The 576,716-nt window shown below is 37.4% G+C and overlaps 6 protein-coding genes and 2 long non-coding RNA genes across 17 annotated transcripts; 5 read left to right on the top strand and 3 right to left on the bottom strand.

The window, feature by feature from the left end:
• Nucleotides 1–173,524: 173,524 nt before the first annotated feature.
• LOC5573090 (rab3 GTPase-activating protein catalytic subunit) lies at nt 173,525–435,437 on the bottom strand. 2 transcript variants are annotated; one of them, XM_021846127.1, is made up of 2 exons: nt 433,799–435,437; nt 173,525–173,895 (listed from the first exon to the last, which is right to left on the bottom strand). In XM_021846127.1, the coding sequence occupies exons 1-2, from the start codon at nt 435,262–435,264 to the stop codon at nt 173,892–173,894; spliced, it is 1,470 nt and encodes a 489-aa protein (XP_021701819.1). In that variant the 5' UTR covers nt 435,265–435,437; the 3' UTR covers nt 173,525–173,891. The 2 variants fall into 2 exon arrangements, with proteins under 2 accessions (XP_021701819.1, XP_001654402.2); XM_001654352.2 differs by lacking the exon at nt 173,525–173,895 and having other exon boundaries at nt 433,795–435,436.
• Nucleotides 229,363–403,781, top strand: LOC5573094 (leucine-rich repeat and fibronectin type-III domain-containing protein 3). Of its 2 annotated transcripts, none has more exons than XM_021846126.1 (9): nt 229,363–229,409; nt 351,508–352,153; nt 352,216–353,166; nt 358,210–358,766; nt 358,827–359,183; nt 359,442–359,589; nt 392,083–392,326; nt 392,405–392,600; nt 402,691–403,781. In XM_021846126.1, exons 2-9 carry the CDS (start codon nt 351,995–351,997, stop codon nt 402,824–402,826), a joined length of 2,748 nt encoding a protein of 915 aa, XP_021701818.1. In that variant the 5' UTR covers nt 229,363–229,409; nt 351,508–351,994; the 3' UTR covers nt 402,827–403,781. The 2 variants fall into 2 exon arrangements, with proteins under 2 accessions (XP_021701818.1, XP_001654401.2); XM_001654351.2 differs by having other exon boundaries at nt 392,390–392,600.
• Nucleotides 435,438–442,187: 6,750 nt separating the features above from the next.
• LOC110675847 lies at nt 442,188–442,977 on the top strand. Its single transcript, XR_002499845.1, has 2 exons — nt 442,188–442,427; nt 442,509–442,977. It is a non-coding gene; the product is annotated as an uncharacterized LOC110675847 (long non-coding RNA).
• Nucleotides 442,978–445,324: 2,347 nt separating this feature from the next.
• On the top strand, nt 445,325–446,057 carry LOC5573093. The gene is made up of 3 exons (XR_002499844.1): nt 445,325–445,440; nt 445,501–445,615; nt 445,670–446,057. It is a non-coding gene; the product is annotated as an uncharacterized LOC5573093 (long non-coding RNA).
• Nucleotides 446,058–447,716: 1,659 nt separating this feature from the next.
• LOC5573091 (methylcrotonoyl-CoA carboxylase subunit alpha, mitochondrial) lies at nt 447,717–460,526 on the top strand. The gene is made up of 3 exons (XM_001654355.2): nt 447,717–447,942; nt 448,029–449,802; nt 460,036–460,526. The coding sequence occupies exons 1-3, from the start codon at nt 447,911–447,913 to the stop codon at nt 460,342–460,344; spliced, it is 2,115 nt and encodes a 704-aa protein (XP_001654405.1). The 5' UTR covers nt 447,717–447,910; the 3' UTR covers nt 460,345–460,526.
• LOC5573104 (zinc finger protein 93) lies at nt 460,515–462,184 on the bottom strand. Its single transcript, XM_021846125.1, has 2 exons — nt 462,051–462,184; nt 460,515–461,983 (listed from the first exon to the last, which is right to left on the bottom strand). The coding sequence occupies exon 2, from the start codon at nt 461,977–461,979 to the stop codon at nt 460,795–460,797; it is 1,185 nt and encodes a 394-aa protein (XP_021701817.1). The 5' UTR covers nt 461,980–461,983; nt 462,051–462,184; the 3' UTR covers nt 460,515–460,794.
• Nucleotides 462,185–489,142: 26,958 nt separating this feature from the next.
• On the top strand, nt 489,143–495,869 carry LOC5573103 (beta-ureidopropionase). Its single transcript, XM_001654360.2, has 4 exons — nt 489,143–489,531; nt 493,128–493,390; nt 493,447–493,859; nt 494,939–495,869. Exons 1-4 carry the CDS (start codon nt 489,428–489,430, stop codon nt 495,317–495,319), a joined length of 1,161 nt encoding a protein of 386 aa, XP_001654410.1. The 5' UTR covers nt 489,143–489,427; the 3' UTR covers nt 495,320–495,869.
• An 8,327-nt stretch (nt 495,870–504,196) lies between these two features.
• Nucleotides 504,197–576,442, bottom strand: LOC5573102 (MAGUK p55 subfamily member 7). 8 transcript variants are annotated; one of them, XM_021846119.1, is made up of 13 exons: nt 575,904–576,442; nt 575,404–575,614; nt 541,190–541,436; nt 528,318–528,499; nt 528,150–528,245; nt 521,027–521,158; nt 508,666–508,698; nt 508,108–508,275; nt 507,862–508,044; nt 506,406–506,541; nt 505,887–506,165; nt 505,483–505,826; nt 504,197–505,416 (listed from the first exon to the last, which is right to left on the bottom strand). In XM_021846119.1, the coding sequence occupies exons 3-13, from the start codon at nt 541,233–541,235 to the stop codon at nt 505,240–505,242; spliced, it is 1,776 nt and encodes a 591-aa protein (XP_021701811.1). In that variant the 5' UTR covers nt 541,236–541,436; nt 575,404–575,614; nt 575,904–576,442; the 3' UTR covers nt 504,197–505,239. The 8 variants fall into 8 exon arrangements, with proteins under 8 accessions (XP_021701811.1, XP_021701810.1, XP_021701809.1 ...); XM_021846118.1 differs by lacking the exon at nt 575,404–575,614 and having other exon boundaries at nt 541,190–541,512; XM_021846117.1 differs by lacking the exon at nt 575,404–575,614.
• Between the last annotated feature and the right edge of the window lie 274 nt (nt 576,443–576,716).

The following is a 576,716-nucleotide window of genomic DNA, read 5'->3' as shown; positions in this document are numbered from 1 at the left end:
CTTCGGCAAAGAAAGCTCTCAGTTAATAACTGTGGAAGTACTCATAAGAACACTAAGCTAGTGAGGTCGTTAATGCCAAAAAGAAGAAGAAGACTTAAGGAACTCCGGAGGAATACCATGAGGAACTCTTGAGAAATTCGCGGAGGAACTCTGGGATATTTCACGGAGAAAATCTAGGGGAATTTCCGGAGTAACTCTTGAGGAATTCCTAGCGGAACTCCGGAGGATTTCCGATAAATTACTGCACGAACTCTGGAAAATTAGGAATTCTTGAGGAACTCCGACAAAAATTCCATGAGGAACTCTGAAGAAATTCGTAGCGGACCTCCAAAAGAATTCCTGGAGGAATTGTGGAATATTTTCTAGAGAAACTTCGAATCAAAATCCTGAAGGAACTATGGAGGAAATCCTGGAGGAATGTAACTCTTAATCGTTCTGATTTAACGGCTACGCAGTCTTTCAGAAAATGAAACAAGGTTTATAACTTGCCCTACGTTTCGACCCGGGGTTGGTGTCTTGGAACTTTGGAGATTTTTCTGGAGGATCTCCAAAGGAACTCCTTGAAGAAGTTCGAGGATTTTCTGGATGAACTCCGAAAGAATTCCTAGATCCATAAAGGAATTCCCGGCAAAAATTTCGAAAGAATTCTTGGAGAAATTTCTAGAGAAACTACGATGGAAGTCCTTGAGAAACTCTGAAAGAATTCCTGGAGAAAATCCGAAAGAATTCCTGGAGAAACTTGGAAGCCCGGAGTACTTTGAAAAATTCCCGGTGGAGCTCTGGGGGATTTACAGAAGGAAGTCTGCAGAAATTCCTGGATGAATGCCCAAAACAGCTCTGAAGGAATTCCTGGAGGAACTCTTAAAAAATCCTGGAGGAATCCCGGATGAATTGTTGGAGGAACTCCGGACAAATTGCTGAAGGAACTCCAGAAGAACTGCTGGAGATCTGCTGAGGAATTTACGAGGGCAATCTGGAAAAAATCCTGGAAGAATTTCTGAAACTACTACGGAATAACTCCGAAAGGAGCTATGAAGGAAATCCAATGGAATTCCCTGTGGAGCTCTGGAGGATAAGCTGGATACAATCCAGAAGAAGTACTGGAAAAACTCCGGAGGAATTTTTGGAGCAACTCAAAAGGAACTATCGTTAAAGCTACGAAGGAATTCTCGGAGGAACTCTGAAGGAACCCTGGACAAATTCCTTGAGAATCTCCAAAGCAAATCCAGGAGGAACTACGGAGCAATTCCTGTAGGAATTCGAAGGCGTTCTTATAGAAACTCCAGATGTGTTTCTTGAGGAACTCCGGAGGCGTTTCTAGAGGAATTTCTGGAGAAACTAAGGAGGAAATTCGGAGGAGTTAGCGTTGGAGCTCCAGAGGAACTTTTCAGGAATAACTGGATGAGGAATAGCTAGAGTACCTCCAAAGGATATAACTTTGGAAGAATTTCCAGTGGAAATCCGGAGAAATTTCCGAGGAGTTGCTGATTGAAATCCAAAGGAATTGCCTGAGGAAATGCGGAATGATTTTTGGAAGGATTTGAAAAAAATCCTGGAGGAACTCCGGAAGAACTTCACGAGGAACTCTTGAGAAATTCCGGGAAGGAAGTCTAGAGGAGTTCCCGAAGAAACTCTTGAGACATTTCCTGAGAAATTCTGCAAAATTCCTCGAAGGGGATTTAGGGAATTTTTTGAAGTAGCTTCAGAAGAATTAATTGTGGAACTCTGGAGCATTTCCAAGGAATTATTTGAGGAACTCTGGATAATTCCTGGAGAAATTCCGAAAAAAGGAGGAACCACGGAAGAAATGCGAAGGAATTCCTTGTAGAGCTCCAAAAGAATTCCCGGAGGAATATTTGGAATTTCTCCAGAGGCATTTCTGAAGGAAATTCCTGAAGGAAATCCTCGGCGAGGAATATCTAGAGAAAATTCCAACAGAAATTCCTAGGAAAAATCCCTAGATGAATTTCCTGGAGCAAATCCTTGGAGGAAATTCTGGATGAATTTCTGTAGCTAATCTCCAGAGCTATTAATGGAGGGATTTCGGAGGAATTTATGTAAGAAACCCCCAAAGAAAATTATGGACAAAATCTCTGGATGAAATTCCCGGATCAATTCTTGGAGGAAATACTTAGGTCTTAGACGAGTTCTTCGAGGAAATCTCCAAAGGAATTCCTAGGGGAAAACCCCGGCGGAATTTCTGAAGATATCCCTGGAAAGTTTCCTGGAGGAAATCTCCAGAAAAATTCTCTGAAAAATCCCCGATATAATTTCTGGAGAGAGAGAATTCATCCACAGAGGAATTCCTAAAGAAAATCTCCGGAGGAATTCTTGGAAAACATTTCCGGAGGAATTTCTGGAGGAAATTCCAGGAGGAATTTCGGAAGGAAATCCCCGGAGGTGCTACTTGAGGTACCTCTCGTAGAAATTCCTGGAGGTAATCCCCGGAGAAATTCCCAAAACAAATAGCTGGAGAAAATCTCCGGGGTAGTTCTTGGGGGAATCCCCGGAGGAGTTCATAGAGCAAATTGCCAGACGAGTTTTTGGAGGAAATCCTCGGCGGAATTGCTATTACAGATCTCCTGGAGATTTCCTGGAGAAAATCTCCGAATGAGTTCTTGTGGGATATCCCCGTAAAAATCGTTGAAATTGCCGAAGAAATTCCTGGGTGAAATTTCCGAAGAAATTTCTGTGGGAAATCTCCGGATAAATTCTCTAAAATAATGCCCGAAAGAATTTCTTGACAAAATCTTTTGAAGAAATTCCTGGATAAAATAACCGGAGTTTTTGGTGGAAATCACCGGAGGAATTCTTGGAAAAAATCTCTGGTGCAAAACCCCAGCGAAATTTCTGGAGTAGATCCCGGATAAATTCACTGAAAAAGTCCCCAAAAGAAGCCCCTAAGAAATTCCTGCGAATAGCTGACAGTGTCTTTGCGATATTATAAATCCATTTCTAGATTTATTCTACCTGTTGCACATTCACTGCGTTAGCCATTGAATGAGATGTACACTTTAAAAATGGTGACGTACTGCAAATTAACATGATTCGTGTCAAATGTGAAATTGACATGCTTTGCAAAAAAAGTTTTTTTAAATTTCCCTAAGGATTTTATGATAATAAATGTTTTTAGCATACATCTTAACTTATCTCAAAATTCATCATGGATTTTATGTTCAAAGATACTTCCAGGATATTTTAAAAAAAAATATTCCAAGAATATTTACAGAAATGTTTTAAAACATTTTGCCAGGAATTTTTCATCATTTTTTTTTTAATGATTCGTTCGAAAATAACCTGGAAATTATGTTGGAAGTTTCCTCAGCTCAATGAATTTTTCAAGAATGCCTTAAGAAAGTAATTCAGAAATAAATCCAGATATTTTCCTAACAATTCTTGCATGCCTACAACCAGGAATTGTAAATGGATGTAGTGGCATTCATAATGGTGCTCACAAAATACCTTCCATTTTTCTGAAAAAAGGAATTAAGGAACTATAAAACAAAAACAGGGCCCAGATAGCCGTAGCGGTAAACGCGCAGCTATTCAGCAAGACCAAGCTGAGGGTCGTGGGTTCGAATCCCACCGGTCGAGGATCTTTTCGGATTGGAAATTTTCTCGACTTCCCAGGGCATAAGAGTATCTTCGTACCTGCCACACGATATACACATGCAACAATGGTCATTGGCACAGTAAGCTCTCAGTTAATAACTGTGGAAGTGCTCATAAGAACACTAAGCTGAGAAGCAGGCTCTGTCCCAGTGGGGACGTTAATGCCAGAAAGAAGAAGAAGAAAACAAAAACAAATCAAGCAGTTTAAGAATATTTTTCTGTTCGGAACATAAACCACTGCGACTAATATTTGATCTTGTAGTATATCTATTGTAGTATATCCCTCATTTTACAATTCCTCGGTGTAAAATGTGCTCCAGGAATTTGTCCGAGGATTTTCTCCAGGAATTTCTTAGGGGCTTTCCAATAGGAATTCTTTTTGGGAGTTTTTCAGTCATTTTATCCGGGATCTGCTCCAAAAATTTCGCTGGGGATTTGCACCATAGATTTTTTCCAAGAACTCCTCGGTTGATTTCCACCAAAAATTCCGATTATTTTATCCAGGAATTTCTTCAAAAGATTTTGTCAAGAAATTCTTTCGGGCATTTTTTCAGAGAATTTATCCGGAGATTTCCCACAGAAGTTTCTTCGGAAATTTCACCCAGGAATTTCTTCGGCAATTTCAACGATTCCTACGGGGATATCCCTCAAAAACTCATTCGGAGATTTTCTCCAGAAAATCCCCAGGAGATCTGTAATAGCAATTCCGCCGAGGATTTCCTCCAGAAACTCGTCTGGCAATTTGCTCTATGAATTCCTCCGGGGATTCCCCCAAGAACTCCTCCGGGGATTTTCTCCAGGAATTTCTCCAGCAATTTGTTTTTGGAATTCCTCCAGGGATTACCTCTAGGAATTTCTACAGGAGGTACCTCAAGTAGCACCTCCGGGGATTTCCTCCCGAAATTCCTCCTGGGATTTCCTCCAGAAATTCCTCCGGAAATGTTTTCCAAGAATTCCTCCGGAGATTTTCTTTAGGAATTCCTCTGTGGATGAATTCTCACTCTTCAGAAGTTATATCGGCGATTTTTCTGAGAATTTTTCTGGAGATTTCCTCCAGGAAATGTTTGGGATTTGCATCAGATATCCTCCAAGAATTACTCCGGGATTTTCTCAACGAATTCCTCAGGGAATTCCCAATAGCGATTTCTCCGGGTATTTCTTTCAGAATTTGTTTCAGAAAACTTTCCAGGGATATCTTCAGAAATTCCGCCGGGGTTTTTCCTTAGGAATTCCTTCGGAGGTTTCCTCCAAGAACTCGTCTAAGACCTAAGTATTTCCTCCAAGAATTGATCCGGGAATTTCATCCAGAGATTTTGTTCATAATTTTCTACGGCGATTTCTTACATCAATTCCTCCGAAATCCCTCCATTAATAGCTCTGGAGATTACACTACAGAAATTCATCCAGAATTTCCTCCAAGGATTTGCTCCAGGAAATTCATCTAGGGATTTTTCCTAGGAATTTCTGTGGGAATTTTCTCTAGATATTCCTCGCCGAGGATTTCCTTCAGGAATTTCCTTCAGAAATGCCTCTGGAGAAATTCCAAATATTCCTCCGGGAATTCTTTTGGAGCTCTACAAGGAATTACTTCGCATTTCTTCCGTGGTCCTCCTTTTTTCGGAATTTCTCCAGGAATTACCCAGAGTTCCTCAAATAATTCCTTGGAAATGCTCCAGAGTTCCAAAAGGAATTCTTCTGAAGCTACTTCAAAAAATTCCCTACATTCCCTTCGAGGATTTTTGCAGAATTTCTCAGGAAATGTCTCAAGAGTTTCTTCGGGAACTCCTCTAGACTTCCTTCCCGGAATTCCTCAAGAGTTCCTCGTGAAGTTCTTCCGGAGTTCCTCCAGGATTTTTTTCAAATCCTTCCAAAAATTATTCCGCAATTCCTCAAGCAATTCATCTGGATTTCAATCAGCAACTTCTCGGAAAATTCTCCACTGGAAATTCTCCCAAAGTTATTTCAGAAAATCCTTTGGAGGTACTCTAGCTATTCCTCATCCAGTTATTTCTGAAAAGTTCCTCTGGAGCTCCAACGCTAACTTTTCCGAATTTCCTCCTTAGTTTCTCCAGAAATCCCTCTAGAAACGCCTCCGGAGTTCCTCAAGAAACACATCCGGAGTTTCTATAAGAACGCCTTCGAATTCCTACAGGAATTGCTCCGTAGTTCCTCCTGGATTTGCTTTGGAGATTCTCAAGGAATTTGTCCAGGGTTCCTTCAGAGTTCCTCCGAGAATTCCTTCGTAGCTTTAACGATAGTTCCTTTTGAGTTGCTCCAAAAATTCCTCCGGAGTTTTTCCAGTACTTCTTCTGGATTGTATCCAGCTTATCCTCCAGAGCTCCACAGGGAATTCCATTGGATTTCCTTCATAGCTCCTTTCGGAGTTATTCCGTAGTAGTTTCAGAAATTCTTCCAGGATTTTTTCCAGATTGCCCTCGTAAATTCCTCAGCAGATCTCCAGCAGTTCTTCTGGAGTTCCTTCATCAATTTGTCCGGAGTTCTTCCAGCAATTCATCCGGAATTCCTCCAGGATTTTTTAAGAGTTCCTCCAGGAATTCCTTCAGAGCTGATTTGGGCATTCATCCAGCAATTCCTGCAGACTTCCTTCTGGAAATCCCCCAGAGCTTAACCGGGAATTTTTCAAAGTACTCCGGGCTTCCAAGTTTCTCCAGGAATTCTTTCGGATTTTCTCCAGGAATTCTTTCAGAGTTTCTCAAGGAGTTCCATCGTAGTTTCTCTAAAAATTTCTCCAAGAATTCTTTCAAATTTGCCGGGAATCCCTTTATGGATCTAGGGATTCTTTCGGAGTTCATCCAGAAAATCCTCGGAGTTCTTCAAGGATACTCCAGAAAAATCTCCAAAGTTCCAAGACACCACCCCCGGTTCGAAACGTTGGGCAAGTTATAAACCTCGTTTCATTTTCTGAAAGACTGCGTAGCTGTTAAATCAGAACGATTAAGAGTTACAGTCAAACCCCACCAGATTCCTCCAGGATTTCCTCCAGGATTTTGATTCGAAGTTTCTCTAGAAAATATTCCGCAGTTCCTCCGGCAAATCTTTCGGTGTTCCTCCTGGAATTCTTTTGGAGGTCCGTTACGAATTTCTTCAGAGTTCCTCATGGAATTTTTGTCGGAGTTCCTCAAGCAATACCTTCAGATTTGCTCCAGAAATTCCTTTGGATTTCCAGCAGGTATTTTTTCGGATTACCGCCAAAGTTCGGAGTTTTCCAGGAATTTTCCAGAGTTTGTGCAGTAATTCATCGGAAATCCTCCGGAGTTCCGCTAGGAATTCCTCAAGAGTTACTCCGGAAATTCCCCTAGATTTTCTCCGCGAAGTATCCCAGAGTTCCTCCGCGAATTTCTCAAGAGTTTCTCCTGGTTTTCCTCCGGAGTTCCTTAAGTCTTGTTCTTCATTTTGGCATTAAAGTCTTCACTAGGACAGAGCCTGCATCTCAGCTTAGTGTTCTTATGAGCACTTCCACAGTTATTAACTGAGAGCTTTCTTTGCCAAAGTTGCCATTTTCGCATTCGTATCTCGTTTGGCAAGTACGACGATACTCTATGCCCAGGGAAGTCAAGGAAATTTCCACTACAAAAAGATCCTGGACCGACCGGGAATCGAACCCAGACACCTTCAGCATGGCTTTGCTTTGTAGCCGCGGACTTTAACCAAGGAATTGCCGAAGAACAAATTCTCGGTGGAGCTCTGGAGACTTTTTCGGAAGAACTGTTGAGAAACTACCGGTGGAGCTCCAGAGGTACTTCGGAAGAATAATTGGAAGAACTCCGAAAGAATGTATAGAAAAATTCCTGGAGAAACTCTGGAGGAATTTCCAGATCAATTCTGGAGGAATGGATCTTTAAAGTAAACACAATTAACCAAACTTCGAGTGGTTCTTCAAGGAATATTATCAGACATTTTTCCATCGAGTCTATTGAAGATTTTTTCAAGGATTCCTGGAATTCAATTTTTGCATCAACTCATTCATCGATATCCTCATGAGATTTCTTGTTTCAAACATTTTTCAGCACCTCTATAAAGAATTTGTTGGATAATTTGAGAAGAATTGAATTGAAAATTACATGTATTCCTCAAAAAACATCTGGAGAAAATCCAGTTTTAATTTGTTGACGATTATCCTGCTTTTATAAGAGAACTTGAGAGATTCCTGGTGTAATCCCTAGATAAATTTCAACACGAATACCTTAGTAAATATCAGGATGAATTTAGTAAGCACTTTTAAACGAATCCCACTACAAATTTGGTGAGTGTTACCATGAACAATTTCTTAAAGAAGAGCTGAAAAATTCATAGAAGAGTTTATTTGACAATTCCTCGGTGTAGACATTTTTTTTAAATGTCTGGATGCATCCCTGAATTAATTTCTCGAGATATTCTTGAATAGTTAATAGGGCTGGGGTAACTTCTAGCAAAGTTTCTAGGTTATTTTTGAATGAATCATTAAACAATTTAACTCCTGGCGTTAACAGTTGAATGAGATTCACAGTAAAATTGGGACTGGGATACACTCAAAGCTTTTAAGTATCGTAAGCGTGTTACTGCTTCCAAATGTTTAGCAGCATCCTTGCAGTCTTTGGAACATTGCACAGAGCCTTTAAATAAACTGATATGAATCAACCAGACCAGATAAACATTTTCTGTATGTTCAATGTTGTTTCATCAATATTGTTATGCAGTACTTTGAAACATTAACTCTACGAGCAATGACAATTATTGCTTACAATTCAGATCAATCATCAACAGAAAAATAACAAACCGATCAATGTTTTACTACACTCCTTCAACATTTTGTAAAGTTGATTTCCATCGGACAAAAACGATTTATTTTAAGTTTCAAACAGCATGCAAAAGAACCCACAGCAGTGTGTGCTTAATCATACGCGCCAAGCTGTTGTTGTCTAAACCTGAGATCAAGTGTGCTGTGCGCGGATGCAAACAATGCGTCAAGTTTTGCAACACAGTGGGGTGAAATGAACTGTTACCTGTTGCGTTTACGGACCAAAATTTATGACCCAAAGTGGCGTGTTCAAATCAAAATTGCAAGAGAACGCGTAGAGATAGCAGTTTGGTGCCACAGAACGAATTGTAGAGCAGCTTGAAGCACACAACTTTGCTTAAGACAAGCATGAAATTTATTACGCATTTTTTAAAGTAAACTGACAAAAACAAGAGAAAAATCACTACCTTTGAACTTATTTGCTCTTAAAAATGAATTTATTTGCAAAACCCATTAGATGTAAAGTTGTTAGTAGATTGGAAATTTAATTAGCTTTCAAATGGAAGTAAGAGAATTGAGATTCGTTGAACTATTCCAAAGTTATAACCATTTAAAGACAAACATATCTTAAAACATTAAATGTTTAATAACTCTGTAACAGTTAAGATTTGACCATATCCGTAGAACGATTTTTTTCATCTAACATGGTCCTCTATCACCCCTTAAAATGTCTGCACTCACGAACCTAACACCCTGTATGATGAAATTCTATATCATTTGTTAAGCTTTGATGCTGGTTCATAAACTATATCATTTTATTAATTTGTATTCGTCCTTAAAATGAAGCCATATTTTTACACCTTGTATCCATTATTATAGTTGCTAACAACAGTATTGAAATTAGTTGCCAAGCTCTTCCGTGAGCTACTCCCAACCAAAATCACATAATATCAATTTCTCCAGACTACCAAGTTCCTTCCAACACTGTTGACCAGTTCGTTAGATGAGTCAGCATTAGCATCACGCTGAATTTGTTCAACGTGTATTGACCTTCAAATCTATATTAGAATTTCGTCCATGCTTCAGCTCATGAACTTCCTCGTGGACATGCTCTTCCTCTAGACTACAGCTCAGCCTCCAGACTATATTTCCACGAAGAGGGTCTGCTTCCGCGTCCAGGCTCTGTGTCCTAGTCCAGGTTCTGTTTCCTTCGAACCAGCCTCAGCATTTTGCTAAGATTTCAAGTATCTAGTCAGAACCTTTATATTGATTTATGGAGTGATGCTGTTGGATAAACAATTCGGGGTATCCGGATGTAACCAGAACCTCATATTGGTCCACGGCAATAAAGCTATGATGTTCATGATGACAATTCATAAATTTTGAGCCGTCACACGATATGAGTGAGTAAGATTACAAAAGTGTCCCACTGAGGCCTTGCCGGAATCGATTCCGGGGTATCCGGATGTGGCCAGAACCTCATATTGGTCTTTGGCATTATATCTATGACGTTCCGGATAAAAAATCAGGAATTTCGAGCCGTCGCACGGTATGAGTGAGTAGGATTACGAAATTGTCCTACTGAGGCCCTCCCGGAACCGATTCCAGGGTATCCGGATGTGGCCAGAACCTCATATTGGTCCTTGGCATTATATCTATGACGTTCCGGATAAAAAAATCAGGAATTTTGAGCCGTCGCACGGTATGAGTGAGTAGGATTACGAAAGTGTCCTACTGAGGTCCTCCCGGATCCGATTCCGGGGTATCTGGATGTGGCCAGAACCTCATATTGGTATTTGGCCTTATATCTATGACGTTCCAGATAAAAAATCAGGAATTTCGAGCCGTCGCACGATATGAGTGAGTAGGATTACGAAATTGTCCTACTGAGGCCCTCCCGGAACCGATTCCGGGGTATCCGGATGTGGCCAGAACCTCATATTGGTCTTTGGCATTATATCTATGACGTTCCGGATAAAAAATCAGGAATTTCGAGCCGTCGCACGGTATGAGTGAGTAGGATTACGAAATTGTCCTACTGAGGCCCCACCGGAACCGATTCCGGGGTATCCGGATGTGGCCAGAACCTCATATTGGTCTTTGGCATTATATCTATGACGTTCCGGATAAAAAATCAGGAATTTTGAGCCATCGCACGGTAGTATTCTTTGAGTTTCAGAAAATGTCCACTCTGGGTACATTCAGGAACCGGTGCCAGGTGACCGGGTATCCGAAATGGCCAGAATCAATGAGAACCAATGTCATTCGACCTTCTGGCAGCTTTTTACTTATAGAAAGTACACAATGAATAATTTTCTTACCGCTAATCTTGAAAAATCTAAGGGAACTATCACTTCCGGAACGAATATACCCCATTTGAATCCGGAATTACTCCGGAACCAAGTGGCCAATCCCATTTCTTCCGAAACACAATAAATCTTGAGAAGTATGCGGTTTGTTTGAGACCAAAAGATCCAAAATTGATTAATAATTGGCCAAGTTATGATTTTTTAAAGTTCATTTTTAATGAAAAGTCAGACGTTGGGGGTTTGAGAGTTAATAAACTTCTTTCGTGAAAAAAAATAGAAATTCGATGCAGCCATTCTTATCTAATGAGCATTTATGTTCCAGGTTCCACGCTGGCCTAATAAAGATCTAGAAAACTTAAAAAAGACATATTTTTGAAATTTCTCTAGAAATATTTAACCGATTTGTATGATTTTTTCAGAGTAGCTCCAGAATGTTGGTCTCCCAAGGAACACCAGATGATCAATGATCAATATCGACACGGATTCTAAAACTAGAAGAGTTTTTGAGACCTTGTGGAAAAATAGTGCATAAACGGTAGAGGGGTAAAGCTACTGAATCTGAATCAACACTCTTGTTTGCTCGGTAAATGAGCATTGAATTTTGCGAATTAGGACTAAACATTAGGACATTCAACGCCAAAAAACATGCAATTTCCTTCAATACTTGTTATTCTTTTAGGAAAAATGGGTTTGAAAATAAAAGAGTGATAAATTGCACCCCAAATTACCATATCTTGGTACATGCGTTCCATTTGGATCACGGAGTCTCTACCTTTTTCTATTTTTAGATCCAAATTTCAGAAAAATGGATTGTTTGTATTCCTGGTTTCTTGAGTTTCTCGTGACCCGGTATCGTGCTCAAATGGTAAGCCTCTAACACCATAAAAATGTGTTTTTGCAGTGATAAATAACGTTTCCTTTGCGGGATCTATTTTTCCGCTGTTTGTTCAACTATTACGGAAAGTTTCTTGAATTTTATCTTCACAGAAATACGTCACAGTCCTGATTCAATGCAACAATGGAGGAATTGAATCCTACAATTTTTGAAGATATTCGCGTTGGAAAACTTTCTTGTTCGAATAACAGCGTATTTACATTAAACCTTTAATATTTTTTAGAACGCTGAGACGAACCAGCCAACGGCTTAAAATCTCGATAATGAAGATAATAATAAAATTTAATTTTGGAAAATACGTCGAAATTTCAACCTTGATAAGTTTGATAATTTTTGACATTTACTTAATCGACAGAACCCTACTTGGGTTTTACTTTTAGACACTATGGTTGTTCTTATCTTGTTTTTTTTTGGAACGTAGGAAATATAGTTTACCAAAAAGTGGGAGTTGAAATCTGGGGATGTGCCATGAACTCAAAACACTAGATTTTTTATTTGAACCAATACAAAATATAGTAAACGTGTACTTTTGAAGCTCAAGCATTGGCCATTAATCGTTAGGCAGGGCTTTAGGACCCTATTGTGTTAACCCATTAACCAGGTCTAACTTATACCATCCATGACATTAAAAAACTATTCCATTTTGAATTACAGTGGGATTAGCCCTTTCCCGATTTTGCCAACAATAAATGCGGCATGGGACTGACAAAATCGGGATATTACTGTATGCATGGCTCCTATGCGATCTTCTGACAAAATAAAGTATCTCATAACGAATGATTGACTGCACTCAATATGGCAAACATAAACCACTCCATCTCATGATCCATAAATGCGGCACATAATTTCGTAGAATAGACAAATAATCTTCTTATTGTTAGTTATATGCAATGAGGTTTGATTATTTTTAAGAAGTTGAGCTTGATATATGTTACAAATATACCTTATAAAATCAACGGAAATTTATAGGATCCTGCTATAAAACATCAAAAACCCGATAGAAATCTTTAGTTAATCATAATCAAACTGCAGGAACACACTGGACTCTAAAGCATCTCACTATGAATACACATGGTTCCGCCTAAAATTCTCAGGATGTCGCTTAGGATTCCGATAGGGATTTACATATGCCGTAAGATTAGCTAGAAATTTTGATATTATCATTTAAAAATCTTAACATTCCGCTGCAATATTGGTGAAAATTCTCAAGTCTGAATGAAAATGATGAAAATTTTCAAATGTATATTTTTCCCAAGTTTCCACCAAATTCCACCGATATCTCACCATAAATACTCAATATACCACTAATCTACAGTTTACCGCTAGGAATTCACAGGGCGCCCCGGGAATCTTTAGAGTTTCTACGGAATTATCATATTTCGCTCAGCATCCCCAATAACCATTTATACATTCTCAGGATCCCACAAGAACCTTCCAGTGTCCGCTAGGAATCTTCAGACATTCTCAAAAATCCTTCGAAAGTTCAGAGAAACCCCATAAAAACCAAAAATTTCAAAGATTCTCCAGTGTACAGTTGGAAATCTAGACCCAGCTTGCTAGGAACATTTTGATGGGAACCTTCTCCTTTATTTAAAACTTTGCATAGAATGTTCGACCGTCCCCTAAAATCTCTAAAAAAAGAGGAAATGTAGCTCAACTTAATTGTAAAATTTTAAAAATAATAATTAAAACACTCTCAATCGTATGCACCGCATGCATATTATTGAGAATAATAATTTAACTGTGTTCGAATTTGTCAATAGGTGGTATTAAATGGCGCATTGGAATTAAAATATAAAATATAGTGAAATATGTAACTTTTCATGGATTATATGTTTACACTTCTGCAATTTACTAGAATAACGCATTTTATTTAATGGAATTCTCTAAAAGTTAAGAAACACAACTTTTTGATTTATTTATTTCTATTACTGCGGTGTAGTTTTACATACGTGATGTATGTAATTCCATAATAATAAGAACTGTGAGCTGGAAAGGTGAGTTGAATTTTATGATTGAAACTCTGTGTGAGACATAGACTGTTTATTGCTCCTATACTATGGTCCAATCTACGAACCCGAGCAACACACATTTTTAATTGAGTATTATCAACTGATATATGACCAAAACTAGCCATATATAGGTTGATAATACTCAATTATAACAAGTGTGTTTCTGGGGAAATATACAGTAACTGTTCAAACAAACTGTTCCAAATCTAAAGGAAAGTGTTTTGTGTGTCACCTACTGGTAGAGTCAAATGGGCTGGTCATGCAGTATGAATTCCTAAGAAAAGAGGTTGGTCTGTAGTTTAGATACTGGTGGAGATTGAAAACCTCATAAAACGTTTCGAATGCATAACCAATGACTATATCGAAGTAAATAAGCGTGTACGATTTCTCTTAGAAGTTGGGGAGTATACGGAAATATCGTCGAAGATGGAGCTTTGGAATATAGTTGGTGTGTTGCTCACCTGTTGTTCAAATGATTAAAGCAACAGGCATGATGATATTTACAAAAAGTTACAAATTTTAATGGTTTTCAAAAATGTTGCTAAAAACGAATAATTTTTTTCGTCAAAATCGGGGGTGCCAAAACTGAAGAATGCAAAACAAAAAGGAGCATGCCAAAAACGTAATCCCACTGTATTCTCCTCTTGCATTCATCAAATTTTGCTTCTTATCACTATTTCCGTTTTATGTTCATGAACATCTTTATTTTTTCCATTTTTCTTAACATGTAGAAATCAAAATCCGAAAAGCAGATTATGACTCATGAAATCATGATTTCGGAGTGTTTTCAGCTTATGAAAATACATCATCATTTGGACTCGATATCATGAGTCAAATTGCCGTAACGCAACACACGCGTTATGTTTTAGTTGCGGATTGCCCGGAATCATGAATCACATGCCTAAAATGTTCATGATGTCGCGCAACCGTTTATGATCGACAACATAAAAGAAATTAAAAACTAATGCGAGATTCGAACCAAGCATCTTCTGATTGAGAGTCACGTGTCGTACCACACTACTATTTTATCATGTTGAAAAGAAGGTGGTCGAAACGAATGAAATGGTGCAATGCATTCCGAATATTACGTTCATGAGGAAATCATGATTATGACTCCAGGAGCCATGATTTGTGGTCCTAGTAAGGCTGGCAGATTATGAATTTCATGACTTGAAAATCATGATTTGCGAATCAGATTTTTTTTTCAGTGTAGTATTTGAATAAGTTTTTCAATTTTTGTTTTCAAGAAATGTTTCGATCAGATCTTTTCAACCAGGGTATATGATCAGTTATGGTCATAGCGGTGTCCTTTTTCGCCAAACGTGATAATTCATGTGTTTCAAATTTTTGAATTGTTTCTTGTTTTATAGTAGTTAGAAATATATCTTATTGTTGGGACATTCAAAAAGATTCAATACATGAAAGCTTTCCAAATTTAACATATTGCCAAATAGAGAACCACTATAACCATAATTGGCACACTTTTCCTAGTCAAAACTAAAGCATTATGATTTCCTAGCTTTGCTCATAGGAATCCTATGAAGATGTCATATTTGAACGTAGCCGCCGCAAAGTTAAATACATAGGTATAGAACAAGATCTCCACGGTTCGAAAGCTAGGATTGTACTTTAGAGCCGTGGAAATCTTGTTCTTTACCTATGTATTTACCTTTGCGATTAAGAGAATTGCGTTCGCTAAATTAATGATCGATTGCTCACTTACTTGAGATGATCTATCCATAAAAAAATTCCATGCCAAAAATTTGTATCGACCCGTATAGGCCTGAGTGAAAACAAAAATACTAAAACCCGTACCGCTCAGTCAATACTTAACGGATTCAAATATACCTTCATCAGTATATCCAGTTTCTAAAAGTGACCAGAGGAATCCAGTAATATTCCTATGGCCGGAGTTATTCCGGTGGTTATTTTGTCGCTTATAGAAACTAGATATGTGTACGAGTATACTGACAAAAAACAATCGAAATCCGTTAAGTATTCACTGAGCAATTTATATTATGTTGTTTTCTCTTCACTCAGGCCTATACGGGTGAATATTTTAAAATTTATATTTGTATACAATCAGAAATAAGGAGTTATCGAAAAATCATCGGTGGGTATCAAGAAAGCAAAAAACTAATATTTCGGAAGTTATTAATTTAACGACTCCAAATGGGAAAATGTATGTTCTTGATGGCGGTTTCTTTCGTGTGCTATCGAGAAATGTTTTTTTATTTAACGAAACGAAATAAAAATGGAAAAAATGTAATCCGCTCTATTGGATTCCATAGCATTTCCGTGGTATTTTACGGAATCATTCAAAATATTGCATACCCTTAGGCTGGCAGATTGTGGTCTCCAGGGATTGGGATGTATCAACCCATGGGAAGACAACCAGGATTTGGGGGATTTTCGTCACAGCTCTGTTGCTGGGGTATAACGGTTGGAACGATGCGTGCTTTAATTGATCCATTCGGCGTCACGTTGCGTTGCTCTACTAATTCGTTGTCATACCTTTTGAAGAACTTGCGAGCAGCACTAAATTCGGCAGTAAAAAGCTTATCAAAAACTCAGCTTGTGTCCGTTGCCATAGATTGCGACCCGAATGAGCGCGATACGATAGACCACAATTTCGCACGTAAAGCCTGTCCACGTGAAATTTCGGACACCCAAATAATGGCAGCAAAAAAAAGTTACTCATAATTCAACAAAAACAATTGTTTATTTCAGAATAAAAGAGTTATATCTACAAAATAAACAGTTGACAAGGATGTTAATCCTTCTTTCTGTAAAATTCTCGAACTTTCTGTGGTACACCCGCCATCCGTGTCCGAAATTTATCGTGGACAGGCTTTAATAAGTTGTGGCCTTGCTCTTTTCTTTACGACTTTCCGGAAGATAAAGCTGATGGAACTTTCTCCAGATGCGAGCTAATAAAAGTGGACCTGTTGTTTCGAATTCGAACTTTTCCTCTTCCAGTAAGACACAAAAATATACCTCTCTCTTGCGGTCAACACAATTAAGAGCATCTTCATTGATCGTTGCAAGTTGCAAACTACACTTCAAACAGGTTATAACCTAACGGGATGAAAAATGTGTCTCAATAGACGCAACTTGACAACTGTCTATCTACCGTTGCTTAATCACTATTAATTAGATTTTATTACAAAACATAATGTGATTGGAACCGCTAGCTGAAGAGACTTCATCGGCTACCGATTTGTATCTCATTGGCTAACGATAAAATGCCGGCACAATGCGCCCGACCATTTAAGCCCATCGCCGCCGTTGCCGTTCAGAACTAGTTATCGCGGCTGATCGATATCGACAGATACCGGGAGTTGTCTTCCCATTATTTGCCTTCCGACAACTTCTTAACGAACGACTTCGGCTCAGATTGGACTCTTTTTTCTTTTTGCTCCACAACATCGGACTCGACAGGCAAAACAAAAACATAATTAGATCGGGACATAAAACTGGGAAAACTGGTTCCTTTCCACGGACAGTGGAACAGCAGAAGCAACATCTTCTCCACCGTTTTTCGTTGTCGGTCGGGTGACAATGACGAACTGCCAAAGCCAATCGGGTTCGATCCTTCTGCAAACAGCACGAAAAGATTGAGTGCTGAAAAGTAGGTCGACAGGTTGACAGGGGAAGTGATGATGATGACGATGATGGGATGATTTTCAGCTTCTGAACCAGACTTCAGAGGTGCTTCCTTAAGTCAATCAACGGATGACTTGGAAAATTTCTTCCATCGAAGGTGACAAAGCAAATGTTTCACTTGGGGAACGATTAGCGAGACGAAATAACTGAATTTATTTTGAACCATAATGATAATCACTTTTCTAGAAGAAGCCATTTCCAAGTCCAAGTCAAATAACAATAAAATAGGGCATTTCATTAGTTAACCGCAATTCTCCGTAAAAACCAGTAAGTCTGTAAAGGGAAATATGACCTATTCACTAAAAAAAAATATTGGCGATCAAATGTGAGGTTATGTTGCGAAAGTTTTGCAAATTCAAATGAACATTTACGCTTCCCTGTGCTTCAAATTGCCAATTTCTTATCAGTTTAATGATTGTGGCGATTTTTCTTCCAAAGTTATAACAAGTCACTAAGACTAATCTATCTATTTGAATCTATTTGAATAGCTGTTTTTTGTCTCACATATTTCCATGTCCAAAACGATACAATATACCAAACTGACGCAAATTTTGAAATGTTTTTCTCCTGCTTAATTAATGTAAATTATTACAAATATCATTCCCCAAACAATGAAGAAATTTGGAAGAAATTTGACTGTGCACAGGACTGCAACAGGAAGGACATACATTTGGTGGACAAAAAATTTAGTGGAAGCTAAATAGGGTGGAATTAATCATGTCATGCACCAGGTTGCACTTAGTACATTTCGGACAAACGGAATGGAATCCATCATTGACGTTGCGTTTTGCAGTCCTGCGCTGTCGGCGAATATGAACTGGAGAGTTTGTGAGGGGTACACCTATAGCGACCATTTACCGATTTGATATCCGTGGGGTAATGCGTATCGAGTCGTTATGGCAAAGATCAAGGGCCCTTCGATACCAACTGAGATGTGCCCAGCACGCTAAAGTTGATCGTGGAGGGTCTCTTCCCGAAGCACGATCCAACGTCCTGGACCCCAACGTCGCTGGAGCAATCGCTAAGGAACGCCAAGTGTCTAACGACGAGCTTGTACATCTACCGAAACGACGAAATCGAAGAAAGCTCCTGGTCCAGATGGAATACCGAACGTAGCGCTGAAAGCTGCCATTCTGGTACATCCGGACATGTTCAGGAAGGTGTTGCAGTAGTGCCTTGACGAATGTAACTTTCCAGGAATATGGAAGATCCAGAAACTGGTACTGCAGCCAAAGCTAGGAAAGCCACCGGGAGATCCAGCCTCGTTTAAGCCCATTTGCCTGCTGGATACGCTCGGGAAACTTTTTGAAAGAATCATCCTTAACAGGCTAACGAAGTGCACGGAGAGTGAGCGCGGGTTGTCGCAAATGCAGTATGGATTCCGGAAAGGCTTATCGACGGTAGAATCGCAAATAGAGCAGTACTCGAGTGAGCTGTAATGGCGTCGAGGCAGAAACGAAGAGGGGATCGATACTGCGTCGAGGTCACGATAGATGTGAAAAATGCATTCAACAGCGCCATCACCGCAGCACTGCACAGAATGCAGGTTCCCGACTATCTGTGCAAGATCCTGAAGAGCTACTTCCAAGGCATAATCCTGGTGTACAAAACAAATGACGGGCAGAAGTCAACGCAAGTGATAGTGGGCGTCCCTCAAGGTTCCATTCTCGGTCCAACTCTTTGAAACGGGATGTACGATAGAGTCTTAATACTGCGGCTACCCAGTAAGGTGAAGATTGTTGGGTTTGCAGATGATGTGTCACTAACGGTGATGGGCGAGATGCTGGAAGAAGTGGAGATGTCAGTGATGGAAACAATTGACGCAATCGAGGGCCGGATGAGCGGAGTCAAACTGCAGATAGCTCACCACAAAACAGAGGTACTGCTAGTCAGCAACTGCAAGGCGGTTTAGCAGATGGAGGTCAACGTCGGAAGGTATGTGATTGCACCGAAGCGCTTGTTGAAGCACCTGGGAGTAATGATCGACGATCGGCTGAATTTCAACAGCCACGTTGATTACGCATGCGAAAAGTCCGAGAAGGCAATAAACGCAATAGGGAGAATCCTGTCAATCTTAGGCGGTTGAAGCAGCAAATACAGAGGTATGGAGTTCCTGCTTGGGGCATAGCACTAGAAACAAAACGGAACCGCGATAAACTGAACAAAGCATTCCAACAGATGGCAGTGTGATTCGCGAGTGTGTATAGAACGATATCGTCAGATGATGTATGCGTTATACACGGGTAAAAATGTGTTTCTGAAACCACGACAATTATTCATGGAATCATGAATACCCCATATTTATGGCACTCTTTTCAAACAAAATCGGACCTGATTTATTCTGATTTATGCATGATTCCAGGAAAAGATTTTTTTCCGTGTAGTCGGTATAATCCTCATCTCCATCACTTTGGCGGAGGATATCGAGTGCTACCAACGAACAGACGTCAGAAACGTACGGAAGATGGCCAGAGTCGGATCCGTGGAGAGGTGGCAGCATGAGTGGGACTGGGCGGAGGATGAAAGATGGATCCACCGGCTCATCCCAAATCTGTCAACGTGGATGAATAGGAAGCATGCTGAGGTGAACTTTTACCTGACACAGTTCCTATCAGGTCATGAATGTTTTAGAAAGTATCTCCATAGATTCGGACAAGCAGAGTCGCCACACTGCCCAATCATCAAAGAGACACCGCAACATGTAGTTTTTGTCTCCCCAATATACGCGGAAATGCGGAACGACATGCTCGGAAGCAGCGACGAAGATTTTAATCCCGGCACGCGGTGAACAGAGCGATAACGCAGATCATGTATTCGCTGCAACAGAAATGGCAAAAAGGCCAGAGAGCGTCGGGCCGCGATCGAAGTAGGCTAGATCCTCCACTGGGGACTAGCTGAGTAGATCGCAAATCAACACCGGCAAATGATCGTCAGGGCGCCTGTGTACCGGAAGCTTCTCTCCACCGGAATCGCAGGACCGACCACGGCATCTGCCCGGATTGCATCAGTTCAGGAGATCTTCCGCCGTCGGGAAAATCTTCGTCGAAGTAGGATAGATCTACTGTCGGGGACTATTCTGAATAGTACGTAGCGAGTCACCGGCTTGAGTCCTCAGAGCGCCAGTGAACCGGAAGCCATCCTCCAACCAGAATCGCTGGGCCGACTTTCACACTCTACCGGCCAAGAGCAGAATAAGAACAACGCGTAACGTTACCGGTTTCGGGAGACATTCCTTCGTTGGGGAACTCTCCATCGGAGTAGGCTAGCTTCACCGTCGGAAAGTACATCGAGTACTATCGATCATGACGAATCGTCAGCTTTGGGTCGTCGGGGCGCTTACGTACCGGAAGTCACCCTTCAACCGGAATCGCAAGACCGATCTCGGCATCCAACCGGTCCGCCTGAAAATTCAGAGAACCAACAAGCACAGGAGCATCTATCATTGAAATTCTCACATGGCCCAGACGTGTGGCCGGCCTCAAAATGTAAGTGACAGAGCAGAAACAAATTGCAGCTAGAGTGAATAGAGCCAGAGGTGACGAAATGTCATAGAGGCATCAACAAGCCCTTAGCCCCCTGAAATAATGCCATGAGGTAGTTTCGGGGGGACATCGGACTTGTAGCCCAAGCCAAAAAAAGATGGTGTGGTACATAGTCATTTTCCCTTTTTTTTTTTCTCTGTACCACACTCGAGAAGTGCATCCGTAATAGACCGTTGAGTGAGAACCACAGAGCCTAAGCCCCATTAGCATCCCAGATAGCTGGAAAGTTGCTAGAAATGCAAAAAATCTACTAAAAAAATAAAAAAATAAATCCGACTTACTTTACTCAATCTAAAGTATACAACATTTCATATTATGATGACTATTCTTAAACTTAATGATAATAAATCTTCGAGCTGTTTAGTGGAACACCTATAAATAAATGAAATAATGAATTTAGTACTTCTAGTAGAATTAAATAGTTAAGTACCGTAATCCGGGGGCAAATTGATCACTATTTCGCAACTATTTATCATGTTGTCCCTTGGAATTCAAATATGGTCAATTTTTTTTCGGTAAAATCAGTACCTCATTGATCTCTATAAACTTGAGAAATCGATTTTTAGAATGTAAAATGTCCCTATCTACTAAATTTGAGTCTCCTGAATCTGAAAATGATGTCAAAATTCTTACAACTCGTGTATATCATCATTTTATTGCAAAATCAAATTTCGTTAATTTGCATAATACGCCTAAATGTATGCAATTTTTTTCTTAAATACGCACGTCGTTCAACAATAAACGATTTTATGAGCAAAAAACTATTCTTGTAGTGCTGTAATATTTTAAAAATAAGATCAGCAGTTCACACTGAAGCTTTCACCACAATTTTAACACTCAAAGTTTCCATGCAGGTTTAGCACCAGCGGATTTCTTAGTACCGACATTTCCAACGGTATTGCTAACACCTTCAAAAACTGTTAATATTTATATGCAAAACTGATTTTAATAAAAAAGAAATAGATTAAAATCATCATTAGGCATCAATACACTAAAATCATGGAATGCTTGTGAAGCCAACGAAGTATTAAGCATCCTTGAAAGGAAATGCTATTTGATACCGGCCTGATCAAATTCACCCCAGTGATCAATTTGCCCCCGGATTACGGTACTAAATTCAGTTTTTTCATATATTTATTCTTAAACGATTATTTGTACAAAGAATTAATAAAATTACATTCCCTACAATATTGATAATTCTCGAAACTTAATCTTATTTAATGATATTATTGAAAGGCATAAGTAATTTTCCCAAAACATTTGTGTAGCATCTTTGAACAAGTGTGTGAAATCAATCATAGATCCGCATCAATGGATTATTTAAAAAATGTTTTAAATTCAAGAAGAAAAAAACTTTGCTTTCATTTACAGCTTATCCTAAAAATTGATTTTAAAATAAAGAACAAAATGTCTCAGAAAATTTACAAATATTTAATTTTGTTTTGTTTTTTTCTATCTATTTACAGGTGAGCTTGAAGAAGTTCCATGAGGACACTAGTCTTTGTTTAAAAAGGTAAAACTCTGTGAGTACGAAAACGTTTTAATATAAGAATTAAATGTATACATTAAGACATGTCAAAGTAAAACTGTTATCATAAAACTCGACGAACAGTTCTAAATTCGGAAATAAAGTCGAACCAAACGCCATTTTCAATAAAAATCTGATTATCTCAGCATAGCTTTAATAGTTCTGACAATAACTTCATGATCTCATCGTACCTGAAATTTTGTTTTACACGGACAAAAAATATCAAAATTCTACTAAAAAAACAAATAAAATCATGAAATTTTGTACATCCATGAAGTCTTTCCATTCTTTTTCGGAAATCCTCAAGAATTTCGCACATGATGTGCTTCGTATTCTTTCAAGCATAATAACATTCAAAAGAAAAATCCAAATAGCTATTTCCACAGATTTTTTTTAAAATAATGTGGGATTTTTTTTATGGTGACTTAAGTTTACAAAAATGCATCCAAATTTCCACATAAAATGTTAAGTAGATGCTAGCAACATATTTCCAGGAATTCAGGAATAGTGATTGCGGTTACTTTCTTGGGCAATTGTAAAAAGGACAGGTATAGCGACTATCAGGTCAAAAAGCCAATTTATTATCTTAGATAACAGATAGAAAAATGTAATCGCACTTCAATGATGTATAACTATCGAATCCTTGCGAATTCCTCAATGCCAATACTTTATTCCTTGATGTCACCAGATTTTTTGATCTACTGACGTTAATTTTTTTTTTACTAAATTGTATACCTATTTGTAGGTGTCCGGCCATTTGGCCGAATGCCGTTTAGCCGAATGCCATCTGGCCGAATGGGTCGTTTGACCGAATGTCGTTTGGCCAAATTAAGAACAAAAAAAATGATTAAATTGCTGCAACGCTGATGTGTAGAATTTATAAGTGTGGCCCAGTAACTGATCAGCTAATAGGTTTGTTGAATTTTATGATATGACGGGATGTCGCGTTTGTCGCTATGTAAGTGCTCCAAGAGAGTGATAAAACCAACCCGTTAATTCAGGATGAAGTTGTGAACTCCACAAAGCGCGTCACGGTTCTTAGCTGATGGTTGATTCGCCTCTGGGTTACCAACGGTGTGCTAGGGTTTCAAGTGTTTTCAATGATTTCATCATATTTTTTCCTTCTTTTAAACATAGGCACTTTTCGAGTTATACTGGTTTCATAATTGTTGGCCATAATGTAGCTTATATTTTAATTGGGAATTTTACCTTCTTTAAATCATCAGCAGTTCTTTTTAGTTATACTATATATAGATTATTTGCATCACACTTGCTTTCATGAGACATTTTTTCTTCTTTTGGCTGTTCTTTCAAGAGAGGTCGTTAACTGTTCTAGCTACTGTCGGAAGCTGACAACACACGTAATGCGAAAACCTCTGCTGGCAGCTATTACCGTTAGCAGAAAAATGAATAATTGCTTACATTTAGGATGTTCTTCTTTCAGCACTGACAGTTTCATGAACTATCATTAAAAAGCTGTTGTTTGCACATCAATGATGATTTGTTTCATAATAAGTTCTTTGAAATTCAGCATGGGAGTTCTTTGATCTTTGATTTTGAACATCATGTCTTTTGTATGAAAGCAATTACTGACAAATCGTTGTAGCAAGTGATTGAGATCAATTCATTCCTTTAAACAGGTGCGAGTTGGTGTCGGGGTAAGATACAAGCCTTGCACCCCGAAGATTGAAGGTTCAAATCCGGGTCAGGCGGAAATGTTTATTTTATCTTTTTTTTATATCAAATCAAAACATGCAACGTTGAATTCAAGTGCTGTTACCTTGATATTCTCAAGATTTAAAAGTAGTGCAAATCCAAGTGCACAACTATTGATAGCATCGTGCTTACTTTTTACCATGTAGAGACTTCAGGACTAGTTGTCTAAGTTGCTAAATATTAGATTTTCTGTCTTACCTTACAACTGAAACTATAATGTTGGTTTTGTCAGTATTTCCAGTTAGTCTGGGTCTAGGTAGTTGAAACAGTTTCCTCTCAAACTATAACTCCGGTTTTATTACGTACTCTGTCGGAAATCATGCATACAACATTCCACCTTATTGTTATCGAAATGCCCCGTGCAGAGAACGAGTGCCCATATTCATATTTTCTCCACCGATTCCCCCCTGTACGAAATTCGATTTCTCCGGGAAAATAAAATTATTTAGAGAGCCCACTTCCAACTGGGTGTTATCACCCGGCAGTACAATTCCAGAATAGAGGAAAATGGCAAAACCGGATACTTTACGGCCGCAAATAATATTGGAACCCTGTCGAACTCGGACCGATTCTGTGCCCGACACTCCGAAGGACTCGGTGTCGAATAAACTTGGCGAAAATATTGCTACACTTGCATTCGGGGGGAAGGCTGAGCATATCTACAAATGGGAAAAACACTAAAACCGTATGCAACGTAAGCGTACGCGGAGAAAAGTTCCATTCTTCTGCTTTAGCACAGGACTTGGCCGGAATGTTTCCGAGTGCATTCGCTACGTGTTTCCGACAGGTGGAATACAGCAGAATTGTTACAGAGTTTGTTACTTAGTTATCAAAATATAACTCACAATGTTTGGAATTGAATAAATATCATAACTCACTGTGCTATTTTTCATAGTTGAATTATAACAAAATTTGTAATTTTCAACACGAGATAAAACTTTAATGCGTTCTTTGATTCATTATAATAATATGCATTATAAATATGTTTTCACTTCAAATATTGTAATGATAATAAATTATGTTTTAATTGTGCTATGATTCTCTCTTCCAACGCAGAATGCTTCTATCCAAACTGAAACAAAATTTGTTATTTGTAACAACTTTTTATATAATTTAGATATTATTTTGTTATAATCTACTGATCGTGTCATCGTGGAAGTCGTGGCCCATATCCGGGTTGCCGAGAGCCAGTAATGGCTGGTATGTGACCGGAGCCCGCCATACCCAGTAGTGTGGTATAAATATTAAACTACAAAATGCATAAAATATAAACCACAAAATTTGTCATCATCCCCTTGGCGAAGGTCCAACGACGACGACGACGAGGGACCAAACTACTGCTCATCGCGGCGGCCGTTTGTGTCTCTTGCTCGGATATGGTGGTTATCTTCCGGCAGCGCGCGATGGCTCTGGTGGTGACTCAAAAGCCATAATTTTATGAGTGTCATTCGTGGGATGAAATTTGTAACTGTGGCAAATGTGATGACACGTGGAAAATGAACAGATGACCTAATAAGGCGAATGCATTTAATTCACCCGGCGAATTAATGGAAATGGGAGCATCCCTATCTCCATGCAAAAAGGGAATATCCTGAAAGTTACAGTTTACTCTACCATGTGCCGTGCCCTGCTCGGAAGCCGCGCGTTTCTATAGCAGAAGGCATGGTTTTAAAAATCCATTGAAATTTATTCATTGACTGTTGCACTCTATAGTTTGGTGGAAGCAGCGACTGCAGCGGAAAAACACTTGCAGCGGTGTAGAGCAGGTTCGCGCTTTTTCATGGAAATACTTTACGGGTTGTGCCGTCTTTGGTGAAGGGAAATATATGAAATGTGGCTTCCATAGAACTAGCTATTCCTGCTGCACAAATGCAGTATTGTCCTGTGAGAGGAGAAGTAATAATCGTACTTAGGATTTGTATTTTTTCCAGATTTTCAAAAAAATAATTGGATCGTATATACTTGTAATCGGTAAAATTCCACTGAACTTTGGTAATTTTGATTTCTGAATAAATCTGCTTTTGAGAATTAAAAAAAAAATAAAACAATCATGGCCAGATACTGTTTCAATACTTCGGCACACCGATTCTTTCAATCGAACTTTTGTTTTTCAATCCAAATATTTCAGCCTCCACTTTTGGCCTAACTTACATATCGGTTTATTCGCCTTTTCAACCCGAAGACCATTTCAGCCTAATTACCCTTCATCATAAAAACCTTTTCGGCTTATCGGCTTAATTCAGTCAACTGGCTTTCGATCAATGGATTGTCAATAGGTTTTTCATTCGGCCTGATGACCCTTTCGTATTTGTAAAAGTAGTTACAATTAAGTATTTTTTATGGAGCGATAGGGTGCAGTGCTACTTGGGCACTTCCATGATTCACTTTGGCATGCGGGGTTTTTCTCGGCCATAGTCTGAAACTTTGTAATTAGAAACACTTCAACACGACGTGTATTGTGGCCAGTAGGATCCTGCTCCCTACTACCCTGTCTTCTTCTCGGCAGTCTAAGCCGACGCTGCATTTATTTTATTATTTTCTTGGTCATCAGCAAACAACTTACGTGTCTGCCTGTTTACAATTGTGCACTGCTCAATCCTCTATCGATTCACACCGACAGACTTGTTCAAGGCTTTTTGGAAACGTTTTAACATCGCTTCGAACATCTCTTATCAGTGTGACTATTGTCGGCAGCCTCATTATCTTCGGCAGCTTTCCCATAAGAGCTGCTGGTGAATCTCTTCGGCAAGTACAAATCAGTCGTATTTTGAGGCGTGTTCATTTGAATTGATGACATCGCTGGTGAAATTGTTTGTTCAGTCTCGGAAACTCGTCAGCGGGAAGCTGACCGAACCAAGAATCATCTGAATGTTTTCATTGTTGCGTGGTGATAGAAAAATACTGTGTAGGATGCAGAGCTTCTTGGGCACTTCGATGATTCACTTTGGTATGGGGGGTTTTTCTCGGCTGAATTATCTGAAACTTGCCATCCGAAGCACTTCTATACGACGCATATTTTGGCCAAATATGAGCGCAGTAATTTTCGAAAAACCTCATTGCCGAAGTGAATCAAAAGTGCCAATAACAGGAACCGGCTGCCTGTTTGGCGTTTGAAATTTGATTGCCGATAATAGTCGAATGGTGCCGAAGCCGTAAATAATTCTATTTAAACTCTGAAAGAGTTGATTCAAACATATGTTGTACGATCGCTTTGTTATTTCGATTCTTCTTCGCCTTGCTGCCTTGTCAAGCAGCACGTTTGAAACATTCATTTACATACTGGGGTGGGACGTTATTTTATGAAGGTGGATTTCATACCTTTGGAATTCAGTTTGTTTGTGTAAAATTCAGGTGAAAACAATTCATTTGAAATTTTTCATGCAAAATTATAAGCTTTAAATCGGCCTTAGCCTTTGTTTATTCTTGCAACATTGATAATTTTTCTGAAAACGAAAACAAATGTTTTGTTTAATTATTAAAATTTAGGCGAAAACTTAACACTATTCATACCGTTATTACTTGTTATGTTATTGTAGTTAAAAATTAAACTATATCAAAATTTACATAGCTCCGATCTATTTTTTCAAAGCTCACCATAAAGGTCCCAGACAACCAGAAATCGCATGAAAGTTCACGTAATAACTCGTTTATTCATACTAATTACATCAAACCCGCAAAATACCGTGGATAAACTCGTCAAATTGATGAGTTTCCTCGCATAAAACACTTTTTTCTGAGTTCATTTGTACATTCGGTTTCGTCCCGTACACTCGTACAAACTAAGTCGAATCAATCCGTAGCAGCTGTCAAATCAACATTTGTTATCATAAGTTAAGTCGCAAAAGATAACAGGTTAGTTCGGGAGAATATTTATACACTCGCATTGTATGTCAATAATCATCATATAATATATGCACGCATAAGTGAAATGTTGCACATACAAAGCCTCCAGGTGAATTCGTTATGCGTACATTTCGGTTGTCTGGGGTCTCTTTTGTTTTTTCGTAAAATCTCAAAACCAAAAATTCTTGTGCTGTTTTCATCAAATCGTCAAGTTTGTCTAAAATAAAAGCTAGTGCTAGTTAAAAGTGGGTTTCTACAAAATTTACCTCATATAACTTAAATATTGATCTTTGTTTGACAAAAACTTCATGAATATTTACACCAATTCCAAATCTATCTACATGCTTTTGAAGCAAATTCAGTTGTTTTTAAACTGCGAATACGACACATTTATCTAAAACAAAAGTTTTAACGATATCGACAACAATACTCAACAAAAACTCAAACGATATGACAACGATATTCAACAAAAAACTGCCCAGAATCAGGAACTTAAAAGAAATCAAATTTTTCAAATATTTGTCAGTTTAAAGTTAATAATTTTTCTGAAACTGGTTTTACTCACTTGTCCAAACAAGTCTAAGAAACAATTTTTCATAAATTTTAACAAGCAATTGTTTTTGCTGTTTTTAAAAACTATGTGCACTATTAAACTCGTAGTCATAACAAGATTCGTTATAAACTTCAATTGAATAAATTAACTCATTACGCGTGGATAAGTTATGGGTGAAATTATGAAAAAAAAAACCACGTGCTCGGCTGGGATTCGAACCCACGACTCTTATATGCTAGACGAGCGCTTTACCAACTAAGCTACCGAGCCACTTCAATTAAATATAAAAATTTAATTTCGGTAAAAAATTTTCAACAATTCAAAGAAATTGGATTTTTTCATTATTTATTTATGTTACAGGGTAGTTTTTATTAGTTGTTCAATAAAAACTACCCTGTTGAAACAATTTTTAAATAAATGTTTGAAACATCTAAACTCAAGGCATGTAAATTGATTGGAAATCGGTTGAGATATGAGGAAAAATAGGGAGAAATTCTGCTTTTATTTCAGACAGTTTCGATCCTGAACTGAACATATTTGATGTTCTGAGTTCTGTCTGATCTTTCGACCTTGACGCTTGCTCCTACGGGGGCCAGCGACGAGGGCAGGATCAAACATGTCGCGCGTCGGTTTAGTAAGTGAAAAAGTGGCGTGATCGGTTAGTTCGGTTAGAGTAAGTGAAAAGTGCCGCGATCGGTTAGTTCTGTTTGATCTTTCGACCTTGACACTTGCTCCCACGGGGGCCAGCGACGAGGGCAGGATCAAACATGTCGCGCGTCGGTTTAGTAAGTGAAAAAGTGGCGTGATCGGTTAGTTCGGTTAGAGTAAGTGAAACGTGCCGCGATCGGTTAGTTCTGTTTGATCTTTCGACCTTGACACTTGCTCCCACGGGGGCCAGCGACGAGGGCAGGATCAAACATGTCGCGCGTCGGTTTAGTAAGTGAAAAAGTGGCGTGATCGGTTAGTTCGGTTAGAGTAAGTGAAAAGTGCCGCGATCGGTTAGTTCTGTCTGATCTTTCGACCTTGACGCTTGCTCCTACGGGGGCCAGCGACGAGGGCAGGATCAAACATGTCGCGCGTCGGTTTAGTAAGTGAAAAAGTGGCGTGATCGGTTAGTTCGGTTAGAGTAAGTGAAAAGTGCCGCGATCGGTTAGTTCTGTTTGATCTTTCGACCTTGACACTTGCTCCTACGGGGGCCAGCGACGAGGGCAGGATCAAACATGTCGCGCGTCGGTCTAGTAAGGGAAAAAGTGGCGTGATCGGTTAGTTCTTTTTGATCCTTTGACCTTGACGCTTGCTGCTGGGCAGTGCGTCAAGAAAGCCAAGTTTTTTTTTTCCTTTTCGGGTCGCGTGCCTTTTTTTCTGAGTGCTTTTATATAGCCGAGCAAACGAGTGAGGCTGAGAGTGGATTGTGGCTGCGCAGTGAAGGATAAAGGATCAATTGGTGAGCTCGTTTCATGCTACTATTTCTAATCTATAAAATATGTATGACTGCACATTTAATCGTTACAATTGTGGGACGTAAATATGAATTTTCAACAAACTATGAATTGTTCGTCACTGAGAGTGTCGACACAAACTCTGATTCATGAATTATTTATGTTTCACATTTTTTTTTCTTATATTTTCAGAACACCCCTTTTTACCTTTATTTTTGTAATTAAATAAAAAAAAAACTTTGAATGGTTCGACACTACAAGTGTAGACTTGCGAAAGGTTCACTTTATTCAACAAACTTTGGATGGTTCGCCACTGTAAGTGTCGGCATAAGAATAAGAGTGTTCTATGATGTTCCAACCAATCAAGTTTTTTTTCTTTTCAAAAAAGTAAAATATAATAACACATGCTTGCGTCCTGACAGCTGTAGGAATGTTACATTTAGGTATTTGTTCAACAAACTTTGAATGGTTCGTCACCTCAAGTGTCGGCATGAATTTCAACTACATAGAAATTGTTCATATCAAATGAAAATATTATATTTACAAATAAGCATGTATATATCTCACAAATCATTATTTATCATGGTCTAATCGCTTATCAAAGTGAATCCTGTGACCCAACGATCCTTCCCATTAACAAACATCCCTCCCAGTAACCTTTGTGGAGATGCAGAGGCAAACACGGTCTCCAAATAGCAAAAGTTACACACTAACATTCCTTCCCCCAATCCCACCTGACTGCAAGGACGTGGCCGGCGCCGTTATTGACCCTGTATAAATAGAGGCACTGAATTATGCACATTGAAGAAGATTATGGCCAATCCCAGCCAAACTTCTAGTTGATTCTTTGTGCATTTTCACTGACTTCGGTCAATCACGGAATAGCAACCATTGATATGTGTAGTCAGTCTAAGCTAAGCTAAGCTAAGCTAAGCTGAACTGAACATATTTGATGTTCTACGAACTTTTCATAAACTTACTAAAAAAAACTACAAATTGAACTTTAACACTTCACTTTTGCAAAAAAATAAAATACCAAAATCACTTGTAAGGCGAGCAAATACCTGTAAGTCGCAGACGAAATAGGCCTATCTGTCAAGATAAGCAACACATATTAGAGTTCAAAGGTATTTGCTCGCTTTACAAGTGATTTTGGTGTTTTATTTATTTGCAAAAGTGAAATGTTAAAGTTCAATTTGTAGTTTTAAACATACTCTCCCCTAAATTTAATATAAAAAGTGTAGCATAAACTTACTTTTGAGAATGATGGCAAGTGTTCAAAAATGGTTAGAAAACGACAAAGTTATGAAGACTTCACTAGAGGGCAGATTTTATGACTTGAAAATTCAAGTTTATGTCGTTTGTGCCCCCCAAAGCCTTTTTTGTTATTTTTGGCTCAAACTTTGAGGATTCTCTTTTTATGTGATATAAACTCAAAAGAGCACAAAAACTTTCGAAAAATAAACTGCACATAAAGGTCTTCGTCGTAGTTTCCATTGAATTTAGAAAAAAATTCAGAACTGTTTAGTGAGAGCTTCATAAAACTGTTCACAGAATTGACTATCAAAGTCAACTTATTTTGTATCTCATCAAAATTTACAACTCTTTACAGTTGTAAGTTGAAAAATAACAATGTCTACTTAACAAGGTTATAAAAAATTTTACTCTGAATTTCCACTGAAGTTTCAACAAAAAGTAACACAGAAATTTCCACAGAAGCTTTTTTTTAAATTCTTACATAGAAGATTGTACAATAAAATCCCCTAAAGTTACAATTTATTTTATTCTGATAAAATAAACGAAATTACTGAACATGAAACATCAAAATATCGTGGAAACCAGATCACCAATGAATAATATTGATACGGATTCATAAGCTACAAGACTTTTTTGAGAACTTGTGAAAGAATATCAAGAAACAAAACGAGCGATTTTTTTGTGTTTGCCGGAAAAAATGATGCTGCTGGTAGAAGGTTTAAAGCCGTTTGAAGCTGTTTTAAACATTTTCAAGCAGATCAAAGTCTTTTTGAGCTGTTCTTAGCCGTTTCAAGCTCAAAAAGCCATTTATATAATGTTCAACAATTTTTAGCAGCTTTAAGCCTGTTTTTTTAGCAAATTTCTTCTTCTTCTTTCTGGCGTTACGTCCCAACTGGGACAGAGCCTGCTTCTCAGCTTAGTGTTCTTGTGAGCACTTCCACAGTTATTAACTGAGAGCTTACTGTGCCATTGACCATTTTTGCATGCGTATATCGTGTGGCAGGTACGAAGATACTCTATGCCCTGGGAATCGAGAAAATTTCCTTAACGAAAAGATCCTCGACCAGCGGGATTCGAACCCACGACCCTCAGCATGGTCATGCTGAATAGCTGCGCGTTTACCGCTACGGCTATCTGGGCCCCATAGCAAATTTAAGCCAATTTAATAAGTTAAGGTCATTTTTAACTTTTTTAATCCAATAAACTAGTTTCTAGCTCTTTTAAGCCGTTTCAATACGTTTTATGCCGTTTTAAGCCTAATGTTTTAAACTGTTTTAATCCGGTTAACGCAGATTCAAGTTGTTTTGAGCCGCAGATTCAGGCTGCTTTGAGTCGACAAGCCATTTAAAACCATTTTTAGCCATTTTAAACCAATTTTAGCACTTTTATGCCGTTTTTAGCCGTTTAAAGGCGTTTTAAGTTGGTTTTAGACATTTCAAGATGTTTGAAGCGAGTTTCAGCCGTTTCAAGCTGTGTTGATCCGGTTATAGCCGTATTAGGTTGTTTGAAGTTATTTCAAACCGTTTAAAGCCATTTTTATCCGTATTAAGCCATTTTAAGCCGTTTTAAACCGTTCTAAGCTATTTTGAGCCATTTTAGGCCATTTCAGGCCGTTTTAAGCCGTTCTTAGACTATTTTAAGCCGTTCTTAGACCGTTTTAAGCTATTTTGAGCCGTTCTGTGCCGTTCTTATCCGTTTTAAGCCTTATGATGCCGTTTTGAGCCGTTTTAAGCCGTTCTTATCCGTTTTAAGCCTTATGATGCCGTTTTGAGCCGTTTTAAGCCATTTTAAGCAATTTTAAGCCGTTTTGAGCCGTTCTAAGCCGTTTTGAGCCGTTTTAAGCCCTTTTGAGCCGTTTTAAGCTGTTTTGAGCCGTTTTAAGCCATTTTGAGCCGTTTTTAGCCGTTTTAAGCAATTTTAAGCCGTTTTGAGCCGTTTTAAGCCCTTTTAAACCGTTTTGAGCCGTTTTAAACCGTTTTAAGCTGTTTTTAAGCCGTTTTAAGCTATTTTGAGTCATTTTGGGCCGTTCTTAGCCGTTTTAAGTAATTTGATGCCGTTTGAGCCATTTGATGCCATTTTAAGCCGTTTTGAGCCGTTTTAAGCTGTTCTTAAGCCGTTTTAAGCTATTTTGAGCCGTTTTAAGCCGTTCTGAGCCATTTTGACCCATTTTAAGTCGTTTTGGGCCGTTCATAGCCAATTTTAGGCCGTTTTAAGCCATTGTGAGCCGTATTAATCCGTTTTAAACCGATCTAAGCCATTTTGAGCCATTATATGCCATTTTAAGCCGTTTTAGGCCGTTCATAGCCAATATTAGGCTATTTTAAGCCGTTTCGAGCCGTTTTAAGCCGTTTTCAGCCGTATTAAGCCGATTTAAACCGATCTAAGCCATTTTGAGCCATGCTAAGCCATTTTAGGTCGTTTTTAGCCGTGCTGAGCCGTTTAAAGCCATTCTTAGGCCGTTTTTAGCCATTTTGAGCCGTTTTATGCCGTTTTGAGCCGTTTTAAGACATTGTAATCCGTTTTAAGCCGTTTTGAGCCGTTTTAAGCAATTTTCAGCCGTTTTAAACCGCTTAAGCCGTTTTAAGCCATTTTGAGCCGTTTTAGCTGTTTTGAGCCATTTTAAGCCGTATTAGGTCATTTCATGCCGTTTTGAGCCGTTCTTAGCCGTTTCAAATGGTTTTCAGTCATGTTAATATGCCGGTTATTGCCATATTCCTGTTAAAGCCGATTTAAATCTTTAAGTCGTCTCAAGCAGCTTTTGAGCCGTTTTAAGTCATTTCTAGCATTAAGAAACCGTTTTAAGCCATTTTAACCGTTTTGAGCCGTATTGAGCCATTTTAAGCCGTTTTCAATCGTACTATGCCATTATAGGCCGTTTTATGCCATTTTAAGCCGTTATAAACGGGTTTCAACCATTTCAATCTATTTTAAGGTGAAGAAGAAGCTGTTTTAAGCATTTTTAAGCAGTTTTAGGACCCTTTTTTGTAGTGATTTTATGTCGTTCAAGACAATTTTAGGCACTTCTAAGCATTTAATCCGTTTCAAGCCGTTTAAAACCGGTTGAAGCCATTTTAGGCTGTTTTATTAATATTTTTAAAGCCGATTAGGATTCATGCACAACTTACGTTACGCTCCAAGGGAGGAGAGGGGGTCAAGTCAAATGTGACAAGCCATACAAAATTTTCAGTGGACTCATACAAAAAACATAAAAAAGGTGGAGGGGATTTGAAAAAGTTGAAATTTAGCGTGACATAATTAGTGTAATCCCTTAAGGTCGTTTTGAGCTGTTTCCAGCCGTTTTGAACTGTTTCAATACGGTTAAAATACGGATTTAAGTTTTTTAAGCTTTTTAGGCCGTTTTAAGTCGTTTTAAGCCATATACTTTTGGAAAATTGAAGCTTTTATGCATTACAATTTCTAATTAGAGTATGTAATCTAGGTCAGTTTTCAAATTGTAACAATTTTTCGCAGATTCACACCTTCACTTATGCATTGTAGCTAATTGGTAGAACAAAGTCTTTTGACGGCATACTACTGGTGTAGCCAGCCGATGCGAATACAAATCTTCCAAAATTCCAGGTTACAAAATACGTTTGGAACTTGAGAGATTTTGGACTTCTATTTCAAGCTATTAATTTAGAATTTCCTGAAGTATTTTTAAGAACTGTACAACGCATTCACGTGAACTTTTGACAGATTTTGAATTTCTATTCAATTGAAATTTAATGTTCTCTACGAAAAATTGTTACTTTACATCTTCTGTGTAATGTTATATTTCGCCGTCACATCAAGGACCGAACGGCATACCACGTTTTCCCACATCTGCCATTCCGAGAAGAAAAGCTACGTTCTTCCTTCCTCCATTAATTTTTTTTTTCTCATATCCACGAGGAACGTTTTCGCCATTGCTCTACAAATATCCCCGCCACTGATTATCATATCCGGTCGTAATCGCGTTGCACTCGCCTCAACACTTCCACATAGACACAGTCAGTAGGTACCCATCCCAAAAGGTGGATGCACCTTGGGTTCATCGTGGGAGTCGTAGGGTGATTGCACAACAAAGGGATGAATAGTTTTTTTTGCAGCTATAGTTGCTCTGAAGCGTTATATTTCGATGTGTTCGGTTGAGTAACATGTTATTTGAACTAGCGTCCATTGAAATAAATAGACTTCACTGAAGTCCACATTGATTCGTTCACACAAAATGTTCCCATTTAATTATTATTTGATGAAAGTTTTGAAACTGGACAATTTTTAATCAATCATAATTGAAATTCTTGCAATATACATCGTTCCTGTAACTCAGTTGGGTAATTGGCTAACCGTCACAGAGTTTCGAAAAAAAAAAAAAACAATAAAAATAGTTGAATGATCGAAAAAAAAATCCTAAAATGTGAACATCGATACATCGAAGCCTCCAGCTGTCAAAACTAGTTGTTAACAACAGATTCCTGTATCGTAGCGGCCCTCCAGAAGTAAAAGTTTAAATTGTTCCCAACTGCAGTGTTCGAACGACACCCGTTTGAGTTGAGAGAAAAAGTTGACCCGATCCGGAGTTTTGAGGAAGCCACCGCCGTCATCGAGTACAGAGCGATTGGAGAACTTTAAACTGAATTATAGCTCGATGACTAATTTATGGAGCACAGTTTGATGAGAACGCGCATCGTTCTAAAAAGGACAAACGAGCCAGAAAAGCGGTGCCATTTTAACAATTAACTACCGAACGTTGTTCGTCACTTGAGTTTGCAATTTGTTCTGACGGCGGCGGTGAAGTGCGGGAACACCCTCGCCGGGGAAATCTGTTTCCACTGAGCAATAGCGACATGGAACAAGAACAAGTTTAATGATTTCCATAATTTATCAATTATGCTTTGGAATGCACTTCTGTTGCGTGAGGAAGTTTGAACCGAGGCGAAATGCAAATTGTCTTGTTTGGAAGCGAGTTGAGAGAATTTAACGATGAGTGGGAAAATCTGAAAGAGATTAGGACATACTTAAGATATGCTCGATGTTTTGCAAACCTTAATCCAACAAAAAGATAAATTAGTATCAAGCAATGCTTTTAAATAAATTGTGCTTCTGCATTGAATCGCTTATGTGAAGAACATCGAGAAAATCTTGAAACCTCTAATGAAACATCAAAAAATAGATAAGAATTGATTTAGACTAAAAAATTTAAAAAAAAATCTTAAAACAACACAATTTTAGAAGAATCTCTTCTTTGGAAAAAGCAACGTTGTCATAACCAAAACGTCAATCCAAATTGGGTTGGACAGGAGACCGAACCAATTTTCAGTCCTCCAAGAAAAAAAGAATATCAACAGATTTAAACTTCTCCACCGACACATTCAACTATCTTCACTCATAAATGTCTTCTCGCGTCCCAATAAGCGGAAGCAAAACTTCGAAGAACACACCATTCAAATCAACCGACTGCTTCCGAACTTTTTCCCTCCGCCGAACAATAAAACCGTCCGACAATTTGTCGAGACTTTCCCACCCCCTCCTGAGAACATTACCATAAGTGCCAACATTGGAGCGAAAAAAGTTTTCCCTTTTCCACTCCAAGTGTGGCGCGGGAAGTTCTGTTTTGATTTGTCATTTGTTTTGACTGGGGCCCAAAGCGATGAGGATGCGTCGCGACAGTGAAGACGTTCCATGAGGAAGATTTGGTGGGATTCCATTTTTGTTCTCGTTCGTTTATGTATAACCATAATACGTTCTGTGGTGATGAATCGACTCCGTTTCAGAAGAATGATAAACCCAGAATAATTGTGTCTGGTTCGGGGTGTTTTTATTTTGCAGAGATTTGAGGTTTATAGCCGACTCGGATAGTCTCAAAAATCTGAAACTTGATTGAAGTGTTTTTCAATAGGGTGTCGTAATAAAGCCATGATAAACCTGCCTTGAAAGGTGTGCTTGTAACTAGGAACGTTAGACGAATGATATAGAATTTTTCATGCTTCATAAGTTTATCATAGGGTAATTGTGGTTGAGTTTTCAACAAATATACATGATTAATTTCAAACTTCTTTTATTTTATTTTTTTATCTCTTCTAGTTATATTTAAAACCTTATCATTCGAATTTTCTGTTTATTCTTTTTCGAGGATCGCGTCCAAAAAAAAACAAATATTTTTTTCTATCTTAAAGCTCAAGAATCCATCATTCAATCATTGGCAATCATCAAATCTATCATTGCATTACGGATAGCAGTTACAATGCAATGATAGATTTTTATAAACATCGCTTCAATTTTGAGCAAAAAAACTGGTTTTGAAAATTTGCAAAACAATGATGGTTATTTTCCTCTTGAGTATTTTTTTGTTAATCTAGACATCCAGCTAAGTATAACGGCTAAAATATTAACGTCCCATAAAAAAATATAAAATTTCCATAAAAAATGCAAAATTTGCCAGTAAAGAAACAAGGGTAAAATCAACAGAAAAGTTAAAAATTTCCATAAAAAAATAAAGAAGTGCATAGAAAAAACAAAATTTTCCATAAATAAAAAAATTTTGAGCAATAAATAGATTCAAAAGTGCAGTAGAATCGACAATAATCTCACTAAAAAATATCGAATTTTCCATTTAAAAATCTCAAAATGTCCCTATTTTCTTCACAAAAACCAAGAAATAATTATAAATTTTCCACAAAAAAAGCCAAAATTTGCAATAAATAAATAATAATTCGCCCACAATAAATCAAAAATTTCCATTCAAAAAATCAAAGATATCAAAATAGCAGTAAATGCAAATTTGCAATAAACAAACCCAACTGAGCAATTCAAAATGACAATCAATACATGAAAATGTTGTAGAAAATTCCAATATTTAAGTAAAACTTTCCATAAAAATAACGTAATTTTCCAATAATGAGTAATAATGTGTGTAATGGATTTCATAAATTTTCAGTCAAACTGAAGCATTGTTTTCACAATTGGAGCTAATTAGTCGTCGTATGTAGACGTAGTAATTGCATTTTAGAGTTCGATAATAAATTACGTAAGAATTTAGGGGAGGGGAGAGTGGAGAGATTGGACGGGTTTAAAAAAAAAAATTCTTGCCATATAGAAAAAATTAATGTTTCATACAAAAAATCATACATGGAGGGGAGGCGAGGTTTCGAAAAATCACAAAAAAATGTTTTTTAATACACCCCATCGTTAGACGCTACAATTTTACTTATTTCGACAAAGTTGAAATGAAACATGAAGTGGGTGATGAGGCACAAAAGTAGCGTTACAGCATGCTTAACCATATTTGTAGTACTGATACAACCCACTAGATTTGAAAATGAACCTATTAGAAGATACTTTAAAAAGCGTTATGTTCGTATGCAAATAAAAAAAATATTTAGGAAAAAACTCATCAATCGAAGTATACACATTTCTGCAACTGCTGTGGGCAGTTACTTTACTGATGCTTAGTTTGTAAACACCAGTTCCCTGGCTGGTGGGGCATGAGAGCAGTGTTGATAGACTCGCACTCAAATGTCAATCAATACGCTCTCTCGAGAGAGCAAACTCATTAGAGATCTGCTTCGCAAATCTCACGCTTGAGATTTTGATGCAAAATCAACTCAATCAACTCAAACCGTAAAAAATGATTCAGTCGCAAAACCCGGCCAAAACTCGTGAAACCCGAATATTGTTGTTTACGTTAGAAAGGATTACTATAATTTTACCAGACTAACAAGAAATTATTGCCGTGTGTGAGTAAACTGTGGAAATACGAGACAATGAGTCAAAAAGGTGAGCCAACTCATCCGCGATTTTTTGACTGCTGAGTTGCGTGATTGACAACTCACGCATGAAAAATACCAAGCGTGAGTTGTGAGAAATTGAGTTTTTCACAACACTGCATGAGAGCATAAGCTTCTACCATCAATGTAGTTGGACATAACCCAAGCAGTGACATAAGTGTTCCTAATATTGGAAGGTTAGATATCCCATGTTCCATGTTTTATTTCAACTTTGCCGAAATAAGTAAAATTGTAGCGCCTAACGATAGGGTGTATTAAAAACATTTTTTTGTGATTTTTCGAAACCTGGCCTCCCCTCCATGTATGATTTTTTGTATGAAACATCATTTTTTTCTATATGGCAAGAAATATTTTTTCAAACCCGGCCAATCTCCCCGCTCTCCCCTCCCCTAAATTCTTACGTAATTAATTATCGAACTCTAAAATGCAAATTCTACATCTACATACAGTATTGGATAAAACATTTGCAACTTTTTCGATTTTCCATACAAAATGACCAACTTTGGTAAGTTAGATCTCAGTTATTTATGGACCGATTCGAATGAAACTTTTACAGAACATCAGATGTAACTTGAATTTTAACATATATTTTTGAATAATTTTTCCAATCACGAGTTTATAAGTAATAACGATTTGACTAAAGTGTAATTTTTGACGAAAAAATCAAAACTTTTTATCTCAAAATCTGATAGCCTTACACAAAAACTGTCTTCAGCAAACTTATTCATCTCGTCAAAATCTACAACTTTGCTGAACATACGATGAAGCTATTCCTTCAATATGTGAAGTTATGTCAATTATGAAAAATCGTTAAAAAATTCACTTTAGTATAACCGTTACTACTTTTCAACTTGTGATTGGAAAAATCACTCAAAAATATTTGTTAAAGTTTAAGTTATGTCTGATATTCTGTGAAAATTTCATTCAAATCGGACCATAAATAACTGAGATATAGTTTATCAAAGTTTGTCATTTTGTATGGAAAATCGAAAAAGGTGCAAATGTTTTGTCCAATACTGTATGTACGACGACTAACTAGCTCCAATTGTGAAAACAATGCTTCAGTTTGACTGAAAATTTATGAAATCCATTATACACATTATTACTCATTATTGGAAATTTACGTTTTTTTTTATGGAAAGTTTTACTTAAATATTGGAATTTTCTACAACATTTTCATGTATTGATTGTCATTTTGAATTGCTCAGTTGGGTTTGTTTATTGCAACTTTGCATTTAGTGCTTTTGCTATCTTTGATTTTTTGAATGGAAATTTTTGATTTATTGTGGGCGAATTATTATTTATTTATTGCAAACTTTGGCTTTTTTTGTGGATAATTTATAATTATTTCTTGCTTTTTGTGAAAAAAATAGGAACATTTTGAGGTTTTTAAATGGAAAATTTGATATTTTTTAGTGAGATTATTGTCGATTCTACTGCACTTTTGAATCTATTTATTGCTCAAAATTTTTTTATTTATGGAAAATTTTGTTTTTTCTATGCACTTCTTTATTTTTTTATGGAAATTTTTAACTTTTCTGTTGATTTTACCCTTGTTTCTTTACTGGCAAATTTTGCATTTTTTATGGAAATTTTATATATTTTTATGGAACGATTAATTGTCTGCCTAAGTATAACCTGGAGGTTACATATAATCAAGCTCCTTGAAAAGGTAACATTGGTCGGCTTTATTTCAAAAGTGCCTTCTATAGAAAAAAAACGCGCCACAAAACCAAATATTTTTCTGGTTTAATTTTTTGTTGTTGTTGAACTAGCCAAATGTAACTTGGAGGTTACATAGACTTGAGCTCCTCGAAAATGTTGGTTGGCTAAGACATTATTTGTCTTATGTAGAGCAAATATTCTAATATATGAACCAAAAGCCAATTGTTACCTTGAGGTAACATTTATGTACATTCCTTAAAAAGTAGCTTAATTTGGCTGATGTTGAAATGAAGATTTTTGGAAAATAAATATCCTAGTAAAGGTGAATATTTGTATTTTCATGGATATTCCACCATTTTTCCAAGCAAATGAATTCCTAAATTTGGTTTGACATTGGAGATAATTGATAATAGATACCATGAAAAAACAGAATTTTTAGGAAATGTTTGACAAATTGTTGAAGGGTTCATCTCCAAACAATCGACTTTTTCCAAGCCCATATAAATACACTATTCAAATAAACTGTAAGATTTGTTTTCTGAGCCCAGTTTAGAATTTAAATTGAGTATAGAAATTTATTTACAAAGAAAAAAAAAATGTTCTTTTCGTGAATAAGCTGCAAAATTCAAAGAAAATTGCCTATATATAGGCGTTTAATGCGGTGTTTTCTGTAATTCTGTTATAAGTTATAAGATATTTAAGACTTGATTCGAATTCATTGACCCCATATTTAGTGAATAGCATGTCTTTTTTATTTTTTGGAAGCCAACCCCAGTAATTGATCAATTTCACCCCGGAATCAAAAACTTCAATTTTTGATTTCTATAAATTTATTTATTTTACATTATTCGATTAACATGCAATCAGTATTGTTTCCGAAAATGGTTGGATAATGCATCCCACCAGATCTTATAGAACAGAATTGCTCAAAAATGATCAACTTCACCCCATTTTACGGTACTTGAGGAATAGTATCACAACTAAAATTATTCCTAGGATTTCATCTCGGATTAAACCAAGATTTGTACTAATTATTAGAGGGTTTTATTTAAAACATACCGTAAATTCGGGTGAAATTGATCACCGTGTCACACGATTTTATTTCTTCCTAATGGAGCGAAATAATTGAATTTCAGTTCGATATCATAAAATTCCTTGGGAAATAGCCTACAATTAGGAGTCATGCGCGTATTTTTTTTAGATTTAGTGATTAATTATTTCTATGAATATTGTATTGTTACGAATTTGGAACGCATATTCGGAATCAGGGAACTCAAATTCAGTATGTAGGGATGTTTAAAAAACTAACAATCATCGCATTGACAAGTGATCAATTTCACCCCGAAATGGAGTCTGATTTTTAATTTAGAAGATGATTTTCAGAATTAAAATAACATTTGTTAGAAAATTCCGTAACATGAGCCAATGAGGCTCACCGTCGTACTTGTTTTCCTGCACTGGTATTGTTAGCATTATAGGAAACAGATAAGGAAAATCGTGAAAAACGACCAATTTCTCCCGAAATTACGGTATTTTAGCGATTCCAACGGGATTTTGTTGCAGCAAGAACTCTCCCATATGTCTTTTTAGTGAACATCAAGAATGCCAGGAATATCTTTGAAATTTTATTTTCTTTTTTATGGTTTATTTGAAGGATTCTTGAAGAACATTTTTAAAATTCTTCAGAGAATTGAACGTTTATCATAAGACAAATAGCATATAGTCAAACCTCAATGAGTCGATATCTGGAGAGTCCATCGACTCATGGATATATCGAGCAATGATTCAAAAGGTTGATTGAGGAGACCGTCATAGTACCCATAAAATTTTCCATGAGTCGCTATCGAGTCATGAAACACCAACTTATAGAGGTTTCACTGTAGTAACACTATTTGAGAATACCTTACAAAGTTTGCCTTGGGATCCCTTCAAAATATTTCAGAAAATACACTCGCAAACATGTCACACAAAAACAAAACGATTTTTCTAGGTAACTCTTCAAAGATTTCTTCAATGAATAACCCAGCAGTTCTCATTTCTTTTTCCATGATTTTTTTCAGGGATTCTCTCAGCACGTTCATAAATGTCCCCAGGAGAATTCAACCACAAATTCTATCCTAGATGTTTTTTTAACATTATTCCTAAGAATTTCCCTCAAGACTCCTTATTAATTTTGACAAAAACTACACCAGATGCAACTCTTAAGAATTTGCCACTTAGAAACTTATCAAAAATAGCATTCATTATCACCGGAAGAATATTTCAACGAAGTATGGGCACGACTTTGATACCGAGAATCACAATATTCTTTCAAACAATTTTTTTGGGCATTTAGTTTGTGAAAATTTTGTTTGAATGAATAAACTTTTACATTGAAATTTTTGATTTAAAAAAAAGCACAGACCCTACTTTTGAATATTGATTAATTTGAATGAATTTTGGATTAGAGTGACCATTTCCGAAATAGGGTGACCAGAAAAATCGCGACTGCAAAATTTTATTTTTTTTAAATCATAACTCACAATTCTTGGACGAAGTTAAAGCTAAAGATTTTGTATTTTCAAAAAAATATAAAATTCCACAAAAATATATATTTTTTTACATGAAAATAAATCAATCATTTCCGTTTTTTCGTGTTTTGAAGGCCTTGGGACCAAAGTGGCTATAGCTCTTCTCATTTTTTCTTGAAAGTTTAGACAATTTTACGATTACTGTCAAATTTTCAGCGATGTATGTTTCTTAGTTTTTGAGATATATTTCGTTAAAAATAAAAAATCAGTCATTTTTTATCGGCACACACTGTGGTCTCAGCGAATTTGATTTTTTATTTAAAAAAAATCATAACTTTTGAGCAGCTCAACCGATTTCCAATATTTTTTTATATGGAATGGAAGCTTAAGATTTCAACTTTTCAGAAAAAATATGAAATTCTTGAAACAATTCCTAAAAAACTAGAAATTTTTATACATTTTCATGTAAAAAAATTGTTTTGACTTTATGATCCAACACATATTTCATACACAAAAGTCGCTCAGAAATAACTCGATTTGTGCAAAACTGATAAGAAGAGCTTTCAGAAATGCAACATCATCAACAAACAGATAGAGAAAAAATAGCTTAAAATTCTAAATCTACTCTTGACAAGTAAATGAAAAAAATGTGTGAAAATCAGGTGTTTATCTGCATTAGTCTTGAAATGGCAGTATGGTTAGATCTTGCCCATACTTTCTGGCACACCCTATAGTTTTCTCAGAGAACTCGTACAGTCATTCCTTCCATCTTCAGGAATTTCTCAAGAAATTCACCTACCGACTACTCAAAAAGTACTTGTCATAGAAATGTCTGAGGATTCTCAAAATAGTGCCTCAGATAGTATTCGAGATATTCCTTTAGCTGGCTGGCAGGAGATCTTTTAGGAATTTTTTTCAAGCATTTATTCTATTCTGAGCTGACATGAACAAAGTTGAAAATTATACCGTCAAATCGAAGCAGCCTCTCAATAGCCCATGCCATTCGATTCAAGTAAGGAAGCAACAGTTTTTTTTTTCAGTTTTTCCTGCACATTTTCCAAGACATCTTCTTCTTCTTCTTTCTGGCGTTACGTCCCTACTAGGACAGAGCCTGCTTCTCAGCTTAGTGTTCTTATGAGCACTTCCACAGTTATTAACTGAGAGCTTACTATGCCAATGACCATTTTTTGCATGTGTATATCGTGTGGCAGGTACGAAGATACTCTATGCCCTGGGAAGTCGAGAAAATTTCCAACCCGAAAAGATCCTCGACCGGTGGGATTCGAACCCACAACCCTCGGCTTGGTCTTGCTGAATAGCTGCGCGTTTACCGCTACGGCTATCTGGGCCCCCTAAGACATCTTGGAGAATGTATTTAGCAGTTCCTCATACAATTTGCATTGGAACTACGGTTGAATTCCATCTAATGACCTCTTCTGAGAAAACGGCAGATTTTTTAACTTGGGCATTTGCTAGATTCATTTCAAGAAGTTTCTTCAGGATTAATTATTATAAATTCTCTCTGGACTTAAACAAAATCGACAAAAACTACACCGTCCATTATCACCGTATGGATATGTTAAGGTATTTCTACTTCCTGCTTAGAGAACTCGTACTAGGATCCATTTCTTCCATCTTCAGGAATATTTTTAGAAATTCTCCTAACGATTACTCAAGGAACACTTGCAATAGAAAAGTCAGAAAAATGTCCTTAGGAAATCCCTCAAAAAGTCTTCGAGATATTCTTTACGCAGGTTGGCAGGAGACCTTTAAGAGATTTGTTCGAGCATTTATTCGATTCTGAGGTGAAATGGATAAAGTTTCCGAGCAACAAATTGAAGCAGCCTATAGTTCTGGCCATTCGATTCAAGTGAGGTAACAAAAGTTTTATTTTTTTGAGAAATTTCTCCAGCACATTGTTCAAGACATCTAGGCGAATACAATCAGCAGCCCCTCCTATTTTTTTACTGTAACTTCGGTTGAAATCCATCTAATGACCTTTTCTGCGAGACCTACAGAATTATTCCCAGGGTATCCTCGGGGCCTTCCTTAGCCGAGTGGTTAGAGTCCGCGGCTACAAAACAAAGCCATGCTGAAGGTGTCTGAGTTCGATTCTCGGTCGGTCCAGGATCTTTTCGTAATCGAAATTTCCTTGACTTCCCTGGGCATGGTATGCCACACGATAAACAATTGCGAAAATGGCAGCTTTGGCAAAAAAAAAACTCTCAGTTAATAACTGTGGAAATGCTCATAAGAACACTCAGCTGAGAAGCAGGCTCTGTCCCAGTGAGGACGTTAATGCCAATAATAATAAGAAGAAGATCCTCTGTAGATTCATGCAATGAATTTTCTTCAACATCAATTCAAAAAGATCTCTCCAGACTCTTCAATAATTTCGAACCACACCAGGGATAGGTGACATTTCACAAACAAATATATGAAAGGAATTCAAGCAAGGAATTCTTGCAAGAGTTTGCTCAGAGAACTCATGCATGAATGTATTCCTTCCATTTTCAGAAATTCCTCAAGAAACTGTTGAAGGTGTTTTTGCCATAGAAATGATCGAGGATTTTCCAGGAAATCCCTTGGAAAGGTATTTTAGGTATTTCTTTTGCTGGTTGGAAGGTATTTCTTCTATTATTTATTCTATTCTGATTTAAAATGGATAAGATTGAAAATTATACCGATATATGCCATCAATATTCCAACTCAATACATCAAAATTTCCGAGCAACATATCGAAGCAGCCTCTAGTCCTTGCTAGTTAATTCAAGTTATCAAGAAATTGTTAAGAGCTTCTGAAACAACTTGAAGGAAGAGATATACATCTTTCTCTAAAAATGACGAAACAACATATTTCGTTCCTATCGGAGCTGGGTCAAATGACAGTTAAAATTTACTCAATAAGAATGGCAATATTGCTGCGGGTACACATAATTTAATATAATTTCATCATGACTGGAAATTCCCGAAATGTATTTATATCGGCTTTAGGACATTTGGTCGAAATACTTTTGGTCTAAGGGCTTTTATAGAACATATCATCGAAATAGTATTTTGTAATTGTTGATTCAAAAATTATTTGTTTTAATTGGTATAATACCAAGCAATAATATTTGCACAACGATGAACAACAGTTTTGATGGCCATGGCTTTAAGGACACGCTTTTGACGAAGTACATCAGAATATCCGCCTGTATACGACGATTTCCTAGTCATGTTGAATCAGTTTTTTATGATTTCTTACTAAATAAAATCTTTGGGAAAACATGTGGCTTTGATGACAGTGTCGATGACAGCGATCGATAATGAGTTGATAATTAATTTCATCGAGAATAACCAATCAAAAAATTGTGTATATTAGAGTGGTTCAAAAAAATCGTTGGGTGAACCCAAACTTTTGCACGATGGCTTGACTTATTGTTTCATTGATTTTGAATACTTTTTAGATTTTTCCGCCAAACTGTCGTGGGGCCTCTTCAAAGAATATAAGATTACGATTCTAATGCCACTTTGATTTAAAATTTTGGTCGATCCAATGCTGAGGAAATTTGATAAGATTTTTCAGTGTGTTTTTTTGAAAAATGTCACAACTTTAAGTAAAAATTTAGTATTTAAAGTTCAAAAAATGTTTTTGGAAAAATACATACGGAATAAGAATAACCCTTTGTCTTTCGAATGTGGCTTAGTGAGTATCAATTGGACGTGTAATCACAGAGGTATGGACTGAACACTTTTGTATGTTTTTTAGGGGGTGAACCCAAACTTATACACGGGAGTATATCACGTATATCACCCATACTACTATTGGAAGTTACATTTGCTTGATTAACATTATATGGAGCAAAAAGTTAGAGAAAACATTTTTTTGGGTTTTGAAGTCCGCTTCGAAGTACTGGTTAAAGTTCTTGAACGAACTGCAAGCCATCTAACCACCAATCAATGTGCGAATGGTGTTATTGACATTGCCTGCTGTCTTTTCTCAATCAAGCTATTATGCGAGTTGGATGAGTTGAGAAGAGCTGAAATCAAATGAAAGTAAGATGATTTTTTATGACCTCAGTAAACTCGACTCACCTTTCATGATGCACAGATTCACATGTTTGTTTAAGAAATGTAGTTATTTAATTTAAAATAGTAAGGTGTGTTATATAGAAAGTTATGCTATAAAGATGGTAAAACATAGAAAACTACTTACTGACCTATGATGAAAAGGAGCCTGCCCAAATAATAGACCGTTGATAAAATGCCATGAGTTCAATACAAGGAAGGAAGGAAATTTTAATTCGGTATATGACCAAAAATGGTATTTCAATCGATCGTTTAGATTAAATGTCCGTTCGACCAAATGGCATTAAATAAAATGGTCTTTAAGCCTTTCGACTTTATGAGCATTTGACCAAATGTCCTAAAGCCATTTACATCATCAGATAGCATATCATCTTCTTCTTATTTTTTTCTTCTTGGCATCACGTTCTCACTGGGACAGAGTATGCTTCTCAGCTTAGTATTCTTATGAGCATTTCCACAGTTCTGAGAGCTTTCTTTGCCAAATTTGCTATTTCCGCATTCGTATATCGTGTGGCATGAACGATGATAGAAATTTTCGGTTCGAAAAGATCCTGGACCGACCGGGAATCGCACCCAGACACCTTCAGCATGGCTTTACTTTGTAACCGCGGGCTCTAATCACTCGGTTGAAGAAGGCCCCTAACATGTCTACTTTTGGTTTTGATTTGTCATCTTATTCATGCTATGTTCCAAAATTCAAATGAATTTTCTTACATATTAAGCTCAGAAGTCACGAAATAATAATACTTTCACCCGAAAATTACTTGATTAATCAAGGACAGTTGTGCACTTATATTGCTTTTTTGTAGTTTGCCTCTGCATTTTCCCACGCAAATTAAGATGTTTCGCTTGTCAGTCCACCGCCTTTACGTATCGCCGACCGCGAACAACGCAATCGTGACAGGTCGCATTCTTTTCCCCGCATAACTGACATACCTCATGGCTATCTAGTTGATTTCAGCATTACACAATATCCTCCTGACCTGCCACAATCGCTTGCGCTCGTCCACAAGACCCTCGCATAACCACGGGACCTAAACGGATTACATAAAAAAAGGCTTCAAGCTGCGTGTCGATCGTTTAGGAAGCTCTGCCGCGGCATCGACATTAGGTAGTAGACGAGCCTATCATAACAAGTGCGCAGAAAGAAAGAAAGATGACTTCAATCGCCGCAAGCGACGAACTTTTTCACCGAGTCAGCAACGCTATTGAGCCGCGCGGCTAGAAAGGCGCCAATGTTGGGTTGTTAACAAGCACCGTGAAACGGGGTAGCTCTGGTAATGCAGGTGGCTTAGATACTGTGAGTCCAACAAGTTACTAAATAATGAAATAATATTTCGGTTGATAAGTTAAGCCAAACGAATTCAAATGTAAATAACAAAAGTATGACACTTTAAGTTCCCTGTTGGATTCGATTGTGATTATGCTATTTTGGTGTCTGATGTGCTAAAGAAAATGGAATTTATGTTTTCATCAGATGTTTCGGACACGTTTATTGTGACGTTCCTTTAGATAAATCCTTGAGATATGCGATCTTCAAATTGCATTCGTTAAATAAGATAGAAATGATCAGATTATCATCTAAAAACTATCACGATTACCCCATTTTACGGTAGCCATACCGCGCAAAAGAAGCCGCCAACGATGACCCGACCGACGATGTAAGGTGGCAGCGATGCTGAGTCGGGTGAAGTCCATTCGTCAACGTCAGCTTCTAACACCAATCTTACTAGGAGAATAAGTGCCTCCTCGGCGGCAAGCGAACCGACACCACTATCTACGAGATATGCTTCGGAAAATATGGTAATGACGCAGATCTGCCAGCAATGAGTAATCAACTATTCTAAGGGCGGTTGCAACGAACGGCGGACCAAGATTTATTAAGCCGCGATGAGAAGTCCATTTTCTTCCAGCTCTTTGTCCCGGTTCGACAGACCCTCTTTTGTTCAGGTGTCGTAATTTTTCAAAACAAAACCCTTCGGCGGTCGTTGTCACGTCATTGAGAGTTGTTCCTGTTTCGGTTCAACTCGCAAGAAAAATGAGAACAGCAAAAGAATGCGCGTTACAAGTGTCATGTAGGTATCGCTTTGGTCCAATCATGTTGTTACCGTCTGACACGAAGAGAACGACGTGCGTACGGGAATGGAAGCTGGGTGTGATGGGAATTTCAATGCGACAAACGATGGGAATCTGTGTTGCATTATTGGACTCACCGCCAAGTGACGATGGATTCGTGTCGAACAAAGCGCGGCGGTATTAATATTCAACGGGGATTGACTTGAATGGGGAAAGAGAGTGGACGAGTGATAGGTTTTCTTCTATGCATTAGTGGGTTAAAACTGGGAAATAATGAAGATTGTTGAGAAATTCCCATTTGCGGTTCTGATCGACTCTCACAAATGTTTAAAGAATATTTTCAAAGAGTGACGTACTATTTTTCCAAAAACGAACCTAACAAATCTTAACTTACACATTTTTTTGCTTTTTTCATTTCAGGTAAGCGTTAGTGACGACAGTTCAAACCACGTTTTGAAGGGTCTGGATAAAATTATATACAGTTACTTTTCATATTACAAACATTTGAGATTGAGATTTCTATGAATTGTTTACAAAATGTAACACTAATGACCTGGAAAGACATTGCTCGGTGATCTACTTATATGCATATATTTCTAGCAAAGTTTCTGAAATATTTTCCTTTAAAATGTTCTTAATAGTTTTTTCTTATAAAAACAGAGAATCTATGCATTTATAAATAAATTTTCAGAGGAAACTCCGCCGCATTTCCTCACTGAATACACTACAAAGTTCCTTCAAGTAGTTATTTTTAAATTCTTCCTGATAATTCAATGGTTCTTGTAATAAATAAAAAAAATTGAAAACGTTCAGCAAAAATATATATTAAAACAATTATGTAAGGAAATTTTGAAGGAATCTCCAAAAAATTGAGATGCCAATATTGCAGATTACTTACGGGAAAAAAGAGAATAAAATCTAAACTTCAATATATTTCCCTAGAGACCTCAAGCTTGGCTCTCTGTCCATTACATACTTAAGCGCATACTCAAGATTGAATACTACCAGCTTTTAGTGCAGAGTTTGACATCCAGCCGATCTTCTATTTCAACACTCAACAAATTTGCATAAATCTAAAGCTATCACGATCGTCCCTTGACATGTCACACAGAAGCGCTGCTGCTTCACAGTGACCAAACTATGAATTTATTACACCGACGAACCCTTCGGCAGAACCAAATAAATTTACGTACATGGGGTCAATTGAAATCAATTATGCTACCGAGCGAGAGATTGATCTCCGGCCGGTCGTGGGAATATTTTTACCCAAAGAACGCTTTCGAAATCCATTCGTCGACCATCACCACCGAGAGCATCGACTACTTGAACTGACATGAGATGCTAAGCGGTGGTCGTAGAACAGACTCATTTAGAACACAAGCTTCCCAGGCTCCCCGGAGCGCGAATCTTGCGGCGGTCACTGTCAGAGGTGCAACCTGTTCAACGCCAGAAGCACACATTTTTGCTGCAACGAAACCACTCGTCAGCAGGCTCACGGTGCTCCTCAGATATTTAATTTCAGAAAAAAAAATGTTCATCGAATCTGTGCTCATTAGTTGATTCTCATTAGGTTACGAGGTCAGGTTGAGCATATCAGGGCAAAATAGAACCTTTCACAGACCCTTTTAGAACTTATGCTTACCTATGACATGGTCGGAATATGAGTCGTCTTCGGAATTTGAGACAAAACGGTACCATACATAAGAATCTACCTGAATTATGATTTACAAGCCCTGAAATTCATAAATTGGTTAGGTCATTAGATTACAGTCAACTTTCCTTTACTCAATTTTTCATATCTTGCTTCATGAGTTAGAGAACCATAGTAAAAGTTGAATTTCATGGCTTACTCGATGGTCTCTTGGATCGCATTTGCACTGGTTTTGCGCTCTATATCTCGATACCGTCGGACGGGGCTACTTTTGATTCAAGGGGCTACTTTGGACACTCACCTTTTGTATTTATTAGCAGCGTGAATATTAATCTGAGCAAGTTTGTGTCTTCAGCACTTTTATTAACCAATGTATGCTCTACCACTAGGCATGTTTTTTTTTTTTTGAACAACATCAACAATAACAGAATAAACAAGAAAGCATTTCAAAAAAGTCCGAATAAATATTCACAAGGTATAAAACATTGGCTATACAAACATTGTTTGAATTTTACCCATGTCGTGGAAACTTATTGAGAGCTTTACAAAGCTATCAAATCGTCATGTTTCATGTAAATCTTGTGATTTGTTTTGCTTAAAATTGTTGTTTTGTTAAAATAATTGATCAAAGGTCTTATTTTTACGACTTTTATTTCATTAAAATGTTTTGGTTTGTATATTTTACAACATAAAGTTCACAACATAATCACAAAAAATATTTTCCGTCATATTTTATATGAATTTGGATCCTTCAAATGCTTAAAACAGTGTTGCGATGGATCTTCTTCGTGAACAATGATCGACGCATCTTCGCGATCCAACATTCGCCAAAATTCATTTTTCATTTTTGAGTCACGAAGAGCATCGCAAAAAGCGAACGGATGCAACGCCGAAGAAGCAAAATGAACACACCGATAAGTGGTTCGCGAAGCCTTTCCATTCGTAGGATTCATTTATACAAGCGCTGTTCATTCTGGTGATTCATTGCAAGGTTGCTTCTTCTCGTAAAGTCAAGCAAACACTCCACGCTAAGCCAGCTCCACGCAGCGCATGTATTAAAACTACACAGAATGAGGCAACCAATGCAGAACTGGCTGACTGAGTGAAAATTCTGTGTAGGTCGCACTCATTCTGTGAGTTGCCGACGTGTTGGCCATCGGCTGTGCGGGGATCGATGGAAACGGAACTGTCAATGATCTCCCGCGCGGCAGCAAACAGTTGACCGTTGGTAAGATGGGGAGTTTTCTGAGATGTTTTCTAGCGAAAAACCGAAAGATGGTCGCAAATGCGAAAGTTTTTTCCCCATTTGCTTCCACTTCGGCTTATCAAATGAAAAAATCTCTGAAAAACTTTAAAATTGGAACTGAATTCCGCATTCCAAGCGTTCTTCCTCTGTGCTCATTTCACTCATTCAGTTTTTTTAACCACCGTTTGCACAAAACTGTGTACAGCCCCTTTGCACAGAATCTGTGCTGCACGAAAAGAGTCCAATTTTGTGCGCTCGGCACTCATTTCTGAGCGGAGCAATTTTAACGTGATTGTTGCGAGCCCGTTTGAAGATGATCGAAATGAATATTTTCCTGCTCTTCACGAAGAACAGGCAGCGTGGATCGTACCGTTCATATTACCGAGCGATGGAAAATCACCCGTCGGGAGAAACAGCGATTCGAAAATGAAACACGAACGAATGAAGCGCCCGAACGGTTGTTAGTGTTTATTCGCAGATTCTGTTTTGATGCCTACGAAAATTCATCGTGCCTCGCGTTTCCGATCGTTATTCAGCAATATTGGCTTAAAATAAACTAATCTTAAGCCAGCTCTAAACTGCTAAGAAGCTTAATGCACATTATAAAAGCAAACTTACTTCTTTACGATATTGCAAAACTTTACTTCATAGATTACGTTTTAAATAAAAAAATACTTACTAGTATTAAACTAGTTACTGGTATCAATGTGATTCTTCTACATATCGTTCATATAACAGTAAGAATAAAAATAAAAAACAGTTTTTGTACATAACTCATTAATTATCCCAGTAATTTATAGTTTCATCGTTCGTTTAAGTCAACTTAAAAATCAAGCTTTCTCACTGATAGTTTAATTTAAGAGGAAGTTGAAAGTTTAAGTTTCATACTGCAAACTAAGCAGTGTTGTGAAAAACTCAATTTCTCACAACTCACGCTTGAGATTTTTCATGCGTGAGTTGTCAATCATTCAACTCAGCAGTCAAAAAATCATGGATGAGTTGGCTCACCTTTTCGACTCATTGTCTCGTATTTCCACAGTTTACTCACACAGGGCAATAATTTCTTGTTAGTCTGGTAAAATTATAGTGATCCTTTCTCACGTAAACAACAACATTCGGATTTCACGAGTTTTTGCCAGGTTTTGCGACTGAATCATTTTTTACGGTTTGAGTAAATTGAGTTGATTTTGAATCAAAATCTCAAGCGTGAGATTTACGAAGCAGATCTCTAATGTCTTTGCTCTCACGGGAGAGCGTATTGATTGAGATTTTGAGTGTGAGTCTATCAACACTGAAACTGAGAATAGTTAATGCCATAATTCGTTGAAATTTGTTATATATGTGTAACTGTTTCTAGCTTTGCAATTTTTTAAATTATGTTCATTAATGAAAAACGTTCAATAACATCACAATGGACGATAATCTATAGAATCGGTTTGACAGTTATAAGGAAAAAATATTGCATTATCAAATTGTGAAAATGTCCAAAGTAGCCCCTTTTTTGTCTTGACGGACACACTTTTTTCGCTATTCAAGCATTTTTATTATTTCTTGATGGATTTGTCTCATATTTTGCACATTTGTTACGTACACATACAACTTAAATATAGGCAAGAATTATCAATATCTATCAATAATTCTAAGAGTTACAAATTATCAAAGTTAAATAATGTGGAAATAATGTCAAAAGAAGCCCCGTATGACGGTACCTTACTTCTCGAGTTATCACCCTTCAATATCGAGTTACGGAGAGTGGACTGTAATACGATACATCATGGTTCATGGTAGCATACAGAGTGGCAAAATTAAGCAGTACGCTTTCCTTCAACTCATTCGTATTAAGCATCCCTAATGCAACACAATAAATTGGTAGTGTGTTGAAGTACGTGGCTTGCAATCAAAAGATTTTTGGTTCGAATCTCGCTCATACATTCTAAAAAAAAAACAAAACAAAATAATTTAAATTTTCAAATTGTTTGATTTAGAAAATTGAATCTTTAAAAGTCTTTTGCAAAATAAGCGATTTAGGGTATCCCTCACATTATTTACAAATAACTTCGCGAAACTCTTGAAACATCGCCACTGCCTTCTAGGGATCCATGGATCCACCGGTTTGGAAACCCTGGTCTAAATCATTCATTTTAAATATATTAACATAGTTTACGAATATTGCCAATCGTCTTTAAATGTACTCTACCCTGAGAGGCAAAATAAAGTGCCCACCTCACCAGTTTTCGAATTTCTCTCATTGATTTGGTTCAAATTAAAGTTAACACACTTAAATCCTTTTTGATATTTTATTTTTGATGTTCTTTTAAAGTTGCACTTACGAAATTTTGATTAAAAAAAGAATTTCACTCAAAGAAAAAGAAAATCAATTTTTATTGAAAAATAAATAGTGACAAAATAAAGTGCCCACTTCCTTCTTGGCCCCAGAAAAGATGATTTAAGAAAAATAAAAAGCAATTTAATAGTTAGTGTGTCCTCCTTTGGCCGTAAGGACTTGCTGGAGGCGCTTCGGCATGCTTTTCATCAGGTTTTGTAGGTGTTGTGGTTCTAGTTCTTCCCAGGCGCGCTCCAAGGCATCAACATAATTATTTTTGTTGGTAACACCAGTTTTGTCAACCTTGGCATCGAGAATCGCCCAAAAATTCTCGATGGGGTTGAGGTCTGGACTTTGTGAAGGCCATTTCAGCGGTTTAATCCGACAAGACCGGAAGAAAGACTTGGTCTTCTTGGCAGTATGCTTCGGGTCGTTGTTCTAGAGAAATATGAATTTCTCTTCAAGGCCCGTCTGGATCAGCGAAACCCCCAGATTTTACCGCAAGATGTTGGTGTAGAAATCTGCCGTCATTATTTCGTCGATTTTCACGAGGCTTCCTACTCCACTCCATGAAAAACACCCCCAGACCATCACATTTCCTCCTCCATGCTTCACCGTTCCTTGGATGTGGCGCTCTGCACCACACACGAGCTCGCCGCTTTCCGTTGAACAGCTCGAGCTTCAGGAGCGCTACATCCAAGGAACGGTGACGCATGGAGGTGTGATGTGATGGTCGGGGGGTGTTTTTCATGGAGTGGAGTAGGAAGCCTCGTGAAAATCGACGGAATAATGACGGCAGATTTCTACATCAACATCTTGCGGAAAAATCTGGAGGTTTCGCTGATCCAGACGGGCCATGAAGAGAAATTTATATTTCTCTAGAACAACGACCCGAAGCATACTGCCAAGAAGACCAAGTCTTTCTTCCGGTCTTGTCGGATTAAACCGCTGGAATGGCCTCCACAAAGCTCAGAACTCAACCCCATCAAGAATTTGTGGGAGATTCTCGATGCCAGGGTTGACAAAACTGGTGTTACCAACAAAAATAATTATTTTGAAGCCTTGGAGCGCGCCTGGGAAGAACTAGAACCACAACACCTACAAAACCTGATGAAAAGCATGCCGAAGCGCCTCCAGCAAGTCCTTACGGCCAAAGGAGGACACATTAACTATTAAATTGCTTTTTATTTTTCTTAAAACAACTTTTCTGGGGCCAAGAAGTAAGTGGGCACTTTATTTTGTCACTATTTATTTTTCAATACAAATTGATTTTCTTTTTCTTTGAGTGAAATTCTTTTTTTAATCAAAATTTCGTAAGAGCAACCTTAAAAGAATTTCAAAAATAAAATATCAAAAAAGATTTAAGTGTGTTTACTTTAATTTGAACCAAATCAATGAGAGAAATTCGAAAACTGGTAAGGTGGGCACTTTATTTTGCCTCTCAGTGTATGACTCATTACATTATTCATGCAGATGTTAATGTCGAAAGAATAATAAATTTTAAATAAATATATTTAACCCTTAAATAATCAAATTTTTAGTTTCCATCTAAGTATCATTTTTTGCTATCTAAAATCAATCTAAACACGTTTTGGACTATAATTTATTTTAATTCACAAATTTATTAATTTTGGTTTTTAAATTTTTTATTTTTGAACATCTCTATCCTCTCTCATTTTGTCTTGAGGAGGCTGGGTACCGATTTCTGACAATAATAAAAATTTGAGTTTTTTCAGTCCTCTTGAAAATTTAAAATTTATTTTTTTTTCTGAGACAAATTTCATATAAATATATAAAATTCCAAAAGGTACCTCTAAGTCTAAATGCGGGGTTGGGTATTAGAGGTGAATGATGTAATATTTTATCATGGTTAACAAATTTTGTAGGGCTCAAGCGCTATGCGGCATAACTAAGCGAAAATAATGATGCAATTGATTTTTAAGCACATCAATTTGAAATGTTTTATAATCTCAAGCGAACGCATTTGAAAGTTTGCATTTTACTTATAAACATTAATACAAACATATACGTTACGTTTGATTAATGCTTCAATAAAAGCTTTTGGATTTTTTATGGTGCAAGTAGTGCGCGAAATCTTATCTCATCAAACTTTAAAAAGTATGTACCGTAATCCGGGGGCAAGTTGATCACTATTTTACAACTCTTCGGAATTCAAATATTGTCAACAAAATTTGGATAAAATCAGTACTACATTGATCTTTATCAGTTCATGTTATCGGCTTTTCATGAAATAATATTTAACATATCATAAAAACAGTTTTAATATCAAAAAATTAAAGTGACACACTGGGGCGAAATTGATCACCATATAACAAGGCAGGCTAAAGAATAGAAAATTTCCCTATCCACTAAATTTGCGTCTCCTGATTCTGAAAATGATGTCAAAATTCTTACAACTTGAGTATTTGATCATTTTATGGCAAAATTAAACTTTGAAAATATGCCCAATACGCCTAAATGTAGGCAATTTCTCTTGAAATAAGAACATTATTTGAAAATAAACGGTTTTACGACAAAACAGTATACTTGCTATGCTGTATGATATCAAACATGAGTTCAGTAGTTCATACTTAAGTTTACACACCATTTTAAATACTAAAAGTTGACATTTAGGCATAGCTCCAGTGGATTGTTTAGCACTGGCATTTACAATTGTACTGTTTACACCCTCAAAAAGTGTTAATATTTCTATGTAAAACTGGTTGTAATAAATATGAAATAGTTCAAAATCATCATTCGACATCTATAAACTACCCAGTTAACACAAACTCGTATAAGGTAATGCATAAGAGGACAAAAGTGGAGGCGATATACGTACTTGCGTCATTAGGCTGCATGTAAAATGTATGTATGTCGCCTCCACATTTGTACCATTATATCTTATCATATACGATTGTGTGTTTTTTGGGTACAAAACATGGAATGTCTGTGGTGCCAATGAAATCTTCAACATCTTTGGAAGGAAATGTTTTTTGGTACCGACCTGATCAAATTCGCCTCAGTGATCAATTTTCCCTCGGATTACGGTACTTATTTATACTGGGCGACAATTCCTTGATGTATTCCAATTGCACTGAACGTTAAGCGACCTTAAATCGTCCTCATATGAAATCAAAAGCAATCTGGTACGCGGTCTGCCACAAAGGCGATGGCCTCTTCCTGCTTCTCTGCTGAATGTTAGTTTAGCTTGATATTCCTCCGGCATTCGACCTACATATCCAGCCCACCGCAGCATGCCATGTGTTATACGATTATTCATCATCAAATTTCTATTGTTCCGGTCGTATTTTGGATAGTTTTGACAGTTTTTGATCGTTTTGATCGATTCTGACCGTACTGTACTGCTTTTGACCGTGTTTGATTGTTTTTGTCACTTTTGGCATTTTCTATTATTTTTTTATCGTTTTTTTACTGTTATCTATTGCTTTAGCACATGTTATCATTTTTGACCGCTTTTGATTGTTTCTGGATGTTTCTGACCGTTGTTCATTCTTGATTGGTTTCGAGCTTATTTGATCATTTCTGGATGTTTTTGACCGTGGCTCGATCGTGTTTGATCGTTTTTAATCATTTTTTCATCAGAACAATATCCATTTATCGACTTGGTATTGCTTGTGATTCATGTCATGCCATCAGATGCCAATTTACCGACGACCATTGTTTACTGCACTTGACAATTAATATTCATGAGCAGCCAATTCTGTTGTGATAGCATAGTATGTCCCGCTTCAGGTTCCATACCCAGACAACCAAAATGTACGTATAACGAAATCATCGTGCTGCTGGCTTTCAACGTGCAATATTTCACTTATGAGATGTCGCGAAAAGGCTTTCTACGTACAAAAGTGGAGTGCTATGCGTACATAGATTATGTGATGAATACGAGTGTATAAATTTTCTACTGAACTAACCTGTGATCTTATGCGACTTAACTTATGATAACAAATGTTGATTTGACGGCTGCTACGGATTGATTCGACTTACTTTGTACGATTGTACGGGATGAAACAAAATGTATAAATGAACTCAGAAAAAAAAGCGTTTTTTTGCCAGGAAACTCATCAATCTGACGATTTTATCCACGATTTTATCCACAATAGCAAGTCAAAAATAAACCGAGCCAAGACGGCTCATTCTAGTATTTGATAATTGTAAGCTTGGTGGGGTCTTCCTTAGCCGAGTGGTTAGAGTCCGCGGCTTCAAAGCAAAGCCATGCTGAAGGTGTCTGGGTTCGATTCCCGGTCGGTCCAAGATCTTTTCGTAATGGAAATTTCCTTGACTTCCCTGGGTATAAAGTATCATCGTACCTGCCACACGAGATACGAATGCGAAAATGGCAACTTTGGCAAAGAAAGCTCTCAGTTAATAACTTAGGAAGTGCTCTTAGAACACTACGCTGAGTAGCCGGCTTTGTTCCAGTGGGGACGTTAATGCCAAGAAGAAGAAGAGAAGCTTGATAATGATCCCAATTAGCATAATTGGTATATTAAGAATTACATGTCCTTTTAAAAATGTTATCTGTTGTACGAAACTGTCCATTTTGCCAAACGCATGCATGAGAAACTGAAACAGATAGATTCCAGTTAGAAAGATATTGGCTTACACAGCCCAAACAACCAAAAGTCGCATAAGTATTTACATAAAAAGTCGTTCACTGGTACAAATTACATCACACCCGTATAAAGCGGTGATGTAAATTGTTTGAGTGACAAGTTTTCTCGCAAAAGATGCTTTTTTCTGAGTTCATAAGTGCAGTTTATTTCATCCCATATACACGTGCAAAGTAAGTCGAATTAATCCGTAGGAGCTGTCAAATCAATTTTGTAATTATAAGTTAAGTCACAAAAGATTACATATCAGTTCGGAATAAAATTTATAAACTCGCATTGCATACCAATTTTCATTCTTTGCATATAAAAGCATCGCATAATGCAAAAGGTGATCTCGTTATACGTACATTCTGGTTGCCTGGGAGGAATCAAGGTATGCGCGAATCTTTTTGCAAATGGCCCGGGTTTAGGTTTCATGTAGTAAAATAATAGCAGTAATTATTAACTCTTCATAATTACCTTAAAGCTCTTGCTGCATTATCTCCCCCAATTTTTGTTCACTCACACACCACTTACTTTGAGTACCAATGCTTACAAAAATGTATTTACTGGAAACCAGAAACCAGAGTAAAACTCAATAAAAAAAAATTATAAAATCTTCGGAGGACATATGGCAATTGATGTTGTCTTCAACCGAAAGTTGAAGGTTCTAAAGTATATATTTGCAAACATTGTATTAATGCAAGTGGCTCCGCAATGGCACCTAGCTCGAGAGCCTTAAAAAAAATCAGTTAGTACACATAAAAGAGTGTATCTTATTATCGAATTTTGTAATTAAACACATCCAATAAGGATTGGCGACACTCAAATGCTTCTTTATCCTATTTAAAATTAATGTTTTTGACGAATGCGCCTCCAAACGAACGTTATTTAACATTTTGTTAATCTACACTCTCAAAAATAATGAAAAATACTGTGGACATAATGACGCATTATGTAAGTGATGGAATGACACAACAACGTGTTCTTGAAGATGTATTGAACAAAAAATGTAATTTTTCGTGATAAAGAACACGAAAATGACGGCACTGTGATCGACATTAACCAAATCAGACACTGACGTGTTTGAAATTCAACACAAATTTACGTCATTTGGTTCGCTTCTTGCATATGCATCCAAAATACGTAAAATCACATGATTTTTGGGAGTGTGTATTATTTGAAACATCCATTTGGAGATAAAAGATACCTATTCAAACCAATGATGAATCATTTGAACCATTTTATGACTTATTTGTACTGATAATAAAGGTAGATAAAAACCATGTACATATCAATATATTTCTTAGAATTTTTGGTCCGTACGTATTTCTTTATCCAGTTAATTCAGCTACAGAAATTGACTGGTGAGCTCGATTTCATGGAAATTTATTTCTGATAACAACGGTCTGGGGAGCACCGCGGGATCGTTAGGGCCACCACACGGAGCATTTCGCAACCCCCTCGAAGACCGCAACCACAGCAATATTGTTACGAAGGGTAATGTGGTGGTTCATTAGGAGGTCCGTCACTACGTGCAGCATGGAGCAATCCTACTCAAGCGGTGCACATGCAGATCGTTGCACTGCCGGACAGGAATGCGAATCCGCTGCTGTCGGTGAACAAACGAGAGCAAGTTTCGTTCGGTTTAAGAATCTTGGTCCATAAGCGCGGCTCCGAGCTAATGCGAGTGTTTATATATTACGCGATTGGCAGAACCTATCAAATTGAAACCTATAATTTAGAATCTATTTAGGTGCTGAGGTGAAATGAACTACTCTTGGGAGCGGTACATTGCCTAGCAGAGCGGTTTCAGCGGTTTGTCGTCGGTTATGACCTAGAATCGAACGGAGCTGTAGGGCTGTCTAAGGTTGTGATTCATGGAATCGATAGCCTTACTTGTAAGCTATAAAACTGGATATGTATGAAGGCTCTGTGTCCAATGTTGTATACTTATACAGTAGTGTGATGAAATCTTCATCGCAATCATTGAAGAAATGTTCATCATTTCCAAACAAACAATCCTCAAAGAGAATGGAGTATCATAACCGCAAAATCGTTCCCCATTCCTTGAGTGAAAACCAAGCCAACACTTGTAATTACACTCCATAGCAAACTGCTTCCCCAACCACACTCTTTCGTCGTCGTCGGAAATTGTAATAAAGTCACAACCAGAGCCTCAGCAAGTGTCATCTGCAGTAACATCTCTCACCGATTTCAATTCCCATTACAATTATGGTTACGAATGTGCAAACACAACAGCAACTATTCTTCGCCCACCCCCCGAATAGCTGCTGAACGTGCCATGCCGACATCATAAAATTCTAATCCTTTCCGACAAACCAACATCCAACAAGTCACCACCCTCACTCTCTCTAAGAAGACCTCATCCTGGCAAACACATCAGCATCCCCGTTGTCTTGCATGAACACACCACAAGTCCTACACACGTAACGATAGTGGGGGTAATACAATCCAACAGTTGCGGTAATTGTTTCATTCTCCAATCCAGTACATAGGAGAACATGGCCTAATACGCACTTATGGGGCTCAGAAGGATTAAATTCGTATTCTTTCCTAAACGATGTCAAAATTCCTCAAGAGTTGTCATTCCCAGCCTTGTAGACAAACTCATGAAACATATTTTGGCTCAAATCAGAAACTTTTCCGGCGATTTTATCGACGAATAAGCGTTTTCATGCTAAAAAACAAACTCATGGAGAAGCTTGGTTGCTGACTCCTTGTTATCCATACTAAAAAGCCGTTCTACCCCACCCATTGGGCCATTTTGAACCATGTCCATTTTCAACCAACTTTTCAGCACGATTTAAGACCGTGAAAAGTTTAAATATAAGCAATCTTTTCAAAGTACTATCTAGCAAATGTGGTACAGTTACTATTAGCACTTTGAATCGGCTTAAAATGTTGATCTTATTACGAGAGTGGCATTTTGAGCCATTTTACCCTAGTGTAAAAGCTTCGTTCCAAAAGCATAAGATCTTCGCAGTCGGAAGCACCACCATCGCCGCCAGCACCACCAAAGGCTATGTAAATTGTGGCCAAAACGGCGGTAAATTGTGGTAACCGAATTCCATGTCTAATATCCGTATCCCTCGGCACATCGTGGAGCAACGTATCTGCTGTGCAGGCTGCAATTTTACGCCAAGCGGCAGATGTGCACTGCCTTGAAGATGCAGTGGAACTAAGCTGTGTATTTAGTGCATTCATCTCCCTAGTTTCAGATTATATGCGAATCTTTGGAATTGAAATTGTTAAGAAGAGAAGGCGAAATTTGCACAAAATTTGGCTACTCTCCAATTCAGCCATTTCATTAAAAAAAAAAGATCTAGTAGGTCACCGAACTCCGTGTAAATTTGCTATTTTGTTCTTTATCCGAAATACGGATACACGTGTTTTTGGATTTTTTGATGAGAGTGACCATTTCTAAAATAGGGTGACCAGAAAAATCGCGACTTTGCAAAAAAAATCATAACTTTTTAACTGCTAGACCGATTTTCGAATTTCTTTAACGAAATGAAAGCTAAAGATTTTGACTTTTAAAAAATATATAAAATTTCACAAAAATTGTTTTTTTTTCATGAAAATAAAATTAAAAAAAATCCATTTTTTGTGTTTCGAAGGCCTCGGGACTAAAGGGACTATTGCTGTTCTATTTTTTTTTTTTAAAGTTCAGAAAATTTTACGTTTACTGTAAAATTTTCAGCGATGTATGTTTCTAGTTTTTGAGATATATTTATTTGAAAATAAAAAATCCGTATTTTTTTATCGGTACACACTGTAGGTCTCAGAGCATTAGATTTTTTATTTGAAAAAGCTCATCACTTTTGAACAGCTTTCCCATCTTTTTTAATGGAATGAAAGCTTAAGATTTCAACTTTTCAGAAAAAAAATATAAAACTCCAATAAAAATCTTTGCGATACATGATATGGGTTTGGTTTAAAATAACATATAGTTTTGAAGTTGTTGAAGGAAATATCATTTATGAAGCAAAAGTGTTAAGTTGAACAAGGAATCTCGAGCAATCTCCTTCGGTATCACTCTCTCCATTAGTGGTAACAACATTTTGGGATGGTCCAGCAATACAAGTTTGCTTAGGATTATACAGCTCCATGTAGCAAGTAGAACGAGAACAAATGAGAACAGTACTACCCTCTTTGCTCCCAGAACCGAAAAAAACCCAAAAACTAAAAAAAAGAATAAAAAACTAAAAAATTTTATATTTTTTCAAGTAAACTATTTTTTTTTTCAGAGTTTTATATTTTTCTGAAAAAGTTGAAATCTTAAGCTTTTCTTCTATAAAAAAAAGATTGGAAATCGGTTGAGCTGTACAAAAGTTATGATGTTATTTAAAATAAAAAATCTAATGCGTTGAGACCTACACTGCCTATAACTGAATATTTGTCATATTCGACATTTTTGACCATTTCGAGTTAACACCGTGGAGAGCCATCAAAAGATATATACTTGCGAACAACTAACTTATATTTGTGATATTGTTCTAGAAAATTTGAAAAAAAATAAAAAAGTTGTTTTGTCACATTAGTAATTGTAATCGCATAACAGTCACATTGAGATTATGCATGAGCCTCATAATGTAGTAGTAAAGAAATTTCTATCAGAATTATTTTCTGACTATTCACCCAATATAGGGGGAGATCCCCCAGTACCGGACACTTAAGCCACTAAATTCATAGTTCGAAATATATTGATTTTATGGGCTCGTGTTACCCATTTATGATAAATATAATCATTTTTATAGTGTACAAAAATAAATTTGAAAATATAAACATGAATTTTGACATTACATTTTGATGATGTATTTTAGTACCAAATTGATCGATCTTGAAAGGTGGCACCCAATACCGGACACGATCTAGAAATGCCTCGAAATCTGAAAATTTGAACATCATTGAATGTGTACACTATAGGAATAGTTTATAATTACCAATTCAATTCATTTGCATCATTTACAAGAATAATTTGAGTGTTTCTTAGTTTGCAAGATGCCTATCAAAAACCTCTTTCATATATGATGAAAAATAGCACATTTTACGATGATGTTCTGAATGTTCATTCTTCTTAGTTTTATTGCATGTTTGATACCATGATCGACGGAACCCATGAAAAATTAAGGTATTCTGAGACACTGATGCAATAATTACAAAGATATCATATAACAAATCATGCTGTCCGAAACTGAGGGACAGAAGGTGCTTAAACAAAATTGTAATCTGTCCATATTTAGTTCAATTATGGTACAAAATACATTCATACTATCAAATTAGGATTATGTTCGATCATGCTTGCGTGATCCAAAGTATTTTTACTTATTAAAAATAATTACTAAATAGGCTCAAAATTAAGGAGATACGTCAATTTTTTAAAGATTTTCAAACTTTTCTACTTTTTTAAAAAGGCATGCATATTTCAAGGATGTGTTATTCTACGCAAACATTAGTCTCCATAATAGCTTTCTTTTCTACTAATACACAATCTTGATTGGACCATGATTTCTCAATGTTTCGACTTTGTCCGGTATTGGGTGCTGTCCGGCACTGGGGGATCTCCCCCTACGATATGAGCTGTACAAATTTTCGGCCTCAAATGAGCACTTCTGAGTTCCTGGTAATTTTTAGAAATTTTGAGAAGAGTTTCTTTCCATATTGCCATAAAATGCACACTTGGTGTTCCATTTACTCAATGCCTACTTTTGTCGAATGTTACAAATATGCAGTTATGGGCAGTACAGTGTGTGCCGAAAAAAAATGACTGATTTTTTATTAAAAAAATATATCTCAAAAACTAAAAAACATACATCGCTGATAATTTGACAGTAAACGTAAAATTTTCTAAACTTTCAAGAAACAATGAGAACAGCAATAAATAAATACCGAGGCCTTCAACACACAAAAAGCGGAATTATTTATTTATTTTTTTATGTAAAAAAACATTTTTTGTGAAATTTTATAAATCTTTTTGAAAAGAAAAAATCTTTAGCTTTCATTTCGTCCCTGAAAATTGAAAATCGGTCAAGCGATTCACAAGTTATGATTTAAAACAAAATAAAATTATTGAAAAGTCACGATTTTTCTGGTTACCCTATTTCGAACATGGTCACCCTAATCAAAAAAATCCATAAACACGTGTATCTTTATTACGGATAAGGAACAAATGAGCAAATATTCACGGAATTCGGTGACCCACTAGATCGGTTTTTCATGAAATGGCTGAATTACTATATTTAAGTTAGTTGTACATATTGGAATTCACAGTATTTTCCACATTTTTTCAATATTGTGCAAATAATCAAACATTAATACATTGTTTGGAATTTGGACGCTTTGTCTGAACTAGCAGTTTACTACTAGCAATCAAAGGAGTTTATTTATTTACATTTAAGAAAAAATTGTACTTCAAAAAATTATATAACTTTTCCAAATAATTTGAAGCGTACTAGAATATCACTACATAGCGCGAAATTATATAATAATTCAGGGAAAAATCTAAAACTAGTGATGCATAACAAAAAATTACTCAAAAATTATGTTTGAAAACGTCATGTTATGGTCGCCTCGTACCGTTCTATGTTACCATTTACCGTGCACACTAGTGCACCATTCACCGTGCGTATAGTTTTCGTCATGATTTAATTTTGTATCTTGAAGAAACCTTGTTGATGGAGCAGTTATGTGTCTAATAGTGTGCGCACTCATTTTTAAGAGTATTCAAATCTTCATTTACAATAGAAGCCTTAAGAAGTTTAAAAATCGGCTAAATAATTATTTATAATTTAAATCGTTATAGGAGGTTTGAATGTATTGTCCAAACCGTTCCATATTCAATCAAAAATAAATATGCAGTAGTTTAATGACGACATAACAATAAATCTAATATAACCGAATAATTTCACACTAATGCACGGTAATAGGAACCGTATATATCTAAAAGGATCCATTCACCGTGCATTTGGGTTTCGACTTAAACACAATAAAAAATTCTAATTTGTCTAAAATCTCATTGCTCATACGATGATATATATGTTACTAATACTATCCACAGTGAAAACTTGTTGAAATTTTGAAAAATTTCATTCCCTATCGTTAAAATGGAAAATGTGAATTTTTGGCGTTTCTACTAAGAGTGTTGAAAAATCTCATTATCAAACAGAATTCACATGATTTTGACTACATAAACTAGGTTTTTTAAATGCTTTGTGACAATGACAAAAACTACTTCATTTCATCAGTTTTATCTTATTTTGCTGACAGAAGAATAATTTCTGAAAATTGTATGAATATTTTGTAGGAATGGCGCGGTGACTGGTTACTTATCAGTAATAATTTTATTTTTCAATATTCAGATTTTTGCTAGAACAGAGCTAGAGCAAAGCTGAAGCAGAGCTAGAGTATAGCTAGGGCTAGTGCAGAACTAGCGCAGGGGAAGGGACGTTTCGCATTATTTTCTGGGTGGACGTTTGGCATTAAGAGAATTATATGCCTTTTTCAAAATATCTACCTATTTTTATATGAAAATGCTATATGTGAAACTTCCATTATGCCAAACGGCCGTATGCGAAAAGTCTTTATGCGAATTAGGTCACTCCCATAGATGAGTTAGAGCAGAGCTAGCAAGAGCAGAACTAGCTAGTGCAGAGCTAGCTAGAACAGAAAACGTTCAGCATTTGGACTATATTTTGTAATTGGAATGATGAACATTTTCCTATAAAGTCGAAAAAATCCCAACCAACTTTGAACTTTAAAATATTTGACGAAAATCAAAACACCGTTCCATATATATGCTTAATTGTCATAAATGAACCTTAAAAGAATGGTGCGAACTATCACAGTTAAATAGATCAAATTGTTTTACATAAGAATTAAATTTAAAAAACAAAATCCAAATTAATCATGGATTGATCAACATAAATCGTACTTCACGATTTTCATAGAAGATATAGGGACGACTTAGGCGTGAAAAAAAACTAGATCTCAAACAGAGTGATGATGAACAAAAGGTGCACGCGAAACAATTTTATTTCAAAAAGTGCTCCGCGAATCATAAAGGCTGAAAACCCATGCTCCAAAGTTTATTGTATTGTAGTGCTATCAGAACTTTCTTCATTACTCAAGCCCTCATAAAGAGTTCCTCCCACAATTGGAATTTGTGTAGGAATTTCTAAAATTAGAATCCTGCAGAAAACTTTCTAGGCAGTTTTATTGTCAGATATTGCAGTTTTCTAAAAAGTTCTTTGATAATTCTCAATGAGATTTCGGAATCTTTCAAGAGTTGCTTCCTGTAGTTTCCCAAAAAAAGTCTAATGATTTTTCTAAGAACTTCCCCAAATATTCAAACAGGAACCATCCACAGATGCATGAGAAATTGTTTCAGATATTTTTCAGGACTTTACAGGGTTTACATTTTAACATTTATCTATGAATGCATTTAAGAATACTGAAACTTGTTCTGCTGAATTCGTAGGGTTTTTTTTCTCAGAATGTTGCCTCTTGTCTTCAACAAGCTTCTGAGGCATATTCTTAGAACAAAAAAAAAAACTGGACAGATCGTTGAAGGAGTTCCTGAAACAATTTCTCGAGTATTTATAGAAGGAATGCCAAAAGAAACTCCTCGGTGAATTTTTGGAGCATTCTTGGAAACCTCTTGAAAAATTTATTCTCACTATTTAGCAAAGTTTCTGAAAAAAAAAATCCGTGAAGAAATTCTTATATAAGAGCATACAGTATTGGACAAAACATTTGCCACTTTTTCGATTTTCCAAACAAAATGGTCAACTTTAGAAGATTTGATCTGATTCCATTATGGACCGATTTGAATTGAATTTTTACAGTTCTTCAGATATAACTTTAATTTCAACATATATTTTTGAAGATTATTTCTGATGTTCTGTGAAAATTTCATTCAAATCTACCCATAAATAACTGAGATCTAGCTTACCAAAGTTGACCATTTTGTATGGAAAATCGAAAAAGTTGCAAATGTTTTGTCCAATACTGTATGTAGGAATATTGGCGATCTGAAAAAAGATAACTACGAAAGAAATTTTAATATATTTCTTGTATGAGTTTCAAAATGAAAAAATTCCTCAAGCAAATTGTGAAATTGATTTTTTTAATAGAATTCATGATTTTTTTTTGGCAGAGCGGCAGCAAAATAACCACGAAACATTACTCTGAAAATATCTTAAATATATCCAAAGAAAAATGTTAGTAGAAGCTTGAAAGAAATGGAAAATCCATATTTTTTAGAGTATTCTGAACGTAATTCCAGAATGAATTCGAGAGGAATCATTTGAAGCAATCTTTTGGAAAATTAAATTAATTGTTAGTTGAGCTATTGGGTAGAAGGTGCAATTAAAAAAAATGATTAGCTTACGTAGGAATCTCTTCATAAATACTGGTACGGAACTTATGAACTCATGCCTTCTATTTTTAAAGCAATAATTTATGCCATGCTAAGCGAAATGCCTGGAGAAAATTTGGAGTCATTGTATAAGAAATGCATGTGAAATCTCTTTTTGGGAATTCTTAGATATACTTTGTGAAATCCTTATTTCCCGTGACTGTCGTTCAATGGGACTTTCACCAATTGAATCTTTAAACTTTTTCTATTCCTGAATTTTTTAAAGCGTTCAGAGCCTGTTTGCGAGAGCCACAACCCCATCTTGCATCGATGTATCGATCGCTCAGGCTGAAATTTTCAGGGTTTGTTCTCTCATGTAAAAGAAGATGTTTTGCAAAATTTAAGATTTTTACACACTTCATTTAGAATGCCGAATCTCGGCTAATTTTAACCGAGATCCGCACAGCCGAGTAGTCGGCAAACAAATTTACTGGGATCTCGGGAATTAAAAGCCGAGTATCAGTAAATTGTGCTTCATTGTTAAGAAACCGAATAATTTGTTAGCTGAGTCTCGGTTAAAATTGGGAGTGCGAATGCCGAGGTCGTGAAAAAAATCTAAGTGTGTATATTAGGGGGAAGTGGAACAAAATGACCCCCAATGATTCCATGACACTAAACATGCAAAATCACAAAAACTGATATAACTATAGTAAAAGTGCACGGATTGGGATTATTTTATTTTTCCGCGGTACACCTCAAATGAAAGCCCTTGAGTTGTCCTTCAAAACATCATATTTAGTTTTTCGACCTTGTTCGGTTAGCAGAAAATAAGTTGATTTGAAAAAAAACCTTATTAAAAAACAGGTTTTTCTTTCATTAGTGGTTATTTTGTACCACTTCCCCTTAATATAAAAATCTTAAATTTTTCGAAATATCTTCTTTTATATAGGAAAACAACTCCTGTAAATTTCAGCTCGTTCGGAGAACATCAATACAACCTCTCTAGGCAAGGGGGTTGCGGTACTTGCAAACTGGCTCAAGGTCAAACAATACCTCGTAAAAACTGTTTTATTCGAAAATTTTTGAAACGGCATTTCTGAATTACACCTCAAATGAAAGCCCATGAATTGCCCTACAAATATATAGGTTTTGATCTAGTTCGGTTGGCAAAAAAAACAATCAATTTGAAAATCACTATTTTTTTTTATAAAAATCTTGTTTTTCTCGATTTTAAGAATTTTCAAAATTTAAACCATAATGTTTATATAACGTGGAGTAATCATGCCAAATTTCATCCTAATCCGTGCACTTTTACTAAAGTTATATCAGTTTTCGTGATTTTGCATGTATAGTGACATGAAATCATGATTGGAGAACATCAATACAACTTCCCTTGCATTCCTTACCGATCGCTTGTAGCAGCCGGTTGTGTTTACCGCATCGCTAATCTAATCGCTTTGTAGTGGTGGAGTTTTTTTTCCACTGTCAAAATTGTGGTTTTTTTTTATATCGCGAGTTATCCCACCGAGGACGAAGACGATTATTTCCGATCGCCGTGAAGGAAGGAGACACTTGTAACAAGGGTTACAGGTGTACTTTTCAACGTACCAGCATCATCAAATTCAATCATCGCCATCGCTCAAAGGCCGACCGTATCAACCCAAAGTAGCGAGACCGGAGGTGGCGGCGGCGGCGGCGGCGGCAACGGGTGCAACGAACAGTGGCAACAGCAGCAGCCAGAGCATCCAAGCAAGCCAGAAGTTTCTATCCATTCGTTAAGAGGAAAATAACCATCATCGTTTTACAAATTTTCAAAACCAGTTTTTTTGCTCAAAATTGAAGCAATTTTCAAGAAAACCTATCATTGCATTACACTTGGTATCTGAAATACGATGATAGATTTTTATAAGGATTGATTGAAATTTGAACGAAAAAACTGGTTTTTAATTTTTGATGATTGCTGATGATTGAATGATGGATTCTTGAGCCTTAAGTAGAAATTCTATTCCATTCGCTCTATTGTTTCCCCCATCCCATACCACGTGGTTGTTGTTTTTTCTGGCAAAACTCTCAGTGGTCCTCAAACTACGGTTCACGGTTCAAGGTGACCAACTAATTTTTTTTTCTCGATTTAATTTTTTTTCTCTCGATTTCTTTTTTATTATTATTCTTAGTATTTTTTTTTTTGAATTCAATAATCCCCCTAAAGTAATAATCAACATTTAATTTTTTTTTTCTTTTCTCGTTTTTTTTTTTATTATTATTCTTATTATTATTATTATTATTTTTTTTTTGTTGAATACAATAATCCCCCTAAAGTAATAATCAACATTTGAATTTTTTTTTTATTATTATTATTAGCTACATTAGTGATTTTCAGGCCGTGGCCTAAAAATAAGCCTATATTGCATTTTTTTTCTTTCTTTTTTACATTTGTGTTCCATCTCCCCAACTACGGAGCTATTAGGCTATTGTAATGGACACAGTGGATGAAGGCGGGGGGCCGAAAAGGTCCGATATTTCCGACGATGAAAACGGGTCACTTAAATCTCCCTCGTATGAAGTCTTGACAAAGACACAAGAGTCTATGGATACTAGTCCCGTCAATGACAATGCTATGATTCCCACTACTTCTGGGACAAATATTGCTGGATCGCCAAAACATCCTATGGTTTCTCAGGATATCGAACATTCTCAAACAAATGGTTCTTCTAGTACTTCCTCCTCAAAGACCCCCCGCCTTAAAGCTTACCCACCCGGATCTAAGGGCCCCTTTCTGGTTTTCTTTCGGCCCAAAGGTAAACCGTTAAACAAACTTCAAATCCAAAAGGATCTGGCAAAGTCGTTCCGAGACATTATCGAGGTGTCTTCCCCTAGTCGTAACAAATTGCGGGTCACCGTCAGTGACCGTGAACAGGCCAACAAGATTGCTGCCCACGAGCTTTTTCTAAGGGAGTACCATGTCTATGTCCCAAGTCTTGAAGTCGAGTGCTCTGGTGTGATTACCGAACCGTTTTTGACATGTTCAGACATCATGTCTGGCACTGGAGGTTTTAAAAATCGTGCCGTTCCTTCAGTACAGATACTTGATGCCAAACAAATGAATAAGGTGTCATCTGATGGCTCCAAAACGCCCTCAAACTCGTTTCGTGTAACCTTTTCTGGGTCAGCTCTTCCCGATGTCCTCGAGATTGGGCTGCTTCGTTTACCTCCTCCTCCTCCTTTCTGGCGTTACGTCCCAACTGGGACAGAGCCTGCTTCTCAGATTAGTGTTCTTATGAGCACTTCCACAGTTATTAACTGAGAGCTTTCTTTGCCTATTGACCATTTTTGCATGTGTATATCGTGTGGCAGGTACGAACATACTCTATGCCCTGGGAATCGAGAAAATTTCCTTTACGAAAAGATCCTCGACCAGCGGGATTCGAACCCACGACCCTCAGCATGGTCATGCCGAAAAGCTGCGCGTTTACCGCTACGGCTATCTGGGCCCCTGTCTCTATAAACCGACGGTCATGCATTGCGAAAAGTGTCAGCAGTTGGGTCACACCTCTGCGTATTGCTGCAACAAGCCCCGTTGCAGTAAGTGCGGAGAGCAACATGTGGAGGGCCCTTGCCCACAGGAACCGAAATGTACCTGTTGTGGGCAAGCTCCCCATGATCTTTCCGTTTGCCCGAAGTTTATAGAGCGGGAGCAACATACCATTCGGTCTTTGCAGCAGCGATCGAAGCGATCTTACGCAGAAATTCTGAAAAAGATTGCTCCGACTGCTGTTCCACCAGCTCAATCTATTGCTAGCAATAACCTCTTTTCATCCTTGCCTATAGATGATCATGGCTCTGGCTCTGAAGATGGAGAAGAGTACACTGTTATTAACACAGGAACTAAGAGGAAGCGAGCCGTTGCAAAACGACTCAAGCAACCCCAGCAAGCTTCTCAAAATGTCTCCGATCAACAGGCTCTTCGGCCATCTCTGGAAAAATCAAGAAGAGATAGAAACCGTGCCAAGGTTCCACCTCCAGGTTTTAAATTCTCAGCTGGAGACTTTCCATCTCTTCCAGGGCCATCTAAAACCCCAGATGCCTCAATTTTCCGCCCAGAAAACGAACAATCTTATCAACAGGGAAGTAGACATGAAAATGTTAATACTTCCGGAAAGATGACACTTTCTGGGTTAGTGGATATCATGTTCGAAACGTTGGAAGTCTCACCCGCTATAAGAAACCTCATAAATATGATGCTTCCTTTGGTGAAACCTCTTCTGAAGCGACTGGCTTCAAACTGGCCGATTCTTGATTCTTTCATATCCTTCGATGGCTAATTTATCCAACGAGGTCGGGGATATGATCGAAGTACTACAGTGGAATTGTAGAAGCATTATAAGAAATTTAGACGCGTTCAAATTTTTAGTTCACAGCACCCGCTGTGACATATTTACTCTTTGTGAAACATGGCTAACTTCTGATAAAGATGTCTCTTTCCACGATTTTAATATTATTCGCCTAGATCGAGGGGATGGTTATGGAGGGGTGCTCTTGGGGATCAACAAGCTCCATTCCTTTTATAGAATTGACTTTCCCCCGATGACTGGCACTGAAGTTGTGGCATGTCATATTACTATACGAGGCAAAAGTTTCAGCATAGCCAGCGTATACATACCGCCTAATGCCAGAGTATCTCGCAGAGATCTATTGGCCATATGCTGCGCTATGCCAGCGCCATGGTTAATCCTAGGAGATTTTAATTCTCACGGTACAGCCTGGGGGTCACCAAAGGACGACCACCGCGCTTCCTTGATATATGACCTCTGTGACAACTTTAATTTGTCAATTTTGAACACTGGGGAAGCAACACGAATAAAACCTCCAGATCCTCCAAGCATGTTAGACCTCTCAATCTGTTCGAATTCGCTATCATTGGATTGCACGTGGAAAGTTATTCAAGATCCCCATGGTAGTGATCACCTGCCGATCAAAATTTCAATTACCAATAGTTCGTGTCCAGTTCGTCAGATCAACCTCGCGTATGACCTCACCAAGCACATGGACTGGGAAAAATACGCTGAGATGATCTCTAACGGCGAACAGTTAGTTGATGTGCTTCCTCCGTTGGAAGAATGTAACTTTCTCTCCGGGTTAATCAACAGTGCCCTTCAAGCACAGCGCCGCCCTGTCCCAGGGTCTACGGTACGAAGGCGTTCTCCTACCCTTTGGTGGGACGACGAGTGTACCAAGGTTTTTCGTGATAAATCCGCCGCGTTCAAAAAATATCGGAAGCGCGGCTCTCGAGAAAATTACGAGCGATATATCGACCTCGAGCGTACATTTAAAAATCTCGTAAAAGCGAAAAAACGTGGATATTGGCGTAATTTTGTTAACGGACTATCACGGGAAACGTCGATGAGAACACTTTGGACCGTCGGGAAAAGAATGCGAAACGCTTCAACGGTTAATGAGGATCGCGAAAGCTCTCCTCGGTGGATCTTCGATTTCGCCAAGAAGGTCTGCCCGGATTCCGTACCAACGCTACGAACCATTCGTGACGTTCAAACAAATAGGAACGATATGGATACACCTTTTACGATGGTAGAATTCTCACTTGCTCTTCTTTCATGTAACAACTCTGCCCCAGGGATGGATAGAATCAAATTCAACATGCTTAAAAACCTCCCAGACGTCGCGAAGAGGCGCTTGTTGAATCTATTCAATATATTCTTGGAGAGCAATATTGTTCCGGATGAATGGAGACAAGTGAGGGTGATAGCCATCCAAAAACCCGGTAAACCCACGTCGGATTATAATTCGTATCGTCCTATCGCGATGTTATCATGCATTCGAAAGTTGTTGGAGAAAATGATTCTCTTTCGGCTTGATAAATGGGTTGAAACGAATGGCCTTCTATCAGATACACAATTTGGTTTCCGCAGAGGCAAGGGAACGAGCGACTGTCTTGCGTTACTTTCTACAGAAATCCAACTGGCCTATGCTCAAAAAAAACAAATGGGTTCAGTCTTCTTGGATATTAAAGGGGCTTTCGATGCAGTATGTATAGACGTCCTTTCAGACAAACTCCACGAGTGTGGTCTTTCCCCGATTTTAAATAACTACTTGCATAACTTGTTGTCTGAGAAACGTATGAGCTTCTCTCACGGAACCTCAACAACTTCACAAATTAGTTACATGGGTCTCCCCCAGGGCTCATGCTTAAGCCCCCTTCTTTACAATTTCTATGTCAGAGACATTGATGACTGTCTCGTGGAAAATTGCTCGCTAAGACAGCTTGCAGATGATGCCGTTGTTTCTGTAACAGGACCAGGGGCGGATAATCTGCAAAGACCACTGCAAGATACTTTAGACAATTTGTCTACTTGGGCTGTAAAGCTGGGTATCGAATTCTCTCCGGAGAAAACTGAGTTGGTTGTCTTTTCTAGGAAGCGAGACCCAGCAGAGATCGAGCTTCAATTCATGGGTAAGGGACTCACTCAAAGCATTTCACATATGTATCTAGGGATCTGGTTCGACTCCAAATGCACCTGGGGAAAGCACATCAAGTATCTGCATCAGAAGTGCCAGCAACGAATCAACTTCATGCGTACACTCACCGGAACATGGTGGGGAGCTCACCCGGAAGATCTGATAAAGTTATATCGTACAACAATTCTCTCGGTGCTCGAATACGGAAGCTTTTGTTTTCTATCCGCCGCGAAAACCCACATTTTGAAGCTCCAACGTATCCAGTATCGCTGTCTTCGGATAGCCCTAGGATGCATGAACTCGACACATACAATGAGTTTAGAGGTGTTAGCAGGAGTATTGCCTTTATCAGATCGCTTTGCGGAATTATCGCTCCGGTTCCTCATCCGCTGTGAAGTGTTAAATCCATTGGTAATTGAAAACTTTGAAAAGCTAATCGAACGAAATCCTCAAACAAAATTCATGACACTGTACTATTGGTACATGACTCTGGAGGTTAATCCTTCCTCGAACACATCCCACGGTAGTTGCTTCCCAGTCTTCTGCAATTCTACCGTATGTTTTGATCTGACCATGAAGCAAGAAATCCATGGAATCCCAGATCCACTCCGTTCGGAGTATATACCACTAATTTTTGCTAACAGATTCGGCCAAGTCAGCAGCGACAGAACGTTTTACACCGACGGGTCAAAAACAAATGATTCCACTGGATTTGGTGTATTTAATGAATTTCATAGCGCCGCATTCAAACTTCAGAGTCCTTGTTCCGTATATGTCGCAGAATTAGCGGCAATACACTACGCATTAGAGCGAATTGCCTCTCTTCCCTCTGATCAATACTTCATTTTCACGGATAGCCTTAGCTCAATAGAGGCTATTCGCTCAATGAGGCCGGTAAAGCACTCGTCGTATTTCTTACGGGAAATACGATGCACATTGAGTGCTCTATCGAATCACAATATCACCTTGGTTTGGGTCCCTTCTCATTGCTCAATTCCGGGCAATGAGAAGGCGGACTCGCTCGCCAAGGTGGGCGCTATGGAAGGTGATATTTACGAACGGCGTATCATCTTCAGTGAATTTTTTACAATTGCTCGCCAGCAAGTCATGGTCAGTTGGCAACAAAAATGGGATGAAGGGAATTTGGGCAGGTGGTTACATTCTATTCTCCCACAGGTATCGAATAGACCATGGTTTAAGGGGTTGGACATGAGTCGAGATTTTATTAAGGTAATGTGTCGCCTGATGTCCAATCACTACTCCCTAGGCTCACATCTCTTTAGAATAGGTCTCGCAGATAGCAATCGATGTGGTTGTGGCGAAGGTTACCACGACATAAACCATGTCGTCTGGTATTGTCCCGAACACGAAGTTGCTAGAATTGATTTATGTGAATCCCTCAGGGCCCGAGGAAAACCAGACAAGGAAGACATTAGAGATGTGTTGGGTAGGTTGGACTTCGATTACATGTTCCTCATCTTCAAGTTTCTGAAGAAAATTGATGTTTTCGTTTGATCCTTTCTGTCTTTCGTTCTGCTTGTCCACCTCGTCTCACCCTCTAGTTTTTGTTGTATCGTTACAGGTCGTTCAAGTCCACTCTTTGATTGATAAGCAGCATCATACCGCTACATCGCTGCTGAATGTCATCAATCAAACCCTCGAATCCCATCCTTATCCACACAAAATTGTATTCCCTAACCTCGACCAAACCGCGAGTCTTACGGTTCCCCAAAACTAACATAGTATGATAAGAAGCAACACGAATTTGTAAAACAAATCAAAATGAATTCGGCTCCGTTATGCCTGACGGCGCTTGAGCCTTTTAAATAAACGTATAAGAAAAAAAAAAAAAAAAACTTCCCTTGGAAAAGGGGTTGCGGTTCTCGCGAACAGGCTCTTAAGACTAAATAGCCCGTCATTCGTTTTGACAGTTGGCTTTCCATTTCACAATTTTAAAGTAATAAAACTCAGCCCACATAATGGATACGGATTTGGAAAAGTATCGCTATATGCACTTACATGCACAATTGATTGGAAATCGTGGAGTGAGTTAGCAACAATCGTCGATAACGCGTACACATTTCAATGAAGGCCTACTTCGCCTTAATCGACCCATTAATCAGACAGCAAATTGAACCAAAACGCGTTTCGAAGTCCACTTGGCTAACTGTGAAAGGAAAAGGATGTGGATGACCTTCAAAGTTTGATGTTTCATACAAAAAAGGGTAAAGAGGTTGTGTACAATGATTCTTTTCATGAAATTCGTAAATATATTTCTAAGGTCTCTCACCCCCCCTCCGATCAAAATCCTGGCTATGCTCATGGCTAACTCCATGATCCCTTAGATTACAGTTGCACTTGTTTTGAGTTCTATAACTCGATATCTCCCTAACTCGATGGTCCCTTCAATATCGAGTTATGGAGAGTTGACTGTGCATACCAAAGTAGAGGCCATATGCGCACTTGGCACGACATTTTCAAAGTTTCTGCGATCCGAAATACGATATCACAAAATTTGAATGAAAATAAAAGAAAATTCAATCGAGTCTCGAACAAGGGGCCCGGAGTAAGAATCCGACACCTTGACACTGCGCCACCATTTGGTTCTTAACAGAGATGTGATTATTTGCCAATATGAATGCATGTTAACTGTACAGTGTACAGCGACACTTACTTTGTCATGCTTTGAAACCCATCGCCAGCAGATACCAAGTTTGGGTGGCACTTTAACTAAAAAATTACGATATCATTTGATGCTGTACTAGATTGATATACGATTTGTCAGTTTATAAAACTTGACGCGATTCTATGTTGCACAGATTACGACATGTTTCGTTGTTAACACAAGTTGTCGTAAATTAATCGTAGTGGGGAATTATATACCGTGCACCCCCGCTAATTTGAACGGTACCTCATGCAAACCATCGGGGTTCATTTTTAATTTGAACATCTAGTCACCCTAGAAACGTGTTTCTGGTTACCTCTTTCACTGTTTTGTTTTGATTCTGCGTTCCGTTCCACAGCGTTCCATCTCACTTCACTCCGTTCCATGAGCTAAATGACGTTTGAACCATTTTTAATCTGAACGATGTGCAAATTAGCGGGGCACAGATTAAATGTGGTCAAACGAACGGGGGTACCCGGTACAAGTTGTGCTGGCATTGATTACATATAATTTGGCATATACACCCGATTCTGTTTTTGCACGGGGGATGCGTACCGTGCAAAAAAAAGTTTTGGGTTCAAAATTTCAAAAATCGTGCAAAAAAAGTAACACCGTTTCTCGACGTTTAATGTATGTATGTATGTATGTATGTAGGTAGCCACCAATCCTTGCTTGAGTCTTGCTCTGCATGCGGCTCCACTCAACAGTAAGGTCAAATTTTATTACCAATCTGCATTCAACATATCGCTGTATGAAGGGCCAAAAAGTGGGGTGGCGGACCCGTAAGTAGAAACACTTACGCGAAACCCGCGGGAAATAGAGAATCTCCTTCCAGCCATATGATCCAACAGATTGAGTATTAGAATTTGCAATACTTGTCGAGCTTTCCACGGAAAGGTTTGTTAGAAGAAGGGCGCGTCAAATCTTTTACAACTGTTGGAGAGAAAAGTACTAGACGCTAACGACTAACACTTTTCCTCCTGACTCCGATTGGCACTCCACTTCATTGTCCAGTTGTAAATTCAATGATGCCCTGATGCCCCCTCCCTCCCCAAAACATGAGAAATTCAATTATAATGATATGTTATATAGTAGATAAGATTATAATATATATATATATATAATAATATGATAATAAAATATGAAAATAAAATGGTAGTAACAATAAAATATGACGCAGTGAAACAGCATGCAGTATTATATCGGCCGACATATATTTTTCTTTTGAATATTTGTGCTACTTATGATATTAGGCTGGTCGAGAGAAGAATGATAATAATAAACAAAATATTTAAATAAAAATAAAAATCAGCGATTTGGAAATAAAGTTTCCGGATACATCAAAAACAAAATTCCAGCTTATGTCCAACACCGTTTCTCGACGTTTAATGCAGAAATAAGGTTTTGGCAAAAAAAATGTATGGAAACTTTTTTTGCACGGTCGTGTAAAAAAAATCATGCAAAAACAGAATCGGGTGTAGGGTAGATGTAACAGTTAAGGGCATAGTGGTTCCCTATTTCGCCATACGTGATAACTTTAATGTTAAAAATATTAAAAAGGTTAATGCTATCAAAACTTCACATATGGCCAAATAGAAAACCACTATGGCCATAACTGGTACACTTTCCCTAGTGCGATTCTGATTTTTGGCGTATGAATATGTGATTTTGGATACACATTCTTATACAATGCGTGGTTCATTGGGTAAGGTACCATTATTCTGCTATACGAAATAACGATATAATAGATCTTGGAGAGCCTCTTTACGACCAAAAGCTTAATCTTTCAGTGTATTTTTTTGTGTTAGTTTAGCAAATCTATCATATCTACATTGAGCTACCACCGTTACAGAGTCACAAGTATGAAAAGTTTGCTCATTGAGTATTGATCTGACAGAACATCGGCTTCTCCTAATTAAGCTCTCTCTGAAACCACACAGTTTTATGAATGTGATTACCTAGAACGTTTGGTTTTATGGGTAACTGTGAAACGTTTTACGATGATTCACATACCAGTTTGGCTAGATAATTCAACGCATTAATCTCTATAAAATGAGGTACCAGATCAAATAAATTGGTGTTACCTAGAAAATAGTTTGGATCATCTTAAAACCAGGATTCATGATAACTTTTGACTTTGTTAGAAGGCAAAACACAATAAAATTAATACTACTAACATAACACCCCGGAATAAAATTGAATAAACCAGAAATTACTTCTCAGTCTTTGGCAGAAAATAATGTTTTTGAGCTCCTATGAATCTTAATTGATTGCTTTCCCTTATATATGTCGAAAAAAAAACTAGAGCAGCCCTTTCGAACACCAGCGAACGTTCACCTGATCACCTTTCAGTTTCACCGCATCTGTTTAATCGATCGCAAAATGATTTTTAACAGTTCTTTTGAGAAAGCGTGGAAACCGCAAAACGACTTGATGGAATCATGCGTACCTCTGCGCACTTTAGATTAAGTATAGGCAATCATATGCGTTATGCTTTTACGCATTCATCAGACGCGCAAGAAACCACCGCAGTTCAAACTACTACCGACCGATACGGTGAAAGGTGAAGGTACACCATTATATCGCTCTCTCACTTTTCGACGGTTCGGCGGAAGTCTTCCAACCGTGTAACCTTGAACCACATTGCAATGATTGGATTTGGCAAAGCGGGAAGCAGAAGGAGCGCCACGACGGCTTATCTGTGGCAGGCCCCAGAAACCCAATGAGCAGACGAGAGCTCCCCGTCGACGCTCTTTCGCTGTATTCGGGCCTGTTGTTTCAGCCAGCCGCCCACCCCAGCCTCATGTGGAAGTAGGTAATTTGTTGATTAACCGACTCACTCACTCGGCGTGTGCAGTTTACTTTCCATTCGACATGTTGTTGCCTCGATTTCACATTGTTTCGTTTTGTTTTTTGCCAAGAGGCAAGAAATCAGACCTCCCGCATAGATTCCAGTGCCGTGGACTCCGGAGCTCTCGCTGAGCCTCCTGAGATGATGAAACTAGTCGTGATGCGTTCGCATTTACCTGGCCTGGGTCGGATAATCTTGAACCAGATCTACGGCAGCCACCCCCTGAGAATTGAAGTATCCAAAAAAGAACACGAGCAAAATATGCTGCTCCTCAACCAGCGGCAGGTTTCTGAGCGAGAGTTGATCATGAAAACCCACGTGCAGCCATTACGAAACGTCGAAATGCGTCCCTCCAAAACAATGGGAAACTAGAACAAATACGCTGTACAGCTGTTACGACGTCTTTCGTTCGACCTGCTCACGTTTCGCTTTCAACCAAACTGCCCGTTGGTTGGCACCCTTTTCCTTGTGACGTTGATTGTGCTCATCGCACAATCAATTTGCGGTCACGAATTAATTAGGCAACGGTCTTCCCCGACAGCAGCACACTTTCGATGACGACGAAGAAACGTCCAAGTCCACAGTAATCGAAAGTGCGCTGCCGTAGCTTGAGATGTCCGGAGTTTGCTCTAATTGACGGATGATCTACACATAGGCTACGCATCGAGAAGCCAGCAGCGTGCGAACTGCTTTGCATGGAGAGCGTGGATCTGGATCGAATCGCTCGTGAATCGAACTAAACCGGATTAGTCACGACTTTTAAACGGTTGATGTCCACTAGGTTTTTTCACATGGTACTACTCAATTGATATTTCAAGTTTTAGGTTTCGAGATCTATCTCCGCGTATTTGAACACATGACGGTTTCTATGACGCAAGAAATCGGGTTAATGTTGATCTATCCGAATTGAACTGGTAGTCAATAAATATGTTCTCAAACTTACCGTTCCTCAAGGGAAATCATCCAGCTCGACTATGTTTCCAAACAAACTCACCTGAAAGAAAAACAAACGAAAAGTAATTAGAAAACCGTATTCCCAGCATCAATTTATCGGCAAACTACTCCAATTTATTCATTACGCAATCGTAAGATCCATTACAACGAATGTGCTAGAAGTCAGACATTAATACAGTTATTAGGTTATGTGTATATACTGTCCCGGAATGAGTCTCATCCCCATCATCCAGGATCTGTGTGATTCAGGAGTTTAGAACAAATCCGTCTTGGATCCTACTCATATTTCAATTCACTCCACACCCGAACCAAAAGAGCACAGCAAGAAAGATGCCAACCTCAGCACACCGTAATCTTTCTTGATTGCACAGACCACAGAACCCGAAGATGTACTGCAGAAGGATTATCTCGAAATCACTAATTTATAACTTTACCTCGAGCTGACTGTATATAGTTTCATGCTTTGTGAGGCAGATTTGTTTTCCAACTACCGACACGGATCTATGGCAGTAGGATGAGCAGGATTTCTTGGAATGGCATTTTGGTCGCATGGCAATTGATTGAAACTTAGTTTCATACAATAAACATTGGTTGAAAAATAAATTCTGCTAAATTGATAACAATTTAGAAACAAATGGTTAAAATAACAACCAATTCCAATTCACAAAATAAGGCATGATCTGTATTTATGGCACCTCATTTTTTTTTTTTTTTTAAATGATTGTTAGTCATCAGGCATAACAGGGGCCTTCAATAGCCGAGTGGTTAGAGTCCGCGGCTACAAACCAAAGCCAAGTTGAGGGTGTCTGGGTTCGATTCCTGGTCAGTCCAGGATCTTTTCGTAATGGAAATTTCCTTGACTTCCCTGGGCATAGAGTATCATCGCAGAAACGATATACGAATGTCAACATTGGCAACATTCGCAAATAAAAGCTCTCAGTTAATAACTGTGGAAGTGCTCATAAGAACACTGAGAAGCAGGCTCTGTCCTAGTGGGGACGTAATGCCAACAAGAAGAATAAGCATAACAGTAGTTTGTCATAACAACTAAAATTAATCACAACCTCAGGTAGTTGATATTGAAATTTGAAATTTTTTCTAGGAATCTGATTTTTTTATATTGTTTAGAAGCCTAGTTTTAACTGCAAAAGGCTTTGTATAATCTTGACATTCAAAAAACCACAAAAATCTGCTTTAATTTCCTTAAAACTTCTGGGAGTCCCTGAGAAGCACTCAAAACTCGTAACCTCTGAGAATTTGTTGGTACCTCGGAATATCGATTTTTTGAGAAGAAGCGACACAAGCGTCTAGTCAAAAAATTCAAAGTTTTTGGTCTACCAAACATCTTATGAAGTTCTATTCAAACACCTAGCGAGAAGCTTCTGAAACTTTCAAAGCTTTTGGTGACATGCTTTCTCAGAATTGAATAAGAAATTGTTCAATTTTTTGTTCTAAATTTTTTCGAGCTTCTGGAAAGAATATTTCGAAGCTTACGTAGTTTTTTTTTTAAGCTTTTCTAGAAATATGGTTTTCCAAGCTGACAAGAAGCATATCAAGCCTCTAGTAAGAAGCTTTTCAAGCTTATAGCGAGAAGCTTCCCGAACCTCTAGTGAAAAGTTTTATAAGTTCCTGATAAAAAGTTTTCAATTGTCTTAGTTTTTTTTTATACTGACGTACATATGCAGGCTTATACGTCGTTAACGCCCAAGGTATCTCACAATTATGCTTTAGTCCCAAAATTGTTATCAAGCAATGTTCCCATAAGAAAACACACTTCCAGCAAAAAAAAAATGAGTCTATGGTGAGGATACAAAAAAATATTCCTAAAATGTGTCGTCGATAGCTGACAGCTCCATGAAATTAATTCTACATTTTGTTACGATAAAATTCATGCTAGTTGATCCTTTTGAAATAGTAAGTGTTAGTAAGTAATAGTTGAAAAAGTTCAAATGCTATTCAGAATGCTGCGAAGGCTAAAGAAAAAGTTAGAGATTCAAATTTGACAATGCATATCTTCGTTGTTTTCTAAGCGATTTTTAAAATTCTGGAAACCAGATACTATTCCTTAAAAGTTATTTAAATTTAGTATACTCAAAGTTATATAACAGAGGGTACTTCCTATTTTAATCTGGTATGGATATGTGACACAAATTGAAAAATGTAACAATGCTAAGGTGTTGGTCAGAAAAAAAGTTACATAACTCCAATAAATAGGTTTGAGTTGAAATATATATTGTTGATTACATTTTAAATTTGTTTTACTGTAGAAACCACCGGTTGGACTAGTTCTCTTAGAAATCAAAATTCGACCCCAATAGTTTTTTTTTTCGAAATTAATCTTTTCTTATTAAAGCCCAACGAAATTTTAAGTTAAATATTAATGGAGCACAAATATCAATGTAACCTGCAGTGAATGAACGTTGTTTGTCGTAACTATTGTCGAATTGTGTGTTGTGAAGTTTTTTGCGATAAATAATGTTTTTTTCTTCTATGGAAATATTGTAAAATTTCAAAATCATGCACGGTGCAGTATTGACAAACATCCATAAATGTCTAGTTTTAAACAAGGATTTAAACATGATATAAACCTGAAGGTTTGTGAGGATGCTTACATATGTCCCGAACCAGATTTCATCACCAAAACTCATACCAATTTGCTTATTCATTTCTGTTAAATATCAGGAAACTCCTCGGGAAATTGCATAAATTTAGGCGTTTTCCGCGATATTCTTGAAATTTAATTATTCATTATTTCTTTAAATGTTGTATTTTTAAGAACTTTGTAAGCAAATTCGGAATCAGGGAGCTCAATTTTTCATGAAGAATTGCTTTGAAACTAACAACAATCGCATTGACAAGTAATTAAATTCATCCCGAAATGAGGTCCCCGAATTTTTAATTTTAGAGATATATTTCTTAGGACTAAAATGACATTTGTTTGAAATTTTCGGCACATGAGCCAATGAGGCTCACCTTCGTACTTGTTTTCCTGTATTCAGTTGTTTAGCATTGTCAACATTAAGTAGATGAAAAAACCGAATTTAGTACTATACCATTTAATTCCACTAGAGTTTGTATCCTTTGACAGATACGCGTATTTCGACCTCAACTGTAAGGCCGTCTTCAGTGTCGTGTACTAGACTGTGTACTAGTACACGACACTGAAGACGGCCTTACAGTTGAGGTCGAAATACGCGTATCTGTCAAAGGATACAAACTCTAGTGGAATTAAATGGTATAGTACTAAATTCGGTTTTTTCATCTACTTATAGGTATTCTACTAAACAGCTCGAAGATTTATTATCATTGTCAACATTATTGAAATAACAAGAAAGACCGTGAAAAGTGATCAATTTCACCCGAAATTATGGTACCGTAATCCGGGGAAACATTGATCAGTATTTGGGATATTTCTTAAATTTTTCATTTAAAAATGCAAATTTAGCTTGTTTTATATTTTTGAAACAAGTCCAAGCACTCACCGCTCGTGACTAGTGATCCTTTATGAGAGAAATTTGCGGAAGCTGACATTTCTGTCAAAGTGTGTCAAAGCGTGAGCCAAATGAGCATGCGTTATGTTTGTTTTGAACTTTTCTTGAGGAGTAATGTGATCCGCTTGAAATAATTCGGTGAAAGTTGTTGTGCATAGAGCAAAATATATAAAATATTTTCCCTTTTTGAGTTTTTGTCAATGCGATATTTAGTTGTTGATTTTTTTCTGCTGTTCATTAGTTTGAAAATGTAGTTCAAAGATCTATAACGAAACAAAATCCACTTCTTAGCAATGAGGAAGTCATGTCCGTGTTATATTGTTATGTTCAACGCCGAGCAAACTCAGCACTGCTGGTCTGTTGTCAAATCATTCCATTTTACTTCCGCTTATCTCTCCTATAAAGGATCACTTCTCGTGTCTATATTCTATATTTTGGTCTTCAAAAGGTTCAATCTTGTTTGAATAAATATTTTAAGTGTTTTTTTTTAAATATTTAGCTGATATGCGGTAACATTGATCACCCATATAAACAACGCTCGGTAATATTGTAAATGTCGTTACTGTACCAAACTCTTACAAGTCTTACAAGTTTATTAATTAAACACTTTGAAACGCGGAATGCGCCTAAAGGTAGACTATTTCCTAAGGAAATTCTGCATTCTTAATAGTAGTTTGTTATTGTTGCTTAATTGAATTACCTCATGAAAGGTTTGACAACGGAATCGTCTTTAGCGATGCCATCTTTAGTAAAAACCACATTTTCCTTGCCCATACCATTTGCAGAACTCATGTGAGGCATGAATCTTCGGTAGAGTCATCAATAATGATAGAAATCATTTATTCAAAAAGTTTCAAAATTTACGCATGAACGGAACACAATTTTCGCAAAACTTCAATTTTTATTAGTTCAGGAAATTAAAAAAGAGAGGTACCATTCATTCTTTGAAAATATTTTATCAATAAATGATGATGCCGATCAATGTTATGCCGCTCATCAATGTTACCCCGGATTACGGTACTTATATTTATTTTAATTAAAAACCAAAAAACGTTTTTTGAATTTTTGTTTTGCCAAGAAAACAAAATTTAAAACAAGTAATCATAAAATATAATTTCACCATAAATTTTATAAAAGAAGTCTAGTGAACATACTTGGGCAGAAATTGAAATTCTTGATAACATTGAACATTTTTTCACTTGAAAAGTAACAAAAAGTCTTTTTTTTAGCTTTTTGCTTGCAAATCAAAAATTAAAAACATCAACATGTAATTTTTTTAACATCAATCAGCTTTTAGAAGTCCAGGAGTGCTTCGTGAAGCCCAAGCAAGACAGTTCGGTTTTGCGCCGTCCGATTGATTTTGCTGACGGATTCGCGCGTATTTTCGTTGCCGGAGAATTTTTTCCCCTGTTTTGCAGTAGTGTGTGATCCTTTGACTGCGACGCTTGCTCCTGCGGGGGTGGGTGATGCGGTCAGGATCGAACGTGTTACGCGTGGAGTGCAGTGAAAAAGTGTATAGTATTTTACGGAAACCCCAGTGCGGCGACGGAGAAAAACTGCTTCACATCCTGGTAAAATCGTTATTTATTATTGTTTACTTTACTCACTTATTACCAATTCAAACTAAATACGTGCCAGGGTCGAAAATATAATTTTCGATTCGGGAAGTGTGAAAACATTGCATATATCCATTTGATATCTGGATGTTTTTATGCGGGGCTTACTGTAAATTAAAATGACCTCAGAATGTGTGTGTATTTACTGCCATTCTTGAAATGGGTCGTTGGAATTTCAGTAGAGCTATCACCTTTCATCTCCTGGGCTAAAACTGTCTGCAGATATAAAGATATCGAAGGGTATCATTAAATACATGCATACAATTTTCTTCCATAAAAGCACTGCCGGATAGTGGGAGGTGGATTGTATCAGACACACACACACACACACACACGCACACACACACACACACACAAGACCGCCAGCTAAGGGTTGCGTACTTAGCTGGTAGTGCAACCTGGGCACTGTTGTCCTTCTGACATCAGCTAGAGTGAGGAGGTGCCAGGTGGAAGCTTGGGATTTTTACCCTTTCCAAGCGAAACTCATACATACAGCCGTATGGAATACCACCTTTGGTACTTCCTTCGGGAGGTGGCCGAGCGTCTGGTCCATCTGACCAGGGGCTCAAGCATGGTCTACCTAGGATGTGGCGGGGGTTCATCAGTGGGCTCTGGTGAATCTCTACAAAAAACCACATATCTGTAAGTAACCCTGAACAAGCGACCTGGTACCGCTTTCAAAGTGCCTTAGCCCAACCATTGGAGTGCCAACCGGCACATTAGGATCGATGCCAGTAAGATCCTAATTACGGCATACTGGCTGCAAGGACAAGGACAAGGTCAAGGACTGTATCAACACGACGTTATAGAGCTGACAATCGCTCTATTCCACTTCCTTAGTAAGAATGGGTGACACTATTCTGAAACGGCAGGTGGGCTAATGGAACGGTTGCCCCCGTCCCGTTAAAACCGTGGCAGGCCTCCTAGTACGTTCAAAGCTCGCCACCTTAGCTGGTGGAAGTAGGCTCAGATGGATATTCCTGACTAGCGTCGATCTGGCTCTGAACCCGGTACCCCATGAAGGACCGTGTCAGCCCTCGCGTGGACCTCACTGCAAGCAAAGGTACCCATGGGATCACAAGGACGACTACTTACGACGGGTGGAGATAGCGGCTTGGAGGGGGGACCCTTAAGCATGGAAGTTAACAACATCAACGTAGGTGAAACAGCGAATCCGTTCGCAAAAAGTGGCTTGCCGAGGTCGCCACCGAAGCAATGCCAACAGCAGGAGCTGGAACAGCAGCAGCTGGAACATCAGCAGAGCGAAGATGAGCTGCACGAGCAGCGAACACGTGAACAGGAGCGGCGGGATAAGTCGCAAAGTGAGCAGGAGCAGCGTGAGAGACAGCAGCAACATCAGCTGCAAAGTGCGTGGAAGTTACCCCCGAGGCAATCGAAGGTGGAAGCGGCGAAAACCGTCGTAGATGAGCTTCGGGAATTCGTCGATAAGAGGCACAACGTGCACAAAGACATTAAGGACCTCGTGGCAAGGATTCAAGGAACCCTCGGATCCACCGTCAAGGACTGGAGGAAAGTGATGCAGAGGATTGAAGCTGTTGAAACCGAGTTAGCGGCGACCAAAAAGGCCCTGGCAGCTGCGGTAGTGCAGCCGGAAAAAACCGGCATAGCCCCTCGGAAAGACAGCAAGGGGAAAGAAAGGTCAGCGGGAATAGGAACTACGCCAAGTTTCACCCCCAAAAGACATAGGTCGTCACCAGGAGACGAAAGACAGGCTGTATCCAAGAAGCCGAAAAACGTAAATCCAAAACCGGCGGATGAAGTGCTCAGAGGGGGACCTGGCGATATCCCATGGCAAGAGGTCCGGAACAAGAAGAAGAGAGGCAAACAGGAGAGTGCCAGAAAGCAAAGGCCAATCAGGAAGAAGGCAAAATGCGAAGCTGTTGTCGTCAAAACTAGCGAGGACACTTATGCTGAAGTCTTGCGGGCCATGAGGACGGACCCTCAACTAAAGGAGTTTAGTGCCGACGTTCAGAAGATCAGACGCACCCAGACGGGAGACATGCTCATCGAGCTAAAAAAAGACTCGGTGAACAAAAGCTCGACATACAAAGAGCTAACCGAGAGAGTCATGGGCGAAAAGGTGCAGGTGAAAGCCATGTGCCCTGAAGTGACACTCCAATTGCGGGATCTGGATTGGATCACCACCGAAGAGGAAGTGAGGACCGCCATAAAGGAGCAGTGCGATCTGGAAACGGTGCAGATGACAGTACGGCTAAGAAGAGCACCGCTTGGTACACAGGCGGCGTCCATAAAGCTCCCAGTAGACGCAGCCAACAAAGCGCTGGAAGTCGGGAAAATTCGAGTCGGTTGTTCAGTATGTCCACTGAAGATCTCCCAGAGACCGGAGGGATGCTACAGGTGCCTGGAATACGGCCACCTGGCACGGAACTGCGAAGGACCAGACAGAAGTAAGCTCTGTAGATGGTGTGGCGACGAAGGTCACAAGGCGCAAGATTGCAACAATAAGCAAAGGTGCCTGATCTGCAAGGACAAAAGTCGCAACAGACACGCGATGGGAGGCCCTAAGTGTCCGGCCTTCAAGCAAGCGAGAAATTCTAAACCGCAGTGGAGGTAACTCAGCTAAACCTCAACCACTGTGACACAGCGCAACAGCTGCTGTGGAAGTCCGTATCGGAATCGAAGTGCGACGTAGCTATCCTTGCCGAGCCGTATCGAGTACCAGCTGGAAACGGTAACTGGATCGCTGATAAGGCGAAGACTGCGGCAATCTGGACGATGGGGAGGTATCCTATCCAGGAAATAGTGTTCCAGGCGGACGAAGGCTTCGTTATTGCAAAGCTTAACGATGTGTACGTGTGTAGCTGCTACGCACCCCCCCGCTGGACATTGGACCAGTTCAACGAGATGCTGGACGAGCTAACCGATAAGCTAGCCGACCGGAGACCAGTCGTCATCGCTGGCGACTTCAATGCTTGGGCAGTTGAGTGGGGCAGCCGTCTCACCAACCCAAGAGGGCGTAGTCTACTAGAAGCGCTGGCAAGGCTGGACGTAGACTTGGGTAACGAAGGAACAACCAGCACCTACCGTAGAGATGGCCGGGAATCAATAATCGACATCACTTTCTGTAGTCCTGTGTTGACGGGAGGCCTGAACTGGAGAGTCTGCGATGGGTACACTCATAGCGATCATCAGGAGGTCCGGTATAGAATTGGTGGAAGAACACAATGCTCACAGAGAGCGAGTACACCTCATGAGCAGATGTGGAAAACGAAACGTTTTAACGAAAAGCTTTTCATGGAAGCCCTCAGAAGGGAAGAGCAGGTTCTGAACTTGAGATCGGAGGAGTTAACGGCTGCGATGGTACGAGCATGCGACATTGCCATGCCACGGAAGGTCGAGCCGAAATACAGACGTCGTCCGGTATACTGGTGGAATGAGACACTTGGCAACCTCCGCAAAAGATGTCTCCAAGCCAGGAGACGGATGCAAAGAGCCAAAACCGATGGTGAGAGGGAAGAGCGAAGAGTAACATTGAGGGCGGCGAAAGCCGATCTGAAAAGAGAAATTTCGCTGAGCAAGAGAACGTGCTTCAAGGAGTTGTGTCGCGATGCCAATGCAAATCCGTGGGGAGATGCATACAGGGTGGCGATGGCCAAGATCAGTGGTACAGCCGTACCCGCTGAAACATGCCCAGAGAAGTTGCAGATTATCGTCGACGGGTTGTTCCCACAACACGCGCCAACGGTCTGGCCACCGACACCGTATGGCCAGGAAGGTGAAGAAAGAGCAATCATTACCAATGAGGAGCTCATAGAGGCGGCCAAGAAAATGAAGCCGAAGAAAGCGCCTGGCCCAGATGGTATTCCCAACGTAGCGTTGAAAGCAGCTATCACGGCCAACCCAGATATGTTTCGGACATCACTCCAGATCTGCTTAGATGAGGGACATTTCCCAGCACAGTGGAAAAGGCAAAAACTGGTTCTGCTACCGAAACCGGGTAAGCCCCCCGGTGAACCAGGCTCGTTTCGGCCGATATGTTTGCTTGACACACTCGGAAAGCTGTTGGAGAGGATCATCCTCAATAGACTGATGGCGTTCACTGAGGGAGAGCGTGGACTGTCGGAGTGGCAGTATGGATTCCGGAAAGGAAAGTCAACGGTAGATGCCATCAAAACAGTGATTGACACAGCCGACAAAGCAAGGACAAAAAAACGTAGAGGTAACCGTTACTGTGCTGTCGTGACGATAGATGTGAGAAACGCCTTTAACAGTGCAAGCTGGGAAGCCATTGCTGTGGCGTTACATAAAATGAAGGTTCCGGATTATCTGTGCAAGATAGTAGGAAGCTACTTTGAAAACCGGGTCTTGAGCTACAGCACTAGCGAAGGACAGAAGACGAGGTCGGTAAATGCGGGAGTTCCACAGGGCTCTATCCTGGGTCCAACGTTGTGGAATGCTATGTACGACGGAGTGCTGACGCTTAGGCTGCCAACAGGCGTCAAAATCGTTGGATTTGCAGACGACATCACGCTTGTGGTCATTGGTGACTCACTGGAAAGGGTGGAGGTTCTCGCTACAGAAGCAGTGGACGCAGTCGAAAACTGGATGTACGAGAAGAAACTGGTGATAGCCCACCAAAAAACGGAGCTGTTGCTTATCAGCAATCGAAAAGTGGTGCAGAAGGCTGAGATTACAGTGGGAGAACACACCATAGCCTCAAAGCGGGAGCTAAAACACCTCGGCGTAATGATCGACGATCGGCTGAACTTCAACTGCCATGTCGATTACGCGTGCGAGAAAGCAGCAAGGGCAGTCACGGCGCTGTCCAGGATCATGCCGAATAACTCGGCGATTTGCAGCAGTAAGCGGAGGCTATTGTCTAGCGTGGCTACGTCGATCCTGAGGTACGCTAGCCCGGCGTGGGGAACCGCAATGAAGACGAAGCGGAACCGAGTCAAGCTTAGCAACACGTATAGGCTGATGGCCATGCGGGTAGCGAGTGCCTACCGAACCATATCTTCGGAGGCAGTATGCGTGATTGCCGGAATGGTCCCTATCGGCTACGTTTTGGAAGAGGATAAGGAGTGCTACGAAGCTAGTAGTACTAGAGGAGCCCGGAAGATTGCCCGAGCCGACACGATGGTGAAATGGCAACGCGAGTGGGATACCGCTGAGAAGGGAAGGTGGACTTATCGCCTTATTCCAAATCTGGCGAAATGGGTGAGCAGATCCCATGGAGAAGTCAACTTCCACTTGACGCAGTTCTTGTCAGGTCACGGCTGCTTCAAGAAATATCTGCACAGGTTCGGCCACGCAGAGTCGCCGCTCTGCGCTGAGTGCCCAGTCGTAGAGGAGTCGCCGGAACACGTCATTTTCGAGTGTCCACGTTTTGCTGCGGAACGTAGCGAGATGACAGCGGTCTGCGGTGCTGACGTAACCGTAGACAACGTAGTGGATAGAATGTGTAGCGATGAGGTGATGTGGATCGCGGTGAACATGGCGGTGACGAAAATAATGTCATTGCTTCAGCGGAAGTGGAGGGAGGAACAAGCCGGTGAACCGGAAGTCAGTCTCTAACCGGAATCGCCGAACCGACCTCGGCACCCAACCGGTAGGTAAGCTTGATCCACCGTCGGGGACCGGACCGAGTAGATCGTGGAAAAGCACCGGAAGTTGTAGGCTTCGTGGCCGTGCGGTTAGCGGCGTCAGTCGTTTAGGCATATTGTGCCATGAAGTGTGGGTTCGATTCCCACTCCAGTCGGTAGAAACTTTTCGTCAAACGAAAAATTCATCATTGGGCTACTGGGTGTTTCGTGTTGTCCGTTGTCTAATGTTTGTGATTGTTCAGTCTGTGCAGCCTTGAGCTGAAGACGGTGTGAATTGTCTTGCCAAATTGGTCGTCAGGGCACCTGTGAACCGGAATTCATCCACCAACCGGAATCGCAGGATCGACCTTGGCACCTATCCGGGCAGCATCGGTACCGGAAGAACTTCCACCTCCGGGGAACTCTTCGTCGGGGTAGGGTAGATTCACCGCCGGGGACTATCCGAATAGTGCGCGAGAACCTGGAGTGCTAAATGGCACGCGTCCAGCACCGAGAGAACTTCCTTCGCCTGGGAGTTTCTGGCACCCATGGTATCGTGAGCCGAATGGCTGAATATGGCATGTTTAGATCACTAACTAGGAATACTAACAAATTATTAATGGGAGCCGAAGGGCTCAGCTTGGCATGGCATTCGCTGAAAGCGAAACAAATTAATAATGGAACTAACAAATTAATGATGGAGCCGAAGGGCTTAATGAAGGGTGCGCGTAGCATGTGTCGCCTCTTCTTCGAAGTAATACCGCAAGGTGGTGCCGGAGAAGAATTCTTTACGGTGACGGTGTACCTAGGAGACTGTTTTTTAGTGGGTAGGCGCCCCATTGCGAATCCCACACAGTGCCAAACCATACACTGTGGCATGAGCATGAACAAATACAGGCCAGTCTTAAGAAGATTTTTTTAACTCCTAGAGATGCATGAAAAAAAAAAAAAAAAAAAAAAAAAAACACACACACACACACACAATCAGCTTTTAGAAGTCCAGTGGACATCCCTGGATAGATATTTTTAATTTTTTTATACTTTAAATTATTTCTCTAGAAAGACGAAAGCAGTATTTTTTAACTTTTTGGTTTTAAAATCGAAATTTATTGCGATGACTAGTGAATTTGTTTATTTTGATCCAAACATGTTCATTTGTCTTATGGAATTAAATTCAAGTCGAAAAAACAACATATCATCGCTTTGAGTTTTTGGAGTATTTTCCAAAATTTCAAACATATTCACTGACTTCTATAATGAAATTTACGACGAAATATAAAAACAAACGTCATCGTTTAATTTGTATATTTACTAGCAAATAATTTGAAATAATGCGGGTTTTCAAATTATTTTAGCAAAATAAATTTTGAGTGTGATCTGCATTGATGTGTGATTTACGCCACATATATTCACTGAACTTCTATGAAATTATTGCCGAAAAATATATGCCATATATGAATTTCAATTTGTAGGCTGACACGTTTAAAACAAGGTTTCTTGTAGTTTTTTGAGCAAAATAAATTGAGAGGGTCCAGGAATCAGTTTTACGCGGAAAGATGCATTTTGAGCTTTACAATGAAACATTAGACAAAAACGGTCTTCTACAAAGTTGTTTGTATTAGTTAAGCCCTTTGCTTGGTTTTATTGAAAATTAGGGTGGACCAAATTTTCATAGAAATTGTGTAACTAACTTTCTTATTTGTAGAAATTATATTATACATGCTTCAGCAAAGTTGTAGACCATTCAATTTCAAGCAACTTTGCCAAAAAGTTTTTTTTGTATCTCTTAAATTGACCGATTTAGAGCTTTTTTCCTACGGTGACATAGGGTGGTCCGAACAAAACTGGTTTTCTGGCTCTAGAGTTTTCAATTCAAGTTTCTCATCAAAGTAGTCTATGAGACACTTTTAGAGCTTTAAAAATGCGTAATTTGGTGAGTGAAGAAACTCGCTATCTCCTTCCGTTTAGGAGTTATTATTGTTTTTCTCTCAAAAACATGCCTACTTTGATTGTGAATTTCTCTGATTGGGGCAAACATAAAAAATATCTTTTGACGGCATTCAAAAGACAAAATAAAATTGTATATTATATCAAAAAACTACAGATGTGTTATTTTTGTAACTCTAATAAAACGTCTTGAAAGTCAAATATTTTTTTATCACAAAAACTTCAATAACTTTTGAACTAAAATAGATATCAACAATCTTTTTGCATGAAAATTTGCGTTTTGTTAAGTTCTAAAATTCGTTCATAGACGACTTTACGAGAAAATAATATTAAAAAAACAAGACTTAAAAAACTTATTTTTGTTGGACCATCCTGCGATGATTAGGAAAAAATGCTCTAGATTGGTCAAATTTTGAGCTACATAAAAACTTTTTTGGCAAAGTTGTTCAAAATTTCAAGTTCTACCGCTTTGCCTAAGAGCATATACCAGTATTTTTGCAAATGAAGAAGTTGATTATATGATTTGTGTGATATTGTGGACCACCCTAGTTTCAAATGACACAGTATGAAAGCTTACATTTTTAGAAACAATTTTGTAGAAGATCATTTTTGTCTAAAATTTCATTTTAATGCTCAAAATGCAAAATAATAAAGAAATACATACTATGAAAATCTTCAAAATAGTTTTAGAGCCCTATCTTTCTTATTTCAGATTTCTCGTCAAAGCGGTCTATGAACGACTTTAAGAACTTAACAAAACACAAATTTTCATGCAAAAATGTTGATGATATCTATTTTAGTTCAAAAGTTATAAAAGTTTTTCTGCTTAAAATACTTTGTTTTTCAAGGCATTTTATTAGAGTTACAAAAATAACACATCTGTAATTTTTTGATATAATATACAATTTTATTTTGTCTTTTGAATGCCGTCAAAAGATATTTTTTATATTTGCCCCAATCAGAGATATTCACAATCAAAGGTTTTTGAGAGAAAAACAACAATAACTCCTAAACGGAAGGAGATTGCGAGTTTCTTCACTCACCAAATTACGCATTTTTAAAGTCCTAAAATTGTTTCATAGACTACTATGATGAGAAATTTGAATTGAAAACTCTAGAGCCAGAAAACCAGTTTTGTTTGGACCACCCTATGTCACCGTAGGAAAAAAGCTCTAAATCGGTCAATTTAAGAGATACAAAAAAACTTTTTTGGCAAAGTTGCTTGAAATTTAATGGTCTATACCTTTGCTGAAGCATGTATAATATAATTTCTACAAATAAGAAAGTTAGTTACACAATTTCTATGAAAATGTGGTCCACCCTTATTTTCAATAATACCAAACAAAGGGATTAACTAATACAAACAACTTTGTAGAAGACCGTTTTTGTCAAATGTTTCATTGTAAAGCTCAAAATGCATCTTTCCTCGTAAAACTGATGCCTGGACCACTGTGGAGTGTGATAAAAATATCTCTTTCTTTCTTCTCTTTCTTCTCTTTAATTTATGACTAAAAACTACATGTCGAGGAAATATATTCCGAGTGGTTTTTAAAATTATTTATTTCTTCTCAAACAAGCTCACTTATTTTCTACAAGTGAGCTCATACAAGCCAAACAATAATATTGCTTTATATATTGATTAACAGACAGAGATGTTAAAAATCAAGGGAATTTATTTGAACAGACATAGAAATATTAAAAGTGTAATCCAAAATTTCTATGTCTGTTCAAATAAATTCGTTATTTATGGAATGAAACAAATTTTAAGTGTAATCAGAGTGCGTCAAGAGAGCCTGGGCAAGTGTCCTTGTTTCCCTTTCGGGTGACGCATTTTTTTTTGCCGGGCAGTGCGTCGGGAAAGTCCGAAGCAGTACCAGTTTATTCCCTGTTCTCTTTTTGTTTTTGAGTGCTGAGATGGTCCGAGTCGGCTTCGTGCCGCGTTGTTGCAATCGTTACAACGGTGTTACGTAAATAGGACTTTTCAACAAACTACGAATGTTCACTGAGAATGTCGGCATAATCTTTTATTCATAAATTATCCTTTTACCTTTATTTTCAAAATTAAGAAACGACTTTGAATGGTTCGACACTATAAGTGTAGACTTGCAGAAAGTTCACTTCATTCAACAAACTTTGAATGGTTCGCCACCGTAAGTATCGGCATAAGAATGTTCTGTGATGGTCCTGCCAATCGAGAAAAAGAAAACTTCCTTATGAGTAAAATATGATAACACATGCTTTCGTCCTGACAACTGTAGAAATGTTGCGTTTAGCTATTTGTTCAACGAACATTGAGTGGTTCGTTACTTCAAGTTTTTACTACATTATTTTCTTCTTCATGGATTTTTTTTATATCAATTGAATACAATATATTTATAAGCATGTTTATATCTTACAAATAATCGTTTATTGTGGTCTAATCGCTTATCAAAGTGAATCCTGTGACCCAACGATCCTCCACACTACCAAACAAACCTCCCAGTAACCTTTGTGGAGATGCCGAGGTAAACACGGTCTCCGAATAGCAAAGGTTACACACTAACATTCCCCTCCTCAATCCCGCTTGACTGCAAGGACGTGGCCGGGGCCGTTATTGACCCTGTATAAGTAGAGGCACTGAATTATGCACACTGAAGAAGATTATGACCAATCCCAGCCGAACTTCTAATTGATTCTTTGTGCATTTTCACTGACTTCGGTCAATCACGGAATAGTAACCACTGATATATGTAGTCAGTCTATGGTAAGCTTCAAGTGCCAAGCTTTTTTTGACAAGCTTCTCAAGGTTCTATTGATAAGTTTTCAACATATCTCATGAGAAGCCTTTGAGCCTACGATAATAAGCGATTGCGATTGAAGGCTTTAGTGAGAAGCTAATGCAAACTTTTCAAAGCCTCTGGAGACAAGCTCTTCAAGCTTCCGATAAAAAGCTTTCCAGCCTTCTTATGAGTAGCCTTCCCATCTTCTGCTGAAATTTTTTAAATCTTATTATAAGAAACTTTCTAAGCTTCTGATAAGAAGCATACAATACGACTGACAAAACAACTTTCATGTTTCAGTACTTTCAGTGGATTCTTTCCAAGTTTCTGTTAAGAAGCTCTCTAAGATTCTGATTATAATTTATTCAAGTTTCCAGTGAGACGCTCTCCAAGCTTCTTCAAACTTCCTGATAAAAATTTGGCTTCCCTTCTTTTTACTAAGAATCATCTGGTAGGATACTCATCGGAATTGTTTTCGGCTAAATTTTAAGCGTCATCAACGACGTTCTTGTTCAACAACTAGCGTCATCATTCCTAACAACTCGATTGTGTATCTGCCGGAAGAGACCCCATCCATTTCAATTTCCAATCGCAAAGTGCATCCCACTGTGAAATTATTGTCTGACCGCAATTAGCTAATATAATAAGCCCGATATGATAGGGCTCCATAATGTGCACTGCAGCACACAATCCTCACACGATTCCGGCAGCAGCTGGGATGTAGGAAATCCCACTACAACATGACCGGCGCTTTGCGGCAAGCCATGTTCATAATAACCGAATTTCCGAATTCGGATCGCGCCCAATCAGCATTAGATGATACCTACTTGAATTGGCTAAATAGCTATTCGAAGTGCAGCCAGCGCGAGAGGGCAGATAGGGCTCCCCGAACTTTTCACCGCCTAATTCGACCCCGAAATTCCACTCAACAATATGTACTGACCGCTACCCGAGTGGGAACGAATGACTCGCACTCACTAGGTACTGTTCAGTAGTGCAGGTATAGGTAAAAATCCATACGTGGTCAGGTGGGATTCGACCCTGTGACTCTGGTATGCTAGACGAGTGCTTTACCAACTAAGCTACCGAGCCACTTGGAAATCCAATAACTCAGAAGATTACAAACTTCGAATCCCAACAGTTCTCGCAGGCCTTTCTCATTGCCCATATCCGCCCATCTAATTTGTAGCTCATCTGTAGCTTAATTGTTAAAGCACTCGTCTTACATACAAGAGACGTGTGTTCGAATCCCACTTCGACACGTTGATTTTTGTTTCATAATGTATCCATCGTCATCACTCGTAATGAGTTAATTAACTTAAAATATTGATTAAAACAATTGACGTATAAGAATGCTATTAAGGACTACTTGAGGTATTATAAATTGTTCATGAATTTCAATATCAGAAATATTATTTGAAAATTATCTGGTACGAAATACCTAATTTTGGTATTCTACAGCAATCTCCTTCCGCTCGGGTACCGACCTGACCTGAGAGTTATGATTAACGATGTTCCGGTTTAGGGTTTGTGGGTTTGCGTTCAGTGGCTAGCTGGTGCTTGTTGCGTTAGCCGCTGATAATAATTTGGGGGCGCGATTAGGAAGCTGAGCTGAGTTCCATATCGAGAGGAGTGTGTGCGGTATTTTGCATAAATTTATGCCACCACTGGATCGGTGCTATGTTACGGTTTTGTTTCCGTCGGTCGGTTTTATTCGGTCATTTCTCTTCTTTGAATATGCTACAATTTCAGTGTGATATATGAGTGGTGAGCTCTCAAGTTCAAGCGGGCAGCAGTGCTTTTGTGGGTTTGGAGGTCAGTCCAGTGTGCTGTGCAATCTGCGGGGGTGTGGTTTTATTTATTCGCCAAAAATAGAATAAATTTACTGGTATGATATGACTTTCAGATCGCTGATGCCAATTGGTAATTTTCACATTAAATGGGTTTTTAGCAATATTCATTTCATCAAAAGCTTTTCATCGAACAGTTAGAAAGCATCTCATCCGAAATTTTTAAAACTCATCAGAAGCTTCGAAAGCTTCTCTTCAGTATCTTGGGAAGCTTCTCATCAGAAACTTGGAAATCTTTTCATCAAAAGAATGGAAAACTTCTCATCAGAACCTTCTAAAGCTTTCCATAAAAACTTGGATACCTTCTCATCAGAAGCTTGGAAAGATTCTTATCAGCAGCTTGGAAAGCTTCTCAACCGCAGCTTGGAGCCTCTCATCAGAAGTTTGGAAAGCTTGTTATCGAAAGCTAAAAAAACTTCTCATCAGAAGCTTCAAAAACTTCTCATCAGAAGCTTGGGAAGCTTCTCATCAGAAGCTCTGACAAATTCTCAGCAGTAGCTTGTAAAGCTTCTCTTCAGTACCTTGAAAAACATCTCATCAGAAGCATGGAAAACTTCTCATCAGCAGTATGGACAGTTTCTCATAAAAAGCATGGAAAGCTTCTCATTAGAAGCAAGGAAAGCTTCTTACCAAAAGCATGCAAAACTTGTCATCAGAGGTATGGAAAGCTTCGCTTCATAAGCTTGGGAGGTTTTTCATCAGAAACTTGGAGGACTTCTCATCGGAATTTCATACTTCTGATGAGAAGTCCTTCTCATCAAAACTATCTAGAGCTTCTCATTAGAAATATTGAAAGCTTTACATCAGAAGATTGGACAGCTTTTCTATATCTAAAGCTTGGATACCTTCTTCTCAGAAGCAAGGAAATCTTCTCATCAAAATCAGGGAAAGCTTCTCATCAGAAGCTTGAAAAACTTCTCATAATAAGCTTGGATATCTTCTCATCAGAAGCTTGGAAAGCCTTTAATCAGAAGTTTAGAAAGCTTCTCATCGAAAGCTTGAAAAACTTCTAATCAGAAGCTTGAAAAACTTCTAATCAGAAGCTTGAAAAACTTCTTATTAGAAGCTTCGAAAGCTTCTCATCAGAAATTTGAAAACCTTCTCATTAAAAGCATGGGAAGCTTCTCATCAGAAGCTTGGATAGCTTCTCATCAGGATCTTGGATAGCTTCTCATCAGAAGCTTGGATAGCTTCTCATCAGAAGCTTAGATAGCTTCTCATCAGAAGTTTAGAAAGCTTTTCATCAGCAGCTTGGAAAGATTCTTATCAGCAGCTTGAAAAGCCTCTTATCAGAAGCTGGAAAAGATTATCATTAAAAGCTCTGAAAAATTCTCATCAGTAGCATGAAAAGCTTCTCATCAATACCTTGGAAAACTTCCCATCAGAAGCATGGAAAGCCTCTGATCAAGAAGCATGAAAAGCTTCTCATCAGAAGCATGAACAGCTTCTCATCAAAAGCATGGAAAACATCTTCAGCATTCAGATTCTCATTAGAAGTAAGGAAAGCTTCTTACCAGAGGCATGCAAAACTTGCCATCAAAGGTATGGACAGCTTCTCTTCAGAAGCTTGGAAAGCTTTTCATCCAAAACTTGGAAGACTTCTCATCATAAGTATGAAAACTTCTAATCAAAACCATCTAGAGCTTCTAATCTGAAGGTAGGATAGCTTCTCATCAGAAGCAAGGAAAGCTTCTCGTCAGAATCTTGGATAGCTTCTCATCGGAAGCTTGAAAAACTTCTTATTGGAAGCTTGGAAATCTCCTCATCAGAATCATGATACCTTCTCATCAGAAGCAAGGAAATCTTCTCATCAAAATCAGGGAAAGCTTCTCCTCAGAAGCTTGAAAAACTTCTCATAATAAGCTTGGATATCTTCTCATCAGAAGCTTGGAAAGCCTTTAATCAGAAGTTTGGATAGCTTCTCATTGAAAGCTAGAAAACCTTCTAAACAGAAGCTTGAAAAACTTCTCATTAAAAGCTTCGAAAGCTTCTCATCAGAAATTTGAAAACCTTCTCATTAAAAGCATGGGAAGCTTCTCATCAGAAGCTTGGATAGCTTCTCATCAGAAGCATGGATAGCTTCTCATCAGAAATTTGGATAGCTTCTCATCAGAAGCATGTAAAGCTTCTCATCAGAAGCATGTAAAGCTTCTCATCAGAAGCATGTAAAGCTTCTCATCAGAAGCATGTAAAGCTTCTCATCAGAAGCTTCTAGAGCTTCTCATAAAAAGCTTGGAAGACTTCTCATCAGAATCTTCGAAGACTGCTCATAAAAAGTATGAAAACTTCTCATAAAAACCTTCTGAATTTTTAAGAGCTTCTTATCTGAAATTTGAAAAGCTTCGCAACAGCCTCAGACACCTCTCAGTAAAAGTTGAAAAATTTCAAACTTTAAGAGCTGATGACAGAAACTTAACCACTGATTAATTCACTTACCGCATGCTTGAATAATTCATGGCTTAAATTATGCCACCATCAAACAATTCACTCATCCCAGTATTTGCTCAAACGAATTCCTATTTGCTTTGGCTGTTTTCTGCTAGCTCCGCACAAACAATTATTACGCAAAAGCTCCATGGGAGCTATCGGATTCGACAAGCAACCGAAAAACAATCGTTTTGCGACCCGATGAAAGCAGCGGAAAGAATCGTCAACCACTTCTTCACGTTTTGTGATGTGGGAAATTGTTGAAAATTTTTGGATTTCGCATTAGATCGGGTAATCGCTGACGACCTGGCGTTTATATAACGTGACGAAAGAAAACTTTCCGAAGAAACTTCCACCTAAGGAGCGAGTTCGGATCGAAACAGTCGGAGAAACAACTTGCACGTTGATTAGTTTTTAAAATTCTTTCAAACTTTTCGCATTCGGAGGACAAGAAAAGTGCACCGCCTCACAGTTGTTGAACAACAATCGGAATTCTTTCTTGCGCTAAAACGCATTCGGTGGAGTTTGGTCCCAGAACATAGAACAACGCAAAAACATGAAGAGGATACAAGCAGCATAGGAAAGTTTTTTTTTGTATTCTCAAAGCCGACCTGTTTTTCTCCCAGACATGAAGAAAGAACATAGTTTCGGACTGAGTTTGACAACTGTGCACAGCTGAAACATAGACCTTTTCAAAAGGGTAGCGAAGTTATCAAGCTTTTAAAGAAGGGGAACTCTGTGTGTTATAAAAAAGTAGTTGATGAAATAACTAGACACAAGCAATAATTTGAAAATGTTCGGCAATTTAAAAAAATCAAATTTACTCTAAAAAGTATACATTTTTTTTACGGTAAATTGATAAAAATAAGCAAGGATAAATAAAAAAAAAAACTATAAATAAACCATCAAAAGATATTCCTATGAAAATTGTAAATCATTGTATAATAAAAATGAAATGGTTTTTGTGTGCCACGAATTGGCTTGCAAACGGGATATCGGATTTCAAAAATTCATTCACTATTGCGGCATTCTTCAACAGCCTCTTTGATGGCAAGACAAGGTATTCCGGGACCACTAGTAAGTAAAAGAAATTGGAATTGGTACTAAAAAATTTTGCACCAAAAAATTTGAAATATTCTACGGAAAAAAGCTCAAAATATTAAAAAAAAAATCTTAAGTGCTCATTTCGTTTTTTTTTTTTTGGTATTTTTTCAGAGAAGCATTATTCTTAAGTATAATTTTTGATTGCTATTTGTTTTTGGACAAACTAGTGATGATTATCCTTTTCCTTGGCCATAACAATTTTTTCTCTGTTTCAAAAGTGTCCACCCGTTGACACGCTGCTTGGCCATTCAACAACCGAACCGAAGACGACGACGACATGATTTGGCTTGGAACGGGGCCAAACCCGAAAAATGAACCCAACATTATGCGCTTAGGTTTTGTGACGGTTGTGTTTATTGCCAATGGAGTCCAGCGGAGGAAAAAAGTGATTCCTGGAGGTGAGCGGTGAGTGAGGAAAAGTGCAAGATCAGCTTCAACTAGTTTCATCGTCCGCGATTATGCAGGACGTGGCGTGGGAAAAGGATTTCGGGAAGGATTTTCTCGGCATTATGCGGAGAAAAAGAGGGAGAAAAAACTTGGATGGATAAAAAATAACAATAAGCGAAGCAACACGGGGTAATGTGATTTTAATGGATGTTTATTATGCACCGGAACAAGCTGACGTGACAGATTTGACAATGTTTGGCGTTTGGTGAAATTTGAGATAAATGCGAAATTAAAGATTGTTTGGCGGTGGAGAAGAACCAGTCCTAATAGATTTTTATGTTCTTATTTTTCGATTTCAGGTCCAATTGAGTGTGACTAGAACAGTGATGGAACGTACACCAGGAGTTGAGAAGGACCAGCTGAACGAAAGGTATGCTCATTTTTTTTGTTAAATAAATTTTTGATTCTAAATAGGTTTAAATTGCTAATAGCCATTTTGAAAAACATCTTACTAACATTCTTTGGAAGCATCTTAACAAAAGTGTCTCAGCATTCTTTTCAGAAGCTTGAAAAAGTTCCAACTCAAAGCTTAAATAGCTTTTCACAAATAGCTTTTTCAAAGATTCCTAACTTTGAAATGTTATCTTCAAATGCATGGAAAGCTACTCATTGAAAACTTGGAAAGCATTTCATCGAATACCTTCAAAGCTTCTCACCAGAAGCTTAGATATCTTCTCATCAAATGCTGCTAACAAATAACTTGAAAAGCTTGTACCGGAAGCATTTATATGCTCTCATCAAATGTTTATAAAGTTTTTCGCCAGATGCTTCAATAGCTTCTTAGCAGAAACTTCTAATCAGAAACTTGCAAATCTTCTCATCAGAAGCTTGTAAAACTTCTCATCAGAAGCTAGGAAAGCTTCTCGTAAAAACTTGAAGGTTTCTTACCAAAACCTCGAAAAATATCTCATCAAAAGCTTGAAAAGATTCTCACCAGAAGCATGGGAAACTTCTCATTTAACGCTTGAAAAAAAGCTCATCTCATCAGAAATTTGGAAAATTTCTCATCAGAAGCTTGGAAAGATTTTTATCAAGAGGTTGAAATCGTCTCATCAGAAGCTTAGAAGTTTCTCATCAGAAACTTGGAAGCTTCTCATCAGAAGCTTGGTAGCTTGTCACTAGATTATTAGAAAATTTCTCATTAGAAGCTTGGAAGCTTCTCTGCAAAAGCTTGTAAGCTTCTCACCAAAATCCTGGAAGCATCTCATCAGAAGTTTGGAAGCTTCTCATTAGAAGCTTGGAAGCTTCTCACTAGAAGCTTGGAAAAGTTCTCATCAAAAGCTTGGAAAGCTTCTCATCAGAAGCTTGGAAGCCTGTAAGCTTCTTATCAGAAACTTGGAAGATTCTTACCAGAAGCATGGGAGCGTCTAACTAGAACCGTGCAGAGTTTCTCATCAGAAGCTTAGAAGCTTGTCATCAGAAGTTTAGAAGCTTCTCATCGAAAGCTTGGAAGCTTCAAATCAGAAGCTTGGAAGCTTCTAATCAGAAGCTTGGAAGCTTCTAATCAGAAGCTTGGAAGCTTCTTATCAGGAGCTTGGAACCTTCTCAGCAGAATCCTGGAAGTATCTCATCAGAAGCTTGGAAGCTTCTCATCATATAAAAAAATTGGAAGCTTCTCATTAGAAGCTTGGAAGTTTCTCATCAGAAGCTGTGAAGTGTCTCATCAGAAGCATGGAAGCTTCTCACCAGAAGCTTGGAAAGATCTCATAGGAAATTTCCGAAGTTTCTTACCAGAAGCTTGGAAGCTTCTCATCAGGAGCTTGGAAGCTTTTCATCAGAAGCTTGGAATCTTCTCATCAGAAGCCTGGATATTTCTCATCAGAAGCTTGGAAGCTTCTCATCAGAAGCTTGGAAGCTTCTCATCATAAGCTTGGAAGCTTCTCATCAGGAGCTTGGAAGCTTTTTATCAGAAGCTTGGAATCTTCTCATCAGAAGCCTAGAAGTTTCTCATCAGAAGCTTGGAAGCTTCTCATCAGAAGCTTGAAAGATTCTCATCAGAAGTTTGGAAGTTTCTCATTAGAAGTTTTGAAACTTCTCATCTGAAGCTTGGAAACTTCTCATCAGAAGCTTGGAAGCTTCTCATCAGAAGTATGGAAGCTTCTCATAAGAAGCTTGGAAGCTTCTCATCATAAGCTTGGAAGCTTCTCATCAGAAGCTTGGAAACTTCTCATCAGATGCTTGGAAGCTTCTCATCAGGAGTATGGAAGCTTCTCATCAGATGCTTTTAATAAGAAGCTTGGAAGCTTCTCATCAGAAGCATGGAACCTTCTCATCAGCTTAGCTTAGCTTAGCTTAGCTTAGACTGACTACACATATCAATGGTTGCTATTCCGTGATTGACCGAAGTCAGTGAAAATGCACAAAGAATCAACTAGAAGTTCGGCTGGGATTGGCCATAATCTTCTTCAGTGTGCATAATTCAGTGCCTCTATTTATACAGGGTCAATAACGGCGCCGGCCACGTCCTTGCAGTCAGGTGGGATTGGGGGAAGGAATGTTAGTGTGTAACCTTTGCTTTTTGGAGACCGTGTTTGCCTCTGCATCTCCACAAAGGTTACTGGGAGGGATGTTTGTTAATGGGGAGGATCGTTGGGTCATAGGATTCACTTTGATAAGCGATTAGACCATGATAAACAATGATTTGTGAGATATATACATGCTTATACGTAAATATAATATTTTCATTTGATATGAACAATTTCTATGTAGAGGAAAATTATGCCGACACATGAGGTGACGAACCATTCAAAGTTTGTTGAACAAATACCTAAATGTAACATTCCTACAGCTGACAGGACGAAAGCATGTGTTATTATATTTTACTCATTTGAAAAGAAACAAAAAACTCGATTGGTTGGGACATCATAGAACACTCTTATTCTTATGCCGACACTTACAGTGGCGAACCATCCAAAGTTTGTTGAATAAAGTGAACCTTTCGCAAGTCTACACTTGTAGTGTTGAACCATTCAAAGTTTTTTTAATTACAAAAATAAAGGTATATAAGAGGTGTTCCGAAAAAAAAAATGTTAAACATAAATAAATCATGAATCAGAGTTTGTGTCGCCACTCACAGTGACGAACCATCCATAGTTTGTTGAAAAATCATATTTGCATCCCACCATTGTAACGATTGAATGTGCAGTCATACATATTTTATAGATTAGAAATAGTAGCATGAAACGAGCTCACCAATTGATCCGTTATCCTTGACTGAGCAGCCACAATCCACTTTCGGCTTCACTCGTTTGCTCGGCTATAAAAAAGCACTCAGGAAAAAAAAATAAGCGCGCGACCCAAAAAGAATAATAAAAAAAAAACTGTTCGGGCTTTCTTGACGCACTGCCCAGGAGCAAGCGTCAAGGTCGAAGGATCAAACAGAACTAACCGATCGCGGCACTTTTTCAGTTACTCCAACCGAACTCACCGATCACGCCACTTTTTCACTTACAAGACCAACGCGCGACATGTTTGATCCTGCCCTCGTCGTTCGCCCCGGCAAAAGCAAGTGTCAAGGTCGAAAGATCAAACAGAACTAACCGATCGCGGCACTTTTTCACTTTCTTCAACCGAACTCACCGATCACGCCACTTTTTCACTTACGAGACCGACGCGCGACATGTTTGATCCTGCCCTCGTCGCTTGCCCCGGGAAAAGCAAGTGTCAAGGTCGAAAGATCAAACAGAACTCTCAGAAGCATGGAACCTTCTCATCAGAAGCTGGAAAGCCTCTCATCAGAAGCTTGAGAGGCTTAGGAATAGTTTGAAAACTTTCCACCCCGAAAGTTTGAAAAACTTCTTATCAGAAGCTTCTAAAGCTTTTTATCAGAATTTTCCAAAGTTGTCACCATATGCTTGGAAAATATCTCAAAAGAAATTTCCGAAGCTTATCATCAGAAGCATGGAAAATTTCTCATCCGACGTTTGAAAAATAGCTCAATAGAAGTTTATAAAGTTTCTCTTTAGAAGCTTGGAAGATTTTCATTTGAAAGACTTACGAATAACTTAAACACTTTTTATCCCGAAAGTTTTGAAAACTTCTCATTAAATGCTTCCAAAACAAGTTTCTCATCAGAAGCTTGGGAGTTTCTCATCAGAAGCATGGAAGCTTTTCACCAGAAGCTTGGAACCTTCTCATCAGTAGCTTGGAAGGTTTCTCATTAGAAGCATGAAAGCTTCTCATCCGAAGCTTGGAAGCTTCTCATCAGAAGCTTGGATGTTTCTCATCAGAAGCTTGGAAGCTTCTCATCAGTAGCCTGGAAGGATTCTCATCAGAAGCATTTAAATTTCTCATCAAATCTTGGAAGTTTCTTATCAGAAGCTCGGCAGCTTCTCATCAAATGCTTGGAAGCTTCTCATCTGAAGTTTGGAAGCTTCTTATCAGAAGCTTGGAAACTTCTCATCAGAAGCTTGGAACCTTCTCATCAGAAGCTCGAAGCTTCTCACCAGAAGCTTGAAAGGCTTAGGAATAGCATGAAAACCTTCCACTCCGAAAGTTTGAAAAACTTCTTATCAGAAGCTTCTAAAGCTTTTTATCAGAATTTTCCAAAGTTCTCACCAGAAGCTTGGAAAATATCTCATAAGAAATTTCCCAAGCTTATCATCAGAAGCATGGAAAATTTCTCATCCGACGTTTGAAAAATAGCTCAATAGAAGTTTAAAAAGTTTCTCCTTAGAAGCTTGGCAGATTTTCTTTTGAAAGACTTACGAATAACTTAAACACTTTTCATCCCGAAAGTTTTGCGAACTTCTCATTAAAAAAGATTCTCATCAGAAGGTTGAAAGTTTCTCATCGGAAGCTAGGGAGATTCTCATCAGAAGCTTGAAGATCCTCATCAGAAGCTTGGAACCTTCTCATCAGTAGCTTGGAAGGTTTCGCATTAGAAGCATGAAAGCTTCTCATCCAAAGCTTGAAAGCTTCTCATCAGAAGCTTGGAAGTTTCTCATCAGAAGCTTGGAAGCTTCTCATCAGTAGCCTTGAAGGTTTCTCATCAGAAGCATGGAAATTTCTCATCAGAAGCTTGGAAGATTCTCATCAGAAGCTCGAAGCTTCTCACCAGAAGCTTGGAAAGCATCAGAGGTTTGAAAATTTCTCATCAGACACTTTCAAAGCTTTTCATCAGAAGCTTGAAAAGCTTCTCATCAGAACCTTGGAAAACTTCTTATCAGAAGCTTGGAAAGCTTCTTATCATAAGCTTGGAAGCATCTCATCGCAAGCTTGGAAGCTTCTCATCAGAAGTTTGGAAGCTCCTCATCAGGAGCTTGGAAACTTCTAGCTATAACCTAGGAAAACATCTCATCAGAAATTTGGAAAGTTTTTCATCAGCTTGAAGTTGGTTTTCATGTAGCTTTGAAAATGTTTCATCAGAATGGCGTATAACTTTTCATCAGTAGCTTGGATAACGGTTTCATCAAGGACTATTGCAAAATTGCAAGGATATAATTCCCTCAGGGGGGGTAATCACGTTGGAATGATTCTGAACTATTAAGACTTAAAGCACAATTAAAGGGCATTGCAAAAACTTTCAAGATCAAAGTCCACTTCCTGTTCTAAGAATAGATGCCTTCAGAGTAGTAGCCGCAAATATTCGTATGATTCTGAAACCATTTTTTGCCACTTACTGAACTTCATAATAGTACACAATTAGTTTATGCGAGGGCATTTTAACGACTTCCAAAAGTATTGGTTGCTTCTTTTTTTCTGATTTCAAAGATTCTAATTCTTTTATAACGCACCATATTTTCAATTTCAAAGCGTTTACTAAGCGTTCGCAAAGTCAATATTGAAAAGCATTCTGTTTATATCAAGATTCGCGTTTGTTGTCGTTTTCTTTGGAGTGAAGCAGGTTTTTCGTATGTCCTAGTACTTAAGTGTAGGCTTAAGCGCCATTCGCTTTCTGAAACAAATATTGATTTGGGGCTCTCTGCCTTTTTGCAACTACAAATATTTGAAAGCAACTTCTTGAAATCTTTACGTAACACAATACTGCGTAAAAATTGCCAAGATATTTATATCAAAAGAAATAAAGTTTATTCTTTATTATTTCATTTATATTATCATCTCAATTTCTCAATGTTGCACCTCATTGTGAATACTAAAGTTGGTCTTGCTCCGTTGAACGTGTTTTTTTTTAATAAAAACATCCCAAACAGAAAAATAATCCACAAGAAACACCAGCTTTAAAAGCTGTTCCGATTAATTTTACGCCCTCAGTCAGTGGTTGGCCTCTACACCATCATCCATCAATTTCCCAAAACGAATGCAAGCAAACAATATCAAACAACACCACCACCACCACCGAAAGAAGACACGGCGCACGACCATCCGACAGCATTATCCTTGTTGACGAACATGATGGTCGAACTGCGGCGTCCTCCTTTTCTTCAACCCCAGGAGCAGCAAGGAGCAGCACTATTATCCTTCCTGGTTCGAGCTCCAGCGGAACGGGGAACTTTACCAAGAATTAATTAAGCCATAAAACTGTGTGGCGTACAGCTGTGCGAATATTTTCTCCGCTCGCTGCTGCGTCCGAACGAGTCCTGATCATTAGGGTTAAACAAAATTCTAATAAACTGGAATACTTATTTCAAAGTATTTTATAACAGCATGTTATATTAAACTAGCTGGTAAGATGTTTGAATAACAAAAAAAAACAAGAATGGCAAAATTAATTCGACTAATATCGAGAATATTGCAGGCGAGATATATTCTGCTGAGTTCCACAAATAACTTATAATAAAATAATTATAAACTTATTATAAAATATTAAGAACAAAGATAAGTTTTTCCAGTTTTTATTTTACATTTCCAGAAATCTTCCTAAACTTTTTCTACGTACGAACACGTCGGAGTTCAAGACGAATGCAACAGGGAAATCCGTTGATTCGTTCTCAAGCCAACTCGTGACATACAGACACCATTCCATTTTTATTTATATAAAAATATAACAAGCATTGATATGAATTACAATTTCCGATCGGGATTGGATGCGGCCATTTCAAAGAGGATGTCGAACCAAATCGGTTGAGTTCAGCCGGATCCGGATGTTTTCCCTTGATTCTTGTTCCATCAGAGCTTTCCTCGTCGAAGGAAAACAATCAAATATTGGCACACCAATCGGACGGGGCGATGATTGATTTCGATTCACATTTCGCAAAGGGAGCAAGAGTGAGGGGCGCGGCTAATTAGTGTGTTTTAGAGAGATCGGATGCTGCGTCTTGAAATCGATAAGTTGGAGATTGATTGAAATTTTGCCCAGCTTGATTGATGGCTTCTATCTTGGTGCTGAATCGCCACGCGAAAAGTTTGCGATTGTGCGGATTCAGCAATTTCATCGCAACGGATATCTTGCCGAGCGGTGGTAGGGGTGTTCGATTTTTCGGACTTTTTTCCATGTTGATTTTTCCGGCAAATTAAAGCAAAGTGTACATCGAAAGTTTTCGCGATTCTTGCTGGGTAGGGCTCCATGAAGCCGAAGGAAGCTTACTCGTTATTTATTTAGGTCATTAGCTTTATTATTCTAAGCGTAATTATAAAATCGGTATGATTATTGCATTATTTTTTCTGGTAGAAGCCTTGAAGAGCTTCTGATAAAAGCCCTGAAGAGCTGCAGGTAGAAACCCTAAGGAGCTTCTTGTAGAAGCCCTATGGAGCTTCTTATAGAAGCCCTAAAGAGCTTCTTCTAGAAGCCCTAGAGAGCTGCAGGTAGAAGCTTTAAAGAGCTGCAAGTAGAAGCTCTAAAGAGCTTCTAGAAGACGCCTTAAAGAGCTTCTGATAGGAGTCCCTGAAGAACTTCTGGTAGAAGCCCTGGAGAGCTTCTTGTAAAAACCCTGAAGAGCTTCTTGTAGAAGCCCTAAAGAGCTTCTGGTAGAAGCCCAGAAGAGCTTGTGGTAGAATCCTGAAGAGCTTTTTGTAGAAACTCTAAAGAACTTCTGGTAGAAGCCTCAAAGAGCTTGTCTTAGAAGCCCTGAAGAGTTTTTGGTAGAAGCCTTGAAAAGCTTCAGGCAGAAGCCCTAAAGAGCTTCTTGTAGAAGCCCTAAAGAGCTGCAGGTAGAAGCCTCAAATTATTTTATTATTATTATTTTATGTTTCTCAGTTTCGAATAATCTTGAATAATTAAAAAAACCATAATACCTACATGTATTTGAGCAAACTATTTCAAGCACTCCAAACGAGGCAAATTTGGGGTCCTATGCTTAAACCCTTTTACAGGTACATCAAAGTTCCTAGTAAAGATATGTATTTTTTCTATACAAATTGGCTTGTAGAAATTAATTGACCAGGTTTACGTTCAACCAAAATTTTTTATTAAACTCATTTTATACTATGTATATCTGTGAATCTTAATTTAATGCGATAACTTATGAAACTTTTTATTAAAAAAGCACATGTCATCAATTTGTGTTTTGATTTACAGACAAACAGCCTCGAATAAAAAAAATGTTTTTTAGATTTGAAGTACAATTAATTTTGACTGTAATCTTAAATTACCGTAATCCGGGGGCAAATTGATCACTATTTTATAACTTTTTGCTGTGTTGTCCTGCGGAATTCAAATATTGTCTAATAAATTTCGGCAAAACCAGTACTCCAATGATCTTTAACTGTTCATGTTATCGATTTTTCATGAAATAATATATAACATATTATAAACATAGTTTAAATATCAAAAAATTGTAATGACGCACTGGGGCGAAATTGATCACCATATAAAAAAGCAGGTTTAAGAGTAAAAAATTTCCCTATCTACTAAATTTGGGTCTCCTGAATCAGAATCAAAAATCTCCTGAATCAGGATGTCAAAAATCTTACAACTCTAGTATTTGATCATTTTATTGCAAAATCAAACTAAGAAAATCTGCCTAATACGCCTAAATGTAGGAAATTTCCCTTGATATAAGCACATTATTTGAGAATAAACGATTTTATGAGCAAAACACTATACTTTTTATGCTGTATGATATCAAAAATAAGTTCAGCAGTTCATACTAAAGTTTACACAGCATTTAAACACTTATAGTTGACATGTAGGCATGGCACCAGCATCGACATTTCCACCTGTATTGCTTACACCTTCAAAAAGTGTGAATATTTATATGCAAAACTGACACTAATTAAAATGAAATAGTTCCATCATCATAAGGCACCTATAAACTTGAAAACATGGAATGTGTTTGGTGCCAACGATCCCTTTAGCATCCTTGGGAGGAAATGTTTTTCGGTACCGACCTGATCAAATTCGCCCCAGTGATCAATTTGCCCCCGGTTTACGGTACTATTTATGCTTATGGACATCTAAGAGATTGCTTTGAATGTTGATTTCCAAGTAAACTGAATAAAATTTCAAGTGTAATAAAAAATCTATTTCTGCTCTAGCATGTAAAATTGACCGCTACATTCAATTTTATCGATTTTAAAATTAACATGTCATAGCAATAAATTTCGATCGACAGCCAAACAGATTAAAAAACAAGATTTTTCAAAGTTTTTAAATTGATTTTTAACAAATTTTGAGTGTTTTCAATAATAACTATTTTTACTCAAACATGTTCAACGGTTTTCTACAATGAAATTTAAGTTGAAAAAATACATGTCGTTTCTTCAAATTTGGATATACAGTAATGACCCGATTTTGTCTACTCCCGATTTTAGCATCCTTTTTATCCCGATTTTGTCAGCCTAAAATTTATGTTTTTTAATTTATTTAATTTTTTATGTATTTTAATTTATGGGGCCCAGATAGCCGTAGCGGTAAACGCGCAGCTATTCAGCAAGACCAAGCTGAGGGTCGTGGGTTCGAATCCCACCGGTCGAGGATCTTTTCGGGTTGGAAATTTTCTCGACTTCCCAGGGCATAGAGTATCATCGTACCTGCCACACGATATTACGCATGCAAAAATGGTCATTGGCATGGTAAGCTCTCAGTTAATAACTGTGGAAGTGCTCATAAGAACACTAAGCTGAGAAGCAGGCTCTGTCCCAGTAGGGACGTAACGCCAGAAAGAAGAAGAAGAAAATTTATGTTTATTTTAATCAGACTGAACACATCTATAGTGACAATGTTGGGTGCATAAAGTCAATTATGACCTTGGCCACGTCTGTACAATCATCTAAAGATCGAATTTCCGAAATTTGAAATTTTTCATGATTATCCAGAAAACTTATCAATGTTACCTTGGATTACGGTACATAGAAAATAAAAGTAAAATATAATATTTATATTAACAAAATCATAAAACTAAGTCCTTAAGTTACAATAAGACTTAAAACCAGTCGAAAAATTTTATCCCGATTTTAGCTCTTTCCCGATATGGTCAACCCTAAATGCCCTCAACAACACACGTATTATAATTGTGTATTATCAACTGATATACGACCAAAACTAGTTATATATGAGTTGATAATATACAATTATAACATGTGTGTTGCTCGGGGCAGCATGAGGCTAACAAAATCGGGTCATTACTGTATAGGCAAAATAGGATACGCTGATTTTTTTTTGTAAAAGAAATTTTGAGTGTTACAAAAAAAAAAAATAATTCAAACATAGACACTGAACTTCTTTAACTAAGTTGCGTTTATGTGGGGAAAGTGTACCAGTTATGGCCATAGTAATTCCCTAGCTGGCCATATTTGAAACTTTGATAACTTTCACATTTTAAAGCTTTTTGAATGTTTTAACATCAAGATATATCTTAAATCTAACTACACCCCAACCTCTTTTTACGACCGTTATCGGGAGTTGTAAAAAAAATCGGTCGTAAAAAAAATCAGGGTCATAATTATGTTTTTAAAAAATGCAACGTCTAGATGCGGAAATACTGATTCGACATATTCGGCAAAGTTGAAGCATGGTTTGAGAACTTTCCATAATGGCCGTTCAAGTTTTCATATTTTGGTAATAGATGGCAACACTGATCGATTGTTATCAAAAGAGCCAATTTTATGGGGGTGTGATATGCAAATACCAAAAAAATTAAAGATAACGATACCGAATGTTCACCAAAGTTGAAGGAAGTGTTGCGTGCCATACAGTCGGTCGAATCACAAATGATCATGTTGCTGGCAACACTGTTAAGGAAGAATAAAGTGAAGATCAAAACCATCAAACTTGAGCGGAACAGAAAAATATGATGCTTAGCAACATAGCAATACTCTTCATCCGTAATCCAGTTTTTCATGAAGGGTTCAAAATTTTTTTCGTAGCTGGCAACACTGCTTAAGTGAAATTGCGCCACCAGGCAGTTGCGGATATATCTGGATTCTGACCACTTAGAAAGAAAGCGTCTTCGGCAAAGTTGTTCAGTAGCTCAAGGACTTTTATTATCAAAGCTATGAGATTCAAAATTTTGCCACCAGGCGGCGCTAGTGAGCATGAAACTTTTGTTTTGCGGTTATCTTAGGATCCTAGCCACTTAGAAAGATGGCGCCTTCGGCAAAGTTGTTCAGTAGCTTAAGCGCTATCATTATAAAAGTTATGAGATTCGAAATTTTGCCACCAGGCGGCGCTAGTGAGCATAGAATTTTTGTTTTGCGGATAGCTCAGGATCCTGGCCACTTAGAAAGATGGCGTCTTCGGCAAAGTTATTCAGTAGCTCAAGGACCATCATTATTCTAGCCAAGAGATTCGAGATTTTGCCACCAGGCGGCGCTAGTGAGCATAGATTTTTTGTTTTCCGGATAGCTCAAGATCCCGACCACTTAGAGAGATGGCGTCTTCGGCAAAGTTGTTCAGTAGCTCAAGCGCTGCCATTATTCTAACTAAGAGATTCGGAATTTTACCACCAAGCAGCGCTAGTGAGCATAGAATTTTTGTTTTGCGATTAGCTCAGGATCCTGACCACTTAGAGGGATGACGTCTTCGGCAAAGTTGTTCAGTAGCTCAAGCGCTATCATTATAAAGGTTATGAGATTCGAGATTTGACCACCAGGCGGCGCTAGTGAGCATGAAACTTTGGTTTTGCGGATAGCTCAGGATCCTTCCCACTTAGAGAGATGGCGTCTTCGTCAAAGTTGTTCAGAAGCTCAAGGACTATCATTATTCTAGCCAAGAGAATCGAGATTTGGCCACCAGGTGGCGCTAGTGGGCATAGAATTTTTGTTTTGCGGATAGCTCAGGACCACTTAGAGAGATGGCGTCTTCGGCAAAGTTGTTCAGTAGCTCAAGGACTATCATTATAAAGGTTATGAGATTCGAAATTTTGCTACCAGGCGGCGCTAGTGAGCATAGAATTTTTGTTTTGCGGATAGCTCAGGATCCTGGCCACTTAGAAACATGGCATCTTCGGCAAAGTTGTTCAGTAGCTCAAGGACTATCATTATTCTCTCCAAGAGATTCGAGATATTGCCACCAGACGGCACTAGTGAGCGGATAGGTAGTCCTTGAGCTACTGAATAACTTTGCCGAAGACGCCATCTTTCTAAGTGGGAAGGATCCTGAGCTATCGGGAAAACAAAAAATCTATGCTCACTAGCGCCGCCTGGTGGCAAAATCTCGAATCTCTTAGCTAGAATAATGATAGTCCTTGAGCTACTGAATAACTTTGCCGAAGACGCCATCTTTCTAAGTAGCCAGGATCCTGAGCTATCCGCAAAACAAAAGTTTCATCAACTACCGAAAAGCTAAACATTACATATAATTTGCAATTGGATTAGATGGACAAATTGATGTGAAGATTTGCGAAAAAGTTACACGTCTTCTCAGTGAGAATCGAACTCACGACTCCCCGATCTCTAGTTGGGGCGCGTTAACCACTACGCCATGAGAGGACTCATGAACGCAACTAGAGATCGGGGAGTCGTGAGTTCGATTCTCACTGAGAAGACGTGTAACTTTTTCGCAAATCTTCACATCAATTTGTCCATCTAATCCAATTGCAAATTATATGTAATGTTTAGCTTTTCGGTAGTTGTTAAACTTCCACTCGGCTGGTTAGCCGTAAACCACGTTTCATAATTAAAAACAAGTAAAAGTTTCATGCTTACAAGCGCCGCCTGGTGGCAAAATTCTGAACCTCATAGCGTTAATAATGATAGTCCTTGAGCTACTGAATAACTTTGTCGAAAACGCCATCTCTCTTAGTGGTCAGGATCCTGAGATATCCGCAAAACAAAAATTCTATGCTCACTAGCGCCACCTGGTGGCAAAATTCTGAATCTTATAGCTTTTGTAATGATAGTCCTTGAGCTACTGAACAACTTTGCCGAAGACGCCATGTTTCTAAGTGGTCAGGATCCTGAGCTATCCAGAAAACAAAAATTCTATGTTCAATAGCGCCGCCTGGTGGCGAAATCTCGAATCTCTTTCCTAGAATAATGATAGTTCTTGAGCTACTGAACAACTTTGCCGAAGACGCCATCTTTCTAAGAATGGTCCTGAGCTATCTGGAAAACAAAAAATCTATGCTCACTAGCGCCGCCTGGTGGCAAAATCTCGAATCTCTTAGCTAGAATAATGATAGTCCTTGAGCTACTGAATAACTTTGCCGAAGACGCCACCTTTCTAAGTGGTCAGGATCCTGAGATATCCGCAAAACAAAAGTTTCATGTCCACTTGCGCCGCCTGGTGGCAAAATTTTGAACCTCATAGCGTTTATAATGATAGTCCTTGAGCTACTGAACAACTTTGTCGAAGACGCCATCTCTCTAAGTGGTCAGGATCCTGAGATATCCGCAAAACAAAAATTCTATGCCCAATAGCGCCCCCTGGTGGCAAAATTCTGAATCTCATAGCTTTTATAATGATAGTCCTTGAGCTACTGAACAAGTTTGCCCAAGACGACATCTTTCTAAGTGGTCAGGATCCTGAGCTATCCGGAAAACAAAAATTCTATGCTCAATTGCGCCGCCTGGTGGCGAAATCTCGAATCTCTTGTCTAGAATAATGATAGTCCTTGAGCTTCTGAACAACTTTGCCGAAGACGCCATCTTTCTAAGTGGTCAAGATCCTGAGCTATCCGGAAAACAAAAAATCTATGCTCACTAGCGCCACCTAGTGGCAAAATCTCGAATCTCTTGGCTAGAATAATGATAGTCCTTGAGCTACTGAACAACTTTGCCGAAGACGCCATCTTTCTAAGTGGTCAAGATCCTGAGCTATCCGGAAAACAAAAAATCTATGCTCACTAGCGCCACCTAGTGGCAAAATCTCGAATCTCTTGGCTAGAATAATGATAGTCCTTGAGCTACTGAACAACTTTGCCGAAGACGCCATCTTTCTAAGTGGTCAGGATCCTCAGCTATCCGGAAAACAAAAATTCTATGCTCAATAGCGCCACCTAATGGCCAAATCTCGAATCTCTTTTCTAGAATAATGATAGTCCTTGAGCTACTGAACAACTTTGCTGAAGACGCCATCTTTCTAAGTGGTCAGGATCCTGAGCTATCCGGAAAACAAAAAATCTATGCTCACTAGCGCCGCCTGGTGGCAAAATCTCGAATCTTTTAGCTAGAATAATGATAGTCCTTGAGCTACTGAACAACTTTGCCGAAGACGCCATCTTTCTAAGTGGTCAGGATCCTCAGCTATCCGGAAAACAAAAATTCTATGCTGAATAGCGCCACCTTATGGCCAAATCTCGAATCTCTTGGCTAGAATAATGATAGTCCTTGAGCTACTGAACAACTTTGCTGAAGACGCCATCTTTCTAAGTGGTCAGGATCCTGAGCTATCGGGAAAACAAAAAATCTATGCTCACTAGCGCCGCCTGGTGGCGAAATCTCGAATCTCTTAGCTAGAATAATGATAGTCCTTGAGCTACTGAACAACTTTGCCGAAGACGCCATCTTTCTAAGTGGTCAGGATCCTGAGATATCCGGAAAACAAAAAATCTATGCTCACTAGCGCCGCCTGGTGGCGAAATCTCGAATCTCTTAGCTAGAATAATGATAGTCCTTGAGCTACTGAACAACTTTGCCGAAGACGCCATCTTTCTAAGTGGTCAGGATCCTGAGCTATCCGGAAAACAAAAAATCTATGCTCACTAGCGCCGCCTGGTGGCAAAATCTCGAATCTCTTGGCTAGAATAATGATAGTCCTTGAGCTACTGAATAACTTTGCCGAAGACGCCATCTTTCTAAGTGGTCAGGATCCTGAGATATCCGGAAAACAAAAAATCTATGCTCACTAGCGCCGCCTGGTGGCGAAATCTCGAATCTCTTAGCTAGAATAATGATAGTCCTTGAGCTACTGAACAACTTTGCCGAAGACGCCATCTTTCTAAGTGGTCAGGATCCTGAGCTATCCGGAAAACAAAAAATCTATGCTCACTAGCGCCGCCTGGTGGCAAAATCTCGAATCTCTTGGCTAGAATAATGATAGTCCTTGAGCTACTGAATAACTTTGCCGAAGACGCCATCTTTCTAAGTGGTCAGGATCCTGAGATATCCGGAAAACAAAAAATCTATGCTCACTAGCGCCGCCTGGCGGCAAAATCTCGAATCTCTTGGCTAGAATAATGATAGTCCTTGAGCTACTGAATAACTTTGCCGAAGACGCCATCTTTCTAAGTGGTCAGGATCCTGAGCTATCCGGAAAACAAAAAATCTATGCTCACTAGCGCCGCCTGGTGGCAAAATCTCGAATCTCTTGGCTAGAATAATGATAGTCCTTGAGCTACTGAATAACTTTGCCGAAGACGCCATCTTTCTAAGTGGTCAGGATCCTGAGATATCCGGAAAACAAAAAATCTATGCTCACTAGCGCCGCCTGGCGGCAAAATCTCGAATCTCTTGGCTAGAATAATGATAGTCCTTGAGCTACTGAATAACTTTGCCGAAGACGCCATCTTTCTAAGTGGTCAGGATCCTGAGATATCCGGAAAACAAAAAATCTATGCTCACTAGCGCCGCCTGGCGGCAAAATCTCGAATCTCTTGGCTAGAATAATGATAGTCCTTGAGCTACTGAATAACTTTGCCGAAGACGCCATCTTTCTAAGTGGTCAGGATGCTGAGATATCCGGAAAACAAAAAATCTATGCTCACTAGCGCCGCCTGGTGGCGAAATCTCGAATCTCTTAGCTAGAATAATGATAGTCCTTGAGCTACTGAACAACTTTGCCGAAGACGCCATCTTTCTAAGTGGTCAGGATCCTGAGATATCCGGAAAACAAAAAATCTATGCTCACTAGCGCCGCCTGGTGGCGAAATCTCGAATCTCTTAGCTAGAATAATGATAGTCCTTGAGCTACTGAACAACTTTGCCGAAGACGCCATCTTTCTAAGTGGTCAGGATCCTGAGCTATCCGGAAAACAAAAAATCTATGCTCACTAGCGCCGCCTGGCGGCAAAATCTCGAATCTCTTGGCTAGAATAATGATAGTCCTTGAGCTACTGAATAACTTTGCCGAAGACGCCATCTTTCTAAGTGGTCAGGATCCTGAGCTATCCGCAAAACAAAAGTTCTATGCTCACTAGCGCCACCTAGTGGCAGAATTCCGCAATTGAATGACCACCATATGTTAGCCCTTGAACTACTGAACAATTTTGCTGAACATCATGATCCTCTATTTTGAATACTTTTCAAGATAATGATAATTTATAAAAACGGTCGTTAATCTGAATTTCGGTCGTAAAAAAGTGGTCGGAAAAAGAACCGTCGGTAAAAAAACGGTCGTAAAAAGAGGTTGGAGTGTACTTCAACAATTTGAAAACATTAAAGTAATCACGTATGGCGAAATAGAGAACCACTATGTCCATAATTGGTATACCTACCCTAGTTGCTTTTAAATATCATTTACAGGCAATCAGGTTTCAAACCTATTTTTTGTTTTTTTTTTTAAGTAAAAAAGTTTTGAGTGTAATCCAACATTTATCTTTCTACACAAACCTATGCACTATTTTTCCACAATCAAATCATGCAGAGAAACTATATGTTATCGCTTTTAAGCTCGTTTTAAAGAAAAAACAGTTATAATAAAACAAGTATTTCCGCAGTGTTTAGCAGGAGTTTTGAGTCCAATAATTACTATTTATGTCTAAACATATTCACTGAATTTCGGAAAGCGAATTTATCCCACAAATGCCATTGCTTTTATTGATTCAAAGACGAGCCAAATGAAAACTAACGGTTTTTTGTGGGTTCGTAGTAAAATAAATTTGGAGTGTAATCCAAAATCTATATTTCTGCTCAAACAAATTCACTAGACACGTAAGATTCAGTTAATGCCGAGAAAACGACACGTTACAACTTTAAAATTTGATATACAGATAGACAGATTAATAAAAGAAGATTTCTTAAAGTTTTTAATTAACAAAAATGTTTGAGTGGTGTTCAGAATTTAAATTTCTACTCAAAAAAGTTTTCTAAACCACTCCAATCAAATTAATGTCGAAAACACTACATGTCAGGGCTTTGAATTTTGATTCATAGGCAAACAAATAAAAAAAATACATTTCTTAGTTCTTTTCAGTAATTGAAAAGACTGAATTCATCTTTCAGGTCAAACATATTCTCTGCAATTTTTTTTTATCAAATTTGAACCGAAAATGTCGAAAATGTCAAATTGAAAAATAAAGTTTTTAACTTGAGCATTTCTTCCAAGAGATTAAACTGATCTAGATGAGTTATAAGTTATCTGAACAAAATCCAAAGGCATCAACATCTAGTGCAACTTATTCCAAAATACTTTGTCGAAGATTTCAAATCTCTAGCATGCATATCAAGAGTACTAATTGTTTCGGCATTTCTCGCTAGGGATGCTTTAAGGTGAAGATAAATCCAAGCCAAGCCTCAAATTTTCAAGAGCACGGATCTGGAGAACCAAACATCCGTTTGAGCTGAAAACCTTATCGATTGGTCATTCGTTGGTGGTGACCAATCGATTAAGTTTTCAGCTCAAAAGGGTGTTCGGTTCTCCAGATTTGTGCTTTTGAAAATTTGAGGTTTGGCTTCGATTCATCTTCACCTTAAATGTTTGTTTTGCTTTACATGCAGTATTTGTCTAGTTAAGGTAAGGTAAATTTGTTGACAGTCTTGACAGTGTGTGGAAAAACATGTATTGGTTCAATTGTTCTAGTAAAAACTTGAACATTCCTAGGAATAATCATTTCCTATCGTATTAAGCTATGGAATATGGACATGAGATACGAGAAGTTTTGAAAATTGTTTGAACCATTGTTGAGATGTGGCTGTTTGAAATTTAAGGTACAACTGAAATTTGATCCTGGGGCTCAGTGTTAATTGAGTCCTTGGAAGAGCCAAATTGTGCACAAAAAAAATCAATCCAGATTTCATTAAGTTTACTTAATTGATTTGATATGAGCATATAGTGTGTCCCAGAAGATATGGGCACGATTTTAATAACAAGAAAAACAATATTTCTCCAAACAAAAAAAAAAAAATACGGTTTTTATTTTTTCTTTTGGGCATTGCTGCCTGCGAAAATTTTGTTTGATAATATAAAAGTTATTTTACCAAACACAATTTTTGCAGGCGGCAATCCCAAAAGAAAAATAAAAAAACAATGAAATTTTTGATTTTAGAAAATCAATTCTTGTCCAGCACAGACCCTATTTTGTTGTTTTGTTGGATGTGATGAGTTCAAGTATATTGTGTATCCACAAGAATTTTTGTTTAACATTTTATTTGGCTTTGCTAGGAAACATTTGGCAAAGAGGTAAAATTCTAAAAAAAATCACTAGTTTTTTTTTCCACATAAGATAATTTCACGAAATCATAGCTTTTAAGGTATTTTAAATATAAATAAAAATTATTCATTTCAAATTCACTTAGGCCAAATATCTTTACTTTTACAAAAGATTACAGATTTTTACATGTTTTAATAGATGTACAAGATATTCTATGCCCTGGGAATCGAGAAAATTTCCTTTACGAAAAGATCCTCGATCAGCGGGATTTGAACCCACGACCCTCAGCATGGTCATTTTGAATAGCTGCGCGTTTACCGCTACGGCTATCTGGGCCTCAGAGTAATTTCTAAAGAGTATATTCCAAAGTATTCTAGAGTCTATGATCAAACCCTTTACTAGTAGCTTCATTTTTTTCCGCGAAAGAATAAATCAAACTAAAAAATTTTGCACCATATTTTTACAACTTTAAAAAAAAATTCTTGTTTTAGAATTTGTGTAATCCCTCGAGACAATCGATTAATCGATTGTTAATTGAACATCTCCAAATTTTAATCAATAGTTCTTTGAACCACAATTTTAAAAACCGAACAAAGAACCATTCTGCAGATCACTGCAGCGGCACTGTGACCCTTCAATTGCACACATTTCATCGGATTTCCACCGACCACGTTCAGAGAAGTGATGAAACCTTCCAATGGATCCGCTTCCTTGCATACCGACCTTTGGCCACCACTAATGCTGTGAAATGACGATTCCCGTGCTGGTGTTGTTTGTTTTGTTTTACTTCCGGATGCAAATGGATGTGGATGTTGTTTCAGAGTTCATGCAGAGGAGATGGTTTGTCCGAATGAGATCTGTTGTTAGCAGGGGTTTACCCAGCAGTATTAGTGATTTATTGTTTAGATGGCTTCCCTTAGGCAAAACTAAGGTTTTGTTACGGTTATTACGGTTTTGAGAGCAATATTTAGTTGAAAAACAATTATAAAACCATGGTAAAACCTGAAACGTAACATGAGTTATCTTTTGTCAGGGCAAAAATAAAAGTTAAGTTTTTGATTCACATCTCTATGTTCAGACAATAGCAACTTGCACCAATGGAGGGAGTTTTGAAGATTTTATGACTTATGAAATATCTTGAGACATCAGTTGAGCAAACGTCTGTTTTAAGAATAGTAGATAAAGATTTCAAACATTCATACATTCAATGAGAAACTTTCGTGAATATGCTCCGTAAACTTACAAATCTGCAAATCCCTGGCCACAACGCGTCAACCACTTTCGGCCTGACTGTTTGTCTATGTAAAAATCCTGCCTCCTGAACCGCCAAGTGTCATTCGTGTCTTGTTTGGCCAAGCAAAACCACTCGGCTGAACTCTGTTAGCCAAGAACACTCCCGTAGTAGCAGACGCGACAGAAATCTCATCACACGCAATTTGACCGCTCGATCCTGAATGGCACTTCGGTTCCGGTTCTCAGAACGTGATCCTTTGTTTATCCAACGTTCCCCGTTTTCCATTTGGGATGTCGAAATGCAATCTTCTCCATCGTCGTCATTTATGCTCCAGCACTGAATGTTGAATCTGATTCAATGACAACACGGTGTAGGCGGCGCTAGTTTACAGATGTAAATTTTTGTACATAGGGTCAATCGAGAGGATGACCCGTCATCGCCAGAAACAGGACCCAGACCAAAACAGGACAACGGACGTCATTGGATAATTACACAAAACCGTTGGAATGGTCGGAATGATAACACGACAGCTGTTGGATCTGACCACCGCCGTCGGCACTCATAAATCAATCTACCGGAATGTGGAACCGACACTACAAATGGAAGCGAAATCACTTGCATGCAGACCAGAATCGGAGGCTTGTTTGTCAGGGTTCGTACTTACGATGAATACGGCAGCTAGTAGTCCGTTGGTAGCCTGCAGTTTATCATCGGAAGGTACCAGTTCACCAATAATTCAGTTTGTGGACTGAACTTGAAGAGTTCCAATGATGACGTCGGTTCAATGCATTGCGGATTTTTGAATAGTCGATTGATATAGCTTGAAATGCTTTCAAAGAAAAATGCAATTCGATGGGTTCCCAGACAAATCTCTAGTTTCCATGAGTTTATTGGATTTTTTCCGGTATTATTGTTAGTCCGTAAGAAGTCTTCATCATGTAGATACTCAAAATATGTATATTGGCTCCGTAAAGTGTTTTCACATTTGAGCCCTTCTGAAATAAACTTAAAAAACATATTCCCACAAATCAGTCATACGGATCTAGATGATAACATTGAATCTCTTCATTTGTAAGTCATGGTTCCCATCGAAGAGTTCCTTTAACCTGTCTCGCGATCGGCCACCATCAGAAACACCACGCTGATGTTGTGAACGAAAAGCGAGGTTTTTCATAATGTGTAGTTCAAAATACAACAGCGCAACTATTGAAGTGTTGAGAAGCCTTTCAAATGTACCAGCGTAGATTTAAATCTCCTGAAAGATCAAGGAATGAGTAACTACGCAGGTCTAAGTCAATAGATTCTATCAAGTTTTGAGTACAGTGACTGATCAGGGATATCCAATAGCTCAAATTGAGATCTTGGAATCTACAAGCGTAACAAAGGACCTTTAAACTGTTAATCGATAAGTTTCACATCACACAGGATCAATATCTTTGATGAACTCTTTTGAGAACAGACCTCCAAATCTACAAGCGTAACCAATGAACACTTGGAGATTCAGAACATGGTTTTATTTGCATAGGTTAAATAATAAATTATATCATGTTATGAATATATCGTATGTTTAAGATTATTCAAGAAGGCTTGAGAAAGACTCTTTTGAGTATAGGCCACAGGTCTTACCAGTCACCTCTCGCAGGCTCATGAATAACGCTTCTATTCACACAACAATCCAAGAATTGCTTTAAACACAAACTTTCAGATCTACAACCGTAATAAGTAAATAGTCCCACAAAATTTGAAGGATACGGTTCGAATCTAAACAGTAAACTAATCTCTATGAAGATTTTAAGTAGTTATCCAAGAACATTTCTGAATACATACTCTTAGATCTACAAGGGTACTCAGTGAACTCTAAGAAGTCCATAAATAATCTAATTATACATCCAGGTCCAAACTACCCATGTTTTCAGTCCAGGTTGAGTTGAATGCGCTCCAAAACCTCCATTGGGCTTAGGTCTTAAGATCTAACAAGATATCTTTCGGAGGTTAATGGAAAATGATCCAACTGAATGTATTTAATCCGCTAAACCAAATTTGGATTTCAATGACCATTCGAAATTATCCTATGAGAGCCCTCTCCTTTTGATCTACAAGTCTCAAGATCTACTACCGCAGTCATTAAACACTCTAGGGTTCATGAATGTAGTTTGTACTCGTAAAGGCTTGAAACAACATGATCTATCAAGTTTTGAATCCCACATTTGTTTTATGCTGCCCCAGACGCTCAAACGGTGTGACCAACATTAACTCCGCCCCAAGTTAGTCTAACCGATTTATGTTGCTGCAACCGTTTGACCGACTGGCAAAGTTCGTTGCAGAAACGCTATATTATTTCGCATGTTTGGAATGATCTCGGTAAGTCTAGTGATTAAGTGATTGTTATTTTTTCGAATCATGTGGCTGTGTAAGTAATGAAAGAAAGGGATATGGATGAGGGATTCCAGTTATAATTCACACGATATATTCTGGCAAAACTGTAAAATTATGAGGGGTCTCTTTCGGGGATTATTCTGAACAGTCATCAATATGGGAATGGCTATGGCAATTTCTTCAAGGATTCTACCCAGTTTTCCTCTAGTTATTCTACTTTGACATTTTTCCAGGAATCCATGGGTTATACTAGGGTTTCTACCAGAAATTCTTCCTGGGATCCTACCAGGAACTTTAACAATAATTCCTCTAGAAATTTACCCACAAATTCAACCCGAAATTCCTCCACGGCATACCTTCAGGTGGCATTTTTCCAAAGATTCATTCATTACTAATATACAGGATTTCCATCACTGATTCCTTCAAAGATTAAATCAAAAAATTCCTCAAATAATTTGTCAGTAATTTTTCAGGGCTTACTCCAAGGTTGCCTCCAAACATTCCTCCAAAGATTGCTATAACAATTTCTTCAAAGGTTCCTTCGGGAATGCCTTTAGAAGTAAGTTCCAAGGATTCCATCCATTATTCAGGAATCACATCACGAATTATTTTCGATACTTCTCATGAAATTCATCACCAGACATTCCGCTACGGATTTCAACAGGACTTTTTTTTAGAGCTTTCTCCTAGAATTCCTCCTTAAACTCCACCAGAAGTTGCTCCAGAAATTCCAAAAGGAATTTCTTCAGCGATTCTATCTTGTTGTTTTCTACAGAGCTCTCCAGGAATTTATCCAAAAACATTCCCAGGGATTTCATTAGTGATTCATCCAAAACTTCCTTCAAGAATTCAGACAAAAAACCCTCCAAAGATTTATTCATTCAGGAATTCCTCCAGCGAAATTTTAAGATTTTTTCAGGATTATTTTCCTGCGATTCCACCTTCAGGGATTCCTACACGATTTTCGCTAGAAATTTCTTTAAAAAAATCCTACAGGAATACATGCAGAGATTTACTCCAAGAACTCCAACAGCGATTTTACCCAGAATTTCTCCAAGGATTCATCAGGGATTTCCTCCAGGAATTCCACCAAGAAGCCATTAGGGATTCCACAAGAAATACTGCAAAACAATTCTAAAAACTTCTTACACTCAACTCTCCAGGTTATTCTCAGAGGATTCTTCTAGGGAATCTTCAATAAATTATTTTATAAATTCTTACAGTGTTTCCTTCAAAGATTCTCACTTGTATCTCTGGAGGGACCCTACGAGGCATTCGACCTGAGATTTCTGAAGGATTTATTTCAAGAATCTACCAGAAATTTCTCCGAGGATTCATCCACCAGTTCCTAGAAGCATTTCTTGAAGGATTTTTTTTAAAGGAATCCACCAGAAATTATCTTAGAGAATCCAATAGGAACTCCTTCACGGATTGCCTTGAAACTTCTTCCAGACTTGTATTATAGAATTCTCCAGGGATTTCTTTGGGAGTTTCTCCAGTGATTTCATTGATGATTCCTCCAAGAATTTCATAATAAATTGTTTGATGATTTTTTTCAGAAATTTTACAAAAAATCCTTTCAAGGATTCATCCTGAAGACATTCAGATAAATGCTTTGTTTAAACTTCTGAGTGAATATCAGTGGAATCCCTGGATGAATAATCTTTTGGAATATTGTAGATGCCTTCCTGACGGAATACCTAGAGTGGAGAAATATTGGTGGAGTTAAAAAATCTTGAGAACTTGTGAAAATTTTGGTTAATTCCCTGGAGGAATTTCTGATAACCCTGAAAAATTCTAAGAAGGGAAATCCTAGTAAACCTATAAAGTATTTTCTGGAAGAAGTTCTGGCGAAACCCTGGTAGATTTTTCTGGTGAAATAATTGGAAAAAATATTGGTGAAGTCTCTGAAGGAATTACTGGTGAAATCTTCATAGGAAATTGTGGTCAAATCCCATAAGAAATTCGTTATGAGATCCTTGGGAATCATCTTGGCGGAACCCTTGAAGGTTTTTTTCCAGAATGTTTTGGAAGAACCTCTAGAGGATTTTTTGGATTCCCGTTAAAAACACCGGATAAATTTTGGTGGAGTTGCTGAATAATTTCTAGTAGAATCCCTAGGACAATTTCAGCTGAAATATTTGGAGGTTTTCCTGATGCAAATCATGGAGAATTGCCTGGGTGAATTCCAGATGCAATCCATGGAGGAACCTCTGGTGGAATCCCTGGAGGGTTCATGTGGGTTTTTTTTAGTTGCGATGAAAATCCTGGTGGAATTCCTGGAGAATTACTCAGGGCATTTTAAAAAAATTCCTGAAGAAATTCCTTTTTTGAATCCAAAGGGGAACTCATCATAGAGTTACTGGAGGTTATATGTGGATTCCCAAATAACCTGTGAGATCCTTACAAGATTTTTTTGTGAAATTACTGGAGGAATTCCGGAAAACTCCCAAGAATTTCTTTAGAAATTCCGGACGGAATCTCATAAGTGATTCTGGTGATAAAATCTGTATTAGAAATTTTTGGTGAAATCCTAAGAGGAATTCCTGATAACCCATTGAGATAATGGAGATGGAATTCCTTGAAGGATTTCTGGATGCAACCTTTAATCAATTCCGGGAGGACTCTCATACAGAATTCCCGGAGAAATCATTGAAGTATTCCTTAGAAAAACCTCTGGAAGAAAGTTCTGGTAGAATCCCTTAGCAAATTTCGAGAGGAATCCATAGTAAATACCCTGAAGGAACTTAGAAAAACTATAGAGAAATTCCTGAAGAAACCTTTAGAAGAATTCTTGGAAGAACTTCTAATGGAATCCCAGAAGGCATGTTCATGATGAATGATCACGAAAATTTTATATTGAAATTTGAGAAGTATTTTATAAGGAATCTATGAAAGCACTTCTGATTGAATCTCTGCAGAAACTCCTCATGAAATCTACTGAAAGACTCCTGATGAAATCCCTATAGAAACTTCTGGTGGAATCCTCGGATGAACTTTTAATGTAATACCTGGAGGAATCCCTAGAGAAACTATTGGTAAAATTTCTATAGAAATTCGAGGAAAATTCTCAGAGGAAACTTCTAATGGAATTCTCACAGAAATTCTTGATATTCTTGAAAAAACTCCTAATGGAATCATTAGAGGAATAACTGATAAAATCCCTGAAATGACTCCTTATGGAATCCCTAGAGGAACTCCTGCAGTTCCCAAGTAACCAGTAAGCACGATAATGCGGCACGGTAACAGCATTATATGCGCATATAGGGTAATCATTTGATGCTTTGATGTTTTCGCCAGGTTTTTCGGGTGAATATTTTGTGCTTTCGCGTACGCAGCCAGAGAGCTTTCGCGTATGCGGCCAAGCAGCTGGTACACGAGGTAAATAAATAAATGAATGAAAATGGAAACCTCGAATAGTATTCAAAATGTAATAAAATGATTGAGATAGTACTTCTCCGTATCAGACTTATTCATTTTGGTGGTTTTAATCCTTTTGAGGACTTGGAATTGCCACATATTGATCCTTGTTTCATGATGATGAAATTCCTCATTTTGCGTCTCGAACCTGTGACACCTGTATTGTTGAGTTGTTGAAGTTCTGCTCCTTTGCTCCTTCGCCGACATAAGATGAATAGTATTGGAAAGAAAAGTGACCAATTTAAACCACCACTTTTCCCCGTCATAAAAGCTGCAATTGTAGTAGTGAGAAGACTTATGTTTGACTCCCTCTCACCACTATATGTAAACACAAAGCACGTGGTATATCTGTCAAAACACTGGATGGCATTTAAACAGGCCCTGTATGCGAATATAGAGCCAATATAGTGCTTATTTAATGCCCGTATGCATCAGGCTTAGAAGCATTAATGATGCTGTAATAGGGTTTCTGTGCAGCGGAAGTGCTGTTATAGGGTGTGTAAGCATTTGTGGTGCTATTATAATGCATGTACGCATTTATGATGCTGATTAAGGGCTTATTATTAGTGCTTATGGTTACTTGGGTTATTCCTAGAAGTACCTGGAGGAACTGATAAAGGAATCTCTAAAGGAACTTCTGACGGGATCCTTCTAGGAACTCCTGGTGAAATCCCTGGGAGGATAATGTGCCTGACAGAACTCCTTATAAAATCCCAAAAAGAAATTCTTATGGAATTTCTTTAGGTATTCCTGATATAATCTCTAGAGAAATGCCAGGTATAATCTCCAAAGGAACTCCTGATGTACTTTCTAGAGAAACTTCTTAAAGAACCCCTGTAGGAATTCGAGGTGGGATCTCTGAAGGAACTCCCGATGGACATCTTACAGAAACTTTTGAAACAATCCCTGGAAGACTTCTAGTTGGAATATTTAAAGGAATAACTAATGAAATCTTTGAAAGAACTCCTGATGAAATCCCTAAAAGAACTCCTGATGTAAATTCCAGAAGAACTCCTGATGTAAGCCTTAGAAGAACTTGTGAAGTAATGCCTGGAGTAGTTCCAAATGGAATCTCTGAAGAAACCAGGAATTCTAGTTGGAAACAATGATGAAAACTCTGGCGAAATTCCTTTTTTTACCTTATCATTTATTTTTTAGGTTCAAGCGCAATTAGGCATAACGGAGCCGAATTCATTTGATTTTTTTTGTTTACAAAATCACATTTGCTTCTTAACGTTCTATATTAGTTTTAGGGAACCGTAAAACTCGCGGTTCGGTCGAGGTTAAGGAGTACAATAATTTTCGAGAAAGGATAGGATTTAGGGGATGCTCGTTGACGTTCAGCAGCGTTGTTGCTGCGGGTCAACCGTAGAGTGGACATGACAACCTGTAACGGTACAAATAAACGTATTCCGAGAACACAAGGCGGACAGACGAAAACCAAAGGGAGCACGAGGTGGATTGAACAACCAAATGGCGGAATTCCTGATAAGATTCCTAATAGAACTCCTGATAGAACCCCTAGAGGAATTGCTTATAATATGCCTAGAAGAAATCCTGATAGAATTCCTCAAGGAACTCCTTGAAGGAACTTTTGATGGAATCCCTGGAGGAACTCCTGATGAAATCCTGAGAAGACCTCTCAGAGGTACTCCTGATAGAATCCGTAAAGGAATCTCTAGAGGAACTCCTAATTTAATTCTTGGTGGAAATCCTAAATATATATTTAAAGGAACTCCTGATGGAAACATCGGATTCCAATGGAATTCCTAGAGGAACCTCCGTTGGAATCTGTAGAGAAACTCCTAATGGAAACCCTCATGCAATTTTTGATGTAATTCTTCGTGGGAAATAATTGAATCTTTAGAAGTACTCCTGATGGAATTTCTGGAGAAAAATTGGATTTAGGATGGCTGAGTCTATTGCTGATTTCAAAAATATCATGGCACCTTTAGGTTTCAAGATATTGGCAGTTGAAAATGCAGAATTTGTCTATTTAAGCCAACTTGCATGCAAGTTTACCAGATTGTATGGAAATTTATTTGCTTTATTTAACCCAGAATGAAGCATTCATGTGTAAAACAATACTAATCAACTATGTTCATAATACTTTTGATGTACAAAAGTTATTTTATAGTGATTTAGAAAAATATTATATCTTGCCATATAGCATCAACGAAGAATTTAGTATGGAGACTGCAAGCATGCCTAAAAAGTCGACCTAATCTAAATTTAATCGTGCAATTCAAACCCAAACATTTCTTGAATTCAATTTTAAATCCTATTGAACATGCTTGGTAGGTGAGATAACAAAAAAGTTTGATAATTTGTAGTTTCAATTTCGTGCAAACATCAATGAAACCAGAGTTTCATACAACTTTGGCAATCTTTAGCGTAAAATTGTGACGAGCTAGAACATTTCTGAGAGCGTCAGTAAATCCAGCAATTCCAAATCAACTAGAAACACATAATTTGACCATTGAAACATGCAAAAGTGTTTCTTTTTTCACTGTATAATTGTTCATTTTTTAAATATTTTGTAGTGATCGAAGCCAAAAAACATATTTTTATTTTTCACTACACAACTTATGGATGAATTGTGTTTTTCTTGTAAAAAGTACAAGTATCAGAAAGGAGCAGTTTGTGTCAAAATAAAAAATCCAGAGGACTTCTGAAGAAGATTGCTGAAAAGCGTCAAGGTAGAATTTTCAATCCATTTTTTGAACGTAGGATTAAATATGTCCTATCCATTTTTTGAGCTGAAGATTTTTTCCAAAGTAGATGCAATAGCACCATTTTATAACATAAAAACAAATCTTTCATCGCAAACTCGTTTGGTAAAATATAATTTGTCAGTAGCAGCAATTATGTCAAAATATTGCAAAACAAAAAATTTTGTTATCTGGGAGATTTGCGATATCTTACAAGTTTGTATTTGTAATGTAGCAAGTTTTCTGCTGAGTTCAATTCACATTATTTCTGAGAAAGGAGGAAATTCAGGTTAGTTTTAGAACTGGGAGACGAGATGTAGGCTCTCAAGTTTAACTAATTAGCAATTAGAATGGAGCACTTCATCCAAAATTTTAGAAAATTTTGTAGTTTTAATATTTTTGAAAAAAGTTGTAATTCTTCAATCATTTGCTTGCGTCGAAATCCTCTGAATTTACATTTTAGTTTAATCTTGACAGATTTATTAGTGCGTACGAAGTATACTCATACAAGCGATTCTGACTAAAAAAAATCCATTGTTCCTGTTAGATTCTGAAACGGTCATAAATCGCGATAGCACAATACAGTGAATGCTGGTGTCGTTGCTGCAGTATTTCTGCATCGCGTGCACATACATCCCCCAAAAGCTGCAAATAAATGAATTTTCTCGCTTTATTTTGCTCCCCAAACAAATTTCCCAATTTAAACTGTCCCCGGACCAGGCTTCCCGTCCGTCTGTCGCTCCGAACTGAACCGTGGGAAAACGCCAAGAGTTTCGTTCGGAGAGCAAGGACGAGTGAGTGCACTTGAATCGAATTCGAAATCAAGATGAAATTATGTAAATTTTCTCAATTCACCTCCTGAATCACAACTTTCCGGACGGTCGGTCGGTGAAAGATTTGTCCTAGGTGACAAGTCCGAGCGAAACATTTATTTTGGTCGTCTGTTTCAGGGAAGAGAAGTGCTGCATGCTGCACCGTCGTTGATCTATATTTAGTTTGCAGTGTCAACGGACATTTTGCTTCCGAATTGAGCGAGCGACAAAAGGAGCAGGATAATCGCCGGCATTCTATTTTTGGACGAACAAATGCATTTTATGTTTAATTTAATTAAGGATTTAAGATTACCTTTTATAGAGAATTTCCGGTTGGACGGGTAAGGAATTTGATTTCAACTATAGGAAGCAAAGCTTCGAAGGCAATTGAAAGATGTGTTTTGGTTTTGATACATAATGTGATTTTATAATCGAAATTTTAACCAGTGGTTTATAAGTAAACGTGTATACACTAGCATGTTGATTTTTTTTTAAATACATTGCTATTGAGTACTTACATATATATTGATCAAAATTTACCAAATTCACAAGGTTTGAAAAAATTACAAAATGTGTTAAAAAGTGAACAAATATTGAATAAAAAAAAAAACAAATAAAAAAATGCAATAATAAAAAATACATAATCGCAAAATTTACAATATTTATAACAATAACAAAAAAAAAATCTGGTTATTCCAAACAAAAAATACCTAAACAAATTTCTAAAATTAGCCGAGGGCTCAATTTTTTTTAAATATACAGCAATAAGTAAAACATGTTAATAATACTTCAAAATCAAACTTTTAACAAGAATACATCATTTTTTATGTTTTTGCTATAATCATTTAACATATTTCACTAAAGTATGTAGGAATGTTACCATTCGATTCGTGGTATTCGCTGATGTGGTGGAGTAATAATTACTCAATTGACATGCACAACATCCATTTGAATGATGAAGTTGTCCGTATCGGAAAACCACAAGCTAATTTGATTCATGAACTCTACAATGCTATTGAGCGAGTAAGTGTATCGAATTTCTTCGGCTCATCGTGTCACCCTTGGAACCTTAGAATAAATCATTCTGTGCAAAGGCAAAACAACGTCTCGACCTTCAACCCCGATAGCGATTGTGATTTACACTTGCTCAAAGACTTCTGTTTCCACTGCTGTCTCTCAAGATTATTCTTGGTGACGGCAGCTTTAGTAGCACCTAAGACAAACAACCCTCTAACCGATGCTACGCCTCGGATTACACCCGGATCGGATGCGGTAGGTAGGCCGTAAAAAAGTTAATATTGAAATTCATAATTTATCGCCTTTGGCCGAGGGGTTAAGTCGTGAAGATTCATCCGATGCTCCAGAACGCACAGTGCATAGTGGTTCAAAGGCGACTAAATTCTTAAAAAAATCGAAGTGGGTTTCTTCGGACAGTAATATGTTTTTAGACTTTCTTCAAATTTATGAAGCATGAGCTTGAGCGGTCGCCCGTGGTTGCTACTGCAGTTTTGCCAGATCTGGTACACTTACACAAAGAAACAACCGGATGACTGTTTGGGACTAACAGACATCCTCACTGTATAAGTGATCTTCTATTTTAGGCAACAATGGCGCCTGCCACGTCAGAAAGCAAAGTAATGAGCAGAAAGGGGGAGGAACTGATGTTGCACTTGAAACTGGCCCACAGTAGACCCGATATACCCCTGCATCTATGCCAGTTCATGCGGGAAAGTGTAGTAGTAAGGTATTTTAGTGGCAGAGAGGCTTTCTTCTAGGTTAGCAAACTGCATATGTATAAGGCGAAGTAAAAAGCGTGCTATAACCATGGAATAGAAGCGTAGGAAAACGGTTTCTCGTCCGTCTCTGGTTTGAAAAATCGAAATGGTTTGTTTTCAATTTACATCTAAACAGTTCACATCATGATAAACATTGAAACATTATCCAATCTATCTAAACAACTGCGAAATTGGTATTCAATAGAAAGAATATCAATGAAAGAATTTGCAAACTTCAATTTTCTTACTTCAGACCATCTGTAAGCCACTGCGCGGCCGTCGGATTGTCATGCGAAGACAATTTATGATCTAGCCCTTGCTTAAAGCCATGGAAAAAATCCGCAGTGATTTCCGCTCACACACACAATGTCGTCGTCCCTTGTCTGGAAGCTTTTGCCTACCGCAATCAGATAGCAAATCGTTGAAAGATATCGGCAGCGTAGGAGTCATAAAGTACAACCAAGTAAACACAATAAATCTCCTTTCTCGGGCTAAGAGGAAATCCTCGGAAAGTTTAGGCATTCATCCGTGGGCCCACGGAGAGTCAATCGGGCCCTGGCCGTCAATCAATTTCGCTTTCTTAAAATAGAGAGGCCTATTCCAAGGGATGGGACAGGGAATCTATTCGCAAATTTTCCGACTTCCAGCGGCGGCGGCGAGTTCGTCGTTTGGCTACGGTCTTTGATGGATCGTAACTCATCAACATGACTCGCATCTCCGCCCATGAATCCATCGGCAGGACGTTTGAATTTGATGGGTAAAGTTGACCCATCAATCACATCAGAGGGGAAGAGGGATGGGGATAGGACGGCTGGATGGGAAGGTCATTCTCTGACGCACGATTAGAACCCTAAAGTTCAATTGCCAAACGACGAGTGGGCTCAGATTTTGGATTGATAAATTTGTTTAGATTTCACTTGAGGATCATTGAAGCAGCTATTAAAAATTTTGTGATTTTTTTTAGAATTTTATTCAAGATACGAAACTGTTGATATTTGGCCTCCAATGGCGAAAAAAAAAAATAGACTTATCGTGAGTCAATTTTTGCAAAGTCAGTTTGAATCAAATGGATTCGATGACCAGTGCATTGAAAAGGTATATAGGCAGCTATGAAAGTATTTTTAGGAAGCTGTGTTTCTACAAAAACATCTAAAATTTCAAAAACTTCGTTTTAAAATGACAAAAAATATTGAAGTTTTATACGCCTTTGGTGAAAACTGCACAATAGGCTACACTTTGAGATCACTTCGTTAATTGGAAAATTTAGATTTCCTTTTAATTGGTATCCAGGTTTGAAATAGGTTTCAGTAATAACTGCAATATATTTCTATTAATAACCGAAACGTAATCAAATGACAATTTTATTTATAAATTCCAACCTGAGTTGCTTCATCTATTATTTAAAATTTGAACACTGCTCTCGTTGATATTAGGTGTATGATGTATTTGGAGGAGTTGTTCGTAGTTGAGTTTTACATCTTCTTAAAAAAAGATTGAGTAGGAGGTCTTTCATTCATATACAAACTTTTTTGTATAAAGTAATTTAGCGAATTTTTATAAATTGGTATCATTTCAAACTTTACTGCAGACACTATTAATTGAACTCTTCATTTCAGCTTAGCAAATCGATGTTGAATGCCTTCTTATCTTAGGGTGCTCTCATTTCTTTTTAATTTTTATTTGGTCGAAAATGTTGTTTTTGGAGTAATAAAATAAATTATGACGCACATTTTTGCTGGACATTGCAAATTTATAGTTCATGTCATCTAGATGATTCGAATTATCAACATGCAGAATATAGCAAAAATATGTATCATAACAATTTTTCCGAAGACATGCTATCTGAAAGAAGTGCATTTCGGCTTACCCATAGGAGCAAATGTAGAATAGAAATTATGTACTGTGACGGACCGAAATCCACACAGACTCAAAATCTGTACAGTTCATACAAATAGCAGACGTTTTGTGGGCGGATTTAGATGTATTTGTTAGGTGCACGGATTTAGATCCCACACGGTATAGATTAGGGTGTGGCTTATTTTTCGAAAATTCTCAAAACCAAAAATTTGTGTTCTCTTCTGAATTCAAATCACATAAAAAGGGAAACCTCAAATTTGATTAAGGTCAAGATGTGTCACAAGCGACTTTAAGGTAAATTTTCAAGTTATGAAATATGTTCTTCAGTGAAGTCTTCAGAACTTTTTGTTTCTAACCAATTTTGAAGCTCTTAGCATAATTCTTTTCAAAATTAAATTCATCATAAGTTTTAGAATACCGAATATGTCTTAAATCAAAACAAGTCTAAGTTTAGAGTAGTTTTCTCCAAATTTTTCCTCTTCTCTGTTTGACCATAATTTCATGAATACTGAACCAATTCCTAATATTTTCACATGCTTTTGAAGCAAATTTAGGGGTTTTCAAACTGTGGATATGGAACAATAATTTTAAAATAGTTTTGACTTTTATTTGACAAAAACTGCCCAAAAACAACAAAAAAAAACTACTTTCCATTTTCTTGTCAGTTAAACATTAAAACTTATGCTAAAACCAGTTTTCTCATTCGTTAAACCTTCAAGAAGGTCTCAGAATCAACTTCTCATAATTTTGTTAGGAGAAATATTTATGAATTTTTTAAGAATTATATGTGACATTCAACTTGTAGTTATAATCAGATGCATCATAAACTTCAGTTCAACAGTAAAAATAAAATTTCCAGCGAAAAAATAGCGACAATTTAAAGAATTTTTTTTTTTTTCATTGAAAGATTATGTTTTTGGGTAATTTTTGTTAAATAACTATGTCAAAACAATTTTAAAATTAAATTTGGAGCATACACAGTTTGAAAAAAAAAAAATAAATTATATACAAATGTAGGTGAACAGATCTTGAATTGGACGAGTATTCGTGAAGTTATGGTCAAATAAAAATGATTTTTTTAGTAAAATGGGTAAATGTAGGAAACTACTTCTAACTTAGACTACCCAAGTAACCATAAGCACTAATAATAAGCCCTTAATCAGCATCATAGATGCGTACATGCATTATAATAGCACCACAAATGCTTACACACCTTATAACAGCACTTCCGCTGCATAGAAACTCTATTACAGCATCATTAATGCTTCTAAGCCTGATGCATACAGGCATTAAATAAGCACTATATTGGCTTTATATTCGAATACAGGGCATGTTTAAATGCCATCCAGTGTTTTGACAGATATACCACGTGCTTTGTGTTTGCATATAGTGGTAAGAGGGAGTCAAACATAAATCTTCTAACTACTACAATTGCAGGTTTTATGACGGGGAAAAGTGATGGTTTAAATTGGTCACTTTTCTTTCCAACACTATTCATCTTATGTGTCTTATGTGGCCGTAGGAGCAAAGGAGCAGGACAACAACTCAACAATACGGGTGTCGCAGGTTCGAGACGCAAAATGAGGAATTTCATCATCATAAAACGAGGATTAGGGGCCCAGATAGCCGTAGCGGTAAACGCGCAGCTTTTCAGCATGACCAAGCTGAGGGTCGTGGGTTCGAATCCCACCAGTCAAGGATCTTTTCGGGTTGGAAATTTTCTCGACTTCCCAGGGCATAGAGTATCTTCGTACCTGCCACACGATATACACATGCAAAAATGGTCATTGGCATAGTAAGCTCTCAGTGAATAACTGTGGAAGTGCTCATAAGAACACTAAGCTGAGAAGCAGGCTTTCTCCCAGTGGTGACGTTACGCCAGAAAGAAGAAGAAGAAAACGAGGATCAAAATGTGGCAATTACAAGTCCTCAAAAGGATGAAAACAACCAAAACGAATATGTCTGATACGGAGAAGTACTATCTGTATCATTTTATTACATTTTTTGCATACTATTAGAGGTTTCCGTTTTCATTCATTCATTTATTTACCTCGTGTACCAGTTGCTTGGCCGCATACGTGATAGCTCTCTGGCTGCGTACGCGAAAGCACAAAATATTCGCCCTAAAAACCTGGCGAAAACAACTGACGTTTCTCACGTGGTCTTATATCAGCATAAGTGGTGCAGAGAAGCACGGTTATATCTTGGCACTATAATGGCACGCTATTTCGCCTTTTCTGGCATTATAATAGCATTATATGCGTATATAAAACTGACATGCATCAAATGATTACCCTATATACGCATATAATGCTGTTACCGTGCCGCATTATCGTGCTTACTGGTTACTTGGGTATTTTGGTTTTAGATAAATTCGATATTCTACAAACTTTTCAAAATTTTTCATTTAGATGATAATGATGCATCAGAATTGGTTAGAAAATAACAAAGTTATTGAGCCTTCGCTGAAGGTCATATTCATAACTTGAAAATTCACCTTTATACTTATATGCAGCAGGAACCTAAATATTTGCAGTTTACGAATCCTGTAAGCTATGCAGAGAAACTTCGTAAATAATCTATAATATAAGGATAATTTCAACAAGCTTTTAGTTTTAATAGCGGAAATAGTCAATTTGTCCTGAAAATAAAACACTACACTAAACAAAGTATTTGCATGCAACACCCAGTGGCATGGTCGAAAAAATACCGAAGAAGAAAAGTGTTCCAGTATGGAGCGGAAATCTTACGCTCACACGTTAAGTGCCCGACGAGGCCGCGAAATTTCTCAAAAAGAGCTCAGAAATGACAGAATCTATGTACAAAGAGTTACGCGAAGAGGCTTCTTTGGATGATTGTTCTCCTTCGTCTTCGAAAAAAGCCCCTATTTGTTTTGCTGATCTGTTAGATAGCTGGACGGTTTGAAATCTCGATAGATTTGGTTTAACTCTTCGCGCAACTTTTCATTTATAGACTCTGGGAAATTACAAAATATTATTATTGTTTACCACTTCATAGGATTACCACTAAAAGAAACAACGGCTACAAAACTATTTTGCATTTCCAAATAAAAGAATCATTCTAACTTCCCAAACATTTTACCAATATGTTCAAACAGGTTTTGGAAATAATATCTAGAAAAATCCTGTATTTACTTTAATACGTAGTTAACAAGATTTTCCAACCCGTTTAACAAATTTTTGAGATTAGACATATTTGGAGATAGTCAGTAACAAACAAAACAGGGTCCCTAACTTTTACAATGCAGTTCTACCTCACGAAGTAAGGCAAAAGTATATTGGAATATATTTCAGCATAAATCGAATGAGCTAAGTAACTTGAAAAAAGTAGAAAAGATTATCCCTTAACACCCCACGTATTTTCAAAAACAGACTTTTTCCATAAAAAATATTAAAAGTCGAAAACTAGATAAAATTTTCAAAATTTGTTGCCTGCATTGTGATCTCAATTAAATATACTTATCTTCCAAGTTACTCCCATATTTTTCTCAATATTGTTTCATAGATTTTTAGTTTAATGTATTTAGCCTCTAAAATTTGAACGAAAATTTTTTGAATCGTTTTCAATATCTAGACTCCACAAAACTTTTTTTTATTAGACATTCCCATCACATACTGCAGTTCACAATCCTCCGAACTAATCAAGCATTTCAGATGACTGATATATCGACTTTCGACGTTTTTGTGACTTGTCACACTTGATGGAGAAGTTCAATCCCTTAAAACCCCACGAGTCCTTAACACCCCATTTTACGGTAACTTTGTCTCGAAATAGGTAATTAGGTTTACTACCAACCGTCTATACATCGCAATATGGACACTTTTAAGGAAAACAGTTTTTCTTACAAAAACTTCCTCGTGTCTTAAATATTATTTTTAGCGTGTCATTTTAAAACAAAACTAACCGTTTGAAAGCCACAATCATCTCAGAATTCAATGCAGCTCAATAAGCGAGTCAATTTTGTCTAATCAGTTTTCTTTAAATTACCGAGATTACCATATAAAATTGTCTCAATTGTGGCCTACACTGAGAAAAAAAAATGATTTTCAAAATTTAAAGTCAATAAAAAGATGACCATTTTTTCTGTATGAAATTTTGTCTCATTATAGGTAATTATGTAATTATGGCTGACCATCATTTCGATATGTATGAACTGTTGATAGTGAACATAATTACCTATCTTGAGACTAATTTTCGTTAGAATAAAAAATGACCGTTTTTCTATTCGACTTTGAATTTTGAAAATATTTTTTTTTTCAGTGTGGGTCACAAATGAGATTTTTTCAGTTATTCTATTCAATAAAATTGACAATTATCAACAAGTCATCTTGAGATAAAGTTTTGTTAGAATAAAAAATGACATATTTTTTAAATCGACTTTGAATTTTGACAATCTTTTTTTTTCTGTGTGGGTCACAAATGAGATTTTTCATTATTTTTATCCTAAAATTTAGACAATTTTCAACAAGTCATCCATACAACACTATTTTGTAGAAGTTTCCATTTTTCGATCACATTATTTTGAAAAAAAAAATCGGGGGAAAAAGTTTGGCCCTTTCCAAATGCTAGTCCAGATTAATTTTCGAAAAACTAAGTATGAAAAGTGGCTATTTATCAAGGTCTACACATCCAGAAAAAATCATTTATGGTGCAAAATGGGTCTATACTTGCATCAGTAGATCAATAAGATTAGAAACCTTGCGTTGGAACAACATTCGATTTTCGATGGGCATAATTTAAATTTACCATGTGATTCTCTCATGTAGGGGAATTCGGGGCATAATGGACACATCAAGCAAATGCTTGTTTCAAGACCATACAATGACATTTTTTTCAAATTACTCCTGGCTAGTTTTTAAGTGTTATGTTAGTATAACGTGCTACATTCATTCATGGTAATAAAAATCATATCATATGCCAGAAAAGTGAGATAGAAAATTAGGTCCAATACAAGGTCCAAAAAAGGTATCGGGGCAAATTAAACACTTGTATGAAATTTAATGATTCCAAAATATTGAATGTCTGTCAGTCGTTCCAATGAATTAAAGGGCTCTCCCTCTACCATAAGAGCTAAAAAGAACCTTTCTGAATTAGTTATTTTTCTCAAAAATTAGATTCTCTCACAGCCTTGCTTATATGCTAATTTAAAGCGGAGAAAAACTTAAAGTCAAATTTCAAACGACAATTGAAACAAAACATAAACTTTTTTACCGTCAAACATTTCAAATGCAATACAGATTTCATGCAGTGTATGAACTTATGGGGCCCAGATAGCCGTAGCGGTAAACGCGCAGCTATTCAGCAAGGCCAAGCTGAGGGTCGTGGGTTCGAATCCCACCGGTTGAGGATCTTTTCGGGTTGGAAATTTTCTCGACTCCTCAGGGCATAGAGTATCATCGTACCTGCCACACGATATACACATGCAAAAATGATCATTGGCATAGTAAGCTCTCAGTTAATAACTGTGGAAGTGCTCATAAGAACTGCTGAGCTGAGCTGAGAAACAGGCTCTGTCCCAGTAGGGACGTAACGCCAGAAAAGAAAGAAGAAGAAGAAGATGAACTTTTGATGGAGTATGCATATTCTCAGAGATTGTGGGGGTGTCTATTTCGTCCCGGGTGTTCATTATGCCCATAATCCCCTTATGTTAACCAAGCGATCATTAATCCAAGATTTTTTATTTAAGGTTTTGCCTACGGTCCTGTTAATTTGCTTGGTACGTTTTTAAATGGAGATTCATCGAGAACGAAATTTTACAATCAATTTGTATCTGTATTTTCCACTTGAAAAGAGCTAATCAAAATGTTCGCCTAACGCTTCGAACTGCATAGGAACATGCATGCAAAGCTGGCATAAGTGCTTACCACTGCAATTTTGCATGGCTCTTTTCGTATGGTTAGACGGAGGGCCGTTCCGAATCCGAACTTGTTTCAGACGATTGGATGATAGTAATTACAGTTAGTGGAGTACAGACCAAAACCCATATCTATACCAACCGGAGGCCTCAGGTGGCTTGGGTATTTGTTTTCTTAGTACCCCGCTCGATATTGAAACGATGAATGCTGGAATGTAGATCAATCGGAATTTAAAATAACAGCTTTGTATTTTAAACCATAATTACGGGGATCATGCTATGTGTGTCAAACGTGCTTTTACTAGCTATATCGTTTATGGCTCGTTCATGAGTACTAGGTTTCTACATTTTAAAAATGCATTTCTGAACAATTGGAGAAAATTATGCCAGGTAGAACACTCTTCTCCAAAGATTAAAGCTTCAAATGGTGAAGAAAGATTGCTTCAGGATCAATCCATTTCAGCTCGATGAAGAGTTCAAAGCTGCACAAAATATTCCACCAGAAGCTGGAGAGCATGCTAAAGAACCGTTACCCGCTAATCTCCATCATTTTAAACTTGTTCAGCCTGCAGCAAACGATTGCTGCAACAATCGTTCCATTACAGGCGTCAACAATAACCGCAGCCGCAGCATATGTGCGTCCCTCCACCGTAAAAACAACTGCCTCGACCCCGAGCCCAGCCACTCGGCGAGGAAATAAATTAAATTGAGTTAGAGCTTAATTAAATTACACAAGAGTGCTGCCTGTGTGTCTGTGGTGGATACACCACACAAGTTCAGGAGACACTACCGCCGATTGTATCTTCGTAGCAGCTTCACGTAGCTAGCTGTGTCGCGACGATTCTGCAAAGCCGAACAAGGGGGGTTATCTACCTTGAGCGCATCGAGAAGTCCAAGACTACGGCGGCGGTGGTGACGATGGCGGATGCCGCGACTAAATAGGTGGGAACTGGAGCGTTGCAAGCCCCATTTATGAACCCCTTGCGCGCCGGACACCCTCACATGCGACGATGATGCAGGTCACCTCTTGTTATGAATCGGCTCAATCATGGGCGTGTAGCCAAGTTTTTGATTGGGGATGGAAGCAAGAGCGTCTTAAAAATTTTATTCAAGAATTTTGCGAAAAACGATCATTATACACAGCCTTTGCAGCTTTTTTTTCATGGAACTTCAAATTAAGAAGATTTTTTCTAGGTATTTATTCAAGGAACTCGACAGAAATGCTAGCTTATGGATTCTTCCAGGGTTTTTTAGTGATTGGCCCAATTATATCTTCAAGAAATTTGTCCAAAAACTCTTCAACGTATTCTATCAAATGTATTGTAGGGCGGTTCAAAATTGAAAAACCAATCTTCCATATTTTTCTTACAATCCTCGCCTTAAAAATAGAGTTATGTGAAATTTTCAGCTTTCTAGGTGGTTATTTAAAGGTAGCTTAAGACGGTATAGGCTAATATAGAAATTATTATGGAGAAATTTTAATAAAGTGTTACGAACACGTTAGTAGTGGAATTTAGGAATAAAATTAATATATATAATATAATATAAGTATATATAATTAATATAATATAAGTAAAAACTCATTCTTCAAACCATTTAAAAAAAAAAAGCTAAAGAAAGCTATTCAATCAGACGGATAGGAGAAGTGAAATTCATGAGTTTATTTGCTATTATTAAGCTTCATATTGGAATAAAACCCTGCCAACATTTACAAAAATCCCAAACAAAATTAGCTCAAAAGAGATTTGTTTCTTCAGCAACATCCTTCATTTAGGGATAAAAAAATCACTATGGGACGAAAAGTTTTTACTTACATTACAGTACTAATGTGTTTGGAACATTTTTCGAAATTTGTCCATAGTAGTTTTCATATAAACCTACATTGTCTTTGAGCTAACTTTAAATGAACACCGGAACAACTGAAAATTTCACAGAACACTTTTTTATGGTAAGGATGTCAAGGAAGATATAGGAGACTGGATTTTCAAACATTTTTAAATTTTGAATCGCCCTGATATATTGCTACAAAAATGCTAGTCAAACAGTTCATGAGTTTAATATGGAGTTTTTTTTTGCGAAAATTCTTCCATAAAATACTACAAGAAGTTCTCAAAACCAGGAAGTGAAGTTATTAGTCACGAGGATAATCATCAGCCAATCGCTCAATGCGATTTTTCGGAGGAAAGAGATGTGCGATAATATCAAACTTGTCCAGCACTGCGAGAGAGTGTTCTCACGTGATCGTAAGCCGCAAATTTAAATTATCACTAGCAACGAGAAACTGGATTTTTCCTTTTGTACTCTTTGTTTCGTCGTTTTGTGCCTCATGTGGCTTCTACATACCAAACTCCCTTTCGTTTAGCTAGCATGGTCGTGTGATTATGGCGCGCGCCCTCTGAAAACGTTTTTGGCCATAAGCATGGGTTCGAAACCCGTCGGTGGCAATAATTTTTATTATTTACCATCTGATTATTATTGCGATAAGTATAGAGACGATAAAGTTGGATCAGGGAAAATGATTGGATCGATCTTGACTTATCGTTAGTATTGTTATCAACAATTATAGCAATTCACGAAATCTGTTTCTCTCAGATAAACGTGGCAACAAATTGTCGGGTTGCTCGCAAAATGTCTAGTTTCGTCTCATTTCTGCGATAATTTCATTCACTGCTCAAAACAAATATTTTCCCAAAAGTCCTACTAATGACATGCCCATGAGTTTATTAACAGATTCCAACAAGTATTTTATCTCACATTTGTCCGGGAAAAACATACGGAATTTATTTAAGTATTGTTTCAAGAATACATACCTATTTTTTTTTACAGAAATTGATTTGAAATTTTCATTTTTATCTACATACCTTGTTTCAGGTTAGATTATTTTTGTAGTATTCTATTATAAATATTTTACTTGTTCCATCAAAGAATCCGATAGATTCTAAACGAAATACATTCAAAGATTTCTTCTCAAGATCAGTTAAAATTGTCTCTGAGACAAAAAATTAAAATATTTCCTGTGCTAATCCTTTTGGGAATATCAAAAATTAATCAGAGAATCTAAGAATTTCTCTCAGATCGTCGCAATTCTTACAAAGATTCAAATAAATATTTATCTTCTTGGAATGCCTGTCAGTAAATTCGATCTCCTTGCATAATGGCTTATGTCCATTGCTGTAAAGTCTTTTGATAATACTTTTATTTGATTTAATCTTTGCCGACGTTTGTGTCCTTGGATTGTACCTTCTTCGAGGCTCGTCAAAAATCGTGAAAATCGTGTTTTTCTGAGCCAGTTGCGGAAAGGTTACAGCTAAATGGGTTGCGCCATGAAGGGGCAATGGGGCAATGACCACCACCACTTTCTTCATTACTAGAAAAGGAGTAAACACTTTTGAATGGTCTTGAACCCTATCAGACGACACAAACTTTTAAAAATCAGATCAAAAGATGTGAGAAATTCGAGGGGATTCCGTAAATACTTGATGTATTAATATGTAACGACTTTGGTATTCACTCTTACTTTTCTAACTGTAATGTAGGCTGTTTTAAAACAATTCACACAATTTTCCAACCTTGATTAACAGCGAACAAAAAAAAATTCAATAAAAATAGCGGTATCTGTGATGGAAAAACCCAGAAAAAAAGTTTGAAAATGTTATAGCTAATATAGTTTAAAATATATTCACAACCTTAATCTGTTTCTAGAATCAAACACAGGTGCATTTCAAGTTTTGAAATTTTAAAACTCAATATTATCTAAAAGTCTTGTTATATTTCTGAGCCCAAACAACATTTATAAGGTTTCAAATCAGTTCCAATCTGATTTGTGGTAATAAGAACACCTTAACAAGAGAAGTTTGTGGGAAAAACTTTATTTTATTCCGTTCTATGGCACTAAAAATGGATATCCCATGAATTTCTGACCCCGGGCCCCCACATTTGTAAATCCGACCCTGGCACAATGGTCGGAAAAAAGTGAATTTTGGCCAAAACTATTTTTATCGTCTTAATCGATGAAATATGTAATCTGAATATGTTCTTTGGCGTTTTTGTTGTCTCAGAAGGTGTTATTCACAAATTGCGTAACTGTGAAAAATAGATTTTTTTAAAATTAAAATTGTTATCAAACTGGACTGAAAGCACAAATTTTGTTTATATTTGATCGAGTTTGATCAAAATGTGTGTGAATAGTGGTTAAATATATTTTAAATAAACTTTGTATGAAAAATATCGTCAAAATATATGTAAAATATTGAATTATTCAAATAGCTCTAACTTGCAAATCAGCAAATTTCTGCAAAAAATTTAAAGGTTTTTAGTGAGATCTAAGGATGCTTTTTGATGTGCAATATTCGAAATGGCGGCGACATGACGCGACAAGAGTTGTTTTTCATGTTCAAAATCATCAAAATCACTAAAGTGTAATATTCAATAGTATTAAAACTTCAACCAAATATTTTTCTCCATCCTCATGCTCGATAAAAGTGTTGAACCATAAGCTTTCAGATAGTGGGTATCTTTGGGGAAATATTGCATTCCTTAATTATAAATTTTGTGCTTTATTTTATAGTTACATTTTTCAATTTTTTGACTTCAGCCAGTTTGCCGTCATAAATGTCATAGAAATTTAAATTTTAGTTCAATTTCAGTTAAGGATCATAATAATATAACACATGAGATATATTTTAAAAATAAAAAAATCATGAAAATCTCAAAAAAGTTTTTGGTAGTTTTGGCCGCCCCTTTATATGGAGCCCGACCATTGTGCCTGGGTTGCGCATATCATATCATGAGGGTGGTTAGTATGAGTCGTGGATGAGCTTGATCCAAATACTGCTAGTCACTTCGGTTAAAACGAATCTAACTGGAAGTCGACCACTATTGCAAGTCAAGTCGATGAAGATTAAATAAAAATAACGCATTTTTGAAAGACTGCACTGCCGTTAATAAGAGTTATCGTTACAAGAACAGTCAAATCTAACATTTTTAAATATATGTCGTGTAAGGTTATGGAACCTGTAGATAACTTTTTTGGTTTACTTAGAGGTATTAATAGATAAATGAGAGTAAAACTTGACGAAAACAATGGATGAAAACCTAAACGAAATTTTAAATCATTCCTAAGTCGTCTTTAAAAAAAACCCTCTTTGAATAAATTTTGAAATCGGTCCTAGGATTGCGAAATGTTTTAGATAATGTTTGCTATAACTCCTTCCGGAAACCAGAACATAATACCTGGAGGAATACCTAATTTAAAATTTTGGTTGATTTCCTCGATTATTTATTAATGAAAACGTTCTAAATTTTCTAAAATACCTTCCAGAGTTCTTAAGAAAGAGTTTAATAATTGAATTCATGGATAAAACCCGTGTTGAAATCGCAAATAGTTGTCTGGAAAAATTCCAGCAGTAATCGCTGTGGGCTGTTTTGCCTAAAGAAATTCCTAGTATAATACGAGGTAATGCTTGAAAAAATATCCAGCGGAAATCCTTAAAAAATCTTATTATCTGAGGTAATCTGCGAACTTCCTGGAGAAAGTCCAAATAGTATGAGTTCCCATCATAGTATCTGAAAACCACTTTTGGCAAACTTTTGAAAGAATTTTCAAAGTAATTTTTATTGAATTCAAAAAAGATTTTTGAAAAAATCTATCGATATCGTGCATAGGGAAAACTTATGAAAGCAATGTTTAGGTTGGGTTAAGCTCACTTTCACTGCGTTCAGCCAACGTATTCGCGGTCTTCCCCGAAGTCACTTACTCTGCCTGGTGCCGTGCTGAATATTATTTTCGCAAATTCTTTCTTAGGACATTCACACTAAGTGACCAGCCCACTGAAGTCTGCCGTACACGCTTAATAATATTCACATACATTTGATATAACTCGTGATCCATGACTCACACACCATTCTCTAATTTCCCAACGAGTATTGTCCGCAGTATTTTACGCTCGAAAATACCGAAAGCACCGTGCCCGTAGAGAGCCAACGGAAGAATCAATGTTTTATACAGGGTGATTTTTTTCCGTTTGCAAGTTGTGGGACCTAGGCTGATTACGTAGTCCGGAAAAGGCCCTATTCGCAGCCGCAATATGTCTTTTCACTTTGTGGGAAACGTCATTGTCACAAGTGTTCCAAGGTAAACAAATTCTTCAACAACTTCAAACGCATTCCCATCAGACACTACCTAAGCAGCTTCACCACCAAGCATACCTCTATCTCAACCTGCAATCATGTACTTCGTTTTGGTAGAATCAATGGTCTCGGTGTCTCCTTCTTCAGAGGCACAAAAATCTGTTCCACTGACCTGCGATCGATTCCAATAAGGTCGATTCCAATAATCGTCCGCAATGCCAAGGAGCATGTGCAATAGTATCGTTTCTCTGCACGCCAGTACTCCTCATAGCACTCTCCAGTGCAATATTGAACAATGAATTCGAAAGTGCGTCTCCCTGCTTCAATCCGTCTAACGTCACAAACGAGGTTGACACCTTCTCCACAATCCGAACATTTGATTTCGAACCATTCAGAGTAGCACATATCAGCCTTATTAGTTTCGCCGGAAAACCAATAATCGATTTATGAAAGAATTCCTGAAGTGGTTATTGGAGGAACTTCTTGAAAAATCTCTGGAGAAACATCATAATGCATGGGATTATAAATTGGATTCCCTAGAACAATTGCTGGAGAAAACCGAGAAGCTTTCTAAGGAGAGATTCCTTAACGAAATCTTCGAAGAATTCTTGAATATATTTATTTAAATGTCCGATAAAAGATTTTTGGCAGATTTCTCGCAAGTTCCATTGCAGACTTTTGATAAAACTTGAATATTTTTTTACCAAGGTGTTTTCCAAAAGCCTGATTGTTTAGTGAACACTTGTCATCACGAAATTATTTTATAAATATGAGTGCAGGAGAAAATCATTGATAAATTCAAACTCAAGATTCATTCCCGTATAGCGAATTTTTATTCCATCGGCTAGAAGGGCCACCTGTCCCTCTCTGACTATGCCCATGGCTCCACACACTGCTGAGCGCTAGTGGTCATCAATCAAGGTGGTTGTGACACACTAATGTTGCCATATTTTGCAACCCGATTCTTCATTTTCTAGCGTGGACGTCTAGCAAATCAACTGTCACCGACAAGAGATTGCTTCAAGACGTTGCGTTAGTTGTCGTCAGCTCTTGATATAAACCTCCTCAACAACGAATCCAATCAAAGGTTGTAAACAATATCCGTCATCAAAGTCGTCGTTTTGAGTTGGTGCACTTTCTCGGATCGAACCCACATCGCACCACGTGAGTATCTACACTTCCTGTTGTTGTTGCTGCTGTTGTAGCGAGTTGGTTCCCAACGCCGGCTGTGTAAAGCCGTAATCTCCGGACCACTTATCCACTTTACCGAACGAGCAAACGTAATCTATCCTGCCGCCCGAAGGTACCTCTACATTAGGGTGCGACTCATTTTTCAAGGATTCTCAAAACTAAAAGTTAGTGTGCTTTTCTGAATTCAAACTACATAACAAAACCTCGAAATTCGTGCCTAAAATATTTAGATCTGGAGGTAATGCAAGCCTCTAAGCCAGGGGGGTCTTTCTTAGCCGAGTGGTAAGAGTCTGCGGCTATAAAGCAAAGCCATGCTGAAGGTGTCTGGGTTCGATTCCCGGTCGGTCTAGGATCTTTTCGTAATGGAAATTTCCTTGACTTCGCTGGACATAGAGTATCATCGTACCTGCCACACGATATACGAATGCGAAAATGGCAACTTAGGCAAAGAAAGCTCTCAGTTAATAACTGTAGTCGGCTCTGTCTGCGACGTTAGTGCCAAGAAGAAGGTGGTGCAAGCAACTGGAAGATGATTTTTTCAACTAGTAAAATAAATCCTTCAGTTAAGTTTGCAATCTATTATTTCAAACCAATTTCAAAACTTCTAGCATTATTCTTTTCAAAACTAAATTTATGAACAGTCAACCCAAATGGTCTAAAATAAATATAAGTCTAAATTGAAGTAGTAAATTGTAGGAATTTTTAGTTTCGAGAACTTTCGAAAAATTATCCGCACCCTATTATGCATACCTCTCCCTATGTTGGTTTGTAAGTTCAAATCAAATGCGATGAATTGTTTTACGCAGCCCGGGAGGTGCTCCCTGCATCCATCCATCGTTCGTTTGCTATGATTGGTTTTATGATGAGAGGTGCTGGTAAGTACCTGATGACGGAACGTTCTAACCGACCATGATTTCGAATATTGCGTAGATCGTGGATTTGGACTCGCTTCGGACTCGGAGAGATTGATATCAGGGAGAGAGAAGGAAAGCCATTTGATTACCACCCGTGAAGCGTGGGAAATGTTTATTTACACAGTGCGAGATTGAATGTTTGCTAGCTGTTCAAGGGCTTTCCAAAGTAGTGGATTTTGGACTGTTTCATTGCTTAACGCCTATGATGGAGGTGTATTTTACCGATCACTTGATGGGAGTTTTATCAAGTGCGAAGAGCCTGACGTACGGAAAAGGCAACAATTTTGTAATACACATCGGTATAAAATTTAAAAAGAAATAGTTCTTCCGAAGTATTTTCTTCCTTTCAAGGTTACGATATACGAATGTAGAAATGACTTTTAATTAATTAATAATAAATTAATAACTGTGAAAGTGATCATAGAATATGGGTCCTGAAACAGATTTTGTACCAGTGGAAACGTAATGCCAAAAAGAAAAAAGAAAAAAAATGAAATTGATCCAAAACCATTGAATTTTTTTTAAGTTAATTTATAATTATTTAAAAATTCATAGAAAAATATAAAACATATTAAATACTAAAAATCTAACAAAAAAAATTCAAAGGCTCTCGATGGTTGAAGCTGCTCGAATCCAATTCCAAACTACACGTGTCTATCTCGAAGCCGTTTTCCAAGATCACCTGGCACTATTTTGTAATTCACATTGCCACACACATACCCCCTGGACAAAACAAGAACTTACCAAACCGCCATCCATTGCTCCACACCAACCAACCAACCAACCAGCACGACAGGTAGTCAGTCAACCCCATCGAAAACCGAACCGCCACTCTGCTGTCCAACTAAATCTTGGTCAACGACGATTTCTGCTGCTGCCGCTACTGTTAGCTACTACCAGTTGTAAGTCGTTGTAGCAACCAGCCAGCATTAGAGCAATTCATTCTCCAGAGCAAATGTAAACACTTAACTACGTCATTAAGTTGTTACACTTGGTGTGCCGTTGTTGTTGGCTGGGAGATCGCCGCTGGCCACATATTTCCCCGATCCGAGCAACTGCGCCAAGTGTGAGGGTGGAAGGATAGGGCTTTTACTTTCCCCCCGTATGCTACAGCATAAGGTTCCACTTGTCGTGGTCTTCGTCATCACCGCTGCGTCCTAAGGCAAGCTGAAAATTGTTGTCTTAGCCATATCATACCTAGCAAGCGAACGACATCCGACAAAATCTTCAACCCCGTGAGAATTCTGGGGCTCCCACAAAGAACAATCATTTCGAATTTAAGCGAGTGGCTCCCCATGGGCGTTGTCAGAAGGAAGCAAGTGGGTGCTGACAGAAAATGAATTTAAAATGGAAGTTGTTTGCTACGGCAATCGATATATTTTTTTTTTCAGCATTTTTACGTTACAGATTTTATGAAGTCCAGCTAAAAATAAAATTATTGTTATAATAGTTACCACAACTTTGCTCTTAGATCTTAGCCAATAGAACTATTTAATATTACAAGATACAACTTTCATTCCCTCAAAACCGTTCCTTTGGATGACTTTCCAAATATTTTGTTTTAGATTTTTCAGAAAATATTTTGAGTCTTTTCAAAGAGTCCTCGGCGATTCCTCGAGGTATTTTCACAGAAATACCTTTGAAAATTCTTTTCCAAAATTTTGTCTGTGCATTCCTGGATATTTTTTCAAAAAAGTTAAGGACACAACTTCAAGAATCTTTTTGGTATTTCTTTCAAAGATTCCTTCAAAACATATGCAGCGTTCTTCAAAGGCTCCCCCTCTTCCCCCTACCTTGAATGTGAGTGCAGCTTATTCTTGCTAGACAAAGTTGCTGCGTTTGGTTTGGTATCGTTTCGGGCGGGCCCAAATGGGCGTGGGGGAAAGTACGTAAATCTTGCTCAATTTTATGGGAACAACCAGATGACTGTGAGATGGATATATGTGTGTCACGGGTGCGGGGAGGTTCGCTGGTTGGTTGGGTCGTAAAACTGTGTGTTCTCCCCACTTGGATCACGAGGGTCATCATCGTCTCGGAGAGCGCTGAAACAATGATGACGACTACGTCGATGATGCCCGGCAGCGGTTCTGTAAAGCATGTAAGTGCGCCTGGCTTCTGTTGGCAAAGTTCTTGCTTTGTGCGAAGTTGTTAAACGTTTATGAAGAGGGGTTCGTACTTTTTTGAAACAAAGTTCTAACATGGGATTGTAGATTGTTTTCTATGCAGTAGTATATTTCCATGGCAATCATTCAAGTCTCAAATTGAAGGCTTCTGTGAACAACGAAAGAGAAGATGTTAGACTCAGCATTCTCAGTGGCCAATTACGACCTCTTTTGTTCTTCTTGTATGACAATTTTCTGAAAAACGCTGCGAGGAAGGTGACTTTTTGAAGATGTTTAAAGTCTGATTTGTGGTAAGACGGTTAATTGAGTAAGTGATTCTTTTATGATAAAATTTAATTTTTTAAGCGGAAGCAATAATTGGGCGCGATTTATTTTGAATTTTCATGCGTATCTACCAAAGTCTTTTATAACCGTGATTATCTTTCCTAAAGATGACATCTTTCGTTGCCATTAGTCTGACAGTTATAACCTCTGCTATGACTAGTGACAAATTATATTGAAAAGAACAAGTTGAAAAAGTCCTAATTTTTTAAAGTTGCGTTTCGAAAAAAGTTGGCGCTCAACTCATTGCAACGCGTTGTTGATCGCTCAAGTCACGTGAACTTCAATTCCGCATCCTGACATCATCGCTTCGGAAATGTGCAATCTAATGTACATGTAAATGTACAACATTACGGAAGTCGGGATTTTGTTCCCAAAGCAGCCAAACAAAAACGCAAAACGATATTAGCCAGTCATCGCTCCTTCTGGCTTTCGTCCATTTCTCCAGAGCTTCCGTGATAACAATGCCATTCCAATGGATAGATTGAAGTAGTGTACTGAAAAAAGGTATTAAAATCTATGTTCTATACAAATAAAAATGGAATGGTGTTTGTATGTCACGAAATGGCTTGAAAACGGGTTATCGGATTTTGAAAATTCTACGATAGGTATGTTCCTGAAGTGTTTCGACATGTTTGTGTATATGAAAAGCAAAGGATATTTAACGGAAAAGTTGAAAGAACGTGAGTGAACGGAACTTCCATTTTGCACGGGGCGTTTCATGGCGTTTTTAACAGCCTACTTGATGGCAAGACGAAGTTTGCCGGGACCACCTTCCGAATGAAGGTGACCAGACAAATCGCGACTTTGCAAAAAAAAATGTTTTTTTTTTTGAATCATAACTTTTGAACCGCTTGACCGATTTTCGATTTTCTTGGACGAAATGAAAGCTCAAGATTTTGACTTTTCAAGCAAATATAAAATTTCACATAAATTTGTTTTTTACATAAAATAAATCAAAATTTTCCGTTTTTCGTGTTTTTAAGGCCTCGGGATCAAAAGGGCCATTGCTGTTTTCATTATTTCTTGAAAGTTCAGAAATTTTTACGTTAACTGTCAAATTTTTAGCGATGCATGTTTTTAGTTTTTGAGATATATTTTTTTGAAAATAAAAATCAGTCATTTTTTATCGGCACACACTGCACTGTAGGTCTCAGTACATTAGATTTTTTATTTAAAAAAAATCATAACTGTTGAACAGCTCAACCGATTTTTTCATAATATGAAAGCTTATGATTTCAACTTTTCAGAAAAATTTAAACAATTCTGGTTTATTAGGCTTTTTTTTAGTTTTTTGTTTTTTTTTTTCGGTTATGGGACCAAATTACTGTTTTCTTTTTTTTTAAAAACTAGAGAATATTTTAAGTATACTCTCATATTTTCAGCAATGTATGTTCTTTAGTTTTTGAGATATGTTTTTTTGAAATTTAAAAATCAGGTATCCTACAATGATAGATTATTTAAAATTCAAGTGAACTTACACAGCAAATACTGATTTGTATTTATCAATCAACTGGAGTTTTAGGCAGGGACGATCAGTAAATAAAAACAATTCCTTTATAAATTATTTATTTATCATACATTTGTCTTTTATTTCTATCATTTATTTGTCTTACTGTAAGTAAGCAATACATTTATACATATATGTTCACTAAGTAGAACACAGATTTATAAAATCAACAAAATTTATAAGAATTTCATCCAAATTCTTCAAAATTTCCAAATCAATTCAATATTTTTGCTTTGATTTGTTCAAAATAATTTCAAAAGAAAAATACATATTAAATATTTCGAAATATTGAAGTTTCCTCAAAACTGGTTTGTATTTTTTTTAAGTTTATTCAAAATTTACCTAAAAATCAGTCAAAAATTCTTCAAATTCATTAAGTTTTTGTATAAATCACAAACTCATTTAAAATTCGAATGAATTACGTTAAAGTTTCATAAAAATATATTTTAATATAATTTTTAGCTTACTTAATTTCAAACTTGGATGCAATTAACTCGAAATATTTTAATAGCGTAATCGGAATTTATTTTAAATTTGTTCATAATTTATTAAACGTTTATATCAAAGAAATTATAAATAGTTTAAGACTCATGAATACAGATGATAATAATTTATTCAAAAGGTATTCAAAATTTACACAAAATTTACCCAAAATTTATTAAATGAACTTAAGTTCAAAACTTAGTAACTTATTGAAAAAAAAATCAAAGTTGTTTTAATTTAATTAATTCACAGACAATTTGCTGTAAAAATCTGCTTCGACAAATAGAGTTGCCCAAAAACGCTTTAAAAATCTTCAATATGAAATCAAAGTTAATTTTTCTTTTGTTTTTAAACAATATTCAAGTAATTTCCCTTAGCTTTTTGATCACACAAACACGTTGAAAGAATACAACATAAAATAGATCATAAACTCCCATTTACCCGTTCACAAGCCGAAGCTTGACAAACAAACAACATGAAACTTTACAAGATTACTGAGATGAATCTTTCCAGATTTTTTAAAGGATTTTTTTTCCTGAAAGGAATCTCTCCGCAATGATGCCGGAGATGCCGGAGAGTAATCTCTCAAGATTCCTGAGAGGAATCTCTCCAGATTCCTGAGAGGAATCTCTTCAGATTACTAACAAACATCACTCCAGATTCTTGAGAGAAATTTTTCCAGATACCTGAGAGGAATCTCTCTAGATTCCTGACAGGAATCTCTCCAGATTCCTGAGAGGAATCTCTCCAGATTCCTGAGATGAATGTCTCTAGATTCCTAAAGGGAATCTCTCTAGATTCCTGAGAATGATCTCAGATTCTCAAGAACAATTTCTCCAAATCCCCAATAGAAATCTCTCCAGATTAATGAGAGGAATCTCTCCAGTTTCTTGAGAGAAATCTCTCCAGATTCCTGAGAGAAATCTTTCCAGATTTCTCAGAAAAATCTCTCCAAATTTCTGAGGGAAATCTCTCCAGATTTCTGAGAGAAATTTCTCCAGATTTCTGAGAGAAATCTTTTCAGATTTCTGAGCAAAATCATTCAAGATTCCTGAGAGGAATCTCTCCAGGTTCGTGAGAGGAATGTGACCAGATTACTGAGAGCATTTTCTTCACATAACTGAGAGCCTGAGAGCAATTTCCCCAAATAACTGAGAGAAATCTCTCCAGATTCGTGAAAATTATCGGTCCTGTTTTCTGCAAGGAATGTTTTAAGAATCCTGAAAAAAATCTTTCCAGATTCCTGAGAGAAATCTCTCCAGATTCCTGAGAGGAATATATTTAAATTTCTGAAAGGAATCTCTCCAGATTCCTGAGAGGATTTTTTCCAGATTCCTGCCACGTATCTCTCAAGATTCTTGACCGGAATTCCGGAGAGGAAACTCTCGAGATTCCTGGGGGAATCTCTTCAAATTCCAGATAGAAAAGTCTCCACGATTCCTGACCGGAAAGAATCTCTTCAGATTCCTGACCGGAAGAAATCTCTCCAGATTCCTGAAAAGAATCTCTCCAGATTTTTGAGAGAAATTTCTCCAGATACCTGAGAGGAATTTCTTCAGATTTCTGAGAAAAATATTTCCAGATTCCTGAGAGAAATCTTTCCAGACTCCTGAGAGGAATCTTTACAGATTTCTGAGAGAAATTTCCCCAAATTCCTTGAAGAAATCTCCCCAGATTCCTCAGAAGAATCTCCCCGGATTCTTGAAGAAATCTTTCCAGATTCCTTACAGAAATCTCTCCTGATTCCTGACATTAATCGCTCCAGATTCCTGAGAGGAATCTCTCCAGATTTATGATAGGAATCTCTCCAGATTCCTGGTAGGCGTCTCTCCAGATTCCTAGTAGAAATCTCTTCAGAATCCTGAGAAGAAATTCTTCTTCTTCTCCAAATTCCTGACAATAATCTCTACAGATTCCTGAAAGGAATCTCTCCAGATTCTTGAGAGAAATTTCTCCAGATTCCTGACAGGTATTTCTCCAGATTTCTAAGACTAATCTTTCCATACTCCATACAGAAGTTATCCAGATTCCTGAGGAAAACTTTCCAGATGCCTGAGAATCTTTCCAGACTCATGAGAGATTCTTCCCAGATTCCTAAGATGCACTTCTCCAGCTTCTTGAGAGAAATATTTCCAGTTTCCTAAAAGGAATCGTTTCAGAGTCCTTTAAGGATTTTTTTTAGATTCCTGAGAGGATATCCTTTTAAGATTTCTTAAAGAAATTTTTCCAGATTCCTGAAAAGATTGAATTTCCAGATTTCATAGAGAAATCTCTCTAGATTTATGAGAGAAATCTTTCCAGATTCTTGAATCTTGAATCTTTTTAGAATCCTGAGAGGAATCTTTCCAGATTCCTGAGAGGAATCTTTCCAAACTCTCGATTTTTTCCTTATTTCTTGAAGGAATCTTGATTGCTTTCTAAGAGGAATTCATCCAGATTATCAGAAAGAATCTATACAAATTCAAGTTTCACTTAAAGTTATTCAAAAAACAATCAAAATCTACTAAGAATTTATTTAAAACTTTAAAAAAAATTTCAAACTAAATTTAACTGAATTAAAAAAAAATCCAAACTATGAAGCTTATCTGAAGCTTCTTTTTTTAGTTGGATTGATCCTTGAAGGCTCACTACTTTCTCTCTCCATGGCTAGGAATTTCCGGCATTGGGTTAGAGGGAAAGTGGTACTCACAAACCGATTATCGGTCATTCCCATTCCCATTTGGGATCCTCCTCTGCCCGCGTATGTGTGTATTAGAGTAGCATCCGAAAGCGAAGCCGGTTCAATCCTCGCAATCCAATCGGTGCACGTGTTGAATAAATTCCGACATTTTATTGTCCCTCGCAGTCACTGACTGGCTGGTGAGGTGGCACAGGAAGGTGTTGTTTGTTGTAAGGCAGGAAGTCATAACTATCTGATTACGTGCAAATAGGTGGGTAACGATTGGGGATAAGGTAGGGTGGCGAATTAGGAGCTTTAGGTATGCAAGTGAAGAGGTTTCCTTTCTGGATTTTGATCTTGTTGTAAGTGGTAATCGAAATGTTGGTTGAATAGAGAGTAGACCAATGGCCGAAGGATGATTGGAATTTGTTGTAGAAGATACCATCGTCTCTTCATGTTTGGAAAAAACGAAAAATAGTAAGCTCCTTCTTTGTGATATGAAGACTTGGCTACTTCGTGCCTGCTACACGATATAAAAACGCAAAATCGGCACTTTCGGCAAAGAAATCTCTCAGTTATGAACTGTGGAAGTGCTCATAGAGCAATAGGCTGAGAAGCTGGCTTAAGCCCAGTAGGGACGTACCCAAGCAACACACATGTTATAATTGTGTATTATCAACTTATATATGACAAATTTTGGTCATATATCAGTTGATAATACACAATTATAACATGTGTGTTGCTGGGGTAATGTCGATAAAACAAGCATTTATTCATAGCAATAACCAGTAATTTACAAGAATCCGTGTATCTTTGCTCTCAATACAATACCCATTTATCACGACTGATATATTTTTCGCTAACTAAAGCGAACCTGTGTCATAAAACACTTACCCTCGACATCTGTGCAATCCTCATAACCTAAAACAGTAGTTTAAGTGGTTTGCAGTAGCCGAGACAATGTAAAATAGTTTTCTCTATATTCTTTCCATTTTCCAAATCCTATCGTAATGGTATTCTATTAATCTCATTTGTCAAACGAGTCACACATGTCCCTCATCATACGAAATACTCTCCATCCGAATCAAGATACAGCTATGACAGCAACTGAAATCATTTTACAAATAACGTTCCTTTGTGCGGGAAATAACTTTGCGCAAACCAGAAGACGGAAAATTTACTATCGGGTCTATTATATCAAAATCCACCCCCTTCTACCGCATCCGTGAAGCTCGTGCGGTAGAAGTGTGCCAGCATCCAGGCGATGCTTCTTATTACAATGTCCTGCTTGGCTCCATCAAGGAAGCAAAGCGCTAAACCCGGCTTCCAACGGTTGTCGGTCCCGAAGGATTAACGCGTACATAACTTTGCTTGGGAAGCTTCTTGGGGCGAGTAAGAACCTGCGATTTCGACGTCCGTCGGCAGACGTGGATTCCTTTGTTCGCAAGGTGGCAGTAGCTAAAGCTGAATCCCGAGGCGAGCATTTCGTGTGGTCGCCGCCACATTCTAGGGGTAAACTAGGAAATACAGTTTGACTTTTGGGGTTGGGGAGCGGTCGCCGTCTTGGGGGGATGGTACAACGATCTCCAACCCCAGATAGCATAAATATTTTCCTCCATCGCCATCATCGGTTTTCGTTGTCAGCTTGGTTTAGCAGCAGCGGTGTCGGTTGGTCGCCTCGAGGCGTTTTCCCACCAGGAGATGGCGAATATCCGGTTGTAACCGAATTCATGACTTCCTTCCCAGTGACGAGGAAGAGGTTGGGATAATGTCGTCATGGACGTATCCAGGATTTCCTAAAGAGTGACTTCAAAAGTTCATATAAGAACTTACACACAACCTTATCTCTATTTTATTTCAGATATTTCGAGACATTTGTTGCTGGCGTCGCCTAGCCGATGAGTTCCCAATCATGGTTGTCTCTGCCAGATAGTTCTTAATCTGCTAAACAAATTTGCCGAAGACACCAACCTTCTGTCTCTACAAAATTACAAGATACATAAGATTAGCATAAGCCTAGGCATAAGCATAAGCTTATGCTTATGCTAATCTTGCTACTCCGTGATTGACCAGAAAAATCAAAGTTGCACAGGGAATTTATGAATGGGGCTTACCATTTTTCAAAGTGCACAAATCGAGAGCTAAAATTTTAAAAGTCAATAACGGCGCCGGCCACGTCCTTACGGTCATCGGGGAAGGGAAGGAATGTTAGTTAGACAACCGTTGTTACTAGAGACCGAGTATACCTCTGCATCTCCACAGTTGTCATGGAAAGGATATTGGGTTAGTGGGATAAGGTAGAGATCTGGGAGTCACCAATGTTTGGTGATGCGATCCATGATATAATCAGGCCTAATCGGATTCGCGTTATAATCGCATTGTAAGCCGAACAAGTGTTCATCACTCGCCCCCGCAAGAGCAACCCAGTCAACATTTTGGTTGGTATAACTTTTGTTATACATCATTCTATATGAATCAATTCAATCGTATAGAATGCATGAAAAGGCTATATACCTACCAAAGTGGAGGCTATATACGTACTTGGCACGACTTTTTCAGACTTTCTGCGACTTGGATAAAAATAAAAAAAGTTCTCAACAAGCCTCGAACACAGGATCTTTGGATTTAGAATCGGACACCTTACCACTGTACCATCAGGGGTTTCATATCTGATGAGTGATTATATGCCAATATTAATGCATGTTTCATGTACAGCGACATTTGCTTTGTTATTCTTTGAGGCCCATCGTCAGCAGATACCAAGTTTGGGAGACAATTTTTGCTAAGTTATTACGATTTCATATGATGCTTTCTGGATTGATATATGATCTGTCAGTTTATACAACTTAAGGCTATTCTATGTTGCACTATTTACGACATGTTTCGCTGTCGACACAGATTGCCGTTTATAATCGTATTGGAGATTTATATACAACTTGTGTTGACATTGATAACGCCTAATCTGGCATGTTGTGCGATTCTGATTTCGGACGCACGAATATGTGATTTTGGATGCACTTTCTTATACGATACGTGGTTCACTGGGAAGCGTGCGATCAATAGATCAAACACTAGTAACGATCCGCGGCGATTTTTCATTTCACTAAGCGAACGACGCGCGACATGTTCAATCCTACCCTCATCGCCCGCCCCCGCAGGATCAAGCGTCAAGGTCGAAGGAGCAAACACAACTCAATTACAAGATATAGAAGATTGAACATAAAATGTCATTAGCGTCATCATGCAGATAAGCTCTGAATCAGGTTTATCACTGTCAGATAGCCTGTACAATTTTACTGAAGACACAAACCTTCAAGCTCATCAGAATCTTGAGATATAGAAGATTGAAGAAAAATAGTTAAAAGCGCTATCTAACGGATGAATTCCCAATTAGGTTTGTCACTGCCTGATAGATTCCTGAAAAAAATTCTTTCAGGATTTTTGAATGGAATCTCACCATATTACTGAGAGACATCTCTCCAGATTCATGAGAGTAATCTTTCCGGATCCTGAGAGGAATCTCTACATGTCCTTGAATGGAATCTCTCCAGATAACTGAGAGGAATTTATCCAGATCCCTGAGAGGAATCTCTCTAGATTCCTGAGAGGAATCTTTACAGAGTCTCTTAAGATTCCTGACCGGAAGAAAATTCTCTCATGATTTTCGAATAGAATCTCTCCATATTACTCAGAAGAATCTCTCTAGATTCCTGAAAGAAATCTTTTCAGATTCCTAAACGAAATCTCTCCAGATTCGTGAAAAAAAACTTCCAGATTTCTGAGCGAAATTTCTCCAGCCTCCTGAGAGGAATCTATCCAGATTCCTGAAAGGAATCTCTCCAGATTCTTGAAAGGAATCCTTCAAGATTGCTAAGAGATTTTTTTCTCAGATTCCTGAGAGAAATTTCTCCAGACTCCTGTGAGGAAACTATCTAGATTTCTGAAAGAAATCTCTCCAAATTCATGAGAGGATTTTTTCCAGATTCATGAGAGGAATCTCTCCAGATTCCTGAGAGCAATCTCTCCAGTTTTCTGAGAGGAATCTATCCAGATTTCTGAAAAAATCTCTCAAGATTTCTGAGAGGAATTTTTCCATATTCCTGAGAGGAATCTCTCCAGATTCCTGAGAAACATCTCTCCAGATTCCTGAGAGGAATCTCTCCAGATTCCTGAGAGGAATCTCTCCAGATTTTTGAAAGGAATCTCTCCAGATTCTTGAATGGAATCTCTATAAATTCCAGAGAGAAATTTCTCCAGATTCTTAAGAGGAATCTCTACAGATTCCTGAAAGGAATCTTTTCAGATTCCTGAGAGAAATCTCTCAAGATTTCTGGAAGTAAACTCTTTTGAGATTTTTGGATGGAATCTCTCCATATTACTAAGAGGAATCTTTTCAGATTCTTGATAGCAATCTTTCCAGATTCATGAGAGGAATCTCTCCAGATTCCTGAGAGCAATCTCTCCGGATTCCTGAGAGGAATCTCTCTAGATTCCTGAAAAAAATTTCTCCAGATTCCTGAGAGGAAACTCTCCAGATTCATAAGAGGAATCTCTCCAGATTCCTGAGAGAAATCTCTCCAGATTTCTGAGAGGAATCTATCCAGATTTCTGAAAAAAAATCTCTCAAGATTTCTGAGAGGAATTTTTCCATATTCCTGAGAGGAATCTCTCCAGATTCCTGAGAAAAATCTCTCCAGATTCCTGAGAGGAATCTCTCCAGATTTTTGAAAGGAATCTCTCCAGATTCTTGAATGGAATCTCTATAAATTCCAGAGAGAAATTTCTCCAGATTCTTAAGAGGAATCTCTACAGATTCCTGAAAGGAATCTTTTCAGATTCCTGAGAGAAATCTCTCAAGATTTCTGGAAGTAAACTCTTTTGAGATTTTTGGATGGAATCTCTTCATATTACTAAGAGGAATCTTTTCAGATTCTTGATAGCAATCTTTCCAGATTCCTGAGAGGAATCTCTCTAGATTCCTGAGAAGATTCTTTCTAAATAAATGCGAGAAATCTTTCAAGATTCCAGAAAAAAAATCTCTGGAAATTTTTGAAAAAAAATCGCTCCAAATTACTGAGAGGAATTTCTCTAGACTCCTGAGAGGAATCTATCCAGATATCTGAAAGAAATCTTTTCAGGTTCCTGAGAGGAACCTCTCATGATTCCTGAGAGGAATCACTCCAGATTCAAGAGAGGAGACACACCAGATTCCTGAGAGAAATCACTCAAGATTCTTGAGAGGAATATCTCCAGATTCTTTTGAGGAATCTCTTTAGATTCCTGAGAAGAATCGCACCAGTTTCCTGAGAAGAAACTCTTCATATTCTTGAAAGGAATCACTTCAGATTTCCGAGAGGAATCTCTCCAGATTCCGGAGAGAATCTCTCCATATTCCGGAGAGGAATCTCTCCAGATTCCGGAGAGGAATATCTCCAGATTCCGGAGAAGTATCTCTCCAGATTCCTGTGAGGAATCTCTGCAGATTTCTGAGATGAATCTCTCCACATTCCTGAGAGGAATCTCTCCAGATTCCTGAGAGGAATTTCTTCAGATTCCTGAGAGGAGTCTCTCCACATACCTGAGAGAAATCCCTTCAGATTCCTGAGAGGAATTTTTCACGCTGAACTTCGTCCGCTCAAAAATGAGTGCAGAGCGCACAAAATCGACCTTTTCTCATCCAGCACATTTTCTGTGCAAAGCCTCCTTACACAGTTTTGTGCAAACGGTGGTAAACAAAACTGAATGAGTGAATTACGCACAGAGGAGGAACGCTCGGAACGCGAAATTCGCTTCTATTTTTGATAAGCTTCTGAAATCATAAGAAAACATTCCAATTTTTCAAGGTTTTTCAGAGATCTTTTCATTGGAATAGCCAAAGTGGAAGCAAATGGGAAAACAACTTTCACATTTGCGACCATTTTCCGGCTTTTCGTCAGAAAAAATCCCGAAAAACTTCACATTCTACAATGGCCAACTGTTTGCTGCCGCGCGGCAGATGACTGACAGTTCCATTTCCATCGATCCGTGCACAGCCAATGGCCAACACATCGGCTACACACAACATGAGTGCGACTTACACAGAATTTCCACTCAGCCAGCCTGTCCTGCATTGGTTGCCTCATTCTGTGTAGTTTTAACACATGCGCTGCGTGAAGCGTGTTCAGACTCCAGAGAGTAATCTATCCAGATTTCTATAAGAATCTCTCCAGATTCCTGAGAGGAATCACTCCAGATTTTTGAGAGGAATCTCTCCATCTTAAGAAAAATCACTCTAGGCTCCTGAGAGGAATCTATCCAGATTTCTGAAAGAAATCTCTCCAGAGAGGAATCTCTCCAGATTTTTGAAAGGAATCTCTCCAGATTCTTGAATGGCATCTCTACAAATTCCTGAGAGGAATCTCTCCAGATTCTTGAGAGCAATCTCTACAGATTCTTGAAAGGAATCTTTTCAGATTCCTGAGAGAAATCTCTCAAGATTTCTGGAAGTTAACTATCTTAAGATTTTTGGATGGAATCTCTCCATATTACTGAGAGGAATCTTTTCAAATTCCTGATAGCAATCTCTCCAGATTTCTAAGAGAAATCTCTCCAGATTCTTGAGAGGAATCTCTCCAAATTCTTGAGAGGAATCCATCCAGATTCCTCAGAGGAATCTCTCCAGATTCCTGAGAGGAATCTCTCCAGATTCTTGAGAGGAATCTCTCCACATGCCAGAGAGGAATCTCTCCAGATTCCTGAGCGGAATCTCTCCAGATTCCTGAGAGGAATCCTTCCAAATTCCTGTAGGAATCTCACAAGATTTCTTTGACAAATCGCTTTATATTCCTGAGAAAAATCTCTCCACATTCCGGAGAGGAATTTTTCCAGATTCCTTAGCGGAATTTCTCCAAATTTCTCAGATGAATGTCTTCAGATTCCTGAGAGGAATCTTTCTAGAATCTCGAGAGTAGTCGCTCCAGATTCGTGAGAGTAATCGGTCGAGATTCCTGATAAAAAATTTCTAGATTCCTGACAAAAATCTTCCCAATTTTTTTCCGCATTTCTGAGAGTAGGCTTTCCAGATCACTGGAAAGAATCTCTCCAGATTACTTAATGGAATCTTTCCAGATTCCTGAGAAGAATCTTTCCAGATTCTCAAGAAGAATCACTCCAGATTTCTGAGAGGCATCTCTTTAGAATTGCGCGATTCGTGAGAGGAATTTTCTCAGATTTCTGAGAGGAATCTTTCCAGATTGTTGTCCTTGATTTTTCATGTAGATTTTGGGGTTCCAGATATATTCTCTTTTCTCGAAGATTTGTTAATAATTGAGTTTTGCGTCTTTTGAGAAATAAAAATAATAGGGTGTCCTCTAATTTAATTTAAAGGGTTTAATTTTGACTCAAACTATTTTGTTTGAGGAAATTTGTGACCGCGTTCGTCTGCGAGCCTACAGAAAACGTATTCATGAAATACTTTGTCGAAGACACTTTTCATCTGACTCTTCATTTTGCAAATTGATTCTGAAAGTCTTATCTAAGGGTGAACCCAAAAAATCTATTTTTTTAAGTTTTACCTTTTTAGTTTTCAGTTTTACGTGAATGTGGTCTGAAGCGTTTTGCCAGAACCTCTTAAAGACCGCGTATTTCTTCGCAAACATCTTGAAGAGAAGAAGCACATTTTTCAACATGAATTTAGTCGAACTTCAAGAATAATTCAAAAAGTTTCACATGACGACATTTCATGCTGATATATTAACCTTATAGCAAATTAGTTGATTTTGAATCCCTTCCTGACAACGCTCATGAATATTGCTATATGACATCGTTCAGAAAGGAACAAAGATTTTCGATTTTTCCTAAGGGCATAAAACGATTGGCCGATTTGAATGGCTGAAGATCAATAGTCGAAATATCGGAAACAAACGGTTATGACTGAAATCTGATAAACTAGCAAAATCAGTGATCCACTAACCCTTCCACTCCGTCACAAAGAACGCATTCATCGGACTGTTTATCAAACTCGCCAAAAAGCTCATAACGACCACTTCTGACCGTCATTCAAGGCAAACAAAATTTGGTCATTCAGTTAATTGCCACTTCACTATGCAGCAGCAGCATTAAACCGGTCAACCGTACAAAACCCGAACCCAGCCAAGCAGATGCTTCCCTCACAGCTAGAGAAAACCATCAAAAAGGATGCATCTCATTCGTACAAAATAAAAAGAATGAACCACCCACCCCCAGTTCACTGTCATTCAAAAGACGCAAGCAAACACAGAATGCAAAAAAAAATTAAGCAAAAAGTGCCACTTCACTTTGTTGGCAGAGCAAATCGTCCACTACGTGCCCGGTTCGGACAGATCGTTAAATGTCCACCCGAAACCAACCACCGAGAAAGCACTACACGGTTCCACTCCGGCCCAGCAGTGAACGAGCGAAGCGAGCAGTTCGAGAGCCCGAGCATTGCTTCTTTATGGCCCTTCATTCTTAGTGGAAGATGTTTGGATGTGCATCTAGAATATAAAAATGGTTGAGGTGTTTTAAAAAATCATTTTCAATACTTTCAATGCATTTGACAAATAAAAACAAAATAGAATCTCAAAAAAAAAAATTGACAAATTGAATAAATTTGAAAAAAATATCAATGGCTTCAAAAATTTGAATACATTTGAATTATAAAATATATTTTCAAAATTTATTAATTATGAAGAAATGAATAAATTTGAAAAAATTATTGCATTTGAAAATTGTAATTTTTTTAAAAAAAAGTTTCAAGCTTTGGACTACTTCATGTCTTTAGAAAAAAATAATCAATTTGAAAAATTTAATAAATATGAGTATATTGATGAGTTTAAAAAGTTTAATATTTGAAAAAAAAGGATAGTTTGAAAAATGTTTTTGATGGTTTTATGAATTTAAAAAAATAATATAAAACGGTTAATAAAATTTAAAATATAATATAAATGGGTTAATAACATTTGAAAAATGTATTGTAATGTAATGTCATGTAATACTAAAAAAATATAGAAATTTTAAATAAAAAACTAACTAAAACTATACAAAAAACAATATAAAAATAAATGAAAAATAAACAAATTATTTTGCTGAAAAATCTTTTTTTATTTAATGTTTGAAACTGAGCGATTTGAATAAATTGTTTAAAAAATATTTTATCCGCCCACCCTTTGGACGTAACTTAATTCCATACAGCTGTACACTCTGCGTACATCTCAATACATTTTGTTTTGCCGTTTACTGACCAACTGACTGAAACAGCAGAGAACACAAAACGCTCCGATTAAATAGAAAATTTCGCAATCGTAAATACTCTCTTACAAAGTTCGGAATCAAGTTCGGTGAAAAAAATGACGAAAAAAGAGATATCCATTGCACTGGTTGGCGCCTGATTATCTTTCTCCTTCTCCCTTTGGAAAACTACTGTTGGAGGATGGAACGAAAAGCAATGAAATATCAGCATCTTGAGATTATGGAGAAATTTAAATTTGAATGGACACAGCTCAGTAACTGGTTCCATTTGATTACGTTGAGTAATGAGGTATGGTTGTGTCTTATTTTTTTTTCTCTAATGATCTAACGATCTCTACTTCTGGTTTATATATTTGAGCTGAAGTAGACATGATTTATGAAGTGTCATTAATTTTATGTTATCTCGGACATACTTCTCAAAGTGAACCTTTATTTTGAATAATAACGTGTGATTTATTGTACACTTGAAAATCAAGTTTCGATTACTTAAATAAAGAGGAAAAAAAAGTTACTTGGCTCTGAATTATGACAGTCATTTATAAGTGGATCTTATATTTTGTAAAAATGTAGAGAATTGAAAGGAAGAGAAATAATGTACTGCATATTCAACAGTTTCATTGATTTTAAAGGCAAATAGTGTTTTAAATTTATCGATCATTTTTTTTATCGTTTCAGGTAAAACCATCAACTTTGATGTACAGAGTTAAGCTATTTTACGGTAAATATATGAAAAACACATTGACAATAATTTCCGATCGCTAATATCTGTTTCGTATATATCACAGAATCTATCCAGATTCCTCGATAAACATTAAAGATTTCTCAGAGAAATTACTTCGGAATCTTTAGAAAAATGTCTCCAATATCCTAGCAGAAATTTTTCCATACATCTGAGAGAAATATTAGCAGAGTTCTGAAACAAAACTTTTCAGAAAACTGGAGGCTGTCTTGGTAGTGTCATTCTTAAAACACACCCAAGCCGTTCCCATAGGGGACATAAGCCACAAGGAAGGACGTTTCAAGTAATACTGTTCCATATGAAATGCCCTCTTCAACATCTAATCCAATTTCTCTCGCCGTTCCCTTACGGTACCTATCCATCTGGTATTCACTGCTTTCTTCTACATGCTCCCTCTAACTTCGAGCAAAATAGACCGGTATGCTGATAAACAAATTCAAACTGGAGACATCTTTCCAAATTCCTTGGAGGAAACACCTTACCTATGAGAGGCAAACATTCAGATTCTTGAGGAGATTTTTTGTCGATTCCTGAAAAAAACATCTTAAGATTCGTGAGAGAAAACACTTCAAATTTCTGACAAAAAAAAACTCTCTAGATGAGAGGAATCTATCCTGATTCCTGAGAGAAACTCTCCATGTTTCTGCGAGAAATCTCTCCAGATTCCTGCAAAGAATCTCTCCATATTTCTGAGAGGAATCTCTCCAGATTCCTGACAAAAAATCTCTCCAGATTCCAGAGAGGAATCTCTCCAGATTCCTGAGAGAAAACTCTGAGAGAAAAATCTCTCCAGATTTCTGAGTAAAATCTCTCCAGATTCGTGAGAGGAATCTCCCCAGATTTCTGGGAGATATATCCCCAGATTTCCGAGTGGAATCTCTCCAGATATCTGATAGCAATCTCTCCAGATTCCTGAGAGGCATCTCTCCAGATTGCTAAGAGGAATATCTCCAGATTCCTAAGAGAAATCACTCCAGATTCCTAAGAGGAATCTCCCCAGATTCCTATAAGAAATCTCTCCACATTCCTGAGAGGAATCTCTCCAGATTCCTGAGAGAAATCTCCCTAGATTCCTGAGAGGAATCTCTCCAGATTCCTGAGAAGAATCTCTCCAGATTCCTGAGAGAAATCTCCCCAAATTTCTGGCAGATATATCCCAGTTTTTCGAGTGAAATCTCTCCAGAGAAGAATATCTATTCCTGAGAGGAATCTCTCCAGATTACCGAGAGCAATCTTTCTAGATTACTGAGAGGAATCTCTCAATATTTCAGAAAAATTGCTCCAAATTCCTGAGAAGAATTGCTCTAGATTCCTGAGAGTAATCTCTTCAGATTCCTGAAAAGCAATCTCTCCAGATTTCCGAAGAATCTCTCCAGATTCCTGAGAGGTATCTCTCCTGATTCCTGAGAGGTATCTCTCCTGATTTATTTTATAGTGACGATGACGATAAGGACGCTTTCTACGCGCAGCTGGAACGTGAATACGACGGCTGCCCAAGCCATGATGTCAAAATCGTTATCGGAGATCTCAACGCTCAGGTTGGCCAGGAGGAGGAATTTAGACCGATTATAGGGAAGTTCAGCGCTCACCAGCTTACGAACGAAAACGGCCTTAGACTGAATGATTTCGCCGCCTCCAAAAACATGGCCATACGTAGTACCTACTTCCAGCACAGCCTCCCGTATCGGTACACCTGGAGATCACTCCAACAGACTGAATCACAAATCGACCACGTTTTGATTGATGGAAGGCACTTCTCGGACATTATCGACGTCAGAACCTACCGCGGCGCAAACATCGATTCGGACCACTACCTTGTGACGGTTAAAGTGCGCCAACGACTCTCCGTTGTGAACAACATTCGGTACCGACGCCCGCCCCGGTACAATCTGGAGCGAATCAAGCAACCCGAAGTCGCAACTGAATACGCGCAAAGCCTTGAGGCAGCGTTGTCGGAAGAGGGAGAGCTCACCGAAGCCCCTCTTGAGGACTGCTGGAGTAGTCTCAAAGCAGCCATAAACAACGCAGCGAAGGTGCCATTGGGTTCGTGGAAGCAAATCGACGGAACGGTTGGTTCGACGAGGAGTGTCAGACGGTTTTGGACGAGAAGAATGCAGCGCGGGCGATGATGCTGCAGGCACCCGTCAAAACGTGGAACGATACAAACAGAAGCGAAGACAGCAAACCCATCTATTCCGGGATAAAAAGCGCCGCCTGGAAGAGTTGGAGTGCGAAGAGATGGAGCAGTTGTATCGTTCTCAAGAAACACGTAAGTTCTACAAGAAACTAAATGCATCCCGCAAAGGCTTTGTGCCGCGAACCGAAATGTGCCGGGATAAGGATAAGGTATCTTGACGGACGAACGTGAGGTGATTGAAAGGTGGAAGCAGCACTACGATGAACACCTAAACGGCGCAGAGGAGGAAGATCAAGACAGCAGGATGAATGGCTTCATCAGTACGGCGAATGAGGGAGACGTGCCAACACCCACAATAGGTGAAGTTAAGGATGCTATCAAACAGCTCAAGAACAACAAAGCAGCTGGAAAGGATGGTATTGGAGCGGAACTTATTAAAATGGGCCCGGACAGGTTGGCCACTTGTCTGCACCGATTGATAGCCAGGATCTGGGATACAGAACAGCTACCGGAGGAGTGGAAGGAGGGAATAATATACCCAATATACAAAAAGGGTGACAAGTTAGAATGTGAGAACTATCGAGCGATCACCATTCTTAATGCAGCCTATAAAGTGCTTTCCCAGATCATCTTCCACCGTCTATCGCCACTGGCAATCAGTTTTGTGGGAAGTTATCAAGCCGGTTTTGTGGACGGGCGATCGACGACAGACCAAATCTTTCTGTAGCGGCAGATCCTCCAAAAGTGTCGCGAATACTAAGTTCCTACGCTCCACCTATTCATCGATTTCAAAGCGGCCTATGATACCATCGACCGCGAAGAGCTATGGAAGATTATGGACAAGAACGGTTTTCCCGGGAAACTGACTAGACTGATCATAGCTACGATGGATAGTGTACAGTGCTGTGTGAAGATATCGGGTGCTTTATCGGACCCGTTTGAAACACGCAAAGGACTTCGACAAGGCGATGGTCTTTCCTGCCTCCTGTTCAATATTGCGCTAGAAGGTGTTATGAAACGGGCGGGCTTCAACATGCGGGGCACGATCTTCAATAAATCCAGCCAGTTCATTTGTTTCGCTGACGATGTGGACATTGTCGCAAGAACGTTCCAGGTGGTTGCTGAACAGTATACCAGGCTGAAACGTGAAGCAGATCGGGTTGGATTGAAGGTAAATACGTCGAAGACGAAATATCTGCTGGCTGGAGGAACCGAGCGCGATAGAGCTCGCATAGGCAGACGCGTGACGATCGACGGGGATGAGTTCGAGGTGGTGGACGAATTCGTCTACCTCGGATCATTGATAACGTCGGATAACAACTGCAGCAGAGAAATTCGAAGACGTATCATCGCCGGAAGTCGTGCTTACTACGGACTCCACAAGACCTTGCGGTCTGGTAAACTTCACTTCCGTACTAAGTGTACCATGTACAAGACGCTGATAAGACCGGTAGTCCTCTACGGGCATGAGACGTGGACAATGCTCGAAGAGGACCTGCAAGCGCTAGGAGTTTTTGAACGACGTGTGCTTAGGACGATCTTCGGCGAAGTATGTGAGAACGGCGTATGGAGGAGAAGAATGAACCACGAGCTTGCGCAACTCTACGGTGAACCCAGTATCACGAAAGTCGCCAAAGCTGGAAGGGTACGATGGGCGGGACACGTTGTGAGAATGCCGGACAACAATGCCGCAAAAATGGTGTTCAACTCAAATCCGGCCGGTACAAGACGAAGGGGAGCGCAACGAGCTAGGTGGTTTGACCAAGTGGAACAGGATTTCGGAAGTGTGGGGCGATCGAGGAATTGGATATTAGCAGCCATGGACCGAGTTAGTTGGCGTAACATTGTGGCGCAGGTCATGTTTTGAAGGACGTAGAGCCAGCAAAAGAGAGAGAAGATCTCTTCTGATTCCTGAGAGGTATCTCTCCTGATTCCTGAGAGGAATCTCTCCTGATTCCTGAGAGGAATCTATCCAGATTCCTGAGAGGAATCTATCCAGATTCCTGAGAGGAATCTATCCAGATTCCTGAGATGAATCTATCCAGATTCCTGAGAGGAATCTCTCCAGATTCCTGAGAGGAATCTCTCCAGATTCCTGAGAGGAATTTGTCAAGATTCCTGAGAGGAGTCTCTCCATATTCCTGAGAGAAATCTCTCAAAATTTCTGAGACAAATCTTCCAAGATTCCTGAAAGGAATCTCTCAAGATTTCTGAGAGGAATCTCTCAAGATTCCTCAGAGTAATCTCTCCAGTTTTCTGAGAGGTATCTCTCCAGATTACCGAGAAGAATCTCTCCAGATTACTGAGAGATTTTTTTTCAGATTCCTGAAAAAAATCTCCAGATTCCTGAGAAAATTCTCTCCAGATTCCTGAGATAAATCTATTCAGATTTTTGGGAGATATATCCCCCGATTTCCAAGTAGAATATCTCCAGCGAAGAATCTTTCCAGATTCCTGAGAGGAATCTCTCCAGATTACCGAGAAGAATCTTTCTTAATTGCTGAGAAGAATCTCTCCTGATTCCAGAACAAAATGCTCCAAATTCTTGAGAAGAATTGCTCTAGATTCCTGATAGTAATCTTTTCAGATTCCTGAGAGGAATCTCTCTAGATTCCCGAGAGGAATCTTTTCAGATTCCTGAGAGGAATCTCCCAAGATTCCTGAGAGGAATCTCCCAAGAATCTCGAGAGGAATCTCCCAAGATTCCTGAGAGGAATCTCCCAAGAATCTCGAGAGGAATCTCCCAAGATTCCTGAGAGGGATCTCCCAAGATTCTTGAGAGGAATCTCCCAAGATACTTGAGAGGAATCTCCCAAGATTCCTAAGAGGAATCTCCCAAGATTCCTGAGAGGAATCTCCCAAGATTCTTGAAAGGAAACTCTTCAGATTTCTGAGAGGAATCTCTCTAGATTTCTGACAGTAATCTCTCCAGTATTCTGAAAGGTATCTCTCCAGATTCCTGAGAGAAATTTCCCCAGATTTCTGGGAGATATATTCCCAGATTTCCGAGTGGAATCGCTCCAGAGAATAATCATTCCAGATTCCTGAGAGGAATCTCTCGAGATTTCCAAGAGGAATCTCCCCAGATTTCTAAATGAAATCACCTTAATTTCTTGAGGAGGAATTACTTCACTAAAAAAAAACAAAAAAGAGAATCTGAGAAATTATTTTTTTCGTCAATAGAACAAAAAAAACTAAAACAAATAGCCTCCAAAAATTTTACAACAGCTCAGTAGCGCTAATCTGCCACCAAGCTATAAACTTTGCACTCCGTGTTACAAAATCAGCCTAATCAAAGCTAAGTCCACAAGCCAGTCCAGTTTGTGAACCAACCCAAAGTCGTGACATCTCGCCCAACAAAAAAATATCCAAAACAATCACAAAACCCACCCTCACCCACCATTCCACTAGCTTTTGTCTCTTGTATTACTTTCCATTCCGCCGGGGTGAGAATTTGCCATCCACTTTACCTCGATGGGAAAATGGTCATGGTTCATAATCGCGCGCAATTATTATTATGAACGACGATGGCTGGCAGGCGTCAGTACCGTGCAGCCTCACGACCGACCTTAGAGTCCGCGAGATGATCTGCATATTGCGATGGCGGATAGTGGCCACTGTTTTTCTGTGGGTTCAGTAGTGAATGCGTCGCCGTCCAATTGTAGGAGAATAAATTGACACCGGGGACGGATAGTGGATGGGCACAGCCAAAAACAGTCACTTTTGTTGATGGATCGTCGTCGTTATTGTTGGCACAAGAATTACTACCGACTTGGGTGAATGCAATGGTGTCGTAATTATTCAAATTGTTTTCCCAGCGGCGACGGAGAATACAGTCGCACTTCACGAATTTGACGCTGTTTTGTTTCAGAGTTATGATCTGCTTAAAGAGGTGGAGGTCGAAAGCTTAGCGTCAATTTTACTGCAACAGATGCAGAATAGATCCAATCGCCACGACCTCCACCATATCCGAAAAATTTCCAATTCCTTTTACAGTCCCAATCACAAACCTCGAAACCGTGCCCCAAATTGGTTCCCCCCGAAACAACCTGCTACAAGCAGTGCCAAAAGAAACCGAACAGGAATGACGAAACCACAAACAGCGGCGCCTCTGCGGTGAGAACCAGCGACCTCTAGCCATCCGCACCGCGCGCGAATACCTTTTGTGCCAATTCAATGTTAGAAATTCGATCTGGAAACCGACCTGCCACAAACGAAGAAACACAAAAAACAATCGCGAAAGCTCGAATGAGCTTGCTCTCGATCTAATTGAGGCACGACGGAAAATCGTGACCATCTCTGAGACTGCTGCGCTCAAGTGATTCCGTCAAGCAGCATAAAATCAGGTAGCGCCTCATCAGCTGGGTTGACCGCGTGCTAGTCTGTGACTCCGAATCGACACAAGTGTGGATTTTACTCACGATGATGATGATGATGATGGTTGTAAAGGCATTCGATTCGGATGGAGATTTCGCGGGCAATAGACGACGAACCCCGTCTCACATGAGCTTCTGGGGTTGACTACATACATAGTTGGGGTGTTGGGAAATGTAGCAAAACTGGAGCAGTTTCGCGGCGATTAAGAACATGGCCATTAAGCTGAATCGTTACGCGGATTGTCCTAGAAAGTGGTGATAACAAAATTTTATTTCTTTTGATCATTGTGAGCAAATTTAATTTAATTGATTTGATGAGTAATTCTAACAAAACAAATTCAAATATGTAAATTGCTTTATATATGACTCGGAAGTACACTAGTTAGCCCTTAAAATTTAAAACAAATCAAATAAAAACTAAAAAATCTATAAAAGTGATAGTTTTTGATTTTCAATAATTATTTTTGAAAGGAAATTAATAAATCATAAAGTAAAACTTTCACAATAAAACCTGCAATTATCTATTTTATTGAGATCATTTAAGAGCTTATTGTGAACTATCTGATCCCCAATCCTACTCAGGTAGCGACTTAGTCAAAACTGGAGCACAGGTTGTTGGGCACACATTACTTTTCGGTCCACTTGAGTTGAGCCTATTACAATGGGAGGTTCAATTAGATGCTAAAGGGACCATCGATTATGACAATGATCGTGACTGTCTGTCAACGCGAGACTGAAGCTGGGCCGTAGAGGATTGGTAGGGGTTTGTTGCCCATAGTACTGGTATTGGGGTAAAGCTTCAATCGGATCCAGAGGGTTTCAGGTTGCATATTTTTTCCAGTACGAAGGGCGACAACTTACCTGAAACGAAAAAAGGAAAAATAGTTATATTAACATATGATAATGATTAGTGTAATGCATTTTTTGTTGTACTTCATACCCTACTGATTTGTTTCTCTTATTCGTGATATATGTTAATAATTTGAACTACATTGATATAGTCTCAATCGAAAGTTTATACAACTTCCAAAATAAACAAGATATTCGCCACGAAACGCTTAGAGTTAATTACACATAGCATTCGTGTTGGATTATTCCAGATTCGTTTGAGGATTTTTTTCAGCTTCTCAAATCGAATCTTTCAAGGTACAATTTTTCAAAATTTTTGAAAGCAATTCTTCCAGAATCCTGAGAGGAATCTTTGCAAATTCACGAGAAAAATGGTTCCAGACACCTAAGATTTCTGGTGTGCTAAACACGAAGGAATCACGATTCTTGAGTTCGACAAACACTTGTTCGATAAAAGGTTTGTTTAAGGTCTTTCTCTCATAAATCTTCCTAGACATATAACAGGAATTCTGGAAATCTTGGAGTTTGAAAATATACAGGTCAGGTATATGCAGTGGGCAAGGTAGGTACCCACCAAGAGCGCCGGCCTAGAGAGGGCGTCAAAATGCGTGAATCATTTGATAATTTTTTTTTTTTCAATTGAGGCTTCTTATTGGTAACAATTTTAAAAGAATTATTGGACATAATAAAGAAAAAAATAAAAAAAAAACTGCAAGGCATTTAACAAAAAGATACTTTCTTCAAGGGACAGTGTTTATTTTCAATAACCCAAAAAAAGTTCTGCACTAGCTATAACTCGTTTGATTTTCAAAATAAAAAACAAAATGTAGAAGAATAGTTGACTGTCACTTTTTAGACCTCTTCAACATTGTTGTTAAGATTTGACCACCTTTCAAAACATTTGCCTGGTTGCCTCTAGTAACAATGACTGTCCAACTAACATTCCTTCCCTTCCCCGATGAGCGTAAGGACGTGACCAGCGCCGTTATTGAGCTCTTGATTTGTGGTAAACTAATCCCTAGCCCCATTCATTACATCTTTGTGCAACTTCGATTGTTCTGGTCAACCACGGAGTAGCAACTACGAAATGTACGGTCATCTATGATAATGCTCATGCTCACTAATTTGATGGTTTTTTAAGTATATTCCATCTAAATTACATATGGTGAACTTACTTAAGATAGATCCTTGACGAACATTGTCTTTTCTAAAATCTAAAAATATTCTCATAAAAAATATGGAGAGATTTCTCTTATAATTTAGACATTTACCAACATAAACCTTGGAAAAACACTCGGGGACCAGGTAATATTCTTTTCAAGAATTTGTAATGATTTCTCTCAAGAATAAAAAAACAAATCATCTCAGAAATCAGAAAACAAATCTCTCTAAAATAAAAAAAATGTCAAAAATTAGAAAAATTCCTCTCAGGTTGCTAAGAAAATGTTTCTCAGAAAACTGTAAAAATCTCTCAGGAATCTGGACAGCCTCTTCTCAGAAAACAAAAAATGTTCCTCTCAAGAATCTAAATAGTGCTTTCTTATAAATCTGAAATATTTCCACTCTGAATCTGGATAGATTCGCTCAGGAAGTTGTAAAGTTTCTTCTCACAAATCTGAAAAGACTTTTTTAGGAAATTATAAAGATTTCACAATTACAAATATGGTAAACCACATTCAGAAAATATTGAAGATTTTTTTCAGTGCGCATCGTACCTTCGTTCTGTGCGTACACGAATTCTCTCTGCTCTTGGAAGTTTTCTTAAAAACTACCTAAAGCGATAAAACAGTACTTTTCAGTGCTAAAATATAAAACGGTACTTTTCAGTGCTACTAAAACAGTCCTTTTCAGTACTATTTTTTCTACTATTGATCCCTTTACGATCCTTGTTTGGACCCGTGCCTTCGATTTTTCGTTGGACCCGTTGGCGAAAACTAGCGGTGGTAATCCTTCTTGGACACCGTCTTGGGAAAAAACCTCTTAGGAGGTCACGTCTTCTTTCGTTTATTTACTAAACATGGAATCAACAGCCGAGATGAGCCAGCCCCGGGCTGCAAATCTCATTAATAAAGATAATAATAATAATGGAATCAACAACAAACAAAAGGAAGGGTGAATCTCTGAATTCACTACTTCCTTCCAAAAAAGTGGGTTTTGAAACTGTCACTACACGTGGCAAGAATGGAAGAAAGGACGTTTCCCCGGAATGCGAAGCTTCTTCCAAGGGCGAAATGAACAATTGTATTGAAATAAGCAATCATTCATCAGCCTCTAGCCCAGGCTCTTTGATTCAAGTGAGGAAGCAAAGAAAGCCGCCTATCGTGATCAGTTGTTCCGAATTTGGGGGATTTAGGCAGGAGATCTTGAACTCCATTAGGTTTCCTTCCAAATCGCAAAGAAAGGCGACTGTCGCGTTTTGCCGGAAACTCTTAAAGATCGCGAACCTCTTCTCAAACATCTTGAAGAGAGAAGCACATTTTTTTACTTATGACGACAAAACTGAACGTTTGTTCAAAGTTGTCTTGAAAGGTCTCTCAAGTGACTATAAGTCACCTGAAGAGATCAAAAATGGAATAAATGATTTACTTGGATTTTCCCCAGTCCAAGTAATCATTATGAAAAAGAGAACCCAATCTGGCATTGTTCGGAAAGGGCTTTCTCAAGAATATTATTTAGTTCACTTTAAAAAAAAAGAACTAAATAATATCAAAGCTTTAGAAAAGAAGTATATTTGATGTCCGTGTGACATGGGAACATTTCCAGAAACCTGGAGGAAATTACCGGAACCCCACTCAGTGCCGTCGGTACCAAAACGGGGATCATGGTACAAAAATTGTTGCATGGATGCTAAATGCATGATTTGCGGAGGTTTTTCTCACGCCAAAGACATCTGTCCAGTGAAGGGAGATACCACCAAATTTATATGCTCTAATTGCGGGGCCAATCATAAGTCAAATTTTTGGAATTGCCCTTCACGCAAGAGAGTCATTGAGGCTCATGCCAGGCAGATGAAAGATAATATCCGTTACGATAACGGTCGTTTCCGGAATTTCCCTGGTAGAGTATCGAACAATTCTCATTTTTCAGTTGAAGATCGCTTGATAGGCGTATAAAACATCATCTGTTTTCGTCATTTGAAACTAAAGTTTTTGAAACTTTAGGTGTTTCTGTTGCGACACAACTTGGTAAATATACTTTCATAGTTGCTTATTTGCCTTTTCAATGCACTGGACAGCAAGTTAATTTGCTCCAAACTAACTTGCGAAAATTCACTCGCAATAAGTCAATTTTTTTTGTAATTGGTTACTTCAATGCCAAACATCGGTCATGGAATAATTCTCAAAGTAATTCCAACGGCAGAATTTTATTTGATGAGTGCTCTTCGGGATATTTCTCAATTCAATACCCTGATAGCCCTATATGGATTTCCTCTTTCAGAAATCCATCTACGATTGATATGGTCTTAATCGACTCTAGTCATCTTTGTAGCCAACTGATTACTCATGCTGATTTTGATTCTGATCATGTCCCTGTTACATTTCAAATATCCCATAAAGCGATTCTCAATCCTATCAGCTTTACTTTCAATTATTTTCAAGTCGCCTGGAATATATATATATGAAACGTATATTGACTCTAATCTCAATGTTTACATTTCATTACAAACTAAACTTGATATTGACAAAGCTCTTGAAACTTTAACAAATTCCATTGTTGAAGCCAGGAGCATTGCAATTCCAAAATGTGAAGTAAAATTTGAATCTGTGATTATAGACGATGATCTTGAACTCTTGATCCGTCTTAAAAACGTGAGGAGAAGGCAATTTCAACGCACTCGCAATCCTGCAATGAAAATTATATGGCAGGATTTGCAGAAAGATATCAAGAAACGTTTTGCTCAATTAAGAAACAAAAATTTTGAGCCCTTTTGGAAATTATCTAAAATGATGAAAAAACCTCAGAAGCCAATACCGGCATTGAAAGAGGAAAACAACAGTAATAATAACCAATTATGTTTTTCGGCTACGCAGTCTTAATTTTTACAACGGCTTATTTATTTGCCCGACGTTTCGACACGGGAAATAAACGGGCAAATAAATAAGCCGTTGTAAAAATTAAGACTGCGTAGCCGAAAAACATAATTGATTACAACCATACAGTCGATTCCCCACCAGCTCAGTAATAATAACTAATTGCGGAAAAGCTCAAAAACTTGCTATGCAGTTTGAAAGCGTGCACAATTTTAATTTAGGACTTACTAGTCCAATTGAAAATCAAGTTACTCAGGACTTCGAAAATATTCTCAATCAAGAGAACGTTTTTGAAAATGCCTGGGAGACTTATTTGGAAGCAGTGAGAACTTTAATTAAACTTTAATTAAAGAATTCAAAATATGAAAGCTCCTGGCGATGATGGAATTTTCTACATCCTCATCAAGAAACTTCCAGAAAGTAGCTTATCATTTTTAGTTGATATATTTAACAAATATTTTCAACTAGCATATTTTTCTGACAAATGGAAACATGCTAAGGTAGTTCCAATTTTAAAACCAGACAAAAATCCTGCAGAAGCTTCTAGCTATCGTCCGATCAGTTGGCTTTTCTCCATCAGTAAACTTTTTGATAAGGTCATTTTGAACAGAATGATGGCCCACATCAACGAAAATTCAATTTTTGCCAATGAACAGCTCGGATTCCGCCATGGACATTCGACCACTCATCAACTTTTACGTGTAACAAATTTAATCCGTTCCAACAAATCTGAAGGCTATTCTACTGATCTTGCTCTTCTAGACATAGAAAAAGCATTCGACAGTGTTTGGCATGAAGGTTTGGTTGTAAAATTAAAAAAAAAATAATTTTCCAACATACATTGTTAGAATAATTCAAAGTTATCTGTCAAATCGTACACTTCAGGCTAATTATCAGAACTCCAGATCTGAAAGACTTCCTGTAAGAGCTGGTGTTCCTCAAGACAGCATTTTGGGACCAATATTATACAATATTTTCACATCTGACTTACCTGAGTTACCTCAGGGATGTCAAAAATCCTTGTTTGCGGATGACACAGGCCTCTCCACCAAAGGAGTCTGCGTGTCATCTGTAGTCGATTGCAAAAAAGTTTGGATATTTTTTCTTTATACTTGCAAAAATGGAAGATTTCTCCTAATGCTTCCAAAACTCAACTAATAATATTCCCACACAAACCAAAAGCTCTTTATTTGAAACCGTCAAGTAGACATGTTGTCACGATGAGAGGGGTTCCAATGAATTGGACAGATGAAGTTAAGTATCAAGGGCTCATGCTAGATATAAATTTAACTTTCAAAAATCACATTAAGGGCACTCAAGCCAAATATAATAAATATGTTAAATGTCTCTATCCCCTCCAGGGATTTCGATTCAATCAGAAATTTATCCTAGATAATCTTTAGAATGACGAATACAACGATTTCGCCAGACATTTCTTCACGGAGAACTTTTAATCGCAAACAGGCTTTTTTAGACCGGATCAGATAGGTAGCAATTGCTCAGGCAGAGGCCTGGAGTTTCCTCCAGAGATTCTTCCATGGATTTCTCTAAGATTTGATTCCAGGAATTCCTCGAGGAAAATTTGTAACGAGTTTCTTAAAGAATACCAGTGAGAAAGTCTCCAGTGATTTTCCCATAGAATCCTTCGGTGATATTTAAAAAAAGATTCTTCCAGGGATTTCTTCAAGAACTCCTCCATGAACTTTTTCAGAGATTTGTCTAGGAATTCCTTCATTGCACTCGGTACCCCCTGTGCCTCATTGACCGGAACGCACAACTGAGACTCGATTCCCCCCGGAAACCGAAAGAAGTCATCATCCCCGACCAGCAGCCGGTGGACCATCAAAAATCCAATCAATTTTGATGGTTACCAAAATGAGAAAAACTGTCAGTCTAAATTTATTGAACAATCATTGAGCGCAACGCAAAAGTGCCGGCAAGACAGCCAGCATCATCCAAACTGTCGGGGACACTATGACAACTCCGGTTCCGGAATGCGACAACGACGACGATGGCGATGACGACGACGACGACGACTAGCAACTTCCCTTCGTCTTCGGTGCTGCCTTGATTGCATTAGGATTTCTGAGATACAACACAACCGAGAATGGTTTCTTTTCCTAACGACGCACAGTGAATCCAGAAACTTCAAAAAGTTTATGTGTGACGTTTTACTTGAAATTCGTATTTCAATATTTTTTTTATTTGCATAGTTTCATTATTTGAATCGATTGAAGAACAGTCGACTTTTTGTTTCAGCGACATCGAATCGTTATAAAAAATCATGTTTTGTCAGTGGATTACGAATCTTGAAACGTGAAATTTGTACTTTGGACAACCATTTACATGGCGTACGGTCACTGTGCGACGACGAAACATATAAGGGGCGGGTAAGTGGCCCGCCTCGTACACAAACATTAAGAAGAGCAATCCGGAAAACGGTCCACGTCGAGAGTTGGATGTTCATGATGTTGCTCCAGGTGGCTGAGTCAAACGTTTCCGAGATCCAATCCAATCGTCTTGGTCGTCTGGCATCGGCGTCGTCGTGGTCCTCGTCGTCGTTCCATTGCAAGAACGCTCGACTGGACGTCTTCAAATGTGATTTTGTTTATTTATAGCTACTTATGCACAAGGTAAGCCGATTGATTGTAGACGACGATGATGATGGTGGTGGGCAAATTCTGCCGTTTGATCTGTGATGAGTGTGCGACTATGATTGGGGAAGGAGATGGGACTAAATTTGAAGGAAGGTAGGCTAGTTTGGGAGCAAACTGATGATTCAAATCGAATTTTGATAGTAAAGGAAAAAAGTAGGTTAACTAGGTTCAATCTCGGAAATAAAGTTAACAAGTTGTGACTAGGATCACAGTTTACCAAAACCGTTTGGTCTAAAGGTCTTCAGCATGAAACTATCTTTTTGACTATCTTGGACATGAAGCATCATTATTTTTCTCAGGAATTCTTCCAGTAATTCTTTTTATGGATTTACTTGAAGATATTTTAGTCCTTGGTGAGTTTTTCCAAAAATTGATCCAGCGATTTTTCAAAGATTTTACCCAATATTTTCGTACAGGGCGTCTTCAAGCATCCCATCAGTGATTTTTCTGAGGATACCAAGGACTTGATAAGGTTTGCTTCCAATTTTTTATTTAGGACTTTTTAAGATTTCAACCAGGAATTACAGCAGAAATTCCGCCAGTGCTTTTACTAGGAATCCCTCCAGATTTTTTTCTTTTTGCCTATTCCTAAAATGTAATGTATCCAGGATTTTTGTTTTTGGAAAATTTATTCCATTAGATTTCTGATCGTTAAATGTTCAATCTTTCCTATAAAATAGAAACTCTTAAATATGGAGACGGCAAAAACTCAAAACGAAAATGTAAGTTTCAGGAAGGAGATGAACAAATAACATAGTAATTTTCAGACATCCAGTTATCACCAAACCAACACATTATCATCAACCCAATTTATTCTCCTGGGCCATGAATGACTTGCCACCGAATTCTCATCTCGTCAAATGCATATTAATGAATTGGATTCATGTTCCGAAATCTTCCTCCAGGTACTCCGTTACAGTTACACTACAATCCCAAAAATACACACCCCAAAAGCAATAATATGCTCTCTGTATTCATGAGAATCAACACCACATGTGGATGTATCTCAAGCTATGCGACAAATTCAAATCCATCCGCAGCGCTGTTTTCGGCGCCTTTGGAAGGGTGTAATCGTATCCTTCCGGTACCGAACGCGACAGTTTGTTTCCTCAGTCTCCCTAGTTGCCTTCAAGCGGAAATCGCATTCAGTGAAAAGCAAATATTCACACCCACCTTTCTGCGGAAATGTGTGTCTTTTCACAGGAACACAATACGCGGTGAGAAATTGTTTCAATCTTCTGATGGTTTAACTGTTGCTAAAGATATCATTGCTTTTCCAGAGAAGTAATGGAAGCAAAAAGGAAAATAAACGATTGTCCCAATTTTAAGCGAAATCTAGTTAATTTAATGAGTCGCGAAATTATAGCTCCTGCTTGGAATAGGATCGTAAACAACCCGAGTGCTAAGGGAAGACAAAATTGAAGAAGGTAATAACGAAAACATCTTTCTTAGATTTGCAGAACTAGTAAAACGTTCACTCATTTGTAACGTTTGTAACAAGTTCGATTAAATTGTTAACACTACATCAATAATTTGCTTAAAAAATAGCTTAATACTGATACTAGTGATATAAATTTCATTTAACCATATCGAGTAATTCGTTTCGTATCCAACCCTGCTTGGTTGCAGCCAAAAGCAAAAAACGTAATGGCTCAAATAAATTTAACCAAGTGACTCAATCAATTTAGACAACACCACAGTCACTGCCTCCGCCAGTCGTGACACTGTTTCCAACCTGTGGGAAGTGATTTTGGCCCACGTTTGCCTCTTTTCTCTATTTTATTTTCGAAATCCTTCTCTCAAAGGTATTCTGCCACGTGTGAAGAGGGCGGGTGTGAGTGTTGAAAGTCATATCCTTTCGGTAGCCAGCACAACCGACAGCAGTCGATTGCGCCTTATTCCGATTGGGCGCGTATCAAAAGTGAATCCATCGTTACCGGTGGTGGTATCCCGTTCAGAGGGGTATAATAAAATTGAAACGCAATTATGTATATCAATCGTTTATTTTTTTCCTTTTCAATACATTAAACAGCAGGCCTTCTGTGACATTCGACATATGATTGATTCTATCATACATTGACTCGACATTAACACAACAAAAATGTAGTTGTCTTATTACCGACCCCACACTGATCCAACTTTTATACGATGTTAACCTGACTTTGATCCGACATCAGTCGACATTAGGCCGGGATCCGCCCATAATAGCCTCATGGGTAAGGGCGCCGACTAAAGTGTCAGACACCTGAGTTCAACTCCCGTCTTGGTCAAGATTGTTCAATGTCGATTTTTTTTGTTATGATATTCTAACTATTCATCAATACATCGGAAAAGAGACAAAAGTTATACAAATTTTCCAAAGTTTTATATTTAACTTTATATGTTATAATTTGATTACCTCTAATACTTTGTTAGATTAATGGTATGATATTTATCATAAGCTTTTCAATAACACAATTTGTAACATTTTTAAAAACAAATAACACCAGTGTTAATAATTCTGCTTAGCTCCTCTGCTCGGGTAGGACATAGGGACATTTTGCGGTTGGGCGTCAGGTTGGAATGGGGAGAGGGGACGTGATGGGGTACAATCGGAACTCTTCAACTGTATCGAGAGAATGAATCGTTATTTTGGAGGGGCATAAAAATGATTTGTGAGTACCTACGTGGGACATAAAACAAACAACAAATGGGAAAAAACCGCGGGATCACGTGCGACGGTGGCGTTTTTTATTGCGTGTGATTTAAAGGATGGAGACTTCGGATAGTATTGTAGTGGAACATGGTGAAGCGTTGGAATCAATCGAATAAAGTGACTGAAATGAAAATTGTACGATTATATCAAATTAAAGTTGCATGTCAACTGTATGTGTCAAGATTTACTTTCTCATGCGTATTCAAACTACTCCAGCAAGACCATTTGGGGAGGGAAATACTAAAAACTATCAAAAGACATATCAACTTCCAATACCGGCCACGTCAATTTTATCCATTATGAGGAAGAGAACGATAAAAGTTATGAAAAAAAAACATACATAACGAGGTTTCTTAGCAAAGCCATGCTGAAAATGCCTAGGCTCGATTCCAGATCGGTCCAGGATGTTTCCCTGAATGAAATTTTCTTTGCCTCCCTGGGTATAGAGTACCATGAGAGAATGGCCACTCAGTCAGAGAAAGCTTAGAATGGAAGTGCTCTTAGATCATTAAGCTGTTCCAGTGGGGACGTAATGCAAATGAAAATAATTTTACCGTAGATTCCTACAGTAATTCCGCAAAAAAAAATAAAGACTTCTCTAATATTACAACTGTAGATTTTTTCCAGAAATTCGTATGAGCATGTTTTTATAAGTATTCCAATAAATCTCTAAATAAAATCGACTTGAAATGTTATTGAAATTTGTATCACATTTTACCAATAATTCCTCTTTAAAAAGTATTTTTACGAAGATTTTTACACGAATTTATATGAAGTACTTTCTTGAATTTGTATTCGAACTTTCAAATGAATTTCTTCACAAATTTTCCTGTAGAGTAAAGTGAGGTAAAAGTTCGAGTGGGGCAAAAGTTTCTTTTTAAGATTTCTAGCTCAATTCAAAACAAAACTTGTAAAAGTTATGGTGGTTCAAATGCTATTTAAGTAAGAGACTTTCATTCCAAATATCATAAAAATCGATTGAGATTTGGAAATGTTATGGCTAATTGTTGTTTTTCGACGTAAATATTGTAATTTTTGTTCAAACTTTCGTTGCATGGAACCAATTGAAGTTAAAATCTTTTTCAATATTTTATGTAAAGGCATTTCTTGGCTTATCATTAGGATGTTTTAAGGTGTATTAGTTTTTGCATAAATGCTTGGAAACAATTTTTGGCCCATAGCGGGGCAAAAGTTCGAATCAGCGGGGCAAAAGTTCGACCCATTTATACACGGAAAAATGTGCAAATTGCCTAAAATCCACATATTATCTTCAAATTTAGCAAAATTTGTCCGATCGTGCGAAAAATTTCACCAAAATTTTACATTTCCACTTAATTTTGCGAAAAACTGCTATTTTTGAGTATATTACAATTATCCCTGTTTTGAGCAATTTTTCGATAAAAATTTAGTGTGTAGTTTTCGTCAAACTTAAGTTTACGGCTGGTGTAATGTATGCCTGTCATGAAAGTATCGATATTTTGTGTTTCGGCATGCGAACTTTTGCCCCACACTTGATTTGAACTCTTGCCCCACCATAGGGGCAAAAATTCGTTTAAGATAATCAATTTTTAAACTGTTATAACTAAAAATGGGTAACTATTTTGACACTAGTTTGTTGAGCAAAATTATAGCAAATATGTTGAAGGTTCACTGTATGGTATTTGTTTTGTTTCAACTGGTATTGTTTTTCTGGAAACTTGTATTATACCACAAAGGTCGAACTTTTGCCCCACCTTACTCTTATGTTCCTTAATTTGCTCCATTGAACCTGCAGGAATTTTATTTTAAATATCTGGGGAAAAATACCAGAAGATCACTGCTAATTTCTAAAATTGTTTCAGAGTACGTTACTGCACATTCGTATTGCGTATTATGAGAAAGATATGGTATGTTTATTTATGTTGACTTTTACTCGAAGGTTACTTAAAGTTAGTTTGAATTTTATAATCAAATTATATTGAGATTCAACATCCTCTCACACCAAAAACTAATTTCTTATTTTTATTGAAATGTTATACAGTATTGGACAAAACATTTGCAACTTCTTCGATTTTCCATACAAAATGACCAACTTTGGTGAGACGGGGTTGGTGGTCTGATGGCTACCGCTTCTGCTTCATAAGCAGAAGGTCATGGGTTCAATCCCAGGCCCGTCCCTTTCCTTGTACTTTGTAGTTGTATATCTCTCACATGATTCTATCTTCCATTCTAAATCTATCACACTCAAACTATTCGTTCATAGCAAACGCTAGAACCAGAGACGGACAAGAAACCGTTTCCCTAACGCTTCCATTCTTCCACGCCTGATTCATAGGCAGTCTGCTAACCATAAAAGCAAACCTCTCTGCCATGCCTTTCCCCCAATCCATACACTCCCGCATGAACTGGCGTAGATGCAGTGGTATATACGGTCTACGTGGGAGCCAGTATAATGCATCATCAATTCCTCCCCCTTCCCCACATTGGTCTGCATTCTGACGTGGCAGGCACCATTGTCGTCTAAAAATAGAAGATCATCAGCACTTATGCACTGAGGATGCCTATTAGTCCCAAGCAGTCATTCGGTTGGTTCGTTGTGTAAGTGTAGCTGATCTGGCGATACTGGAGTAGCATCCACGGGCGGCCAATCAAGCTCAAGCTCAAGCTCAAAATGACCAACTTTGGTGAATGAAATTTTAACAGGACATTAGACAAACATGAATTGTAACATATATTTTTGAATAATTTTTCCAATCACGAGTTTGAATGTAATAACGATTTAACCCCTCTACCTGCAGCTTCATTTTTTGCCGCAAAATTCAAATTCAAATCGTAATAACTTTTTTGTTTTTCAATATTTTTGCACCATTTTTTCACAAGTTCTCAAAAAACTCTTCTAGTTTTAGGATCTGTGTCGGTATTGATCATTGGTCATCTGGTTTTGAAGATATTCCAAAACTCCTTGCGGGACCGACCCGTAACCAGAACTCCCCGTAGATTTCTCAGGCTACAGAATTTTAATCGTGTTCGGATATTCACTCTTCGGAACAATACATTAATGAGAGTACGTTGTGAAAAAAATGAAACAATTTGGTGCAGCCATCTATAAGTAATGAGCATTTGGGTTTCTGGAACCACGCTGGCCAAATAAAGATCTTAAAAACTTCAAAAAACATCATATCGTAATTTTCAGATATCTCCAAGAATTCTCAATTGATTTGTATGATTTTTTCAGAGTAGCTCCTTATTACCTGGTATTATATAGCCCACATTTTATTTTTTTTATAAATTGACCAAAAACAAAATGGCCGCCAAAGACATATTATATGGAAAATGTCGGTCCCCCAAGGAATATCGGAATATCTTTAAAACCAGATCACCAATGATCAATATCGACACGGATTCCTAAACTAGAAGAGTTGTTTGAGAACTTGTGAAAAAATGGTACAAAAATATTGAAAAACAAAAAAGTTATAGCGATTTGAATATTTATTTTGCGAAAAATGAAGCTGCCGGTAGAGGGGTTAACTAAAGTAAAATATTCGACGAAAAATTCAAAACTATTCATCTCAAAATCAAATAGCCCTACACAAAAACGGTCTTCAGCAAACTTGTTCATCTCGTGAAAATCTAAAACTTTTCTGAAGAGACCCTGAATCTATTCCTTCAATATGTTTAATTATGTCATTTAAAAAAATGGTCAAAATATTCACTTTAGAAAAACCGTTACTGCTTTTGAATTCGTCATTGTAAAAAAAAACACTCAAAAATATATGGTAAAATTCAAGATATATCTGATGTTCTGTGAAAATTTCATTCGAATCGATCCATAAATAACTGAGATCTAGCTTACCAAAGTTGGCAATTTTGTATGGAAAATAAAAAAAGTTGCAAATGTTTTGTCCAATACTGCATTTTTTAGAAGATTTTTTACAGGTCTTTTATTGTTATTTATTTACTTATAACGAGTTGGTATGTAGGCGCCATGCTTTGCTTTTGATTTTCCTCCCTCGCCTTCCATCAGTTTGTAAATAACTATCGCCTACAGATATACCACCCATGCTTCAACTTGTATGCAAGTTGTGCCACTTTGCTTGCGAAGCATTACAGATAGAGTTATAGACTAATAGATGTCATAGACAGATAGATAGACGACAGACCACGGCTTTTATGTATAGTATCGAACTCTACATACATCTAACACTTTTTTATTTTTTATTTATTGATGCTTCAACAGGAACGGCTTAAATCACTTGTACTACCAACATTAATAAGTAATCCGAGAAATCATAGTTTGCAATAATCTTTGCCAATGTTTTCATTGTAAAACATTGCAATAATCTTGAATAGATTTTATTTACATGCAAGCTCATAATTATGCAAATAAATCGAGAGAATTTCAAAATTTGAAAACTAACTCCTTTGATCACAGCAGTGTTGCAAGAATTAAATAATAATTTTAGAATTATCCACACCAATGACGTGTGAAAAGTCATAACTAAATTTATAGTTTTTGATAGATGATCAGACATTTATGTTAAATTGCATCATGATAATTTGTTTAAATAATTCTTGGAGTCCAACGAAAACCAGATTTCTATTATATATCTTACCAGAAATCATTTCGTGGTTTAATACAGTTTGCAATGGATCTTGCGAGTAATCTGTCAAAAATTGGTTTTAAAACATATAAGGGTTGTGCCAAGCTTCTGTTAAGTTACCTTGAAATGAATTCATCTAGAAATTCTTTGAAAAATTCGTCAAGGAATCCGATAAAAGATAATTTCAAATATCCGTAAGAACTCTTCTTTATTTTATTCTACATATGTTTCTCAAGATTCTTGAAGCAACTCTTCTTTATTTTATTCTACATATGTTTCTCAAGATTCTTGAAGCAATTTCTTCAGTAACCGTTTCAACCTTTTTTCAGAAATTAAGTTCCTAGGAGTAGTTCAATTTTTTATCGAGTCCTCAACAATATCTCAATATATGTTTCTTTGTCTCAATTTTTTTCTATTCAAGAATTATCATGAAATTGTGCAAAATATATACGGAGTATTTCTTTGCAAGTAGAAGAAAATGCCCAAAAATATGTGGAATATTTTCAAACAGCTGGTATCTTAGACTTCTAATTGGAAGAATGCCTTCAAACTTTCAAGAATAACGGATACAATTCCTTGTATTTTGAAATAAGTTTTGTCAGAATTTCATAGATGACTTCTTGAAACTTACCTTGAAGAATTCATCTATGAAACTCTACAAGAACTCATCTCTTAAATTCTGACAAAACGTATTAAGGAATCGTATCCGTTATTCTTGGAAGTTTGAAGGGATTCCTCCACGTAGAAGTCTAAGATACCAGCTGTGTGAAAATATTCTACACATTTTTGGGCATTTTCTTCATGCATTCTTTCTTAAACTTGATCGAAAATTGTACTCATAATTATGCTTCAGAAAACATTTTTTTTTGAATCACTTCAAGAACCTTTTACTTTTGTTCCTTGTGAAATTTGTCTTTTTTTTTCATTAGATATTTTCAGAAAGTACTCTACATATTTTTTTGCAAATAGATCCTCACGAGATTTTGTCATTCTGAAAGACAGTTTCAAAAATTAATTTTCTTCAAATTTACCCTGAAATTCTTTGATGGAATGCAACCCGTGACTAATCAAAAAAAAAAAAATGTTCGGAAAATCCTCTGAGAACTTTTACAAGTGCTCTTAAAAACATTTTCCAGAAGTTTTATTTCCTTATGGAAATGAGGCAGAATTTAAACTAAACCAGGAATTTCACTGAGAACATCTACAAAGAATGTGCTAGGCAAAGATTCTTTCAAGACTCCAATGATTTTTAAAATAATTCGTCTTAAGTAGTTTCAAGACTAACAGTTTCCCAAATCCTGATTTGGAGCCTGAATTCTAATTGGAATTTCTGTAGGAATTTTCCCTGCATATTTTTCCAGTTTATTTTACAAAATACAAATAAGATTAATTACGATTCCTTGAATTTCATCAGTGATTTTTTTTAAGAGATCTAGAAATTCTCGCTTGTTAAAAGTACTTCTTAGAAAGTTCAGCAAAAATGTGTATAGAGATCTCCGAAATTTGTAGATTTACAAGAGTTCTAGGAATTCAACCAGATGCACTCAAAGCATCTCAAAATTAAAATAATAGAATTTCCCCAGGTGTATCTCAAAACAACCCACATCAATACTCTATGACTTCCTTAGAATATGTTTTCACAGGATTCCTCCAAATATTGAAACGGTAACTCGTCAAAGGATACATTACGAAATAGTTCAGCGATTTTTTGGATTTCATGTAATATTTTCTTCAGGTTTATCGATTATTCATGCATATCTCTAAGAAAACTACCAAAAATTAACCTGCAGAAACCGAAGCCTTTACAAGGGTTCTTAAGATATTCTTAGAAAAAAATCCTGGAATAGTTTTTCAAAAGATTCAAATAATCTGAAGTATTCTGAATGGATTCTCAGGATATAATAGATAATATGTTGCTAGAATTGTTCAATTTATGCTCAAATGAATGCTAGGAAGATGTGTAGGAGTTTTTATAGAAATCCGTGGATAACTTCTTAAATGAATCTCTGTGAGAATTATGGTAATCTGAAAGTAATTGTAAAATAATACTGAAAGAAGCCTAAAAAGTATGGTAGAAAAAAAATATCAAAAGAATTCTTACAGTCTACTTAGAGTGAACTCTTTGAAAAACCCTCAGAAGTGTTTCATTACGAAACTCTAAAGAGTTTATACCTCGATGGAAACAAAAACTTGGAACTGTTTACCAGGAATCTTTGCCACAAATATATCAAATTCAGCAGTTATATTTTTAAAATTTAGGATTTGAAAGAATATTCGGTGGACAAACTGAAAATTAATCCTGGAGAATTCTTAAAAGGAATGTCTAGACATTTTCTGAGAGAATTTCTTACAGCTTCCTTAGAGGAAACAATCAATAAGGGGTAAATTACAGGCATATTCCAGATTTGCTGTAAATTGGAGCCTTAGAATAACGTGTATTGTTTCGCAAATTCATGTTTCAAGTTTTCTTAGAGAAATACTCTGAAAACTATATTTGGGATGCTTGCAGAAATTCAGGAGTTACTTTTAGAACAAACGTTGATGGATTCTGTTTTTGGAATCCTTGAAGGAACTGTACAAATAAGAAGATCTACCAATCGAATCTTTGAGTTTTTTCAAGTCTAGAAATGTTCGGAAACAAATAGAACCAAGACTTGTTTTGTACTTCATTTTGCACACTGTTAATGAAAAATAAGGATAAATGTTCTCATACTTAAAAGCCTCAAGCAAAAATGTGCAGAGGTTGTGTGGAATGAACGTTTTTGCGTAATATTCGTAAATGAACTTTTATGGTGGCTCACCCATGGGCAAAACCGATCGCACACAAATTTTTCTCAGTTGTTTGAAGCCCCAAATGGAACCTAAATAGGGTCTTCCTTAGCCGAGTGGTTAGAGTCCGCGGCAACAAAGCAAAGCCATGCTAAAGGTGTCTGGGTTAGAGTATATAGTACCTGTCACACGATATACGAATGCGAAAAAGGCAACTTTGGCAAAGAAAGCTCAGTTAATAACAGTGAAAATGCTCATAAGAATACTAAGCTGAGTAGAAGGCTCTGTTCCAGCGAGGACGTTAATGCCAAGAAGAAGAAGAAGGACGAATAAAAAACTTTGTTTATGATTCATCTAGATTTTGAGCCTGATACTTTCGTGATACCTATAATTACAAATGTTATGGACTAAGACAGAACCGTTACCAAGGATCAATCAGGAATCAATTTTGCTTGTTCAAGTCTGACTTAATTTTCAAGTTTGGCCTTGAAATTGACGAATGAACAAGCATTGCAGAATTCGTTCTCAATTGATTTTGAAGCACGACCAAAACAAGCGAAGAAAAATCGCATCTATGGACCAATGCCCGAGTTCACTAATTTGACGTTTGAGCGGTGCCGTGTTATTTACGCGACCATGGCAACGAGTGAAAACGTCAAATTAGTGAACTCGTGCATTGGTCCATGGACCAGTGCAGGAGTTCACTCGTTGACGTTTGAGCGGTGCCGTGTTTTTTATGTGACCATGGAAACGCGTGAACTTGGCACCGCTCAAACGTCAAATTAGTGAACTCGTGCATCAGTCCATATCGGTCAATGGATCAATACACGAGTTCACTAATTTGACGTTGGATCGGTGCCGAATTCATTCGTTGCTATAGCCACGTTAACCCTCTAATACCCAAATTTTTATTTTCGATCTAAATATCATTTTTAGTTATCTAAAATCGTTCTAAACACATTTTGGTCAATGATTTATTTTTATTCGCAAATCTATGAATTTTGGTTTTTGATTTTTATAATTTTTATTTTTGAACATCCCTATCCTTTTTCATTTTTTCTTGTAGCCTCTTCTAGTTACTGATTTTTGGCAATAATTAAAATTCAAGTTTTTACGGTACTTTTGAAAATATTAATTTTTTAATATTTTTCTGGAAATATTTTTATTTTCCGTGTAAATAACGGAAAAACAGGTTTGAAATTATTTTAATACCCCCAAGCTGTTCTTCTGTGATAGGTTGATAGTAGAAAAATATAAAAGGTACGATTTTTTATATCACACGTTAAATGAACCCCATGCATTTGTAGGTTATATAAGAATACAATTTCTCAAACAATTTTAAAAAATACAAAAAACTTTCAAAAGTCATAAAAAACTTTTCTAATATGCGTGTTATGAGTCAAGGTTTTAGCCAAAAACAAAATTATTTTGATTTCCGAGCTACGAAAAAATACACAAAATTCCAAAGTGTACCCCGTCTAAAGGCGGGGTTGGGTATTAGAGGGTTAATAACACGGCACTGCTCAAACGTCATATAGTGAACTCGTGCATCGGTCTATGATCGGTAACGTTTCGCAAGTTGTAACAAGCTTGATAAACAGCAAGGAGAGCACCAAAGAAAGAGTGATTATAAAACCCATTTTTTCTTGCCTATTTACCATTGAAGATAGGTATTTTACTTAACTGGCACGATAAAAAATCTCCGAACATCCCACAGTAATGGTGCCCACCCAGATTTAAAGCTTGTTTAGATGGATTTATCATGCACTGTTATCCCCCCGATATGATCAGAGCTGCAGCTGTAGACGATAAACAGACTTTCATGATGTGCAGCGGATCATTATTGTTACCGACAGTGGCTAGTAAGAGATATTCTCAATTTTATCAGAATTCAACCACTGCGAATGAATCGATGTTTAAAGCAATTTTATCACTTCCCGAAGAATAGAACTAAAATCCAAACTTATAATATTGGTTTTCTTTCTTCTCTTCCACAGGTAAACTGAAAAAAATCCGGATGATCGATCATGACAGAACAACCATGTCGTGCATTGCTTTCAACGAATCTGTGTCAGTTTTGCAGTTCCAGAGCCCGGTGGTGAGACACCTCTTCCGGTAAGATTCGCCGGGAGCCGCCGACCAGACTAATCCAAGAGCCATTTCTCAAATTGGCCATCTGCTTTTTTCTTATTTTTTTTTGTCTATCTACCTACCTACTATCCACAATCGATTCAAGCACGCCAATTTTAAGGTAGCACGCTTTGGCATGGAAGGAAAAAAATCAACCAATCGAAATGAACCAATTTATCTCCTGTTCGACAGAGTGAGACTGGACTTTGGTGGTGAAGAGGAAAAGAAATGCGATTCAGTCTTCTCCTTCTTGTTGGCATTTACGTCCTCACTGGGACAGAGCCTGCTTCTCAGTTTAGTGTTCCTATGAACACTTTCACAATTATTAACTGAGAGCTTTCTTTGCCAAAGTTGCCATTTTCGCATTCGTAAATCGTGTGGCAGGTACGATTATACTCTATGTCCAGGGAAGTCAAGGAAATTTCCATTACGAAAAGATCCTGGACCGACCGGGAATCGAACCCAGACACCTACAGCATGGCTTTGCTTTGTAGCTGCGGACTCTAACGGCTAAGGAAGGCCTCCAATGCGATTCGGACAAACGGTTATATGAATTTTATTTGTAATTTGCGAGAAAAAAAGTATTGAAAAATTGAAATTATTTTGATTCCACATTGAAGAATCAGAAATTTTGCAGTCACTGCTTGGTCCATGTTTAATTTAAAGCTTTTTTATCAAACATGTTTTGTAGCTCCTCCGAAAGAAAAAACGTTCTCTTGGATTTCACTTGTTCAAAAGGAATCAAACTGGAGTGAGAGTGCTTCTAAAGGATTTTCCAATCACCGTAGAACTTCACGTCAAAAACTTCATCATTATTGAATTATATATTTATTACTAAAGCAGAACATATAATTCCGTAAAATAGGACCATTAATTTGGAACAGCCAACCTCAAGTGCAGAGTTCAATCTCAAACGAAGTAACTGTCGATTCTAAGAACGATTGAAGCTTTGATCCTTTTTCCGGTGAATGAGGAAATGGACAATGATCAAAAACAAAAGTAATTGACTAGGAAGTCGATAAGTCCTAACTCGTCAAATGAATGAATGTAATGGGCATTTGATGCAGTCATTCATACCGATGACCGTTGAACGGAAAAAAAGAATCAATGGCTTTTCTGTTATCCATACTAAATAGTGTAATACCAATGTGAACCCTTAAACGCCCAACCTACTACATTCACACTGAATACAGTATAGAGTTTATTGCAATTTTAGATAACTCCATAATCAGAATGTTTCATATTTTGACTGACGACCCTTATAAGTTTTTCTTTGAACCTTTACTGACTGTCTATTTTTAGTTATGATAAAATTATGAATTTTTAACTATTCATGTGAGTCTATGTTATGATAGATTATTTTCAAACGTATTCCATTTTTCGTGAAATTAAGGATAATAATATATGCATTTGAAGAAAAACAAGACTCTTCATACTGAGAAAATTGAGATTTGCAACTGCCCATCATACGAAACATGGGAATTTGTATATCTCTAACTGGAGCTACTATTTTCGGCGCTACAGTCTTGGGTAATCAAAACGACTGTTTTAAATTTGTACCGACGTTTCGTTTCTAATCCGAGTCTTCTTCAGGGGGAGAATTCTGTTCAGTCATATTTTGTAAGGTCTAACATAAAACTGTCGACTAAACGAAGTTCTCACCCTGAACAATACTGGGATTAGAATCGAAACGTCGGGACAAAACTAAAACAGTCGTTTTTATTAGCCAAGACTGCAGCACTTAAATGACTAGCTCCAATTCTCCCATATCAGTCGAAATCTCTCCGCTTATATCCTCAAAAATACCAATTGGACATTTCCAAATTTTGTTTTTACAAAGAAGCCTAACGTTGGCACAACAGAATATTTTTCTCATTTTTACACCTCTAAGCCGAAAGAAATTAATAAAAACCACAAACATAAAATTTTGATGGTTGAAAGATGAATAATATAATGACAACTCACTTTTTACCACAGCCTTGAGTGATTTAAGCCTATCGTGCACGATTTGTTACCGAATTACAAAGAAGGCCATGGTGCGATAATAAACACTAGGTTGTCTGGACGAACATGGTGTACTTTTCTAATGTCGTGTTGTCTGGCTTAATTTGTTGTTTTTTTTAACTTACTAAATATTTGGTTGTGGAGTCAGTTTTAAACGATAAATTTAAAAATGAAATAATCTCAAAACCCAATAATGTTAGCATTTTTTTTTTTAAATATTGATGTTATTCAAAAATATTCGATATACGTCCACATAAGTTGACTACAAGATGCCTTTATGACAAATTAATAACTGTTACATGCATCTTAAAAAGTAATACATATTACTATTCGCTTTGAAAAGAAAACTTGGGCAACAAAGGGTTAACTAGAGGAAAAAAATAAAACCACCGACGGCGCATTATTCCAAAGCAATGGAACACAAAATCGGTTCAAAAGGTAAAAGACGCACTCTACTATGCTGTGTATTGAAATCAACTCGAATGGAAATTTATGCTCCCACACGGTGTGCCAGAAACCGTTATTAACAGAAAAAAATGTCCATGAATTCGGCACCTACCATTCGAAAGATATAGTATTCAAGCATCTTCTCCGTGAATTTGAAAATATTCTAACGAGGGAATCGAAAGTTATAGTGATTTGAAGGTTTTAAGCTATTTTGCATGGGATATTCACATGCTTATAAATATTGCTCAACGGTGCATCATTATTTACTTGTAAAAAAGCCAAGTAACCATCAGCTTTGCATTAAGCATTCAAAACATGTGATATCCAAGCATCTTCCCTGTAAATTTGAAATCATTACGTCGAGAAAATCAGAAGTTTTAGTGATTTGTATATTTACCATTATTTCTATGAAGTCTAAATTAGAGCATTTTTATGGTCTTTTTATATTAGTGCACAGAATTTACAAATAAAAATGTCCATATGACTGACACTCGGCATTCAAAAGATGATTATTCAAGCATCTTCGCAGTTAGTTTGAGAATACTTTATCTAGAGACAACACAACTAAAGTACTTTGAAGTTTTGAACCTATAATAGAGTAAGTTTTGAGTATTAAATTACCACGTTCAATGTTTTGTTTGCAACAAATTCTTATCAATATGATCAATGTGATTTAATAGCGTGATTCCTACTGTTGCTTCTCCGTCATTACAAGAGCAACTATACATGCACAAGGAACCAACGGATGTTACTTAGGGTTAGTCGCAACACTCTCAGTGTGTAAGTGATGGAATTCTCATTCCTTGTACTAAGCAATACCGCGTCCTGCTGTGTCCTAATACATGAAAATTGGGGTTATGGAATAAATATTTACGTGATACTATCTTTGAGGAAGCCGTTGGAATCCTCTGCACTTCCACGAGAAGTCAATGGGAGTTTGAAAAATTGGAAGTGGTTATATTACAGATTCGTCTTGGTAAACAAAACGCCTAATTACAATAGTCCTAGGGATGATCACATCATTTTCACTGGTTATACCCCGTTATACCTCTCCTAAAACATAATGAAGTCATCAACATAATAAATATAATAAAATAAAAAGTAATCCTTTTATATGAACAAAACATGACTGAATCAATATGACGATACCTTTGATGACGAACTATTCAAAGATTTCGCGTGATGCAAATCATGCAGCATCAATCTAAAAAGTCATCTATCAGTATCTAAAGGAAAAGCCGACGCTCATAGTATCCAATAATTCTAGGAACTAAACAAAATAGAAGGCTTGATGCATTTACATATTTTGCAAAACATGAAACAAGGTTAATTTCTACAATAAACTCCTACTAACTATTATTTGAACAAACACATAAATAAACATATCCCTTTCGCTGTCATGAATAAAATGTGAACCATCAAATTTAACTTATTTAAAACACTAGCATAAAATGATCTTACTAGTTGATAATCCAACCTCAACTGAGCAACATGTTGCCACTTTCAAATTGTTCAGGTTCACCAATATGCTTATTTGGGCCATAACGAAACACTGCCCCGCAAAACGCGCAGAAATGAAACAAAATTCATAAAAACGAACCCATTTGCTGATTTAATGAAACACTGCATTTCTTCAATGTAAGAAATAAGTTGAATGCATATCTGTTAAGTTAATTTGTGTTGAAATCATTAAATGCGTGTTGCGAACACTATTTCAGACGATTGAAAAAAATCTTAATGACTCCAAAACTTCAAAGTACTCTAATTATGTTGTCTTTTGCTAAAATAATCTCAAACTAACTGCGAAGATGATTGACTACTATATCTTTTGATTGCCGAGTGTCAGTCCTATAGACATTTTTATTTGTAGATTACGTACACTTTCATAACAAAGGCGTATAAATCAGCCCTAATTTAAACTTCATAGAAATAATGGTAAATATACAAATCACTATAACTTCTGATTTTCTCGACGTAATGATTTCAAATTTACAGGGAAGATGCTTGGATATCATGTTTTGAATGCTTAATGCAAAGCTGATGGTTACTTGGCTATTTTACAGGTTAATAATGATGCACCGTTGAGCAATATTTATAAGCATGTGAATTTTCCATGCAAAATAGCTTAAAATCTTCAAATCACTATAACTTTCGATTCCCTCGTTAGAATATTTTCAAATTCACGGAGAAGATGCTTGAATACTATATCTTTCGAATGGTAGGTGCCGAATTCATGGACATTTTTTTCTGTTAATAACGGTTTCTGGCACACCGTGTCCCACGATTGCAAACGATGCACAACTTACAACGGTGCGGCACTATCCATTCATTAGCGTAGATGATGCGTGATTAAAAAGTGCGTACCATTTATGCCGTATGGGAAGTTAGTGAACGTTTAACCTTTGATAATCGAAGTGCAGTGGCTTTGAAGGGTGAACTTCATCGATTTGACCTTTGGTTGACGCTTGTTCCCTAAGTGCTTCGAAGTTGCATCGAAATCAATTCATGAAAGTGATCTGAATAATATTGAAACATTTCCAGAAACCTGGAGGAAATTTCCAGCACACCACTCAGTGCCGTCGGTGCCAAAAGTGGAGTCATGGTACACAACTTTTTCGCAAGTATGCTAAATGCATGATTTTCGGAGGTTCTTCTCATGCTAAGGACGTCTGTCCTGTGAAGGATGATACCAAAAAAGTTTGTATGCGCAAATTGCGTGGGCCATAATAAGTCTAACTTTTGGGATTGCCCTTCGCGTAAGCGAGTCGTCGAGGCTCGTGCCATGCAGATGAACGGTCATGTTTTTCGTTTCCGGGATTCCCCTGGTAAAGAAATCGAACAATGCTCATTTTTCAGTTAACGATCGCTTGATAAAGAATCATATGTAGATTATAATCATGCTCATTCACAAACTAATTTTAATCCGTCGGGTAGCCGTTCGAATCTTTTTATTTCGAATGGAAATGCCCAATGTAATTAATATGTCAATTTTTCAGGTAATTTCAGCTCCTCGCATGATTTATTTTCTTATGGATGAAAATACCCATGTTCAGGCCGCCACAAATAACTTCTATTCCGTAACTTCATCATACTTCTAGCAACATGTCTCCCTCTGATTTTGATTTTTAAACTGAACAATTGATGCAATGTTCAAAACCACCACTATGGCTGAAGCAGTCCCAGTTGGTGAAAAATTTACTAATAGAATTGTTATTGAATTACGTTTATCTAACGGATCCAAATATTTCATTAAATATTTTGTATTTGAATGTCCGTTCTTCGAATGGTAAGAAGGAAGAGCTGTTTAATTTTCTTATAGCTAGTAACATACATATAAAAGTTTTTACGTAAACTTATTTAAAACCTGGATCTAAACTCAAAAGTAATTCAAACATTTTAGTTTATCGTAATGATCGACTGGATAGAGCATGTAGAGTTCTGTTTGATCTTCCGACCTTGACGCTTGCTCCTGGGGGAGCGGTCGACGAGGGCAGGATCAAACATGTCGCGCGTCGGTCGAGTGAAGTGAAAAAGTTCCGCGATCGGTTAGTTCTGTTTGATCTTCGACTTTGACGATTGCTCCTTGGCAGTGCGTCAAGAAAGCCCGAGCAGTCGTCAGATGTTTTCCCTCTCGGGTCGTGCGCCTATTTTCTCTGAGTGCTTTTATATAGCCGAGCAAACGAGTTAAGCTGAATGTGGATTGTTGCTGCTCAGTCAAGGATGACGGATCAATTGGTGAGCTCGTTTCATGCTACTATATCTAATCTATAAAATATGTATGACTGCACATTTAATCGATACAACGGTAGGACGTAAATATGATTTTTCAACAAACTATGAATGGTTCGTCACTGTGAGTGTCGACATAAACTCTAATTCATGAATTATTTATGTTTAACATTTTTTTGTTTTCAAAACACCCCTTTCTTTTTATCCTTATTTTTGTTATTATAAAAAAAAACTTTGAATGGTTCGACACTACAAGTGTAGACTTGCGAAAGGTTCACTTTATTCAACAAACTTTGGATGGTTCGCCACTGTAAGTGTCGGCATAAGAATAAGAGTGTTCTATGATGTTCCAGCCAATCGAGTTTTTGTTTCTTTTCAAATAAGTAAAATATTATAACACATGCTTTCGTCCTGACAGCTGTAGGAATGTTACATTTAGATATTTGTTCAACAAACTTTGAATGGTTCATCACCTCAAGTGTCGACATAATTTTCCTTTACATAGAAACTGTTCATATCAAATGAAAATATTATATTTTCATAAAAGCATATTTATATTTGAAAAAAAAACTATTTATCATGGTCTAATCACTTATCAACGTGAATCCTTTGACCCAACGATCCTCCCCATTAACAAACATCCTTTCCAGTAACCTTTGTGGAGATGCAGAGGTAAACACGGTCTCCAAATAGCAAAGGTTACACACTAACATTCCTTCCCCCAATCCCACCTGACTGCAAGGACGTGGCCGGCGCCGTTATTGACCCTGTTTAAATAGAGGCACTGAATTATGCACACTGAAGAAGATTATGGCCAATCCCAGCCGAACTTCTAGTTGATTCTTTGTGCATTTTCACTGACTTCGGTCAATCACGGAATAGCAACCATTGATATGTGTAGTCAGTCTAAGCTAAGCTAAGCTAATGATCGACTGGATAGAGCATGTAGTGGAGTTGCTTAAATCATTCATAGGTGTATAAAGCATCAACTTTTTTCGCCATTCGAAAATATTTTTTGTTAAACCTTGGGTGGTTTTCTTCGAGCACCGCCTGGTAAATATACTTTCAATGTTGCCAATTTGCCTCTTCAATGCACTAGACAGCAATTTAATTTGCTACAAACTGACTTGCGGAAGTTGACTCGCAGTGAGTCAATTTTTTTTTGTCAATTGTGACTTCAAAGCCAAAAATCGCTCTTGTAGTAATTCACAAAGCATTTTAAATGGCAGAATTTTATGTGATGACTGCACTTCATGATATTTCTCAGTTCAATATCCTGATAGCCCTACTTGTTTTTCCTCTTCTAGAAACCCTTGAACGATTGATTTGGTCTGAATCGACTCTAGTCATTTTTGTAGCCAACTGATTACTCACGCTGATTTTACTTCTGATCAGATACATTACATAAGAATACATTAAATAAATGCTAACTTAACTAAGTATTGAAAGAAAACTGCTGGGAAAACCAATTAAAATTTGTAACTGGTTTTTCATAATTTGTTCCAATCGTAGCCTATCAGTCCAGTAAAATGAATATTCCAATCCCCCAAATTGCAGCCAAACCTCAAAATTGAAAACAATTACTCTAATGAAAATTGACAGCGCTGGAATGGAAAACAAAAGCCATCGGCAAGCATCGCGCATCAACTGATAGCCAAACAAACCGGTAAACAAATGGAAAGTGTTTGTAAACTGGAAAATTACGCATGAAAAACTGCAGTTAAACAGTGGCAGCAAACAAACGAACAAAAAATTGGGAAAACCGACACGCTGGACGCACCATTTTCGCGGAATTGGATAAAACGATTACGTTGTTCTTGTCCTGACACGGAAGTGATCGTTGGCGATAAAAAACTATAATAAATTAAATCTGTGATATTAAACAAAGAGTAATCCGAGAGAGGGAAGCTCTATACTGGTGAGGGTGAAAAAGAGGAAGCGTAGCATTGATAGGAGGGAAAAGAACCTTAAAACAATTCACCTAGTGGTGAGTAAATTGTTGAAAAGTAGTTTTGAATATTCAATGTTAATTATGAGTAACGAAAACAAGCAGCATCAATTTAAAAAAAAACTTGATTAATTCGCAAAATTGCTTCAACCATCGAACACAGGAAAAACGTCATCCTTATCAACCAAAGAATTATCAGCCAAACGATATTAAGCCATTCCCGAAAGTGACTGGAAACGACATCAGACAACTGCCGCCGCTCACAATAATGGAAAGGAAGATTAATGCACAATGGCGAAACATTACCGAACCAGGACCGCGCGACTGACCATCGCCGGAAACCCGACCAGAATCACTTAACAAAAGCATAACATTAAAATTGCATAACTTTAAAATTGCAGAAAGTTATACAAGATTTCCACCAAATTAAACAAGAATATAACAAGTTCTTTTATATTACAGTCAACTCTCCATAACTCGATATTGAAGGAAACAACGAGTTAGGGTGGTATTGAGTTATAGAACATAAAACCAGTGCAAATGTGACCCAAGGGATCATCGAGGTAGCCATGGTAATCAACTTTTACTATGGTTCTTTAACTCTATATTGAGATTGAGAAGAAAACTATCTTGATAACAAAATTATATTAACTTCTGTTATTTTAAGCAGCTGTTTATAGAAATGTGTTATAATCTTGTAATGTGATTCTGGTCGAGAACAGTCGCAAAAAAATTAATACTGCAAGCGCAGTTTATAGCGCAAGATAAACCTCGCTCCCCCTTTTTTTTCTCGCGCTGTTATTATTTTATTTAATGAAATTCATTTAATGACTTGAATGTGTCTGTCTAGGTAAAAACCGACACGCCACGGCTGCTACACATGGAACTGCTCCGACTGACCCGAGAATTCTCACATACTTCGGTGCATCATCCGGATATGGGGCAGAGCAAAAGGGCATGATCCTCTCTTGTTGATCCCTTGATTGTGCCGGTGGTAAATTAATTTAATATTTTAATACGGTTTATTGAAATGAATTACAGTATGTGACGTAGAGTGGATTTTTTGTTGTTGTGAGGAAGCGTGAGAAAGAAACAGTAATTAATAAGGTATGAATTATGTCACTCAGGGGGAATTTATTGAGCTTTTTTGGAAGGTTGAGAAGATAAATTGCAGATACAAGCATATACTGCAAACGATTTTTCAATGCTCAAATTCTGGATTGAAACATTCTCCAGAATAATGAACATAATGGCGAATTGAATTTATTTTTCGCTTTTTTAAGTTGTTGAGCAAATGAATTACAAGATACTGTCATTTCCTTCAGAAATCTAACTTGAAAATACAATAAATAAATTCATGGAGAAACTTTCAGAGTATATTGCAAAGAAATAACCATCACAAACTTTGCAAGGCGTAAGACAGATACACTCCAGGGAAAAAGTTTGGGTTCAGCTCCTCAAAAACATACTAAAGTGTTTTTATACCGCTGTGATTACACGTCTCTCTACAGCTCATTCCAAAGAGAAGATAAAGAGAAGTAAGAAAACTTCGTAGCTACTTTTGTATGGGCAAATTTTGCACGAAACTTATATTTATTTTTTTCACTTAAATTTTAAGATAGTGTAGTGTTTCCATCCACTTACATGAGCTTTGACTGAATTATTTAACACAAGCTCGACTTTTTCTTATTCGCTTATCATGCACATGTACATGTAAAGCATTTTTTTGATTGATTGACCGTCTATCTCCATATCATCTGCGAAGCAAAAACATTGCCTGAATCTGTTAAAAATCGTTTCCCGGTTAACATTCGACTCTCCGTATATCCTCTTCTGCCATTAAATTGGTAATATTGAACAATAGGCATGGAAGTCCATTTTTTGTCATAGTCCCCATAGAGTATTGTTCGCAGCACTTTACGTTCAAATACCCAGAAAGCTCTCCGGTCGACTTCCTTCATTGTCCACGATTGGGACATGGGAAAACTGAAAGGATCAGTGTCTTGTATAACGCAACTTTTGTTTTCGTTTACAGGCTACGGGACTTCAGCTGGTTACGGAGCCCGTAGAAAGCCCGACTTGCAGCAGCAATACGTCATTTCACCTCGCGGGTAATGATAAGTAAGTTGGTTCCAAGATACACAAATTAATCCACCACCTATGCTAAACAGCAAGTTAGAAAGAGTGTCACCCTGTTTCAGTACTTAGGTGCTAATTTCGGCCATCCACTGAACTGACTTTTCACCGTTGTTTTGACCTACAATGCCTGCACTCTCATCGCCAGTAAGGTGTTTTTCAATTACCCTAAGGGTTCCCCTTTTCAATCATCCCCTAGATTGTTCGTCAAGATCAGTGTTGTAAACATTTGACATTTTTCGCGACGTTTGTTTTGCTTCCATGGTCAGCAGTCAAACGATTTCTCTTCACTCATCCGCTATCGTCACCTCTCACACACAGCACGGGCGGTAAAATGACCATCAAGAAACACAAAAACTATAAAATGAATGTCGTCTGACACGATGACATGTTTATATATCATGTATCTTGCATAATTTTTAGAAATGTTCGATCATAAGCAACAAGAACATTTAATCTTGCTTGTTATGTCGAATGTGACACACACACAATGAAAGCAGCTCTTAAAACGAAAAATATAGAAATAAACAAAACCGTACCCTTTTCTGGTGTAGGTCAGCTAAGTTCAATTGACATAAAGGTTGTCGTATTACAACGAAAACGTGTCGACAACCCTGATTGATAACAACACAAGTAAAGATTCTCTAATTGTAGATATTTTATTTATTTATTTTTATTTAGTTGGTGTTACATCAATTAATTTGACAAACCCTCGTTAACGATGTTAGGCCAATTTACTCGGTTCATGGCTGTGTCTCTCCAACTTCGATTTCGGCCCACGTTCTCCGCCTTCTTGTGCCAACCGGATTCGACGCGAACACCATCTTTGCAGGATTGTTGTCCGGTAGTCTTGCAACATGCCCTGCCCAGCGCACCCTTCCAACTTTCGCAGCCTTCTGGATACTGGGTTCGCCGTAGAGCCTAGCGAGCTCGTGGTTCATTCTCCGCCGCCACACACCGTTCTCCTGCACTCCGCCAATGAACGTCCTAAGCACCCTTCGTTCGAACACTCCAAGTGCTTGCAGGTCCTCTTCCAGCATGGTCCATGCTTTATGTCCATAGAGGACCACCGGTCTTATAAGCGTTTTGTACATGGTACATTTGGTGCGGGGGTGAATCTTTCTCGACCGCAGCTTCTTCTGGAGCCCATAGTAGGCACGACTTCCACTGATGATGCGTCTCCGTATTTCATGACTAACGTTGTTATCAGCCGTCAACAAGGATCCGAGGTAGACGAACTCATCAACCACCTCTAAAGTTTCCCCGTCTATCGTAACACTGCTTCCCAGGCGGGCTCTGTCGCGCTCGGTTCCGCCTACCAGCATATACTTTGTTTTTGACGCATTCACAATCGGTTGAGAAACGGCGGAGATATAGCTCTCTGAAGTTGACCATTTTGTATGGGAAAACGGCTTTGGTGCATTTTATATGTCCGATACTGTAAATTAATTTTCTATCAGAATACGAAAAAAATGGACACTTCTCGTATCAAACTATTTAGTTTTTTTTTATAATTACAATCACAAGTAGAGGTATTATGTATTATGTGAAATATGAATTGTAGTATGCCGACATTTGGAGTGCCGATGAAAAAATATACCGTTTCATTACCGAAAATAGAAGCATGAATCGAGCTCACCATTAAATGATCTATCGTTGACAGGGGATCTCCAAGTCACTTCAATTTCGTCACCAATACACCTAAAGCATACGGGTTTAATGAATTATGTGTTGAACCGTTCTGTTTGGGCGTCATGGAGCGCTGTCCAACAAGACTCGCAAAAACGACAAAAAATCTCTCCGATGACGCAAAAACGAACCGTTCTGCTTAGAGTCACTCTTTTCACAGTCTGGCGGATAGAACTATCGGAGCCAGTCGAACGTTACCGGTAGAGAGTGCTTGAATCTGTGGGCAGTATTGTGACCGTAGATATAAATCAACAAAAATTAAAAACAATAATTCATATTACAAGAAAAATTAGCAAAACTTCATTGATATTATACCAAAATGCAATTCTAACATGTTCGGCGAAGTTCGACTTCAATGAAACTTATTGGTAGAACGAGAGAAAATATGAACTTGAATGATGATCATTTTCTTAAGTTGCCAGCGATTTAGTGAGATTTTCATGTTGCCAGTTCTTGGGATTTTCTCTTCGCCAGTCTGTGAATAAAGTGTATGTAGTCCTGCATGGTCATCACGTCTTTCGGCTCGCTTATTTTATGTGCATCAAAAAAAATTTTTTTTTTTTTGATTTTATGGGAGTGTGCACATGATACTATTCTTGGCACTATTGATTCACTTCGGCAGTAGGTTTTTTTCAAAAGCTACTGAGCTCATATTTGGCCAAAATATGCGTCATATTAAAGTGCTTCTTATTACAAAGCTCTAGACAACCTTGCCAAGGAAAACTCTCCATGCCAAAGTGAATCATAGAAGTGCCCAAGTAGCTCTGCACCCTAATTCTCTAACATTCAAATTAGCTATCTTGCAATAGTTTCAGATGGAATAGAAGTATAAGCGAATAATCTTACCATATTTATGAAATGAATTATTTTACATGATGATATGGTGACATGGTACCAACATTCTTATGTGGTATTCTGATTACACAGCGTAACAAAAATGACATTTTTGCGTGTCTCAAGGATCAAATTATGTGTCTCTAGTAAATTTGGTGTTGCTGAATCTGGTGCCATTCTCAGAAATGTTCCAGCATGTCAAAATTTTTAGCTACAGGTCGCCGAAGTTGTATAAAACACTAATGTTTACCTGAAATTTAAAGTACACTTTATCAAATTGTTTTGTAATCTAATCCACCAAACATGCAAAATAGAACTTGAAATTTCATTTCAGACATAATTTGATTGAAATTGCGCGACTAAATTTCAATTAAACCGATTTTTTAAACATGCTTGCAGTCTCCATACAAAATTCTTCGTTTCTTCTATATGGCAAAATACAACAATTCTCTATATCATCAAAAAATAACTTTTCCGCATCGAAAGTATTACAAACTTTGATGATAAGTATTGTTATACACATAAAGTTTGAATTCTGTGGCAAATTGATCCAATTTATTACCTTACAAGCTGGCAAACTTGCATGCAAGTTGGCTGAAATAGTCATTTTTCGCATTTTAAACAGCCAATATCTCAAAAACTAGACTTGCTATGATATTTCTGAAAACGGCAATGAATTCAGCAACCCTTAAATAAGTGAATAGCGGTATTTTGGTGCTGGAGACAAAAACGTGTTCCGCAGTGTTATTTGTATTGTTGACAGTATTTGACAGTATTCTTTTGTGATTTCACAACAGTTTTAAAACTGAGTTAGTACTAAAAAAGGTGTATAAAACAGCAACTAATTTAATTTAATGAAAAATAATGTTCCAATCAAACAATAATTTGAATTTGAACATGTCAAGATTCTATACAAAACATGTCATATACTGTTCAACTAAGAACTGATAGCTAACAGAGCATATTCAGAGCTTCCCTTTCACATGATTTGAGAAAATTGTAAAAAAAAACATTTTTGAAATAAGGAATGAAAACATTTTTGAAAGAAGGAATAACTCTCCTTGTATTGGCTACTAGCTCAAATCCGAAAAGCACAACGCAAGCGGTAGTTATGAAGCGTTAGATCAGGTACAGCATAAAATGGTACAAACGGAAGCGAAAACTGCAGCATTGTCTATTTTGGAACAGAGACGGAACTTTGAAAAAGCGAAAAACGAGCATATGCATCAGCATAAGAAACCTTCAAATTCTAATAGAAGGTTTCGTGTAGCGTACATTTCCTTCATTGAAAAAAGAGTCCCAATATTTGCCCCAAACAATTAAATTCAGGCTAAGAACACATGATTACTCAAGTTTTAAATTTTTAAATGTTTTATTGATTTAAGCCCAAGAAACATTTTTTTCCTGTTTATGAGATTTCGCCACATCCCTTGGTTTAAACTAAAATTTTTGTTGTATTTTGTTTTCCGTGCCCTTCCGAAATGTCAAATAGGAACAATTCCAATGTTAAAACCCCTGTGGCGTTTTGGTCAAGTAACGTCAAACGTCAAACATGATCAAAAGTCTCAAGGTTCATATTTAGACCTATTTTTAAAATCAAAGAATAAATATGATATAGCCGTTATTTGAGCAAGAAAATGTGTTGAAGTATTAGCAAGAACACGCTCTGTCGCGTTATTTTATCAACAACTTTAGGACCCTATTCCAGAGCCACCATGACGAATGGAAATAAGGTGATTGAAAAGTAGAAGCAGTACTTCGACAAACACCGACATTGAAGGCAAATTAAGGGTACGTCAGAGAGGATAAATTTAACTAGTATGAGGGCGCTAATGAAGCGTAGTTCATTGAGCCGAACGATTTTTTTTATCTAGTTCATTTATTTGAGGCTCAAACGCGTTTAACGCTCTACGGAGCCGAAACTCATTTTTTGTACTATTTACAATTTATTCACTTTTTAGTACCAAAATTAGTACGGGATGGAGCCAGGATACTCGTGGCAACTCGAGGTTAGTGGTCACAATTTTTGAAGGAAGGACATGGTAGGGATTGAGATCAGGGTTCTCTGCTGCTCATCCGGGAGGTGTATTGTGGTAGCTCGATTAACGTATCATGGCGTTGGTACCAAATTCTTGCCGGTATTCGTCTGCCGGATGGCCAGGATCCTCAATCCAACACAAAGGGGACAAAACACAAAAAAAAAACTGGGGAAGAGAACACAAGAGAATTAAACTTTTATACAAGACAAGCGAAGGAAATCGTAAATGGCGACCATATAAATGAAATCGCGGGTGTCCAACACATGTCTAACTGGAACATAGGGTTGTCTACCTCAGGCCGCAAGGGTATCCAAACGTTGCGCTCTGGATGCATTCATATCCGGCCAATGTCAAACTACCGAAACAAGTCTTGACATCACGCGAATGAACTCTCGACTTACGTCCAAACCATTCCACCAGGCTCGCAAGGAAACTCTAGGAATTATGAAATGTAACCACCGTCCCAGTTGTCCATTTAGCCAATCGCTTTGTCAACCGTGAAGAGAACTTTGACGTACTAATAGAAAAAAATCATCGTGTGAAATTCGTCTATCATAAATCTCACCTTCCTCAGCGCCCACCTTTGCGAGAGAGTCCGCCATCTTTTTGCCATAAATTAAGCAATGTGGGAGGACTCATACAAAGGTAATCTTATATGATCTTTCGACCAGTACACACATCTGATCTCTTATTTTTGTAAGAAAGTAAGCCTCAATATAACTGAGACTATCCGAGAAGATGAAGAAATGGTCTGCGGGCATGTTTGAGATCATCCCCAAAGCGAAGTTGATTGCTGCCAGCTCAGCAACATAAACCGTGCAAGGTTCCTGAAGTTTTCGGAAGGCGGAAGAGTTTTCATTGAAGACGAAGCCGAACGATTATGGCAACTAAATATCTAGGACATCCTCACTAAGTATTTCAGTGCATGTTATCAAATCATCTGTAGATACTGCCATTCATAAATTCAGCACTCGGATATGATGACACATTATCTACCATATTAATCTAATCAACTTCGCATTGTATATCAAATCGCATCAACGATTATCGACAGACACGTTTAATCTACGCACTAATTGACTGATATGAATATATCGATAAGCTACGTGTCTGCGACCATCAGTGTTGGGCACAAATTTATCGTATCAGTTGAGTGTCGCTTTATCAAATTCGTAATCCATCAAAAGTATGGTGTATGTACCATGTGAGATATGAATGGAATATAATTCGAAGTCGTTATCAGAACAATTTTAAAATACCATTATTCCTGTGGTAAAGCCCAGATAGCCGTAGCGGTAAACGCGCAGCTATTCAGCAAGACCAAGGCAGAGGGTCGTTGGTTCAAAGCCCACATCTGAAAAACCTAAAGAACAAGAAACAGAAAGCGCATAAATTATACAAAAAAGAAAATACTGCCACCAACTTACAAAATTATCATGACATATGCAACCAACTCAACTCTGCCATTAACTCCGCACATGAAGAATATAATCGTAAGGTCGAATCCGAAGTCAAATCATGTCCTAAAAACTTTTTTGATTATGTAAACACTAAATTAAAAAGTAGCAATTTCCCTTCGCGAATGCATTTTGACGGAAACGTAGGTGAAAACTCTTCCGATATCTGCAACCTCTTTGCAGATTTCTTCCAAGAAGTGTATACCACCTACGCCGAAGAAGACCGCGACCGCAGTTTCTTTTCTTTTTTCCCAGAAATTTCTAATAGTATATCTATTGAAAAACTATCACAACAAGAAATCTTATCGGCACAAAAAAACCTGGACGCAACTAAGGGAGCAGGACCGGATGGCATTGCACCCGTGTTCTTCAAAAATCTCTCAGAAGAACTTACCCTTCCCTTAGAACGCCTTTTCAACATGTCTCTAAATAATGGAAAATTCCCAGTAGCTTGGAAATCCTCATATTTGGTGCCTGTTTTCAAATCAGGTACAAAATCTGAGATACGGAACTATCGCGGAATTGCCATTCATGTATTCCCAAACTCTTTGAATCTCTCGTAAACGACAAAATTTTCCAGCAAGTAAAAAACCAAATTACTTGTATGCAGCATGGCTTTTTTAAAGGCCGCTCAACATCTTCCAATCTGCTAGAATTTGTATCTTTTATTCTCAACGCAATGGACAATGGCAAGCACGTAGAAGCCCTCTACACTGACTTCAGTAAGGCATTTGACCGAATCGACATACCATTATTAATCTTCAAATTGCAAAAAATAGGAATGGAGCCAGGACTCTTGAGTTGGATCCAGTCATATCTATCACATAAGAAACAAATTGTGCGCTTTCAAAATAAATTATCAGCACCCATTTCTGTAACCTCTGGAGTACCCCAAGGTTCTCATTTAGGCCCACTTCTTTTTATTTTGTATGTAAACGACATTTCCTTTTTACTTAGAAAAATAAAATTTCTTATATATGCAGACGACATGAAGCTCTTCATGGAAGTAAGTAATTCTAGCGAAGCAGAAGAATTCCAGAATGACATTAACTTATTCTTCACTTGGTGCCAAAAAAGTTTACTTCAGCTCAATATCAAAAAATGTAATTCAATAGCATTTAGTCGAAAATATGTAACACCACCAATTGAAGTATTTTTAGGAAATCAAGTAGTGCAGAAGTGTAAAATTGTAAGGGATTTTGGGCGTAATCCTAGACTCTTAACTCACTTTTGTAGAACATTATAATGTCATAATAAACAAAGCAAACAGCATGCTTGGCTTCATTAAGAGGTTCAGCAACAATTTTCAAGACCCATATACTATTAAACTATTGTATACTACATATGTAAGACCAATTTTGGAATACTGTCACCTAGTATGGAACCCGTATCATGTCGTACACAAAGAACGCATAGAATCAGTACAGAAGCAATTCCTTTTATACGCCCTTCGGAAATTGAATTGGACTGTACTGCCACTTCCGTCGTATGAAGCACGCTGCATGCTCATCAACTTGGAAACACTTAAGCAACGCCGGGAATTCGCAATGATTCTCTTTATAAACAACATTATTTCGAACCGTGTAGACTCTGCTGCACTTCTTTCTCAACTAAACTTCTACACACCCTCTCGGCATTTAAGAACAAGAAAATTATTTTCAGAAAAATCATGCAGAACGCATTATGCTCAAAACGGACCAATAAACCGTATGATGCGTCAGTATAATGTACATTGCGAATTCATTGGCATTACTATGTCCAAAGAGCAGCTTAAAACACAGCTAAAGAACAATAGAAGCAATCCATAGCATGTAAGAAAGTATTGTAATTATTGTATGTAGTCTACCTATGCTTGACGAAATAAATAAATAAATAAAAGAAATCCCATCAGTTTGCAAAGGAAATTTTCTCGACATACCAGGGCATAAAATATCTTCATATCTGCCGTACGATGTACACATGGAAAAATGGTCAATTAGCAAGCTCTCAGTTTATAACTGTAGAAATGCTCATATAAAAACAGTAAGCTAAGAAGCAGAATCTGGCCCAGTAGGAACGTAAAGTCAGAAAAAAAAATAATAATAATTATAACTACCCAAAAAACGTTAGCATTCATACTTGTCCATGTTAAATTCAAAATTTCGTTGTCTAGAACTTCTTTGTATCGTCTATACATAATAATAAAATTTCAGTATTTGAATCTTAAGATTCATCGTTTGAATCTTAACCAACAAAAGCTGACAATAACATCTACAAAATATCGGCAGATATCAGTTCGTCAGGCGATATCAGTATGCGTGATGACGCAACGAATCACATCCAGCAATAATTGATGAACAATAAATCAAAATTTGTCGTATGACGCGGGTCATCCTGTTAATAACCAGAACCCCGGCTTTGGTGACGAATCTAGTGCTGGCACAATATCTCACTCCTACGTTCGAGAACGATAGCAGTGACGATATGAATTCCTAAAATCAATTTTCGCAGCAACATCATCGTGATGGATCACACACACGGACAAAATATGACGAGTCTATATAGTTATCCTTGCAATCGGCAACCAGATTCCAATGTGATAATATAGATCCTGACGCAAGAGATCCTTATAATAATATAGTAGCTGAGTTGACGTACATGTAGCAAATATACGGATGTGATGACGATGACGTAGTGCTCCCATGTATGTCACTCACATCCGGAGAAAATTTAACAACGAAAGTGCTGATATCATTTGCATAACTGATTCTATTTCGATTTTCATCGATTTGGAATTATTTATCGACAACTGAAATAAGTTTAGAGAGATGCTGAATATCAAAAGAGCTTTTTTATTCCTACTCAGTAACGTTTGAAGTTCTGGAATGGTTTTAGCTGATTTTAACTGATTCTAAACAAAATTTGGCTTATAAAATAAAAAATTTGATAAAATCAAAAATTTGAATGATTTATGTGTAGTGTTGTACATCAAATTGAAATCATTCATTACAAACTCAAACAACTTTAGAGAGATACCAAATGAAAAAAATACATTTGTTCCCTACTCAGTTCCACGAAACGTTTCAGGTTTTGCCGATGTTTCATAATTGATTTTATTTGATTTGAAATCACAATTGTCCCATAAAACCACAATAAAACAAATAAATGCTAGGATCATGTATTGTATTATAATAACGACCAATATACGTGATGATATCTCATCCTTGTTTAGCCGAAAGAATTATTTTTGGAAACCACTAAGGGTTTTGAAATGGTCATATCAGGTCAATCATATTGAATCCACTTTTCCAAATTCACCCGAAAAAATAATTATCTGACCACTCTCATTATTCCAACTCAGCTCTCCTTGGATACAATTTTCGATCCGTTCAACCGAAATTCATCCGAATTGATTCCTCCGAACCAAGAGCACAATAATCAACGAATAATATCATCACAATACAATTTCCGGCTGCAGCTGCTCACAGATGCCGAAATCGAGCCCCAACTACGATCGCCATCATCAGACCATTGTCATCATACTTCCGGTTCAATCAACTCATTTCCCACTCCCGGCTTCCCGTCCACCACTATGTGACCCCTCGTCAGCGATTATTATTGGCATAGAATCCAACGTAGGAAAAAAACGACCAGGACACTTACCAACCGATGCCGTCAATAACCGTCGTCGTGATAATAGCGGTCCACAAAAATTACATAAAAGGCACACCCAACGTAAAACGCGTATCGGTGTTCCACAGTGGGGCATGGCCGGATAAAACCTCAAAAATTTAGGGTCTTAAACCTTTCTTTCTCACGACTTATAACAACTATTTCTTTATGAATAAAGTGTTTTTATAAAAAGTGCTTGAACAAACAATGTCTAACAAATGGTCTAAATTTTTCACAACCAGTTTACATTTGTTTATTTTTATTTAATAGTAAATTGATTGTTTATCAATAGTTAAACTATTGAAACAGTTAGTTGACTTTTGGATTGATCTGATGAGTAGAGAATCACATTCTAGTAACTATTGTACAGTATTCATCTGGTTCGGTTTGTCTGAAGTTCATCGAAAATAGAAAAGAGAAGGTTAAAATTGCCTGTAAACATTTTTTTATCAATATATATACTATTGAATAACTTTCCCCAGAATATCATTCAATAGTAGACGAATTTCATCCAGGATGAGTCAACATTGTGCCCGATAATCTTTGATTTGGGTTACATTAGACACGGGTTTTTGTTATTATGAAATCTCGATTACTTTTTCAAATCGACTTAAGTAACTTTCAAATGGTTCGGCGTAAAATAGTTAAGATAAATCAAAATGTTTCTTCTGAAACTGTTTAAAACAGAATCCTTTTAAACATTTTTTCGTCGTGTAAATTGCTTACTTTTTGCAAGCAATCAGCTCGTGTTCAAAAACTAGGGAGAACTATTGTTCCCCGCGGAAGTTTGACGACATAATGATACACCGTTTTTGTACCAGTGTAAAATCTACTCAAGTAGTGTTTTGCTTTGATTCGTGGTTAAATCGTTTTGATTCTCCATATAACAGAGCGGTAAAAGTAGTGTTTAAGTTGCGTCATTACATTGTTGCGTACTTACGTCGTTTTGTGAATTCGGAGGTTAAACGTTTTGAAAGTGACAACAGAGCTGGTTCAGAGTGAAATGTGTAGAATTTTGTCTGCGCAATACCATGAACTGATAATGTTAAACTGATAACCTTGTTTACTGTGCGAAGATGAGGCTATTTGAATAATAAAGCGGCGAAATTGATTCTACAATAACTTCTGAAAATGGCATATAAGCTTTTTCAAGCAGTTTGATTGAAAAATTTGATAAATTGAAAAAAAAAACACAAAATTTCAAAAACCCCATATGGTTTTTTTTTTTTGAATTTTAACCTGAATCTTGATACAGAAACTTGGAAGTAAGATGCATGATAATAACTTTTTTTAATAAAACCAGTTTTTCCAAAACAAACATTCGGTCGATTTTCAAAATGTAGGTTTTCTTATGAATTAAAAACTTTTTGATGATAAAACATGACTCTTACAGATATGTTGAACCATAATGATGATCATGATTACATCTCCAGAAGTAGCCATTTTCGAGTTATTTTGAAGTTTTTTTGATGCAAAATTTTATAAACAAAAGGATAAAATAGGACATTTTTATTAGTCTATCATGGTTCTCATGTCAGTAGTGTGTAATATGATCTGTCTACACATAAACTGATTGTTCTTGATGGAGAAAAATCAAATTTCAAAGAATTTTTATCACGTACGGACCATTTATAGTATAAATCGGAGTGTTTGGGTTGATACGGAGGTCTATTAAAGTAAAAATATCAACGAAAACCATGATTTCAGAAAATCACGTTTGAAAATTAGAACTGACGTAACTTTTAGCTTGGAGGTCTTGAAGTTTTTCAGTGAGGTGAATATCGTTATGATATGATGTCAAATCTGATAATTTTAGATTTCTTTTTGAATGCAAGATCTCACTTATTTATGGACCGATTCGAATGAAATTTTTACATAACTTGAATTTAATCATATTTTTTTGAATAATTTTTCCAATCACGAGCATAAAAGTAATAACGATTTAACTAAGGTGAAATTTTCGACAAAAAATTCAAAGCTATTTATTTTAAAACTAGTGGTACCGGCAAACTTAGTCTTGACATCAAGTAGGCTGTTGCAAAACGTCATGTAATACCCCATACAAAATGACACCTGAGTCTTCTCCATTTTTCCCGATTATTCCGGAGACTTTTCCAAACATGTTTCTTGTACGAACATGTCGCATCCCTTGTCGAGTGCAACAGTGAAAAATTTACCTCAATCCGTTAATCCGTTCTCACCCCATTTTTATTTATATAGAAGATAGATCTACTAGCCCAACACAAAAACTGTATTCAGCAAACTTGTTCATCTTTCAAAATCCACAACTTTACTGAAGATAAAGCTATTCCTTCAATATTTTTAGTTGTGTCAATTATAAAAAATCGTCAAAAATTAACTTTAGTCAATTTAAAAAAAACCGCTCAATAATATATGTTGAAATTCAAAATATTTCTGAAGAACTGAGAAAATTTCATTCAAAACTATCCATGAATGACTACGATATAACACTCTAAAGTTGACAATTTTGTATGAAAAATCGTTGTAAAATGTTGCAAATGTTTTGTCTAATACTGTGCATAAAAAAAACTCGAAAAAAACAAAATCAAACAAAAATTTTTGTTGGATTACCAAATCAAGTTGATAAATTATAACCGTCGTTGGGGGTGACAATGGGTCAAAAAGGGATGTGTACGAATTATTTATTGAATAACTATCGCAATTTAACTCCAATAAACTTCAAATTTGGTGTGTATGTACTTTGATGGTACATTAACAACTGTTCAAAACATTAAAGAAACATATTTATTCACAGCGGCACCACATATGAATGAAAAATGACCCAATCTCACCCCATACAGGGGGTAACATTGGGTCACTGTAATTTCAAAACCATTCACAGCTGAAGAATATTGATGAAATACGATGCAAACAAGATCAAAAGATATCTAAGATGTTTCACAAGTATGATAAACCCACTTAAAAGAACGATTATACCAAAAAATTGAAGAGCTATAAGAAAACAATATGTAAACACAACATTCATCGTCAAGTTTACATAAATTTTGTTGTTTTTTTCCCTCGAATTGTCTTCAAAGTCTCATCCCCATTGCCATGAAGCCTATTTAGTTTCCTCAAAGGTGTACTGAAACAGTGATTATTTTAATTCTTCTCAAATAGTTAAATTTCGGAGCCGTATTCCACGATCAATACATTTCAGGCAGATGTTGACGTCATAATCACGATATTTCAGTGTTCCAACTCATTTGTACTTCCAGGAGAGGTTTCTATAATATGAAAACACTGATAAATAATTAAATTAAAAAAAAAACAATCCATTTGATAAAATTTTACGATTTTGCTGCGCACGAAACGCAGTTGCTGGATTGAGAAGTTGTCAAAATGCGATTGAAGCGAATTATTTATTGAATAACTATCGCAATTTAACTCCAATAAACTTCAAATTTGGTGTGTATGTACTTTGATGGTACATTAACAACTGTTCAAAACATTAAAGAAACATATTTATTCACAGCGGCACCACATATGAATGAAAAATGACCCAATCTCACCCCTACAGGGGGTAACATTGGGTCACTGTAATTTCAAAACCATTCACAGCTGAAGAATATTGATGAAATACGATGCAAACAAGATCAAAAGATATCTAAGATGTTTCACAAGTATGATAAACCCACTTAAAAGAACGATTATACCAAAAAATTGAAGGGCTATAAGAAAACAATATGTAAACACAACATTCATCGTCAAGTTTACATAAATTTTGTTGTTTTTTTCCCTCGAATTGTCTTCAAAGTCTCATCCCCATTGCCATGAAGCCTATTTAGTTTCCTCAAAGGTGTACTGAAACAGTGATTATTTTAATTCTTCTCAAATAGTTAAATTTCGGAGCCGTATTCCACGATCAATACATTTCAGGCAGATGTTGACGTCATAATCACGATATTTCAGTGTTCCAACTCATTTGTACTTCCAGGAGAGGTTTCTATAATATGAAAACACTGATAAATAATTAAATTAAAAAAAAAACAATCCATTTGATAAAATTTTACGATTTTGCTGCGCACGAAACGCAGTTGCTGGATTGAGAAGTTGTCAAAATGCGTTGCATTGTTATTCAATGTACGGAATCCTCAAGTAGACTAGTTTGATGTTTCAGAGATGCTGTATTTAGAAAGAATAAACACATCTTAATGAAAAAAAGAACTACCGGCACCGTAAAATGTAAAAAAGTGGACTTGCAATTTCATTTACTGTCGTTCTTGCTTGACCCAATCTCACCCCCATTTTTGATGTATTAGACACCGTACCAAAAAAAATAAAATTTTTGTTGAAAAATCAAATAGATTCCGGAAAATACGTGTGAAGTGTAATGAAAAGATTTTAAACCTTCTACTAATATAACGGTAGAGGTTAAAGTACATGCGTGATACTTTGTACAGGAGAAATTTAATGCTGTAAATTTTATCTAATTTCAACATACAAGTTTATTGATATAGTAAACAAAAACTACTATTTCTAAAAATGTATGTTGTGATGAATTATGTGTAATAATATGCTCCCTAACATATGAATTATTAATTTTAGTAATATCACCATTATTATCTGAAATAATTCATAAATCATATTTTTCCGTTTTGACCCAATCTCACCGCCCAGACCCATTGTCACCCCCATCGACGGTACTTTCAATCGATTGGGACATATTTGAAGTTTTTTTCCGACAATTGTACGAAGACACGCCACTGTGCATCCCCTCGTTCGTATCATTTTTGGGATCCGATTTTCGCGCCACAAAAACTTCCCGGAGGCTATAAAATAAATATTTTTATTTGTCCACCAGCACCGTTGGAACAGCGCAACAGCCCATGTTGCCACACATAGCGAGAGAGCGCGGCCATTGTCCATCCTCTGACATATGGATACATCGATTACGTTAAGCGAGAGGCGAATAAATTCGGAAAGGATTTTCCGGCGGAAATTTTGGGGATTGACACTTTTTTTTTGTCGGTCATATTCCGCATATTTTTTGTAATTTCGCAAGCGCCCCGATTGGGATAAAGCCCTCGGGCTACACAGACGAGTATGGTGTCAGATTGATGGTGGCATTTTGCGATTATGAGTGGTCACTTAAGGGTCCGTGGAGCTGTATTTGGGAATGTTTTATTCTCAGAACAAAGGCAGTGATCGGAATCGAAACGTTGATGGGTAGCCAATTATGAAACTTAGCAGTTGATATGCATTGAAGATTACCGTAAATGAATCAGAGTATCCTAGTAACAATTTATTCGTAGAAGGGTTTCTAAAACAGGAAAAACAAAGAGGGCTATCAGGGTATTGAATTGAGAAATATCTTGAAGATTACTCATCACATAAAATTCTGCCGTTGGAATTACTTTGCGAATTATTCCATGAGCGATGTTTGGCATTAAAGTCACCAATGACAAAAAAAATTTGACTTATTGTGAGTTAATCTTCGCAAGTAAGTTTCGAGCAAAACAATTTGCTAGCCAGTGCACTGAAAAGGCAAATAGGCAGGTATGAAAGAATATTTACCAAGTTGTGTTTCAACAGAAACACCCAAAGTTTCAAAAACTTTAGTTTCAAATGACGAAAAAAGTTGATGTTTTATACATCATTCATCGATCATTGCGATGAACAAAAAAGTTTGGATCCTTTTTGAGTTTCGATTGAGTCGATCCTTTCATTTTATACTTTCTGCTAGTTCACAAAGCAAAAGTAGAAATTGCACTGTCGTTTGATGCTTCTTTCGCGAGGTTTGTGCTTTCAATATTAATTCAACAATATTGAATTTGGATTCCAACCTGTTTCACTTTTAGTTCAACATTAGAATTTATTTAATATTTGAAAGTTTGAATTTTTTTTGATTTTTTTCGATTCAAATAGAATTATTGAAAGATTTTGTGAATAATCTCCAGAAATAATTATGAATGGTATTCTGCAGAATTACGTAAAAATAGAATCAATTGTATCTGACACAAATGTGAATTTTATGAATTTCCAGTCCTTCCATTCCATTGTTTGCATCACATTCCTCAAACAATGAAAGGCCATCCGAAAATATCGCTTGACCTGACCTGGCTTCAACAATGGAATGCATCGAATTTGGTGTAACTTCAAGCCACCACCAAGCAAACGGCTGCCATTCACACATTCATAAATACAAAATTTTTGCTGCATTTGAAAAATTGATGTCCCGCGGAAAAAAGAACCGCGTAGAAGAAAACCCGCAAAATCGCAACCAAATTTCCAATTTAATGATCACAGTCGGAACCCGCAAAAAAATGGGATCCTTTTTTCGACGTCTGCATACACGTATTCGGCATTGTTTTCCCGATCCGTTTTCCCGGATGAAATTCGGAAAGGCTAGAGCATAACGACCGTTGCTGTCAAATGGTGACCACGGTGCTTCTTAAACCGTTACTACATACCAGACAAAAATATCCATCACATCTGTGCTCACCAGTCAATTTCTCTGGAAAAACAACATGTCTGGGTATAATTTGAAAAAAAAAATCGTCGGTCCCGTTTTGAAGTTACGCATTTTTGATGATACAAGCCAACACATCTCAAAAAAGACAGTTTTAGATCAGAAGTGAAATCATATCAAAATATAATTCAAGGTTGGTTTCCTTAGGTATTCTGCACCAAACATAGAGTTAAGTTACGAATTAAACTTTAGTTAATTATGAAACCATGCAATAGAATCTTAACATATAAAAGATAAATGTTTTTTAGAAAATATCATTATAGAGCGAGTTCTTGCTGCTCCCACTGTTCTTGCTTTTAATGCTGCTGACTCCCGAATCTTTTTCGTCACTCAATAATCAGCCCCCTTCCCGTGATGATTGTGGAGATGCAGAGGTATTTTCGGTCTCCAGGAGCAACAATCACTTCACACTAACATTCCTTCCCCATCCCAACTGACTATAAGGACTTGTCCAGCGCCGTTATTGATGAAAGATGCTGAAATGTGCACTTCGAGAGTAAGCGGAAAGTCCCATCCCTTATTCATTTTGGATCGAAGGGCAATTCTTACCAGTTTCGATCAATAACGGAGCAGCAACCATTGACATGCACAGTCAGTCTATGCTCTGTTGAAAACGCCACAGGGGATTTACTTTCTTACACTGGGGTTGTTCTTATCTGACATTTTGGAAGATACACGGAAAACCAAATTCACCCAGAATTTGATTTTAACCAAGGGGTGTGGCAAAATCTCAGAAACTGGAAAAACGTTTTTTGGATTTAAATCAATGGAAAACAGTCAAAAATTGAGTAAATATGAATTTCTTACTTTTGTTTGAATTTTTTTATTAATTGAAACCCTTTTTCGACCTTTTGTTCCTCTTTCCACTCTTCGACTTTTTGTTTTTCGATTTTTTGTCTTTTTGACCTTTTGTCTTTCGACTTTTCGTCAAAGATTAGTTTGAGCTATAGAAATCAACTAGTTAGCAAAAGTTAGATAAGATTCTTTTTATGATAATAACGGTCTTAAAGAGCACCGTGCGTACCAAAACGTGCTGAAAAGTGTGGAAAAATAGTGATTTCGCTTGGTCGTCCGCTCGAACGCCCCGATAATTGAAGCGCTTTTTAGGATGCGATTCTGGTCACTGAAACTTCATCGACAGGGCCGACCTTCTTGTCTGGGGGATTGCCACTTATTCCAACCTCAAAACGATTTCGTTACCGGTGCACACTAAGGGGCGATCAGGCGGTCAGAAATTGGGGAAAAATACTTGTTCTGATAGTTTTCCTTGTATGAACCACTAAGATATTCCTGCAATATCAAGAAAAAATGTTTTGTAGTTTTGTTGATACAGTATGTCAAAGTTAGAGTTTTTAAGGAAAATAAAGATATAAATGCAACCATATGATGTGTGTTGAATAAAATGTGCTACGTTACAGTAATATTTTATACAGATCTTTATACACTTCCCGAAAGCTTACTCGAAAAACTATCTTCGAGAAATAAAAAAAAATGTACTTTAGAGCGAAATGTAAGCACTGCACTGAAAAAAATAATTGAAACAGTCCCATTCTCATACTTTTTTAACCCAAATTCTTCTTCTTCTTGGCATTACGTCCTAATCGAGCAGAGCCTGTTTCTAAGCTTAGTGTTGAGCTCTTCCACAGTTATTAACCTAGAACTTTCTTTGCCAAAGTTGCCATTTTCGTCACCTTAGCTTTATAGCCGTGGACTCTTACTACTCGGCTAAGGAAGGCCCAAGTTATCCAGGCATTTTTGGTCACCAAACTATCTGGAAACTGCCCACAGTGATGCGGTGCTCGATTTTAATATCTGTTTTCGTATGATTGGTTCCTGCTGACGACGACGAATACTAGAAACTTTTCAAGCTGTAGTGGCAAATGGGTGCTGTCCGGAGTTTTTCCCGGTGCATATGAATATTAATTAAACAAGAAGCACAGAATGGAACACAGAAAGTGCTCCTGCTCTTGCTCCGATTCAGAAGCAAAACCGCATTCGAATCTAGGCAGCTTCGAGGATTAAATTTTTAACGAGAAAACTGCGTATGTGTCGTTTGTGCGGGTGAACTGTTGTCGCAAATGGTTTTTCCGGAGAAATGCAGGCGAGTGAGCGATGCATTTCTATAGATTAGCATATTTCGAAGAGCTTGGTTCTGCCAACAAATTCAAACAATTTCGCATTAATTTAAAATTTAAAGTTAATCTTTTAAAGCTGGGGTCGTACCCACTCTGCTGTTTTTCGTGTTTGTTTCTAGGGATTTTGAGAGATTCCATCGTTGGTTTTAGGAGCATTGGTCCAAACAATTTTTCAATAATTCTTACATAGATTCTTTAAGTAATTCTTCTATGGGTTTTCAAAGGATTTCATCGAAGAATATCGTTAGACGTTTTTTTTTTTCAGGGATCGCTCATAAGTTCATTAATTGTTTCCTAGGTTTCAAAAGTTTTTCATTCTTAATTCTTACTTATTATCTAGAATTTCTGCAAGTTTGTTTTTAGGATTTCAGCTTTTCAGCGGTTCATATAGAGAAAAAAAATGTGAAATTGCTCCTGCAATCATTCTTTAAACAAACAACAAATCTTCAGATATTTTCCCAGGATGTACTGCAGAATTTTTGCTAAGCAACTATCTAAACACTATCACGAAAATTTATTTCAGGATTAATCTGTATTTTCCTTAGGGATTCAACCAAAAAATTTTGAGGACTTATCTTGAAAGGTCTGCGAAGAATTTTCTAGCACTTTTAATTATCTAGCGATTCTTCCAATGCTTCAAGTCAAAGTCTGGGTGGGAACGTTTAGTGTCACCAGGTCCTCTTCCACTGCGTATTCGTGGTCTCCTAAGAAGTCGCCTCCTTCTACCTGGTTCCCTGCTGAATATTATTTTCGCAATTCTTTCTTCAGGCATTGGCACTAAGTGACCAGCCCACTGAAGTCTGCCGTATTTCAAACGCCTAATATTATTCGCATCTTTATACACTTGATACAACTCGTGATTAATGTGTCTGCGCCACACATCATTTTCCAGTTTCTACCGAGTACCTATTGTTCGCAGCATTTTACACACAAAAACCTCGAAGGCTTTTTGGTCCACGATTCGTCCCGTAGAGAGCCACTGGAAGAATAAATGTTTCATAAATGGCAAATTTTCCGTTTGCAAGTGGCGGGACCTAAGCTGGCTACGTTGTCCGTAGAAGGCCTTATTCGCAGCCGCAACACGTCTTCTCACTTCACGAGAAACGTCATTGTCATATATCACAAGTGCTTCAAGTTAAACAAACTCTTCAACAACTTTAAATACAACTCTATCAAACACTACCTTAGCACCAACACCACTAGACCTACTTGTATCTCTACCGGCAACCATGTACTTCTGATAGTCAGGCCTATCCTCGCTGTCTCCCGCTTCAGAGGCACAAAGGCCTCATCCACTGGTCTGCGATCAATAAGGTCGATATCGTCCATAAAGCCAAAGAGCATATGCGACGGTGTGATGATAGTGCCGTTTCTTTGCACGTCAGTTCTTCTAAAAGCACCCTTGAGTACAATGTTTAACAATTGCAAATTCGAAAGAGCGTCTCTCTTTGCTTCAATCCATCTAACATCACAAACGAGGTTGACACCTCATCTGCAATCCGAACACTTGATTTAGTACTATTCCGTATTGCACGTTTCAGCCTAATTAGTTTCGCCGGGAAACCATATTCAGACACTATCTTGAACTCCTCGATCGGTCCTAATTTGTTGAAAAGGATGCGTGACACGCCTTTAGCTAAGCTGACAGCCTTTTTAAACTCCCTTATGGTCAGTGGGTCCAGTTGCGAAGCTTGACTGTCTACATAAATGTTCACCCTGTTGCTCGCTACATTAGACAATTGCTTACAGGCATTGGCGTATAAACAGAGGGGAAAGGGCTGGCCCGGCTCTTATCCTTAACCCTCTAAAACCCAAATTTTTCAATTTTGGTTTTTGATTTTTATAATTTTTAATTTTGAACAACCCTATCCTATTTTATTTTTTCTTGAAGCCTCTTCTGGTTGTTGATTTTTGGCAAAAATAAAAATTTATATTTTTACGGCGCTTTTGTAAGTATTAAATTTTTATTTTATTTTTTTCTGGAGCATATATTACTTTCCGTGTAACTAACGGAATACCGGTAAACTATTTTAGTAGCAATATATAAAAGGCATGATTTTTTGTTTTACACGATAAATGAGCCCCAGGCATTTAGAGGTTACTAAAATATACTTTTTCAAACATTTGTCAAAAACACCAAAAAAAAGTTTGAAAAGTCATAAAAACTTTTCTTATATGCGTGTTTGAGTTAAAAATAGAATTTTGAATTCCGAGTACCGAAAAAATATATAAAATTCTAAAGTTCCTCTTTCAAAAGTTAAAATTTTTCCTCGCCATTTATCCAAAAAATCATTGTTTCTGTCAAATCATATAATGAGACATTAGGTTGAAAATTATACAGGAAATTCCCCAGTGGGTTCCTTCAAATAGTTCCCCCCATCACAAATTGCATCAGAACGTTTCTTTTATCTATAAATACTACTTCAAATCCCCGGATTATACAAGAATTATCTACGAAAGTGTTTGCCCTCGAACCTTCAGAGCGAATTTGTTGAAAAAAAAAAAAAAGGACTACTCCTGCTTACAAAATTAGCAAAGTGGTTAAGAAATCTGTGGAGAAACATTTAACACATTAACTGGGAAGGGGGAAGTTGATTTGTTAGGATCTTCCTTAAATATTTTTTAAGGAATAATCTTAACAATTATTGCCACAATCCATATCCTTGGATAGAAATCTTGTGCGTTTCCAAGGAATGCTTAAAGGCTTTTTGGCAGAACTTTTGTGAATTCAAAAGTTAAGGTTCTGCTAGATTTCAAGGATAATTTTTAAAGTTGGAACTTGTTGAGAAATTTACTTTTTTAATTCATTAGAGAGGTGTTAATTATCCTGTAACCATTCACCTATAAATAATCACTTATCTTTCGTCATTCCGTTGTCCATCTGCTGTTTCTACCTGCTTCAACATTTTAATGTTTCTTCTTTCTTCGCACAGCACTTGCTTGAACTCCGTACAAAAATCTTTTCATACTCCAAAGAGCAACACTGAAAAGAATTCGAAGAAGAAAGGAAAACTCTAGAAGTCAAAAAAATTGAAGAATTCTTATACTATGGTTCCTAATTTCTGAAAGTTCATCAGAAATTCTTTAACAAATTTTCAAATCACAGGGGAATTTCTTGGCTTTGCAGTCACCAAAATAATCAAACGATTATTATTTTCCTTGCTTCCAACGTTTCGGTGTTTATTACACCTTCTTCAGGGAATTAGAACTTATAACCGTTCTCGTTCTAATTCCCTGAGGAAGGTGTATTAAAAAATGAAACGTTAGAAGCAAGAAAATTAATGATCGTTCGATTGCCTTGGTGACTGCGAAGCCGAGAAATTCTCCAGTAATCTAGAACCTCAGTCGATAGCATTCCGTGATTCCACAAATTTTCAAAGTAATTCAAAAACTTCTTCCATGATTTAAATTCAGTAAAATCGTACATTACGAACTTTATTATAAGATATCTTTGGCAATTTTCTTGAAAACAACCGCTGATACTATAGCGTCAAACTTCTACAGTTCTACCACAATAATTAAAACATGTCCCTATTAAAAAGTTTGTTTGGAAATCTTGCAAGTAGGAATAGAAATGTTTTCTTCGTCAATCTCTTCGACATAACATCATGCAACATTGGAGATCATACAATCATTTTTTAAGATTCTAATTACAACCAAACCTCTTTTTACGCCTCTAACTGGGGGAGCGTAAACAGAGGGAGCATAAGTTGGAATTCGGAGCATAAAAAGAGGAAGCGTAAGAAGAATTAGTAGCGAGAAAAAAGCATTTTGTTTGTTCTCAAGGAGTACTGCGAAGAGGTGGAGTTTAACCGTGGTTCTTTTCAAGAGTATCGACGCCATTTTGAAATCCAAGATGGCGACTTTCATGCAACTTACGCTCCGTCTTTTTACGCTCCAAAAATTCTATCTTACGCTCCTGCCTGATGACCTACTAGAACCTATGTAATATGGGTATTTCTATAATGGGACCGATGAGCGCATGACGGAAATCGATGTCTGACGCCATTTTGGACTCCAATATGGCGTAAAAAATGGGGGCGTTAAAAGAGGGAGCGTAAAAAGAGGTTTGGCTGTACACATACCTTCAGTGAATATCCCATCCGATTCAACGTTAATCAATTGTCCATCATAACGTTTCAGGAATACCACGGTGAATTCTTGAAGTTTCCGATAAGAATTGAGTACATTATTATAGTTCAACTTATGCTAAAATTATCCTACAAATGTCTTTATAAGTTCATCCAAAAAAAATTTTGTATTTTACACTGGAAATCTGATATAAATTGTATATGGAGTGATTCGTTGAGTAATTTGTAAGGAAATCCCAAAAGGTTTTCCTGGGGTAGCTTTTGATTCAAAAATAAATATGGATAGATTACTAGATATGATTTTTGCTAGAATGTCGTGATTAAAATTCTAAAGATTTTTTTAGTAAGTTCTAGAACCTGAAAGATACCTGATTGAATTTTGGGAGAATATTTTTGAGAAGTTCAAGAATGAATCACAAAAGCTCTAATAAATCTGTTGCAAAATTGCTTTAAAAATTCTCCGGGAGAATCGCTAGTGCTGTTTAAAGAAATCTTCGAAAAATACTTTGATACATTTTTTGGAAGGATGACATTATAGGGGAAACAATAATATGATTTTCTGAAGAAGTCCAAATTTCTCGGGAAACTTTTAAGTATTTTCTCTGAAGAGATTTTGAAAGAACTTTTGAACGTATTCCGCCAGAAACTTTATAGGTATGTTAATAGTTTTCTCTCTTAATAGTTTATATCAATCGTAATTTTTATGTAACAAGTACGTAGAGGACCTTTCTGAAGAAATATTACAAGAATTTCTTAAACATTCTCTGGCAGAAATCATTAATATTTTTTAAAGCTATTTGATAGAGATACTTAGAGGAACTTTTCTGATAAGATCAAGAAGTCTCAAGAAGCTTCAGGAAAAAATCTGATGAATAAGAACAACTAATACTAGTCATGATTTTCCATGGGAATCCCAGGAGGAACTCAGTGAATTCAGGAAATAAGTTATTGGAGAAAGCACAGAAAAGTGTGTGAATAATTCATTAAGGAATTCACATGGGCAATCTGTGAAAATCGTTCCTATTACGTCGGCCGTAAAACCAAACTTTACTAGGCCCCCCTAGGTCCCATCCAAAAAAATCCTAGCTACGCCAATGCTCAAAGTGCTCCTTCCACCTGGTTACCACCGCCATTTTATCGCTCAGCAAATTTCCTTCTCGATCTTTGCACATGGCGGGCACTGGTACGGTACCACACTTTCTTTGTGCTGCCTTTTCTTTCTGTTGTGGATTCGCTTTTCCTCGGCTCCGCTGTCCAGCACCGCTCTGTGTTCTGCCGAGCAACAAGCATACGGCTACTGACGACATTCTTCGCTTTTGTCACTCTCTTGCACTCTTCATCGAACCAGTCGTTTCGTCTTCGTCGTCACTTCCCGCGCCGATGTGGTCATAACTTCGTGAATAGGGTCCCACAGGCTGTTGACATCTCCAGAAACGTTGATTCTTCCCAACTGCTCGTCTAGTTGCTGGTGGTACTGTGCAGCTAACCTATCCTTTGACAATTTTTAGATATTGAAGCGCATCATTCTGTTAGTTACTAGAATTCGTGACTAGAACTAGAACTAGAACTCATGACGTTGCTAGTTGCTGGTGGTACTGTGCAGCTAACCTATCCTTTGACAATTTTTGGATATTGAAGCGCATCGTTCTGTTAGTTACTAGAATTCGTGACAAGAACTAGAACTAGAACTCATGACGTTGGATCACCACGCCTGAATTTTAGATACAGCGAGGTAAGGTCCTGACATTCATGACATCAGTAAAATGTCGCACATCAACCAGCACGTGGTCTATTTGAGAACAGACATCGCCACTTGGAACATTTGTAAGATCTACTCGAGCAACTTATGGAGCAATTGATGGAAGACTTGGAGGATATTCTGGAACAGTAACCGGGAAAATCTTTATGAAAATTACTGAACGTATTCCAAAAGCATTTTCAGAAGCAAATTCTAGAGAAATTCCTTTAAAAACAAATATTTACAGAAACTTCTAGAGAGATACCTAGATGAGTCCGAAGAATATTCCAAACTAAATCTCTGGAGGTCTGCGAGAAGAATTTCTGAAAGTTTTCCTCGAGGAAACTCACAAGAAACTCCAAGAGAATAATCACGAAAGAGTCTTTTTTTTTTCTCATCAATCACTTAGAGGTTATTTTGGATTATCTAGACTTTTGCTCTAAGATTTACAACAAAAACTAGTTTCTTTAGAGACTATTTTGGTCGAAAAAGATTACTTTAAAGACCGCCCATTCGAAACAGACTTTTGAAAGACTTGCATTGAAATAGTGACCAATTCTCCTAGAAGAGATCTGCTTCCAACCCTGATATGTTAAAATTTCTTCACGCTGATGTACCAAAGTAGCACGCGAAACATCTTTCAAAGAAATGCTTCCCAAAAATGGTTTCAAAGATGTATCAATAAAACCATATGTAACTTACCTAGTTCTAGTTCCGTTGCATATTAATCAAAAACCCATAAGGTGTCATTGTCGTTCCAATGAACTTGCATTTCACCCCGTGTTTGACGTCTAACATTATTGAAACGGCGAGATTTGTTGCAAATGTCCTCTGCAAGCATCAATTAAGTCAAGTTATTAAGATGTGTTTTGTCACTTTTAAAACAAACTTTTGCAACTTCTCCAAACATGCCAATTCTTATGTTACGTTTAAATATACCTTCTTTTAGAGCATCCGTAACATAACTTCATTGCATGCAAGCTGCGTTTTAATACCCACAACTCAAGAAGATTCATCCTAGTTGCATGAAAGTTGCACTAAACAGCGTGTTTGACAGCTAAAAGTTTGTTTGTTTCAATCAAGTTGCAGTATAGTTGAGTTGCACCTCACGCATCATGTAATAACGAAAACATGTTCTTGCAACTGTTTGTTTGTTTACATGGTGTTTCTCATATGTTGCACGAAAGTTTTTGCAAAAAAAAAATACCTCCTGTCCATATTTTGCCAGTAATGAAATTGTGTTCCTAAGGGTGCAGTAAAGTAATAAGCAACAAAGAAATGTGGTCACTTATGTAGAGCATTGGTGAGGCAGTTTTTCGAAGAGCTGGTGGAGTATTGAGTAGAAGAGAAGGTTTATGGTCTAAAAGTCGAGAGATCGATTCTCGTTTGTATTTTTGTTTTCATTATATTCCTCTTAAGTATTTTGCAACAAATATCCATTTTCTCTATAATATAAATATGTTGCAAACAGGCTCCGCCTTGCGCTATTCAGTGCAATTATAAGTCATATTATCAACGATTTTCAACTCTGATTAGTTTCAAGAGATATGTTCATTCTTCAGTTGAAACAAACTGTGTTGGTTGGGTACGCCGCTCCCGACGATTAAAAATAATTTGACGCACAGGTCTGATTGACATATTTCGAAAACCTTGATTTTGCCAACAAATCCAACCAATTGCAATTCAAATTCATTGATTTGAAATTTAAAGTAAAGCTTTTAGATCTGTTTTATCGTATCCACACTGCTTTTGTTCGTAGCTCTCCATTTATCAAAGGAAACCAATCAACCAATACCTAACTGCGCCCAATCTGGGCAGAGATGAAGTATATTGCTTCCGGTTTCTCCTCGCACACATTCCCACAAGGACGAAAAGTTAAGAAATTGAATTTTAAAAATTAACTATCATCGAACGGAGGGAAGGAGCTCTTTCTGCAATCATCAAAAAGCGAAGCCAACAAAGGCCACTCTGACTGGACGGATGCAGCAGCAGCACCAATCGATTCTATGATTTATGGTCCGGCCATTAAAACCGATCTGCGATCTGAATGACGTCGAATCGCCGAACGGGATCCAAACGGAAACCTCACAGAAACAAAAGAGAATTTTGATTTACACAATTTGAAGTGATTGACTTGATTTATGTCGTTAAAAAATAAGTTTACTCAGAGGGAATGGGATTTATGCATTCGATAACTTTATGTGATCTCTTTTTCTTTGTCTTTTCAGATAAATCGATTATTTTTCGGCTGTTTCAAACAAAATGACAATAAAGTAAGTATCCGCTATGAATTCCAATCGAATTATCTACAAGTAGCATATGATATCTCCTCTTCGTTCTCAAAATCCCAATCGCAAGTCTTTCGCCACCAAACTCGTAAATCTCGACGAGCGACGGAGAAAGTGAAAAAATCCTTCTATCGAACTATTTCAACATAGCACCAAACTGCCATCCATTCCGCAAACATAGTACCAAAAGCATATGAGCATCGCGGCGCAGCAGCTGCAACATCCTTACTTTTCGTGACAGCAGCGCTTCCAACACATGAAAAACCGAAAACTTCTAAATACCAATCACTGACATAAATCAAAAGTGGTTAATAAAATCCGCTTCTCGGAGTTTTTCGCTTTCAGTCCATACATTTCCCCTTATCGGAATGCTCTTCGGGTACAGACAGACGCCCATCCCGGGAGCAGGGATGCACTCCGGAATCCTCTGCAAAAGTTTCCTTGTCCATATTGGACTTGTTGGCTTCTTTAGGTTTAAACAGTTTGCATCGTCATCAGGACCTTCGTCGCCATCATCACCATCCTGCTGATCACCGTCGCCATCTGTTTGCTCTCCCTCTTTCGTCCTTTGGTACCGTGAAATGGGGTAGCTTTGAAATATTTTTGGGAGAAAATCTGATTACTTCTGCAATATGTTTTAAACAGTTTTTTTGTGTTTTTAAATCAAGAACAGATATCACATTTATTAGTTGGGTCACCATGTGGCTCGGTAGCTTAGTTGGTAAAGCACTCGTCTAGCATACAAGAGTCGTGGTTGCGAATCCCGCCTGAGCATTTGATTTTTTTCATGTTTTATCCACCTTTTCCACGCGTTATGAGTCAAATAATTTAAAACTATGCGAATTTTAGTATCGAACTACTCAATACATGTGTCAATACAATGATACTCTGTAGAACAGCTCGATTTTTTTTATTAGGGACACCCCATTTTACGGTACCAGAATTCGGGAACAGGGAAACGTGTGTTGTACCGGAATCCACCAGCAGCCAACGTCGGAGGGGATCATCTTTTGAGGGAATGGGACGACGCCGGGTGCCGGGAAGAATCCGGGAAAAGCCGGAAAAATATGTGCATCCGATGAATTTACGTTCGTACTTTCTTCCGCTTGATCCACTTCGAAGGGTGGTTGGTGCTGTTGCTGAAGCTTCCCGGCTGCTCGAACATTGCGATACATAGTTGTACCGGGGTTTTTTGATTACTATTTTCTGGGGAGAAAAGTGTAATATGGTTGATAATATTGCATATAAGTTAACTTCTGCGTCCATGAGCCGTCTCGTGGTGTATGGGTAACGCGCCCTATCTAGTGAACAAGAAGTCGTGAGTTCGATTCTCACCGAGAATACGCGTAACTTTTTCGCAAATTTCATATGATTCATTTAAACCACGTGCATAATATATGTAATGCTCAGTTTTACGGTAGTACTACAATGGCAATAAAAAAACATTTCTTGTGAATTGCATAAGATCGGACAATCCTCCCAACCAGTGGATAGGCACAAGTTTTCCTCTTGACGTAACGAGTTGGAAAGTATTTGGCGGGTGGGAAAAGTCAGCCGCAGAAGGAAGCACCTGACTGTACTCTGCATTCACGTTTTTATCCACTCCCGAGAACACTGTCGACTTCCTCCTTGTCATAGTCGTCCTCGTCGAAGGCAACGTTCGCAAGTCAAGGAAGCAGCAATAAAATAATTCAGTAGGAAAAACAGTAAAACATTTTACACCCTCTCCCACGTGGTCAACTGACGACTGTGAAAATGTCGCCGTAGTCGTCTGTTGTATGATTTTTCTGTGGAAAATGTCCGGAATAAGGATTATTGAGGAAAAATTATTCTGAGCATTTGCTTATCAAAACCGTACCAGATGAAACGAAGTGCAACAAATTCCCGGTTCTAACAGGAATAATACCGAGTGTTTGAGCGCTAAAGATTTCACCAGGCACGTTGCACTCCTTTCTTCTCTCGCATTTGTTTGTGGAAGAAAGCTATCGCCCCCTCGACAACGTCGATTACTTCTCGTAAGGACTGTATCGCAAATAAGTTGAAAATATTGAAAGCACTTGAGGCGAAGTTGACCAGTAGAGATCAAGAAGAAGGATAATTTTAAACAGTGTTAAATTTTAAAATCTTTAATTTTTAAGTTTTTTGTAAGCTCGTTTATATGATTTGATTACTTTAAAAAGAAATCTCCTATTTTTGCAAGTCTACTACATATGACAAACAGGCTTAGACCTTTGACGAGCAACACCAGTAGAATAGCCTTCAGATTTTTTGAAATGAATGAAATTTGTTACACGTAAAAGCTAATGAGTGAACGAATTTCCATGTCGGACTCCGAACTGTAGGCAAAAATTGAATTTTTGTTAATGTGGACCAGCTGATGAATCTGGTCTACTTATTATTACTAGGGTACCCGTCCTATAATGGACTTCAAAGAATAGAGTACGCACTGGCCGTTTTTCCATACACTATGGTCAAATTAGGGGCCTTCCTTAGCTGAGTGGTTAGAGTCGGTGGCTACAAAGCAAAGTAATGCTGGAGGTGTCTGGGTTCGATTCCCGGTCGGTCCAGGATCTTTTCGTAATGAAAATTTCCTTCACTTCCCTGGACATAGAGTATCATTGAACCTGCCATACGATATACGAATGCGAATATTTATTTTTTTAGTTGTTTTTTGTAAACACGTTCAAAAGATGTGATTAAGGAAGGTCGAGAAAGTTTCCAACCCGAAAAGATTTTTGACCGGTGGGAATCGGAACCACGATCATCAGCATGGGCTCGCAGAATGTTTAATGACTTGGATCTCGGCTTCTAGAGCTCCGATTAACCTGAAATGTTCACCATAGCTTAAGAGTAACTTCAAATATGCTTAGTTGAAACTTCGAACAATGTCATAAATAAACCTTTCAATAATGGCATATATCAAATTTTGACAAAAATGCAAAAGTTCAAATTGGAAATAAATCCTAAACGGAAATACTTAGAACAAAATGCCCTTTTGCCATATTGTGCAATTTGATAAGACACACAGGTTCGTAGAATAACATTTTTCAAAAAGCTGTTTGTTTTCAAAATATTTTCAGAATAATTTATATTTAATTAATAATTCAAAAGTTGGTATTTCGAATGTTGTGATTTTCTAGCTCAGTAAAGTTCACGTTATTTGTTAGCTGTGGTTGAAATTTTGTATGAAAATGCACGGTATTGAAATTTAAATCGAATTTCATTGTACAACACCTGAATATTTCCGTATTTTGAAATGTGATGTATTAAAAATAAGTAAAACAGTAAATCTTCAAACTTGAAACATACAACAAGTCAAACTTTCATGCCAATTGGATCACCCTCCGGCACATACTTGACGTAAACCAATGATTTTACTTTCATTTTCCAATTTATTTCGTCAAAACTATTGGACATGAAAACTGACCTTCGGCTTTTTGAAGAAAGTCGTTTAAAGACTCTAGAAAGAAAAAATAAATTAGATAGAGTGTTGACAACTATACTTATTTTCAATTATAAAACTTCAAATAAACTTTTCATCGACTGAGAATATTTATTTCGAAAATTTTGGCTCCATCGTTTTTAGACATTCAGACATATCAGATAATTCACAGTCGAAAACACTTAACTCTTCGAGGTGTTTTGAGCCTATCTTGAGAAATTGTGTTTTCAAGCTAAAGAGACCAAATTTTGCATATAATTTTCCAAGCAATCTTGGATTTAGAAAAAAAAACTTATTGCACAGTGCAAAATTATGGTACACTGAACTGATAGAGAAAAAAAAACAATTATCTATTTTTAATTATAATTATTTATTATTAAAATTATTATTTAAACAATACGACAGTGTTGCCAGATTTTTTTTTAAATTGAGTTAAATTTTTAAAAATAATGTTTTTGAATGTATTGAGCTAAGCATTTAATTTGCAGTGTATCCAAATATGCGGAATACGAATCAAAATAAAAATTTAATTCTAATTTGGGTATATTTAAAACACCAGTTATCAGGCAAGACATCTATCTCATGTTTGGTACGAGTGAATGTTTTGTTCATTATTAATATAACGACTGGAAAAAAATAAATAAATCAATTGAGTGATTCCAAGCAACAGCACCAAAATTTGGTAAATTTTTCAATTCATTTTTTTTCTATTGAGCTGAAACTTTGCACAGTTTTCCAGTTCCATCTAAATCGTCATTTTCCGATATCAAATCTTCAAGTTGAGTCACGACTAACTTTTCAAAAGGGTGTATGTGAAAATGGTTCAAAAATATTCAAAAAGCTGCACAGCAAAAACGGTTCGTTCGATTGTTAGACAGCTAAAGAAACAAAGTTAGACAACTAAATAAAGATTCCAAAAAAAATACACACAGTAAAAAAAATTTTTTTTTTGCAATAAAAAACATAATTTTTGACACAAAAACTCAAATATCTCAAAACCCTATCGGAATACCAACGTAATAAAAATTTGGTGATGGGTAACCAATAAACAAAAAAGTTATGACATTTCAAACATGTCACAATTTTCACATTTAGTAGAAAAAAAATTTTTTTTTCGGTGTAAATTATTACGGGAACCGCAGTTTGTTGCTGATTTTATTGTTAAGGGCCTTGCGTGAATTAAACAAGTCGTTTTCATGTATTCATTAGTATTATGTATATTATATGTATAAATATTATGTATATGTATAAATATTATATGTATATGTATATATGTATATATTAAAATGAATTAACAGATTACACGAAAATAATTTATTTTTTTTACCAGGATATTTTTTTTTAGAGTATGATCGATGAGTTTCTAAATGTTGTATATAAACTTTAAAAGTTTTGGATTTGGGTATGCGTTATGAGATCATGAAAACATTTTATTAATACTTATTTATTGTTATTCAATTTTTTTACAATATCGAACACTTTTGCATCATTATCAGTACAGTTCGAGTAAAGTTTTGCTTTAATTTTATTTTCTGACAATGGAATGAAACAGTGAAATTTTTGGGTTCCTTGGATCGTTTTCGCGTTATTATATTGCTCGCTGAGCTCTGATGCCGTTAATTCGTACTCTTCAGTAGTAGTAAAACAAAATGATAATTTTGTTAAATCTTCTTCTTTTCTGCGATTCGCCCAATCAAATAGTTCTTTTGCAGTTTTAATTGGATGCTCACGTTCTTTGGCTAAACTTGCTCTTGTGGCCATGCGCTTTATGGTTCCTCCAATAGCATCACAAGGACCTTTGCCATGTGACGTAGCAAAGAAATGCCATTCTGCATAAATTCCGTACTTTGATTTAAATTGACATAGGCTCGAAAAATTCTTACGGTTTTTGTACTGCGATGCTGCTCCATCAGACATGAAATATATGTTTCTGATTTCTTTATCCTTATCAACGCGTAAAAAGTTAATCATTTTGGCAATGAACAAATTTACAGATACTGAGTCGTGTCTTAAATCTTCGGAAATTACAATAAAACTAAAATGTTCAATTTGCGTACTTCCATTGAAATAAATAACGAATGGATGAATTGTAGCTTGTTGTACGTTCCAGTGATGGGACTGCACTTCATCTTGCAATACAAAGCTATAGTTTTCAGAAAAATCACAAATGACTAAAAATTCACCATCTTGTAATGTATTTTTCGTATTTTTTAAAAAGCGGGATTGCTCTGTTTCAATAAAGTCGTGAGGAATTAAACTTTCTAATTTCAAGCAAAAAAATGACACAAACTCATCTACAGGTTTTACAATAGTTTCTAGGTCACACCTATCCGTGGTCACCCATTGCTCAAATGATAACTGATCAATATAATTTTTTTCAAACTCAGCGAATAAAGTATTTTCCAATGATGAAGAATCTGGACAATCCGAACAAGATCGTAGATAGCAATTTGATGTTGTATTATCGCACAAAAGACTACCAGTTAACATTTTAATATCCTTTGATAAATTGATTCTTTTCAAACTATGTAAGATTAGGTTAATATTTTCGTGTGTTGTGCACACACAAACATTATGTGTTCCTGAATTGGATAGAAGCTTGCATTGCCTTGGACGAAGGCTTGCAAATGAGGAAAAACCTACCTTAATATTTTCGTTAATTTCCTTGAAGCGTGTATACGCTTCTTTCAAAGTAGTCATCATTAATCGTTTTTGGATTGCTTGACGCTTTCCATCTTTTTTTACAGATACATAATCTTTTTGGCCAGGCATAGCTCTACTTACTTCATCGTCTTCAAAATATTGAATAATTTTTTCTTTTGTCTCATCTGTTAATGAAGTACTCGACCTAGCATTTTTGGTTGCAAGACAGTTATTTTTGAATTGTTTTGCCTTTTTTGCTGTATTTCTATTGGTTTTGAACTCATTAATGGCGTCTTGAATAGACCATGAGCTTGGCAGCATCGACAAAATCAATAATTTTTCTTTCCTTGTCGTGGCTAGATTCGAGAACCTTTCCTTCATATTCATAATTACCTCATCGTAGTCTGTATTTTCCACATCCTCAGGTCCTAATTTGAAGAGGTTTCTTCGTACAGCTTCGTTGATTTCACGGTATTTTTTCTCGGGATAATTGACGTAACCCATCTTCGTCCATTTAATCGGAGTCACTTTTATTCCAGCTATCCCTTCGTTGAAGCGTTCGATGTTGACCTTCTGGATGCACTCATCTTCTGATTGATTTGTTGAAACAGATGTCGCTGATGGTACCGTGGCAAGACTATCTGCACTTGGTACTTCTGGTAACTCCTCAGTTGTTGTCGGTGCATCTAGTAATTCCTCAGTTGTTGTTGTTTTCGAACTTCCTGCAACCTGATCCACCGATGATGTACAGATTGCCCGTTTGTCAACGTTTAAACGGCAGGACGTACAAATGCGTAAATTTGTATTCAATGTAGACATTGGAGCATAACCAGCCGCTTTCAGTTTATCTATGGTGCTTTCGGTGAGCACCTTCGTAGCTCTTTCGAACACTTTTTTTCTGCAAACGGCCTGCAACAGTTGAGAAAGCGACTACTCATGTTGCTCGTTAGATTTTAATAAACAAAATCACTTTTAAGTTTTAACTGACTAGTTTGGTGTCGTTTGCTTGACTGAAGAAAAATTTTACAATTAAATCTTTTATAACCATAGTGGTAGTATATTTTTAGCTTTTTCGTGAGTATGTTTATGGTATGTACCTATCATGTTTTTGATGTTTTTGAAGTTACTCGCTTTCTCCCAAATATGATTAACAAAGTCTATTCTCTACCAAGGCGGGTCTATACCCAGGTGTAATCAGATTTTAACTTTGTGGAGAAAACCAGCGCCGAGAAAACCGACCTGCTTTACGTATACTAGATCACCTGGGTATAGACCCGCCTTGTTCTCTACGAGGTAAACTTTTTGCAGGTAAACTAGTCGTATACCTGTATAGAAAACTTTTTTTGTAGCTTTTGTCTTCAATATTAGATTTCTTATAGGTTTCTTTTATCAAAAGGTTTCAACACTATTGAGAGAATTTTTCTTCAGTTACGTACAATAAAAAATATGACACTATCAAGACTTTAGATCACAACACTTGATCGCGTCTAACTTTCTAATAGATGCTATAATAGTTATGAATAATTAAATAAAATATCATGAAAACAACTTGTCAACCTCATGTGGTACCCTTAACAAAAAATTCAGCAACAAACTGCGGTCCTAAAAAAATTAACAATGAAAAAAAAAATTTCACTAAGTGTCAAATTTGTGAAATATTTGAAATGTCATAACTTTTTTGTTTATTGGCTTACCATCACCAAATTTTTATGGTAGATAGCTAATATCATGGACCGTTTTCCCTCAAAAAATTACGTTGGTATAGGGTTTTGAGATATTTGAGTTTTTGTGACAAAAATAATGTTTTTTAATGCAGAAAAAAAAAATTTTTTACTGTGTGTATTTTTTTTGGAATCTTTATTTAGTTGTCTAACTTTGTTTCTTTAGTTGTCTAACAATCGAACGAACCGTTTTTGCTGTGCAGCTTTTTGAATATTTTTGAACCATTTTCACATACACCCTTTTGAAAAGTTAGTCGTGACTCAACTTGAAGATTTGATATCGGAAAATGACGATTTAGATGGAACTGAAAAACTGTGCAAAGTCTCAGATATTTTTGAAATGGTCGATCAGAATCGACTTGCATGCCTCCGTGGAATCCCTCAATTGTACGAAATTGATAATCTGGCAACTCTATTTTAGGCCTTTTTTAAAGTCTATTGTATGTTAAGTTGTTAATCATCCAAAACAACCTTTATTTTTCATTAAGCAATGAATTCTTCATCGAATTCCAAGATTGTTTAGGTTTCTATATAGAAAATTCGATTTTTTTTAACCTTCAAACGCAATATAGTTTTATGGAGTGCGTTTTGGCTACTAATATGGAAACGTTCGTGTTTTTTCCACGTGCGATTTCAAAATGTGACATTGCGGTCCGGTTTGCGCTTTGGCCGATCGGTTTTCTCTGAGCTAGTTGTGCATTTTGGCAACTCTGATAGAAACATTCGGTTTTTCGTCATGTGCTTTCGGAAAGGAGCCTTTTGGTCCGGTTTGTGCCTTTGCCGATCAGTTTGCACGAAGATAACAGCATGCGACAAGGTTAACATTATCCAGTTTCAACCCATCAATTGATGAGTTCGTTCCATGTTATTTTTTTTATAAAAATTGTGACATTTCTACAATTTTTTTGAATAATTATGAATCTTATTAATTATTTCATAAGTCCCTTTTTTTTACATTTATGAACCACAGTTTGAATGGTTCGTCACTACATGTGTCGGCATTACCAATAACTCAAAAATTTCCATAATGCATAAAACATTTACATTTTTTTTGCTTGTATTTAATATGTGTTAACATCTTTGAAATGTTTGAAAGGTGTCAACATATATGTGATTAACATTAGAGCTAGAAATTAAATTGCATTAGATGAGGTTGCATGAGTCGCATCACTGAATCCTGATCATGAGGCTTTATATCCCTTCCTGAGCTAGTTTAACACAAAATATGAAAAAAATCAGAGCTGTATGTTTTTTTGATCAAAATTTATGTGCGATTTTGTAAAACATTTCTTATTGCGCTGGTACAATTTGCGGTCAAATAAAAATGCTATAGCGATTTACGCTCGCTGTGATATACTTGAATTGTAAAAAAATATCCCTACGATATTTTACATGAGACATTATAAACATTAATGCTAGGGGTCATCCAAAAATTACCTCTATTCTTTGAAGGAGGAGGGGATCAATGAAAGTGTGACAGTGCATGTATCAGGTATTGGAAAAAGTGTGAGAGAAGGGAAAGGAAGTCTAAAAAATCCGAAAAACAATGGACGTCATATTTGAATCTACCCCGAGAAAGGGAGAGGAGGGGGGGGGGGGGTACAAAGAGAGGAAGGGTGTCAATATAGGAGAACCTCTCGACTAGTATGAAAATAAAGTTTTCTCTCGGTATCGAGCACGCATACTTTGTTTTTCTCAGTCTAAGCGAACCATGTCACGATCCAAGAAGTGGTGGAGGTTAGGCAGAGCGTGACAAGTGCTAAAAAATCTTAAATGAGCTGTGGCTTTTGTCGATTCAGTTGAAGAACTGATAAAATTCGTCCAAGACAATTAGCATTCGATATTACTTGGAGAAGTGAGGATATATGGGGCGTGACATGATATGCGTGTCACCCCTATGAAGTATCTAGACTGACAACAACAACGTATGTTACCCGATACTGAAATAAGTGATCATGGTAAAAGAAAACAATATTTTCATTAACTAGTGGAGGGGGGTCGCCTATATTGACTCTTTGTACCTTGGAAGGCTTTTAAGGAGAAGATTCAAATATGAAGCCCATCATTTTTAGGAATTTCTAGACCCCCGTCCCTTCTCTCTTCGACTAATTCTAATACCTGGTACTTGCACTCTCACACTTTCATTGAAACCCCCCCTCGCCCTAATTAAGGACGTCATTTTTGGATGAACCCTATAGCCAACGTTTATAAAATTTCTTGTAAAACATTGTAGAGATAACTTTTTACAATTCGAATAAAACACAGCGAGCGTAAGCCGCAATAGCACCATTATTTGACCGCAAATTTCACCAGCGCGACTTTTGATCAAAAAACATACACCTCTGATTTTTTTATATTTTATGTAAAACTAGCTTAGCTTTCCAATGATGCATAACTTTTAAGCGGTGGTTGCGAACACCATGAAAATTAAGCCAAATTTCGACACAACATCCATACTTTTCCATTATTACAAATATGAGAGTAAATGAAAACTGTTCATAGTTGTCGAATAATAAATGACATCTATTATCTTCATTATTGATTAAGTATTGATCGATTAAGTATCGATCTTTCATTTCTCGCATAACTTGTGATCTCGCCCTAAAGCCATTGGTAACCGAGCGTGTAGCACCTTGTTTAGATAAACCCAAAGTTTTTGGTACTATCACATATATTTCCATCTTATTTCCGACACAGTCCTCAATTGTTGCAATCGAAGTTTGCAGCCCGAGTTGCCGTCACGCTTCCGCCACCGAAAACGTGTTGCAACGTGATTCCTTCGTGGAGTGTTTGTACGGCACTAATAGCGTACCAATTGGGGACCGTTTTTCACGCGAATAGTGTAAGGATTAGCTCCGAATGGAACTGGCGCAACTTCCACGAGCCTCACGCCCTAGGGACGTGAGAAAAATTGAAAAGTTGCTTGCGAAAATTCACGTGCAGTCAGAAAAAATGCAATTGCAGGATTAACGGCGAATAAATAATCAACGAGAGGGGTGCTTTTTACCCGAAATGGCAATTGGTGTAGTACTTTAAATTGTGAGTTGATCGTTGGAATGAGTAAGAAGAAGAGAGATTGGGTTGTGATGAAACAAACGCACATCTGGAAGTACGATAATAGACAAATCTGGACAGTATGCCATTAAACAGCTGATTGAAGATTTTAAAATCATCAAAAGATTGAAGATGGGTACGCAAAGGTTGATACTGAAACCTATTCGAAACCTGGATCCAAACTGAAAAAAGAGCCTAACTTTTTCGTTCATCAAAATAATCGCTTGAATGGAACATGTAGTGGAGTTGCTCTAATCATTCATAGACGTATAAAACATCAACTTTTTTCGTCATTTGAAACCAAAGTTTTTGAAATTGTGAACGTTTCTGTTGAAACACAGCTTGGAAAATATTCATAGATGTTATTTGCCTTTTCAATGCACTGGACAGCAAATGTTCATTTGTTTCAAACTGACTTGCAGACATTGACTCGCAATCAGTCAAAAAAAAATTATCAAGGGTGACTTTAATAGCAAACATCGTTCGTGGAACAATTTCCAAAGTAATTCCAATGGCAGGATTTTATTTGATGAGTCCTCTTCAGGATATTTCTCAATTCAAAAACCCTACTTGGTTTTGCTCTTCTAGAAACCCTTCTACGATTCATTTGGTCTTAATTGACTTCAAACAGTTTTGTAGCCAACAGGTTATCCATGCTTATTTTGATTCTGTTACATTTCAAACATCCCATGAAGCGTTTCTCAATTCTAGCAGCTCCATTTTCAATTATTTAAGAGCCGATTGGAATACATAGGAAACATAAATCAATAGTAATCTTGATGTTAACATGTCTTTACAAACAAAACTTGATATTGACAATGCTCTTGAAACTTTAACAAATTTTATTGATGAAACAAGGAATTGTAATACCAGAATGTGAAGTAAAATTCGAATCCATGATTAAAGACGATGATCTTAACCTCGTGATCCGTCCTAAAAAAGTGAGGAGCAGTCAATTTCAACGGAAACGCAATCCTGCTATTAAAAAAGGGTTGCCATAGTTTGAAATGTCACTAATAAGGAATTGAAGAAAAAAAGTTATGTGTAATGACTTGTACGCACATCTAGAAGCTTTGACATGAAAAAAGGGAATTTGCCCATTCTTTCAATTAAGCTTCTAAAAATGTTTAATATTCAATTTGAAAGATCAAACGGTATGAGTCATTATTGCTTCCAACCCCAAATACACTGACCGACACATTAAATCCGAAAACTCTGAACATGTTAGGCGCCACCTAGAAGGCATACATTAGTGGCGCCCACAATTCAACCAACAGCAGCTACACATTCTAGCCACGCATGTCGAACCCAGTAGGAAGCCAGTGATTGCAAACCGAATCCAGTGCGGAAACTTTCATCACTCTTACTGTGCTGCTGCAGCCGTGTCAATCTAATTTGCATTCGATTTTGGCCAGGGCGCCAACACACAGTAGTTCACTCACAAGGGAGCGTATTAAGGGTTAGAATCGTATAATTTGCATGCAAGCCGGACCAATCTTGATGCACAACACTGTTGGTTAGTCTAGAACCTAGAAGATCTCGACAATGAAAAACGCGACGAACGGGTTTGCGAAAGTCAATTTGCACAACTCTACCGTGTCAACGGTGATGTTCTTGAATATTGGTCGAATGGGCGGCCCGAAAGCAGATGCAGTTTGCCAAAGTTGGTGCTAACAGCATCGTACCGAATCGAAATCCATCACAACGACCAGGTGGGAAGTAAGTCATCAACGCACTCGATTCTATGTACCGTAAAACGGGGTAACTTTGATAGTGTGGGGCCAAAACGAAATAACATAATTTATTATAATAAGTTATGGGGCCTTCTTTAGCCGAGTAGTTAGAGTCCGCGGCTACAAAGCAAAGCCATGCTGAAGGTGTCTGGATTCGATTCCCGGTCGGTCCAGGATCTTTTCATAATGGAAATTTCTGTGACTTCCCTGAGCATAGAGCATCATCGTACCTGCTACACGATACATGAATGCGGAAATGGTAAGTTTGGCTAATAAAGCTTTCAGATAATAACTGTGGAAGTGCTAAAAGGAACACTTAGCTGAGAAGCAGCTTTGTCGCAGTGAGGACGAAATGTCAAGAAGAGGTTAAGCAAAACGAATGCAAAATCAGGGCACCTGAGTGTGGGAAATGGGAACTTTAAATGCTTGAAAAGCAAATACCAGGCAGGAACACAAAAGGGTCCAAAAAGAAACCATTTAGGAACCTACCAACCACACGCTTCTAAGAGAGCACTTTTTAGAATAAAAGTTCCAACTGCAATTAGTTTGATTCTGGATTTCAAAACTACCCCTAAACCGAAAAACGACTTTAAATTATATGAAAATATTTAGTTGCATTCAACATGACTCGCTATGCAATTTTTCAACATCAAAGATCATCTACCCTACCAGTTCTTGTTTTAAAATGAAAATTTTCAAAACAGAATACTGAAATGATCAGAATTACTATAAAGAAAACTATCGAAGCTCGCCCGTTTTACGGTACAACTGAATCTAATGTAGTATCTTCCTCACATTCGATACCCTGGTTGGTTCATCAACACACTTAACTACCTCGATGACGAATGGGATTGATGAGATGGATGGGATGGTTGCGAATCAGTTAGTACGACATGTAGGAGTTCACCAACTTCAAACCTACATCAGAGCAGATAGCACATTAGCATTGAATGATGCGTGCCCATACTGACGATAGTCGGCACAAACTCTCAGTGAAGAACGTAGGTTTACAATTCTAATTTGGGAGTGTAAGGTCGCATCACCTGCTGGGAGATGGCACTTGCTCTAACTCCAGTAGATAGTGGGTGGCGGAAACCGTTAGGGGTGTGTTGACACCGTTCGACAAACAGTTGAGTTCTGCTATGTTTGATGAGTAATCAGAGTCGTGGGGGTAATTTTCTTCCGATTGAGGTTGAAGTAGAATGAAATGGTGTTTCTACTATTAACTAAATTTAGTTAGAAAAGGTAAGGTGAGATGTGATAATCTTGGTGAAGGATTAAACTATCTTAAAGGGATCTGTCAAATCTTGTTTGTATTGTGGTCACTGTCACTAAAAGCGGTAAAAATGAAAGGAAGGGCGTTTCGTAGAACAATTCCCAAAACAATTACAATGGAAGGACTTTATTTGACGAGTGCTAAGGATATTCTTTGTTGCAATATCCTGAAAGCTTAAACGTTCGTCTACTTCCTCTAGAAATACTTCAGGTATTGATTTGGTATACGCCAGTTAATTTTGTAGTCGATTGGTAACTCATGTTGCCTTTGATTGTTTTACATTTTAAATTCCTCATGAATCAATTCTCAATACCTTCAGTTCTACTTTCAACCATCGTGCTTTCGAAACTTTAACAATTTGTTTTTGCAATACCAAAAAAGAAGGTTGAAAAACGCGTATCTATCAAATAATATAATCTTGAGTTGGAAATTATTGTTATAAACTTTTAAAAATAATTGTTCTATATGTAATGAGAAATTACCATGTTGAAAACAAAATCTTCTTCTTCTTCTTCTTTCTGGCATTACGCCCCCACTGGGACAGAGCCTGCTTCTCAACTGGTGGGATTCGAACCCACGACCCTCAGCTTGGTCTTGCTGAAAAGCTGCGCGTTTACCGCTACGGCTATCTGGGCAGCTTAAATCTTACAATCTCTTAATAAACTATTTCAAATTACAGGGTGTTCGCAAATTATCCGTACAAACTTTAAAGGCATGGCTCTATGCAATCAAGCAGAACAAATTCAGTATTATTGCATGACTTAAAACATTAACCTATTATATTATTAGGCAGTTAGCTTGATACATTTTCGATTTTAAATATTTATGAAACCATGCTAAATGTGTTGAGGTGTCTTATAGGGAACTGTTTTACGAGCTTTATGACGCAAGAGAAATGTTAATAGAACTCATTGGATTTGAACCTTTTAATATTTTATTCCCAGTTTAACTTGAAGCCACTAAACTGTAGGTTGCTTCAAATAATAATGGGGAATTTGGATTCATCTCTTTCAGATTTTAGGGACAAAACATCTCTAGTATGACTAGCGGCCCTCAGGAAAAACGCCTCCGAAAAATTAAAATTTGCCTATCCCAATAAGTAGGAATAATTTCGACATTTTTTAAAGGTTTATTTTGTGTTTACATATAGATGTATTTTAAAAGGTACATGGACATTGATTTTTTATTGTTTTCAATATGAGATCATCTCTCCCATATTTTGCTGTTCGGATAATTTACGGACACCCTGTAAAAAAGGCCGATTCTGATAATGAGAGAAATATTATAAATCAATAGCGCAAAACACAAAAACTTGCTAAGCAGCTAGAAAACGCGCACAATTTTGTAATAGGTCTCATTAACATAGCTGATAGTGGTCAGACAGCAAAGTAATAATGACTTTAGTGACTAAAATGATCAAAATGATAATCAAAAAGTGACTTTCAAACCGGTATTGGTGAAAAATTATCCTTTTTTTCCTTACTTTTATTTGTTAGGCACTCCGTGCACTTGGCCACTACTATGCCGAGGATCATATACATAATCTATTTATATCCTAGTTCTTATTGCTATTTCACTCATACCGAGCAGGTAGAGGAGAGTGCTGCCGTTGGTCCAATCCATATCCATATCGAAGTCCATTGGTGTGCGGTGGTTCATTTTGCCATGTATACGTGTCGTGTGAGGCAACAGCCTACAAAGAAGGTCAGTGTGTCTCAGTCACCATCTGATACTGACGAAGGATGGATGTGTTCCCCAATACACGGTCCTTCGGGCGGCGTCTTCTGGTGCCTGTACGGAGTTTTTTGTGTGGGGGGATTGGGAATCGAACCCATGACCTTCCGCTTACGCTTGCGAAAGCGTAACCTCGAGGCTACGGGACCCCCCTAAAAATTATCCTTATCCGGGATAAGATTTAACTGTAAGAAATGGTCTAGCGGTAAGCGGTTTTTCTAAGCTCATTTTTACGAGATTGGTATTAGCTATTATTTTGAATCCCCTTGATGTTAGTCGGTTAAAAACACGTACTTTATCAAGTACAAGTACTCAGAAAAAAAAAGCTCGTGATAGAGATTTTTTTTTATCGAAATGGAGTTTATGGAGAAATTACTGACCAAAATTCTTTGAAGATTTGACAAATGTCGAAGAAGACACAAAACGAAGCATTTTTTGGAGAAATTTGTGAGATAATTATAGGAAAATTTTTCAGTGGTAGACAAAATTCATCATCAAAAATCATAAACGGAAATCAGAAGATGATTGAATTGGCATACTTATTAAGTTATTAAGAAAAGAATACATGATTAAATTTTTCTACCAAATCTCTATTTATTAAGTTTGCAAATTCGTGCTAAAATTCATGGTACTAGAATTCATTTGAGGTTGGGGCATCACCACTATTGATTACCAATCAATCAATTGCCCAATAATGTGTTTTCAAGCATTCGTTATAGAAACGCGTTTATTTTGTATCGAAGTAATCAACCAAACTCATGGGAAAAACAGGGTGAATGGCTAAACCGCCGTGATATGTAGACTTGGTAGGAATTTATAGTGTAATTTTCGAAATGATTTCTAACAAAATAACTACACACTTCTGAAATCCTGGCTGATAATTATTCCAAACAGTCTCTGGCTTACTTTACGAAAAGTTTTGGTGAGGTTCTTGATTTAACATTTTGTTCATAGTCAAAAATTAATAGCAATTTATTTATCAGGTCTTTCAGATATTCTTCCATGTTTTTGCAAAAAAATATTCAAATATTTTGCACAGAAAATACCTAATGTTTTAAAAAAAAAAAAACTCAGGAAAATATTCATTTTTATTTTCTTTTGGGAATATCTACAAAATATGCACCTGAATCCCTAAATTTCTTGACACTTTGTGTTAAATCAATGATTAAATTTATAAATATACGTTTCTTGCTGTTTGAAAAATTTACACAACCTTTCGTTTCTATACTATCGGATCGCAAAAATAGTGACTTAAGTGACCATTTCCCTTGAAGATGTTACTTTAGTTGTTTTTTGTTATAAATAGTGACTTTTTGGTAACCAGGTCAAAAAAGTGACCAAGTCACTAGAAATTGCATTAATTCAATTCAAAATCAAGTTGCTCAAAGCATTCTCAATCAAGAAGACATGTTTGGCTATTCATGAAAACTAATTTGGGAAAGCTTTTCCCCGGATAGTAAGAACTAGTATTAATTATTTAAATTTTAAAGAGGCTATCCAGTTGGGGACGGCTTATTTGTCGAAGGATCTCAAAACCAAAAATTCGTGTGCTCGTCGGAATTCAAATCACAGAAAAAAGGAAATTTTGAGCCAAAAAATTTAAGATTTAGAAGTGGTGCAAGAAACTTGAAGGTAAATTTTCACTTTCAATTAATTTTTTTTCGCCGCTTTCTACATTTTTACTGTTGTATTAAGGTTTATAAAGCATCTGATTCAAACAAAAAATTCAATAACACTGCGGAACACGTTTTTGTCTCCAGCATCAAAATACCACTATTTACTTAATTAAGGGTTGCTAAATCAATCGTCCTTTTCAAAAATATCACAGCACGTCTAGTTTTGAGATATTGGCTGTTGAAAATGCAAAATTTGACTATTTCAGCCAACTTGCATGCAAGTGTGTCAGCTTGTAAGGCAATCTTTTTGCTTAATTTGCCACAGAATTCAAACTTTATGTTTATAACAATACTTATCAGCAAAGTTTATGATACTATCGATGCTCAAAAGTTATTTTTGGCTGTTTTAAAAAATATATTGAATTAAGCCATAATTAGAGTAACGAAGTGTTTTGTATGAAGACTGCAAGTATGTTGAAAATATCGATTTATTAGAAATTTTATCGTGCAATTTCAACCAAATTATATCTGAAATGAGAGTTGAAGTGCTATTGTGCATGCTTGCTGGATCAGATTACAAAACAGTTTGGTAAAACATACTTTAAATATCATGTAAACATAAATAAAATCAGTGTTTTGTACAACTTTGGCGACCTGTAGTCAAAAATTGTGACGTGCAGGGACATTTTTGAAAACGGCATCAGATTCAGCGACTTCAAATCTTCAAGAGACACATAATTTGATCCTTGATACATACAAAAATGTCATTATTGTTACGTTGTGTAATGTATATATTTATCAAAAAATTCAAATATATTTTTGTTGTAAGATTTATGGAACATTGTTTTCAAGTCCTTATCTAAGGTTTGACAAATGAGAAAAACAAGTTTCAGCTTGAGAATTAACGTTTAACAGGCAAAAATATATATATAAAAAATGTAATTTCCGTTTGAAATTCAGGTTTTTGGGCAGTGTTTGTTAAAACCCTAAGTCAACACTATTTTTCACAGTTTAAAAACTATTAAATTTGCTTAAAAATCATGTAAAAAGATTTGGAATATTCGTCATGAATCGTCGCATACATAATAACCGTTAACTCTTGTTTTTTTTTTTTTTTTGCTTTCCCAATGCATGGCCCTAAGCTTTTCATACACACGAACACGTCAGAGCAGTTAACAATAATAACTGATAGCCCGTTCGCAAGCAATTTCGTGACATACAAACACATTTTTATTTTTATTTATATACTAGTGGTCCCGGCAAACTTCGTCTTGCCATCAAGTAGGCTGTTGAAAACCGCTATGAATCGTCCCATACAAAATGACAGTTCCGTTCAATCCCGTTTTTCCTACTTTCCCGGTGAACATCCTGGAACTTTTATACACACAAACACGTCGGAACCCTTAACGAACAAAATGGAAATAGAATCATCCAAATACGTTGCTCCGTTCGTGAGCCATTTCGTGACATACAAACACCATTCCATTTTTATTTATATAGATATTTGCGATAACACTTATTTATATAGATAATCCATCTAACAAAAATTTGTGTTAATATATACAAGTAATTATAGGATCATTGAAAAGAAATTATAGTCCAACAAGGATGTTTTTTTTAGTAAAAAAAGGAAAACAAATGGGGAAAAAGTAGTATTGATTTTAGACAAATTTGTTATTTTACAAACTTTTCATAAATTTAGCTATGAAAAGAATGATGCTAAGAGCTTCGAAATTAGTAAGAAAATAACACTAAGACTTCACTGAAGACCACATTTGATGACGTGAAACTACATCTTGAATTTTTGGCTCAAAATTTGAGGTTTCATTTTTTATATGATGTTATTTCAGAAGAGCACACGAATTTTTGGTTTCGAGAACTTTAAATAAATAAGCCGCACCCTACTGGACAGTCCCCTCAAAAATGTTGCTACTAGTTCTCACTATCCGTCAAGGAATCACTGATAGTGTTCAGGAATTGAATAATAAGTATGTTGTTGAAATACTCACATTAGACTCAATGTCATTCATATTTCATGTTGTTGCTTTAAACATAAATGTCAGAAATTTCGTATAACCCAAATAACATCTATTTTCCATATAAAGAACCATAAATTGACCCTAAAATATGTTTCTGTTATAGAGATATAAAAGCTTGGTATACCACAAAAATATTCGAGTGCAGGGATAGATACTGAAAATCGCTGCTTCATAAAACCTTCCTAAACATGCTCTAAAATTGGGAGACAGAAGTAGATCGTTGTTTGTAGATTATTTCCCATATAAGTGAAAAGGAGCCCTTATCCCCAACAGTGGAGTAACGAGAAGTTGACGAAGGAATAACGACTAGAAGTTAATCATCGCTTCTTTTTTGGGGATCTCCTTTGTTCCTGTAATTTCAAGTTCTGTTAAAAATTGTGACCCTAAACGAGCGTAGACCGATTGTTTTATTCGTTCTTCGCCATTAAATGACAACCAATTCTGTAAACCCTGCCTGAAAGTCTTATAAAAGTTCCAATGCTATTGTGAAATTTTCAATCTTCTTCTACTTGACATTATGTCCTCATTGACAAATTGATGTAGGAGGAAGTCCTGTATTTATTCAATTATAATTCAAGAGTATATTATTTTTGGCGTGAATGTTGTTGCTTATTGAAAGGTCTACGATTGAACAGGTGTCTTTTTCCGGGCAGTGCTTCAAGAAGGGCCAAAGAATCGTTTTTGTTTTTTTTTTTCTCGCTTTGTATTTTTTTTTCCGATTAGTGCTTCAAGAAGGCCGGAGGAATAGTGTGTGTATTTTTTTCCCTCACGCGCGCTGGGCAGTGCTTCGAGATGGCCCGAGCAATCAAGTTGGTTTTCGCGTCTTGGCAGCCCGTGTGACATACACACGTAGGTATGCAGGCGTATGGTTAAAGAAATTCGTTGCTGACCTGTCAACGATGAAATATCAATTGGTGAGCTCGTTTCATGCTTCTGTTTCAATAAAGTAAAACATGTCATTACATATCTTCATAAGAAAAACGATATGAATGCTACGTATATAAATTTCTAATCTTTGAAGACAGAAACGTCATATTTTTTGTAAACAAATAATAGTCCATTATCAGGGAGTTAAACTTTCAAAATTACTCTCGGTTTCGGTGAAACGTGTAGTGGCCGGACATAGATGCTGTCTCTCCCCTACTTGTCAGAATTCTTATGAATTTCTCATCAATTCAGATGATTACAATTACATAAGAGATCATTGTTGGATTCCTGTTAAGATATTTGAAGGAATTTTGGGAAATGAGCTTATTGAGTGTTATAACTGGCTACAACTGGCTCATTAGAAAAACTCTTTGAATATTGCAAAGAAAACGATCACTACACATGATATTTGTAGATTCTTCGTCAGTTCCTTTGCCAATTCATAGATTCTCAGCTAAATAACTCCGTAAGAATATTAGTGTTTATTTTTGCGAGATCTTTATGGGTCGAAGAAACTGATCGGTTTCCTTGCTAGATCTAGGTGTATTCTAGATCTTTACTGAGTGACTTACATGATGATTGGCGGATATTTGGAGAAATCCCGTTATGCATCTGGTTAACAATTTTCCAAAAGTCAAATACTCGAAACAAGTAAATCGACTCTGTCTTGAAGCATCCAACGGAAAGCTTGTGTTAATTCTTCAAGAGAGTTATCCGTAATCTACATTCTTGCCATAGCAAGAAATCTTTTCGGAAAATAAATTTCAAACTTATATGGTCATATTTGTCTCACTACAGATATCCGTAAATTTACATGACACAGTAAACGCTTAATCTAGCTCACATCGCAATAACATAATCTTAAAAGAAACAAATCACTCATGACTTAACCCGCTCTAGATCCAAAACCCGATGGAACCAACAGGTCTAATTTCAATGACACGATGCCACGCCGCATGTGTGCCGCAGCTTGAACTTGAAATCTAACGGAATTCCCACCGATCCCCCGGTACCTTCTCAGAGCAGTCCACAGCCGCTAATGAAGACGCTCCCCGATGTGAACCTAACGCGCGACTAACTCCGAAGCGCAGTCGGTCCGAAACGGATGGAATCTGGGCCATAATCAGGTGAAAAATGACGATGCGCACGCAACCGGCAATTATCGTGTACACACTTGATACAGCGCTTGATTTATGTTGTCACGGGATGGCGACGATTATCGCACCGGGCGGAGATCTCGCTCCACTGTCACAAGGAGGTTCAGTTTATTGAAAAGCTGGCAAAAAAAAACAATGTACAAATATGTTCTTACGTTAAAATACAAAGTTAAACATTTATCTACTGTATCAGATGGGCTACTATAACAGATAGGCATTGAAGCCAAATATAACAAATATGTAAAATGTCTGTATCCACTATGAATAGCAAATCAATACTTAGTCTTAAGAACAAGCTCTTGATCTTCAAACACATTTTCACGCCAGCCATGTTGCATGCCGTACCAATATGGACTAGCTGTTGTAATACTAGGAAGGAAACTCTGCAGAGGATTCAAAACCAAATTTTGTAAATGATTCTGAAACTCCTCCCTGGTATAGCACTAATGAATTACCTGAAATATCCAATGTTTAAACATTGGAACAAATGTCGAATAAAATTATCAATAATTTAAGACAAAAATCGTCGCACTCTTCTGTAGCCACGATTAATGCGTTATATATTTAGGTTTAGTTAGGTTAAGTTAATTGAAATCATTTTTTCTCTCTTATAAGCAGCTGAAATCATTTAAAGGCAAATGAAATGAAAAATGTTGTTGACAAAATGGTTATAAATGCTTAGTTAAATTTTATCAAATTAGAATGATAGTGTTGCCTAAAACAGAACACCTAACTTAAAATGAATGTAATGTGCAAAATGATAATAATGAAAAAATAAATCTATTTTTTTTTCTTTGAATTTTCAAATCTGAACCACTGTGCGCCACCGTCATATGCGCTTCATTGAGGCGCGAGAATTTTTATGGACTTTCGCAGAATAAATTTCCCCGAAATTGCCCCGGATTCTGTCGCGTGCCTCTGATGGGACTGACGCACCACCACCGCGAATCTAACGATGCCGGTTGCCGCCGAGTTGCTCCCGATCCGAGAAGACCAATCAGTAGAATCATCCCGGTTACGTTGCGCCGTTCGTCGTCAGTCCTCCTTTTACATCGTCGTCGTCGTCGTCGTCGGTTGTAGCAATATGGATGAGACTGACCTATAAATTATTGTTGTTCACTTTTTCGTTTTCGTTGCTCTTAATTGAGAGGCGTGCGCACACACACACTCAAACACACGGACAAAAGCGTGCTACCAGAGTTGGACTTTCTCCTTTTCTGAGATTGCGTTTCTCTCTATCCCGAATGATTGCATTTGGTTCGGGTTCGGGGGCTCGGGCTTGGTCCATTTCGTATTGTGATTGTCCATTATTTTTTCGAGAGGGTTTCCATCCAATGAACTGCATTTGAAGGGGTCCAAAGAGTTACAATAATTGGGAAGGGAAGAAAGTGAAGCTAGTTGGAAATCACTTTCAGATGTGAAACGAAAGCGAACAGTAATGTACATGATGAGATTGGTGGTGTTTTAGTGACCAGTGGTCAACTTGTACCAGTGGTGTAAAAGGGGGAATAAAAGAACGATTTTTTTTAATTCTTCCATCAGTACTATTCCAAACATTACATTTATTTCTTGTATCTGGGAGTTCTGTGTTAAAAAATTCTATCATCCTAATTAGGTAAAACAAAATAAACATTTTATTAACATTATTAACAACATATTACATCTCAATTGCAATAGCAGTTCGGATATTTCACAGTTGAGAGGATTTCACCTGCTTATAGACGAAAAAAAAATGAAAGCGTTTTTTAACTTAACCTAGATATATAAAGCAATAATCATGGCAATAGAAGATTGTAACGATTTTTGTTTAAAATTATTATTCATTTTATTAGACATTTGTTCCAATGTTTCAAAATAGGCTATTCTATGTAACTAATTAGTACTATTAATACCAGAGAGGAAGCTTCAGAATCATTTTCAAAATTTTATTTTGAATCCTCTGCAGAGCTTTCTACCTAGTATTACAATAGCTAATCCATATTCGTACAGCATGCACCTTGGCTGATCTGAAAATTTGTTTGAAAATCAAAAGCTTGTTCTTAAGACAATTTTGATTTGTTGGATTTTCTAATGGTAAGTGGATGGAGAAATTTTATAAATTTGTTACATTTGGCTTGAATGTCCTCAATGTGATTTTTGAAAGTTAAATTCTTATCTAGCATGAGCCCTAGATACTTAACTTCATCTGACCAATTTATTGGAACCCCTCTCATCGTGACAATATGTCTACTTGAAGGATTCAAATAAAGAGCTTTTCGTTTATGTGGGAATATTATTAGTTGAGTTTTGGAAGCACAATGAGAAATCTTACAATTTTGCAAGTATGAAGAAACAATATCCAAACTTTTTTGCAATATACTACAGATGACACGCAAGCTTCGTCCTTAGGCGGTGAGGCCTGTGTCATCCGTAAACAAGGATTTTTGACATCCCTGAGGTAACTCAGGTAAGTCAGATGTGAAAATATTGTAGGGGAAATGGGGGTAAAATGAACACCCTAAGCAATTTTCATGTTTTCTTGCTTATGGATCTGTCAGATTCTTCTTTTATAGCTCAGAATTAAAGAAGGATCATTATTAAAATTTTGAAAACTTATTTCCACAGAGACAATGTTCCAAACATGTGGGTAAAATGAACATGTAACGGGGGTAAAATGAACATATTCTTGGGGGTAAAATGAACATGCTATGGGGGTAATATGAACATATACTGGGGGTAAAATGAACAGATGCTGGAGGTAAAATGAACATGTAGTGGAGGTAAAATGAACACCATTCGAAACTGAATGGGATGCGGTATGATTCTCGGCATCTGGTACATGATCACTGACATTCCAGAATCGATGGAACGTTTGGCCGCGACCATTTGGATGGCTGTCCACGTTTTTATTTGTATTTTCTCTGGAAAACTCTCGGTATCTGAAATAAAATCCGGCAGTAATCGCCCTGCCCCGGTGTTCATATTACCCCCATCTCGAATGGTTCATTTTACCCCCAAAGAATCAACATCTTCAAATAATTTGTTCTAAGAATTAAGATGATGAAAAAACTTTCAATCTCCGTCTGCTTATCATAAATAGTTTAAAGATATGATGTGCTACGCTGTTCAGTAGATTTTTGATGATTTCAGTCATAAAAACCTTAAATTCCACAAGTGAAAAATTACATCATCTGAGAAAACGGAGAGACATACTTTGTTTTTGTTTACTTTTCCAGCTTTTGACAGTTCTAGATCGCGTAAGAGTTGTCGAAACAGTTCCTTAGTCTGAGGATTAAGGATGGTGCTACGTTTTGCATGGATTTATAGCATAATCACCGTAAAACACCGACCTGTTCATTTTAACCACCCAATTTTCGTTGATCGTTCGTCTGGTTTTAAAATTAGTGCAACTTTGGCATTTTTCATTTGTCAGGAAAATATGCTAATTGACAAAAATTGTTTAATAAATTAACTAATAATGGTAAACTACTTTCTGGAAGTTTCTTGATGAGGGTGTAGAAAATTCCATCATCGCCAGGAGAGCTCATATTTTTAACTTTTGTTAATAATAGTTCTCACTTCTTCCAAATCAGTCTCCCAGGAATTTTCGAAAACGTTCTCTGGATTGAGAATATTTTCGAAGTCCTGAGTAACTTGATTTTCAATTGGACTAGTAAGTCCTAAATTAAAATTGTGCGCGCTTTCAAACTGCATAGCAAGTTTTTGAACTTTTTCGCAATTAGTTAGAAATAATTTGTTTTCCTCTCTCAATGCAAGTATTGGCTTCTGAGGTTTTCTCAAAATTTTTGATGATTTCCAAAAGGACTTAGAGCCAGGGTCCAATTGCGAAATCATATTTTCAATTTTTTTTCTTAATTGTGCAAAACGTTTCTTGATTTCTTTCTGCAAATCCTGCCATATAATTTTCATAGCAGGATCGCGAGTGCGTTGAAATTGCCTTCTCCTCGCGTTTTTAAGACGGATCAAGACTTTAAGATCATCGTCTATAATCACGGATTCAAATTTGACTTCGAGAGCATTGTCAATATCAAGTTTTGTTTGTAAAGAAATGTTTACAACACGATTACAGTCAATATATGTTTCATATGTATTCCTGTCGGCTCGAAAATAATTGAAAGTGCAGCAGATAGGATTGAGAATCGCTTCATGGGATATTTGAAACGTAACAGGGACATGATTAAACACAAAATCAGCATGAGTAACTAATTGGCTACAAAGATGACTAGAGTCGATTGGGACCAAATCAATCGTAGAAGGATTTCTAGAAGAGGATCAGGGTATTGAATTGAGAAATATCCCGAAGAGCACCCATCAAATAAAATTCTGCCATTGGAATTACTTTGAGAATTATTCCATGACCGATGTTTGGCATTAAAGTCACCGATGACAAAACAGTTTGACTTATTGCGAGTCAATTTTCGCAAGTCAGTTTGGGCAAATTAATTTGCTGTCCAGAGCATTGAAAAGGCAAATAGGCAACTATTAGAGTATATTTACCAAGCTGTGTTTCAACAGAAACACCTAAAGATTCAAATGACGTGTACAGATGATGTTTTATACACCTATGAATGATGATTGCAACTCCCCACAATCCCCTTCATTCGATCATTACGATAGACAAAAAGTTAGGATCTTTTTTTAATTTAGATCCAGGTTTTAATTAGGTTTCAGTAATAACTGTGAGGGATAACATTATCTGATGATTTTCCGTTAGAATTTTCGGTAGGCGAAGAGGCGGAGTAGAAGTTTCCTGTGGCGACAGGTTGTTTTTCCATTTGATTTAATACAATTAGAACGGGTACTCGTAGTATGTAAAGGGGTGGAGTTCAAATTACCTGCTACGATATCGGCAAAGGATTTTCTATGGATAGATACATTCGAAATTGAAAGATTCGAACGGCTACCCGACGGATTAAAATTAGTTTATGAATGAGCATGAATATGAGCTTCCTGATGAATATGATTCTTCAGCAAGCGATCGTTAACTGAAAAATGAGCATTGTTCGAAACTCTTCCAGGGAAATTCCGGAAACGACCATTATCGTAACGGACATTATTGTTCATTTGCCTGGCACGAGCCTCAACGACTCGCCTACGCCCAAAAATTTGACTTATGATTGCCCCCGCAATTGGTGCATATGAACTTGGTGTTTTCTTGCTTCACTGGACAGACGTCCTTAGCATGAGAAGAACCTCCGCAAATCATGCATTTAGCATTCCCTAGATTGGATGATGCATCATAATGATTTGATCGATGATTTAAAGTGATTTAATGTATTTATTATTGAGCATCCTGTTTTGGCTACCTTGGGTACCCCACGCGACTTTGGCCCTATTTTGAAAGTGTGTAGATTAAATTACTGGGTGCGGTAAAATTTTACTGGGTTTTGAAACTACCGAAAAAGTCAGTAAAATGAAAACTGTCGCCACGCGTAATTGAAAAGCAAATTTCACCATGTTTTATTTTTTATCGATATATGATATAAAAAGAAAGCTCTCTGCAAAATTTCAGTGAAAAATTTCTGTTGTTCGATTTCTGACATTTATTTTTAGTTTACTGACTTTTTCGGTAGTTCAAAAACCCAGTTATTTTTACCGAACAGATTGAGTGTGTATGTTAGTTTCCAAAATCACTCATCGATTTGAGCATGAGTAATGTAGTAAAAGGCGAACACGAAATTATTGCGACACATTCAACAGGGCATAACTTTTCTACCATTGGGAAAAAATCAACCAAATTTTTCACACTTTCACATTAATGTGTGTTGTTAACATGCTCTCAAACTCGAAGTCGTGTTTTTCGATTCAACGAAAATGGAGGTGAACCAAAGCGAGTCGAGATAACAAATTCTTTCCAAACACCTGGAATTTAAATTAATTAACTCATTACGCGTGGTAAAGATGGACAAATTATGGGTGAAATTATGAAAAAAATCCACGTGCTCGGCTGGGATTTGAACCCAGGACTCTTGTATGCTAGACGAGCGCTTTACCAACTAAGCTACCGAGCCACTTGGTGACCCCAATAACTGAGTTGGTTACAAGTTTAGAATTCAAATCCCTACAGACCACGCGGACCCCTTTCATAACCAATATCCATCTATCTCATGTTCCTACACACGCGGAGCGAGCGAGTGCGATTTGTTTAGTGTTGAAACTGTTTGCCTATCGTACCTACATCGCTTCCACAACAACTGTATTGTGGAAGAGTAAAGATGTGGGAAGGCTATCAACGTGTCGTTCTCACTCAAGTGACGACATGACTACTACAGAGAGGCAGTACACTCTAATATAAACTGACACTTATATTGAGCTATTCGGTAATCCAATCCGCATGGTTATTAAATTAATTAACTCATTACGCGTGGTAAAGATGGACAAATTATGGGTGAAATTATGAAAAAAATCCACGTGCTCGGCTGGGATTTGAACCCAGGACTCTTGTATGCTAGACGAGCGCTTTACCAACTAAGCTACCGAGCCACTTGGTGACCCCAATAACTGAGTTGGTTACAAGTTTAGAATTCAAATCCCTACAGACCACGCGGACCCCTTTCATAACCAATATCCATCTATCTCATGTTCCTACACACGCGGAGCGAGCGAGTGCGATTTGTTTAGTGTTGAAACTGGAATTTCCTGACCTGTCGCACCGGCAGTTTGGAGAAATGTTGAACATTCACCATTCAACCGTCTCCAGAGTGTTGAAGCGGTTCCAGGAGCGGTTGACGTTGGACCACGGCAAAGGAGCTGGAAGAAAACCGGGACCGGAGAACATAAAGACGGAGGGAAAGGTGAAGCGGATGATTAAAGCAAATTCCAACGTCTCAAGCCATGATTTGGCTAAAAAGATCGGCATGTCGCAGAGCTACGTCCAGAATTCAAATAAGAGAGCTGGACTACATACATACAAGGTACAGAACTTCCCAAACTGCGATGAGTGGCAACAATCGACGGCTAAAACTCGGGCACGGAAGCTTTACGAGAAGATGCTGACAAAATATGGCTGCTGTGTGATGGACGACGAAATGTATATAAAAGCCGATTCTAAGCAAATTCCAGTTTTGGAGTTTTTCACCGGCAAGAGCAAGTTCAATGTGGACGACAAATTTAAGAAGAAGAACTGAGAGAACGGATTGCCACTATTCTAAAAGTGTCCTGGAGTGGTATGAGGCCAATTCTGTCCCTTTTGTTCCAAAGGGCATGAATCCACCAAACTGTCCGGGACTGCGCCCGGTGGAGCAGTACTGGGCAATAATGAAGCGGGAGCTTGGGAAGAGCAAGAAGACAGTCAAAGACGAGAAGGACATGTTAAGAAAATGAGAAACTGGTACCGGATGACACTAAAGACTTTGATGGAGGGCATCAAGCGAAAATGCCTTCAATTTTACACTCAAGGCTCCATCGATTAACTTTTCTTTTGATTTTTGAAGTAAAGTTTGGTTTGATTCTAAACATTACAAGAAAATTGGTACGACATTTTCGGTGTCGCAATAATTTCGTGTTCGCTCTTTACACTATGAATAATGAATGAATGAGATCAGTATCGATCAAAGACGCCAACGACGATAAAGCACAGAATACACTGCATTAAACCCATGCAATGAAGCCATATAAATGATCATTCAAGTAAACTAGTACCGTATTCATAGTCTCATCTTTTTAACCTCAATTGAAATAAATACCGAGAGTAGATTGACAGAACAACTCATCATCAATTATGATTCTATATGCCAGATTTCAGTTTGGCATGCGTTTGTTATTCTTCTATAGTCTGGATCCGTATCTAGTGTCTCCCCTTTCCCAAATCCTCCTTAAAAACTTTAAATCCATATCTACACACACCCCTGTCAACTCCATTTACCCCAAAAGCAGCCAAAAGATGTAACTTTTCCCTAAAAAAAAGAACGGCCCAGCCCCACATCAAGACAGACGACAACTCCGCTGCTGGTGCAATTGTGCTCTCGAGTGCAGTCGGTAGCTACTGGGCTCTTACTGCCTTCCCAGCACTCTGCCGGTGATTTATGGCTATTGGCTGTTGAATTCTGAGGCTTAAGAGCGTGCTGTGTATAGTTTCAATAGGGACCCTAGTCCTGGCTATACTTGCTTGGTTGCAACCCCTCTTTACCATGTTAAATGCACTGTGGACATGGTGGGTAATGTTGCTTTTTACAGTTCTTTAAGGGACGTCTTCGAAAATTCACTGCCATTGTAAATTTTAGACGTTAGATTTCGAAATGGTGTTTGGTTGAATCCAATCTATAGAATTTCAATACGTTGTTTTTTTTCTGATACGACAATATTCTTATTGAAAAAAATATTGCTTTGGTGATATGGAAAGTTGAATCCTAAGTTCTTCCGCATAACAGGATTCGGCTGGTTTGAAACCGTTGTCAGTAGAATAAAGCGAAATTCTCAAACATAATGCCCGGCAAGAAAATGCTCTTCTAGCACACTCGTAAAAAGAAGATTAAAAGCTGTATATCATTATCCTCGTCATCGCGAGGAACGACGACGACGAAACGACCAAGGAACAACGGTAATACATATTGCCATCACGAAGAAGATGTGACATGTGCACCAACAGTCAGTCGTCTACCCCACTAGAGCCGAAGGGCACTGCTAGCGCGCCACGGACCGATGATCAGCTTAGAAAATGGTGAGATAATAAGATATTAAAGGACCATTTCGGGCGACAATAATGGTCCTGTGGCGGTCGGTCGGTCGGTCGGTTCTGAAGAATGGAAACTCTAATCTGACTGGCTCTAGCTGACGACGCAAGCCACCATCACCCAAGGATGATCGTAAACGTCTTTTCAGAGCTGGGAGCTTCTCGGTTCCGCTTCCGGTTGAGAGGAAGATATCAAATTGAGATGCTGGGAGTGTGTGTGTGTGTTTGCGTTCAGCCTGTGACCGAAGGCGAAGTGGCTTTGTTTGGTTTTACGGTATCTGAGATTTGAAGGATAATTTGCATGCAAACGATGAGGTCAATTCGACTGAGAGAAAATAATTGAATGTTTGTTCTTCTGGGTAGCCGGCGATGGCACAGCTGATGCTCTCTGGCAGTAAATTGGATTTCATTTGGTCATATTCCGTGGAAAATTCTATGTGGCTGTAAAATTTAATGGCTTTTGGATAAAAATCTTACACACTAGTGTAGGACAATTTGAATAGAATGAAAAGTGGAAAGAGTTCTTTGTGTTTCATTCAGCATATTGTTCGGTATAAGTCGTAATATTTTATGTTGCTTCTGAATCCTTTTCGTACTTTTAAATAGACTTTAACGTTCCAATTTGTGTTAGAAGTTAACTTTTTCTTATCTCTCAATCAAAAATGGTGCCTTAGTTTCAATTATAACGGTCGCTATGCTAGCTTAAAACGTCCATGTATATGGTACAGAGGTTCATTGTGCATACAAAAGTGAATCAAACAGCTTGGGATGTTCTGAGCTCAACAATGTTAGCAATAAATATCTCCGTATTATGTTAACATCAATTCGACTACGGTTTTTCACATGGCGACCGTGACAAGAGTAATGGGCAATATGTTCAATGCACTACATATTGATTTTATGATACTACAGCTACTATTTTTAGTCCTAGCATTTGAAAATAGTTTGTATAAAAATATCGTTTACGAATCTTTTCATATTGAATATATCTTAAAAAGAGAAAATTTATATGTACTAGCATAATGCTGCGATTATAACTAAAAGACAATCCTGCAATATTTATATGTTAAAGATACCTTTTGAAACTTGGAATACATGAAGTTGTATGAGGCATACCTGAAATAGAAGATAAAAATGAGATAGAAAAATCGAAATTCATTAGTATTACTAAAGTTATATTGGCTTTAATTCATGACACAACCGTACCAATCATTATTCTAAAAACTATTTATCGGATCGCTTACATTGCACAGTGGTCCAGGAATCAGTTTTACGCGGAAAGATGCATTTTGAGCTTTAGAATGAAACATTAGACAAAAACGGTCTTCTACAAAGTTGTTTGTATTAGTTGAGCCCTTTGTTTGGTTTTATTGAAAATTAGGGTGGACCACATTTTCATAGAAATGATTAAACTAACTTTCTTATTTGTAAAAATTATATTATACATGCTTTAGCAAAGTTGTAGACCATTCAATTTCAAGCAACTTTGCCAAAAAAAGTTTTTTTGTATCTCTTAAATTGACCGATTTAGAGCTTTTTTCCTACGGTGACATAGGGTGGTCCGAACAAAACTGGTTTTCTGGCTCTAGAGTTTTCAAATCAAGTTTCTCATCAAAGTCGTCTATGAAACACTTTTAGAGCTTTAAAAAATGCGTAATTTGGTGAGTGAAGAAACTCGCTATCTCCTTCCGTTTAGGAGTTATTGTTGTTTTTCTCTCAAAAACATGCCTACTTTGATTGTGAATTTCTCTGATTGGGGCAAACATAAAAAATATCTTTTGACGGCGTTCAAAAGACAAAATAAAATTGTATATTATATCAAAAAATTACAGATGTGTTATTTTTGTAACTCTAATAAAATGCCTTGAAAAACAAAGGTTTTTAAGCAGAAAAAATTTAATAACTTTTGAACTAAAATAGATATCATCAATATTTTTACATGAAAATTTGCGTTTTGTTAAGTTCTTAAAGTCGTTCATAGACCGCTTTGACGAGAAATCTGAAATAAGAAAGATAGGGCTCTAAAACTATTTTGAAGATTTTCATGGTATGTATTTCTTTATTATTTTGCATTTTGAGCATGAAAATGAAATTTTAGACAAAAATGATCTTCTACAAAATTGTTTCTAAAAATGTAAGCTTTCATACTGTGTCATTTGAAACTAGGGTGGTCCACAATATCACACATATCATATATTCAACTTTTTTATTTGCAAAAATACTGGTATATGCTCTTAGGCAAAGCGGTAGAACTTGAAATTTTGATCAACTTTGCCAAAAAAAGTTTTTCTGTAGCTCAAAATTTGACCAATCTAGAGCATTTTTTCCTAATCATCGCAGGGTGGTCCAACAAAAATAAGTGTTTTGACTCTAGTTTTTTTAATATTATTTTCTCGTCAAAGTCGTCTATGAACGACTTTTAGAACTTAACAAAACGCAAATTTTCATGCAAAAATATTGATGATATCTATTTTAGTTCAAAAGTTATTAAAGTTTTTATGATAAAAAATGTTTGACTTTCAAGACGTTTTATTAGAGTTACAAAAATAACACATCTGTAATTTTTTGATATAATATACAATTTTATTTTGTCTTTTGAACGCCGTCAAAAGATATTTTTTATGTTTGCCCCAATCAGAGAAATTCACAATCAAAGTAGGCATGTTTTTGAGAGAAAAACAACAATAACTCCTAAACGGAAGGAGATAGCGAGTTTCTTCACTCACCAAATTACGCATTTTTTAAAGCTCTAAAAGTGTTTCATAGACGACTTTGATGAGAAACTTGATTTGAAAACTCTAGAGCCAGAAAACCAGTTTTGTTCGGACCACCCTATGTCACCGTAGGAAAAAAGCTCTAAATCGGTCAATTTAAGAGATACAAAAAAACTTTTTTTGGCAAAGTTGCTTGAAATTGAATGGTCTACAACTTTGCTGAAGCATGTATAATATAATTTTTACAAATAAGAAAGTTAGTTTAATCATTTCTATGAAAATGTGGTCCACCCTAATTTTCAATAAAACCAAACAAAGGGCTCAACTAATACAAACAACTTTGTAGAAGACCGTTTTTGTCTAATGTTTCATTCTAAAGCTCAAAATGCATCTTTCCGCGTAAAACTGATTCCTGGACCATAGTGCATTGCTTCCGATACCGCTCATTCCAATGCTATTAATAATCCCATACGTAACATGCCTCATTTGCTTCAACAGTTTTCTACTCGTATACGCGAAAATCTCAACATACTCCATCTTTCGATTCCTCCATTAAATCTGGAAGAGAAATGCGATATCGTCACACCCCCTCTCATTCTACCCTCAGTTTTACATCACCCTACAATAGAGTAACCAGACGTACTCTTTTTAGAGTACAAGTACTCTTTTTTGCCTTAAAAATTTGTGTACTATTCTTTTTTGCTAAACGGGCTCAAGTGTACTCTTTTTCAGTTATTACTGACGATAAACGTCAAATCAAATAACCTGTTGAAGAAACCATATCAACCTTTTCCCAGGATAATACAGATAATTCACCGATTTTCGACAAAAACAGGCACACAATCAACCAACTTATTATTTTCAATTGAAAAAAAGTGAGTCAAAAATCGAAATCACTTTGTTTTGAACAATTTATTCTTATTGAAGCAACTTTTTTTTTATCAAACACTTTTCATAGAAACGTCGTTTTGGCGAAGCAATTTTTTATGAACAAAAATGTGGGAATGAAAAGGTTTCAGTTTGAAATGTAGTATGGGAATCATAAAAATAAACTTTTAAATCAATCAAGTTTCAAAGTTTCATAATGTTTTAAAAAGTCCTTAATAAAACTTAAATCGAAGGCCATGCTTGAAGTTCTTTTTAGATCCACGTTTCACTCTTCTCTGTTCTTCTGGTTTCTTCACAAACTCAAATTATTCTACATTTTCTTAAGAATTTTTTCAACAAAATTCATTTGAAAGACAATATTATTTTTAAAAAAATTAAACCACTTTTGGTATAGTATATAATATAATTCATAAAAATGATTGAAAAAATCGATTCACTTAGAGTCAATGTTCACTATAGTAAGAAAGTATAGCATGAGAAAAATAAGAGTTAAATTTCGTAAAATATTTGATGAAAAATTGAGAGTAGTGTCTCCCTGCAAAATTTTTTATTATTAATTTTAATTGAAACGTAGGAAAAGTGGCTGTGGTTAAAGGCCCAAACTCAATGATAGCGGAACGGAAAGCGGAACCAGCATGAATTATAGCATGTTTGTCGACTCAGACTTGGTTCACTTTCGTTCATTGACAGCTCAGTCAGGGCGGTGTGTTTCATGCTGGCAAACCGGTTCCGCTTTCCATTGCCGTTCCGCTATCATTGCGTTTGGGCGAATCAAACATTTTTTTGCAAGAAAATGTCGAAATTATTAATTAGTAGTGCATTTAAAATGTTTCAAGGTAGGCTAAGTGTACTCTTAAGTACTCTTTTACAGAGTTGAAAAAATGTACTCTTTTCAGTGAGAGCAAATATGGTAACCCTACCCTACAACAGGATTATGCAATCCTGCTTTTGGTTCTGCTGCTGCTGCTAGAGCAAGAATTCATCCTGCCGGGAGAATGCTATTTTTAAAATTATACTTTATCGAGCAGAAGAAGAATGTAGCCCGGCCCAGCATCTGAGCGGACCGCGCCTTCGCTTCCCAAAAACATGTTAGCAGCGATTTTATTGCGTTACCGAAATAGATGTTTCATGACGTTCCACCATCATGACGTAAGGAGGAGATGCTTTTTATGCAGGGCGTACATCAGATGTCACCCGAACATTTTATATTTAATTTAATAGGGAGTTTGAGTAGGTTGTGCAACTTTTCCCCGAAAGTCGGTTCCCCGAATTTCGATTCCCCGAATGTCGTTTACCCAAACAACCCATTTCCCCGAAAAGTATTTTGCTCTCATAATTAACATAACTTTGTACATTTCAAGGTGATGAACGCACCGGTCATCTAATATGCACTCTTCTTCATTTGATAGGCGGTTGTTCGAGGTTCACCACAAGCGCAAACGGAAATCAAATATTCTAAAATCAGAACCCCCTTATCGTTCGGCATCGAAAGAAGCATTTGCAAAAGCAGACTGCTTCGTATAAAGATCACTTACACCCAACTAGAGTAAGTTGCATTTTGTAATAGTAATGTATGAGTAACATTACCGTTTATTTTGCACTCTTGATTAAATTATTTGTACTGATGTCAGTTCGCCATTGTAATTGACAGTCTTCTTCTTCTTCTTCTTCTAATGTTCTTTTTCTTTTATTTTTCTTCTTTCTTCTGATCTTCTACTACTTATTTTCTTCTTCTTCTACTTCTCTTCTTTTTTTCGTCTTCTACTTCTCTTCTTTTTTTCGTCATATAACCATTTATTAACTTCTCTGCTGTTAGTGTGTAACAATCCGTTCCGTTCCACCAAGCTAACGGCTTTAGCGCCACCTTCAGATTGAAGGACCGTTACCTCTGTTCATAACCCGGTATGAGAACTCCTGCTCAGGGCAGGCCAAACAGTTTAGTAGGAACTTCTTATCCACAACTTTGACCCAAACGACGCGACGCAAATTAACCAAACCAAAATTCTAAAAAATCAAATAATAATAATAATAGGAGGGAATTTTTAAAATTATGTTGAACTATTAAACTCTCTACAATACTCAGCGACAGTCTTACGATGAATTAGAGCTCGAACAAATTCGTGAGAAATTGAAAAAAAAATAATCGAACACGGTCTGATAGAGTGGATTACCAAACTCGAAGTAATTATTAAACTTTATTAAAAATTCTACGGACCGAAAAAATATTGTTTCTAAATTTAATGAGCTTTACAATTTGTGTTTCGATTCATTTCAATTTTCAAATTATCGGGATTTTGAATCAAATAAAACTGGCTACGGACCGTGTGACGTCACATTTGAGCTATCGATATTCGCTTTCAAAAACTTCTTCATACGTTGCGCAATCGTATTTAATTAAAAAGGTCTGACCTTAATACTCGCTGCGGCGCTGCTCCCACGTCGAACGATGTCGAGCAGTTCGAAGCCAGGGCACAATCCGATGAACCAGACGTTTGCTAACGGAGTCACAATGGGCCAACTCGTGCGTGGATAGTAGTGAGGTCCTCACGCTTGGTGGAGAATCGAGCAGGTGTTGCGTAGCTCGCTACCACACGTCTTGGCGCGACGAGTTCGAGTTCCTTGGCTCACTGTACTCACCACTGTCGTCGAGCACGTGGTTGACTCGGGAAAACGGATGCTCGACTTTTCGAATGCTGGTTCCGGTCTCGGCTTCACTAGAGGAAACTCCAACTAGGACGAATCCCAGATAAACCGCCCACGTTGGATGGGCTAGGCCTGTTCAACGCGGTCAGAAACATTAGCACTTGTTATCGGTCAGTTGGCTCACCAGCTTACCTGATTTTTCACAAAAATTTCACAATGTTCAGGCTTTCTCAAAAAAATTCTATCAACTCACTAAATTCACTAAAAGTATTCAAAAATGAAATTAAAATATTTGAAACTAAGAAGAGCACCGCGCACTTACTCCGAATTTAGTATAACTATTGATCACAAACTACTTTTAGTTCACTAAGCTTTCCAAAATTGTACGTCTTAACGACTTGAGCACTCCACCAGAAATGGGCGTTTAATCGCGAGTCGAATTGGCTTGAGCTCAAAATCCAAGGCGCAATAACTATCATCTATTGTGCTTTTGTGTTCTTTTTAAACTCAGTTTTGTAGAGAGAGAGGCAGTAATTTTCCATTAGTCATTTAATTGCAATGGGGATTCACCTGTATTGAAAAACGTCACACCTTTCACTTTTCAAAATGGTTTGGTGAATTCGCCTAAATGTATGCATCAATAGCACATTGCTCGAAACCCGATATTGCTAAAGCTTCTCATATCGAAATATTTCAGAGAGGTTGATGACTTCAGATATAGGTGGCTTATTGTCGCTATGAAACGCTTTGGATACACACAAAACATAAATCTCGGAAACGGATAAATATTTAGGGTTACAAGTGGAGCTTACAGCCAAACATTTTGATTCTTCTGTGAAACCGATAATAAAATGAGCAGTCAAATAAAAAATGACTCGCTTCAGAAAATTTACAAGAGCACAAACTCAGAGGCCCAAAGGCACATGGACTTGTTTTTCGCTGAGGAATCCATACATTTTCGGTATTATTTATTCACTAGATTTGGGTTCTTAAACAAATCAGCAATGCAAGTAACATTTTAGGTTTTGTCATGGTTAAAGGGTGTCTACGATGAAATTGCTCTAATTTTTAACCGTTAGGTAGAATTTAATGAAAATTTGGTTGGATTTAGTTCATAGTGCATTATTTACATCCTGCAAGTTTTAAAGTCCTGTGATCAAAACTCGCGGAAATGGAGTCGAAAGAACAGCTCGTGCGTGATTAAATCTTGCGCATTTATCACGAGAACAAGAATCTCTCGCATCGTTCCATCGCTAAAACGTTGGGAATCGCGAATTCCACGGTGTCGCGAGTGATTAAGCGGTTCGAGGAACGATGGACCACCGATCGGAAGCCCAGAAGTGAAGGAAAAAGTATTCCGTATAACACCAAAAATCACAACCGCGTTGTTGTGGCCTTCAACCGAAACACAAACGCCTCCAGAAGGCCAAAACTAAGGCTGGGCTTCGAACGTTCAAGGTACAAAAGGCCCCTAATCGCGACGAGAAGCAGAACAAGTCCGCCAAAACCCGTGCCAGGAAGTTGTACCTCAACATGCTGATGAAAGTTGAATGCTGCTTCATGGACGACGAAACATATGTGAAGGCCGACTTCAAACAGATCCTCGGCAACCTGTTTTTCAAGGCCAAGGATAAGTTTAGCGTTCCGGAGCATGTCCGCACTCAGAAGATGTCCAAATTTGCGATGAAATTCCTGGTTTGGCAAGCCATCTGCCCGTGCGGGAAGCGGAGTGCACCTTTCGAGACCCAGGACACGATGAACGGACAGGTGTACATGAACGAGTGCCTCCAGAAGCGGCTGCTTCCTTTCCTGAAGGTCCACAACGTCCCAACAATCTTCTGGCCGGATTTGGCCTCATGCCACTACTCCAAGGACGTGCTGAAGTGGTATGCGGACAATAAGATCAATTTCGTGCCTAAAAAGGTTCAACCCTCCCAACATTCCGGAACTCCGCCCCATCGAGAAGTACTGGGCGATTATGAAGCAGCGCCATCTTAAACGGCCTAAGATACTGAAGACAGTCAAGGAACTGAAGAAAGTATGGGTTTACATGCAAAAAACGGTTGATTCACAGGTTGTGCAGAATCTTATGGCCGGGTTTGAGGTCAAGGTGCGGGCATTTGCGTATTGACTGTAAACAAAATACGAGTAAAATTATAAAATGAAATTTAATAGTTATTTTTCAAACCCTGAAAATTTGATGGCAATCGGATGAAAACTCGAATTTTGCGAATCAATTTTGTGTGTGGCAATTTCATCGTGGACACCCTTTATATGGTTAACCTAATACCACTAATTGAACGACTTAACCGCCAGTAAACCAAAATTATTACTAGGGATTGGTTTTGATGCTTCTTCACCTTTGATAGATGCAATAGTAGGCCCAACTTCATTGACAATTCAAGTTTCACATACAAGTTTTGCTTAGAGTTTATAGGTCAAGTTTAGAGGCTTGGATCTCAGCTTCAAGTGCTCAGATTTACCTGACGTTTTCACAGCAGCTTAGAAGTAACCTCAAATTCCCAAACAAACTTTTATGTTATCGCTTATCTGTGATTTTGAGAAAAAAAGATAAAATTTTAAATGACTCGACACTTCCACAAAAATGTTTGTTTCGATAATACACATAAGATTGTAGAATAATATTTTTAGTCAAACTGACTGTTTTCAAAATATACTTAAAATAAATGTATATCTATCAACGCAAAAAGAGGAGAATTTGAACAACTAAAATATTGAGTTTCAAATATTTTTTAAATGGTCTTACGGAGAAATCCAAACGCGACAAACGATCGCAAAGCTTTGAGCGTTATACCTTTATATCCCTGAAGAAGGTCAAGTCCAAAGGCCGAAACGTTGGATTTTAGAAAAACGTAGCATTCTGATTTCTCCGTAAGACAAACAATCCGTTAATATTAAAAGTTAAACAACGGCCGTATTCTAATTAATTAGTTTCAAATATTGTTGATTTTTTCAGTTGAGTGAAAACTATATTCTTTCTCAGCTGAGGTGAAAATTTCAGGTCAACTTTACCATTTTTTATGTAAAACGGCCAATGCGTACTTTATTCTATCCAGTACTATATGAACTTTTAAGGAGTATCAAAACGATTCAGACATACTTTTACTTGATTTAAAATTAGCCTACGTTTCAGATTTTTTTATGTTTGTCGGATGTCTGACAAAATACTTGGCTTTTTCAAGATGACATTCAATGGATTCTTAGAAACATCGTTGTACGAATCTAGTAAAGATTTTTGCCCAATTCCTGCCTAAATTCATGACAGATTTCTAAGAAGATCCTTGATGAATATATTTTTTAGAAATTTGAGGAGCTAGGTGGAATCTTGCTCCATTACTGACGAAGTCCTGGTTGAATCCTTTGTCGATCGATTGTGAAAATTTGGATATATTTTTTTAACATTAAATCAGACAAAATATCTAGACAAAACATTTTCTGCTAGATTTCTGGTATTAGCTGAGATCCTTATTCTTGGAACGAGCCATGGCCAGTGCTGAAATGGAACAAATATGGCAGACTCACGAACAGGCTTGGTGTGCGTAAGTTCGCACTCTCTTGCTCGGAAGAACATGCCAAAAGAAATAGCAAAAATTTCGCGAACCTTTATGCGCGAATAATCGAACAAGGTGTGATTTATTAAGGTTTTGACAGACATATCAGTCGTATATCCATCAAATTGACACTAAACTAACAGTATGCAGTCAAAAACCCCCGAAAACCACAAATCTCGGAGCATTTTCCCAAAAACGCGATTGACTCTGAGCAGCTCCGAACACGCTCACGAGTTACTTCAGCTGGGTTTATTCGGGCAGACAGTTAATCGTTCCATAAAAAATATATAAAATTTCCAAAAAAAAATGCAAAATTTGCCAGTAAAGAAACAAGGGTAAAATCAACAGAAAAGTTAAAAATTTACATAAAAAAATAAAGAAATGCATAGAAAAAACAAAATTTTCCATACATAAAAAATTTTTGAGCAACAAATAGATTCAAAAGTGCAGTAGAATCGACAATAATCTCACTAAAAAATATCGAATTTTACATTTAAAAACCTCAAAATGTCCCTATTTTCTTCACAAAAAGCAAGAAATAACTATAAATTTTCCACAAAAAAAGCCAAAACTTGCAATAAATATATAATAACGATTTCAAAAATATAATAGCACGTCTAGTTTTTGAGATATTCACTGTTGAAAATTCAAAGTTTGACTATTTCAGCCAACTTGCATGCAAGTTTGCCAGCTTGTATGGAAATTTATTTGCTGAATTTGCCGCAGAATTTAAACTTCATGTGTATAACAATTATTATCAACAAAGTTCATAATACTTTCGATGCTCAAAAATGTTTTTTTGATGGTTTCGAAAAGTATTGTATTTTTCCATATAAGAAAAACGTAGAATTTTGTACGTAGACTGCAAACATGTTGAAAAATTCTATGTAATCTAAATTTATTCGCACAAGTTCAACCAAATTGTATCTCAAATGAAAGTTGAAGTTCTATTTTACATGCTTGGTGGCTTAGATCACACAAAAGTTTGACAAATCATTCTTTAAATTTCGTATAAACATCAATGAAAACAGTGTTTTATACAACTTTGGCGACCTGTAGCTAAAAATTGTGACGTGCTGGAACATTTCTGAGAACGGCATCAGATACAGCAACCCCAAATCTACTAGAGACACCTAGTTTGATACTTGAGACACGCAAAAATGTCATTTTTGTTTCGCTGTGTTATCAACTGTTTCTGATGAATCATGCAGTAACAACTACATAGTGTACAGGCATTCGAAATATGTGAAAAATCTGTTCCAGGTTAATTATAAAATATACATTGCATTAAGTATCATCAAGAGGGTGTAATGACTTTTTCTCCACTGACCTGTCCCCCCATCGACTGACAACGAACATACAATTCCAACACTCTATTTAAAGTGTAGTGAAATGAAACGACGAGAATTCCGAGCCACCGAAGTAAGGACGCCCGGAAATGAATTTTCGATCTGTTGAAAGTATGCTCCCCCCGCTCCGTACTCCTCTTCTGCAAATAATATTATTATTTGTCATCATTCATGTCATCATCTTGTCATGACAAATGTATGCAGAGGTACAGGAGCAGGATAACAAACTATTGCACATCGGAAAAGTAGTTTTCCATCCATACAGACTTGTGACTTGGGATTCGAGCCAGAGCAAATAAATTGGCTTCCGTAAATGGAGCAACGTGATCCGATTTAAAAACATAAAAGCCTCACCCGGTGAGACCCAGAGGGACGGGGGTCAAGGAAACGATGACGAACGATCCGAACGATATGGATGGAATTTTATGACCGGGGACCGGCCAATTTCTGCAAACCAGGTACGGTTTCCTCAACCAGCTGATGGGATTTTAAGAGTTGTTCACCGGACACAGATGGACGGGTTGTTCCCGATCGGATCCGGAGCATGCCGGAGTTGATTCCATCAGCTTTCCGGGTGACATGTGACAGCAGTGCATTCCGTGTCGGGGAGGTGGGGACTCAGAAAAATGTCTGATTGCATTTTTGCTGTCACTCGATTGGGATGAAGAAAGGAAGATGCACATGGTGCAGTTGAATGGTAATGCCACTTTCGTTTCAAGAAGTTTATTTGAGGGTTGTGGAATGCGAGAAATTCCTTAAATGTTTTTATTTTTCCATCAATACCGATTATTGTCATAGAACAAATTGTAGAAAATTTATTTTTTCCTAATACTTTTAACAATGAATTAAGTTACAGTCATTTTTAAAAGAATTGAGTGACACAACATGGCGACCGTGACATTATAAAATAAGCGACTGTGTATCGCAACTTTGAATTATTCAATATGCTGTAAATGTTTAAAATGTATATTTAAATTATACCTATAACCACGAACTAAGTTGTTTTCGTTGTTCACATTATTGAACGACTCAACATAGCGACCGTGAAATTATCAAATTTGCGACTATGATTCAAAATTCTTAATTATGCAATATTTTGCTACAATCAATGAAAATGTTCTTAAATTTTTAAACTTATTTAAACAATATTTATATAGAACATACGTTGTATGAAAGACAAGACTATGAATAAAATTCAATTTACTTGTTTTCTCACAAACTGTATTAATAATTTGAAATCTGGATGTGATAAATCTCAGTCTATCATCACGTCTTGTTTTTTGACGGTCTTAAACAGAATTCGTATTTAACAAGTCTTCCAAAAACATCAACCATTGGAAACTACTTTCACTTCTTAGATTTTGCTTCGAATGAGAGTTACCACTTTAACAGCAAAGTCAGTTTTTCATGATGGAACTAAGGACGCAACTACAGTATCAGAAAAAAAATCTCACAAAAAGAATCGACAGTAGAGCATGGTCATAACATTCGCTTAAAAAACCCCTACTGAATACTATACTCAACTCAAGAATGCGCTCATGTAACGCTAATGGTCCCATAATAATAATCGTATTTTCCGATTTGGCCAATTCTGAAGTCAGTTGTGCTTGCTATGCTGCACTACGCTACGCAGTCCGTCTGTTGCCGGATGCACTTCTAGCTTGAACTACAGGCAGCAAGTTTTAGGAAGAAGAGCACTATTTTTAGGTTAATTTCGTTGCAAGTTTTTCGTTTTCCATTTATTTTTTCCGGTAGTTCGTTCAATCTGTTTAGAAGCGCAAAGTGCCAAGAGATCACGGCTAATGCTCAGATAGTGGCCATTCTCGGTTAAAATGGCTTTCATAACACTTTTTAGGGCAAGTAGACAACTGGTGACGGCAACATTGGCGGTTATAATCTAATCATCATTTGGAGGATGGAATCTTGTAATAACATTGTTGGGTCATGTTTTGAGCCAAATCTCCGAAATCTTATTAAAAATAAAAATGTATTGTAAAATTCCAGGAAGAATTGCTTATTAATTTTGTAGAATAAAACCAGAGAGAATTTATGGAGCAATTCCTGAGATAATCTGTGGGAATTCTTGAAGGATTGGTTTTGAAAACAGCTGAAAGTATTACTGGAAAATTTGTATGCGAGCTTTTTGAGGAATTCTTTTATTATTGTTTCATAATATTTTTACACGAATTTTACCAATATAAGAATAAACATTTGGTTTTTTTTTCCTGGAAAGTTGCTGTTGGAATATTTTCAAGGTATTTCAGTGGAACATCTGGACGAATCGTTACAACAAATTCTGAAGGAAACTGGTAAAAAATCTGAGAGTGTTCTCATTGTATTTCAGTTATTGGAGCGCTGAAAGATTTTCCGGAGCATTCCTCTAAGCGTATCTTAAGAAATCATTCTAGGAATTTCAAAACCAAATTCCTGGGAGAATTGCAGATTTTTATAACAATTGCTGGAGAGAACTCAATTTATAATGCTATGAGAAATTTTCACCATACTTTCAGGGCTAAGTAAGTAAATTTTACTTGGGCTCTTCAATTTAAAAATGTATTTAGTGTTTAAGTCCAAAAATATTACATAAATTATTCCTGTGGTTCCTCTAAGAGTTCCTCTCAATATTTACTAGTGGTTTGGTTAGATTAATTTGACAATAAATATTTTATTAATTTCTACGAAGACTCATACAGGACTTTCTCAAGAGCCCAAAGGAGATCCGGAGATATTTGCAAGACTTCTTGCTTGTAGGAATTAATTCTGGATTTGATCAGTGATGTCTTTGGGATTTCGTTTAGAAATAGGTATCCCTAGGATTTTTCTAAAACTCCATCCAATAATTTTGGCAAAATCCTTCTTGGACGAATTCCTAGAGAAATCATGTAAAAATTCCTTGAGGACTTCTTTGGGAAAATTTCTGAGGGTGTCATTGAAAAAGGTTCAAGTTGAATTTTTCAAGGTACCACGAATGAAAATCCTGGAGGAATCCCTTGAGAAATATGTGAAAAAATCGTTCAATGCAAGCATGGGAAACACTCGCTCTATTATTCCACTCCTCTCATTCATTTTCACGTACGGTGGCGCTTCTTCAACCAAGCAGATCGTTTCAAATTCCGAAACGTACTCTACGTCTTAGTCGAGCATTACGCGAGGCAAAAAAAAGGCATCAGGATGACTGACTACCGATTCTGAATGTCCCGAAGGTAACCGCTTAACAAACGATTGTTTATATTTTGATTGCTCCCGATAGGTACTCGGATTTGACTGTTGATGAGCGTTCACTGATTGACAATACACACCAGCGAAGGATTCAGTGAGAGGGAATCTGCTCATTCGGCCGAATGCATTCGATGACTGAATGCCGAACGTGTTCGTTCGTGTCAGATCAGTTATCACTTCTATTTGCATTTGAAACTTTTAGCAAGACGCTTTGAAAGCTGTCTGTTCAGATTACTTGACGAATCCTTATTGAAACGTGTTTCCAGTTCAGTCTCTTTTTGGTCTCATTTTCCGGAATGGGGAATGAGAACTTTAGAGATTTTGTAGACGCTTGAGAGCCCTGAAGTGGTCGTATCGGCATATAAGTCTTCAATAATTATCATTTTGATTACTAAATTAAACGTTTAAAATGACTTCAACAATAGGCGAACACGTTCATCAATTTCAATCCTGAATATTGATGTTGATTGAAAGTATATTATTATTTCGATTAATTGACTAGTTTATTGTGACACACCCCTTTTTTCAAGGGCTCCCGAATTTGACTCCACACCGGGCCCCGAACACCATAGCTACGCCACTGAATTCCTGTATATGTAATTCTGTCAAAATTACACAGATTTAAACAGATTATTGACAAAAAATGAAAGTATATTTTTCAATACCATAAAACTTAAACTGACATCTGACAACTCTACAATTTAATTACAATTTATTGGTATTTCTTTCATTTTCATTTGTGATTCTCATCTCTACTACAATTTTTAGGGATACAGATACAAAAAAAAAACATATTTTGCCAAAGAAAATAGAAATACAGATATTTTACAGGAAAAATGCATATTTTTATGTGGCAACCCTACTTTTGACCGTTTGTCATCGATTTTATCCCAAACGGAATCATAGAAAAAACTTAAATGTGTTCTTCAGACATTTCAGTTCGTTCAAGGACTTCCTGCCATAAAGGCTTCTTCCAGTAATCTCTTTTTCTAAAGTTGCGTATACTCATATAATAAATACTCATCTTACTAAGGTTCTAGAGTTGTTTCAGATAAGTACTACTCAAAGTGCATGAGCATTCATAATGCTCGTCGATCTCAGGAGCTGTGTTTCAGAGAGTTGTTGAACTATAAAGAATCACTAAACAGGCTTGTTGATTAAAAAAGAATTATTTTCGAACGATGTTGTAAAGCCTGGATCGTTGTTCGTTGTGTTTTGTTCATTACATTACGCAGTCGAGCATCTGCTGAACATATGCTGTTCGTTTTCAGAGTTCACAGAGAATGAGAAGTTATAACTTATCATTTTCTGTACATGATTGTCTGTACGACATATCCATAATTGAACTTGCAATACACAGGATTTCATCAGCATAATATCCTTCACACGGCACCATTCCATTTCCTCTCCACTAAATGTCATATATTTAAATAAGCTCGATTATTGCTAAAACTATTGAACATTCACTAACTGTCCACTTTTTCTATTTCGTTTCAGGTACGTAACTGCTTTAGCACAACCGAAATTCCGGTGTTTCTAAGGTATTCGAACTATATTTAAGTTTTTGATAGAACAGTAAGTCAAAATAATAGCAATTTCAATTTGTACATTTGACACGTGTTTCGTCAAAACTTAATAACTGCAAGATTCCTTTGCCGGAAATTGCCTATAACTTGACCATTAATTAACTGTGCAAATAATAAATAACACTGTGGAACACGTTTTGGTCTCAAGCACCAAAATACCGCTATTCACTCAATTAAGGGTTGCTGAATCCATTGCCGTTTTCAAAAATATCATAGCACGTCTAGTTTTTGAGATATTGGCTGTTGAAAATGCAAAAATTGACTATTTTAGCTAACTTGCATGCAAGTTTGCCAGCTTGTAAGGTAATTTATTTGCATAATTTGAAACAGAATTCAAACTTTATGTGTATAACAATACTTTTCAGCAAAGTTTATTATACTTTCGATGCGGACAATTTGTTTTTTGATGGTTTAAAAAAGTATTGTATTTTCTCATATAAGAGAACGAAGAATTATGTATGGAGACAGCAAACATGTCGAAAAAATCGGTTTAATCTAAATTTAATTGCGCAATTTCATCCAAACTTAATCCAATATGAAAGTTTAAGTGCAAAAAAGCATGCTTAATGGATTAGATCACAAAAAAGTTTCATGAATCATACCGTAAAATGGGGTGTTAAGGGATGAAAAAAAATTTCAACTCGAATTTCAAGCAAATTCTAGTATGTCAATAATTGAACAAAGTACAGCCCTACCATTCTCCCGTCGTGTATATCAAAAGCCAAATACAGTTATGAGGATCCCATGACAGATTTCTGAGATAATAATGAAAATGTGTGATTTTTGACGGAAATGCAAAATGGGGTGTTAAGGAGTTTGAGTTTCGTATATAAAACCATATTTTTCAAACAGCAAAACATAATCTTTTTGGTCAATAACTTTGGTATTTTCATTCAATTTCATAAGTTATGTTCAACCTTAATCAGATTATATATCAATATTATTGAACTTGGAACTCCTGCAAACGCAAACCGTTTCATTTTAAATGCTAAATTTTTCACAGTTATTAATCCTATTTGGGAACTATCAAAATATCATAAAATTGTCTTGTAATGATGTTTATACTTATATGCAACAGAATCATAACCTAAATGTTTGCAGTTTACAAATCCTGTAAGCTATGCAGAGCAACTTCGTAAATAATCTATAATATAAGGATAACTTCAACAAGCTTTTAGTTTTAACAGGAGAAATGGTCAATTTGTCCTGAAAATAAAACACTACACTAAACAAAGTATTTGCATGCAACACCCAGTGCACAATGGTCCGAGGGCGGCCAAAACCTCAAAAATCAAAGTTGTTTTATCCGAACAGTAATATTTTTCCCGACTTCCTCAACACTTCTGTTGTTCAAATCCAAAGTTTGAAGCAGATTCATTGAAATTTGAATTTTTTACAGCTCTTTGAGTGTACCGTGGACATGATTTTTCAAGAAAATTAATATTTACGATCCATTTTTCACAAGCTATTTATGAATTTAAAGAGAGCTTAAGCCGCAATAGTATCTTCAGAGAAGTTGTTTGTATATACATAAAGCACACCTGAGTTGAATAAATATTTTCATTATATTCATACAAAGTGAATTAAAGTTAAAATTGTTCAAAAAACATATTATTTTTTATAAAAGTACCCTAAGACATTAGTAGCCCGCGAATGCCCGCGATGAGAATAAGTTCATTCGAAAGCTAAAAACAAGAGCTTTCAAGTAGGGTACAAATTATTTTGCGAAAACTTGCGATAGACCACTTTCAACGCGTTTGAAGGTGTACGGAGTGCAATTCTAATTAAATAAAAATAATCCTGTAATACGCTAGTACGTGCATTGCAATCGCAGTAGCCATGAATTGCATCCCGTCCCGAGAAGAAATGAAAAACTCGCTCCAATCTTCTTCTTCTTCTTTTTATTTCTGGCGTTACGTCCCAACTGGGACAAAACCTGCTTCTAAGCAGGCAGGTGTTCTTATGACCACTTCCGCAGTTATTAACTAAGGACTTTCTTTGCCGATTGACCATTTTTGCATGTGTATATTGTCTGGCAGGTACGATGATACTTTATGCTGTGGCAAGTCGAGAAAAATTACTTTACCAAAAGATCCTCGACTGGTGGGAGTCGAACCCACGATTCTCAGGTTAGTCTAGCTGAATAGCTGCGCGTTTACCGCTAGGACTCTCTGGGCCCCTATGTATGCAATATTTTGATGTTATACCTTAATAAAATATTGTCTATACCTTTATTTGATATTATTAGGATATTGAACTTCCTTGAATTTAAATTTGAGCTGTCACTAAATAAAATAACACAAATTATCTCGGCTTATTACGATGGTTGAACGAATTTTTTTCCTTCGAAATGCAGCTCCAGATAAAATGAAACAAATTTCATTCCCTACGTGGACTTGCTTTAGCTATTAAAATAAGTATGATAACAGACTGAAGCCAAAGACATGACATGTTGAAACTGATTAAATGGATAAAACTTGCATAAAGGCAGGGTTAGATCTGAGATATTTATGGACAAATATGCATTAAATTTTCAAATTTATTTTTCGGACGTCACATGAATTTCAACATTAATTTTTGAGTGGTTTTTCATCGTAGTGTTTTTTTTACAAATTTGCAAAAAATTGACGCATTTAATAAATAAGGTGGCCATTAAGACGATATGAACATATTTACTTATGATGGTTTTTGTGTAGAGCTTCCATATCTTTGGATGAATAGTTAATATTTTATGTCAAAAATTGCGCTTTAGTCTAGTTGTTTTCACTATTGCAGTTGTGCATGGAAAAATTACTCAAAAATATATGTTGAAATTCAAGTAATGTCTGGCATGCTGTGAAAATTTCATTTCAATCTGTCAATAAATAACTGCCAATCAGCCTGCCTAAGGTGACCATTTTGTATGGAAGATTGGAAAGTTGAAAATGTATTGTCCAAACCTGAATATTCTAATCATCAGTCCAAAACAAGAAAAAATAAAAAATAAAAGTCCATAATAGTTCAATATTGCATAAAATATGTCAAATATATGATTTCAGCTAATTTTAAGAGAGTTTGAGGTTTTGTCCGACATTTGTTCTAGATCGAACCACAGTGCAGTGGAACGGTCAAAAAAATACCGAAGAAGAAAAGTGTTCCAGTATGGAGCGGAATTCTAACGCTCACTATATAACACGTTAAGTGCCCGACGAGGCCGCAAAGTTTCTCAAAAAGAGCTCAGAAATGACAGAATCTATGTACAGAGAGTTACGCGAAGAGGCTTCTTTGAATGATTCGTCTTCGAAAAAAGCCCCTATTTGTTTTGCTGATCTGTTTGATAGCTGGACGGCTTGAAAGCTCGATAGATTTGGTTTAACTCTTCGCGCATCTTTTCATTTATAGACTCTGAGAAATGACAAAATATTATTATTGTTTACCACTTCATAGGATTACCATTAAAAGAAACAACGGCTGCAAACCCATTTTGCATTTCCAAATAAAAGAATCATTCTAACTTCCCGAACATTTTACCAGTATGTTCGAACAAGTTTTGGAAATAACATCTAGTAAAATCCTATATTTACTTTAATACGTAGTTAACAAGATTTACCAACCCGTTCAACCAATTTTTGAGATTAGACATTTTTGGAGATATTCAGTAACAAACAAAACAGGGTCCCTAACTTTTACAATGCAGTTCTACCTCACGGAGTAGAGAAAAAGTATATTGGAATATATTACAGCATAAATCGAATGAGTTTAGTAACTTTGAAAAAGTAGGAAAGATAATCCCTTAACACCCCACGTATTTTCAAAAATAAACTTTTTCCATAAAAAATATAAAAAGTCGAAATCTAGATAAAATTTTCAAAATTTGTTGCCTGCATTGTGATCTCAATTAAATATACATATCTTCTAAGTTGCTCACATATTTTTCTTAATATTGTTTCATAGTTTTGTAGTTTAATGTATTTAGCCTATAAAATTTGTACAAAAAAATTTTGAATCGTTTTCAATATCTATACTCCACAATACTTTATTTTATTAGACATTCTCTATCACATACTGCAGTTCACAATCCTCCGAACAAATGAAGCATTTCAGATGACTGATATATCGACTTTCGTCTTTTTTTGTGACTTGTTAAACTTGATGGAGAAGTTCAATCCCTTAAAACCCCACGAGTCCTTAACATCCCATTTTACGGTACTTTAAATTTTATGTAAACATCAATAAAATCAGTATTTTATTCAACTTAGCTAAAAATTGTGACGTGCTGGAACATTTCTGAAAATGGCATCAGATTCAGCAACCCCAAATCTACTCGAGACAAATAATTTGATCCTTGAGACACGCAAAAATGTAATTTTTGTTACGCTGTGTAATACTTTTGTTAAAATGTTATCATATTTTCTAAAATACATAGAAATCTTGTAATAACTTCAAATATTTTAACTGCTGACGAGTCAAAATGATAACACATTTTGTTAGCAGAAATCTGCTATGTAAGTAATAAAACCTGTAACAATTTTGATTATATTGTAATTCAACCGTCAATATTATAACAATGTATAGCGGAACTATTTGCGAACACTCAATCAAAGTGATGATAGCAATGACTACATATGATCATTAAACTTTTTGACGTTTCATTTAAATACACTCCCTTTTTAATCCTCCACATTTGAGAAAACTCTATGAAAGCACAAAATTTGGATTGATTCACTTTAATTCGCCCTCTTATGAACTGCCTACTGTGGAGACCTCTCTGTAGATCTCCGTGGAAACTTATGTGGAAACTTCTCTGGAGACTTCAGTGGAAGCCTGTGAAGAAACTTTTTGAGAGACCTATGAGTAGACATTTGTGAAGACTACAGTTAATACTAGTGTGGAAACATCTGTCGAGACTTCTGCCGAACCTCTGTAGAAAATTTGTGGAGACCTTTTTGGACACCTATTGTAGAGATTTATATAGAGACCTCAATCAAAACGTTTTAAGAGCTTTATATAGAGGCTTCTGTGTACACATTTGTGGAAATTTACGTTGAGACTTACTTTAATATTGCTGTTGACAACTCCGTGAAAAACTATATGAAGAATTCTGTTGTGAACACAAATCCTATCTCAGTGAATTTTTCCCGACGAGTATCTTAAGAAGATTCCTTTGAAGACCTTTATGAAAATGGATGTGAAACCCATGAAAATAGCATTGTAAAAACCTCTATTTAAAAGCTTATCATCGTATAGTGAAAACAAAAAACCAATCGTAATCGGTTTCAGTTCACGCAAAGAAATAATATGGTCTCTGAAGATGACTCTGAGCAGTGCCAAAACGTTAAGGTGAACTTTAACTTCATAAATCTTAATGTTTTTGAAGGACTTCCAGTTAAAAATTACGGACAAACTTTAGCAAATGAAATGACGCACCAGTTTACAGTCGTGTACAATCTACAAAGGGTCTTTCTTAGCATAGTGGTAATATCTGCGGCTAAAAAATAAACTAACTCCCCTTACCCCATAAATCCATACGTAATTAATGGACGGTCCCAAAGCAAAGCCATACTTCGATTCACGGTCGATCCAGGATCTTTTCGTGATGAAAATTTCCTTGATATCTCTGAAAAAAGCTTTCGATTGATATCTTTTTTTTTTTAATTTATACAGTGGGATTCCGTTTTTGGCAACAAAGTCGAAATTTTCAGTTGCCAAAAACGGAACCGTGCCAAAATCGGAACCCTCATTTTAAATTTTATTTTTCAACTATTGGTTTTGAAAACATCATTAGAATGTTATTACTTGTGAATGTTATTCCTTGTGGAACCATGTGGCATCAAGATTTCAGAACGGTTCACTTCGAAGCAGTTTTCCGTAATATTGTACTATGCTATGAATCTATAGCACCGTGATGTTAATTGTGACAAACGTTCTACATACTTACTTTTTACGCCTCAATGTCTGTAAGGATTTTCAGAAGACTTAAGTACACTATATGTATGAGTGGACCATGTAAAATCAATAATCGCAAAAGTGACCTTTATATAAGAACTGAGCATTTTCTTAAAACTGTGTAAGAATACGAAAAAAATAATTTAATACTGTTTTCATACAAAGACGTATTTTCAAAACAAATGCGCTGGGTAATGCAAAACGGCATGATTTTATTAAATGAATATTGAAAATCTGTTTAACTTTAAGGCTTTAGCGTAAAATTTTACAATATTCGTTAAGGTTAGAATACCCTCCTTTAATTTATGTTTCTGATAAAGTTAACCATTTCATAATTAATGATTGACTGCAATCAAAAGGGAAAATTGACTGCTAATCAAAAAAAGTAATAACGCTAGGGCTCTGAAGCATTTTGTTAGGAATATTGCTGCGATATTTCCGAAAATTCTCAAGTCTTCAATAAAAATTTTCAAAAATTCATTTTGCTTAGGCTGCTACTAGTACTCCTCAAATTTCTCTAGAAACCTTTCCACAATCTACAAGATTTTGCCAGAAATATTCAAAATACCACTACAAATCCACTTTATCCAGCTAGGAATTACCAGGATGCCCTAGAAAACTTAAGTGCTTATTAGGAATCACAAAATTTCGGACTTAATCCTCAATAACCAATAATATATTCTCAGGATCCCGCAAGAAACCCTCAGTGTTCGCTAGGAATCTGCAGACATTCTCAAGAATCCGTTAAAATTTCTGAGAAGTCCCTTATGAACTAAGAACTCCCTACCCAGACAACCAGAATATACGTATAATGAAATCACCTTTAGCGTCATGTGATGCTTATATGTGCAAAGTTTCACGTATAAGATGTTGTGAAAAGGCCTTATACGTACAAAAGTGGAGGCGATATGCGTGCATATTTTATATGATGTAAAATAGCATGCAATTCGAGTGTATGAATTTTATTGCGAACAAATCTCTACTCTTATGCGACTTAATATATGATAACAAAATTTATTTGACAGCTGCTACGAATTGATCCGATTTTCTTTGTACAAGTATACGGGACGTAACGAAATGTACATATGAACTCATAAAATAGCGTTTTATGCGAGAAAACTCATCAGACGATTACATCCACTATTTAGTGCGAGTGTGATGCAATTTGTATGAGTAAACGACTTTGTTCGTAAACTGTTATGCGACTTCTGGTTGTCTGGGTAAGGATTCTCCAGGGTTCAGTTAGGAAATTCATAGTCCCAGCTCGCAAGGAACATTTTAATTATATTGAGACCCGTATGCTTGATTAAAAATCTTGTATAAAACACATCTCTTAACAAATCTAACGTCTTAAAGAATCTCCAACAAATAGGGAAAGAAGCTCGCAGAAAGATTAATATACACATTAAAACGACAAACAAAATACTCTCGATCGTTTTCATCGCACGCTTCAATGTTATTTTTGAGAATAAAGTTTAGTTTGGACTGTGTTTGCATTCGTTTTGGTGTTGGTATTGAATGGAACATTGGAATTCTTAAAAAAATAATATACAATATAGTAATATATATACTTTTTCATGGATTATATGTTGACACTTCTGCAATTCACTAGAATAACGCAATTTATTTAATGAAATTCCACAAAAATTATGAGCACGACATTTTGCTGTATTTGCATCTATTACTGCGGTTTGTTCTTCATACGCAATAATTGTAACTCCATAATAATAAGAACAGTGAGCTAAAAAGGTGAGACAAAATTTAAAGTGTGAGTCATAGACTTTTTGCTGCCCTTATGTGCTTGTGTTTTGTTCGAACAAGCTGTTCCAAATTTGAAGAGAAGTGTTTTTAGTGTATCATCAACTGGCAGACTTAAGTGGGCTGGTCACTCAATATGAATGCCTAAGATATTAATCTCTAGTTGAGATGCTGGTGGAGATTAATGGCCTCATGAAACGCTGCGAATGCATGACCAATGACCATTCTGAAGTAAATTAGTACGTACGGGAGCTCTTAGTAGTTAATGATATTTGGAGGAATATCGACGAAAATAGAGCTCTAGAATGTAATCGGTGCGTATTTTTTTTGCCATTCAGATAAATAAAGCAACAGACACGATAATATTTACAAAAAATTACAAATTTTTATGGTATTTAAAAATGTTGCCAAAAACGGATCCATTTTGTTGCCAAAATCGGGGGGTGCCAAAAATGGAGCATGCCAAAAACGGAGCATGCCAAAAACGGAATCCCACTCTAGTAGGGTACAAAAAAGCTTCAAAAACCTTACCTGTTGTGTGTTGGCACGGTGCGGGACTCAGTGCTCTTGCACTTCGTCTCAGCCTCTAGCTGTTCTGCTAGTTTGCTGTTGGAGCTTAATATCGTCAAAAACGCTGCTCACTACGATATGTCTACGGTGTTTCTGCGACTACTCGTTCTGTCCACTCGTCAGAGCCCTGTTGAACTTCTCCTAGACGCCCATGTGCTTGAAGGATGGCTTCCGGTTCACTGGCGCTCCGACGACTCAAGCGGGTGGTACGTTACGTACTACTCAGAGTAGTCCCCGGCGGTGGATCTATCCTACTACGATGAAGATTTCCCCGGGGGCGGAAGATCTGTCGAACCGATGCTGTCCGGGCAGATGCCGAGGTCAGACTTGCGATTCCGGTTTAGGAAAATTCCGGTTCTCAGGCACTCCGACAGCCTTTTGCTGGTGCTGTTTCACGAATTATTCAGCTAGACCCGGCGGTGGACTCAGCCTACTCCCACTCGACGTTGTTCGGCCAAGTCCCAAGGTCGGTTCTGCAATTCCGGTTGGAGGATAAATTCCGGTTTGCGGGCGCCCTGACGACTTACTACCAATACAACGCTACGTCCGCTCTACTCGATCTAGTCCCCGACGGAGGAACTAGCCTACTCCGAGCACTACCCGAAGCTCTTTGGTCTTCACGCCATCTCCTTTGCAGCAACGACATAATCGCCGTTATTCCCCTGTTCACCGCGTTCCAAGTGCTGGCAAAAGTTCTGCACGATGTTGTCCGGATTTAGGACGCTTGCGGTTCCGGACATCATCTCGCTTCGTATATCCCTGAATCGAGGGCAGTAGAATATAACATGCTCCGGTGTCTCCTCGATATTTGGTCAGGCCTGTGGACAATGTGGAGACTCTGCGTGTCCGAATCTCTGCAGATATTTCCGGAAGCATCCATAGTTTGACAAAAACTTGATCAGGAAGATGGTAACTTCTCCATGTTTTCTGGTCGTCCAATTTGATACGTTAGGAATGAGCCTGTGGGTCTACCTTCATTTCTTCAAGTTGTTCCACTTCTGCTGCCGCTTGGCCATTGTATCCAATCTGAGGTATTCCTCACATTCCTTGTGTCCTTTAACTGGTAGCATGCTATGTCCTCAGCCAGAGTGATGCAGATGGGGTCATTCCGGCGGGGCTACTACCGTATAGCCATGAGGCGGAACGTATATGCCAGCTTCTCTCGATTGCTTTTGGTTCTTAACGCTGCAGCCCAAGACTCCGTATCTCAATATGGACGATGATACGGTCGCCAGAAGACGCCTCGTACTTTTTCTTGGTCCTCCAATGTTGGGCATGATCCTGGCTACAGTGTTAGCTGCTTTCGCTGCCTTTTCGCAGGCATAGTCTAGGTAGCTGTTGAAGTTTAGCTTGTCGTCGACCATTACACCAAGTTGCTTTAAAGAGCGCTTCGATGAGATTGCGAGTCCTCCGACGTTGATCTCTAACTGCTGAACCGCCTTGCAGTTGCTGACCAGCACTACCTCCGTTTTGTAATGAACCAACTGCAGGTTGACTCAAGTCATCCACGATTTAATGATGTCTAGCGATTTCGCCGTCAGTATCTCCTCCGCAATCTTGCCAGTTATCGCAAGAACGACGTCATCTGAGAACCCGACGATCTCGACTCCATTCGACAGTGTCAAAGCTAGCACTCCATCGTTAATATCTGTAGAAGTGCTAATTAAACACTAAGCTGAGAAGTGGACTCTGTTCCAGTGAGAACGTCATGCCAAAAAGAAAAAAAAGAATCTTCTATATAAATAAAAATGGAATGGTGTTTGTATGTCACGAAATGGGTTGAGAACGAATGATTGAACTTATATGATTCTTTCACTGTTGAATTCGTTCAGACCTTCGACGCGTTTGTGCGAAGAAAAAGTTTAGGAAAGTCTTCGGGATAGCTGGGAAAACGGGAGAATACTAATCTGTCGTTTTCTACACGGGACTTGCATGGCGTTTTTCAATAGCCTACTTTATGGCAAGACGAAGTTTGCCAGGAACCACTAGTAAGACAATATAAATGAAAACACAAGTATCCATGGCGCTAAAGCTGCAATTTATGCATATAAAGCTGTGTACATAAATCTAGCATTACTGTATGAGTTCAATTACAGTTGATTTAAGATGGAAAAACGCCCAACAAAAGTCGGGTTAAAAATATAAATTAAGGGGGATAGAAGCAAAGAGTTTTAAGAAACAAAATCCAAGTTTTGAGAAAATTTTGAAGTTTTTTCATCAATATTTCTTTTTACACTAATGTCACTTACACCCCTTAATGTTTGGGCTCCTCAATTGTAACTTCATTATTGCTCTAGTGGAGCCCTTTCCCACTAAAAATCAACTTTAATTGTACTTATACAGTAATGCTTGCTTTATATACACCGGTTTTATGCATGAATTGCAGTTTGAGCACCATGATTACTTGAGTATTTTTATACTTCAGTTCCATAAATGTTTCTCAGCAAAGCTATCATCAAACTTCTAGGACTTTCAATTCGCTTTCATAACTCAACTTCGTCCTGATTTAAAGAAAACTCGCATCAAAGTTTTCCCCCCAAAATACGCACCAGCAGGAAATCTGATACCCATCTAACCTGAACCGAAGCAATAGAACTTTCACTCAAATACCAAATAACTGCATTATCCTCCCACAGCTATATGTCTCAGGCAGGCACTCTCGCGCACATACGCTCAAACTTTGGAATCACTTCCGAGCGCGTCACGTGCATATCCTGCTACTCGAGTGACAGACAAGAACCTAAGGAGTGCGGATATCCCGACATACGGAAACCATCAGAACTATAACTTAATGTGTTATTTAGAAAAGGTTATTTTTAACTACGGTTGTAACTACAAATTTGATGCAGGATATTGCTTAAATAACCAAAATTTTGCACCAATGAACAGTTCGGATTCCGCCATGAACATTCGACCACTCATCAACTTTTACGTGTAAGAAATTTGATTCGTTGCAACATATCTGAAGGCTGTTCTACTGGTCTTGCTCTTCTAGACATAGAAAAAGCATTCGACTGGGTTTGGCATGAAGGTTTGATCTCGTAAAATTAAAGAACTTTAATTTTCCAACATACTTTGTTAGAATAATTCAAAGTTATCTGTCAAATCGTACACTTCAGTTTAATTATCAGAGCTCCAGGTCTGAAAAACTTCCTGTATGAGCTGGTGTTCCTCAAGGCAGCATTTTAAGACCAATACTATACAATATTTTCACATCTGACTTACCTGAGAGCGGTTCCACAGAAAATGACGACTTTTTTCCCAAATTTCATTTTTATATTTTTTGATTTGGATGCTTTCTTTATGCACATGCTTTCTTTATGCCCAAAAATGCCTTTTTGCATCATCGGCTCGCCATTTACTCTGGCCTTACTTTTGAGAAGGGCCAAAGAAAAAAATCCTTAATAATTTTCAAAAAATTATAACTTAGAAACGGTTTGTCCGATCAGTTTGGTGCCTTCCGCAAAGTTTTAGGTTATTGTTGGGACTATCTGGAAAAAAGTATACACTGTAAAAAAAAATGTTGTAATTTTTTATATATCAAAAATAAAGCTTAAAAATCCATTTTCTCAAAAATTGTTTTTCTGATTTTTTTTATTTTTTTATATTTTAAAGAAGACGTAAAATGGAGTCTTTTGCACAGTGGGTCAAGATGGAGAAATCATGGACAAAAAAGTTATGATTTTTTTAAAAAAAGGTTGATTTTTCAATATGGTCTGAATAAACTTTTTGAATGCTTTTCGACCCGATTTTATGAAAGTTCGCAAAATTTTCAACAAAAAAAGGTATATGAGAAAATTTTGCTAATTGCTACCGAAACATTTGAAAAGTTTATTATGACCATTTTCAACAAATTCACCTTTTTTTTAGAAATCATAACTTTTTTGTCCATGATTTCTCCATCTTGACCCACTGTGCAAAAGACTTCATTTTTTGTCTACTTCAACATATAAAAAAATAAAAAAAATCAGAAATACAATATTAGAGAAAATTGATTTTTAAGCTTTATTGTCGATATATAAAAAATTACAACATTTTTTTTACAGTGTATATTTTTTTCCAGATAGTCCCAACAATAACCTAAAACTTTACGGAAGACACCAAACTGATCGGACAAACCGTTTCTAAGTTATATTATAATGACCGAAAATTGAAAATTATATCATAATTTTGTATTAAAATCGCTGTATCTTTAAAACGGTAAAAGTTAGCCTGATTTTTCTGGATACCTTTTTTGTTGTAAATTTTGCGTACTTTCATTAAATCGAGTTGAAAAATATTTAAAAAGTTTATTATGACCATTTTCAAAAATTCACCTTTTTCAAAAAATCATAACTTTTTTGTCCATGATTTCTCCATCTTGACCCACTGTGCAAAAGACTCCATTTTTCGTCTACTTTAAAATATAAAAAAATAAAAAAAATCAAGAAAACGATTTTTGTGAAAATGGATTTTTAAGCTTTATTTTCCAAATAAAAAAAATAATTTTTTTTTCTGTGTATATATTTTCCAGATAGTTCCAACAATAACCTAAAACTTTGCGGAAGACACCAAACCGATCAGACAAATAGTATCTGAGTTTTAATTTTTTGAAAATTGTTAAGGCTTTTTTTCTTAGGCTCTTCTCAAAAGTAACGCTAGGGTAAAAATGGCGAATGGAAGATTTCTCCTTATGCTTCCAAAACTCATCTAATAATATTTCCACATAAACCAAAAGCTCTTTATTTGAAACCTTCAAGTAGACATGTTTTAACGATGAGAGGGGTTCCAATAAATGGGTCAGGTGAAATTAAGAATCTAGGGCTCATGCTAGATAAAAATTTACCTTTCAAAAATCACATTGATGGCATTCGAGCCAAATGTAACAAATATATAGCAAGTCTGTATCCACTTATTAACAATAAATCGAAACTTTGTCTTAAGAATAAGCTTTTGATATTCAAACAAATTTTCAGGCCAGCCATGTTGTATGTACAAATATGGACTAGCTGTTGTAATACCAGGAAAAAAAACTCTGTAGAGGATTTAAAATAAAGTTTTGAAAATGATCCTGAAGCTTTCTCCTTGGTATATCACACAATATCCAGTGTTGAAACATTAGAATAAATGTCAAATAAAATAATTAATAATGTTAGACAAAAAATCGTTACAATCTTCTATTGCCACGATAAATGCGTTTTATATTTAGGTTAAGTAGGTTAATTGAATCTAACTTTTAAAATTTTAAATTTCATCTCATACGATATAATTTTGGCATAATCTGCCAGTCGGGATTCCATACGGTGCATCCCGGTTCTTCTCGACGGGAGGCGGAAGGAACCGACAAAAAAGCACTTATTCATTCTTCGTCCTGTGTCGATGTGTTCCCCCTCATATGTATTGGCACGGCAAGAAGACGTCAACGACACCGGAGAAGACGACGGACCCAGGCATCTTAACTTTAATCCACTTGAAATCTCTTGCCACTTTATCTCCGCCCACTTCAACACTCGTCCACCAACTACTTCCGCCCCGGTTTGGCCTGCATCATCATACTACGGGAAAGGCAACTAACTGGGCCAACAGCCCAGCGCCCAGGAGGATGAATCGAAAATTGCACAATAAAACTTGACACCGAAATGGGAGCTTCTCGAAGCTGTGAGCTAGAATTTTCTTTGAACTTGCCGATGGCTTGCGATCTCTCCCGTCAATGATTGTGGATTGTGCTCTTCGGTTGATAGATGCAATCGAGATTGAATGGAGGGCAATGGTTGTAAAGTGAAGAGATAAATTTCAAAGATTGGAATGTTTTGTTGGATGGTTTTCAGATGATTTTAGCTAACAAAACCTCAATAAAACCACAATAAAACCAATTGAGGCAACGTAAATTTGTGAGAACTTCTTGGTAACCGTTTTTAGGAAACAAGAAGCGTCCTGTAGCTTCTTATTACCAAAAAAGGAAGGGAGCTTTTTTATAGTTATTGCATTAGGCGACAATATGTACTCCAACATTCATTAACAACAAGATTAATAATGGCAGATGCAGTATTTAATATATCTGTCAAACCATTTCCACTGCCACGTAAGCCTGCACACAGCATCCAAAGCAAAGAAGTCGTTCTTAGCTGACAGAATGATGGAGAAAAGTGTCTTCCATCAGCTTTGAGCTATATGCTCTATAATGTGGTCCCACGTACGAGAGACTTGATTGTAGGAAGTCCCGATAATGGCTTCCTCTTCGCATGGAATGCTTCAAACCAAAAAACGCAAGACGTTGCCTAGATGACAACCAGGAAGTAACCGCACCACGAACTGTATACTATATCCTTGCGGGAGATACTTATTTTAGCGCGAACAACATCCATCATCCCGTCGTAGTCGCATCTTGCTCAACATTCTGCAAGTGCAGTTCTGAGCAAAAGTTTGGGGACACCCCCTTAAAAAATATCAAAGGGCATTGTCCAGACATTTCGGAATTCGGAAGCGAAGAAAAACTTCACATTTGTATCGGTCCATGATCAGCAATGTTTCGCAAGTTGTACCAAGCTTAATAAATAACAGCAGCGAACGAGAGCCCCAAAAAGAGAGCGATGATAAAATTCATTTCTCGCGCTTGTTTTTTTTTACAGGCGTGATAAACAATCCCAAAACATCCGATAGCAATACTGTTCCCCAGGTTTTTAACTTGATTAATCATGCATTGTTATTCCCCCGATCCTTATCAGAGCTGTAGCAAAAGACGATAAACAGAATTTCACGCTGTGCTGCGGATCATGATGTTAGAGAGAGCGATGATTGAGAGATACTCTAAATTTTATCAAAATTCAAACCCTGGTATTGTTCATATTTCGGTGAACACGCCAAATTGAAACCCTTTACGGTTCATTCAAGAGGCAATCAGTTGATCTTGCTTTCAGAAAACATATTAAAACACAATTGTATGTTTTAGGGGGTGACCCCAAATTTTTGCACGGGAGTGTAGATACTGAAGCTAAGAGCAGTAAAAATTGACGAAATTCCTCGTGAGAGCAGCAAGCCGAACCGTATGAGCGGTTGCGCTGGAAATATATAGCTCCAGCGACAAGTGAGTGATGGTGAAAAGTGCATCCCGCACTGTTTTCTTCGTTTATTTAGTAGGATCATTATCGATGGTTACAATAAATTGTGAATGAGACCCAGAGAAGACATATGAGGTGTTCGGTGGAACACATCAATCAAAATGTTGGCTCCGTTTATTAGCTCATTGTCATCGGAAAAGCCAATTACTGCTGATATTATCCTCTAGTTGGACGTGGTATGTCAAGTTGGACAATTTTGACTATTTTTTTTTCTTTAAAATTGTATCAGATTTCAAACTTACTTTCTAATTTAGTAGTTCAGCATACTCAACCCGAGCAGAAAAAAAATAACTACTGAACACCAAATTGAGGTATTCCATACCAGATAATTTCCAATACTTACAACCTGAGTGAGATATGAATGAGCCCTTAAAAGGTAAAATACGTCAAATAATACCTTCTGCATATTCTACAAATACCAAGCTGATAACTAGATCAGGTATTGTAATACCTAAATAATACTAGATGGATTTTCATGTAAAAGTGATTTTTTTCAATAATAGTTCAATACCTCCAGCAATCCTCAAAATCTATCGAATACCAAAATGAAGTATATTTAAATGTTTTAAACATTTTTTCCAATACCATTATAATACCAAAATGAGGTATTGACAACTGAACAATACCTATTATTATGGTATGATACCAAAATATGGTATGCATAAGTGATTCAGGACAATCTAAATTCATATATTTTTGATTGAGGTCGGATTTACTTCATATTCAAAAAAAATTGTCTAATTTGCTTCGTACTCATACTCGTACTTCAGGACTTATTAAACGTCAAATTTAAGTGATTAAGAACTGACAACCCTCACAATCCAGCTGATTGCATTCGTATTGTTGTCTAATTATTTTCATATTGTAATAATTATCAGATCTGATTCATTTCACATATGCATGATTAAAAACTGACTCGATTTATATCTCAGTGATTCGTGACTATATCAGCTCATGTCTTATCATTTGATGCAGAACTATTACAGAACTTCATATTGATGATATTCAGGTTCCATTCACTTCATAGGACTGGTCCATCTAAAATTTATGTTATGCGGGACTAGCTCACTTTATATTCTAGTAATTCATATCTAATTTACTTCATGTTGAAGTGATTCAAGACTAATTCACTCATTTCATTAACTTCACATTTTTGATGATTTAGAAAAAAATATATGACATAATCTTTAAAATAAAAGCAGAGTATTTCCAGCTCAAAACGCAAACACTTTTGCATTATGCAATAAGATTTTGCTAAATCGATCGTTTATCGGAAATATTGCAATGAAATTATTACTTACCGTTGCCTATATTCGTTATATCCTATCAAAGATACCTAGTTTTACGGTATATGTATATTGCATATGGGAGATCGATTAAAACCTTATTGAAAACCAGTGCCATCGATAGTGTACTTGCAAAGTATTGTTCACATTTCTGACTGCGTAGTGAAAATGTTGTAAATGTTTTATTATTTATATTGCCATCTCACTTAGGTGACCCAAATCGAAACATAAAAGCAAGAGTTCAGCAAAAACAATCATGGGACCTTGTTCTATAAGTATTCGACAAAAATATCACGATTTCGTTTTTGGATATATGAACTGTGCATTGCTTCGAACTAGTCATCCATTTTTTTGAATTTTTATGTTCATAAATTATTTTACTCATATAAATGAGCACGGACCTTAATATATTCAGTGATCCTTCAGAGTTGTTCGACCGTCACTTTTACCTGCATTACTAGTTCCATTAATAGTTGAGCTAGTAATCTAAATAAGAAACTATTGCCCAACTCGAACTTTTACCCCAGTTTACTCGGTATCCGTCCATTTGGTCGAATGTCGTTTAATCAAATGCCATTTAGCCGAATTAGTTGCCAACAATGCTGAAGTGTAAACAGCGGCGCGGGAAGTGGGTAGGAGGATATTCTATAATTCGATGGGTTTCTCGATTCCTTCAAATTTTCATTTATCTCACTCTCAATAAGTCGATATTTTCATAACTCGATGTCACGTTTGAGGTAAATTTCTCTCCATAACCCTGTATCTTTTTAAAACTCCTTTTTATGTGAGGAAACATGGACCTCTCTTTGTTTGGAAGTGAATAAAAACTTGCAAGTTGTAATGAAAGTGGAAAAACATGAGTAAGTATTAAAATATTGAGTGTCAGTAAGAAAGAATGATTTTCAGGATTCGAGCTTTTTGAAATATATGTTTTTATATTACTATCGACAAAATAATATTGCTTTCTTAACCTTCCGGTCATCGTACGGTTGGCCATGGTCAGAAGCACCTCGCTACGTTGTTAGCGTAGCGTTAGCGTTAGCGTAGTTACGGTATACTTCGTAGATTGGATACTAGCAACATTCATGTTTCTTTTTAATAATTTCATCCTGACTACTTTCAGGAACAAGGCAGGGGAATATACCTTGTTCAAATCATAAACAAGAATACTAAAAGCATGAATATCACTATTCCCGGCCACGCCCATCTTTACCGTAACTTGGGATAGGGGAAGGAAATGTTAATGTAGCACTTACTTAATGAGAGGCCACCGACTCAGCGACACCCTCATAAGTGCTACGGAGTTGGAGGTTGGGGAAGGTATATTGTCAGGATTCGCCTAGAAAGCTGGCGATAGATCATAAACATTTGTTGTTTAAGCGTTTTTTTTTTAACTAGTTCTTTTATTTGGGGCTCAAATGCGTGTAACGCTTTACGGAGCCGAAGTTCATTTTTGTACTATTTACAATTTATTTACTTTTTCATTACCAAAGTTAGTATGGGATGGAGCCAGGGTACTCGTGGCAACTCGAGGTTAGTGGTCACAATTTTGAAAGGGAAGGACATGGTAAGGATTGGGTTTAGGGTTCTCTGCAGCTCATCCGGGAGGTATAGCGTGGTAGCTCTATTATCGTGTCATGGCGTTGGTACCAATTTCTTGCCGGTATTCGTCTGCCGGATGGCCAGGATCCTCAATCCAACACAAAAGGGACAACACAGAGAAAAAAAAAACTGGAGAAGAGAACACAAGAGAATTAAACTTTTATACAAGACAAGCGAAGAAAATCGTAAATTGCGACCATATAAGTGAAATCGCGGGTGCCCAACACATCTCTAACTGGAACATAGGGTTGTCTACCTCGGGCCGCAAGGGTATCCAAAAGTTGCGCTCTGGAGGCGTCCATATCCGGGCACTGCCAAACTACGTGATCGATGTCATCATAACCGGAACCACACCTATTACAAATATTGCTCAGCGCGAGGTTAATCCTGTGTAGATGTGCATCTAGCGAGTAATGGTTGGACATAAGTCTTGACATCACGCGAATGAAATCTCGACTTATGTCCAAACCTTTCCACCAGGCTCGCAAGGAAACTCTAGGAATTATGGAATGTAACCACCGTCCCAGTTGGCCATTTAGCCAATCGCTTTGCCAACCGTGAAGAGAACTTTGACGTACTAAATGAAAAAATTCATCGTGTGAAATTTGTCTATCATAAATCTCACCTTCCTCAGCGCCCACCTTTGCGAGAGAGTCCGCCTTCTCATTGCCATAAATTAAGCAATGTGAGGGGACCCATACAAAGGTAATCTTATATGATCTTTCGACCAGTGCACACATCTGCTCTCTTATTTTTGTAAGAAAGTAAGATGCATGCTTTACAGGTTTCATCGATCGGAGTGCCTCAATAGAACTGAGGCTATCCGAGAAGATGAAGAAGTGGTCTGCGGGCATGTTTGAGATCATCCCCAAAGCGAAGTTGATTGCTGCCAGCTCAGCAACATAAACCGTGCAAGGTTCCTGAAGTTTTCGGAAGGCGGAAGAGTTTTCATTGAAGACACCGAAGCCAGTGGATCCATTTATACGGGACCCGTCAGTGAAATATCTCCTGTAGGAATCGACATTCTGGTACTTTGCGTTAAAAATACGTGGGATAGTAATACATCGAAGTTGATCTGGAATTCCATGAATAGCTTGTTTCATGGACAGATCATATTCAACAGAGGAACTGTCATTGGTGAAGCGTACACGTGGGGGGTTGTAACATGGAAGGCTAATGTCAGATGACATGTAGTAGAGATAAACTCTCATGAATTTTGACTGAGCATTCAGTTTGAGCAATTCTTCGAAATTTTCGATAACGAGTGTGTTGCTCACTCCACACTTAATCAGTATTCTTAGCGAGAGCTCCCAGAATCGGTTCTGTAGCGGTAAAACCCCTGCCAGAACCTCTAGGCTCGCATTATGTGTTGAGTGCATACACCCTAAGGCGATACGCAAACAACGATATTGAATTCGTTCCAATTTAATCAGGTGGCAGTTTGCTGCTGAGAGAAAACAGAAAGAGCCATACTCTAGAACAGAGAGAATGGTTGTTTTATAGAGTTTTATGAGGTCTTCCGGGTGAGCACCCCACCATGTTCCGGTAATTGTTCGTAGAAAATTGATCCTTTGTTGGCATTTTTCCGTTAAATGCCTAATATGGGTTCGCCAAGTGCCTTTTGAATCAAACCAGACCCCAAGGTATTTTGAAGTCAAAGACTGGTCGATGTCTGTTCCCAAGAGCTTAAGCTTCAGTTGGGCAGGATTCCGCTTCCTAGAAAATACAACCAGTTGAGTTTTTTGCGGAGCAAACTCGATTCCTAAGTTTCTAGCCCAAGTGGATAGATTATCAAGGGAATTTTGCAATGGTCTTTGCAGGATTTCTGCTCGTAGGCCCTTCATAGAGACCACAGCATCATCTGCAAGTTGTCTAAGCGTGCATGGTTCTTCCAAACAGTTGTCAATATCTTTAACATAAAAATTATAAAGCAAGGGACTTAGACATGAGCCTTGGGGAAGACCCATATAGCTAATTCTGGAAGTTGTCAGTTGACCGAGAGTGAAGCTCATGTGTTTTTCTGACAACAAATTGTACAAGAAATTATTCAACATTCCAGGTAGTCCACTATTGTGCAGGCTTTCTGACAATATTTCTATGGAAACTGAATCAAAAGCGCCCTTAATGTCCAAGAAAACCGAAGCCAATTGCTCCTTGTCAGCAAAGGCTAGTTGAATATCTGATGAAAGCAACGCTAGACAATCGTTTGTTCCTTTGCCCTTGCGAAAGCCAAATTGTGTACTTGAAAGCATGTTGTTTGATTCGACCCAGTGATCGAGTCGGGATAGGATCATTTTTTCTAACAATTTCCTTAAACATGATAACATAGCGATCGGGCGGTACGAATTATGATCAGACGCTGGTTTCCCAGGCTTTTGAATAGCTATTACTTTGACCTGTCTCCATTCAGGTGGAACAATGTTGTGTTCCATGAATGAGTTGAACAGGTCAAGCAACCGTCTTTTAGCGATATCAGGGAGATTTTTAAGAAGATTGAACTTAATCATATCGCGTCCCGGAGAGGAGTTGTTTGATGAAAGAAGAGCCATAGAAAATTCCAGCATAGTGAATGGTCCATCCAAAGAATCGTCTCTTGGAGTTTCCCAAAAAGGCGGATGAGCTGGAACTGAGTCTGGACAGACCTTTTTTGCGAAGTTGAATATCCAACGATTGGAGTATTCGTCACTCTCATTTGAGGATGAGCGGTTTCGCATGTTGCGAGCCACTCTCCAAAGCGTCGTCATTGAAGTTTCTCGTGAGAGGCCATCGATGAAACGTCGCCAATAGCTACGCTTCTTCGCTTTAATAAGATTCTTCAGTCTCTTTTCGAGCTACGAGTACTCTAAATAAAGTTCTGAGGTACCATATCTACGAAAAGCTTTGAAGGCATTAGATTTTTCTCGATACAACTGAGTGCATTCATCATCCCAACCAGGTGTGGCTGGTCGTCTTTTGAAGGATGCACTTGGAACTCGTTGCTTTTGGGATTCTAATGCACTTTTATAAATCAATTCTGTTAGGAATCGATACTCATCCAACGGTGGGAGAGTGTTGAATGATTCGATACCAAAAGTTACCGCTGATGCAAATTTTTGCCAATCGATATTCCTAGTGAGGTCAAAAGGAACCTGAATTGACTGTTCTGACCTTTCACAATTAGTTCTGATAGAGGTTATTATGGGCAAGTGATCACTACCATGGGGATCATCGATCACCTTCCACATGCAATCGAGTGATAGTGAACTTGATCCCAAAGACAGGTCAAGACGGCTTTCTTTGCCGTCGGATGAAATACGTGTCACTTCACCTGTGTTCAAAATGTTCAAGTTGAAATCGTCACATAAGTCATAGAAAATAGCCGCTCTATAATCGTCATAAGATTCGCCCCATCCAGTACCATGTGAGTTCATATCACCCAGTATTAAAACTGGAGATGAGAGCATGGAGACTGCATTCCAGAGATGACGGCGGTTTATTGAAACTCTTGGAGGAATATAAACAGAAGCTACGCAAAGGTCTTTACCCTTTACGCTTATTTGGCAAGCAACGATTTCTATGCCTGGATGAGTCGGGATGGGGATTCTGTAGAATGAATGGCACTTTTTGATCCCTAAAAGCACACCCCCGTAATTATCATCTCGATCCTGGCGTATAATGTTAAAATCGTAGAAGTTAAGATCATCTTCAGAAGAAAGCCATGTTTCACAAAGTGCAAATATATCACAATCGGAATTGTGAAGCAAAAATTTAAATGTGTCTAATTTAGGTTTTAGACTATGACAGTTCCACTGTAGCACAGTGATCATATCTTGTACCTCACTTGATGAATTAGCCATCGAAAGATATGACCGAAGCAAGGAGGGGCCACGAGATAGTCAATTCCCTGAGATATTCTTCTATTGCGGGGAGAAAAAGGTCGAGTATGCCTCTGAATGAGTCTGAAACTCCGAGAGCATTACATATGCGATCCACAAGGGCCGTAAAAGTTATCAGTCCTCGCTTAGCCCGGGGGGGCAAAACTGGCACCGGGAGAGAGACAGAAGTGAACCGAAAAACAACCTTGAACTCAACCTTGTTTGTTCGGAGATGCAAAAGCAATTCAAAAGGATGTGGAGTAGGTATACAATTGATACTTATCCGTTCCCGTTCGATGACCGCAGCTGGTCTTCTACACCGTAGGTAGGCAGAAAAAACGTGTCGTCGTTTTCGCTGCTGATGCAAACGGGGGATCCAATCACCGGGGGATGATGGTGACAATATCTTCACGTGGCACGATACCAGTTGACCCTTGCCAATCTGGTTCGCTTCCTTCACGATGCGCGGTTTAAAGCACTACGGTACAATACTGCACTGGTAAAAACCACACGGGCGGTGGAAGAAAAAACCAAAAAACTACCGACTGCCAAAAACTGAACTGGCTTGTTCAAGCGCACAGCAAGGAATGATTGTTTAAGCGTTAAACAATAGTTTATTTATAGTATAAATAGTATTAAGCGAAATGCTTGTCGATTGTGCAGTAATATTTTTGCTCAATAGCCAGTAAAAAGCAAAACCGATCTCCCCAGAGTCATTGGATTGTATAAAATAAAAAAAAATCTCCGGCGACAAAAACACGCGCGAAACCGTGAGCAAAACCTATCTAACGACGCAAAATCGAACTGTCCTGCTTGGGTTTCACGAAGCACTACCCAGCAAGACGCTCTAAAACAGGGAAAAAACCGCGAGCAAAATCTATCGGACGACGCTCCAAAACAGGAAAAAAAAATCTCTAAAATTGTATAAAACAAGCATAATTCCGATACTTATAGTGACAAACCATACAAAGTTCGTTTTAATAATACATAAAAGTAACGCTTTCAAGAAAAAATGTGTGATCATGTGTAACACGCGCGAATCCATCAGCAAAATCAATCGGACGACGCAAAACCGAACTGTCCTGCTTGGGCTTCACGAAGCACTCTCTAAGAAGCACCTCGCTAGTGCTGTGTACAAGAAGCGAGGTTTTATCACCTGTGTTGCACAAAATACAACAGTGCGACTACTGAAGTGATCATAACAGTTTTAGAAATAAAGAGCTTTATTCCTTTGTTTTTTAACTTATTTTTGTGTAGGTATGGTCTTCAACTAGATAATTCTTTAAGTCGATATGGTTGAATCGGTACCCATTGAATACTGACTTATGTAGAGTCGACTGTTGTTTTTTTCCAGTAAGCACAGTTAAGCTTCTCGGGAATTTTCATTTCATAATTCTTCGCAGAGTCCAAAGCAATAGAAAGTAGATTCACAGTATTTTCTTGTTTAAATAAGGAAATTGTGCAATATTACTAGCTATTAAGTTTCGCAGTTAGTTTAAGTTTTTGTCAAATAAGTCTAAGTGCACTGGTCTGAAAAAGGGTTTAAATGTTGATGATATAATAAATCACTAATGAAGTTGATTTGATCCAATGATCTAGAAACTTTCTTAGTCTTATGTTGAGTAACACAAAAACAGTCACTTTCAATTAGCTTTCTAGAATTCCATGTTTTAATTAAAAATTCATTAAAAATCAGGACTTTCTTGGATATAAAGGTTTTGCCAACGTTTGTCCTATCCATGGTTTTGGATGTGGACGAACCACTGAGTGTAGGGTTCCTTCCTTCATAGTTAGGGCAATTATTTCGAGAATTTAAATTTGAAATTTTACCATCCTGAAGTCAGAAGCAGATCTTTCAAGATATACAGGTATGATGATTATTTGCTTTATAGCTGATTTAATTTCATCATGATTTTCCCTTCTTGTAAGGTACAGTGGGGGAAGTGTATCAGTGGGGTAAGTGGATCATTTGTCCACATTGAGCATAAATACTTGAATATGTTGAATGTTTTTGCACCATTGCATCGTTTTAGGTTATGTTCTTACGTCCACACTGATACTAATGCAAAACTGGTACTACACGTACACTAACACAAGCAAACTTGTTGGCTGCAAAAATCAATTAATTTCAAAATTGATTTCCGTCAATCAAAAATCCATTGTAACTCTGCCTTAAATCAAATTCTATTAGTTTTTTCAACGCATGGTGAACATTTCAGTTCTTATTGAATGAATCACAATGAAAAATATGTGATTTTTATAAATAAATACAGATATATTGGACATGATACCCTTACCCCCACTTTTTAATGGGGTGGGGTAAGTGGATCAAGTATTATTATAATTGATTGGCAGACTGCTTACGATAATTTGAATAAGTTTGAATACTCGCAAATATCGTTTTGTTTTTACTTTTTCTCATTACTAGCTTGAATTTGTCTAATAGACTATAGAAAATTTATTATAATTTACATACACCTAAATACACCTAAAATTTATATTAATATTTCTGGTGCAAGAAAATATAAGAGAATGAATATTGCAAAATTCAAACAAAACTTTTCGTGGTTCATATAAGCTGAGTTGTAAAAGAGCAAAATATACAAATTTTCCAATTGAAAACATAATATCGTACCTTATTTGACCATATAAATTGTTCTAGACAGATAATAGAAAAACATTCATAAATAGAATAAGAAGATTTCAGTTTGTTACTCAAACATAAATGTAACAAATATTTTTAAGCTACCAGTGTTTTTCGAAAACTTCGTTAGGAATTATCCTACAATACTTCAGTATAACTTTTGTAAATATATAGAAGAATTTTATCCAAATAATTCTAGCTACAATGTTTTTTTTTTTTGAATTAGTGTGAACTACTGTATTAATATTCTTAATCATATAATTAAGACACTTTTTAATTTTTAATGTATCAAATCATGACATAACTAGCACTAATAACAAGAACGAGAGCAATATCATTCTGAGTATACATAATCACACCATATATGTTTTGAGAACAGATATTTTTTAGTGGTGACCCACTTACCCCACTATGGTGGAGTAAGTGGATCGTTTGGCGCAAATTTTCAAGTCCCTCATACTCAATACATGAAAATCAGAAAAATCTAAATAAATGATGATTTGAAGTATATTAGTCCCTCATTTGTTATTCATAGAAAAAAGTTTGAATTACATTATTCACGTAAGCTGTAAATAATAATGAAGTTGACTATTGATTTTTCTGTATCCACTTACCCCACGGTACCTTAATCAAAGGCTGTTCTTTTGATCATTGGCATTGCACTCGCTGATCTTTTTCTTTTTCTTGGCATTAACGTCCCCACTGGGACAGAACCGGCTAGTCAGTGTAGTGTTCTAAGAGCACTTCAGCGGTTATTAATGTATATCGTGTGGCAGGTACGATGATACTATAGTTGGATGCTTTCGACTGTTATGAGTTACACCGGGGATTTTCTTAGCGGCTTTCAGTCTCAACGGCAATCAGAACTAAAATATTTCGTCTACGCCCAACGTTTCGATTGTATTTTCAATCTTTTTCAAGGGTTTGGGCGTAGAAGAAATATTTTAGTTCTGATTGCCGTTGAGACTGAAAGCCGCTAAGAGAATCCCCGATGATACTATAGGCCCAGGAAAGTCAAGGAAATTCCCATTACGAAAAGATCCTGGACCGACCGGGGATCGAACCCTGACACCTTGAGCAAGGCTTTGCTGTATAGCCGTGGACTGTAACCACTCGGCTAAGGAAGGCCCATTTGCTGATACTCAGCTTGATATTTTTACTTCTTACGGGTAAATTGTGATAAGCAAAAAGAAGTTAAAGATTTTACCTTCTTTTGAAAATAGATTATTCTTTCAATTGATAATGTAAGAATAATCATAAGCAATTGATCGAGCAAGCGGTAGGAGTGAAGGCTCGATTTAACCGTACGACAAATTCACAGAAACTACATTTTTATTGATTAAAATAACGATCACAATAGATGTATATCTAACTTATCCTACGTTGTGTCCAATACTAAAGTGGTGATGATGATGACGTATACAATGGGGTAGGCCACTCCGCCGGTAGCACAATAGTGTTTGTCCAAACAGCAATATCTACTCATCTGTATAAAGTGGCCGATAGTAATGTTAATTTAGGCAGGGATGTCATTCTTCTAGAAGACTCCCTGTCGCACTCTGATCGGAAAGCCATACGTAAGCCTAAGCCATTTCATCCTAGATGAGATATGGCCGTCACATATTGTTCATGACATCCTATTCAAAGTTTCCTATTAGTGTCGTTTATGGGACAATCGGCATTTGACCAAATAGCATTCGACCAAATGACCCTTTCGGCCAAACGGCGTTCGGCCAAATGATCCGTAACCCTTCGCTCTATTATTAAACAAAGCACTGTTTTCTGGGAATAAAATAAAACTACGCTTCCTGATGCAGATAAATCTTAATCATTTGTGACGTAAGTACTTCCGGAGCGTAACCATGATCCACTAACTCACCAACTACCTGTTCTGTTTCGCCAAACAAATACTGTTGTTCCTCAATAAATAGATTCTACTTGCTCCGCACAGCTATTCCGTCACCGGCACGAACTGAAGGTAATTAATTCTGACTTTCTGAAGAAGTCAGCCCATTGTTATCCTGCCGGTTGGTGCCGAAAGCTTGTTAACTATGGACTCCTTCCGAGAGCTAAAAGCGATCCAAATTTATCGCATCCCATGCCGATCCGAGATGGCGGCGTGGCAGCTTTATTAGAGTTCATTTCACCAGACCAGACCGACGGTGGGCCAAGAACCCGATCAGAAAGGTGTAACACAATTATTACAATCAAAGATATAATTTCAAAACATGTGTTATCACAAACTGTGTTATGAATTCGTAGCCTATCTTAGCCGAGTTGTTAGAAACCGCGACTACAAAGCAAAGCCATGCTGAAGGTGTCTGGGTTCGATTCCCGATCGATCCTGATTTTTTACATAATGGAAATGTCCTTGACTTCCCTGGGCATAGAGTATCATCGTATCTGCCACACGATATACGAATGCAAAAATGGCAACTTTGTCAAAGGAAGCTCTCAGTTATTAACTGTGGAATTGCTCGTAGGGCCAAGAAGTAGAAAAATAAGCTATGAATTATAGTTAGTTAGGTGTTAAATTAAAATAAAATTTATCTTGAATTCATGAAATGATTTCAGAATTATAACACGTCTTAATGTAGTTTTATTCACATTATAACATAATAAGATATGTTAATCGAGATTGAACTGATTGTTTCTAACAAATTAGGTATAAATTAATTTGAATATAAAGTTATATCGCATGCATTTCTCATAGTTATGACTGATCCTGTCATAATTTTTATGATAAATAGTAAAATCAACCAGATCAATATTTTGCAGAATATCTATATGTAACCAAAGTTAATAAAAATAACTTATAATATAAAAGAGTTATTTTCCTGTTATGCCTTCCCGATTGGGAAGGGAAAGCTTTTAATCGTCCGCTCCCTTGTCCGGACCAGACACTTCCAACGGCAGCGGAGATCCCGGGAGCAATCGTCCGGGAAAAGTAATTGTAATAAATATGTTCACTAACGTTCTGTTGGATGGGAAGGAGAGAAAGTGCTTTTCTTCCTTCGATGCGAACGTTGCGGAAGACTTATGGTAACGGCATTTTCACGCTGGGATCGATGGTTTCCCTCTGGAGAAAAGCTCGCCGTTCTCGAGATAATGGCGATTCAAATTTATGGCATGTGTAGGTTAACGACTACTTTTGTTCCTTCATTATGACAATTGGGGAGACAATTAGGAAATGGGGCGTCACATTATCGTGAAAATGATAGCGCTAACTCCGGCGACCGGCCATAAATCTTGTTGTTTGTTCGGGAGATCATGTTTGGCCCTTATCGGACACAATCAATTATGGGAGGGAAAACGATAAATATTCGCAGCAACAGCCCTGACCTGAGTCAATGTTTTACTCTTTATGAACTTGCATGGTCTGCAACAAGAGGCACAACCAGACTTAAAACCGGTATCCCTAAGACTGGTTCAGATCGGGTTTTCAAATCTTCTGACGTCCGACAGCAATGATTTATCTTTCGCCGAGCTCGGATTCTCGTTCCAGTTTGTCCGATTTAATCTCGAACACCTTAAGCAGTTCCATGTCAGACATTGCACCCGACATGATTTTGTACACCAAGTAGCGTAGCTAGGAGAGTGCGGTGTGCCAAAGCTTCTAGGGGCTCCAGAATCATGGTAAAAATTTCAGTTGATAACAGAAATTCAGTTTCTTGCAAACGAGAACGCAAGCAAGCAAAGTACAATCAAGTCGCACGATCCATGATATATTTATTTATGTGGTTCTGTATCAATTAATTTGATAAAACCTCGCCAACAATGTTTCGCCAATTCACTCGGTACATGGCCGCTTCCCTCCATCCTCGACTGTGACCCACGCTCTCCACGTCCTGGTGCAGCTGGTCAATCCATCTAGCTCGCTTCTTGTTCTGACCGGATTCGTAGCGAACATCATATTTACACGGCTGTTGTCCGTGTAAACATGCCCTTTCCAGCGTATCCATCTAGCTATGGCTTCCTTCTGGATACTGGGTTCGCCATAGAGTTGGGCGAGCTCGTGGTTTATTCATCGCTGCCACACACCGTTTTTCTGCACGCCGTCGAAGATTGTCCTTAGTACCCGACGTTCGAAGACTCCAAGTGCTTGCAGATCTTCTTCGTGTATCGTTCACGTCCATATTCACTACCGATCTTATGAGCGTTTTGTACTTCGTACATTTGGTGCGGGGCGATTTTTTTTTTTTTGACCGCAGTTTCTTCTGGAGCCCATAATGGGCACGACTTCCACAGATGATGCGCTTTTGTATTTCACGACTAACGTTGTTGTCAGCCGGCAGTAAAAATTCGAGGTTAACGAACTCGTTAATCACCTCGAAAAAATCCCCGTCTATCGTGACACTGCTTCCTGTCACGCTTAGTTCCGCCTACCAGCATGTACTGACGCTTTCATCACCAATCCGACTCTTGTTGCTTCGCATTTTAGGCGGGTGAAAAATTCTGCGACCGTTTCAAATTTTCTCCCAATATCCATATTGTCTGCGAAGCAGAAAAATTGTCCGGATCTTGTGAAAGTCGTGCCTCGACTGTAAAGTCCAGCTCTCCGCATAACACCTTATTGAACAGCAGGCGAGGAAGTCCATAGCCTTGTCGTAGTCCACGACGGCACACCGTCCATCCTTGCTCTAATCAATCATGTGAACTTCCCAGGAAAACTGTTCTCTTCCATATCTCTACACGGTGAATACTGTCGTATGCCGCTTTAAAATTGATGAATAGGTTGTGCGTACTCAAGGCATTTCTGGAGGATTTGGCATTTAGGATAGCGATAATTTTCACACTCCAGTTTGTCGCCCTTCATGTAGATAGGGCATATAATGCCTTGCTTCCACTCCTTCGGTAGCTGTTCCGTTTCCCAGATTCTGACTATCAGCCGATGCAGACAAGCGACCAACCTGTTCGTGCCCATCATGATGAGTTCAGCTCCAATACCATCCTTGCCAGCGCCCTTGGTGTTTTTAAGCTGTTGAATGATATCCTTAACTTCCCTACATCGTAGGAGCTGGTTGGTTTCCACTGTACGCTGTGCTGTCGTAGCCATCACCTTCTCTGTCCTGACTTTCTGTACATGCCGCCATTCAGGTGTTCATCGAAGTGCTGCTGCCACCTTTCGATCATCCCGCGTCCGTCCGTCAAAATGCTCCCATTCTTATCCCTGCACATTTCAGATCGCGGCACGTTGCCTTTACGCGTTTCTTGAGAATGGTATAGCAACTCCATCTCTTGACATTCGACCTCTTCCAGGCGGTGTTTTTTCCGGAATAGGCAGGTTTCCTGTTTCTGTTTCAGTTTGTATCGTTTCATGTTTTGCCGCGTACCATGCTGCAGCATTGCAGCCCGCACTGCATTCGTCTCCTCCCAAACCTCTCGGCACTTCTTGTCAAACCACTCATTTCTTGATCCACATATCCGACAATGCTTTCGGCAGCGTCGTTAATGGCTGCTTTGACTGCCCCCCAGCAATCCCCAAGAGGGGCCCTATCGAGCTAGCCCTCATGCGCATTGACAGCATCTGATTGCTTCATTCGCGCTAGATTGTACCAAGGCGGGCGTCGGTACTGTACATCGTTAATGACGGATAGTTTTGGGCGGTGTTTCACCATCACCAGATAACGTTCAGAGTCAATGTTAGCGCCACGATAGGTTCTGATGTATTAGTATAATAGTAAAAATACATGAAAACAACTCTTATAGAAAAAGTTTTTATCGCATGCCAAACTTTCATTATTTGTAAGGGTCGCCATTTTGCGCAATAAGCAGATATGCATGTCTAGACTACCCTTTCAATGAAGAGTTATTAAGGAATTACTTTGTTATTTCAAAACATAGCGTTATACAATGCTCAACAAAAGCAAAATATGTGAAAAAACAACAAAATATGCAAAAAAAAAACTTGAATTAAATGCGATTTTAAAGGGTCATTCACATACAAATGTACCTACCTTAATAGCTACAGCTAAGCGTCACGCCATTGCCGGGCGTATTGTAGAGCTCCATCTCCGTCGGTCTTGGGCGAAGGGCCAGGTCCTCTTCCACTGCGTACAGCCAGCGTATTCGTGGTCTTTCCGTCGACATTCGCACTAAGCGACCAGCCCACTGAAGCCTGCCGTATATTACATGCTTGATAATATTCGCATATTTGTACACTTGATACAACTCGTGATTCATGCGTCTGCGCCACAAACCATTTTCGAGTTTCCCACCAGGTATTGTCCGCATCACTTTACACTCGAAAATACCGAAAGCTTTCCGGTCTGCCTCTTTCAACGTCCACGCTTTGTGCCCGAGGAATCAATGTTTTATACAGGGTGAATTTTGTTTCCGTTTGCAAGCTGCGGGACCTAATCTGGTTACGTAGTCCGTAAAAGGCCCTATTTGCAGTCGCAACACGTGTTGTCACTTCGCGGGAAACGTTGTTCTCACATGTCACAAGTGTTCCAAGGTAAACAAATTCTACAACAACTTCAAACACATCCCCATCTTACACTACCTCAGCACCTACAACACCATGCCCGACTTTATCTCGACCTGCAACCATGTACTTCGTTTTGGTCAAGCCTATCCTTGCTGTCTCCCTCTTCAGAGACACGAAGGCCTCTTCCACTGACCAGCGATCGATTTCAATTAGGTCTATATCGTCCGCAAAGCCAAGGAGCATGTGCGACCTTGTTATAATAGTGACATTTCTTTGCACGCGAGATCTCCTAATAGCACCCTCGAGTGCAATGTTGAACAGTAAATTCGAAAGTGCGTCTCCCTGCTTCATCCCGTCCAACGTCACGAACGAGGTTGACACCTCGTCTGAGATCCGAACACTTGATTTCGAACCATCCATTGTAGCCCAATTAGTTTCGCCGGAAAACCATGTTCAGACATTATCTGCCACAGCTCATTTCTTTTCACTGAGTAGTACGCCGCCTTGTGGTGAGTCTACAAGTTATACTCCCGGAATTTATCTAGGATCATTAGCAAGCTAAACATCTGATGCGTTGAACAGGATGCGCGACAGAATTTTGTACGCCGAATTCAGCAGGGTAATTCCTCTGTAATTGACACACTCCAGTCTGTGTCTTTTCTTGTAGATTGGACGTATAAGGCCATCCAACCAGCCGGTGGGCAATTCTTAGTCCTCCCATACCTTCAGAAGTACTCGGTGAATCGACTAATAAAGCTGCTCACTTCCGTTCTTGAGAAGCTCGACCGGGATCTCGTCCTTCCCAGCAGCCTTACAGTTCTTCAGCTCGCTGATAGTCTTTTCAACCTCTCCTATGATCGGTGGGTTCACAACTTGATCGTCATCATCAATGTTCATCCTGTTCCTCGCTACATTTCCATTTTCACCGTTTGAAAGTGCTCCTTTCACCTGGCAGCCACCGCCGTTTTATCGGTCAGCAATTCTCTTCTCGATCATTGCACATGGCTGGCACTGCAGTGTACAAAGTACAGATACCAGTGCACTGGTACGGTATAGTGCCGCGCACCATTAACCATTACATAGAATCTCCGCATATCATTCCGATTCATGCTTTCTTGAGCTTCAGCTACCACACTTTCTTCGTGCTGCCTCTTCTTTCTGCGGTGGATTTGCTTTTCTACGGCTCTCGCTGTTCTTCATGTCTGTCACTCTCTGGCACTCTTCATCGAACCAGTTGCATACAACGAGAGAAGAGATAGAAATATCGTGTCTTCGACAAAGTTGTCAACAACTTACATTTATCTTTATGCATTTTTCTATCTCACTGATAGGTGGATTAATTAAAATAAATGCTGCAACTAAGATTAATATACCTAGAAGCTTCTTACAACAAACTATATCGCTAAAATCAACGGTAGTAAATTTCACTTAGGGCTTATGCTATTATGAGTGTCAACGATTTAGGCTCTTTTCAAACAGCGTAACAAATATTTTGCTTAGTAACCAGGTGCTATAGACTCATTTTTGTATATTTTTTAATCAAATTATAGAATAGGCCATTCTCATTAGTTATTCGCGTTCATCAATCGAGAAAAATAAGTCAGTAGAGCGAAATGCCTCGAAAACTTAATATTATTGATGAATTATCGCGAATAATTATTGAAAACGGTCTATTTTTAATTTACTTTATAAATTTTTGCTTTAAATTTGAAATACCTCAAAAATGGATTCTTCTGGAGAGGTTATCATACTAAGTGATGGGGCTTACCAATTCCTTTTCAAAGGATTTTCCATCGTCTACGCTGTAGACGGCCCAGAAGATCTACGTACGAGAATTCTACCGAAGATGAATAATTATATCGCTAGCTGTTCGGATGCCTTGCACCGAATTATTTGTGGCTCAAATCTACACCTACGCTCTTCACTGACAGCAGCATTCAAAACGGGGCCACACACTTCACTGCTTAACTGCTTGACAATCCAAGCATTGTGTAATGCACCTTTTCGAACGGAATTAATCGGATCTTCTTAGAACTTCACTGTACAAAACTGAGTTCTATAATCCCGCACGCGACCGATACTTGCGTCCTGTTCGCTCCGACGTGTATTAGAAAACTCAGATCAGAAATCAGAAAACTAAAAACTCAGTTTGATCAAATATTCGTCGATCTGTATCATTCCTATGTATACTGTCCGATGACCACTACACTCAGACACTCAGAATATAATCCACTGCGCATATACGCTCTTCTCATCAATTGGATGTAGGGTTCCCAATACAAATAATTCAATTTAGATCATTTTCAATTATCCTTTAGAATATTTTCAGGTCTCTTATTTGATTGTCAAAACATATTCGTTTCATTAAAAAAAAACAAAAAAATTTAAAATCGAACAAACATTGTTCTTAAAAAACTTTTTTATTAATCATGAAATTTTATCTCAAACATCTGTTTACTATCAAGAAAAATAATTTAAAATAAACTAAATATATGGGATTTTCGTGTAATTTAAAATTAAAGTTTTATTGCTGAATTTTTCATTACAAAAAATACAATATTTTTCAGTGTATATTTTTATCTTGTAGTCCAAACTTCTCCATAGATAAATCAACAGTTTCAGAACAAGATTTTTCTCAAATAAGTAGCTTACAAAAACTCATACGCCTTTTTCAAAAGTTGTAAAAATGATCGATTCAACTGCGAAAAACACTTATTTTACCCTTGGGGGTGCGGACTCGAATATTTAAGTTGTTCAAATTGAACACAAACTTTTCCACGAGTGCAAGCCGTTGTTTGTTTGGTTGTTTCACAGGAAACCACAGTAAAACATTTCGGTGTAGGTAATTAACCCAATAAATATACTAAATCAGAAAGTTGCTAGCCGTATGTTAGATAGATACATATTTCGAAAAAGTTCTAAAATACTCATGCATAATTTGAACCAAGTTCAACTTTTCTTAACAGTTGGTGGTCTTTGTGTTACATAAATTATATAATAATTTTTAAGCGTGACGAAATCATGACCGTACATTTCTAGGCACACTCAGATCATTTTCACGGAAATTGAAGATTGACAGCAGCCTGGCTGCTTGTTGATTTCCAGTTCGCATCCCCCAGATTTTACCATACTGGAAACATGTGTAAAATTTAATTCAAATTGAAGATTTTCGGGCACGATTTTTAATATTCTCGACTCATTCTGGATGGAATTCGTCAGCTACAGATTTTTTCTAACGTTTGCTTTCAAAACCATTCTTTGATAACAGTCTGTTAAGAAAAAAAATGAAACAAATTGATGCAATCGTTCTGAAGTAATGAGCATTTATGTTTCTGATACCACTCTGGTCGTATAAATATTTGAGAAACTTCGAAAAACATTATTTTACAATTATGGGAATTCTTGGAGAAAACTCAACCGAGGTGTATGATTTTTTTTTCTAGAAGAGCTCATTATTATCTGATATTATACAGTCCATATTTTATTTTTAATACATTTACTAAAAACAATGAGACGTTCAAAAAAGATTCATATGAAGAATGACGGTCCCCGAAGATCATAGGAATATCTTTAAAAGCAGGTGACCAATAATCAAAATCACAGAATAAAAAAAACTGTTTGTCTATGAGAACTTGTGAAAAATAATGCAAAAATATTGATTAAAAAAAAAGTTATAGCAATTTCAAAGTCTTTAAGGTAGAGCTGCCGTTAGAGGGGTTAATTTATAATTTCAGGGGATTTCCAAAACATCCCAGCAAGAACAAAAGCAATATTTTTTCCAATTAATACCGGTTTTCCTACATGATAAATACAGTCAACTGGATACAATTTCAGTTGCTTTAGTCGTATTATGGAGAAATGTTGCTTTGTTAACGATTAAAAGAACCTTAGCTACGCCAATGTGTACATCTCGCGTAAATGGACTTTAAAAGGGAGTTCACACAGTCCTCGAACGGAAGAACCAATCTCATGAATATTCGATCATACTCCCGGTCCGTTGGCGGATGGCCGGAACAAATCAATGGGTAATTGGAGCACACACTTTTGCATCCGCTCGAGCGCTGCAGCCGGCCACCATTCTCGCGCGGACTGCATTTACTCTAAACATGATCCGCTAGTATCGTCATCAATAGGGCAGCATAAACCGATCAGTTGATTGAAACTGAACCGCATCGGGCCCTCCAAACCGGTAATAATTATAATTTTATTGCTCCCTGTTGTTATCTGATTATGCAACTTACCCTGTATGAATTATTGAATAAGATATAAACGTCATCAAATGGTCGTCAACACTTCTGGCGCGCGGTTTGGACGAGACGGTGGTGGTGGATATTGCTGATGCACCTGTTGTCAGTTTCGATGCATCCCGTTGGAAAATCACTAGGCATTGGCTGACTGTCCGGAGTTGATTGGTCCCGAGATGACAGTATATGGAGCGAAATGCAACGGATATAGACTAGGCTGAATATGCCATTGGTGGCCCATAAATCGAAACCATGCTCAATTGAAACTGACAGACGGAGATTGTGTAACAATTGATGCTCTTTGGATACGTGTGAATCAGTAAACAGTATTGCGGATAGTAATAAGCTGAATGTAAAATATGTACAATTGGGAGATATATGGAGATGATGGATATTCGAAATTGAATACAACAACGTAAGCACATTAACGACTTTTGGAAAAGAAAAAATAAGATACTAAAAATCACTAGTAAGGCGAACAAATACCTTAAAATATAGTTTGCTGCTCGACAATGAAGAAGTCTGTAAATCGCAGACAAAGTGGCCTGTCTGTCAAGAATTCGTCATATATTTTTCTAGCTGTCCGGTAAGGTGTCTAACCAGACAGTCCTTTCACGTCTCGTAATTGAAAAATATCTCGACAGCAACTCACCGAGCACCTTACCAAAAATTCAACATTTTTCCTGGAATCCGTCGAAGGTCATAAACATCTTAAAGTAAATCTCTCAAGGATGATACCATGAATTTCCAGATTTCGAAGAGGAATATGCCTTTAATCTATCGAGTATCTTGTATATCAACGAAATCTGATAAGTAGAATCAACTAATATTCCTGCCTACACTCACAAATTTTCTAGTAAAACCTTACCTCTGATACCTATTTGAGCCCACTTACCTGTAAAAGATAGAATGAAGAACGATTAAAGGCGTTTTTTTTTAAATAAAGCTTCATAATAAGTTAAATAAGGGTACTAAACATCTTATGTTAAATGTCAAAAGTAAGTCAATCATATCAGAATGACAGATGATGACAAATCTCGCATAACTTATGATTTCGCCCTAAAAGCCATTGGTAACCATGTGTGTAGCTCGTTGTTTCTGAGAATTTGAATAGAGTTACATGTTATTTAATAACGTTATGGAGAAGAATGGACCGTTCTCTACCTGCCAGCGGTGTTTGTTTCGATGCTCAGAAACAACGAGCTACACACGTGATTACCAATGGCTTTTAGGGCGTTATCCCAGATTATGCGAGAAATGCATATTTTTGGATAGAAGCGCATCAACGAGTAGTGATGTGAATGTTTTGTAATATTCTCTGACAAAAGAAGATGAAAGACATCCGTTACCTTTAATTATAGCCTAGTTATTTTTTTTTTCAGTAATCCAATAGTTTTTTTTATGAAATGGTGCTTGTATCATTTCCATGATTACATGAATATTGCATTCGAACATCTTTACACGAAATATGTTTCCCATTATAGCCTAATTATCACTAACTTGTACCCCCATTCTCCCCCATTCCTTTTCAGGTGAGTATTGTTCGCGAGGAATTGCGTCACAGCGAAATCCACTACGGACTGATTTGTATGTTGTTAACCCATATCGGAACGTAATCCATCAAACGATTCCCTTGAATCGCAGCAAATCGGGATCATCCGGCTTTCGATCCGGCTCATCATTATGCTCCATTGCAGGGAGATACTTGCCACCTGATCGAACATCAATCAATCAAGGCAATCACAGGTCTTCACATGAAGCGCAATGTTACACACATTCTCTCGTCGCAGTTATTAATCATCATCATCGGAGAAGACAGGCAAATCATTATTGTATAGGTAATGTGTAAAATTTCTTCATGCAGCGCATGAGAATGCGTCACTTCTGCTGACAGCTTTTAATCAAAGCACCTTTCGTGTAGCTGGGCTCTACGATGGGCGTACCTACTCCACACAGTATGGGCAATAAAAATGAAAAACTAGTTTGTTGACACAAATAGACACAGCTAAAAATATGTTGTAAATTTAAGTTTATTTTCATGCACATATTTGGAGCATCAAAATAAACCTAAATTTCAACGACCAATCCATTATTTTTCAATCGATTTCACTTTAAATTTACACAATCATGTAATATTCAACCATTATGAGTTGAAAATTGAATGTATATTCATTTAAATTCACATGATGCTGTAACAATACACGAATTTGATTCATTTTTACAGTAGACTTCAGTTTACATCACATTGAAAATTAAATATTTTTTTCTGTGGAGTTTCAATCTGCATAGTTATCAAATGATTTAACTCATTACGCGTAGTAAAAATGGACAAGCTATGAGTGAAATAAAAAAAAGGAATCCACGTGCTCAGGTGGGATTTGATCCCACCACTCTTGTATGCTGGACAAAAGCTTTACCAACTAAGCTACCGAGCCACTTGATGACCCAACAACTCAGAAGGTTACAAGTTGTGTTTCTGAAATGTTAATATTAGCAAAACAAGAAGAAGGATCATTCGTAGGTAATCAAAATATTCAGCAAAGTTGTTTGTGATGGTTGGGAACACATTTTTGTGAAAGTCAATTATGCTGAAATATAAACGGTTTATGACATTATGACCAAAAATATGGAAAACTACCATGTTTTCGGAGTTTTTGCACAAAAACACTACGAAAAAACCTAAAACACTGCCACGACATGTTCACAAAAGATGTGCGTTTTGGTGTGAAGAACATGACGTCCGAAGGTTGCAATGAAGAAATCCCAATACAGTCATCTCTCCCTTACTCGATATTTCGTATCTCGATATCGAGTTAGAAAACCATAGTGAAAGTTGGTTTTCATGGCTACCTCGATGGTCCCTTGGATAGCAGTTGCATTGATTTTGTGTTCTGTAACTCGATACCTCCCTAACTCGATGGTCCCTTCAATATCGAGTAAGGGAGAGATGACTGTAGTTTATAGCTTACTAAGGAAAAATCTAGCTGACATTGAAGAGGAGGTAACTTCGATCTATCGATCTATCGATCGATTTCAAAGCCCAAATGGTCTTTTGCTAGTATGGGCATGTTCTTTCAAGAAATGAAGATAAAAAATGTTTACATTTTGTGGGTTGCAATGTCTAATAAACTACAGTAAACAAAAAAAACTATTCACGTTCAAAAACATTGGAAAATAAGGCATGCGAGCGCTAAACTTCAGCTCGCACAATTTTCTCATTTTTATAAGCCACACTGTAGAACGAAGGTGCTGACAATGACGATGATTATGTGATAAAATAGAACCATCCGCGGTGACGGTGGCGACCCTCATGAAACGACAACGATTATGAGCTTCGTCGTCCTCGAGGATAATAGTTGAGAGTGCATTTCATCTTCCTGTACCTTTGTATAGTGAACCAGATGGTTACTTTTACTTTAAGGTAAACCATAAAGCATGGTTGCTTGTTGGTTAGGTGGGTCATTATTTTTGTCACTGCGTTGTTGTTGTTGATTAGTAGAAAATTCTTTGCTGGTTTAGTACTGAAAAAGTACATCGACATTTACAAAATTGAAAAAAAAAAAGATTTCATAATATCTATAAAAAAAAATATAAAAAATTACAAAAATCACAAAATATGCAGAAATTTACAAAATTTGCAAAATTCAATTTTCCTCATTTCATACAATTTTCAAATTCCTCAAAAATTAACCTACCGCTCTTGCGTCGTTTTCAACTACTATGGTTGAAAAACAAGCAGCTTGGCAAACTGAATTACAGATGAATGAACTGTGTAATATAAAAAATTCATACTCAACGGCAAACAAGCGAATTGACGTCCTGAAATGTATGCAATTTCCATTCCGATTGTAGCATCGGTTCAACATTTCGGCAGATTGATTTATGAGAGCCAGCGGCAGTCAGATCCAACTACAGTCGAGCCATTTGTGTTACTGAATTTCAACTCGTTTATGTAATTAAATATTTGGGTGGTTCAAATGATCAATTTTGCTCTACAGCGCACGTTCAATTCAAATTATGGCTCATTTGAATGAAACCTCAGACTGGATACCTTTATCAACTACAACTTAGTTGAAGGCCGGTTTCGAATCAAACGCAGGGTGTCTACTCATATATAGAAATGAAATTCCCTGATATTTCCAGGTTTTTCCAGGTTTTAAAAAATAATTCCAGGTATAAGAAATTCTTCAAAATACATAAAAGATTGACGAATGGTTACATTTAGACGACACAAAAATATTTTTGATTGTAGGTAGTTAGGCTTTGAAACACTAAAAACATTTAAAAATCTAACGATAAATTTCAAATTTTGTTTCATTCCAATAAAAGTATATGTTCTTAATATGTAAACAACATACGAAAACATGAGAGAAATCTAGTGATTTTTATTCAATTTCCTGAAAAACAATAATGTTTATAAAATGATCTGAAAATGTCTTTAATCACCAACATCATATATGAAAAATATTCTATTTGATCTTAGAAAAAATAACATTTCCCTTAAAATGGGATTCAGATTTATGGACATCCAGCGACGTTCTTCTTCTTCTTTCTGGCGTTACGTCCCTACTGGTACAGAGCCTGCTTCTCAGCTTAGTGTTCTTATGAGCACTTCCACAGTTATTAACTGAGAGCTTACTATGCCAATGACCATTTTTGCATGCGTATATCGTGTGGCAGGTACGAAGATACTCTATGACCTGGGAAGTCGAGAAAATTTCCAACCCGAAAAGATCCTCGACCGGTGGGATTCGAACCCACGACCCTCAGCTTGGACTTGCTGAATAGCTGCGCGTTTACCGCTACGGCTATCTGGGCGACGTACCCAAAATATTTCTCTGGAGGGCGTTTTGTTTTTTTTTCTTTTTCTGAAAGGTGATATCTTGAGGAAATCAGGACTGGAAGCGTCTAATAGTCTTGTAAATAAGAACTTTGGAAGATCCTTGCTTAAAACAAACATGAACCAAACTGAGAATATGAATTATGAATAAAAAAAAATAAACCTAACGACATGAAAGTCTTAATCCTCATCTAAACAGGCTTTTCTTAAAAAAATACCTTATTTTGGATTTTCTCGTGACGTTACTGCTCGTTTTACTGTATTTTTTCACATACCGTCAAACGGGGATTCTTTTGACATTATTTCCACATTCTTCATGTTTGAGGATTTGTAACTCCTAGAATTATGGATAGATTTTGATGATTCTTGCATATATTCAAGTTGTATATGTAAGCAACAAATGTGCAAAATATGAGGCAAATCCATCAAGGAATAACAAAAATGCTTGAATAACGAAAAAAAAAACGTGTCCTCCAAGACAAAAAAGGGGCTACTTTGGAAATTTTCCCAATTTGATAATGAAATAGTTTTTCTTTATAAATTTCAAACTGATTTCAAAGATTATCGTCCATTGTGATGTTATTGAACGTTTTTTCAATGATAAACATAATTTAAAATAATTGCAAAGCAAAGCTCGAAACAATTACACATATATAATAAATTTCAGCGAAACCTGCTATTCACTATTTTCCGTTTGTTATATGAGACTTAAACTTTCAACTACCTCTTAAGTGGAACTATCAGTTACGAATGCTTGATTTTTAAGTTTACATAAACGAACGATGTAACTACCAGGTACTGCGATAATTGATGTATGTTATGTACAAAAACTGTCTTTTTTATTCTAACTGTTATATGAACGATATATGTACAGAGGGATCACATTAATATCTGTAACTTAAAAGTTATTTTCATTATAAACGCAATTAATCTATGAAGTAAAGATCGTAAAGAAGTAAAAGTTTGCTTTTGTAATATGCTTTTAGTTTCTTAGCAGTTCAGAGCTGGCTTAAAAGTAGTTTATTTTAGCCATTGAAGAATGCAATTGTTTTGTACTGCAAATTCATTCGAAATACGACGGAAAAAAAATTAGAGATAATAGGGGTATTCACTTAACAGCGTAAAACACTGCGTAAGCATGACTTACGACTTATGATTAACTAAATATTTCATCACATTGCGAAAAAATACAAATGAAACATTTCGGGTTGTCAAACTAAGCTGGTTATCAATCCAAGAACGCTGGTAATCTGACAAATGTCAATAATGTTTTCTTAGAAAGGATACGGAAAAGCTGGATGCAAGACGAGTTTGCACTGGAAACCAGCACTTCTGGCTGCAAAACGGTTACAAATTCACAGGCCAACGAGAGCCAATGTGATCTATGAGAGGTGAGGAGAAAGTCATTGTGTGATTGTATTAGTACAATAAAAATCAAAACAAACATTGAGGGGAAAATGAGTGACGTCATACCGTTTCAACGAAATGCTGTGAGTGGATGTAAAACACTCCATATCGTGGAACAAATCAAGATCACACCGTAAAATCTGCAAAACCTAGATGGAAGAGTCGAATGGGTAGATTCCAGGAATTATGTTTTTTCACTATATTCACGGATGAAAGAAAGCACTTTTCTTACTTTTTTCTAATTATATTCAATTTGAGCACTACATTTATGGATGAATTACGCAAAATATCCTTTGGAAGAAAGAACAATTTCAGTCTATTCCAGCACATTATCAGTTTTGATGATGTTTGGGTTGCCTTCCGTTGTTATATTTCCTCTGTTTTATAAAAGATTTCAACCTAAAATAAAGCAAAACTTAGCATGAAGCAAACAACGCATGAATTACCTGAAATGCCATCTTTCTGCGACGAATTTTTTCATGTTGTTGTTTGAACAACAGCACACAGGACAACCTTGGTAACGATAGGGTTGCTAGTAACGATACCTCGAAATAAATCGATAACAAACTGTATGACGTCACGCAGCGGTGGAATGCAATGGGTTGCTGTGTGAAAATTTAAGCGACTCACTAACACATGCAAGCAGTTGTGTATTACACAAAATCATCTCCTCACCTCTAATAAAGCACATTGAACGAGAGCATTATTCCAAACCGGAACTTTGTGTCCTGGGGGCAAAACTGAATCTTGCACTGAAACACGATCTTGCAGGAGTTAATTTACTAAATATTCAGCGAGATATCGGAAACGTGGAATTCGTTCTGAGTAGTTATTTTTATTATTAACATAATGTCCGAGACATTCAGTCCGTGGCTGGTTTATCTCCGGGGCATAGTTTGGCCTTTTAACTTTACACAATTGGGTGAAGACAAACAATAAACTGACTTCAGTGTTTTGAAACCGTTTGAGGATTAAAATTAAAGTTTGGCATTCCTTAGGATTACTGGGCTATCTTTTCATCACATGAATCGGAATCAGCTGCATTTAACCTGGCGGAAGCAGTCTTATATGGCATCTTTAAACACCAAACATGGCTTTCGTTTAGTAAAATGATGATGCACCAATTATTTGCCTCAGTTCACCATCAGTATTATCAATACGTATGACGTTACTAAAGTTCCAAAATCAGCAGCAAAAACCCGAAAAATTGATCAAAATTTCGAGGTTGAAAACAGATTTTGGAACAAATTGTTGACGTTGTCAACGCGATGCAGTGGTTAGAACTGTGGACATCTAGAGTATAATTATTTCATTTGACATTCCTCCGAATCAAATGAGGAATATTTCATTTGAAAAGTTTCATGGCTGAAGTTACGCAGAATTATAAATTACGCGACTTTAAGTGAATACCCCTAATGTTATGATCTTGTCATTGGTACGTATTGAAATATGTGTATTCTATTTCTATTCACGTTTCCATATATTTTTTTTTATTTTTTTAATGTTGTAAAATATACAAACCAAATCATTTTAATAAAATAAAAGTCGTAAAAATAAGGCCTTCGATCAATTATTTTAATAAAACAACAATTTTAAGCAAAACAAATCACAAGATTTTTATGAAACATGACGATTTGATAGTTTTGTGATGCTCCCAATAACTTTCCACGACATGGAAAAAAATCATACAATGTTTGTATAGCCAATGTTTTATACCTTGTGAATATTTATTCGCACTTTTTTGAAATGTTTTCTTGTTTATCCTGTTATTGTTGATGTTGTTCCAAAAACAAGTCATGGCTAGTGGTAGAGCATACATTGGTTAATAAAAGTGCTGAAGACACAAAATTGCTCAGATTAATATTTACGGTGCAAATAAATACAAAAGGTGAGTGTCCAAAGTAGCCCCCGGAATCAAAAGTAGTCCCGTCCGACGGTATTATTTGTTTTGTGATTTTTAAGAACTTTTCATGTAATTCTTCCTAGAATAGTTCAGAAACTTTCAAGAAGGCAATCTGGATTTTTTTTAAGAAAAACCACGCTTTTTCATTATAACTACACTCCTACACTTACCGCGAATGAATTTCTATAGTTTTCTTAATGCGGACCATGATTTTAGCTCTAAAGATCATCATATTATGGCGAAGAAATTACTTCGAAGTTTCCATCCAAAATCCCTCCATTTTTTCAAGTAAATTTGAAGTTCTCCAGTAGTTTATCCATTGATTCTTTCATTGATTTCACAGTCCATGTTTAAAAAAACAAAATCCCAAGGAAGCCTTTTTTTTCAGTCATTCATCCAGGGATATCTCCAGGGGAATGTCAAGGAAATTTTTCAGATTTTTTCGCAGAAAATTTTTAAAAATCCGCGATGAATTTCTAAAGAAAATCCAAGAGTAAATTCTGATGAAACTTGTGTGAGTTCTCAGTGTGCCTTGATGAATTCCTACGAGGGTCTTTGAAAGAACTCATGGGTTCTTAATTCTTCCTAAGATTTTCTTTATACATTGCTCTGAATAACGTCCTACAAGGCTTTTTAGAGAAATTCGGACAGAATTCCTGATGAAATTCATCTATAAATAAGCAATAACTGCAATAATTTCTGTAGTGAAATCTTTGATGAAGTTGTGAACAATTTATGAAGTGTAAAGTATGTTACAATACATGGAGATTTGTAAATCGTATTTGAATAATGATTGGTGAAGTATTTCAACTCCAGCAATATTTTGATGAAATGCTGGAAAATTTTTTAGAGGAGCTTAACGACCCGAGCAGAAGAAAATAACTACTGAATACCAAATTGAGGTATTCCATACCAGATAATTTCCAATACTTACAACCTGAATGAGGTATGAATGAGCCCTGCATAAGAGGTAAAATACCTCAAATAATACCTTCTGCATATTCTACAAATACCAAGCTGATAACTAGATCAGGTATTGTAATACCTGAATAATACTTGATGGATTTTCATATAAAAGTGAAACTTTTCAATACTAGTTCAATACCTCCAGCAGTCCTCAATACCTGTCGAATACCAAAATGAAGTATTTTTAATTGTTTTAAACATTCTTTTCAAATACCATTGTAATACCAAAATGAGGTATTGATAACTGAACAATACCTAATTTTGGTATGATACCAAAATATGGTATGCATAAGTTATTGGGGAGTTATTTGTTCCTGCTCGGGGAGGAACCCCAGGTGGAATTTATCGAAGAATTCTTGGAAACGTTTATACAGCCGACTCTCCACATCTCGATATCGAAGGGACCATAGAGATATGGAGAGATCGAGACATTGAACATATTCATAATAAATATTAGATTGAAAACCGTTACGTTGTTAGGAAAATAGAGAAAATAGTAAACAAACAGATGTCATTTCGCGTTCATAACGTGTTTGGAATTTCGAAAATCTGGTCTAGTAATGTTCGACATTGGTGATATAGACATACGAAGAGAATATTGAGAACAGAAAAACAGCAGGAACACATCCAGATATTGGAGGTAGTAGCGTTGGAGTGCTGTAGGATTTTCTGGATCAAATTCTGAAGAAATTCCCGTAATCATCTATGGGTTGGTCCATTAATTACGTAAGGGGTTATGGGGGGTAGAAATTTCTTACGCACTATACAAATTATTTTTAATTTTCATACAAAAAATATTACCATGGGGGGAGGAAGGGTTAAAAAACCGGCCCCTATTGGAAAATTGCTGGTGGCACCCCTGGAGGAGTTCCCGAAAGTATTCAAAAATGAATTTCTGGAGAAAAATCGCGTTTTAGTCTCTAAAGGTTTCTCTGAATCCTCTAGAATGTGCATCAGGATGCACTGCAAGCAGATCAACCTTCTCTTTTCCACGGCTTTGATCGTCTATTTCTTTACGAAACAAGCGTTTTTATAAAACGTACTTAAACAAACAATGTTTCAAAGGTCAACATTTTTCAAAATAATTTTTTTGTCTTTTTTTTTCAATTGTAAGCTGATTGTTTATCAATATTTGTAGTATTGAAACAGATAGTTGAATTTTAGATTGATCTGATGAGTATAGAATCATATTCTAGTAATTAAAGTATATCATTCATCTGGTTCGGTCTGTCTCAAGTTCGAAAATTACTACCACGGGGAAAAAAGGGTAAGGCAAAAAAGTGACATTAGAGACCATCTTGATTAAAATATCTTTAGAGATCTTTCACCCTGAAAGCCGTCAGTTAGAGGGGCCATGGCCGTATTAGACTCGGCCATACATCAGCGCCAGTATTTTTCATCTCCAGATAGCTCACATTTTGTTGAATTTCCTTGCCGAAGACCCAAACAGACCCAAACAGACCCAAACAGATATCCAATCAGATAGCCCTTGATCTGCCATACAGCTTTGTCGAAGACACTAGCCTTCTAGCTGATAAGCATCTTAAGATACAGACAATTGAAGAAAATTTGTCACTAGCGCCACCTAGCGAATGATTCTCGTTTAGATTTTACCTCCAGATGGCCCTCAATCTACTGAATATCTTTGCCGAAGACACCAACCATCATGCTAACAAAGCTTTTAACATAGGGAAGGTTTAATATTACTTTTTACTAGCGCCACCTAGCGGATGAATTCCCATTTCGAATTCGAGCTTTGTTGAAGACACCAACCTTCTAGCTGATAAGGATCTTGGTATACAGACGATTGAAGAGAAATTGTCACTGGCGTCACCTAACGGGAAAATTCTCAATTAGGTTGTTTACCAGCAACCTTCTAGCTGATAAGGCTCTTGAGATACGGAAGATTTAATAAATTTGCCCCTAGCGCCACCTAGTGGATAAGTTCTCAATTAGTATTTTCATTCCCAGACAGCCCTTCCCGAGCAGAAGAAAATAACTACTGAATACCAAATTGAGGTATTCCATACCAGATAATTTCCAATACTTACAACCTGAATGAGGTATGAATGAGCCCTGCATAAGAGGTAAAATACCTCAAATAATACCTTCTGCATATTCTACAAATACCAAGCTGATAACTAGATCAGGTATTGTAATACCTGAATAATACTTGATGGATTTTCATATAAAAGTGAAACTTTTCAATACTAGTTCAATACCTCCAGCAGTCCTCAATACCTGTCGAATACCAAAATGAAGTATTTTTAATTGTTTTAAACATTCTTTTCAAATACCATTGTAATACCAAAATGAGGTATTGATAACTGAACAATACCTAATTTTGGTATGATACCAAAATATGGTATGCATAAGTTATTGGGGAGTTATTTGTTCCTGCTCGGGTTGATCTGCTGAATAACAACTTTGCCGAAGACACCAACATTCTAGCTCATTCGGATGTTGAGATATCCGTTTGAGGTCAATTTTAGACTCCTCGTGTCCACGCTTTTTCCGTTACCTAGAAAAGGGGGAGAGGTCTCGCCCAAGAGTTGTAAGACCAACTAACCGCATTTACTTAAAAATTTATTTCAAAATAATTGATCTACTGGTCCCCGAACTGTGGCCAGTTAAACATTCAGAGTTCGTACCGGGATTTTAAGGGTTAATAGAGATCAGTGTTGTCAACTTCAACACTTCGCGCGACATTCGTTTCATTGCCAAGTTCAGCAGTAATTTTGTTTTGTTGCATCCATCCGCTACCGTCACCTCTCACACACAACACGAACGGTAGAATGAACATGGAGAAACACAAAAACTGTCGAATGAATGTCGTCTGACACGCCAACATTCGCATAAATCATAATTAGGGACAATGGAAATTCGCGGAAAAATTCTGGATATTTCGCGGGCAGCCAAGGTGATTAAACCAAAAATTCGCGGCTTTGTGGCCATATTTAACATCAAAATGCGTGTTTTCGGCAAAAATATCCTTTATATGCGTAAATTTCATGAATTTTTTTTTTTTTACAAATTGAGACATTCATTCGATTACTCATGCTGTGAATTTTTGAGGAAAGCGCTACCGACTGTCAGCGAAAACGTGTCGACTAGCGTGCTAACAACACTGTTAGAGATACTTAAATCATGTCCGCATCCATACCCGGTTTCGGAAACCCGGAGCATCTGAAAAGTAAGCTTCTATTGTAGTATTTTGTATGGCATTCACAACGGTAGGGGAAGTGGCGGCAAAATGAACAGGGGTGGTAAAATGAACACCGTGTCTTTTACCGAGAAAAAACTAATATGAATGAATTTTTATTACGCACGGACAATTTGGAGCATGAATCGGAGTGTTCGGGTTCATACGGAGGTCAATTGAAGTGAAAATATCAACGAATACTAGGAATTTAGAAATTCACGTTTGAAAATCAGAACTGATGTAACTTTTGGCTCGGTGGTCTTGAGATTTTTCTGTGATGTGAATATCGTTATGACATGATATCAAATCTGGTTGGATTTCTTTTTGAATGGGTTACAATCATTATTGTATATATTGTGGAAAACGCGATAAAAATTTTAAAAAATATTTGTTTTGCTCACGTTTTTTGCTTGATATTCATTTTACCATCAACAGTTGTTCATTTTACCCACATAGTGTAGGTAAAATGAACATTTGAATCGTTTTTTGCTAGCGATGAAAACATGAGAAATTTTAGCTATTTTAGTCTGAATTCATGTGCTGCTATAGATAATATGATGTTGTGCGATAGAACCATACAAATTCTTCTTTTGTCTATCAAAAACAAGATGATATCCTTAATGTGTTCATTTTACCACCCCTTCCCCTACATCAATCGAAATGAATATTCTTGCATGAAAATTTTCTTATATAAGAACTTCACTCCCTAAAAATGTCAATCCAGTATGGTCCATATGTAATCGGTTTCTGTGGTCCTGAATTATGGTAAATCTTGACAATCAGACGAAACTCCTCGTGTTTATGCCCCAAAATCATAAGAAAGATGCTCAATGTGGTAAATTTAGCTTAACAAAAGTTGGGAGACGTCGAAACACAAAATGTCAAATTCCAAAACATCGAATGCCAAAACATCGGGAGGAGAGATTTGAAAATGAAACAAAATTGCTTGGAAGAATGATTCTCTACCGAAACAACAAATTATTCGATGTCTTTCGGTGTTTAGTCTCTTTCGACGTTTCGTCTTTTGACCTTCTATCTTTCGATGTTTTACCATTAAACCAATCCACCTTGTTAAAACATGAGCATGAGCATGATTGACCGCCCGCTGTTGCTACTCCGTTAGAGTATCTGTAGTTACACAGGGAACCAACAGACGCTTCTCAGGATCAGTAGCATCCTCAATGTATAAATACTGGTGCTCTCATTATTATAATAAACAATACCGGCGCCGGCTGCGTCCAAATGCATGTCAATTTGGGGATGGGAGGAAAATGTTGACGTGTTACTTGCTTTATTGAAGCCGAGGAGTCCTCTGCACTTCCACAAGAAAACACTGGGAACTTGGATATGCGAAAAAAAAATCGTTTTGGTAAACGATAAAGATATAACACCCGCATAACTCGAATCGGGCACGATTTATCCGGGTTCCGTCGCTCGGCCACAAAGAGCATGCAACAGATTCAATGGACCAATGGCTACTAACGCAAATCTTCGTTTTTTTCGCATCCGCACACTTCGATCTTTTTTTTCACCCGCACAACGCGAACCAGACACGACTGATCCGGATTCCGTCGCTCGCTCACAAAGGAGCATGCAACAAATTCAACGGACCATTTTCTACTCAAACCAATCTACCTTGTTAAAGAATGAAAAATAATGTTTCAACCAAGTTTCACAGAACTTCTTCCAACAACTTCAAAAAAAAAACTAATTATGGAGATCCCATTCATCAGATGACATCGTCTTACTCCATTAAATTCTCCATTCATAACATTGAAAGTCTACTTTCATTGCCAATGGCTCATAAAGTTCCACGGCACTAGTTTTTATTCACTACTTCGGTCTTTCACCCGCGCTTGCTTCCAGGCTCATTCCGAATGGCCGTCGCGCCTCTCTAATTACCGAAGCCGATTTAGTATGGCACCCGGCCGGCGTAATTTGAATTGCAAATATTTAAACGACCTCCCTGATCAGATTTTAAAGTACCATTCCAGTGCACTACTACTAGAGCAGTTACGTATTGATGGGCAGTTATGCCGCGGGCAGCGCTTTAGCATTTTGTCACCAATCTTATCTGCCCCACCCGATTAGCTGAAACTGTCTGAATTTTAATTTGGTGTGTTTTAGTTGCTATGAATTAGATGCAGGATGATGTTAAAATTACTCAAACTTTGTACTACATCAAATCTAAATTGTAATATATTTTAATATAAATACCACTTTGGAAAGAAATCGATTAGAGTATAAATTATATATTTTCACTTATAGTTGAATAAGTATTTTACGCATGTAAGTCTTTTCTTAGCAAATTAATTAAGTGAAAAAAAACAGGTTTTGCATTGTTAAAAATAACAAGTCTATATCGGGGATCGAACCGAGACATGTACCTAAAGAAATTTAAAGCTCCTACCATTGAAGCTATTGGAACACTCGGAGTGGATTGTGATAGAAGTTCAACTATGTATAGGTCCTCTCAGCTCATCTGAAGATGGACTTGGCATTCTTCAAATTGCTTCCGCTTCTGAGCTGAAATACATGACGACAATTCTATCATGTCATGTTATCATAATAATAATGCTATAATTTTGTTATCATGATGAACAAAACCAACGTTCTGTTCCAGATATAACAAGATTAGATATAACATTTTTAACATGATGTGTATTAAAATAAATTGTAACACATTCTAAGAAAATCTTGATTTGGAAAAAAATGTTATATCGACAATTTATCAACGGGAGATAATTCTATCTCAAAATAGATATAATTATGATATGATCTGCAATCCAGTCCACGGATAGGTCGGCAATCCATTCCACGGATAGGGGGGCGAACTTCTGTGATCTTCCGCTTGCGTCGGTCGAGGTCAAAATATGCTAATCGGACAAATGTGGAGGGATAAATTGAATTGCATCTGACGTTTGGACCGCCGGCAGTGGTTCTGTGATATATTTGCATTTCAGAACTGGATTGGGCACCGGACAGTGCCCAGCTGTAGGTATGTGGGTTTACATAAATTGTACGCGGTTTCGCCCCCACCGCAAAAACATCGCGCGCTTGCTGGAGACAGGCGCGTGAAACACAACCATGAAGGTTACAAATTGAATCAATTTAACTAGTTCAAAACGAGCTGCCCCATCGGTTCCCCTGCGGTGCCTCGGTTGTAAGGACTGTTTCAAAGAAAAGTAATTACAGTCGCCTCTCCACATCTCGATATCGAAGGGACCATCGAGATAGGGAGAGATAGAGACAAAGAACAAATTTTTAATGAATACTAGATTGAAAAACATTCCGTTACCAAGAAAATAATAAACAATCAGACGTCATTGCTTTTCGTAATGATAATTTCCTTGACTTTCCTGGGCATAGAGTATCATCGTACTTGCCACACGATATCTTCTTCTTTCTGGCGTTACGTTCAAACTGGGACAAAGCCTGATTCTCAGATTAGTGTTCTTATGAGCACTTCCACTTTTATTAACTGAGAGCTTTCTATGCCGATTGACCATTTTTGCTGTATGCCCTGAGAATCGAGAAAATTTCCTTTACGAAAAGATCCTCGACCAGCGGGATTTGAACCCACGACCCTCAGCATGGTCATGCTGAATAGCTGCGCGTTTACCGATACGGCTATCTGGGCCCCACGATATACGAATGCGAAAATGGCAACTTTGGCAGAGAAAGCTCTCAGTTAATAGCTGTGGAAGTGATCATTGAACACTAAGTTGAAAAGCAGGATCTATCCCAGTGAGGATGCAATGCAAAATTTCAGCTATATATTCATTGACGGATCAATAAAAACTACACAAACAGTCGTTGAATTATGTATTGTATCGAAAATTATGAAATTTCAACAAATTTTTTTTTCCTTTTGGGAAACATAAATATTAAATGTATTTTGATAACAATTTTTCAGAACTACATTGTTAATACGAAACACCAACGAAATCAACCAAGATTATTTCGAATGTTTTATAGTATAACAGTTTTAGAACAATGTCTAGCAAATAACGCGAAATATTGTGAAATGTATACAAGTATACCTTAACTCATTATTAGAAGTCACAAAATTTGCTTATAAATCTCGAATTTATGACAATAACATCCTCTAAATCACATGTTTTGGACATTTTATAAAACATTTATTTATGATTTTGCTATTTTCATGATAATTGACCATTTTTATTGAATCATCAAAAGTTTATCTTCTGGCAGCACTGTTATCAAGAAATTCCACACACTTCTGAAGTTCGCACAATGCGCACCTATGGTATCAATGAAATCGAATTGAAAGGACAGCAATTGCTCGTAATGTAATATCACTTTTCTTGAAGTGGTCATATTATTTTGAAAAGCCCATCATATTGATCCATGGTATCCATAATACAAAATAAAATGACATACTATACTCATTAATATTTATTCGTGGCCTAAAACCGTTACTAGGTATCAATAGGGCGATATTCAAAACTGAAAAGGCAATAGATGGCTCTTTTTCAGTGGTAGTAAAAACGAAATCCTGAAGCAAAGAAAACACCACGGAAGATGAACTAAACACAAAGAGTTATGTATTCACTTTGCACTTGATTTCTAATCACTACATTTTTGATCCAGTTTCTTAAGTACAAGTAATTTACGTTTTTCATTATTTTCCATACGTTGACAGTTCTCCGACTACCGTTCTTCCATGCGCTTGTGTTGAAAGTTTGAGAAAAATGAAAATCCAGCGATCAGTGAGTGGAATACAAACAACAGTGTCGTCGCTCGGCGGCCAGTGAAAGAAACTGAATGTTCGAAAGGTTGTTGCCTGTACTTGTTGCCGCTGGCGCCAACTGTTAGCGTTTAAGAACGAAATAGACAGTCGTTACCCTATTGTGCTATTTTTGCACCATTATGCTACTTTTCCCCCAATGTCGTTTCCCCGAATGTCATTTTCACGAATGCCAGACCCTTTTCCTCGAATGCCATTTTTCCGAATGAACCGTTTCCGCGAAAAGTGATGCAGTTCAAAAAGGTGCAATTAAAGCATTGAGTGACAAGGTAACGAACTAGTTAGAGTGATGAGCAATCAAAAGAAAGAAATATTCGTCATTCTCGACTTAACAAATATTGCCAAAAAAAAGTCGAGGACGGTGAACTTCGAAAGAACCGCCTATCAAATAAAGAAGAGTGCATATTAGATTACCACTTTTATGTATATATCATCACTTTTAAATGTATAAAATCATGTCAATTATGAATTCTAAATACTTTTCGTTTTGTTATTCGGGGAACTGGAATTAGGGGAAACGATATTCGGGGAAAAGTAGCAAATATCTAGGTATCAATTCATATTCTACACAGTATTTATTGTACACCAAAAATTTCGAAGTTTTCATCACTATATGAGTAAAACAGCTTATGAATAACTCAGTCATTTATAACAATTAATCGTTTCAATACTCTAGAACAAAGAAAGACGTTCGAATTGAAAACAGTTCATGCGAGAGTATAGAATAATTATAAGTATTTTAGTGAAAATCAACCAGAAGGAAAAAGCAGAGAACTATTACACAGCGTAACAAAAATGACATTTTTGCGTGTCTCAAGGATCAAATTATGTGTCTCTAGTAGATTTGGGGTTGCTGAATCTAGTGCCATTCTCAGAAATGTTCCAGCACGTCACAATTTTTAGCTACAGGTCGCCAAAGTTGTATGAAACACTAGTTTTATTGATGTTTACATGAAATTTAAAGTACAATTTATCAAACATTTTTGAAATCTAATCCATCAAACATGCAAAATGGAACTTAAACTTACATTTCAGACATAATTCGATTGAAATTGCTCGATTAAATTTCAATTAAACCAATTTTTTCAACATGCTTGCAGTCTCCATACAAAATTCTTAGTTTCTTCTATATGGCAAAATACAACAATTCTCTAAACCATCAAAAAATAACTTTTCCGCATCGAAAGTATTACAAACTTTGATGATAACTATTGTTATGCACATGAAGTTTGAATTCTGTGGCAAATTAAGCTAATATATTACCTTACAAGCTGGCAAACTTGCATGCAAATTGGCTGAAATAGTCATTTTTTGCATTTTCAACAGCCAATATCTCAAAAACTAGACGTGCTATGATATTTCTGAAAACGGCAATGGATTCAGCAAGCCTTAATTAAGTGAATAGCGGTATTTTGGTGCTGGAGACAAAAACGTGTTTCGCAGTGTTATTCAAGGTTAACCCTCTCTTTCACATGGTAGTTCCAGAGCTCCATTGGTGGCAAAACATTGAAAGACAAAACGTCGAGTGCGAAAATGGCGGATACCAAAACATCGAAAGGACAAAATGTCAAAGGAACAAAACGTCGAAAAGAAATTTTGAAGGAAACAAAAAATTTTGGAAGGAAAATTCTCTTTGGAAAATTTTGTTCTTTCGACGTATTGTCCCTTTCAACGTTTTGGCATTCGAGGTTATGTCTTTCGACATTTTGTCCCTAAACTAGTAAGATTATCGAAAAACAATCAATTTATTATTATTATTTACTATCCATTTGCAACAGTCAGTCAAAATCGTGGGAAAGAAAGGGTTAAGCACAGAATAGTCTCCTCTACTCCAAAGAAGATGAAAACTTCCGAAGTCGTAACAAATTTAACAATAAAACGAAATTTATAACGATGAGATGTACTTGTTTTTAATTATGAATCGTGGTTTACGGCTAACCAGCCGAGTGGAAGTTTAACAACTATCAAAAAGCTAAACATTACATATAATTTGCAATTGGATTAGATGGACAAATTGATGTGAAGATTTGCGAAAAAGTTACACGTCTTCTCAGTGAGAATCGAACTCACGACTCCCCGATCTCTAGTTGAGGCGCGTTAACCACTACGCCATGAGAGGACTCATGAACGCAGAAGTTAACCTCAATTCGATTTCAGCTCAATAATCACGTGGTTCTTTTTCGCAAAGTGCACCTCTTTCGGAAGAATTAGATGCCCATCCAAACACAACGCTTTCTATATATATATCCAATGCCTAGCCCGAGAGCGCATTGTTTTTTAGGTATAGGAATAGCACACTACACTAGCCAGCAACTGCGCTGGCTGAGGTTTCTATTGCGTGGGCTTCCAATGGGTCGCGACGTTCTCAAACGACCGGTTACGGAACATGAGTCCGTTGCTCGATAAATACTTGTTTTTAATTATGAATCGTGATGAGAAGTAGTTTTTAGGACAAATTTTATTGTATAAGTGTAGTGAACGTTTTTGATTTGGAAAGAAACTTGTAATTACACTTAAAAGTTCTTTCACTTAGAAAACTACGAAAACCAATAGCTTTTGGACTTGTGGACCGAATTTAAATTAAATTCAATTTAAATTAAAGCAATGACATGGAGTTTTTTTCGATATAAACTTTCATGTAAGTGCAGTGAAAACTCTTGAAAAAAAATATTACACTCAACTTATTAAACTACGTTAAACCCTATTTTCGAACAAATTTGCCTATAACTCACAATTTAAGACAATAAAATGTAGTTTTTTACATACAGTTGAATAGAAAACTAAAAAATATAAATAAGAATAAAAAAATGAAAACACTAAAATTTATTGAACATAAAAAAACTATTTCCTGAGTTAGCTTGTCTGTAAAACAAAATTCAAAGCTGTTTCATGTAGTTTTGTCAGCATAAAGTTGCTTATACAAGTCAAGAAAAATCATTACCGTTTTGTCTAAAATACCGAACATGACTCAGATTCCAAACAGTGGCGAATTGGAAGGTAAGAATTGAAATTTACACATCTTTCAAATGTAGAAAACTTGAAAAAACTCAAAATTGGTTTTACATGAAAAACTTATTTTTTTTTAACCATATTAGATTTCAAAGCAATGACGTGTAGTTTTTTCGGCATAAAGTGGCTTGTAGTAGTCCAGAGAACATGGTTGGGCAAAAACTTTTTTTTTGGATAACACTCAAATTTTCTTCTATTGATAAATTACCTTTAATCTGTTGGCCTAAAATCGATGTTCAAAGCAATAACGTATAGTTTTTATGAATTGAATTTATTTTTTGTGTCAAGTGTAATGCGATGACATGACTTTTTTCGACATAAGATTATAGAGCTCAAGTGAATATGTTTGAATGGAAATATCATGTTTTGATAAAACTAAAATGCATACATGAGATTGTAATTATAATTAAGCAAGCGACGGAAAACATTCCACCTGTATCGGTCCATGATCGGCAATGTTTCGCAAGTTGTAACAAATTTGACCAATAACAGCAACGAACGAGAGCCTCGAGGAGAGAGCGATGATAAAACTCGTTTGTCTCACTTATTTAAAGCCAGTCCACGTTAAATTTCGGACACCCAAATAATGGCAGCAAAAAAAAGTTACTCATAATTCAACAAAAACAATTGTTTATTTCAGAATAAAAGAGTTTTATCTACAAAATAAACAGTTGACAAGGATGTTAATCCTTCTTTCTGTAAAATTCTCGAACTTTCTGTGGTACACCCGCCATCCGTGTCCGAAATTTATCGTGGACAGGCTTTACCATTGCGAGTGGGTGTTTCATTCTACTGACATGAGAGTTACTGGCTCAAAATACCAATGCATTTGTTTTACATCAGTTGCTGAGTAGATGTTGACTATGTTTTAGATTTAGATCAGCTCTAGGTTTGAATTTGATTGACATGAGTTTTATATTTGATTTTTAATAGGTTTGGGTTTATAATGAATTTGGATATATTGGCATTGGTCTAAACTGACTTTACATTGGCTTTAAATTATGCCCAAAATAGCTGGAAATAGTGGCATTTTGTCGGAAAAAGTTATTTAATAGAAACATCTTCGAAAAAAAGACCTAAAGATTGTTCATTTTATAAAGTGGACACATTGTTCATACTATATCTTTTTTAGTTATTGATAAAATCATAATCGGTTTTCTGTGCATCGTTCAACTATTATTCTACAATGTTTTGAACAAATAAAATCCTACAAAATGTTTTTAGTTGAAGAATTGAGTATTTTTTTCAAAAACTCCTATGACAAACTGTTCGTCAAAGTTACGCTTATTTTTAAATTGTATGCTGGTTTCCTTTACTATTCTACTAAATGTAGAGCTTAAGAAAAATCAATAATATTCCACCATTCTCTGATACTAAATCCTTTATCCTTCATAGCCAAATTTGCTGATACACCATCCTTTTACTCCCAGCAAAAAACGGGGTTAAATTTGGTCTAGATTACTATAGAAACATTTTTTTTAGAAAAGAGAGGTAAATCAAGATAGGTATAAATTATACTGAAAAAGTCTCATAGTTTTAAACTCATGTACGCATATTTATCGATCTACAGTAAATTGTATACGTTTTTCTCCAAATATTTGGAGAGGTTATCTCAGGATAACACATCATTAAAATAATGCATCGAAAATAAATTCGACAATCCTTACAGCAGTACTCCCAGTTTTGTGCTTTGAGAGATCTTCTGGAAATAACGTATTTTTGTTTCTATAGTGCTGCGTCATATTTTAGACGTGGCGACTAAATATGCAACTTTATGAAGGCGTAGGTTATTTTTAATATTAATACTATATTAGTACTTCCATCAGGACGTACTTTAAACTTAAAAATTCTACTTATATCAGTTCCATTTAAATTTGAAATATTTTTCTCTGGAAAAAATCGATGAAAACAAATTTCACGATGTCTCGAAAATTGTTGCTTCAGAAATAATTTGATATTTTTCAGCAGGCTTCTGACTCATGATGCTTTCGAAGGACAACCGTTTTTTACAATCTATTGTCAAATTTTCCAGCCAATTTCTTATAATTATTGATTTTGATAACCTCCAAAAATCGACCGTTCTAAACATTGTGCCTCATTAGTGTGAAATTTAATTATTGTTGTGGCTTTTTCATTATCACTACATTGTACAATATTAGTCGAACGATGTACAAAACCGATTGCGATTTAATTGATAAATTGAAAAGATATTGCATGTTCAAGGTGTCAACTTTATAAAATGAACAGTCCTTAATATTTACTAGCTTCAAAAAAGTAACCAAGTCACTCAAAAGTGACTCCCTTCCAGCCCTGCTGCCACTATGTCGAGCATCGTAAAAGCTAGGTGCATGACGTTGTTTTAGAGGTCGGCGCAATACTTTTTTTCATGATCAAGTTTATGTGTGCGATTATTTAGCTGTTATAAGCTACGTTTTCTCCTATACTGCCCGTTGTTCTCCATTCTCGGAGTTTATGTGCAGTTTTGTCGTCGTATTTTATTGATGGCATATGTGTGGGGATCTACGATGGACCATAGAGTAAGTAGAGAGCGGTAAGTGTAGGATCTCGTTTCGCTAGCAGCATAAATATTCAATTTTGATTATTAAGGTCAACGATGATGCGGGATAAATTGTTTATGTCGAGGGGTTTTATGCGACAGGCCACGGGATGAATAGATAGATAGTTGAGGACCGTGTCGTAAGGAGACAAGAGATTTTATGGGCGAGGATTACAGCCGGTAACATTATCGTAAATCTAGGACCAGGCTTTGTATTTGAATCTTGAAGCTAATCTTTGTTTAGTAAAGTCATGTTTTGTCTAATGCAGTTTGAATCCATATTTTTGTATTGCCAACTGAAAAACTTGAAAAGCTCTTTTCAAATGTTGAGTAATTGTACAACACCATATGGTAAAGTGACCAGACGTCCCGAATTTTCTGGGACAGAGCAATTTTCAACTTGACAGTACAGTGTCAATACTTTTTATTTCAATTAACTTAGATTAAATATAAATGTAAATTGCATATAAAGATTGAATATAAATGTAAATTGCACATCAAATATAGGCAGCGCTTCATTGGGGATGAGATCTGACAAGCGTCCCGGATTTTTTACGGGACACATCTGGTCACATAACCATATGGATAAGCAATAGAAAAGTTTGGATTAATAACTACCTATATTGAATACGTAGAACTCTAAGTGTCGATTGAACTAATGGGTTGGATGGTCTGCTATAAGCAATGAATCGTGCGGTTATTATTCTCTGAAGTCTAAAGAAGCAACATAATTCGTATTTTTTTCTGTTTCAACTATTATTCAATAATAATTCGTTCTATCTCATTCGTCTCAACTGAGATACAACCAACCACCAAATCGATATAGCCAAACCCACAATTGCCAACAATTGAATCCCGTTTTTTCGCGTGCCTGCCACAACCCCACATTATCGAAAATCCATTATCCCGATAGCAATAAAACACGCGATGCCCTCTCGATTCTTATCTCTAACCAGTGTTATTCATTAAAGTCTTATTGGCCTGCAGCAAATCGAATCTATTGAGTACGTGATTTGATTTGAAAGCACGCTTTAATAATGTTTTCTACCGACATGCCAATGCATTTTATTCCTTCAGAACCGCGTTAGGAATTGTTGATCCGAGCCGATTGGAACTGCAAAGCGATTTTAACCCTTCTAACAGCTGCATAATTTTTCTACCATAACAATTTATTAAAATTGGGATAACGTTTTTGTTTTTCATTTTATTTTTTGCTCCATTTCGTAAAATACATGTTTTGGGGGTTTTGATGATTCGTCATTTGATTCAGGAAATATTCCGGAACATTTTTGTATTTTTTTTAAGGTTCTACAATACCTGATACAGCTACAGTTATACACAGCTCTTTTGTTACTTTGGCCAAAAACAAAATGGCGGTCAAAGTAGTATTAAATGGGGAGTGTTGATCCAAAAGGAACATGGAAACGCAATCAAAACCAGGAGACTAATGGTCAATATCGACAAAAATTCCAATAGACTCCATTCCAAAACATGTGAAAAAATGGTGCAAAAATCCCGTAAAACAACAAGGTTATTACGATTTAAACAATTTTTTTGTGGTAAAAAATGATGCTGCCGGTAAGGGGGTTCATCAATCTCCACTAGGGCTTAACCGTTGCCTAGCACCGAGGGGTTCATATGTCAAACCAGTCCAAGGGCAAGAAACCCCATCATCATTAAAACCAAACCACGATATCTTTCCGCTCGGCGGTTTTTAACGAGCGCCCGGTGGAACCCGATCCATTCCCGCCTGGAAGCAGCAACAGAAAGAAAACCAGCGAGGCCGTAATTAATTAAAAACGGATCACACTTTGCGGTACAGACTGTGTGCGGGGGTGCGCAATGTGAGTTTAGGGTTGAGCCGCGATATCCCGCTTGGAACAATTACTGCCGTTTAACATTCGCGTCGACACACATATGGGCAATTGGTCGTGATTAAATATTTAGACATGTCGGCATAGGGGGCTCGGCGCAGGGACACTGCTGGATATAAAAGGGAGAACACTGGGCGACAAAAGATTAGTTGGGAAAAAATGTGATTAGGCTTTTTAATCCTTTAACTTTGAAGCTCGCCTCAAGACGGTTTCATTGTGATTCTATTCATAATTTCAGTTATAAGGTTAACAGGTTTCAAAATTTAGCCGTTAGATAGGACTATTTTTATTATACACATCTCGGAATTGTATTTGATAACTTTAACATATTGAATAATAAACCATATTCATAAAAAAAATTAAAACAAAAATAACTTACTATAATAGCGAATGCTGAAATATTAAAAAAGGAAACTGAACTGGAGAAAATTGTTCATATTTTTTTTTTTTCGAAAGCTAGTGTAAGCGATTGTTGACTCCCAACGAGAAACCGGAGTAATCCTGATCGCCGGTGGGTTCAATAACTGCTCTCTAGCCTAGCTGGTGCCACAGAATAATGAAAAGATAATTATAGTTCGTGTGATGTTTGCATTGGGCTAATGATGCAGGTTATCATGTTTGTTGAAATCGGCTTCCCCATATTCTTCGTCCTGATAGCTTAAACAGGGGCCTTTCTTAGTCTAGTTGTTAGAGTCCGCGGCTACAGTACAAAGTCATGCTCAAGGTGTCTGGGTTCGATTCCCGGTCGTTATAGAATCTTTTAGTAATGGAAATTTCCTTGACTTCCCTGGGCATAGAGTATCATCGTACTTGCCACACGACAAACGAATGCGAAAAATGGCAAACTTTAGCAAAGAAAGCTCTCAGTCAAGGATGGAAAAAAATCGTCTCTAGCGACAAAAAACACAGTATTTGAACGTCTCAGTTAAGAGTCTTAGTTAATAACTGTGGAAGTGCTCATAAGAACACACTAAACTGAGAAGCAGACTCTATCCCAGTGAGGACGTTATGCCAAGAAGAAGAAGATAAAAAAAATGGAGATGATAAAGTATATGATACATTTCAGAAAGAACAAATGGAGTAGATATTTTGGCTTCTCAACCTAACTATCTGGCAGTATAGTTATCCCATAATGGGGCCGTTCATTAATTACGTAAGGGATTATGGGGGGAGGGGGGTGGTCTGAGATTTCTTACGCGCCATATAATTTATTATAGATTTTCATAAAAAAATCTTACCATGGGGGGAGGGGGGGTTTGAAAAACCCTGAAAATTGTCTTACGTAATTAATGGATCGTCCCTAACTTGCAGAGCAATCTCACGAGCGACACAATAGCCATTTGATGAAAGTTTTCGAAAGCTACATCCATGTATGACAGAATCGAAACCATCCATCAGCTCAACGATCCCCACAACAGATCGTTATCCAGCGCAACTTTGTCGATTTGCCAAACAAACAACTTCTTTCCTTTCAATTACACCTTATGCTTGCCTATTAAGCACGATAATGTCCCGTAATCAAAGTGTAATTTCTTCAAACTGCTGTTTCGCTCTTTCAGTGCTTGGGAACCGACCCCCACCAACAATGTTCATCGTTCATGTATACCTTACAAAAAAGTCAATAATTCCGTTGCCGAACCAGGAGAAAAGTCGACGCTTTACTCCCACTTGCTGTGCGGCAAAATTGAAAGGTAAAAAGATGTTACCGGAATGATTTATTCCGTTTAGAGCTATACAGCAGGGAACACAGTTTGCAATATCCTTAGCCGGCACTGGAAATCCTTGTCTCATTCTTTGGCTTCTGACTTTCCGTCCCTTTTGCTTCCTCCGCCAACAAATAAGACGAAGACGTTCGAACTTTTAGCTGTCTCATCGTTTACAATAATCGCATCCCTACACCTTCGCGCGCGGCAAAAAGCAGTTGTCTAGCAGTCGTCTAGAGTACCAGCATCAGTATAGCCATTACAACAGTGCAGAGAGGAGAAATTTGGGTCATAAATGGCCAAAACTATGTTCTGCCCTTAATGGTCTTTTTATGCTCTAATATTGACTAAGAAGCAGGACTCATTTCACACCGTTGAAGGACAGCTAATAACATATAAGTGAATAGCTGTGTCGAAATATGAATAATAGTTTTTGAATTTCATTTTTGATGACCATTCGTTAGAAAATTGTTACAACAAATGGGATCAGTTTGGTTTGGCTCGTAATAACCCCTCTACCGGCAGCTTCATTTTTTACCGCAAGATAACTTTTTTTATTTCTCGGTATTTTTGCACCATTTTTTTACAAGTTTCAAAACACTCTTCTAGTTTAAGAATCAGTGTCAACATTGATCATTGGACACCTGGATCCAGAGATATTCCGAAATTCCTTGGGGGACCGACGCGTAACCATAACCCACGCATTTGACCCAGGCTACAGAATTTTTTATCGTATTCGGATATTCACTCATCGGAACAGTACATTAATGAAAGTACGTTGTAAAAAAAATGAAGCCATTTGGTGCAGCCGTCTTCGAGTTATGAACATTTATGTTGCTGGTAGCACGCTGGTCAAATCAAGATCTTGAAAACCTCAAAAAACCGCATATCGCAATTTTCATATTTCTCTAAGAGTAATTAACCAATTTGTATGATTTTTTTTAGAGTAGCTCTTTATTGCATAGCATTGTAAAGCCCACATTTTTTTCGATAAATTGACTTAAAACCAAATGGCCGCCTATGACACATTATATGGAAAATGTCGGTCCCCCAAAGAACATTGGAATATCTTTAAAACCAGATCACCAATCATCAATATCGGCAAGAAGAGTGTTTTTAAAACTTGTGAAAAAATGGTGTAAAAATACCGAGAAACAAAAAAGTTATCACGATTTGAACTTTTTTCTTGTAGTAAAAAATGAAGCTGCCGGTAGAGGGGTTATCGAGCCTATGGCTTGAAAAGTGGTCAAACAATTGATGAAAGATTACATTTTTCAACAGTTCTTGGCTACTTTCTTCTTCTTCTTGGCAAAACGTCCCTACTGGGACAGAGCCTACTTCTTAACTTTTTGAGCACTTCCCAATTTATTAACTGAGAGCTTTTTCAGCCAATAGGGTCCTAAAATGTTTAATGAAATCTTGTTTTTATTTCGTAACACGAAAGAGCATGTTACTGCAACTACTTTAGCAATTTTTCCCGCCCAAATAGCGGTTATATCTTATTTTAACTTTAATTTAAAATGTTGGTCCATAAATGAACCTTGACACTTTTGATCATGTTTGACGTTCGCTTAGTCGACAAAAACACCACAGGGCTTTTAGTTTTAACACTGGGATTGTTCCTATCTGACATTTGAGAAGGGACACGGAAAACAAAATACACTCAAAATTTGAGTTTAAGGCAAGGGGTGTGACAAAATCTAGAGAAACATAAAAAAAAATTTTTTTGGGCTTAAACAAACGAAAAACATTGAAAAATTGAGTAAACATGTGTTTTTGGCCTAAACTTAAGCATTTGGCACTAAAATTGGGACAAGGCTTTAGGACCCTATTGACCTTTTTTGCATGTGTAAATACATCGTGTGGCAGGTATGCAGATTGCGTTCCGAGTAGTCCGAGTTGGCTGAAATTTGGATGACGAACTACAAATATCTTGAAGTTTTGCCTGTGAGGGAATTTTTACATTGCAGTCATTTTACATAGAGTTTCAGAGGGTTGTTCAAAGACAAAAGTAAGTAACGGAAAGACTTTTTAATTTAATTCGAAAACGGTAAGTAGTGGAAAGTTGATTTGTTCTGCAAATTTGTGTGACTTTTGAAATTGAACAACTTTGTGGAACAGACCAACAACCCACAACTTACCGTTTTAGAATTAAATTACGAAGTTTCTCGGTTACTCAATTTTGTCTTTGAACAACCCTCTTAAACTCTATATAAAATGATTGCAATGTAATAATTCCCTTACAGGCAAAATTTCAAGATATTTGTAGTTCGTCATACAAATTTCAGCCAACTCGGACTACCAGAAGCTGAGATACAGCACCCCAAACTTGGGCATTTTGTATGGAAAAACAGCATTTGGTTACTAACTTATGTCACTGTCATATATGATTAGGTCTTCCTAATGGGAATCGATGCTATAATTGACTGTTTTCTTGAAAGTTCTTTGAAAAATCGCAAAAAAATAGGTAATAAGGAGAATCTTTAAAAGATTTTAAGTGGTCCTAGAAATGATGCTTGATTGATTTTTCTTGAAATTCTTCGTAGATTCGTAAAGGTGAGCTAAAAGCTGATCCAAGAAATAATTTGGCAATTTTTTTGGGTGATCTACTATACATCCTGGACAGATTTGTTGAGAATTCTTGTTGGTGCATTTATTTAGTTATTGGTGATGTCTATTATTAGCAAAACCTTGTCTGGTTTACTAGTTTGACTAGTACTTGATCTATCACAAAATCCGCAAGAGATCTCTGATTGTAATTGTTATTTTTATTTTATTGATCACGGTATCCTGTTAGTGTACACTCTTTATTAGAGCAAGGAATAAACATATGTGAAGAAAATCTACTTTTGAAACAACAAATCTAGCAAATTACCATATCATAAAAAATACTACAAAGATTTAAAAAGAAACTGAGAAGATCAAGAATTTCCCCAGGAACCAGCCAAAGTTCATGTCTAACTCATAATTCCGAAGGCATTCTTAGCAAAGAATGGGTTGGATATTGCACTTTGGCTTTTGTAGAAATATTGTCTAAATTTAGATACACAGAGCAGAAATTTGTTCAAATAATTAAAAAAAAAAAGCTCAAAACTTCCTACGAATTCTAGAGAGTGGAGTATATTTTAGACATATCAACAAATTGTTTATATCATTATGTTTAAAACTTCTAGAATTCAAACCGTTTGCAACTCATAGTATTTTATAAATTTAAATAATAAATAATGTAATGTAATAAGCTATAATTAATTCTTCAAATTGACTCAGTTTGTATGAAAAAAAACAGCTGCAGGATCATATTTGAACCATTTTTTTCAAGCTTCCAAGAATAATCCGAGAATTGGAAAACTAATTTTGAACGGACACCCTAGGCCTAACGTACTTTGTCCTAATTTCTCGATTAAGAGAAATCGATCACAGTAGATACACTTGTATCATACTAAACTCGGGATTTGTACAAGCTGAAAACTCGATCCATTCGTCGCTTACTAGTGGTTATAAATCGATAAACTTTTCAAAACGGTGGTTTGTTCTCTAATTTTGAAATTTCTAGGGTTGGTTTGGTTTGCTACTTTTTTTTTACACTATTTATTGTGTACATTTCAGAACAGCGGAGCACCAAGGGGTGAGACAGCCTACCGATCTTGAGTTAGATCGTTAGTTGCTTTTGAGCAACTCTATGAACGCTTAAGCGAGGGCAACTCTTTAAACATTAATTCAAATATGTTTTCTATAAATTTAAATGAAACCGCCTTGTGTTAACACTATTGAACAATATGAATTTGATGGTGAAATAAAAAGGCATGTCTTGTCCTTAAATCCGGACGCCTGAAGCAAGCTTTGTTTTCAAATGAGGACACTATGGAATCAAAATCCGGACAGTTATGTAATTATATGAAATATTCGTAAAAATGACTAAGGCATATTTTTGTTGAATAGAAAATTTAAATTTCAAGATTTTAATACTTACATGCGATACTTAGTGCTTGAAAGAACGAAAAATATGCACATAAACGCATAATTTACCTCACCGGCAGCCCAGACATATCCCATCAACTGCTCGTTGCTCAAACTAAAGCAACAACTTGAAGTTTTTCTTGAATAAATGGCATTCTGAACACTTTAACACTTCTTTTGATAATATTGTCAAGTTTTTTCAGTATTACATTCCAAATAATCATTCACATAAAAAATAATGAGGCTTTAGTATGGTGTCCGGATTTAGAGAGCCTTGCATGGTTTTTCGGACAGCCTTTGTTTGTGTTGTAAAATGCATATTTACATCATATACCACTACTGCCATGTTTTCGAGTTTTAAACTTCAGCTCTGTTCACATTTTCATTGAAAACGCTCCTCATATATTAAATTTTTTGCACATTATTGCGAACTAAAACTTGTGGTGCCAAAATAACTTGCACTGCAAGAAAATGACGTCTAACTGAAGCAGCTTATTGTTTTTACTTTTCAATGATTGCCAGGCAATGGTTACTAGATTACAAACGCTGATAACATGTTCGGAACTATTGGAAGTAGAAGTTATGAACAAAATTTAACATAATTATACAACATTTTCCCTTTATTCCATGAATTTCATCAGAGTGTCCGGATATTGATACTGTCCGGATTTTGATTCACCACGGTAAGTTGGGTTGTTTATTTTCAGTGAAAAAAAAATAGTTTCGTGTCTCATGCAGCAAACAATCCTTATAAGAAGTTTTTTGCTGAATCTAAATGCTCTTGTTCATGATTGTCCAAATATTATGTGAATTGTTATTGAACGGAACTAGCAATAATTCTCCTGCAGCGTCATGACAGCTTTGCCACTGCTTCATTAAAGGACGGCGTCTAAAATGTATTATGGTTAGTTATTCATACGAATACACACATTTTCCAAAACATGGCTACGAATGGAAAATCCAGTTGCTAACATGTCGAAGAAATAATCAGGACTACCATCATTATTTTGATTACACTTAACACGTTCTTGGGTCTTTCAACAATAGGAACCCTCATTTTTGTAACGATAATTTGTATTATTTGTGCTTATTAACTTCTAAAATAAAATACACTCCTCTTCCCGATAGTTGTTGAAAACAGATGCAACGTTGGAGCAAACTTGACAGCACGAAAAGTGGATTTGCTGAATCAGAGCAAAGCTGTCTTGCCCCTTGAGGAGCACCTGCCAAGACTTCGCGAGGCACTAAGTGATTCGAGGCAGTGCCGGATTTGGGCTTCGGGGGGCCCGGGTCAGATCTCTGGAAGGGGGCCCTTGGTACAAAGCATATGAAATTTTAGTATACCTTAAATTCGGGTGAAATTGATCACAATGTCATACGATTTTATTTCTTAATAATAGAGCTGTAGATATTTGTTACGTTAAGGAATGTTTATTTAAATGAAAATAATGTAAAATCCCTTTTTTTTTTGGTGCGACATTAACAGACACCTATAAACTTCTAATTTTAAACAAGGATTTAGACATGATGTCAACCTGAATGTTTTGAAGGATTAAGTATGTAGAGTTGTTTTCAAACCTAACAATAATTGTTTTGAAAAGTGATCAAATTCAACCCGAAAGAGAATTATCTGATTATTTTTATTTCAGAGATGATTTTCAGCACTAAAACCACATCTGTATGGAAATTTCGGTAACTGAGCCAATGAGGCTCACTATCGTACTTTTTTTTCCTGCATTTAGATGGAAAACTAACTAGAAAAACCGAGAAAAATTATCAATTTCACCCGAAATTACGGAAACGAAAATCAAATATCCGCAAAACACCAAAAAATTGTAATACTTCTCGAATTTGATTATACTCACTTCGTGAATGTTGCGTAACATAAATCATCTATATAAAATACCTATACAATTGTACAAAATACATGATAATATTGAATTTTGACTGCATTGTTCTTATTCAAGTCCAAAAATTAAAAATGTTTTAGTTGAAATTAAAACTAGATTCATTCATTCATCAAAATTTGGATAATAATAGCAAATATTACATTAATATTTTTTTAGTGCTGCTTCAGATATTTCGCTTCAATAATTTTGAATGACAGTCTTTATTGAAGCAATAAGCGAATTGATTAATTGTGTAAGCAAAACTATTTTGATAATCTATCCACTTGGCCCAGTTATTCAGGGACCAAGGGAAATATAATTGTGTTCATATTCTGTAGATTTGGATCAATTTTAGCAGTAAAAATTGCAAAACTTCAACAAATTCAGTGGATTTGGATCAAAATTATGGTAAATTTCAAGTTTTTAAAGAAATTTCAATATTTTAACAAAACTATGCAAATATCAATATAAAATTATAAAAATGTAACACATGCATGGAAAACAGTACATCATAATATGGAAACATTGAATTTCCTATAAATATTCAGATGTATTTGATAGAATGACAGAGCCCTGATAGTGACATTATGAAAATGTATAAATTATCGAGTATCTTCGTCTTTTTGAGATCACTCCAGGACATAGAGCACTATAATTTTGAAAGTATCTTTCGAGAAAGCTGTGACATTTTGCTATATTATATTAAGCCGAGACAGATTTCCAAGTTTTTAATCAAACCATGATGGTTTTCATTAACGAAAAGAAGGATTTGCATTGAAACTAAAAAAAAATCAGATAAAAGTCGTATAGAATATACTTCTACCTATATAGTCATACAATCGTAACAACTCTTGTATGTCACTCTTCGGGGGGGCCCGGGGCATTTGCCCCCTTGGCACCCCCCCAAATCCGGGCCTGGTTCGAGGAGCACATTATGAAAACCCACGGTATACACAACAAGCTAGGCTATTCCCACGTGTAAACAACGATTTTCCATCATGTCGTCATTCCTATCGTCAAGCATGAGTCCTTGAGGATAGTTAAGGAGAGCATGCCTTGCATTCTTTTGCACTCTTTCGAGTTTGCGATAGGAATGACGTCACTACCAAATGTCATTTTTCGGAGTATAATACCTTGCTTCTTTTTACCGTGATGAAAACCGTTGATACGCTATGTTTTTAAAATAAAAGCAGGATTTAAAAATATACCCATATTTTTCAAATTTGGAATTATGACCACAAATTTGTTGCAGTTACTCCTCCTTGCAGCGCCAAAAATGCACCCCGTAGGAAAGGTAAAATCATTTCCTACTTAGAATGCTGTTCGAAGAAACGTCAAGGGATGGTTCGTCAATTGGTTTCCGTGTCCGCGATGCTATGATGGTGGGAAGGGAAAGAGATGACGCGACGTAACGCCACTTCCGCTCACGGGAAGGCGAACGACTTTCCGCCGAATCCTTCAGCATCAGTCTCCGCGGTTTGTCCGTTTATGGCAGTGATTTTCAACCTTTTTTCGTTCAATGCAACCCTTTTGATTTTTTTTTACTAAAGCAATTCATCCCGACGAGAAGTAAAACTATATTATATTTCGGTTTTGTGATTTTTAAAAATTTGGTGAATTTTCTTAAAACCTTATATTATTTTTCTATCTTTATTAACGAGATTTTTAGCCCTGGGCTAGTTTATCTCGGGACCAACGGCTTTACTTCCTTTCCCAAGGATGTCGTCACTGAAAGTTTTTGTGACTATCTCGGGGATGAGATTCGATCCTTGGTCCTTGGCGTTAGAGACGTGTGTTCTAACCACTACACCAGGTCCACCTCAATGAAAACACCTTATTTTTTTCTAAAATATTCTGAAAAATGATCTTGCGATCAAATATGTAATCACCATAAACCAGGTGGAAAACCACTACAGTGCATTGGTTTCTGGTGATGGATGTGGGAGGTCCAACACACCTCGACATCCGTGGTGATTTATGTTCGCGTAGTTTTTGCACCGGATCAGTCCATTGCATTCTAACACATTATTCGTAAGCGCGGGGAGAAGTGTCTCGTAATCGAATTAATTTTAAGATTGTTGAATTTTAATTTGCTCCTTCGGGTTCGATTAGCGCGAAGGAAATCGATTTTGTATGCAATGGCACGTAGCGGGAGCGATGCTGTTTCGTTTCGCTTCGATGGGCTGGGTAAGTGCAAATGAGTGCAATTTAAATTAATTCGAAAAAGGTAAATAGATTTTCGTTACGTGGAAAATTGACTTCAATTTCATACTTTGGACAACTTTGATGGTCCCTTGGGTGCTATGATAAGTTATTTTGTTACAAAGCTTTTAAATGCTGCACCATTTATGAACGGAGGATATGAGATGTAGAATGAAAAAGTCATTATAAAACTGAGATTTGATATTTTTCAATTCCTTTCTTATTATCATCATTGAATTATGCACACTGAAGAACTTATGGGCAATCCCAGCCAAGCTTCTAGTTGATTCTTTGTGCATTTTCACTGACTTAGGTCAATCACGGAATAGCAACTATTGATATGTGTCAGCGATCAATTTTCAGGAATTGCTCTTGGAAAGTTGCAAGTCTATTTGCTATCAAGCTTGAGTTTTCAGGAAGATACCGATACCCTGCCGATACCCATTGGACTACAAAGTGAAGAGTTTTTCATGACTTCAATCCAAGTAGCATGACGAGTGCTTCCCAGAGCAAATTTTTCACCATCATCATCGGCAAACCAATCATTCATCTCTCGGAAGCCGCCGAACGTCAACTCACTTATCTCCCGACAAATAGATCCCCCGGGACCAGACCGGAGACCAGAAGTTATAACAAAGATTAAAAACTGTGACATACTCGTCGTCGTCGTCGGCTTCGTTTTTCTTTTCACCACATCTGCAAGTATCCCACAGAGAGAGCGTCCATGTGGAAAAGCACTTGACATCTCGCAGAATCCTTCTCCAGCCAGGTCAAGTGTTGGTACTTTTCCTCGGTTGCCTCTTGGCTCCCTCCCTCTCTAGAACGACCCCATTAGCCAAAGTGGTTCCTGCTTTAATAGAAATTGATGACCACAGTTCGATAACTGGAGCCCTCGATCCATTCCCGTGGAAGCATCATCGCATCACTCAGCAACATTGAACTTTACACAGTTTAATCGCAATTCATAATCTGCTGCCGTAGTGCGGTTACTTCCTGCTCTTCTCACCCGTGCCTAAGATTTAAGTTATCATCAATCATATTTTGTAGCAACTCTCTTCAGCGAGAGCTCACTGCACTATTAAGGGTATGCGATATCGACAATGGGGCCTTCCTTAGCCGAGTGGTTATAGTCCGCGGCTACAAAGCAAAGCCATGCTGAAGGTGTCTCGGTTCGATACCCGATCGGTTCAGGATCTTTTCGTGATGGAAATTTCCTTGACTTCCCTGGGCATAGAGTATCATCGAACCTGCCACACGATATACGAATGCAAAAATGGCAGCTTAGGCATAGAAAGCTCTCAGTTAATAACTGTGGAAGTGCTCATAAGAACACTAAGCTGAGAAGCCGGCTCTGTCTCAGTGGGGACGTTAATGCCAGGAAGAAGAAGAATGACAACCCTACGGATGATTATCCTGCGACTTGCATAAAATGTGAACAAATTTGGAGGATTTGATCTTGCTTATTCATGTTTTTTTTAATTCAATTTAAAAAATACTGTAAGCTTAAAATGGTTTGAATTTAGAAAGAGTTTTGTACAAAAATAAATTGTTGAAATATCTAAAAGATCGTCCATCCCCTATAATTTAAAGGGGGTTTAGAAAGATTTTGGAAATATAAACAAATTTCTGCTTTGTGTGTCTAAATTTTCACAAAAGAGCAAAGTTCAATAGCCAAGCCAGATTCTACCCCATTATCATGAATGCCATTACCCCGAATTCCATCACCCCGAATGCTTTTTCCCCGAATGTACAATTATCTTGAATGACATTGTCCCGTGATATCAGAATTCGGGGCAACTGGTCATTCGGGGATAAGGAATTCCGGGTGATGGCATTCGGGGTGATGACATTCGGAGAAATGAAATTCGGGGTAATGGGATAGAATCCCAAACCATTAGGGATCGTTCATTAATTACGTAAGGCTTTATGTGGGGAGGCGGGCTCGAATTTTCTTACGCGCGACTCAAATTATTTTTAATTTTCATACAAAATATCTATCATACTAAGGGGGAGGGGGTCTAAAAATCATCAAAATTGTCTAACGTAATCAATCGACAGCCCCTTAACTATTAAGAATGTCTTCGGAATAATGTAACACATGGCCCAGGGCTAGTTCCTGGAGAAATTCTTGATCTTGTTAAATTCATGTTGGATTCAAGGAAAGACTTTATAACAAAAACGATATCTCCAAACATATTTTATTGTTATCCTATGAAACTGACAAAACGGTTGACATAAATCTAAGAGTGAATCTTCCAAGTAATCTTTGAAAGATTTGGTCAAGAATCTCGTCAATAACTTAAAAAAAAAACTGGCCAAGAGTACACTAAGGACCTTGCTCTTTATTTATTCATCGATGATCGTGCCATGAAATTTGTTGAGAATGATTGGAAGAATTGTTATAGTCGAACGAGTACTTAATCGAAGAAAAAAGCTTCATCAAGAATCAATTTCATAAATAACCCCGGAATTCTTTCAAACTTTTCATGAATCTTTCCAAGATTTGTGGGCTTTGTGGCCGTACGGTTAGCGGCGTCAGTCGTTTAGGCGTATTGTGCCACGAAGCGTGGGTTCGATTCCCGCTCCAGTCGATGGAAACTTTTTGATTGTTCAGTCTGTGCAGCCTTTGGCTAAATTTTAAATTGTCTTTTTTGTTTTTTGTTTTTATTTCAGAATATCTCTCAAGAAATAAGACATTTTTTTTTCGCTTGGCTTTTCACGAACCTCTACGAATCTACTGAAAATTTTGAGCAGAATCAGCCAACGATCTTTTTTTAAAATCCCCAAAAAACCTTATTAGAATTCTACTAATAACTAACTTCTCTCAGAAGGTTCTTTCAAGAAACTGGTCAATTATCGATTCGATTCCCGTTAGGATTCCAGCAATCGTTAAAAATGTACCATGAATATGAATAGAAATCTGACAAGAATCTCGCCAAGAACCTTGCCTGAGTACCTTACTGGAAATGTTTCATAGATCTTAATCGTTAACAATCTCTTATCAACTTATCAAAAGTGGGAAAAAATGGTAGGTAGTCGTGCACCTTCTGGAAGAAATTTCGCACACAGTGCTAGAAATTTAAAGAAACCGGTAGTCTTGTTTCAAATACATATTTTCCCGGGGTGGGTGGTATTTCCCGTATTTTTCCCGGTCATTTGTAATTCTCTGGATTTTCCCGGATTTCCCGGATGGATGGACACCCTGAGGATTGGCTTCAGCAATTTACTCAGGTAATCTTTCAGAAATTGCTACAGGAAATATTCAAAGATTATTCAAGGGATGCCGTAAAGATTATTCTAGTGATTCCTCCTTAAAATCCGATACGGATTTTCCCATTTTTTACAGAGGTTCGTCCAGGGATCGCTCCAGGATTCCCTCCAGAGATTCCTACAAAAATTTAAAATTTGAAAATTTCCTCAGGAAAGGTACAACAATTTTCAGAGGAATTATTGAGATAATTTCTGATGAAATCCCTGTAGAAGTTCATGCAGCAATATCTGAAGGAATTTCTTTTTGGCAGTCTTGGAGGAAAATCGAGACAAATTTTTGGAGGGCTGGAAAGAATATCTAGAGGAATTTCTGAGGAAATCCATGAACGATTACCTGTAAACTCCATGGCGATATTCCTGGAGCGATTTTCCTAGAGATATCCCTGGGAGAATTCCTGGAGAAAACTCTTGAGGAATTCTTTAAGGGGGATTATTTTTGTGATTCCTCCTTGAAATCTGATATAGACTTTTCCATATTTTTTAACATGGATCCCTCCAGAGATTTCTCTAAAAATTTCCTAAGTAAAGGAGTTCCTAGAATTTTTTTTTATGAGTTCTTGAGGTATTTCTGATGAATTCACCGTAGAAATTCAAGGAGGAATATCTTTCTGGAGAAATATCTGAAATAATTCCTCGTGTGAAATCCTTGCAGACACCTTCCAGAAGGAAGAATCTCTGGAACAATTTCTGGACGATTCTCTGAAGGAATATCAGGATCTCTGGAGGAGTCTCTGAACGAGTCCCTGGAAAAGTTCATGGAGCAATCCTTGGATAAATTCCTGGATGAATTCCAGTAAAGGTTTTGTTGGAGGAATTACTGGAGGCACTCCTGCAGGAAGTCCTTCAGAAACATTTTGCGAAATCTTTAGAGCATTCCCTGTAGAGATTTTTCTGGTGGAATCCCTGGAATAATCCTTGGAAGAATTCCTGGTAGAATCCCTGAGCGAACTCTTAGTAGTATTCCCGTATTGCTGAGAGTGCTCCTGGTTGAACTCCAAGTTGAACTCCTTGAAAAAGTCGCTTTGGATCGTAGATATTATCATGCAGGAATTCCTAGTAAAATCCCTGCAATAATTATGCAAGGAATTTCTGGAAAAATCTCTCGTTTCAAAGTCATTGATCATTTTTGTCCCTAATGAATAATACTGCGGAACTCGTTTTTGTCCCAAGCACCAAAATACCGCCATTTTCTTAAGTAAGGATTGCTGAACCCATGACCGTTTTCAAAAAATATCATAGCACGTCTAGTTTCTGAGATATCGGATTTTGAAAATGCAAAATTTGGCTATTTCAGCCAACTTTGCCTGCTTGTATGGCAATTTATTTGCCTAATTTGCCAAAAAATCAAACTTCATTCAACAGAGTTCACAATACTTCGGATGCTCAAAAATTAGTTTTGATAAGAAAAGCGAAGAATTTCGTGTGGACTTGCAGTCTTCAAAAAAATTGTTGAAAATATCGGTTGAAACGGGAAATTTCAACCTAAGTATATCTTAAATGAAATAAGTTCTTTCTTGCATGCTTTGTGGATTATATAACAAAAATTATGATTAATCATATTTTATCTTTTATGTAAACATCAATGAAATCAGTGTTTTATACAACTTTGGTGACCTGTTGCTCAAAATTGTGACGTGCTGGAACATTTCTGAGAACGGCATCAGATACATCAACAATCCCAAATCTACTGGAGACACATAATTTAAATCTTGAGACACGCAAAAATGTCATTTTGTTACGCTGTGTACACGGGAAAAAATTTGATCCCCAAATCATGATTTACAAATCATGAAATTCATAAATTGGTTAGGTCATAATATCAGGATCACAAATCATGATTCCTGGAGTCAGAATCATGATTCTCCATAAGCGTAACATCCAGAGTGAAAATACTAAGCGGTGCGCTTTTCTTCAAGTTATTCGCATCGATCACCCGTTATCCAAGATAACGAAGTGGTTGAGTGGGCCTGTGGCTTTCAATCGGAAACTTCTTGGTTCGAATCTGAGTGTATTGTTTTTTTAAATTTTGTCAATCATAAACGGATGCGCGACTCAGCTTTTTTGGCATTTGAATCATGATTTCGAGCAATCAGCAACAAAAAAGTAACGCGTTTGTTGCGTTACGGCAATCTGCTTCATGATTTCATGAGTCCAAATCATGGTGTATTTTCATAAGCTGAAAACACTCTAGAATCATGATATCATGAGTCATAATCTTGTTTTTCGATTCTGATTTTTACCCGTGTAATATGTCACTTTTTGTAGCGCCACTCCTAAAGATTACTTAAAACTTCTTTTAGCAGGAATATGTTCGTTTTCACAAGTTGGGAAACGTCCCAAAATTTCGTTCCGTTTCATAAAACCATATTCTGATTTTCATAGGGTCAGTGTTCCCTTAGTGGACAGTCCCCTATAGTCGCACTAGTGGCTTTTTACGGCCGTTTTGCTATGAATCTTTTCAAAATATTTTTTGACATGAAGGTCAGGAGCTATTTATCTAAGTACCATTGATACACAGCTTGATTTTGTTCAAAAAATGATCGAAATAATTAGTTTTGCTTAAAATTTGAGCTCCCTTGCGCCTATAGTTAACCTATTGTTCCTATAGTAGCACTACTGAGAGAAACTATTTTTTATTATACGAAATAATTAATGAATCAAGTACTTTTTTTACATCAAACGAAAGCTTTTGATCCACACTTTCAAGGAAAAATATAAAAGCTTTGTAAAAATACGGTTTTGATTAGTATTTTGCCAACGCCGTGATGCTAGTGCTACTATTGGAACAGAAATTAGAAATAGTGCTACTATAGGCACATGTATTCCTATAGTGGCACAAGCGATAATAAATGCAAACATATGAGTTTTCGCAGTTTTCATATTTTTCCCACAAAACCAAGATAAAAAGCTTTCAGATGATGTAAAAATAATGACGCTAGCGTTATTTTTCGATTTTATACGAATATTTTTTCTTAGCTATGCGGCTATTGGTACATCGACCCTACTTCATATTCCGTACGTGGTTTCGTTTCATATCGACATGAAAAAACTGCATATCGCATACCCCTCTGCACCATAACGGATTTGTACATTGGTTCTTCTCTTTTCTTCTCCCCCCGCCCCTCGGGTTTCATTGCAGATTGCACCGTCAGCAGATTGTACCACCACAACAACTTCATCAGCATAACGAACAGCGCCATCAGCATCAAAAACACCGCCGGAATTAAATCTGCAGCAGCAGCACCAACAATTCAGCCACGCGTTTCATCCACAGATATCGCGTCGACGTCACGCGAAATAGTGCGCGATAAAGAGTCACGCAACTCTCGCGCGGCCACAATCGAACCGGAGAAATCAATTTCGATTTCCAATGAGATCCCCCTTGGACTGCCGCCGATGGTTGACCGATCTCGTCTTCAGCAGCACGGCAATCGTCAGTTAGTCTACGCCGGGCGGAGGTCCGTTCTGCAGCAGAAAACCTTTTGATTGGGTTTTTTGAATTGTTTTCATCTTTGGCGGCCAGCACCGACTTCCAACAGTGGGTGTGGCTTCGTTAATTCGTTTGTAGGTTTGTTGTTTTTTCGTAGTTTTATATCATTGGTTAACTAGTGTGTAAGGTCCACATAATGGAAATGCTACGCAGTTTGAGCTTTCTGCTTGCGACGCTTTTGCTCGTCGACTTCAGCCTGGCCCAGTGCCCCTGGCAGCGGGAGGTTCCCGATCTGCAAACTTCGTGTCTATGTGCCTATAATCTCGGACAGGAGCTGTCCGTGCAATGTGATCAAGTAAGTATACGGATGGAGAATCGTTGGGCACATCAACTGAACATCTACCCCTTTTCTTCCAGGTTGATTTTCCCATATTAGTCGAAGCCTTAGATAAGTATGCCCGAGCAACGCCGCTCGATCTGCTCTACGTCAATAACTCGACCATCGAAAAGCTCGAAGCCAATGTGTTCGAGAATCTCAAGCTGTACAATGTTCAGCTAAGCAGTTGCAAGATCCGCCGGATCGACGACTTCGCCTTCAAGGGCCAGGAAGATATTCTGAAGAATCTGAACCTGCAGGATAACCTCTTGGAAGAGGTTCCGATCCGATCTCTCAAAATCCTGAATATTCTAAATTTACTAGATCTATCGAAGAATCGGATACACACCATTCCCAACGATGCCTTCAACGGCTTATCGAAGCTGTCTACGCTCAAGCTGAGCGATAACAACGTAACCCTAGCCCCATTCGCTTTCCGTGGGCTAGAGAACAGTTTGAAGAATCTGAACCTGAAGGGTTCCAAACAAAAGCGAGTCCCAGAGGCAGTGCGAGGACTTAAGCTGCTTGCCTTCCTCGACCTATCGCAGAACGGTATCCGCGAGCTGCCGGGACCAGCTGGCATGCGAACCTTCGAAGGTCTGGACGCATTGACGGCGCTCAACCTGGAGCGTAACGTGATCCAAAGTCTGGGCGAGACCGCCTTTTCCGGTATCCGGAAGACACTGAGCTCGTTGAGTTTGCTGAACAATCTGCTCGCGGAGTTCCCCGTCGGTGCTATCCACTCGTTGCGCGAGCTGCGGGTGCTCGACATCGGTTTCAATTTGCTAACTGCCTTGCCGGAGACGGCATTCCGCGGCAATCCGGCCGTCACACTGCTAGCCCTCGATGGCAACCCGCTTCCGACTGTGCCTGAAAAAGCTCTGCTACACCTGAATCGAACCCTGCGAGGCCTATCGCTGGGAGGTCGATTTCTACACTGCGACTGTAAGCTCCGGTGGGTCGCCGAATGGATCCGGAATGGTGATCTGCAGGTGAGTGTTTTAACTCTGTAGGCTACGGGGGTCACATTAATATTTCTAATTGCTCGTATTTGAACATAAGTCAGGTTGAACAACAGCGGACAAAATTATTCCAGAACATCACTGGGTTAGCTAGGGTAAACATCACATAAACTTCTTTTCAGCACTGTTTTATTATCAAGCAAATGTTTTCGTTCTAAAAGAGACCAGAACTGTAATTTACGATAAGTTGCGACGAACTTGTGGTCTAAAGATCTCATTAACTCTGATGAACTCCAAGGACTCCTGAAAATCCAGATATTTTAGTCATAATCTTTAGCAACTCATGAATCATTTTGAAGCATATGATAGTAACTATTAGAGTTTTGTAGCAACTACATGAAATCGGATATTGGAGGTCATCCAAATCGTGCTGTAATTGAGGTTCCAATGGTCTATCGCCTCTACTAAAGTATATTCTGATACAATTCTCATCACTACACTTTCGGAAAATGCACTGTAATGCATTTTTAAAGTCACAGGGTCTCTTAGACACGTTGGAACTACGATTAGTAAATGTCCCAGCCAAGGAACGATTTACCGCCGTTGCTTCTGTCCGCAGCTCCTTACTAGCTCCTACGAAGTTCGTGCTCTGGACACTGTAAATTTCCAGCGGAGCTCCTCTCCTAGCTATGAACCGTCTTATCGCCATTTTACATGATTCAGTGGACATGCTGCCTGCACGCTACCTCCAAATGTACAGCCAAACAGGTGATAAGTTTCACCAATCTTTTCACGTTACTTCGTCCAATGCGAATTAGGAAGGGTCCACAGTAAACAATCCCGATGAAGGTGAATGGCCGAACATACGGTGTTACTCTAGCAACCGGAAGCGGTGTCATCCGCGGTGTCTTAGGATCAGCTCCATAGACAATGCATCAGGAACTTCTCCTCGCAACCTTTCGAACAACAGTTCTTAAGCTGGGTACCGTAATCCGGGGTAACATTGATCAGCGAGGGAAAATTGATCGCAATGACCCTCGTAAAAAGCTCGAATCAACATTTATTGATGAAATATTTTCAATGCATGAATGGTGATTCTTTTTCTTCTATTCATGAGCTAATAAATAATTAGGTTTTTGCGAAAACTAAGCTGTGTTCATGCGTAAATTTTTCAACTTTTGTAAACAATGATTTTCATGATTATGGTTGACACCTTTAAAGAATCATGTCTCACATGAGTTCTGAAAACGATATGAGCAAGAGAAATGCGCTTGTTACTAAAAATGACATCGCCAAAAACGATTCCGTTGTCAAAACTTTCATAAACATGTTCAATAAAGCATAATTCACAAATAATTATGAAACGTGAAGAATTTTCTTAGGAAATTGCCTACCTTTAGGCGTATTCCACAATCCAAAGTGTTTTTAATTTTAAAATAACTCAAAAAGTAAATGACGACTTGGCCTTCATATTCGGCTTTAGGGACCGCGATTTTAGTAAGTAATGATATTTTCAATATTACCGAACGATGTTTCCATGGGTGATCAATGTAGAGCAGCTAAATAAAAAAATCACTTAAAACATTTTTTTAAACCTGCTTTAAACTTTCAGAAAACAAAATACAGTATATAGACACGAGCAATGGGTGTCAGTACTTTTTAAAAACATAAAATTTGCAACACATGCATTTTCAAATCAAATATTTAAGATATATCCAAAAAAATGATCAATGTCATTCCGGATTACGGTATGTGGTAAATCTGTTTCAGCTCATTGATCACAGTTCCTTTATAACCACGGTAAAAAGACACAAGGTATTATACTCCGAAAAATGACATTTGGCAGTGACGTCTTCCTATCGCAAACTCGAACGATTGCAAAAGAAAGCAAGGCCTGAACCAATTTTCACAGCACAATTGCTGCGTTCAACAATTCCTCTCTCGATCTTCTCCAACAGAGGTCAATGAACGTATCCGACCGTCCGTAGCAACCGTTAAAAAGTTCGAGAAGCGTTGGTAGTTGATCAGAGGATCCGAAGTTACTCGATGATGGGCGTGGATAGAGCTCCACTCTTCCAGACTCGTTACGTTTAAAATCTTGCTGACTCGGAACGCCACGAATTCCGCTAACCTGAACGAATCCAGAACTGGACTGTTTTAGAGTCACCCCAGATGACACGACGTTTGATAGGTAGTGAGTGGTTTGCGATTGCATCTAACGAATTCCGATGACTGCGACCTGTAGCTCTAGTCGAGGAACCGACATTGGATTCAGGGGTGTCACCTTTGTCTTTGCGGACACTAATGCGCAACGCACTTGCAAATAATCCGGAAATAGCCGGTACTAGCGTAAGCGGTCTCACTCGCGTCGACAAACACGTGCAGTTCTAAGCTGCCTAGACTACAAGAGTCATAACCAGGAAAGTAGCAGCGATGAAACCTCAATGGGTTCAAATTTTGAAGCACATCATCGCCGCCAGTTAGGAACCAAGTCATCTGGAATATAGTCTTTCCAGCCCACGCCGGCTCTCCAACTATCCTGGATCAAGCACTTGCCTTGGATTACAAATGCTGCTACAAGTTCTAGGGGATCGAAGATACTCATTACAACTTGCAGGACTTGACGTTTCGTTGGAATAATCTCTTCCGCTAACAGTAGCTGAACGTTGGTTTGCAACCTTAGGGCGAACGTGAATTCTTCGCTTTCCGGTTGCCATGCCATTCCTAAGATTCGTTTCGAATCTGTAGACTTCACCGCAATAAAGGATTTCGTGACTTGCAAGCTTTGCTCCCCGACCCATTGAGGGAGTTCGAGAGCCAATTACGAATCTCGAAACCCGCACTTGCATGGATCTCCTTCACTTCTAGGGCTATACGAACAGCATTCACAGCCATGTCGGAACTGTTTGCATAGTCGTCCACGTATTTATTCTCCCCGATACCTGCAGCAGCTTCCGGATACACGTTCTACCATTCCTCGGCATTCTTATTTTGATATATTGGGCTGAGTATGGTGAACATGTAAAATCGAGCGTTTCAACAGCCATTACGAATACCTGTATCGGATCCTCTGGTGATTGCTTCAAAGTTCTCACAATCTAGCTAGTCGCCCTTCTCGTGGATGGTGAATGTTACCCCTCCCTGCCACGTCTCCAAATGGCCAGCCTCTGCGGGGCCCTCTTATGAGTTCAGCTTCGATACCTTCCTTACCAGCAGCTTAATTGTTCTTTAGCTGATGAATGGCATGCTTAACCTTCTTTAAAGGGCTGGTTGGTTTCCATCGTCCGCCGTACTGACGAAGGCATTTCCTCCGTTGTCTCGACCTTCATTGCCTGTGATCCCAGCGCCATTCAGGTGTTCGTCGACGTGCTGCTTCCACCTTTCGATCACTTCACGTTCGTCCGTAAAGATATTCCCATCCTTATTCTTGTACATCTCGTTTCGCGGCACGAAGCCGTTGCGAGATGCGTTGAGCTTCTGATAGAACTTACGTGTTTCTTGAGACCGGCATATCTGCTCCATCTCCTCGCACTCCGTCTCCTCCAGGTGGCGTTTTTTTCTCTCGAAAAAGGCGGGTCTGCTGTTGCCGTTTCCGTTCTCCTCCAGAATCTGCCTACATTGCTTGTCGAACCAATCGTTTCGTCGAGTCCATCTCACATACCTGACGTTGTTCTCAGCTGCATCGTTGATGGCTGATTATCCTGTACTCCAGCAGTCCTCCAGAGGGGCTTCATCTAGCTCACCCTCTTCCGGTAATGCAGCCTCGAGGTGCTGCGCGTATGCGACATTCGTTTGCTTAAGCCTCTTCAGGGCATACCGGGGCAGCCGTCGATACCGGGGCAGTCGCCGTTTACGACAGAGAGCTTTGGGCGCAGTTTAACCATCACCATATGGTGATCGGAGTCGATGTTAGCGCCACGATAGGTCCTGACGTCGATAATGTCGGAGAAGGTGCCGTCCATCAATCAGAACGTGGTCGATTTGTGATTCTGTCTGCTGTGGTGATCTCCAGGTGTATAGGTACGGAAGACTGTGTTAGAAGAAGGTGCTACGAATTGCCATATTCTTGGATTCGGCGAAATCAACGCGCTGTGCGGTGTGCGCTTAACTTTCCAATAGTCGGTCTGAGCTCCTCCTCCTGGCCAACCTGAGCGTTTAGATCTCCTATGATGATTTTGACGTCGTGGCTTGGTCAGCTGTCGAACTCGCGTTCGAGCTGCGCGTAAAAAAGCGTCTTTATCATCAGCAGTGCTTCCTGAGTGAGGGTTGTGCACGTTTATTACTCATTGCATTTTTACGTCTGTATTGCAGGGCTTGACCCCCTAAATTTTCGAAGGAGCGTTCCCCCTAAATGTTCAAAGGATCATAGTGCACCGTTTAGCTTAGAGTCCTGCTCTGGCACTCAGACGATGATCAGCCGCCCCTGACATCAGAAACAGACGCTGTTGGGAGTTGGGAGTCGATCTTCCTTAAGGTTGCTCGTACCCCGGCCAGTACTACAAGAAGGTAGTGATAGGAGTAACTAGGCAGGAGGCTAAAGACCATACAAATGGGTCTACTTCATTCCTCAAGATATGATTTAAGGCTTATTATTGGTGTTTATGATTACCTAGGTATTACACTTAAAAATAATTCATGAAGTTATTTACCTTGACCATGGTAAAAAAAATGATATTCAGGAGGCTTTTGAACTATTTAAGGTTAATGATTATTTTTTTGGTTTCCTGATTCATCGTTAATTATAAAAAAAACACTACCCGTTTATTCCTTTTTTGTACGAAAAAAAAATCGCTCTTTCATTATAAACCAGTGCTGAAAGGAAGTTTATGTGATTTTTACCATATCTAATACATTGATGCTCTGGAATAATTTCGTCCGCTATAATCCTAATCTATGATTTTCTATCACACATAAAACTATATCAAGTAGTGAGGCGATCCTGAGAAATGCATGGAAAATATTAACTCATACACAAGTACGAGCAATTTTATTTTTCTATATCAGCCCTGTATCCTACGGGTTAAGGTAAGATGTCCTTAGGAGCACGTCTAACAACCCTCTTCCATCTTCTAGGTCACCTCTCGCGAACGTAATCCACAGTTCTGCGGGTCTCCGAACCGTTTCCGTGATCGCGGCTTCTACTCGATCCAACCGGAGGAACTAACCTGTCCGGATGCTGAGGTCAGCATCGAAGGCCCGGTAGGTGTCGTTGACTCACTGCTTCCAAAGACCACCTCCACCAGCCCTCGACCAACTACGGTCCTTACCACTCTGCCACCGACGGCACTTGCAACGAACACCACCCTTAGCAGCACCACTATTCTATCGACGACTGCACCGACGACCACTCCTCTGTCTTCGTCGTCTTCCCAAGAAACACAACCACCGACCACGACCACCGAGAGTACCACACTAACTACTACAACACAGTCTACGACCAAACAGAGTACGACGGCAGCGGCAACAACGACGACCACCACCACCAAAGCCAGCGTCAAGAACAACAACTGGCGCAGCAACAACAACTCTCCTCCGCACAAGCAAAGACCGCCGCTGGTCTTGGGATTCCCACCACAACGAGGCACTCAGATCGATGACTCCAAGGAAGTTCAAGTTAAAAACGCTTTCAGGTAAGATCTTCCGTGTTAAACTGACCATAAAACAGAACTAATCTCTATTCATATCTACAGTTCCCGCCAGGACAGCTCGGTTATCATCCAGTGGGACTCGGACACCGCCAACATTCTAGGCTTCCGTGTTGTTTATCGCCTGTTCGGCGATAAGAACTTCAAACAGGGACCGCCACTAGAGGCCAGCGAGCGGGAGTTCAAGATCAAGAACGTCCCCACGGCTGAGTGCATCATTGTGTGTGTCGTGTCACTGGAGGAGATCAACGTGACGCCGGACTCCGTGCCTTACAGTCAGTGTCGCGAGGTGCGAACCGTCGCATCGCCCGCCTCCAACATGGACAAGATCACGATCGCGGCCAGTGCTGCCATCTGCGGAACGATCTTCGTTGCCGTTATTGTCTTCATCGCTGCCAGCAGGTATGTGCTCGGTTTCAGCCAAACAACTATTAGACTATTATTTTTGGAAGTTCTGTTTCTACATATTCGAAATTATTCGTTTTTCAAAAAAGTCACACACTGACGTTACACTTCTTATCTGCCCTTCTCCTATTCAAAATTGCACGACATTTCCCTTTTTCCTGCACCCACAACACACGTTCTACACTCGCATCTACACTTAACCCCCAAAAACCGAACCGCGCCGATGCGCTTCTACAACGGAAGGATCTTTTTCAGACGACGCTCCAAGCAGCTGCAGTCGCTGTCCCAGCAGAAGAGTGCCCTGCCGATCGCAGGCCTTCCGGTCAATTGCTGCGGCCCTACGCCGAGCCCGAATGGGCCGCTCGGCTCGCTGGCAACCCTGTCCGCGTTCAACTCCCACAAGGTAAAGCGAAGCTTCTTTGGCAACCGTAACAAACTAACGATTACCAAGCTTTGAGTGGTTTTTGTGTGACTGAGGGCCCCATTTGTAGGCGCTATTGATTTGACGTTTGAGTTTCTGTTTTGTTTTTGTGTTTAACAATAGATTTGTGTTTGTAACTAAAACTTAATTTTCTGCTTTCTAATCATATTTAACTGAAGTACTAAGAAACATATGTTTAGCTTTATGAAATAACCTATTCGTAGAGAGTTGGGAACAACACCGTCTGATTTATTGGAAAGAGTTAAATCTAATTAAACAATAACTAATGCTAACTAAAAACATCAAATTTGATTAATAATAAGTAGAAGTATTTTAAAAATGTACAAATCATTATTTAATAGTAAGTTTGTGAAAGTAGGAGTCAACCAAGAGAGGTAACCCATTCGACATACATTTAAAGAACTCCGAAATGATTGAAAACGCAGAAAGCTTAACAATTCTTATATTTGATATATGTATAACAGTTAATATATATAACAGTTAATCGATACACTATGAAATGAAGAACTACTATAGTGACGGGTCTATCATTTGCAAACTCATCGGTTCAAACCCAGACAACCAAAATGTACGTAGAACGAAATCACCTGGAGGCTTTATGTGTGCAAAATTTCACTTATAAGATGTCGCGAAAAGGCCTTCTACGTACAAAAGTGGAGGCGATATGCGTGCATATATTATGTGATGAATAATAACATACAATGCGAGTGTATAAATATTCTACCGAACCAACCTGTGATCTTATGCGACTTAACTTATGATAACAAATGTTGATTTGACAGCTGCTACGGATTGATGCGACTTACTTTGAACAAGTGTACGAGACGAAACAAAATGTATAAATGAACTCAGAAAAGAAGTGTTTTATGCGAGGAAACTCATCAAACTGACGAGTTTATCCATGGTGTTTTGCGGGTTTGATGTAATTAGTATGAATAAACGAGTTGTAATGTGAACTTTCATGCGATTTCTGGTTGTCTGGGAATCTGGTTGCAGTGTGGTTCGTATCTTTTATTATTACGTTTTTTTTTCAAGCGCAGGCTTATCGTTCATAATCATGAGATACTCTAAAGAACACCTTACAGACGACATCATTTAACATGTTTTCTTCCAAATTTCTATGAATATATTAATTACATAAATGATAACTGCCTAAGAGATGAGCCAGTCTTATAACTTTAGTCTTCCTTTATAGCATAACCTGATTAGCTCAGCACTTAAAACGTCCAATTTGAAAAGGATATCTTCAACTGAATGACTAAAAGAGCTTCAAGACCCATTTCCATATTAAAATTCGCAAACAAAAAACGCAATGCAACAACTTCCGACTAAATAGCGAGAGCATTTTAATCCACACTCTAGCAAGCATTAAGGATTAATTCGCCAGAACTCATGCCTACTCATTCGCAAAATAGCGAAAGTTCATTTTGGTTGCACATAACTTCCTTCCCTCTGTCAGACGCACGACATGGAAATCAAAGGTTCATGTTTACTTTTCGGTTGGATGGCCGTTTCGTGCTGCCGGAAAAGGGCACCCAAATTGAGCAGCAACTTTTTCTCCGAGTAAGACGAATTTAATTTCAAATAAACAACATGTCAACTTATTTGCTGGTTTTGCAGCCTGTACGCGCCTTGGAGCGAAGCGGTGCTTCTGGTTGGGGAGTTTTTTGAGTAAATCGCGAATAAGCATTTTCTGCATCTCTTTTGAGACAGAGACTCAGTTTAACCCGTATAGGCCTGAGTGAAAGCAGAAAACACTAAAACCCTTACCAATCAGCGAGTACTTATTGGATTCAAATATTTTTTGTCAGTGTACTGGCCCACATATCTAGTATCTAGAAATGGCCGGAGGAACTCGGGAATACTTCTGTAGCCGGAGTTATTGCCGTGGGTCAATGGGTCAAGTCGGGTAGAAAAAGGCGATTTTTTGGGACATGCCAAATTATCTATATTTATTTCCAATTACATTTATTTTATTTTGCATAAATCAATAAGATCTGATATTTAACATTATAAATAAATTGTTTTGCGCCATTAAGAATGTACCAGACGCGGCTACTCGGGCTTAATATCCTGCAGAACCGGCTCTAGATTTGTTAGGTATTAAACCGTTTCAATTCTAAAAAAGTATAGATCGAACATAATAGTTCACAAAAATGCGTTCCCATAAGCTTGAAACAGATGTTAAGATACAGATTGGGCACCTTATCATAAATTTGAGGCATTCCGGGACCCGAAAATGGTCATTTGTAGGATCAATCAAATCCAGTTGACATAATTATTCAATTTAATCGATTATCAGAAGGTTTACGCTGATGCGCTTTTCTTAAAACTCCTTGATATAGTGGCCATATTATAGCCGATTCTAAAATTTATCTGTGACTTGAAATTTGCCTACCTCCAGGGGCACAGAAGCACAAAGCCCTTGTCACCCGACCTGACCCAGTGTTTCACCGCAATTACTCCGGCCACAGGAGCATTTCCGAGATTCTTTGACCACAACCCGACAAGTTCCTCAATCAGTGGGAATCGAACTCACGATCTCATGCATGATCTTGCCTAATGTCTAGGTTCTTTCCACTACGATTGTTTGTTCCCAAGGATCATATGGGAAACAAAATTAATAATTTTATAAGAGAAAGAAAGCTTTTTGGTGAAGGAACAGCTATTGAATCAGAGTTAGTCATGAAAAGACATAAGAGTTTTTATTGCCTACCACCCACATTCTGTCCAGGAGAAGAAAGGTCAGCTCTTTTGAAGATAGAACAGCGATCTCTTTTATTAAGGTCTTCAGCCTCTGCCTGGAGATATTAAGACTATAACATTATTAAACAATATGGTTGCTATATTTTCGAAGACAAGCTCATATAAGTATGGCCATGTTTTTTTAACACACTTTTCACCCTTCTAGCAAAGCTAGAATCTTTCACCTAACCCGGCTATCTGTGGAGCTCGTAGGGTTTAGGCTCTGTGGTTCTCACTCAACGATCTATTATTGTCTATTACTCAACGGTCTATTGCGGATGCACGTCTAGATTGTGGTAACAGAGTATAAAGTGGGAAACAACTCTGTACAACGCTACCTTTCTTTGACTTGGGCTACAAGTCCGATGTCCCCCTGGAATTTCCTCATGATATTACTTAGGGGGCCGAGGGCTTGTTGATGCCTCTACGCCTTTTCGTCATCCCTTGCTCTATTCGCTATGGCTGCAATTTGTCTCTTCAACGTCACTCACATGTGAGACTTTTCGCGATAGATGCAACTGTGTTTGTTGGTGCGCTTGACTCCATTACTCTGCTCGTCAAGCTCTACGGTCGGACCGGTTGGATGCCGAGGTCCGTTTCGCGATTCCGGTTCGCAAGCGCTCGACTACCCAATGCCGGCTGTTCGTCGTGATTGATACTACTCGGCGTAGTTCCCGACTGTGAAATTACGCGTTGTTCATACTCCGTTGTTGGTCGGTAGAGGCCAATGTCGGCCCAGTGATTCCGGTTGGACGATGACTTCCGGCTTACTGGCGCTTCGACGACTCAAACCGGTGATACACTGGTACTACTCAGAAAGGCCCCCAATGGTGGCCTCCGACTTCCGGTGGAAGGAAACTTCCGGTTCACAGGCGCCCCGACGGACAACTACCGGTGCTTTTTCGCGATCTACTTAGCTACTCCCCGGCGGAGGATTTAGCCTACTCCAACTCGATGGTGGTCCGCCAAGTGTCAGGGTCGGTTCTGCAATTTCGGTTGGAGAGTGACTTCCGCTTTGCCGGCGCCTCGACGACTTATCACCGACCCTACGTTACGCTCGTTCTACTCGGTTTAGCCTACTCCGATCGCGCTCGATGGTCTCCTCTCTTCAACAGACTGACTTGTCGAGTGTCGAGGTCGGACCGACGATTCCGGAGGGAGGTTGGCTTCCGGTTTATCGGCACCACGACGACCCGACGTCAAGCACTGCTCTCTACGTATCGTTTCGCTGCTCAGCGCGCCAGTTGCGCTGTATGCCATCTGCACCACCATGTTGGTCATCATATTCCAAAGATCGGGATCGCTTATCATTCGTGTTCGACGCTGAAGGTCTCACCAAAAGCAGCCGCCACCGTGTTTCGTACTATGTTAAACCTCGATCAGTCGAAGAAAACATGTTCTGGCGTTTCTTCAATCTCCATACAATCAGGACAAAATGGTGAAAATGCATGGCCAAATCGATACAGATACTGCTTGAAGTAGCCGTGACTCTGTGCTCCGGCCGATAGATTCGAGATGAGACTGTGGGTCCACCTACCTTTCTCAGAGGTGTCTCATTCTTGCTGCCACTTAACCAACGAACAAGTTCTTGACAACTTCCTCGCCTGCCTGGTTTCTCTTCGATGATAGCATCGACTGCTTCGGGCAGGATGATGCAGATTGGGATCATTCCAGCGATTACGCATACCGGCTCCGACAATATAGTTCTGTACGCGCTCACCACTCGCATTGTGATGAGTCGGAACGCGATGTTTAACTTCTCACGATTCTTTATGGAACCTTGTGGAACTCCAGCCGTTCCAGCCGTTAACTCCTTCGGGCCGGCGTCAGTTTCATACCTCAGTATCCGGTTTAGGAAGTAGCTCTTTAAAACCTGGCACAAGTAGTCGGGAACCCACATTCTGTGCAGCACTGTGGCAATGGCATCCCTGCTGACGCTGTTGAACGCGTTCTTCACACCCGTTCCAAGAGTATCCAGTAAACATATAGTCCTATATGATACTAGATTCCCGGGCGATTTTTCTGGCATCGGCAACAGTGCCAGTTTCTAAATTTTCCACATTTCTGAAAATTGACCATCGTCAAGGCATTTCTGCTTAACCTTTCTAACCATATCTGGATACGCAAGGACCGCTGTTTTAAGTGTCACGTTAGGGATTCCATCCCGGGGCCTTGCTCAGCTAAGGCTCTTTTACCGCTGCTATAAGCTCATCGTTGGAGATCTGACGACCTCTTCATTGCCATATGGTGTGGCCGGCCACATTGTAGGGTCATGCTGTGGCATTAGACCCTTGACGATGACTCTCAATTTGCCCGCACACATTTCGACCGACGTCGACGGGCCCTTGATTTTCGCCATTATCACTAGGTAGGCATCCCCCAAAAGATTAGCATCAGCTGCTCGGTACAGTTCTTTGAAGCAGTTGGACTGGCTTGCTGGAATACGTGTCTCCGCTCTTCTCGGACTTCCTCGTGTCTCGCTCTCCGATATCGTCTCCCGGGTTTAAGACAAGCAGCGCAAAGAGTGAGGAGTGCCTCGTTCTACCAATACACAAGACGCTAGTTGTTTGGAGGCTCCGTTTTCTCAGCATTTTTATGTCACACGCCCTGACCATCATCCTTGTCAGATCCATCGCATCGAGATCCGGGATATCGCTGTCTACACGAAGTGCTTCGACGAAAAGGTCCTTGTCGAAGTCCTTCGTCTTCTACTGGCGCTGCCGCGCATCCCCGTCGGCCAATTTTCTAGCTGATCGTCTGGTGTTCACTACGGGTATACTCCTCACTTACCATCCAGTTCATGTTGCCCGCCAGCGATGGGCTACATCATGTAAGATCGATGGTCGAATCTCGTCCGTTTGTCCTAAATATGCTAACGGTACCTTCATTGCACAATTGGAGATCTAGCTTTGTCAGGGCCTCCAGCAGGCTGTAACCTCTGGCATTGGTTAGCCTGCTACCCCACTCCACGGCCCATTCATTGAAGTCTCCTCCAATTAGAACTGGCCTCCGACCGACAAGCTCATCGGTCAATTCCTCTAACGTCCGCCTGAGTTCGTCGAGCGTCACCATGGAAGAGCGTATCAGCTACCTACAGAGACCATTGACTTTCGCAATTTCAAATCCTTATTTGGTGCTAGAAACCACTATTCCCATGTCGTTCGCCACCCCTACGGCTCAGCTGGAATCGCAACGTTGCACTTTACCAGTATGGCCATGTGGAACACTATAAACGTATTATTCTTCTAGAAGAACATTTCGGTGATCCAAAGAGGAACCTAATCAGGTAATACCTAATCAGGTAATAGGTACCTTATTCAAAAGTTTGCATATTTATACAGTATGGGCATCTAACCCCGGACCCAATGTGTTTGAAGGAACGCAGCATTAGGTAGATTGCCAACTGAAAAGACATGAGATTTACTGAATTCAATCAAAGAAATAGAAAAGCACAAGAACTTCCAATGCCGGCCACTCACTTCTTCTGCAGTTCGAAGAAGGATACTAATAACTTGATGGCTACTAAAGAGAGACTAGTGACTAGTTTATGATTCTTACATTGAACTATGAGAATCTCTAATTCAAAACGTTCTGAACATAATTTCCAGCTTCAGTCGAAGAAAGGCATAACGAGATCATTTACTTTCGAAAGATAGTTTCGATGACCGATAATTTTTGTTGTGGTGTCACTAAGGATGGTCCAGGCATACTTTTCACGTCTACAAGGCTTTCTCCTTAATTAACTCCAGGTTTGCAGATCAAAATTACTATAAAAATAATTAATTCTTCAGAGATCTCTTCTGAGGGTCACTAAATTTCCTCCATGAATCCACAACCTCATAAACAATGTTCATTTGGTCACAGTTTCATAGGCCGAATTTTGAATTTAGGTCGGTTATAAATACAGAATTACACTGCAGTATACTACTTCTCTTTGGGAGCTGTTCATAACCAAGGTGGACTTATGAAGAAAAGAAACGATTCTGATCATACAAGTGTTTAGATATGCTGAGAAAATTGACGTGGTTTAAAAACACTTTAAGTAGATCTTGCATTGATGCACAAACGAGCATTTTTTATACAAATGTCAACAAAAATTTCGCCACGGATTTATGGCAGATCCAGAACATCCAGATTTCTATCTTTCCGAGTTTCTGAAAATTTCTTCAAGCATTCTTCCAAAAAGCTGTCCAGCAATCCTTCCAGAATCCCCTTAGGTTTTTTCCCGAAACGAGAAAATTATGTATGTTCCTACAAGCAGCGTTCTTCCATAACATCTTTCTGAACCCTATTTTCGGAAAAAAAAATCTTCGATTTGCTTTCGATTTGCCGCAGTTCCATGAGTTCATGAAAATTCATTTCAAAATATTCAATAGCTAGATCACAGGCTAGATCAAGAATTCGAACATTTTATGAAAAACCATCTCATATCTTCAGTAATTTTTTAAGATATTTTTCTGGAATTTCGCTTGAGCTTTATCTAGAAATTAGTTTATGGACAAAAGGTCAAAAGACAAAACGTCGAAAGGACAAAAGGTCGGAAGACAAATGGTCGAACGAACAAAAGGTCGAAAATAATTTGCTTGATGGGAAATTTTTCCCTGTTTGAAAAAAAATTCGACCTTTTGTCCCTTCTCTTTTGTACTTCGACCTTTCGTCCTTTCGACCTTTTGTCCCAACCAACTTTAAACCGTTAACATGTAGTTTTTTTTATCATGTTTTAAGTTGTGGAAACACGTTTAGGGCGAAAAAGAAATGTTTGATTACAATCTGACTTTCGTCTTATTAAAATACTACGAAAACCCATAATTTAATACCTGTTAGCCCATATTACTTAAAAAAACTACGAGAACCCTTATTTTTAAAACCTTTTACAGGTATAAACTTATAGCGAAGACATGTATTGTTTCTACATAAATTGGCTTGTTGAAATCCTTTAAACATATTTGCGTAGAAACTAAGCATTTTAAATACACTCAATCTTACTTGTAACAATTGTCTATTTTCTGTAAATTTAAATATAATGCGATGAAAATTTTATTCAGAAAAAAAAACATGTCATCGATTTGTGTTTTGATTCACAGGCTTGAAAAAAAATGTTTTTTAGATTTCATGAACAAGAAAGTTTGAGTGTAATCTAAACTTACTATTAATGCTCACAGGAATCCTAGAGATTGCTTTGAATGTTGATTTTTAAGCAAGTTAAATAAAATGTAAAGTGTATTAAAAATCTATCATTGCTTTAGCCTGTTAAATTGACCTCTACAATCAATTTAATATCGAAAAAAATACAAGTCATAGCAATGAATTTCGATCGACAGGCAAACAAGTTAAAAACAAGGTTAAACAAATTTTGTGTGTTAACAAAAATTACTGTTTCCACTCAAACAATGATTTTCAAGAATAAAATTGATGTTTAAAAACAACTAGGGTAAGTGTTCCTTAGTTGTGGATGTTCCTATAATTGCGGTAGTGCCGTTTTCGCTGTTTTTATTACATTAACCACAGAACCGACACTGCCAATTGACGTATTGGCTTGTTGATACACGGAATAGCTGAAAGGTACGTTTAAATTGCTTTAAAACTGATGAAATATCACTAAAATAGCTAAAACTTTACTTGCTTGTACCAATAGTTGTGGTAAAGTGTTCCAATAGTGGAGGATCCCATAAGAAACCCACGGATACCGCAACTATAGGAACACAAATTAAAAATATACCGCAACTAAAGGAACAGTGTACCAATAGTGGAGGTATTATTTTTCACTGACATGCCGTGGATTACTGCGATGAAATCATTTTTCTCATTAAGTCAATGGTCGTTACTTACGGTTACAACATAAACATATACATTAATTGCGCTTCTTGAATTTAGGCGGCTAAATGAAGTTCAATCGTGCTTAGTAACTCCACTATTGGTAAATCTACCCTACATGTCGTCTCTTCTAATTTGGATAGACGGGCAAATAGTTATAGAAAATAGGGTCTTAATTTTGTTTTTTTTTCGTGATAGAACTTTGAGTGTAGTCTAAAATGTCCATTTTATGCCAAAAATGTACACTGAACTTTTCAACTAAGTTCCTTACATGTAGTTACTTTAAGTTTTATTACTGGCAATCAGGTTTGACTGTTTCTGCACAGTTAATTCATGACGAGAAACTACATGTCATCGCTCTGAAACTCGATTTGATGGCAAATAGTTATAAAAAAATAAGTATTTCCGTAGATTTTCAGCAAAAATTTTTTTGAGTGTATCCCAAAAATATTATTGATGCCCACACATATTCAATGAGCTTCTAATCGCGAATTCATACCGCACAAATTACATGTCATTTCTTTGAAAATTAATTTAGGCCTCAAAAGCGGAATGAAAATTCAGGGTTTTTTTCTTGTAGATTTTAGTAAAAGATATTTAGAGTGTATTAAGAAGTTGACAACGTAGTTGCCGAAAAAAAAACTAACTTTATTCACTTATTTTTACATTTACACTTGATGCACTCACTTTCTGAAATTAAACTGAACTCTAGCTACTTGAAACAAAGACTTTTCTGCTCAAACATGTTAACTGGACAGGTACAATCCAGTTTATACCGAAAAAACTACATGTCACCGCTTTGAAATTTGTTTTATAGAAAAACAAGTTCAAAAACTAGGATTTCTTGAAGATTTTAATCAAAATCAATTTTGAGTGTAATCTTGAATTTTATTTTCTCCTCCAAAATGTTTTGTAGACTACTGCAATCAAATTAATGTCGAAACACTACATATCAGTGCTTTGAATTTTTGAACTAGAATGTTCCTTCCAAAAGATAAAACTGATCTAGATGAGTTGTAAATTATCTAGATCAAATCCAAAGGGATCAACATGTAGTGTAACTTATTCCAAAATACTTCGTCGAAGATTGCAAACCTCTAGCATGCACATCAAGAGGTTTTGGCATGCGATATCCACGATCTACACAAATCTGCCTCGTTAGGGATACTCAAAATAGGTTTTTGCTTCTCATGCAGTATTTGTCTAGTTATCTAGGGTCATTTGGGTTTGAAATACCTTAAATTATAACAATTGTCATATTATTTGGCACGATTCTCATGTCGCTTCGGTGTGCAAAAAAGTGTGTATTGGTTTAAAAGCTCTAGGGGAAACAAACCCTCGGAACAAGCTATAGAACATGGACTACGTGAAAGAATTTTGAAAATCGGTTGAACCGTTGTTGAGATATGGCAGATTGAAATTTAAAGTACAACTGATATTTGATCCCGGGGCTCCTAGTGTTAATGCACACAAAAGCAGTTTTTTTTTTCTAAAAATGTCAAAAACTTCACCACGGTTTTTTTTTCATATTCAGAATACCCAGAAGTTTTTCCGAGTTTCTGGAAATTTCTTCAAGCATGCCTTTAAAAAGCCTTCCAGCAATCCTTTCATAATTTCGTTAGAAAATTTCTTTCCGAAAAGTGAATATTATTCAAGTTCCTACAGGCGTTCTTCCATAACATCTTTCTGAACCCTATTTTCCGAAAAAAAAATCTTCGGTTTGCACCAGTTCCATGAGTTTATAAAAATTCATAAAAAATCATTCAAAAAATACTCAATAACCAGCAAATAGGTTCGATCGCAAATTCCAACATTTCATGAAAAACCTTCTCAACCATGTCTTCAGTTATTCGTCAAGATATTTTTTTGGAAATTTCACTTAAGCTATATCTAGAAATTCTACCATAAATGCAACCTTGGTATGTTCCTTTTTAAATTCAAGCAGGTTTTTTTCAAGGAGGCAATTATCAAGAAAATTCCTTCAGGGAACACTTTATCGTATCGTACAATAAGGAATTCGTCAAATATGATTAAAAAATTTCTTCATGGATCATCGAAATATTCCTCCAATGATTTTTTTTAAATATCCTTGTCTACTGTTTTTCCGAAAATTTCTCCAGATTTTTCGGCATAAATACTTGAAAGAACGCCAGGAAATTCGTAGAGAAATCAATCCAGAAAGGTCTTAGTAAAAATCTCTACAAAGTTTCTTCTACAATCTATCTTTTTGGCATTCTGTGTGAGTTATGCTCAGCATTTCGTCAGAATCAAAGACTTTATTGATATAGAAATCTTACTTTGGACTCTATAAGAATCATATTCAAAATTTTATAAGAATCATGCTCAGAATTTCAATGAATTTCATCAGATTGTGATTCATTGCGATGTGATTCAAAATTCTATCTTTTATTATTTGAAAATCTTGCTCAGGGTTTCATGAGAAGCCTGTCCATTAGTTTGAAGAAATCATTCTCAGGACTAAGCAAAATTTTGTGCGAGAATCCTGTGGGATTTGCGTTTTGAACTCTACCAGAAACTATCCTCGAAATATATCATATATTGTAGGAATTGTATCCAAGATTACAAAAAACATCCTTCTAAACATTGTGATATGAAAATCTATTCCAACATTCTGAAAGAATCCTGCCCATTAATCCCTCTGAAAAATTGTTTAAAATTCATGCTCAGGATTCTGTGATAATTCTATGATTCAGTGTGATATTGTTTATCCAGTTTACCTTTGGGAAAATTATCCAATTTATCTTTGGCTAGCAAATTGTAATGAAAGTCACGGAAGAAAATGTGTTCTTTTAATCCTGAGCAATTATCGCTGAAACTAGGCCGCCATCGGCACATATCGTTAGAATTCTAATTTTATGGCACTGATTACTAGTATATGCTAAAACTAACGGGTGGTCGTTTCGGTTTTCTCAAGTTGGTGGACTCCTCGTACGCCGTTTTAAATTCTGAGATAACCATCAGAAAGCTGGGGCCCAGATAGCCGTAGCGGCAAACGCGCAGCTATTCAGCAAGACCGAGCTGAGGGTCGTGGGTTCGAATTCCACCGGTCGAGAATCTTTTCGGGTTGGAAATTTTCTCGACTTCCCAGGGCATAGAGTATCTTCGTACCTGCCACACGATATACGCATGCAAAAAATGGTCATTGGCACAGTAAGCTCTCAGTTAATAACTGTGGAAGTGCTCATAAGAACACTAAGCTGAGAAGCAGGCTTTGTCCCAGTGGGGACGTAATGCCAGAAAGAAGAAGAAGAATCAGAAAGCTGGAAAAAAAATTAGTGAAATAGGTTACAAAAACTAGATGAGCAATGGTATTTACCCTATGAAATGAACGATTTTCTAAATCGTGTTCTACTATTTTGACGTATATTAAGAGTGCAATCAATGCAAACATCATTCTTTGTACAACAAAAAACAAGTTTCCAATCGTTGGTGTTATCTTCGAGTCGAGTGAAGAATAAGAGTATTAATTTAAGTGAAAAATCTGGCGGCCATCTTTGATTTTGACGCCACCTTAATTTTTTCACTTTGTTAGTATTTGTAGAAGAGACCTTTATTAGAAGAACATGTGCAGCCAAATAATAATATAAAACGAGCTCACCATCTAATAATCAACTTGCAAATCGGACGACCAGAAAAGCGCATTGAGCAATTTTCGCTGAAACCAGGCCTGTCACTGGTCGCTAGTTTTCGATAAAACTTAAGGGTGGTCCTTTCGGTTTTCTCAAATTGATAGACCCCTCGTACGCCAGCTAGCTAAACAGTTTGCAAAAAAGCCCATTTTTTGATAACTATTGGGTATTTCTTCACGTGATATGTCTCATATTTCCCTTGGAACACATAGCAAACATAGTGGCATCGTATAGAGAAAGGATATAGCTTTCATTTAAAATTAATAAAAATTGGCGGCCATTTTGAATTTGGCTGCCATCTTGAATTTTGTTAGAAAAATTGTTTTTTTCATCATTAGCGCACCGCTAGTTTTTAATTCTGAGATCACCATCAGAAAGCTGAGGAAAAATTGCGTAAGATAGGCTACAGAAACTAGGTGAGCAATGGTATTTACCCTATGAATGAACGATTTTCTAAATCATGTTCTATGATTTTGACGTATATGGCGAGTGCAATCAACGCAAACATCATTTTTTGTACTACAAAGATACAAGTTTCAATAGTTGGTGTATTATTCGAGTCAGATGAAGAATAGGAGTATTATTTTGAGTGATAAAACCTGGCGGCCATCTTGGATTTCGACGCCATCTTAGTTTTTAGCAGTTGAATAATTTTTTACCATCTCAGCGCTCATCGTTTTGAATTATAAGGCCTTCGTTAAAAAAACAATCAGATTCTTTATTTCTTATCTTATCTCAGCTGTTTAACTGATTGTTCATTTCTATCAATGGTTTGAGACCAAATAAATGAAAGAAAAAATGCTATTTTTCAAAACAAAGATATGCAGAACAATCATTCAGGTAGCGAATAAGCGTTAAAAAATCCTACTTGATAATTTGTTTTTGAAGCTAGTTAAGCTGAGGGGCTGGCTCTGTTCCAGTAGGGACGTAACGTCAGGAAAAAGAAGAACAACAAGAAGAGTAAGTGTAACGATAGCATTTAAATTTAGCATTTAAATGCTACAAGGTGAAAACTCATTCTACTACTTAAAACCAAGATGGCGTCAAAATCCAAGATGGCCGCCCACTCAAAATAATACTCCTATTCTTCATCTGAATCGAATAAAACACCAACGATTGAAAACTTGTATCTTTGTAGTACAAACAACGATGTTTGCAAGGTGGTATACGTCAAAATCGTAGAACATGATTTAGAAAATCGTTCATTTCATATGGTAAATACCATTGCTCACCTAGTTTCTGTAGCCTTTTTAACTTAAAATGAAAGCTATAACCTTTCTCTATACGATGCCACTAAGTTTGCTATGTGTTCCAAGGGAAATATGAGACATATCACGTGAATAAATATTTATGATTTATCGAAAAATGGGATTTTTCGCAAACTGTTTAGTTAGCTGTCGTACGAGGGGTCCACAAATTTGAGAAAACCGAAAGGACCACCCTTAAGTTTTATCGAAATCTAGCGATCAGTGACATGAAATTGTAATTCTAACGATGGGTGCCGATGGCGGCCTGGTTTAAGCGAGAATTGCTCATTTTGCTGATTGATACATATTATTGTATTTCTTCTTTTTCTGGCATTACGTCCCACCTGGGGCAAAATCTTCTTCACAGCTTAGTGTTCATCCACAATTATTAACTGAGAGCTTTGACATTGATAATTGAAACATATTTGCAAGCATATCCCAGCTCGTCACACCGTTTTATCATCTCATAAAATATTTGAAAACAGAGGAGCAAAAAAAAACCTTCAACATTTCTACTACTTTTCACCAGCCGGAGCAAAGGGACGCAAAAGTTGTTACTAGTGAATGAAAATTTATGCGCTTTCATCGCATTCAGTTGCTTTCTCTTTCTCTGCAGTGGTTGACGCCACCCGAACGAAATAAATAAATTTCCTCTTCATATACGTTGTTGCATTGTACGGATGAAGAATTCACATAAACACTTCGAGAAATCCACCTAGAAGGGATGTCGATTTTTCCAAATCTTCAAAGTTAATGGTTTTCCGTTAAAAAAAAGTTGACACTTTTAAATGCTGTAAAAAAGTTTGGAAAACTGTCCATTATTTAAAAGTTATACAGTAGATTGAAAACATAGTAGAATCTAACTACTAGATGTTTCATGAAGTGATCTTAATACTTAAATCAATAGGTGAACTGCAAGCTTTTCAGTACAACTCACATCGTAAGAAACACGAGAAAAAAATGAACAAGAACGATTCCCTACACCATGGTTGACTCCCACCCCATTTTTCATCGGGTTACACACTTTAGCAGTTGGCCCCAGTAGTACCTAGTTGTAGCACAGACTTAATGGTGAAACGAGAATAAGGACATGTAATTGCGCGCGCGAGACCGGCATGCATAATTGTATTATATGGTTTAACTGTGTACCCCTTCACAAAGCGTCATCCAATGAAAGGACTAAGTTGAAAGATAAACTACCCCGCGCACACATAGCATAGACACTGACTAGGAGCAGCACAGTTTCCCAAGGTGGAAATTACGAGTTGGCGGTGGCAAACAGTAGTAGAGGTGTACACAAATGAGAATCGGAGCTTGAGAGTTGTATAAATGAAAATATATTAACAGGCCAGTCGGGGGTTTACAAACTAAGCACTAAAAATGAAACAGTAGATTAACACTTAGGTATAAGGAAAACAGTTGGAACATGACTAATAATAGTAAAATATGTGCTTATTATGTTAAGAAATCTAATGTATATTGTGGGGCGTAAGCGTTGAAAACCACTGACCCCAGTGCAAGTGAATGGTTATGAATTAGGGTGCGGCTTATTTTCCGAATGTTCTCAAAACCAAAAGTTGGGGTGGTCTTCTAAATTCAAATCATATAAAAAGGGAAACCTTGGGGCCTTCCTTAGCCGAGTGGTTAGAGTCTACGGCTGCAAAGCAAAGCCATGCTGAAGGTGTCTGGGTTCGATTCCCGGACGGTGCAGGATTTTTTTGTAATGGAAATTTCCTTCACCTCCCTGTTCATGGAGTATCATTGTACCTGCCAGCCACACGATATACGAATGCAAAAATGACAACTTTGGCCAAGAAAGCTCCCACTATAATAAATGTGGAAGTGGTCCAGTATTCAATGAGCTAAGAAGCAGACTCTATCCCAGAAGAAAAGGGGAAACCTTAAATCTTGAGCCAAAAAGTGAATTTTCAAGTTATAAAATATGACATTTGCCGAATTTTCAAGACAATGTTTGAAAATAATCAAATTGCCTTCAAAAGCTCGAAAAAAGGTTGATATCGGTAAAACATGAATAGTAAAATGTAGTAAAAATGAAATTTGAGACAAATTTCGATTTATATAAACTTTTCAACAATTGTACTGCTTAAATATTGAAAATGTCACTAAAAGATTTAAAATTGGTTGAAAAATAACAAAGTTATTTAGCAAATTTACCTTCAAGCCGCATGTGCCACCCCTAAATCTTAGTATTTTTAGCTCAAATTTTGAGATTACTCTTTTTGTTTAACTAGAATTTAAAAGAACACACAAACTTTTAGTTTTAGGAACATTCAAAAACCAAGCCGCACCCTATTGTGCATCCTAGGTTTAACAAGTTGACTGCTAAGGATGGATATCATAGAAAACCGAGAATTGCACCTAGAAGAGTTTGAGCGCTAAATGCGATTATACGGAAGCAACCACCACCGCCATGTCAGTCCGCGGTATTACCGACCAAAGGTCGTTCCGAGGTTCACAACTTCGACCGATGATTGCAAAAAACTTTATCCTCGTACTCTTCAGGGCTAGTAGGTAGTTACTCGTTTCATTCCCGTAACCACCAGACGTCATGAAACTTTACCCGTCCGAGAGTTCACACAGTTCGCAGTCATCTCCGAAATTGATTTAGTTGAGCCTCAGCCTCAGTAGTTAATAAAATTAAATGAAATAAAAATCATCCCGCAGACGGCCATCCAGGTCCTGGATGGGTCAAAAGTCGCGGGCAGCAGAAAAACTTCCGATAAGCGTTGTATTTTGGGCAAGAAATGAGAAAAGAAATTCCTTCCTTCCTGATTCACTTAAAAGTCGCCTCGGTTTCGCAGTTTTTTTCCCCATACTCACAGCTAAGCGTCCTCAGCCAGGCGGAAAATGGAGAAAAGTTTTCCCTTTCGGGTTCGGAAAAGCGTGCGGTCTTATGCTTATGCTGCTTTTCCTCCCCTACCATGTGCATCGTCTACGCCACACGTTGAGGTGCACTTTCGCGTGCAGTCTAGTAAATGTGCATCTAACTTTTGCGAACCCTTGTTGCTCTGCTATTTACACTCTAATTATTATTCTAATTTTGGTCCCATTTCGGTTCACCGGCCTCGGCTAATTCCAAGGTGCGGATGAGTGAACGCATGAGATTTGATTAAGGCTCTTACGATTGATCTCGCAAAAGGGTGATTTTGCGCTGTGTCAGTGAATCAGAAAGGAAGGTGATAATCTCGATATTTCTTTTTCAATGCTCATCTAATCTGGCTCAAATTAAATCAAAGTTCAACTCGATTGTGATATTCATTCCATTCCAGAGGACAACGCTTGTTTTACCAGAATATTTTGATGAAAAAAGTGATCTTTCTGTCTAGATGTTCATAAATATGCAGAATTATTTTTTTGTCTAACTAATATTTACAAGGCAACGTAATTGTATCATAAAATTATGAATATTTGTCATCTAGATACATTTCATCAAAAAGAAATTAAATACAGTAGGGAACATTTAATACAGAATTGTCAAGTACACACACCAAAATATAAGCTTTAACTGAATCGAGTGACATAGTGTCTTGATAGTCGTTTGGAAATAATTTCAGTTTTTGTTTTGAACAGATCGTTCTTCTTCTTCTTGGTATTTACGTCCTCACTTGGACAGAGCCTGCTTCTCAGCTTAGTGTTCTTATGAGCACTTCCACAGTTATTAACTGAGAGCTTTCTTTGCCAAACTTGCCATTTTCGCATTCGTATATCGTGTGGCGACCGGGATTCGAACCCAGACACCTTCAGCATGAATTCGCTTTGTAGCCGCGGACTTTAACCACTCGGCTAAGGAAGGCCCCAAGGTTTCCCTTTTCATATGATTTGAATTTAGAAGACCACCCCAACTTTTGGTTTTGAGAACATTCGGAAAATAAGCCGCACCCTAATTCATAACCATTCACTTGCACTTGAACAGATCGTCTAACACGTATATCGTTTCTTTGAGGCAGATATAATTAAACTTTATCCTCAGGGAGGTCAAAAAATTTCCATTTCGCAGATTTTGGATCGACCGGCAAGCGAACCCATTCACCTTCGGCATGACTTTACTTTGACTCTTTTAAGAGTAAGGATTGAATCGGCAAATTATTACCCATTTTTATTGTTATGGAGCTCAATTTGAGCTTTGTTCAAATATTGCTTCCTAAATTACATTACCAATCAAAATTGATGTCAATTCCAACTTCAAAATCGGAAAACCAAGTAGGTTTAAGCATGCTTATTAGAATTATTTTCCACAGAACTTGATGTTTATGCGTTAAGAAAAGATAATTCATAAAATTGGCATGATTGTCTATGTACTTTTTGATATCTTGGAAATGTATTCTATCTTGCACATAAGCTACTCACGGTACTCTATTTACCGTTATCGTCAAATAAAAATTGCCATCAAAACTTTAAACGCCAGATGTTTTATCTTCCTATTCTACACTTCTAGGCAGATTTTAAGTCTAAATTTTGAGTTACGCCCTTTTAAAGAAGACGGTTCGAAATGTATTCAATTGTACAAAATAATTAAATTTTGGAGGATTTCACTATTATTAACGTATTATGTGCAGGCTCAAGTGCTATAAGGCAACACGGAGCCGATTAAATTTTGTAATCACTAGCAAAATTCCATTTTCAACAACAATCTCAATCATTTGAAGAACAGAAGTTCTGCTGTTCGAAACATAAATTGTATATGTACCTACTAAATGCAAGTTATACTAAAAAGCGTATGTTTGTTTCTAAGAATTTCTACGGGCCTACAGTTTACGTAGGGTGAACGTCTTTTCGAAAATCTCAATGAACTATTTCGCATGATTTATAGTTTTTAAGAGAATAAGTATATAAATCATCTGGAGTTTGAAGTTTGATTGCTATTTTTGCTACGACAGTCTACAGGTACTTGAAAAGTTTCAAAGCGTTGTTAAAGAACAAAAACACAAGAATATTAACTTCTTCTTCTTTTCCTTGGCATTAACGTTCCCACTGGGACAGAGCCGGCTTTTCAGCTTAGTGTTCTTATGAGCACTTCCACAATTATTAACTGAGAGCTTTCTTTGCCTAAATTGCCATTTTCGCATTTGTATATCGTGTGGCAGGTACGATGATGCTATATGCCCAGGGAAGTCAAGGAAATTTCCATTCCGAAGAGATCCTGGACCGAACGGGAATCGAACCCAGACACCTTCAGCATAACTTTGCTTTGTAGCCGCGGACTCTAATCACTCGGCTAAGGAAGGCCCCATAAATATTAACTTCTTAGTTTAATCATAAAACGAATGGTTATGATTGTTAAATTTTGTAGGTTGTGTATGGTAAACTTATGTAGCCTTTTATCTTTTGGAAATTTAAAACATAACGAAACAAACCAACTTTCCTCAACCTGTTGTTTCGCAATTAGGAAAAATATTCTCGGTAGTTAGGGGAACTTACGTGGTTTTGGATGATCAAATCTTCTGAAATTCGGCATTAATATGCACTCATACGCTAAAAGTATTGATACAAATGTTGAACCCAATAGTTAAAAAAAACATCCAGGACGAAGAGAACAAAGCTGCAAAAAATACAACAGGAATAGTTATTGTTCGCGCACATAAGAGTGTCTGTGTGGTAGTCAAAATCTGTCGGACACCTTTCATTCATAGTCGCGGTGATAATCGGAACTATAGCAGAATTGACACACGATTTTTCTGAACTACAACACAACGTTATTTGACGGAGAACTGGTACAGAAAGTATTTTGTATTAATACGGCTATTTATTGCAAACTTAGCTTCAACTACTAGTATGACTGTATTTCGATTTAACCACTACTTAAATTTCTGTAAATTGTAAACTACTGTAAACTTTTCAAATAAACTTTGAACGATCACTGTTTTTCTGGACGATTACAAACTGGACGCGTACGGAATTCCTAGTTTATAACTGAACTTGCGTAAACAGTTATAATATTGAAATATTTTCGAAAGGTCCGAAAAATGCCGCTACAGGGAGCTTTTGTCACTATAAAACTTGTCGTTATAACGAGCTTCTACTGTAACCCATAAGCAAACCTTAAAAAAAAATATGTGCAACTGGATAAACTCAGAGCATTTTAGTATTTATTGGAGAAAATAAGTTGAGATACAGAACTTTCAACCTGGACATTTTGTATTATCAAATAATCGTAAAACGGGGTGACTTCAATCATTTTTAGAATGAAAATATGAACATTCCTGCACTGAGTCAATGAAACTGTTATTTTATATTTAATTAACAGGTGCAAAATTACAGATGAGGTTAAAAATTAGTTTTTGCAATTTCTCATTGTAATAGGATGTTCTTCATGACGCCAATCTTTCATGAAACGGCCTACTTTCCTGCACTGTGGTAATAGTCATTATTACACAACGCTTTTCTATTACGCAAATGTTTTGAGTTGCGTAAAGCATCATAATAAAACAATTTTCAGAAATTATGAATGCATCCCGATATGATATCTGATACCGTCCAGTGGTGTTTTACGAAATTGCAAAACAATTTATATGCAACTTGTTGCTGAACTCGATTTTTACACAAAACGTCATCCAATGAAAGGACTAAGTTGAAAGATAAACTACCCCGCGCACACATAGCATAGACACTGACTAGGAGCAGCACAGTTTCCCAAGCTGGAAATTACGAGTTGGCGGTGGCAAACAGTAGTAGAGGTGTACACAAATGAGAATGTAGGGGCCCAGATAGCCGTAGCGGTAAACGCGCAGCTATTCAGCAAGGCCAAGCTGAGGGTCGTGGGTTCGAATCCCACCGGTTGAGGATCTTTTCGGGTTGGAAATTTTCTCGACTTCCCAGGGCATAGAGTATCTTCGTACCTGCCACACGATATACACATGCAAAAATGGTCAATTGGCACAGAAAGCTCTCAGTTAATAACTGTGGAAGTGCTCATAAGAACACTAAGCTGAGAAGCAGGCTCTGTCCCAGTGGGGACGTAACGCCAGAAAGAAGAAGAAGAACAAATGAGAATCGGAGCTTAAGAGTTGTATAAATGAAAATATATGAGCAGGCCAGTCGGGGGTTTACAAACTAAGCACTAAAAATGAAAGAGTAGATTAACACTTAGGTATAAGGAAAATAGTTGGAACATGACTAATAATGGTAAAATATGTGCTCATTATGTTAAGAAATCTAATGTATATTGTGGGACGTAAGCGTTGAAAACCACTGACCCTAGTGCAAGTGAATGGTTATGAATTAGGGTGCGGCTTATTTTCCGAATGTTCTCAAAACCAAAAGTTGGGGTGATCTTCTAAATTCAAATCATATAAAAAGGGAAACCTTGGGGCCTTCCTTAGCCGAGTGGTTAGAGTCTACGGCTGCAAAGCAAAGCCATGCTGAAGGTGTCTGGGTTTGATTCCCGGGACGGTACAGGATTTTTTTATAATGGAAATTTCCTTCACTTCCCTGTTCATGTAGTATCATCGTACCTGCCAGCCACACGATATACGAATGCAAAAATGACAACTTTGGCAAAGAAAGCTCCCAGTATAATAAATGTGGAAGTGCTCTAGTATTCATTGAGCTAAGAGTGGTGTTTGACGAAATTGCAAAAAAAATTCATACGCAACTTGTTGCTGAACTCGATTTTTACAGCACTCGTCGTAATCACCCAACTCGGCAAACCTTGTTGGATAGATGTACGACTCGGGTTGTAAAAATCATCATTCTGCAACTTGTGCGTAAACTACTATTTCAGTTGTGAGGTTACTTCGATGATGGGTATGACAAAACATGGAAATCTATAGTCAGAGTACAGTGGAAAAGTTAGTTGGAAACTTAGCCACATAGGTGGCGCTGCCATGTCAAAAATATGACATTTACATAGAAGACACCATAATTCTATAAATAAATAATGTAAACATTACTCAAATTTTAGTTTTTTTAAACTATTTACGTAAAAGCCGTAAAATATTTCATTAGTAAAAGATGCATGTAAAAAACTTAGTTCAAGTTGAAACATTTGCTATTTTTTTAAAATAATTATTTTAATATGACTTCACTAAAAAAGTTGCAAGTTTATACAAAAACTGATACATTCAAATTCACGAAATTTATTGAAAATCTTTAAATATAGTGATACAAATAAGAGTAAAACTATTTTATTGATATGGAAAAGTTTATATTTTTAAATTTAGATCTCAAGTATATCAAAATAGGTTTCCAAATTTCGGAACATTAATAAGTTTTTTCAAAAACTTACAACTTTTTGAGTAAAGTGATATTAAAAATAATGATTTTTACAATAATGTGTCTGAAATATTAAGATTTTCAAATAAAACTAAGTTTTTTCATACAGAACATGCAAGTTATCGAAATTGAGTGATACACGTTCGGTTGGTTTTTCACAAAGTGAAACTTTTGGCCGTGTTTCCAAAATATAAAAAACCTGTATATTCTTATTATCCCTGTTTGAAAATGTACTAAAATAGAAATTCAATGAGGCTTGCAATGATTACAATGATTGATTGTATAATAATTCGTTCTGAACATTCTGGCCCGATAATTTTTCATATAACTGAAAGTAGATTTTTGGTTTTGGTTTACTCGAGAAGATCGACAGTCACACAACTGTTTGGCTTTGATGCAGTTGGAACTTAATTGAAGAAGTTTAAAAACAATATTCGGAAAAGATTCGATTGATGTTCACTTTTCGACATTAAACTCAACGCAAATCATACGGTTTTGGAATATTGAAAAGAATATTTCGCACTAAACCAATTGCAAAATCATGGCGTTTAGCATTATATGTAAATTCTGACTTCAATGTAAAAATGGTCCCAATTTGTAGACATGATTTTTTCTAAGAAATTTGAGACCAGATTCATGTTCTACTATAACTGGGTTGTCAGGAATACATGACAAACACTTTTTATCAAATAATGTTCTTAGAACAGATTGTTTATAAAGGTTTCAAAAATGCTAAAATTTCATCGACTTTTAATATTCGAATGTAAAGCTTTAAATGTTATTTATTCCAACGAAAATTGCTTATTAAGGTGCGGCTTATTTTTCAAAAGTTCTCAAAACCAAAAATTCGTGTGCTCTACTGAATTCAAATCACATTAAAAGATTAACCTCAAAATCTGAGCCAAAAATATTAACATTTAGAGGTGACGCAAGCGTCTTGAAGGTGAATTTTCAAGTTATAAAAAATTACCTTCAGTGAAGTAAACATAAATTTGTTATTTTTCAACCAATTTTGAAACTTTTAGCATCATTATTTTTTCAATTAAATTTATAAAAACTTTGTAGAACATCGAATTTGTCTAAAAGCAAAAATTTCTTAGTTGAAAATACTTTTATTCATATTTTTCCTAATTTTACTAAAAAACATCTTTGTTTGTCCAAAACTTCATAAATACTCAATCAATTCCAAATTACTTTACATCTTTTTGAAGCAAATTAAGCTGTTTTTCAAATTGTTCATACAACACATTTTTCTAAAACATGGTTTTGACTTAGTTATTCAACAAAAACTACCCAAAAACATGATGTTTTAATGAAAAACTCAAATTTCTTTGGATTATTTAAGTTTTTTTGCCGGAAATTGCATTTTTTCTATAAAACTTAAATTCATAAAGCATCTTGCCTCAATTACGAGTTGAACCGTGCATATATTTTTTAACATATGCAAACATATATTTGTTTCAAAATTATTTAAAAATTGTTGTATAATCCTTCCCAAAGGTTTGACAAATTAGAAAATCAGTTTCAGCTTTAGATACAATATTTAACTGGTAAAAAATAAAAAAAAACTTGCATTTTTAGTTAAAAAAAATCATGTTTTTGTGCAGTTTTTGCTGAATAACTAGGTCAAGACATTTTTTGGTGAAATATGATGTATGAAAGATTTGAAAACAATTGAATAAGCTTCAAAAGCATGTAAAAAGATTTGGAATCGGTTGAGTAACTATGAAGTTATGGTTAAACAAAGTTAAAATTTTTAGTAAAATTAGGAAAAATTTGGAATAAATTACTTTTAACTAAACTAGTTTTGATTTTAGACAAAGTTGGTGTTAGACAAAGTTTTTAAAATTGAATTTTTAAGGTATTGATGCTAAAAGTTTTGAAATTGATTGAAAAATAACAATTTTGAGGTTTACCTTTTAATGTGATTTGAATTCAGTGGAGCACACGAATTTTCGGTTTTAAAAACTTTTGGAAAATAATCCGCACCCTATTGCTGATACTCTTTACTTTTGCCTTCGTTTTGCTCAACTGATTAAGATAAATTTTGTCATTTCGTTAAGTATGTTGTTGATCCCTCACTATTAAAATTACTATTAAAGTTACCGCATTGATACCCTGTTTTGCGGTACCATTTTGTTCAAATTCAGGGCAGACTTATATTCCGAACACTCGTTTTTGTATGGAGATTTTGTTGAAATGTTTTACTGAAATAAGTCAATCATTTTGCAAGAAATGGTGTCCTATTACAACTCAATTGTAATGTATTTAATGTTATTTTAGACCCTGGGAGTTTTGACAATACTTTAGTTCGAGGGCAGTTAAACTAGCTCCGAATAATTCACTGGCGAAATTATTCCTTTGAATACTAGTCATTTAGATGTTCGGAATTTGAAACAAGACGTTCGGAATATGAGAAAGAATGAACACAGTAAGGCGATTCAAAATTTAAAAATGTTTGAAAACCCAATCTCCCATATCTTTCTTGCCCTCTTTAGCATAAAAATAGAGTCTAGTGAAGCTTTCAGCTTTCTATGTGGTGATTTGAAGGTGACCCAAAGACGATGTAGGTTTATTCTGGAGAAATATGGAAAAATGTTCCAAATACGTTAGTACTGCAATGTAAGCACAAACTTATTACCCCATAGTGAAAATTCATTATTCAAACTTTAATGGAAGATGTTGTTAAAGAAACGAAGGAATCTGTTTTAGCTAATTTTGTGTGAGATTTTTGTAGATGTTTCAGGGCTACATTCTCATATGAAGCTTAATAATAGCAAAAAAAACAAAGAATAACTCTTCTCCTATCCGACGGATTGAATAGCTCTTTTCAGCATTTTTTTGTCTTTAATTATGGTTTGAATACGTATTCGTATTTTTTTTTTTTTTTTTCAAAGTTTCTGCACAGTAATTGCCATATGAACCTACATTATCGTGAAATCACCACCTAGATAGCTGAAAATTTCACAGAACACTATTTTTATGGTTAGGATTGTTTAGAAGATACGGAAGATTGGGTTTTCAAACATTTTTAAATTTTTAATCACCTTAGAGCACAGTTGTCGGCATTGGACGCAAAATATTGTAATTAAGTAGAGGACGGTACGACATTCTTCACAATATTACGCTTTACATTGACATTTAGTACTGGACGACGAAGGAAAGAATAAGATTGTTTTGTAATAAACAATTATACAGATAAAACGTCTGATTGTTTTGCGATCCACATGTACTATTACACCATACACCATACCCTGGCTCAAAAATCATACTAAAATATGGCAAATCATATTTTTTATCAGCACACTCAACGGTTTACAGTAAAACTTTGCAAATAAAATGAAATTTTTCGAAAATATTAGCCAATTTATGCTCCTGAGTTGCATTTAAGATTCCTGTTTGGTTTAAGTGTTCAAAGTATGAGTCAAAACGGTATAAGTTTGAACTTGTTCCTTCCCACTTATAGATTGTTACGTGTTTTGTGGACAGCACCTAAACTAATATTTAAATTTGTCAACTCTATATTGTGATGTTTTCTTATCCTCAAAAAGCAGAGTTTTGTGTGATAAAGATGTATGTACCACATAGTTTGATAGATACCTCCTACCTCTCTAAAAAGTTGTTGTATTATGTAAATAATTCCTTCATCTTCTATATAAATAAAAATGGAATGGTATTTGTATGCAGGGTGTCCATTCCAAATCAGTTTTCCAATTCCCGGATTTTTCCCGGATGACCAATCAATTAAAAAAAACAGATTGCAAAAGGATCCTACTTGCTATTTTTGTTTATTTATTTTTTTCATACGATATGGACAAAGTTTGAGGACTTGATTTAACATATTTATGAATTATCTATCTATATAAATAAAAATGGAATGGTGTTTGTATGTCACGAAATGGCTCACGAACGGGGCAACGGGTTTGGATGATTCTTTCTCCATTTTGTTCGTCAAGGGTTCCGACGTGTTTGTGTGTATTAAAATTCCAGGATGTTCACCGGGAAAGTCGGAAAAACGAGAGTGAACAGAACTTACATTTTGTATGGGACGATTCATAGCAGTTTTCAACAGCCTACTTGATGGCAAGACGAAGTTTGCCGGGACCACTAGTTTTTAATAAAATTTAAAATATATATTTTAAAAGAGTTTTGTACAAAAAGATAGAAATATTTGTTGAAATATCTAAAAGACCGTTACTCCCTGGAATTCATAGGAAGTTAAGAGAGATTTTGGAATTATGTAAACAAATATCTGCTCTGTGTATCTAAACTTCCACAAAAGGGCAAAGTTCAATAGCAAAACCATTACCTTTTAAGAATGCCTTAGGATTTATGCGTTAGACATGGTTTATGCGTGGTTCATGGAGAAATTGTTGATCTGATAAAACTCATATTGGATCCAATAAAAGATCTTTTTTAACAGAAACGACAGGGTCCATTTTATAAATCGAGCAGATTTATGTGATTCGTCTGCAGTCATAGTCGAACACAGTAGGCATGCATATTTCAGAAGTCATCCGTTGATTACTTTAGTAATCCTGTCACAAAGGGGACAACTGGGGAATAATTCGAGTGACAGAGTCGTGTTGAGCGAAATTTTTGATCGGCAGTGATTCCAGTCTAGTCGTATTTGATTGACTCGACTTATTAAATATACCCCGATATTTCATCTTCCAAGCAATACTCAAAAGGTTTGACCAAGATGTCAAGAATCTTGTCAAAAATTTAACAAAAATCTGGCCAATAATGCCTAAAGGACTACGTTATTTGTTTATTCATCAAAGATCTAGCCATGAAATTAGTTTTGAATTATTGGGAGATTTCGCTGCCAATCTGCAGGAATTTATACAAAATCTTGTAAGACCCATCAATTGCGTGAACCGCTGCGTAAATTGACAATCTAAAATATATCATAGCATTGCGTAAACTGACAATAAAACGTTTTGGAACGTTGAAAATCTACGGTCTATCAATCTAAGAATGCTGTGGTACCTACGGCAATTATCAATATGAGATTTATAAACAAGCATTATGCAATTTTCTTGGCCGATTTCTTCACCTTCCCTTAAATCGTAAACCACGTTTACTCATATAGTTCAACTAGTTTAAGGCTTAAGCGGTGGTGAAGAAATCGCTCATAAGAATATTAAAGTTGAGAGCTAAAGAAACAGCAATTAAAATACAGAAAGATAATCTTTAAAGTACTAGATGTTGTATAGTACACTCAGGCAAAAGGACTATCGAAATACATAGAAACCACTTATGAAAATTCGCCACAATAAATCAGATTAAAATTCATAGCTTATTGCCTTAGGAAACCAAAATTTGAAAACAAAAAATGTTTTCGCGGCAACCTGGAATCGAACCAAGGACCTTGTCATCGATAGACCCGTGCGTACATGACGCCTTGATGTGAGGTGATGTTAAAACGGTACATAAAGCGTTTGTATTGCAATTATCGTTTCACCTTTCATAACTTATGAATGATAAGGCTAAATGTATGAGTTGCGATAGTCTAGTTCACAGCGTGTACTTATTGCAATGTCCACGTAAACTAATAAAACTTCAACACTGGTCTCAAAATAGTTAAATTGTGCACATTAAACCTCATAGAGTATGAAACAGGAATAATACTTGTAGTTTTAGAAGTTGAAGTGTGGTAATCGTTATCAACGCGATAATATGGAACGTCCTTTATTAGGAATTCGAGTAGCAGGAACCTTAACTTGCGTAGATGAAAAATACATAATCCGTTTTAGTTGGCTTTATTTTCACTACAAATTACACAGTTAAGTCCAAAACCAGCCACAGGAGCTCCATCAAAAGCGGTCGTGTAAGACACTGCTGTGTTATAACCTGGCCGGCATTCCCAATATCTATTTGTAAATTTGTTTCATTTTGAATAATTGTTTTCGTTGGTAATTTAAAATATGTGTAACATTACAAAATATATACTGTCATACCGAATTTAAATAAATCCTAAAACGAGCAATTATTAGCTCAAACAAAAGCTTTTGCTATGAATGATTGACGTTTATAGCCGCTCACTAGATTATTATTCTCTCATATGACATTATAAGGGAAATTTTTCAGTGGACATAATACATTGCTCAACATACGCAAAAATTTGCTTTACGCGAGTTTAAGTGAATACCCCTTTTGTCATAGATCAAGGACTAGTAAAACTAGTAACTCAGACAAGGCTTCATCAATAATCAGTATTATCAACAATCCTAGAAATCCGCCAAACGGAACTCTTAATTAATCTGTCCAGGATTTCAGAAGGTCTCCCAAGAAATGCCATTTTTTAACTTAGCTTTTTACCAACCTCTACGAATCTATAAAGAATTTCAAGCAAAATCAGCCAAGGATCTTTTTAAGAGTACGCCAAAAATCTAATAATAACCATTTCAGTGATCTCTCAGAAAGAGCATGAGCATGATTGACCGCCCACAGTTGCTACTCCGTTATTGCAAGAACAGCTGTACTTACACAGGGAACCAACAGACGCTACTCGGGATCAGCATCATCCTCAATGTGTAAATACTGGTGCTCTTATTATTATAATAAACAATACCGGCGCCGGCTGCGTCCGAATGCAGGTCAATTTGGGAATGGTAGGGAAATGTTGACGTGTTACTTGCTTTACAGAAGCCGAGGAGTTCTCTGCACTTCCACAAGAAAACACTGGGAGTTTGGAAAGGATTCGTTTTGGTAAACGATAAATATATAATTCGAAATGAATACGTGAGCATCTACACGAATGACCGCACTATCCAAACCAGACACGATACTGATTTCGTTGCTCGCTCGACAGGAGCATACAACAGGTTCAACGTATCAAACACTACCGACGCGTTTTTTTTTTTGTTTTTCACCGGCGCATTTCGTTTTTTTCTTCCGCGCAACGCGAACCGGACACAATGGATCCGGATTCCGTCGCTCGCTCACAAGAGCATGCAACAGATTCAACGGATCCAACACTACTCATTTCAGTGATCTCTCAGAAAGATAATACAAACTGGACGGTCAATTATCGGTTCGGTTCCCGTTAGGATTCTAGCAAAGATTTCTTTAATAAGTGACCATGAATTTAAATGAAAATCTAACATGCATTTCAACCAGAAGCTTTCCAGAAATCCGTAAGTTCCCTTCTAAAAATGTTTCAAAGATCCTAATCGTTAACTATCCCACAATTAAATGCAAAGTACGAATAACAGACCGTCCACTTCTTGGGAAAAATTCAAGTTTTACCTACTACTATTGAAATTTAAACAAACCGGTAGTCTTATGTTTGCAATACATATTTTCCCGGGGTGTGCTCCAATTTCCCGGGTATTTCCCGTATTTTTCCCGCTCATTCGTAATTCCCGGGTTTTTCCCGGTTTTCCCGGATTTCCCGGATGGATGGACACCCTGGGTATTTGTATGTCACGAAATGGCTTGAGAACGGGTCAACTGATTTGCATAATTCTTTCACTGTTGTATTCGACAGGGGATGCAACGTGTTCGTGCGGAGAAAAAGTCTAGGAAAGCTTTCGGAATAGTCAGGAAAACGGGAGAAAACTAATCTGTCATTTTGTATGGGAGATTTTGAGCAATTTTTCAACAGCCTACTTGATGGCAGAACGAAGTTTGCCGGGACCACTAGTAAACAATAAAAACGCCAAACAACATAATACGATTGGGCAAAAAAGTTAAAATGGGACTATATAAGAAATAGTATGTGTCCAATGTTTTGTCCATTTCTCTGTGATTACACGTCTAATTGAAACTCACTATGGCGCATTCGAAAGACAATGAGTTAATCTTACTTCGTAGGTATTTTGTTACAAAGATTTTTGGAATTTTGTTTAGTCAATTTTTACTTGAAGTTGTGACATTTTTAGAAAACCACACTGAAAAAAAGAGACCAATTTTTTCAGCATTGGATTTTAAATTAATGTGAAACTGTGTCGAAAACAAATCTGGAAACTATTAAATTTTTAGAAAATAGCCATTCAATTAATCGTGAAAAAGTTCGGGTTCACCTACGACACATGCAAATCAATTTTGTTAATATCTCTGCCGTTTTTCGACAAATTTAAATAGTCTTAAGCATTCTTGGATGTAAATAATGGATGAACATGATTGGAATGAGATTCACAATTTCCCTTGAAAATAACAATTTTATAACGAAAATCAGTAGAATAATGAAGCATAGCTTGTACTTAAATCCGAACACCTGTAGCAAGCGTTGTCTTTGAATCCGGACACTTTTGAATCGTAATTCGATCAATTGCTTTAATATTGAATTACTTGCGCAAAATTTACAAAAAAATTGGTAAATTTCAATTACATACCATATATCATACAACTTGAAGTATTTATGCGACTCACAGTGCTTCAAATACAGAAATGATGAGTAAAATCACACAGTTTCTCCCCAAAAATAGTTTCATTCTCATTCATGATGGCGTTTATTGTTGTTTTACTAGCTTTCCTTCAGTATCACTTTTAAAATATTCGTGCGCTTCAATTTAAAAGGGGGATATAATGTAATGTCCGGATATGAAACATTTGGCCATAATCCCGGACACCCTCGTTTTACACTCCGCAGTATACATTTACACCATATTCCAAGACTGCAATGTTAGCAAATAGTTAAACAATAACAAACATGAAACATATTATTCCCGGATACACATTCGACGTGCGTTTGTCAATACTTGAGGGGTGCGGACTGGAACATTTTGATCATTCAATTTGAACACAATATTTTCCACCAGTGCTACCCGTTGTTTGTCTTGTAGGAAACTATTTATAAGGTGCACACTTAAAATACTTCACACAAAGCTTTTGCAGTTAGATGCAGCCAATAGGTCCAATATTTCAGCTGAATCAAAAAGTTACCGTACCGTAAGAAATGTTTTACAAAAGTTTTAAATAACTTATGCATAAAAAAGAATAAGTGTAACGTTTCTTAAATGTTTGCATTTCATGAGTCATATAAATTTTCTAACATTCTTTAGCGAGACTAAGGTAGCTTCCATTTATTACGTAACGCCAAAATTTGAAATTTTCGACCCCCTTCCCTCCCTCCGTAACGCTTTTTGTATGAAAAATTCAAATTTTTGTATGAGCCGTAACGCTTGAGCGTTACGCGTCACCCTCCCCCTAGAGCATTACGTAATTTGTGGATGCCGTCTAAGTAAAGACCGCACATTCCTAGGCATACTTGGATCATTTTTATAAATATTTTAGCTTGACAGCAGCCTGGCTGCTTGTTGATATCTAGTTCGCACCCCCCAGGTCAATACTACTACTGAATGAACCAGCGCTGCGAAGAAATTACGTCTACCGGAGCAGCGTAACTTATTTTCATTCCATAAATCATATGGCAATGTTAACTAAATAACTAAATTAAAACAAAAATTAAAATGATCACAAGTAACATAAATAGGTGGTATTATTAAAAACTGGCAGATATCACTTAATTTCTCCTTTAATTAATGTATATTGTCAGAGTGTCCGGATATTAATTCATCACGGTAAATAGTTATAATAATAAGCCGTATAATAAAAAAATTGCAAGTGCTCTTCAAAGAAGTAAGTTGCTTTTTGAAGTTTCTAGCTCAATTCAAAACAAATAGGGAACATTCAAATATGACGTTCATTATTTGGGGGAGTGGTAGAGCCTACGAAAGTGTGACAGTGCATGTATTAGGTACTAGTGTACAGAGGGAGAGGAAAGATATCCCGAAAAAGGATAAATGTCAAATTTGAATCATTCCATATAAATTTACAAGTTCAAGTGCTATTAAAGTAAGAAAATATTATATATAAAATTATACAATTTGAGTGAGATTTGAAAAAGTTGTGACAATTTATTGTGATAGAAAAGTTATGGCTGTAGCCTAGTTTAGCCTCGCTAATAAGTAGCAGCACACAATTACTGATAATTTCTTTTAATTTCGTAATTAATGAAAGCATGACGGTTTTGTTCAATTTCGATAGATAGAAGACACAAACATCCCGGAGATCCGTGGACCATCCACTCCCGTTTAGCACATCCAACAGAATGCACATAACGTCCCACAAATAGTAGCAAACAAAATCGCAACAAAGTATTTCAACCTGTGCCACACTAAACATGTCCTTGTCATGAGGGGAAAAAAAGTGCACCAACTCAGCATCTCAAAAGTACTCACATAGGTATTCAAACGCACACCCGTCCACATAATGTTGCGAATGTAATAGAGTCGTTAGCTTATCATGTTTATTGCATTTAATAATCTGGAAAACTTTGAGGAACTCCCCCCTGTGGGGAACCGAAAGGGGTACCAAACCAGGAAAACACCGCAAAGACACACACATACAGGCACACATACGAGCTCTGGTACTAGAGGTCGACTTGACGCACCCTTAAGTGGGCGGGAAAATTGCGGAAAATGAGCTTCGCTCGCCAAACAACGGTATCTTCGTCGTCATCAACGTCATTACAGTGCTCTCGGATACTGTTGAGGTGAAGGTGAAGGGATACGCTACTAACAAATTACACTTGGTGACGGAACTAAATTGATGGTGCTCTGGTGGATGCCACTGCATCCACGGAATTCCGCTTTTTGCTGCAGGAGATGGTGACGGTGGTGGTGGATGACAAATAGACGTCAGAGCCCAATTTAACGCTCCATTTGAACCAAGCCAGTCCTAATGACGAATGAACCTTTCCTCCCGTCTTGTTCTTTTTTTTTCTGCTGCCATTTGGGAATCGTTTCACTTGTTAGGACTGGGATCAAGTTTCGGCCTATAGTGGCCGTTCGATTCCCCGGCCCCGTATCTACCCGATGGAGAACCAAGCCATTCCAGACGATCTGCGTAGTCACGTGTCGCACTTCTCCGCAGTCGGTGGCAAGGTCGGCAAGGCTCGGTCCATTGCCGACGGCCAATCCCATCACAGCTACTCGAACCACTCGCAGCGGGGCTACCTTGGATCGGCCTTCCCCAGCAACCTTGTGAACTCTCGACCAGGTGGGTCCGAATATGCACGCTAGCTCGAAACGGATAACTGTAGATATTTATAATGAATCTAAGATCTTGCATCCGCAGAACTCAGACAATCGCGCCAATCGTTGGCGGCCGCCTCGGAACGAATGTCCAGGGCTTCCTACGCCGGATCGATAGTTCATGGCGGCCCGGCCCACAGTATAGCGTCCAGCACCCGGCGAACCCGGCCGAGATCCCGCTCTCGTGAACAGTTGAATGGAACGCACGTCCACACCCATCAGCATCGTCCCGGCAGTCGGTAAGTTTAGATAATTTTGTTTTTACTCTTTATTCTGATACGATTTCCGGGAGAAATTTAAAAAAAAATTGTTCTCTTACTTTTTATTCTATTAATATGTCAAGTGGTCCAAAGCAGTGTGCAATATTTTACAAATATGTAATTCCCTATAGTCGGATTAGTGGCTTTTTACAGCCGTTTTGTTATAAATTGCAAAATAATGTTTGTCATTAAGGTCAGGAGTTGTCCATCATTCTATCAAGTATCATCAATTCGTAACTTGATTTGGTCAAAAAAAAACTACGATTTTGATCCATATTTTGCCTGCACCGTGAAACTAGTGCTACTACAGGAACAGAAATTATAAACAGTCTATAGTACCGTAATCCGGGGGCAAATTGATCACTGGGGTGATTTTGATCAGGTCGGTACCGAATAGTATTTCATTTCAAGGATGCTTAATGCTTCGTTGCCATCACAGACATTCCATGTTTTCTAGTTGATAGATGTCTAATGATGATTTTAAGCTATTTAATTTTTATTAAGGTCAGTTTTGCATAGAAATATTCACAGTTTTTGAAGGTGTTAGCAATACTGTTGGAAATGTCAGTACTAAACAATCCGTTGGGGCTAAGCCAGTATGAAAACTTTGAGTGTTCAAAATGTTGTGTAAGCTTCAGTGTGAGCTGCTGAACTCATTTTTGAAGTCGTACATCATTACAAAAATAGTTATTTGCTCATAAAACCGTTTATTGTTGAATAACGTGATTATTTCAAGGTAAATTGCATACATTTAGGCGTTTTATGCAGATATACAAAGTTTAATTTTGCAATAAAATGATGATGTACACGAGTTGTAAGAATTTTGACATCATTTTCAGATTCAGAGGACCCAAATTTAGTAGATAGAAAAAATTTACATTCTAAAATATACTTTATTATATAGTGATCAATTTCGCCCCAATGTGTCATTTTAGATATTTAAACTAATTTTATGAAATGTTAAATTTTATTTCATAAAAAAATTGATTACATAAACTGATAGAGATCAATGAAGTACTAATTTTACCGAAATAAATTTGACAATTTTTTAATTCCAAAGGAAAACATGACAAAAAGTTGTGAAATAGTGATCAATTTGCCCCCGGATTACGGTAACTGATTTGTTTGTATAGTGGCTCAAACAATATTTAATACAACAATATTTTTGTTTCGTTGTTTTTATATTTTTCCTACAAAACCAAGACAAAAAGCATTTAGATGACCTTAAAAATAGTACCGCCTGCTTTATTATACGCTTTTACACAAATATTTGTTCTTAGCTGATCGATTATTGGTGCATCCACTCTAGACAACAGGTATTCAATCTATTTGCCAAAGAAACGTTAACTATAAAAAAAATTGAATCCAACTAAAGAATCTAGGATCTTCAGTTACTAAAGCTTACACATAGTATCTATATCTGACTAACAACTGATCAAGGTCTGCCCACATTTGCATAACAGTCCCATATAAAATAGGATTCCCTATACATATGGGATTATTATACGAGTATGGGCAGTCTAAACATATCCAAAATCTAAAGTAGGCCAAAGTTAGCCACTATGACGGCTGACTTGTATCTCTGCTACAATTTTCAAATAAATAGTAAGAAAATGAAACTAATTATTTCAAACTATCGCCTAGTGACTAAAATAAAACATGCAATGCTGACTGTTGCTTCATAATTGAAATTTACGTTTTTGAAGGTTCGATACAATACCTCAAGGAAAGCTCCTCATAAGTTCAATATGGCATGGAAGCTTCTTAAGACACTTTACGGCATATGATCGTAACATTAAAGTTGCTGAGAACTCCGCTGGGTACGCTAAGTAAGGACTGTTCATTTTATAAAGTGGACACTTTGTGCATGCTGTATCTTTTTAATTTATCAATGAAATTTCAATCGGTTTTCTGTACATCGTTCGACTAGTACTGTAAAATGTTGTGATAATAAAAAAAATCTCCAAAATAATTAAATTTCACACGAATATGGAACAACGATTTTTGGAGGTTATCAAAATCAATGGTTGTTAGAAATTGGCTGAAAATTCGACAATTTATATTTTTTATTTTCAAAAAAGGCTTGTTCTCCAAAAGCATCATCAATCAGAAGCCTGATGAAAAAAATCAAGTTATTTTTGGAGCAACAATTTTACAGATATAATTTAATCAATTTTCCCCTATATTTGTAAGAGCAAAATATTTTAAATTTAAAGACAACTGATATGAGTGGAATTTTTTGGTTTAAAGTACGTCCTGATGGAAGTGCTTATATACTACTATTATAATAAATAACTTATGCCTGCATAGAGTTACTTATATAGTCCCCACGTTACATTTAAAGCACAATAGAAAAAAACAATTGCTTTAAGTATATTGACAATCATCAAAATTGGCAACACTGCTGTAATAAAATCGATTATATTTTCCACATATTATTTACATAATATGTTATTCTGACATTACATTATATTTTCCACATATTATTTACATAATATGTTATTCTGACATTACCAATTGAAATATTCCGAGAAAACCGTTTACAATTTGCTGTAGATCGATAAATATGCGTACACGATTTTAAAAGTATGAGACTTTTTAGTAAAACTACCGTAAAGAGCGAAATTTGTACTTAAGACTGTGGTTTAAACTCACGATTTAGCTCTCGTTTATACAAATACAGTTTCTATAGTAATCCAAACTAATTTTGAACACGCTTTTTACTTTTCTCTTTTGCTGGGAGTGAAAGGATGGTGTATGAGCAAATTTGGCCATAAATGGGTAAATCACTAATATTACCTAATGTCAGAGAATGGTGGAATATAATTGATTTTTTCAAAGCTATACCTTCAGTTGAATAGTAAAGGATACAAACATATAATTTGTTCATAAAAATTTAGGATTTTTGTTTTGTAAAAAAAAAATGGTTAACTTTGACGAACAGCTTTTCTTAGGAATATTTGGAAGAAGTATTTAGCTTTTCAATCAAAAGCATTTTCAAAGATCTTATATTTTCATAGCATTGTAAAATAATAGTTGAACAATGCGCAGAAAACCGATAACGATTTTATCAATAAATAAAAAAAGATATAGCACAAACAAAGTGTCCACTTTATAAAATGAACAGTCCTTAGCCTAAAGCTCCTGATAAAACATTTCAAATGCTTTGTAAATTCATACTTTTGAAATGGCGCATTTAATTACGAAGATTACAAGAATTGTAAAAAAAAAACTGAGAGACAAATGGTCGATGCACCTTTACAGTCAATTTTCTAAAAATCAGACCCTTCTATTTTTTAACATTTTTTCTCTTTTTTATATCTTTACTAAAGAGGTTTTTAGCCCTGGGCTAGTTCATCTCGAGAGACATTTTTTCTTGAGAAAACCAAATTCTTAATGTAAGTTTAAAGCATTTTGCCAGCTTTAATTTTTTTTCGATTTTCAATTATTTGTTGACATGCAAAACAGTTAAAAAACAGTGATTGAATATTATAGCTCAAAAGTGAATTAAACATACAATTCCTTATGAATCATGCTGGTATTTTTCCTTATATCTAAACGTTCTCAAGTTATTGCGATTTCAAGAACAAAATAAACATAATTCTAGTAGCTCTACTAAAACTATAAACAAATTCTACACTGCGGAACACGTTTTTGTCTCCAGCACCAAAATACCGCTATTCACTTAATTAAGGGTTGCTGAATCCATTGCCGTTTTCAGAAATATCATAGCACGTCCAGTTTTTGAGATATTGACTGTTGAAAATGCAAAAAATGACTATTTCAGCCAACTTGCATGCAAGTTTCCCAGCTTGTAAGGTAATATATTGGCTTAATTTGCCACTGAATTCAAACTTTATGTGTATAACAATACTTATCATCAAAGTTTGTATTATTTTCGATACGGAAAAGTTATTTTTTGATGGTTTAGAGAATTGTTGTATTTTGCCATATAGAAGAAACGAAGAATTTTGTATGGACACTGCAAGCATGTTGAAAAAATCGGTTTAATCGAAATTTAATCGCGCAGTTTCAATCAAATTATGTCTGAAATGAAAGTTCAAGTTCTATTTTGCATGTTTAGTGGATTAGATTAGGGTAGGTGTACCAATTATGGATGCAATATGTCAACTGGATGGATAAAAATCAAGTTTAAACCGCGTTTCTAAGACGTAAGCATGACTTGTTGGTGTTATTCACTAGTTTGAAGCCTTGCAAAAAAGTTGAAATAAGCAGTTTTAGTACTAAATTGACTTTTAGCTTCTAAAAATTGGTTTTAAAAAACGTTGTCTTTGTACCAATTATGGCAATAGTGTTCCTAGCATTCGACATAAAAGTGTACCAATTATGGACTATCGAATGATTGAACTAAATGAACTCAAACGCCATCCAGAACGAATGATAATGCAACGCTAATATGTAATGAAGTGATTGCACATAATATTTTCCAAAAAAATTGTGTTAAATAGATGTTAAATCAATTTATTGCAATGGGTTCATGTGAGCAAATTATTTTTTGAAAATAAGTCTAAATGTAGTGAAAATGCAAATTATTATACAAAACAGCATTAATGAACTCATATTACCTTTCCAGCGCCTTATTTTAACGAAAAAGTAGGGAAAAATCAAAAATCGAGTGTAGCTGAAAACCCCTTTCTACCATGAAATTAGCATCTTCCGCTTACGAACGTCTGATTGAAAAATCTTAGTAATTGAGTACAAAATATGAAGATAATGCCTTACCGAACCGTCCCGTCGTGGAAGTCACCCGTAAAATAGCTTTACTTCTTTTATTTCACTGCTCAAAAAATGTAAACAAACCACCTCCAGAGTATAGCCATAATTGGGCTCTCATACACTCTTTGTACCAGTTATCGACATAGTGAAAATAACACGATTTCCAACTTATAACAGTAGATTTGATTGCTCACCAGCTAAATCTATTCATTTGTTTTCACTAGGCAACATACGTTTATCGGCTGAAGCAGTTTTTCCGGATGAAAACATGAATTTCGTAACGGGTGTTCTTTAACAAACTGCTAAGAAGGTGTTATATGTGTGAGGCAAAATTTTCAAATGTTCATTTCTCGAAGCTTATTGCACGAATGATCTCATCAAGGTTTAGTTACCATCAAATACAAATAGGTTTATCATTCCTGTGAATATTAGCCGTTATATTCTAGTGAAACAATAAGAAAAATATCTTTTTGTTTCCACTATTGCCATAATTGGTGCTGTAGCCATAATTGGTACTTCTACCCTACAAAAAAGTATGATAAATTGTACTTTAAATTTCATGTAAACATTAATAAAAGCAGTGTTTTGTACAACTTTGGCGACCTGTTGCTAAAAATTGTGACGTGCTGGAACATTTCTGAGAACGGCTTCAGATTCAGCAGCCCCAAATCTACTAGAGACACATAATTTGGTTCTTGAGACACGCGAACATGTCATTTTTGTTACGCTGTGCTATCAGAATTCAGAAGGTAAACAATTGTTTCTACTTTTTTACAAATTGGGTCTCGTATTACAAAAATGTGTTTATTTTTTATTATATTTTCCATCCATTCCATAAAAAAATAATACAAACTATTTCCTTGGAAGTGGTTTGAAAAATATTCTTATTCGAATTCCTATAGAAATACTAACAAAAGTGTCTATCTCTAATGCATCAAAAAACTTCACATCCTGAACGAACTTATTGAGACATCTTCCAAGGATTTCTGTAGAAATCCCTGGGAGGTCTGCTGGAATAAATACTTAAAGAAAACGAGGAAAAAATCCTGTAATATGTCCTGGGGGATTTCTTTAAATAATGCGTTTAAAAAAATGTCTGAGAGAACCCTGGGGAATTCAATAGGAATACCGTGAAAATAGCTTGAACAATTACTTACTAGAATAATCAAAACTGCGTAGGATCTCTAGGTGGATTTCGGTGGGGAAATTACCGGTAGAATCACAAGAGATAATCATGGGACTCTAGTAATAACAACGAATACGGAAATTACAAAAATTATAAGCGTTTGACTGGTGAAAGATTATCTAGATATTTTTTTAATTCCTTGAGAAATCGCTGGATGAATTTCTGTACAAACAGCTTGTCTGGGGAATTTTCCGAAAGGTTTTCTAAATGTGCGTCTGAGAGAATTTTTTTAGGGTTCCTATGCACTGCAAAAATGAGAAGTAACGTATGATTTTTTTGGTTCTCAACGATTTACACCAGGATTCCTCAGAAGAACGCTTCCAATAATTGTTGCAGAATTTTTGGTTTGATTATTTATAAGATTGTTTCACATGAAAATTTTCAAAAAAAAATTGCAGATCCCATGCAGCAATTTTCGTACGAATTTGTATAGAAGCTTCAGAAAGTATTCTTGTATCTCAACCTTCAGGAAATGCTAATGGAATTTAATAAACAAGGTCGATATTGTTGAAAATTGCTTTCATTGTTTTTATCTACCAAATATCTACCCAAATATTAGAAGACAAATCCACCGAGGAATTGAAGAAACAAGAGCCTTCAGAGACCTTCCATTGGAAATATAGACTAGAATATAGAATCAGTCCCTATCAGCCTTGAATTGGATGTTCTTTTGGCAGAATTCCTGAATGAAATCGTTAACAAGAGAAAACATCAGAAGTGGAAAAATCTTAGAAGAAGCTTTTGATTTAATTTCAGAAGGAATTGCAGGAAAAACTGCTCGTGAAATCTACGAATCTACGCCGGATTAAAACGAGAATCTCCAGAACAGAGGACATTCCATTAGAACATAAAAAGCAAATCCTGAAGAGAGTAACATCTGTAATAAAAGCATATCCTAGAATAATTTCTGGAGAATTTCCAGTAGGCTGCTTCAAGCTAAAATCTGCAAAATGTTGTAACAAAAATATCTGGAAGAGTCTTCAAAACACACCTTTAAGGAATTCTTGGAACGATTTCTCAAGAGAATCCTAATGATACTTTTGGGGAAATGTTCTGATAAGATTAGTGTCACATGGACAAGTTCCAATCTAATTTCATCTAAAAATTCCTAATTTCCTATTTCTGTGAGAAATTTTGAAGAAGGCAAGTAGAAAGAATACCAGGAAGTCCTTCCTTCAAATATGGCTCGTTTTAAAATAAAAAAATCTCTGAATATTTGTAATTTTACAAATAAATTTTCTAAGAAATTTCTGTTAAAGTCCAATTGACATTCTTAAATAGAGGTATATTTTTTATGAAATCTTTGGACAATTTCTTGAAAAGTTCTATAAAGCAAAATCATACTGTAAAGTTTGATTCCCAAACGGTACCGATTCTTCTCGTAATTGAAGCTTGCTTGATTTCGCTAAGTAAAAAAAATCATAAGGCTACTCAATATACAAATGCATAAATGGTAACTTTGACAAAGTAAGGTCTTATGGTGAATCGAAGCCTAACTGTGAGCAATTATTTAAAAATCCATCAAAATCTAGTAAGATACTTAAATTGTCTTATGACATTTATTTGTTCTAATATTTCTGTTATGCGTAGAATATATTTAATAAACTTCCGTTTATTACTTTAATAAAAAATAAAATATGTTTGACAATTTGGGAAAAACATCAGAAAAGACTGTCCGTTGTCAAAAATTATAATGCCCCATCGACTAAGTAATTTTAAGCAAAATGAAAAAGAAAATATTTCAGATATTTAGTACGTAGGCCCTAGTTTATTTATCAATCATTTATAATTGGTAAAGTGTAACTCATTTTCCTTATTCTTCTCATGTGATTAATTATTAAATCAATTTTGATTTTCTGTGTAATTCTCGAGTCTATACTGAGTAATGGAACATCGACTCATAGAGTTTTTATTGTATTTGCACCCATCCTTATCCGACTTAGGGAAAGTGTACCAGTTATGGCCATAGTGGTTCCCTATTTGGCCATATGTTAAATTTCAATAACTTTCACATTTTAAATCTTTTTGAATGTTTTTACATCAAAATATATGTTAATTCTAACTACTACAACACACAAACATTTTCAAAATTTGAAGACATTGAAGTAATCACGTATGGCGAAATAGGGAACAACTATGTCCATAACTGCTACACCTACCCTATATGTATATTTTTTTATACCGAATTTAATACCAAACACGGACCCGACCGAGCCCGATACAATATAGTTTTCTTGTATTTTCTACTCAATTTTCATAAACAGTCAGAGCAAATTCTTCTTTCCATGCCAAGGGTGATTTGTATCATTTTAATATGTTGGACTAGGGATTATTTAAAATTTTTGTATGAACCTTAAAATGATAGAAAATCCCCTCCCATCGCCTGTTGCGTAACGTAATATTTGAATCTAGGGGATCGTTAGAAAACTAAGTAAATTACATAAATTGCAAAGCATATAACAATTCCAATTATCTTGAAAGTTACACTTAATGATGTTCATAGATAAAATTCACTTCAGTTAGTAAGCTTCTATGTTGATGACTTGCCACGTTCAACTACGGAAGTAAAGCTAAATAAAGCAAGGAAATGAAAAACAAGTCGGAGTTCAAGTGCCCATGATGATTTTCGTAAAATACTCTACCTTTTTTACTGTAACCGTTCAAAACCCACGAGGTTTTGCTTGAACTCGGTGGCTTAGGCGCCACACCCGGAAACCGAGAGACCACCGGTCGTTTACAACTTTGCCCGACTACTTTGAGTCTTTTTCCTCAGGGGACTCGTGAACGGCTTTACTAACTTCTCTCTCACCTTGACGAACCTGCTAACTTCACGCCCAAAAGATTACCTTCGAACCACAAAAAGTTTTACCCCAAGACCTTAAACTCGTTCAACCCGATCTGACCTTGAATGGAGTTTGGAAGTCTGAAAGGCCAACCTACCAGAAAACGGAAAGCAAATCGTATATAAAAGGGGGAATTCTCTGAATTGCCCAAAACGGAAAAATCAATTGTCTTTCAGAACTTCAACTACTCTTTATTAACGGAAACTCATTCGGTTGCGCAAAATATGGGACCTACACGGTACTCGATATAACAAATTTTAAGAAACAAAAAGCCATTCAGGCTCTACCACTTGACCACCAGCAACCAGGGGTCATTCAAAAATAACATCCATCATTTGGGGGAGGGGGAGGTTTACAAAAGTGTGACAGTACGTGTATAAGGTATTGGAAATAGCGTGACAGAGGGAGGAGAGGGGTCTAGAAATTCCGAAAAACAATGGTCGTCATATTGGAATCTTTCCAAAGACCAGTCGATCAAATTTTCAGCCGGGATAGCTATTTTGATCAGTGTAGACAATCGCCGTTAAATGGAAAAGGTCGGCGACGAAACATCGTCATCGTCACTCAACCAGCATCGGATGACGATTTGCCGCAGAGATTCGGTCACATAGGCTCGGCGTCATGACGAACAAATACGATTCCTTCGTTATGGTCGAATCTTAGTTCACTGAGCCGACCGACAATATGAATCGTGTCTTCGACAGATTAAAAGCATTTTTTGAAAAAATACAACAAAACATGTCTGGAATCGAACAAACGATCACCGAATCGTCAACTCCACGCGCTTACCAACAGAGTGGGTTCACTTATCAATACAAGCAATTACGTAATGGCATTCGTTGTTTGGTGCGAAGCAAGCGAATATACAGTAGGTAAAAGCCTTCTGCTTGTGAGTTTGTATTGAAGTTAGTCGTGCATTCTTTCGTCGATGACGAGACGACGGCCTGCCGACTTCTTGAAGATTTAATGAGTGACTTCGATTCCTCTTCACCTTTGTTAATAATTGTGGAAATTTTCAATGAACACTAAGCTGAGAAGCAGGGTCTGTCACATTTGGGACGTAGTTCGAAGAAGAAGAACTGTAGAAGCCATACTTTTATCAGGTTGTGTAGAACGGTTATCAATTATGTAATCTTAAATTATTATTTAACTATTAAATGAGACCAAACATGTTTGAGTGTTAATGACAGATATTTCTAATTATCTACTGATTTCCTAGACTATACATACATAAGTTTCTATTTTATGTCATTCACGTCCATAAAACATGATTAAAAAATTCCTTTGCTTCCCCCCCTCACAGCTACTCAACGGCCGGCTCGACGCACACCCTCAACAACTACTGCGACACGTCCGACAACTGGACCGACCACGATATGGACATCTACATGGCGCGCAATCCGACGACCCGGAACGGCGGCGGTATGGTGCCATTATGAGAATCGCTTCTCGCTTCGCCCTACTCCTGATGCTACGACGACGTGATGTTTGACCACCAACCGGCACGACCCCACCCCCCTCTTCAACTCCTGACGACCTGACAGCGACTGCCCGCGGCGGCCACTCAGCCGCCGTCGGGCCACAATCCGGAACTGCTTCTAGATCCTGGCCGGTGGTGGTGCCGCTGTGACCAACCTCCACCGGAAACTGTTTGCGATGACGACGAGGAAGATGAAGGATATTACCACCATCAACTGCACCGGGAGCAACTGTATCGACCAGAACTGGATGAGCTGCTGGTTGTGGAGATGGAAGAGGACGAACCACCGCCAGACTACGAATCCGACGATCCGGGCGGGACGGCCACCGTTGCTGCTGTCCTCCCGTCGCTGATTGTGGAATTGAGCAACACGTCGTCGTCATCGTCCCACGTACGCAACAATGCCAATCAAGTGAGTTCTACGGGGGTCGGTTTGGGGTCCGAGGCGACTCCGGGTCAGGAGACCAGCTTCGTCGAGTGGGAAAACTATCGTAATCGAATGAGAGAAAACCTACGGTGCTGAAATGGGGTCGATGATGGCGGGGGGGTTATAAGAATTTAGTGTGAATATTTTTCGCTTTTCGATGGCGATGTGTGATCACGGTGTGTCTGAAACAGGTAGTGACGAAAACAAATCATCGATTTTGCAACCACCCCCTCAAAAGATGGGGTATCCCATAGGATCCTCTCCGTGAATTTGAAAATATTTCATTGAAAACGATGTTAATATCTGTTTTAGTTGATACATTGTTGGTATCGATTTGAATTCAATAGGTTTTAATGTTCTTCTGAAAAAATGTGCTGTTTTTTGCATCTCTCACAAAATGAGATTTCTGAAAGGAATCTCTTCAGATTCCTAAGAGGAATCTTTTCAGATTCATGAGAGGAATTTCTTCAGATTCCAGAGAGGAATATCTTCACGTTCCTGAGAGGTATCTCTTCAAAATCCTAAGAGGGTTCTCTTAAGATTCCTGAGAGAAATCGCTTAATATTTCTGAAAGAAATTTCTTCATATTACTGAGAGAAAACTCTTCAGATTCCTGAGAGGAACCTCTTCACATTCCTGAGAGGAATCTCTTCACATTCCTGAGAGGAATATCTTCAGATTCATGTGAAGCAACTTTTCAGATTCCTGAGAAGAAGCTCTTCAGATTCCTGAGAGGAATATCTTCACATTCCTGAAAGGTATCTCTTAAGAATCCTGAGGGTAAACCCTTCAGATTCCTGAGAGGAATCTCTTCACATTCCTGAGAGGAATCTCCTCAGATTCTTGAGAGGAATCTTTCCAGCTTCCTGAGAGAAATCTCCAGATTCCTGAGAGAAAACTCCTCAGATTCCTGAGAAGAATCTCTTCAGATTCTTAAGAGGAGTCTCTTCAGATTCCTGAGAGGAATCTTTTCAGATTCCTGAGAGAAATCTCTTCAAAATCCTGAGAGAAATCTCTCCAGATTCCTGAGAGGAATCTCTTTAGATTCCTGAGAGGAATCTCTCCGGATTCTTGAGAGGATTCTTTCCAGATTCCTGAGAGAAATCTCTTCAGATTCTTTAGAGGAATCTTTTCAGATTTCTGAGAGGGAACTCTTCAGATACCTGAGAGGAATCTCTCCAGATTTCTGGTAGGAATCTCTCCAGATTCCTTGTAGGAATCTCTTCAGATTCCTGATAGGAATCTCTTCAGATTTCTGAGAGGAATATCTCCAGATTCCAGAGAGGAATTTCTTCAGATTCCTGAGAGAAATATTTTTGGTTTTTGGAAAGCAATTTTTGTGACTGAATGCCGAATGTCATCTTAATGGATATTTAATATGTACTTATGATATATTTATCTTTCGAGTGTTGGATGCAGAAATGAAGGTATTTTTTTTCGTTAGTAACTGTTTCAGCCACACCGTGCCCGTTTTCCCGTTTAGTGCTGCATGCTATAGGTTGGGACGTGTCAATAAGTGAAAGTAGTTCTAGGAAGTCAAACACGAACCGGAATTTCAAACATGTTTAGGAAATTTATTACGGAGAAAAAGAAAACCGAAAGAGGATATATTTTTATTGCAATTTTTACATTAAGTCTTTAACAGTAAGTAAGCGCTAGAGAAAAGGGGTAGGGAATTTTGCAAAACAGATAAAGTAAAGTGAAAGTCACCAAGGGAGTTCATCAACATAAGTGGCGATGTACAATGTGCAATGTGACGCGAGAGTGTGTGTGAGTTATTTATCTCGATCGGCTTCCGTTTCAATTCGTGTGGAAAATTCAGGATCCATGCTCTGTTGTTGCCGGGGTTTTCGCAAACATAATTCAATTCGCCTCCGGGAGGGGATGAAAGAGTGGGGTGACGACGCCAAGGGGGAAAAATGTGTATTTTATAGCTTTTTAGAGAAATTTTTATGGTCGTTTGAATATATGACGTGTAAACATTCACTACTCGCTGAAACGCGGCAAACGGGTGCAGAATAAGTGATGAGTAGCGAATATTTGCAGCCCCACACGCGCGGATGATGACTGAATGGGACGATATAGAGTCGCGCGTTGGACTGGTGCGGAAATATGAGAATCAGACACAATTTTTTTTTTGAAAAAGTTGTTAGAAAAACATTGACATTTAAAAAAATACTGACATTTTTCAAAACATAAATTTTGTGAATACGTTGCGGAAAGAAACATGAATCGTAAAATGGCGTCTTCGTCAGTGGATACAACAGTTTTGTTGCATTTTTTGGTGTTTAAACCATAACACCTTTCACAAAATCACACCTGGAAAGTTAATCTGCATCAAACTTATAAGTTTGAATATCCGCCGTAGCGGAACCTTCCATGCTACGAATAATAGCGCTTGCAACGAAGTAGATCAAAATCTACCATTGGCAAATTAAGCTTCCAAAAAGCTTAAGCTCTCGAAGTTCGCATAGAATATAATAGCTGAGAAGCATGATCTGTCAGATATTGTATGAAATACCATTAGAACGAAGAAGACGAACCACAAATTTTGAACCAGTCTGGTGTCACACATGATCGACCTTTGATTTTTTATCCCATCCTCAACTCGACTCAACAAAGCTCGATCAAGCGTATAAAATATTTCACCAAACTACAGTTCAGCGATGGGAGAAAAAATATCCTCTTCGATACCACAATCACCACACTACTGCCACCGAAAAAACTTCAAACGCTCAGCATTTTTTTATTTATTTTTCGCCCCTTTTTAAAGCGCACAGTTTATGGAGTTTATACGTTTTCGAAACCAATCACGAGTACTACTGCATGCTGACGTTGCGTCTCCGGAGCTGCAGCGCCGTAGCTCTTTGGAATTATTAATTTAAATAACGGTAACAATAATAATCGACTCGGCGAATTCTGCCGCCCGATAGAAAGCGATGTCGTCAGACCGAAATCGGGTGAAATGTCATGTTTTGGCCAACAGGCGACAACAGCAACAACATTCAGGACCATCCCTAGTAACCCTAGTAACAATTTAAGAGCATCCCTACACCTAACAAGTGGATGTGAGATTCCAGTACAATTTTGCATGGGAACCTTACAAATGTTGTATAATATTTTTGTATTTCCAGGAAATGTAAGGTTCGCCTTCCTTCGCCGAGTGGTCATACTCCGCGACTACAAAGCAAAGCCATGCTGAAGGTATCTGGGTTCGATTCCCGGTCGGTCCATGATCTTTTCTTAATTAAAATTTCCTTGACTTCCCTGGGCATGAAGTATTATCGTATCTGCCACACGATATACGAATGCGGAATTGGCTACTTTGGCAAAGGAAGCTCTCAGTTAATAACTGTGGAAGTGCTAATTGAACACTAAGCTGAGTAACAGGCTCTGTCACAGTAAGGACGTCATGTCTTTGGAATTTAAAATAACTGTTGAATCACGAGTGGAAAAGGTTGCAACCATGTTGCCCCCTGTGTTTGTCATAACAATTTTTCTCGAGATTTTATGAAAATGTATGCAGACTGAAGGGACTTATGAAATCATCGACATAGGGAGAGATATCGAGATATAGAACATTGAGATGTAGAGAGTCGACTGTAGTTGTTTTATAAATCGAGATTCATGTGAACCATCCGCAGTCACTGTCGATCAAAGTAAACAAAGATATTTCATAAGTCACCTTCTTCTTCTTTCTGGCATTACGTCCACACTGGGACAGAGCCTGCTTCTCAGCTTAGTGTTCTTATGAGCTCTTGCACAGTTATTAACTGAGAGCTTACTGTGCCAATGACCATTTTTGCATGCGTATATCGTGTGGCAGGTACGAAGATACTCTATGCCCTGGGAAGTCGATAAAATTTCCAACCCGAAAAGATCCTCGACCGGTGGGTTTCAAACTCACGACCCTCATCTTGGTCTTGCTGAATAGCTGCGCGTTTACCGCTACGGCTATCTGGGCCCCAAGTCACCCAGAAGTCAACCACCATAGCAATCCTGTCACATAGAGTGACAACTGTCGAAAAATTCGAGTGACAGAGACGTGTCCAGCAAATATTTCGGTCGACATTGACTCCAGTGGAGTCAGTATGATCGACTCGATTTATGAAATAAGCGTTACTCACTTATACATGTGACTGAAACCGGATCCACCGGTAAAAGATCAAAAGGATTGTTACCCGATACTGACTGCAACGGAACCGCACGCTTGAATTTCACTGCGACATTCGACCAAAAGAATGGAATTACTGCAATTATTCCGTGTGTGTTTGAGTGCGACATTTATGCGGCAATTGATCGCCGTCGTAATTGATGAAAATGATAAAACATTTGTCGCGAGAATCCAAAACCACAATCACTCCGCCGCTTTTCAACGGGTAACCTGGCCCTCGATTATTGCTTGTTCATGTCAATTAAAGTTAGGCACTGCATCGATGTCGAAAACCACCGTCAGAAATTCATTTCACTCGAAAGCAAATTAAATAAATTTTTAAATTAATTAACGAGCTCGTGCCCTTTGACGGACAACGACTGCATGAATGGAGGAACAATGTATAAAATTTCAATAGAAACTCTTACAATATTGATATTTTATTTAAATTTTGTTGGATTTATATATGATGGAGTAGATAGTCTAATAGCTTTTGTTACTTTCTCCCACTTTGAGCAGAAAGAAATTTAAAAACTCGTTTATGGTTCTCATTACTTCTAGACGAATTCCATCCAGAATGAGTCGAATAATATTAAAATCGTACTCGATAATCTTCGATTTCGATATAAATTTTCATATGTTAATAAGTAGAATAAGTGTTTTCCGTAGAAAAATCGATCATTTAGACTCGAGGATAACTTTTGAAAATGGCCTATAAATGTTTGCATGAAAACTTATTTGAAAATTCTAACTATGAAACTGTTGATTTTAGAGAAAAATGTTCTATGAAGAAGTTGTAGTGTACCGTTTAGACTGTAAGAAAAAAAATACACTAAAAAAATATTTCAAATATTTTTTTAAATAAATTCCATGAAAAAATATAGGCCATTTTCAAAAGTTACTCTAGAGTAAAACTGATCGATTTTTCTACGGAAAACACTTATTCTACCCTACCAAAAACATGTGCAAATTTTACTGCAAATCGAGAATGGTCGAGTTCTGTGACTGACCGGTTTGACATAGAATTCGTCTCTATGCTTGTTTCAGTGTAGTATCGCGCAAGGTCTATGTAGCAGTAGGTCTTCTGAAATGTCAATTGGCGTGGTTTGGCGGCCATTTGATGTTGCGGTCCGCTTTGTTTACAAACATTTCCATGTATTTCTCCGGATTTATTAGTGCCAATGTTTGTGAACAAAACATAAATTAAAAGGGATAAACATCCTTCCTCTCCCTTCCGCTACTTTTTTGCACAAACTGAGCAAGACAAACCATATACAAATATATATATCGCGTTCTCCGAAAAAGGCTTACGCAAAAAATTGTAAAAAGACAAAAGAATTGGCTTGTTTAGGGGTATCCCGTTTTTCACATATTCTGATTTTGCGTTGACAATTGAGTCAGAACTCAAAGCTTCATATTTTTTAGTGCCTTGGAACTATTTTGACGTTCAAGGATCCATCATCGTAAATATCGCCATGATCAAAATTTCAAAAGCAGTTTTTCTGTTCAAAACTGAAATATATTCGACGACAGTGAACACATTCACTGTATTTCGGTTGGAGAATAGAATAAAATAACACATATTCATGATTTTGAACAAAAAACTGACTTTTGAAAATTCTCAAATTGGTGACAGATCCTGAATTACTTTCGAATCACCCCCAGGCAATTTTTACTATAGGACAATCTGTCATTATGTAAATGTCGTTCAGTCTACGCATGAGCCTCTGCGTGCCATAAATTCTTTTGTTCTTTTGACTTTTACTGTGCGCCGTGTGTTGGTGCTGTCTCGCTCACTCTCTCTTGGGCAATTTTAAAACATTTCGATTTCTCTTAATCAGAAGATAGTGTGAAAAAAAAGTGACAAAATACAAGTTTATCAGCATTTCTTCACTTCAGACCGCTTGGGAACGATGTAATCTTGCGTCTTGAGGTGAAAAAATGCTAAATACTTGCATCTTGTCACCTTTATTCACAGAAGAGAGGATCGATGAAGAAAAATCGATCATGCGACTTACGCCCTTATTTTTGCACACGCTTGATTTGTCATTTACAATGTCAAAATTATGATATCGCAGCGCAATAAAATTGGGTTATAGTTAGAAAAATGTGTTTTTCGGTCAAACTACAAAATATTGTAACTTTTTCACCGTTGAACAACCCAATCGGCGGGCGTCGTGAGAGACTTACACATCTGATGCGTAATCGAAGTGAAACGTGTATCAATTTCAATGGATCATTGAATGTATCTGTTTTTTGTATCCACCGCATCATAACAACGACGGCACCGTATAGACCAGTGGTCCTCAGCCTAACCGATTACACGGGCCATCTGAACTCTTTCAAAATCAGTCGCGGGCCGCAAGATTTATAATGATTAATTTTAACAGCTGACTTTAAATCACTATTTCTATGAGAAAGGATAATACATTTCTGGGAACTTTATGTTCAGAGCAAAGGGGTTTGGAAGCAAAGATATAAGTGACAGAAAAAAATGCCATGGTTTTGTTAGCTAATACAAAAGAATTCATGACGAAAAAAATAACATTGAAAAACTTTTTTAAAGCTAGAAACAGAGCTTTATTAATATACTCAATTCAAATACGATCAATATGTCTCTTACCGTATTGGACAATGCAATTGCAACTTTTTCGAATAATAATACAAAATGGTCTACTTTAGAGGTTTTTATCTATTTTTTATGGATCGATTCATATCAAATTTAACCATATCTTGAATCTTAACATATATTTGTAACTTTTATTTTCTTTTACGAATTAAAAGCAATAATAAAATTCAAAATTTACACAAACCAAAAAATTGACCAAATAGATTGGTAGTATCTTCAGCAATGTTGTACATTTAGATGAGTTTAACAATTATGCTGAAGATACTTGTGTAGGTCTCTTATATTTTGAGATAAATCGTTTGAAAATTTTTCGCGAAATTCACTTTAATCGAATCCATAAAATTTTTCATTTCTTTGTATTCAATTTTTAAATACTTAAAAATATATGTTGACACTTAAGTAACGTCCAACATGCTGTGTGAATTTTATTCATATCGGGCTATAAATAACTGAGATTTATCCCACAAAAGTAGACCATTTTGTATGGAAGATCGAAAAAGTTGCAGATATATTGTCCAATACTATACATTTCTTTACGTTCGGGCTCCTCAACAATTCAGAAAGCAATCCATAGTAAAAAATTTCGAATAACATAATTTTCAAAGTTTTACAGAAAAAGGAAGCATTTTTGAAGTCAAAATTTTAAAAAATCAGCATTCTGCGGACACCTCTGCAAGACCAAGATCCTGGTTCAATTTTGTAAACTTAAATATGTTCAGAAGAGAGATTTTTAGAGACTTAAAGACTTTTTGCAGGCCCATAGCTGTGCCTTCAAGATTCTAAAAGGAAAATAAGGTTTTTCAGAAACTTTGAACCTTTGAATGAGTCAAAGTCAATTTCATATTGCTCCTTATGCCATGAAGATGCAAGAACGCAGAAACATTTTACATGATTTCAATGACTGACTTTCCAAGAACAAAGTTGCAAGAGCAAAGGATTTACACCAGCATGAATAAAAATTATAACATGCGGGCCGCATCACATTAACATTTAAAATCCATTCGCGGGCCGCACAAAACCTTCTCGAGGGCCGCATGCGGCCCGCGGGCCGCAGTTTGGTGACCACTGGTATAGACCTTTTCACGACACGTTTAAAATCAACTGATCCCGAACCACTTTGACAGTTCTTTTATGGAAATGACAGTCCCATGTATATACCGGTGCTCCACCAATGTAAACAAATGCATACACGGAACTGTGACATGAAAGCGCCAATATCCAGCAATTTACGAGTGCTAATGGCCGCCGCAGACAATGTTCGCTTTTTGGTAGGCATCAAACGATTTGATCGATAAGCTCGATCATCAAACTTATCGATCAGTTGTCAAACGATCCAAGCCAAATTCCAAATCGTTAGATCCCTACTAGAAAGCAAGCTTGCTTGTAATGGCCTGGAGGGTGCGGACTGGAATTCAACAAGCAGCCAGGCTGCTGTCAAACTAATATTTTCGTAAAAAATGATCAGAGTATGCCTTGGTCTATGCGGTCATAGTTTGGTCACGCTAAAAAATGTTAAACATTTCGTGTAACACAAAGACCGTCAACTTTTAACGACACTTTCTGTTTGGTCGTAATTATTCGTCAATTGTTTAGAACTTTAGGAAGCCTGTTTCTGGCCAATATATCCTCAGAAACATTATGATTCAGATGATTAATTGGATTTATCGTCTGCGTTACATTGGTGAAGTTTTGTGTGAAGTCATTTAAGCGTGCACTTTAAAAATGTTTTCCTGTGAGAGAAGCAAACAAACAACGGTTAGCACTGGTGGAAAACAATGTTCAAATTGAAGGACTAAAATATTCGAGTCCGCATCCCATAAGTGCTCGAGCGGCCATTAGTGCTCGTAAAAGGCTGGATGGAATTTAACATTGTGACCAAGGTATCTAAAAGGGAGGTAGATCAATTTGTCAGAATACTGCATCCGCCAAGTTGAAATTCCAGGTGACAGATGGCAAGTTTGTTCTGGTCTTGTTTACACTTATTTTTTTACTTAAGAGTTCATGCTAAAAGCTAGGGGGTGCGGACTGGAATATTCAGGTCGTTCAAATTGAACACAATCTTTTTCGGTTGTGCCAACCGTTGTTTGTTTTCTTGTCTCGCAGGAAACCACATTCAAAGTGCACTCTTAAAATGCTTCAAAGAAAGCGTCATCAATTCAATGCAGGCGATAAACCCAATACATATACTTAATCAGAAAGTTTTTAGCCGTATGTTAATTAGAAACATATTTGAGAAAAGTTTTAAAAGACTTCTGCATAATTTGGACCAAGCACAACTTTTCTTTAACAATTGGCAATCTTTGTCTTATATGAATTGTATAACATTTTTTAGCGTGACGAAATCATGATCGAACATTCCTAGACATACTCGGATCATTTTTACGATTTTATTTTTGTTTGACGGCAGCCTGGCTGCTTGTTGATTTTCAGGTCATCCCCCAGGTTACAAGCAAACTACCTACACACTAACAAAAGAACCCGTAACTTTACGTCAAATGTGCCTCACATATTAAAGTAAGTGAAATGACGTAAATTCTAGCGTAAATTCCAGTTACAAACGACGTAATTTTCCGTCACATTGAACTGAATTTTGTTCGGATCACAGACATTTTCAATCTCATTTACCGTAATTTTACAAGAATGACGCATTTTTGAGTGCAAATACTATCAAATTCACGTCATTCAATTTTTTACACCGAGTATGTTGCTTATCATAAAATTTACGTCATGTGTAATATTGATTTTTTGGTAGTTTGTAGTGGGGATCTTGGAATCTTAGCCAAAATTGAGTAATTGGTTGTAGTTGAGCGGTATGGCGTAGAAACAACCAAAAATTTAGGTGAATCCCGTCACCGTGTACTCAGTGCTGTCAGCGAGTCTCTTCTATGTCGAGATCTAAGTTAAGGTAATTTGAGCAGAATGATGTCGAGATCTGTGCTAAGGGTATTTTAAGAAGAGCGAAAGGCAGCCATCAATAGATCCTAGCAACCTTGTTCTTAACATTTACGTACCCGACCTCCAACAGGACATTTTCAAATAGCTGTCATTTTGTCAATTTACATTCGATTTTTTTTAATCACCCTCAGTTGGCTCTAAAAAAGTACCAGTTACCAGTTATTTGTCATAAATGGACAATGCTGGATTCGGAACCATGTCTGAGATATTCTGGGTTGTACTGGAGTCACAAGGATGCCAAAATTTGGAAATGTGTTTTTTTTATATTTATTGCAGCAACAACATCGAAGTTTTTATGTCAAACGTAAGGTAATGACCGATTATCATCGATTAAACATAGTTTGAATGGATCGTTAAAATAATCAAAACGGTCGCTATGAAAAGCACAGATAGCGCTACTGTAGTCTGGTGTGTTTAACATAACAGCGATGCTGTCACAATGTTAAATCACATATACGGTAGCGCCGCTGTTTAAATGCGATGAGATCCAAATGAATTACCTTCAATGATCCATTAGGAGACCGTTCCGGAACATTGCAGCCAGTTCCGCCATGGCCCCTTTAGGGACATTTTAATGTCCAAAACATACCGTGCGGCGTCTAAACCTTCATGAATTCGAGAGAACATGTCAGTAAAAGAAGAAAAAAACTCGATGTGAACAGATGTGGTCACTCCAAAGCTCTTGGCACGGGTTCTACGGGGGCCTCTTTGGGACATTTTCGTTTTATGTCCAAAACATACCGTACGACATCTCTATCTTCAAGAATTTGAGAAAACTTGTCAATAGATCAAGAATGAACTCGGTAAGAACAGATTTGACCACTCTAGAGTTCCTGGCACAAATTCCACGAGGACCTCTTTGGGGACATTTCCGTTCTTTGTCCAAAACATACCGTGAGACGTCTCAATCGTTATGAATTCGAAAGAACATGTCATTATATGAAGAATTAACTTAATATCAATTGATGTGGCCATTCCAGAGCTCCAAGCACAGATTCCGCCAGGGCCTCACTGGCGACATTTCCGTTTTATGTCCAAAAAAAAACCGTGTGACGTCTCAATCTTCGTAAATTCTACAGAACATGTCCATAAATGAGATATAGGCCCTACTTAAACATATGTTGCCACTCCTGAGCACATCGCACAGGTTCCAGGAGAGCATATTTTGCGACATATCCGTTTTACGAAGGATAAAATATGTCAATAAATGAAAAATGAACTCGCTACCCACAGATCTGACCACTCCAGAGTACAAGAAACAGGCTCCGCCAAAAACCCTTTTAAAACTTTTCAGTTACATGCAAAAAAAAACATAATGTGATATCTTTTTGTATTAACCTCAATCGACTTGAGGTCTTCGAAAAAATTCAACAAAAATACATGCGGCAAAAAAATTCAACACAAATACATTCTTCGGTGAATCTCAAGATGTCTGAAACGCATTCTAGCGGTGAAATTTTGTAAATTTGGTTTTCTCAACAAGCCTGAAACGCTTCGAGAACGGTCCACTCTTCCAGCTACAGCGACATTTGTTGGTTATTCTTTTCCGAATTTGTTTGAATCAATAATATCAACGGTATGAAATTCACTAGGTTTTCAATAATTTGAGGTATATCTGACTCTCCTTTGACTGTAATTGTGACTTTCGGGAACGGATAAGAAGGTTAGGAACATTTAACGAAACTAACGATAACTCAAACTTTTCTATACGACTGGCTTCTAGCTTTCGGCTAATTCTCACTCTAGGCTTTGATCTCTTAAAGCTTCTTCATAGAGTGTTGTGCTATCTCTAGGCTAAACTTAAAACCAACTGACCTAATCGATCGTTTCTAAAACACGCCTCATTTCAGGGTGGCCAGTGAAAAGTTGATTTCAAATTCCCGGTTTTCTCCCGGTTTTTTCCCGATATTTCAAAAATATTCCCGGTTTAATGATATACCGGCGTTGGTTTGACCACATTTAATCTGAACACTTTTTAATTTGTACCCCGCTAATTTGCACATCGTTCAGATTGAAAATGGTTCAAACGTCGTTTGACTCATGGAACGGAGTTAAGTGAAATGGAACGCTGTGGAACGGAACGCAAAATCAAAACAAAACAGTGAAAGAGGTGACCAGAAACACGATTCTAGGGTGACTAGATGTTCATATTAAAAATGAACCCCGATGGTTTGCATGAGGTACCGTTCAAATTAACGGGGGTACACGGTACTAAGAAACGATTATTACGAATTGGTTTACCATTTCAAACGACATTAATTACGAGTTTTTTGATCATACAACAAAACATTCCTATTAGGGGTATACGGAAATAAGATGTCTTGCTGCGAATTGAAATTGTTATGGCTTATATTGATTCTGCTAAATTTCAGTTTGATCTATAAAACGATATTTTACGTCTTTCATTTCACGTAATCGTGGAATTTATTATGAAAAAGTTTAGTTTAAAAAAGGTTCTTAGTTAATTTGAATCTTAGTTTTAATTTGAAACGGTCACACAGACTTGGTAGACTCAATAACGAATTTATCAATTGCTCAACAGTTCGTTCCATGTTCATCAGCATAAAAATTATAGATTGTATTTACCTCCACCAACCTAAAAGTATTTCTCAGAGCAATTTGACTTATACATAACATATAAAAGAGAGTTTTATACTATCTTTACCATCCCCAATCAAGAAGTGAATGGTAAATCTTCAATAAAGATCATAGGTTTAAAATTTACCAAATATTTCGAAATCTTATATTGCAAGATAATAATAAAATGTTTTTGAAAAATTAGGTAAACTTTTCCATAAGTTGATTTTAATAAATGATTGAAATAATATTTTCTAAGGATGCCAACAACTTATCTTTAGCAATAAAAAAGAAGTATTGAGTGGAAGGACTTCCAACTAAGAATACAGGCTGTAAATGCAATTAGTTTGACCTTAGCAATTCGCAAGCTTGTTTAGAGAAATGTAATTGATAACATCCAAAAATTGTAGTTTGTAACATGAAATGCTTCATAAAACTTCATGAAAAAACACTTTTCGCGAGATATTCTTCATTTCTTGTTTTTAATTTGCTGGATAATTATTAATTAGGTTAGAGAAAGTGGTATAAACTATAAGAATATGTTTCCAAATATTACTCCTGACTTTATTGATTCAAACCAGAGGCTATAGTAAAAATCCACAAAAAAATATAATGCTGGTGCTGGTGATGTTTCACTTGATATGCAATATTTTCCCGGTGTTGATTGAAATTCCCGTATATTTCCCGGTTTTCTCCCGGTGATTTGGAATTCCCGGCTTTTTCCCGGTTTTCCCGATTTCCCGGTGCGCTGGTCACCCTGTCATTTCATACCCCTTCGTTAATCTGCATTAGTGCATACGGTTTTCCTCTTTTGACTGACCTAATTCACCTTAAGGCATGCGACCATTTCTCCTCACCATTCGCTCCAGTGGAGTATCTCTTTCCTGAATGAACAATGTGAAAACTAACGGCATGCTGAATAAAGTAGCGAACAAATTGACCACCGAAACGGATTCGGAAGCATTGATCGATCTTCGTTTAACGAAAAATCTCTTTCCCACAGTTAACCTCCTCCGGGATAGGTGATCGAATGACTCGATTGTAGAGCGACTACAATACTTGCGGAAAGAAGAACAAAATGTATTCTAAACCTACTTAAGCTGGCTTTGTAAATAACATTTTAGATAACTAGAGATAGGGGATTTTTTATAGGTAATTTACGGAAACGTGTAGTTAACTCTCTCCACAGCAATAAATGTGTGCGTGTGCGTGAATGTCTATTATTGACCGTTGTGTGTTAGTAGCAACCGATAAGAATTAGTGCAATTTATCATACGTAGTTAATTTGTTGTAATGCCAATGTCCGCACGATTGGTAATTTGGAATATTTTACTCCCCAATGGAAAGAAAGTTCGGTTTCCGCTGTTTAAAGTATTCTGAATTATCAAACTTCTAACTATAAATGCACCCGTTCTCCGATTTTTTTTTTCCCTTCAGATTGTTGTCTTTCACTTTAATAAGTAAGCCAAACAGTGCGCAAGAAAACTTCAACTCTTTGGTTAAGTGCTGCTCAAACACGAAATGAAAAGTAATTTGCTTTTGTGGTGACAACCGGAAATAGTGCCGTGGAAAAGTTGCGTCCTGTTTACCGGTCCTTTGGTGGTGGCGAACAGAAAGAAAAAGAGAGAAAACTTGAACAGCAACAATCCGAGTCCGATTCCTAGTTTTGCGTTAATTAAATAAGAACCAAAACATGCACACAAATTACTCAATGGAAGCAAGTTACTTTCCATTCAAGCCGGCTGGAAAGGTACAGAACAAGTTTTTACCTTTTCCATACAATTCTAATTAAAATATTTTCTTACTTTTATAATAAACTTTTAATGGGGACATTGAAAATGTAAACTAAATTAAATTATAACCCAAGAAGATCTCCCACCAGGCAGACTGGCAACACTGCACCAGCGCCAAGATGGGGTTGCCAATCTTCCTGGTGCGAAATCTTCAACCGAAACACAAAAGGTTCGAAAAAACGCGGTGTAGATCACAGTTTGTACAGATAGCACTACTAAGAGCAATTATTTTTGTATGAAAGTAGTCCAACACAGTTAACTGGCAGAATACTCAAAAACATCAATATTTATAGGCTGAAATCACCATAACCACACAAACAAGGAATTTAACTGTACATTGTAAACGACTAAGCACAACTAATCAAAGCAAATTTGTTATAAACGAAACACAAAAGATGGTTTATTAGGAAAGCAAACGAAACATTTCATTTAACAAGTATTTATCTAAAAGTATATATGTATTGAGAAACTTTATTTAAACGTTAAAAAACGATGAAAACAACCAACGAGTTAGTATAGGAACTATTTGCCCTAAGTTCGTCTTTAACCTCTCTCCGTTTAGAGACTAGTGTCGGGTTTTCCATGTGATCTTATTTCACATCCTGAAACAAGTATTAGTTTGAACGAAACAAAAAAATCGAAACATTTCATTTTTGCTCTAGCTCTTACTCCTCAAACTATTACCCGTTTTGCGCTTCCGTTGGAAAACTTGACATTACGAGGAAAACGAGAAAAAACACAGTTGAAAAGTTAACACTATTAAGCAAGATTGAGAAAATCTGGCCAGAAAACGAAGTACGGTTCGGAACGTGTGTAGAGAAATCTAAGGGGGAATATATAAACTGGGTAAGGGGAGAAATATTAGGTTATACTTTGCGGATCGTGTGTTTGGATCTGAATGTGTGATTTCGTGTGCGTGTAACATTAGAAACGGGGTAACCGAATGCTAGCAACCAATTATTAGCGCAGAATTAATAAAAAAAAAAAAAGAAACAGTTTAACATGGAACAAGTTAACTTTAGTATTAGAGGAAAAAAATCGAAACAGTGTCTAGTTGAATGATAAAGAAAACATAGAAGTAATACATTGTAACACGAAAGTTTTTTCTACACCCTATACAGTTACACCTAAATGCATAAACACACATATATATTTATAGAACAATTGACGAAAAAAATGACGAAGCAAAAAAAAAGTAATCAAGAATGGGAACAATGTTGTGTACAGTTCTGTAGTAGTGGAAGATAGAAACAAACCATAAGAAGTCTGTCTCTGAGGAGTTGAAACAGAACACAAAAAAACGAACATTTAAACTAAACAAATTTATATGACGTTCGAATACACACGAAATCTGTTGTTTTGGGCAAGATTGGCATGATCAAGCGGATCATGCGCGACTGTATAAAAAGACACGTAAATAAAATTGATAATAAATTTGTAAAACTTGGATTTCTTGCTTCGTTATATATCACAATACCGACCAACAATGTAGCCTTTCAATAAAATAATTCAGCAAGCGTTTATCCGGAATCTGTAGTTGGTTATAAGACCTAAAGTGCAGTAAAACTTCTTTATTCCCAGTCGTTATACCTGGGTTGGTTACGACTTCGGCAGCGTCCATTTATTACGTAACGCTCAAATTGGAAATTTTTGACGCCCTCTCTCCCCTCCGTAACGCTATTTGTATGAAAAATTAAAAATTTTTGTATGAGTCGTAACGGTCGAGCCTACTCTCCCTCCCCCTGGAGCGTTACGTAATTTGTAGATGGCGCTAGAGACCTGCAAATAATAATTTTAATGATCACATGCCCTTAGGAAGGGGCCAAACAAAGAAAGTTCCCAGATAATGACTGTGAATGTACTCATTGGACACTGAGAAGCATGCTCTATCTCAGTTTGACGTAATGCTTAGAACAGTGCTGCCCATAAACGAAAAATTGTCCCATGTGAATAGGAAATCCAGCAAACATAAGACCGACATGCGTTTATGGGCAGAGTGGTTCTCAACCTTTTTGAAGCTGCGACCCCCTTTGAAGTTCTACAAATAACCTGCGGACCCCCAAAAATGGATGCTTTTGAAATCAATGTTCATGCAAACCTGTCAAAAATCTCAAAATGATTTGTCAGACATAAGTACTTGTCACTTGGCAGAAGTGCAAAAACAACGTTTGAAATTCACCATAGATAATGTAAAGATTTGGACACTGTGGGATTACGGAAATTGGTACGAGTAACAAATTGAGGAAGATTATGAACGTTAATATCTCAGTTTTTTTTTTGTGAACCAATCAGAGTTTGGATTTTGATCAGAATAAGCCGATCGATCCATATGCAGAGAGTGTAACAGTTTATGAATCATAACAGTTCGAGCCATGCCATGTGATCGGCACCAAACAAAGGATATGTTGTGTTCTATTTCTTTATCGTGTCTCATTACGTTCTATGAGCGTTAAAAATAATGCGTGTTGTGTGAATGCGTGCGCATTCAAGGAATAAAACTATGACTCGTGCGTCAATGATTGTTAACCTTGTGATAGGGTTTTCAATCCCGGGCACATTTCCCGGGATTCCCGTTTCCCGGGAAATGATTTTCTGTTTCCCGGGAAGATCTGTCTCAGTGAAGAATTGAGTATCTATATTCAAGTAAACTATCGCACAATTTACATTTCATATCATACCAACAAATATCCTTACTAGATTACTAATTATATTTTAATGTTAATAGGTGTTTTTTTTGTAATCGAATAGTTATTAATGAATGCATATATTTTTGACGATATGTTTTTCCAAGAAAGTTCATATGCAATACAATATAAAGGAACATTCGAGGGATTTATTCCATGATTTGAGTAGGTTTATATACTTTTTATGAGTTCTATATTTTTGTTGCTTTCTATACGAGCTCGGACCTCGTTGATCCATCTAGCTTACGGCTTCTATTAAATATAACAGTCACAATTTTTAACGAAACACTCTAGTTGGTTTTTATTATAGTGTTTGAAATGATTGATTAAGGGGTCTATTTTATAAGTCGATTCGATCAAAAACCACTCGACTGTCGACCATTAATTCAGCTCAACACGACTCTGTCACTCGAATTATTCGACAGTTGTCCACTCTATGTGACAGGATTAATATGGTAGTCGATGGGTGACGTCTGAATGCCTTCTGTGTTCGACAGTGACTGCAGACGAGTCACATAAATGGTTCGATTTACAAAAAAGACTTCTAAATGTTGACAAGTATTATTTGAATTTAAGATGATTTGTCTAGCATGACCTGATGAAGGCTTCAACTATCAAAAAACGAAACTAGCAGATGTTTTTGGAGAAACTCATAAATAAGAGAAATAATCGTGGCAATTTACTGTTCTAAACTATAATATACATTAAATATAAAAAGGGACGAATGACCTTCGGGTTAAAGTCCCTCTCAAATCAAATAACAACAACAACATTTAATATAAAAAATTCATAGAACTCCATCAAATTAGCTTAATTTACAGGTTTTTAAGGTTCTCCCGGGATCCCGGGAATTCCCGGGAAATGATAATTTTATTTCCCGTTTTCCGGGAAGCCAAATCCCGGGAAAATTGAAAACTCTACCTTGTGATATGTGACATCAAGTAATTTCGCAGAAATCTACCAATGATTACTATTGTGAAAGATTTTTTTAATCCTGCCGATATCTACCAGGGAACAGAGGAACTTTTCGAAGATCTTACCAGTAAGCTTGCAAAATCATAACTGACAAGGATTAAGCTGCAAATATTTCAAAAATTTCCTTTACAAACGATCCCAGTTTCACTTTCAAGCGCACTCTGCTGAAACTTTGAGCAACGTTTAAGGAATATAATTATAACGACTGCGTGCAGATTAATTAATCCTCGTGTGCATTTTTTATTGATAGAATGACATCAAAATTAGTTTATCAATATTTGCGAAGTTGTAAAAGTAAACATCAGTTATATTTCAATAATATTTGATAAACCAAATGCTTTCTTGAAACAAACTTAGTATGAGATGTTTTACATTTATTCATCAATCAAGAAAAACGACACTTATTTCTCAATGGCTTCACGGACCCCCTGAAAGAATGTCGCGGCCCCCTTTCCTTATTTGAATTCCTGCTTTTTGAAACTCAATAAAGTATCGAAAAAGAGAGCTTTAATGATTGATGTCATAATTGAAGCTGTTCTCAAAAAGCATGATTTTTTGCAAAACTCTTAAACGGATGTTTCTTAGAATAATAGATCTTAATAGATTAGCATTAGCATTAATAAATTCGCACAAATTCGTAGGTGGTACAATCCTAAACAGTTATATGAGGGTTGCCTCCTCCCCGTCCGTTACCAAAGTCAAAGATTTGGGACCAACCCTTGACTCTTAGACAAGATTGACGCATCCCCCAACAGGTGAGAGCTGTCCTGGCTACGTCCTTGCGAATGCTGAGGAATGGGAAGGAAGATTTAATTGAACACCTACTCAAGAAAGATTCAGAAAACTCTACGACCTCTCATTAGAGTTACGGGAAATTCTGGAATGTTAATGGGATAGGAAAGGCCATAGGATACGTTTGGCAGACGTTCTGGCACCTATGGATACTATTTTGGCATTGGTTCTTATTGGAACAAACTCACCGAATTCTGCATTTGAAACTTCTCTGCAATCCAACGTTCAATCGACCGTCCAAATTAAATTTTCTACACTCGGGGTGGTGAAAACGATTCTGATGGCTTATATAAAATATAACTGAAACATCTTTGTGAGATTCTTAAAATGATTCTTATCAAATTCTTTGTAAAACTATTATTTGAGAAATCCTAACGGAATTTCCTTGCATCTTCAAAGGTTTTAACTTTTAAGTGATTCTGAATAAGTTTTTTTAGATTCTATAAAATATACTTGGCTGTTTTAGTAATTGTTAGTAGTTTTCTATCGAGATCTTGAGTGGTTAAGCAGATTTCTTTAAAAAATAAGATGTTGCAAGATTTCTTTGAACTTCAAGCAATAGCCTAAATATCTTCTCTGAAACCCATCAAAACCTTTGATTTACTTCTGGTGAGCTTTGGCGAATTGTCAGATACTTACATAGTCGAAACACCCAAATGTCTGAAAAAGTGACAGATTATTGTGTGGCTTATTAAATATATTTAAGAATTTCTATATACACCCGCTAATCACAAGTTTCTCGAGATCTTTCGAGAAATACGACGAATAATTTCAAGAGCTGGAATTGCCTTTAATAATACATCCGATTCTGTTTTTGCACGCATTTTTTTACACGGCCGTGCAAAAAAAGTTTCCATACATTTTTTTTTTCGCCAAAACCTTATTTTTTGCATGAAACGTCGAGAAATGGTGTTGCTTTTTTTGCACGGCTTTTGAAATTTTGAACTGAAAACTTTTATTGCATGGTACGCATTCCCCGTGCAAAAACAGAATCGGGTGTATTAGTATATCACAGACAAACAGACGTAATACTTGAATTATTATCATCGTACAGTGAAACAGTGGGAGTTCAGTCAAGAGTATTTTCTTTCATTTGTTATTAGTAGAACACAGTCTTGAAAATTATATTAAACATTTGATCTCAAATTCCGAGTATTCTGAACACTCATCTTTGAGCAGTGATTTCTCAAGTAAAACACTGAAATTTATAAATACAGTAAATTAAAAAAAAAACCTCTGAAATCGCTGCTGTTTGGAATATGAGTCAAAATGTGAAATGTCCTGATTTTGAATCTCCAGAAGATGGTAACCCATTTAAGCTTTGTCCTAACATTTCGATTCTTACAGGAATTGCAGTAGGTTTTCGTTAAACATACTTCATGATTTTTTTCTGGTGTTTTAAACTATGGCTAAGAAGTGCACAACTGAGGGCTCTGAGGGAAATTCGAAATGAAACGATTTAAATCTTCACGATGATCATTTTATCGATCAGTTTGCAATTTGCTATCGATTGAGATCTAAGCTACGTTTCGAATAGTTAAACAGCTTATTATTGTAAAGCATATTGTGTAGGCTTGATAACTGAAAAAAGGCTCAAACCAAGCATTTGAGAAAATTGGAATGGGAAATTCAAGATCAGTAAAAATATAAAACGCAAATTTAAGTAAATTCAACATTATTTGTTCGCTATTACTTTAAAACCATATTTTTAGTAAATATGTAAGTCAAATAAAACAGTAACAATTATATACATACATTGATTTTGAATGAAATCAATTTCATGGTTGCATACATTTTTGAAATTTGACATTAAGCGAATGGCTAGAGATGCTAGTATTAGAAAGTCAGCAGAAATTAATAACGCCAAACAATTTTTCGACTGGGCTGCGTCGCAAAAGATGAAAGACCAAAAGATTGGGAATTTATGTATGCAACTGAAAATGACTATTCAGAGGCTGAAAAATTTCTTCAGGAAAGATTTTCTAACCTTGTTCCAATTCCTGGAACAAAAAAATATCATTCATTTATACCAAAAGACGAACGAAGCATTTTTGCTAGTGAATTCTCAGATGCACATGAAAACCAAGAAAATACAGCATGCTTTGTTCTTAATAATACAAAGAAACGAAAATCTTCTGATGTTAGCAACCAAAGACAATCTTCCCGGTTGAAAAAATAGATAGCATTAAGATGAAAATGTAAGTTATATACTGAATAATTTAATAATTAAAATTTAAAAAAAATAATAATCTTATTTGTTCCATAGAAAAAAAAAGAATCCCTTTTCAGTGTAATAAAAATTTGAGGCAGAAACAGTTTTTTTTTCAGTTTTTCTTAGCGGTGTAATTTTTTATGAAAAATATCATCTATCGCGACTTATACTTCATTAAAACTAATCCCATACCTTTTTTTCAGATGTTTTAGAAAATTTGCAATTGCTTTGATAAAAAATCTTTGTTTTTCCGATGCTTCGATTGAAATATGGGATTTCAAAGCAAAGGCTTATATGGTCATTTTCCACAAAATTGTCCATAACTCAAAAACAAAAACAAGTACATTTCAACAGTGTCAGCGATTAAAGCTTAGAAAATTACCTTATCAAAAATATATTTTTGAAAGTTTTCCACTAATTGGAACATAGTTTTTCCGGCTTTTCTTTACGAATTTTCTCAACGGTGGAAAATTTTGTGGAAAACTGTTTTCAGGTAATATTTTTATTTATTCCTGAAAAAATTTGCTTTCATTTTCATAAAAAAACCTTGTTTCTACGATGCTTCTTCCTTGAGTTATGATTTTTCAAAGAAAAGGCTCAAATTGGCACATTTGCACATTTTTTACAAAATTGGCCATTACTCAAAAACGAAAAAAAGTACATTTCAAAAATTTCAGCCATTAAATCTTATGAAATTATTTTCTCAAAAATATTTTTTTGAAAATTCTCTACGAGTTGGAGCTTAGTTTTTCCGGCTTTTCTTTACGAATTTTCTCATTTCTCTCTTTCATTTTCATAACAAAACTTTGTTTCTACGATGCTTCGTTCTTGAGTTATGATTTTTCAAAGTAAGTAGTGTCAGAGGAAAACAAAAAAATTCCAACTGAGTTTTCCGGGAAAATAAGCGACCCTGAATTTTTTTTCAATTTTTTTTATTCATATATTGATGAGCCCAGCCTGTGGAAAAAGTTTCATGAAAATCTGAGACACTTCGGCCCACTTTGTATGGAAATAAAAAACAAACCCCACATGATAAATCCAGGTGTTTTGTTAGTACAAATATTCGACTAAAAGTTAAGTAAAATTTAGAAGGATTTTGAATGTGATATATTGTGGTTTTTTTTTCACACACACTTTTTTATTAAACCAAAATTGTTTTTCCATATACAGTATTGGACAAAACATTTGCAACTTTTTCGATTTTCCATACAAAATGACCAACTTTGGTAAGCTAGATCTCAGTTATTTATGAACCGATTTGAATGAAACTTTCACAGAACATCAGATATAACTTGAATTTGAACATATATTTTTGAATAATTTTTCCAATCTCGAGTTCATAAGTAATAACGGTTTCAGTAAAGTGTAATTTTCGACGAAAAATTCAAAACTTTTTATCTCAAAATTTGATAGCCCTACACAAAAACTGTCTTCAGCAAACTTATTCATTCCCGTTTCCCGGGAAATTATTTTCTGTTTCCCGGGATTCCCGTTTTTCCCGGAAAGCTTTATTTCAATAAAGAGTTCACTATCTATAATCAAATAAAAATCACTCACTATATCGCGAATTTTTTTTTTGTTTAAAGATTGTTTTTCGTAATTGAAAAATGCATATCTTATTGACGAATATATGCAATGCGATATGAAGGAACTTTCGGGGAATCGTTTTCATGATATGAGTAGGATTATAAAGTTTTCGTGGTTTCCATTTGGTTAGTTTTTATTCTTATGTTCGAAAAGGCTTAAATAAATGTTGGCAAATATTATTTGAACTTCATACGATTGATCAGGAATGACTTCCACATAACATTAGCTTTATTTTTATAAACTAAAGGCTTCAAACCTAGCATAAAGTGAAGACAACATATTTTTTAAACAAATAAGGGTACAAATGTAGTAGTCTAAAATATAATGTACAGTTGTGTTCAAAATAATAGAAGTAAAAATAGATTTTTATACAAAATGCTCAACTTTGGCATGCTGTAACTTTGTTTGCAATCGGCATAAAATTTTGCACAGTAAACCACAATTCATTTTCGCGAAGAACTATTTATTGTCACTGTTTCATTATCGAATTTTATCCAAATTTATTACAAAACTGTTGAAATCACTCTGAATGCGCATAACATAGGGAAGAAATAGCGTTTACATTTTGAAGGGGAGCTGAAAGAAGTTTTGAAAACGGGACTGACAAAATTGGGTCATTTATGTACACTTAATTTCGTTATCATAAAATTTACACTACCGATTAAAAAGTTAAGCACCAGGAAAAATTGTTCAAAATAATAGTAATTTTAATAATTTGAGTTTTTTAATTTTTCTTTATTCATCATTTCAATCATTTTCACCCAACCTATAAATGCATAAACAAGTCATTTTTTTTTACAAAATTGTTGCTGAATAAAAATTTACAATAGTAAAACTACTATTATTTTGAGTGATTTAACCTGATGCTTAACTTTTTAACCGGTAGTGTAAAAATTTACGAATTTTGTTATAATGAAATTGAGTATATTTTTTGATCTCTGCCAATATGCCGATTGCTCATAGGGAAACAAAGTTACAGAATGCCAAGGTTGAGCATTTTGTATGAAAATCGGCTTGCACTACTATTTTTCTGAACACAACTGTACATACAACAAATAATAATTAAAAAATTCCATCAAATAAGCTTCATTTTTGCGTTTTGAGAATTTCCCGGGATCCCGGGAATTCCCGGGAAATGAAAATTTTATTTCCCGTTTCCCGGGAAGTCAGATCCCGGGAAAATTAGAAACTCTAGAAGATACCATGAAGCTATTCCTTCAATATGTTTAGTTATGTCAATTAGTTATGTGTTACTGCTTTCCAACTTGTGATTGGAAAAATCACTCAAAAATATATGTTAAAATTCAATTTATGCCTGATATTCTGTGAAAATTTCATTCAAATCGGTCCATAAATAACCGAGGTATAGTTTATCAAAGTTGGTCATTTTGTATGGAAAATCGAAAAAGTTGCAAATGTTTTGTCCAATACTGTACATGATTCTACTTTTAAATTTAAAAAACAATCATAATGTTTCTCGGATTGAACACAAAAAACATTGAAGGAAATCCCACGTTTATACTTACATTGACTAACAAGCTTTGAAAAAAAACTTACAGTTACAGTGCAGAACACTGTTTTGTCTCACGCCCATTGATGCATTTTAAACTGAACGCGAGCCAAAAGTGAACTGACCGCGTTCTAATTTTGCACGGGAACCTACCAAGCATTGGACGCGCGTGCCAGATTCTGCACCTGCTCGCAAACAAAACGGAAACTTATAGGAGTCAGAAGGGAATTCCACCAAGAATTGTACTAATGAATTTCCTAAAAAATGTTGGTCTTTGTAACCTGAAGAACTCAATCTGGAGTTTTCCAAAGATAACTACAGAAATCACTTTAGAGAACATCATGAAATTCTCCAACGGGTTTTAAGGAAATCATCACTAGGAATTTCACCAAACAACATTGGAATTTTTTTCAAGAACGTCACAAATTCTCCAGGATTTTATCCAGTGGTTCTTCCTTTGAATCTTGGAGAACTCCCAAAATTCTCATTTGAAACATTTTCTAAAATTTTTCCTACAACTTCTGCAACCATCAAGGGATTTTTTGGATTTCTTTAAAAAAATAGCAATTACTCCAGAGATTTCTCCTAAGATTTCTTCAAAAAATACTCCAGTAAATTTTTGAATTTATTCAAGGTCTTCCAATTTTTTTTTTTCAAAATTGTCTCCAGAAAAACGTGAAGTTTTTTTTTAAGAGACATTCGAAAAATAACGTGAGTTATTTCTAGAGAGAATTCTCCTCCGATGAAATTTGTATATGTAATTTGGAGTTTGGATGAACTCCTGAACTATTGAGGAGAGTATTAAAAGATTTGCTAGATAAATGGCTGAGATAATTGGAGCAATAAATCAATCGAATATCTGGATAATATCCATCAGGAGTTTCTAAAGGAATTCCACGAAAAACATTGGAAAAAAGGAATTTGTGTGTTGGGCATTTTTTTAAATTATCGGACAGGTTTGGGCCGGAGGTTCTCCGATTTGCATGAAATTTTTACCAGAGGTAGAGCTAGTGGATACATGATAAAAGTGAAATTCAAAAAAATTATAGTGGCCTATTTTCCCGGAAAACTCTAGATGAATTTTCACGATTTCTCTATATACCTCAAACTTTGTAAATTCATATCTCCTGAACTATGCATCGTAGAACAAAAGTTTTTTAGTGAAATCGAAAGGAAATTTTCAGCAATCTATTAAAAATATAAAAAGAAAAACATTTATTGGAAAATTTTTCACCATGGAGAAAATTGTCGGAAAAATAGCGAAAAAACTATCGTCTGTATCATGAAAAATTGTAAAAAAAATATTTTTTGTTTCATCAATCCATACTCTAACTTTCGTCCATAGACGCCAAAGTGGTATCTTTTACCGTTTGGGCGACAGAACTGAAAAACCGATGACCACCCGCACGCTTCCCATAGGAAAATGTGTTCTATTGTGGGCCTCATAACCGTGCGCTAACAGCGGCAGTAATTTACACGCATTGTAAGTGTGACACAGTAAACCATCCTTTCCTTTCCAGTCAGAAGAAGCTTTTCGTCAATCGGACCACTCTCCATTGGTCAGTTGGGTGTTTTGTGTGCCCTTCATCAGCAACGTTATTTAGTATTAAAGCTAACAGCCTCTATGAAAGCCGCACGGGAAGTTCTTGTTACAATCAATCATTATGGTAGCATTTGAAGGATCAACTATATGCTTGGCAACTATATGATACTGAGGGTCAAGCATGGGAAACACCTACTCAGTTATTGTGTTTCCCTCACTCGCTTCCACGCACAGTCGGGAGCGAAAAAGCCGTTTTCTTACCAAGCCGAACGTTTCAATTTCCAGTGCCCATTCTTTTTCTTCAGCGAGCACTAAGCGAAACAAAAAACGGCATCTAATCAGTCGAATGCAATACCAAAATTCGGACAAAGGACAAACATTTGAAAAGGGCCCAAGAGGTCATGAGCTTTTTTCAGAAACGTTGCTGTTGAGCCCTTTTTAGCCCGCCCACGCAAACTTACCCCACTATCAGAAAATTGGTGTTAGCTCTTCCTGATAGTGGTATTGGTGAGCGTGATCGAGTTGAATTGGGTTCAACAGCGGCTTGCAAAGCCAATGTTTACCAATGTCGATGTGCCCTTTTGAAATGTTTGTCCAGGAATGATTGTTTACATTCTGATTCCGTTCGAATGGCATTCGGGTTTGAGTGCTAATGAGCGTTCACTGACTGGCAGTCCACACCACGGAATGATTCAGTGAGTAGGAATCCTCTCAGTCAGTTCAATGCATTCGGCGAATGGATGCTAAGTGCATTAACTCGTGCCTCGCAGATACAAGTGTATTGGTATTCGCTTCTCTTCGCATTCCTTCCTATTGTCGCTTTTACACAATCAATCGGTTTCGGCGGTTTCGACGCTTTCATGCTACCGTAAGGACGCCATTCACCGCTCATGCTCCATTCACCGCTCATTGAATTATTTTGAAAAATCTGAACAAGTTTTCGCAATAAAAGTCATCAGCATGTATTAGTATACCAGAATGGGTTGTATCAGAATAAAATTCATATGATTTAATATTATTTACTATTTATAAAAAATAATTTTAGGCTGTTTAAGGCGGTAAACATGAGTTGAGAAATGATTTTATTACGGCAGATCGAAAAATGCTTCTAAGCTGCCACGCTTTAATATGTTCTTGTACTAAAGTACAAAGATAACAACCAGCTAATGAAAGTAAATTAATTCCAACTAGTTGTGTATTGTGTCATACTTAGGATGAGCGGTGAATGGCGCCCTACACATGTATCACTGGCATACATTTTATTCGGTACCATTATACGTTGTTCACATTTCAACTTCTTTCCTACAAAAACAAATGTTTTAACTTGCGTCTAGCGCAAAAAGTTGCGAAAAATATCGAAAAACCGATTTTCGACAGAATTTAATGTGTTGAAATGCTGTTAAATGAGCGGTGAATGGCGTCCTTACGGTACACTCCGCCTAGGACGGTTCAGCTATCACTGAATGTTCGATAGCAGCAGATTGTTTGCTATTTTTCATCGGTGGCGTTCGAGTGAGTGAGTGAATTTTCCCATGCTTGCTGAGGGTCAGTTCCTATTACCGTAAAACGGGGTAACTTTGATAATGCGGGTAACTTTGATAGTGCGAGACCCACAACATATTAAACGAAATAACGAAGTTTCTGTTAATCAGTTAAGCAAAACGAATGCAAAAGTAAAGAGTATTAGTATGACACTTCACGTCAAACCTATTTTCATTGGAATCAAGTGCATTTGAGGCTTTTTATACGAATATTAAAAATTGACACAATTTTAGCATTTTCGAAACGCTTACAAACAATCTGTTCTACGATCACTATTTGATGTAGTTTTGAATAGTTGGCCACTTATCTTTGACAGCCTAGTTATCATAGAACTTGAATACGGTCTCAAATCTCTTAGCGAATAGCATTTTCACAAACTGGGACCATTTTTGTAATCTAAGTCAGAAATTTCCATATAACGTTAAACGCCTAGAGGTATGCAATGCCCTACAAATGTTCGTTATTCATTCAATTTTGTTCGATTCATACTCCATTATCAAAGTTACCCCAAAACAGAAAACCAACTTTCGATTATATGAAAAATTATATATCCATTCATAATAAATCTTTTGGAAATCTATCGACTGCAATCGATAGCTAGGATGCCAGTACTTGTTTTAAAAATATAAATTATTATTCTTTGAAACAGCATGCATAAATATTCAAGTTTTCTTCGAAAAAACTATCAAAGTTACCCCGTTTTACGGTACCTATATTATTAAATGTTAGGATCGTTTTCAATTAAAGACCGCTGGTCTCAATAGTATAGGTTACGAATAAAAGACATACAAAACACTCAACATACCAAAGGAGAGTGGTCCGATTGACGAAAAGCTTCTTCTAACTGGAAAGGAAAGGATGGTTTACTGCGTTACACTTACAATACGTGTAAATTACTGCCGCCGGTAGCGCACGGTTACGAGGCCCACAATAGAACACATTTTTCTATGGGAAGCGTGCGGGTGGTCATCGGTTTTTCAGTTCTGTCGCCTAAACGGTAAAAGATACCACTTTGGCGTCTATGGACGAAAGTTAGAGTATGGATTGATGAAACAAAAAATATTTTTTTTACAATTTTTCATGATACAGACGATAGTTTTTTCGCTATTTTTCCGACAATTTTTCCCATGGTGAAAAATTTTCCAATAAATGTTTTTCTTTTTATATTTTTAATAGATTGCTGAGAAAATTTCCTTTCGATTTCACTAAAAAACTTTTGTTCTACGATGCATAGTTCAGGAGATATGAATTTTCAAAGTTTGAGGTATATAGAGAAATCGTGAAAATTCATCTAGAATTTTCCGGGAAAATAGGCCACTATAATTTTTTTGAATTTCACTTTTGGTCATGTATCCACGAGCTCTACCTCTGGTGAAAATTTCATGCAAATCGGAGAACCTTCGGCCCAAATTGTCCGATAATTAAAAAAAATCCCCTGTTGCGAACATTACAACCAACGCAAATATTTTTACTCGGGTACCGCAGGCACCCGACGCCGAACTGGTCGTCGCAGCCACGTGAGCAGCAATCGTAGCAAGCGGGAAAATTCAAATAAAATTATCAGAAGTCAAAAAATTGTCCAGAAGAAGAAAGCATTTTGCGAATTGTATTTTTTTTTTAAGGCACTCCGTGCTCGTGGCCACTACTGTGCCGGAATCAGTTTATCTGTATCTTCCTTATACAGTTCTATTTTTAACTAATCTATATTTACATCAGCTTTCACTCTCTTCTGCTCTTTTGCTCTCACACCGAGCAGGTAGGAGAGTGCTCTGCTGTTGGTCCAATCGATTTCCATAAGCCATAGTCCATTGCTCTTGCGTTGGTTCGTTTTGCCGTGTTCCTGAGTCGTTTGAGGCTAGCTGGCTGCGAAGTGGGTCAGTTTGTCTCAGTCACCATCTGATACTGACGGAGGATGGATGTGTTCCCCTAAGCACGGTCATCCGTGCGGCGTCTTCTGGTGGCTGGACGGGTTATTTTTTGGAGGGGCTGGGAATTGAATCCATGACCTTCCGCTTATGAAGCGAAAGCGTAACCTCAAGGCTACGGACCCCCCTATATTTTGCGAATTGTAAAGCTTTATACAATATTTTAATAAAATTAGTTCTAGTCAGTATAAATGCATTTTAGGTATACTTCCGCCAAGTTAAGTGGCTAAATGGAAAGTGTTTCACTTGAGTCACGTGTTTGAAGTGCTGCATATCGTGGAACCTGTCTGGTGCCAAAAGTGGAGCTCTTCTCCCCCAATAAGCAGTTATTGTGATTCCGTGTCCGTTAACAGGTGACGTTAATGATCGGAAGAATATAGCTGGTTTTTTTTTCGAGAAACTCCTGTATGTAACTGTATGATGGTTTCTTCGAAAAATCCCTCAAGGAATTTTCAATTTCTAAGGGTAAAGGTGGATAAATTTTTGAAGGAATTCCCATGAACAAGCGGAGCGATTCTTGCAGAATTTCTTGGGAAATCCCTATTTTTTTTTCAAAAACTCTAGAATACTGTTTTTAGAATCCTTATCTCGAAAGACATTTTTTAAAAATCATTTAAAAATCTCCTAGAGTAACAACAGGAGAATTCGGTTAAATGATTAGTGGAAAATTTTCTGAGGAAATCATAACATAGTCTTCGAAAAAAAAATTAAAGTAATGCATAAGAAAATAATAATAGCTTTGGAATCGCTGGAAGAATTTCTGAGAGAATTGGGAGGAGAAAATTGTCTGGAAAGATTCCTTTAAGAATTCCTAAAAGCAATAAGTAATAAAGAATGAAGTCTCTAAAGGTTTCTCTAGAGCCTGAAGAATTTAGCATCAAGATTCACTGCTAGTAGAATAAGGAAAAAGTTACCTTAGAGACCTTTTATCCAAAATAGAGACTTTTTCGAAACTTGCGTCTTTAGAAAGAGACCTGATACCAGCCCTGACTAAGCAGGTCGAAGATTTATTATCATTACAATATTATTCGACATTAATGAAATTCGTATTGACACAGCTGTTTGGTGATAAAATCTGCGTGGTTTTTAAGGTGAAACAGTTTTGAATCAAACTTCTGAAATTACACTAAAACTTCAAAGGCACTTATCCGGCGAAGGAAGCGTCTAACAACAGTACACTTCTTATTTTGGCTTTGTGCACTAACAGAAAGCTTAAAATAAAAAGATTAGGAACGTTTGCCTACTATTTCTCGAGCTTAGTGCCTTTGAAAACGTGAGTAGGGGCACAAGTCAGCCATCTTTGGATTTCGAGATGTTTTACCTTAAATTTATTAAATTATGGGTGATTCGGTAGCTTAGTTGGTAAAGCACTCGTCTAGCATACATGGGCCCTGGGCTCTTAGATGAGCACGTAGATTTCTTTTTTTTTCATACTTTCACCCATAATTTATCATCCACGCGTAGTCAGTTAATTAATTAAAATTCGTTTAGTGATTTTGAACATAAGCTGAGAAAAGCAAGCAATTGCCATTTTTCATTGCTAGTGATATTTCTTTGCTATTTCGGGTAGTTAAACGACAAAATGTTGAAATCATAAAACCATACAAACTAGAGTAAATCTACTCACCCTGGTATTTGAATGCAACGCTCCACTCGGTACCGCATCTCCTGAGAAAACTCCGCCCACAGTTGGGCCACCGCCCGTTTCCCACCGTAATAGGAATTACAAACTGCCATCAACGTCCCCAGCCGATGTACAAGCGAATCCGGATGGGCAGATTTTATCTTCAGCGGATCAAACTCCACCTGCCCAGGGATCTGGTACTCGTGAAGGGCATCCTTCTGCGCATCGGGGAACAAATAGTACAGCATGTCTTTCAGCAGATCATCGTTTAATGGGCCTTCTAGTTTGATATGATCTTGTTTTGTTCCGGCGGATGCCATTCCCGGAAGTACGGAAGCCAACGTTGGAATCTTGGACTCGGTCAACCGTTCCAGAGCTTTGGTGCCTTCCAAGTTCTGCGTAGCTCCGAAGGCAAGCTCCGGGAAGTATTCCGTGATGGCTCGGCGCGATTCCGAAATTTGCAAGAACTCCTGAATGCAGTCGGACATGAAGCAAACCGGAGTGTCTTCGTAGCGAGCCCTCAGGCTCCAGGCCGGAGCCGTTAGCGGATCAAAGTCCGAATAAGTTTGAGAGTCAATTACGACATTGTCGGCAACGTGTGGCCAGGTGCAGTGTAGAACCAACTCCGAAACCGGATCGATAGCCAATCCGAAAGGGAGGAAAATGTTCTTATCATCCACGTGTTCTTCACCGCCGTTGTTGGAGAAAGGAACTTTCTTGGGCACCACATAAGAAGCACTCAAAAACTTAGACAATGAGTATGAAAACCGAACGGAAACCGCGACCGGATCCATATAGGGAACTCCGACCTTTCCCTTGAAAACGTCGAGCAATCCCGAAAGATACTTGCAAGTCGGCGGCGTAACATTCAAGTGCACGATGTCGAACGAAAGTCGCGTCGACCCGGATTCACAAACCCCCAGAAACACGTTCTGGACCTTGTCCAACACCTGGACAAACACCGGAACATCACAGCTACTTTCCGACACCGCAATGTGGATCGAACTCATAAGGATCCGAATCTGGCTCTCGTTGGTGATGGACTTCTTCACCGGGACCACCACGACAAATTCCCTCAATCCGTACCACTGGGCCAACGGGTGCAACTTTCCATCTCCCATTTGATCCACGATGCAGTAATCGTTGCCATTGGCCATCAAATCGACAAACGCTTGGCAATCGACGGAATCCTCTTCCTTAACAGCCGTGTCCTCCTCAGGGACATCGGCCTTGACCCAAACGACATCCAGCTCAACGTCGGCAAATTTTATCTTCTCCTTTGCTATGGTCCACTCGCAAAGCGACAGCTGATTCCGCCCCAGTGGTTCCTGGCTTCCCAACGCTCCTCCGTAGGAGAGTTTCCACTCGTGGAAGATTTCCTCCAGCCGGGCGTTGAAAATCTCCCACTCCGAAGCGGTGGTGAAATCCTGCTGGAAGAACTCGTTGTCGTCCAACTCTTCGTTCATCATTTTAGCTTGCCGAGAAGCACTTCAAGGACGAGAAAACGCGAATAAAACCGGATATTATTTCGAACGCGAACAGAATTAGAACGATCGGAACCGTCGAAACTCGTGACTGTTGTTGTTTAGAATATGCGGATGGAAACAGATGACGATGGTTTCTTATCAGTGCGTAAAACGAATGACTGTGCGAAAACAAACGACGCATTAGTATGCGTGTGGCGAGGTTCTGAAAATTACACCGTCAGTTGACCTGATTCAGTTGAGGTGATTAAATATTAATGGTTCTCGCCCGATTTCGAGAAATAGCACAATACGGTCCTAAAATGTTTAATAAAATCTTGTTTTCATGATTACACGAAAGAGCATGTTACCGCAACTACTTTAGCATTTTTTTCCCGCTCAAATAACGGCTATATGGCTATACCATATTTTAACTTTAATTTAAAAATTGGATTCATATATGAACCTAGACACTTGAGATCATGTTTGACGTTCGCTAAGTCGACAAAAACACCACAGGGGTTTTAGTTTTAACACTGCACTGAAACAAGCGTTGTAGTAATGAGAACCATGAACGTGTTTTTAAATTTACTATTCCAACCACGATTGAGCTATAATGAACACTTTTTATTTGCGTTTTGTTCCCTCTCAATCCAACCGCGTCGATAGCCGAGCGGCTAGCGTTCGCGCTTGACAATCGCCAGATCCTCGGTTCAATTCTGGTCTGCTGCAAGTTTTTAACCATGACATAGTAATTTTTACTATACAAATGGTGGCATGGTAAAATTGAATGCACAAAATATTCTAAATAAATGCGAATTTAGTCTGCACAAATCAAGTGGTGTTGTGTATTTAATTTAACCCTCTTATATAGTATTTTCAACCGCAACGCCACAGACAAACAGACGTCACACTTTCATCATTGTCCATCGACCACCTTTTTAACGGTCGATTCAAAAATATGGTAGGTGGCCAATTCGCCACCCGCAGCGCTCGCATCGTTTTTGTTCGCGTTTGACGTTTGCACACTACCGCCATCTGTTGGCCCGTCGGCCAAATACAATAATTTTAGCATTGGGCGCACATGTCCTCGTGACTATGATTTTGATCGAGATTTGTTCTAAGTGTTACGTCTGTTTGTCTGTGACAACGCTGTTCTCAGTGTGGGGTTGTTCCTTTATGACATTTTGGAAGGGACACGGAACACAAAATATACCCAAAATTTGAGTTCAAACCAAGGGGTGTGACAAAATATAAAAAAAAAACGTATAAACAACGTTGTACTTAAATCATCTTCAATCATTTAAAAATTCAGTAAACATGTGTTTCTGGCCTAAACTTAAGCGTTTGGTACAAAAATTGGGACAGGGCTTTAGGACCCTATTGCCGGCGCGATAAAAGTTTGAAACAGTTTGTCTCCGAAGTTGGATTCTTCTGAAAATCTATGCGAGTTAGGTATCTTCGGCAGTGGTGCTCTGGATTCGCGTCCGGATGGGCTCTAACACTCCCTACTTCCGAAGTAGAGTATCTCGCATAGATTACGAGAAAAATCAAACTTCAGTGAATTTCAGTTTCTAATGATTGACCTAATTTATAATATATATCTAGCGCCAATAGGGTCCTAAAGGCCTGTCCCAATTTTAGTGCCAAACGCTTAAGTTTGGGCTAAAAACACATATTTACTCAATTTTTTAATGTTTTTCTTTTGTTCAAGTCCAAAAAACATTTTTTTTTATATTTTGTCACACTACTTGGCTTAAACTCAAATTTTGGGTGTATTTTGCTTTCCGTGTCCGTTCCAAAATGTCAGATAGGAACAACCCCAGTGTTAAACTAAAAGTCCTGTGGTGTTTTTGTCGATTAAGCGAACGTCAAACATGATCAAAACTGTCGAGGTTCATTTATCGACCCAATTTTTAAATTAAAGTTTTAATACGATGTAGCCGTTATTTGAGAGGGAAAAATTGCTAAAATAGTTGCAGTAACATGCTCTTTCGTGTCATTAAATAAAAACAAGATTTCATTAAACATTTTAGGACCCAATTATCGCATTGCTAGATCTGAGAAAATTCGAAATGAATATTGCCCGGATAAAATTGACAATATGAAAATATGGTTTGTCTTACATTCAAAACAGTAGAACACGTTTTAAGTTAGGGTTAACGTATTACAAACAGTTGCTTTCATGTTAAACAATATTGGAGATTTTGCCCTCCAATAGACTCACACCTAAAAAAATTAGGTTTCGCCCAAGACCGACGAAGATGGAGTCCTACAATACGCCCGGCAATGGCGTGACGCTACGCTGTAGCCATCAAGGTATCAAGGTAGGTATACCAACATGTTCATTAAACTTTACAAAAGAGTTTCTTACCAAAAAGTTCTAATTTGACGATACTTGTTCTAAAGTTTGTACACTTTTGTGTTTTGATGAACTTCTATAAAAAAAACAACTGAAAACTAATTTGTCGTTTTGTATGGGAGATTGCATGCCATTTATCAGCAGCCTACTTCATGGCAAAACGAAGTTTGACGGGACCACTAGCAGTAAATATTATTTTTACTTAACAAAAACTTGAACTTTAGGTTAGTTTAGGTTCATTGCCAGTCTATTCGTGATCTAACGTAAAGCCAAAAGGCGATGGTGGCGCTGTTAGATTGATGACTAGTGTATCCCTGTCGAAGTTGGTAGTAATAACTTAAGAAGAAAGATCACCACAATTATTTTACTGATAAGATTTTGGAAATTTAAATTATTAATTTCAGATGGCAAGAATTGAAGAAAGATCACCACAATTATTTTACTGATAAGATTTTGGAAATTTAAATTATTAATTTCAGATGGCAAAACATTCGCAACATAACTCCACATTTAATCGCCAATCGGGTTTGGCAAAAAATAAAAAAAAAATACCTTGGCAAAAACGCTCTCAGTTGATAACTGCGTGTTTATAAGAACACTCAGCTGAGAAGAAAGCACTTTCTCGGTTGGGATTTAATTCCATAAAGAAGAAGAAGCATAAGAATGAGCATAAACTGTATAAAAATAAATTGTTTCTTGTAGATTAAACTTAAAACTTAAAAAAAATGATCAGCTTGACCACTTCCTTGTAGTTCTTTACAAATATGAAGCACCTCATGATGCAAAGGACATTTATGTGATTATTGTTTTAGTATTCTTTATTACATTTATTAAAATTCTAGCCAACTTAAACTAATAATGATTTATTACAAAATCATATTGATTGATAGGAGTCTGCAATCAAATTCCATGTAAAATCTATAAAAATGAACAATCTACATGCTTCTCACAGCTCCTTAATATCAATACTGTGCATTTGTGTTATGCTGACTAAACCTTGGACTAAACTGCAATTTTCTTTTCTAATTTGTTAACGACTCCGTTTTTTTTTCAACTGAAAATTGCCGGTCGTGTTGATAAAAACGGAACATACCTGTGTAGTATTTTCAACCGCTACGCTGTTCTCAGTTAGTGATCCTTTATAGAGAGATAAGCGGAAGTAAAATGGAAATGATTTGGCAACAGACCAAAAGTGCTGATTTTGCTCAGCGTCGAGAATAATATTGTAACACGGACATGACTTCCTCATTGCTAAAAAGTGTATTTTGTTTTGTTATAGATCTTTGAGCTACATATTCAAACTAATAAACAGTCGAAAAAATCGACAACTTAAAATCGCAATGACAAAAATTTAAAAATGAAAAATATTTCATGTTTTTGCCTCACGCAAAATTACTTTTACCGAAATAATTTCAAGTGGATTACATTACTTCTCAAGAAAAGTTCAAAACAAACATAACGCATGCTCGTTTGGCTCACACTTTGACAGCTCTCGCTGCTCGATTGGCTCACACTTTGACAGAAATGTCAGCTTCCGCAAATCTCTCTTATAAAGGATTACTATTCTCAGTGTAGCAATCGTCGACTTCGGTGTTAAATCTTTCAGCAGGTCAACTTCGAAAAAATCCGAATAGTAGTCACCAGGGATTGAATCCTGAGAAAATTGAGAGAATCTCTCACGTATCGCTCTCTGTAACTATCATAACATGCTGCACATTATGAGAGACTGTTTATCGTATACTGCTACAAGTTTGATCAGATTGGGGGGATAGTAGTGCATGATAAAACCCCTCTAAACATGCTCCAAGCCTGGGGGACACTGTTGTTATTGGAAGTTCGTGGATTGTTTATCGTGCCAGTAAAGAAAAAACACCTATCCCCAACGGTAAACAAGCGAGAAATAGTGATTTTATCATCGCTCTCTCGTTGGGGCTCTCGCTCGCTGCTTCCATTTATCAGACTTGTTACACCTTGCGATACAATGACGATCGTGAACCGCAACAGATGGGATGTTTTTCTTTGCTTGCTTTGATCGTGCTTCATTCTCAAATGAGAGCGAATTCTGCAACGCCTGGTAGTCATCAGTAATAAGAAATTTGCAGCTCTCTCTTTGGTAGTCTGCGAGGAACACGTCCATTGGCACCAACAGAAATGGATACAATGGCTTTTGCATCGGGTCTGGAGCTTGAGATGGATGTAATTTAACACAGATGCTGCATTTTGTGATGATTTCCTTAATCTGAGCACTCATGTCAGGCCAGAAAAGATTAGCATGAAACTAAGCGGTAAATCATACAGTGCCAGACCAACTCAGGACACAAGAGACTCCGGCAATCCCAGGGTCGGCTAGCTACTGGGTAATCAAGGGATTTTCGCGTACAAAAACTAACAAAACGGGAACTTTCACTTTTCTAGCACATTTATTAAAATTCCCTAATTTGTGGCGTGTGCATGTTGTTCTGTATTGTCCAATTATGTGTAAATTTGTTATGTGTGACCTATTCTATTTTGTACCGGTACATACCGCTGCCTTATGTTGTTGGGTGGACGAATGGCTGACACAGCGACACCAATCCTGCTGTGCCGCCGGAACTCTCGCCGGAATGGCGAAGCGGGCGGATGTACGGGCTGGTATTCCGGTCCGTTGATGGGCCAGCGGGCGTTGCTGGACGATGGGATGCAGGCGTCTTCCCTCTTAGACGCAATCGGCCGGCCGTGGCATGGCCACCTTGGACGGCCGAGAGAGGGATCTCCTTGGCGATTAGGGCCAACGGCCCGAGATGTTTAGGCCCGGAAGCCTAATGGCTTCACAAGCCGAGCCGTGTGCTGGACGGCGGATCCGAAGATCCGAAACGAAAACAAGAACAAGATACAAGAGGTCCTAAAGGACACAGACAAGTTACAAACTATTTCCTTTGAATAGTGCAGGAATATTTTATTACCTGAGCTTAATTATCACCCAAGCATCCACTTAACTCCTGCTAAGGGACAAGAGGGGGGGAGGGGGGTTCGTACACGTTTTAACTACACTGCACTGAACACTTATCCACAGCACACGGACGCCTGATATTAAAAGAGGCCGAAATTGGACAATGGCCGTCCTTTTAAAGATTTCCCACATCCATCATATTTTATCTGATTACATGCCATCTCGCTTCATATATGTATCATCGTCCCGCCATGATTAATAATTGGTAGCGGACGATGACATTTACAGCGGCACAAACCCTAACGCTTCTGTGGTATCTTCTTCTGTTTTACACGAGAAACGTGAAGGTTCCGAAACAAACAAATAAATATAAAAAACAAAAATCAACAATTTAATGGTGGCTTCAATTCCATTGGGGCTTACATGAACTTTTTCTGCTAATATCTGACGTAGCGAATGAGGCACCACAATTTTGTCGTTACGATATATGATTCCTTATTGCGTGCTTAGTTTATGCCTGTACTTATGGAAAATGTTTTGGCGCAGTCTGTAATTTTGTTCAACGATGACGGCTAGCTATCCTGAATAAATTGCACGATCTGCGGCAACGAAGGGTTCAACTCTGTCTGTACGATGATCTAGCTCAGTTGCGCGTCCTTTAGTTTCAGAAATTTGGAGATGTTTACTTACTCGATTTCCCGAAAGACTCGGAAAATATCCCGTTTGTTAAACTAGTCGTGGGCAAGATTTTTGTCGAATTGGCAATTGCGTCAGCCACTACGTTCTCTTTTCCGGTCACGAACTCTATATCGTCAATCGGTAACGCTGTAGATTCAGCGTAGATTGTGCTGCAGACGCCGTGGTGCTGATAGTAATGGCTTTCGAAATACGTTGACTAACGGTTTGTAATCCATTTTAACAATAGTTTCAGGGTTTCCATCAATTAATTGGTCAAAACGTACACAAGCGAAAAGGATAGTGGGCAATTCATTTTCGATTTGTATGTAGTTTGTCCAAGGAGTGGATCACTTCTGATGCATCTGATAAATTTCATGAATTTAAATGCACTCTCAGCAAAGTTGCAGTTCATGGTTTGCTCTAGTGATCCTTTAATAAGAGAGATTGGCGAAAGCTGACATTTCTGTCAAAATGTGAGCCAATCGAGCAGCGAGAACTGTCAAAGCGTGAGCCAAACGAACAACCCTCATAGAAAAATCCAATTTGCCGTATATTTCAAACAATAAGTTTCCTCTAACGGATAGAGTTAATGTATTACAAACAGTGGCGTTTCTGTTGAACGGTATAGAATCTTGAGCTGTAGAATGTTAACAACAGTTCAAGTCATCTATACTAAATAGTGACAATTTCTGATGGTATCCAGATTTTGTTCAATGATATGATAATGAAAACTCTCGATAAACAGTGGCAAAATAAACTCACCATCTGCGGAATGGTTTACGTTTTTCCACATTCACACATCTGCGTTTTACTATATTTAACCGTTGTTTCACAGTTTCACGAACAGTTATACACGTTTGAAAATTACCACGGCGAGATGAGCGAAGCTAATGTTTTAAAAAAGCGGTGTTATGTTTACAGCGAGATTATAAAAAATTAAACAAAATGTATATTATTTAACTTAATTTGATCGTGATTAAGGTCAAGATATGAGAAAAAAATAATGTAATTTTCACATTGTGTGGAACGGAATGTTCAAATCTACCTAGATGATTTTTTAGCGTGTTTGTCTTTAGTCAATCTGAAAAAAAAAAAAACAAAACAAAAACTCGCTGCCAAAACGTTTGGTTATTTCGAGAATAAAAAAACATTTCCTGCGGAAATTTCCGATACTATTTGCAATTGGAGTCGAAACAGTTTGTAAGTATATCTATGGGTATAATCATATCCTAGTTAATTTTAATTTTATCTATTTTTTTCCTTAAATGTGTGTTTCCCAAGTGTTGTGATGCGACTTCAATCGGGGCAAGGAACGATGCTGCTGCCTAACCATCTAAAGTTGTTCCTGCACCAAGCAATGGATTTGCTCGTTAATTTCCAGCAGAAAGCATCTGGGACCAGAATAGTACACCAACAGTGCTGTCCGAATCTGCCATCTCCACTAGCTGCAAGAATTTTGGTAAGACATAGTTCTATTCGAAGTCCGTCAAGCAACCGGCCGGGGTCAAGATGGGGATGCTTCATGCTGGAATCGCAGGAATCGAAGCTGAAGATTTGATACCAGCGGAAGGGTAGCTGACTGCCGGATCGAGAGTTACCGGAATATTTTTACCGCTTCAATGCTCCGAATCAGTGTTAAGCAAAATATGATTTTGTCTGTGATATGATATTGAAGCCGGAGGCACCTTGCAGAAAATGTAACTACGTATGACTTAATTGACTAATAATAAAACGAAAATAACGACAGTGATTGAATTGGTTAGTTTATTAAAAAAAGAAAAAAAAAAAAGAAATAATGTCCCCATCATTTCTAATCCGACAGATCAGTACAAAGTAGGGTTAAAATACCATAAAGTACAATTAACTAATAATTACCCATGCATTATTCGCATTGCTCGAACATAAATGGTTGGACTGATTCTGAACTATTTGCCTTACCATTAATTGGTAAAAAAAATTACCGTATATGGACCATCCGGCAAATAGTGAACGAAAAATTTTGTTCGAGAAATTTGGCAATTTTATATGGTTACATAACTTAACCGCCTATTCCCCACATTGTTATTTTTTCAATTACAATTTGCCAGACTGTCAAAACCATTCCCGGTACTGTTGGTTTATTGTAATTTTGGATGTTATCTGAAACTGTTTAGATATTGTCGTAAATTGTAGTGGATAGTTCGGGAAATAGTATCTGTACGGTTTCAGTTTATGCGGGAAGCGTTATGTTTGTTTTGAACTTTAATTGAGGAGTAATGTAATCCGCTTGAAATTATTTTAGTGAAAGTTGTTTTGCATATACAGTGGGGATTCGCTCGTTGGGGGTCCGCTACATGGAATGACTCGATGGTTGGATGTTCGCTGGTTGGAAAATATTCCAACTAAAAAGCTCTCAAATGTCAACAGAAAATGTCAAACTGACTTTGACGTCTGAGTACCGTCGCATTGCAGTCTCCATATATAGAACAAATGCGTATGTATATGTGCGTTTTGTTAGAATCCCAGCGCAATGGACACGACAACACAATCTGCGAATTCTTGTTCCGGGATTCACGTACAAAGAAAGTAGAAAAACACGGACTACGTTTCTTTACGACGTCTATTTACGGTATAGTACGGACTAAGCAATCAACATACAATAATAAACATACATAGTTCTCAGCAAAAATGCATCGTCGATCTTTTTTTCTGACATTCACACTCATAGTCACTCATCAAACAGTTGTCATTGCATCGACCAGGGGGTTGACTACACACTCATTTTGTGTTTCCTACCAAGGGGCTGTCACTACACTACCCGCATAGAAAAACACAATTTGTCGTAGTTTCCAAACAGTAAGTTTCTTTTTTCTGTTAAGGTTAGTGTAACACAAATGGTTGTTTTAATTTGGAACAATATGAATTCAAAAGCGTTGAACCATTAAAAACAATTTAAGAAGTCTTTACCGAATAGTTACAATACATGAAACTGTTCACGAATTGTAGCATGATATGAAAATGGAAATTTTCACTAAATGGTAACAAAATAAGATCACCATCAGCCAAATTGTATGTGCTTATACTTACGCAACACACTTCCATGTAGACATGTCACTATACATTACAATTATTGAACAGTTTGGCAAACATTTGCATGCATGAGTTTTTAGGCACGCCTAAAAGAGCTCACTGTGGCTATGCAAATTTAACGATCAGATATTATAGGCAAATATAATGCACCACCGTCATATAGTTCACTAGGGAGGAACGAAAGAAATGTCACTGAAAAAGTTTCTTATGTCTGAATTTCAATTTTTCAACCTCAATTTAGGTCATAATCAATCGATTATTGTACTATTTTCCATTGACATAATCATTTTCAACCATTATTCTTGCGATACACCTGATATCACAAAAAAATTACCAAAGAATACGAATGTTTATTACTTGATATTTATAACCTACTAGTGGGCCCGGCAAACTTCGTCTTGCCATCAAGTAGGCTGTTGAAAAACGCTATGGATCGTCCCATACAAAATGACAGTTCCGTTCACGCTCGTTTTTCCAACTTTCCCGGTGAATATCCTGGGATTTTTATACACACAAACAGGTCGGAACACTTGACGAACAAAACGGAAAAATATTCATTCAAATCGATTGACCCGTTCGGAAGCCATTTCGTGACATACAAACACAACTCCATTTTTATTTATATAGATGTCGTGAAACACAAATTTTCCTATTTTCTCCCACTAAACTTACATGAACACCGACCGGACCTGTATATTTTCGAAGGAAAAAAATGTTAATTATGTTTTTCAGTGCTCTATGATAGTCTACACAATACCTATTCCTAGAAAAAGTATACATTGTGTGCTCCTTCCTATGCTGCACACAATGCGTTCTAATCCCAAACCCCTTTTTCGCCAGATCTTCTACTGGCCACCAGATATCGAAGTGATCGTTTAGCTTTGAAAATATTTACCTGTTGTCTTTCCACACAACTCAACCAAAAAAGGAAACCAACACAAAATTTATGTTGCTTAATATTTTTGATCCAGATTAATGAAAACTAGAAATTATTTTTAATTACCGAATGAAACTTTTGTAAATTATGCTAAACTCGCTGGCATTATTCTTAGCGTGTTTGTTTGTGCTGTTCACGAAAACAGGAAAAAATGACTTCACAAGTTTGCAAAAAGTCTGTTATTCTGTTTTGTTCTAAGTTTTTTTGGTAAGTAATTTGATACGAATGAGGATCAAAACAGTATTTAACATTTTATTTTCATTTCAGCATCAAAAATTTAAAATAAGCAAGCGAGAGTATCAACTGCGGATCACGGAAGGCAACCCGAAAATGTTCGCTTGTCCGCAAAAGTTCGATGATTCCAAGCAAGTTTTTCTAGCGAGTAATTTGATACGAAAGAGGATTCAAACAGTATTTGATACTTCTCTTTTTTCAGTATATGAATCTAAAATAATAATCAAACCTACGAACTGCGGGAGTATGGAAACTTCCGTGAAAACCGAACTCAACAGCCCTTGCTGCCCCAATCAGCAGATATCGACAAATTATGTCCAGAAATGGAACAGCCGAACCCGAACCTACAGCTACGGGACGGGGTAAGTTCCGGAAAAACAAATCGGATAATGAAGCCCGTGATTCGGTGTACCCAACGTTTCTGATCGCTGATGAAGTTCCGGATCGACACTTGAATAAGCCCGTATGTGCATCGAATTACAAAAATCGATAACTTCGTCGTACTTTTTGTTAATTTTAAACAAAAATGTAATATTGTGAGAAATTGTGTATTCTAAGTTTTCAATAATAACTCGAGTGATAAAACTAAATGTAAGTGTTTAAGAATTTAGAGGAAAAGAGAAAAAAAAAACAATACCGTATTTGGTGGAATAACAATAACGAACTATAAATTCATAATTATATATACCGTAAATATTTTCATGAAACCCATATAGGTTAACTACTTATGAACCGTTTGCATTACAGTAGATTGAACCAAAAATGGATTGTATATTGACTGTTTGGCGAACGGGAAACGAAAAATTTTGTTCTGGAAATTTGTCGTTTTCTAATGGTGACATAACTTAACCGCCTATTCCCCATATTGTAGTTTTTACAATTACCATTCATCAAACTGCCAAAACAGTTTCCGGTATTGTTGACTTATTGTTAATTTGGGTGTTATATCAAACTGTTCAGATATTGTAACATGCGGTTGAGGACTGTTTTGGAAACAGTACAAAAATGGTTCATATTTATACGGGTAATTCAACACGTTTCGTGACAATTTGCTCTCTAGATGCGTTAGTGTGGAGCATTCTCACCAGTTGTCAGTCGTTCCAACTAACGGGGCGGATTCACTAGATGGAAGGCAGTCGTGTTCCAACCAGCGAATCCCAACTGTAACTAAAAATATTCAATATTTTCCTTTTTTATTTTTCTGCTGTTTATTAGTTTGGAAATGTAGCTCAAAGATCTATAACGAAACAAAATACACTTTTTAGCAATGAGGAAGTCATGTCAGTGTTACAATATTATTCTCGACGCAGAGCAAAATCAGCACTGCTGGTCTATTGCCAAATCATTCCATTTTACTTCTGCTTATCTCTCTATAAAGGATCACTAGGTGTAACCTGGGAGGGAGAAACCAATCCAAATTTCTGTACGTCATAGTGAGCCGGGATTCCGCTGTCACGAACTGTCACTGTGAGCCCAGATCTCAAACATTGGACTAACATGGAAAAAGCGCGTAACTGATTAAAACACAATTTCGCATTTCATCAAAAGGAACAAAAATGGAATGAAAATCCATTCATGCACATAATGCAAGTAATGTCACGTGAGCACCTTTCAATCTGATTGAATACCGTGCACCCCCGCTAATTTGACCTACCTACATGCAAACCATCGGGGTTCATTTTTAATTTGAACATCTAGTCACCCTAGAAATGTGTTTCTGGTTACCTCTTTCACTGTTTTGTTTTGATTCTGCGCTCCGTTCCACAGCGTTCCATTTCAATTTACTCTGTTCCATGAGCTAAATGACGTTTGAACCATTTTTAATCTGAACGATGTGCAAATTAGCGGGGTACAGATTAAAAAGTGTTCAGATTAAATGTGGTCAAACCAACGGGTGTACCCGGTACAAAGCATTGAAAAACGCATCGTTTTACTTTTTCTAATGAAAATGAATATTAAGTGCATAGAAAACTGTAGCCCTTTTTCCATGTTTGTCAGGAAAGATCGAAAGTGCACAACAAAGGAAAACTGGCGATTTTCCCCAAGCCTGCCTTGATTGTTGCTGGCAAGCTGGAGTTATCTTGCAGTTAAAACAAACATGTTCTATATATTTCGTGTGTAGTATCTGTGCCTCCCTCCCAGGGTGTAACCATAGCTGAACCCATCGAAAAGAGTTTAAAATTTCATGAACCGATCTGAGCGTTGCCGCCTTGGCAACTGTTTTGCAACTTGCGTCAAAATCATAAAACTGGAAGTGTCAGTCTGTCAGTCCAGCGGAGCAGCACCAGTAGCACAACGACCTCATCTTGGCGTTGGAAGCATTTCTTGGGACCAAAAACAAATTCCAGCTCCAAGCGAACAGTGTGGCGTTCTTTTACTGTTCTAAATTGTAAGAAATTGTCGGCATTTGGTAGATTCCACATCTGAAGACCGCTTTCGAAAAATGCTGTTCAAAGTGTGGCACGCAGTGGCTGGGTAAGTTATCCCTCATATTTTGAGTTATGTAATTTCGCCGACGTATTTTGTAACGTTGCTTACGTATTTATATTGGGACATTGCAGCGGAAGGTTCCTCTCGACCAGCGCGGCGCGGCATGGCTCGAAAAAAGTCCCCACCCGGCAGATCAACAAGCTGCTGATAGCAAATCGAGGAGAGATCGCATGCCGAGTTATGCGGACTGCGAATCGACTGGGCATTCAAACGGTGGCCGTTTTCTCCGATGCTGACGAGCGGTCCCTACATGCCAAAATGGCCAATGAGGCGTACAATATTGGACCCCCGGCGTCGCAGCAGTCTTATCTGCGAGGGGAGAAGATTCTGGAGGTGGCCAAAAGGGCCGGATGTCAAGCCATTCACCCGGGATATGGTTTCCTGTCGGAGAATGTGGAGTTTGCTGAGCTGTGCCAACAGGAGGGAGTGATCTTCATTGGTCCCCCGGCCAGTGCAATTCGGGACATGGGTATCAAGAGCACGTCGAAACATATTATGAGCGAGGCGGGAGTTCCGATCATCAACGGATATCACGGAGAGGACCAATCGGATGAGCGTCTGATGCAGGAAGCGAAGAAGATTGGCTTTCCGCTAATGATTAAGGCGGTTCGCGGTGGAGGCGGAAAGGGCATGAGAATTGCCGAGACGGAAGCGGACTTTTTCCCGGCCTTGCAGTCGGCCAGGACCGAATCGGAGAAGGCTTTCGGAGACAGTTCGATGCTGCTGGAAAGGTATGTCCGATCGCCACGCCATGTGGAAGTGCAGGTCTTTGCCGATCACCATGGGAACGCGGTTTACCTGTATGAGCGGGATTGTTCCGTTCAGAGGCGTCATCAGAAGATCATCGAGGAAGCTCCTGCCCCTGGGCTGTCGGAAGAACTGCGGGTTCAGTTGGGAGAAGCCGCCGTTCGAGCTGCCAAGGCCGTGAATTACGTTGGTGCCGGAACGGTGGAGTTTATCCTGGACAAAGAGGACTTGTCTTTCCACTTCATGGAGATGAACACTCGTCTACAGGTGGAGCATCCGATCACTGAGATGATCACCGGAACGGATCTGGTTGAATGGCAGATTAAGGTGGCTTCTGGAGAGCCACTTCCGATGACTCAAGAGCACATTCGCAAGACTGGTCATGCATTCGAGGCCAGAATCTACGCCGAAGACCCGGCGGGAGGATTCCTGCCAGGAGCTGGTCCCTTGAATTACCTCTCGACGCCAGTGCCTTCCAATACCACCAGAGTAGAGACCGGTGTCCGCCAGGGAGATGAAGTATCCATCCACTACGATCCGATGATTGCCAAATTGGTCGTTTGGGGAGAGAACCGTCCGAGTGCCCTTCAACTTCTCATTGAACAGCTGCGTAACTACCAAATCGCTGGACTTCAAACGAACATCAACTTCCTGATTGACCTGGCCAGACACGGTCATTTTCAGGCGGCGGATGTCCACACTGGATTCATCGATCAGCACATGGAAACCTTGTTCCCGGTGAAAACGGTCCTTGCTGAGAAAATCGCTCAAATGGCAGTGGCTTACGTTCTGAACGAAAATGCCAGCACACGCAAGTCGTTGAATCGACTGAACCCATTCGATTTGGAATTGAACTTCCGACCGAATTATACTCCGACCAGGAAATTCGACCTGAAAGTTGGAGAAAAGGAACACAAGGTTGAAGTGAAATCGAAAGGAGTGGACTTTGAAGTTCGCGTTGACGGAGGCGCTTGGTTGCACGTGAAAGCTACTAGGAAGCCACACGAGAATCGATTCTTGCTGCAGACGAATATCAATGGACACGTTTCTTGCTTCAACACCGTGATTGAGAGCGGTTCTATCGCTTTGTATGATGATGTAAGTACCTATATATTCTTTCTTGATCTACCTTTTTCAGATAACCCTATGAGATTCGATCTATTGTGGCATTTTCCTCATCCTTAGTGTACTTAGGTCGCATTACTGTATTTCCACTGATAGGTAATAGAGTATCCCTTTCCGTATAATTATTTTCTTGATTCCTCAGAAATTGATGAAAAAATCCAATATGATGAAAAGGATCCGCTATTTTCACATTATATAGAGCTCAGCTTCAATAATTTCCAATACAAGGATTCAATTTCAGAATTTGTAGCTAAAAGCAATGATTTTGCACTGTGAATCCTTGAATTACCAGATCATATTACCCTAGCCCAGTACTTCCCAAACTGTGCGCCGCAGAACTTTGCCAGGTGCGCCGCGTGTAAATTATGAACTGACATGAAAATTATCTCATAAAGATCGAAGGAAACTTCAATTCACTGATCGCTTTCGATTATGAACACTCTAAAGCAAACGCATTAAATGTTTGTTCAATGCCCTAAGCCTAAAGTTACAATTCTCGCATAATTTGTGATCTCACCCTAGATGCCATTGGTAACCGAATGTGTAGCTTGTTATTACCGAGTAAACGAAATGATTTACACGTTATTCAACAATGCTACGATGAAGAAAAGATGTCTCCTAGTGGTGATAGTTTTCATCCTGGTCCATTAATTTGAAACAAGGAGCCACACAATCGGTTACCAATGGCTTTTAGGGCGAGATCACATGTTATGCGAGAATTCTCGCATAACTTATGATCTCGCCCTAAAAGCCACACGTCACACACAGCGTCACCAGTTCACGGTAGATAACTGTCAAAGTTATTTACAAATAAGATTTAGCGGAGGATGAAAATTATTACTGCCAATTAGTTGGAAAGTTTCATCAATAATTGTTTCCTTATTGAGTAAGTAGGGGGACATGGGGCAAGAAGGACACCCGGGGCAAAAGTGCCACCTCTAATTTCACGTAGTTCAAATCAATTGTTTGATGTTTAACGCAGGATAAGTATAAATTGAGTACTAATTGGGAGTTGTGTAAATATTACAGTTATAAATGTTTAGTACAAAAAATTAGAAAAATGTCTTTAACTCACCAACGCAAAATATGCGAAATCTTATAAGAATGTAAGACTGGAAAACAAGGCTTGACTCCCAATAAATACAAAACATATTGATTTTTCCGCACAGTATTGAAGATTTTCAACTGTTTAATATAGCTGTGAGGAATTTTTTTCGAAAAAGTCCTTTTGACATTGAATTTTACATATATAATAACAGTATGTCTAATGGGGCAAGAGGGACACCGCAATTTTCTCATATAAAATCAAATGAACTTTTATTTTTCTTGTTTAATATTGCATTCAATCAATGTTTCCTACTAAATAAAATCAAAATAAACCATCTTGGACATTCAAAATGGTTTCTGATTTTTTTTACTATTATTGTTACAGTCAAATAAGATGAAAACTAAATTAATTTCGTATAATTACTTTTTAACTATAAGTCAACATTTATCCCTCAGTTTTTATCTTTACTTACTCTTCAATTTATCGTTTAGGCGGGGAAATAATAATATACAAAATTTGTGGTATTTTGCTCTGGTGGTCTTCTTGCCCCATACGAGTGGCACTCTTGCCCCGTGCCTCGTTTAACAACCTCATAAGAAGGGACATTTTCAAAAATCTCAAATCATCATGTGTTTCTTATATTTTTGAAATCTATCGATAACATAGTTTAGAACAAGAGGTGAGCTTGTTCCCACACTGGAATAATCGTCAAAAATTGTGCTAATCAACCATGATTTGAACCTATATATCTTAAGGTGTCCTTCTTGCCCCCAGCCCCCCTACTAGTTGGTAAACGTCGACCATCGAATCAACTCTCGATTATTGTATCTGATTGTGGTTGTAATGAGGAATAATTAGCCTCTATTGACCCGGTTATCATGACGACCAAATGTTCCGATCTAGTTCAGTACAGAGGAGTTTGTATGCGGGGCCCAGATAGCCGTAGCGGTAAACGCGCAGCTATTCAGCAAGACCAAGCTGAGGGTCGTGGGTTCGAATCCCACCGGTCGAGGATCTTTTCGGGTTGGAAATTTTCTCGACTTCCCAGGGCATAAAGTATCTTCGTACCTGCCACACGATATACGCATGCAAAAATGGTCATTGGCATAGTAAGCTCTCAGTTAATAACTGTGGAAGTGCTCATAAGAACACTAAGCTGAGAAGCAGGCTCTGTCCCAGTGGGGACGTAACGCCAGAAAGAAGAAGAAGAAGAGTTTGTATGCGTTATGCTGTCCCATTAGATCAACTGCCCCAAAGAAAACACATTCTGGTAATTGTTATTCTCTAATTATTATTAAATCCGTATTTTCTTTATTTTCCATAGATTTTCGCCAATTGAAAATGAAACTTCACTGGAAAATTCGGTAAATGAAATCATCATTAAATCTCGCGGGTTTTCTGATCTCTCTTCGACGTAGTCCTGATCGAGTTTGACTGCAGTCCTCTTCTTGGTCAGCTTCTGTTTCCCCCGGCTGGACGTCGGATTCACAATCTTCGTCAGAATTCAGGACACTTGAGACAGCTGATTTAGCAGAACATGGAACCTTTTTCAAATCATTGACACTCCTTGCATACTGCACCCCATTGCCGCTTACAATCACCATCTTCGGGCCCTCCTGTGCTACCACTGTAAAGTGTTCTGAAGAGAATGTTGAATCTGTCTTGGACTTCTTTTGGTGCTTCACGAATACTACATCTCCGATACGAATATCTGATGGTTTAGCTTGTCTTGCGCGATCTGCCTGTTTTGCACTCTTCAGCTTTTCTTCCGCATCTCTCTTCCTAACATTTTGACGGTCCAATTCTTCGATATTTCCATCATTCCAGAGGCTTGGAAATGTTCCTCTGAATTTCCACCCAGCGAGCAACTCGAAGGGTGTTACGTTTAATCTGGAATGTGGGATCAACGTGTTGTGGTTGTGCACAAAAACGTTCAATTCTCTCCTCCAGTTCTTATTTTCTATTTTTGCAGCAGACAATGTTTTAATTACTGCCTGGTTTTGTCGTTCGACCAGGCCATTTGTCTGTGGGCAAAGTGGGATTGATTTACGGACCTTTACTCCTCTTTCTGTCCAGAAATTGCAAAATGCGGAGCTCTGGAACGGAGGTCCATTGTCGCTTTGGATTAAGAGGGGTAATCCCCACAGTTTAAAAATCTCTTGCAGAGCCGCGTTGGTAGCCTCAGCATTGGTGCGATGCATTTCGACTACAAACAGGAACCTGGAGTACGTGTCGACTACCATAAGAAATTCACCAGTTCCGTACCCCGGAACTTGCAGGAAATCGATTTGGACAATCTCCCATGGCCTCTCTGGCAATTCACGAGTGGATAGTGGTACTGGTGGATTTTTTCGCGACAGCAGCGCACACGTCTCACAGTTTTTTTTTACGAATTCTTCAGTTTCTGTGCTCATCCTTGGCCACCAAAAGAAATCTCGCATGATGCGTTTCATAGCCACCTCTCCATTGTGGCCACTGTGAGCCGATTTCAACGCTCTAGTCCTAAGGTCCTTAGCTAATACTATTCTGTCTCCTTTGCTGATTAGTGCTCCAAGAACATGGAGGTTTTTCTTGTGTGCTTCGAATTTGCGCAAGTCTTTGGGCCATATGTCATGCTTCAAAGCAAATCTTAGGTTCTCCATTTCTTCATCTTTTTCGAATTTTGTTTCGATTTCGTTCAACGTGATGTCCATGCTACCTGTATCTAGACTGTACAACACGTGGTAGTCACTATCATCGTCGAATGGTTTCTGTTCCTGTGAATCTCGAATCAACCGCGATAGTGCGTCCGCAACGTTGTCTTCTCCTCTAATTCTTTCCATTATAAAATCATACTATTGTAATCGCAAAGCGTATCCTTCTGCTCTTGAGAACGCCCTTTTGCCGATGCGATAGTTGGAATGGTAAATAAACTCATTCGCTGAAGCATCCGTACGTATAATGAAAGGTCGACCGACAAGATAGAATGTGAAACGCTCGACGCCCCATACTACCGCTAATGCTTCTCTGTGCGCCTGTGGGTAGTTTTGCTCCGAGGCGGCTAGCGCTTTTGAAGCACAAGCGATTATTCTTGGCGCACCTTTCGCATCATATTGGACCAGGACAGCACCTAATCCCACAGCGGACGCGTCGACGAAGAGTTCCGTTTTGTCTGTATTGCTGTAGTACCCAAGTGTTCTAATCGCTTCTACTGCTTCAGTTTGTAGGGACTTGAATTCTGCTTCTTCAGCATCTGTCCAATAGAAACCTGTTGCATTTGCCAATGACCTGAGTGTGGTAATAATAGCAACATAAAATAAACTTAAATGATAGTGACATAGGGCGAACTAAATATGATAGTAGTAGTCGATTTTTAATTGTCTTCAACAAATATGAGCATCCCTAATCATTCCTTGGCTTGAGAGTGAAATAGTAGAATCTGATCACCAATACATTGAAGGTAGATCAGGAAGACGAGAAAACAAATAATATAAAATCAGCCGATAGTTCGTGCAGCGGGCAGTTGATCGACGACAGTTGTACGAAGCAGTAGCAGTTGAAAAAACAGCAGCAGAGACAAATCTCGATTACTTTTTCAAATCGACGTAAGTATCTTTTATACGGTTTTGAGAAAATTAATTAGGAAAAATCACAATCTATCTTCTAAAACTGTTTTAAAATGAATCACCTTTTTAACATTTTTTTGCCGTGTACTTCGCTCAAATTTTGCATGCACTCAGCTCACGTTCAAAAACTAGGTAGTTTCTATTATTTCCCACAAAAATAATTATAAGAAAATGATAAGCCGTTTCATTCAGTTACTTTCGACGTTTTTCTACCAGTGCAAAATCGGCTCAAGTAGTGTTTTGTTTTGATTCGTGGTTAAGTCACTTTGTCTCTCCATACAGCGGGGCGGCGAAAGTAGTGGTTAGGTTGCGAAAGTTGAAAATGTTACTTTCGTCGTTTTGTAAATCCGGAAATTAAACGTTGTAAAAGTGAAAAGTTGAGTTGGTACAGAGCGGTACGTGTAGAATTCCGCCTGCTTAACGCGTAGGATCGATAAAGTGAGTTTGTATACTTTTTTGACTTGAGTCTGTATGAATAAGTTTTCGAGAAATGCTTATTTAAACCACAGCCGGACTGCAGTGAGGTTATTTGGAGCCGATTTCAACGCTCTAGTCCTAAGGTCCTTAGCTAATACTATTCTGTCTCCTTTGCTGATTAGTGCTCCAAGAACATGGAGGTTTTTCTTGTGTGCTTCGAATTTGCGCAAGTCTTTGGGCCATATGTCATGCTTCAAAGCAAATCTTAGGTTCTCCATTTCTTCATCTTTTTCGAATTTTGTTTCGATTTCGTTCAACGTGATGTCCATGCTACCTGTATCTAGACTGTACAACACGTGGTAGTCACTATCATCGTCGAATGGTTTCTGTTCCTGTGAATCTCGAATCAACCGCGATAGTGCGTCCGCAACGTTGTCTTCTCCTCTAATTCTTTCCATTATAAAATCATACGGTTGTAATCGCAAAGCGTATCCTTCTGCTCTTGAGAACGCCCTTTTGCCGATGCGATAGTTGGAATGGTAAATAAACTCATTCGCTGAAGCATCCGTACGTATAATGAAAGGTCGACCGACAAGATAGAATGTGAAACGCTCGACGCCCCATACTACCGCTAATGCTTCTCTGTGCGCCTGTGGGTAGTTTTGCTCCGAGGCGGCTAGCGCTTTTGAAGCACAAGCGATTATTCTTGGCGCACCTTTCGCATCATATTGGACCAGGACAGCACCTAATCCCACAGCGGACGCGTCGACGAAGAGTTCCGTTTTGTCTGTATTGCTGTAGTACCCAAGTGTTCTAATCGCTTCTACTGCTTCAGTTTGTAGGGACTTGAATTCTGCTTCTTCAGCATCTGTCCAATAGAAACCTGTTGCATTTGCCAATGACCTGAGTGTGGTAATAATAGCAACATAAAATAAACTTAAATGATAGTGACATAGGGCGAACTAAATATGATAGTAGTAGTCGATTTTTAATTGTCTTCAACAAATATGAGCATCCCTAATCATTCCTTGGCTTGAGAGTGAAATAGTAGAATCTGATCACCAATACATTGAAGGTAGATCAGGAAGACGAGAAAACAAATAATATAAAATCAGCCGATAGTTCGTGCAGCGGGCAGTTGATCGACGACAGTTGTACGAAGCAGTAGCAGTTGAAAAAACAGCAGCAGAGACAAATGCTTATTTAAACCACAGCCGGACTGCAGTGAGGTTATTTGGAGTCTCCTCACTGCTGCCGGCTTGGTTTACAATATTAGCTGTTTTAGGATGTCCGACGGATGAGTAAGCGAGTGGCTTCGCCCTCTGTCCGTCGGCATCGGTTACGACACTGAGGCGCTCAGTTTTTGTCGCACGATGAACGAGAAACTTATCGACAAATGTGATCAAGCCGAGAAAGCTTTTAACTTCAGCACATGATGTTGGACGTCTGAAGTTTCTAATCGCATTCATCTTCTCTTGGTCGATTCGCCATCCATCAGCTGTTAGCTCGAATCCAACGAACGTCACTTTTTGTCTGCCGAAGACACATTTCGCATAATTGATTTTTACGTTGTGATCCTTCAACCGTTCCTGAACTTCGGCAAGATTCTTGTCGTGCTCCTCCTTTGTCTCACCGAATATGAGGACATCATCAAGGTAGTTACACACGCCCTTGCATCCGACTAGAATCTTACGTTCCATTACTTCCTGGAATATGTCAGGAGAATTGCATAATCCAAACGGAAGTCTTCTGTAGTGGAACATACCGAACTCTGTCATGAAATTAGTTAAATGACGGAATGTTTCATCGAGCTCGATATGAAAGAATGCACTGCACAAATCAATGGTGGAGAACCATTTCGCGCCATCCAATTTCGCAAGAATTTGATCCAATGTAGGCATGGCATATGGACTACGTAGGATGTACCGGTTTGGGCCTCGTAAGTCGACGACGAGACGGAAATCTTTTGCTCCTTTTGGGACCACGAGCATTGACGAGCAAAACGATGCATCCATGGTTTCCGTGACCCGCTCGATTATATCTGCCGATATCAATTCTTCGAGTCTTTGACCTACCATGTGTTTCATGGCAATTGGAACATTCATGTAGATGTTCCTACATGGTGGTTTTGCATCGTCATAGTTTATTTTTATAGCGGGTATGTTGAATTTCGGGGATGGTTCTACGGAGCTAACGGCTGCAATATTGCTGCTGTTATCCGTTCTGCTACGTTCAACCGGCACTGTTAATCCGAGGAGAAGAATACTGTACCTGGTCGCTGTAGATCGACTAAGCAGTGAACGAGACTCTCTGACTACGTAAAACTTTTCGAGCAACATCGGGCGGTCGTCCGATATGTACAGGGAGGCTTCAAAAGTACATAGGACCTGTATTCCATCCGACGTCGCGTATGCTTTCAAAGGCCGATCTGTACCAGGCTGTATGTTATGTAGCTCTGAGCTATACTTCTCATTCCCGACCATTAGCTCAAACGTCGATTCCGTCAGTGTGTTCACTTGCGCTCCTGAGTCGATTAGAAACTCACACGGCATACCGGCAACGGTAGCATGAATTACTCCACTGTCAGTTGGCGCGTATACTACGGATATTGCAGTCTCGCTTGAATTTTTCGCTCCGAGTACCTAACGAAGCAAAAAATACATGTTGAACTACGAGCATACTAGTACTTGAACGGGCGTAATAGGGTAAAAGCACTAATTTTCGAGCAAGAATGCTATGCCAGTATTCGGACTTTCAAATCAAGTAATTAAAATCGTATGAATCTGTCGAAAATGAATGCTTGGTCAAAATTGGTGCTCTTCCCCTATATGTAGTCAGTCGAATCACATTGAAATCAATGCAAACTTTGTGTTACGAATTCATTTGATTTATTTCAATTTAAAATGTTATGAGAGATACAGAATCTATTTCATCAAATTTGCCCGGAAATGATATTCATTTTGAGTTAATTCAAACTTCACTTACAGGCTGTTTGGCTTCTTCCTCATCTCGGTTTGCCTCCGGTTTAGCTCCGATTACTGCCACTTTCAATGGCTCTTCAGCTGGTGTTCGGTTGTCGATATATCGTCTGTTTTGAGCTGCTACCGGTCGGGTGCAAGCTCTCAGCAGATGCCCTATCCCACCACAGTTATGGCACGTCATGTGCCATTGTCGTACCGCTTAGCCATCTTGTTTGGTTTTTTTTTAACCGCCGATTAAACCAACTGCTCGCTTCGGAAATAGAACACTGAATGAACTACGAATCACACTTCGTTCGGCATCAAGCTCAATCTCGGATTTTTCTCTTTCTCACTCTCTCTAGGCCAACTTCTTTCTCTTTTAATTCTGAGATTACGCTACCTGGAGTTATTTTACAAATCTTGTTCTCAATTTCGTTCTATCCCTAAATTTTCTTTAGGTTCGTGCGCTCAATTTTCTCTTATTTTAGGTGTCTCTTCGCTCTTTTCATATAATGCTCGCGTTCACATCGGCTTCTCTCAACCATTCGGGTTTCGTATTATGTTTATTCATTCCAGTTTCCGGTCATCTCGCAAGTTCGTCAATCGATAACACTGTTATTCATAATAGGCCAATATTAGGTTATTTAATATTGTTATATAGGGATGCCAAGTATATTTTTTTATCAATCATAATAGTCGTTTATACTCCCACACTGATGTTCTGCAAGCCGATTACCGGAGGGACCTCTGGGCAGGAATTATTTGACATCGTTGATTCTTACATGGATGAGCACGAAATTCCGTGGAAAAATTGTGTTGGAGTTTGCACGGATGGAGCTCGTGCCATGTCTGGTCGTTTTCAAGGATTACAAGCACGGATTCACAACAAAGCTCCTAATGCTCTGTGGACTCATTGCATTATTCATCGAGAAGCATTGACAGCAGAAAGTCTCAGCAAAGACATGAGTGATGTTGTTAAAACAGTTGTTAAAGTGGTAAACTATGTGAAGACTCGTCCAATGAAAGCTAAATTTTTTGCTAAATTATGTGACGACATGGGAGCCGATCATTCTAGTTTGCTTTTCTATAGCAGCGCTCGTTGGCTCTCATTTGGAAATTCATTGTGGAGAGTATTTGAGCTCAAAAATGAAATTTATGCATTCTTGGTTGGCGAGAAGCACCCATGTGCTTCAAAGTTCAACGATCAAGAATTTTTGTCCAAAATAGGTTTTCTCACTGATTTGTTTGAAAAGCTAAATATTTTGAACCAGTCGTTGCAAGGAAGAGAGTCCCATATTTTGCAGCTTTCTGACAAGATTGCTGCTTTCAAGAAAAAACTTGAACTGGGGAAAAACTATACGACAAAGGAAGATTACACATGTTTCTCGCAGCTCAATATTTTCTTGAAAGATAATCAAATAGCATTGCCAAAAATCCTCAAGAGCGTTTTTCAAGACTGTTTGACCAAACTATCTTTTGCTTTGGACAGATATTTTCCGGAAAACGAGACACGTCACATGAACTGGGTGAGAAATCCATTCATCGACAAGGTTCCAGAATTCTTCACTGTCCAAGAAGCAGAACAGTTTGTGGATTTGTCTACTGATTCTAAAGCAAAATTCAGATTTCAATCCTTGCCACTTGTTGAATTTTGGAGCAAGACGACTAAAGAATACTCACTAATAAGTACACTAGCTCTGCGCGTTCTTGTTCCTTTCGCAACATCATATCTCTGTGAAACAGGATTTTCAACGGTGGCGGCTATAAAAACAAAGTATCGTTCAAAAATCGATATCGAGAAGGAAATTCGTGTCGCAATTTCAAAGATAACGCCGAATCTAGATAAGTTGTGTAAAGAGAAGCAAGTTCACCCTTCGCATTAACTCTTTGAATTCCGATAATATTTCAAGATTTCATTTGGTTTGGTTCATTTGGTTGTTGTATTGTTGTAATAAAATGAAATGTACTGTAAAATTAATAACAAATATAATTTTTCATAAGATAATTCATTATATCTATTATTTATACTGGTGCGCCGCGCCACGTCCAGAAAATTGCAAAGGGCGCCACATTATCACAAAGTTTAGGAACCGCTGCCCTAGCCCGACAAACCAGATGAAATTAACCCCGTATTAAACTTTTTAATATAATCATGTTATTGGTTTACCTTTTCCAGAGTGGTCTCACATCCGCCGAAGTTGTTCAGCCCAAATTCGTGACTGCCGACAGTGCCATAGAGGGAGCCAACGCCGGTTCCGTCATTGCCCCAATGCCAGGAGTGTTGGACAAGGTGTTCGTTAAGCCGGGAGATTCGGTAAAGGCCGGCACTCCGCTCGCCGTGTTGATTGCCATGAAGATGGAACACGTCCTGAAGGCAGCCAGTGATGGAATCGTGAAGGCCGTCCCCAACGCCGAAGGTTCCAACGTGCAGAAGGGAGCCGTTCTGATTGCATTCGAATCAACTAGGCTAATAGAGGTGCCTTAAATATTACGGACCAGCAGTGCATTTACAATCAAACAGTGACAAATTGTGCATTTATTAGAAATATTTTGTAATTTTCCATTTGTAGGATAAAAGACGGGTAGAACAGGGCTCAACGGGAATCGAACGCTAAGCGTTGTAGAATTCAGATTGACAATAAAAGTTTTCCAATATTTTCAATTTTACATGATAGTTTTCAATGGTATCGGTATGAAAGAAGTCCCTACTCACTTTGAAATGTATTGAAAGTAACGAGCTATAGGCTCTCTCTTCTCTTTACGCTCATGCGTTTTGAAGTGCCCTTTTTAGGGCGCTGTTTGAATCCATTGTGGTATGGAGCTAAATGCTCTCATTCCGCTCATTGCAAATCTAGCAATAGAGAACTGCTACCAGTCCTGTTAAGGATTTCGGCATAAAAAAGTACTTACGTATTAAAACTTTTATGAACTTCTCCTAGCTCTCCTCCATTTTGCGATGTGTCTTCTGATGCCTCCTCAAATCCCCCATCAAGTAAAACGCTGCAGGACATTGATCACACTTTTGCGACTTGACTCCGCTGTGAGTCAACGCATGAGCCTTCAGATGACTTCCCAGTTTGAACCTCTTCCCACAATCCCCGCATTCAAACGGTCTTCCCTCGGCGTGTCGGACCAACACATGTTCCTTCCGGTCGTTCCCATTTTCGAACAACTCATTGCACTGGCCACATGCAAAAACTGCCGGTCTCGTATCATCAATACCCATTTCGACTGCCTTCTGATGCTTCTGTTTGTGCCGGTGGAACAACGAAGAACTGTGGAATGATTCCGGGCACTGGGAACATAAGTATGATGGTACTGCCGTGTGCCTCAACTTCTTATGCTTGTTGAGATCTCCAATCCGGGCGAACCCCATCGGACATTCGACGCACTTGTATGGCTTGTGCCCCGTGTGGCAACGTCGGTGTTCTCCCACGTGCTGCAAGCTCCTAAAAACCTTCGGACATAAATCGCAAGCAAACGGGTTTTCCCCCAAGTGCACCCTACGATGAAGGATTACAAAGGTTGAATCCTGGAAAACTTTGTAGCAGATATCACAAAAGTTTCCGGCATGGTTCTTTTCCAAATGCGTTACAAACTCTTCCAAATTACCAGCTTTTACATTGCAGTAAACGCAGATCTTCTCCTGGGATAGTCCCTCATTATGCTTGAGAAACTTCTTCCTAGCTCTGACCAATTCAGCATGTTTCCGCTGGCAATGCCTCAGCAATTGATTTCGGGCAGGAAACTCCAACTCGCAAAACTTGCACCGGAAGAGCGATTTCCCCGCGCGCTCGATAACCGATCCCGGAATCGTGTGGTATCCCTCCATGTGCCGGAGCATGTTCTTCGTGCTTCCGAAAGTCTGGCCACACACCTCGCAAATCCACCCCGCTACATCACTGGTTACGGTAGGCGCTTCTTTATCGGGTGCTTCATTCCGGAGTTCTAGCGACTCCAGGTAGCGGAGTTTCAACGACTCAAAAACGTTAGCATTTTGTAGGAGTTTCCTCAGTGACCGCAGTCGCTTGAGACGATGCTTTTCATCCAAGGGACTGCTGGAAGCGTCGTAATCGTGGGGCTCCGCTTTTACTTTGACCGGTTCTGGCGTAGTTGACATGGTTCTAAAATTTCAGAAAAATAGGTAATATCTATGTTTTATTTATGTGCAATTTGCTAAATAATACTCACAAATTTATTAAATTAAACAACAGAAACAAATCGATTGGCGAGATGGACCAACCAATGGTCTTAGCCTGTCGAGTACGACAATCCAAAGAAAAAAAAAGAAACAAATCGATTTGTTTTGTGATAACTTCGAAGCAATCATTGATATCGCGACAGAAATAAAACATGAAAGAAGAATCATAAAAAACAGGATTAGGCGCAAAAGCACAACAAAGATTTACACCGTCAACTCGTTACACCCCATGCCTCAAAATTCAGCTCCGAAAACACTATATATACGGACTGGTCAAAATTATTTTCAGGATTTTTTTCCTATGCTTTGATGTTCACTAAGGTATCGGAACTGCTCATAACTGCATAGTAGACCTGATCATATTTTAAAAAATGCCTGGAAATCTACCGGTCAAGCAGTATTCGGAATTCTCATGCCAACAACAATGTCTGGTCAAATTTTCAGCTCATTTGATAAAGATTTCAGTATGCTTCAAGTTGAAAATGTGTTTTTGGGCTTATTTCAAGGTTTGAAAAATCATAACTAGCATATGGAAAATCAAAACCACTTGCTATTACCACTATTTGAAAGCTAATTCGATTCTGTTAAAGTTTCTCGAACACGCTAATAAGATAAAATTGAGTTTTAACATTGTTTGATCCAAATTTGTACTCCGCAGTACCCAGAAATTACAGTTTTTTCAATATACATGGTATAAAAAAAAAACACATTTGCATTATTTTTTCAGGCCCTAGTCAACGGGAATAAAACAAAATACATTTCTGAATTCATTGACCATCAAAAGACTACATGTTGCTTAAGGCAATAAATTACAATAAATGCCCAAAGATCGAGCACCGCGTCGCAACCTGATGATAATCTGTTAGCGAATGCAAATTTGCAATCGAAGCAACCCATGACTTTAGTGTTAATATTGATTTTGAATAAAAACTTTATATGTTGTTAGACCGTCACCTAGACCACACGCGTCTTTTTATTAGCTCTGCCCCAATAGGTTATGGGCCGTCGACACGTGTCTAGTGGAAGCGGAAGAAAATTCAAGACTTGAAGCTTTTTTCACTTCAAGAATGTCGAATCCAAATGCAGGAAGCAGCGCATCCGGCGATGGCGTTTTGGTACGACAGCAGCAGCAGAGTTTCAACACACAGGGCCACCCCCACATCGAGCGGCTGGTTGGTCGAGAAAACTGGAGGACCTATCTGGAAGTGGAAGATCTCTGGGAAGCAGTGGAACCAACGCCTAATGAAGACGGAACGCTCCCCACTGTGGACCCTCGGAAGGACAGAATCGCACGAGGTAAAATGATTCTGTTCCTCGACCCGGTGAATTTCATTCACGTCGAGGAGGTAAAAACTGCGGCCGAAGTGTGGAGGAAGCTTTCGAACACGTTCCAGTGTCCTGACCCGCCAGTGGTGCCTTCTCCACAAGCTAATCACGACGAATCTGGTCAGTTGTGGATCGATGGAGGCCTATGTGAACCGTATGATTTCGACAGCGCATCAGCTCATCGGAATTGGCTTTCCATTGGACGACAGATGGATCGGCATGTTACTGTTGGCTGGTCTACCGCCGAAGTATCGCCCCATGGTGATGGGACTGGAAAATTCTGGAATACAGATAACAGGTGACATCATCAAAACGAAGTTGCTACAGGAGACCGTTTTGGCAGAGCCTACTACGGAGCCTGCATTCGTTTCGCGAGACGATTCAAAAAGCAAGCATGGTAAGGTAACCAAGGCAACGACCACGCAAGGTAAGGGACCGCAATGCCGTCGGTGTGAAAAATTTGGGCATATTGCAAGGTATTGCAATGCCAAGGAACCGGCTCAGCGCAACAAATCGGACAAGGAAGGAGATGCTTTTTGCACGGTGCTATCTGTGCGAGAAGCTGGAGAGGACGATGTGTGGTATTTCGACTCTGGCTCGGTGAAGCACCTCATGAAGAATGAAATGCTACTGGAGCACATGCGGCCGGCGGACGGTAGCATCTACGCGGCAAATAAGGGAATCATGAAGATTGTCGCGGAAGGATCCGCAAAACTGCGACCCACGTGCAACCCTGATACGATTGATGTGACAAACGTCGAGCTGATTCCGGAGCTGGCAGTAAACCTACTGTCGATAGGTAAGATAGTCGATCAGGGTCATTCGGTTACTTTCACCAAAACAGGCTGCAAGGTCATCAATCCGACTGGCAAAACCATCGCTACTGGGCAGCGATCGAATGGACTGTTCAAGTTGGAGCAAAAACCATCCAAGGCGTTGGCGTGCCCATCCCCGGATACGGCAGATCTGTGGCACAAGCGCATGGGACATCTGGCATCGCGAAATCTGGTAAGGTTGCGAAACGGCATGGTTGACGGAGTGAGATTCCATGGTAACGACCTCGGAAATTGCAAAACGTATGCAATGGGGAAGCAAACCCGGCTTCCATTCGATCACGAGGGATCACGTGCGAGCGAAGTTCTGGAGCTTGTTCATTCGGTCATAGCCGGTCCGATGGAAGAGAACTCGCTGGGAGGCAGTCGTTATTATCTGTCGTTCATCGATGACAAAACTAGAAAAGTTTTCGTCTACTTTTTGCGCACCAAGTCAAAAGAAGAGGTGCTGCAAAAGTTTAAGGACTTCCACAGTATGGCTGAGCGTCAAACTGGAAAGAAGCTGAAAGTGCTGAGGACGGATAACGGCTGGGAGTACAAAAACTGGAATTTCGAGAACTATCTCAAGCAATTGGGTGTCCGTCATCAAACCACGGTGGAGTACACACCGGAACAGAATGGACTCGCTGAACGAGTCAACCGAACGGTGGTGGAACGCGCGAGGTGCATGTTGTATGAAGCCAAACTAACCAAACCGTTCTGGGCAGAGGCTGTGGCCGCAGCAGTCTATCTGATCAACCGATCACCAACGAAAGGTACCGAAACAACACCGGAAGAAGCATGGACAGGTCGCAAACCAAATCTGTCGCATATCCGAACGTTTGGAACTACCGTGATGTCCCATGTGCCGAAGCAAAAACGGAAGAAGTGGGACCAGAAGGCTGACGAGTGCATTCTTACCGGCTACGATGACGAGACGAAGGCACAACTTGAAATCCAAGCAGATTTTCAAGAGCCGGGACGTAACTTTCATCGACGAAGGAATTATCAAGCGAGACAACACACCAGCTGGAACAACCGACGACCAGAGGCGCAGCTATGTCAGGTTGGAATTCAGCGAGAACGTGTTGGACGAGCCCCTGCCGACGCCGGCTGACCAAATTGATGCAGCTCAAGCAAATGATGTGAATTCAAGCGATGAATCATTTCAAGAAGCTGACGACACGGAGACCGTCTCTGCGCTCCCGCCGCATCAATCTTCTAGCACGCCTGTGGCGTTGAGGCGCAGCGGTCGGGAGCGCCTTCTCTCAGGCAAGTATAAAGATTTTTATATCGTGAACAAAGGCTTGCCGTCTACAAAATTTACAGACTCCAAAGATGATTGCCCGATGCCGTCCACATCCATGGCTGAGGATTCCGTTGCGCTCCCGTCGTGCTCAAATCAAAGACTTGCTAGCGTTGTAACGCAACAGCGGTTGATGCTCTGCGATAGGGGGCACCTGCCCCAAGGCAAGTATTTGAACGATAGTGACAACGAATGTTCCGATACTGGTGCCGATTTTTCAGAAACGTTCTTGGATGATCCAGTGACGCATAACGAAGCGCTTAGCCGAGACGATGCTGACCACTGGAAACAGGCCATGATTGATGAATACGATGCTTTAATCTCCAACGAGACGTGGACGCTGACCGATTTGCCGGAAGGACGCAAGGCGATCAAGCGCAAATGGGTGTACCGAACCAAGCTCGACGTGAACGGAAACGTCGACAGGTACAAAGCCAGGCTGGTCATCAAAGGATACTCGCAGCGAAAGGGGGTGGATTACGAGGACACCTACTCCCCGGTCGTCCGATATAGTTCGCTACGATACCTTTTCGCTCTGGCTGCAAGATGGGGTTTGCAAGTGAACCAAATGGATGCCGTTACAGCATTCCTGCAGGGTGATTTAGCGGAGGAAATTTATATGGAGCAACCCCCTTGCTTCGTGGATGGTGGCAAGAAATTCAAAGTTTACCGCCTCAACAAAGCCCTTTACGGGTTGAAGCAATCCAGCCGCGTCTGGGATTCGAAATTGGATGCAGCGCTTCGAAAATATGGACTGGAATCTACTGTGTACGATCCATGCGTATACTATCGTATCAGCGGTGGCAAGGTGCTATTCGTTGCTGTATACGTCGATGATGTCCTCATTTTCAGCAACTGCAAACGCTGGAAAAATGAAATAAAAGGTAAATTAAATCAGGAATTTAAAATGAACGATATTGGACCAGCAAAATACGCCCTGGGTATCAGGATTACCAGAACCAAAGAAGCGGTTTCTCTGGACCAGGAAGCGTATATTGATGCCATGCTTGATCGTTTTCAAATGGCCAAGTGCAACTCTGTTACTACCCCGATGAATACGAGCGAGAAGCTGACGAAGGAAATGTGTCCGTCAACAGCTGAAGAAGAGGAGCGTATGAGAGACGTGCCATACAGAGAAGCTGTGGGCTGTTTAATGTACCTCGCCCAAAGTACTCGTCCGGACATCTGCTACGCCGTGAACGTGCTCAGCCGGTTCCACACCAACCCTGGCGAACAGCACTGGAACGCGGTGAAACATCTCTTAAGGTACGTGAGAGGAACTTCCAAATTTCGCTTGATCTATCATCGCTGTAAAGATTCTACTATCGATGGATTCTCCGATGCTGACTGGGCATCAGACCATGATGACAGGAAGTCCACGACAGGGTATGTATTTACCGCTCAAGGAGGAGCCATATCGTGGTGCTGCAAGCGGCAACAAACAGTAGCTCTATCCACATGCGAAGCCGAATACATGGCGTTATCGGCTGCGGTACAGGAAGCTTTATGGTGGAAGCGATTACGAGGCCTGTTCGAAAAGGAGGAAGCAATCGTTATACATTGCGACAACCAAAGTGCCATTTCCGTCGCAAAGAACGGTGGTTATCAACCGAGGACTAAACACATCGACATTCGCCACCACTTCATTCGTGATGCGTGGGAGAAAGGCGAAGTCAAAGTGGCGTACATTGGCACTGACAAACAAATCGCGGACGGCTTGACTAAACCACTACCTGCCGTGAAGATGAAGATTTGCCGTGAAGTAATGGGACTGCAAAATCCAATGGGTTGAGGAAGAGTGTAAGCGAATGCAAATTTGCAATCGAAGCAACCCATGACTTTAGTGTTAATATTGATTTTGAATAAAAACTTTATATGTTGTTAGACCGTCACCTAGACCACACGCGTCTTTTATTAGCTCTGCCCCAATATAATCAAATCATGCATGACACATGTACCGGAAACGAATGAATTGAACAAGTTAGCATTGCTTTTTCTTTCCGAGTGATGATTGTTCTGATCGCATTTCACTGATCATTTAGAACGATTTGAAAACAATCATCATCATCGACTGAGAAAAGGCAGTATTTTTTACAATTTATTTTTGCAAAATAAAAGGTAACTTTGAACGGGATTGACTTTAAGATATGCATTGTCATCATGTCTGGAAATTAAAAATACGAAATTTTCATGCAGGTATGTTTATTCAGAGAGAAAACTCCTTAAAAATAGTGATTTTCAAGAACCTCGAGATACAAACCTCAACCAAACTATGTTAAAACTTGCTCCAATCATAAAATCGTGTTCGGCAAAAGTTCGTAGAATTGGATAAACTACTATGTAGAGGTATTTCCGATGAATTTTGATGTTTCGTTCGGTAGTTATGAATTTTTAAAGCTTTAAAAAAATTGATTTGAAGCACAACTAAATATACTCTAAATTGAATGAAATTTCGGCCAGAAGTTTATTTCGCAATGAAAAATCAAAGTATTGGTTGACTGGGGAGTTTCCAGACATTTTTGAAAATATGAATAGGTCTACTGCATAGGTATTTGTAACATTCGACAAAAGTAGGCATTGAGTAAATGCAGTACGAAGTATGCATTTTATAGTAGTGTGGGAGAAAACTAAAATTTCTAAAAAAATACCAAGAGATCAAAAGTGCTCACATAATGCTGAAATTTTGTACAACTCATATCGCATACTGTCGAACTTCGTTCGTTGCACTATCTTTAGATGGGCTTCGTTTTAATTGGGCTCCCGTTAAGTGGGCTATAGCCCATCTAAAACGAAGTCAAACGTCATTTTTTGACATAAGGCGCAATTTATCAATGTTGGTAGTTCTGAGTTTCTTTTGTTCTTGGTTTTTTGACAGCTCAAAACTCAGCCCGATTAGTGAAAGTCTATCACTAAGTGGGCTACAGGTTTAGTGCAACGAACGAAAGTTGACTGTACTGGGTGAACAGTCAGAAAATAATTTTGATAGAAATTCTATTGCTATCACTGTGGTATAGTTCCGGACGTTCGGACACGGCTTGTCGCTGAACACGTTTTTTTTTTCCAGGAAGTATTGCGCGGAAATTTAAAAATTTGGATTGCTTCGCGGAAATAAGGCGCAGCAAGCCATCCCCGCATAGAACAAATGATCCCCAGCAAGCACTGCAACTCTTGAGGAAAGTAGATTAAGGCTCAAGAATCCATCATTCAATCATCAGCAATCATTGAAACCTTAAACCCAGTTTTTTCGCTCAAATTTGAAGCAATCCTCATGAAAATCTATCGTTGCATTACAGGTTGCAAGTGGAATGCAGTGATAAATTTTTATAAACATTGCTTCGATTTTCAGCAAAAAAAACTGGGTTTGAAAAATTTGTCAAACGATGATGGTTATTTTCCTCTCAAATTCAATGACAGTAAGCTGCATGACGGTAGTTCAATTGCAACAACTTCTTCTTCTGAGCCGCTGCGTGAAAATTTAAATCATTTTCTTAGGTTTGAGTTACCGTTTTCAAAATGGGTTGAACGAGTTGATGAGCAGTAAATAAACCTATTCAGTTCTTGATTTTTCGAAGCCATTGAAATTAAAAAGGAGATCTGACAATGGCGATGTGGTTCGGAATTGAACGGTTCTGAGAATTCAAATAAAACATCATTTTAGTGAATAAGCGATCCAACCACTAAGAAAGGAATAAATCGCTTGATCTCCCTAAATTTGTTTTGCCTTAAAATGATTTTTTACTAGCCTTCTTCACTCACCTATTTTTCAGTCTATTAATGTTGAGACAATAGGGTAACTATTGCCTTTTCAGTTTTGAATATCGCCCTATTGATTCATTCAAATGGTCCGGATAACAGAATACACGGGTTCTCTAACCTGAATCATCCCTTATCCGAAAAAATCAACATAATGCATTTGTTACCGCATGCCAAAACTGCTCGTGGACAGCAGGACACCTAATAATAATAAATCCAAATAATTCAATTTTTGAGGTCGCAGGTGACTATGATCAATATGATGGGGAATTTTCCAATAGATGATCCTGGGATTTCCAGGAATCATAATTTTTTTGGAATTTCCAGGAATCATATTTTATATAACGGAGGGTATTAGAACTAACTTGGAGGTGATGATTTGGAGGTTATTTGGCAATTTGGAGGTTAAAATCCCCTCCAAAAACTAGCGATTTTGCGGTGGGATGTTGACGTTTGATGACGAATACAATGACAAAAAAAAATCAAGGGGTAGGTATTACTCTCTACGGGGGTTAGGACTGAGCGCTCAAGGTTGCTACACCACATTACATGGTTCATGTATAATCTCAATGAGCCTCTGTACGTGCCATAAATTATTTTGTTCTCATGACTTTTACTGTGCGCCGTGTGTAGGTGCTGTCTCGCTCTCTCTCACGGGCAACTTGAAAACAGAGCGCACAGTAAAAGTCAAACATTTTATAGCATGCATAGGCAGTGCCGTAGCGTGCAGTTGGCCAGGTTGGCACCCGCCAAGGGCGCCAGCCTAAAGGGGGAGCCAAAAACCGTGAATCACTTGGTAAAATTTTGAGAGATGCATATAAAATTAAGGCTTCTTATCAGTTACCATCTCAAAAGGATTAAAACAATTTTTGAAAGGCTTTTACGAAACATGCAATAAGCACTTTCAAAATTTTTTTTTTAAGTTTAAACAATTACACATAAATTAAGTTTGTAAATTAGCTGACACAAAGGTTTTTTTTATTCAGATTTGTATGTAAATCTGGAGAGTATGTTCCGATCACTCGATTTTTTTTATTGAATTACAACAAACACTTCCCCACCTACGAGAAGTTGACAGGTAAAATTGAAATTATATTTAGCTTAAATTACGGTTGCTGCACAAAGTCGAACACGATCTCACTGAATCTTAAGCTGAATTTTAAAATTTCCATTGAATACTGTACATGAATCAAACTTTATAACTTTTTCCTGGGCGGGATCCACGAAACTCTGGGCAGGGTTTCAATAGAAAATAGGGCAGGATTCTCATAACTTTGATCATTATTTTAAACTGCTCGACTGATTTTTCACAGTTTTCAAAAAAGTTTAACCTGTTTAAAAATTCTCGCAGCAGAGTTTGTTTAAGAATCTGTAATACATTTTTTATAACAAAAACGAAGGTGTTACGAAGATTTTCGATGTAAATAGTACGGTTGTAACTATTTAGACAACCTTGTTTTCAAAATTCGACCACCTTTCAAAAAGTTTCTTATTCATTTGGTGGTTTTAGGTATATATTGTCGGAAATATATATGGCGTAATTACATTTGATGATCCTTGACAAAATTTCTCTCCCACCGCGAAGTAAAATTTAATTATAACGTTCTTAAAAACAGGTCTTGAAATATTCGTAAATATTCTATCTTCTGGTTACTGACTGTACAAAAAGATTTTGATTTCATTTGTAATACCAATTCCTAGACAATTAGTTGAAAATTATTTGATATATTTAAGTAAACTATTTCATTGGTTTATGACAAAATGTATGATTTTGTTCCAAGCATGCATTCATTTCGCAATGAAACTTCTAGAGAAAATCTTGACTGAATCTACGCGAATTCCCTTGAAATTTTCGATTTTTTTATTTTACTTATTATGCGTGGCGCGAAAAATTCTCGCGCTGACTATCTTGAAAAACGCTTGTAGATCGCCGCAGGTACTTCAAATCGTTTTGGTGTCCTCTGCGCGATCATGCCTTGGACAATCAGGAATAATCGCACAGAAGACACCAAAACGATTTGAAATACCTGCGGCGATCTACACGCATTTTAAGAAATTTTCAAGATCGCCGTCGCGATAAATAATCGCGCAATGCACAGTAGCATTTCCTGAAAAATGAAACATATTTCAGTTTTCGAATAACCTAAACAACCCTACTCGAAGAATTTAATAATTTTTCCTTTGCAATTACAATTATTAAGTATGTATTGCTGAAATATTCTTAAATTTTTAAGAAGTTATGGCTTTTAAATTCGTTTTCAAGCATGAGCATTCTAATTCTTTTTGTTCATTTGAGCAAACATTTTAAAATCTACCTAAAACAAATGGTTCACCGATGTATAGAAGATTTTTTCTTAAATTTGGTTTTAAACATCCAGTAGATCTTGAAGCCCAGTATGTCTTTAGACACAACTGAAAATTTCTTCAAGAATTTCTGAACTTAAGCAAATATGTTAGCTTTTTATGATACTTTTGATGACTTTCATAAAAAATCTTATTAAAGTCACTCTAGTATTTCAGAAAGAATTTTAATTATATGTTTAGATAAGTTTTTATCAAGGGGCGCTGAAATGGAGGTTTGCCAAGGGCGCCACGAGGCCACGCTACGGCTCTGTGCATAGGCTCATGTGACTGTTATGCGGTAACAGTTACTAATGTGACAAAACAAGGTATATTAATTTTTGAATTTTCTAGAACAATGTCACGGGATTCAGTAAGTTTACCGAAAGTATTTATCACTAGTGGTCCCGGCAAACTTCATCTTGCTATCAAGTACACACTCAATCTGTTCGGTTAAAATAACTGGGTTTTGGAACTACCGAAAAAGTCAGTAAACTAACAAAAAATGTCAGAAATCGAAAAACAGAGATTTTTTACTGAAATTTTACAGAGAGCTTTCTTTTTATATCATATATCGATAAAAAATAAAACATGGTGAAATTTGCTTTTCAATTACGCGTGGCGACAGTTTTCATTTTACTGACTATTTCGGTAGTTCCAAAACCCAGTAAAATTTTACCGACCCCAGTAATATAATCTAAGTGTGTAGGCTATTGAAAAACGCTATGGGGCTCTGCAAAACAATATACCTCTCCCTTTCACTCATTCATGAAATTTGTAAATAACAAGGCCAGTACAAATCAAAATCTCATACAAAATCAAAACAATCCAGAGGCCTATGGATCGTTTCATACAAAATGATAGTTCATCGATTCTGGCCATATAGTCTGAGTGACTGGGCCATCACAGAAGCTGACAGACGTCGGCTTCAATCAGAAAGAAGAAGAAGAAGAAAATGATAGTTCCGTTCACTTTAATTTTTCCGACTTCCCCGATGAATATCCTGGGATTCGTATGCGTTAACCTATGGATGCATAGATAATCACCCAACACGGATTCAGTGTGTTTAACTTATGGTTATCTTGTGTCACGATCATCATGTTCAAGTCAGCCTTGTCGTCGTAAAATTTGAGCTTTTTAGTGGTCACTTTTTGAGGGGGTAGGGGGAGGGGGGTCGTTGCAATAGCCCAGTGGGCGCTTCTATAGTTTTTTTTTTATCTTTATTTAGGGGGATTTTCGCTCTAGGTGAGTTTGCCACACTCACTAAAGGTGTTAAAGGGATTTAAAGGGATCGACTGTGATGAAGGTTATGAACAAAAATCCGAAAACCCTTAGCAACATTTCAATATATAAAAAATTACAAATATCACAAATACTTTAATATACATTCCAAACAAACGAAAACCAATATGCATTTGCACGTATTTAGTTTGTGTTCAATTTTTATTAAAATAGGGGGGTCTTTAGCCTTGAAGTTACGCTTTCGCTTCATAAGGGGAAGGTCATGGATTCGATTCCCAGCCCCTCCACAAAAAACCCGTCCAGCCAGAAGACGCCTCACGGAGGACCGTGCTTTGGGGAGCACATCCATCCTCCGTCAGTATCAGATGGTGATTGAGACAAACTGACCCTCTTCGCAGGCAGCTAGCCGCACTAATAACAGAGCTCTCTCCTACCTGCTCGGTGTGAGAGTAAAAGAGTAGGAGAGAGTGAAAGTAGATGTAAATATAGATAAGATGAAAATAGATCTGTATCGGTAAAGAAGCTAAAGATCAACTGTTTCCGGCACAGTAGTGGCCACGAGCACAAAATGCCTTAAAAAAAAATAATTAAAATATGGAACGAAGAGATAAAGTATATGGGCTTAAAAATTGTTTAGTTGAAACTTTTGCTAATGTAAAAAGTTAAAGTTATTGTGTCATTGTATCTATTGAATCTACCATAACAGTGCCTTATATACTATTGTTTATGCTATGTGACTATTTCCTATGGTTTTATCTTTTAAAGTTTTACGTTAGTAAATTTTGGAATTTCCAAGCAGGGGAAGTGGTGGTAAAATGAACAGGGGTGGTAAAATGAACACCGTGCCTTTTACCGAAAAAAAAAAAACAAATTTCAATGAATGTTTATTACGTACGGACGATTCAGAGCATAAATAAGAGTGCTCGGGTTGATACGGAGGTCAATTGAAGTGAAAATATCAACAAAAACTAAGATTTTAGAAAACCACATTTGAAAATTATACACGGTTAAAAAAATAAATACTAAAAAGCTTAGAAGTCATACTAAAACGATATTCGATCTATTCACCCCACCGGGTGCATATTTTTGGATTAAGCTAGCCATAGTATAAAAGGCGTTTATCAATCATAATGCATATTACCCTTTTATTTCTATACTGCAATATGCTTTTGTTTACTTTCAAAATTTCCAGGAAAACTATAAAAATATACAAAAAGGGACAATTGATACAAAAAGGGAAAATGATAAATATTAATTTATTCAATTAAGTTCTTTGATTAAAGTTACATTGACAATGTTCACAATTACGATAATTTTGCGTAGCTTTTGGTATCCGCACAAACTGCAGCTGGACCATGGTGAAGTCAACATTCTCCTGCGATCCGCTCTGTAGTTTCCAAGATAGCTAGCTGTCCTAAACCCTCCAAGGATCAGTTGTTGGTAGCTTCCTTCCGCTACGAATGAGCTGCTGGGAAAACGGGAAATCTGAAAATTGGCCTGAGAAGTTTTTTGTCAGTTTGGTACGACGCTGCATGAAAATTATTTCTGAACTTACCATGTGTCTGCAGGTAGAATGTTTATTTCTCTGCAATAGGTCTTGCTAGTGCACAGCCGCCTCGTTAAGTTCAATGTTTTAAACGGCACTTCCGAAACAAAAATTTCACTTGGATACTACCGATGTGGAATTTGGTGCGGCGAAAAAATGGCTTCTCGTCGAGAGAGAAGGTTATTAAATGTGCTGCAGGCAAAAATCACCAAGTCCCAAGGGTAGCATCCGTGAATGTAAATGCACTGTCGATAATAATTTTCAGAAATGCATAGGAAAGTATAAATGAATATGACATGTGAGGATTAAAAGTCTTAAATGTGATAGATGTAATAATTGGTAATCTAACTAGCATTTTCATATTTCTCCGTGTAACTGACGTAACTTTTAGCTCGGAGGTTCTGAGGATTTTCACTGAGGTGAATATCACTATGATATGATGTCAAATCTGATAACTTTAGATTTCTTTTTGAATAGGTTACATTAATTTATAAGTATATTTTTCGAAATGCAATGAAAATTTCAAAAAATATTTATTTTGCTCACGTTGTTTGCATGATGTTAATTTTACCACCAACAGCTGTTCATTTTACCCACAGGTGAGCAGTTCTCGCTGAAAACAGGTCGCCATCGGCACCCATCGTTAGAATTCCAATTTTAGGGCACTGTTCGCAAGTTTTCGATAAAACTTAAGGGTGGTCCTTTCGGTAGGCTGACCATAAGCCAACCAGATAAAAACGGGACAAATAATAAACAAAAACGGGACAATTTTAAAAGACATAGATTATGCGATTGTGCTACTTTTCCCCGAATGGCCCGTTTCTCTGAAGCCATTTCCCCGAATAGCCCGTTCCCTTGTAAAGCAATTCAGCTCAAAAAAGTGCAATAATAGTCTTTACCCGAGCAGCTAAGTAATAGCAAATTTTGATATGGACATACAAAAGTTATATTAACTTGAAAGATATAAGAGATAAAAGATCCGAAAATAATATCTAAAATTTACTCCTGAACTACTATTAGCATATTATATTTAGCTTTTATAAGATCTCACCAATATCAGCGAGCTTTTCCTTACATCTTCCAACATCAAATTTAGCTATGGCTCAGAAGTTCTAGGAATAAAATTTTGACATTATCTTCAGATCTTTCATCTCTTATGTCTATCAAATCAATATCTCGATTTAATGGTCAGAACTTTGCTTCTGCTCGGGTAGTGAGATAGTGTTGAGTTAGAAAGATCGATAAGCTACCAAAGAAGGAGATATTTGATCATTCTGGACTAAATACATATTACCGAACATACATATTGTTCACCACCTTGAAATGCGAAAGGTTCTGATAATTATGAATGTTATGACTTTTCGGAGAACTGAGCTGTTCGGGGTACGGGGTTACAGGGAACTAGCATTCTGAGAACTGGCGGGAGAACGACATTCAGGAAACCGCCATTCGAGGGAAAGTAGCAGAACCAGATTATGCAATCCCAAGCTACATGTCTGTATGATTCAATAAAAATCACTTAAGAACCTTGAAGCGCAATCTTTGATTTCTAAGAAGCAGCGTTTTTTAAGTATTTCCTAAAAAAAATCGTTACACTTTTCAATTTTTCCAATTCAAACGTAAATTTTTCCAATATTTCATTACTTTTTTTAAATATCCACTTTTTAAACAGTCAATTCAATCAATTGCGTATCAGAAGTAAACACATATTTGTTCTTTCTAATTTTAGGTATTATCGAATAATTATCTTATGAAGATTCGTATTTTGGAAATCCTCCAAAATTTGGCATAAATAGGAGTAAAGAAATGCAAAAAAAAATAAGCAGAAGCATGTACGGATCAAGTTCAACTCTGTTTGAGAAACTAATAATTGCTTGGAAAGTAGATGAGTAAGACAATATACTCTGAAATATTTCTAAAAACTGTTTGTTATGTTTTTAATGGTATTGTTTTACTGGTGTTGAAAATTATGTGCCGATTCTCCATTTCCTAAAATACGGGACAATTCGAGCATTTTCCACAAAACGACGGGACTGCCCGTCGAGGTGATGAAAACGGTACTGTCCCGTTAAATACGGTACGTATGGTCAGCCTACCTTTCGGTTTTCTCAAATTGGTGGACCCCTCGTACGCCAGCTAGCTAAACAGTTTGCAAAAAAGACCAATTTTTGATAAATATTGGATAATTCTTCACGTGGTATGTCTCATATTTCGCTTCGAACATATAGCAAACTTAGTGACATCGTATAGAGAAAAAATATAGCTTTCATTTGAAGTTAAAAAAAAAATTGACGGCCATTTTGAATTTGGTCGCCATTTCGAATTGTGTTAGAAAAATCGATTTTTCGCCATTAGCGCACCGCTAGTTTTGAATTCAGAGATCACCATCAGAAAGCTGAGGAAAAATTACATATGATAGGCTACAAAAACTAGGTGAGCAATGGTATTTACCCTATGAAATGAACGATTTTCTAAAGCATGTACTACGATTTTGACGTACATGGTGAGTGCAATCAATGCAAACATCATTTTTTGTACAACAAAGAAACAAGTTTTCAATCGTTGGTGTATTATTCGAATCAGATGAAGAATAGGAATATTATTTCGAGTGAAAAATCCGGTGGCCATCTTGCATTTTGACGCCATTTTGGTTTTAAGTAGCAGAATTAGTTTTCACCTTTTAATTCTAACGTGATGTAGGTAGCGCGACCCCGGTAAGGTAGCATACCGAATTCATTATCCACCACGAAAAATGGAGAAAGAAGAAGAAACGAACGTTATTTTCGGCAACCGACCTGGCAACGAAATAAGGACTATGATTGGAAACTCGGTACCTGGAACGTCAGGACCTTAAATGAACCTGGACGAGTGAGCCTTTTGGCTCGTGAATTGCGAAAAGTTGGCGTGTGCGTGGCTGCTATTCAGGAAGTGCGTTGGCTAAGATCTGGAGAACGTGAATTCAGAGCGGTAGATCCCGTCGCTAACACCGCTTTCAAATACAACATCTATTACAGCGGTGGCGATAAAGCTGAACACGGAGTCGGTTTCATAGTGATCGGGAAGCAGATGAAGCGCGTTATTAGGTGGAGGCCGATCAACGAGCGGATCTGCGTATTGAGGATTCGGGGCAAGTTCTTCAACTACAGCCTGATCAACGTATATGCACCGACTAACGACAAACCCGATGACGTGAAGGACGCGTTTTACGAATGTCTAGACAAGACCTATGGAGAATGCCCAAAACACGACGTGAAAATTGTCATCGGCGACGCTAATGCGCAGGTCGGAAAAGAGGACTTCTTCCGCCCTATCATTGGTAAAGAGAGCCTTCACTCTGTTACCAACGACAACGGCCTACGTTTAGTGAACTTTGCTGCCACCAGGGGGATGGCCATCAGTAGCACTTACTTTGCACGCAAGGATATCCGCAAGCACACCTGGCAACACCCAAATGGCGAACTTTGCAACCAAATCGACCATGTTCTGGTAGACGGCCGACATTTTTCCGACGTCATCGATGTTAGAACTTTCAGGGGTCCTAATATCGACTCAGACCACTATCTCGTTGTAAGCAAAATTCGAGCGCGATTATCAACCGTCTCGAGTTCTAGAAATCGACAATCGTTGCGTTTCAATATCCAACGCCTGTCAGCAGATGGTGTAGCAGCGGACTACCATCAAAAGCTCGACGAGCGGATTAGCGAAATCGACGAAAGCGTCAACCTCAGCGATCTGTGGGAGTCAGTCCACGGAGCAGTGAGCACAGTAGCGCGAGAAGTGGTAGGTACTGCTCAACGAAGACCAAGGAACGGTTGGTTCGACGAGGAGTGCCAGAGAATGACGAACGAGAAGAACATGGCTAGAAGCCGGATGCTGGTGTCTGGTACCCGTCAGAGCAGAGAGCGGTACAAGGAAGCAAGGGCAGCCGAAAAACGGATCCATCGCAGAAAGAAAAAGGAGCATGAAGAGGCAGTAATTGCTCAGGCGCAAGAAGCTATGGAAGAGAACAACATGCGACGGTTCTACGAGTCCGTAAATGGTGTGCGGAGAAAAACAGCGCCGTCTCCCGCCATGTGCAACGACCGCGAAGGAAACTTGCTGACGGATAAGACAATGGTGGCCGCCAGGTGGAAAGAGTACTTTGAGTCATTGTTGAATGGAAATAATGGAAGTGGATCTGGTAGCAGAATTCAAATCGATGACGATGGACAGGCTGTGGAACCTCCAACGCTAGATGAGGTAAAAAAAGCTATCAATGGGCTGAAGAACAACAAGGCTGCTGGGAAGGACGAGCTCCCGGCCGAACTTCTCAAACACGGAAGCGAGCAGCTGCACGAACTCCTTCACCGTATCATATCGAGGATATGGGAGGAAGAACAAATGCCTACTAGTTGGTTGGAAGGTCTCATTTCCCCTTTGTACAAGAAAGGGCATCGACTGGAGTGCGCCAATTACCGAGGGATAACACTCCTTAATTCGGCGTACAAAATCATGTCTGGAGTTCTGTTCAACAGATTGAGACCGTATGAGGAGTCCTTTGTCGGCGAATACCAAGCTGGTTTTCGAGAGGGCCGATCAACGACGGATCAAATGTTTACCCTGCGTCAAATCCTAGATAAATTCCGGGAGTACAACTTGCAGACTCATCATCTGTTTGTAGATTTCAAAGCAGCGTACGATTCAGTGAAGAGAAACGAGTTGTGGCAAATTATGTCCGAACATGGCTTTCCGGCGAAGCTGATTAGACTGATTCGTGCAACGCTTGATGGATCAAAATCAAGTGTGCGGGTGGTGGACGAGATTTCATCATCGTTCGTAACCTTAGATGGATTGAAACAGGGTGACGCTCTTTCTAACTTGCTGTTTAACATAGCGCTCGAAGGTGCTATCAGGAGAGCCGGTGTGCAGAGAAGCGGTACCATTATCACACGTTCTCATATGCTCCTTGGCTTCGCGGACGATATCGACATCATCGGGATTGACCGTCGGGCAGTGGAAGAGGTGTTCGTGCCTTTCAAGAGGGAGACAGCGAGAATCGGGCTCACGATCAACACCACAAAAACGAAGTACATGATAGCTGGTGGTCAACGTGGGTCCGGACGTGTTAGTGGTAGCGAAATGGTGCTAGGTGGTGATAAGTTTGAAGTGGTGGAAGAATTTGTGTATCTTGGAACACTAGTGACATGCGATAATGATGTTACCCGCGAGGTGAAAAGACGTATTGCAGCTGCGAGTCGGGCTTTCTACGGGCTCCGTAACCAGCTGAAGTCCCGTAGCCTGCAAACGAAAACAAAACTCGCGTTATACAAGACACTGATCCTTCCGGTTGTCCTTTATGGCCATGAATCATGGACATTGAAGGAAGTCGACCGGAGAGCTTTCGGGGTGTTTGAACGTAAAGTGCTGCGAACAATACTCGGCGGTAAACTAGAAAACGGCATCTGGCGGCGTCGCATGAATCACGAGTTGTACCAAGTGTATAAAGAGGTGGATATTGTCAAGCGCATAAAACACGGCAGGCTGCGTTGGGCTGGTCACGTTGCCCGTATGCCGGAAGAACGACAAGCAAAGATAATATTCAACAGGGAACCCGGACGAGGCCGCCGACTTCGTGGTAGGCCGCGCACACGATGGCTTTTTGCGGTTGAGGAGGACTTAAGGGCACTTAACGTTCAGGGCGACTGGAAGCGATTGGCCCAGGACCGAGCCCAGTGGAGAAGACTCATCCATTCGGCGCAGATTCATCGTAGCGAATTGTAGCCCATCAAGTATCAAGTAAGTTTTAATTCTACCGTTACACTTACTCTTTTTCTTGTTCTTCCTTTTCCTGGCGTTACGTCCCAACTGGAACAGAGCCAGCCCCTTAGCTTAACTGGCTCATAAACAAATTATCAAGTGAGATTTTTTAACGCTTATTTGCTAACTGAATGATTGTTCTGCATATCTTCGAGTTGAAAAAAAGCCTTAATTCTTTCATTTATTTGGTCTAAAACCATTGATAGAAATGAACAAACAGTTGAACAGCTGAGATAAAATAAGAAATAAAGAATCTGATTGTTTTATTTTTAACGGAGGCATTATAATAATTTAACATGACGAGCACTGAGATGGTAAAAAATCATTAATCTGCTAAAAACTAAGATGGCGTCGAAATCCAAGATGGCCGCCAGATTTTCCAACCTAAAATGATACACCTGCGTTTCGGCATTACGTCCACATTAGAACAAAGCATGCTTCTCATCTTTCAAATTCGCTATTTTCTACATGCATGTTGGGTGGTAGTAAAAACGATACTTAGTGGTTCAGAAAATTAAGAATATTTAACATTTCCGTTCTCAATTAATGCTCTTTTGGCAATGTTTTACGTTAAAACTACATATATTACCACAAAACATACTAATGTTTTGTGGTAATATATGTAGTTTTAACCAACGCGCAATATATAAACTTCATTCAATGACAAAAATACATATGGTAAAAAAATATTTGTCTATTTCAATCAATGTTTTTGGACGGTTTTTATTCATTAAATTTATTTATTTATTGTTACTGAATTCAAAGATATGTCGAGAATTATTCTGTTATGAAAAATCACATCATAAAAGAAAATTCCTTTTTAAGAACCTGTATTTATAACTAATAAAGCTGAGTATCAGGCTCGGTTCCGGTAGGGACTTAACGTCAGGAAAATTAAGAATAATAAGAAGAAGGGTATACGTAACCTTGTTTTTATTGGCTTCTAAATTCGACATGCTGAGTGCTAACAAGGTGAAAAATTCATTCTAGTACTTAATATCAAAATTGCGTCAAAATCTAAGATGGCCGCCAGTTTTTTTCAATACTCTTACCACAGACAAACAGACGTCACACTCTCACCGATGTCCATCGACCACCTTTTTAACGGCCGATTCAAATATATGGTAGGTGGCCAATCCACCACCCGCAGCGCTCGCATCGTTTTTGTTCGCGTTTGACGTTTACACACTACCGCCATCTGTTGGTCCATCGGCCATACACACCGATTTTAGCATTGGGCGTACATGTCATCATGACTATGATTTTGATCGGGATTTGTTCTAAGCGTTACGTCTGTTTCTCTGTGCTCTTACTCTTCACTCGACTCGAATAAAACGCCAACGATTGAAAACTAACTTGTTTCTTTGTTGTACAAAAATAATGTTTGCATTGGTTTCACTCGCCATGTACGTCAAAATCGTAGAACATGATTTAGAAAATCGTGCATTTCATAGAGTCAATACCATTGCTCACCTTGTTTCTGTAGCCTATCTTACGAAATTTTTCCTTAGCTTTCTGATGATGATCTCAGAATTCAAAACGAGCGGTGCGCTAATGGTGAAAAAAATATTTTTCGAACAAAATTAAAGATGGCCGCCAATTTTTTTTAACTTCAAATGAAAGATATATCCTTTCTCTATACGATGCCACTAAGTTTGCTATGTGTTCCAAGCGAAATATGAGACATATCACGTGAAGAAATACCCAATACTTATCAAAAATTGGCCTTTTTCGCAAACTGTTCAGCTAGCTGGTGTACGAGGGGTCCACCAATTTGAGAAAACCGAAAGGACCACCCTTAAGTTTTATCGAAAACTAGCGATCAGTGACATAAAATTGGAATTCTAACGATGGGTGCCGATGGCGGCCTGGTTTCAGCGATAATTGCTCCTCTTGATATTTGCTTGATATTTCTTTTGTGATTCTCTTGATTCCCTTGATTCCCTTGATTCTCTTAATTCTCTTGATTTTCTTAATTCTCTTGTTTATTTGATTCTCTTGATTCTCTTGATTCTCTTGATTCTCTTGATTCTCTTGTTTCTCTTGTTTCTCTTGATTTTCTTGTTTATTTTATTCTCTTGATTTTTTTTTTATTTTTCTCTCTTGATTCTCCGGATTCTCTTGATTTGCTTGATTCTCTTAATTTCCTCGATTCTCTTGATTCTGTTGATTCTCTCGATTCTCTTGATTCTGTGAATTCTGTTGATTCTCTTGATTCTCTTGATTCCCTTAGTTCTCTTGATTCTCTTTATTCTCTTGATCCTCTTGATTCGCTTGATACTCTTGATTCTCTTAATTCTCTCAATTCTCTTGATTCTCTTGATTCTATTAATTTTCTTTTTTAATTTGATTCTCTCTCGTGATGCTCTTGATTCTTTTGAATCTCTTAATTTTCCTAATGTTCTTGATTTTCTCTATTATATTGATTTTCTTGAATCTCTTGTTTCATTTAATTTTTTTGGTACTCTAGATTCACTTGATCCTCTTGATGTTCTTAATTCTTCGTTTTCTTGATTCTTATGATTGTTTTAATTCTCATGATTTTTCATTCTCTATTACCGTGCACCCCCGCTAATTTGAACGGCACCTCATGCAAACCATCAGGGTTCATTTTTAATTTGAACATCTAGTTACCCTAGAAACGTGTTTCTGGTTACCTCTTTCACTGTTTTGTTTTGATTCTGCGTTCCGTTCCACAGAGTTCCATCTCAATTCACTCCGTTCCATGAGCTAAATGACGTTTGAACCATTTTTAATCTGAACGATGTGCAAATTAGCGAGGTACAGATTAAAAGTGTTCAGATTAAATGTGGTCAAACCAACGGGGGTACCCGGTATTATGTTTTCTTCTCTCTTGATCCTTCATTCTTCATTCTTCACTCTTCATTCTTCATTCTTTATTCTTTATTCTTCATTCTTCATTCTTCATTCTTCATTCTTCATTCTTCATTCTTCATTCTTCATTCTTCATTCTTCATTCTTCATTCTTCATTCTTCATTCTTCATTCTTCATTCTTCATTCTTCATTCTTCATTCTTCATTCTTCATTCTTCATTCTTCATTCTTCTTCTTCATTCTTCATTCTTCATTCTTCATTCTTCATTCTTCATTCTTCATTCTTCATTCTTCATTCTTCATTCTTCATTCTTCATTCTTCATTCTTCATTCTTCATTCTTCATTCTTCATTCTTCATTCCTTCATTCTTCATTCTTCATTCTTCATTCTTCATTCTTCATTCTTCATTCTTCATTCTTCATTCTTCATTCTTCATTCTTCATTCTTCATTCTTTCATTCTTCATTCTTCATTCTTCATTCTTCATTCTTCATTCTTCATTCTTCATTCTTCATTCTTCATTCTTCATTCTTCATTCTTCATTCTTCATTCTTCATTCTTCATTCTTCATTCTCATTCTTCATCTTCATTCTTCATTCTTCATTCTTCATTCTTCATTCTTCCATTCTTCATTCTTTCATTCTTCATTCTTCATTCTTCATTCTTCATTCTTCATTCTTCATTCTTCATTCTTCATTCTTCATTCTTCATTCTTCATTCTTCATTCTTCATTCTTCATTCTTCATTCTTCATTCTTCATTCTTCATTCTTCATTCTTCATTCTTCATTCTTCATTCTTCATTCTTCATTCTTCATTCTTCATTCTTCATTCTTCATTCTTCATTCTTCATTCTTCATTCTTCATTCTTCATTCTTCATTCTTCATTCTTCATTCTTCATTCTTCATTCTTCATTCTTCATTCTTCATTCTTCATTCTTCATTCTTCATTCTTCATTCTTCATTCTTCATTCTTCATTCTTCATTCTTCATTCTTCATTCTTCATTCTTCATTCTTCATTCTTCATTCTTCATTCTTCATTCTTCATTCTTCATTCTTCATTCTTCATTCTTCATTCTTCATTCTTCATTCTTCATTCTTCATTCTTCATTCTTCATTCTTCATTCTTCATTCTTCATTCTTCATCTTCATTCTTCATTCTTCATTCTTCATTCTTCATTCTCATTCTTCATTCTTCATTCTTCATTCTTCATTCTTCATTCTTCATTCTTCATTCTTCATTCTTCATTCTTCATTCTTCATTCTTCATTCTTCATTCTTCATTCTTCATTCTTCATTCTTCATTCTTCATTCTTCATTCTTCATTCTTCATTCTTCATTCTTCATTCTTCATTCTTCATTCTTCATTCTTCATTCTTCATTCTTCATTCTTCATTCTTCATTCTTCATTCTTCATTCTTCATTCTTCATTCTTCATTCTTCATTCTTCATTCTTCATTCTTCATTCTTCATTCTTCATTCTTCATTCTTCATTCTTCATTCTTCATTCTTCATTCTTCATTCTTCATTCTTCATTCTTCATTCTTCATTCTTCATTCTTCATTCTTCATTCTTCATTCTTCATTCTTCATTCTTCATTCTTCATTCTTCATTCTTCATTCTTCATTCTTCATTCTTCATTCTTCATTCTTCATTCTTCATTTCTTCATTCTTCATTCTTCATTCTTCATTCTTCATTCTTCATTCTTCATTCTTCATTCTTCATTCTTCATTCTTCATTCTTCATTCTTCATTCTTCATTCTTCATTCTTCATTCTTCATTCTTTCATTCTTCATTCTTCATTCTTCATTCTTCATTCTTCATTCTTCATTCTTCATTCTTCATTCTTCATTCTTCATTCTTCATTCTTCATTCTTCATTCTTCATTCTTCATTCTTCATTCTTCATTCTTCATTCTTCATTCTTCATTCTTCATTCTTCATTCTTCATTCTTCATTCTTCATTCTTCATTCTCATTCTCATTCTTCATTCTTCATTCTTCATCTTCATTTTCATTCTTCATTCTTCATTCTTTCATTCTTCATTCTTCATTCTTCATTCTCTTCTTCATTCTTCAATTCTTTCATTCTTCATTCTTCATTCTTCATTCTTCATTCTTCATTCTTCATTCTTCATTTCTTCATTCTTCATTCTTCATTCTTCATTCTTCATTCTTCTTCTTCATTCTTCATTCTTCATTCTTCATTCTTCATTCTTCATTCTTCATTCTTCATTCTTCATTCTTCATTCTTCATTCTTCATTCTTCATTCTTCTTCTTCATTCTTCATTCTTCATTCTTCATTCTTCATTCTTCATTCTTCATTTCTTCATTCTTCATTCTTCATTCTTCATTCTTCATTCTTCATTCTTCATTCTTCATTCTTCATTCTTCATTCTTCATTCTTCTTTCATTCTTCATTCTTCATTCTTCATTCTTCATTCTTCATTCTTCATTCTTCATCTTCATTCTTCATTCTTCATTCTTCATTCTTCATTCTTCATTCTTCATTCTTCATTCTTCATTCTTCATTCTTCATTCTTCATTCTTCATTCTTCATTCTTCATTTCTTCATTCTTCATTCTTCATTCTTTTTCATTCTTCATTTCTTCATTCTTCATTCTTCATTCTTCATTCTTCATTCTTCATTCTTCATTCTTCATTCTTCATTCTTCATTCTTCATTCTTTCATTCTTCATTCTTCATTCTTCATTCTTCATTCTTCATTCTTCATTCTTCATTCTTCATTCTTCATTCTTCATTCTTCATTCTTCATTCTTCATTCTTCATTCTTCATTCTTCATTCTTCATTCTTCATTCTTATTCTTCATTCTTTCATTCTTCATTTCATTCTTCATTCTTCATTCTTCATTCTTCATTCTTCATTCTTCATTCTCATTCTCATTCTTCATTCTTCATTTTCATTCTTCATTCTTCATTCTTCATTCTTCATTCTTCATTCTTCATTCTTCATTCTTCATTCTTCATTCTTCATTCTTCATTCTTCATTCTTCATTCTTCATTCTTCATTCTTCATTCTTCATTCTTCATTCTTCATTCTTCATTCTTCATTCTTCATTCTTCATTCTTCATTCTTCATTCTTCATTCTTCATTCTTCATTCTTCATTCTTCATTCTTCATCTTCATTCTTCATTCTTCATTCTTCATTCTTCATTCTTCATTCTTCATTCTTCATTCTTCATTCTTCATTCTTCATTCTTCATTCTTCATTCTTCATTCTTCATTCTTCATTCTTCATTTCTTCATTCTTCATTCTTCATTCTTCATTCTTCATTCTTCATTCTTCATTCTTCATTCTTCATTCTTCATTCTTCATTCTTCATTCTCATTCTTCATTCTTATCTTCATTCTTCATTCTTCATTCTTCATTCTTCATTCTTCATTCTTCATTCTTCATTCTTCATTCTTCATTCTTCATTCTTCATTCTTCATTCTTCATTCTTCATTCTTCATTCTTCATTCTTCATTCTTCATTCTTTCATTCTTCATTCTTCATCTTCATTCTTCATTCTTCATTCTTCATTCTTCATTCTTCATCTTCATTCTTCATTCTTCATTCTTCATTCTTCATTCTTCCATTCTTCATTCTTCATTCTTCATTCTTCATTCTTCATTCTTCATTCTTCATTCTCATTCTTCATTCTTCATTTCATTCTTCATTCTTCATTCTTCATTCTTCATTCTTCATTCTTCATTCTTTCATTCTTCATTTCTTCATTCTTCATTCTTTCATTCTTCATTCTTCATTCTTCATTCTTCATTCTTCATTCTTCATTCTTCATTCTTCATCTTCATTTCATTCTCATTTCTTCATTCTTCATTCTTCATTCTTCATTCTTCATTCTTCATTCTTCATTCTTCATTCTTCATCTTCATTCTTCATTCTTCATTCTTCATTCTTCATTCTTCATTCTTCATTCTTCATTCTTCATTCTCATTCTTCATTCTTCATTCTTCATTCTTTCATTCTTCATTCTTCATTCTTCATTCTTCATTCTTCATTCTTCATTCTTCATTCTTCATTCTTCATTCTTCATTCTTCATTCTTCATTCTTCATTCTTCATTCTTCATTCTTCATTCTTCATTCTTCATTCTTCATTCTTCATTCTTCATTCTTCATTCTTCATTTCTTCATTCTTCATTCTTCATTTCTTCATTCTTCATTCTTCATTCTTCATTCTTCATTCTTCATTCTTCATTCTTCATTCTTCATTCTTCATTCTTCATTCTTCATTCTTCATTCTTCATTCTTCATTCTTCATTCTTCATTCTTCATTCTTCATTCTTCATTCTTCATTCTTCATTCTTCATTCTTCATTCTTCATTCTTCATTCTTCATTCTTCATTCTTCATTCTTCATTTCTTCATTCTTCATTCTTCATTCTTCATTCTTCATTCTTCATTCTTCATTCTTCATTCTTCATTCTTCATTCTTCATTCTTCATTCTTCATTCTTCATTCTTCATTCTTCATTCTTCATTCTTCATTCTTCATTCTTCATTCTTCATTCTTCATTCTTCATTCTTCATTCTTCATTCTTCATTCTTCATTCTTCATTCTTCATTCTTCATTCTTCATTCTTCATCTTCATTCTTCATTCTTCATTCTTCATTCTTCATTCTTCATTCTTCATTCTTCATTCTTCATTCTTCATTCTTCATTCTTCATTCTTCATTCTTCATTCTTCATTCTTCATTCTTCATTCTTCATTCTTTCATTCTTCATTCTTCATTCTTCATTCTTCATTCTTCATTCTTCATTCTTCATTCTTCATTCTTCATTCTTCATTCTTCATTCTTCATTCTTCATTCTTCATTCTTCATTCTTCATTCTTCATTCTTCATTCTTCATTCTTCATTCTTCATTCTTCATTCTTCATTCTTCATTCTTCATTCTTCATTCTTCATTCTTCATTCTTCATTCTTCATTCTTCATTCTTCATTCTTCATTTCTTCATTCTTCATTCTCATTCTTCATTCTCTTCATTCTTCATTCTTCATTCTTCATTCTTCATTCTTCATTCTTCATTCTTCATTCTTCATTCTTCATTCTTCATTCTTCATTTCTTCATTCTTCATTCTTCATTCTTCATTCTTCATTCTTCATTCTTCATTCTTTCATTCTTCATCTTCATTCTTCATTCTTCATTCTTCATTCTTCATTCTCATTCTTCATTCTTCATTCTTCATTCTTCATTCTTCATTCTTCATTCTTCATTCTTCATTTTCATTCTTCATTCTTCATTCTTCATTCTTCATTCTTCATTCTTCATTCTTCATTCTTCATTCTTCATTCTTCATTCTTCATTCTTCATTTCTTCATTCTTCATTCTTCATTCTTCATTCTTCATTCTTCATTCTTCATTCTTCATTTCTTCATTCTTTCATTCTCATTCTTCATTCTTCATTCTTCATTCTTCATTCTTCATTCTTTCATTCTTCATTTCTTCATTCTTCATTCCTTCATTCTTCATTCTTCATTCTTCATTTCTTCATTCTTCATTCTTCATTCTTCATTCTTCATTCTTCATTCTTCATTCTTCATTCTTCATTCTTCATTCTTCATTCTTCATTCTTCATTCTTCATTCTTCATTCTTCATTCTTCATTCTTCATTCTTCATTCTTCATTCTTCATTCTTCATTCTTCATTCTTCATTCTTCATTTCATTTCATTCTTCATTCTTCATTCTTCATTCTTCATTCTTCATTGTTCATTCTTCATTCTTCATTCTTCATTCTTCATTCTTCATTCTTCATTCTTCATTCTTCATTCTTCATTCTTCATTCTTCATTCTTCATTCTTCATTCTTCATTCTTCATTCTCCATTCTTCATTCTTTTTTCTAGATTATGATTCTTTTGACTGTTGCGTGAACAAATACCTAGATTATCATCTTCAGAGTCGAAGCACCCTTTACTTATCAGCCGGTCCTCAATACACTTCTACTATCTAGTTCAATACTGAAGTGTGATCGACTGCCGGTCATTCATTCGTAGACGCTTAATACTTGCCAACACCATAAAGCTGGTTCAAGTTTATCAGTACAACCGACTGGGCAAACACATTGAGCTTAATTTACAACCCCTACAACGACGACGACGACGGACTGCGACGATTTTGACTAAAGACGGTTCATTCGCCATCGGGCTGTTGTACAACTCGGCTCGAGCTGTCGTTCGCATAAATCACTCTCCGTATTTCGTAGCCGTCAGACACTCTACCTATCATCAGGGCAGACAAGCTAGGTTAACTGCGTAAACGTTCCATTCACCATTAAAGCAATTCAATTCGGACGTCGTAGTCGTCGTGTTCTCAATAAGTGCGTCGGGGGTCAGTCAGGGTTGTAGCGCAATTGAAGCGTAAAGTAGTTCAAGTGCTCGAACAGAAGCATGTCGGACAGCAAATTTGTCAGTTTGGACGATACTTTGCAGAGGCACATCCCACCGGAAGAGCTGCGCGAAGTGAAGAGGATCCTGTACGGGCGAGAGGATGAGTAAGTATAGCAATGCAGGTAGTGCGATATTACAGACCTGACGGGAGACGAAGTTTGAAATTGTTTTGCGTAAACTTATGGAAATCAATCGGAGTGTGGAATAGATGCTTACACAATAATTTAAAGCTAATTTTAAAGATTCTCAATTTTGTTCTACATGCTTTGCTAAGTAATGTTGATTCATTTTTAATCACATATATATTTCCGAATTAATATATATGTGACTTAAAATGAATCAACATTACTTTTAAGGTAACACGGCAAGCCATGCTATTTGCCCTATCTTTTGTCTCGTTTTAACAATTATCATCAATACTTTGCAGAAGCAAATTTAGAATTTAAGTAGACCAATGAAGCTGAAAATGTATTAAGTTATGCGCTACATGTACAGAATTAAAATGATACATTTTCATATGCGTGTTTTTAACATTACATTGGAAAATTGTCCCTCTCAAATAACGGCTTATCATATTTAAACTATAATTTTTAAAATGGGCTCAAATTTATAAGTAGTTGAAAAAAAAAACGAATTTTGTACTATACCATTTAATTCCACTATAGTTTCTTGCGTTCAGTATCATAAGGGCGTAACTGCAATGATCGATTTCTCTTCATCGATTTTCTCTTTAGTTAATTGCTCGGCCGTGCGACTACTTTTGATCGCTTTTTTCAAGTCAGTAGAAAGTACTCATCGCCCTTCGTCATGTTACATCGAAAAATGTTAACAAAATCGATTGAATTTCCTGTACTAGTCCAAAGAGAAAATCGACGAAGAGAAATCGATCAATGCAAATACGCCTGTATGATACTGAACGCGAGGTTTGTATCTTTTGATAGATACGCGTATTTCGACCTCAACTGTAAGGCCGTCTTCAGTGTCGTGTACTAGACTCAAAGTACGCGTATATGTCAAAAGATACAAACTATAGTGGAATTAAATGGTATAGTACTAAATTCGTTTTTTTTTTCATTTACTTATAGGTATTCCACTAAACAGCACGTAGATTTACTATCTCAAATTTGTACCTTGAAAATTGACTTTATCATGTTTGACGTTCAGTTAGTCGGATTTTACTTTTTAACACTGATGTGTTTCCATCTGACATTTTGGAAAGGACACGGAGAACGAAATACACCCAAAATTTGAGTTTAAGCTTAAAGGTGTGAAATATCAAAAACCAGAACGAAAAACATTTAAAAATTGAGTAAACATGTGTTTCTAGCCTAAACTTAATAGGGACCCTATTGATTGAAATTTTTTGCAACTCATTCCTCCATGATCTATGGTATAACGAAATTTATGGTATGCTAATTGAAATATGTTTGCAGATCAAATAGCGAACTTCTATCGCTAATTTGAGAACTATATACCACGGTAATTTTCGTACGAGTTATAATTTAGATATTTGGCATAGGTGAGATTCGAAAATCCTCCTGAATTTTTCTGGTCAACTGCCCAAATCTTACTCAACAAGTACCGGTTCTAGTGAAACAACAGCATGGCAATCTAGATGTCATATCGCCCTTAAGTTTTGTGCTTGTCATTGTTACCGTATGAGGCCGTAGCTTCGGAACCAGCTATTTTTAAAAATCTTCGTCTTCTTGATTGACATTCCTCAAAACTCTTGTGGACAAATGTACCATTAGCCATATTAATACTACAACGCCGACACAATTTACAATTTTATTGCCTTGCATTCTCAAACTGTCTGGTTGTTCATCGTTATCTCTGCGCCAACTGAGTGCGAAGCAGGTGATTATGGCGGCAATATGAGATTATTCCTGCGGTCGGTCGATGCTCGCTGACCGCACAGTTGTTGGTCTTCTCTGGCGATAACCATGATAAGGTGATTCGGAAAGTTTACTTTTATCATTATCACCCAAAAGCCTGACATCAATCTCACCAGATAAACAACAATGCTGCTTGCTCTGCTACTGACATGACAAAAAATCGAGTCAAATGCGCGTTTACTCAGTTAATTTTAATTTTATGGGACAACGAATTTTTTTGCGCGTGTTTATTTGGATTTTCTCAAAAAATGTAATGCCGTCATGTGATGTGACGCCATTGTAGAGAAAAATTAACCGCGGTGGCTAAAAATAATTGATTGACGCTCTGACAGCGGGGTGTGTTTGTATGTTTGCTTGGATGAGATTATGTGGGGGGTGATAAAGATGGGATCCTTCTGTGATGGAAATTTCGGAAAATGTTTATATTTTTATTTTGACGGGATAGAATTTGGCACAGCGTCATAAAATACGAACCTAATGGGAGTGATGCACGGATGCGCGTGTTTTTTTATTACATAAAGCACAGTCAACTCTCTCTTACTCGATATTCTGTTATTCGATTTTTCGTATAAGTGTAAGTATGCTGTTCCGCTCAAGAAAAGTAAAAATTTCTTCTCAAGAAATTTCCTCCAGTGAGCTCCATTTGAAATGACATTTCTTTTCAACTGCGTACTGCGATCAAAGAAAAATGCTTTTCTTGAGCATTTTTTGCAAGAAATTTCCCACGCATCGAGATAGGCGATTACTTTTCTGTTGAAGTGCATACTTCGCTTAACTCTTTAAAAGCGTAGTCCGTTCAATCTGGCATACTTTGATCTCTCTGTAAGTCGTTACCTCTCTAACCCGATGTTCCCTAACACGATGCAATCTGTTTCAGTTACCTTTTAGATATTTTGATGAAAAGTTTCAGATTGCATCCTCCATTCTCCTATCCAATCCAAATCCAATCCAAATCCAATCCAAATCCAATCCAAATCCAATCCAAATCCAATCCAATCCAATCCAAATCCAATCCAAATCCAATCCAAATCCAATCCAAATCCAATCCAATCAATCCAATCCAAATCCAATCCAAATCCAATCCAAATCCAATCCAAATCCAATCCAAATCCAATCCAAATCCAATCCAAATCCAATCCAAATCCAATCCAAATCCAATCCAAATCCAATCCAAATCCAATCCAAATCCAATCCAAATCCAATCCAAATCCAATCCAAATCCATCCAATCCAATCCAAATCCAATCCAAATCCAATCCAAATCCAATCCAAATCCAATCCAAATCCAATCCAAATCCAATCCAAATCCAATCCAAATCCAATCCAAATCCAATCCAAATCCAATCCAAATCCAATCCAAATCCAATCCAAATCCAATCCAAATCCAATCCAAATCCAATCCAAATCCAATCCAAATCCAATCCAAATCCAATCCAAATCCAATCCAAATCCAATCCAATCCAATCCAAATCCAATCCAAATCCAATCCAAATCCAATCCAAATCCAATCCAAATCCAATCCAAATCCAATCCAAATCCAATCCAAATCCAATCCAAATCCAATCCAAATCCAATCCAAATCCAATCCAAATCCAATCCAAATCCAATCCAAATCCAATCCAAATCCAATCCAATCCAATCCAAATCCAATCCAAATCCAATCCAAATCCAATCCAAATCCAATCCAAATCCAATCCAAATCCAATCCAAATCCAATCCAAATCCAATCCAAATCCAATCCAAATACAATCAAATCATGTCATATCAAATTCCAAAAGAAATTGATAAAAATTCTTATAATTCCAGTCACCCACTCACATTTTCCGAGGAGGCCACATCGCTGGCTAAGGAAGTTGGCGTAGAACTGAAGGGCTACGTGTTCACCGCCCGCAAGGAAGATCTCCGCCGTCCACGAATCGTCCGTGTGGGTCTTATTCAGAACTCGGTCGACATTCCAACAACCGCTCCAATCCACGTACAGCGTGATGCGCTGCATGAAAAGGTTTCCAACATCTTGAGGGTGGCGTCCGCTGCCGGGGTCAATGTAATTTGCTTCCAGGAAGCTTGGAGTGAGTACTTTCTTAGAGTTTTAAGAAAATTAGTGTTCACGAATTTGTTCTTTCAGCGATGCCATTTGCATTCTGCACTCGAGAGAAGTTCCCTTGGTGCGAGTTTGCTGAGGATGCTGAGAGTGGTCCCACCACCAAGCTGATGAAAGAACTTGCCAAGCAGTACAATATGGTGATCATTTCGCCTATCCTGGAGCGGGATCCCAATCACAACGATACCCTGTGGAACACAGCCGTGGTGATTTCCAACAATGGTAACTACATGGGAAAGCACCGCAAGAATCACATTCCTCGGGTGGGTGATTTCAATGAGTCGACCTACTACTATGAAAGCGATACCGGACATCCGGTGTTCGAGACCCAGTTCGGGCGTATCGCCATCAACATCTGCTACGGACGGCATCACCCGCAGAACTGGATGATGTTCGGTCTGAATGGGGCAGAAATTGTGTTCAACCCTTCGGCAACGGTAAGTTTTTGAGGATTTTTAGATCTCAGCTGTTTTTAACAGCCAATAGGGTCCTAAAGCCCTGTCCCAATTTATTACCAAACACTTAAGCTTAGGCCAAAAGCACATGTTTACTCATTTTTTTAATGTTTTCCGTTGGTTTAAGTCCAAAAAACATTTTTTCATGTTTCTTCAGATTTTGTCACACCCCTTGGCTTAAACTCGAATTTTGGGTATATTTTGTAATCCGTGTCCCTTCCGAAATATCAGATAGGAACCACCCCAGCGTTAAAACTAAAACCCCTGTGGTACAGCGGGGATTCGCTGGTTGAAACACGACTGCCTTCCATCTAGCGAATCCGACCCGTTAGTTGGAAAGACTGACAGCTGGTGAAAATGCTCCACACTAACGCATCTGGAGAGCAAATCGTCACGAAACGCACATATACAAACGCATTTGTTCTATATACACAGTTAAAAATAATGAAGATTATACTTCATGTAAACTTCATTTATGCGATGTAAACATGACGTCATGTAAATTTATATCTGAAATCATGTAAATATGTGTTATATGTCACGTAATCGCTCAGGATCCTGCTAGATTACATGACATATAATTGAAGTTTACATGGCAAATCATGTAAATGTCCATGATATACCACGCTCCAATTATGTGCATTATATGTCTCAGAAATTTACACGTTTCGTTCGAACTGTGTATGGAGACTTCAATGCGACGGTACTCAGACGTCAAAGCCAGTTTGACATTTTCTGATGACATTTGAGTGCTTTTTAGTTGGAATATTTTCCAACCAGCGAACATCCAACAATCGAGTCATTCCATGTAGCGGACCCCCAACGAGCGAATCCCCACTGTATTTTTGTCGACTAAGCGAACGTCAAAGGTTCATTCATAGATCCAATTATTAAATTAAAGTTTAAACATGATATAGCCGTTATTGAGCGGGAAAAATTGCTAAATTAGTTGCAGTAACATGCTCTTTCGTGTTATTAAATAAAAACAAGATTTCATTAAACATTTTAGGACTTAATTGATGATTGGATACTCAAAGGTTAATGATTACTTCATTTCGCAGATTGGAGCCCTAAGCGAACCGCTTTGGAGTATCGAAGCCCGCAATGCAGCCATCGCCAACAGCTACTTCACGGTGGCCATCAACCGGGTGGGAACCGAAGTGTTCCCGAATGAGTTCACCTCCGCCAATGGACAGCCAGCTCACAAGGACTTTGGACCCTTCTACGGATCGTCTTACGTGGCCGCTCCGGATGGTTCGCGAACTCCGTCCCTGTCCCGCGATAAGGATGGTCTGCTGGTGGCCGAAATGGACCTGAACCTCTGCCGGCAAGTGAAGGACTTCTGGGGCTTCCCGATGACTCAAAGGCTACCACTGTATGCGGAAAGTCTGGCCAAGGTCGTCCGGTCGGATTACAAGCCACAGCTTGTTAGGGAAAATTAAAACAGTGTATTTTTTTGTATTTCAAAGAATGTTTATTTCAATGAACTGGTTTTAATGTATAATAATGTTTAGCTTTTTTATTTCATCTCCGTTGGTGTAAATTTTACAGTTTGTATTTCGCCTGCTTCTTGTGGTTGGTATTAGTCGAAAAATGTGGGTCAATTTTGCCACGTCAATGAATCACGTCTCGTTTCTCGCTCTATTTACGGGGTTCTCTAAAACTAATCAACAAACAACATCTTTTTTGTCATTTTCGCTTTGTTTTTTAAAGTTTAGCTTTGTCACAGCGGTTAATAAATTGTAAACGTATGGGTTGATTTCTCTAAATCGTGGCAATCGTTTGGTTGGTTTTGTTTCATGGCTTCAGGTTTCTCATTTTGGAGTGTTAATGCTACAAACAGCATAAGAAAAGCGAATACACTGAATAGAAAAAGATTAGATATTTTTGTTCCATTCAGAAAACGAAGAATACATCGATAGGAGCTGATGAAGCTGATCCAGTTTTACCCCACGCATCGTGGAATCTAAATGTGAGAACAGACAAACATACGTAACACTTAGAACATTTATCTCACACCATCATCTGGTGGCCATATTGCACGAAATACGATTATGTGTAACAAGGCCTGTAGAAGGCGCTAGTGTGAAACGTCAAACACGAAGAAAAACTATGCACGCGCCTCTTGTTGTGAATTTTGAAATGATCGATTGTTTACTCGCACAGCAATCACCAAATCGATTAAAATTTCAGCGCTGAGCACTTTTTGGTTCTCTAGATTTGTATTCTGAAAAATATAATCTGTGGCTTCATTTCATCTTTACATTAAAGCGTGATCGGTGAAGTTTTTGCCAGTGTTACGCCTGTTTGCCTGTGATGTAAGTATATCTAAGATCACTCAGCAAACAGTCGATTCGCAATCATTTCTCCACTTGTGCCATTCCTTTTGTTTCGTGTGTACAGGATTCCGCTAATATTGTCTCTTACGTTTGTGCCTGGCTACATCTAGGTATCTGTTCTAGCTGTGATTGATAATTCCTTTCACGAGTTTGCCTTCTACTAGTCTAGCTGCAGTTGCCTTCTTCTAACTTTCTAGGTGATCGATCTATTATATTTTAGAATGAAATGCAGATTTGTAGTTGTAGTAGGATTTTGCTCATCTTGTTGTCCTCAACAATTTAGTTTTAGCTAATGAGAGCTTTTTTGCACGAGAGAAAGACAGTTTCAGTATGTTTTTTTTACTTGGAACAAGTTTTGCAATTTAGTGTATGTAGTGGATTCCAGTAGGAGGTAAATACTAATCGTTTGAGACACTGTACACTTTGAAATCTTCCTAAGATGCATGAGATTTGTTAAATCGGTCGGAAAATATACAGCTCTGTTCCTGTGAGCAGGTTTTTGTTTCATTTTTTGTATCTGTTTTGTTATAGCTACAGAGTGTTAGTTTTTGTTAGTTGTAGATACAAGTAAATTTACAGTGATTATCTGTTCAAATTCTAACGTTGGGTAAGTATACATCTAATTCAGAGGCAAGCAATTTGTTGTGTGTTGGTTCAAAAATAAAAGTTCTTTTTTTTGTGTTTTTGATGGCAAAGTTATTTTTGAAACGGTTATCATGTAAATGAAGTAACATAAACTACGGAGCATAGACACTAAAGAATTGTTTTTTCAATGTAATTTGACAATAAAAAACTTCACAATAAAATTTTCAGATTGGATTTTAGACCTTGCTTAAATCATACACGTAGAGCAGCGGTTTTCATATCGTGCTCCGCGGAGTTCCTTGGGGGACCGACATTCTCCATATAAAATGTCTTGGGAGGCCATTTTGTTTTTGTTAAATTTACCAAAAAAATAAAATATGTACTATATAACGCCAGGTAATAAGAAGCTACGCTGAAAAAATCATACAAATTGGTTTAGTATTCTTAGAGAAATCTGAAAATACCGATATAAGCTTTTTTAGAGTTTTCAAGATCTTTATTTGTCCAGCGTAGTACCAGAATCATAAATGTTCATTACTCAAAGACGGCTGCACCAAATTGCTTAACTTTTTTTTCACAACATACTCGCATTAAAGGGCGAACACGTCGTCCATCACACAGCAGCCATATTTTGTCAGCATCTTCTCGTAGAGTTTCCGTGCCCGAGTTTTAGCCGTCGATTGTTGCCGCTCATCGCGGTTTGGGAAGTTCTGTACCTTGTATGCATGTAGTCCAGCTCTCTTCTTTGCATTCTGGACGTAGCTCTGCGACATGCCGATCTTTTTAGTCAAATCACGGCTTGAGACGTTGGGATTTGCTTTAATCATTCGCTTCACCTTTCCCTCCGTCTTTTGGTCCCGGTTTTCTTCCAGCTCCTTTGCCGTGGTCCAACGTCAACGCTCCTGGAACCACTTCAACACTCTGGAGACGGTTGAATGGTAAATGTTCAACATTTTTTCCAACTGCCGGTGCGACAGGTCAGGAAATTCCAGGTGTTTGTAAAGAATTTGTTCTCTCGTCTCGCGTTGGCTCACCTCCATTTACGTTGAATCGAAAAACACGACTTCGAGTTTGACAGCATGTAAACAATACACATCAATGAGAAAGTGTGCAAAATTTGGTTGATATTTACCCAATGGTAGAAAAGTTATGCCCTGTTGAATGTGTCGCAATAATTTCGTGTTCGCCATTTACTTTGAAATAAATGCTGACAAATGAAAGAAGGGAAAATATACGATGAAAATTTTACGCACCATTAATTACTAGTTTTAGTTTTAATTTAGTAAATTTTCGAAGCTCTGTCGAATATACACTACCCGCCATAAGTATGGAATCGCATCACGTCGTATTGCAACACCCCAGTTGAATATTGCAGCACATCCCCCCCCAAAAGTTTAGCATCACCTTAAAACAATAATACAGGTATGTTCCGTTTTTATCACGTTCCGATTTTGTCACGCTCCGATTTTGTCACGTTCCGTTTTCGTCAACAAATTATTCTGTTTTTATCAACACAAAATAAATGTTAATTTTTTATTTCTAAAAATGCTTGGAATATAAACTAAAAACTCATTTGAAGCTATTTAAATGTTTTGAATGGGGTCCTAAAACTTATAATGATATCTTGTTTTTATTTAATAACACGAAAGAGCATGTTGCTGCAACTACTTTAGCATTTTTCCCGCTCAAATAACGGCTATATCATGTTTAAACTTCAATTTAAAAATTGGATCTATAAATGAACCTTGACACTTGAGATCATGTTTGACGTTCGCTTAGTCGACAAAAATACCACAGGGGTTTTAGTTTTAACACTGGGGTTGTTCTTATCTGACATTTCGGAAGGGACACGGAAAACAAAATATACCCAAAATTTGAGTTTAAGCCAAGGGGTGTGACAAAATCTAAAGAAACATGAAAAAATGTTTTTTGGACTTAAACCAACGGGAAACATTAAAAATTGAATAAACATGTACTTTTGGCCTAAACTTAAGTGTTTGGCACTAAAATTGGGACAGGGCTTTAGGACCCTATTGAATTGAGTGTTGAATTTTCGACCTTATGTTGGTGTTGATCACCTATGATACATGGTAGGTGTTAAGTCATATACGATTCAATAACGTTTAATTCCTTCCTATCCGCTAATCAAATATTGCATGGCATGATGGATAAGATTGACACATTTTTCAACAGTCTAGGGTTGCTCTGACCACGTTCTAGCATTCAGGCTTGACTGAACTCCACTGCGATGGAAAAAAGGGGCGATTTTGATGTTTTATTGAGTAGTTAAAATTGCACTCAACATGTTCAACACAGATCCTCAAACAATTTGAGTGAGAGTGCAAAATAATACGAGGATATTTTCTGGTACTCTTTCTCGCTTGCTGCTATCCTCACGTTTACACACACTTTAAAAGAACTCTTTAGTGTCCCTCTCGAATAAAAACAGCCATCGCAAAGTTGTTATGGCACTTTTGTTAGTGAATTATGCTCTGTTCTGCGAGCGAGGAAGAGCTGATTTTTTATGCCTCTCTGCTTAGTATTTTCGGGACTGAAACCACGCAAAGAGGAAAAGGCAGCACGCTGCTCAAGAGTATGCCATTTAACTCTGTTGATGTACAGGAGTATTATCAAGCCTGCTAGCATCAACTGGAATTTGTGTTGCAGAGACCTTTCCGTTTTTTCTTACATAGCATGGCATCATATAACGAAGTGAATATGATAGACATATATCAATGAGAATGTCCAGTTCTTTGTTGTAAGGGATGCCCCTGACAATGAACTCGACAATGGACCTATGCACGGGTTCACTATTTGACTTTTTAGCGGTGCCGTGTTATTTATGTGACCATAGAAACCAGTGAATTCGGCACCGCTCAAACGCCAAATTAGTGAACTCGTGCATTGGTCCATATTTTATCAATGGCAAGGGACATGATCGAGTTCATTCAATTTTTGATAAGACTGCCGATCCCGTAATATTTTGAACATTATCTTCCATCTCTTAAACTCGATAACATTGCACAGATTATAGCAACAGCCATTAATTAGGTCCTGTTGCAAGGGTAGGGGAAGAGGTCCAGCAAAACTCCAGATTGTTAAACTATTAAAATATTTGGAATCTTCGTTCAATAAGTTTGCATCAAGGAAGATGGAAAAGGGATGAAATGGCTGACAGTTTGAGAAACTGTTGATAGTAGATGGTCTCACGTCACGCACGTTCCCATCCCAAATTTGTTGGGATCTTGATTTTTTGAACAGACATGCATCTCTTCTTCACGTTTAATAAAGAGCTTATACCAACTACCTTACGCTTATTCATAAAACTTAGCAAAAGCGATTCTAACCAAAAAGTTTTAATTTGGTTTTGCTTGTTCTGGAGTTAAAACTTCACTGTTAAAAATAATATTGCACGTCATGTAAATTTCATTTGTGCAATGTAAACATAACGTCACGTAAATTTAAGTCTGAAATCATGTAAAAATGTGTTATATGTCATGTAACCACTAATAATCCTGCTGCATTACATGACATATAATCGAAGTTTACATGACATTTCATGTAAATATCTATGATATATCACGCTCCAATTATGTGCATGATATGTCTCAGAAATTTACACGTTTTGTTCGAACTGTGTAAAGCTACGATGAAGGAAGCGCTCTTCTAGAATAACGATTAGTGCATCCCAGTCGAAATTGTTAGTGTCAGTGAAGAAAAATCACCACAATCATTCTACAGAACAGATATTGACAATTAAGAGCACAGGAAATCGTAAATATCAATTTACGCTTGCAAAACTTTCGCAACATAACCCCAAATTTAATCGCCAATCGGGTATCAAAAATGCAAATATGTACTTTATGTCTTCAGCAAGGTAGTCCAGAAGCTTGAAAGCAATTTGAGACAACCCTGTTTAGTTAGCAATTTTGCCGGTGCGTGGCGCTAGTGTGTAAGTGATTTAGTCATGTTCTAGAAAGCTCAAGCTCATGATCCTGGACACCTAGAAAGCTCATGTCTTCAGCAAAGTTGTTTGAAAGCTTGAAAGCAATTTGAGACAGCTCTGTTTCGCTTGCTAATTTTGCTAAATATGTTTGAAACACGAATGTTTAGAAAAAAGTATGTTCCTACAAACTTGTACACTTAGGAAAAAAATCGAAATACACCCGATTCTGTTTTTGCACGGGGGATGTACCGTGCAAAAAAATTTTAAGTTCAAACCGTGCAAAAAAGTAACACCATTTCTCGGCGTTTCATGCAAAAATAAGGTGTTGGCGAAAAAAAATTATAGAATTTTTTTTAAACGGCCGTGTAAAAAAATCCGTTCAAAAACAGAATCGGGTGTATGATGGAATATTAAATAATACAATATGAAATGATGTATTTGTTTGTTTTCAAAATATGCAAATATCAAATTTGTCAAATACCAATCAGTATTTGTTCAAATTGTTTTTAAACAACTTTCTTGGTCAAACAAGCGCCAAAATTGCAAACTAAACAGTGCTCTTCCAAATTGCTTTCAAGCTTATAAACAACTTTACCGAAGACAAGGACTTTCTAGATGGTCAGGATCATGAGCTAGAGTTTACTGGAATATGACCAAATTACATGTAAACTAGCGCCCCGTAGCGGCGAAATTGCGCATCCAAAACTTCACCAAATGAACGCCACAACGCAACTGAACAACTTTGCTGAAGATCGCAACTTTTCAGATACTGCATCATAAATATTATCATTTTTAGGTGATGCTGAACTTTTCGTTGTGTTGCAATATTCAACTTGGGTGTTGCAATACTAGGTGATGCGATTCCATACTTATGGTGGGTAGTGTAGTTGCAATTATATAGAGTACCATTCCTTGTTCACATAACTGCATATTTAGGTATTGAATCTTTACCAACCAATACACTTTTTTTGCTTCGTTTCAATAGGTCGATATTGCAATTAACGCGTAGAAAAAAAAAACTAAGTAACCAAGTAGCATTTTAATTCGCCCTGCGTGCTAGTATAGTACTATTTTACAGCTGACATGCCTCATTTTAGCAATAGACTTATAAAGCCAAAAATACGAATTAGCGGGCTAGTGGTTACATGGGAAGGTCCCTAAAAACCAAATGCTCAAATGCTGATGATTATGTTGTTCAATATATTTTTTTCACTACAGTGAAACCTCCATGAGTCGATATTGAAGGGACCATCGACTCATGGAAATATCGAGTCATGTAACAGCAATTCTTTGGAAAGCTGCTTCTTGGGACCATCGTAGTAACCATGAAATTATGTTTTTAGTATGGTTCCATGAGTCGATATCGAGTCATGGAACATCGACTCATGGAGGTATCACTGTATGTCATGAGTATTGTGCCACATAATGTTTTTGTCAGACCCTCGATGAATTTTAGGCTGACAAAATGGGGAACCTGACAAAATCGGGACATTTTACTTTTGTTAAATGTTTATCACTTTTTGACGTATAAATATTGGTTAATACACCACGTTACAAATAATATACAGTCAACGCTCCATAAATCGATATTGAAGGAATCATGTTATATAAATATGCAGAACTGAAAACCCACGCAAATGCGATCGAAGAGACTATCCAAGTAGCCATGAAAACCAACTTTTACTATAGTTCTCTAACTCGATATCGAGATATCAAATATCGTGTAAGGGAGAGTTGACTGTAGTCTTCTCAAAACGAATGATTCATGTTTTTTTTTTCTTATGCCATTTTGACTCATATTCTTACCACTTCAGGCTTACAGTGCCATAAATACATCTAATAGACATGAATCAGCTAATATTTTAGTGTAGACTATTGAGTTAACTGAGAAAAGTTATAATTTATCTAGGATACTCAACTGGAAGGATTTTAACTGTGATTTTATAGCTTTCTCAGTCTAGGGAAATCAAAACAGAAAGTGCCCCATCTTTCCGTTTTGATTTCCCTAGACTGAGAAAGCCATAAAATCACAGTTATAATTTATCTTTTCCAACTCTTATTTTACCCTGTTTAATGGGTTTTGCTTCAAATATCGAACATTCATTGTGTTTTACAATGATTCGGAATTAGTTCCTTCAAACACCATAAATAATTTGTAAATAACTGTGGAAGTGATCAAGAGAACACAAAGCTGAAAAGCAGACTTGGTCCAGTTGAAATGTAACGTCAGACAGGATAACATGAATAATTATAAGTCAAATGTATAATTTCGCAACAAAATAATCTGAGCTAGTTTTACTGGCCTCAAACCAAAAAATTGACACTACTTCCAGTGTACAAAATTGCTTTTTAGACAGTAAAAGTGAGACATAATTGACTTCCATTTCCAGGAAACTCGACATACCGTAATCCGGGGTAACATTGATCAGCGGGGTAACATTGATCGGAATGACTCATCTCGTTAGAAGTTCAAATAAAGATTTATTGATGAAACATTTTCGAATAATGAATAGTGCCTCTCTTTCTTATATTCATAAGCTAATGAAAATTAAGGTTTTTGCCAAAATTGCGTTTACTCCATGCGTAAATTTGTCAACTTTTTGAATCAATGATTTCTAGCACTTTCACTGACACTACCAAAAATTCATGTCTCACTTGAGTTCTGCAGACGATGTGATCAAGAAAAATGCGGTTGTTAATAAATATGACATCGCCGAAAACGATTCCGTTGTCAAATCTTTTATAAGTTTATTCAATTAGGCAACATTAACTAATTACAATTAAGAATGTAGAATTTCCTTAGGAAATTGCCTACTTTTAGGCGTATTCCGCGCTTCAAGGTGTTTTTAATTTTGAAATAACTCAAAAAGTAAATGACTTGTAAGAGTTTGGTCTTCATATTCATATTCGGCTTCAGGGGCCATGATTTTAGTAAGTAACGACATTTTTAATATTACCGAACGTTGTTTACTTGGGTGATCAATGTTACCCCATATCAGCTGAATCAAAAAATCACCTAAAACATTTATTTAAACACGTTTAAATCTTTTGAAAAACAAAATAAAGTATAAAGTTAGGAGCGGTGGGTGCCAGTACTTGTTTTAAAAATATAAAACTTGTAACATTTGTATTGTGAAATGAAAAATCTGAGAAAAACTCAAAAAAATGATCAATGTTACCCCAGATTACGGTACTTTAGATAAATATTTCAACAAAATCACGTTTTCTATTTTTTTTTCTATTATTCATGACTTAACTGCACATAAAGAAAAATAAAAAATGATATGGTATGTCTTTATGGAAACGATAGCCAGAATGATGATGACGATGGTGATGACGCCGGCGAAAACCATGACTTTCGAAAACATTTTAACAAATCAAAATCTAAAGGTTCCATGAGTACCGTTTCAAGAAATCTTTCGCATCTTTGAAACAAAACAAAAGCGGTAGTTCACAAATAAAACAGAGGATTTATTTTTAGAAATCAACCTACGACGTGTTTCATCGTCGTTTCCGTGTCACCTATACCAAATTTACTCTGAATCGAAGGGCAGTGAAACGTATCCTTTTACATTACTTGTATGCTTCATTTAACCTATAAACAACTCAAACATGTTTTACCAGTGCGTATCAATTCAGTATTATCTCAAGCTTGTATTTTTGATTACCAGTAGAACATACTTTTTTTTTTACTGAAATCAGGCACGATTCATATGAATGGAAAAATTATTCAATCACTTAGAAGCACTTCAAATCATTTCTTTATTGCCAACTGCACATTGTTTTTTTTTATTTAATGATCAGGTTGAAATTCAAACTACTTTTTAAATTATAACTGCGTAATGTCAGCGCGAACAAACCGATGTCAAACCTATATAATCTAAGAATGGACGTTTGGTTCTCTGAGGGTTGTTGAGACGTTGAATTCTCACCGCAAAATAAAATTTAACTATTAACTAACCTTAAACGTTGATTGATTACTGGAAAATGGATGTTTAAGACGATAGTAGCAGTTTCGTACACAAGCTTTAGTAAATAATTAACTAAAGCATTTATCTTAGCGATTGTTGACTGAAAAACTTTACTCGCTCTGACTGCTATGGTCAAAAACACTAAATTTTCTAGTAATCAACTTTTCAGATAACAAAATGATACAATATTTCAACTAAAATTTAGCCTATCGATTAAACGCCTTTTCGTTAACTCTCATACGCCAGCTTTACGGTGGGGGCTATCCCTAGCACAGTTCGGCACATAACGTCTATCGCTTATACATAAGACGGTATTTGTGGGAGTGGGAGCATCCTCCACGCTTCCAGCTCATTTGTGGCAACAACGAAAATAACATACTCTATTCAATTGGTTTTAAGTTACGAACACCTTATGAACGTCCCCAAGTAAGCTCAACAAATTCCGGCCCGGCAGCAGCGGCATCGGTAGTGACAACAGTAGCAGCAGCGATAGCACCAGCGGCGGCAGAGCAGATGTGCCTTCATTGCACCCAACTGGCCGGAGCCCACAGCGGTTCCGTTTCGGACTTGTTGGCTAGGTTGACGAGCTTCTCGAACGCCTCCGTCAGGTCGCCGTTGACGATTTCGTCATCGCAGAAGTGACCGTACAGGAAGTTGATCCGCTCGTCCGATTTGATCATCTCATTGAACTCTTCGTCCTGTTGGATAGATTTGGGTTATTCGAAAGCGTTGAAACACAGTCTCTTGCAGATCGTTCAACTCACCGTGAATCCTCTCGAGTTGGTTTCGTCGAACGTCGACCGAGCACGAGCCTTGGTTCGAGTTTGCTTCAACTGGTCAAACGGCGGTGGTCGAATATGCACAATGTACGGCTTAAGCTGAGCGGTCCTCAGCGATTTCAGCGCCTGGTAGTGCGGACTAAGAACACATACGCAGCTTGCGTTCACGATACTCTTCACGCTTTCTGCCGAAGTTCCGTACAGGTGACCCTTGTATTCGCCGTACTCGATGAACTTCCCGTTGGCTATGTCGCTTTCCATCTTTTCGCGCGACACAAAGAGGTACTCTCGCCCGGCTACTTCACCCGGACGCATCGGGCGAGTGGTATCTGTTGAATAATTCGGTAATAAGTGAAAATGGAAGGTTCAGCACCCCTATCTCTACTCACATGGCACACAGCTCTTATATCTCTCCGGATCCCGCGCAACAAGCCGACGTTTCAGCTCGTTCCGGCCGACACCGGGCGCTCCGATCAGCACGATCGGTCGGTAGACACCCGGCCTAGGGTACAGTTTGGCCACCTCCTCGTACGTTGCGATCATCTCCCGATCGAAGTCGTCGTTCTCCGCTGTATCGTACATAATCTTTTTAGTTTTCGGTCCTCGACAAGGAATGTTAGGATTGGGCGAACCGGGAGGTGTCGAACAGATGGAGGCACATGAACCTTCTAATGCGCAACCCAACATGCAAGACAGTTTTTACAAGGACACAGAGATATGAAGTTATGAAACACAGAAGTGTATCCGGATCCAAATTTTGAGAATTGTTATCGATTAATGAATGAATATGGAAAGGCAAGAGAAAACACATTTGGGTTAGTGGTGGAAGAATTTCCAATATTAGTTTGCCAATCAATTGATGGTATGATTAGTCGCAAAATGAGCATCAGATTAAGTAGAGAACTCACTCTTAGCTTCGCCGTTTGTTTCCTTTTGAGTGCGATCGTGCAGAATTCGCCTTTCCTGCAGTGCACGGCTAGGAATAAGACCCGCTCTCGTTGTCTTTTCACCCTCTCTCCGAGCTTGCCACCAATATGAGTCGTCCTGGAATGAAAGTAGATAAATATTAATTTGGTGTATTGGAATGTAAGAGTCTCATGTAGATTTGAATTACTTGCTTAAAAAGCATCAAGAACCTGAAAGGAACAATACATGGAACATATGAGAAGGACGAAGTTCAAGAAATACGCTGTCTCAGTGACGCTCCCCGAGCAGAAGAAAATAACTACTGAATACCAAATTGAGGTATTCCATACCAAATAATTTCCAATACTTACAATCTGAATGAGCCCTGCATAAGAGGTAAAATACCTCAAATAATATTTTCTGCATATTCTACAAATACCAAGCTGATAACTAGATCAGGTATTGTAATACCTAAATAATACATGATGGATTTTCATATAAAAGTGATTCTTTTCAATAATAGTTCAATACCTCCAGCAGTCATGTTTAAAAATTTGAAGTAAGTACGTGGACGCTAAGTGGTCCCCAACGGCCCTGGAGGTACATATCAGGTGCAGTTGAGACCCGTGCGCAAAATCGAGCTCGCTGCTCTAGTGCACGCAACATGGGTACGAAAAGCCACTAGTAACACATTATCCTGCGCACGGTGATATTTAGCATAAAGGTTTATTTTCTTTGTAGCATTCTTCAATCATTATGAACAAATCTTATTAGATTTTTAGGTTAGGTTCTATAAATTACGATGATCTTTCCATTGAACATTTCTGACCATGTTATACGTATATTTGAAGTTCAAACTGTATTCCAAAAAGTTCTTAGATGGTCCGCGAATATATTTTTTCATCCAACATATTTTCATAAGTATTTTGGTTATGTACTGCCATAAATATCATGAAATTCTTGATTTTGCGGAGTTTAAGACATATATTCTAGGGATTTCTTGCATAGCTTTGAATGTCTATTATAGGCAACAGATCCGGATGCTCCAGAAGCAACCAAAAGTTCTGATAAAAGGGTTATTTAGCCATAAGCAGCTCACTTTTTAAGAAAATAACCGAACTTTAGTTCACATGGAGTTCATTAAACTTGTTTAAAATGAATTATGTATACCACAGAGTGAGGATATAGTTACACTCGAACTTGTTCTGAACTTTCTAGTTGTTGATAAGTACATGAGTTAATTTTTCGAGAATCAAGTTCAGTTAGCAACCGTTATGTTCGCATATTCAGCGATATAGTTTCATTCAAACTTAAAATCTTCTAGAAGTGAATTTTTGAGTTCACTGTTTAGATAAAATCTGACCTTTTGGTAGCTTCGGTCTATTACAAAGAGTTCCGGAGTTCATTCATTGAGTTGAACATGGTTTAACTGTATATGTAAACCACTTCATCGCATACCTGTGAAACAATATGCAGGATATCGCCCCGGCAGAATCCCAACCCGGCCTCCTTGCACGGGATGTACGGATCGTTCTCCGGTTCATAGTCGAAGTACGTCTTCACGCGTACTTTGCTCTCCCGCTGGTCCAACTTTCCGTCTGAAGGAACCAGCTTGAAGGTGATCGTTCCTTCCGAGTTTTGCTGTGAATTAGTAAATGATCATGAGTGAGATTAGAATTTGAGGAATCAAACGACGTATCTTACCAGTATCGACAGGACATCGCTTGGCGTTTTACCCTCGACGTTGATATTGTTAACTTCGATCACCTCGTCGCCCACGTGGATCAATCCGGACCGGTCGGCAGCTCCACCGTGCATAATTCGGGCGATGATGATTTTACCCGTTTCCTCGTCGGTTTTGATTGTGGCACCCTGCAAGTTCGGAAAATGTAAATTTCTTAGCATTATCGGAGGATGATTTACTATGGTGGGGTATAACCTGAAACGAATGACTTTCGATTACGAGAGAGATGTGCTTCGATTGAGTAAAGCTCGAATGTGCTTGGAAAATTATCGGAATGCTTAAATGGGGAAATTTGTCACTACAACACAAGTGTCTCAAACGGAACGATAACGAATCTTTAAATGAAAGTCGGCAGCGCCACGAAAAAAAACCTGTCTTATCCAATCGCAAACGGAATGAAATTTCAAATGGAGAACGGAAATCTTGGCGATCGTTACACAAGAACTAACATAAGAACATAAGAACATCAAGGAAATCATACGCGACACTGGCCAAACGGAGAGAACCGAAATACTTACTACGATTGGTTCCGCACTCTGTGCTCCAGCACACTGGCGCAGCGCAAAACAAATTTTAGGTAATGTAGAGTACAGTTTTCCGAAAGAAAGTAACATAATCACTTGCATCGTTTTGGTTTTGATTGTAAAAGCATTTTAGTGGAAAATTATGAACCATCAAGAAGGAAAAGCGAGACGAAAGGACCATGAAGAAGGCAGAATCTAGATAAAGAAATATCACGACTTTGAAGAGATGAAAGATGAAAGTCACGCTATGGAAGAATAGCAGCAGAATTATGAGCATTTTGGATCATTATGATAATGAAACAGTGAAGAATAAGGGTAATATGATGGTTGTTTTAGGTATGATACGAGTTGCAGTGAAGTGAAAACTATTTCAGGATACAAATGTGATTCATTTTATTTCAGACATTTCTAAAAACACATTCACAAATTTTCTAATGTTCATGCTACGGTTCACCAGTAATCATTACATGAATCAAGTTGATTCTAAACAACACTGACTGCATCTAAACAAGAATAGTGTCGAATAAACATAGTAACAAAATCCTCTCTGGAGTGCAAATAAGCATACATATTAGGGTGTGGCCTTTTTTTCGATCGTTCTCAAAACCAAAAGTTCATGTGCTCTTATAAATTCAATTCAACATGAGAAAAGAAACATCAAAGTTTGATCAATCATATTTAGATTTAGAGTTGGAACAAGCAAATTAAAAGTTAGTTTAAAAATGGCAGACAATTAATCGTCCCATAAAAAAATATAAAATTTCCATAAAAAATGCAAAATTTGCCAATAAAAAAACCAGGGTAAAATCAACAGAAAAGTCAAAAATTTCCATAAAAAAATTAAAAAGTGCATAGAAAAAACAAAATTTTCCATAAATAAAAAAATTTGAGCAATAAATAGATTCAAAAGTGCAGTAGAATCGACAATAATATCACTAAAAAATAAAGAATTTTACATTTAAAAACCTCAAATTGTCGCTATTTTCTTCACAAAAAGCAAGAAATAATTATAAATTTTCCACAAAAAAAGCCAAAATTTGGAATAAATAAATAATAATTCACCCACAATAAATCTAAAATTTCCATTCAAAAAATTAAAAAGAGCAATAGCAGTAAATGCAAAGTTGCAATAAACAAACCCAACTGAGCAATTCAAAATGACAATCAATACATGAAAATGTTGTAGAAAATTCCAATATTTAAGTAAAACTTTCCATAAAAATAACGTAATTTTCCAATAATATGAATAATGTGTGTAATGGATTTCATAAATTTTCAGTCAAACTGAAGCATTGTTTTCACAATTGGAGCTAATTAGTCGTCGTATGTAGATGTATTAATTGCATTTTAGAGTTCGATTATTAATAACGTAAGAATTTAGGGGAGGGGAGAGCGGGGAGATTGGCCGTGTTTGAAAAAATATTTCTTGCCATATAGAAAAAAATAATGTTTCATACAAAAAATCATACATGGAGGGGTGGCGAGGTTTCGAAAAATCACAATTTTTTTTTTTAATACACCCCATCGTTAGGCGCTACAATTTTAATTATTTCGGCAAAGTTGAAATGAGACATGGAACATGGGATATCTAATCTTCCAATATTGTCGCTCCGCCACCAACTCGGATCGCGCCAGTGAGACTCGCGACGCGCCTCAACTCGCGCGATACATAATATTAGGAAAACTTATGTCACTGCTTGGGTTATGTCCAACTACATTGATGGTAGAAGCTTATGCTCTCATGCCCCACCAGCCAGGGAACTGGTGTTTACAAACTAAGCATCATTTGTTGCAACACTTTATGCGGCATGATGGAACTTTGCCGAGCGCGCTAAGTGTTGTTAGACCACTGCACAATAGTCGGAAAAAAGTGAAGTTTGGCCAAAACTATTTTTATCGCCTTAATCGATGAAATATGTAATCTGAATATGTTATATGGCGTTTTTGTTGTTTCAGAAGGGATTATTCACAAATTACGTAACTTTGAAAAAAATATTTTTTTTAAATTAAAAATGTTATCAATCCGGGCTGAAAGCACAAATTTTGTTTATATTTGATTGAGTTTGATCAAAATGTGTATGAATAGTGGTTAAATAAATTTTAAATAAACTTTGTATGAAAAATATCGTCAAAATATATGTAAAATATTGAATTATTCAAATAGCTCTTACTTGCAAATCAGAAAATTTCTGCAAAAAAATTAAAGGTTTTTTGTAAGATCTAAGGATGCTTTTTGATGTGCAATATTCGAAATGGCGGCGACATGACGCGACAAGAGTTGTTTTTCATATTCAAAATCACCAAAATTATTAAAATGTAATATTGAATAGTATTAAAACTTAAACCAAATATTTTTTTTCCATCCTCATGCTCGATAAAAGTGTTGAACCATAAGCTTTCAGATAGTGGGTAACTTTGGGGAAATATTGCATTCCTAAATTATAAATTTTGTGCTTTATTTTATTGTTACATTTTTCAATGTTTTGACTTCAGCCTGTTTGCCGTCATAAAAATCATAGAAATTTAAATTTTAGTTCAATTTCAATTAAGGATCATGATAATATAACACATGAAATATATTTTAAAATTAAAAAAATCATAAAAATCTCAAAAAAGTTTTTGGTAGTTTTGGCCGCCCATTTATATGGAGCCCGACCATTGTGCACTGACGTAGTTGCATGAAGTGGGTGATGATTTGTACCTTACAGCATGCTTAACCATATCTGTAGTACTGAGACAACCCATTAGATCTAAAAATGAACCTATTAGAAGATACTTTAAAAAACGTTATGTTCGTATGCAAATAAAAAAAAATATTTGGGAAAAAACTCATCAATCGAAGTATACACATTTCTGCAACTGCTGTGGGCAGTTACACCAAAGATGAAAGTGAATTTCCGTATTATGAGTCCGTATTATGTTTAAAATCACTCGCCACTAGCTCAGTAGAGAAACCTATCGAAGAACAGAGACTTACCTTGTTGTGCTAAACTCGTCTAACGTACCTTCGCCAACTCTGGTTCCTGAATCGGGAATCGTTAATCAACGCATCTACATACGACGACTAATTAGCTCCAATTGTGAAAACAATGATTCAGTTTGACTGAAAATTTATGAAATCCATTACACACATTATTACTCATTATTGGAAAATTACGTTATTTTTATGGAAAGTTTTACTTAAATATTGGAATTTTCTATAACATTTTCATGTATTGCTTGTCATTTTGAATTGCTCAGTTGGGTTTGTTTATTGCAACTTTGCATTTACTGCTATTGCTCTTTTTGATTTTTTGAATGGAAATTTTTGATTTATTGTGGGCGAATTATTATTTATTTATTGCAAATTTTGGCTTTTTTTGTGGAAAATTTATAATTATTTCTTGCTTTTTGTGGAGAAAATAGGGACATTTTGAGGTTTTTAAATGTAAAATTCGATATTTTTTAGTGATATTATTGTCGATTCTACTGCACTTTTGAAACTATTTATTGCTGAAATTTTTTTTTTTATGGAAAATTTTGTTTTTTTCTATGCACTTCTTTATTTTTTTATGGAAATTTTTAACTTTTCTGTTGATTTTACCCTTGTTTCTTTACTGGCAAATTTTGCATTTTTTATGGAAATTTTATATTTTTTTATGGGACGTTAATATTTTAGCCGTTTAAAAATAAATCGAATTGAAACATATAACTTCGTTTGTTTATCAAGTTTGAAACTATTAGCACCATTATTTTCAGAATCAAGTTCATGAAAAGTTCGTGGAATATCTACTGTATCCATAAAAATACTTAATTACTTGACTTAAAATGAAACTGTATAAAAACTAAATCTAAAATTATCCTCAAAACCATATGAAAAGATTTGAATTTAGTTAAGTAATCATGATGATATGGTCAAACGAAATTAATGTTTTAGTAAAATCAGGTAAAATAAGATAAAACTATTTTAAACTAATACTACTTATAGTTGACTAAAATTGACCTTCTGCAAACTTTTCACGAATTTAGTTTTGAGGAGAAGTTATGTCAACTTCGCAGAATGTCATATTTTAAAACTTAAAGATTCATTGTCAACGTTGTCAGTGTTTTATAACTTAAAAATTTCTTTGATCAATGTTACTATTTTTTGACTCGAACTATGGGGTTTCAATTTCCATGAGGAATGAGAAGAACACACAAACTTTTGGTTTTGAAAACTTTCGATAGATAAGCCACACCCTAAAACATACTCTGTACAAAACTGAAAAAGTAAAGCATAAAAAATATTGCGAATGAAAATAGCACGAAGCCTAGTTGCCATTGTTTGGTGCAATCTACTCTTGGGGATTTGACTATAGTTGAAGGGTGCTTCAGCAAATCTCGGCCATCCCGGGTGTCAACAGTAGAGCAACCTATCCAGGATTTTCCAGGTTAATGAGCACTCGCGTTTTCCACCAGGGGGATAAAAGGAAAAACTTGTTTTGTTTTTTTTTTCAAGATTCGCACTGTCGTCGTCGGTGGGAAATTTAGAGTAGGCAAGCAAAGCACTTGTGGCGCGAGTAGAGTGGATATGGGGAGGCGAGTGATAACTGTTCCTAGTTCTAGGAAACTACTCCTTTGAATGACTCACACGAGGGGTCTTGGAGTTTGTATAACGTGTGGGTCATCGGATGGGTTGTTGTAGCAGGTAGATTGTGTTCTCTGAATGGAAGTTGTGCAGCGTGAGAGGGTAGCATTCTTTCTGACACTCGCTATTGCTCATATTGCTCTTGGGTTTTTTTTTAGGTATGGTGTACAAAAATACAGAAGTGGATGAAGCTTGTACAGTGTACATAAGCAAGTAAAAGTTTGGGACATAATGAGCCTGATGCTGGTGAGTACCATCATGCAAATTCAAATTCTTCGCAACTGTAGTGGAAAAATGTGAACAGTAGCATGCTGGTATAACTAAAAATGTAAAAGCAAACTTTTACAATAAAAGCTCGATGTGTTTATCAACCCTTGGAAAGGAATATTCATAGCGTGATGATGCATTACACTTACAATACAGCACAAATTATTCGCAGTGACCTGCCACGGATTGTACATATGTCTAGTCTAATACTTTAAGAATTCGATTTCCCCCCAAAGTAATAAGAATTGTCATAACAACAACAACAACACCCTCGGTACTTTTGAGACTTTTCAGAGGAGCTTAGAGTTCACTAAAGTCATAAAAGTGCAGTACCGTTATGTATTGCAATAGTTATGCCTAATAAATTTGAATTTGAATTTGAATAATAAAAAGTGTTTTGGCACATAAAGAGTACAGTACAGAGTACAGTAAACGCTCATAGTTTGAAGTTTGTTTGCTTATACATACAAATGTTCATGAAAGCTAGCGGTGGTAATTCTTCTTGGACACAATCTTGAAAAACAAAAACCTCTTAGAAGGTCACTTCTTGTTTCGCTTATTTACTGAACATGGTGGCAATAACGAACAAAAGGAAGGGTGAATCTCTGAATTCACAACTTCCTTCAACAAAAGTGGGACTATAAACTGTCTCTAATCGTGGCAAAAATGGTACAAAGGAATGCGCACGTTCTTCTAAGGGTGAAACGGTTGATGTTAATAGTTGCATCGAAATGAGCAATCAGTTCGATTCTTTAGACAAATTTTCCGAACACAAAATCGAAGCAGCTTCAAGCCCAGGCTTTTTGATTCAAGTGAGGAAGCAAAGGGTGCCTCAAATCGTGATCAGTTGTTCCGAATTTGGAGGATTTAGGCAAGAGATAGCCGTACGAAACTTTTAATTTCGAATGAATCTACCCAAGGAAAATCCTATGCTGATTTCGTAGCAGGTAATTTAAACTCATCCCCTTTTCATACTACGAGAAACCTAAATACCTACTACGAGAAATACTAAATGGAAACCCCCTGTCGCCACAGGAAACTTATATTCCGCCTCTTCGTCTACCGAAAATTATAACGCAAAATCATCAGATAATGTACCTACTTCAAGTAATATGTGGCCCTCTGATAATAAATGATGTAAAATTTACTAATCAAATTGTTATTGGATTGCGTTTTTCTAATGGATCTAATGAATAATAATTTAAATATTTTAAATTTTGATCGTTCTTTGAACGGTAAAGAGGACGAGCTGTTCAATTTTCTAACAACTAAAAACATACTCCGTAAAAATCATGCGATTTTACGTCTTTTGGATGCACATAAAAGAAGCGAGCCAAATGACGTGAATTTGTGCCACATTTTAAATACGATGGTGTCTGAATCGGGAAATGTCAATCATAGCGACATCGTATTCATGTCCTTCATCATGTAAAATTACATTTTTCTTCCAATACATAATTCAGAACCCATTTTTACGTCATTTCATCACTTACATCATGTGTCATTCAGTCATAATGTGAATTACGTACGGAGTGATTTTCATTATGTTTAGAATGTACACATAGCAGTAGGAGCCGTCCACAAATTACGTAACGCTCTAGGGGAAGGGGGAGTAGGCTATACCGGCTCATACAAAAAGCGTTACGGTGGAAGGGAGGGGTTCAAACATTTTCAATTTTAGCGTTACGTAATAAATTGATGCCGCCTTATCACTGAAACTTATTTGAAACCTGGATCCAAACCCAAAAGAGATCATAACTTTATTGTTTATCGTAATGATCGACTTGATGGGGCATGTGGGGGAATTGCAATCATCATACATAGGCGTATGAAACATCGACTTTTTTCGTCATTTGAAACTAAAGTTTTTGAAACTTTAGGTGTTTCTGTTGAAACATTGTTTGCTAGCTGCCGATTTGCTCTTCCAATGCAATGGGCGCCAAGTTAATTTGCTTCAAACTGACTTGCGGAAATTGACTGGCAATAAATCAAAAAAAAATTCTTATTTGTGACTTTAATGTAAAACATTACTCATTGAATAATTCGCAAAGCAAACGGCAGAACTTTATTTGATCAGTGCTCTTCAGGATATTTTTCAATTCAATACCCTGATAGCCCTACTTGCTTTTCCTCTTCTACAAACCCTTCTAAGTACGATCGATTTGGTCATAAGTTATGACCATCTAGTCAGCGTAGTAGCCAACTGGTCACGGTGTCTTTGGTAGAAAACATTGATATAGAAAAATCAGTATTGCTGAAACACCCACTAAATGAAAGCTTTCCCCTTTCATTTGAGATCGGTTCGGAAATGTTCAACCGGGGGTCCTGAGTATTTTCTTTTTGGTAAAAGTACTATATGTGACCTTCTTCCAACAATAATTTGGACCAATGTCCTACTTCACTAATTTGACGTTTGAGCTGTGCCATATTCACTCGTTACCATGGCCACATAAATAACATGGCACCGCTCAAACGTCAAATAGTGAACTCGTGCACTGGTCCATAATACGACGAATCGATTAACTTAACCAATCAAACTTTCATTTGAACGAGAAGGCAGAAATGGTATTAAAACCTGTAATATACTGTAATCACGTTCACGTTCACGGGGTTGGTTGATTATGTGACGTCCTAAAGAGGGGTTGACCTGTGCAGTTTGTTAAGCAAGATTGGTGTCGATGGAGGAGGAGGGTCCGTTAAGGTTACCCTGTCGATTATCGGATAAAGGATACTGGCGTAAAAATGCTGTTTTATTACGGAAAAATATGGCAATATTGAAAAAATCTGAACAATTTCAAGTCTGCTGGAGATTTGCAATACCATTTGATGGGTAGGGCTTGATTTTTGATAATTTCATGAGAATTTTTTCCTTTTTCTATTCCTTCAAATTGTACTGGTTGCATTACTATTGGTAATAATTTAGTTTATATTTTAATTGGGAATTATACTTTCTTTACTTTCTTCTCGGCAGTTCTTTATGTTTATACGGATAGAACAATTATTTTCATATAATATATATTACTACATTTTTATAAGAGATTTTTCCTGCTTTTGATTATACACAGAAAAAAATATTTAATTTTCAATGTGATGTAAACTGAAGTCTACTGTAAAAATGAATTAAATTCGTGTGTTATTACAGCATAATGTAAATTTAAATGAAAATACATTGAATTTTCAACTAAAAATGGTTGAATATTACATGATCGTGTAAATTTAAAGTGAATTCAATTGAAAAATAATGGATTAGTCGTTGAAATTTACGTTTATTTTGATGCTCCAAATATGTGCATGAAAATAAACTTAAATTTACAACATATTTTTAGCTGGGTAGGCTGTTCTTTCATATGTTCATATTTTTCATAGTTAAGGCTCAAGAATCCATCATTCAATCATCAGTAATCATTAAAATTTGAAAACAAGATTTTTGGTTCAAATTTCAATTAATCTTTATGAAAATCTATCATTGTATTTCAGATAGCAAGTGCAATGCAATGATAGATTTTCTTGAGCATTGCTTCAATTTTGAGTAAAAAAACTGGTTTTGAAAATTTGTAAAACGATGATTGTTATTTTCCTCTTAATAGAACTAAGGCTTGTTATACGTTCATAGAGTCTTATTAAAATATAAACCGAAGTCACCGAGTCGAATTCTCCGTTGTGAAAAGAAGAAGCCGAACTTGTGGTTGCTAGAAATCATTTAATTTACTAAGTACTATCAGAAGGACGGAAGCAAATGGATGCTACAGAATGACGAATAAATCGTAAACCGACAAAAGCTGACTACAAACGCAATGCGAAAACCTATGCTGGCAACTATCACTGCTAGCAGAGAAGTGAATAATTGCTTACATTTAGAATGTTCTTCTTTCAGCATTGACTGTCCCTTGAACTAACACTAAAGAGCTGTATATCAATGATGATTAATCCATCTTTGAGAGTAAACTGTTCTTTGAAATTTATTACAAATGTATGCTAACTGTAGTTCACTATTGCTTTTAATTTTGGTCAAACGGCATTCGGCCAAATGACCCTTTCGGCCAAATGGTGTTCGGCCAAACGGCATTTGGCCAAATGGCATTCGGCCAAATGACCCGGAATTCCTCAATGGATCCCCGACGAACAAAATCTTAATCTTTGCTCACCATCTTCCTTGCATATAACGCTAGAAGTTGTAAATGCAATCTAGAAAAAAAAAAAAAAAAACTAGAATCCATTGATCCAAATACTGCCGAAGAATGGGTAAGGATCAGCCGTTCAATTGTGTGATTCATAAAGTTGACCTTGAAATTGGTGAGCCCATATATCCGTAGCGGTAAACGCGCAGCTATTTAGCAAGACCAAGCTGAGGGTCGTGGGTTCGAATCCCACCGTTCGAGGATTTTTTTGGGTTGGAAATTTTCTCGACTTACCTGGGCATAGAGTATCTTCGTACCTGCCACACGATATACGCATGCACAAATGGTTATTGGCGCAGTAAGCTCTCAGTTAATAAGAACTACAACGCTCATTGAACTCTAAGCTGAGAAACAGGATCTGTCCCAGTGGGGACGTAATGCCGGAAAGAAGAAGAAGAACCTTAAAATTAATTCGTTCAGTAAAGGTAGCAGTTGCCAACGTCACAGCAAATATTGGTTAACCGGCAGAAATTCCATATCTTGCGCTATCATATTCTGGAGTTTTGTAAAATCACGGGAAGTTGCTTGGAATCGTGTTAAGGTTTCGGAGAACTACGAAGCATATGATCCACAGCTGTAGTAATATACAATAATGAGCAACCGTATTAACCGTATTTACTCTATCAATATAAATTGACGCTTATATTATGCTGTTCGGTTATCCAAACCGCATGGTTATTAAATTAATTAACTCATTACGCGTGGTAAAAATGGACAAATTATGGGTGAAATTATGAAAAAAATCCACATGCTCGGCTGGGATTCCAGCCGAGCACGTGGATTTTTTTTTCATAATTTCACCCATAATTTGTCCATCTTTACCACGCGTAATAAGTTAATTAATTTATCGATATGTCGTATTTGTAATTGGATTTGAAAAAAAATGGTATAATGCCTAAGATACCTAGACATGCATGAAAGAAAATGACTGTGTTAACCATAATTAAGAAACCAGTAATGAAAAAAACGGCATTGTACTGTTTTGAAAAAAATGTTCAGGACACCCCGATAGAACATTTCCAAATCAGTCACAAATGAGAGGGGAAAGCCTAAGCTTTCATTTGGTAGATGTTTAAGCGATTCTGATTTTTTATATTCATGTTGTTCCGCTAGAGATACCGTGTGGTAGCTCACGCTGTTTTTGATTCCGATCATGTTCATATTATATTGCAAATATCACATGGAGCGATTCTCAATCTTATCAGCACCACTTTCAATTATTTACGAGCCGACTGGAATACATATGAAACATGACAATGCTCTCGAAACTTTAACAAATTCCATTGTTGAAGCAAGGGGCATTGCAATACCAAAATGGGAATTAAATTTTAATCCGTGATTATAAATGATTATCTTAAACTCTTGATCCATCTTAAAAACGTGAGGAGAAATCAATCTCATAGAACTCGCGATTATGCTATGAAAATGATATGGCAGGATCTGCACCAAGAAATTAAAAAGTTCCTCTCAATTTTTGAACCAAAATTTTGAAAATAAAATTTCTCAATTGGACCCTGGCTTTAAGCCCTTTTGAAAATTATCTAAAATTTTGAGAAAAAAAACCTCTGATCCCAATTCCGGCATTGAAAGAGGCAAACAAATTTTACTAACTAATTGCGAAAAAGCTCAAAAGCTGGCTAAGCAGTTTGAAAGCATGCACAATTTCAATTTGGAACTCAATTGAATATCAAGTTGCTCAGGATTTCGAAAGCATTCTCAAGCAAGATAATGTATTTGAAAATTACTGGGGACTGATTTAGAAAAAGTGAAAACTATTATTATTAAAATAAAAAAAAAATAAAGCCTCTGGCGATGGTGGCATTTTTAAGATTCTCATAAAGAAACTTCCAGAGAGTTGGTTATGATTCTTGATTGATATATTTAAAGGCTCCCTAAAATCAAGACGATTATTTTACGGTGACAGCGACAAATAATCGCTGCGATTTCTGATGTTTCTCTGCATGTACAGTTTTATGAGAGTGGCCAAGCCATGGAGGCGCGATTTCGCTGAGATTTACATCGCGTTGATCTAGAAAGTTTTATATCCTGAAAATAAAGAATAAAATAATATGTTAATCAATCCACAGTTCGGGAAGTCTCTCTTCTGCGCCAACTGCAGCCAGTACTTATAGCTCAGAAATACCGTAGGTACGAACAGATAAAAGGTACCAAGCCAAAAGGCAGAATAATTAATATCACTTGAGATAGGTAGACATGACAGTCCTTTCCCCTTTAGAAACTTTCTAATAACTCTTTAAAAGCCAGCTACAAGTTGCAACAACTCATTATACTCAAATACGCAAATTTGCTAATTCCAAGACTACAACAAAACATTCAAATCATTGGATTTTACTGCTCAACATTACATTTGACAAATTCGTCAACACTAAAGAACAATTTCGTTCATCTCCATACAGCAATCGCTTCACAAAAGAACAACTATGTTCACAATAAACGACAATTTCGTCAGCTCTGAAGAACAATTTGGTTCAACACAAATTGGCAATTTCACCACACTTTCAAAAACAGATACAATTGGCAATTTCACCACACTTTCAAAAATAGATACAATTGGCAATTCGCCACCCCAAAGAAAATCGATTATCTTCAACACACGTTTCCATGATCCTCGTCGCCACTTTTATATCCTGAAAATAAAGAATAAAATAATATGTTAATCAGTCCACAGTTCGGGAAGTCTCTCTTCTGCGCCAACTGCAGCCAGTACTTATAGCTCAGAAATACCGTAGGTACGAACAGATAAAAGGTACCAAGCCAAAAGGCAGAATAATTAATATCACTTGAGATAGGTAGACATGACAGAAAGTATCATATAAGAGTGCATGCAGCGACACAAAGACCGAATCCCGGCGATTTTTCGTCACTGTCGCTGAAAAAAATCGCGTTGATTTAGGGAAGCCCTAATAATTTTGTTCATTGGGCATATTTTCCTGACAAATCGAAAAATGCCAAGGTTATACCAAATTTAAAGCTAGTCAAAAATCCTGCAGGTGCTTCTAGCTATCGTTCAATCAGTTTGCTTTCTTCCATCAGTATTATGTTTAAAAAGGTCATTTTGAACACATTAATGAAAAGTAATTAGATTAATCAAAATTTGCCATAACATACTAGCTTAAATATACAGATTCGATGCAGGAAGAACACAACAGTAGAACAAATTGCTTGTTGGAAATAGTAGAACATGTGTAAAGCGCATATAAAGAAGATAAGCTTGCATTCATATCAGTAAAGACAAAAAATCAAACGATGTTAATTCCATTAATTACACGAAAAATGTACTTACCAATGGTTCATTACTTTTCACTAGCTGTACGATTTTGATTGTTTCCTCATCTTCGTCCACTTCGACTGGAATCTCCGGCAGGTGAGGGTAGAAGTCTTTTTGCGCTATGGCATCGTGTGCGAACAGGAGACTCTATTCGATCCCAATAGATCCGTTTCGGTGCGTACGATATGAAACGAAAGAGGTATGAAATCATGACGTTGAATCACTACAGGTAGGTACTGTTAGAAATTGAAACCGGACATTTGACGAGACTTCATTTGCAGAATCGGCCTAACGACTGGTGCGTATAGTTAAAAGCCGAACCGTGCCTGACCCCGGGGGAATTTCAATTAAAATTCGGAGAATGCTTCCGCTGTGCAATTAAAAAGGTGAACCTGTCGTGTGGTCCACACACGTGGGATGTGTTGGACAGTTCAATCATGGGAAATGCTGTCGTGTTCAATAAACGTTCGATTTTCACGCTCGGAAGGAGGTACCTGATGTGAAAAGCGGAACGTTTTTGGGTCCTGCGGCAGGAATCGGTGAAAGTTCGGAACGTGGGACGTCCAGCAACGACATGCAATCAAATTGTTCAGTTTTCGACCATGAGCGGAGCAGAATTTTGAACTGGGTTGACCAATAGTAGTTTGCAGAGCAAGGTGCAGAATGCTGATTTTCACAACACGAGTCCTGAATTTAACGAACAAGGCTTGCCGAGTGAGATTATTATGACGAGTGCTGTAAAATCTAGTTCTACAACGCGTTGCGTATGACTTATGGACTCAAATTGAAAAAGATAAAAAACTAAAAATTTAGGGTTTAAAACGTAGTACCTAAGGAGGGTTAGTGACGGAAGGGTTATTCAAAGAGTAATTAAATAAAAAATCTATAATTTTTTCACATGATTCATACCGCAATGATAGTTAAATCTGTTGTTAAATCCCATATACATTTATAAAATTTCTAATATAAGTGGTACCCCTTCTGTTGCTCTGACCATTGCTATTACTACTGGCACCAAACGCACGTGTACATTCGCCGAGCGAATAAATAAATTGCTCGGAAAAGGACCCGCTGCCATCCCGTTGGGTTGGAAAATAGTTCTCGTTTGTATTGAGAGCAGATCCTGTTGCACTTTGGCTGCCACCAGGACGGAGGACTCAAGTGTAATGGAACGATAACACAATGTCCGGTGTTGTTTTACCCGTTGAGTAGCTAGGGATGTTGTTTCTCCCACACTATCAATCCAGCAATGGGAGGATTGTGCAGCAGCAGGTCGTCCACTTTGCTAGCGCGTGTAAGCTCCAATCTGCTATGCGATGCATTCTACTGAAGTGTACCAACTCTGCAGGGGAAACATCGGAATCTAGCCGGGTCCAAACGAAGTGCAGTACGGTTATTTGTTTACAGGAAAAAAGTTTTATACACTGAAATTTTGTTTACGCGGTATATTTTTGCGTGGTTTTTGCTCAACGCGAGACCATAAAGTCCATAGTGTCGTTCCATTACCATCGTGAGATCGCTAGTTATACTTGCAGTTTTGAAGGCCTTTACTCAAAGTGATTTTTGGACAATCGCAAATAATTGATAAATTCGTAACTTAATACGTCATGGAAATGGACAGTAGACCTGTTCATATTTGAAAAAATGTCTGAAAATCTACCGGTCAAGCAGTATTCCGAATTATCATGCTAAGAACAATGTGTGGTCAAATTTTCAGCTCATTTGATAAAGATTTCAATATGCTTCAAGTTGAAAACGTGTTTTTGAGCTTATATCAAGGTTTGAAGAATCATAACTAGCATTTGGAAAATCAAAACCACTTGCTATTACCACTACTTGAAAGCAAATTCTATTCTGCTAAAGTTTGTCGAACACGCTAATAGATCAAATTGAATTTTGACATTGTTCGATCGAGATTTGTTTTCCGCAGTACCCTGAAATCACAGTTTTTTGAATATATATGGTACAAAAAACACACATTAACATTATTTTTTCAGACCATAGTCAACGGGAATAGAACATTGTAAAGCTATGAATTCATTAACCATTAACAGCTTACATGTTACCTAAGGCAATAAATTACAAAAAATGACCAAAGATCGAGCACTGCATTGCAACCTGATGATAGTTAAATCACGCATGACACATGTACCGACGAATGAATGAATTGAACAAGTTAGCATTGCTTTTTATTTCCGATTGATGATTGTTTTGATCGCATTTCATTGACGATTCAGAACGATTTGAAAACAATCATCATCATCGACTGAGAAAAAGCAGTGCTAACGTGTTCATTTTTTACATTCCACAAATCTCACGATGGTGCTCTTTGCTCCCCCACAGCGGATTCACATATGTGCTTCCTAAGTTACTATTTTTTACAATTTATTTTCGTAAGATAACTTGTAACTTTCAACGGGATTGAGTTATAGATATGCGTAGTCATCATGTTCTGGAAGATAAAAATCCTAAATTGTCATACAGGTATGTTTTTTAGAGAGAACACTTCCTAAAAATAGTGATTTTCAAGAACCTCGAAGCACAAACCTCAACCAACCAATGTTAAAACTTGCTCCAATCTTAAAATCATGTTCGACAAAAGTTCGTAGAATTGAATCAACTACTGTATAGAGATATTTCCAATAATTTTTGGAGTTCCGTTCGGTAGTTATGATTTTTTATAGCTTGAAATTATCCTAAAAATACATAATTGATTTGAAGCACACCTAATTTTTCTCCAAATTGATTGAAATTTTGACCAGAAGTTCATTTTAACATGAAAAATCTAAATATTGGTTGACTGGTTGATTTCCCGACATTCTTGAAAATATGAATAGGTCTAATGGACAGGTCGTGAGTATGAATTGCAATGGTAAAGTATGTGCCAAAATTCGTTAAGCTGTTTAACGAATGCTGCGTATCATCAAATGAACGCGAAATTCCATTTTTGAAATTTCCCATCGTAATGGGCTGTTTTTCATCGCGCCAATCTGTCATGAAAATGCCTACTTTCTTGCACTGGATTATGCAGTGTGGTAATAGTCATAACGCAACTGAAACCAGTGCTGTAATGATTCATTACGTAACGGTTTCTCATTACGCAACTGTTTTGAGTTGCGTAATAAATCATTTCACATTTTTTTTTCAGAAATTGTAAAATAATGGTGAACGCATTCCAATAAAGGGTGTCCACGATGAAATTGCCACACACAAAATTGATTCGCAAAATTCGAGTTTTCATCCGATTGTCATCAAATTTTCAGGGATTAAAAAATAACTATTAAACTTCATTTTACCATTTTACTCGTATTTTATTTACAGTCCATACGCAAATTCCCGCACCTTGGCCATAACCCCGGCCATAAGATTCTGTACAACCTGTGAATCAACCGTTTTTTGCATGTAAACCCATACTTTCTTCAGTTCCTCGACTGTCTTCACTCCCCTAGGTCGCTTAATAATCGCTCAGTACTTCTCGATGGGGCGGAGCTCCGGAGTGTTGGGAGGGTTGAACATTTTCGGCGCGAAATTGACCTTATTGTCCGCATACCACTTCAGCACGTCCTTGGAGTAGTGGCATGAGGCCAAATCCAGCCAGAAGATTGTTGGGACGTTGTGGGCCTTCAGGAGAGGAAGCAGCCGCTTTTGGAGGCACTCTTTCATGTGATTGTACCCCGTTTGGCATAAAGTCGTTTGGCATAAGGTCGTTTGGCATAAAGCCGTTTGGCATAAAGTCGTTTGGCATAATGGTCGTTTGGCATAATGGCCGTTTGGCATAATGGTCATTTGGCATAATGGTCGTTTGGCATAATGATTGACTTAGAATGAATATCGGCATTTTTGAAGGTTCTCAACAAGCGTGGCGTTTATTCAGAGATTTTCCAAGCTATCAATATCAAAAATTGTTATGACATTAGAAAGCATTACTAAATAAAAATTGTGACGGGTCTGGAGGAAGATCTTTTCTGAATAATAATTTTCTCTACATCCCAGAGCATAGAGTATCTTTAAGCTTGTTGCGATTTACATATTTGAAAATAGTAAATTGGCAAAGAAAGTTCGCTGTTATTAATAAAGGGAACGCTCATAGAATGTTTCGCTGCAGATCAAGCTCTGCCCCAGTTTGGACGTAACACTTGATGAAAATTACTTGATAAAAGAAGGGAAAAAATTATTTGCAAAATATTAAAAGCTCTAATCCAAAGATCTGCCAATGCGACTTAATGCAAAACTAGCCTATATACGAGAGAAGATTATTATTCGTTTAAAATGTTTAAGATTCTATCGCAAAAAAAAATCTTCTCCCAGCATAACTCAAATGAAAAACACATTTTAAAAGAAATTATTTGTGGCAAAACTTTTCAACGATTCAATATAAATTTTAATTTTGGAAGTGTTCATCAAAAACACCGTCTATTATCGAAAAAAGGAAAAAATTGTGATTGAGATAATATTTTTACAGCATATCTCGAACAAGCGTTGGAAAAAAAATGTAAAATATTGGCAGTTTCTAAAGTAATTATCATTACAACAGTACGTCTTGCAAGAATTGATAAAACAGCAAAATATAAAAATACAGTCATCTCTCCCTTACTCGATATTGAAGGGACAATCGAGTTACAGAACACAAAAGCATTGCAACTGCGTTCCAAGGGACCATCAAGTTAGCCATGAAAGCCAACTTTTACTATGGTTCTCTAACTCGATATCGAGATACGGAATATCGAGTAAGGGAGAGTTAACTGTAGTTAACATTCAGTTTTACTAAATAATAAAATTCAAAACAGTATTAATATAAAGAACAGCCTTTGTAAATAAGGCTAAAATAAGGACGCCAAAAATTATTGCGGCATAATAAAACGAAAACACATCAACAATTGCGTTCAGAACCATCGAAGTGATTGTGCCATTTTTCCCCGAATGTAATTTCTCCAAATTGCCGTTTCCCCGAATGACCGACTTTCTCGAAAAGTGGTGCAGTTTAAATAGGTGCTATAATAGTCTTCAGTGGCTGGATAGTGAACGGGAAATAACGATAAGCAATCAAAAGAAGGACGTATTATGTCATACTCGGCTATACACATGTTAGCAAAAATGCTGAGGACGGTAAAAATCGAAAGAACCGCCAATCAAATAATGAAGGGTGCATATTAGATGGTCAGTTCGTTCACCACCCTGAAATGTATAAAGTTACAACAATTATGAGTGCTATAAAATGTTCGGAGAAATGAGCTAATCGGGGAAACGGGATATTCGGAGAACTAGCATTCGGTGAACTGACGTTCGAGGAATCGAAATTTGGGGAAAAGTAGGACAACCCATCGAAGTATCTGCAGTAATCGATGTCTCTTTTCTCTGATAACTTGAGCAGATCAATGTTATCGAATGCCGCCCTTTTGTCAGTTGGAAACAACAAAATATTTTTAAAATATAGCTTCAAAGAACAGCCTATGTATAAAAGAAACTAAAATTTAATTAAATTTTAAATCAACAGCTCTTATACCTATAATTGTGGTTATATTATATTAAAAATATAAACGTTTGAAAGAAGGGGAAATTTGCGAAAAATATATCAAAATCTTCAATGCAACAATTTATTCCAATGGCGAAACTCAAAAGCAGAATCAATATATGAAAGAAGGGCAATTTATGGATAAATAATAAAATACTATTGGCAATAACTTCCCAAATATTCTTTAGTTTAGTCAAGAGCATATGATTGTTGAATAAAGTGTTATTTTGTGTCAATTGACTCCAAAAGAAGCCTGATGTCATCAGAAAGATTCAACAGAAACGTAAAAACGAATATAATCTTAGGAATTCTTGATTTCAGACTCATTATGCCAAACGACTATTATGCCAAACGACCATTATGCCAAACGACCATTATGCCAAATGACTTTATGCCAAACGACTTTATGCCAAACGACTTTATGCCAAATGACCTACCCTTTAATGTACACCTGTCCGTTCATCGTGTCCTGGATCACGAAAGGTGCACTCCGCTTCCCGCACGCGCAGATGGCTTGCCAAACCAGGAATTTCTTCGCAAATTTGGACATCTTCTGAGTGCTGACACGCTCCGGAACGCTGAACTTATCCTTGGCCGTAAAAAACAGGTTGCCGGGGATCTGTTTGAAGTCGGCCTTCACATATGTTTCGTCGTCCATGATGCAGCATCCAACTTTCGACAGCATGTTGAGGTATAACTTCCTGGCACGGGTTTTGGCAAACTTGTTCTGCTTCTCGTCACGATTAGGGGCCTTTTGTACCTTGAACGTTCGAAGCCCAGCCTTAGTTTTGGCCTTCTGGACAAAACTTTGGCTTAGGTGCAGGTTCTTAGCCACATCCCGAACGGCGGCGTTCGGGTTTCGGTTGAAGGCCCCAACTACGCGGTTGTGATTTTGGTGTTGTACGGAATACTTTTTCCTTCTTTTCTGGGCTTCCGATCGGTGGTCAATCGTTCCTCGAACCGCTTAATCACTCGCGACACCGTGGAATTCGCGATTCCCAACGTTTTAGCGATGGAACGATGCGAGAGATCCTTATTCTCGTGATGAATGCGCAAGATTTTATCACGCACGAGCTGTTCTTTCGACTCCATTTCCGCGAATTTCGATCACAGGACTTTTAAACTTTTTTTCATTAAATTCTACCCAAAGGTTAAAAAGTTAGAGCAATTTCATAGTGTGGCAATTTTATCGTGGACACCCTTTATGGTTTCAAGTACCCTTAAGTGGTCTTCTACGAAATTGCAAAAAATGTTGTACGCAACTCGTTGCAGAACTCGAGTTTTACAGCACTCGTCGTAATTATCCAACTCGGCAAGCATCGTTGGATAAATTTACGACTCGTGCTGTAAAAATCATCATATTGCAACTTGTTGCGTAAACTATTATTACATAACTTCACGTTAAAGGAATTGCGATAATAGAATTTACGTAAATAGAAATTTCAGTGTACACTGAAATGCTATATAAGAACAATGTTTGCCTCGTTAGAATTTACAGTCTATGTGGAATGTGTAATCCACGGACGTTGAGCGCGTTTGTTGCTTCGAACAGCAATATTCCGCATTGGAGCTTGATTTCGGAGAAATTCCTGCATAAAACTCTGCGCTCGAGTGGTTTATACGTACCTGCAAGTGTGGCGTCTGCAGCAGATGGAATATTTCCTTACACAGCGGCGAGATGTGGCATCGGGGTGCAAGTAGTTCTAATACCTCTAGCAGCACCTGAAGCAGACAGATGGAAGTTAGGTTAGGTGAAACTGACACCCAAAATAGTTGCAGCAGAAGTCAACCGACCTGCATGGACGTGGACAGGAGCGGTGCTATCCGATCATCCTTGTTGATTTTGGCAACTTTGCTGTGAACGTTGACGAGTGCGTTGAGCTCCTTGGATTGGAGCAAGTTCTGCAGGAAGCCAAGATCCTGTTCGTCCGATAAACTGTCCGCTTCCTTCAGGGATGTGATGAGCTTTGAAATCACTGCGGGGATTAGAGAAAGGTTGCAAATAGAGCATTAGTTTGAAAATGTTTAAATAACTAAATGTAGTTGTACATATATATTAAATAAATAAAATATGATGAATAATTGTAATCAGCACGTAATCGAAAATTGTGTTGTAATCAAAAGCCATCAATTATTTAACATATTTTCATTTGGTCGGTGTCCAGACAGATTGGACCACGTGTTTTTTCATGGTTCCAGGAAAATGTTCCCCAGGCATTCAAAATATCAAAAACAATTGCGTTGTTTGCTGTAATATTGGAGCTTATCTATTTGATCATACATCTGTATCTAAATAGCTTTGGAAAAATCAGATTTGATGGTGTCCTTAACGTATCTTTAGAGCGTCAAAATATCATGTAGTCCGGTTCTGTCTGAACTCCGACCAATTAATCGAAGCAGCTTCTAGCCCAGGCTCTTCGATTCAAGTGAAGAAGCGAAGGATGCCACCAATCGTTATCAATATTTCTAAATTTGTTGTGTTCCTACAGGAGATATTGAATTTCATAACTCAAATCTGTTTTTTTTTATTCTCGCGATTATGGTCAAAGGATTCGAATACGTATAAGGGGATTGTGTTGTTTTTTCCCCAAATGTCATTTCTCCGAAGGTAAGTTCCCCGAACAACCATTTTCCCTGAAAGTCTCCAGTGACAACGTGGTGAATTAGAAAGAATGGTAAGCAATTAAAAGAAGAAGATATATTGCCACTCTCGACAAAACACATGTTGCCAAATATGGCAGGGTCGGAGAAATTTGAAAGAACCCCCAATCAAATAAAAAAGGGTGCATATCAGATGACTAGTTCATTCATCACCCTGAAATGTGTGAAGTTACGATACTTATGAGTATATAAAATGTTTCGGGGTGATGGGCTATTCTGGAAAATACTGTTCGAGGAAACGACATTCGGGTAAAAGTAGCACAACCGTAAAAGAGTTAATAGTTCAATCTAGTTTTATTGAATTAAGATGACAATGTTGCCTAACACAGAACACCTAAATATAAGAAACGATACGGATAAATATGAAAAATAATAAGAAATCATCTAGTGCTATTAGCCTCATACTAAAGTAATGTATTGAATGTTCTCGCAATTCATTTAATCACGTTGAACCTCATTCCGATGTAGATGAACATAGCCGAGCAGCAATGTCTAATTCTCACAGCACACGCACGGACAATCCATTTCCATCAAATGAACAACGTAGTTAAACACTACTTTCACAGTCTAACGCCTTAAACTCAATCCAATGGCCGAAGGCGAGAGGATGCTCGATATAAGGACCCTATAGTTGTTTAGATAGGGGTGAACACTATACATCGGCCCTGCCTTGGTTTCATGTCATATTATTTTGACTGCCATTTAAAACAGTTCTTTAAGTAAACCATCAATCTCAAAAAGTTTAAGAAATCTCAAAAAAACGTTGTGAACTAAAATTGCCAAAAATAGGATACCTCTCCCTGAACGTAGGCGACAACAAAATATCAATTACTGGTAGGGAGGTGCCGAAGATGGAACCGTAGGGGAAGAGTAATTAAAACGCACCAAACACATCACACACCCCACTCACAGTAACTCCATGTGGAACGTTAATTGAGGGGATGTTTGTTTAGGGGCGAGTCAAGTGCCTAGAGCCGTGGCAGACTTAGTATAATCCTAGCAGAGGAAAATCGGAAAGGCCCAAACCATTTCCTTTATGAGACGGACGTGTGTGAAATATATATTCACGTAGGGTATGGTAGAGTATTACTGGTTGGGCTTTGTGTTCGGGGTATCCATTCTAGCAGCTACATGAGAAAAAATGTGATACCTTGATATTTGTAGAAGATATTAAATAGAGGCATCTAGCTAAGCGCAACATTTCAGAAGGATTGAACTAACCTTGAGAGGCTCTCTTTTTTTACTTTTTCTTTGGCGTTAGCGTTAGTGTAGTTTAAATATGCTTCGTAGATTGGATACTAACAATATTAATGTTTCTCTTTGATAATCTAATCCAGATTGCTTTCAGAAACAAGGCTGGGGAGTGAACCATGATCCAATAATGAAGAAGAATATCAATAGCATGAGCATCGCTATTCCCGGCCACGCCCATCTTTACCGTAACTTGGGATAGGGGAAGGAAATGTTGATGCTGCACTTACTTAATGAGAGACCACCGACCCAGCGTCGCCCTCATAAGTGCTACGGAGGTGGAGGTTGGGATAGGTATGTCAAGATGCGCCTGAGAAGCTGGCAATAGGCCGAGAGCATTTGTTGTTTTTTTTTTGTAATTTGTTTTATCTATCATTTAGATATTTTGTATCGAATAGAACTATTAACCGGGTTTGTTAATGCAAAGTAAGCAGATAATTCAGTAATAATTAAAAAGCAGATCCAATCCAGTTTGCAATCAGATTTCAAGCAGGTCAGACGTGCTTATCCAGCTGTGTGGAAATTTGCGATATAGCTATACTTTAACCTTTGGGCGGAATTCTTTTGTTCGGAGTAAAATATGCTTAAGGAGGCTCTCCGAAAACTCGGGCGCGAGGTTATGTTTGAGTACGAAAATGGAACGAAAATTCAAGTGACGGTTTCGGCTTCGAACGGGATGTTTAAATACGTCCGTAAGTGTGTGTGTTTTTGCCAAGTACGGATCCATTCAACAGATGATCCGAGAACGGTACCCAGCCGAGTCGGGCTTCCCCATCTGGAGTGGTGTCCGTGGAATAAATATGGAGGTGGTACAGGATATCCCGGCACAAGTGTACGTGCAAAGTATCAAGGCAAGAGTGTTTTATGATGGAATTCAACATAAATGTTATCCAAAACGGAGGTTGGTGAACACGCGTTTGGCTTCGTACGCGCATCCGCCGGATAACCGTACCGGTTTAACTCCAAAGGAAGGAAGTTAAATTCTACCAAAGGTGCAGTGAAAAAGGCAACGGTTGTCACGGAAGTGGGTGCCCAAGGTGCAGCACCATCGTTGGACGAAGAGCAGTGTAGTGATTCTGTAGGTGGTGCACAGGAGCCGACCAATGAGCAGAGATGTGAAGTCTCCGGAAGCGAGAAAATCGATGAGGTAGGACAAACCAGTGCGACAGCAGATTAGTGGCAAATGGTGAAAAGATTGAGAAGCAGAGATTCAAATGGACCTGCTGCAAAGACGATCAAAATTGATAATGGAAAGGAAATTAGTTTGGTAATGTTGCAAGGTCGTAGGTAACGTTCATTGACACCCCGACACAAAAAGGGTGTTAAAGGTGAGAAAAATGAGCAAGTGGAGCTAGTTGATGAACAGTTTCCGCCACTGAGTAAATCGTAATAAGCGTATTCCATACGATGGAGTTCTCGTACAGGGTAGCAACGATCAATTTGAACCGCTCAAACAGTGCAATTAATCAGGGATTATAAGAGACTTTGTATACGAACATGACATTGATGTGCTTTTGCTACAGGAAGTCGTTTATGAAAATTATTCATTTTTACCAAGTCATTTCGCGTTTGTCAATATTAGCTCCGACAATAAGGGGACAGCAATAATTGTGAGAAATACTATGGATATTTCCAACGTGCTTCTTGAGCCGAATGGTAGAATAGTTTACTTAGTAGTGAATGGTGTAAATTTTATAAACGTTCATGGACATTCTGGTTCGAGTTATCGTAGGGAACGTAATGATTTGTTCACTAATTTGATTGCAGTCCATTTGAGTAAGCAAGATGCCGTAATATCTGTTATTGGGGGAGATTTCAATTGTGTTTTAGAGAATGGTGATTCAAGAGGTCCAACAAAAAAATAATGTGCAGGGTTGAAGAATTTTGTTGATTTGTTCTGCTTCAAAGATGTGGCCAAAGTTTTCTGATTTCACCTATTTTCGTGGTGAATCAGCCTCAAGACTAGATATACTGCTTCGCGACTAAAAATGGGTTAACGTGCAAAGTTTGATTTTTGACCAACTTCGCCGTGTCGCGAGTCACTTCGCTATAGTGCGCGTCTATGCCCTCCGCCGCACAATGGGGCAGATCGCTGTTTTCGACGGCCAAAACCTCTAGTACTCTAGTTATGCACCCTAGAGGGATGGTGTCTTCGACAAAGTGTTTTGGAATCACTTATACTATATTTTGACACATTCAGATTTGATCTAGATAAGTGAAAACTTATCTAGATCAGTTTGATCTTTCGATAGGAGCGTCCAAGCAAAAAACTTTCTTCTGCAAAGTTGTTCATTGAGGCATTTTTGACATTTCTTCGGAAGACACTTACACTCTATCACTGACGTGGATTACGATAATGACAATTTAGTAAAAACAGTAAAAAATCGATTTTGACCATTTTTTCATACAAAAAAATGTTAAAAAATATTTTGTCATCAAGTATCAGAAGCTTAACTATAACAAAGTAAATTTACATCATTTACTAGCGAAATTTTCAGATTTAATTATGTTATTTTAAACAGTCTAAAAATAGTGTTTTACAAAATCCAGGATAACTCATGAAGCGGCAGATGGCGGTAGCAAATTTTTTGTATACTACTAGTCAAGAACACAAGTTTCATTGTCCTGAAGAAAGAAAAGTGGGGCCACGTGGGGCTTTTTTGTTGTGGTGGTTTGAAAACTTGATGAAAATATGTTAAAAAATGCTTTTATTTGAGAAACTTTTCATGAATTTATATTTTGAAAATGTATTTCTAAAACACATTGCATGTTGACGAAGTGATTTGAGAAAGTGCATTATGTGCATTATGCGCACTATTGAGAATCGAGATGCGACGCGGCGAAGTTGGTCAAAAATCAAACTTCGCACGTTGATTAACCCATTTTTAAATACGCACCAGTTCCACCAGGTTTTGTGGAAAATGTTGTTGATTGCCAAATCATTCCGGTGTCATTTTCGGATCATTCAGCGGTGGTGATGAAGATTAAAACATCTAAGAGCAACGTTGCTTCAAGAGGAAGAGGTTATTGGAAGATAAATCCAAGTATTTTAGAATCAGATGAAGTAGCGGGAAGATTTGAAAGAGAGTATGACATGTTGAAAACACGCGGAAGCTATATGGGTGACTTAAGTTCGTGGTGGAGCTTTGTCTTTAAACCGAAGGCCAGGCAGTTTTACAGATCAGAGGCGTGGAGGGTGATCAACAGTATTAGGAATGCAAAAAGTGAGCAATTGAGGAGACTTATTGAGCTAAATGAGCGAAGAGCAAGAGGAGATGATGTTTCGATTCTAATAAAATAAGCAAAATCGAGGCTTATGGAGATAGAGTACGATAGAATCAAAAACTATTCCAAAAAATTGGCAGAGTCTAGTTTTTGAGAAGGTGAAAAAGTAGGTGTGTTTCAGGTTCCCAAACATTTTTTTTTTGTTGGGATTTGAACCACTGCGACCATTAATTTATCTATTGTGGTATACCCTGTTTACTATCGCAACGTGCTCAGTACGGAGAGTTACCATTCAGGATAACTGCCGTTATCTGACGATGCGAGGTATCCCAATTCGGAATGACCTTTAAAATAAATTTAACTAATAGGTTAGGGTTATGTAACCAAATTTCAGAAGGATTTAGAATGCCCTTGTTGAAATATTTTTTCCTACTTGCAAATAATGCTGGACAGTCACAAAGCAGATGTTGAGAGGTCTCTTTTTCACAGCCACAAAACCGACAGACATCAATTTGACTTCGACTTATCTTTTGCAAATGATATCTTGCCGGACAGTGTCCCGTAAGCAGCCCAATAAATATTCTTAATGATTTTTCATTTAAATTGAAGATTTTTTCCGTTATTTTTTTGTTTGAAGTTATGATGAGTTTTGATTGCCTTAATTTTTTATAGCTTTCCAATTCAACTGAATCATATTGTCTTTCCATTGCTTTAATTCCAATTGTGTTACACATTTAGATATTCCACAGAAAGGTTCTGGTCCTACATACTGAGAACTTGCGCCTTGTCTGGCAAGTAAATTGGCTTTCTCGTTTCCTTCAATCCCACAATGGCCTGGCACCCAGTACAGATGGACCTGGTTTTCCATAGCCAATTGCTTCAGAATTGTTATACATTCCCAAACCAATTTTGATTGGCATGTGAAACATTTTAATGCATTCAGAGCCGCCTAACTATCTGAAAATATGCAAATCCTTGCATGTCTGTAGTTTCTTTTCAAACATATATATGCACATTCTAAGATGGCATATACTTCTGCAAAGAAGACGGTTGTCCATCTTCCCATAGGTATTGAAACATGAATCCCCGGGCCTATAATACCAGCTCCGGCACTATCATTCATTTTGGAACCATCTGTGTAAAAAATAATCGATCCTGGTGAAATAATAGGCCCTCCTGATTCCCATATTTGGCGATTCATATTAATCACTTCATATGGTTTATCTAGGTTCAGGATTTTTTTCCATCCAGTCTTCGATCATCTGTACTGATTTATCAATACGAAAATCTTTCAGTATACTAAGATGCCCAGAAAGATTGCCTTCTAGAAAAATGGTAGCTCTTCGCAGCCTTAGCGCACTCCTTTCAGCTTCCATTTGCAAATACATAGAGGTGTGTCAAATCAACAGATAAAGTTAACTGATGAGAACGGTTTCGTATCGGTTAGAGAAAGTTTGGGGAAAATAATTCACAAGTATTATGGAGAGATATTTCAACAAAATACAGTAGATGACGAGATAGATCTGAATGAAAATCCGTTAGATTACGTTACAAATGCCATAGGAGATGAAGAATCGGTCGTTCTTTCTGAATTTATAACGGTTGACGAAATCAAAGAAACATTGAAAACGTGTAATCAAAAGAAATCTCCGGGGCCTGATGGACTGTCGAACGAGTTTTATTTGAAACATTTTGATTTGTTAAAAGAAGATTTATGTAATCTTTTGAACGGGTATTGGAACGGAACTTATAATCCACCTAAAGAATTTTCCGAGGGAATAGTGACATTAATTGCCAAGAAAGGATATTTATGCCATCTTGAAAACTATCGACCGATAACGCTGCTGAATACCGATTATAAATCGTTAAAGAAAATTTTGGCGGACAGGGCGCAACCATTGTTGAAGACTTTGCTTGGCCCTGGCCAAAGCGCATGTGTTCCTGAAAAATCATGCTCAGGCAATCTCCAAGATCTGCGAAGAATACTTACAAAATCAATGGAAACAAGAAGACTTAAAGGAATAGTAGTGAGTTTAGATTTAGAAAAGGCGTTTGACCGTGTTCATCACCCTTTTCTGTGGAAATCATTAGAAAAGTTTAATTTTCCGGAACAAATTGTTAATTGCTTAAAAAGGCTATATGCTAACGCTACTTCTAAAATAATGTTCAATGGATTTCTCACACAAGAATTTCCTATAAAAGCTTCAGTAAGGCAGGGTTGCCCGTTAAGTATATTTATGTTCGTTTTGTATATAGAATCCTTAATACGTAAAATTTATGCAAATACTTGCGGGATTCTTGTATACGACAAGATTCTCAAAGTAATCGCATACGCCGACGATTTGAATGTGTTTGTCCGAACTGAACAAGAGTTTGATTTATTAATCAAAATCATTACATCCTTTGCCAGTTTCGTTAAAATAAGGCTCAATTTCAAGAAGTCTAATTTTTAAAGAATAAACATTTGCCAAACTAGACCACATTTAAGTTAATCCAAGAAAGAGATGCGTTAAAAGTGTAGGGTGTTGTGTTTCAGAGAAATTGGAGTGAGAGTATTGATTCTAACTATGATAAAATAGTGATAGATATAAAGTATATGTTAAGCCAAAACTGCTTTCGAAAGCTGAACTTGTTGCAACGAGTATGGTTTGTGAACTCTTTTGTTTTGGCTAAGTTGTGGTATACGGCCTAAATATTTCCACCAAAAAATGTACATTTTGCGAAAATAAAATCAGCAGTAGGTATGTTCATCTGGCACAATAATATGTTTAAACTGGATAGAAAACAGCTATATTTGCCGTTCGAGAAAGGAGGATTAGGATTACAGGACTCAGTTGCCAAGTGCGAAGCCTTGTTTTTGACAAATATTCTTAGAGATCGTGATGTGGATAAATGTAAACAGCACGGAATTTGTCTGCTGATGTCCGAGAAAATTACAAAAGAAGCGGGGCATCGGCTTAGACTGCCGAGAATACGTAGGTTTGCCAATTAGATTATGAGCTTATTATCAAGTTTGGTAGGGATCAATTAGCGGCGCCCAACGCGGCGCCCCTGGAAAAGTTCTACGGCGCACAGTTTGGGGGTACTGCGATAAATCAATTTATTTTGAATCGATATTGGATTTGCGTTAGAATGAACAAGATCATTCACGTCAGACCGCTTGGCAGCGATGCAGTCTTGCGTCCTGAGCTGAAAAAATGCTAACAAACTCGCATCTTGTCACTTTTATTCACAGAAGAGAGGATCGATGAAGAGAAATAAATCATGTGACACACGCCCTTATTCACGCTTGAAATATTAATTTTTAATTCGGTTGAAATGGATTTCTTTGTTTGATTTCTGTAACGTTTCAAATTTTTTTACGTTGGAAAACGAATACAGATGAATTCAGTCTCGTGAATCGAATCGTTTCAAAACATCCATTAATGGATTTGATATAATCTGTTCATCGATTTTTCATGAAATATTTTAATTGATTGAGCAATATTTCAATTTGCAAACTTCAAAATCATCAGTAAGTTGAAATAACAGATATACCAAGTCGAGAGTGTGTCGATATGGATAATTAGCAGAAAAAAAATCAGTCCTGAGTAAGCTAAGAGTCAATAGAAGAATAATAATTCCAAATCTAGCTAAGGATACATTCAAAAGTAAAGGCCGAAACGCAATGGTAGCGGAACAGCAACGGAAAGCGGAACCGATTCGCCCACAGACATCACACCATCTCGACTGAGCTGTCAACGAATGAAAGTATGCCAACACTAAGTCGACAGGCATGTTATAGTTCACGCTGGCGAACCGATTCCGCTTTCCATTGTCGTTCCGCTATCATTGCGTTTGGACCTTAAATCGGTATTGTGAGAGTTACTATTCGGTAATTTCAACCGATGTTGGTTGCAAATAAACGTTTAAGAAAAGCGTTAATATATTTACAAAATAAGTTTATGGTATGTATTTGAAAATGTTTGTAAATGGAAGCGTTACATCAATAGAGGAAAGGAAATCCGCGTTTAGTAATCTAGTAAAATTGAGTTTGAGGGATTCCAAAGAACTTGTAGATACGTTTGTAGATATGAAGGCCAGCTAAAATGAGTTCTCGGATAACCTCCAACAGTTGTTATATATACTCAAAACTTCAGATCTACAAATGTAACCAAATATTAAGTAAAGGGTAGTTAACCCTTAGAAGCCGTGGACGACTTTTTTGCACTCTTTTGTTCATATATTCTGACTAAATTGATCATTTCTCAAAAGATTAACAGTATTGTTTAGGGGATTAGTAGCATCTCCGATTTTGATACAGGTGGTCAATCCGGATATTATTATTAGAATATGGAGTGTACAGCACACTCATATTCTAATAATAAATACGCATTAATCATGGCAATAGAAGATTGCAACTTTGGATTATTCTAAAAATGTATAAATTTTACAATCTAGGCATCATGCCAAACACGGTCGAAACTCCTCTCCCCTTATCGTATTATGACTACAATTTCTGATTCGCACCGAGCTTTCGCGACAGAGGCGTTCCCATTAGCAGTAAAGTAACCCATTAGTTGGGTGTGAAAAGGGACGACTACACATGTATACTATAGGCGGCCGAAAGGCGGAGAAAGCAAAATAAATGTTTAAGATGCTTTTCGTCTCGTAAGCAACTTATGGTTGCGGAGTTTTTTCGGTTTCCGTAGAACTGCTGCGGCAGAGAATGGAAACGTATTGAAACTAGACGCTGGATACCCGATAGTTGACATTGATGAAGATGCGAGTTTGCCTAGGCATGGAATGGAATTGTTATTAGGTTGGGTCCACAATCCAATGTATGCTTTCAGAGAGATTGGTTAGTTTGTTTACATGATGTCTTGGAGTACATTTCAACGAACTCTACTTTTCAATGCGCACTGCTTCAGTTGTGTAGCATAGATCGTATTCATAAATCCATGATGTAAAAAAGAAAAGTGCACACGTTATTGAATTTGTAACAATAAATCAAACAGCAAATATTCCTTTTACATTGAAGGCTCCATTTGCTTCAACAATAACATATGTTCTATGCTTATAAGCCGATTCTTTAAGCTGAACATTTTTCCAAAAACATAATAGAAGCTATATTGGAATAAGAAGGGTGCCATAAAATCAAATAACAATGGAAATACCGATTTTGATCAATTTTAAGAAACAACAATAAAAAACTGTTGTACTTTGAAACTTGTAATTTGTATAGATATTCTGTAGTTTATGTAGAAGCATGATAAATATAATAACATCATCCTAGTTCATCGTTTCTGTTTTACTCCAAATCCACATCCTTCTTTATTTCTTTCTGGCGTTACGTCCCAACTGGGACAAAGCCTGCTTCTCAGATTAGTGTTCTTATGAGCACTTCCACAGTTATTAACTGAGAGCTTTCTTTGCCGATTGACCATTTTTGCATGTGTATATCGTGTGGCAGGTACGAAGATACTCTATGCCCTGGGAATCGAGAAAATTTCCAACCCGAAAAGATCCTCGACCAGCGGGATTCGAACCCACGACCCTCAGCATGGTCATGCTGAATAGCTGCGCGTTTACCGCTACGGCTATCTGGGCCCCATACCCACATCCACATCTCCTCAAACATAATTACGTCACATCAAGCGTTGAACGTCTGGCAAGAGTTAATAACACTCGGCCAATATTTGCAACACCTACAGGCTATCATTAAAAGGCAACCCGCATAACCCGCATGCAAAGCTTGGTCCCCATTCAGTCCCACCAATGACCGGAGTATCCCCCCCATTAGGTTTTCTATGATGATGACGTGCGAACACCGATGCGAATCCATATTCTAGCTTAGCTCTTTCCTTGGTAAACCAGTCGGTTTGCCAGCATATGGAAAAGCATACCCCCTTTTAGCATCGTTGATGGATGCACGAAATAAACGAGATTATTATCTGTTGGGAACTTGGTATCTTCATGGCATACCTGTTTTAGATAAGCTTGGTTCTAAAGAAAAGTGAATTATGAAACAGGAAACCCTTTACGGTAAAGGCTTTACCAGTAACTCTATCAGTACTTAGTTAAGTTTAAGACTGTCTAACAAACCCGTACCCAAATAAGTACCCCAGGAATTTTCGAAAACGTTCTCTTGATTGAGAATGCTTGTGAAATCATTAGTCACTTGATTTTCAATTGGACAAGTGAGGCATAAATTAAAAATGTGTGCCTGCAAACTGCTTAACAAGTTTTTGAGCTTTTTCGCAATTAGTTAGTAATAATTTGTTTTCCTCTTTCAATGCCGGAAATGGCGACTAAGCATTTTTTTAAAATTTTAGATGATTTACAAAAGGACTTAGAGCCAGTGTCCAATTGTGAAATTTTATTTTCAAAATTTGTGTTTCCTGACTGAGACAACTTTTTTCATCTATTTTTTCAAATCCTGCCACCAAGTTTTTTAAGCAGCATCGCGAGTGCGTTGAAATTGTCATCTCCTCACGATTTTAAGATGGATCAAAAGTTTAAGATCATCATCTTTTTTCGCGGAATCGAATTTAAGTTCACATGTTGGTATTGCAATACCCTTGCTTCAACAATGGAATTTGTTAAAGTTTCCATAGCATTCAACATCAAGTTCAGTTATCAAACAAATGTTAACATCAAGATAACTATCGATTTATGTTTCATATGTATTTCAGTCGCCTCAAAAATAATTGAAGGTGGAGTCGATAGGATTTAGAAACGCTCCATGAGATATTTGAAATGAATATCATGAAAAGAGACATGATCAGAATCCAAATCAGAGTGAGTAAACACTTGGCTAAAAAGGTGGCTATAGTCGGTTTAGAGACTAAATCAATCATAGAAGGGTTTCTAGAAGAGAGAAAACATGTAGGGCTGTTAGGGTATTGAATTGAGAAATATCCTGAAGAGCACTTATCGAATAATATTCTACTGTTGTAATTGCTTTGCGAATTATTCCTTGAGCGATGTTTGGCATTAAAGCCAACAATGACAACAAAAATGACTTCGTGCGTGTCAATTTCAGCAGGTCAAGAAGTTTGAAGAAAATTAACTTGCTGCCCAGTGCATTGAAATGATCAATAGCTATGGAAGCATATTTACTAAGCTGTGTTTCAACAGAAACATCCAAAGTTTCAAAAACATTGGTTTCAAATGACGAAAAAAGGTAATGTCTTATACGCCTATGAATGATGATAGCTACCCCACCACACCACATCGAAATGTGGTATTGCAAAGCTTTTATCGCTTGCTCGAGATAGCACTGATTACAAGAAGGAGATTTATATAGTTCTTTTCATACATTATTTCGTCACATTTGCTTTGAAAATGTTTAATATACATTATTTACATCAGCTGAATAACAAGATGCAGTCATCTATAAATTTTTCTAAATGTGTTAAGCTACCCCGCCTTAACCTAATTTATTATTTATTATATAAATGCAAGAACAACTTCAGGGCAGAGGCCTATAGCTTAAAAGTTTGAAGAATCAATATAAAGAAATGTTAGTTTCAATGCGCGTTACTCACCTGGATCATAACTGCCGTCGGTAGCCGCCATAACTGCAGCGGTCATTATCTACTGTTAACTACGGAAATGCTGTCTTACTGCTAAGATTCAAAATTACTGTGGGTTCTTCTCCTTCCCGTCGGAAAGACGACTATTACTTTTCGACTGCCACTTTCACAATTTCTTTCTCTCTGAACAAACTATCACTTGATTCTGCACTGGTTAAGATTTTTGTTTAGCATGCACGATCTTCTGTTTGTTTTGTCACTACAAAAAAAAAACAATTTTCAACGCTGATTAGCCGCTTCTCGAAGAAATATGACCATTTTCTCGTTTCGCGAACCTAGACGGGAAGTGGAAGATTAAGAGAAAACAAACATTAATTAATTTCCAAGCATATACGACACAGTTATCACAAGTTGCGAATCTATTGGCAGCTACTGATCGTCCATTTAAAAATTGAAATTAACTCTACTCAAATATTTTAATTTAATCAGCATTTTCCCATTCCGTAAAAAATCCCTTTCAAGCTAATGGCACCCGGATGTTTATCGCCATTATGCGACGATCCATTTGTTCGGGTATCATCATCCAGAAAACACACACACTCACCCACATATGATGATTTCAATTAACAGTGCTTTGCCAATTTCCGGTCCCAATTTTGTCCTAAAGGTCTGCGATTATCGCGCACCGGAAATTCCCTTTGGATCGTGCTTTTATTTATTCATTCGGTCGAACGGAACACTTGCCATCTGTCGCCACGGTATGTCTGAAACCGTTATCAACGAAAAAATAACCATCAATTCTGCACCCATCATATGAAAGATATGGTATTCTTGCATCCTCTTTGTGAATTTGAAAATGGATCATCGAGTCGAGGGGAGTGGTTTAAAGATTTAGAGCCTTTTTCAAGGGATAGGTATTTTTATGCTAAAAAATCTCGTTCACTGCACCATTTACCATCCAAAAACAAATTGACTAACCATCACAAGTAACAGTGGATTGTGTATTTAACATGACATATGTATGTGTATAATATTTTTACTCGGCATTCAAATGATTATATAAGTATTATATGAGCACGTTCCCTGAAAATGACAAAAACATTTTTTATATTAAAACATTTTTTATGTAAAATATTGAAGTAATCTTTTCGTTAATACGACATACAAATTGATGGTTTGAACGAAACGTGTAAAGTTTTGTAACATAAAATGCGCTTTAATGGCTTTTCATGGATAAGACCATGATATGTCATGTTAACTTGAAGTATGTAATTCTCATGAAATCCAGGTACGATTATACTATATGACCACGGAAGTCAAGGGAATTTTCGTTACGAAAAGATCATGGATCGACCGGGAATCGAACCCGGACACCTTCAGGTTAGCTTTGCTTTGTAGCCGCGGACTCTAACCACTCGGCTAAGAAAGGCCCCACTCCATATGTTCTTACCGAGTTTATTCTTCATTTATTGGCAAGTTCTCTCGAATTTACGAAGATTGTGATGCCGCACGGTATGTTTTGGACATAAAACCAAAATGTTCTCAAAAAGGCCCTGGCTGAAGCTGTTTCAGGTGCTCTGGTGTGGCTAAATCTGTTGATATGTTGTTGATTCTTTCTTTATGGCATGTTCAGGAGGTTTCAAAAAAAAAAAAAAAACGAAAAGAAAATGATGAAATGACAGCAATATGAAAATGCCTTGTCAGAGTTCGGGTACGTATAGCTTAATAAACAAAAAAGACATATAACTACACAGTTCGAACGAAACGTGTAAAGTTCTGTAACATATAATACACATAATTGGAGCGTTGCATATTATGGATACGTCATGTAAACTTCAATTATTAAATCATGTAATCCAGAAGGATCCTGTGAAATTACCTAACATATAACACATTTTTGCATGATATCACAATTAAATTTACATGGGATCCAAATCCATTCAAATCGCACCAGCCAAACATCTTCTCGGATTATAGCACGCGCAAACACATCTCAATTTCAATAATGCGGCGCATGCATCTACTTCTGTCCTGTCGCAACGCTCAACCAAAACTGCTTTATTCATCAACATTGTGTTGGATACAGTTCATTATAATAGCATTTTCTTACAATTTCCAATGCTTAATTTTAAAACCAAACATGACTGCATATTATCATCGCATAACAGTGTAATGTTAATTGTTCCAAAATGATGTAGCTAACAAGTTCTTCAACAAAATTTACCAAATGTTAAAATATCATGCCGAATCGGTTTTTGAGCAAGTTTACTTTAAAGGAAACAAATCTAGACCATAGCAAAGCTGAGCATTTTGTCTATACAGTGTACATATGTAAAGGGCGAACACGAAATTATTGCGACCAAGGATGAAAAAAAAATCGCCTCTAGCGACTAAAAACATAGTATTTGAATGGTCTAAGAGGGCCGTCGCTCTTGCAGAAGCATGATTTGAAAAGCTCACTACGAGCGCATATTAAGGATATATGGAGCATCCGATGCACTGTTTGTCGCGGGACAAACCGTTTGTCGGATGTTGTAACTGTGGTACTTTTTTCCGCTCGGTAGAATAATTTGGCCTTTTGGCTGAACGGCCATTTTGGAATCCGCTGTAGCACGAAAATTAAAATATGACTGCTCGTTGCAAACTTCGTCGAAAGAATGAATCTGTATAAAAATGTTCTTTGATTCAAACCCTTTGTCAGCACCAATACTCAGATATACAACCTCTAAACCATACTCATACACATGAGTTTCCACACCCCTCTCAGTTGTATCGCACACACACTTTTGAAATTTTTATTTAATGCATGTTATACCAATACTCATACATTTGCTACAGCGGGCGAGAATCCTACTTTGATCTCTCAAGCGTTTTGCAAACGCTTAAATAATAAAAGTTAAAAATCCTACAAAATTTATGATTTTGGCATGCGAACAGTTGATCGTTAGCACACATGCCGAGCGATTCATTTTTCGCAGAGGGAAGTTTGTTGTTAGGACTTGACGACTAAAGGTTTATCGTTGTTGCTATGCTCGCATGATAAAGAACAACCGCGATGCATCATTTATTTTGTCATGATCACTAGATTTCCATCCTTGATTGCGACACATTCAACAGGGCATAACTTTTCTACCATTGGGTAAAAATCAACCAAATTTTGCACACTTTCTCAATGATGTGTATTGTTTACATGCTGACAAACTCGAAGTCGTGTTTTTCGCTTTAACGAAAATGGAGGTGAACCAATGCGAGTCGAGAGAAAACATTCTTTCCAAACACCTTGACATGTCGCACCGGCAGTTGGGAAAAATGTTGAACATTAACCATTTAACCGTCTCCAGAGTGTTGAAGCGGTTCCAGGAGCGGTTGACGTTGGACCACAGCAAAGGAGCTGGAAGAAAACCGGGACCGGAGAACAAAAAGACGGAGGGAAAGGTGAAGCGGTTAAAGCAAATCCCAACGTCTCAAGCCGTGATTTGGCTAAAAAGATCGGCATGTCGCAGAGCTACGTCCAGAATGCAAATAAGAGAGCTGGACTACGTACATACAAGGTACAGAACTTTCCAAACCGCGATGAGCGGCAACAATCGACGGCTAAAGCTCGGCCACGGAAGCTCTACGAGAAGATGCTGACAAAATATGGCTGCTGTGTGATTGACGACGAAACGTATATAAAAGCCGATATTAAGCAAATTCCGGGGTTGGAGTTTTTCACCGGCAAGAGCAAGTTCGATGTGGACGACAAATTTAAGAAGAAGAAAATGTCGAAGTTCGCCTCCAAATATCTCATTTGGCAGGCCATCTGCTCTTGCGGACTGAGGAGTGAGCCTTTCATGACAAAGGGCACAGTAAATGGCGAGATCTACAAATCTGAGTGCCTCGAGAAGCGCCTTTTGCCGTTCTTGCAGCAGCACGACCAAGCTCCGCTATTTTGGCCAGATTTGGCATCATACCATTACTCTAAAAGTGTCCTGGAGTGGTATGAGGCCAATTCTGTCCATTTTGTTCAAAAGGACATGAATCCGCCAAACTGTCCGGAGCTGCGCCCGGTGAAGCAGTACTGGGCAATAATGAAGCGGGAACTTCGGAAGAGCAAGAAGACAGTCAAAGACAAGAAGGACATGTTAAGAAAATGAAAAAAAAAAAACTGGGAAACTGGTATCGGATGACACTGTAAAGACTTTGGTGGAGGGCATCAAACGAAAATGTCTTCAATTTTATACTCAAGGCTCCATCGATTAACTTTTCTTTTGATTTTTGAAGTAAATATATGTATAAAACTACCCTAGAATTTTGGTTTGATTCTCAACAATATAAGAAAATTGGCATGAGATTTTCGGTTTCGCAATAATTTCGTGTTTGCCCTTAATTAAATACCGAATGTCAATCGTAACGACGTTAGTTTGTGTCGATGCTTTTTAATACACAAACCATTGTAGCTTGGGTAGTGCCAACGAAATGTCTTCAAATTCAGGTAGGTATCTTGTTATTAATCTCCATCTTCTAGATAACTTGAGAAAAATGCTTAAATATCACTTTTTTCGAATATTGTATGTGAACCTGATGGTTATTTCATTTGTTTGGGGATAATAAATGATGCAGTTTGTAACGATTTGATTACAAATTGTTGGTTTGCTTGTTTCAGACCCTTCACTTTTTTCGTGTAAAACAGCAGATAAATATGAGCATTAGGGTTTGTACTGCAGTAAATAAACGGGCTTTCAATGGCTACCAATATGAGAGAAAGGTCATTCCTTTAAAATATGGAATGTGGGAAAACTGAGAAAAAACTACCATTGCCTATAACCGACCTCTTTCAATATCAGGCGTCCGTGTGCTGAAGACGTGGTTGTTAAGTGCAGTGATTTTAACTAGTTATCCCCCCCCTTTAGGCCCTTAGCAGGAGCTAAGTGGATGATTGGGAAGATCCACGCTCAGGTAAATTACCCTGCACATACGAAAATTCAAGGATTTTCAAAAATGTGTCCTGTCTAATAGGACCTCTTGTCATTGTTTAGGTCCTTCGGATCCGCCGTCCAGCACACGGTTTGGCTCGTGAAGCCATTAGGCTTCCCGGCCTGAAAGCTAAGAAGATTGTCTTTTACAGAAGACCAACATCTCGGGCCGTCGGCCCTAATCTCCAAGGAGATTCCCCTCTCGGCCGTTCAAGGTGGCCATGTCACGGCCGGTCGATTGCGCCTAAGACGGAAGACGCCTGCCCACCCAATCCAGCAACGCCCGCTGACTCGTCAACGGACCTGTGTACCCGTCCGTACTAGAGACGTACTAGGACAGTACGGCTCATTTTAGAGAACGGATCCGATCCAAATCACTCATTTTAGTAAACCGGATCTTTTGGCTCCGCGGTTCGCAGAGGAAGCACGAACTGAACCGAGCAAACGGAAAAAAGAGTGGTTCACTCCCTGTTGCGCGACATGCGTCGTACTATTTGTATCTTTGCTCTCTCATTCTTCGTATATTGTTCCCCAGAAACTCGCAGTCACGATATGTACTTGGCCGATTTCCCCTACCCAAACCAAAAGGAAGGAGCTAAGCAAGTGGAAACTTTTCTCTCTATCTTTCATCTGCCTGTATGCAAGTGGGCGGGGCAAATGAGTTATTTGGCAGTGTGCGAAGCTGCAGCAAACTATACCGTGGCGCGCAAACCAAGGCACGTGTCAAGCATTATAATAAAGCCAAGAAACGAACGAAGGAGAATAATGGAATAGAATCTGTTCTTTATTTTTCCGGGTCACTTTTTGTCTGATCCGTGCTGATCAAATGAACCGACTCTCGTCAACAAAGAGACACGGATTTCACGTTCTTTTGGGTGATCCGGATCTTTTGAACGGCTCCGATTCTTTTTGCCCATCTCTAGTCCGTACATCCGCCCGCTTCGTCATTTCGCTCGCACAGCAGGATTGGCACTGTAAACATTAACCGTTTAATTTCAAGTGTACGAGATTTTTTTTTTTCAAACATGAATATATCCCTTGGAAAATACTCTGAATCTTTACATCATTGTAGGTTTTATTTACCTCAATAGAACATTTTCAAGTTCACGGAGAGGTTACTAGGGTACTACATTTTTCAAATGGTGTGTGCAGAACTGATGCTCATTTTTTCGTTAAGACACAAGTTTCAGACACACCATGTAGCGGTTTTTCCACCGGGACGCGATTGTGGGGTGGTGTGGGGACGCGAAACACTTTTACAAAAATAGCCATACCCAATGCCATTAGGTGTCACAATTACTGGTCGGGGGAAGGTCTGGGTGTTATGGGCGGGGAGATGAAACTCTTTTCTTCATTAATGGTATGGTATGGTGTGTGATTTTTCACCTTTTCCATTCAGCACCGATGGTGATGATGGCCGGACGACAAACATGGAATAAACAGGACGCTAAAACGTGGACCTGGGCTGGTTAGGATATTTTTAAACTCTTTCTCCAATTAGGATCAAATGTCAGCGCAATCATGCTAGTGGTAGTCTCGTTAGAGATGAAGGCGCGGTACACATATGGTTTGTTGGGAGATTTCTGGCACTAGCGTTTGAAATATATATGGTAATTAACCCGTTAATATCCAGGCCGATTTTTCTTTGCTCAAAATGTTACTATGTGACTTTCTCTTATATTCAGGTACAATTTTCTGTTTGATCAAAATATGTGGGTTTTTTGTTAAATGTTGAAACTATACAACCTTATGTTTATTTCTCATAAATTTACCTATCAGAAGTGGGGTCTACTGATCACATAAAAGCCATATACAGTTAACTCTCTCTTACTCAATATCGAGTTAGAGAACCATAGTAAAAGTTGGTTTTTATGGCTACCTCGATGGTCCCTTGGATCGCATTTACACTGGTTTTGTGTTCAGTAACTCGATACCTCCCTAACTCGATAGTCCCTTCAATATCGAGTAAGGGAGAGTTGATTGTATAACTTTCCATAATAATCAATTCAAAGGCCAGGTTTGTATCTTACATCCTGAACAATCAAGCACAAATTGCGCAGCAAGTGAATACTAGACTCGACTAGTATTCGACATTGAAGACGGTCTTACAGTTGAGGTCGAAATACGCGTATCCGTCAAAGGATAATAAATGGCTTAGTACTAAATTCGGCTTTCATTTATTTATGTATTAGTTATTAGTTACAAGTCAAAACCAACTGTTTACTGCATGCATAGAGTGCATATAAATTATGGTAGAACGTATTGATCTTGAAAGCCTTAAGTTCAAAGTAGTTTGGTTGACTTAGATTGTCCTAAAAGTATCCCGAAAACGTTTTAGTTAAGAGTCTGTGAAAAGCATACAATCTATTTAGCAAACTTATTCCACAATAAATTTGTTTTTGTTTTATTTGACGTGCTCATTTTTAAGTACTTAAGCTAATTAAGGAGTCAAACCATAATGGGTTATTTTGCATAAGTGTTTGCTCATTGCTTACTGTAATAAGTATACAAAGTTTAGCAAATTAAAATCATCCTGGGTATTTACGGGTTAACATACTGCGAATTTTCATCTTTCGTGTGGATTACTTTGAATCAAGGAATGAAACATTGGTATGACTATTACCTGAATTAATGTCACAAAACACTTTCATCGATGAATGAGATCAAAATGACACAAAATAATGCTACACATTTCACCATTCAACGACCAAATATAAATATTGCTATCATAATTTAAATTTAATCGATCTTGTATCCTTCGACAGTGCACGCCACAAGCATGGAACAAGGCATCAATTTCGTTTCTCGAAACGTTGTATAACGGTAATAAAAATTTCAAACGTTCTAGTTCGACATACACCGTCAGTTGTCGTCCAGGGAATGCCATTGATTTCACAGTTGAATCGATTTTACTCTCCATTAAGCGTATACTCAGCTAGTTCTACAGCACTGCAAATTGGCCATGGAATTAAATTTTCAGACTGCATCAATACTGTACTGAGCCCTGAGCTCTAGTTCAAATTAGAACGCCTTCTCCAATCAATCATGTTTCCATTCGATCCAACCCATGCATCCCTTGTGGCAGGATGAAAATTTAATTCAAATCACCATTCGACTTTCCGCAAACAAAGGCCGACCATTTAATGACCAGTAATGAAAGTAGTCCCTTTCCCAAAGACCCAGTTATCAATCCCCGCGTGCTTACAAGTGTCTGCTGCAAAACCATTCACAAAAGCCGCGAAAGGGCCGCAAAGGGTTGGCTTGCATATAAAAATAAAAAGACCACCGCCGTCTACTCCTGTGAGCCCGTCGGATGGAAAGCAGAAAGCGGAATATTTTATTTTCGCTTCCCTCCGCAGCAAAAAAGTACGTCGCTAAAAATAGTCTTTTCTGGCGTATTTTCATCCTTTCACCTTGTCAGCAGCCAGCAAGCGAGCAGCCGGCGGCATCAACTGACTGAATGGGATGATCAGAGAGCATTGGAGAGTATGTCCCGTGCGATGATGTTTCCACTTGTTTCGAAATGTTAATTTCGGGATTTGGCTGTACGATGAAGAGAAAAGTCTTGAAAAACTTACCTTTGACCGATACAAGCAATTGCCTCATATTGATTTGTCTTAGCATTCAATGCAAACAACGTACTACTATTTTCAAAACCGTCTTGACATACGAACACATTTGAATTTCCATACTGCTCCAAGAAAAAGGGAGGAGACACAAATGAAAAAAATGAAGTATGGAAAAAAAAGAAAAAAAAAACAGAGAGAAAATAAAGAATAAAAAGGAAAGAAAGAGTAAAATATATTGAAAGAAAATAAATGACACAAATTATATATAAAATAAAACGGATAGATAGAATAAAAATGATGACGAGGGTAGAGAGTATACAAACTAGAGAATGGAGGAAAAATGGAGGAAATCAAAGGAAAATAAATGGTCGATCATGAAATTCACCGAAAAAAGCCTATGAAGTTATACACAAAATCACATAAGCGGTGAATAACCTGAATTGAATCATGAAACGCAACAATCAAAAATTAGATTTATATTCGTTCTTAGGAGATGTTAAAAATATTAAACATTTATTCAAAATGACAAAATTAAAATCAAAGAATATCAAATTAGAAGAGTCGTTTATAAAATCGGCTTGACATTGCGATACTGATTCGTTATACGAATGAATAGAATGAATAGAATGAATGAATAGAATGAATAGAATGAATAGAATGAATAGAATGAATAGAATGAATAGAATGAATAGAATGAATAGAATGAATAGAATGAATAGAATGAATAGAATGAATAGAATGAATAGAATGAATAGAATGAATAGAATGAATAGAATGAATAGAATGAATAGAATGAATAGAATGAATAGAATGAATAGAATGAATAGAATGAATAGAATGAATAGAATGAATAGAATGAATAGAATGAATAGAATGAATAGAATGAATAGAATGAATAGAATGAATAGAATGAATAGAATGAATAGAATGAATAGAATGAATAGAATGAATAGAATGAATAGAATGAATAGAATGAATAGAATGAATAGAATGAATAGAATGAATAGAATGAATAGAATGAATAGAATGAATAGAATGAATAGAATGAATAGAATGAATAGAATGAATAGAATGAATAGAATGAATAGAATGAATAGAATGAATAGAATGAATAGAATGAATAGAATGAATAGAATGAATAGAATGAATAGAATGAATAGAATGAATAGAATGAATAGAATGAATAGAATGAATAGAATGAATAGAATGAATAGAATGAATAGAATGAATAGAATGAATAGAATGAATAGAATGAATAGAATGAATAGAATGAATAGAATGAATAGAATGAATAGAATGAATAGAATGAATAGAATGAATAGAATGAATAGAATGAATAGAATGAATAGAATGAATAGAATGAATAGAATGAATAGAATGAATAGAATGAATAGAATGAATAGAATGAATAGAATGAATAGAATGAATAGAATGAATAGAATGAATAGAATGAATAGAATGAATAGAATGAATAGAATGAATAGAATGAAATAGAATGAATAGAATGAATAGAATGAATAGAATGAATAGAATGAATAGAATGAATAGAATGAATAGAATGAATAGAATGAATAGAATGAAATAGAATGAATAGAATGAATAGAATGAATAGAATGAATAGAATGAATAGAATGAATAGAATGAATAGAATGAATAGAATGAATAGAATGAATAGAATGAATAGAATGAATGAATGAATAGAATGAATAGAATGAATAGAATGAATAGAATGATAGAATGAATAGAATGAAATAGAATGAATAGAATGAATAGAATGAATAGAATGAATAGAATGAATAGAATGAATAGAATGAATAGAATGAATAGAATGAATAGAATGAATAGAATGAAATAGAATGAATAGAATGAATAGAATGAATAGAATGAATAGAATGAATAGAATGAATAGAATGAATAGAATGAATAGAATGAATAGAATGAATAGAATGAATAGAATGAATAGAATGAATAGAATGAATAGAATGAATAGAATGAATAGAATGAATAGAATGAATAGAATGAATAGAATGAATAGAATGAATAGAATGAATAGAATGAATAGAATGAATAGAATGAATAGAATGAATAGAATGAATAGAATGAATAGAATGAATAGAATGAATAGAATGAATAGAATGAATAGAATGAATAGAATGATAGAATGAATAGAATGAATAGAATGAATAGAATGAATAGAATGAATAGAATGAATAGAATGAATAGAATGAATAGAATGAATAGAATGAATAGAATGAATAGAATGAATAGAATGAATAGAATGAATAGAATGAATAGAATGAATAGAATGAATAGAATGAATAGAATGAATAGAATGAATAGAATGAATAGAATGAATAGAATGAATAGAATGAATAGAATGAATAGAATGAATAGAATGAATAGAATGAATAGAATGAATAGAATGAATAGAATGAATAGAATGAATAGAATGAATAGAATGAATAGATGAATAGAATGAATAGAATGAATAGAATGAATAGAATGAATAGAATGAATAGAAAAATAGAAGAGAACAAAAGAAAGAAAAGAAGAGAAAAGAGGATAGAATGGATAGAAAGGATAGAACGGATTAAAATGATAAAGATTAAAAGGTTCGGAGATATAGAAGTAATAGCATTGGAAGGGTAGATAGGTCCTAAAGACCGTAGTAGTAAAAGAGCAGCTATTCATCAAACCCATGCTGAGGGTCGTGACAATAAAAAAATCTGAGTTGATAACTGCCGAAAAAAAAATGAAAATGTCTCTTAAATCAAAATCTATCATAATTTTAATATATTATTTATTCATTTGTAGAGACAAACCATCTATGTCTGCACGGCCATCTTAGGTAGCGTCAACATAAATATAAGAAATTGCCTACCTTTAGGCGTATTCCGTGGTTCAAGGTGTTTCCAATCAAATAGTCTATGACTTGTGAGTTTCGCCTTCAATTTTGGCTTCAGGAACTTTTAATTTAGAAAGTTACGATGCGTTCATTCATAGTAAAACAAATTCGTATTAAATGTCAGAAAAACAAAATAGAAAATTGGGTGTGACACAAGGCTGTTGAAAGGTATAGGGTAAAATGAACACATTAATGAAATTCAGTGAATTCCATATTATTAATGAAAGTCAAATGGCCCCTTCTCAATCTAATAAGCAAGAAAAAACTTCTCTAAGTTAGTTACTTTGCTCAAAAATTATATTGCTAATATACCAATTTGAAGTAAAACTTGAAGTCAAATTTCAAAGGACAATTGAAGTAAAACAAAGACTTTCATACCGTAAAACAATTCTCATATTGTCAAAAGAATACGGGGATGTCCATTTCGCCCCATATGTTCTCTAATCCCCCCTATAACAACTGCAATGTCTAGAAAATGTTGTGATTTTTCATCCTCTAACTCTGAAAAGTCGTCACAAGCGAAAATAGAATTAACAGTTGACCCTCTAGCAGAAAGGTAAAATGATGAAATGATAGAATTCAACGGATAGAAGATTCGTAAAATAGAAGGATAGAAGGATTACACGTTAAATTGATAGAAAGATAGAAGAAAAGAAGGATATAAGGATGGAAAGACATCAGGATAGAAGGATATAAGGATAGAAAGATAAAAGAGCAGAAAAAGAATAGAAGGCTAAAAGGATAGAAAGTTTGAGGATGTAAGGACAGAAGGATAAAAGGATAGAAGGAGTGAAATATAGAAATATAGAAGAATAGAACAAGTGAAGAGATCAAGAATAGAACGAAAAACGAATAAAAGTGAAGAAAAATAGAAAGGTAGAACAATAGACGGATAAAAGAATAAAAAGATAGAAGAATAAGAAGATGAAAGGATAGAGAATAGAAGAATTTAAATAGGATAAGGAATAGCAATAAAAAATATAAGGGATACACAAACAACAAACAACGTAACGTAAAGTAATCCGTTTGCACCTCATTGGTAAAATGCAATCCGAACTCAACCAGCCACCTCGAATTGAGACCATATCTCTGGTAGATAGACACCGGGAAGTGTTTGCACTCACATTCTCAATTGGGCCGCCAACAAAAGTGTTGGTGTACATCACAAGTCACGCGGTTTTTCTCTCGGATGATTCCGTTATATCCAAATCATTTGGTCGTAAAACCACACAACATTTCGAGACCAGATGAGAGACAACAGCGTGAAAAACAGGATGTGAGCAGTTTTGTGGTGGTTTGGGAATGGACCATGATTGGGATGAGTGTGAACTGGTGACAGCTGTTTGTGTGGTTTTCCTTTCAGTGAGAGATATGGATGCCGAATACTTTAATCGAGGATAGCATCTATTCGGGTAAGGTAGGTACACAAATGTTGTGGAATGAGGGAGTTCATGTTGTAGTCAATAAGAAAAATATATGCATATATTTTGGTGCCTTAATATGTGACGATGGTGTGCATAAAGCTATTTCAAGAACGCCAATGATGCCTACCGATAATAGACCTACAATATTTGTACAACTTTTTTTTTTTAGCTCAGCCAGATTTATTAAGCGTCTGGTTTGCCATACGACACGAAAATTGTAAATGAGATGCTATTCCAAAATTCATGTCTATAATTTTGGAAATACAGGTCGGACTCGATTATCCGGAGACTCGGTTATCCGGAATTTTAGACTCAATTATCCGGAATTTGTTTTTTGATGTACTTGTTTTTCGATTTGTATGCAAAAATCTGAAATAATTTGGTATTGAAATATACTATATGAATGGTTTTGCAGTTTTGAACGTATTTAAAAAAGAGGGGTTTAAAAAAGTGTTTTTTTATGTATCCTGCTCATTTTTTTTTTCTTGTAGATACCCCTACTGTTCCTAGAAATAATTTCTGGCTACGCCACCGCATCATAAAAATAAAACAACAAAAAAGATAATATTTAAGTTCTTTTATTGAAGATTTCAAATTTTTTCTTAGTGATTCGATTATCCGGAATGAAAAAAAAAATCGATTCTCCGGATAATCGAGTCCGACCTGTGTTATAAGATTTAGTTTCGCAAAAATGTTGATACCAGCGTTAGGTGATGTTCTATAACAAAACGAGAATGGACAATTTAAAAAAAGTCCATTGGGAAATTAAAACTTGCATTGAAAAACAAATATCAATATAATTTGCATAATATTTGAGACTTTCAGCCTTCGATTGATTTATATCAGATTAATAAGAGGTTCTATTCCGTAAAGACTAAAAACATATATTAAAAAAATAATAATTATCTAAAATATTCATAATCTTTAAAACTGCAAGGTTTATCAGCAATATTTTTTTTTTTCAAAAACTATTTAATTGTATTGTAGATACTAATAAAGGTTCATTTCTTCTTTATGCCTTTCTTAAATACATATGTTTTAATTCAACATTAATGGAAATTGTAAATATTTTCATTCATTTGATTTTTTTTGTGAGCAATGAACATTTAATTACCATTTTAGATTTTATTGTTGTAAACAAGTATTTTTTTTTATATACCATCGTTAGGGTTGAGAATATTAGCATTAGCATTTACCAATTCGCACAAATTCGTAGCTAGTACAGTCCTAGACCGTTGTATGAGTATGACTCTTAGACAAAATTGACGCATCCTCCAACAGTCAAGAGCTATCGCCACTTCCTTGCGAATGCTGAGGAATGGGAAGGAATGATTAATTGAACATCTACTTGAGAAACATGCAGAGAACTCTACGACTCTAGGTGCCATGGGGTATTGTAGAATGTTAATGGGATGGGAAAGGCCATAGGATACGTTTGCTAGACATTCTGGCACATATAAATAATATTTGAACATTGGTTCATATTGGAACAAATCATTCCGGTGACCACCATCGTTGGGGTTAAGAATTGGTCAAAAATGCACATGTCCAAGTTGATCGTTGGATAGCTTTCCTAGTTTGATTTGGAGTAGTCTTTCCATGAATACGTTCATGGGTAATGCATTTGCAAATCTTGAAACAATATGATGGACATGATTATACAATTACAAAATACTATTAGTAGTTCTAAAAATGTGATGGTCTATGGCATCCTTAAATAAGCAATTTATAAAGGCGTCAGTTTTCAAGCTTTTTCATATGATTTATATTAAATAAACTACTTCTCTAAGAGATCTAATTCGTTGTCAGTAGCTTTTGACATCTAAAGAGAACGCACCATGAAACGCAACTAGGGTTGTCATATCTATTACGGCTTTTACTAGTTTTGGAAAAAAACCTGAAGTTCATAGATACAAAAGTCACCATAGAAGTTGCACATCAATATTTCAAATATAAGCAAAGATATTTCAAACTTTGTTTTGATCTACATATTCTCACTCTTCTCAACCATTGACTCTTCGACGGTAGGTGTTTGTGCACATGCTGGTTTTTCATAACTTCTAGCCTTACATGTTAACTGGAAAATGCGATTTTTTTAAATAATAATATCGATTTTTCTGTATTCTTCGTCTAGCTGCTAAAACGGCACATAAATCATTAGAGTATATGATAATATTAAGGAATTCGTTTGTAGAAACACACAGTATTCTCAAATCTACAGGGTGATTACTATTTCCTGTCAGTAAAATAAGTAATCATAGAAAACAGATGGTTGTATGAATTTTAATTACTAGTGCGTATTCAGTTTTGAACATGCGTTGCTTCAGAAGCATTACAGTTAGTTTGCACGTTATTCAGAAGCATATATTTTAACCAAAATATACATATTTTTTTCGCTAAAATTTTCCATAATCAATCTTATGCTATTCCCTAGTATGTCTGAAAGATTATGGTAACATACTGTTTCAATCAGGCAATTTTTTCAGCGGAGTTTAGCCAAAACTACATATTTGTGGAAAACGTGCGTGCCAGGTGTAATGCCTTTAAAACAACACATATGACTAAAAACTAAGGTAAATGATAAAAGATTTAATCTTTACTTTGTCAAAACAAACTTTATAGATGTACAATACAGGATGTACACTCGAAATTAAAATTCATACATACGTCTTTCATCTACGATCATTTACTTTCTTCTTTCTGGCGTTTACGTCCCCACTGGGACAGAGCCTGCTTCTCAGCTTAGTGTTCTTATGAGCACTTCCACAGTTATTAACTGAGAGCTTACTATGCCGATGACCATTTTTGCATGTGTATATCGTGTGGCAGGTACGAAGATACTCTATGCCCTGGGAAGTCGAGAAAATTTCCAACCCGAAAAGATCCTCGACCGGTGGGATTCGAACCCACGACCCTCAGCTTGGTCATGCTGAATAGCTGCGCGTTTACCGCTACGGCTATCTGGGTCCCATGATCATTTACTTTACTGACAGGAATTAGTAATCGCCCTCTAAAAGTTATAGTAATTTTAGTTTATATTGAACAGCTTTCCTCCATGAAGCGAATCAGTTTTAGATTTTTGCATCAATCTTGTCTAAGAATCAAGGGTTGGTCCCATATCTTCGACTTTGGTAACGGACGGGAAGGAGGCAACCATCATACAACGATCTAGGACTGTACCACCTACGAATTTATTCGAATTTCTTAGTGCTAATGCTATTGCTAATATTATTATGCTTTCCTCTATCAGTAAACCTTTCGAATAAATAATTTTGAACAATGATGGTTAACATGAAAGAAAATTAAATTTTCGCCTATGGGTGCTACTCCGTGATTCATCGGAAGTGCTCACAATTGCCCAATTATGTAATCGAATGGGATGGGCTTTACGTTTCTTCTCGAGGTGCACATTTTAGAAGATCTCATATTATTGAACAATCAATGATAACGGTCCGACCAAGTCTTACAGTCATTTGGGATGGGAAAGGAATGTTAGTGTGCTGATGATTGTTTCTTCTAGAGATGATTCTTTGTTCTAGAGATCGAAAATACCTCTGTATCTCCACAATCATTACGGAAAGGGTATTTATTGATGAGAGAGGAAAAAGATCTGGGATTATCCTTCATTCGTTTATGCAATCCATAGATAAGGAGGAAAAATACGATTCTTACCTAAAACTGGTTGTGCATTTTTGACATGGCGAATATTGGTAAAAGATTAAAGAAATACGTCGATATTCAACGAACTATTTAAAAGTTACGTTAAGCAACAATGAAACAGAAAGGAATGTGTATTAAAATTACATAAAACAGGAACAAAGTTTTTTGCTGACACTTGTAGTGACGAATCATCCACAGTTTGTTAAAAAATTACATAAACGCAACGTTTTCGTGTGTTATGATTAATATGAAACGAGCTCACCAGTTGATAATCAATCCTCGACTGAACAGAAATATCTTTACGCACGATTGATCTTGATTCTGTTGTTCGCTTCACAAGAGCCTGCAATAGAATCAAAAGACCACCCACTGAAGATGGAAATAAGTACGTATCTAGAAATCTTCTTTTTATTGGCATTACGTCCCCAATGAAACAGAGTCTGCTTCTCAGCTTCTTATGATCAGTTCCACAGTCCCAGGGAAGTCAAGGAAATTTCCATTACGAAAAGATCATGGACCGAAGGGGGGTCCGTAGCCTTGAGGTTACGCTTTCGCTTCATAAGCGGAAGGTCATGGATTCAATTCCCAGCCCCTCCAAAAAATAACCCGTCCAGTCACCAGAAGACGCCGCACGGAGGACCGTGCATAGTGGAGCACATCCATCCTCCGTCAGTATCAGATGGTGACTGAGACAAATTGACCCACTTCGCAGGCAGCTAGCCTCAAACAACTCAGGAACACGGCAAAACGAACCACCGCAAGAGTAATGGACTATGGCTTATGGAAATCGATTGGACCAACAGCAGAGCACTCTCCTACCTGCTCGGTGTGAGAGCAAAAGAGCAGAAGAGAGTGAAAGCAGATGTAAAATATAGATTAGTTAAAAATAGAACTGTATCGGTAAGGAAGATACAGATAAAACTGATTCCGGCACAGCAGTGGCCACGAGCACGGAGTGCCTTAAAAAAAAAAAAAAAAAAAAGATCATGGACCGACCTTGAATCTAACCCATACACCTTCAGTATGGCTTTGCTTGGTAGCCGCGGACTTTACCACTAGGCTAAAAAATACATGATCTAGGACACTTGCTACATAAAAATTTAACTTTCAAAAATCAAATTCATGGCATTCAAGCTTGACTATTATTGTACTAGGTACCTCTATCAAAGTTTAAAAATTCTGTGATTTAGCTATCGGTTGTTCGATTTTTATATTTTCAGAAAAAAGACACATGATTTTTTTTAGTGCAAAAATTAAAATTTTTGAATTTGTTGATGATTTTAGATTATGGTCCGAAATTGTTGGGGTACCTAGGGTATTTCTATATTTAAATGATGGGCAAAGCAAACATTTCTGCTTTTTTTTAATCATTGTAAATTTATCTATTTTATAGAATACATCACTTGTTTTAGTTTGGAGACTATGGCATGTAAATACAAAAAATGGTCCGTTATTTTTAAAGTAACCCTGATCACGGAATAGTAAACTGAGATACATGCGCTGATCTGGTTGGGATGTAACGCCAAAAGGGAGATGAAGGATATGAGACACGTTGTGTCACAAACCGTTATTAACGCCAAAAAAAAATGTCTAAGAATTCAGCGCCCACCATTCGCAAAATGTTGTATTCAAGCATCTTCTCCGTGAATTTGAAAATATTTTAACGAGGAAATCGAAAGTTATCATGATTTGAAGGTTTTGAGTTATTTTGGAAGGAATATTCACATGCTTCAAAATATTACCCAACGGTGCATTATTATTAATTTGTAAACCAGCCAAGTAATCATCAGCTTTGCATTAAGCATTCAAAACATGTGATATTAAAGCATCTTCTCTGTAAATTTGAAATCATTTCTTCGAGATAATCAGAAGTCACAGTGATTTGTATATTTACCATTACCTTCTTCTTCTTCTTGGCATTAACGTTTCCACTGGGACAGAGCCGGCTACTCAGCTTAGTGTTCTTATGAGCACTTCCACAGTTATTAACTGAGAGCTTCGTATGCCTAAGTTGCCATTATTGCATTAGTATATTGTGTGGCAGGTACGATTATACTCTATGACCACGGAAGTCAAGGGAACTACAAGGAATAAGAATTCCATTAGCTACACACTGAGGGTGGAGCAACTAATCCTAAGTAGCATCCGTTGATTCCTTGCGCACCTTGCGCAAGTACTGTTGCTCTTGTAGTAACGGAGAAGCAACAGCAGGTGATCAATCACGCTTTTATATCGCATTGATTTGCATATTGATAAGAGTTTTATGGATTCAGTAATGGTAAAAACATTGAACGTGCTAATTAATAATATTCAATATTTGCTTTCCAAAACATTAAAGTACTCTAGTTATGTTGTCTTAAGATAAAGCTTAAGGGGTCTCTCAAGATGCTCCGCAACTTGTAGGTTGAAGCGCCCATCTAGCGAATTGGGAGTCGTGGGTAGGGTTGTCGCAAAATCTCAATTAATCGATTAGTGGGTAATCGATTACAGTCCAAGAATGCCGATTATCGACAACGATTAATCGACTAGTATTTTTCGATTAATCGAATTAATCGACATTTTTTCTGTAAATATGAGTTCTTACTGCTATAAGGTACACCGGAGTAAGCTAAACCGGGTGGGGCAAAATGAAATACTAAGTTTTAAACATAATGGCAATAAGTGTTAGCTGGATTTTTGTTCCTTGAAGTTGGTTTCATTTGTTAGCACAATATTTTAAATTTTAAATTATTGCGAAATTTTACATTTCATGTAACCCCAGCCGTTTCAACTTGCCCGAAATTTAATTGAAAAACAGTTTTGAAAATTGCTCCCAATTTATGCAGAACGAGCTTTGCAGAAAATTGACATGAACATGAACGAGCTTTGTAAAAAAATTCTGTTTTGCTTCCCATATTCCTGGAGAATGATTGGATCGAACTTCCATTGAAATTTGTGATATTTTGATTCATGGTAAATTGTAGGGAATAACTTAAAGAATTTGTAAAACAATTCGTATTTATCAGAACCATGAAAAATGTTTACGGAATTGTTACAAAATTCTCGGGATATTTTGAAATGAACGAACTTTTAATTCATTTTGCAAAAATTGTTACTATCTAATATCTTAATATCATTATTCAGTTTTCTCAGGTTAGCTCTGTTTAGGTTACTTCAGAGTTTTCTACCTTCTGAAATTTTTGTCGCATTCGACATTATTAACAATTTCGAGTTAATACCGTGGAGATTCATCAAACGATAAACACTTTCGATCAACTTACTGCAATCTGTAATGTTCTAGAAAATTGGAAAAATAAAATACCAATTTGTTTTGTCACATTCCCAATTGTAACCGCACAGCAGTCACATTGAGATTGCACATGAGCCTCGTAATGTTGTAGCAATGATTTTCTGACTATTCTCCCAATATTCAATATTGTCTGTAGAAAATGTCAATCTCAAATAAGCAGTTTTGAGTTCATAATAATTTTTAGAAATTTACCTTTCTAAATTCTACCATAAAATTCACACTTGGTGTTCCATTTATTCAATGCCTACTTTTGTCGAATGTAATGAATATGCAGTTATGGGCAGTATAGGACTGGCACTTTTTAGTTCTTTCCTGAAAAAAGACACCAAACTGACACTAGAAAAAAAACAATAAGAAACCATACAAAAGTTAAGAAAACAAAGAGATACTAAACAGGAAATAGGGGATATCAGATCGAAGAAGAAGAAGAAGAAAAAGAAGAAGAGATCGATTTATCATAAAATCTGACCAGGAATTTTTTTAAGAGTATTTTGAAGGTTTCTTTGCATTTCTCGTGACATTACCATAAATGTTACTTTTCGTATTACTGTATGCATTATGTCATGATTTGCACTATGAATCATGAATCATGAATCATCTAAATATAAATAAAATTTCCCAGTTATTTTTCTAAGTATGTCACCAGAGAAAAGGATGTTTTTCAGAAATTATTAGTATATGAAAAACTGAATTTAGTACTATACCATTTAATTCCACTAGCGTTTGTACCATTTGACAGATACGCGTATTTCCACTTCAACTGTAAGGCCGAGCTGGAGAGGTGTACTAGACTGGACTTGGAAATTATTGGATGTTTTGTCGAAATAAATCTGGGGGTAAGCTCTAGAGAAAATGTTAATGACGAAAACTAGACGCACGGTAAATAGTAACATAGAATGGTACGAGGCGACCTTAACATGACATTTGTAAACACAGTTTTTGAGTATTTTTTTGTTATGCATAACAAATTTTAAATGTTTTCCTGCGTGCGACGCTTCGTATGGGTTCTTAGTCAATTAAAACATCACAGGGATTTTAGTTTTAACACTGAGGTTGTTCCTATCTGACATTTCGGAAGACACACGGAATCAAAAACCTCTTCCATATATGATGAAAAATAGAACATTTTACGATGTTGTTCTAAATGTTCATTCTTTTAAATTTTATTGCATGTTTGATACCATAATCGACGGAACCCATGAAAAATGAATGTATTGTGAGACATTGACGCAATAATTACAAAGATATCATATAACAAATCAAGCTGTTCGAATCTGAGGGACAGGAGGTGCTTAACGAAAATTGTAATTTATCCATATTTAGTTCAATTTTGGTACAAAATACATTCATACTATCAAATTAGGATTATATTCGATCATGCTTATGTGATCCAAAGTATTTCTTCAGTAGGCCCAAAATTAAGAAAATACGTCAATTTTTTTAAAGATTTTTAAACTTTCCTACTTTTTTAAAAAGGCATGCATATTTCAAGGATGTGTTATTCTACGCAAACATACGTCTACATAAAAGCTTTCTTTTCTACTCATACACCATTAGACCATGATTACTCAATGTTTCGACTTTGTCCGGTATTGGGTGCTGTCCGGCACTGGGGGATCTCCCCCTATGCTTGGAATTATTCGAGTCGTTTCTTTTTAGTTGCTACAGTTTTTCTTCTTCGGATTTTACTATGAATTTCTTTTGGAATTCCTCTAAAAAATCCTGCAAGTATTTAAATAATTAATCCAAGGATTCCTTTATAAATGGCTCTAGTAGAACTTTCAGAAATTGCTTATGGGTCTCTTTCTGAAATTTCTTCAGATATGGCTGCAAGTATATTTTTTTAAATTCCTCTAGGGATTCCTTCAAGAATTCTTTTAGAAATTTGTTCAGGGCTTTCTCCTACCATTGTATCAAAAAATATCATTTGGCTCCTCAAAAACATTTTCTTGTGGTTCGATCAAGAGTTCCTTCAGGAATTTCTTCAAAAGTTTAAAAAAAAATCTCTTTGAGTTACTTGAAGTATTCTTTCAAGAAATTCCTAGGATTTTCTTTTATAAATTTATCCATTGATTCCCCTACGCCTTATTCTAGGAATTGTTCTAGATTTTTTTCAAGGGAATTTTCCTGTTTTACAGTCATTTCTCCTAAACTCGGCTATAATTTCCTTATGTTTTTTATTTCAGGAATCCCTTCTTTGTTCTTACAAAATTTCCATGAAATCTACCAATAATTCCTCAATAAATTCATCCTGGAATTCCTTCCAGGGTTTCTTTAGTAAAACAACAAGTATTATTCCTGAAATTCTTTGAAGAATGCCTTAAAAACTCATCCATTACATTGAAACATCTGAAAACTCCTCCTGGAATTGACAGTTTTGTTTCCCTTCGGAATTTCTCCAGTTATTTCTTCTGGGTTTTCTTCAAAAAAATCTTCCAGAATGTTTCCTGGAATTCTTTCAGGAAACACTCCAAAAATTTCTCCAAAAAATCTGAGGAAAAGTTTTTATTAGATAACCTGGTTAAAATCGTAGAATAAATCTCTTTGTAACGTCTGGAGGAATTTCTGGAGGAATTCTCGCAGGAATCCTAATAGGATGTTTTGGGGGAATCCCTTGAACAATTCCTAGAAAAAATCAGGAGGAATCTGTAGACGACTCCTGGTGGAATTCTTAGATGATTTTATGTAAGGATACTTGGGGCAAATACTTCAGGTGCACATAGAGAACGTCGTGTACGGTTTCATGAGGGTTTTCTTGTAGTGCGTTCCATAGGAATCCTAGATGGAAGTGATAGAGAAATATTTAGGAATGTTTTTAGGAATCGCTAGAGATCAATTCGACAGTATTTTTTTCTTTTTTTTTTTGGAAAATGCCTGGAGGGGCCTTGAAATGAAATTCGATACAATTTCTACCAACTTCCTGTATAAATTCCAAGAATCCTTTGAAGAAATGCCTGGACCGAATAAATTTAGGAAGAAATCTATGAAGGAATTTTTGATGCAATCCCTGAAAATTATGAAGGAATTTTATATTTGAGCTTCATGTTGAATTTCTAGAGACATCGATTACACAGCTATAAATATGCATAGAAATCTCTATGAAAAAATCTTCGCAGTGTGATTCCTGGAGCAATTTTTGGATTTATCTGTGGAAAAATCCATACAAGTTTATAAATCTTAATTCCTGGATAAATTGACGGGAGAATCACTCTGGAAATTTTTCTTGCAATATTAGCTTAGCTTAGACTGACTACACATATCAATGGTTGCTATTCCGTGATTGACCAAAGTCAGTGAAGATGCACAAAGAATCAACTAGAAATTCGGCTGGGATTGGCCATAATCTTCTTCAGTGTGCATAATTCAATGCCTCTATTTATACATAGTCAATAACGGCGCCGGCCACGTCCTTGCAGTCAGGTGGGATTGAATAAAGGAATGTTAGTGTGTAACCTTTGCTATTTGGAGATCGTGTTTGCCTCTGCATCTCCACAAAGGTTACTGGGAGGGATGGTTGTTAATGGAGAGGATCGTTGGGTCACAGGATTCACTTTGATAAGCGATTAGACCATGATAAACGATTATTTGTGAGATTTAAACATGCTTAGGAATATAATATTTTCAATTGACATGGAAAATTTCCAAATAGGAGTAAATAATGTCGTTACTTGAAGTGACGAACCATTCAAAGTTTGTTGAACAAATAGCTGAAAGCAACATTCCTACAGCTGTTATGACGAAAGCATGTGTAACAATATTTTACTCAAATTGAAAAACTAAAAATCGATTGGCTGGATCATCACATAATATTCTTATGCCGACACTTACAGTGGCGAACCATTCAAAGTGTTTTGCAAGTCTACACTTCTAGCACAGACAAACAGACCGAACCATTCAATGTTTTTTTTTAAATAAAGGTAAATGGCAAGGGAAAAAAAAACAAAAAAAAAAACATGAATTAGAGTTTATGCCGACACTTACAGTGACGAACCATTCATAGTTTGTTGAATAATCATATATATGTCCCACCGTTGTAGCGATTAAATGTGCGGTCATATATATTTTATAGATTAAAAAAAAGCATGAAACGAGCTCACCAATTGATTCTTCATCCATGATTGAGCAGCCATAATTTTCAGCTTTATATGAAGCATACATAGGGGCCCAGATAGCCGTAGCGGTAAACACGCAGCTATTCAGCAAGACCAAGCTGAGGGTCGTCGGTTCGAATCCCACCGGACGAGAATCTTTTCGGGTTGGAAATTTTCTCGACTTCTCAGGGCATAACGTATCTTCGTACCTGCCACACGATATACGCATGCAAAAATGGTCATTGGCACAGTAAGCTCTCAATAACTGTGGAAGTGCTCATAAGAACACTAAGCTGAGAAGCAGGCTCTGTCCCAGTGGGGACGTAAGGCCAGAAAGAAGAAGAAGAATGAAGCATACATACTTACTGAGAAACGCGAATCTTTTTTCGCACTCGCGCCACGCGGACCGAAAACAATTGGTCTTGATTTCGTCGCTCGCCCTGCAAGAGCATGCTATAGAATCGGAAGACCACACACTACTCTCTGGAAATGTTTCATGCAATATTTGTTAAAAATTCTGGAGAAATTAGAAGATATGAAGCAATAGACATGTTATAAATCCGTGTTCAAAACTCAAAGAATAAGAAATAAATGATGTTCGAAAAAACTGCCCATATTGCCCTGAATGGCTCTTTTAAATGTCATCATTTCAAAATGATGGTGTTTGACTGTTTTAATGTTCTTAACAAATTATATCTTCTTGCTCGGAGTGTTCATAATTACTAATAACTTTCAAGTGTAGTAACAAAATAATTGAATTTTTAGAGCAAGTGAGAATACGGGGTAAGTGGGACCTTCCGTCATAGCTCGTTTAGGAAACGTTTTTCAAGGGGGTATTCTTCTTGAAAGTTGAAGATACGATGATGAGGAATGTATTTAGTACAAACAACATTGTTACTCCGGAAGCACTGATGATGACAAGGACGCATTTTACGCGCAGCTCGAACGCGAGTACGACCGCTGCCCAAGCCACGACGTCAAGATCATCATAGGAGATTTGAATGCTCAGGTTGGCCAGGAGGAGGAGTTCAGACCGGCGATTGGAAAGTTCAGCGCCCACCGGCTGACGAACGAGAACGGCCTACGACTGATAGATTTTGCCGCCTCCAAGAACATGGCCATTCGTAGCACCTATTTCCAGCACAGCCTCCCGTATCGGTACACCTGGAGATCACCTCAGCAGACAGAATCGCAAATCGACCACGTTTTGATCGATGGACGGCACTTCTCCGACATAACCGACGTCAGAACCTATCGTGGCGCCAACATTGACTCCGACCACTACCTGGTGATGGTGAAACTGCGCCCAAAACTATCCGTCATCAACAATGTACGGTACCGACGCCCGCCCCGGTACAATCTCGAGCGGCTGAAACAACCGGATGTCGCCAATGCGTACGCGCAGCATCTTGAGGCAGCGTTGCCGGATGAGGGCGAGCTCGATAGGGCCCCTCTTGAGGACTGCTGGAGGACAGTCAAAGCAGCCATTAACGACGCTGCCGAAAGCGTTGTCGGATATGTGGAACGGAGCTCAAGAAACGATTGGTTCGACGAGGAGTGCCAAGAGGTTTTAGAGGAGAAGAATGCAGCGCGGGCTGCAATGCTGCAGCATGGTACGCGGCAAAACGTGGAACGATACAGACTGAAGCGGAAACAGCAAACCCGCCTATTCCGGGACAAAAAGCGCCGCCTGGAAGAGGTGGAATGCCAAGAGATGGAGTTGCTGTACCGTTCTCAAGAAACGCGGAAGTTCTATCAGAAGCTCAACACATCCCGCAAAGGCTTCGTGCCGCGAGCTGAGATGTGCCGGGATAAGGATGGGAGCATCTTGACGGACGGACGCGAGGTGATCGAAAGGTGGAAGCAGCACTACGATGAACACCTGAATGGCGCAGAGAACACAGGCACAGAAGGTCAGGACAGCGAAGGCGATGGCTACGTCAGCACAGCGGATAGCGGAAATCAACCAGCTCCCACGATGGGGGAAGTTAAGGATGCCATTCAACAGCTCAAGAACAACAAAGCCGCTGGCAAGGATGGTATCGGAGCCGAACTCATCAAGATGGGCCCGGACAGGTTGGCCGCTTGTCTGCATCGGCTGATAGTCAGAATCTGGGAAACGGAACAGCTACCGGAGGAGTGGAAGCAAGGCGTTATATGCCCTATCTACAAAAAGGGCGACAAACTGGAGTGTGAAAATTATCGTGCAATCACCATCCTAAACGCCGCCTATAAAGTGCTATCCCAGATTCTCTTCCGTCGTCTATCACCTATAGCAAACGAGTTCGTGGGAAGTTATCAAGCAGGTTTCATCGACGGCCGCTCGACAACGGACCAGATCTTTTCCGTGCGGCAAATCCTCCAGAAATGCCGTGAGTACCAGGTCCCTACGCACCATTTGTTCATCGATTTCAAGGCGGCATACGATAGTATCGACCGCATAGAGCTATGGAAAATCATGGACGAGAACAGCTTTCCCGGGAAGCTCACAAGATTGATCAGAGCAACGATGGACGGTGTGCAAAACTGCGTGAAGATCTCGGGCGAACACTCCAGTTCGTTCGAGTCTCGGCGGGGACTACGACAGGGCGATGGACTTTCGTGCCTGTTGTTCAATATTGCGCTTGAAGGTGTCATGCGGAGAGCCGGACTTAACAGTCGAGGCACGATTTTCACGAGATCCGGACAATTTGTTTGCTTCGCGGACGACATGGATATTATTGGGAGAAAATCTGAAACGGTGGCAGATTTGTTCACCCGCCTGAAACGCGAAGCAACAAGAGTCGGGCTAATGGTGAATGCGTCGAAAACAAAGTACATGCTGGTTGGCGGAACTGAGCGCGACAGGACCCGCCTAGGAAGCAGTGTTACGATAGACGGGGATACCTTCGAGGTGGTGGACGAGTTCGTCTACCTCGGATCCTTGTTGACGGCTGACAACAATGTTAGTCGGGAAATACGAAGGCGCATCATCAGCGGAAGTCGTGCCTACTATGGGCTCCAGAAAAAACTGCGGTCAAGAAAGATTCACCCCCGCACCAAATGCACGATGTACAAAACGCTCATAAGACCGGTAGTCCTCTATGGGCATGAGGCGTGGACTATGCTCGAGGAGGACTTGCAAGCTCTTGGGGTTTTCGAACGCCGAGTGCTAAGGACGATCTTCGGCGGCGTGCAGGAGAACGGCGTGTGGCGGCGAAGGATGAACCACGAGCTCGCTCAACTCTACGGCGAACCCAGTATCGTGAAGGTAGCTAAAGCTGGAAGGATACGCTGGGCAGGGCATGTTGCAAGAATGCCGGACAACAACCCTGTAAAGATGGTGTTCGCCACGAATCCGGTCGGAACAAGAAGGCGTGGGGCGCAGCGAGCTAGGTGGATTGATCAGGTACACCAGGACCTGGAGAGCGTGGGTCACAGTCGAGGATGGAGAGAAGCGGCCATGAACCGAGGGAATTGGCGAAATATTGTTGGCGAGGCTTTATCAAGATAATTGATGTAAAGCCAAATAAGTAAGTAACATTGTTATTTATATTACCATGTGTTCCTTGCAACAGTTGTCAGCTCAGCGCCATTTTCAACTTGCATGATAAATTGTGACACGTTTCACGTTCTGCATTGGCTCGCAGAAAATAATTGTATTATAAATCGAACTACCATCAGTAAGTTACAACTTTAAGTATTATTACAAGCCGCTTACGATAAACAGGTATTTTGTTTTTATTTCATAAGAAAATGTATATGGTCTAACTTACCCCAATATATTTTAATACCCGGGGTAAGTGGGACCTATCAAAACAAGCACCAGAATTAGAACTTTTTCTACACGTTTCAAACATTTTCTTAGAGAGTAGCATTAAAACATTCAAACGAATGATTTTTATAAAAAAAAACAATCTTATATTACGTAATTGCTTAAAAAAGAGACAAAATGCCAAATTTTGCTGAACATTTTTTTATTCTTATATTTTAAATACGAATTCAAAATTGAGCGAAGATGGAAATAAAATTTAAAACACATCTTAAGAACGATTACTTTTCTATTTTTATTGAACTTTAGTTCCTATTTCTACCAAATTCAGTAGTTGTAGAAAACAATTCCATCCCATTGAGTGGTTTTCCGCCATGCATTACAATAATAACAGAACATATTCAAAAATTCGTCAATTATTGAAAGTTTACTTGCTGCTTTTTGATTGATAACTTATAAATGATATATTTTGAACATGTTGTATACCTCTTTACGATTTTTGTGAGAAATTTTCAGTTAAAATTAAATGCGATGTGACATATTATTAAATGTAGGGTTTCTTCCTAAAACGTTACGTATTTTATGGTTGATCCCTTCAGTACATCAAATATGTACTCAAAATAAAATATCTATGATTTTTCAATCCTATTATTGCTTACTGATGTGGTTTTACGCAGACACTGGATGTGTCCCACTTGCCCCGTTTAGCGAGGCAACTGCGTCTAATGGCTCATTGTACATCTTTCTTCTAAGGTTTTCACAATTCATAATTCACAAAATATGTTGCCAAAATGTGACCGTGTTGTTGGATTTGCAAAATATTGACATTTGAAAATTATTCCGAACAATTTGTTTGAACTATCGTTTTTTTATGTCCCACTTGCCCCGGGTACCTTATATGAGTTTATTTTGCAATCAAAAATGGGATACTCATATCACCGCATCAGTAAAACATCGACTCGAAAAATGACAAATTTTGAAAAATTAATCATTTATCCATGAACTTTATAAGACAAAAGAAATCATGCGGATCTAGTGTATTCTTCTAAAAATTGTTAGAAATCATGCAAACATTCGAAAAATTCATAATATTTTCAGCACTTTTATTGACTTTTCCTTAAGGTGGCCAAACTGTCCCACTTCCCCTATTCGTGGTTTTATGATTGCCTGTGCGATACATTTTCGAACCCAGCCAACACATCACAGTGTTTAACAGGAAAACATCACCGTAGTTTGAATTGGACATTTTATTTTGGAAAATTGTCAAATAATCGATATCAATTAATCGATTATCTCGATTATTGAGTGAGCCAGGTATCGATGAAAAATTAATCGATTAGTGAGTCAATTAATCGATTAATCGAAATAATCGATTAATTTGCGACAACCCTAGTCGTGGGTTCGATCCCCACCGAAGCACGTGGTTTCTTTTCGCAGTTTCAATTTCAATTTGTACATTTGACACGTGTTTCTTCGTGTACATGTAAACTTCAAAACGTCAAATCCTTATAACAGCAAGATTCCATAGGCGGAAATTGCCTACAACTTGATCATTAATTAACTGTGCAATTAAGATATAAGTACAGTATGGCCCAATAAAAGATGCGAAAATTGTGTGAACGTGCATTTTCAATCTACTAGCGTAATTTTGTATGTTTTTGTGAGTGAATGTAATTTCTTATTACTGTTGTATATTCTGGCAAAACTTCGCTATCTAGGAATTTTTTTTTCATATTCATCTTATGGTTTTAAATAATGTAATAAAGCAAAGAAGTTCAAAGGTTTTGTTCACTCAAAGTTAGAAACAACGTCTGATTGTCGTATATTCTGGTGATAAACTTTCCACCTTCAAAAATCATAATTTATCGTTGAAAATATTGATTTGCTTGATATCGGAGGATGAAGAAGTTCTTAGAGAACGTGTATTTCATGGTCACAAAAATATATTTTTCGAGGGTCATAGTTTTGAGGGTATTTGCATTTTATGGGTTTGATATGCCTTTATTTTTTTGTTAAATTTAAATAAAAACTAAATATGGAAGTCATTTCCAGTTTTTTTATGAACAAAATTGTTTCTTCAGTTAGAGACAACTTATGATAATACTAGCTCAATGGGTTTGAGCAAAACAGAGCCGCTTACCACATTTATATAATGGTTCAACCACGGCTTTTCAGAATGAGCCCTTTTTTTCGAAAATATGTTTAAGTTTCTAATGATCCAGGAATGAAGCCATTATATATTTTAATATGGGCGAATACTGGAGACAAGGTTTGTGGAGGATTTCACCCAGGCATTACAATCTCATCTGATCGAAGAGATCATCTCTGTATGGTTAAAAGATATTATCCTCAATCCAAGAGTGCATTGAAATCATACCATCTTTCCATCTTGATGATCTTGAGCTCTTTGGTGATATGATGAAATGCCTGTTTCAAAACAAATTGTTGGTATCCAATAAGGTAATTTGAGTGGAAACAATAGCCAGCTCTTCGTTCGTCACCCTCACCGCTTCTTTTCCTTTATCTGCCGCATACGACGCTGGAGGCCATGGACTTGAGGAATTATGAGGGAAGAGTACATCGATTATCGATCGCAGCAACTCGGGTGACTTCTCTTGAAGCGCTAAGGCACCTTTGGTCTTGTAGGCGTCACCCCACAAACTCGAATTGACACTTGTTTTTTTTTTTTAATTTCTTTATTAGTATCATTCCAAACATTACATTGATTATTTCTTATACCTAGGTGCAGGCATTACAATATCATCTGAGCGCAGAGATCATCTTTCCACAAAGAAAGATATTATCTTCAATCTAAGAGCGCATTGAATAGATAATATCTTTTCATCTTTGAGACAATCGATGATCCGAATAGTTTTGACAGCTCCGTAAAATAGGTGAGGTTTTTGTTTTAATGCAAACCTTAATTTACCCCGACGTTGATCCCTTTACAATTATGTTTTATAATGTGGGAATGTGGCGCCTATGACGATCTACTAAAACCATTGGCATTGAGGAGTACAAAAGGCACAAACATGACCCTTGGCCTCATGCCTTTTTCCCCGTATATTCAGATGTATGCAACATATAAAACATATGTTTTTAAATATGTCATGATATATCTATAAATGCTTCATAAAATGTAACCGCCATCATTCTGAAAACGTCACACAATCCGTGAATAAGAAACACAATTATAATAAAGATTACAAATATATTTATTTCAATTTTAGCAATTCACATATTCCAGAACAATGCATATGTTAGCAACCGATTCAAACTTTTCTTGATGTTTTGTTAACCTTGAACAAGCTGTTTCTTGGACATCTAAGCTTATCAACCATCCTGGAAGTTCCCTCAAATATGTAATTATACTTTTGTAACACTGTGTATATTGCACCGATTGATCCGAAGGAAGTGTTTTAGGTTGCCAATATGTCCAGAGCATGTTTATAGGGCACATATATTTTGGATTTCCTGCTGTAGTAAAATCTTAAAATGAATGAAAAATGATTGAAAATAAATTGTAAAACTATTCATAAACATGATATTACTTACTTGTTATTCGTTAACCATTGGTTAATACTAGTATTTTCCGTTTGCGCTGGATCTGATATGTTTCCCCTGCATGATTTTTTGCATTTGACAAACAATACAACGCATGCTTGCTTAGTGGAAAAGATTTTATCGATGATCAAAAGAGCGAGAGATTTTGGTATAAATTCGATCAAAGAGCTCTTAGATGATATCTCTTTATTCGATCCCTATCTTACTCAGATGATCGAAAGATAAGATTATATGTAATGCCTGATTTCACCTCATTGCTGATGTTTTAAAAGTTTTCATCACAAAGATATTGAGCTCGATGACCGCATGATAAAATTTGAAGGTATGCTTACAATTCCTCTCTAGTGAGGTGAAACTATGTAGCAGATAAAAACCATGTTCAAAGCAAAAAACTGAGTCTAAACAGATTAAATAATACAAAAAAAAATATAAAATTTATGTTTCGTTCACATTTCTCTTATAAAAACTACCATAAAACATGATATGATGATTTTTGCATTTTTTTATAGGCCATACAACTGTGCATATTCTCAAACTAACTGCACAGATGTTTGACTACTCTATCTTTTAAATGCTGAGTGTCAGTTCTATGGACATTTTTGTTTATAAATTATGTACATTGATATAACAAAGCGATATATATAAACTCTAATTTGAACTTCATAGAAATAATAGTAAATACACAAATCACTGCAACTTCCGATTTTCTCGAAGAAATGATTTCATATTTACAGAGAAGATGCTTTGATATCACATGTTTTGAATGCTTAATACAAAGCTTATGGTTACTTGGCTGGTTTACAAATTAATAATATCTTTCGAATGGTGGGCGCCAAATTCTTGACCATATTTTTGTGTTAATAATGGTTTCTGGCACATCGTGGAGATGATGCTCATTTACTTTTGTGTGAAAACATGGAATTTAAACCGTCATACGACAACAACAAAAGAGGTTCCAAAATTGGCTATTTGGCGTTCATTCGGAACCTGTTACCGAGTCGCCAAAAACGGTCAGATCCTCTAAATAAATGATGACATGATTTTTGATCACTGCTGAGTGAAAAATCATGAATTTTGAGACGTCGAAAGGTATTAGTACCTACATGATATTCTGGAAGTATTCATTGAGGGTCTCTACCGGAACATATGTCCGGTGACCATGTTCCCGAAATATTCACAATAGTATCCAAACTGATACAGGTGCTATATTCTATCAAAAAGAATAATATTTCATTGATTTTTATGTTGAAGTACCCTAGGTACCCCAACAAATTGGGCCCTAATTCCCTGTATTTCAAATGTTTTATGCATGAATCAAAAATACAACTTATTTTTGATTTTTCCTGAAAATCTCATCAAAATCAATCGAACGATGGCAAACCTAAAGAATATTGGAGCTTTGATGACGACACCCAATATTGTATAGTTTAATTCATCAAATATATGAAATATCTATCTCTATTTATTATTAGGAAATCATTTTTTTTTCAGTACATGTTTCAGATCCTCTTCCAATATGGACTAGCAGCTTTATTTTCGACCAGCTGATAACATACATATAACAGTTATTGCTTAAACTTGAAACCTGGATCAAAACTCAAAAGAGATCCAAACTTTTTTGTTTATTGTAATGATCGACTTGATGGAGCGTGTGGCGGAGTTACTGTCATCATTTATAAGCATATAAAATATCAACTTTTCTCGTCATTTGAAGCAAAATTGTTTCAAACATTGGGTGTTTCTGTTGAAACTCATCTTGATAATTATACTTCCATAGCTGCTCTTTTACCTTTTCAATGCTTCAAACTCACTTGAGGAAATTGACTAGCAATATGTTATTTTTTTTCATTAGTGACTTTAATGCAAACCATCGTTTATGGAATAATTCGCAAAACAATTCAAACAGGGATGTCAAAAATCTTTGTTTGCGGATTACACAGGCATCTCCGCCAAAGGTCGAAGCCTGCGTGTCATCTGTAGTAGATTCCAAAAACGTTTGGATGTGTATTCTCCATAATTGCAAAACTGAACGATATTCCATAATTCCAAAACTCCACTAAAAATATTCGTACATAAACCAAAAGTTCTTCATTTGAAATTTTCACGCAAACACTATGAGAGGGATCCCAATAAATTGGTCAGATGAAGTTAAGCATTTAGGGATCATGCTAGATAACAATTGAACTTAAAAAATTGCATTGAGAGCATTCAAGCCAAATGTAGCAAATATATAAAGTGTCATTATCTACTTATTAACAGAAAATCAAACAGTTGTTTTTTTTTTAAATTTAAACAAATTTTCAGGTCGTTTCTGGTATGCTGTAACAATCTGAACTAGCTTTTGTAATACCATGAAGAAAACTCTGCAGAGGAATAAAAAAAAAGAAAATGATTCTGATGTTTCCTGTTTGGTATAGTTCTAATGAGTTACATAGAATATCCAATATTGAAACATTGGAACAAATGTCGAAAAAATATCAATAATTTTAGATAAATATCGTTGCAATTTTCTTTTGGTTAATATTGTAATGAATATTGGTTTAGTTGGGTTATGTTAATTGAGAGCTTTTTTTCTCTTATAAGCAGGTGATTGCAACTCAATTGTAAACGTTCTGAAAATGTCAAAAAAGCTTAATTTAGTTTACTAAATTAGGATGATGGTGTTGTTCAACGCAGAACACCTACATAAAAGATATGAATGTAACGTAAATTGTAATTGATCGCAATTTGTTATTGAGAATAGGAATATTATTATTTTGCTGACATAGACAGGGACTGACCATAAATTCTTCTTACCGAATCTAATGAGAATCTACAGATCTTGTGACATATTTAGAACATTGAACTTGATTATGCATTGTATAAAGTTTAACCACCTTCTTCCCAAGAAATTCCTGTTTTGGGTTCAAGAAAACAAACCTTCAAAACAATGGATCCATGACAGCTACCGATGCGCATGTTTGTTGGTGGATTTCATGGCCAGTTTCCATCCGAAATGATAAACAGAAAATGTCATACCTACGGAACACACTGTCTCCACACTGCGTTAGGTACCACTTGCATCGATCTTCTATTTTTAAACTATCGCGACCCATTTTTGCATCACTCGCATGTCTTGACGATTCTAGTCTGCCATCAGCTGGAATGATAAACTGTTTCCGTCTTCCTGCGATAAAGGGAAGTTATTTCGTCCTTTTATGGTAGTACTTTTTTATGCTTACACCATCCACTGAAAAAAGAAGTATTTCAACTCGCACTCGGAAAATGTGGAGACCAAAGTCCTAGACATGTAGACGAATATCAAATGAAAAGGGAAAACGCAAAGGACGATGCCAGATCAATAAACCTGTCCCCTCTTATCAGCGCGTAGTTTTCCACCTTATGCACACATAGAACAGGGGCTCGTCCTTCGCAGTATACCGATTACCAATTTCCAAAGCTGCCAATAGATTCACTTTACAACTCCCAGGAAGTCAGCTGGGAGGTTTTCCTTATTCGCGAAAGAAAAATCAATTCACCTTATCTTCTGCCGAACACAGGAACGGGATAACCCCGAGAAATCCACACAAATTTTCACACGAAATTCACGAATTTTCACCGAGACACAACACTTTTGCGTGCGTATTTTGCATGGGAATGGGACACTCACTAGACAGATGCCCGACGACCGGGATGAAAATATTTGACACTGAGCGTACGGGATTTTTAATTTGGCCTATAGGTATACCACGGTAAAACCGAAACGAAAAACGTTTTTCTTCAATACTACCACCGCCGTCAATCGTCGACCGTCTCGAATTTCTATTTTATTTTCTTCGCGGAGCACATTTTCACCAGAATTGCTCAATGGTTCTTATTATCGCGTTTTGCCTTCTTCTCGCTGTTCCGTGGATGATCCTTCCCTTCACCCTAAGCACTATTTTCCACTTTCCACCAACTTCGGTACAAGGGAGAGCACAAGAACGACACGAAAATCAACACAGACACGGCACGAGATTCCGAATCCGCAGTCAGTCAGTGACTGATGCGAGTATCGGACCGAGGGAAAAATCGTGAAGTCTTGTGGTGTCGTCGTCGTAGTCGAGAAAAATGTGTGTGGTGAAAATGTGTTGGAGTGTGTCACTTTTATACATGGCGACGAATTCCATGTTAAATCGGTCAGTTGTATAGCTCGACTCTCTTTCGATTTGGATTAAATTTTGGACATGTTTTTGGTATGATCTTCTTCTTTCTGACATTACGTTCCAACTGAAACAGAGCTTGCTTGTAGGCTTCTCATGAGCATTTCTACACTTATTAACTGAGAGCTTTTTTTGCCAATAGACCATTTT

The sequence above is a fragment of the Aedes aegypti genome, chromosome 2 (genome assembly GCF_002204515.2).
Source record: "Aedes aegypti strain LVP_AGWG chromosome 2, AaegL5.0 Primary Assembly, whole genome shotgun sequence".
Classification (NCBI taxonomy): domain Eukaryota; kingdom Metazoa; phylum Arthropoda; class Insecta; order Diptera; family Culicidae; genus Aedes; species Aedes aegypti.
The sequence above is the reverse complement of the archived record's forward strand: the minus strand, read 5'-3'. Positions and strand labels throughout refer to the sequence as shown.

What these genes read in the sequence shown, in the direction of transcription:
- LOC5573094 (XM_001654351.2), top strand. Translation starts at nt 351,995, where the DNA reads ATGGAAATGCTACGCAGTTTGAGCTTTCTGCTTGCGACGCTTTTGCTC. An exon ending in GTCTTCATCGCTGCCAGCAG is followed by an intron (nt 359,184 to 359,441) that starts GTATGTGCTCGG and finishes GATCTTTTTCAG; the next exon opens with ACGACGCTCCAAGCAGCTGC. An exon ending in CCGCGTTCAACTCCCACAAG is followed by an intron (nt 359,590 to 392,082) that starts GTAAAGCGAAGC and finishes TTCACTTGTTAG; the next exon opens with GACTGGGATCAAGTTTCGGC.
- LOC5573090 (XM_021846127.1), bottom strand. Translation starts at nt 435,264, where the DNA reads ATGATGAACGAAGAGTTGGACGACAACGAGTTCTTCCAGCAGGATTTC.
- LOC5573091 (XM_001654355.2), top strand. Translation starts at nt 447,911, where the DNA reads ATGCTGTTCAAAGTGTGGCACGCAGTGGCTGG. An exon ending in GTGTGGCACGCAGTGGCTGG is followed by an intron (nt 447,943 to 448,028) that starts GTAAGTTATCCC and finishes GGGACATTGCAG; the next exon opens with CGGAAGGTTCCTCTCGACCA. An exon ending in CTATCGCTTTGTATGATGAT is followed by an intron (nt 449,803 to 460,035) that starts GTAAGTACCTAT and finishes TACCTTTTCCAG; the next exon opens with AGTGGTCTCACATCCGCCGA.
- LOC5573104 (XM_021846125.1), bottom strand. Translation starts at nt 461,979, where the DNA reads ATGTCAACTACGCCAGAACCGGTCAAAGTAAAAGCGGAGCCCCACGAT.
- LOC5573103 (XM_001654360.2), top strand. Translation starts at nt 489,428, where the DNA reads ATGTCGGACAGCAAATTTGTCAGTTTGGACGATACTTTGCAGAGGCAC. An exon ending in TTGCTTCCAGGAAGCTTGGA is followed by an intron (nt 493,391 to 493,446) that starts GTGAGTACTTTC and finishes TTGTTCTTTCAG; the next exon opens with CGATGCCATTTGCATTCTGC. An exon ending in TGTTCAACCCTTCGGCAACG is followed by an intron (nt 493,860 to 494,938) that starts GTAAGTTTTTGA and finishes TTCATTTCGCAG; the next exon opens with ATTGGAGCCCTAAGCGAACC.
- LOC5573102 (XM_021846119.1), bottom strand. Translation starts at nt 541,235, where the DNA reads ATGACCGCTGCAGTTATGGCGGCTACCGACGGCAGTTATGATCCAG. An exon ending in CGACGGCAGTTATGATCCAG is followed by an intron (nt 528,500 to 541,189) that starts GTGAGTAACGCG and finishes TAATCCCCGCAG; the next exon opens with TGATTTCAAAGCTCATCACA. An exon ending in TCCTGCATATTGTTTCACAG is followed by an intron (nt 506,542 to 507,861) that starts GTATGCGATGAA and finishes CTTTCATTCCAG; the next exon opens with GACGACTCATATTGGTGGCA.